At 41.2% G+C, this 576,716-nt stretch overlaps 4 protein-coding genes, 2 long non-coding RNA genes and 1 other non-coding gene across 11 annotated transcripts; 4 read left to right on the top strand and 3 right to left on the bottom strand.

The window, feature by feature from the left end:
- Positions 1 to 204: 204 nt before the first annotated feature.
- rasef2 (RAS and EF-hand domain containing 2) lies at positions 205 to 81,671 on the top strand. The gene is made up of 17 exons (XM_073033041.1): positions 205 to 853; positions 31,637 to 31,786; positions 41,127 to 41,217; positions 42,273 to 42,368; positions 45,506 to 45,583; positions 47,844 to 47,959; positions 52,205 to 52,273; positions 53,879 to 53,960; positions 55,396 to 55,460; positions 56,822 to 57,041; positions 59,428 to 59,547; positions 64,687 to 64,831; positions 65,915 to 65,996; positions 75,818 to 75,932; positions 79,944 to 80,063; positions 80,362 to 80,438; positions 81,180 to 81,671. The coding sequence occupies exons 1-17, from the start codon at positions 540 to 542 to the stop codon at positions 81,274 to 81,276; spliced, it is 2,037 nt and encodes a 678-aa protein (XP_072889142.1). The 5' UTR covers positions 205 to 539; the 3' UTR covers positions 81,277 to 81,671.
- Positions 46,241 to 46,347, top strand: LOC140718949 (U6 spliceosomal RNA). Its single transcript, XR_012096838.1, has one exon. It is a non-coding gene; the product is annotated as a U6 spliceosomal RNA (small nuclear RNA).
- A 13,232-nt stretch (positions 81,672 to 94,903) lies between the features above and the next one.
- Positions 94,904 to 109,069, bottom strand: serf2a (small EDRK-rich factor 2a). The gene is made up of 3 exons (XM_073033042.1): positions 108,923 to 109,069; positions 95,915 to 96,023; positions 94,904 to 95,361 (listed from the first exon to the last, which is right to left on the bottom strand). The coding sequence occupies exons 1-3, from the start codon at positions 108,927 to 108,929 to the stop codon at positions 95,301 to 95,303; spliced, it is 177 nt and encodes a 58-aa protein (XP_072889143.1). The 5' UTR covers positions 108,930 to 109,069; the 3' UTR covers positions 94,904 to 95,300.
- A 14,335-nt stretch (positions 109,070 to 123,404) lies between these two features.
- Positions 123,405 to 345,948, bottom strand: fkbp16 (FKBP prolyl isomerase 16). Of its 3 annotated transcripts, none has more exons than XM_073033044.1 (8): positions 345,248 to 345,948; positions 328,211 to 328,380; positions 286,787 to 286,875; positions 164,128 to 164,279; positions 155,449 to 155,621; positions 143,642 to 143,719; positions 124,618 to 124,755; positions 123,405 to 124,532 (listed from the first exon to the last, which is right to left on the bottom strand). In XM_073033044.1, exons 1-8 carry the CDS (start codon positions 345,711 to 345,713, stop codon positions 124,446 to 124,448), a joined length of 1,353 nt encoding a protein of 450 aa, XP_072889145.1. In that variant the 5' UTR covers positions 345,714 to 345,948; the 3' UTR covers positions 123,405 to 124,445. The 3 variants fall into 3 exon arrangements, with proteins under 3 accessions (XP_072889145.1, XP_072889146.1, XP_072889144.1); XM_073033045.1 differs by having other exon boundaries at positions 155,521 to 155,621; positions 164,062 to 164,279; XM_073033043.1 differs by having other exon boundaries at positions 164,062 to 164,279.
- On the top strand, positions 319,484 to 339,428 carry LOC140718838 (uncharacterized). 2 transcript variants are annotated; one of them, XR_012096806.1, is made up of 4 exons: positions 319,484 to 319,626; positions 330,281 to 330,340; positions 333,411 to 333,548; positions 339,288 to 339,428. It is a non-coding gene; the product is annotated as an uncharacterized lncRNA (long non-coding RNA). The 2 variants fall into 2 exon arrangements; XR_012096805.1 differs by lacking the exon at positions 339,288 to 339,428 and having other exon boundaries at positions 333,411 to 335,217.
- An 86,352-nt stretch (positions 345,949 to 432,300) lies between the features above and the next one.
- LOC140718881 (uncharacterized) lies at positions 432,301 to 455,784 on the bottom strand. Its single transcript, XR_012096826.1, has 4 exons — positions 455,689 to 455,784; positions 455,469 to 455,584; positions 434,503 to 434,639; positions 432,301 to 432,563 (listed from the first exon to the last, which is right to left on the bottom strand). It is a non-coding gene; the product is annotated as an uncharacterized lncRNA (long non-coding RNA).
- Positions 455,785 to 466,392: 10,608 nt separating this feature from the next.
- Positions 466,393 to 572,637, top strand: LOC140718839 (RNA polymerase II elongation factor ELL2). 2 transcript variants are annotated; one of them, XM_073033046.1, is made up of 12 exons: positions 466,393 to 466,792; positions 487,933 to 487,980; positions 517,204 to 517,334; positions 523,089 to 523,252; positions 524,310 to 524,575; positions 534,467 to 534,591; positions 544,834 to 544,948; positions 548,650 to 549,151; positions 550,965 to 551,028; positions 561,602 to 561,773; positions 564,818 to 564,862; positions 567,544 to 572,637. In XM_073033046.1, exons 1-12 carry the CDS (start codon positions 466,658 to 466,660, stop codon positions 567,652 to 567,654), a joined length of 1,878 nt encoding a protein of 625 aa, XP_072889147.1. In that variant the 5' UTR covers positions 466,393 to 466,657; the 3' UTR covers positions 567,655 to 572,637. The 2 variants fall into 2 exon arrangements, with proteins under 2 accessions (XP_072889147.1, XP_072889148.1); XM_073033047.1 differs by having other exon boundaries at positions 466,394 to 466,792; positions 517,207 to 517,334.
- Positions 572,638 to 576,716: the final 4,079 nt, after the last annotated feature.

A 576,716-nucleotide genomic window follows, 5' to 3' on the forward strand; every position in this document is an offset into this window, starting at 1 on the left:
GCTTTAACCTAATTCCCTGCCCAAACTGGATGTGAATCCTTCCGACTCACCCAAAACCAGCTGACTCAAAAGCAACTGAAATCACCTGAGCAAGGGGGATTGGCAAAGCAAATTAAACGTCGAAAGCCGCCTGCGATTTTAGGAATTGCATCAACAGGTTTCCCGCGGCGTCGCTTCGAGCGATGCAAACGATCGGAAAGACTGACCTGTGACAGGAAGCAGGAAGGATTTTGCACAAGTTTGTGACATATTAAACTGAAAAGCCCTGTGCGCTGCCTTGTGTTTACCAGGTAATTCCAATCAATGCACGGCACCCCAGCCTGAATCCTGACGATCTGGTTTCTGTGGGAAAGTACTTCTTGGAAGCTGCCTGTTGCATGACCGTATAGCTGCAGGACTCGGTGTACCAGGATCACCGATACTTTCTGGGTGACGCTAGCAGGTGGGTTGACGTCAGGAGGCCGGCTACACCCCAGCACAGAACACAGGATCCTAACTGCGGAGCGTACAGTGCACTGGGACTTCCCGAGTACATAGCCATGAGCCGGCCGGACCTCAGGAGGCTTTTCTCGGCGTGCGATCTGAACCGCTCGGGGCTGATAGAGTTGGAGGATTTCTGCGGCGTCTGCCGGGAGCTCGGCGTCTCCAGTTGGCAGGTCTCCCCCCTCTTCCACAAGCTGGACGTGGACAACGACGGCTCCATAAACTTCAATGACTTCACCTCCGGCTTCGAGGAAGTTTCCGAAGTTCTCGACCTGTCCTCCTTCGGCTCCGATGGCTCACAAGTGGCGCAGAAAATGGCCTGGGACGAGTTTGAGGAGCGATTCGGGGATGGGGTACAGTACCTGCGGAGGTAGGAGTTTCCACTGGCTCTCACCACCTCCTCGCGCCCTCACCTCACCTCCACACTTCACATCCCCTCATCTTCCTCCTCCACCTTACTTCATTTCTTGATCACCTCAACCCCTCTCCTCATCTCCCTCCTTGTCCCCACCCCTCCATATCTCCCTCACCTCCCTCTTTCACCACCCCATCTCCTTATCGCCTCACCTCCTCTCTCGCATTCACCTCACCCCCACCCACCTCTCACCGTCCTTCATCTCCCATCCCGTCCTCATTGCTCCTCTTCATTAACTCAAACCTTGCTTTCTTCCTTTCTCCTCTTCGTCCCGAACCCCCCTCCCCATATTCCTTTCTCTCTCATTTCTGTGCGCTCTGTTATATTGTAAACAGGCATTGGCATCTATTTTTGGTGTGGGGGCGGGGAGATGGGAAAGTACGTCCTGTTATATGATAATTGTTATAGATTCAATGTCTGGAACAGGGAATTGATGATCAGCGTGTACTGCCACGCTGATCTATTGACAGACAGGCAAGAACACAAACTGCCCGGTGCTGGCGTCATGCTGGAAACTATGGAGCAGAAACTTCTCTTGTTGTACTTCATTTTGCATTTGAGGTCATTCTTTTACCTTGGGTTTTCTTGTTTTGCAGTCGGGTAGAGCTGTTCATGGCAGCACAGGATTGGCTCTATCGTGTACAGATAAATTGCATTCCTATAGTGTCCTTGACAAGCTCAGAGTCCCGAATATTTAGTATTCGTTGCTGTAAAGCAAAAAAAAAGCGATTTGCATGCAGCAAGGTCCTTTAGAGGACAGTTAATTAAATGTTTTAACTGTTTTATGGGTGTCAGTGGATGGATAAGCAGCATGCAGTTTCCTTTTTTGTGATCTTTTACATCCACCTGAGGTGGTAAATGGGAATTCGGTTTGGCATCCAGTTCTTAAAAAACCTTGCATGACTCCTTCACCCGGGGAAGAAGGTAGAGCCCAAACCTCCAAATAATTTCGTATTTTTGAGATGTTGGTGGTGATCTTGAGATTGACTGAGATTCTGAACCATCAGATGTTATTCCTACTAATGTCAAAACATGGTGTTATTTCACTTTTTAAAGCATATTACACAATACGGGTCCACCCAGGTTCTGACAGGTTCTTTTCCTGAGAACTGAACAGTTCACAAATACCACTGACTGGAGAAGCATTTTAAATCTTGATTTGCCATTCTTAATATTAAAGCTGGTAGTAACAAATTTAGCTTGAGCCTGTCACAGGTATTCTTTTAAACTGTTTTAATGCAGACATGATTTTAAATCCATTTACCTATTTAGGTATTAAAATTACTAAAAAACATAAAGATTTGTTTAAAACTAATTTTTTCCCCTTAATAGACCAAATTAAGCAACTTGCTAATAGATGGTCCCCACTTTCTTTGTCTTTGGTAGGCAGAATTAATGCCATTAAGATGATGATATTACCTAAATTTCTATATTTATTTCAAGCATTACCAATTTTTATTCCTAAATCTTTTTTTGATATGGTTGACTCTAAAATATCTTCCTATTTGTGGCAGAACAAAAATCCTAGATTAGGTAAAAAATATTTACAGAAGTCAAAGAAAGAGGGCGGCTTGGCTTTACCAAACCTAAGATTTTACTACTGGGCAGTTAATATACGGTATTTGATATTTTGGACACAAGAATTGACTACAGTAGCTGGCCCACAATGGGTAAATTTGGAATGTAAATCTGTGCAAGATTTCTCATTGATCTCAATCTTAGGATCTTCACTTCCTTTTTCGTTACTCAAAATTAATAAACAGATAACTAATCCCATAGTTAAGTATACATTACGAATCTGGTTTCAATTTCGTAAATCTTTTGGCTTGAATAAGTTTATACTGTCAAGTCCTATAATATCTAATTACTTCTTTCGGCCATCATCTATAGATCAGGCTTTTTTCCTATGGAAAACAAAAGGTATAAAATGTTTTCGTGACCTGTATTTGGATGATAACATTATGTCCTTTGAACAGTTATCTAACAAATACAATTTACCTAAAACCCATTTTTTTAGATACTTACAAATTAGAAATTTTTTATATAATGAATTAAAGTCTTTTTCGAAAGAATGTCCACTGGACATTACAGAGAGAATTCTAACTCTTAATCCTTATCAAAAGGGTTTAGTAGCTATCATTTACAATATGTTATGAAGATACAGCCGGATATATCAGAAAAAATTAAGAAGGAATGGCAGGAAGAATTGCATTGCCCTATATCTACTGAGCAATGGGAAAAAATTTTATTATTGGTAAACTCATCCTCTATTTGTGCTAAACATGCTCTAATACAATTCAAGGTTGTACACAGAGCCCACATGTCTAAAAATAAACTTGCTCGATTTTATTCTTATGTTAATCCAATCTGTGATAGATGTCATTCTGATATTGCTACATTGACTCATATGTTTTGGTCTTGTCCTTGTTTACAAAGCTATTGGAAGGATATTTTTAATATCATTTCAAGAGTTTTAAATATTAATCTTCAACCACATCCTTTTACTGCAATTTTTGGTCTACCTATGATAGATAATATGTGTTTATCTGCTTCTTCTCAGCGAATGATTGCATTTGCTACACTATTGGCTAGAAGATCTATTTTATTGAACTGGAAAGAAATTAATCCTCCAACTGTATTTCAGTGGCTCTCTCAAACCATTTCCTGTTTGAGTTTAGAAAAAATTAGAAGTGTGGTCTTTAACTCCTCAGTTAAATTTGAGGAAACTTGGAGACCATTTATTCAACATTTTCATGTGAGTTAAATGGTCTGATCCTGAACCTTATTGCTACCATCCTGAATTGTATAAATGGAGGTTCGGAGTCATTGGCACTACTGTGTGTACTTAACATTATACAATTGCCCATGTTAGTTTTTTTTTATATTGTTTTTTTTTCTTCTTCTTTTTGGGGTTTTTTTTGTGCTTTTTGTCTTAAATCCTTCATATTAATAGTATAAGTTTGGGAGACTTTTTACATTGATAATATATAATTGATTATTAATGAATCTATTGTGTACTCTCAAATGTTTTTTGTACTTATATTTTACTTATGTTTTGTTCTTAAAATCAATAAAAAGATTTAAAAAGAAAGAAAGATTTTAAATCCAGTTTTGAAAAGGACATTGCTGCTATCTCAGAAAAAAAAATGTGGATAGGATTTGCTAAGTTGACATCAACGTGTTAACTGGAATGTATTCTTCTTGGTTTCGGTGTGGCAAGATTCGGGCCATGTTCTGCAACAACCAACAGATGGACTCTGAACACTTGTTGGTAGGTACAGGCTGTTCAGATGTCAGGCTTTGGTGAACTGGAGAGGGCCTGTACTTTAATATATTTTCTAGTGAACCTAGTGTGTTTAAATGTAAAGCACTCCATACACTGGTTCTGCCAGGCGTCTGGACCACAGTCTGGACCCCACCGCTGGTTACATTCTGGACACCGGCTCATGTTTCAGATTAATGAGTGAACTTGGTGCTGAACCATCTGATTTCCAAATAACTGGATACCAGATTCTCTCCACTGTCCATGACACTGCTGGTTCTATCACTGGCATTGTTCAGGGCTTCCTTCATCATGCCAGTAGCTTGGTTTTCACCACTATCAGTCATGCAGGTCCCGGGTGGAGACTCAGGAATATCGTCATGCACAGATGCAGAAGGACTCTTCACTGCTGTTTCTGTAACAGTTTTGTTTTTACCAATCAGGGTTGTTGGCCTTGAGTTGATCCCCTGAACTTGGAGGACTGGTGGACCACTCTTAATCTGACCTCTACCCTTTGATCTGTTTGGCATGGGTGACCTGTCAAAGCATAAAGCCCTAACTCCAGCCAATATCGATCTCTGGGTCAATGAGGCACACCAGCCTCCAAACTGCAACAAGGTTGTGGTCCTCTTAAAAAAAAGTCAAAGTCAAGTTTATCGTCATATGCACTTACATATATGTATGTTCAAACTGTTGGACATGACCTGAAGAGATGACCAAAGCCCACTGACATCAAAGTCAACATTTAATTGTTGTTTTTCATTGTGCAATTTAGTAAGTCTCAGTCAAACAGACGAGGAAACCAAAGCTCCATAGGCCAGTACTCATCGGAGGATCAGAGGTGGAGAGGGTCAGTCACTTTAAATTCCTGGGTGTCGTTATCTCAGAGGAGCTGTCCTGGACCCATCATATATATATAATCTAAAAGAAAGCACAACAGTGCCTCTACTTCCTCAGGAGTCTCTGGAGATTTGGCACATCATCCAAAACTTTGACAAACTTCTGTAGATGTGTAGTGGAAAGTGTATTGACTCGCTGCATGATGGCCTGGTTTGGGAACACCAATGCCTTTGAGCGGAAAATGAAACAAGTGGTAGAGGAGTCGGCCCAGGACATCATGGATAAAGCCCTCCCAACCACTGAGCACATCTACTTGGAATGTCGCCATAGAAAGGCAGCATCCATCATCAAAGATTCTCACCACCCAGGCTCTTTTCTCACTGCTCATCGGGTAGAAGGTACAAGTGGCTCCAGCCCCTTGGTATGAACATCGAATTCTCCAGCTTCCGGTAATTCCCTCCCTCTCCCTTTCCCCCATCCCACATTCACTCTGCCTCCTCTTCCAGCTGCCTATCACCTCTCTCATGATTCTGTCTTCTACTACCCATAGTGCTTTTCCCCTTACATTCCTTCTTCACCTCACCTGCCTATCCCCTCCCTGCTTCCCCTCCCCCACCCCTTGATCTTTCCTCTGATTGGTTTTTCACCAGGCACCTACCAGCCTTCTCCTTCCCACCCTCCCTCCACCTTCTTTATAGGGCCCCTGCCCCTTCCCTCTTCAGTCCTGATGAAGGGTCTTGACCCAAAACGTTGACTGCTCATTTCCACGGATGCTGTCCGACCTGCTGAGTTCCCCCAGCGTGTTTGTACGTGTTGATTAGACCACAGCATCTGCAGTGTACTTTGTGTTTACAACTGCCTCGGGACCTGCACCACCAGGTTCAAGAACAGTTACCACCTCTCAGCTATCAGGCTCTTGAGCAAAGGGAATAACTACACTCATTCAATTTCTGGTGTTCGCACAACCAAGGGTCTCACTTTAAAGGCTCTTTATCTTGTTATTTCATGTTCTTTCATTTCATGTTATTTTATGCTCATTATGTATTGCTATTTATTTATATTTGCATTTGCACAGTTTGTTGTTCATTGATCCTGTTTACAGTTACTCTCCTATAGACTTGCTAAGTAGATAGATAGATAGATAGATAGATAGATAGATAGATAGATAGATAGATACTTTATTCATCCCCATGGGGAAATTCAACTTTTTTCCAATGTCCCATACACTTGTTGTAGCAAAACTAATTACATACAATACTTAACTCAGTAAAAAATATGATATACATCTAAATCACTATCTCAAAAAGCATTAATAATAGCTTTTAAAAAGTTCTTAAGTCCTGGCGGTAGAATTGTAAAGCCTAATGGCATTGGGGAGTATTGACCTCTTCATCCTGTCTGAGGAGCATTGCATCGATAGTAACCTGTCGCTGAAACTGCTTCTCTGTCTCTGGATGGTGCTATGTAGAGGATGTTCAGAGTTATCCATAATTGACCGTAGCCTACTCATCGCCCTTCGCTCAGCTACCGATGTTAAACTCTCCAGTACTTTGCCCACGACAGAGCCCGCCTTCCTTACCAGCTTATTAAGACGTGAGGCGTCCCTCTTCTTAATGCTTCCTCCCCAACACGCCACCACAAAGAAGAGGGCGCTCTCCACAACTGACCTATAGAACATCTTCAGCATCTCACTACAGACATTGAATGATGCCAACCTTCTTAGGAAGTACAGTCGACTCTGTGCCTTGCAAGTACCCCTGCAAGAAAAAGAATCTCAGGGTTGAATGTGGTGATAATAAATTTTACTTTGAACTTTGAAAGTATTGAGTGGAGCTCAGTATTACAACAATAGACTTACCACTTCAAATGCATAATTACTAGCGATGAGTCCAATGGATATTTGACACCTTTATTGTGTGAGAAAGAGCAAAGCATCAAGGTAAGTAGAAAGATACAGCCTGGATATAAATTAATGACATTTTTAATGATAAAGACTTCCTTTTTTGTATGATGGGTTTGCAGCTTTCTGAGGAAGATAAATTTCAAAAAAATCAAGCTGTTATGTAAACTGTTCTTTTCCCATTAAATTGTGATAGACCTGCCTTCAAGATAGGGGAATGGAGGACATGATTGGTGCAGTGTGGCCAGAAGTTAATTACGTTGATTATCAATTTTGTTTTGTGGGTGAGAATACACACAATGATTAAAACATTTCACTTTTTCTCTGGCACTGTTCGAACTGTAGCTAACAATGGCGGACCCAATGCTGCCTTAAGCCAGTAATAAAATTTGATCGAAATGTGACCTTAAGTTAACTCTAATATGCAAGAAGCTTGATGTCATCCAGGGAAAGATATTCTACCTAAACCATCACCTTAAACTTTCAACCCTTCTGTCACCAGTATAGAATCGTTGCATCTCCAAACTACATAGCAGTCAATTATCTGAGCTACTTCGACAACATCTGCTAAACCTGTAGCCTCTAACACCATGGTGGGCAAAGGCTTCAGGTGAATGGAATATGACCACATACAGGTTCCTCTTGGAACTGCACACCAAGCCGTATTTGGAAGTACACTCTGTGACCAATTTATTAGATGCACCTGCTTGTTAATGCAAGTATCTAATCAGCCAATCGTGTGGCAGCAGCTCAATGCATAAAAACATGCAGACATGGTCAAGAGGTTCAATTGGTGTTTAGACCAAACAGCTGAATGGCGAAAAAATGTGATCTAAGTGACTTTGATTGGAGAATGATTGCTGGTGCCAACACAGGATGGTTGGAGTATCTCAGGGGTTGCTGATCTCTTGGAATTCTCACGCACAACAGTCGCTGGACTTTACAGAGAATGGTGTGAAAAACAAAGAAAAATCAAGTGAGAGGCAATTCTGTGGGGGGAAAAGAATGCCTCGTTAATGAGAGAGGTCAGAGCAGAATGGCCAGACTGGTTCTAGCTGATATGAGGGTGACACTAAATCAAATAATCACAGGTTACAAAAGTGGTGTACAGAAGAGCATCTCTAAATGCACAACATATCAAACCTCGAAGTGGATGGGTTTACAGCAGCAGAAGACTACAATTCATTACTATTCATTCTTCATCACAAGGTCTGAATCCTGGAGATTCTCTACTTGAATTCTGTAGGAGCATTCCACCAGAGGAACTACACCATCTCTAACTCCTGGAGCACAATTATAGATAGCAAAAAATTCTGCCCTCATCAGCAATGCCTCTATGTCAGAATGAATATAAGAATAAACGTTAATGGAGTTAATCCTGTTTCTAACAATATATTAATTTTTCTCTTGTCCCTGTTGAAGGATTATGCTCTCCATCAGTAAACTGCAAGATATACAGAAGCATTTTTCACTCCATTATTTTGGTAATTCTTCAATCTGTTCCTCTCTTGAGAAACACAATCATCCCTAATTGGCTATGTTCTCTCTTCCTAGTTTTACAGTTGTATAAAGCCCTAATTAACTGTGGTGTTCCAGAGAGTATGCATCATCACATAACACAGTATTAAAAAGGCCTTCTGATATGCTCATGCACTTGATGTCCACACTCAAAGAGGTTGTGAGCAAACCATCACAAAACTAAACAAACTGTAATTCCCTGATGGAACGATTTTTCTTCCTCCGGTCATTCCTTCATCGTGTATCGACACCACGGCAAAGGCCAGAATTTGTTCCTATCGTTCACTGCTCTTCCATTTGCAATGCCCAATGGTCAACTGTATTGGAGTGGGATTCTGGGCAAGCCTGGTGACAATACCAATGGACCAGTTGGGTTTTGCAGCTTCTCAGTTTCACGATCATTATATTGAACTAAATCTGAGTTTAATTTAAATGCTTTGGTGAGAAATAAACCGATCTCTCTGCATCATTAGTCCACGTCTCCAGATTGTTAGTCCATTAATATAACCACTGTGGTCCCATCGTAAGGCTAGTTGGTGGAGTGATGTGGGGTGAGTGCGGGTGAAATTGTTAACAATTCTTCCTTCAGCTCACGCAATCAAAAGCAGGATATGAAATCACATTGACTATACTGGTGTTAATTATTGATTTACATCTTCAGTACTATGTGATCCTTGTACCATCCAAGAACTGGTACATCTCAGTTTTAAAAGTGCAACAGGGAGTTAATGCAGCAGTGCATAAGAACCTACTGAACTGAGAAGAAGTGAGATGGAAAACAGCATATTTCTTTAACTGAGTGCTCCTTCAGCAGTGACTGAGAAAGAAGCTGTTTTTCTTTGTTTAGGAAAAATAATTCCTTAACCTCTGACCCCTGGCTATGCTTCCTTGACAAAATAAGCTTCATTCACGAGAATAGGAGTCTTGAATCTCTTGAGGCATATACTTGAAAGCTGCTTTTTATTGAACTAATTAAAATGGAGCTCTCAGTAGTTATGTAAGGACATTGCAGCGAGCAGTAATGCTTACATGGTGTATACCTAAAGGGATTTTGCTGTCAGATTTAAGAAACTGGTGATAGTGTTAACATTAATGGTTGCGACCTTTAACTTAAATGGAGGCACAGGTTAGAGAAGCAAATGCAAGCATTAGCTTTATTATTACACATGGTAGCACGTGAAACACTGGGTAGTATGTGATTTTAAATTGTGATGGATAACAACCATTTGTGGGAATGCCATTCACTGGACACAGCACTTTGTTTCCTGATTCATTTAGTCTTTGGGAAGAGTGTTTAATACGGTGTTGATTCCTGAAGGCCACTTTACTCCTGACTCCTGCTGTCTCAGCTGCTGAGTGCTTCTAACATTTTATGTATTTGTACAGCATAATCCAGTAGTTGAACACAGGATCAGCTTACTGGGGAAAGAGAATTGTGGAGGCTCGGTAGAAAGAGGGGCGGGTCAGATGATCAGCCAGATCAGACATATTTAAGGTGGAGATAGATAAATGTATAAAAGGTTTGATGAATTAAGGGACTGGCATGGAGGAGGAATTGAGACCAGCATAGATCAGCCATAATCATATTCATTGTGTGCACGACTGGAAAAGAGCTATCTATGTTCTATAGGTCAGTTGTGGAGAGCGCCCTCTTCTTTGTGGTGGCGTGTTGGGGAGGAAGCATTAAGAAGAGGGACGCCTCACGTCTTAATAAGCTGGTAAGGAAGGCGGGCTCTGTCGTGGGCAAAGTACTGGAGAGTTTAACATTGGTAGCTGAGCGAAGGGCGCTGAGTAGGCTACGGTCAATTATGGATAACTCTGAACATCCTCTACATAGCACCATCCAGAGACAGAGAAGCAGTTTCAGCGACAGGTTACTATCGATACAATGCTCCTCAGACAGGATGAAGAGGTCAATACTCCCCAATGCCATTAGGCTTTACAATTCTACCGCCAGGACTTAAGAACTTTTTAAAAGCTATTATTAATGCTTTTTGAGATAGTGATTTAGATGCATATCATATTTTTTACTGAGCTAAGTATTGTATGTAATTAGTTTTGCTACAACAAGTGTATGGGACATTGGAAAAAAAGTTGAATTTCCCCATGGGGATGAATAAAGTATCTATCTATCTATCTATCATCTATCTAATCTGAACACACCTAGCTTTTGGCTATCGTCCTGTAGTAACAGCTCTTTATACACACATCCATATGCTGTTTAAATGTGACAAGAACTTCATGCTGCTACTGATCTATCAAGTTATAAGTTCCAGACTCTCACATCCTTCTTGGTGAAATAAACCTCTTTCCCCAACACTCCCTCCCACTTTAAAACCTCTACCAAATCCTTATTATAAACCCCCACTTCTGGGCTTTTGATCGCTGTTCTGGTGTTCCTGGATTTTAACCCATAAACACTAAGCATCAATATTTCCAGATTAAGATAATGTGTGACTTGAACATACTCTTCTCGTGTGCCCTCTCCCCGTGCTTTGTTGGAGAGCCATGAAATTTTGCTAGAATTAGGTAAGAGTGAGCCGAAGACATTGTTAAGAAAATTTCTTAATGATGCCACCATCATTGTGACTGAGGACTATTCGGAGTTGGAGGAGATATTATTTGGGAGGAGGAATTTAATGGGGCTAGAAATGTAATGTAAAAACTGACTGCGGCATGCTAAACTGCTTGTTTCAAAAGTACAGAGTAGACTCCCTCAGTGAGTCAGTGAGGCTCTTCCTGTCCTTGTTCACTCTCCCATCACAACTGTTTCTGTGATCCTCTCCTCCACAATGTTCTGTTCTAATTTGGAATAATTCAAGATATGATTAGTTTGCAGGGATAGGGCCATGTCACAGCCTGTGGACTGATTGTAATTCTGTCACTGCAGATTAGCTATTAGCAATCTTGTCTCAGTGGCAGCTCCCTCTTTGAATAAGAAGCTTGTTTGCTTGAGCCCCCTGTCTAGAGAGTAAACGATCTAGACTGAAACATGATTGAGGGATTAACACTATTAGCATTAACAGAAAATATTAAATTTTAAATGACATGTACAACTGACTCTGAACTTCCTACGCCAGAGGGATGAGATAGACTCAGACAAAACCTGAGGATCCCCAACACCACCGTGAACAGCTCAGTTGTCTGTTTCTGAACACATGCATCAGCTACCTCTTGCCGAGATCACTGCTCCGATCTGTGCACCTCGTATCGTATGGTAACGTGGGGCCACTTAGAAAAAGGGGATAGGTGTGTGGACAAATTTACACGGGGTTGAGAGGGAACGAATCTTTCCCGTCCACTCTCTCTACCCGCACATTTTCTCTCCTTTCCATGGCAGCCTTTTGTATACTTGTGACTGCCCTGGAGTGGGTACTTTAGAGTACAGACAGACCTCCTCGGGCAGTGATGTGGTTGTTGTGAATCATTGGAGTTTGCTGCCTTTGGGAACTGCACAGATTGCACTTCAGCATTTCAAAATGGGAAAACACCCTGATGATTCTTAAAGGTATATTTCACTGATTTCCTTATTATTTTTTGGGGGGGGGGGGGGTGCAGATCTCATTAGGTTTTAACATTGCACACAGCAGTTATTTTGCATATCATTTGTAGATGACGCCCAATTTCTGGTCATGTATCAAAGTCACTTATTTGATCTAAAGAAATCAATGTCCAAAAATATTGCAACCCAATTTGGTTTCAGTTGGTTTAGTGTGATACTGCTGATAGATGTAACGTCTTGCCCACAAGCAACTGCTCAAGTGGGCAGTGGTGTCTTAAAACTCAATGTAATATATAAAGTTCAAAGTAAATTGTATTATCAAAGTAGATACAGTATATGTTACCATATACAACCTTGAGATTCATTTCCTTGTGGGCATTCTCAGTAAATCTATAGACCAGTAACTATAACGGGATCAATGAATGATCAACCAGAGTGCAGAAGACAAACAAACTGTGCAAATGCAAATACAAGTAAATAGCAATAAATAACAAAAACATGAGATAACAAAATAACGAGTCCTTAAAGTAAGATCATTGGTTGTGGGAACATCTCAATGGATGGGCAAAAGTGTGCAGTTAGCCCTTTTGATCTTCTGTCCTTTCACCTTAATCAATACAATCAATTAAGAGTTTTATCATAGCTTCTGAAATGTGAAAGAAAATGAGGAAGACATTCAGCACGTCAGCAGCAGCTGATGGAAGTGTAACACCTAACATGTCAGATCGAGTATCTTTCATCTGAATTGGGAAGACAGAAGACAATTTAGTTTTAGGTGGCAGAGACAGTGGAGAAATGGGTAGAATAAAGGAATCTAGTTGAAAGCATGAAACCAGTGACTTGCTGTTAAAACCAGTTAAGTTTCTTTGTCCATTTGAAGGCCCTTGGCCTGAAATGTTGACTGTGTATTCCTCTCCACAGATGCTACCTGACTTGTTGAGTTCCTCCAGCATTTTGCGTGTGTTGCTTTGGATTTCCAGTAGCTGCAGAATATCTTGTGTTTATGTTTTCTCTGGTTGTAGCATCCAATTGTACACTCAGAAAGCACAGTGCACTGTTCCAGAAATTTAGATTCATTACATTATCGCAAACCCGAGAAAACCTGCAGATGATGGAAATCCAAGCAACAAAATGCTGGAGGAACTCTGCAAGCCAGGCAGCATCTGTGAAAAAGAGTAAGCAGATGATATTTCGGGCCGATTCGTCCTGATGAAGGGTCTTGGCCTGAAATGTAGAAGGTTTACACTTATCCATAGATGCTTCCTGGCCTGCTGAATTCATCCAGCATTTTGTGTGTCATTACATTGTTGACAATTTACATTTATGTTGCACTTTTAGTATAAGAAACTACATTTTGCAGTTATTTCCTCAGAGACAGTCAAAAAGGATTGTTGAGTCAAAAGAGATGTTAGGAGGAATTAAGGCAGTAAAGTGATTCTTAAAGTAAGTTCAAGTGGTGAACGGAACTAGAAGCAACACAGTGGAAGTGGAAGCTTGGATATCTCAGTGTGTATCTTTTGATGAGGGTAGAAGCAAGGCAAAGGAAGAGATTAGAATGAGAGAGAGATTGGGGAATGTGGTCGTGGTTAAAATAAGGAGAGAAGGCCAGGCTAAATATACAGGTACAGAATTTAAAATGTCTGGAATAAGGAAACAATGAAGATGACCAAGAATAAGTAATGGCTAAAATTGAACTCAATGTAAGACAATAAAATGAATCCTAGGGATGAGCTTGTATCAACAGAGGTGGTTGAACGGAGGTCAGGAAAGTTTTAAGGTATTTTGTATTTGAGAGTGGCTACATCATACAGGAAGAATATATAAGTACATATAATTTCTGACTCCCTTTCAAATTATTATTCATTGAAACAATTTCAGCAGTCGCTGAATCTGTACTCACGTGAACAGAAATTGTAGTGAACAGTTAGCACAGTATAATCTAATATTACCTTATTTTTAATGTGGAATACTTAACTCTTTTCATTTGTCATTTATTGCCCACTTAGAAGAACATTTTGAAACATTTCCTAACACTTTATTTGCAGATCTGTTGTTTTATGTTGGTTTTAAAAGAATGAAGGTTTTAATTGATTCAGTAATCTTATTACTTTCACCTTGAAGTGGGAGAAGAGACTTTATGTTTTTAGCTTGAAGACACATATGATTAGATCCCTGGTTTGCATTATATAATTCTTAATATTTATTTTTTTTCTCTGTGCGTGTGTCTTCCTGCACCTCATGAATGAAATTATTCTTTCAGTCCATTACTCCTGAACAGACATTCCTTCTCATTGATGTTACTGGTTATCAATACCGTTTCTGGAATACATCCACTGAGTATGTGATACCTCCCTCCTCTTTCCTGATCCCTTTATCTCCATTTCTGGAGACAAATTGTCAACCAGCATCTTTTATAAACCTACCGATTCCCGCGGTTATCTTGACTATACCTCTTCCCGCACGATCACATAAAAAAATGCTATTTCAGTTTCTTCACCTCCACCACGTCTGATCCCAGGATGTGGCATTCCTTTCTGGGACATCAGAGATGTCTTCCTTCTTCAAAGAATGGGGGTTCCCCTTCCTCCACCACTGATGATGACCCTCACTGACATCTCCTCCATTTCCCAGATATTTGTGCTCACCCCATCTTCCCGCTGTCTTAACGGGGGTAGAATTCCTCTTGTCCTTATCTACCACTCAATGAGCCTCTGTATCTAATAGGTCATCCTCCACAACTGCCACAGCTCCTAAGGGATCCTACCACTAAACATATCTTTACCTCCACCCCTCATCTCTGCCTTCCGCAGAGATCATCTATTCAACGTCACCCACCCCATTAATGTCCCTCTTGGCACTTATCCCTGCAGGTGGCCTAACTGCTAAACCTGCACATTCACCTCTCCCTCACATCCAGTCAGGGCCTCAAATAGTCCTCCCAGTTGAGGCAACACTTCATTTGCGAATCCGCTGGGGTCATCTCTTGTGTCTGGTACTCCTGATACAGCCTCTTCTACAAAGGGAAGACCTGGCATAAATTGAGGAAATTGCTTCATAAAGCACCTCTGCTCCATCTGCCAAAAGCAGAACTTTCTGGTGGCCAAACATTTCAAGTCAGGTTCCCATTCACATGATCCATGGCCAAGATAAGGGAACGCTCATGGTAGAGAAGCAACACCTGATATTCCATATTGGTAGCCTCCAACCAGATGGCATTACTATATCGATTTCCCCTTCCAGTAATTTTTACCCCTTTCCCTTCCCTTCTTTTATTTCCTTCTCTGACCTTTTACCTCTCCTCACCTGCCTATCACTTATCCTGGGTCCCCTCCTCCTTTCCTTTCTCCTATGGTGCACTCTCCTCTCCTAACAAGTTTCTTCTCCTCCACCCCTTTACCTTTCCCACCCACCTGGCTTCACCTATCACCTTCTAGCTGTCCTCCTTCCCCTCCACTCCCCCACCTTTTATGTTCTGGTGCCTTCTCCCTTCCCTTCCAGTCCTGAAGAAGGCCCTCAGCCCGAAACGTCGACTGTTTATTAATTTCCATAGATGCTGCCTGAGCTCCTCCAGAATTTTGTGTGTATTACTTTGATAACAGTATGTCTCAAGATGCAGTTCATATACATATAGCAGTAGCACATGCATTAGGTTCAGTTGTGACCTCAGACGTTGTCTGCACGGATCTTGCACAGTCTCCCTTTGTCCACATGGGATTCCACCACGCGCTCTGGTTTCCTCTCCCTTATTAAAGACTTGGCTCCTGTAACTTCTACTGTAGGCAGATCAGAAGAATTAGGGTCATTTACGGAATTATGAGAAATAATTGAGGGGTTGATGTAAATGGGAATGATGGAAATGCTTTGAGGAACTCAATGGACCAAATGTCCTCTTTCCTTTGTTGTAAGAATATTTGAAAGAAAAGAAATAAATCAGCTTTGGAAATGTGATTTCAAGTATTTTATCACTGGTGTTTGAATGATAGAGGGCAGCATTGTTCCTTACAGATATCACAGTCTTCTGTGATTCCACCTGTAGATTAATAACCACAATAAAATGATAATACACCTGCGTTGCTACTAACTTTGCATTCTCTGGCGGTGACTATGACGGTTAGAAATGTCTCAATCGTATGCAAATAATATCTTCTTTATGTAACTAAACCATTCAGAAAGATCAGAAACTCAGAAACCATGACGAATCAGAGGAGGTTTAGTTTTGCATTGACTTAAAGATTTTTGATAACTTGTTATGTTTTGCTTATGCAATGGGTGTAACATTACGAAAGCCATGTGGTTTCAAATACAAATATGCACTCACTTTGTCACGGCAACTTGAGAAACTTACCAATTCCATAGTTTGTCCAATTTACTCTCAAGTCAGGACTTGTTCACCTCCACCATTGAAGTTGGTATTAATTCAAACTTAAATGACATCAGTGTCACATTTACTTGGTGGTATAATTTGTGCCTAGACATCAGGAAGCTGTAGGTTCAAGCCTCACTGCAGAAACAGGAGCACCCTCATCACTTTGAGTCAAAACTCTCAAAAAATTTAGTAAAATATGACTTGCCCCACACAAAGTCTCCCTAATTAGGTCATAGTTTTCCAAATGCTTGTAAATTCTATCCCTAAGAATTCTCTCCAGTAACCTCCCTACCGCTGATGTGAGACTCGCTGGTCCATATTTTTCAGGATTATCCCTGGTTCCTTTGCATAATGGAACAATGTTAGCTATTCGTCAGTCTTCTAGGACATCACCAGTAGCCAGAAAGGACAAAAAGATATTGGTCAAGGCCCCAGCAATTTCTTCACTTGCCTCTGTCAATAACCTGGGGTATATCCCATCATGCTGTGGGGATTTATCCACCATAATGCTCTTTAAGAGACCCAGCAGTACTCCTCCTTTACTTCAAAGTGTCCGAGAATATTAATGTTCTTGGCACTGATCTCGCTATCCTCCATGTGCTTCTTCCTGGTAAATACTGATGTAAAGTACTCATTAAGGACCTCACCCACATTCTTTGGATCCAGGCAAATGTTCCCTCCTTTATGCTTGAGTGCTTCCACTGTATCACAAGTTATCCTCTTGCTCCTGATGATCCCCTTGGGATTCTTTTTAATCCTACTTGACAAGAGCTTTTTCTGCCCACCTCCTGGCTTTCCTAATTCCCTTCTTGAGTTTTTTTCTGGATTCATTAACATCCGCAAGGGTTCTGTTTGATTTTAGCTTCCTAAGCTTTTCTTCTTGATTAAATTTATCACCTCTCTCAACATAAAAGTTTCTCTTAGCCTGCTATCTTTGTCCTTCTTTCTGACTAGAACATACCTGCCCTGTACTCTGTGCAGTTGGTCTTTAAACACCCTCCACATGTTGAATGTGGACTTTCCCAATAACAGCTGATGCCGTTAACTTACCCTAGTTTCTGTCTATTGCTCTCACAATTTGCTCTGCTCCAATTTAATTCTCTTCTGCAAGGTCCTTGCTTATCCTTATCTATAGCCATCTTAAAAGTTAAGGAGCTGTGCTCACTTTTCCCTAACTGCTCACCCACTGAAAGGTCCATCACGTGGCCAGGCTCATCACCGAATGCCAGATCCAGTACTGCCTGTCCTCTTGTTGAACTATCTAGAAACCCTCTTGGATGCACCTAACAAATTCTGCCCCATTTAAACACTTGTACTCAGAAGGTTCCAGTTTATATTAGAGAAGTGGAAGTCCCCCATAATAACAACCCTACTGTTTTTACACCTTTCCTTAATCTGCATATCTGTTCTCACTGACTTGGTGACTTGGGGGGGGGGGGGGGTTCTGTAGTATAATCCCATCAGAGTGATTACACACTTCCTATTTTTGAGTACTACCAATTTAGACTGTGGATAGACCTTCCATTATGTCCCCTCTAAGTACAACTGTAATATTGTCCCGGATTAGTAATGCAACTTCCCCCCCTTTACCTGCCTCTCTTCTAAAATATTGAAACCCTCCCATTCCTGTGCTTCTCTCAACCAAGTCTCTTTGCTGATCCATGCTCTAAATTTTTCACCTTTACCCACAATACTCATAGCATTAAAATACACACACTTCAAACTATACGTCCTATCATATCTATTACTTTTCTCTTGCCTGTTTTTGCACTGTCCCTGACATGTACATTCCTTTGCATACTTCCTATTAGTAAGGTCAACTCCTCTTAAAGTCTGTTTTTAGTCAAATATCTGGAAAACTTTCACATCAAATTGGTGACAAATCAGTGTAGACATTGAGAATAGAATATAGAGCATTTAAAGAGCAGAAACGAGTCAAAGGCAACACGAGTGAATCTGCAGATGCTGGAAATAAATAAAAAAACATGAAATGCTGGCAGAACTCAGCAGGCCAGACAGCATCTATGGGAGGAAGTAGTGATGATGTTTCGGCCCAAAATGTCGTTATTACCTCCTCCCATAGATGCTGTCTGGCCTGATGAGTTCTGCCAGCATTTCGTGTTTTTTTAGAAACGAGTCAAAGTTTGTTAACATACCTGTAGAAAAGTGGATAGAGAGGCGTTGAGTGGAGTACTTCAAGATTCAATGTTTCGATAACTAGTTAAACTAACTTGTTTTCTCACATTGCCACTTCTAGTGAATGGATTTTGACTGAGACAGTAACTTTTTTGTCTTTCCACGGATGCTGCCTGATCTGCTGTATGTTTCCAGCATTTTCTGTTTTCTTTATTTCATATTCTCAGACTCTGCAGCATGTTTTTACTTTCTACTTTAAGTATTGCTTACGGGAGATGTTCAAACATAATTTAATGTGATATTTCTTTGCTCTCTAATGTCACAAGTGTAGCAGAACTGGATTAATTTGTGGGCTTTTGACCTTTAAAATTAAATTGCTTTGATTACAAACTTATTAAATGGTATCGGGAAATGAAATTACTCCAGACTAAACTGGGAGCCAAGTCAAGGGAATGCAGGCTCAGAGTAATTGATTAATGACAAAGTGCTCTTCACACAAAGAGTGGATGTGAATCTTTGTGCAAAACGCTGGAGTTTTTCAGTAGGTAGAAATAACTCTCCGGGTTATTTAACTAAGATGAGCTTAATATACTTCCACTTCTAAATCGGCCTATGGGAGACAAGAGTCAACTCTCTTTTCTGACCCTCTCCACTTGGTTGTGACTATCTGAGAAAAACAGAGTGTAAGAAATCCAGTTATTACACACAATTCCAATTTGTTCAAAGCTTGTTTGCACACTAGCCATTTTTTATTCACACTACTGCCATCCATTCCTAATCTTCTTTTATTTCACAATAATTATTTCAGAGTTTGTAAATAAGCAGCTCAGCAGACACGATGTAACCACATCATTCTATTTGCATTACAGCAACATGACATCAGTTTTTCTACACCTATGCCTCCTCCCTCACTACCACAGGGCTCTAAACAGTCCTTCCAGGTGAGATGACACTTTGCCTGTGAACCTTTTGGGGTCATAAACTGTGTCCGGTGCTTCTGGTGTGACCTCTTGTACATCGGTGAGACCCGACGTAGATTGGGAGACTACTTCACTGAGCACCTACACTCCAAAGTGGGATCTCCCAGTGGCCACCCATTTTAATTCCATTTCCCATTCCCATTCCGATATGTCTATCCATGGCCTCCTCCAATGTCGTGATGAGGCCAGATTTAGGCTGGAAGAACAACACCTTATATTCTGTTTGAATAGCCTTCAACCTGATGGCATGAACATCGATTTCTCAAACTTCCGGTAATGCCTCCCACGCATCCCTCTCCTTCACCATTTCCCATCCTCTTTTCCCTCTCTCACCTTATCTCCTTGCTCATCCATCCATCAATTCCCTCTGGTGCTCCTTCCCCATTTTCTTTCTTCCATGGCCTTCTGTCTCTTTCACCAATTAACTTCCCAGCTCTTTTTGTCATCCCTCCTCCTTCAGGTTTCACCTATCACTTTGTGTTTCTCTGTTCCCTCCACCCACCTTTTAAATCTATTCCTCAGCATTTTTTTCCTCTAGTCCTGCCCCTGCTGAAGGATTTCGGCCCGAAATATCAACAATACACTTTTCCATAGATGCTGCCTGGCCTGCTGAGTTCCTCCAGCATTTTGCAATATGTTGCTTAAAATAGACCAGTTCCTGTGATGTAAACTTGTACATCTGGATCATTTAACCAGGGCTTAGTAATCAGGATTACTACATTGTCCAGTGACAATGTTACCATGCTACAATAAAACACAAACATTTATTTTTGATCCTCCCATTCCCATCAATTCCTCCAGTTTCCACTACCCACCTGGGAAATTTTCAACAGCCAGTTAATGTATCTGACTAATCCTTCATTCACATCCAGAAACACAAGGGCGGTATGGCAGAGACAGGATGATCTTCTTGTCAAGACTTACGTAATCAGCCATGTACGTACATCTGTGTTATGTGAGAGTAAACCAAAGTACATGGGGAAACACACCCACCCTCAAGAAGGACATGCTAACCCCAAACAGATAGCTCTGGTAGTCAGGGTTGAATCTGGGTTGCTGGAGCTGTGACATAACCACTCTACAAGCTTTGGCACCATACATTTATGTATTGTGTTTGAATGACACCAGTGCTCCCTAAATGAAAATACCGTAAATTGTAAAAATAAAAGTTAGACCTTCAGAACCTATAGCAAGGTGTATTGAGCTAATCAGAGCAATTAACTTTTGGGGACTTACTTCTTTGTTTGAATCCACAGAACGGATTCAAATGAGAAGAAATAAGATGATAGCGTAGCAGTTAGCACAATCACTTTACAGCGCCAACGATCAGCAGTCAGAGCTTGATTCCCATTGCTAGCGGTATGGATGTACAGGTATCTGTAGGGAGCTCGCATGTTCTTCCCTTGACCATGTAGATTTCCTCTGGGTGCTCTGGTTTCCTCCCACATTCCAAAGACCTACCACATTGAGTGAGTTACTGAGCTGTAGGCATGAGACATTGCTGGAAGACTGGCAACACTTGTGGGCTGCCCACGACATAATTCTCAATAATTTGATTTGACACAAAATTGTACACTTCGCTGTTGTTTCGATAGCTCAATGTACATGTGGCAAATAAATCTAATTGCTTTTTTATAAAATAAAAGAGTGAGGAGTGGTAAGTGAATGAGGTTAGACAAATTGGTTCATTTTCAGGAAGGAGAAAGCAACAGAAAGTTGTAAACTCAACCAGGTCATGAGCACTAGTCTCCCCAGCATCCAGGATACAGTCAAAAGGCAGTGACTCACAAAAGCAGTATCCATCATTAAGGACCCCCATCTCCCAGGGCATGTCCTCTTCTCATTGCTACCATCAAGGAGGTGGTACAGGAATCTGAAGATACACTCACATTTCAGGAGCAGCTTTTTCCCCTCTGCCGTCAGATTTCTGAATGGACAATGAACCCATGAACACTATCTCACCATTTTTAATTTCTATTTTTGTACTACTCAGTTAATTATATATATTTATAGTTTTTATTGTTATGTTTTGCAATGTACTGTTGCAGCAAAACAACACATTTCATGACAAATGCCAGTGATATTAAACCCTGATTCTGAAATACTGAAGCTGAATCAAGTTACAGAGTAGGCTAGTTCCTGCTACAACTAGGTCCGACTTAAGAGCCTGAAATCGGATCTGAAATGAACGAACATAATTAATGCCCAGTACAAAGTGCAGAAACAAGCACCTTATTTATTCTTATGTGGAATGCAAATGATTATGATCCAGTCATCATTGGGTAAACAAGTTTTTCTACTCTTGTTCTTGTCAAATCATTAGAGTTGTTAAATCAGTCTGCAGCTGCAATCAGCAAAGCTAACAGTGCCTGAAATTACATTGTAGGGTGTAGATCAGAAGGTATGCTCATTGTGTACAGTGCACTAGTGAACTGATATTTCTAATCATAGAAGTCATAGAACACTGCAGCACAGAAACAGGCCATTCAGCCCATTTAGCCTGTGCCAAACAATCTGCCTAATCCCATCGACCTGTGCCCGGACCATAGCCCTCCATGCCCTCCCATTCATGTATGTATCCAAATATCTTTTAAATGTTGAAATTGAACCTGAATCCAACACTTCTACTGCCAGGTCATTCCACACCTTCATCACCTTTGAGCATAGAAGTCTCCCTTTATATTCTTAACCCAGTTCCAGTTTCAGCCATGTTCAGTGGAAAAAACTTGCTTGCATTTATCCTATCTATACCCCACATAATTTTGTATTGTTCATTCATTATGTGCTGTGTCATATGATGTGGGCAATCATAGTCTTTCCATGACCATGACTGGCTTTGGCAAATTTGTCTACAGAAGTGGTTTGCCGTTGTCTTTTTCAAGACAGGTGACCCCAGCCATTTTCAATACTCTTCAGAGATTGTCTACCTAGCGTCAGTAGTCTCATAACCAGGACTTTTGATAAGCACCAGCTGCTCACAGAACCATCCACTACCTCATCCCATGGCTTCAATGTGACCCTGATTAGGGGGGCTAAGCAAGTGCTGCACCTTGCCCAAGGGTGACCTTCAGGCTCATGGTTTTTAGCAAGAGTTGAAAATATCTTGTTCAAGTTTGTGGTGAACTACATATACCTGTCTGGACTGCTCCTGTGGCTCCTCCCACAGACCCCTGTATAAAGGCGATTGAGGCCTGAGCCCGGCCCTCATTCCCCAGGATGTAGTGTTGTTCATTCTTCCAGTCAATAAAAGCCGATATCTCGCTTCTTACGTCTCAGAGTGAGTTATTGATGGTGCATCAAAGTTGTTACAGCAAAAGCCTTCATGCCCATGCGTAACTATGTGCAAGTGGCACACACAAAATGCTGGAGGAATTGATTTTAAAGTACTGCTACAGTATCCATTTTGAGAATAGCGGTGAGCACTTCTGATTTAGCAGGCATTATTAATCTCTCACCATTGTATGATTTTTCACACCTTGCTATCATTTTGGAAATGTTATAAGACGCAATGAGACCAATATCACGGACATTTTTAGCTTTTTTGGCAAATGACTCGAGTGCGCAACTCTTTTCAAATGTTTTTTTTCATCTTCAAGGACAAAAGTAATACCATAAGTAACCTTTTCAGGGTGTCTTTGACGGAAGTGTTTGCGCAATCTTGATGATTTCATGGCTTCTTTAGACAGTATAGTATTACAAATAAGACACCCGGGGCATCGCTGATCTGATTGGAACGGAATAAAACCATACGCCATGTATGTAACATTGTATTGTGGCAGATCCTGTGGTAGTTTCTTTTTTTTTAGGAGGATTAGAATTCAAGGCATCACCGCCTTCCGACTCAAAGAGATTGCGCCGTACGTATTTATCCATCATTGCCGGGGCTAAATTAAAATTAAAAATTAAAACAAACTGGGTATGCCTGTCAGACGCGGACGATGATAGCGGCACGCAAAGATGAAGGTGACCACAACAGCGAAAAGGATTCAGATTGGAATCTGAATGTAGTCGGGATTGAGTTGATGTTCCTCATGCTACCTTTATACTATTCCAGTTAGCACGACTGACAAATCATGTAAGGGCAAAGATGGTTCTTGACTGTACATACGAAGCCAGGATCGCTCAAGTGGAGTCCTCGAGGTCGGCAGGTTCACTGCTTGGCTCTTTTCACCGTTTGGTTCCAGCCAGTGTTGTTGTCCTTGCACAACCTGTTTTCTATAGATCCGTAGGGAAAGCAAGCCTGGGCAATACAATATGAGAGCAAGCTGTTGCCCATGTAGCAAGCTCCCCCTCTCCACGCATCCGGTGAACACGAAGGAACGGCTGAGACCAATAGAGTTTGGTATCAGCAGCGTCGCAGGAGTTGCCAGTCTGCATTGAACTCAATGTAGGACTCTAGCTCCGCTCTTTTTTCCCTCGGGGTTTACTCCCAAAGCCTTCTCCATGACTGGGTACAGTCGCAAGGCAGCGGGGGTTCGAGATACGAGTTTTCCTTCTACATGAACTGCCAACCACGGCTGACGAGCCCCATTTGCCCTAAGCGACTGATTTTAAGGCGCCAGTAACCCGCCTTTACCCCTTCTCCTCTCAGTAGAAACGGTTCCGCCAGGCTTAGTAGCCAAGCCACGGGTGAAGGCCAGGAGCTGGACTTGGTGGTCTGAAGCTATTTGAGGCGCAAGCAAATGGAAACATTCAATAGGTAGTGGGAGCTTGTTCCCCAGTACCACCCCGGCTATAACGGCCTTAAGAAACTTTACTTAGTTGACTTACCAACTGTTAAATTGCATGAACTCGTTCCATGCCGCGAGTCAAAGGGAACTGTTGGGCACCCTGGTTGCTAATTTGTGCATCCCCAGTAATGTCTGTTTGATTGTCAAGGTTGGGTGAAATTGCCGAGTTTCAGTCGCGTTGTGACAACGAGTGCTCACCGGCCGCAGAGCTATATTTCTTCATGTGTTCCAATGCCCCATCCTTTTTTTTTGGAAGTGCCTGCCCTATTAATGGTCCGCAAGGTCGCGTGCCTCAAGTTAGGGTGCCGCTTACTGCCCCCCCCCCCAAGAATCTTGAATGCCCTCCCCGACGACTTCTGTTCCCCTAACACCCCTTTTAGGACATTAAACACCGCCGCTGGGAATCACTGAGATTTCAGTGAGTATGCGCAACGAGAGCATTGTGCGATTGAAAATCGGTTTCATCGGGAGCAGAGCTTTTGTGAATGAATGTGTCATTTTATTTCAGCTATAAGCCTCTCCCAAAATGATCTAAACATTGATATTACATTGCAAGTTCATCTGCAGCAAGAGAATATGGTACTGGTTTCACGGGTTGGAATCTTACTTTCTCATCGACTTAACTGTGATCCATAAAGGTCCAACGTTGCTGGATGCTCCTGTGCAATAGCACACTGAAACTGACACTGCAGGTTTAGGTTTGAATTTCACTGACCATATGTTGCAAGTTCTTGTATTTTCATTATGTAACCCAGCAGATGCAATCTCTACACCCAGCTCTTAAAGGGATGTACAACAGTACAGGGGAGTGTGACTATTGAATGATGGATGAAGAGGCCGTACCTTGAGTACTGCATCCATTTATGACCTCAGAACTTGAAGAAAGATATACTGACTTTGGAGGCAATGTAGAAGAGCTTCACTGGATTAACTCCAGAAATTAAGGGGCTAAACATGAGGAGTGGTTGACGATACTAAATGGAATATAGAAGAATGAAAAGGATTTTATAGAAACAAACACAGGAGAGTCTAAAAGTGCTGGAAATGCAACAGGACACACACAAAACACTGGGGGATCTCAGCAGGCCGGGCAGCAATTGTGGAAAAGAATAAACAGGTCGCTGTTTCGGGCCGAAACCTTCCTTCAGGACCGAGAAGGAAGGGGGAAGGTGCCAGAAGTAAAAGGTGTGGGGAGGGATTGATAAGATAAAGGCAGGAAAGTTGCTTCCACTTGCAAGTGAGACTCGAACTAGGGAATATAGCCTCAAGATTTTGGGGAGTGGATTTAGGAAGGAGATGAGGAGAGAGCAGTAGTATGCTCTTTCCCAGAGAGCAGCAAGTCTGGAATTCTCTGTCCAGGCTACCTTTTTTAATATATTTATAGCTGGGTTCGATTTTTGCAGAGAAGGTGTATTAAGGATTGTAGGGAAAAGACAGATAGATGGAGCTGAATCTAGGGCCGGATCAGCCAGGACCTTACTGAATGGCAGAGCGGGCTGTATGGGCCAGGTGACCTACTTTTGCTTGTATTTCTTTTGCATGCTCCATTGATAGTTAGGAATTGGGAAAGTACCTTAAGGGGTCAAGAGGGATCTGGAGCGGCTGTTGAATGAGATGGATTATTTATGCAAGGGGGACATCTGAACCCTCCAGGAAGAGAGCCAAACACTGATCACAGGCAGTCATCAAGGAAGTCTAGGCAAGGTTATGACAGGAGTTTGTGAATGCCTGAACGTTGGTTCAGCCTGTAATGTAGTCAGCTGCCTACACCTGCTCTGTTGGACCGAAGGAGGACTGGTGTGGAGTTTTGGTGATCTCCCTATGGCAAATATGAACAGCAAAATGTGTGTTGTGCTAAAACTCAGCAGCAGCCTGGAATGGTCCCGAAGTTTGAAAGCTGAGCATGATATTGAGCTCTGTGGACAAAACGGTCAGGGACAAATGAGGTGATATTTGAGAATGAAAGCTTCACGCTGCATCTGACACCCCTTCTCAGAATATCAGTGCCCTTTAGCAGGCCAGTGTAGGGTGGAAGGTTAGATGAGCTCGCATCTGACCGCAAGCTCACCTCAGACTTCAGGGTTTGATGCTTCTTGTGTGAACGTTCGAAATGTAAAATTACAATAGTGGATAGCCTACAGTTCACTGTGGAACACAAAAATACAACTGCAGATGCTGTGGATCAAAGAATACGTACACAACGCTGGAAGAACTCAGCAGGTCAGGCAGCATCCGTGAGAAAAGTGTAGCCAACGTTTCGGGCCGAAACCCTTCATCAGGACCCTTCCTGATGAAGGGTCTCAGCCCGAAATGTTGGCTACTCTTTTCTCACAGAGTTCACTGTGGAACTGTTGGGAGGAGGTAAGCCTAATCCTGGCCATTGGTTCTTCCTGGAGGCATTCACTATTGATAAAAGAAAATGTCAGTCTATTTTCATTATGAATAGATTTGATCAGTAGGCTTGCCTTCCTTATCTCTATTGATCTTTAAAGACTGATTCTGTTTCTCATATTTATCTGAAAAGGAAGTTTTCCTCCTACCCATCACACACTGCAGATCTCAGCAGGAGTGTTTTTGTTGCTATTGCGTCTAGATTGTTTGAATCCTAATCATTTTTTTCCAATTTAAATCAGTCACAATATTAACTTAATAGTACTTACCAAAATCTGGAGGCTTGCCCTCTTAAGATTACAAAGGAATTACCATATTTTGTCAGAATGCCAGCAACACCATCAGAAATTCACATGAAACAAACTTGTTTTGTTCAGAAAATGGCCTTTAAAGGATCAAGTGGATGAGAATAGGAACGTTTTATAAAAGGTGATGTGCCTGGTTCATCTCACTGGATTTTACTTGATCAACACGAGCTCTGTTTAAAAAGTGCTAGACAGGTTTATTCAATTGTTCTGGAAAAAATTGGTAAACCATTATAAGCACCATATCTTAATTAACTAGAATACACAATCAACTAAATACCTTCCCTAATTGTTGTAGCTCAACTCCCATGAAAACCTTAATGGATGGTGTCTTGTGGAACATTTACTGCAACTTTTAGTAAACCTACTATGGCAGGGGTTTTATTTGTCAGCACTTGCCTTTCAAAAAGCCCTTACTAAGGTGTATATTTAATAGTTTCACCACTTGGGTAGTTGTGTAATGCAATGAGAATACAAGCTTGGAATATTTGCATCTAACACAAGGCTTTGTAATGGATTGGCTGTCAGCCATACCTAATATAAGAAATAATGCTTGAAATCATTTCTTGTCCATACTTGTTTGTTTTTCTTCTTTGGTCCATTCAATGCCAGGAAAACAGGGTTTGTTCAGAATAATAGCATAAAACACCTACCAGCATGTTAAGTCTATGGTTATTAGTAGGTTGTACGTTTGTACATTGAAGTAGCATTTAACATGATAGCAGAACATAAAAGCAGTTCTGAAAATGTTGTGTTGGCACATGGTCTAGTGGATAAGGCATCGGTCTAGTGATCGGAAGGTCACTGGCTTGAGCCTCAGCTGAGACAGCGTGTTTGTGTCCTTGAGCAAGGCACTTAACAACACATTGCTCTGCGACGTCACCGGTGCCAAGCTGCTTGGGTCCTATTGGACAATATCAGTGGTGTGGAGTGGGGAAGGCTTGCAGCTTGGGCAACTGCTGGTCTCCCATACAACCCTGCCCAGGTCTGCGCCCTGGAAACCTTCCAAGGCGCAAATCCATGGTCTCACAAGACTAACGGATGCCAAAAAAATTCTGAAAATGTCAAGAAGAAAATAATTGAAGCATTAAAGTTTTTCTTTATCAATCAAAACTTTGCAGATAATAATACTGTGAACAACAACTGTAAATTAATGTATTCTGGAGTACTTACTTTTATGATGAAGGATGTTCCTGTGGGTTTTATTTTAATTTTATTGAGAGATGCAGTACGGTAACAGAGCCTTCTGGACCAATGAGCCTACACAACCCAACTAAACCCATGTAACCAATTAACCTGCTAACCCACACATCTTTGGAATGTGTGAGGAAACACACACAATCCTTACAGACAGTGGTGGGAGGGCTTATGCAGGATTTGCAAAGTTTGCCAGAGGTTGGATAGGAGTCCCTTGATGGAGGTAGATGGGTTGTTTGGTAGGTTAAGAACTCCTTCTCTCACACTTCATCCTCCTATCATAGAGGCTCAATGGGCTCAGCCTTCCGAAATGCTTTTCTCCATTTTCAGCAATGATGCATCAAGGATTCCCATGAACAAGAGTGGATAACTTCACTCACCCCAACGCTGAGCAGATTCTACAACCTTTGGACTGAACTTTCAAGGATTCTACAACTCATGTTCTCATTATTTATTTATTTATTTATTTATTTATTAATTATTATTTCCCTTCTTTGTATTTGCACAATTTGTTGTCTTGTGCACATTGGTTGTTTGTCCATCTTTGTGTGAAGCTTTTCATCGCTTGTATGGAGTTCTTTGTACTTACTGAGAATGTTTGTAAGAAAATGAATCTCGGTAGTATATGCTGATGTTCCATATAATGTACATTGATATTGAATTTACTTTGAACTTGGAACTAAAGAAGATGCTTATCAATGGAGGCTCTAAGGGCATCCTTGAAGTTGACTTTGTCCTCCAGGATATCTCTTGCTGTGCCTAGTTCAGAAGTCTAATGTTAACCATGTGGACAATGTGATCCATTGTTGGTGATGTCTGAATGTATACAAAGCCTCTCATTGGCCAGAGAGACAGGACTAAAATTACCCTACTGAAGAATGTAGGAGGCTTTACAGAGACGATCCAGTGACGTGCCTGATTTAGGTTGTTTTTGTTTCCAAAGCAAAAAGGTGTGCAGGGACCACAGAGTGTGCTAAAGTTCAAACAAAAATTATATCTGATAGCTGGGCAAATCTGCCACTCCTGTATTCTCAGGAGTGAAGAATATTAAGATATTTTGATCTTGGTGTTAGGATTTTAAGAGGGCATAGAGATAGAAAGGGCAAAATATTTTCCATTGGTCAGTGATTTGAGAGATTGAGAGATTTTTGGCTTCTCAAGCTAGGGCAAGGCCAGGATCAGCCCTGATGTGGCAAACTGCAGCCCAATGGCCCACTCTGGTCTCCAGGAGTGTTCAGTAGATTGGTTTGCTACTGTTTGCCTGAGTTTTGTTAGAGTGGGACTTGGCTGCATCATTTAAGTTCCGACTAAACACATGTTTATGTTGATGGCACTGTGAGGCAGTTAGGAACTGTTAGGAACATGGGCAAGTCCATGTTCCTAACAGTCCAACTGATATGGACAGTTCTCTTCCTCCATAGATGCTGCTTGATCTGCTGAATTCAAAGTTCAAAGTAAATTTTATTATCAAATTACATATATGTCACCATGTACAACCCTGAGGTTAATTCTCCTGCGGACATACTCAGAAAATCTATAGAATAGTAACTATAACAGGATCAGTGAAAGATACAGAGTGCAGAAGACAACACCCTGTGCAAATGCAATATAAATAAATAGCAATAAAATCTGAGAATATAAGATAGCAAAATGAAGAGTCCTTAAAGTGAGATCATTGGTGTGGAAACATCTCAATGGATAGGCAACTGAGCGTGTTGTTCAAGAGCCAGATGGCTGTTGTCTAGTCAACACATACAAACAAGCTGAATGAACTCAGCAGGTCGGGCAGCATCCATTTAAAGGAGCAGTCAACGTTTCAAGCCGAGACCCTTCATCAGGACTGAAGAAGGAGGGGGCAGGGGCCCCATAAAGAAGGTGGGGGGAGGGTGGAAAACCAATCAGAGGAAAGATCAAGGGGCAGGGGAGGGGATAGGTGTAGGAGAGATGAAGAAGGAATGTAAGGGGAAAGCACTATGGGTAGTAGAAGAAGGCAGAGAAGTGATAGGCAGCGGGAGGAGGAGGCAGAGTGAAAGTGGGAAGGGAGAGGGAGGGAATTACGGGAAGTTGGAGAATTCGATGTTCATACCAAGGGGCTGGAGACTACCCAGACGGTATTTGAGGTGTTGCTCCTCCAGCTTGAGTTTGGCCTCATCATGGCAGTAGAGGAGGCCGGACATGTCCGAATGTTGTTGTCTAGTAACTGTTCTCCAACCTGCTGGTGCTAGTCCGGAGCCTCTTGTACTTTCTACCTGATGGCAGCAGCGAGAAAAGAGTATGACCTGGGTGGTGGGGATCTCCGATGATGCATGTCGATAATCTCAATGGTTGAGAGGGCTTTAGCCGTGATGTACTGGGCCAAATCCATGACCTTTTTTGTAGGATTTTCCATTCAGAGGCAGTGGTGCTCCCAAACTAGGCTGTGATGCAGCCAGTCGATATACTCTCTGTAGCGTTAATGTGACTCGGACACCGCAGTATTAAACACACACGTTTATTCACCAGACTCCCATTTTACAAAAAAAAACCCCGCATTCTGACGTCATACGCACTCTGACCTACGAATACTCACATAATACATTACACTCTCCACTACACACCTACGGAAGTTTGTCAAACTTTCAGATGTCGTGCCGAATCTCCGCAGACTCCTAAGAAATTCCTACCCGAGACTATTTTTTCCTCTTTATAACTTCTTGTTATCTGACGAAGGGTCTGGGCCCAAAATATCGACTGTTTTATCCCCCTCCGTCGATGATGCTGAAACCTCCAGCGTTTTGTGTGTTGCTCAAGATTTCCAGTATCTGCAAATTTTTTTTTTGCCATTGTTGCCAAGATAATGATCACTTCTGAGGTGTAAAATAACACTTTTTATGACACTGGGTAAACTAGAAATGCTTAGGAAAGGCACGACATTCAGGGCGTTTCGTGTATACTCGTAGAACGCATCCACCCTCCCCAGAAGGACTTGCCCATCGTCACATCTGGTACAGCGTTAAATGCATGGGGGTGGAAACTATTGCAGGTGTCGGTGGGAGCTCGGTACATTAGCTATCTGAAGAAAGAGAAATGAACATGGTCTGTCCGTTGGACACTGCAAAGGGCGTGGGTCCCGAGACTTGACAATTGCCCGCATTCGCAGAGAACGGACGCTCCAGGTTCGCTCTCAACCCCACCCGAAGCGGCATCTCGGATCATTGAAGTGGCCGTGACTGCGGGCGGAGGAGCGGAGCAGTCATCCCAAACTGGCGTGACCGCGGAGCAGTCATCCCAAACTGGCGTGACCGCGGAGCAGTCATCCCAAACTGGCGTGACCGCGGAGCTCGCAGCAGGTTCAGGCTGACTGGGAGCAGCGAGAGGTGTTCTGCGCTGTCAGCGGCGCTGGCGCTGAGCCCCCCGATCCCCGGGTACGCTGTTACTTTCTCCCGAAGACTGGGAACTTGCCAAAGTTGCTGGTCCATCAGCAGTAACCAAAGGGAGTCCGACCCCGGGTTAAGTCCACGATTAGAACAAACAAGTTTTCCAATTTTAGGTAAAAACCCTCCCGGCAGTCAGTTAAAAGGACTGCAGGCTCATTCGAATTAACTGCTCACCCCTTGCTTTCTCCCCTACAGCCGAGAGAAGCTGGCCCTTTTCCACCAGCAGATCCGCGCAGTCTCCGACCATGATCTGTGCGAGCACTATGAGGAACTGATTTACGGGTTGATTAAAGACGGTAGGATCCAAACCATGGAGACGGATAATTTGGAACTGGCACTCAAAAGGTAAGGGGCAGGGACGGGTTAACTCTACTTTTGTGAGGTTTGAACGTGAGCACTAAATAATTTTCCAAGAATATGAACAAGGTGGTTTGGTTTAACTTGAGCTGGAGTTAAAGTTGCAGTGATTACAACATGATTTAAAAATACTGCATTTATGGGTCGGACAGCATCTGTAGAGGGCAATAGCCCGCTTTTCAGGTGGAGGCTCCTGGAGTGATGAAGGGTTCTGTCCCAAAATGTCCGCTGTCCATTTGTGCCCATGGACGCTGGTCACCCCTCTAAACTCCAAAACTTTTGGTTTGGGTTCGTGCAGTAGCTTGTGTCTTTAGTCAATTCTCCCTCAGCTTGTAAACTATGTTGATGTACATTAGGTTATGTTAGTATGTGTGTGGCCCCTATGACATTGAATGTACTAAGTTACAAAGCAGATAAAGAAGCAGATACAGGGGTGGGTATCCATGTGTTCTCTTCACTCTGGCCTCCCTCAAGGTCATTGTGGTTTTTTCAGCTTCAGTGTCATTCAGGGACTCATGGAGAAAATATAATTGCTCCGGTGTGGAAACTTCACAACGTGGTGAAGGTCTCCCAGCTTCTTTGAGCTGCTCACCCCAAGTTGTTTAGGATGATGGTGAATACAGGTAGCTTGAGTTGGGGCTCCTGATGTTGTGGTGTTCACTGAGTTTGGTAATTAGCTTGTAGATGTTTCATCACCATTTGAGGTGACATCCTCAGTGCACAGTTGTTCAGTGTCATTTCCCAGCTTTAACCCCAAATTGCTAAATTTGGCAGCAACCTACTTGTATAATATTAATTGTACGACTCTAGGTAGTGTGGAGGATCAGGGAGATCTTGGGGCCTGTGTCCATAGGATACCCAAAGCTGCTGTGCAGCTTGGCAGTGTTGTTAAGAAGGCGTTTGGTGTGTTGGGCTTCATCAACCGTGGGATTGAGTTCAAGAGCTGTGAGGTAATGTTACAGCTATTAAAGACCTTAGTCAGACCCCACTCAGAGTACTGTGTTCAGTTCTGGTCACCTCACTACAGGAAGGATGTGGATAGTATGGAGAGAGTGTAGAGGAGATTTACAAGGATGTTGCCTGGATTGGCGAGCGTGACTTAAGAGAAAAGGTTGAGTGAATTTGGCCTTTTCTCCTTGGAGCGACGGAGAATGAGAGGTGATCTGATAGAAGTGTGTAAGATGATGAGAGACATTGATCATGTAGATAGCCAGAGGCATTTTCCCAGGTTTGTAATGTCTAACACGAGGGGGCATAGTTTTAAGGTGCTTGGAAATAGGTACAAGGGGGTTGTTAGAGGTAAGTTGTTCACACAAGGGTGGTGGATACTGCCAGCAACGGTGATGGAGGCGGATACGATAGGGTCTTTTAAGAGGTTCTTAGATGGGTACATGGAGCTTAGGAAAATAGAGGGCTGCACAGTTGGGAAATTCCAGGCAGTTTCTAGAGTAGGTTAATAAAAACACAAAGTGCTGGCAGAATTCAGCAGGCCAGACAGCATCTATGGGAGGAGGTAGTGACGACGTTTCGGGCCGAAACCCTTCATCAGGAGTCTGCCAGCATTTTGTGTTTTTATTTATTTCCAACACCTGCAGATTCACTCGTGCGCTTCTCAAGTAGGTTACGTGGTTGGCACAACATTGTTGGCTGAAGGGCTTGTAATATGCTGTGGATTTCTATATTCTATGTTCATGTGACACTAAACATTACGTTAGCCGGTGTCTTGTAGGACAGCTGCTCCGTCAAAGCTTGATACTTTGTTGAAGAAATGTTTACTAGCTCATTGATAAAACAAGTAACTGGACTAATGATGGGTGGCCAAGTTGGCCAAGGCATTTGGAGCAAAGTTTGGGGGGTGGGGGATGTCAGAGGCAAGTGTTTTTACATAGAGAATGGTGGGTGCATGGAATGTCCTGCCAGGGATGGTGGTAGAGGCAGATACATTAAAATAAAAACTCTGAGACGGGCGTGTGGATGGTAGAAAAATGGAAGGATATGTAGGAGGGAAGGGTTAGGTTGATCTTAGAGTAGGTTAAGAGGTTGCACAATATTGTGGGCTGAAAGGCCTGTGGTGTTATGTTCTACAGTGGAAATGTTTCAGTTTGGTTCAACAAATGAGGATAAATGTAAATTAAAAAACTGATCACTGAGTTGCTGCTTTTTCTATTCTGTTAAAACCTGATTACCTGTCGGATCCTTTGTAGAAAATCAAAGTGGTGAAGATCAGACATGCCCAGTGTAGTAGGGGATAGTAAGTTAATACCAGGGAATGGTGAATTCTTGGTTCTGTAGCACAGTGAGAGAGACAAGGTGGCTGAGCATGTCGTAGTGAGATTAAGGGGGCCCCTACAGTGTTGGTATCAGGCAGTGAAGGGTTTACTGTCCTCCACTACACCCAGTGTGTGTTCATAGGGTGTATTGCGCATCATGTGCAAAACAGAAATGATGTCATTAATTACGTGCATTTTAAACTATCACCAAGTTTCATGAGACAGTATTGGGTGAGAGAATGGTTTAAAGAACCTGTAGATATATTAACCGGACTGATTTTCTGTATAATATTTAGATATCAGTGGGCCAAATCATGCTGCCTCTGGTAGGTGATTTGAAATGGCACCATTGTTGTCCAACTTTTCTCTTGCAAGGAAGACCCAGACCCCGAGCCATAATACGAAGTGATGGATGTCAATACACCATTTATTCCACTTTGTGCAACCTCTCATTGGAGTTCCCTCTGCAGCACTAAAGCCAAATGCTAGAGATGCTCAGCATCTGGGGTGCATCTGTGGAAAAGGAAACTGAGCCAGCCCTTTAGATCTGCACCACATCCGCACTCTTTGCACAGTAGCTGCTGACCTATTGAATGCTTACACCAGCATCTGATTTAGTTCCATAACATACTAGGAAATAATAATACAGTACACTAGAAATAATCAGCAGGGCAAGCAGCTTCTTTGGAGGGAGAAACAGAATTAATGTTTTGCGTCGCAAACACGAGGAAATCTGCAGATGCTGGAAATTCAAACAACGCATACAAAATGCTGGTGGAACGCAGCAGGCCAGGCAGCATCTATAGGAAGAAGTACAGTCGACATTTCAGGCTGAGACCCATCGTCGGGTGAAAAGGGAAATGTCGACTATACTTCTTCCTATAGATGCTGCCTGGCCTGCTGCGTTCCACCAGCATTTTGTGTGTGTTGCGAATGTTTTGGGCCAATAAACTTTTCTTTTACTGAGAAAGTTCCTTTCTTTGAACCTACGCTATGCAGAATGGCGCATGCACCCATTTGTTTCAATAATCATTCTCTACCTGGAGAATATGGAAGATAAGCTTAAATGTCATTACCTTAATAATTTTATTGATTTATACATTTTAATTTTGGGTAAAAATTAATGAAAGAAATTTAAAATGGCTGTAATATTGAAAGGATTTTAAAAAGCATGGTGAGATGATGTTTGGCTGCTTTTTGCTAAGAGATTAAACTCTTTCCAGCTTGGCTTTTTGCCATGAACAGTCGGGCCAGGACTCAGTCATATGTTATCTGACTTGTTTGTGTCTTGCTGCATGCCCACCAGGTGTGAGGGAAAGTGGGGAGTCTGGGTGAGTTTTGCACCAAGAGCCTAGACCAAATAAAAGTAAATGTTTGTGGAAAGTTATCTTTTTAAAAAATATATTTGAGGTTTTCTTTCATGGTAATCTAGTGGTTAGCATAATGCTATTGGAGGGCCAGAGACCTGGCTTCAACTCTGCCGCTGTCTGTAAGGAGATTTTTACATTCTCCCCATGATTGTGTGGGATTCCCTCCGAGTGCTCTGGCTTCACCCCTCAGTCTAAAGGGGTTGATAGGTTAACTGGTTATTGTAAATTGTCCCATGATCAGGCTAAGATTAAATTGGTGGATTACTGGGTGGCGTGGCTCAAAGGGCCCACTATGTGCCGTATGTCAATAAATAATAAATAAATTCCCTTCTGATCTTCTCTCCTCTCATTCGCATCAACTCTTCCAGCTTTACCACTTGCCTTTACCTCGGCCAATTTACAGTGGTTGATTAACCAGCCAAAGTGCACATCTCAGGGTATGTGGGAGGTCACCAGACCACTGGAGGGAAACACAATGTGCAAATTCCACACCAATGGAATTGCAGGTTGCTGCCATTGTGAGAAAGCAACTCTAAAAGCTCACTTCTTTATACTAGCTATCTTCCCCTCTGCCCTTTCAGTCCAGGTGATGGGTTGCAACTTGGAATATTGGACTGTCCACTTCCCTCCACGGGTGCTGCCTGACTTGCTGAGTTCCTCTAGGAGCTCTCCTGTTGCTCTAGATTCCTGCCTCTGCAGTTGCTTGTGTCTTTTAATGTTACTAGCTGCCCAGCTGTAGTCACCCAAATAAATTAGAATAGATCTGTTCTGTAAATTGCATTGTCTGTAAGTGAGTGCTTGACGATCAGTGTGGATTTAGCGGGCTGAAGGACTTTCTTGCTCATACTGTATGATTCTATGAAGTATATCTAGTAGCTCTGACTATATTTTCTGTGATGGAGCAATTTGAAAGGTTTTACAAGGTCCTTGTGTGTAGTTTTTCATCGATTCCATTGTATTTCTTTGTTCTACTATGAATGCCTGCAAGAAAATGAATCTCAGGATTGTATATGGTGACGTATGTACTTGGATAATAAATTTTCTTTGAAATGTTAGAAATGGTATTGGCAATGTCGATTATTGAGGGGCTATTTAACTTTATTGGATAATGTAGAATTATGAATCACAAACAAATTTTAAAGAGTTGTTCAGTTAAGATTGAGGTGTATAGCATCTTTTTTCTGATGATTTTGGAACTTGGTTCCTCAAAGGGTGGTGGTAGAATTGTCTTGAAGATTAAGTCAGTGGTAAATAGACTGACAAAAACACAGGTATTTAAAAGTTCAGTGATAGGCAGAACAGTGGGTTCGAGATTACATTCAGTTCAATTCGATCAGACTGAATGGTGAATGTTCTTCTCCTAATTGGTTTATTTGATTGACTGCAAAAAATATATTAAGCTGGAAACTTTGTCTTACAGTCCTAATTTTATATAGTCTTCAATTTAAAGATCAATTGTGAAGAATGGTGATAGTTACTTTGAGAGGGACACTGCCCATCCCTATTTGTTTAGTCACTTTCCTGTGCTGGAGCAGTGTGAAAAGTTTTGCAATTTCCTTGAGGGTCGAAGTAACTTTAAATCTGGTGAAGTGGTTGACAGCTGCAAATCACCATGTCAAGGTCACCCACAATGATCTCCAGTTAGAAGAGGCATGAGGCCAAAGAACAGTCACCAACTCCAAGGGCTGCATGTGGTGACCTGTATATATCTGATAATAACTTTTACTTTAAACACTTCCAATGCCTACATGCATTGCCCACAATTTACAAAACCCAATTCTAATCATGAACATGGGAGGAAATCAGAGCACCCAGAGGAAACCCACAAAGTGCATACAAACTCCTTTTCGAACCATGGATCGAACCTCGATCAGTGATCGTTGGCACTTTCTAAATTCTAAAAAATTAAATGCTAGAGAAATTTTTGTACTTCGTTAAAGAAAGTAACATATTAAGTGATAGACCAATTTTCAAGTATAATCTTCATTCCTTTGTAGGTATCTAGGCTAGTGGATGATTAAACAATGTTAACGAACAGGATGCTAATTATCAATGACATATAATGAGTTGAATGAACTAAACTGATTACCTAAAACAGAAACAGGTGTGAAAGGAATCAAACCGGGTGAAGGACAAACAAACTAAAAGTGCGCGTGTGGCAGATGTTTAACCTTCAAATCATCAATTCCTACTCCATGACAAGAGAAGCATAGCAACAAGACACAAGGTGGTCATCCTGCATCAGTAAGGTCGCTCCCAAGCAGAACTTTTGTGGCAGACAGGAGTCTCAAGGTGTGCTGACCAAGCTCTTCTGAAGAAGCACAAAGAAACGGGCAAGGTTGAGGACCAGAAACACCCACGGAAACTGAATACAAGAGATGAGAGGTAACTCCCTTTCAAATTGGAAGTTGTCGAACACTGCTATTAGCTCTGAACTCACAGAAAATAACTGGAACCCAAATGCATTCTTCAACAGTCCGGAGAGGTCTTCATGGAAGCATTGCTGGCAAAAATGTTTCCTCCAAAGTGGAAACAGAGATTCACTTATGCACACAAACACAGGACAAGGAGCTGAACAATGGCAATAGGTGCAAGGGCTAACCAGTCAAAATTTGAAATTTATGGCTTAAGTAGGAAACGGTTTGTTCATAGAAAAGCTGAAAAATGCTACATGGGTGTGTGTCTCCAGCCAACGGTGAAGTATGGCAGACACTCCCTGCAGGTTTGGGGCTGCATTTCTGTAAATGGAGTTGGTGATCTGGTCAGAACTAATGGAATCCTCAATGCTGAGAAGTACAAGCAGATTCTCATTTTCAAGCAGATTCTCATTTTCATTTTCAATCTTTTTTATTGATTTAAAGAAAGGATAAATACAAATCAAAGGAGAAGTTATATCAAATACATATTTCAATAAAAGTACAAAGAAAGAAAGGAATGTACACTGTCAAAATCTAGTATAATATCAAGCTAATATAAAAAAGGAACCACAGCTCCTCTTAACAATTCATTAAAAAAAAGACTCGAAATTTCTATTATTGAGAAAGAAACAGAAACCCCACTAAAGTAACCTAAAACAAGAAAAAGAAGACTGGGCAGTCCATTTTGAGGATATAATTACAAAAAAAAGGGAAAAATCCTTCTGGTCAAATCTGAAACTTCTCGGAGAAGAAAAAAAAGATTACCTAAAAAAGTTTAAAAAAAAAAGAAAATTTAGATCATATGAAAATATTGAATGAAAGGTTGCCAGGTTTGCTCAAGTTTAAAAGATGTATCAAACGTCCGACTTCTAATTTTCTCCAAGCTTAAACATGACATAATGGAGGAGAGCCAATAAAAACCAGTAGGTGGATTAGGATCCTTCCAATACAACAAAATATCTCTCCTAGCCAATAAAGTTGAAAAAGTTATCATACGTTGAGCGGAAGCAGCTTCTCATCCATCACATATTACCATCAGGGAGCTGATTGGTCCCAACTTTATTCTGCAGCAGGACAATGACCCCAAGCACACAGCCGAGGTCATAAAGAACTATTTTCAGTGCAATGAAGAACAAGATAGTATGAAACAGATAGTATGCAAAAGTTAGTATGGACTCCACAGAGCCCTGATCTCAACATCATCAAGGCTGTCTGGGATTACCTAGCAAGACTCCCAAAATCTGCAGAAGAACTGTGGCAAGTTCTCGGTGATGCTTGGATCAACCTACCAGCGGACTTTCTTACAAAACTGCACAATAGTGTGCCTAAGAGAATTGACGCAGTTTTGAAGGCGAAGGGTGGTCACACCAAATATTGATTTGATTTTGGTTTTTTTAAACTGTTGACTTCTCTTTGTAGTAATTTTTTTGATATTTAGAAACTATTTGAAAGCATCTTCGGTGTACGGAATGTTTTAACATGTGACTAAAGCTTTAGCTGAGTACTGTGCTGCAGTGAAATGACCATTTTGGCCACCACATCCATACTGATAGCAATGCCTATCTAGACTAATGCCATTTGCCAGCATTAGGCCTGTATCTTTTTCTCTGCCAGCTCATTCCAGATTTAGTCATTTATCCCCTCTCATTTTAACCCTGTACCCTCTAGTTCTAGATTCAGTGTTCCTGGGAATAAGATTATTAACATTTCTAAAGTTATTCCTCAGTTCCTCCCTCCCAGTGAGAATAATCTAGCCTATCCAGTATCACTTTACAATTAAAACATTCCATTCCAGGCAAAGTCCTGCTCAAGCTCTTCCACATGCTGTCTTGCTTCCCGCAGTATGGCGGCCAGAACCGTACCCAAAACTCCAAATGTGGTCTTTCCAATGATTTGTATAGCTGATGTCCAGCTCCACAGTGCTGTGCAAAAATAGACCTTTTAGTTACTGTTCTAATAACCAGAAGCAAATTTGAGAAGGCTTCCCACATAAAGGGAGAGTAGGTGTTTTAATTAGTTGCTTTGACCATTCAGGAGACTGACTGGACACTCTGAGAGGATTAAAGGAAGCACAAACAAGATGGATAGGGGATGAATTGCTGGAGTGAACAGTTGCCCTCACCTGTTTAAGTGCACAGATTGGATTTAGCTACTATGGATCGTTCAGGGGATTTGTTGGTTTCCTCTATTATTAAGAGGACAATTAAGTCGAGGATGAAATCTACTGTAAATGATATTTCAGTCCTTTATTGATTAAAATAGCTCAGTGGTTTGATTTATTTTCACTGTGGTACTGATTGACCTGCATGAAAGACTGGGAAAGTGTGTATGAGTTTACAATATCAGGTTTGTGTAACTGAAGGCTTTGTTACAGCCTTTTGGATTAAGCTGCTACATAGCCACATTCGACTGTAAAGGTAAACTTTTAATTACGTTACCAGGGATCCACTTTCAAGTGATGTTGAAGCCATAAAGTTGTCTTGAACAAAACTGAGATTTGTAACCCGCAGTGGTGAGACTTTGCTGCTAATACCTGTACCTTTGTCACAAGAACAATGAGACTTTGTAGGGGAAGAAAACTTTTACCATGGGTTGACACACCTGTCTGTGTGGGCGTAGGCATCCTGAAAATTTTATGAATGCATTTATTCTTGAGAGTGAGCATGTTGAAGCCTTCTGAATCAGCTGTGTTTAAAGGGTGTAAGGGAGAGGTTCCTGAGCTGCTACTTAAATACCGTCAAGCCATGCAGTAATTTTCTGTTGAAGTTGGGGGGGAAATGGTCAAAGTGCATTTATTGTCAAAGTATGTATACATTATGTAACCTTGAGATTCATCTCCTTACAGGCAGCCACAAAACAAAGAAATTCCAAAAGAACCCATTTAAAAAAGACCGTCAAACACCCAATGTGTAGAGAGAGAGAGAGAAAACAAGTCGTACAAACAGTAGAAGGAAGCAAATAGCATTCAGAACGAAAGTAAGTCTACAGACACGAAACCTGGAGCAGGCTTGGCTTTGTGTCTTTGGACTCACTTTTGTCAGGTTGGTGTTACATTTCACTGCTGTGGCCATAGCTTCAATGATAATGCATTTCATGGTGGTTTGATGAGCTTTCTCACACATTAATTAAACAATTCTTTAAACATGGCCACCACTTTTATCATCCAAATAACTTTTCAAGGAAGGATAGAGCTTGCAATGCTGAAGAGTGGCACAGATGTTTGAAATTTCCTGTAAGCAATGGCAGATGCCAATCGACTATCTCATTTTAGGACGGAAGCAATGGCTGAAGTTCGTCTGTCAGAAATGGAAGAAGATCTACAACAACAGACGGCAAGGGTGGAGCAGAAAATCCGGGAGGAGGTGAGATTCATGTGCTGGGAATCGTGCATTTTGTGTTAATTTGTGACTATGCAAAGGATGAGGTAATCATTAATTACTGCCTCGCCGCCTGAAAGCGGACAAGACTGATGTTGCATAAACACTCTTGATGCTCCAATTATATTTTGTGGGAGGAGAATAGTTCCAAGGAAGAGTACGATACCTTTTTAGCCAATTCATCTTTTTCCTGTTTTTTGGCCTTGCTGACTCTTGATTGTGCTAACATCAGCTTTCTTCGGACTGTTCATAAGTAACTAAATACTCCTTTACAAACCTAACCTATTGAATTCTTAGGGGAATCAAAGATGTATCTAATGCATAATATCCATGACCTGCACTGGGACAAGATGGATGAATCATTGTAGAGGCCCTTTGTCTCATGATGTTGTGTTGAGCCAATGAATCCCAATGAATCCCTTTCCCTGAGCACTCTCCCTTCTCTGCATGTCTGGTCCTTGATATTGTGCCAACCTCTTAACCTCCTCTTGGATCAATCAAACCCTTTCCTCCCGCATAGCCCTTCATTTCGCTTCCATTCATGTGTCGTGTCTGTCAAAGACACTAATACATCCTCAATATATGTCTCTACCACCACCCCGGCAGTGCATTCCATGCACCTGCCACTCTGTGTAAAAAGACAACTACCTCTGATGTCCCCACTTAGACTGTCTTCCAAGCACTTTAAAATTATGCCACACACTTGTATTATGTTAAAACTGAACAGGCGTGAAGTAACTTTGATTTCTAGTTTCTTGTGGGGTAATTTGAAACATGAAAAAAAACCATATAAATACTTAAAAAAACACTTCCTGTGTAATTAAACAATTTGAGGTTGGAAAATAGGAGGGTGAGTCATATCGCAAGCATTTGTGAAACTTGGCCTTGCAACATGCCCATTTTGAAGTCACTCTTGTGTTGGTTCAGTCGCTTTGTAGTTTTTTTAAAATCTTAGTTTACTGGTGAAGTGTGACAAGAAAAAGCTGTTTGTGCTGTTCTTGATTGCAGAAGCTCACTGTTTGAGTCTTGTCAATTTTCAGGAGCAACAGAAACTTGAATCCAAAGCAGCAGAAATGCACAAACATCACGAGAAGGAAGTTGCGGATCTACAGGCAGTCATTGACCGGATGAAAAAGGTACTTGAATACGTTGGGCTTCTAATAATGTCATATATCAATTAGTCTCCATCTGTTCTTTACAATGCATTTTGTTTCAAAGTGTTTCAAATCATGTTGGTGCGTGGCCAAGCGGATAAGGCATCGGTCTAGTGATCTGAAGGTCACTGGTTCGAGCCTCAGCTGAGGCAGCGTGTTGTGTCCTTGAGCAAGGCACTTAACAACACATTGTTCTGCGACGACACCGGTGCCAAGCTGCTTGGGTCCTAGTGTCCTTCCCTTGGACAACATCGGTGGTGTGGAGAGGGGAAGGCTTGCAGCTTGGGCAACTGCCGGTCTCCCATACAACCCTGCCCAGGCCTGCGCCCTGGAAACCTTCCAAGGCGCAAATCCATGGTCTCATGAGACTCACGGATGATATGTTTCAAAGTTCAAACTTTAAAAAGTTTAAAGTAAATTTATTATCAATGTATATATATGCTACCATATACAACCCTGAGATACATTTTCTTGTGGGCATACTCAAATCCAGTTACCAGAACAGAATCAATGAAAGACCACGCTAACTGGGCAAGCAAAGACAATGAACAGTGCCAATACAAAAAGTAATAATAAATAAATATGTAATAAATATCGAGAACACAAGACAAAGAGACCTTGAAAGTGCGTCCATAGGTTGTGGGAACATTTCAAAGATGGGGAAAGTGAAATTGAATGAAGTTATCCCCTTTAGTTCAAGAGCCTGATGATTGAGCGGTAATAATTGTTCCTTAACCTGGTGATGTGAATCCTGAGGCTCCTGTATCATCTTCCTGACGGCAGCAGCGAGAAGAGAGTATGACCTGGGTGCTGGGGGTCTCTGATGATGGATACTGCTTTTGTGTGATAACGCTCTGTGTAGATGCCTGACAGCAGCTTGAAAGCATCATTTTCAAATTTCATTCATTTTTAAAACTGCTATTCCTAGTTTTAGTATTTGAATCTAGGAATGTGAGCTTAAGTCAAGTGGGAGCCAGCACCGCCATTCAGTGTGATCATGGCTGATCATCCACAATCAGTACCCTGTTCCTGCCTTCTCCCCATATCCCTTGACTCCGCTATCTTTAAGAGCTCTATCTAACTCTTTCTTGAAAGCATCCAGAGAACTGCCTCCACGGCCTTCTGAAGCAGAGCATTCCATAAATCCACAACTCTCTGGGTGAAAAAGTTTTTCCTCAACTCTGTTCTAAATGGTACCCCTTATTCTTAAACTGTGGCCTCTAGTTCTGGACTTCCCCCAACATCGGGAACATGTTTCCTGCCTCTAGCATGTCCAATCCATTAGTAATCTTATATGTTTCAATCAGATCCCCTCTCATCCTTCTAAATTCCAGTGTATACAAGCCCAGTGGTCCAAGATCATAATGAGGTAGATTGTAAGGTCAGGTCCATTGCTATTCTACTAGAAAACTGTTCAATAAACTTATAACAGGAGGGTATATTGAGCCTGGTGGAATGTGTAACTTCTGCCAAATTGGAGGGGAAGAAGAGGGATTGGGTGGTATCATTGATTATGCTGGCTGCTTCACTGAGGAAGTAAGTATTGACAGAGTCCATGGAGGCTGGTTTCCATGATATGCTCAGCTTTATCCACAGCTCTGCAGTTTCTTGCGGTCATGGTAGAACGGCTGTTGTACCGAACTCATATATATCCAAATAGGATACTTTCTGTAGTGCCTCAATTTTAAAATTGATGAGATTTGATGTGGACTATCCAAACTTCTTTAGCTCCCCAAGGAAGTAGAGGTGTTGGCCGTAGTGTCTATGTGGTCAGGATTTGTAGATGTGAATATATCCATCCTCCAAGTATTACTGCTGGTAAACTAATCCAGACACACTTGTATAATTGTTACATAGGTTATACTATGTATTAGATTACAAATTAATTGCACAAAGTTTTGAGTACAGGAATTGGCCACCATGCCCTGCTGCTATTTCATCATTTTAACAGCTAGCCTTGGTCAAATTAAAACACATCCTGTTTAGTTGTACAGCTGCACTTATAAATTGTATCTGTATTAACAGATTTCTGTAGAGTAACAAATATTAAATGGTTTTAGCAACAATCTAGCTTTTATAATTATAGTGGAAATCAATGATAAAAATCGAGATCTAAGTAAAGTTAAGGTTCTTTCCACTATAAGATTCTGTATTTAACCGATTTCATGATGAAACAATAGTAAATGAAAAATCTTTTCTGAAGTTTATACCTGCTGGTGTTGTTTCCTCAAGATATTGCATGTTTGGCAAGTGAATAGTTGTGACATAGATTTCCATCATTAACTCCTAACTTTGCCCTTACTCCCTGCCTCTTCACCTGATGAACTGCATATGCAACATAACATTCCAAGTCATGCCTCAACCCTGACCAGTAACATTCCATAGATTTTATTTCTGCCTATTTAAAGAGCCTCCTTTGTAAATCGCTGCTTGGGTTTTTAAGTCAGGTGTAATTCATGCCCAGTTATGGGTTTTGGACTGTTAAGGATATGGAGAGAGTGGAATGGAAATTCACTAAAAGCCAAAAGGTATAAAGCATGAAAGACTAAGGTATAAGGCATGAAAGACTAATATGTGAAGACCAAAGAAGCTGAGATTTTAGAGCAGGGATGGTAAGAGGAATCTAACAGGTGACTAAAACTCTTGAGAGTCTTTTTGATAAATTAATGGAGATTTGTTTGGGTTGATGGGAGGTTTGTTAACTATATGACGGCTTTCAGTGCCAGCAAATTTAAACCTAGTAGTAGTGATGAGAGACTTGTTTTCTAACTTTGTAGTTAATCATTTGGAAGGCCTCACCTGAAAAGTCAGTAAAATAAGATTAAGTAATAACCGTGGGTGTACACTTTAAAGGGAGGAGAAAATCTTGGGAGGGTTCGGGGAAAGAGCAATAGAGTGTGACTAATTGGATGCCTTTTGGCTGACTGACAGCTTTGTCATTCCAGGGATTTTGCCACCCCCATTGCTTCACCACTAAAAATGCATTTGATGAAAATAATTTAAACCCAACAGGGAAGCACAGAATTTAAAATGTGAAATTTTGTAGCTTGTTCAATTTAAACCTGTAAATAATTGACAGATTGTTAGACAGTAACGTTCTTTGTTACCATTTTCCTTAGCTCAATGAAGAGCTGTGGAATTCTAATGCTAAAGGGGACGTCTCTGCACTGAAAGAACAGTTGGACGAATTAACTCAGGTATGTATGTGTGTCTTGGTTTTGCAATAATTAATCTATTTACTACGTTCCATAGAATACAAACAATACTTTCTTGCAGTCTATAGTTGTTGAATCCTCACAGTTGATGAAAATTGGAAATTGTTTTGTGGTGGTTGTATTGATGCTCGGTTGTCCTGGAAACCCTGTGGTTTTCTAAAATTCCTTAATGTTAAGGAAAGACCAGTGATAGGTTTTGCAAGAAATCAGAGGTGTGCTTTGAACTGTTGCTGTTCATTGTTCCTGAGGAAGGTTGTCACCCAGGTCAAAACAAACCAATATTTGATAAGCTGTACAAATACGAATAGCTTATATTTGAGTGCAAATCAAGAAAAAAAAGTAAATCCAAAATAAACTTAGTTTCTCCTGCTTCACAGTTTGTGGTGAAGCTGAATGGACAGATTGTATCAGATTTGTGTTTGAATGAACTCAGCCTGAAGGGGTGGTGCGAGCAGATTTTAAGATCACCCTCAAGACTGAACTAGACATGTGCCTGAAAAGGCAGTGGTGGAAGATCAGTGTGTGGCTCTAATTAGAATCTTTTCAAAGGGCCAACATGAGAGAGATGGACTGAAAGTGCTTCTATTTATATGCCAACTTTGCTTACTGCTGAAGCCCATCACAGAAATTGAGTGGGTTGTGCTCGCTTCGGCAGCACATATACTAAAATTGGAACGATACAGAGAAGATTAGCATGGCCCCAGCGCAAGGATGACACGCAAATTCGTGAAGCGTTCCATATTTTTTAAAGAAAAAAAAAGAGTGGGTTGAGCAAACTGTTTATCTTGTAGACCAAGGATTCTCTACTTTTTTTTTTAAATGCCATGAACCAAAACCATTAAGCAAGGGGTCCATGTTCCCTTGGTAGGAACCCCTGTCCTATTGATATAAAGGGACAAATTGATTCTGCTCTCATCTTGTTGGAGTAAAGTCTAGGAATTTAATGGCCTCTCTTTGACATGATGAGGCTTTTGTATTTAGTATTTTGGGGTTAGCAATGAAATCAGTATTTTAGCTCGCCAACTATTATGGAAAATTGCAATCTGACCATACTTGTATTGTCTGAAATTCACGATAATGTAGTACAATTTGTGGAACAGTGTTATATTAGACCAATCTTATTGGATTCAAATTTGCTTACCAGTCCATCATTCTTTGATTAGTTATCTCCAAGTTCTATAAATCCAAGAATTCTGAGTTGCAATTAGGTTGTCTACTGTATAACCAATTGATTAATTATAATTTTGATCAAAATGCTAAATTAGCACAATCTCCTGTTGGAGCATCTTTTCAAAAAAAAAACTGAGACGGTGCTTAGATGGAATTTCACTCTCTCTCAAATGTAAATGCTTCAACTTCTACGAGAGCAATGGCCTGAATGTCCCTCAGTCCCCAATGGGCAGATTTTCAGTCTAGGAGAAGATGAGGGTATTCAAGAACAGTGAAGGTGAAGCCAAGAAATGGACTGTCATTTCTATTCAATGATAGATGAGGCTTGAAGAGACCGAGGCCTAATCTGTTTCCATTTGTCCTCTAGATGCCAAAATATTTGTATTCTAACAGATTCTGATTTATTATCATTTTTCTTTTTTTCTTTTTGAACAACATCCTTTCAACCAGGGAAGGAACATATTCATACTCTATCTGGAAGGTCCAAGTTGCCACCTGTTGGTTACCCATCTCAAGCAATCCAACCCTGTAATTTTTTGCAGACCTTCTTGTTTACTGAGTGACTTATTTGAAGTTAGTGAATCTGTTGGTTTAGGGGGAAAAAAAACTTGCTTCTTTGTAAATCCAAGAGCTAAGGAGTATCAGAATTTGTGATTTAGAGTATCAATACAAATTTAATGTGTCAAGCAGAAAGTTTAAAGTGCATACGCATACTCTAATAATCCTCGTTCTGCATTATCCGCACAAAGTCTTTCTAAAGAAAATCTCGAAATATTCTTACAAATTGGTAATAAAGAAATTGCGGGAAGCAACATTGTGCACAGCAATATAACATAGCTGGATAATCTGGAATTATGATTTTGGCCAAGGTATAATTACTAAGGAGGATGCTGACTTTTCAGATGCTATTAGAAGGGAGTCCATCCTCCTCATCTAGAAGTTGCACATTCAACAGGGCAACACTTCCTTAGAAGTGTCAGTCTGGATTTGGAGCTTGATTTCCCCTCCACATGACTTGAACTGATACTAATAGTGGAGTGTTGTTCTATAATTGAATGTTTGCTCGTTGCAGGAGAATGAGCACTTGAGAAGTTCCCTTCTGAAGAGCCAAACTGATATTTCTATTCTGGAAGCTACGTTGGACAAAGTGAAAAATGAACTTTCTGACCATCGGCAAGATCACGTTCGGTAAATAGCTGTCAAATACACACTGCAACTTCAGTGTTTGTTAAGAGTATGTTTTTCTCTAACATGTTAATTACATTTGTTGTTCAAGTTGTTATAATGGGGCAGATCAGCTACTTGGACAGGTACACGAATAGAAAAGGTTTACATAGAACAGTGCTGCATAGGAACAGGACTTTCAGCACAGAGTGTGGCGCCAAACCAATTAAATTAGTAATCAGATGGCCAACTAACCTAATCTCTTCTGCCTGCATGATGTCCATATCCTTCCACTTCCCTCACATTCATGTACCGGTCTAAACATCTCTTAAAAGTCCTTATTTATCTGCCTTCGCCACCACTCCAGGCTGCACATTCCAGGCCACCCAGCACTCTGTATAGGAAAGAAATCATGGCATTCATATCTCGTTTGAAATTGCCCCCTCTCACCTTACATGCTTGCCCTCTGGTATGAGGCATTTCAACTTTGGGGGGGATGGGGGAAGATACTGTCGCTCTACTCTATCTTTGCTTCTCATAATCTCATAAACCTCCATCAGATCTCCCCTCAGCTTACGCCAAACCAGTGGAAACAAACGTGTCCTCTAATTCAGGCAAAATCCTGGTAAACCTCTTCTGCACTCTCTCCAAAGCCTTGACATCCTTCCTATAATAGGGTGACCTGTATGCAGTATTTCAGATGTGGCCTAACTAGAATTTTATAAAGCTGCAACATAACTTCCTGACATTTGAACTAAGTGCTTTTAATAATAAAAGGCAAATATTCTATATGCCTTCTTAACCACCCTATCAACCTGTGTAGCCATTTTCAGGGATCTCTGAACATGGAACTCGAGATCCCTTTGCTCATCAACACTTAAGGGTCATGCCCGTAACAGTGTACTGCCTCTTCACATTCGACCTTTCAAGGTGCAACCTTTCATATTTGGCCAGCTTAAATGCCATCTGCCATTTCTCTGCGCATATCTGCAACTTATCCAAATCTTGATGTATTCTTTGCCGGTCTTCCACACTATCCCCAACTCCACCAATCTTTGTATCATCTGTCCATCTACGTTTTCATCCAGGTCAGATATATACATCGCGAACAACAGAGGTCCCAGTACAGATGCCCCGGAACACCACTAATCACAGACCTCCAGCTAGAATAAGTCCCTTCAATGACCATCCTCTGTCTTCTATGGGAAGCCATATCTGAATCGAAATGCCCAATTCACCATTGATTCCATTCATCTTGATCCTCTGGATGAGCCTCCCATGAGGGAACTTGTCAGATGCCTTACTAAAATCCATGTAGACAACATCCATCGCTCTACCTTCATTAAACACCCTTGTCATCTCTTCAAAAAAACTCAAGTTAGTAAGACATGGTCTGCCCCACATAAAACCATGCTGGCTGTTCCTAATTAGACCATGGTTTACCAAATGCTTATAAATGCTATCCTTAAGAATTCTCTCCAGTAATTTCCCTATCACTGATTTGAGACTCATTAGTCTATGGTTTCTGGGATTATCCCTGGTTCCCTTTTTGAACAATGGAACAACATTAGCTACTTGCTAGTCTTCTGGTACGTTGCCTGTGGTTAGAGAGGACACAAAGGTATTGATCAAGGCTCCAGCAGTCTCTTCTCTAGCCTCTCTCAATAACCTGGGGTATATCCCATCAGGTCCTGGGGACTTAGCTACCTTAATGCTCTTTGAGAGACCCAACACAACCTCCTGTCTACCTTTCTCTCCTTGGTAAATACTGATATAAAGTACTCATTAAAGACCTCATCCACATCCTCTACATCCAAGCAAATGTTCCCCCCTTTTATTCTTGAGTGGTCCTACCTACTGCCTAGTTATCCTCCCCCCCCCCCCCCCCCACACAGGCAGGATCCAAAGGGGTAGACTTGTTGCTGAGGAGCAAATGCCTTCAGGTACTGAGGGGAATGGCCACAGGGGAACACTGCACTGAGAGTTTACTCACCATACACCTTCTAGTGGTCACTATCTGAAACTTGCACTCAGTGACAGTCTCCTCTGTGAAGTTTTCAGCCTCCTGGATGGTTCTGAGTATATCCAGCTCCAGTTCCTTGATCTTGTCAGTCAGGAGCTGAAGTTGGGTGTACTTTCTGCACATGTAGTCATCAGGGAGTCTGTTAGGTATCCTGCAATCCCACATCTTATTCCATTGCCTGAACTGTCTGAATTTGCCTGCACTGAATTAAGGACTAAGGATTTACTGACAGTATAAAAAAAAGCTTACCTGTGACTTCTCTCTGAAATATTTGAGCTTCACACTCACCTAGGTCACTTACTCATCATCTTCTGCCAAGCTTGCTATACCTTTGGCTCTAACTTCTTAAGCTTATTATCCACAATTAAATAAATGATTCCAAATGACTCAGCACCCTAGCCTGCACCTGTTCACGCCGAAGTCTGTTGAACCAAAGCTTTCCACTCCTACGATGTCCACTGTGCTTACACCTCACTTATTTTTATTGCTAACCCAAGTAATCTCCCAACTCTGAAAGGCCCCGCAGTTTTGGGATATGGACTAAACACAGGTAATTGGAGCTAACTTGGATGGGGATCTTGGCCAGCATGAACCAGTTGGGGTAAAGGGCTCTTTTAACAATAACTGATGCCAGTGTTTATAATGGAAATTGTGTCGTTATCCTTATAGATAATCCATTTACAAGACTGGCCTTGAGCTAACCTGGCATTGGCATTTCTTGCCCTGTTGTTGCCAGCTGCATGTAGCTCTGGTATACTCCTTTTTGAGCCCAATTTTAATCCAGATTCACTCAGGGACATATTTCTGGACCAAGAAAGGTCCTGCTTTCTCCAGGAAACATCCAGGATCTTTCTCGTTCCAGAAAACCTGACCCTTAGCGAATCTGGATTAAAATTGAAGGAATTGTGCAACTGGCCTGTTCAGATCAATGGGAGAAGTCTGGTTCTGGGAGGAAGAAAAGTAGTTACTTATGTTAGTTTCAATGTTCTTCAAATTTAGTGCTAAGAATGTTCAGCCCTCCACTATTCAATAAGATGCATGAATGTGTCCCAAGTGTTACTGAATCTTGAACATCAAAGATATTCACAAATATCTAGTGGCCCCGATCACACTAGCCTCTTGTAATACTGGAAGAGGACCCCGGTAGCAATTAAAGTCGTTCTGTCTAGCAACTGTTGCAAGGTTCCTGCTGGGGCCATACAGAATTGGCATGTCGTACGAAAAGGTGACTGGTTATTTTGGAGTAATTGAAGATTTGTGATTCAGTTGCCTGGCGTCTTTGAGAGAATTCATAATTCTGTATGTATGTGAATCCTTCTGAAACCAGTGTCCTTAACTCTCCTTGTTCAATTTATCCTTCATACTGTATTTGGGCGTGGTTCTACTGTGTGTCCACTTTAAAGTCCCTCTGCAATTCTTCTCTGTGACCTGCTCCAACCCTCCTGTGATATTCAGCTGATTTCTGATTCTGCCCTTCTGTGCACTTTCAACTTCCTCTGTCTGCAGAACAGGGGCAGAGCTGGGGAAACTGCTGCCTCACATCTATAGCAAAACAGATTCAACTCTGTCCTCCCATGCTGTCAATGTGGAGTTTGCATGTTCTTTAATTGGGCAAATTTCCTCAGTGATGTTGGGGTTGGCAGAATAATTAGCCACTGTAAATTTTCCATTGTGTGCAGATAAGTGGTAGACTTGGGTGAGTTGATGAGAATAGAGTGGGTTTTAGTGTAATCAGTTGCTTAATGAATGTGCTTGCTTATTTGAAGGGTCTTTTCCTGTTCTATGATTGTTGGATGCAAAATCTGCTGTCACCTGAACTCTCATGTCTCACTGCTCCTTGTCAAATCTGTTTCTTGTCCCCTTGTACTTTTTTTAACAAAGCCATTCCAGATGTTGTCCTCTGTGTCTCAGTGCCAGTATTTTCTGATCGACTTGCTTGAGGCATTTTACTACATTAAGGATGATGTAAAATTGTTGTATATCGTTTCAGCTGTATTTGCCTTCCACATGTCCTTTTTGAAAAAAGGATGTGGTTTTGACGCCAAGGTAAAAGTAACGTAAACAATGCATTTTGTTTGCATAGGTGTTTAGAAAGTCACTGGCAAGATTCCTAGAAAACTCTTATTTATATAACATGAATTTAACTGATTTATCATGCAACCAAAGTTGTGACAACAGAGCAGAAGTGAATGTATTTTCAGCGTAAAGATGCACAAGCATTTAATAATTCCATGTTTTCCAACCAGGACAAAAGAAGTTATAAAGAAACTAACAGAAGAGAATGAAGTCTCCACAAATCAGATACAGATGCTTCAGTATGTTATTTTTGCTTGTCTTGAAGGATTAAACTATAATTTCATGATAGAAATGTGCACAGGGTATCAATTCAAGACTCAAGGGTAATTAGAAAAACTCCAATAATCTGTTGTCTGACAATTCGGAGATCCTGATGGTGCAGCATCTGGCTTGGTTAATATCGACTATTTTTCCATCCCACACATGGGATAACAGTTCCTGCTTCTATTCCCACATTCCCTTTAAACTTGCATGGTTCACTGGACAATTGGTTGAGATTATTTACAACATCTAAAAAATGTGAGTTAAAAGTGTGTTCGGATGCTAAGCAAAATAACATCTTGACTGACTGCCCGTTGTGCCGCTGGCAGCCCCATCTCTGTCTGTCTATACTGCTACGCACAGGTACAGAAGGATTTTTCTTTGCTGTTTCCACAACAATTTTGTTTTACCAGTCGTGGTTGTTAATGTTGAGCTGAACCACCGAACCTGGAGGACCAGTGGACCACTCTTAGTCTGGCCTCTGCCCTTTGACCTGTCAGCATTTGGGTGACCCTACCAAGCACTGAAGTGCAAGGCTGACTCCATGTTGACTCCAGCCAACATGGCTCTCTGGGCCGTTGAAGCTCGCAAGCACCTAACCCTATGACAAGGTTGAGGTCCTCTTGGAGGAAAATAACATCCAGTATTTCGGAAAATCTAGTCATTCGATATTACCAATGTCCACCATGGATAATTGTCCACCATGTCCAATTGTCCACCATGTCCACCATGGATAATTGGAGCTTTACTAAATTTAAAGTTGATGAATATTTTTAATTATATAAACAGATTTGTGATCTGTGTTTATCCAGTCCACTTCTCTCTCCCGCACATGCTGCCTGACAAAGTTTTTTTTTTCTTTTGCTCCGGATTCCATCAGTACCTGTAGGTTTCCTATGTCACAATTTTCCTGGTGCTTGCTGCCAAGTATTATTTGGTAATAAATGGATTGAAATTGCTGCATTTGGTACTGTGCAAATGTCTTTGACACATGTTTAAAAAAAAATCTGCAAACCAAAGATACTTTCAAAAATAACGAAATGGCAAGTTTCTAAATATCAAACAAGTTACTATAAAGAGCAGTAAACAGCAAAGTAAAATCAAATCAATATTTGGTGTGACTACCCTTTGCCTTTAAAACTGCAACAGTTCTCTTCGGTACACTGCTGTACTGCTTTATAAGAAAATCAGCTGGTAGGTTGTTCCAAGCATCTTGGAGAGTTTGCCACAGTTCTTCTGCAGACTTTGGCTGTCTCGCTTGCTTCTGACTCTCCAGGTAATCCCAGGTGGCCTCAGAGATGTTAAGATCAGGGCTTGAAGGAGGTCATGCTATCTGAAACCATATAAGAAATCTAAAGTGCCTAAGACTTTTGCACAGTACTGTACATGCAAAATAAAAATAGAAAACGCTATATGAACTCGGTGGGTCAGTTTGGATCTTTGGAAGGAGTTTTGAGCCAATGGTATTCAGAATTTACATAAATGTAAGTTGCAGCTATTGGCTGTTTTACAAAGGGTTTTTGTTTTGAATAAGTTAGTTTGTTTTTGATGTTCCATTACTAACCTTGCCTTATCTTCTTCAGAGAAGCTAACAAGGCCCTTTACGATAGCAATAATTCATTAAGAAGTACTTTGGAAAAGAGTCGCAGTGCAATTAAAAAGAAGGTAAGTTTTTAAAAAAAAATGTTCTAGAAAATTCCAGGTTGTGAAGATCGCAAATCACTGCAGCAAGTGACTAGTTTCCTGTTGCCTCAAAGCTTTTCCACTAAGGCGATAGTTGGGAATGTCATGACAACCAATCTATATGCCTGACAAGTGGCACTGAAGAAACTGAACATTACTAATTTTGTTTCTGTTATAATCAATATGAACTTCACTTCAGGACAGAAATATTTAGGATTCTCCAAGACAGGGAGTTAGAAACTAGAGAAACACTGACAGTATGACCTTCAATTGGAATTTCTCCATCAAATGCTGATGAAGATCCTGGAAATTAAGGCAATGGTTACCATGGGATTGAGAGCAGTCCACAAGGTCTAAAGCAGGGGTGTCAAACTCATTTTAGGTCACGGGCTGGATTGAGCAAAATGCAGCTTCATGCGGGCCGGATCAGTCGGACACGTGCGAACGCAGCTTTCGTTGCCTCCGTTTTTTCAGCCTGCTCTCATGTGTCTTAGTCTCTGCTATAACTACAAAGTGTTTCACTTTACAAATTCAGTTTCTTATGAAGAAGACTGCCGAGCAAGACTGCCGAATAAACACTAAAAACCCTGAAATCCTGGTACCTGAATAAACTCAGCATTAGCCATATCATAAGCCATAGGCGCTTCGATTAATGGGGCCAGCTTTAATAGTAATTAGATATTATCTCGCAGGCCAAAGATAATTCCACTGCGGGCCGGATTTGGCCCGCGGGCCTTGAGTTTCACATATATGGTCTAAAGCATCTGCTTTTCCCAATGGAATGAAGTCTGTAATGATGGGGTCATGTACTAGCAAATGTGTTTTGTTGCCTAAGAGGAGTTTGGTGTTTGGAGGATGTCTTCTAATGCTTGCTACAGTCAGTTACATTAAATATCTTGTAATTAAGTAGAAACTTTGGTTAAATGTACCAGAATCCGTATATAGTAGTGTTTTTAAAAAATTTTTTTTGTAATATGACCATTGCTAGCAAAGACAGCAAAGATTGGGCCTTTTTATGCCCCCCTAGCTGACCAAAACAATAGACGGCCATTGCAAAAACAAAAAAGGAATCAGTAGTTACGAAGATTCAATTCCTTGTAAATTGTTGGAAGTGATTGAAACTGAGTCAGATGATTACCAAACATTCACCTGTTTATTGGTTAGAACTATAGAGCTAAATCTGGGTAAAGATGTGCACCAGATCAGGCAGGAGTAATGCACTGATGGGAGTCTTCATTTTGGATGGTAAATTGTTCTGAACCACTGGGTTTTGCCAGATTTTGATCTATTCACTCATCTGATCCCTGATGAAAGGAGGTCTATGAAGCCTGAGATTGAAGAATAATTGTTATTGCCTATGGTTTTAGAATCCTATATTTGCAATATTTTCTTATGGACTTATTTGTTTTGTACCTAGCATTCCTTAATTGGGCCAGATGGTTCAGAGCAACGAAATAGATTGCATACCATTAACTACAACAGGTAGGCAAAATAAAACATTTTTTACAGATGTTGCACTTGCTGAATTGCAAGTGGACTGATTTATCAGTAGCTTATAAAGTTATTAATGATGAAAATAAACCCAAGCAATCAATTAAAAGCACAAAGTAATGAACCAGTAGTTTGTGAATGCAGGACTGGAAATGTTTAGTAGGTCTTTTAATCCTGAGGGTGGAATGGAGGAAGTAGAATGGGTAGACAGGAGGCTAGTTGGTCTCCTTTGATGTAGATGGCACAGTGAAAAGACTTATAAATGTAGAACTGAGGTTGATTTTTAATTTATGCTGAGCTAGAGTCACTTGTATTAGAATCATTGGTGAACCCCTTAACAGAGTTGAACTGTAAACTTCTCACATCAAAGAGCAGACTTCCTTAAGGTACCACATAAGACCATAAGACATAGGAGCAGAATTAGGCCATTTGGCCCATCATTCTGCTACACCATTCAACCATGGCTGGTCCTTTTCTCCCCTCCTCAGCCCTACTCCCCAGCCTTCTCCCCGTAACCTTTAATGCTGTGTCCAATCAAGAACCGATCAAACTTGTCTGAAATACACCCAATGACCTGGCCTCCACAGCTGCCTGTGGTAATAAGTTCCACAAATTCACCACTCTCTGGCTGAAGAAATTTCTCCACATCTCTGTTTTAAGTGGACTCCCCTCTATCCTTAGGCTGTGCCCTCTTGTCCTAGACTCCCCCACCATGGGAAATATCCTTTCCATATCTACTCTGTCTAGGCTTTCAATCCACTGTGTATCCTGCTGTGTGATTATAAGAAAACTCTAGTGTCACTTGTTACACATGGAGCGAACATTTCTGAAACTACTATAATCCTTCATTGGTTTAGGGAATAAATCAGGGAGTAATGGGGAGAGAATTGGAGCTGACCCTTCATCAACGTATTCTGCAGCAATGTTATCAACATGAAACATTAACATCTTCTTTTCCTGGAGTTTGATTTTTGGACTTTCTGCATCTGAAATTTTTGTTTGCTTTTCTGGATCGGGAGTTTGGAAGAGACAACAGGTTTCTTAAAGTGCTCCACATGGTTCTGGGCTCCATTCTACCAGAAGGCGATGAAAACCTTGGAGAGAGTGCAAAAAATAATATTCGCTGTAATGTTCTGTGAATGAGTTGAACAGGTTACATTTAAAGTGGTCCACGTGGGAAACGAAGAGACACTTCCTCAGTGGTTTGGTTGAAAACTGTATTACAACATGAAGTGCTTTTTTTAAAAAAAATTCTAGACATGAAAATATAGTGATGTAAGGAATGTAAGAACTCCAGACCAATTGAACTGAATAACCAGTTTGTGTTGTGTATTCTGTATAATCCTTTGTAGTATTTCCAATGGAGATGTTGACGCTGTGATTTTGAACAACGACGAATCCAGCCACAGAATATCTGCCGTAGCAAACTGGGCAGATCGATACTTGGACAGTGGTGTGTCCACGTCTCAGGATGTGGCAGATTATTCTTCTGATGACTATGACAGCGATCGCAGTAATGATTCCCGTGAAACAATGCACTATAGTTATTCGTACGTGGCATCAGATGCAGAGGTGAGCTAACCTGCTGGGAGGCTTTCATTTCCGGATTGGAGTTGTTTGCAGTGATTTGTGTGATAAATGCTTTTGTTTTACTGTCAGCTGTCTGTTTCCACCTCCTACTGGTATAAACCTGCTATTCCACATTCCTTTCATATAATCTATACAATAGAGATCTGACCTCAAAGCCTAGCAACTCGGACTTAAAAAGAATAGTGCAGGAACTGGAGTGTGGATTGGTTCTGCAAAGTAGTCAGCAATGCAAGGTCTAGTCACAATTAATCTTGAGTTTTGATTGCAGAATATTCCAGGAATGAGGAATATTATTTCCACATAGATTGAATAAATGGTGAGAGACAGGGAAGTAACATGAACTGTGTGTGGCATCCGTCGGTCTCGAGAGACCGTGGATCTGCGCCTGGAGAGTTTTGATTCCGCTGCTGATGGTGGTGCAGCGTCTGTTGTGGCTGTGACCGGCCCACACGGGAGTGACAGTCTCGGCTGCAGCGATTGCATTTGAAGACGCTCTCCTCCAATTTCTAAATTGGGCTCATTACTTTGAATGTAATTCTCATTGCTGCCATCAGGTGGAAGGTACAAGAGTCTCAGGATTTCCACCACCAGGTGCAAGATCAGTTACTACCCCTCAACCATCAGGCTTCTGAATAAAAGGGATAAATACACACATTTTCTCCATCATTCAGATGTTCCCACAACCAATAATCTCACTTTAAGGACTCTTTATCTCATTATCTCATATTCTCGTATTTATTGCTATTTATTTATATTTGCATTTGCACGGTTTGTTGTCTTCTGCACTTTGGTTGATCTTTCATTGATCCTATTTACTATTCTATAGATTTTCTGAGTATACCTATAAGAAAATGAATCTCAGGGTTGTATATGGTGACATATATGTACTTTGATAATAAAATTTACTTTGAACTTTGAATTAATCATGTAGGTTCTTCTTGCGGTTCTCAATTAAATCTTGAAACTATTGCTGTGTTTGGCATCTGGTAACAAACCCCATTGCCTACTCTCTGATCATTAATCTTCTTGCTGTAGTTTGGTTTAAGATGGATATTTACAACTTCATATCCCATTTGACCTCTCCTGCAGCTTTCAAACTCCTAGTCAGCTCATCAACTTTACAGTCCAGTTTGGCTTCAAAATCAGTTCTTACCCTTGCCTCAGCTGTTCTGATCTTGAAAACCTAGTCTGTGTTTGTATTACCTCCAGACTTGATTATCCAAATGTTCTCTGGGATTTCATCCTTGGTAAACTCCAGCCTATTCAAAATTTGGCTTGTGTCCCAGCTCCTAGTTTCCACCTATCCTGTTCTTCTGTCAGCTTTCCACTTGCCGATGTCCATCTTCGGCTCCCAGTTAAGCAATTTTAAGAATTACCCTTACTTTCAAATACAAGAAAATCTGCAGATGCTGGAAATCCAAGCAAAACACACAAACTGCTGGAGGAATTCAGTACATCAGGAAGCATCTGTGGAAAAGAGTAAACAGTCACGTTTCAGGCCAAGAGTCCTGATGAAGGGTCTTGGCTTGAGCATTGGCTACTCTTTTCCATAAATCTTGCCTGGCCTGCTGAGTTCCTCCAGCATTTTGTGTCCCTCCACTGCATGTCACTCCTCATTTTTGTGAAGTCCTGTAGTCCAGTTAACTCTTCTCAGGCTTCCAGCCAGGTACAGTCAGTTATAACCGACGTCTTGAATACAAACTCTGCCATCTTCTTCATTCATCCCTGAAGAAGATGGCAGAGTTTGTCAGTGAAACGTCAGTTGTAATCGATCCCTGTACCTGGAAGTCTGAGAAGAACTTATTTGTAATGTACTCTGGGAAAGCACCAGATCATTTTAATCTAGTCCTGTTATTCTTCATTGTTTCTCCACTGATTCAATTCCGGCTACAACTGGAATCAAGTTATGCCACTGTTATACCACTGGAATACCACATTATACCACTGTTGCCACCTGTGTTTTTAAGCTCTGAAACGCCCCTGCTAATTCAATTTGAGATGGAGCGACAGAGACACACTTGTTTTGATGTATTAAGATCTTGTGCCTTACACAAGACTCACTTCTACCAGCCTCAATGCTTCTTTATGCATAATGACATTTGAAAGTACTGTTTTGTGATATTTGACTTGATTAGGAATGCAACATAAGTGATCAATAAATTATGGAAGTATTTGTATTTAAATGGATAAGGAAATGATGCATTACGAAATTGGACATTAATGCAAGGCTTGTCAGAAGTGATCATTTTGAGAAATTTCATCTACTGTATTTCCTTTTATTTACAATGTGTATACAAATGCACATCGTCCACTTGCTGTGGGCTTGGCGAAGGGTGGTGAATTGATAGTTTGGCTGTGTTTCTATTAGATGCCGGAGGTGAGGACGGAGGTGGACGGAGTGGCCGGAGGCTGGAAGCCCTTGCGGTCGGTTAGTCGTTGTAGCTCCACAGCATCTTCTCGGAGACGTTTACCAGCATTTTCACCCAAGGTAACATCCAACCATCGGGAAAATGTTCTCTGGATCATCCAGGCTTTGCCTTTGACTAGGGCAATTGCTTTTAATTTTGAAGAAATTAAATATGCTGTGCTTTGATTAATATAGTTGGAAGTGCATGAAAAAAAACAATAAATAGTTTTAATGTCTAGATGACCAATTCTGATTTACTTTTTTAAATAAAATTCCTAAATGGTGTAGGTAGGGCCATTTGCTGCTAAATTGATTACAGCTAATTGTGGCTTAGCAAATTTTTTTTTGAGTAAACTAGATGTCCTCTTCCAGTAAAAAACTGGCTTAACCTTTGCTGCTTCCCCAAAGAGCGAAAACAATGAATAATCAGAATCAGATTTAATATCACTGGCATATGGCATGAGATTTGTAAATTTTCAGGTAGTGGGACAATGAAATACATGATAAATATAAAGGGAAAAAACTGAATCACAGCAAGTATATCAAATAGTTAAGTGAAAATAAGTAGTGCAAAAAAAAGTTAGGTAGTGTTCATGGGTTCAATAACCATTTCGAAATTGGATGGCCGAGGGGAAGAAGCTGTTCCTGAATCACTGAATGTGTGTCTTCATACTTCTGTATCTCCTTCCTGATGGTAAAAATGAGAAAAGGGCATGTCCTGGGTGGTGGGGATCCTTAATAATGTACATTGCCTTCCTAAGGCACCATTCCTTGAAGATGTCTTGGATTCTATGGAGGCTGGTAAATTAGAGCAAGAATCTTTGACAACATTATCTCAGCAAACTTGACCAGTTCCCTCCCTTTACCTGATAGCAAAGGTTTTGCTTTTAAAATCACACTGTTCACCTACCGTCTCCAACAGTATAACAGCACTTCAAATCTGTGAATATTTCAAATTAAAATAAAGCTACGGGAAAATATTAAGTATTTTCGTGAAAAATTGCCATGGCATTTCAGCTGTTTGGAAATGTATATGTATCAAGAGCAGACATAATAGGTTTCTGACAGCACTTCTCAGCTGGTATAGCACGATAGTAAAGGACTATGTTGTCATATATAAGATCTCCAAGCAGCTGTTAACTGGTTCGTTCTGCACTAGCTGCAGGCTTGTGTTCCAATTACTCACCTTCTGGTGATTCACATAGTGAATTGGAAAGGAAGGTATTGTTATTTAAAACATTTTCACAAAATGACAGTATTGGAACTAAAAAGGTGCAGTATAGTGGTGCAGGTAATAGAGCTTTGCAGCTCTGGCCGTCTGAGTTGAATGTGACCTCTGTCTCGTTTCCTTCCTCATCCCAAAGATATGTAGGTTGGTGGGTTAATAGCCACCATAAGTTACCCCTAGAGCAGGATAGCAGGAGAATCTCATAAACACGAGGAAGTCTGCAGATATATATATTTCTTTCTCTCTATCTCTATCTCTCAATCAATGCTGGAGGGACTCAACAGATCAAGTAGCAGCTATGGAAATTAATACACGAGGAAATCTGCAGATGCTGGAAATTCAAGCAACACACACAAAATGCTGGTGGAACACAGCAGGCCAGGCAGCATCTATAGGAAGAAGCACTGTTGACGTTTTGGGCCGCGACCCTTTGTCAGGACTAACTGAAAGAAAAGGTAGTAAGAGATTTGAAAGTGGGGGGGGGGAGAACCAAAATGATAAGAGAAGACCGGAGGGGGTGGGGTGAAGCTAGGAGCTGGAAAGGTGATTGGCAAAAGGGATACAGAGCTGGAGAAAGGAAAGGATCATGGGACGGGAGACCTAGGGAGAAAGAAAGGGGGAGGGGAGCACCAGAGGGAGATGAAGAACAGGTAAAGAGTGATGGGCAGAGAGAGGAAAAAAAGGGAGGGGGGAGGAAATAAATGAATCAGAGATGGGGTAAGAAGGGGAGGAGGGGCATTAACAGAAGTTAGAGAAATCAATGTTCATGCCATCAGGTTGGAGGCTACCCAGACGGAATATAAAGTGTTGTTCCTCCAACCTGAGTGTGGCTTCATCTTGACAGTAGAGGAGGCCATGGATGGACATATCAGAATGGGAATGGGACGTGGAACTCTGTCCGCCAGAGAAAGCAGGATCTCCTAGTTGCCACACATTTTAATTCCACGTCCCATTCCCATTCTGATACGTCTATCCATGGCCTACTCTACTGTCAAGATGAAGCCACACTCAGGTTGGAGGAACAACACCTTATATTCCGTCTGGGTAGCCTCCAACCTGATGCCATGAACATTGATTTCTCTAACTTCCGTTAATGCCCCTCCTCCCCTTCTTAACCCATCCCTGAGTTATTTATTTTCCCCCTCCCCTTTTTTTTCTCTCTCTGCCTATCACTCTTTGCTTGTTCTCCATCTCCCTCTGGTGCCCCCCTCTCCCTTTCTTTTTCCCCAGGTCTCCCATCCCAAGATGCTTTCCCTTCTCCAGCTCTGTATCCCTTTTGCCAATCACCTTTCCAGCTTTTAGCTTCACTCCACCCCCTCTGGTCTTCTCCTATCATTTTGGATTTCCCCCTCCCCCTCCTACTTTCAAATCTCTTGCTATCTTTTCATTCAGTTAGTCCTGATGAAGGGTCTCAGCCCGAAACGTCGACAGTGCTTCTCCTTATAGATGCTGCCTGGCCTGCTGTGTTCCACCAGCATTTTGTGTGTGTTGATGGAAATTAATAGATAGTTGACGTTTCGGGCTATGGCCCTCCTTCAGGACTGGATGGTTTGAGTATCTCGGAAACTGCTGATCTCCTGGAATTTTCACGCATAACAGTTTCTAGAGTTTTCAGAGAATGGTGTGTGTGTGGGGGGGTGGGGGGGAGAAATCCAGTGAGTGGCAGTTCTGTGGACGAAAACACCTTGTTAATGAGAGAGGTCAGAGGGGAATGGCTGAACGGTTTCATGCTGACAGGAAGGCAACAGCAACTCAGATATAATCACACATTACAACAGTGTGCTGAAGACAATTTCTAAATGCAAAATACATCAAACCATAAAGTGGATGAGCTACTGCAGCAGAAGACCACACTGGGCTTCATACTTGTACCTAACAAAGTGGCCCATGAGTGTGTGTGAGTTTCTTGCAGTATATACTTAAAAAGTTTTCTCATCACTTTGTTAACTGTCAAGTTATTTATTTTGTCTTTGTGTATCATGGCCCTGTGACTCCTGGAGAATTCTTTCAGTATGTTGAAACTCTACCTGGTGCTAATGCTGCTGTCTGCTTTTGAAGAGGTTACATTCCCATTCACTGCTTTATCCCAGTCTGTGGTTTTTTGCCTCAAACCCTCATTTCAGTCTTCTGAGTACAGAGCTACTCCATGCTTTGGCCAATGCACTAATGTATCTATGCTAATCACCTTCTCTTATTCTATCATATTTATAGTACCCTCAATGGGACCACATGATAAACTCTTGCAATACTGGCTGGTACCTTTAGGTATCTGCATAACAAAGCAAATTGCCCTATTCTGTGCATATGGAATGAGCTGGCAGAGGAAGTGGTTGAGGCAGGTACATTAGCAACATTGAATAGGTACTTGGACAATTGTGTGCCTAGGGAAGGAGGGATGCAGGACAAACGTGGGCAAATGGGACTAGATGGATGGTTATTTTAATCATTATGGGCCAGTTGGACCAAAAGGCCTTTTTCCATGCTATGTGACTCTGACTCTAATTGTTACACTGTGCCATCCTGCGTGGGTATTCTCAGGCGGAGTAACTCCCTCAACTTGCCTGTTGCAGACACATAGCCTGCAGCCTCCCACCTTTTCACTTGTAGTTTCCAAAAAATCCACTGGTAAAGTGTCTTGGCCAAAGAAAAGAACTCTGATATCTGTACACATATTTCCTGCCTGCCCCAAAGAATTGTACTCCTTAATGCCACATTTTTATGATGCAATGTCATACAAGATATAATTCTCTCCTTTCCTTAAAATATTAAATTCATCCTGTAAAACAGTTTTGTTTGAATTAACTTATTAATTAGCAAGCTATGAAAATTGTATTCTTTTGCCATTTGAAATTTGTAGTGAGATGTTTGTGGGGGAGAGGACCTTACTGGCTGAAGGAGTGCCAACTATAGGATTATACAAGACAGCTCTTTTGCCAGGAGAAATAATGGTCTTCTGAAAATGCCATGGTATTTTAAATGAAAAATTCTATAACTGTTCTGTCAGTCGTTCTGTTAGAGAGACACCTAGACATTGTGCCAATGCGTTCTGAACACATTACAATTTACTCTGCCTACATAGTTTCACATTTACTAACAACAAGAGATTTTGCAGATGCTGGAAATCCTGAGCAACACATGCAAAATGCTGGAGGAACCAGCATTTGTATATTGCTTCTGATTTTCTGATGTCATGTGTCCAAAGACTTCAATGCATCCTGTCATCTTGAGAATTGTATGGGTTGGAACTAATTGGCAATTGGAAAAGGATCAGAAGGGAGATGAGAAATGTGCTCAGTATGTGAGTCATTGAGAACATATCACTTGAATGGGCAGCAGAGGCTGGTTCAGTCATAACTTTAAAAACACTCTATTGGGTTACTTATTTGAAAGTAATTTAAACTGAAGGTAATAAGGGAACATTGGGGTAAATTAAAAAGCTTGTTCGAAGGTTCTGATTATGTAATTGGTCAGATAAGTTCTATACTAATTCAGTAGCCTCTAGAGTCCTTGGGTCAGACTAGAAAAGAAGCTGAGAAATAAGATTCCGTTCATTAGTAGTGGGCTCCTGAAATGCACCTTCTCAAACTTATGGATTTTGGAATAATCAGCAGTTCCAAGGCAATGAAGCACAGATTTTTATTAAGTGACAATTGTGGAGCCTTGTCTAATGAAAATTGAAGTGAGACACCAATCTGACTATGATTGGGTGACAGAAGCTCACGGGGCAGATTGCTTCAAAAGACCTATATCATGGTGTCAATGCTCTCTTTGTGGGATTGGCTAGTTTTTCATAGGGCTCACAAAGGAGTGGATTGAGACTAACCCCCAGTCATTATTAATGTCTAGACTGCAGTGCATAGCAAGGTTTATTTCTTGAGTGTCTAAGATCTTTGTACCTGTATTGAACAGAAGGCGGTACAAAAAAGGGGAGGATATGTGTTATTTTTTATAAAATGTGTACTTTCTCAGTTAGGTTTGTTTTTGATTTTCAGACAGACACCTATAAAGGGCCTGACTTCCGGGCAGATGGACCCTTGTACAGACTGGTTCTGGCAGGAGATGCAGGTTCAGGGAAATCAAGCTTTTTGCTGCGGCTGTGCATGAACGAGTTCAAAGGACACATTCCTACCACACTGGGTGAGCTGACTCCTCCGCTGCCTGGCCCTGTGCCTTTAGTGGGTGCGGTATCATGGGTGCCTTTAGTCTATTTATTTGAAAGAATTTAATATAACATCTCATGACCTGGTGCTACCCGTAAAGCATTCTTCAGTAGATGAATTGCTTTGACAGTATAGGACCAGTTTTACCCAGCAAGGTCTCAATTCTCCATGAGTGAGACTGTATATTTGTTTTGGTGAGGTTCAGTGAGAGCTAAATGGTGCAGAATAATGGAGGACTGTTCTTGGGATGCTGCATGTGATGTTGACCTAAAGGGAGAGGAGGTCACCAGTTAACATTTCATTTGAAGGATGGCATCTCCAACAGTGTGGTCTTCCCTTTGTAGAGCTCCAGCTAATTTTTTTTTTGTGTACAAGTCTCTGAGTTGTGGGAGCTGATTTCACAACCTGGCTGCAAAACTGGGTGGCACAGTAGCATAGTTGTTGGCACAACGCTTTACCGTACAGGCAGCCTGCGTTCGATTCCTGATGACGCCTGGAAATGGCACATTCTCCTCGTGACTTCCGGGTGCTCTGGTTTGCTCCCACAGTTCAAAGGTGAACCATTGGTAGGTTAATTGGTCATTGTAAATTGTTCCTTGATCAGGATAGGATTCAATTGGGGATTCCCTGGCAGCTCAGCTCCAAAGGGCCGGATGTGCCTACTCCACACTGTATCTCAATTAAAAATATTAAAAAAAGATAAGAGGTCCCATGGAGAAATGAGGTCAACCTTCTGTCACCTTGCTCTTCTCACCCTTGCCTGGCCTCCACAGTAACAAGTCTACACAACCGCAGTACGCTGTCCCAATGAGTCCGGAAACTAGCCTGGCACCCTGTAATCACCAAGGGTGCAGGAGAAACTCTTGTAATAATATTGAACAACTTTGGGACCAGTTTTGCTATTGATGAAAAAGTGTTTGGACTGTTTTGATTTCTCATTCACTGAGGGAGGTGCATTTGAATCTAACGGGCAATGTGAGAAGTTAAATTTACTTTTTAAATGGTAAAAGTTCTGATCCTAGCGAAGCGTGTGATTTCGATGTAATTTGTTTGTTTCCAGGAGTTGATTTCCAAATGAAGAAGCTGTTGGTTGATGGTGAAAGGGCCACCTTACAGATCTGGGACACAGCAGGGCAGGAGAGGTAATGGAGACTGAAACTAGGAAATATTTATTTCTCTACTGAGTTTAAGACCGTAAGACATAGGAACAGAATTAGATCATCAAGTTTGCTCCACCATTCCATCATGTCTGATTTATTATCCCTCTCAACCCAACTAATCAAGAACTTATCAACATCTGCCTTTAATATACCTGATGACTTAGACTGCACAGACATCTGTGGCAATGAATGCCATAGATTCACCACACTCTGGCTAAAGAAATGTCCTCATCTGCTCTAAATGGAATCTTTCTGTTCTGAGGTTTTGCTCTCTGGTCCTAGACTCCCCCACTATAGGAAACATCATCCCCACATCCACTCTATACAGGCTTTTCAATACGTTAGGTTTCAATGAGATCATTATTCTAAATTCCAGCGAGTATAGACGAAGAGCCACCAAATGCTCCCCATAAATTAACTCTTGCATTCCCGGGATCATTCTTGTGATCCTCCTTTGGACCCTTTCCAATACCAGCACATTCTCTTAGATAAGGGGTCCAAGTTCTCACAATACTCCAATGTTTTATAAAGTCTCAGCATTGCATCCTTGCTTTTGTATTCTAGTCCTCTGAAAGTGAATGCTAACAATGAATCTGCCTTCCTTACCACCGACTCAACCTGCAAGTTAACCCTTGGGGAATCCTGCACAAGGGCTCTCAGGGCTTTTTGCACCTCATATTTTTTCGAATTTAATTCCCATTTAGAAAATAGTCTATAGTTTTATTCCTTCTACCAACGTGCTTGATCATGCATTTCCCTACACTACATTGCATCTGCCACTTCTTTACCCATTCTCCCAATCTGTCCAAGTCCTCCTACAACCTGACCCTCCACCTAACTTCATCTGCAAACTTGCCCACCAGAGGCATCAATTTCTTCATCCAAATCAATGCCATTTAGCATGAAAAGAGCGGTCCCAACACCGACCCCTGCAGCACACCACTAGTCATTGACAGCCAATCAGAAAAGGACCCTTTTTTTTGCCTCCTGCCATTCGGCCAATTTTCTATCCATGTTAGTATCGTTCCTGTATTATCATGGACTCTTGTCTTGTTAAGCAGCCTCACGTGTGTCACCTTGTCAACGATCTTCTGAAAATCCAAGGAAACAAAATCCACTGACTCCCTGTCTATCCTGCCTGCTATGTCCTCCAGGAATTTCAACAGATTTGTCAGGCACGATTTCCCCGTAAGGAAATCATGCTGGCTTAGGCCTATATTATCGTGCGCCTCCAAGTACCCCCAAAACCTCAGCTGCTGCTTTTCCACCAGCCCAATCAAATCGGGAGGGGAGAGAGGAGGCAACTCACAGGTCCATGAGAGAGATTTTAAAAATGAGCGTTCGCAGACCTTTGGCATTTTCCAGTGGCCCCATCAAATAGCAATTCATTAGCAAAGTGATTTTTAAAAAATGGCAGGGACAAGTGGAGCAGCCATTGATGGGATGCACTTAGTGTTAGAGTAGGGAGGCTTTGGTTCATCGGGCTTGGGTGAAGCACATATCTGGTAATTACCACCACCTTCTTCATTCTTTGTTAAGTACATAGTTAGAGCATGAGGATAGCTCTAGGGTCTGTGTTGTGTTCTTTGTGTGAGATCTGGGAGAGCTCCAGCCTCCCGGATAACCACATCTGCACCGGATGCACCGAACTGCAGCTCCTCAGAGAATGTGTTAAGGAACTAAGCTGACCTTACTCATACGGGAAACTGAGGACATGAAACATAGGAACTACAGGGAGGTAGCTACCCCTAAGTTGCAGGAGACCAGCACCTGGGTGACTTTCAGAAAAGGTAAAAGAGATGGGCAGCCAGTGCAAAATACCACTGTGGCCGTTCCCCTCAATAAAAAGTATACAGTTTTGGATGCTATTGGGGGCGGGGGCAGGGGACTACCTTTTCTCTGGCACTGAGCTGGCGGTTTAGCTCAGTGGGAAGTGGGAGAAGAAGTCTGTGATAGTGATACGGGATTCCATAGTTAGATAATGTGGACATGGACGTGATTAGAGACACCCGGATGGTGTGTTGCCTCACAGGGACCAGAATCAGGGATGACTCGGATTGGGTCCGTAGATTGTAGTTAGGAACTTAACATCTAAGGATACACATTGTATCAGAAGGCTAGGCATAGGGAGTGGCGTGGCTCTGATGGCAAACAATGATATCAAATCCTTAGAAAGAGGTGCATAGATTTGGAAGATGTAGAATCTTTGTGAGTAGAGTTAAGAAACTGCAAGTGTAAAAAGACCCTGATGGGAGTTATATACATTCGTCCAAACAGAAGCCAGGATGTGGTTTACAAATTACAGCCGGAGACAGAAAATGCATGTCAAATGGGCAATATTATGACAGTCACGGGGGATTTCAATATACAGGTAGATGGAGGGAAAATCAAATTGGTGCTGATTTTGGATCCCAAGAGAGAGTGTTTGTTGAATGCCTGTGAGATAGCTTTTAGAGCACCTAGTGGTTGAGCCCACTAAGGAGTCAGCTATTCTGGATTGGGTGTTATGTAATGAGCTGGATTTGATTGGTGAGCTTAAGGTAAGAGAGAATCTAAAGTCAAATCTATGGTTATTACAGTGGAGTAAAGGGAATTACAGAAGCATGAAAAAGGAGCTGGCCAAAGTTGATTGGAAGGGAACACTCGAAGCGATGAAGCAGAGCAGCAATAGTTGGAGTTTCTGGGAGCAATTTGGAAGGTGCAGGATAGAAACATCTCAAAGAAGTATCCTAATGGCAGGATGACACAACTGTGGCTGAGTCAAAGCCAACATAAAAACAAAAGAGAAAGCATAAAACGGAACAAAAATTAGTGGGAAGGTAGAGGATTGGGAAGCTTTTAAAAATCATCAGAAGGCAACTAAAAAAGCCATGGGGGAAGGGGAAGTTAAGAGCCCAAGTTACTACAGGAACGATACTAACAATGGATAGAGCATTGGCTGATTGACAGGAGACAAAGAGTGGGCATAAATGAGCCTTTTCTGATTGGCTGACAGTGACCAGAGGTGTTCCACAGGGGTCTGTATTGGGATTATTTCTTTTTACATTGTATGTCAGTCATTTGGATGGCAGAATTGGTGGCTTTCTGGCTATGTTTGTGGATGATATGAAGATTAGTGGAGGGAAAGTAAGTGTTGAGGAGGCAGAGATGCTTCAGAAGGATTTAGGCCGATTAAGAGAATGGGCAAAGAAGTGGCAGATGGATTAGCGTGTATGGTCCTGCACTTTGGAGGAAGGAATAAAACCATAGACTATTTTCTAAATGGAGAGAAAGTTCAAGAATCCAAGGGCAAAAGTACTTGGGAGTCCTCATGCAGGATTCCCAAAGCTTAACTTGCAAGGTGAATCGGTGGTATAGAAGGCAAATGCAATGTTAGCATTCTTTTCAAGTGAACTAGAATGTAAGAGCAAGAATGTAATACTGAAGCTTTATAAGACGTTGGTCAGACTGCACCTGGAGTATTGTGAGCAGTTTTGGGCCACTTATCTAAGAAAAACATTGGAGAGGGTTCAGAGGAGGTTCACGAGAATGATTCTGGGAATGAAAGGGTTAATAGACAATAGACAATCGGTGCAGAAGTAGACCATTCGGCCCTTCGAGCCTGCACCGCCATTTTGAGATCATGGCTGATCATCTACTATCAATACCCGGTTCCTGCCTTGTCCCCATATCCCTTGATTCCCCTATCCATAAGATATCTATCTAGCTCCTTCTTGAAAGCATCCAGAGAATTGGCCTCCACTACCTTCCAAGGCAGTGCATTCCAGACCCCCACAACTCTCTGGGAGAAGAAGTTTTTCCTTAACTCTGTCCTAAATGACCTACCCCTTATTCTCAAACCATGCCCTCTGGTACTGGACATATTTCCTGCCTCTATCTTGTCCAATCCCTTAATAATCTTATATGTTTCAATCCGATCCCCTCTCAATCTCCTTAATTCCAGTGTGTACAAGCCCAGTCTCTCTAACCTCTCTGCGTAAGACAGTCCAGACCTCCCAGGAATTAACCTTGTGAATCTACGCTGCACTTCCTCTACAGCCAGGATGTCCTTCCTTAACCCTGGAGACCAAAACTGTACACAATACTCCAGATGTGGTCTCACCAGGGCTCTGTACAAATGCAAGAGGATTTCCTTGCTCTTGTACTCAATTCCCTTTGTAATAAAGGCCAACATTCCATTAGCCTTCTTCACTGCCTGTTGAACTTGCTCATTCACCTTCAGTGACTGATGAACAAGGACTCCTAGATCTCTTTGTATTTCTCCCTTACCTAACTCTACACCATTCAGATAATAATCTGCCTTCCTGTTCTTACTCCCAAAGTGGATAACCTCACACTTATTCACATTAAACGTCATCTGCCAAGTATCTGCCCACTCACCCAGCCTATCTAAGTCACCCTGAATTCTCCTAACATCCTCATCACATGTCACACTGTCACCCAGCTTAGTATCATCAGCAAATTTAATGTATTGGGAACATTTGATGGCTCTGGGCCTGTACTCGCTGGAATTTAGAAGAAGGAGGGGGATCTCATTGAAAGCTATTGAAAGGCCTGGATAGAGTGGATGGGATATTCCTATAGTGGATGAGTTTAGGACTGGGGGAGTAATTTCTAACTAGAGGGTTGTCCATTTAGAATAGAGATGAGGAGAAATTTCTTTTGGCCAAAGGTCGGTGAATCTGTGGAAAATGTTGCTACAGGTGGCTGTGGAGGCCTGGTCATTATTTACATTTAAGGGGGAAGTTAATAGATTCTTAGAAAAGTCAGGGCATGAAATATTATGGGGAGAGGGCAGAAGAATTGGGTTGAGAGGGAAATGGCGGAGCAGACTCGATAGGCCGAATGGCCTAATTCTGCTCCTATGTCTTATGACCTTAATAATACAGTACAGATCTTTCCAATCACAAGTCAAGCTAACTAGCCTATAGTTACCTTTCTCCAGCCTCCTTCCTTTCTTGAAGGGTGAAGTTTTCAGTTTTCCATTCTTCTGGAACCATTCCATAACCTACTGATTCTTGAAAGATCATTACTAATACCTGCACAATCTCTTCAGCTACCTCTTTCAGAACTCTGGGGTGTAGTCCATCTGGTCCAGGTGACTTATCTACCTTCAGTTATTTCAGCTTCCCAAGCACTTTCTCCCTAGTTATTGCAATGACATTCACTTCTGCCTCTGACACTCTCGCATGCTTGGCATTCTGCTAGTGTCATCCAAGGTGAAGAATGACGTGAAATACTTCATCTGCCATTTCGTTGTCCCCCTTTACTACCTTTCCAGCGGTCCGATATCCATTCTCGTCTCTCTTTTGTTAGCTGGCTCTCAGTTGGTCAAGGTCAACGATGAATGTTGTGTCCTGGCTATCTACGTTTTGGGTCTGGCATTGTCTGTGGCTGATGTGACCAATGTGAGCGTGGCAGCCTCTGTTGCAAAGGTTGCATCTATAAGTGGTTTCAGCTCTTCTGCAGATGCAGTGTTTCTTCTGCAGCGTTCAGGAAATCTTCCTCGCCTGACTTAAGTTGTTGTTTCAGAGTATTCTCCATTTGGTACAGTTGGCTGCAGGTTTCTCCCACAACTCAATGTTGAGTCCAGTGCTTTCATGTCCCTCTTTCAGACATCTGTGTACTGCAGTTGCAGGTGCCCAGCTATTCTCTTGCTTGAAGCCAGCTGAATATTTTGTGATACGGCCATCCTGCATGCAGCAGGTGTACCCAGCCAGTGCAGCCTACACTGTCTGAGGAGGGGGTATACGTTAGGGAGGCAGGCATGAGAAAGAACCTCAGCATTGGGTAGTCTGTCTCTTTAGGAGATGCCCAAAATGCAATGAAGGAACCTTCAGTGGAAGGCATTGAACTTTCTCTCCTGCTTTAGCATATGTTGCCCAGGTCTTGCTGCTTGTGACACAAATGTTGTGCACAGCCATCTTTGTTTTGACTGAGAGTTTGGCATTCTCTAAGACTCGTGTGGTGAGGCTTTCCCAATGCACCTGCTGTTTCCTGCATCCAAGGAGAGGTTGCCACTGATGATGGACCCCAGCTATGTTAACAACATTCAGTTGGCAGTTATCTCTGGTAATGATTGGTGGTGCCAAAACATGTGTCTTATTCAGGCTTATAGGCAGACCAAATTCCATGCAGGGCTGGGAGAAGCGGTCATCAAGCCCTGGAGGCTGTGCAAAATGTGGGAGAGACTGCTGCATCATCTGCAGACAGCAAATCTCTGATCATAGCCTTGCGCACCTTGGTTTTGGCGCTTCGGTCAACGAGCTTAAAAACCTGCTTTGTGATCTAGTGTGGAGGTAGATCCCCTTTGTTGCAGTGCCAAATGCGAGACTCGGGAGAAGGGCAAAGAAGATTCTGAAGAGTGTTGGGGTGGAAACACAACCTTGCTTAATGCTGTTGCTGTGTCAAAGCACTGCGAAGAGCTGTTGTTCTACTGCACAGTCCCCTTCATGTTGTTGTGGAAGATTTGATCATGCTCTGTAGTCACGGTGAGCAGCCATGTAGAGAGGATTTGAAAGAGCCCATCTCTGCTGACAAAGTCAAATGTCTCGGTGAGATCAATAAACACCATGTAGGGTTTTTTTGCACTTCTCCTGGAGCTGGCAGAGTGAAAAAATCATGTCCACAGTTGACCTTCCAGCACGGAAGCCACTTTGTGTTGACTCTGGGTGGGCATATTCAGCCAACATCCGTAGGTGGACCAAGAAGGCTTGGGCAAAGACTTCTCCAGCAGCATTCAGAAGGGTAATGTCCCTATAGTTTTAGTCATTTCCCTCACCTTTGCTTTGTAGAGGGTAATGATCAGTGGTACAGCACTGACAGAGGATTTCATGCAGTAGGTGGAGTAGGGTAGTCATGCATTGTTTGATGCCTGGTGCCTTCCCTGAGCTCCTCTAGGACTGGCCCTGCATCCAGTTCTTCCATTGTCGGCTGGAACTCAATGGAGTGCAGGGCTGAGATGGTGATAGTGTTCACTCTGGAGCAGAGGTCAGAGTAATGTTCTATCCTTCTCTCCATCTGGTTGCCCCTGAGTGTGATTACATCCCCATTGATGGATTTGAGGGGAGCCATCTTGCTGTAAGAGGGGCTGAGTTCTTTTTTGATGGCTGACCCTGATATTGCCTGTAATTTCTGCAGTCTGGATGTCTTCACTGAGCTGCATCTAGTACTTGTTGGCACAGAGCTCTGAAGTTCTGAAGGTCTGTAGGTTCCTCTCAGTTGGTGAATGTTTCAGAGATGGGGGGTCATCTTGTTGGATTTGTTTTTGAGGTCTTCTTTCCAAAGGTAGCTAAGGCTGTGTGTAGATGGTATTCTGCAGAAGATACTATTTCTCAGTGGCAGTGTTGTGGAGTGCTGGGTGATCAGTGCTTGAAGGACTGAACAAACTGCTCCAACAGATCGGACATCTTGCTGAGATCAGTGCCTGTTTAGCACGATGGAATTTCTTTGACTGCCATCTGATCTTGCACCAGTGGTCTGTGTCGGAGCCTGCGCTACGGTAGGAATGTGTGAAATGCACCCTGCCGAGGAAGGAGCGCCTAACCAGGATCAAGTCCAGCTGGTGCCAGTGTCTGTAGTGAGGGTGTCTCCAGGAAACCTAATGCTGAAACTTGGCCTCGAAATACGAGTTGGTGATACATAGATCAAGATGGGTGCAGAACTCCAAAAATTGCTGTCTGTTCTCGTCCATCTTGCCCATGCCAAAGTGACCTAGCCAGGAAGGCAATGAATCATGATCTGCACCCACTCTGGTATTGAATTCACCCAGGAGAACAAGATGTTCCTTGCTGGGGGCATTCCTGGCTGCAAGGTTACCTTCATATTTCCTATTTTATCTCTTTTATGGCTCTTAAGTTGCCTTCTGTTCATTTTTAGAAGCTTTCCAATCCTCTACCTTCCCACTATATTAAACACCCTCTCATTTGGTTTTATGCTGTGTTAGACTTGCCTTGCCAGCTCCAGTTGCCCCATCCTCCCTTTAGAATACTACTTTATCTTTGGGATGTAGCACTGCATCTATCTGTACTTCTTGACACTTGACAGAAAGTTCACCTTGCAAGTGGAGAGTTGTGATTTCAAGCCCCACTCTAGAGACTGAAGCGTGAAAACTTCAGCAGATGAAACTACTTTCCAGGTGCATGTTAATTATAAACAAAGGCAGATCTTCTGAAGAGAGTGGTAGGTTGGCTATAGGAGGCAACCAATGGCTGTAAAACCACTAAGCATATGTCAGGCTTGGGTGAGGTAAATTGAATACAGTGTCAGGAAGTGTATAGTCATGCACTTTGGTAGAAGAAATGAAAGTGATGGCTATTTTCTAAATGAGAGAAAATACAAAAATCTGAAGCGCAAAGGGACTTGGGAGTCATTGTACAGGATTCCCTAAAGGTTAGTTTGCAGGTTGAGTCTGTGGTGAGGAAGGCAAATGTGATGTTAGCATTCATTTCAAGAGGACCAGAATATATAAGCAAGGATGTAATGTTGAGAGATTATAAAGCCCTGGTGAGGCCTCAGTTGGAGCATTGTGAGCAATTTTGAGTCTCTTATCTTAGAAAGGATATGCTGAAACCAGAGGGGGTTCAAAGGAGGTTCACAAACATGATTCCAGGATTGAATGGCTTGTCGTATGAAGAACATTTGATGGCTTTGGGCCTTTATTCGCTGCAATTCAGAAAAATGAGGGGTGACTTCATTGCAACCTATCGAATGGTGAAAGGCCTTGATAGAGTGGATGTGGAGAGGGTGTTTCCTATTGTGGGAGAGTCTAAGACCAGAGGACACAGCTTCAGAATAGAGCGGTGTCCTTTTAGAATGAAGATGAAGAGGAATTTCTTTAGCCAGAGAGTGGCAAATCCATGGAATTCGTTGCCATGGGCAGCTGTGAAGGCCAAGTCCGTATGTATATTTAAGGCAGAGGGTGATAGATTCTTGATTGGTTAGGGCATGAAGGGATATGGGAAAAGGCAAGAGAATGGGGCTGAGAGGAAAAATGAATCAGTCATGATGAAATGATGGAGCCGACTTGATGGGCCAAATGGCCTAATTCTACTCCTATATCTTATGGTCTTACTGCCTTAAAACTATAAGTGCTAACAAATCCGTGGTGCGCTTCTAATTGCCAGCCCCAGGTTGTCCTTTATTTTTGCAAAGAAATTTGCCTTCCAATGCTCCTTGGAAATTGTACTTTGGAAATAAATAACAAACTTTTACAGGATGGAATATTTTGCCATGGATAAACGTTGAGGTCCAATTGCACATGTTTTAAGAAGCTTATTTTAAAGCCATTCTTATGAAATTATTAGTATGTCGTAGGATATAAAACGCTCTGTGAACCAGCCCAATTCAACAGCATCTTAAAGTACTTTTTTTGGAAAACCAAATTGTTTTAAGATGTGTTCCATAGCATACTTAGAGTAGCAATTTGTTGCAGTTTGAATAAGGTAGCTCATTTGCATTACTCTTGATAATTTAAAAAAATGGTTAAGGTTTCAAATGAGCTTACTAGTGTCCAGATATCTAACAATAGCCCAATTTAAATGCAGTTCATGGAAACTACATTGGTTTCTCATTTGACTTGAGGCCCCACCTGTTCTGTGATTATTTCGTTTTGCATTGCAATGTCTTTTTAAACTAATGCGAGGTCAGATCATATCAATGTAGTTATTACTTGATATTTCTCAAATCTCTCTGGTTGATCTAATCTTCCAGCACTGAGATTGAAATCCAGCACTAATTTGATAAAAGAATTCCACTACAAATGCTTGTCAGTGACGTATACTCTTCTCTCTCCCCATCCCAAGGTTTCGTAGTATTGCAAAGTCTTACTTCCGAAAAGCTCACGGCGTGTTGTTGCTATATGATGTGACCTCAGAGCTGAGTTTCCTGAATGTCCGCGAATGGATTGATGAAATTAAGGTATAATTTAAACTGCTCAGCCTTGCGCTTCATTCTCTTTCAAATGTCTTTGCATTTTCACCATGCCGCTTTTTTTTTAAAAACCCATCTATTCTCAGTGAAGATGTGTATCATGTGAAGAATACTGTAGCTTGTCCTGTCCAGCTCAGCTCTCCATTAATATCTTCCTTGGCTGTGCTGATGATCCAATGCCCCCTCTGTAGGGAGTTCAAGATTAAATGCTCATCAATGACAGAGTTTTTGTGCAACCCCCAAGGTTTTGCAGTATTGCAAACTCCTGATTCAGGATTGGCAATGTACACATCCAGGTCCAAGTTCAGGAATGTTCCCTTAATCTGGCATGCTTGGGACCTTGGTGCGACTATGGCAGTTTCCTCAACACGCTTAAAACACTGAATTCAGCTTTTTATATAAAAAAAATTACACAGCTGGATCGTAAATTTTCCAGTAAACCTGGCGAGTTTCAAGGGATCTTGGGCAATGGACTCCCACTGAGTTTCAAGGGAGCATTGTAAACAGCTAAATAACGCCAACCATTGGGATTTCTGAAGGATAGTAGATTATCAGTTTTACTCTACATAATCTTGTATTTGAATTATATTGGTGGTGATCTATCTGGGGTTGGTGACTTTATCTCTGACTCCTGCTGTTATATTAGGGAGATTTATCCTCCCTCCTATGTAATATCTTCTCTTGGCCTTTTGTCATCAGTTGCTGCTAGTAACTGTTTCACAATTTCCTTTAGCTAAAATATTTTGAGTGGATGTGCAATAAATGCTGGCCTAGTTATATAGAATATAGAATAGTACAGAACATAGGCCCTTCGGCCCACACTGTTGTGCCGACCCTCAAACCCTGCCTCACATATAAACCCCACCTTAAATTCCTCCATAAACCTGTCTAGTAGTCTCTTAAACTTCACTAGTGTATCTGCCTCCACCACAGACTCAGGCAATGCATTCCACGCACCAACCACTCTCTGAGTGAAAAACCTTCCTCTAATATCCCCCTTGAACTTCCCTCCCCTTACCTTAAAGCCATGTCCTCTTGTACTGAGCAGTGGTGCCCTGGGGAAGAGACGCTGGCTGTCCACTCTGTCTATTCCTCTTAAGTTGAAGAAACTCAGATCCCCCAAAATGAATGAATTAAAAGAATTTCTCTTGTCTTGCTTTGCTTGCATAGTTATGGCTAATGAATACATTTGAGGTTATGGAGTGGGATACCAATTAATAACTTCTTACTTTATTCCGCTTTAAGAACAAAGAAACCACGTGTAGCACTAATCAGAGTGAAAGAACTTGCAGTGTCCACGGCGTCTTTCAGAGCTTCAGAATGTCTCTAAGACATGGGAGCATAATTAGGCCATTCAACCCATTGTCTGCTCTGCTGTCTATCCTGAAGCACTGTTTTGGAACTAATTTTGAAGGAAAGTAGGTTTACATTTCCCATGCAGTCAAGTTTATGAATATTGGTCCTGAGCAATAACGAAGTAAGCAGTTTTCAGTAATCTTGATTGAGTGTCGGCGAGGCACCGAGAATGCTGCTCTACAAATGGTCTGAGGCGCTTTGCCTTCACTAATAGGCAGATGTGGTTTGGTGTCATGCTAAATCCCTGGGTGCCTCTCCTCCTTCCCTTTAGTGTTCTGGATCATGAGCAAGGAACCTCTGCAGCAGCAGATTGCATTATTTAGCATTAACCTGGTGTAGCAGACTTTTGACTCTCAGGCCTGTCACTGCTGATCCAAGGTCAATGCTAAATGAACAGATGAGTTTTATTGTTTGTGGTACCTGTCCCATGCAGATGGCTGCCAGGTTGGTCGACGTAACGAACCTACCTGGATGCAAAACGTCCTGATGATTTAAAAGGGTGCTTCATAAAATTAAAAGCAAGATGCTGGAAGTGATCAATAGGTAAGGCAGGGTAGGTAATATTCTCCCCACCCACCACCATTCTCCCAACCAACTCCACCATAGATGCTGCACCAACTGCTGAGTATTTTTAGCTTTTATTTCAGATCAGTTTTTGTACATTGACAGCAAGAGGCTCTCTGTGGAGCACTTGCCCATTATGTAGGGTCTGGCTACTTACTTGAATATGTCACCAGCACATGCCTTGTGCCAAAATGAAGAAAGGAAAACAGGAAATATTCAGCTGGTCAGGCATCAATGAGGGAGAGAACTGGTTATTCCTTATTGGAAATGATATAGCTTCTCACTTCTATAAGTACCCAAAATTTCTTTCACTTCAGCTGATATTTGATCTGCTTAGTATTTCCAGCATCTGCAGTTTTTTTGCTTCAAAATGGTTAGAAATCTGTTTTATTTATAATTGATTTAGATTTTATCAGTATGAGAGAAAATTTCCATGAGGAGTTCTGTATTGACAGTAATTTAATAATTGTTTGTAAGATGGATAAACTGATGACTCACAGAATTTAATACTGAGAAGTATACAGTCCTGCACTTTGTGAGGATTGAAACACTGAAGTCCGAGGATTGCTGAAGATGACAGCATGGGTAGCTAAAGGTGAAGGCATCATATTGGATACTTGGTTAGTCAGGGCACTGGGAGATGAAAGTGAAACAGTTGAAGCATTGGTGAGGCTGAAGCTGGAGTAGAAATCTGGTTGTCCCATCGGAGGAAGGACGTGATTGCTCTGGAGTGGGTGCAGTCCAAGATTTGCTGGAATGTCATTTGGAATGCAGTGCTGCTGATATGAAGAGAGGATAAATAGAGAGGGATTTTTGTCCTCGGAGTGGAAGAGGATGAGGGAGACGTCAGAACTGCAAAAATCATGGTGGGCATAGGCTACACAGCGGAAGAATCTAGAACAAGCTATGGTAAGGCAGCATGGTAGTGTAGTAGTTAAGGTAACACCATTAGAGCACCAGCAACCTGGGTTCAGTTCCCACCACGGTCTGTAAGGAGCTTGAACATTTTCCCCCGTGATTGTGTAGGTTTCTTCCAGGTGCTCTGGTTTCCTCCCACACACCTACATTTTTCCTATCGTATGGGTTGGTAGGTTAATTGGCCACATAGTGTAATTAAACAGCACAGACCTGATAGGCCAGAAGGAACCGTTAACATGCTGTACCCGTAAGTAAGAAGCCGTAGGTTTGAAGCAGGCAGTAAGAGATTTGAAGGGAAATGTGAAGAAGAACACTTATTTGGAGAAATTGTATTCTGGAACACTGCATGAGTGGATAGAGGAGTTGGGTACCATTCAAGTCGTAGTTAGATGAGTACAGTACTTGAATTGTAAAGGCTGTGAACCAAGTGCTGGTGTATGGGATTAGTATGGACAATATTTGATGGACAGAATGAACATAGAGACACAGTGCAGAAACAGACCCTTTAGCCCATCTAGTTTGTGTCAACCTGCTTTTCTGCCTAGTCCTGTCTACCTGCACCTGGACCATCATCTTCCAAACCTCCTCTACCCATGTGCCTGTCCACACCTCTCTCAAAATGCTGCAATTGAACCAGCATCCAACACTTTCCGCCAGCAGATTGTTCCACGCTCACACTCAGGGACACACACGCAGCCTCAGCCAGGGCTCGAACTAGCAACCTTCAGATCACTAGACGGACGCCTTAACCACTTGGCCACACGCCAACACTGGTGGGAATATTGTCCAGTTCTGACACTGATTCTATGAAATATGTAGAAGACACTTTGAAATTACAGGGTGCATTTTATGAAATTTGTTAAGTTCTAATTACTTACAGTTAGACTAGATCAGTGCAAGCCTCAATACTTTTAATGAGGCACCTTGTGGAATCAGGAGCTTGCGTGTATGCAAGTTTTCTTGTTTTGCTGTTCTACCTCTTGTAAGCTTTCTCTCGTTGATGCTGGTGAAGAACTTCTCTATTGAATTTCCAGTAAAAATACAGGCACCTGCAATGAATAGACATTTAATGCCAATCACCAACATGTTTGTAATTTGTATATCAATGTACATTAATGCTAAAACACCCTACGGTATAATAATGAGTAATATACTTTTCAGAATTCTACGGATGACCCGATACCAATCATCCTAATTGGCAATAAAATAGATCTAAGAAACGAAATGCCTCAAGCACGGTGTAACGCTGTATTGACTGCCCACGGAGAGAAGCTAGCTATGGTATGAATTTCTTTTCTACACCTCATTAATGCACTCAATTTCTCATTGTTTCCATAACTATGTAGTGTTAAATGTCACCATTTCTCATTAATACAGATTAGCAAACACTACAGATAAACACTATTCCTAAGGGAAGTTACAATCATAGAGTTGATGTATTTTAGTTTTTATGCTTCCACAATGAATGATTATTTTTGTATCAGACATTGTTTCACAATTGCTTGAGTTAATTAATTAGATATATTGATTCAGATCAGCCTTATTATAGATCATTGTAAATCATTGCTTTTCTCTGTAGACGTATGGTGCTTTGTTTTGTGAAACAAGCGCAAAGGATGGGACCAATGTGGTGGAAGCAGTTCTGCATTTGGCCAGGTAAGGTTTCTGCTAACTGTACACACATCTGCAGTGTATGAACAGCAGTACTCACTGTAACTGCTGTAAAAATGTGCACAGTGAATCACATTTCTTTCAACAACTTTGCATAGTACCCTAACAATGACACAAGAATCCCCAGAACATATTGTATACATTGTCTTTTAGAGATGGTGTCAACATTAACTGGATAACTGTGTTGTAACAATGCATAAACTGGTGAGGGATGAGAGGAATGCTGATGTGAGTATTAAGAGAGTTTATTGATCCTCAGTGCTGTAATGATCTGGGCACTGGGATCATATTGAGCTATGCATTCAGTTGCTTTCCCAGAAGTAACTGAATTAGCCCAAAAGTATTGAATCACTGGTAAAATGTTAATATAATGTGGAAGAAATTGGAGTCAGAAGTGGCTCCCAATTTGCTGAAGAAGTATTTTACACAGCGCCTGCATGTGACACAGATAGCTGTGAGGCAAGACCAGAGACTTTTACCAATAAAAGTAGTAACAGATTTATACATTCCTCAAAGTGATAGTAATTCAAATTTCAATCCAGATCTCAATGCCAAACTAAAATGGTGTGGGTGAAGTATCTGCCTCAGCCCTACCGGAATTTCTAATTGCACAGTTTTGCAAATTAAGTGCCAATCCACCTCAGCGGGCACTATCACACTGCAGTCTGATGGTCTCCATTGCTATGTCTGCACAATGTGTGACATAATTTTTTTCTCCCTCTGCAGAGAGGCCAAAAAGATTGCAAGCATCAAGAAAAATGAACCACAGATGAAACTACTGCCAGCAGATGGCAAAAAAGCGAACAATTGCTGTAAAGTTTAGAAGTACACGTAGAAGTGGATTGCAGTCTTTCACTGACCTTTCTTGGGTTACCTTTGGGATTTGTGATGAGTGTTCACAAAATATTATCACTTTTTAAAAAATCCTTTACTCTCATTTGAGAGCATCTCTATCTGCCAATATATTGGCCATAACAATGTATATTTTTGAGGGTACACAGTTATAGATATTTAAGCAAAGGCACAACTTATTTTCTATTTTGTGATGGTATTGTATCAATATAAAACTTGACACTAAACAGATGTAAAAAGTAAAATAAATGTTTTGTAAAATGAAGGTATGTTTGCAATGACAAGATCTGTTCAAAATATTGATTAGAATTGGAAATAAAACTGATTGTAATAAATCTAAATTTAATATTGAAATTGCATTGTAAACTGTTGTAATCTTCAGCTTCATTTCCAGCAGCAAGGGAATGAAATGGATTTTGGAGTCTGGTCAGTGCTGGTGCTCATGGGGCAGCACCCGGTTTGTAAACCATGATTTTAAGCGTCGCTTCCAAGAAATCAGTAACTCCCAGCAAAGTATTCCCTTTGATTGAGCTTCAATGATCTCCTGAAGTTCCAGTGCGCGGGAAAGAACCCCCCCGGTCTCTGCCTTCCATTCCTCCACTTCTGTCACCCTTTACTCCATACCCTCAACTCTGCCCATTATTTCTTTTAAATCACCAGCAATAGCATTCAACTTCTGGTTAATTTCTTCTCTGAAATCCACCAGTTCCTTCTTTATAAAACCCGAGGTATCACTCAGTTCTTTTCTCTTGTCCGAAAGAAGCGGCTGTATTTCAGCCATGATGTTCGCATGAACAGCCTCCATATCCTCCTGTTCAGCTCGGTTGCTAGTGCCGACGTCAGTGTCCTCACCGTCAGTCGGTATTTTATCACTTGTCTTCGGGTTTTGCTGCGGTTTTCCTCTTGTCTGTCTTTTGTTTCCCCCTTTCATGCTGCAAGACCCACTTTTCTATTCTTATGTAGGAGGAAATAAGACCATCTGTTGCTGGCGATATCTGTGCCGTACCGGAAGTCCCCAAAGTATTCCCTTTGAAGTGTACATTGTGCTGAACATTCAGCCCAGTTTTTACCTGTACCTGTACCCCAATGACTTTAACAGTGATGTCATTCTTTTCTGCCCCATATCTTCCAATAGGAAGTTAACGAAAGTTTGTATGCAGGATAAAGCACCTGATGCTTTTTGTTTGATCTTATTGACTACAAGTTGCTTGTATGGGTTCTCTAAGTCTCTAACCATAACGAAGCGCAAGAGCTTCTTAGCTGATCTGGCACAGAAAGTTTATTGATTGATTTTGATTGAAAAACAACGTGGAATAGGCCCTTCAAGTGGGTAATTTTACATATTTGTTATACCTCAGCAACTCATAACCAAAGCCTGCATGTAGGAAGCACAAAATATTTGAGCATAAGAGCCAGGTAATTACATACTGCTACTGTGGTAATGACAACACCCCTTATGAACTACTGAGAATCTTAGCCACCTACCCTTGATATTCAAACGTTATCTCCCCCATGAGCTCCCCCCATGAGTTAAGGCCTGGGGGTCAGTTGCAAATACCAGAGCTATATAGTCAGAGACTGGGTAACTGGCAGTGAATAACGTACTTGTCCCCCAAAGGCTACTTAGTTTTGGTGAAAGATAGGTGGACTGGGTGGCGTGTCAAAGGGCAGCAGGCATATTGGAACACCATCTTCTACACTTAGCCCTCCAAGTCGGACACCATACTGATTTGGAATTGTATTCCTATTTCTTCTTCATCTCTAGGTCTAAACACTAACACCATATCCAATAGCACTTTAGGACAGGTGGAGTTTAGGAAGGTAATTTTATTGCCACCATAAGATGATAAATGATTACTAACACCCATGTCAGGAAATATGAAGGAAAATGGGCTGATTTGGTTCCATCTACTGGCACAGAAGGGTCCCTGCAACTAGTATGTTCTGGAGCTTTACGAACAAAGCATATGGACTTAGAAATAACGAACCCAGGTGAATCTTTGATATTAGATGCAAAGGAAATGCAACCTATCGGGTGATTCACTAATAAAAGGAAACTGGATAATTATTACAAGGACTAAAGCAAATCCTCTGAATGTTGTGCATCTAAATATAGAAAATCTTTAGCTATAGTGAAAAGTTTACTTTTTTTCCAGCATTTTCTAATTTTATTCAAGTACACCAGAGATAAAGAAACAGAAGGTCACAATAATGGGCGGAGATTAACAGGCTGCAATTAAGTGGAAGGATTTGTTTCTGTATTATACATCTTGTGCGACTGTGAGGAACCATTTTGTTCAGACAAAAGAGATTAAGAAAATCAAAATAACCACAGTGTTACTTGAATAGATAAATCACCCCAAACTATTGGGCAGCATACATTTAAAGAGATGGACAGAAACTAAGTAGTAGGTTTCTGGAGAATTGATGCAGGATTTCATATGAAAATTCCTCTAACAGTTATTTTATTGAACAGGACCCAGCAGGGATTAGCTTAGTGCTAGGTAGATAGCTTAGATAATGTGAATAATAACCATTTTTGAATACGTAATATTAAGCCAATATAAGACTAATGCAAATCAAATTCAAATAATTGAGAGTCAGTATTAATAATGCCATCTTAATAGTAAGATTGAGATTTATCTATTTAAGAGTTAGGAGGATATGAAAAATGCTGATTATACATTGGGTCGGGTATATGTGATTCTTTGCAATCAGAGGGATGGGAGGAAGATGGAAGATCGAAGAGATCAGAATGAGGTTTATCACTGTCCTAAAATTTGTTGTGGCAGCAATACAGTGCAAAGACAAAATTACTATAAATTACAAAATGAGGAAATAGCGCAAGAACAAGGAATGATGAGGTAGCATTCATGGACTGTTTGGAAATCTGACTGAGGAAGAAGCTGTTTCTGAATTATGTGCAGGTCTTCGGGCTCTTACCTTCTTCACAAAGGTAGTATGAAAAGTGGGCATGTCTGTGGTGAACTACATATACCTGTCTGGACATGCCCCCCCCCCCCGCTGACTGCTCCTGTGGCTCCTCCCACAGACCCCTGTATAAAGGCGATTGGAGGCACTGCTCCTTCCTCAGTCTCCAGGATGTTGTGTGGTGGTCGCTTGCTGCTTGTGCTTTCTTCCAGCCAATAAAAGCCTACCTTAACTCACGTCTCCGAGAGTTATTGATGGTGCATCAATGTCCCAGATGAAGACGATGCTTTGCGATGGATGCCACCTTCGTGAAGCACTGCCTCCAAGATGTCCTTAATGGTGTGGTGGGAGCTTGGAGGCCCATGTATGAGCTAAGTCCACAACCATCTGCAGCCTCTTGTAATCCTGTGCAATGGAACCTCCATACCAGGTTGTGGCACAACCAATGTACATATAGAAATTTACAGGAGCCTTTGGTGACATCTCAAACGCCTCATGAAGTAGGCATTTCATGCCTCTTTCATGATTGCATCAGCATGTTGGTTGAGAGCCTTCAGTGCTGGTCCAGCCATGTTATTGCTACAACCAAGAGAGCCATTAATGCTCTGCCTTCCTCAGAAGGGTGCAGAAATTCAGCAATTCCCAATTTTTATAGATTTACTTCAAAAGCATTATATTCAGATGCTTCACAGCTTGGTATGTCAGCTGCTTTGCCCAAGATCACACAAATTCTAAAGGGATGTGAAGTAATCCAGTCCAGCATGTGGAAACTTACCTCCCTTCTGTTGATTCCATCAACACTTCCCTTTACCTAAGGAAAGTAGCCAACCTTGGATCCCTCCCATCCTGATCATTTTCTCTTCTCCCCTCTCTCACCTGGTAGAAGATCTACTATAAAAGCCCAAGACCTACCAACAGACTCAAGGACAGCTTCAATCCCACTGTTAGCAGGGTCTTGAACAGTCCTCTCTTACATTTAAAAAACAATTATGTTTTAGGTATTGCTGCTCTTGCACTTTGTCTTCAACATGTTCTGTACTTTTAAAAAATGTCCTCAGTTTAATTACACAGGGCACAATCCATCTTGATGGCTTTAAAAATCAAAAGCTTTTCACTATATAGTATCGCAGTACATGTGACAATAGTAAACCAATATATGAGAAGTGATAAAAGTTGAACTATTAAGAATTTTTTTAATGAACATAAAAGGGAATTACAGGATTCAAGTCTTTGGCATCTGAAGGCAGGTAGGTGGAACTGTAGAAGACAGGATGAGTACCCCTAGATATGCGAGTTTGCTATGGGGCCAACAGAGAACAGGAACGAACAAGACAAATTTAAAGCAAGTATGAAAACTTTTTAAATAGTCACCAAATTGTGGTCCAGTTTGGTCAGCAAGCATACGAGTACAGGTTGAATGACACTTGGGCAATGAAGCTGAATTTACAGAATGTTTACAGAGTGAACAGGAGTGAACTAGAATAACTGAATCTAGAGTCAACAAAAACGTGAAAGGATTTTATCAACAAATGAACAGAAGTTACATTACAGGAATGGACATAGATGGTCTCTGTTGCACAAATAATACCTGAAACTCAACTCACAATCAATGTGATGCCAAATCTGTGAATTGCCAAGATTAGCTTGCAGTGAGACAGATGTAAAATTTTTGAACATCCAAATTCACAGTGACAGAAAGGTACTTTAATAAAATTGCAAATATCAATAATTGATACAGGTGGTAACAGTGAGAAAAGTGCATGCCCTGGTTGCTGGAGTTCTTTAATAACGGATGCTGCCTTTTTGAGACACCGCTTCCTAAAGATGTCTTGGATACTTTGTGGGCTAGTACCCAGGATGCAGCTGACTAGATTTACAACCTTCTGCAGCTTCATTCAGTCCTGTGCAGTAGCCCCTCAGTGACAGTGATGCAGCCTGTCAGAATGCTCTCCACGGTGCAACTATAGAAGTTTTTGAGCATATTTGTTGACATGCCAAATCACTTCAAACTCCTAATAAAGTATAGCCACTGTCTTGCCTTCTTTATGACTGCATCAATATGCTGGGACCAGGTTAGACCCTCAGAGATCTTGACACCCAGGAATGTAGTGCAAAAGAACAAATTAGGAGGGCAAAAAAAGAGAACAATGGAAAATCCTTTCCAACCAAGTCTAAATATCAGGAACATTTGGTAGCCAGGGCAAGTGTAGTCCTCTTAGAAACCATTCCTAGCAATCTCAGGGACTATTTACCCTTAGGAACACACAGGCAATCTAGTGTGGAGCTCGGCAATGTTAAGTCCTAGATGAATTCTTCAATGAAATTCACCTAAATGAAAGACATGGAAAATTGTGTTCTAGGCTGGTACATAGATAATCTGGAGCTAGTTAGGATTGAGAAGAAAAAATATTTGATGTTATGGAGCAACAAAGCAGAGGAATTCAGCAGGTCAGGCAACATCTATGGAGGGAAGCTAATGGTTGACACTTTGGGCCAAGACCCTATCAGGACTGGAAAGAAAGTGGGCAGATCCTTGTACAAAACAAGGGGAGGAATAAACTAGTGGGTAACAGATAAATCCAGGTGAGGGGAGAAGGTAAGAAGGTGGGGGGGGGGGAGAATGATGTGAGAGGTAGGAGGTCATAGGTAGAAGAGGCAGAAGGCCCAAGGAAAAATCTGATAGGACAGACCTTGGAATAAAGGGAAGATGGGGAACCAATACTGTAGTGGGCAGGGCAGGGAAAGAGACAAATGAAAGGGCTAGAAGGGAATGGTTAAAAGGTGGTTAGTACAAGTTACAGAAATTGATGTTAAAGCCGTCAGGTTGGAGACCATCAAAATTGAATGAGTCATTCCTCCACCAATCCTTACCTGGCCATAGGGAGGATGGATGGATGAAAGGGAGAGAGGGAGCGAGCAAGATTTTGCCATAAACAGAATTCAACAGGGGAATGAGAAGTGGAATTAAAATGGCTGCCCATCAAGAGATCTGATGTTTTTGACCTATTGAGTTCCTCCACTTTTTTTTGTGTGTCTTGTTCCAGATTTCCAACACCTGAAGTCTCTTTGTGATAGATGTTAATAAATCCCAGAGCCAATCAAGATCTATTCCAGGTTGCTAAAGAAGCAAAGGACCCTAACAGGTTTTTTTTTTGGTAACATTATCATTAGCACAGGTGAGGTGACACAAGACTAGATAACTAATATTTCTTTTAGAGAAGCAGGGATAACACAGATAACTATAGGATGGTGAATCTTTCATCTGTTGTAGGATTTTCTCCAATAATTTACCTTAAGTACATTTGGAAATGAAGAAGCTGAACAAGGATATCAATATGCTTTTATGCAAGGGAACCCTTGCCTGATTTGTGTGTTTTCTTTTGAGGTAACTTAAGAAAATCAAGGACAGGCCAATAGACAATATATAAGGGAACTTTGTCAAGTACCTTGCCAAGGTCCTAAATGGTAGCTGATCCAAAATATTAAAGCATATGGGATCAAAGGTGAACTAATTAGATCCAACATTAGCTAGGTGATAGTAATAATACTGGAGGAAGGATGCTTCTTTTGATGATTATATTTTATCCCACCATGAGTCAAACTGGGGTCAGATATCGAGAAAGTAGTAAGGCACAAAGGAAAGTTGATGAATTAAGGGATCGTGGGATTGAAGTCTAAGCTTTTCTGAAAGTAGCAACAGGATGAGGACTACATATGGATGTTTTCTTTCATGGGTCAAGTACAGAATTAAGCTGGAATGTTGCATATTTACACAACACTGGTTGGGCTACACTTGGGAGTAGTTGCTTGTAGTTCTGGTAGTTGTGCTGGAGTGCAAAGGAGACTTAAAAAAATGTTGCCAGAATTGGAGGACTAGAATTATGGGGTAAGTGGATTAAATGGGCTTGTTTTCCCAGGAGTAAGAGCTGGCTATATGGCAACCCGAGAGGCATACACAATAATAGAAGCACAAGTAGCAAAATTTCCCTAATGGCTAGGATATCAAAACAGGAGGACATACAGTTGCAAGAAAAAGTTAATGAACCCTTTGCAATTACCTGTTTTTTTTTGCATTAATTACTCAAAGTGTGGTCTGATCTTCATCTAAGTCACAATAACAAACAATCTGCCTAAACTAATAACAATTATATTTTTCATGTCTTTATTGAATACATTAATCATTCAGTCCAGGCTGGAAAAAGTATGTGAATCCTTGTATTTAATAACCGGTAGAACTTCCTTTAGCAGCAAAAACTGCTGATCAGACTTGCACAACTGTGAGTTGTTTTAGACCATTCCTTCATACAAAAGTTTCAGTTCATCAATATTTCTGGGATATCTTGCATGAACAGCCCTCTTCAGGTCATGCCACAGCATCTCAATTGAGATAAGGTCTGGACTTTGACTTGGCCATTCCAAACCACAAATTTTCTTTTTTTTAAAAAAAAGCCCAACACATTCTGTTGTTGATTTACTCGTGTTTTGGATTATTGTCTTGTTGCATCATCCAACTTCTATTAAGCTTCAGGTGACTGACCACTACCCTGACATTCTCCTATAAAATGTCTTGATATAATTTTGAATTCATTGTTCCCTCAACATCATGGGCTGTCCAGGCTGAGGCAGCAAAGCAGCATGCTCCTTCCACCACACCTCAACAGTCGGGTTGAGGTCTTGCTGTTGGTGTGCAGTGCCCTTTCCCGTCCAAACATAGCAGTGTGCATTTTTGCCAAAAGTTCAACTTTTGTCTCATCTGTGCAAACTTGAGACTTGCAGCAATGGTTTCTTTTTGTTAACAGTGATTTCCTCTGTGGCAGGCACCCTTCCATGAACACCATTCTCATTTAGTGTTTTTCTTTAACTGGACACATGAACAGAGACTTTAGCAAGTTCTAGAGATTCCTGCATGTCTTTTGCTATTACCCTTGGATTCTTTTTCACCTTTAGCTTTGCACATTGTGCTCTTGGTGTGATTTTGCAGGATGTCTACTGCTATGGAGTACTAAATTTCCTCCATTTGTAGACAATTTCTTACTGTGAACTGATGAACACTCAGCTCTTTAGAAATGCTTTTGTAGCCTTTTCCACCTTCATGCATCTCTCCAATTTTCCTTCTAAGGTCCTCTGAAAGTTGTTTTGATTGAGGAATGGTGCACATAAACTGATCCTTCTTAAGAGCAGGCTTTGTTAGAAACCTGACTGCGTGCCTTTTGATAGGGCAGGGCACCTCTACAACCCACGTCTTCGATTTCATCCTATTGTTTGGAACACTTGACACAAAATAGCTTTTGTGGAAGGCATTACCCTAGAGGTTCACACATCTTTTCTGGACCTAGACTATTTAAATGGTGCACTCAGTACTGAGGAGAAGTGTGTCATCAGTTTAGGCAGATTGTGTTTGTCTATTATTGTGACTTAGATGAAGTTCTGACAACATTTTGTAAATAATGCAGAAAACCAGGTAATTTCAAAGGGCTCATGAACTTTTTCTTCTAACTGTATGTTTACAGGCAAGAGGATTTTTAAGATACTGTAATCACTTTATACAAGGTAATTGACATCTAGCATTTGGTGATGGTGGAATCAGATAGAACCACTCTATTTGAGACATTTAGATAGGCACTTAAATAGACGAGAATACAGCTGTAGCTCAAAGATGGTGCAAGTGGCTAAAGATCAAAATGGTCATGGACTGAAGAACACATTACACACTATCACTTGCAATCTTGTACATTTATTTCTCCTGCCTGCTCAACACTTTGCCCAGGTCTCAATTATAACAGTAGCTCAGTTTCAGTAAGCAACTATGCTCCCACAAGTCCCTTGAGAAGCTTGAGCTCCTTCCCATTAGTTAAAATGTCTGAAGCCCCTTACCTTCTCAGCTTTCCCACCATGGCTTTTCCAGATGACTACTTATTTCTTGGCCACTTTATCTTCCAAGTAATTCAGCAGCCAGTTAGAACTGCTTAAATGAAGTCTGGCATCTCGTGTATTAAAAATCTTTGGCTCCAACTAAAAGTATCCTGTGAGTGCAGAGTCCATGGAGACTTGGTGAAGACAGGGTAAAGGTGGCAGTTTAAAAAGACTAAATAAATTTTAATAAACACAGCAGGTAATGTGTCACAACTCTTAACATGTCACTTCAGCATACTCAGAATCCAGGATAGGAGCAGTGCAATGTAGTGAAGAGAAAATGTTGATATGAAAAATTATAGAAAATTATGATGCATCTTATATCAAGAAAATTGTTTTTTTTTAAAAGAAAATGTACAGCTGTGATTATTTTTGTAGGAATGGAAACAAGTCCTAGATTGAAAATCCTTTTAGTCATTTTACTCTCAACTATGAACTACAGATTGAGTCATCCATTGGTAAAATTGTATTAACTGCAAGATCAAGTGACATATCTTCCAAGCACTGAAGTGAGCACACTCATACACTAGTACCAACCTGGCCAGAACATGTATGCTATTGCAGAAGTCCAATTCTAGCACAAATTGTGTGCAAGTATGCCTCTGGTCAGAGTTTATCCTCAAAGTTTCAGTTAACATGATAATTAGAATGGATTTATTTCATTCGACTGTAGCCACGAGTTAGGATCAACATCAAGGGTGATAAGATTAATACTTTTCATATTTGATTAATGCCAATTTATTTTTACTCATGATAAAGTCTAATGATCTTTTCCTTAGTTAGCTGTAATACAAGTGGGCCCAACACCCATTTCGGATTTCAGCACTAAAATCCATGCCTTATGATCCAGTGGTATATTGATAATTTGAATAGTGGCTCTCAAATGACTTGAGACAAGCAGGTCAAAAGATATCAAAAGTTTCTACTTTAAAAAAAACCCACCAGAATGGAAAAGGTATTCTACATAAGAGAAGATGGGCAATATACTCAACTGCTTAAATCAAACTCCAATAGTAACTTGTTATTTCCAGTGTTTGTTTTTGATTTAGTACTTGCATCACATGAAATCACAGCAGTAGTGCTATTTCTAGACCAAGCTTGTTTAAAACCAAGTAGTACAAATATCCAGCAGGTCAAATAATTTGGGATGCCAGATGAACATTAAATTTCTGTTATTCAAGAACAACTTAATGGGGAGAATGAGCAAACCAAAGTTAATGCAGTAATTGAAATTTTAGGATTTACAAAACGGTAAAAGAACCTTTCTTGTTTAGCACTTTACACTGTGAAAAATATCCCATGGTGGAACGTAGAAGATGGGATGTTTTAACAATTGACAAATTAACAATTTAAAACTCAGGTTTCAACTTTAAAGTTTGTTTCAATAAAAAAAATCCTTCTAATAATTTGCAGATCAGTAGCTGCCACGTCTTGCTGTCAGAAAGCACAAACTTAGAAGGTTCAGTAAAGTGTGTTGAAAGTTCAAAGTAAATTTATTATCAAAGTACATGTGTCACCATATGGAACCCTGAGATTAGTTTTCATGCGAGCATACACAGTAAATCCAGGAAACAGAACCAATGAAAGAACACGTCCAACAGGATGGACAAACAATGTGTAGAATATCAACTGTGCAAGTACAAAAGAGAAAAAAATAACAATAATAAATAAGCAATAAATATTGAGAACGAGATGAAGAGTCCTTGAAAACGAGTCCAAAGATTGTGGGAACAGTTCAGTGATGGGGTCAGTGAGGTAGATTGAAGTTATTCCTTCTGATTCCTTGATGGCTGAGGGGTAATGTACTGTTCCTGTCCTTGGTGCTGCCACCTCTGAGGCTCCTATACCTTCTTGATGGAAGCAGAGAATATGGCCTGGGTGGCGGGGGGCCTTGACGATGCATTCCTGTGACAGCAGTCTGCATACATGTGCTCAGTGGTGGGGAGGGCTTTACCCATGATTGGCTGTGCTGTATCCATTACATTTTGTGCAATCTTCCATTCAACAGCATTGGTGTTTCCATACCAGGTCATGATGCAACCAGTCAATACCAGTTCAACACAAATTTATAGAAGTTTGTGAAAGTTTTAGATGTCATACCAAATTGTACTCTTCTGAACATCCAAGTACAAGCACCGCTGTGCTTTCTTTGTAATTGCACTCTTCTGAAATGGTGACATTGAAGAATTTAAAGTTGTTGACCCTTTCCACCTCTGATCCTCCAATGAGGACTGGTTCATGGACCTCTGGTTTCCTCCTCTTGAAATCAATAATCAGCTCCTTGGTCATGCTGCCATCAAGTAAGAGGTTGTTGTGGCACCACTCAGCCAAATTTTCAATCTTCCTCCATATACTTATTCGTCACCTCTGATTCAGCCTGCAAGAGCAATGTCATCAGCAAACTTATATATGGCATTGGAGCTGTGCTTAGTCACAAAGTCAGAAGTATAAAGCGAGTAGAGCAGGTGGCTAAGTACACAGCCTTGTGGTACACCTGTGCTGATGGAGCTTGTGGAGATATTGTTGCCGATTCAAACTGACTGGGATCTGCAAGTGAGGAAATAGAGGATCCAATTGCACAAGGTATTTTTCTTGAAGCTTATTGATAGGGGGTGGTGGTGTTAAATGCTGAGTTGTAGTTGATTAAAAAGTCTTATGTCCAGAAGTTTTGTTATCCAGATGCTCTGGGGTTGAGTGAAGAGCCAATGAAATGGCAATGGCTGTGGATCTGTTGTCCAAGTAGGCATACTTTAGCAGGTCCAAGTCACTTTTCAGGAAGGAGTTGATACGGTTTCATCACCAGCCTCTCAAAGCACTTCACAGTGGATGTCTGTGTTCTTCCAAGGTACCAATATAATTGAAAACTGTTCGAAGCAGTTGAGTACCCCAGAATGCCAAAGTGAGAGGTTAAAAATATTGGTGAACACTACAGCCAGTTGATCAGCACTGGTCTTTAGTACTCAGCCAGGTACCACAATCAGGCGTTTGGAATATTTGCCAAAACTTTTGTTATTCACTGGCAGATTAAAATAACTGGTCAGAAACAAAGTGGTAAGTAATTATCCAGCCAATTGCTTTCAGCTGTTTCTTCTTGCGTTGACACTTCACTAGAACTGACTAGAGGTTTTGCTAATAAGGATGAATGGTCTGTTTTAATCAGAGAAGATGCACCATTTGTTTTTGAGAAGCAGGATACACTTCAACTCTATCTTTAGTCAGTCAGCTAGACACGCTGCAGGAACTCTGCTTGGCACAGAACGAAAAGCTGTTCCATACCATTTTATGAGCAATGTCAAATAATCCTTCGAAGATTGTTATCCAGCAATTCATTAACAGTCACTGAACATTTGACACTCAAAAACACCCAGATTTCAAAACTGATTAGGACACTATACGGAGACAGTTTTCAAATATGTGGTGAGGCTATTTAGCCAATTCCAGCAGACTGCTGGTCTAACCTTGTAACTCTCAGTCCAAAGGGTGACAGTACCTTGAATTAAAGTCAGCAAATGCATAAAATATAGAAAAGTTTTTTTTTTAATATACACTTATAAATAAGTAGTTTGTCAGGTAACAATAAAACAGTGCAGCAAGGAAAACAAGTCAAACCCAAATGTCTCGTTCACCCTTTTCATCCTCTTCCCCTAAACCCCCTCCCCCCTTCTCAGCACCTTCAGTTTGATCAAAAGATTGATGCGTGATTGAACTGCACAACTTGCTTACTTGATGTGCTTCACATTTCAGTGCAGAGCCATTTACTCACTCTGCACTAAGAACTAAGGAGTTCAATTTTAAGTCAACAGCCACATTTAGAGGCAAAGAAAACAACAACCACAGTTTCCTGTCCCATGATGGACCCAGCTCAATTGATGTGACAATACAGAACAAAATACTGGTCATATCCAGTAGCATTCACTTTTATAATAATCTTAGCATACACAGGGCATTATCTGAGCGACTGATTTATCTCAAGGGAAAGGGGCAGAGGATTAAATTTGCAAACTCAACTGCAGCTAAATCTAAAATCAGCACAGTGCAAGAAATTTGCAAGTAAATGCCAAGCTGTTTACTGTTGCTAGAGTAGAGCAAGTGTATCACAATAGTAGGCAAAAATAAAAAAGAGAGATCAATCCCAGAACAATATTTTGTAAAATGTTTTCAATCCAAGTTCATCCATTGAGATTTTCCCCCCCCCCCACTTTGCATTAACGTTTCAGTGCAGGATCCAAACTAACTTACAAGTTATTTCTAACATATCTGACCCAACTGTAGTTTTGATCAGTGAGTTTTTATCTGAATCAATTTATCTCACCCAGCTGCTTCATTTCCAGGTTACAGGTCTTCTTTGGACTTAAATTGGAGACCATACGTAATCCCAAATAATAAATCAGTCAATCCATTCTACTGATGTAGTAAATTGTATAATGTAGCAATAGCTCACAGTAAATACCCAATGACAAAGGCAGTTCAGATGAAAAGGCAAATCTCCTATTACTAATAATTTTGCCCATCACAACCTTCACTACTCCAACCCTATTCACTAAAAACCCATCCCCCCAGCTAAAGATATGAGTTCCAAGTAAAACATTTAAAATGTTTCTATGTACCATCTAACATATGAATATCAATCATACCACATAACCTGAAACCTGAACTGCTTTCCTTTCATCTTTGGATCACTGAGGCAGAATAAAGATGCTTCAAGAATGGCAAAGCTTTAAAGGCAACTTAAAGACAAGCAGCTTAAACCCAGCTTTGTCAACTTAAATGCTGTCTTTATTAAAACAGAATTTAAAGGGTTAGCATTGATACAAAAATACAAGGCTGGTCACAAATCGAAATGCAAGCACCTTTTCTGCTTAAACTGGAAATACCCCTAGTGAATTATGCTCATGAAGAAAATGCTCCTCTACAGCATAGGGTCTAACACTGCATCAAGTAACAACTCTGTAAGCAAGACACTTTCCTTCAGCATTAAACATGGCATAACCCAATAGTAAAGATACAACAATGCAATTTTCTGAAGTACTGGAATCCAATGTTTTAACTATGTTCAATATTTGAAGACAAAGCCGCATTGCTCGTTAGATGCGCCCATCCTTGAAAGTTGGGCAGGGTATCACAGACGCAGGTTAGTTTGAAGTTCCTGCTTCAGCTCTGCCAGTTTTTTCCATCATTTCCTTTTTGCTTTTGCTGCATTATTTGAGCATCCCTGCAAGAATACAAATCATAAGAAAACAGTTACAAAATTCTTCAGATACATTGAGAATATGCTAGAATAATCTTTTACTGTGCCAGTGCAATTTTACAGATTGAGACAATGAGCTAAAAAATGGTGCCATGATGAGAAAGTCCAACACTGGTAATAGGCTCCCATTTAGACCCGTCTCTGAATGCACAAAATTTTGACTGACAGTCCAATTCAAACTCAAATTTAACTAAGCCATAACCGAGCAATTGCTGCACACATGATAAACACACCCAGACATTTTAAACGATAGATACCATTCACATGCTAGTAAGTACTTCCACTGGTTGCTTGAATTAGCCCAATATACTATCTTCCCATAAAAATCAGTATAATGTTTAATTCATATTTAAAATGTTAAACTGGCAAAAACCAGCAGACTTGCTATACATTTGCAGCAATTTTGCTCTGTTCTCCTGAACAGCCTCCACCTTATGAAAGCCAGAGAAAAAAATCCCTCTCTCGTTCAGATGTTTGACTCTTTAACATATACAAATTCAATTTATGTTTGGTTTACCTCTGCTTTCTGGCTGCAGCAGATAAACCATCATCCTTTCTTTTCCGCTTATTTTGCTCATTTGCTTTCTTTGCATTTTTCTGGCGAGCAAGTTCGCGTTGATTACCACCTAAGAAAAGAAAAAATCCTAGATGAATGCCAAAGTTTATCATCTTATGTATTTGATAAAGATATGCTTAAGGAAGTAGCCCAAGAAATAGTGGATGCATTAGTGATAATTTTTCAAAACTCCTTAGATTCTGGATTAGTTCCTGAGGATTGGAGGGTGGCTAATGTAACCCCACATTTTAAAAAAGGAGTGAGAAACCAGGGAGTTATAGACCGGTTAGTCTGACATCAGTGGTGGGGAAGATGTGATAACAGCACATTTGGAAAGAGGTGAAATCATCGGACAAAGTCAGCATGGATTTGTGAAAGGAAAATCATGTCTAACGAATCTTATAGAATTTTTTGAAGATGTAACTAGTAGAGTGGATAGGGGAGAGCCAGTGGATGTGGTATATTTAGATTTTCAAAAAGGCTTTTGACAAGGTCCCACGCAGGAGATTAGTGTGCAAACTTAAAGCACATGGTATTGGGGGTATGGTATTGATGTGGATAGAGAATTGGTTAGCAGACAGGAAGCAAAGAGTGGGAGTAAACGGGACCTTTTCAGAATGGCAGGCAGTGACTAGTGGGGGTACCGCAAGGCTCAGTGCTGGGACCCCAGTTGTTTACAATATATATTAATGATTTAGACGAGGGAATTAAATGCAGCATCTCCAAGTTTGTGGATGACACGAAGCTGGGCGGCGGGTGTTAGCTGTGAGGAGGATGCGAGGAGGATGCTAAGAGGATGCAGGGTGACTTGGATAGGTTAGGTGAGTGGGCAAATTCATGGCAGATGCAATTTAATGTGGATAAATGTGAGGTTATCCACTTGGTTGCAAGAACAGGAAAACAGATTATTATCTGAACGGTGGCCGATTAGGAAAAGGGGAGATGCAACTAGACCTGGGTGTCATTGTACACCAGTCATTGAAGGTGGGCATGCAGGTACAGCAGGCGGTGAAAAAGGCGAATGTTATGTTGGCATTCATAGCAAAAGGATTTGAGTACAGGAGCAGGGAGGTTCTACTGCAGTTGTACAAGGCCTTGGTGAGACCACACCTAGAATATTGTGTGCAGTTTTGGTCCCCTAATCTGAGGAAAGACATTCTTGCCATAGAAGGAGTACAGAAAAGGTTCACCAGATTGATTCCTGGGATGGCAGGACTTTCATATGAAGAAAGACTGGATTGACTAGGCTTATACTCACTGGAATTTAGAAGATTGAGGGGGGATCTTATTGAAACGTATAAAATTCTAAAGGGATTGGACAGGCTAGATGCAGGAAGATTGTTTCCGATGTTGGGGAAGTCCAGAACAAGGGGTCACAGTTTAAGGATAAAGGGGAAGCCTTTTAGGACCGAGATGAGGAAAAACTTCTTCACACAGAGAGTGGTGAATCTGTGGAATTCTCTGCCACAGGAAACAGTTGAGGCCGGTTCATTGGCTATATTTAAGAGGAAGTTACATATGGCCCTTGTGGCTAACGGGATCGGGGGTATGGAGAGAAACCAGGTACAGGGTTCTGAGTTGGATGATCAGCCATGATCATATTGAATGGCGGTGCAGGCTCAAAGGGCTGAATAGCCTACTCCTGCACCTATTTTCTATGTTTCTATTTTAAAAAATAGCAGTTGCACATTAAGATTTTAATTAAGATCACAAAAGCTCTGCAGAAGGATGGATAACAAATAGAAAAGTTTCTTCCCCATGCTTTCAGAGACACAATATGATGAATACATTTAGAACATTTATACACTGTGCACAGAAACCAGCACTGATATTAGTTTGAAGTATATGGATCAAAATCCCACCTTATCCTTTTCCCTCATCCATACACCAACACAAAATTAGCATTCATGTGATTCTAAACACTGCAGCAATAATTCAAATTCACATGTCAATTTTAGAAGTATTAGACTATGTATTTTTAAAGACTGCGATGTTTAGAGGGATCTTTGTGTCCTTGTATACAAGTTAACATACAAATAAAATTAGGAAGCCAAAGAAATGGAACACCCTCCTTGTGGCTATGTGGTTAGTTCCCTCCTATATCCCAGAGATATGTTGGTATTGTTACGAAGTGGAGCAACTCTGATGGGGCCCGAAGGTGCAAAGTCGCCCCCTCCTTTTTGAGAATCGCAAGATCGCTATTATTTCGGGTCTGAGATCCAGGAAATGAGAGAGGGGGGGGGGGAGAGAGGGGAGGAGGGAGGGAGAGAGGAGAGAGGAGGAGAGAGGAGAGAGGGAGAGAGGGAGAGAGGGAGAGAGGGAGAGAGAGTGAGAGAGGGAGAGGGAGGGAGGGAGGGAGGGATGGAGAGAGGGAGGGAGGGGAGGGAGGAGGGAGGGAGGGAGAGAGGGAGAGAGGGAGAGAGGGGAGAGAGGGAGAGAGGGAGAGAGGGAGAGAGGGAGAGAGGGAGAGAGGGAGAGAGGGAGAGAGGGAGAGAGGGGAGAGAGGGAAGAGAGAGAGAGAGAGAGAGAGAGAGAGAGAGAGAGAGAGAGAGAGAGAGAGAGAGAGAGAGAGAGAGAGAGAGAGAGAGAGAGAGAGAGAGAGCGAGAGAGAGAGAGAGCGCGAGAGGCGAGGAGCGAGAGCGAGAGCGAGAGAGAGAAGAGAGAGAGAGAGGAGAGAGAGAGAGAGGAGAGAGAGAGAGAGAGAGAGAGCGAGAGCGAGAGCGAGAGAGAGAGAGAGATGCAGAATACACAACCAGGTGGAATGTCTCCTGACATAAGCGGAACGGAACCACTGATTACTGCCATTGTCTCTTGAACAAGGAATTGTGTATTGGAGTACTGTACTATTCATTGAAACCCCTCAGGGATAGCCAGAGTGGTTCTGGTTGAGGGATTGCATCATCCCAACCTGATTAACATCTGAGACCCCGTGAGTGAGGATAAAAGACGGGGTCTGGGGAACACCCCTTAGACACAACCAGGAGAAACGCTAGAAATCCAGTGACAGCGTTTTATAGCGAAAGCCGGTGGGAGCTCGTGTGTGTCTTCCCTTGCCTGGGTGGCGGGCTCATCACGGAAGAACGGTTTAGCTAAAAGGACGGATACGGATCAAGACCGTACCAAGAAAGTCGGCCAAGTTATTCTTCTATTTCTCTCTCTCTCTCTCTCTCCAACAATTGCAACACAGCGACAAGCAAATGACGGCAGCCTGTGTGAACTGAAGTGAACTTTATATTTCCAACGGACAATTCATTATCCCCTAGACAACGATAGAGCTTGTTTCTTATTGATTATTATTATACCCGCACTTTTAGGTTTAGTATTGACAACGTATATATCTGTATATTTGCATTGATATTATTTTTGTGTATTTTTACTAATAAATACTGTTAAAAATAGTATCATCAGACTTCAACGGACGTCTTTATTTTTGCTGTAAGTAACCCAGTTACAGGGTTCGTAGCAACTTGGGGCCTCGTCCCGAGATTTGATACCAAATTGGAGGGCCAGTAAATCGGGCTTTTAAGTCCAAACTTGGGATCTGGTTGCACGGGTAACCAGACGGGAAACCAGCAAAGATGGACGTAGACGAATTTATAAAAAACCCGACTCCGGAGGCGCTAGAGGCTGCCACAAAGTCGGACTTGATAAATATTGCGAAAGGACTAAATCTCGCAGAGGTGAGGTTGTCAATGAAAAAGCGGGAGGTGCGAGGGCCATAACTCAGTATTATATTGTGAAGAATGTGTTTTCGGTTGAGGTATTGGAAATATCCCTGAAAAGGTACCAGCTAGTGGGACGGCTCAGTAGAGTTGGAAAAATTAAGGTTGGAACATGAAATTAGGTTTAAAACAGCTGGAAGCAGCTGAAAAGGAGAAGGATAGAGCTGAAAAGGAGAAGGAAAGAGCTGAAAAGCAGAGGGAGCATGAGCTCCAGCTAAAGGGAGTTAGAGGTGAAAAGGGAAAAGGAAAGAGCTGAAAAACAGAGGGAGCATGAAATTAAGTTAAAACAGCTGGAAGCAGCTGAAAAGGAGAAGGGAAAGAGCTGAAAAGCAGAGGGAGTATGAGGAGAAGGAGAAACAGAGGCAACATGAGCGGGACATGGTGACGTCAAAGAAAGAGCGAAGAGCTCAAGGGCCAGACCGAGAGGAGCGGTTTAATGTTAGTAGGGAGTTTAGGTTACTACCTCCGTTCGAGGAGACGGATGTTGATAGTTTATTTCTTGCATTTTGAAAAGGTGGCAGTGAGTCAGAAGTGGCCCAGAGATCAGTGGGTGGCGTTGTTACGAAGTATGTTAAAAGGGAAGGCACAACGGGCATATGCGGCGTTGTCTGTGGAGGAGGAGTATGAGAATTACGAGGAAGTAAAACAGGCCACTCTTCGGGCCTACAAATTGGTACCTGAGGCCTATAGACAAAAGTTCAGAAATTTAAAGAAAGTGTGAATCAGACGTATGCAGAGTTTGCCTATGAGAAGGGTGTGCTCTTGGATCGCTGGTGTGCAGCAGAAATGGTGGAAGAAGATTTTCGGCGTTTAAGGGAGTTAATTCTGATTGAGGAATTTAAAGGTTGTGTTTCGGATGATATCCGGATGTATTTGAACGAGAAGCCGAATAAGTCCATATCCAAATTTGCCAGGTTCGCAGATGAATATGCCCTAACCCACAAGACAAAGTTTTCCTCGAATAAGAGTTACCAGAAAGACCGTGGGAACGGTAGAGAAAGCCCGCCGGCTGAGGCAGAGATTCAGCCTGGAGCTAGTGGTAAAAATAAGGAGGAAGAAAGGCAAGACGGCAGGAGGGGTCCTGGCTTGACCTGTTTTAATTGTGGAAAGGTGGGTCATATTGCATCTAAGTGCTTTGCTCCGAGGAAGGAGACAGGAAAAGGGAAAGCAGCAGTCCCTACAGGGTGTATTGTGTTGATCAGTAAATCGACGAGAAAGCCCCAGGTAGATAGAATACGAGAGGGGCGTGAGAAATTTATTTCAGAAGGGACCGTGTCTGTGAAAGAGGGAGAAACACCAGTTCCAGTGCGGATCTGGAAAGACACTGGAGCTGAGCAGTCATTCATTCTCAGTAAGGTACTAGATTTTGGTCCTGAGACAGGAGAGGTAGCTTTGAGAGGCATAGGAAAAGGGACAGAAGCGGTGCCTTTGCATAGGATCATTATAAATTGTGAGCTGGTATCCGGACCAGTTGAAATAGGGGTGTGATCAGAATTTCTGAGAACTGACGTAGACGTCCTTCTGGGTAACGATTTAGCTGGTGGTGAAGTTTGGTCAGCCATGAAGCTGACGAGCCAGACTGTAAGTGTTGAGGACCCGCCCCTAGATTCCAATATCTATCCCGCATGCGCGATCACTCGCAGCATGTCAAGAAAGGCAGCCGAGAAAGAGACCAGTTTAATTCAGGCCAGTATCGATTTGGCTGAGACGTTTTTACCAACCGTGTACCAAGAGGGGTTAGAGGGTGGTAAAACGGAGAATAGGGAGGTGAAAGAGAGTAAGGGAGAGGAGGTAGACCTATCCTTAGCCAAGAGGAAATTTAGAGGCACGGAGTAAAAATGAGAAACAGATAAGGCTGTTAGAAGGTCCAGGGTTGGACATGGATGATCTGAGTGGCTTGACAGAACTGTTTGAAGAAGTTGAAAATTTTAAAGGTGTTCCCGATAATGAAATGAGGGCAGTCCTAGATGAAAAGGATGCCATTACCTTGAAGGAGTCTGCTGGGTTGGCAGATGAGGTTGTTTCAGCCCGCAGAGTTGAGTTTACTCCGGGAGTTGCCCAGAGAGTAACTGGATCAGTGGAACTTTGAATTTGAAAAGGGGACGGGTATTTAAAGCCTGGAAGAGGCAGATGTCCCGTCTGAGTGTGTTCAGGATGTGGATGCACGTGGTACTGAACCTAGTAATGAAACTCAGGAAAAGTCTGAGGTATTTGATTCAGTTAAAAAGGAATGCACTCCTTGTGGGTCAGATGGACTTGGTTCAGTGAAGAAAGGGTTAACCTTGGTACCAGTGGGAAGTGAGAATTCCCAGTTGTTTGTGTTTGAAGGTGTGTTAAAAGTTAGTGAGAAGATAAAAGGTGGTGATGTGGATATTACTATTGAAGGAAAAGGGAAAAGTGTAGTTCCTAAGTTGAATGAAGAAATTTAAAGTCTGGATTGGTGTCAGAAGCAGTAACCAGGCTGAAGGGATAATGGCTTGTTAACACGGTGCCTGCGAATCAATTACAGTTTGATTTGGAATGTAAAGGTGCCCCACGCGCTAATGTTATTCAAGGGTGTGCTGTGAAGAGGCAGAATTTGAAATGTTGTTTGGACAAAGAGGGATCACTTGCAAATATTAAACTGAAAACTAATAGAATGAAGGGTCCTGAAGATAAAACTAACGACTTGCTTAAAAATAAAGAATTGTGTGGATGTTCAGAAAATGGGCTACGTTTGGAAAACATTGTTGATAAAATAACTCCTATGAAAGGAGCATGCAAAAGCCTATTCCACACTGGTACGCAAGCTAACCACATGGGAGTTAACTGGAAAAGGGGCGAGGGTTGACGGGATGCCACTTTAAATAACAGGATCCGGTTTTAAGGGATTTCGACAAAGCATGTAAATAATAAAGACAACACCATGGAAGATTGACTGTTAAGTTTGAAAGTAAAATAAAGTATTTGCATGAACTTTTGTAATATACACGAAAGCTAAGATCACAACTCTTTAGTTTTGTTTTGCTGAAGGAATAAAAATAGGTGGTTATTAAATTGGAGTCTGATGCTACAAGAATTTATTAAGGTACAAGATATTAAGATATTAAAGGAAATGACAATGTAATCGCTAACTGTTTAGATGCTGAATTGAATGTATAACTGTATTACTCTGTAGTGAAAAAAAAACTTTTGTATTGTGTTAGATTCTGAAATTCTGTAAGACTCTGTATTAGTTAATTTTTACCTGTGGCAAAAATCCTTAGAAGGATGGGGGTGTTACGAATGTGGAACAACTCTGATGGGCTGAAGGGTGCAAAGTCGCCCCCCTCCTTTTTGAGAATCATAAGATCGCTATTATTTCGGGTCTGAGACCCAGGAAATGAGAGAGAGAGAGATGCAGAATACACAACCAGGTGGAATGTCTCCTGACAAAAGCGGAACGGAAACACTGATTACTGCCATTGTCTCTTGGAGAAGGAATTGTGTATTGAGTACTGTACTATTCATTGAAACCCCTCAGGGGATAGCCAGAGTGGTCTGGTTGAGGGATTGCATCATCCCAACCTGATTAACATCTGAGACCCCGTGAGTGAGGATAAAAGACGGGTCTGGGGAACACCCCTTAGACACACCAGGAGAAATGCTAGAAATCCAGTGATAGCGTTTTATAGCGAAAGCCGGTGGGAGCTCGTGTGTGTCTTCCCTTGCCTGGGTGGCGGGCTCATCACGGAAGAACGGTTTAGCTAAAGGACGGATACGGATCAAGACCGTACCAAGGAAAGTCGGCAAGTTATTCTTCTATTTCTCTCTCTCTCTCTCTCCAACAATTGCAACACAGCGACAAGCAAACTACGGCAGCCTGTGTGAACTGAAGCGAACTTTATATTTCCATCGGACAATTCATTATCCCCTAGACAACGATAGAGCTTGTTTCTTATTGATTATTATTATACCCGCACTTTTAGGTTTAGTATTGATGACGTATATTATCTGTATATTTGCATTGATATTATTTTTGTGTATTTTTACTAATAAATACTGTTAAAAATAGTATCATCAGACTTCAACGGACGCCTCTATCTTTGCTGGTAAGTAACCCAGTTACGGGGTTCGTAACAGTATGTTAATTGGCTATTGTATTTAACTGGGTGTAAAGAATCACTGAGCACATGAGAGAAGATGTGAGTATGTCACACGGGGTGGGGGTTGCTCCAAAATCTAACATCTGCTGAATCCGCTGAAGGAGTTCCTCTGCCTTATCAAGAACGGCAGGGAAATATTATTGCAAAAACGATTTGAATATAAGGGCAAGGAACCTTACTGTAATTACGTACATGGGCCTCCAAAACCACACCTGGGGTATTATGTACAGCTCTGGTATTCCTACCCAAGGGAGGGTTTATTTGCAACACAGTAAAATCAAGGTTCCCTGGATTGATCCTCAAGATAAGTGGGGGGAGGAGGGGGGGGGGGCTATAAAAATAAACTAACTGGGCCACCACCATTCAAGTCAAGAATTACTTAAGTGGGGCTGGCAACATTTCTGGAACATACAAGAATTTTATTGAGCTGAAAGGGTAAATGCAACTATGATGCTTCCTCTCTTGTGCGGAGTACCTAGATCAGAGATTTTCACCTTAGCAGAGAAAGTTTCAAAAGCTTTGCCCTGGAAGGCTGTGGACACAAATGCCAAGTATATTCAAGAAAGATTATTTTTTTAAGATAAAAAGGTACCAAAGAATTAAGATTAGTTCAAAGAAGTGGAGGCAAATTAAATGGTCAGCCCTATATTGAAAGGTAGACCAGGCACAGGGAATAAATAGCCTTCATCTGCTTGTGTTCTTATATACATAATGGATCTGTTACATTAAGCAGAGATTGACTTAGAAAACCAGAAGACAGTCACTGATTCAAAGATAGCTTCTTAAAACAGCCAAAGTAGGCCAGTAGTCTTGAGTTTTAAAGAAAAATATTTTAAAGTTTCTATCATGAAATTAACTCCAAAACCCCATTAGCAGGTTTTGTTAATTTTGGTCCCAGCTTTAGCTCAGAAGAACCCAGACAGTGCAAGCAGATCAGCACCACTCTGCCCAATTAGTGTACACTTTTACTTCATAAACTGCCCAAAGTAAAACAGCTGGTTTGACCAAGATGCCTCTCATCAGAAACAAGCAATGTTTAAATAACCAATTAAAAATTTTTGTTCCTGATTCAAAGGGTTCAATGATAAAGTACTAATACTTTTCTGGCAAAGGCAATTTCTTGTTATGAGCTTGTGCAGAAACAGATTTGTTTTTTAAAATTAATTGGAAGTATCATGCATGATTGAGGATGAACATAAGCTAACTTTGATTCTCTCAACAAGAAATTCAGTTAAGCCTTATGTAGCTTAAAAGATTTGAAAATTGGTATTAACTGAATTAAGTCCAAATCTTATCTTAGTTCCTTCTGTACTTACTGCAATCCTCTCCAACTCATCACTTTTCCATTTTTTTCTTTTCTGTCCTCCTATATCCATCCCAAAAATTACGGCTGTGAGTGGAATGAGCTGCCAGAGGAAGTGGGCAGAGATGCGTATAATAAAAGTATGATGTTTAAATGACATTTGGATGGGTACATGGATAGGAAGGGTTTAGAAATGTGGGCCAAACACAGGCAAATGTGACTGGACTAACACACTCAAAATACTGGAGGCTCAGGTCAGGCTAAGTGTATGGAAAAGATTAAAGAGTCAACATTTCAGGCCCAGGCCACTCACCAGCACTGGGAAGGAAAGGGAAGAAGCCCTCCGATTAGCTCAGATAGGCAACTTGGCAGCATGAATGAGTTGGAACGAACAGTCCATCTCTACCCTCTATAAGCCTTATACTAAAAGTAATACATCTAGAAGTGGAGCCCCAATGTTCAATACCCAAGGAAAACAGGGTATATTTTTCTATTAAATCCCATTGATTTATTCTACACCAGGAATCGTTGGAAGCCAAGAGTACATTCAAGGGGAAGATCTATGGACTACTTGGAGGCAGATACATAGGGATCTGGCAGGGAAGTAGAATAGAGGCATGCAATCAATGATTTTAGCTGAATCACCATGCATACTCAAGACCCAATGATTATGGCCCACCAATGTTGGTATATCTTATGCACAGAATTTTTGAATGTAGTTTTCAAGTTGACCATTTGTACAAAATTCCATATGTTAAGTATGCACCTCAAGCTATTGAACTTAGTAACAAGTAATGGACAGTTATCAAGAGAACTTTTCAAAAAGCACATTGAAGCCCAGAAGTAGTGGACGTAGTTTTAGAGATGAACCCATTGCAGTGATCATAATAAACATAGATTTAGCATAGGATATGGAAAAGATCAGAAAACCGAACCAAATACTCCCAGTGCAGAAATAGGATTCAGTGGAAGTGAACAAGAAAGCTTTGGAGTGTAGAAGGTTCAAGGTAAATTTAAGGCAATTAGGAACAAGTTCTCAGAATAGCGTGATTAACTCAATTTAATATTCGAAGTATGCATCATCCATTTCAATCATCCTTACATCAACTTAAACTGCTAAGTATGAGAATAGTGAATGCAAAAATCAACATCGAAACTTCTGAAACTGAAATAAAGCTTAAAACTAGAGCTTTAAATGAGTGTGACAATATTTTCATCCCAGAATTAGAATAATTTATAGTATATACACCACTTATATTTTCAAAATGCTCCAAAAAGTCAACCATTGAGTGATGAGCTTGAAGACAGTGTACATGTAATGCTTAAAGTACAGTGGCCTAGAGCTGAGCATACATTCAAGCATTTCAGCAGGCAAGGGACCCTGAAATCAACTTTCTGGCTGCATATAGACCATTCTAATTATTTCAAATTGTTAACAATTGAAAATAGAGCTCATTTATAATCAAGAACAGAATGACAAAGTTCTTTCCTTCCCCGGAAATGGATCATTCAAGTCACTTCAGAGTAAACATAGGCAAGCTTTTCTAGTAAGTGCTGGGGACCTTAGCCTTGAAATTGACAGTCCTGCTATCAAATAGCAAATAAAATAAAAAATATCATTGCACAAAACTGAATCAGATAGCAGATAAAGTGAAATTCCAACCGCAATACTGTTTTTTATTTTACATCTGGCATTATTTGAATAGGTGCAGATTCATAAACAAGTTTATTGTCATTTCGACCATAAGCTGCTGGTACGGTACACAGTAAAAATGAAACAACGTTCCTCCTGGACCCTGATGCTACATGAAACACAAAACTACACTAGTCAGCACAAGGCTACACTAGACTACATAAAACATAAAAAACTGCACTAGACTACAGCGCTGCAGAGGACTACATAAAGTGCACAAAACAGTGCAGTGCAGTACAATAATTATGTAAACAAGACAATAGGCACAGTAGAGGACAAATTACAATATAATAATAAATGATGTAGATGTCAGTCCAGACTCCGGGTATTGAGGAGTCTGATGGCTTTGGGGAAGAAACTGTTACACAGTCTGGTTGTGACAGCCCGAATGCTTCGATACCTTTTGCCAGATGGCAGGAGGGAGAAGAGTTTGTGAGAGGGGTGTGTGGGGTCCTTCACAATACTGTTTGCTTTGTGGGTGCAGTGAGTGGTGTAAATGTCTGTAATAGTGGGAAGTGAGACCCTATGATCTTCTCAGCTGACCTCACTATCCACTGCAGGTTAATCAAATAGTTTTTTCAACTGTATTCCTACACAAAGGCAGATGCTCCATTTATACTTTCACTAACATCAGTACTTCCATTGGGAATCAATGTATTCACCACTTTTAAAATAAGTTATACACAAATTCCACTGATTGCTCTGTTTAGAAAAGCACAATACAATATTTCAAGTACTTCACTATAAAACCGCTTTGCTTTAATTTTTTTTATTTTGGAGATGCAGAGCAGAGCCTTCTCACCCACTGAACTGCGCTGCCCAGCAACCCACTCATTTAACCCTATCCTAACCACCAATTTACGACCAATTAACCTACTAACCCATATGTCTTTGGAAACTGGAGCACCCACATGCTCACGGGAAACTTGTATAAACTTTCTTCGAGGTTGCCAGAATAGCATTGTGTTAAACGCGATGCTACCGTGGCTTATGTTGGAATTAAACTAAGCACTTTCCATGCTTGAAGTGATTAATTTACATTTATCTAGCATTTTTACAGAAGGACAGTATTTGGCAATTTAATTCGGCACCAGTAAATTTAACTCTATTAATATAAACACCATTAAGAATCTACAGTAAAATTTGAAATGTTTATCAATACTGGATATGCAAGATGTAAACTATAAAATGGTATCTCCAAACTGATCTGTTTACAGATTATATATTTACAACAAACCTCATGTCAATTCCAAAGTCCATGGGTTTTTAAAAAAAAGATGTGACTAATATTTTACAATGACCAATTAACCTTCTAAACAATAGGCAAAAGAAACCGCCCAAACAGAATCCAGCTTTCAAATGTAAATTGTGTTTTAAGTTTAGGAGCACAAATTATAGTTGAGAACATTTTAACAGCTGGATTTATATTCTATATTTATTTGATCGATCGATCGATTTATTTATTTATTTGATCAGTGCTTACAATAATGAGGGTTGCAACTTTGCCTCTCTGGGTCAACAACCTTAAGAGCTGGGCAACTTCAGGCGAGGGGGAATGGAAGAGGAGGAATCTACCATTCTCCCCACTCCCCCAAAAAACTGCAAGTATCAGGACAATTGTAGGTAACCCAAACCAAGACCAATAGACAATAAATAGTGATGCGACTGAGAGGATGCACTGTGCTGTAATCTGGTGCAAGCTAACTACGCCCCACACTGATGATGTGACAGCTTAACCGAGACCAGGCCCAGCCACAACTAAACAACTGGCTTTTGGAAGGACAGTGAGCTCCATCTGACCTACAACCTTCAGGCGCACAGCCCCTCTTCTTTAATTAGCCCTCACCCCTCTGCCCTCCTAATGAGCCAGTGTATGCTCTTCGGTGGGCTCGAGTTGTGTTTACGTGGCAGGGGGAGGCGCCCAAGGCCGACGTCGAAACGGCACTCAACAAGGCCTCCCCTACTCCCTCCCGCGGAAGCCCGTTAATCATCACCCCCGGTCTCGGCCCTGCAGAATGTGGCCTAATCAGCTGTTCCACCGGGGCCAACGCCTCGTAACGAGACTGAATGCCCGGGACTGCCACTGCCCGCCCCCACCCCGTCGAGAGCCTGTCTTCCGCCACTCACGGGTCATCGTTCACTTCTTCGCCCGACCGCCGGCTCGGCTCGGCTCCGCTCCGCACACGCCCTCAGCACCCCAGATCCCCGCAAGCTTCGTGAACACAAACCACCCGCCTCTTCCGCCGCATTCTAATTGGGCGCCGCTGCCACTGTCGGCCTTCTCTGTGGCCCAGTTCGACGTCAATCAAATGACGTCACGCGACACCGGCGGAGGGACGTCAGGTTTGGACGCCTGTTTCGGCCGTTCGGCCCCTTTGCGTCTGCTTATCGAGGCGTGTTCTTAATCCCTGAATATTTTAAATCAATGCATCTCTGTGTGTAATATTCTCAGCGTTTGCCAATCACTGCCCTCTGGATGAAGAGAAATGCCCTCAAATCTCTCTAAATAGCTGCTCTCTTTATTTAGAGACTGTAACTATTGGTTCTACACATACCGTCTTTGGGAAACATCCTTGCATCTATCCTGGAATAAACGGGAGAAGGAGGAGGGTAAAAAAGAAATGGAAAGAGAGGACGAATGGTAGAAGAGCAAGGGAATGGGATGAGGGAGGTTAAGAATGTTCTTGTGCTCCAGTTTTACTAAGGACAGTACAGTAACTTTACAGCTAAATTTGATTTAGTAGAATGGGAACCTAATGTTTTTAAAGTTGGGTGGAAACATTTCATGGGGACTGAAACCTCTTTGTCCACAAATTTAAAATGTGTGCAGCTGTGCTTGGATATTAATTTGTAGTAATTTGAATCTATTACTAAATGCTTTTGCATAGATTCAGGGACGATTGACTTTGAATGTCCAGATATGCTTTAAATGTGCTAGGACTATCTGACTTCAGCAACATGTTACAAAATGTGTTTGGACCATGCAGGAATTATTTTTTCTCTACTTCTCTCTAATACTTCTACCGATCAAATTAAATGTATACAGTACTTAATACCTAGAAATTATCCTCTAAGGGTAATAGGTTATCACCGATACCCTTATAGACCTTGTACAATTTTGCACAGTTACGCCTGGGTCTCCCTTGTTACAAAGACAATAATGTTGTTGAAGCATTGAAGTAAGCTAACAATTGTCTAGCAGCACTCACATCTGTGGTGATGAAGTGCTTTGAGAATCAACTTCTGTCTAAGCAAGGACCTGGATCCACTGCAATCTACCTATCGCCACCATAGGACTCTAGTACCTTCCCTCTCCTTAGTGACAGGAGAGGTATCAGAGTCCTTAATAAAAGAGAGGTACCAGAGGATTGGAGGAATGCCAATGTTGTTCCGCTGACTGAGGAAGGCTCTGATGCACCATCAATAACTCTCGGAGACGTGAGGCGAGATATAGGCTAATATTGGCTGGACGAAAGAACAAGCAGCAAATGACAACCACACTACATCCTGGAGACTGAGGCCGGGGCTGTGTCTCCAATCGCCTTTATACTGAGGTCTATGGGAGGAGCCACGGTCAGCGGGAGGAGCCACAGGATCAGTCAGCGGGGGGGGGGGGGGGGGGGGGGCGTGTCCAGACAGGTGTATGTAGTTCACCACGGGCTCTAAACATAAACCAGGAAATTATAGGCCCATGAGCCTGCCATCAGTTGTGGGAAATTTATTGAAAGGTATTCTAAGGGACCAGATATATAAGTGTACAATGTCCTGTGTATGTTACTCAAAATGGCTTCTTTGGTTTGTTACGAGTAGGAATGCTTCTTTGTCTGTTAAATGTTTCTCTCGCCGTTGTTTCGCTTTAGAATGGCTGATATGGTAATTGTATTCATTTGTTAATCAATGGGGAATGTTATTGTGTTTTGTGAGGCTGGGAACTTGGGGGAGGGGTTGCGTGGGCTTGGAGTGTGAAGAGAGTCGGGAGGAAGATGGACGAGGAAGGTGGACGTGTGCTGGACTACTCGTAAGACCACCGGGGTGGTCCCAGGTGCGACGACGTGGCTGTCGGATGATTCGTTGATTGAGCTCCTACGATGTGCACTACACTGACTGAACTTTGATAAGTTGGCGCCTTTTGTTTTTTTCTTTCCTTGTATATATATATTGTATTGCCTAATACTTTAGTTAATGTTATTAAACTGTATAAAGTGTATTTCATAATGGTATTTGGTGTGAAGTTGATACGGTGGGCGGCGCAAGGCATAAACTCGATTCTCACAGCACCTGCGTGTACGGGAGGTGGGTTGATGTGTGGCCGGATCTCCTTTTCCCCTAGACATATACCAGCCTTTTGGGTAAGTGTTACATTTGTGGGGTGCTCTTCCCGGATTGGATTGTCAGGGGGCTGTGGAATCGCACAGGCAGCAGAGCAGAGATGGACAGAGATAAGATTGTTAGCTGGTGCGAATTTGAAGGTGTACTGGTACAGTACGCATGCGGAGTGGATTTTCGAGTTTCGGGAGACGCGTTAGTGCGGGGGTTAAGTTTGGTGAACGGTATGGGGCAGGTAGAATTGGTAGCTAGACGGCGTGGTAAAGAGGTGGAGTCTAGCTGGGTGTTAGTTAGTACGAGTGCTGACGTCAGGACATTGGAACTGCCGGCGACGGTCAGCGTACCGGGGGAGGAGGGGCTGTGGGGGCTCCACCCCTTCTCCGAGGACGAGGCTGAGGAGACACCGGAGGAGAGCTAGAGCTAGAGGAAAACCCCGGAGAGGTGGCCGGCACTAGCAAAGGGAGGAGGGAGGAGGGAGTCGTGACTAGGCGCCGCCCCCCATGTAGGGGGGAAGCCTCGGAGCTGGCAGCCGCACTTAACTCCCTGGTGGGAGTGGCCGAGAGGCCACGGCTGAAGCTGGGGGTGTTCTCCGGAGCCAAGCCTACTCCGGACGGGGAGGTGGACTATGAGACCTGGATCGAGCATACGTCCTTGATGTTAGAGGAGTGGCCAGGCTCGGAGGAAGAGAAGAGGCAGCGATTGGTGGGAAGTTTGAGGGGTTTAGCAGCCAAAACAGTCTGGGAGTTGAAAGCTGAGAAGCCTGGGGCCTCAGTGGAGGAATGTATAGAAGTTTTGGAGGGAGCGTTTGGGTTGTCAGGGGAACCCTGGCTGCTTTTAGCAGAGTTCCAACACCTGGAACAATGGAGAGGGGAAAAGCTCTCCAAGTACATATTTAGGATGGAGGGGATGCTCTCGGGGCTGCGGCGCCGGGGGGTAGTGAAGGCGCCTGACGTGGCTAGCGTGAGGATGAGTCGGTTATTCAGTGGCTCTCTGGAGGAGGACAAGGTGGCGTGGACTATCCGGCAGGCTTATAGGAAAGGCCCCCCTCCATTGTTCGGGCAACTGATTAGAGAGGTGCGGGAGGAAGAGAGAGCGTTGGGGCGGAAAAGGGGCATGGGCCTACGGGCCTTCTGGCCCTTTGAGCAATGCTGCCCAGCAATCCTCTGATTTAATCCTAGCCTAATCACGGGACAATTTACAAAGGCCAATTAAATTACCAACTGGTTCATCTTTGGAGAAACCAGAGGACCTGGAGTGAACTCACGCAGTCATGAGGGAGAATGTACAAACACCTTATAGGCAGCGTCGGGAATTGAACCCAGGTCACTGGTACTGCAAAGCACTGTGCTAACCTCTACACTACCATGGCGCCCATTTTGAACTTTGAATAACTCAAATTTCGTTCTTGATACTTGCGATTATGTGGTCCTCATTAGAATCACATATAAGTGACAGTTGTTAAGATTAATCATTATCCTTGTTAGAGAGTCATTTGGTTCCACTCCACTCTCGTGAGCACTAAGTGGGTGGTGAGTCCAATGAGGGACCTACATGTCCTCCTAAAACCACAGAAGATGCTTGGCATGGTTGTGGATGGGTGGTTCTGGAGGTGGTTTATTTACACTACCATTTAAATTGGGTCTCTGTGTCCCCCCCCCCCAAAGAAAAAGAGACTTGAAGATCCTAACATCATCCTGAGTATTCGTCTCTATTTCATACCATCACGAAGCAGCTTTGAAAATATCTTGAATCTTTTCCTCTTCCCAAGACAATGTTTGGAGTAGAATGCCTGTGTTGCAATTGACATGACCTATCTATTAGAAAATATAATTCAATTAACGTTTCAGTGCTAGAGATATTGGCAGGGATGCTGATAGATAGATAGATAGATACTTTATTCATCCCCATGGGGAAATTCAACTTTTTTCCAATGTCCCATACACTTGTTGTAGCAAAACTAATTACATACAATACTTAACTCAGTAAAAAAAAATAAAAAAATATGATATGCATCTAAATCACTATCTCAAAAAGCATTAATAATAGCTTTTAAAAAGCTCTTAAGTCCTGGTGGTAGAATTGTAAAGCCTAATGGCATTGGGGAGTATTGACCTCTTCATCCTGTCTGAGGAGCATTGCATCGATAGTAACCTGTCGCTGAAACTGCTTCTCTGTCTCTGGATGGTGCTATGTAGAGGATGTTCAGAGTTATCCATAATTGACCGTAGCCTACTCAGCGCCCTTCGCTCAGCTACCGATGTTAAACTCTCCAGTACTTTGCCCACGACAGAGCCCGCCTTCCTTACCAGCTTATTAAGACGTGAGGCGTCCCTCTTCTTAATGCTTCCTCCCCAACACGCCACCACAAAGAAGAGGGCGCTCTCCACAACTGACCTATAGAACATCTTCAGCATCTCACTACAGACATTGAATGACGCCAACCTTCTTAGGAAGTACAGTCGACTCTGTGCCTTCCTGCACAAGGCATCTGTGTTGGCAGTCCAGTTTAGCTTCTCGTCTAACTGTACTCCCAGATACTTGTAGGTCTTAACCTGCTCCACACATTCTCCATTAATGATCACTGGCTCCATATGAGGCCTAGATCTCCTATTCAAAAACATGTCATTGGTGGTATCTCACCAGTGCTTTGAGGTGCCTGTTATAGGTGGTCTATATCTTTGAAATGTGCAGAAGGGCAGGGATCACCACTGCTCTGTGGACCATCAATTTTATAATGAGTTAGCACACTCTTTTTAAAATACTCTTTTCCTCAGATGTCCAACATGCTGGAACATTGATGAATTTCATCATCGATACCTGCCTTATTTGGGAGGTGACTTGACCTATGGGAAGTCCTCCACTGTATGCTTTCCTGGGTTTCTCTGTAGACATTTATCATGAGGTTGATGGTCTACTGTGGGCCAGGTTGGTGGAGGATTTTTGTTTTCAGCATATTTTGTGTAAAGCTAATCCTTTGTAAACTTTAGTGAGTGAGTCGAAGTCGAATTAGAGCTGGGTCTTCAAATGTGCAAATATGCAAGTATTTCTATATACTGAACCTTTATGTCTGGGATTGGTGTTCCGATCCCCATGCCTGTTCTGATGTGTCAGTACATGACCTCCTCTTGTACCAAGATGAGGCCACTCTCAGGGTGGAGGAGGGTCTGGGTAGCCTCCAATCTGATAGTATGAATATCAATTTTTCCTTCCGGTAAACAAACTCCCCACCCTGACCTTTTACCTCTTCTTACTTACCTATCACTTCCACCTGGGTCCCCTCCTCCTTCCCTTTCTCCTATGATGTACTATCCACTCCTTTGAGATTCCTCCTTCTCCTGCCCTTGACACCTTTTCCTCTCACCTGGCTTCACCTATCACCTTCTAGGTAGCCCCCTTTCCTCTCCCCCCACCTTTTTATTCTGGCATCTTCCCCCTTCCTTCTCAGTCATGATGAAGGGTCATGGTGTGAAGTGTCGACTGTCCATAGGTACTGCCTGACCTGCTGTGTTACCCCAGCATTTTGTGTGTTGCTTTGGTGATACCTTGGTTCAAGAGCAGGGACATCATAGAGTGAGGAATTTCTCATTTGTTCTGTTGATTAACACCACCCTGCAGGGAAACTCAGTGGAAATGAGGTGCAACACTGTGGCATTAACCATTGAGCAAAGGGTTGAGGTAATGACACCACCTAATGTGAGAGCAGCTCCCCAATCATATTAAACTAGTGTGTTAATCCAGAATGTTGATATTAAACCAGTGACAATATAAACACAGTCCAGCAAAGATTTTCACTGCAGATATTAAAACTATGGGTGACCAACTGTTATGGGCACCGGCAAGAATGAATATTGAATTGAAACAGGTTTTTTATAACAAATAGAACATTTAATTAAAAAAACCATGTCAACAACAAATGAAAAGTAAACAAATGACTAACTTAACCGGAAGTTAACTGCTCTACGGCAACTCGAACAGTTCTTAAAGCGATGAATGCGAGCACAGTTCTTAAAGCGATAATGCAAAAAGTCCCAGTGATTTATACAGTCAGTTGGGAGAGACTTTCCTTGAAGTAACGAATTCCTCTACATTACTGCTGATCCCAGATTAAATATGCCTTGCCCAAAGGATTTGCGATGAAGGAAATATAAACAGATTAAATGAACTGGCCTTTTCCTTTTGGCGAATAACTCACTGCTCCAGTCCTTTCTGCTCTTACAGCAGGGACTATCGTGGGTGCAGCTTACCACCTTCTGAATGAAGATTCCATAAGGTCGATCCTGTATTACCGCCGACGACACCAACTTTACTCGATCCTTCAGCTTCCCGAACTTCGATAATTCTTCACTCTCCGACTGGACTTTAACTGGCAGTGATCTTCAGAACTACCAGTACAACGATTCTCACAGTAGAAATTAAAACTCCACTTTAAAACGAGACTGCGTCATGAAATCAAATACACAGCATAACGGAGTCACTGACGAATCACACAATGAACTGACCTGCGTCACAGCAAGGCATTCCCCTTTTATACCTGTTGAAACAGGTCATCACATGACTTCAAACTGGCGGGAAATTACATCACTCCACCATCACAAGACCATTACGGCATGCTCACCAGATACTCAATTACATCATGGTCATAAGACAATCACAAGATACCCACAGGGTATGTATCACCAACTAATTTGGAGTGACCAAACTTGTGAAACTCAGGGACTGGAGACAACATGAATGCCAGCCAGCACAATGTACACTCAATGGCCACTTTTTTAGATACACCTGTACACCTGCTCAATAATGCAAATAATCAGCCAATCAATTGGCAGCAACTCAATGCAAAAAAGCATGCAAACATGGTTAAGAGTGTCTGTTGGTTAGTGGAGCATCAAGTGTGGAGTTGGAGAGAGGATTCCAGTCGAGGGTTATGGGGTAGTGATGTCTGGAAGTGACGAAGAAAACAGAAGTAGCGAATGGGAGATGGCATGGATGATAGGAGTTGTATGGAGGAAGGCGAATGGCAAGTTTCTGGGGAAAGGAAAAATTAGGCAAATTGAGGATTGTACTGGCTTATCGACCAGCGATGAATGCAGTAGACAGGATTTAAATAAAAGAAGGCAGGAAGAGTTTAAAGCATACTGAGTTTCGAATATGGACCTGTTTCTGATTAGATTAGATTGGGTACTTGGGAAAAAAAGTGTTAGGCGATACTGTGGGCACAAGAACTTTAAGAGATGAGGTGCTGTTGGTGTTTTGTAAAGATAATAAGCAACATGAGAAAACTTTAGGGTTAAAAGTTGTGGGAGAAAGAAAGTAACACCAAGGAAATATATTGAATGACAGTGGCTTTGGGGAGTCATTCCAGGAGTGCCTTTAGATGTATCCAAAATAATTTTGTTGAGGGATAAGTTGTTGATGCTAAACATTTAAAGGGTTTATTTTTGGTGGAATGAGAACAGATAGCATTTCAGTGTTGATTAAATTTGATGGAAAAATAGCTGCTATATAAAGTTAGTTTAGGCTATATGATTTATATGTTTCAAGTCTATGTACCACTCCCTCTGAGATGTTTTCAGTGCTAGAAGTTTGATCATGTAGCATCAGTGTGTAGGCATAAAAAGCAGTATTGTAGATGTGGTGGAGAACATGATTATGGTAACCGTAGGTCAACATTTGACAACTATGCAGGGGAACATCGTTCTGCTTATGCAGGGTGTCCTGTATATAAGAAAACTTTGGAAATTCAGTGTGTTCGACTAGAAATGGGCATATCATACACAGAGGCACTTCAGAAAATCCCGAATACAGATAGATTAAAGTCAGTGTGTGAAGGCTATGATTTTATAACAAAGGATTTGTTAATTGTTGATAAACTACCATTTGTTAGTTTCATGGCAGATGTGGTAAATAGTACAGCACAAGCTAAAAGTAGGACAGAAAAAAGATTTTTTTTCCATTTTTGCGCATTTTGGGTCACTTTAGGAAAAGTCATCAAACTTAATCTTAAAAAATGGCATTTAGGGTGTTTTTACTGCTGTCAAATGTCAATACGGGTCAAACTTGACCCGAACAGTATATAAGGGTTAAGAAAAATATTCACCAGTTCTTCTGAGCGAATTCCTTGGAAATTAGATACAGTTAAGAGTGAAAGAGCTGCCTTTTCAGAGGCTCAGAACATCCTTGTGCTTAACAGGCAATGGATTTTGTTCTTAAGTTTAGCTATTATGCCAATTTGCACACAGTAAATTTCTGAAGACAGCATGGTGACAATAACCTCACAATCTGTAGATGGTCAGACTGCAGAGTTCATATTGGCCATCATTTAATAAATATTGTGTGGTTCTGATAACTGCTAACAAGAAGGTGTGATATTTACCTACAGCTTGGTCCTGTATGCCACTATGCCTCTCTCAGCCAGACTTCCAGATATAACAGATAAGTGTTTACTCAACTCGGCTGCTCTGAAAGCACTTTCCAAGCCTGCAACGTCTAATACCAAGAAGGAAAAGTACATCAGGCACCTCAGACTGGGTATTACTCCCATGTGTACTGAGGTTCAGTAAATATAATTGTTTGCATGTTATTCAGATAGATCATAAGACCATAAGATATAGGAGCAGATGTAGGCCATTCAGCCTATTGAGTCTGCTCTGCCATTCAATCATGGGCTGATCCAATTCTTCCAGTCATCCTCACTCCCCTGCTTTCACCCCATACCCTGTAATGCCCTGGCTAATCAAGAACCTATCTCTGCCTTAAATACACCCAATGACTTTGCCTCTACAGCTGCTTCTGGCAACAAATTCCACAGATTTACCACCCTCTGACTAAAGTAATTTCTCCACATCTCAGTTCTAAAAGGATGTCCTTCAATCTTGAAGTCGTGCCCTCTTGTCCTAGAGTCCCCTACCATGGGAAATAACTTTGCCATATCTAATCTGTTCAAGTCATTTAACATTTAGAAAGTTTCTATGAGATCCCCCCTCATTTTCCTGAACTCCAGGGAATACAGCCCAAGAGCTGCCAGATGTTCCTCATACGGAAACCCTTTCATTCCTGGATTCATTCTTGTGAATCTTCTCTGAACCCTCTAAAATATGTAAATCATATATAATTACATTGAAGTAGTAAGAAGAAAATAGTATGCAGAATAAAGTGCTGTTGATACGGAGAATGTGCTGTGCAGGTAAGACCATAAGATATAGTAGCAGAAGTAGGTTATTCGGCCTATAAATAAACAAATGAAGTGTGAGAGCAATTATGAGGTTGATTGAGAGATCAAAAAACCATCGTCAGCAAATGAGCGGTCCATTCAAGAATCTGAGAACAGTGAGATAGAAGCTGTCCTTGGGTCTGGTAGTCTGTAGCCTTAAGCTTTTATATCTGTCTGGTGGGAGGGAGGATTCAGAGTCATAGTGATAGAGACCTACAGCAGAGAAACAGGCCCATCGGCCCATCTAGTCTCCTGCCTAGTCGTATCGACATACACCTGGACCATAGCCCTCCATACTTCTCTCATCAATGTAGCTATCCAAATTTCTCTTAAATATTACAGTTGAACCCACACTCTACACTTGCACTACTCTTTGAGTGAAGAAGCTCTCCCACAGGTTCATCCTAAATATTTCATCTTTCACCCTAAACTTATGAACTTTATTTAGAGGTTTACCCAACTTGAGGGGAAAAGCCTACAAGCACTTATCCTATCTATACTCCTCATTATGTTGTACACCTCTGTATGATCTCCCCTCATTTTCCTGCTCCAGTGAATAAGGTCATAACCTATTCAACCTTTCCTATAACTCAGGCCCTCAAGTCCCAGCAACATCCTTCCAAACTTTCTCTGCATTTTTTCAATCTTATTGATATCTTTCCTGTAAGTAGATGACCAGTACTTCACATAATACTCCAAATATGGCTTCATCAACGTCTTGTAAAACCTCAAAATAACATCCCAACTTGTGGACTCAATGCCCTGACTTATAAAGGCCAATATGTCAAAGGCTTTCTTTACGACTCTATCTACCTGTGGTGCCACATTCAAGGAGTTATGGTTCTATATTCTTAGGCTCCTTTGTTTGACCATTGGTGTCTTAGTGCCCTAGCATTCATTGTGCAAGTGTTACCCTGGTTTGAACTCCTAAACTGCAATACCTCACTGCAAGTATTACCCTGGTTTGAACTCCTAACCTCACACTTGACTGCATTAAATCCCAAATGCCATTTTTAGTCCATTTTCCCAGCTGGAGGAGAGTGAATAACCAGGGTGAGAGGAGTTCTTGATTGTGTTGGCTTTTCCCCTGAAGTACCATAGCTGGAAGCTGAGGGGGAGTCAATGGAGCCAAGACTTGTTTATGAAATAGACTGGGTTATGTTCATGACTCTGCAATTTTCTTTCCATCTTGAGCAGAGCTGCTGCCATATCAAGCTGTGATGCACCTGGACAGGGTGCTTTTTATGGTGCATCAGTACTCATCCAATTTCCATACCTTCTTCATCACTGGTTCCAAGTCTTGGAACTCCAACTGAACAACACTGCAGGAGTACATTCATAAGAAGGACTACTATTTTTCCTATGGCGTGGGGGGATTGAATCAGTCCATGAATCTAATATGGATTGAAGTGCATCCCCTGCTATTTTCTTCCCCCTGCACGTACTCAAAATGCTGGAGGGACTCAGCAGGTCAGGCAGGTTCCGAAGAAGGGCCTCAGCCCAAAACTTTGACTGATTGTTCATTTCCAGACCTGCCTGACCTGCTGAGTTCCTCCAGCATTTTGTGTGTGTTGTTTTGGATCTCTAGCATCTGCCGAATCTCTTGTGTTCTTTTCTTTCCCCAGCTTATTTCCCTGCACCCTAACTCCTCTCACATATGCTTCAGCTTCTCCCCCACCTAGATACATGGGGAATAATTTTACAGTATCCAATTAGCTTACCAACACGTCCGTTTTCATGGTGAAAATATGCAAACTCAATGCAGACAGCATCAGAGGTCAGAATCAATCCAGGTCTGGAGCTATGGGACAGTGGCATCATCTGTTGTGCCCGCATGCCAACGTAGGCAGTGAACCACCACCATCTCTGAGTTAAATGGGTAATTGCTGACCTTGCCAACAATGCCCACATAGAGTTATCCAACATGGAAACAGGACCTTCATCTCCTCTGGCCCATCATGGAAAATAACTCTAAAATGACCATTGAAGTCATAGAGCCAAACAGGACCCCATTCTTATTGCATCTTTTGGGAATTAGGGCATTTTGATGAAGGACTTGGTGAAATATGGTCACAAATCTACCTGTAGGTCAGAAAGGTAGCTGTGAGGTTTGAAACAACAAATTGCTATTTTGATTGAGACAAATTCCCCTTTTTAAAATTTGATGCAGTGCCTCAGAATCATTTCTGCATCTTGTGAGACCACATAGGGCCTCAGGTTTACAGCTGACGGGTAGTGGGAAGAATAATGCCCTTCCCTTGGACAACATCGGTGGCATGGAGAGGGGAGACTTGCAGCTTGGGCAACTGCCAATCTTCCATAAAAACAATCTTGTCCAGGCTTGTGCCCTGGAAACTTTCCAAGGAGCAAATCCATGGTCTATCGAGACTAACGGAGGCCTACACACACAGTGGACCGGAAATAAATGGTGCTTGTCCACCTGACTCTGCCTTCCATTTCCATCCCTCCCCCCTCCTCTACCTTGCTCGGTTTTCTAATAGTCCTTTCCCTCTCCACGTTGGTCCTCCAGTTACCGCTGGCCCCTGTCCCACTACTCCCTCACTTCTGTTTATACTGACTACATCCCCTCTCCACTCTTAGTCTTGATGCAGGGTTTCAACCTGAAATGTTGACAAGTTCTTTCCCTACAGTCGCTGCTCAACCTGCTGAGTTCCCCATCCGGTTGTTTAATAGTCTAGAAACGAATGGTTTTAAAACTGTGTGGTTGAATCTTAAACACTGAGAACTTTAATGGGAGGCTGGAAGATTAGTTTTGTTGGTTCCTTCAAGGAATCATACCACAGAGGAACAGGCACTTTTATCCACCACATTTCTGCCAACTGTTGCACCCATCTATACTAATTCCACTTACCGCATTTGGTCCATAACCTGCCACGCCCTTCATGTGTAACACCTAAAGATTTACACCAATAACAAGGTGCTCAGGCAACAAAGTTTTAGCTGAAATGTCATGACCTTACTCACCCAGAAAGGGATGCAGAATTTCTCCAGACTAGGTTAAAACAAATTTTAACCACACAGCACTGTTTTGCAATTGAGCAAAGGAATTTCTAGACATTACTTGCAATAGTAGCACTTCCTCAGAATGTTTTCTGACAGTTGCAACGATATTCAATTGCAAATAAGCCAACCTCATTCGATTTGCAGCAAGGTACAGACAACATTCAGGCAGGGGCTGATAAAAGGCAATTACCATTTGTGCCATAAAACTGCAGGGTAGGATGGGGTCATCAGAATGTGAGTGGGATGGAGAATTCAAATTTGACTGATTTTTGCTGAAAGGTAAGTACTGGCTAATACACCCAGTATAATTCACCCCATTTCTCTTCAAAAGTTTTTGTGACTCTTCCATTGAAAAAGGCAACTGGGGGTCCAGCAATACCTCCAACAATGCAGCAATCACTAGAATCTAGATTATTGTGCTTAAGTTAGAGCTACAGGGCACTTGTTGGCGCGTGGCCTAGTGGGCAAGGCATCAGACTAGTAACCTGAAGGTCACTGGTTCGAGCCTCAGCTGAGGCAGCGTGTTTGTGTCCTTGAGCAAGGCACTTAACAACACATTGCTCTGCGACGACACCGGTGCCAAGCTGCATGGGTCCTAGTGCCCTTCCCTTGGACAACATCGGTGGCGTGGAGAGGGGAAGGCCTGCAGCTTGGGCAACTACCGGTCTCCCATACAACCCTGCCCAGGCCTGCGCCCTGGAAACTCCAGGCGCAGATCCATGGTCTCTCGACACTGACGGATGCCACCACCACAGGGCACTGAATCCATGCCCAGCCATCAAGCATATTTATGCTAATCCAACATTAATCTCTCTGCAAACACATCATCTCCTCCAAGATTCCACTGCTTACTAGCGGTAACTTACAGTGTCTAATTAGCTATTGACCCACAAGTCAGAAGGACAAAACTGGAACATCAAGAAGACATTCACACAGTCACAGGAAGAACATGCAAACTCCCCACTGACAGCACCTAAAGTCAGAAATGAATCTGGACGGCAGGAGCCTGGAGGTAGGAGCTTTACCAACTGCATCACTTGAGAGTGATTAGAACCTGTAGACTTCAAGGAGGCAAGAATATCGTCATTAAAGCTGCAGCTGAAAACTTTTGGCAGGCGTGTGTTTAAATATGGAAATTATTTTAAAAATATTTACATAGATGTTTTTAATTGCAATCATTGATGTTAAAAGGATTGTTCAAACAACTGACAGAAATATAAGCTTCATGAAATTAAATCAGAAAAGGTAGAGCAGTAATGATATCAACCAAGTTTTAATGACAGCAGTTTCTCAGTTGTGTTAGAAAATTGTGAGTACAACTCTCTCTTTCCACAACTGTCTATCACTGGTGTTGCTTTCGAAAATGGGGATAGGAACTGAAATAGATCTTGTACATTGAAAATTTCCTGTTGCAACCTTGGTGTCTGTGGTGAACTACATATACTTGTCTGGACACGCCCCTCTGCTGACTGCTCCTGTGGCTCCTCCCACAGACCCCTGTATAAAGGCGATCGGAGGCACTGCTCCTCCCTCAGTCTCCAGGATGTTGTGTGATGGTCTCTTGCTGCTGACAGTGCTTTCTTCCAGCTAATAAAAGCCTATCTCGCCTCACGTCTCCGAGAGTTATTGATGGTGCATCAGTGTCTTTGCAAAATTGTTAGTAAGTACCCAAAGATTGTCTCATATGGTTGTATGATTAACATTCTAATTTTGCTTGTTAATATTAATCAAAACTCTATGGAGTCATTAAGTCATACAGAGCAGAAACAAACCTCCTGGCCCACCATGCCTTTGACTATCATCAAGCATCCATCTGTATTGATTCAGTACTTGGTCCATAGCCTTCTGTGCCTTTGTAGTCAAGTGCTTGACTAGATAATTCTTAAATATTGTGAGAGAATCCGCCTCCACAGCCCACTCACACACCTTATTTAGTCATTCTTACTTACTTAATCTCATCTAGCTGTGCATTTAATGAAAATAAACAATACATACTTACCCAAATAAAACAGGTTTCTGAAACCCTGATATTAAATGCAATTACACAAATTAGATAAAAGCTCTTTTATTTTCCACTGTTTAATGGATTCATCAATTACATGTTAAAGTGTCCAATGGAAAGAAGGTCCTCAGGGGAACTGATTACCTCCTTGTCTACCTACTCTACCACAGTTTAAAATTGCAGAGTGCCGATTATTACATTAACATTTGGCCTTCTGTACCTGAAAACATGAAATAGCTGTAGAGAACAAGCATGAGATTCATGAATAAATGGTTCTTTTACACAATTCCTCTTCCACCCCCACCAACTGCAGAATAAAATGCTACAATTGCCCAAGATTATTGGCATGTGACTCTCTTGTTTGAACAAGGATAACATTGAAAACATCTCAACAAACTGTGCTCATGGAATCTTACATTCTAAAAGAGCCTTTCTAGCTTACAGCATTAGAAAATAACTCTAAGGTTTCTTAACTGTAAGTCCTATTAAATGTAGAATGATTGGGAACTCTCAAAGCAATCACACACTGTATGCTTGAAGATTTCCAGTGGCACTAAATACCTACTTTAATAGACTGGTATCCAATGGAGGTCATTGTTAAAATGGACTCTTGGTGTTTTTTAAATATTTGTGTAATTTGACTTGTGCAATGCAGAATGCAGTAATCTAGTAAATAATTTCTGTTTAATATAATTGACATTTTTATAGATTGTACTGATTGCTGATAAGTAAACAAAATACATGAAGTAGCCTCACCATTGAAGTTAGGAGCAATTTAAAAGATTCTATACCCTAATTCAGGGGTTCCTAACCTGGGTTTCATGAACCCCTTGCTTAATGGTATTGGTCCATGGCATAAAAAAAGTTTAGGAACCCCTGCCCTAATTGATCATAATCTGTACTGAGATTTGAAAATGTAGTTTTACCATTGCTCAACCTCACCATTCCTCAACTCCATTTCTTGACATATTTTACCTCTTCCTGTCAAGAAAAATGGATACATGTTGGTATTGTCCTAGAACAAGCTCTTCAGAATTGGACACTTATAGTTCTCTGGCCATTGTGTGTCCTTGTCCATCTGCTGTAGTTCAGTTTCTTGCTGCCAACACAACCGTGGTGACCACGCATCCAACGGCCACCATCACAGATCCAAAAAGCCATTTCCATGGGACAGCCTGAAACACAAAGTGGACATTAGTACCAGAAAACAAGGATGTTATAAAAATGCTCTTCTTATTTTTACTTAGTCAGACTCCATACCGGGGAAGACTCTTGTGCAGTAAGAAGAGATGTCAAGGGTTTCGCTGCTCTTTTCTGCCAATTTCTGTCTTTTTCCTTCGGGGATTGTGGCTGGCCAGTCTGTTTCTTAACTAATTTGGAAAGTTCTGCATGAATGGCCTGGTAATGAACAGACATCTATTGTCATTGTTAGAATATCACATGGAACATGTTTTACCAATCATTTTGAACAAAAATAAACTTTCTGGAGTGATCACAGAAATAGACATTTGCACTCGTTCTCAGAGATTATTAACCATAATTGGGTATAGAGGTTTGTAATTACCAACTAAATTCTGTTCAGTTCTCAAACAGCTTCAGTTTTAGACAGAACCAGTTCTATCTCTCAGTCTTTCCCGATAGTTCTTGCGAACCTATGCTGGCAACTCTTGCTTACTGCCTGTTATGCCACTGGCATTTAGGGCAGTAATGAAGGTCTTCCATTTCTGGTGGTGTTCAGGCTTTCTTTCATCATGTCAGTAGTTTCCTCTCGGTTTTCACTACTGTCAGTCATGTAAGTCTCAGGTGGAGACTTAGAAGTACCATCGCACTCAGACGTAGAAGGGTTATTCTTTGCTGTTCCTTAACAATGTTGTTTTACCAGTCAGGGTTTGTTAGCCCTGCTGAACCCCTGAACCTGGAGGACTATTGGACCACTCTTAGTCTGTCCTCTTCTCTTTGACCTTTTTTGGCACGGGTGACCCTACTAAGAGCCAAAACATAAAGCCTGACTCCAGCCAACACAAGTCTCCTGTTCATTGAGGCACACAAGCCTCCAAGCCATGACGAGGCTGTGGTCCTCTTGGAGGAGTCCAACAACTCAATTTAACTTAAAAAAAACTTAGTCCCTTTATGACCTTGTATCTCCAGATCTTTAAACTTATTCATCCTTACAATTCCTTGAACACTTCATATTCTCATTTTATCTTTTTTTATGTCCGTGATTTCAATCAATCTGTCCTTGCTGGTTGTACATTCAGCCCTCAAATTTCAATCTCTCTATCTCTATCTGTTTTCAGTCAGTCCTTTTATTCACCTGTGGAATTACATTTTTCTTTGACCTCAGTGTTAATTATCTTGTTTAATAACAGTGCTGTTAAGCACCATGCCGTACTTCGTTAAAGGATCTATGTAAATACACACTGTTGTTGATTCCCGGACTTATTAAGGGAGAGTGGGGTTGGTTCAACCTCCTGCCAATCAGACGCATTTAAAACTTCAAATGGAAATATTCAAAAATACAAAAACGAATATCAGTAGGGTTATGTGAAGGAAGACTTTTGCAACTATATAGGGTGACTTACCCAAAATACTTGGTGCAGTTTTGGTTTCCTTACTGAAGAAAAGATGTTGTTACTATAAAGGGAGCATGGTGAACATTTGCTAGAGTTGTTCCAGTGTAAGGAAACATGGAGTAGACTACCTGTGCATTCTTTAGAGTTTAGAAAAATGAGAAGGGAGTAATAAAATCCTTAAAGGAGTAAACAGGCTGAATGCAAGCTCTCATGGTCAGGATACCAGAGGTGTAAAAATTATAATGGGTGTTGATAGTAGAAAACTTTCCCCAGGGCGGATGCATCTATAACCAGAGGACAGAAGTGTAAGGAGTAAGAGGTTTGGAGAGGATAGTAGGAAGATTTTACTTCATCCAGAGGCTTGGAATTTGGGTGGTGGAGGAATTTAAGAAACATCCAGGAGAGCATTTGAATTGCCAGGGCATACAAAGCTATAAACGAAAATCAAGACTGAAATGAGGCGAAGTCTCTGTAACCAGAGAGTAGTGAACCTTTGGGACTTTGGAAGCTGTGTTGTTCAATGAGTCAAACTAGGAAAGAAGGACTTCTGTTCTGCAGTCGTTCCATAACCGTTCGATACACGTTTGATACTTGATTGATCCTGAGGCGCCAGGCGTCTCCACCAGCGGTGTGTCGCAGGTTTTTGCCAGTCAGTTTACAATTGACACTCGTGCGCTATGGAGTTGTGCTTTGTTCGTCCTTTGTGAACATTTGCAGTTTTGTACTTTTTCGAAAATTAAGCCTTGTTTTTACATTCAGTTACCCATCACAGTGCAAAAGAAAAGCAGAAAGTGATAGTAAGCGTGAATTCAATGAACAGTGGGAAATTGAGTTCTTATTTATTGTGGGTCCGTCAGGAAAACCGTTGTGCATTGTTTGTGAAAACACTTTCTCACATAATAGAAGACATGATCTTAACAGACACTATAAAACACAACATCAGACTGAAATTGAAGGAAAACTGAAGCTAGTGCTTGGGTCAGAGTTACGGAAAGAATATGTGATTAAGAAAAAGGAAGAAATCAAAAGAAGATGAAATAAATTTGTTAAAAGTCTCATTAAGGTAAGTAATGTTTATCTTGTTTTTATGTTAAATCAATATATCATGCAAAATGCTAAATATGTCTATATTAACATATTTTTACAAGAATTGAATGGGGGTACAAGAGTTGTATGGCGCATCTGAACTCGTGTGTGAAAAAATTGACGCATGGAATGTAAATAAATTGGACTACATCCAACTCCAGCAGACTACTCGGCGGGAGTTCAGCGTCTGCTGTGCTTTCGTTTTCATGGAAACGTGGCTTAGCGACAGAGTTCCGGACGGCGCCATTCAGCTAGACGGGCTCTCCTTGTTTAGGGCCGACAGAGATGCAGCGCTGTGCGCTAAGGCTCGCAGTGGTGGCTTGTGTGTATACAGCAACACGGAATGGCGCAAGAACTCTGTGCTGGTCTCTAGTTACTGCTCATTGCTAGTGGAGTTTGTGACTGTTAGATGCAGACCATGGGAATTCACCACTGTCCTTATAGTCGGTGTGTACATTCCCCCCAGCGCTAATGCTAAGGAGGTGCTCTGTGAACTGTATGGGGCTATTAGCGAGCTGCAGAACGCACACTCTGATGGACTGTTCATTGTCGCCGGAGATTTTAATTAGGTTGCAACTGATGGTGACTCCACCAACTTAGAGGAGTACACGGCATCAGTGACCAGCCACATCAGCAAGTGCATTGATGACGTCACTGTGTCAAAGACCATCACTGCACGCTCTAACCAGAAGCCATGGATGGCCGCGGAGGTGTGTGTGCAGCTGAGGACTCGTGACTCCGCCTTCAGAGCAGGCGACAAGGCAGCCCTAACACACCGATGGCCGAACTGTCCCGGGCCATCAGAGAGGCAAAGCGTGCACATGCCCAGTGAATCCACAGCCACTTCCAGGACAGCAGAGACACGCAGTTCATGTGGAAGGGCATCCAGGAAATCACCATCTACAGGACAACATCACCTGCCTGTGCTGGTGATGCCTCCCTCCCAGATGCGTTAAATAACTTCTACGCTCGGTTTGAGGTGGAAAATGACGTGGTGGCGAGGAAGACCACTCCTCTTCCCAATGACCAGGTGCTGTGTCTTACGGAGGCCGATGTGAGGAAAGCGCTATGCAGGGTCAACCCACGGAAGGCTGCTGGACCAGACAATATTCCTGGCAGAGTGCTCGGAGGATGTGCAGACCAGCTGGCAGATGGTCTCACTGACATCTTCAACATTCCTCTGAGCAGCGCCGTCATTCCAACGTGCTTCAAGGCTGCCAGCATCGTCCGTCCCTGTGCCGAAGAAGTCTTCAGTGTCCTGCCTCAATGACTACTGTCCCATTGCACTTACATCCATCATCATGAAGTGTTTCGAGAGGCTCGTCATGAGGCACATAAAGATCCTACTGCCCCCCTCAATGGACCCACGACTGTGCAGCAACACACAGCTCGAACCACATCATCAAGTTCACCGATGACACGATGAGTCAGCATACAGAGAGGAGTTGCAGCAACTAATGGATTGGTGCAGAGCCAGCAACTTGTCTCTGAATGTGAACAAAACAAAAGAGATGGTTGTTGACTTCAGGAGAGCACGGAGCGACTACTCTCCACTGAACATTAATGGCTCCTCCGTTGAGATTGTTAAGAGCACCAAATTTCTTGGAGTTCACCTGGCAGAGAATCTCACCTGGTCCCTCAACACCAGCTCCATAGCCAAGAAAGCCCAGCAGCATTCTACTTTCCGCAAAGGCTGAGGAAAGTCCATCTCCCACCCTCCATCCTCATCACATTCTACAGCAGATGTATTGAGAGTATCCTGAGCAGCTGCATCATTGCGTTGTTCGAGAATTACACCATCTCGGATCGCAAGACACTGCAACGGATAGTGAGGTCAGCTGAGAAGATCATCGGGGTCTCTCTTCCCGCTATTACAGACATTTACACTACACGCTGCATCTGCAAAGCTAACAGTATTGTGAAGGACCCCACACACCCCTCACACAAGCTCTTCTCCCTCTTGCCATCTGGGAAAAGGTACCAAAGTACTTGGGCTTTCATGACCAGACTATGCAACAGTTTCATCCCCCAAACCATCAGACTCCTCAATACCCACAGTCTAGACTGACATCGACATCATTTATTATTATATTGAAATTTGTTCTCTACTGTGCCTATTTTCTTGTCTATTAATTAATTATTGTACTGCCCTGCACTGTTTTGTGCACTTTATGTAGTTCTGTGTTGGTCTGTAGTCTAGTGTAGTTTTTTGTGTTGTTTTACGTAGTCTAGTGTCTCACATAGTCTAGTGTAGTTTTGTGTTGTTTTATGTAGCACTATGGTCCTGGAGGGACGTTGTTTTGTTTTTACTGTGTACTGTACCAGCAGTTTATGGTCGAAATGACAATAAAAAGCGACTTGACTTGACTTGACTTGACTAAAAGGTTGGCCTCCCCGGCTTAAATAAACTATGGTCACTACATGAGCAGTGTGCAGTTTTAAAAACATCCACTAGGGGTCAGTGTCGACCAATAATTTTCAGCAGATGTCAGCCAGCGAACGATCACAAACCAAGAGATTCTGTTGATGCCGGAAATCTTGAGCAACACAAACAAAATGCTGGAGGAACTCAGCCAGTCAGGCAGCATCTATGAAGAGGAATAAACAGTTGACATTTCTGATGCTGGGTAAATGGGAAGAATATATTGTGAAACACAGTGGTGCAGCCAAAAAAACTGCTACCTCCCAGTCAGAATGATAAGGTTCAATTCTGACCTCTGGTGCTGTCTGTGTGGGGTTTTTGCATTTTCTTTATTGATTGAATGGATTGCCCTTTGATCCTGTGGTTTTTTCCCACATTCTAAAGATGTGCAGCTTGGTACGCTTATTGGGCAATGTCAATTTCCTATTATTGTATATGAATGCCAGATTCTGGGACAGAGATGATGGGAAAGTGTGAAGAAGAAAATCAAAATAGTGTGGATGGACTTTGTAACTGCAAAACAGGAAACAAATCAAATAATATGTGTATACTTCAGTTTTACTTTTAGTGAGGCTCAAGCATAATGTAATGGCATAATAATGGTGTTGATAGGATTGACAGTAGAAAACTTTCCCACTATGGGCGTGATAACGTATGCCATTCATGTACTTTTATATATAACCTGAAATTAATTATTCAAACAATGCTTAATGAAACAACACATTTACAATATTACTGAAATATTAAATACCACAACACTCTTCCCTGCTTAGCTATGTATTCCAACTCAATATAGAGTGCATCACAACTTATATACTTATATATATTTACACAGTATATTCTATAATAAATAGATATCCACAGCATAGTAAATTTTAAATTGTCAATTCAAGCCTAAAGATTTAATCACCGTGGAGGATTTCTTACTCATGTGGGATAATGTCTTCCCTGACAGGGGTGGCGTTGTCACTCTGCTTTGCAGGTGAGCCTTGAGGCTGTGAAACAATTTCGAGTTCTGGGACCTGCTCCATGGAGGTTGTAGGAGTTGACTCTGGGACTTCAGGAAGTTGGTCTGGGAGCTCTGGGCACCTTTCTTCTGCAAGATGCTCTTGGTATCTTCTGGATGTGTTGGCATCCTGAACGGTGCAGAGCAAGTTGCTTGATCCGCTGATCTATCTCAGGTCACCAGATACAGCCCAACTCAATGCTTTCATTTTGACTATGCCTAGATGACGGCATGTCGCTCCTCCAACACATTAGCTCTCAGCTTGGATGATACAACAACTGTCAATCCCCACATAAGGAAACCCCCTCCAAGGGGCTGTTAAAATGGGGGAACGGGAGCTTCTGCTGCACATTCCAGCCATTGTGGGTGGCCGTATAGACATGAGACAGTGTGGGGTCCTAACTGTTTTCCCCTTGGATCATCTCTGCTGTAATAGGGAGACGTTCAATGTGCGTTAAGGAGGATACATCCAGAGTATCTACTTCTGTAAATTTTTCAGGTATTTCCTTTTCCAAGGGTAAACAGGACGGTCCATCAACATTTCTGTGATTAGTTGCCCTCTTGAATTCAAACTAGTGATTGTGTCCTCCAAGAAACAGAGCCCATGTCTGCATTTGTGTTAGTGAAAATGGATATTAATGGTTGATGATGAGTAACCAGGGTAAACTCTCTCCCATACAGGTACTGGATGAAATCTTTTACACCCCAAACCAGACTCAAGGCCTCTCTGTCAATCTGTGCATCATTTTCCTCTGCAGCGGTAAGCGAGCATGAAGTAAAGGCGATGGGCCGTTCACTCCCGTCACTCGTGACATGTGACATGCCTGCACCTACTGCATACCTGAAGATGAGATGTCAGAGGCAAGCTTCACTGGATCTCGATGTGTGAGGACAGTGTCTGACGTCACCACTTCCTTTGCCTTTCGGAAAACCACGTCACACAGCTGTGTCCATTGACACTTCTTCCTGATCCGTAGGAATGAGTTCAAGAAGCGGGGCACAGTAACCAGATTTGGCAGGAACCTGTTAGAGTAATTGTCAACTCCTAAAAAAGACCACAACTGTGGTGCATCCTTTGGCCTTGGGACAACTACCGCTGTTTGAATTTTTTCAGGACACTTGTGTTATCCTTATGCATCAATGGTGTGACCACAATAAGTGATGTTTGGTTTAAAGAATTCACATATTTTGCATCATGCTCTGAGCCCATAATCTTCCAATATTTTAAAAAGAGATTTTGGATATGTTCCCTGTCGTCCTTGCTGGGTAGCCTTGTGACACCTGGTCCATGGCTTTCTGCTAGATTGCAGCTGCAGATGCTACTCCAAAAATAAGCCTATTATAGCGATAAAGTACTTTGTGAGTGTGTATGGTGAGAAGCGCTTCAGACTCTTCTTCCATCTCCATCTGTAGGTAGGCCTCAGCTAAGTCCACGTTGTGGAGGAGTTCACCTCTAGAAAGGTTTCCAAGGATATCCTCTATCCAGAGCAGAGGACGTTGATCTGCTTTCAGTACTGGGTTGATGGTGACCTTAAAATCACCACAGATCCCAACAGACTCATTCTTCTTGGCTACTGGGACCACTGGCATGGTCTAAGGACTCCACTCAACCTTTGAAAGAATTCTTTTAGCCTTCATGTGATAGAGCTCACTGGTTACTTTATCATGGATGATATAAGGGACTGGACAGGCTTTGTAAAACATGGGGGTGGCATTTTAATTTAACAATATTTTACCTTTGAATTTTTCTAATGTTATCCTTGAACACTGCTGTGCCATCATCCAGTACCTTTTGTAATTCACTTTCATTTAACTGTATTGCAGGGGACACAGAATACTCCTGGTGTATGGATCGTCAATCCAGTTGTAGTTATCTCAGCCCCATAATGCTGGCCCTCCTGGTTTTACCACATACTAGTCCAATGTGGCTTGTTGGTTGTTGTATTTCACTGTTACAAATGTTGTTCCTATAGGAGTGTTATAGTCCGGTCTGAAGCCCTCATTCCGGGTCTTGATCCGGTCCGCGGACTCCGGACTCCGGGTCTTGTAGCCGTCCCTCCTTTCACCCTTGAGCCCAATTAGTCACACCTGTGGATCATCGTGGCTTGTCGGAGCTCAAGGAGGTGCACCTGATGCCCATCGGATGGCGGTGTATATAGTAGAGTTGGGGGGTTGTCCTGCCTGTCCTGTTCCTCTGGTTGCCCTAACTTGGAGTTCCCCTCGTTAAAGATGAGTTCTTTGAGTAAGTCTGGCAGTCACCCTGGACCTAGTTCCCTTCCTATCCCTTGCCTCTGTCGGGCAAGCCTGGCTGGACTGCTGTTGCCTGGTGGGGTACTCTGCCCCTTTCCATCCCTTGCTGCTAATGGGTTGTGCCCTGCAACCTGACCAGGTGCCCAGTGACCTGCTCAGGCCCCTGTGTTCCTGCCTGGGAGGTCCGGGCCCTGCCCAGGAGTTATGCGGCCTGCCCAGTGAACTCCTAGACCCTGCATGAACTCCAAGATCCTGCTTTGCCTGAACTCCGGGATTCTGCCTTGCCTGAACTTTAAGACTCTCCTGGAACCCCAAAATCACCTTGAACGTCACGTTCCTCACACACACCACGGTCACCACATCTTGTCTATCGTTTAGTTGTTCCCGTCCTGCCTCTAGTACTTCAGTGCCTGCGTCCTGCACTTGGGTCCAGCCTCCTGTCCCCTTATGACAAGGAGTTATTTCTTCTCCAATTTAGTAAGTTCTTAGTTGGATATCTACAGGCTTCATTTCTGTGAAATGTCATTCAAACTCATTTTGTGGAAAACAGTCAAGCCAGTGTCCAATTTCAATTAATTTGACGTTCATTTCTGTCGTAACCCATAATATTTGTCTCTTGTTAGTTCTTACATTGTAGTTCTCAAGGTTACTCAGCCCTGCGTCACTCTCATTACTATTAGATTTTTCATCAGCAGCTTGCGGATTAGTGCTCGTTCTGAAACTGAAACATGACCCTTCAGCTTTTTTCTCTTCCCAGTGCAGTCCATTAATTTTTGTCTGCCTGACATGTCCTACTTTGTTGCATTTTCTGCAAGTTTTGCCTTTAAAGCTGCATTGATCTGGTATGTGTGATCCCCTGCTACAATGGCTTCACAATTTGTTCGGCAAGCTAGGTTTCTGTTTGGACTTTGTAATTTTGCTCACCCTCACTTTCATTCTTGATTGCAACGCAGTTGTGTCTCTTCCTGCTGTTTCCATTGATAGAGCAATTTCAACTGTTCTTTTAAATGTGAGTTGTACTTCTGTTAGCACTTGTTTTAACTGCTTTCTTGTAGGATTCCACAAACTCAGTGATCTCTCAGTGCATCATTAAGCCCAATACTGAACTGACAATGCTGAGAGAATCTCTACAATTCTGCCACGTATGCTGAAATGGACTCCCCTTATGAAATCTAAAGGCTTCCACAATCAGCAGTGGGTTTGGTTCTAAAAGTTCCTTAATTTCTTTCATGAAATCAACAAAGCTCGTTTCAGCTGGTTTGGTTGGAGCAGTCAAACTCTATGCCTTTCCATGCAAGTTGTTCATTCATTATATGCCCTGTTGCATGAGATAGGTGATCATGGTCTTTCCATGGCCATGACTGTTCTTGGTAGATTTTTCTACAGAAATGGTTTGCTGTTGCCTTCGTCTGGGCAGCATCTTTACAAGACAGGTGACCCCAGCCATTGTCAATACTCTTCAGAGATTCATTAGTCATATAACCAGGACCTATGACAGGCACCAGCATACAACCATCCACCACCTGCTCTCCTGGCTTCGTGTGATCCTGATGGGAGGCAAGCAGGTGCCACACCTTGCCCAAGGGTGACATGTAGGCGCGCAGAGGGAAGGAGTGCCTTAAACCTCCTTTGGCAGAGACGTATATAGACCCTGCGTCCCCGTTCCACCCAATGCATTAAGCAAAACTGGCACTCCCTTTTTCATTTGCTTCAAACTACAGCTCAATTCACTCTGTATACAACATCCAGTTATCTCTTGTGCAGTTGATTGTGTCTGTCTTTCCAATGTAGTCTGCAGTATCTGCTTTTTTTAACTTATGATTATTATCACCTTGTTGTCACTGTTAATAAACCTGTGAATTTCATGTGTGTTCTTCCTTCATTTTAACTCAGTTGTCTTTCTTTTCCTGAATAAAAACATAATGCTGCGTTTTTTTTTAAACTCGAACATCTCCTGCAAAGAGATGCACTTCAACAGGCAGGTAGTCGTCTTGGGTTCATTTTAAATCTTACTCATCAGCACTGTGATGTTCCATAACTCCAAAGCATAAAACTAATCGAAGGGAAAACAGGGAGCCAGGAATAACGTGGGTATTCTTCATTTTCACTTTTAGCAAGGTGTGCATATATAATATGCTGGAATAATGATGCACAATATGATGTGGTGGCATTATGATGTATGCCATTCATGTACTTCTATACATAATCTGTAATGAATTATTTAAACAACAAAGAATGCTTAATCAAACAACACATTTACAATATTACTGAAGTATTAAATACACAACTTGGTGGGTGGGCTGAATTGCCTGCTTCCCTAAGGTATAACACCGTCATTCTGTGCACATTCCTATAACTCTCTAGTCTTCCAGGTTGAACCTAAACATGGTCGGTTCAATTCCACACCCTATTCTGCACCTACTTTCCCTTTCTTTCAAGAGCTTGACTGCCATTTGCTATTAATGGTCAGTCTTGGCTCAGAGGGCAGTGAGTCCCTAGGCCATAGGTTCCATTCATTCTGCAGGATTCATTCTGAGCCTGGCTCTTCAGAACATTACTGCAGAAACCCTTCTTTTGTTAGAACTACCTTCATTCAGGCAAGCCTTTAAAAGGAGGCCTTATCTTAGTTCCCTGGTAGGCTGGGGAAAATTGGCCAATATCTTATTCCTTACCTAATATAATTCCAAGTAGAGTATTTGTTTTTTTTTGTGAGATTGTGGGTTCTTGCTTTGTGCAAATCATTTGCTGTGTTTCCAATGTTAAAATTGACCACAGTTATAATGAAATTATAATTAATTATAAAGTTCATGGAAACCATTGAAATTATTCTTTGAGCAAACACGAGGAAATCTGCAGATGCTGGAAATTCAAACAACAACACACACAAAATGCTGGTGGAACACAGCAGGCCAGGCAGCATCTATAAGGAGAAGCACTGTCGACATTTCGGGTCGAGACCCTTCATCAGGACCCGACTCGGCCCGAAACATCAATGGAAATTATTCTTTCTTTCCTTATTCCACTGTTCAATTTATGCATAGAAACACTGTCTATTCACAAACCAAACCATACATTCCACATCTTCTACCAACCCATTTTACAAATTTGTTTCATAATCTGGATGTCTTTTTGATATTAATTCTCAAAACAAAACCCTCTTTGCAAAAGCAGAATAGAGGTGTGAAGATCCATTATTTTTTTAAAATTCTGTCCTTATGCATAAAGGACTTCTCTTTAGAACAGAGATGAGGTCAGAGGGTGGTGAATATGTGGAATTAATTGCCACAGATGTCTCAAGGTCAGGTCATTGGGTATATTTAAAGTGGAGGTTGATAGGTTCATGATTAGTAAAGGTGGAATGGGAAGCAGAATTAAAATATTTGGCCACCAGGAAACCCCTCTGCTGAACACAGCCTCCTCTACATTGGCGAGGCCTGTCGTAAATTGGGGGATTGCTTCGTCGAGCACTTCCACACCTTCTGCCACAAGCAGTGGCTAAACATTTTAATTCTGATTCCTATTCCCATTCCAACATGTCAATCCATGGCCTCCTCTTGTGTCAAAGTGAGGTGACCCTCAGGGTGGAGGAGTAACACCTTATATTCCGCCTCTGTACTGTCCAACCTGATGGTGTGAATATCCATTTCTCTTTCTGGTGAACAAATTTCACTTCCCCCTTTCTCTGTTCCCTAGTCTGACCTTTTACTTCTTCTCATCTGCCTGTTACTTTCCCCTGGTCTCCTCCTCCTTCCCCCCCTCCTATTGACTACTCTCCTTTCCTATCAGATTCTTCCTTCTGCAGCTCTTGACCTTTCCCACCCACCTGTCTTCACCTATCACCTGCCAGCTAGCCTCTTTCCCCTCCCCCTCAGCTTTTAATTCAGGAATATTCACCCTTCCCTCTCAGTCCTGAAGAAGGGACTCGGCTGGAAAAAGTAGACTGCTAACTCTTTCCCATAGATGCTGCCTGACCTGCTGAGTTCCTCCAGCATTTTGTGTGTGTTACTTCAGATTTCCAGCATCTGCAGATCTCAGCACCATGAACTATACCCAGCTAAGGAATGGTGTGGGAATTATTATAAGCAGTCACAATTTTTAACCATACCTACAGAAACACTGTCTCAAAGATGTAAGCATGCATTAGTAGAAAGACTTCTGTTTACGCATTTGTAATAAATAGAAATCTTCAGGCTAATGATTATTCTTAGAATTTTGATACCTGGTACGGGTTTCCCCCACTATCCGAAGGTAGAGCGTTCCTATGAAACGGTTCATAAGCCGGAATGTCGTAAAGTGAAGAAGCAATTACCCTTTATTTATATGGAAAAAATTTATGAGCGTTCGCAGACCCAAAAAATAACCTGCCAAATCATGCCAAATAACACATAAAACCTAAAATAACAGTAACATATAGGAAAAGCAGGAATGATCTGATAAATACACAGCCTATATAAAGTAGAAATACTTCACTGCAATTATTGCAGCACTGTCCACCACAGCGAAAATCTCACACAAGCGCTCTCAACAGAAACACTCTCTCCAGTAACCTTTAAGTTATGAAGCTGCCAAATCATACCAAATAATACATAAAAATACACAGCCGATATAAAGTAGAAATAATGTATGTATTTTTTCCAATAAATTGCAGTTTCGTCACAGTTAAACACTTGCTTATATGAATAACCACCTTCTGTAATTATTTTCTTTAGTCTGCTGGGAAATTTTTGGCAGCTTCAGTATCAGCCAAAGCATTTTAAACAATCATTTTAAACCAGTAAACAATAAACTATGAAGCTGCCCTCGCCTCAGAAACCGCTCAAACCACCCATGACTGCCTTTAAATTCCACTTTCGCAACACTTTCATCACCATCGTCCAGCGCTTTCTGTTTCAGCTTATTAAAAAGACTGACTAATTTCTCCTTAAGTATAAGATAACTTAATGGAACACCACGCTTTGTACACCCATCAATCCACTCAAGCAATAGACTTTCCATTTTATCCATTATTGGATGCCGACTAAGAGAGACCACTTTGCTACGAGCAGAGCCAACAGTAACATTGGCAGCTTTCAAGATTCTTTCTCCCTGCGTATAAATAGTGTGAATGGTGGATGCAGGCAAGTTCAACGCGCTGACAATGTCCTTACTTCATTCACCACAATCGAAACGCTTTAATTATGTCTAGTTTTACGCTAAGTGTAACACACTTACGAGCTCCTTTAGGCTTTTCCAATACCTTAGAACTCATCTTGCTAACAGATACACAAAATAAATCAACATAAAGCACAGATGCTCACAGGCACGTATATAAGCAATGGTGGCTAGAATGCAGTTCCTGGGGAGGAACTTGGCTGCTCAGCGCGCGCTGCTTTTTTTTGTAACAGTGAAAACAGTTCCTGTGAGTGAAAACAGGTAAGTATTGTAGGTCTTTCGTAACAGCAAGGTGTCGTAAAGCGAACGTTCGAAAAACGGGGGCCACCTATATAGATTCAAATATGGCACCTCTGGGTAACGTGTCTATTTGGGCTGATAGAAGATAGCTGTATTTAATATTCATCAAGGATAGTGTGTTATCTGCATCCTATAACTTAAGTAGGCTGCATCCCAGTGTTTGAAATTGCAAAATCTATGTGTTTTTTAAGAAAGTTTCCTGATGAGTTTCTAGGTCTATTTTCTATTCCTGTGTTGCGAACATTCACTACTGAGTTTTAGGGACTTGTGACGTGGAAGATTGAACCGGCTTATGGTGAAAGTTGGCTTGTGGTTCCAGGAAGAACAAATGTTTCACTGCAGTGTGCCTCTCAATGTGTTCCACAGTGATATGCTGCAGTGCGGAGGTCAGGAACAGTCTGGTACGAGATGTTGATGTAAATACTTGAGACTGAGCTTCAAGGAAAAAGTTTGCACCCTCCAGAGAGAGAGAATAGGAATAGATAAAAACATCAGATTTGCTAGCAATTACCTCACACCAAAAAAGTACAAGTGTAAAAATTGCGGCTCTTGCTTGTGGAAGGAGCAGTATGGATTTTCTTCACGGTCCTTTCTTTGTGGTTCTGTGGGATCAGGACCTTCCTGCGTTCCAGGTAAAGATAAAGTTGGGATGCAACTGGCATCCTGAAGTATCACAAATCCTGGTGATGTTTTGCAGCCCTCTGGACTTGAAGGTGTGGAGAAGAGAGACTGAGGAACAAAGCTCCATAAATTCTACAGAAATGAGATGATCATGAAGCCTTATGCAGGAGAAGAATATTCTCACAATCAGTATAAAAAAATCAGTATTTTTTTATTTAATCTCTGCTTTGTGCTTCATAATGACATAGAAGGAGGCCATTCAGTCCATCAGTTTTATCCTGGTTGACAGCTGAAATTATTTTTCACAGATTGTCCCTGCAATTTGTTTTCTCTGCAGTTCCATCAACTCCCAGTGATTCCCACTACTGATCTACACGCAAGGGCATTTTACAGAGGTTAGATAACCAATCGATCTGCACATCCTTGGGACGTGGGAAGGAAATGGAGCACTGGGAGGAAACCTACATAGCGACTGGAAGACTGTGCAAACTCCACACAGAAAGCACTGACTGTCAGGAATGAGTAGCTGTGTCATTGGATAGTGTCCTACTGTCAGACCTGACATTTACTGTAGGGTGATGTCCAATGAGCCTCCCATTTTCCGCGGGTGACCAGAACATGTACTGTGACCCTGTGCAGGTATCATTCCTGAAAGCATCTCCATTTTTCAAGGTGTGGAGCTATCAGGAAAATTCTCAAAACTCTTCAGGTTTGACCCAGAGCCTCTGGTAATTTGCGAAGACCCCTGGGCTCCAACCCAAGTCAAGCCTATTATACTGAAAAGTTGTTTTGAATCCTGAGCATGTGACTATCTAGCCCGACCATCTAGCCTTCCCTGTTTTTAGATGCTTGAGGTTATGGCTGTATTTATGAGGGCTATAAATTGGGTAAATGCATGCAGGCTTTTTTTTTTCTCCTCAGGTTGGCTGAGATTAGAACTAGAGGTCATAGGTTTAGGGTGAAAGGTGAAATACCCAAGTGGAATCTGAGGGGAAAATTCTAAACTCAGAGGGTGACGCGAGTGTGGAGTGAGCTGCCAGTGGAAGAGGTAGATGCAGGTTCAACCATTACACTTAAGAGAAGTTTGGATCGGTACATTGCTGGAAAGGGTTTGGAGGGATATGGCCTGGCTGCCGGCAGATGTCATTAGGCAGAAGATCAAGTTGACATGGACCGAAGGACCTGCTTCTGTCTGTAGTGCTTTGATTCTCTGAGGGTGTTGGGTGGTTATTGGGGGATTGGTTGAAGAGGAGATTACAGCAGGAGAGGAAGGAGGAGGACTCCTCAAAATTACATACACCACATGGATGACTCCTCGGTGTTCTGTGTCCCATTGAAGCAGTATTGGAAACCACACTCCTGTATTACTTATAACTGGTATCTGATCACACTTTACTATTGTCTCTTCTTCCTAAGTGTTCACAATCCTTATTGGAAGAAATTCCTGCAATGCTTTTGGGCAAGGATCTCCAGGTCTTTTACTTAGCACTACAGAAGGAACAACAGTATGCTCGTTGGAATGGTATGAGATGGAATTCCCATGCAGTTTTATGAACCAAGATAGACTTTATTCATAACGAAAAGATGTTTACAAGAATAAAGTGCAATGCCTTTTCATTATTATTCATAGATAATCCATTAAGTAGTGTTCTATTACATTTCTTAAAACCAATAGCACTGTTGCAACCAGAAGCCCCCTGGGGTAGTACATTATCACCATAATTAAGGGGCTTCCTCATTCACATTGGACCCTACCTGACCAGTAGTAGAAGAATCCTATATTGTGGTCCTTCCCAACCGAGCCCTTGTGATGGCTGTACCAGATTGAAGTGCTTCTTTTCAGCGTGTACTCCTGCAGCCTGGAATGTGCCAGTACGCACGGACATCTGGATGTGCTGGCACACCAAAGGGCATCTATCACCAAGCCGATGATCTGCCTGTAGCTGTGTGTGTGTGTGTGTGTGTGTGTGTGTGTGTGTGTGTGTGTGTGTGTGTGTGTGTGTGTGTGTGTGTGTGTGTGTGTGTGTGTGTGTGTGTGTGTGTGTGTGTGTGTGTGTGTGTGAGAGAGAGAGTGAGTGAGTGAGTGAGAGAGAGTGAGAGTGAGAGAGAGACTGACTAGGAAGTGTGTATTCCTTTGCAGCCTCTTCCTTTACCCTACCAGTTGCCGGTGGTTGTCAGCCTGGAAGATCTGGCTCTAGAAGCCAATGACCAGTCACTGCAACATACATGAAGAATATCACACGCTGCCATGTCACCGGTTGGTGGCTGGGATCTAGGCTTGTGGGTGAAATGCAGACCAATTGATATACTTTGACCAAGGTGATGACAAATGTTCGGCCAGACAAATGGAAAGCATTCCATCACATTCCTGGGAGGGAAGTATAAATGGTGGGATTACTTGACCGATTGGGGGTAGCAAATGCAGGGAGTGTAAAACAGAGAGGCAATTTGATTTTGGACATTCCATAAGCAGTAGAAGGGTTTGAGTGCTGTTGAGTACACCCAGAGCATGTATGTGATCAGGATTGCTTATCAGTATGGTGGGCATGGGGATTGTGCAAACGGTGAGGAATGTGTAAATGGTTGAGTGTGTAGATGGTGGACAGTGTGTAAATGGTGGGGAGTGTGTAGATAGCAAGGAATGTGTAAGTAATGGGTGTGTGATCAGGACTGTGTAGTGACAGGTAGTCTGTAAATGGCAAGTACTGTGTAAGTGGGTGTGCAAGTGGCAGGTAGTGTGTAAGTAGTGGATGTGCAAGTGGCAGGTAGTGTGTAAGTAGTGGGTGTGCAAGTGACAGGTAGTGTGTAAGTGGTGGGTGTGCAAGTGGCAGGTAGTGTGTAAGTGGTGGGTGTGCAAGTGACGGGTAATATAAGTGATGGGTGTGCAAGTTTCTGGTTGTGTGTAAGTGGTGTATGTGCAAGTGGCAGGTATTGTGTAAGTGATGGGTGTGCAAGTGACAGGTAGTGTACGTGATGGGTGTGCAAGTTTCAGGTTGAGTGTAAGTGGTGAGTTTGCAAGTGATAGATAGCGTGTAAGTGGTTGGTGGGCACGTGGCAGAGAGTCTGAATGAGATCATCTGAGAAGTACAGGGAGGAATTCTTGACAAGCCAGACATCCAGAGGACATACAGCTCAACCAAACCAAAACCTGCCATCTACCTGCATTCCAGCTGCTGTTGCATTAGGAAGGGAGCAGGAATAGAGGGAGGAGATGAGAAGGAGGGCAAAAAGGTTAGAAGCAGAATGGAATGGAAGAAGAAGAGTGAAGATGGAACAGAGGGGGAGAAGAGGAAAGAACACAGGAGAGGTGAGAAGAAGAAAGGGAGGTCAAGGAGATGAGGATTAAAACATTCAATCGTTCCATATCAGATGGGACACCCAGTATTTCTATATGGAATTTTACACCCTGTACAATATCATATTGCACCCTGAGCAACATCTCTACTCAAGAACCACATTAGGTACAGAGGAGATGTCAGGGGTCAGTTTTTTACGCAGAGAGTGGTAAATGCATGGAATAGGCTGCTGGCGACGGTGATGGAGGCGGATACGATAGGGTCTTTTAAGTAACTCCTGGAGAGGCACATGGAGCTTAGAAAAATAGACGGCTATGGATAACCCTAGGTAATTTCTAAGGGAAGGACATGTTCAGCACAGCATCGTGAGCCAAAGGGCCTGTATTGTGCTGTAGGTTTTCTGTGTTTCTAAAGTTTAAGTCCTAGTCAGGTTCCATGCTGAACAATTTAGGCCAGAAAGGCTTTTGGGACTTTGAGGTCGGAAGAAAGGAGCTCGTCACTGACCTCTGAGATAAACTGAGATCTTTCTCAGCGTGACTCCCCCCGTGAGAACTTCCAGCAGCTGTGGAGGGAATCCTTTCTGTTGAAGCCAAGAAGCCCACTCCCACAATGTGCCCCTTATTTTTGAAGGCAACAGAGGGTTGGGTGTGAGGAACCAGTGGGGAGTGCATACTTTCTAACAAAATCTGATTGGGAGAAGTGAGGATAAAATAAGCAACATACTTATTTCCTGCTTCAGGCAAAAGTTTTTGGTCTGAACTCAGTGCCTGCAACAGTCTGGTAAGCACAGCAGGCTTGATGCCAGACTGTCTACACAATAAGCCTGGAGGTATTATTGCCTGAAAATGCAGGGGCTTTCATAAGCTCTGCAATGACTGATAGAAGTCTGTCTGACAATAACCACTGCACCTATTGCAACAATGCCTTCAAACTGATCCAATATGAATGTGGAATAATTGATTCATGATTCATACTCTCTTTGGTCTCTGAGGTGTATTTGTAGCAACAAGCCTCAGAGTATATTAAAGCGCTCAGTAAAATTGACGTGGATAATCTTGAATCATCTCGTAATACTCTCTATTTAAGAGTGCTGTGCGTGCATCGTAATACAGCAGTTCAGTGTATTTAGTATGTTCACAGGTCGCTTGAAGTCGAACCATTCTGTATTTGCAAATGCTGAATGGGGATACAAGGTGTCGTTTGTAAGCTGCAAAGAACATTTGACGCTCAAATGTCACAGAGATTCACAAAATGAGAAGAGGGTTACTTTTCTTACAGTAATGTAAGATTAGGTTCTTCAGATTAGGTTCTTCAGCTCCGATGGCTAAATAAGTTTTGTTCCCTACTCTGGAGAGACAAGGATTTGGGTCAGTGGATCATTACCCAGAGTAATGGGAGACTTGACGTAATTAAATCTGACTCTACTAATGTAAGGTACTTTCTCAATCACCGCTCAGGATCATGTTTGCATTAGAACTGTACCCTGAAAAAAATGCCATCTCTAATCCCCTGTGAAGGTGCACACTGATTTCTCATTCATCTGAGTAAAGGTTAAAATGAAGATTAAACATTTCTTTACCTTTGTGCCAGGTTCAAGTTTCAGCGCTTTCTTGAGTGTCTCCATTGCTCCCTCGTAGTCACCCTGTTCCGATAATAACTACAATACAAAGCAAAAAGAGCAGAAGTTCACATGAAGGAACCAAAACTAAATAGATTTGCCTTTGCTTTTATTTTGAGATTGGTAAACAAATTGTCTGTTTAAGAATCTGTGGAAATTTAACTAGAGAAGTAAGTTTTAATAGTTCCACAAGATATCCTGAAGCACAATAATGTGTAATACAACCATGATTAGGGTTAGCTAAAGGTTATCTTGAGTTATTTTCTGGTTCACTGGCTATTCAAATTATGAAGCAAATCACTGCAATCCTCTCTTTTCCTTTATGTGTGTATCATTACTTATGATTAATACAGAAACTGTTTAAAGAGCAAGTTCAGGGAAAGTGGAAAGCAACAGAAGGCAGTTCAGATTTGGGATCAGAGGTTGTCATTGATACCAGTAGCCTGCTCTGGAAAACCAGAGTGTGGACTATAGGCATGGCCCAATGGTGGGAGACTCCAGTTAAATATTGATGAATTTATTAATTACTTAAAAATAAAATCACCCGAAGCTGCCTAAGTGGATTACACTGAGGAAGAAAATGCTTCATTATCTGAATGAAGTTCTTTGAGGAGGTGGAGGAAAGTGGTGGGAGTGGTGTACGTACATTTTCAATGACCTTAACAAAATATTGAGGAGGAGACTACTGGAGAACATTAAGTGCCATGACTTTGGGCACCAATGCAAGAAGTAGGATATCATTGGCGATTCCTTCAGTGATTGGAAATGGGGAATTGTTGCTAATCACCGTGGCATCATTGACTGGAATTACAGATCTGGATGCAGAATTGAGGAGAAAGAGATGTTGCCATTTAGCAGAGAGCAACACACACACAATGTGCTGGAAGAATGCAACAGGTTAGGCAGAATTTATGGAGGGAATTGAATAGTGCTGATGAAGGGTCTTGGCCTGAAACGATGACTAATTAGGTGTCTGACCTAATAGGTGGAGGGGCAGATAATGTTGAGGAAGCAGGTGGTCTGCAGAAGGGTTTAGAACAGGGGTTTCCAATCATTTTATGCCACGGACCCCTACCATCAACTGAGTGGTCCGTGGACCCTGATGCACCATCAATAACTCACTCTGAGACGTAAAAGCGAGGTATCGGCTTTTATTGACTGGAAGAAGGAACAAGCAGTGAGTGACCACCATACTACATCCTGGAGACTGAGAGGCCGGGCTCAGGCCTCCATCACCTTTATACAGGGGTCTGTGGGAGGAGCCACAGGAGCAGTCATCAGGGGGCGTGTCCAGACAGGTAAATATGTAGTTCACCACAGACCCCCAGTTGGGAACCCCTGAATAGTCAAAGAAATGGCAGATGGCATATAGTGCAGGGAAGTGCGTGGTCATGCTCTTTGGTAGAATGAATAAAAGGAAATACTACTTTCTGAATGCGGAGCAAATTCGGAAATCAGACTTCGGAGTCCTCCTGCACAATTTCCTGAAGCTTAACTTGCAGGTTGAGCTGGTGGTTAGGAAGTCAAGTGCAGTGTTAGCATTCATTTCAAGAGGACTAGAATATAAAAGCAAGGAAGAAATGCTGAGGCTTTATAAGTCACTGATAAGGCCTCACTTGGAGTATTGTGAGCAGTTTTAGGACCCTTATCTAAGAAAGAATGTACTGGTATGGGAAAGGATCCAGAGGAAGTTCACAAGAACAATCCTGGAAATGAAAGGATTAATAGCTGAGGTGTGTTTGAATACTCTGGGCCTATACTCGCTGGAGTTTAGAAGAATGAGGGGGATCTCACTGAAATCTATCAAATATTGAATTGCCTAGATAGAGTACATATGGAGAGGATGTTTCCTATAGTTGGGGGAGTCAAGCATCACAGAGCAAAGCCTCAGAATAGAAATACACCCTTTTAGAACAGAGACGAGGAGGAATTTCTTATCAGAGGGCGGTAAAGCTGTATAATTTATTGCTGCATTTAGCTGTGGGGCAAAGTCATTTGGTCTATTAAAAGCGGAGGTTGACAGGTTCTTGATTAGTAAGATTGTCAAATGTTACAGGGAGATGGCAGGAGAATGGGGTTGAGAGAGATAATAAATCAGCCACGACAGAATGGTGAAGCAGACTCGATGGGCCGAATAGCCTAATTTTGCTCCTACTGTATGTCTTATGGTCTTGTGACCTGCTGAGATCCTTCAGCATTTTGTATGAGATTCCCAGCAACTGTAGAATTGTGTCTCTCATTTACCTGTGAAATTAAGATTAGAAGATGAATAAATAATACTGAAATTCATAGAAGGTATGAAGGGGATATTAATTAGGCGATGAATTGGAGAAAAAATTGCCCTTTTTCTTATTATTGAAGAGTTTAGTGAATGTGCAATGCTACACACTGGGTAAACTAAAATACTTCTACAATGAATGCTGTGAAGTTGAATGACAGATCAGTTTCAAAGAGATGGATAAAGCCAGGAGAAAGCTAATGGAATATATGATTTCTTGACCTGAGCATGGACCTGGATCTTGGGTGCTGCTAGAGTTTGTGTCCGAAACAACAGCTGATGCATTATGCAATATACCACCCAGCTCGTATCAGTTTCTGGGCCAATGAATCCAAAAATCAGGGGATCCAGAAAGAGGTACACACAGAGTGAAAAGGGATTTAAACAATGGACAGGAAAAATGTCTGCATGCGGTTGCATGTGATGCTTTGAAATACTCTCCCAGAGTTTGTGGTTGCCTGGCTTTTTTAAATAATGCCGTTCCTTCCTTGGGAGAGAGACCGCAATATATTAAGAAGTAGTTCATGTAACCAGCAACCAGACTTTCTCACTCGCCTCACAAACCCCCGTCGATTCACATGGTACAAAACCTCTTTTAGACCGTGAATTCAGCTCCTTCCTTCTCCATAGCACTGGTGAATTCTGGGGAAAGTTTAGGGAGAACATACCTTGACAAATCTTGTGACCAACCCAACAACTCAACTATCAGACTCCAAAACGCTGCAGAATAGTTGGGCAACTCTATGTAGTTTAAGGATTCGTCATGACCACTTGATGTAGTTGGCTCTTTAATGCTTAGCTTGGCTAACGTTGTGCTAGGTCAGTGAGTTGGGGTTGGAGGTCCATATGGGCAGAAGTCATCAGAGCCGACGACCGCAGTGTTGGAGGTTTGTGAGGGTCCAGCAATTAAAGTCTGAAGGTCAAACCCATAATCAGAGGCCCAAAGGTCAAACCTCTGATTGGCAAGTCCTGGGGTCGAGGCTTGAAGGTCAAACATGAGATCAGTGAATTCTGGGGCCCATCCCCAGAAGTCTGGAGGGCAAAGCTGTTGGTCGCGATCCAGAGTCTGGTGGTAGAAGCCCAAATGTTGAAGAACGAAACCAACAAGCCTGGAGGGCAAAGCTCTGATATCTGTGAGGCTGCAAGTCCAGGCCAGGGTCTGGAACTTGAAGGCCTGACATCTGCCAGTCCAGCACCAAGGACTGGAAGCCCGGTGGCCTGTCCTGGATTTGGAGGCTTTTCTATGTGTGTGAGTTAAGGATGAGAAAGGGGCTTGTTTTCCTGTTGTTGTTGCTGCTTGTGTTCTGCTGAACATTGTGGAAGTACTACCTTGGCACCGGAATATGTTGTGACACCTATGGTCTGCCCCGAGCACATCCTTGGGTGCATTGATTGCTAATGCAAATGACACGTTTTACTGTGTATTTTGATGTACATGCGATACATAAATCAGAATCTGAATTGAACCGCAGGACATAAATGAAACTGGACAGCATAGCATTTGTGCAAGAGGTAAGAGATTTAGAGAAAATATGAGGAAGAAATTTTCTTCAGCCAGAAGTAGTTGTATTACCTGGATGTGTGATGGAGGCAGGTACCCTCACAACATTTAACAACATTTACCAAACACTTGAATCACCAATGTGTAGAGGACCATGTCCCAAGTGCTGGTAAATGGAATTGGCAAGGATAGGTAATTTATGGTCAGCATAGTCATGGGGTTCCAAAGAAATGGCTAAGGAAAACTCACCAATGTCCCTACTTCCTCAAGGGGCAAAAAAATTGGCATGTTCCTGTCAACCCTTACAAATTGATGCAACATAGAAAGTATCCCTAATGGATGCATAACAACTTGATATGGCAACTGCTCTGCATGTGACCTCAAGAAACTGTACTTCTCACTGCCTTAGTAAAGCAGTCACCTACCTCTTCCATTGGCAAAACATACAAGAGCCTAAAAGTGCATTCCAGCGGGCTTGAGGATAGTTTTTACTCCACTGATATAAGACGATTAAATAGTTCTCCAGTTTGATGACATAGAACATAGAAGAGTACAGCACAGTACAGGTCCTTCAGCCCACAATGTTGTGCTCTCTTTTTAACCTACTCCAAGACCAATCTAATCCTTCTCTCCCACATAGTCCTGGGTGGCTGGGGGGCGAGATACATCTCTGCCAAAGGAGGTGAAAGGCACTCCTTTCTTCCACTACCCTGCAGGTCATCCTTGGGAAAAGTGTGTTACCTGCTTAGCCACACCCCCACCTGCCTCCACACTCCCATCCAATCAGGGCCATGTGAAGCCACGGGAGCAGCTGGTGCATGTCACTAGTTCTGGTTACGTGACCACTGACGTCAGGCAGATAATCTCTGTAGAGCACTGGTAATGGCCGTGGTCACTGTACCTCAGAGTTCAAAGTTCAAAGTAAATTTATTGTTGAAGTACTGGGGCTCATGTACCTTCTACCTGGTGGCAGCAGTGAGAAGAGAGCATGACCTGGGTCCCAATGATGGATGCTGCTTTCCTACAACAGTGTTTCATGTAGACGTGCTCAGTGGTTGGGAGGGCTTTACCCGTGATGAAATGGGCCGAATCCATTATTGTTTTGTAGGATTTTCCGATCAAGGGCATTGGTGTTTCCTACCAGGCTGTGACGCAGCCTGTCAATATACTCTCCACTAAACATCGATTGAAGTTTGTCAAAGTTTTAGATGTCATGCCAAATCTCCGCAATCTTCTAAGAAAGTAGAGGAGCTGCTGTGCTTTCTCCACAATTGCTCTTAAGTGCCGGGTCCAGCACAGGTGTCAGTACTAAACCAATATCCATTCTGATTCATGTTCCAAAGGGCCCGTTTCAATGACTCCAACTGAATTAGTCCATGAGTGAAGGGGTATGCAGGCTCATTTGGATAAATGTGTTGAATCATCTTCAATTATTATTATTTTGTAATCCTCTGAGTTTCTGTCCACCACACACACTGGAGATGTGAAATGGAAACTGTTGGCTTCTTACAGGACAGAAATCATTGCCCCTGGCTCAGCTCTGTTTATTTTCCATGACTGTTCATTTTGATGACATCACGTGCATTGGAGGTCATGATCTTTCTCCGTCACCTCACGGTTGACGCCATTGTGTGTGGTACTATATGCGACTTGAGCACACCTTCATAAAATTATATTGAATCTATGGTGCCATTTTGCCATCAACTAGTTGTGACTGCAAATCTGTAAATTATTAAAGAACTGTCAATGCGGTTAGATCAGCACCAGAAAGGCATCTGTTTCTGATTAACATAGAAGAAAGGTACTCATCAAAAGCAAATCAATTTGTCAGAGTGCTCACATAAGTCAGAGATAAGGAATCAAGATTGAGGGATAAGCAGTTCAATAAGCTGCAATTTGCCTCACAACCATATGTCATTTTAAGCTGATGTGCACTGGCAGAAAATCCACATGGCAACTAGCTCCAAGCAACCGAGAATTATGAATGGTTAATATGTAGGCTAATGTGCACTTTATAGAGCGTGAGCATCTGTCCTATCTAATTTAAGTTTGTACATGGGGCTTATTACCCTGACCCAGTTGTGTTGTGCAAGGATTTGAGATAAATGTTTTGGCAATATCTGTTAGAAGCTATTATTCTTTAAGGTGTGTTCACAGGATGGGGAAAGAGGGCTTTTTGTGTTTAGGATAATTGTGCTTATTGGTGCATGCCTGGTATTTGGTCACAGCGAGAGGCCAAGTTATTTATTCTGGAAACCATTGTACTGGTAATCTCATCACCCCAGGCAAACTCTTAATTAACCTTCACTATTGAACATCCCGTCCTTAAAGCTTCTCGGACTCTGTGAAATACAAGCTGTGAGGCAGGGAATGCTGAGAGAGAAATAGGTAAACTCAATGTTGGAGATTGCATACATTCTCATATCAAATAAAAAAGGTGAATGTAATAACACCTTAAGACATAAGAGCAGAACTAGGCCATTTCGCCCATTGAGTCCACTCCATCATTTCATCATGGCTGATCACAGATCCCATTCAACACCATACCACTTGCCCTCTCACCATATCCCTTCCTGATCAATCAGGAATCTTATCAACTTCTGCTTTAAATGTGCCCATGGAAATGGCCTCCACCACAGTAAGTGGCAGAGCATTCCACAGATTCACCACTCTTTAGCTGAAAAAATTCTGCCTTACTTCTGTTCTAAAAGGTTGCTCCTCACTTTTGAGGCTGTACCCTGTAGTTCTGGATACCCCAGCCAGAGGAAGCATCCTCTCCACATTCACCTTATTTAGTCCTTTTAACATTTGGTAGGTTTCAATGAGATCGCCCCGCATTCTTCTAAATTCTGGTGAGAACAGGCCTGAAGCTGCCAAATGCTCCTCACGTTAACCCCTTCATTCCCAGAATAATCCGCATGAACCTCCTCTGGACTCTCTTTAATGACAAAACATCCTTTCTGAGATAAGAGGCCCAAAATTGTTGACAATACTCCAAGTGCAGCCTGATAATGTTTTATAAAGCTTCAGCATTATCTCCTTGCTTTTATATTCTACTCCCCTTGAAATAAATGCCAACAGTGCATTTGCCTTCTTTATCACAGACTCAACCTGTGAGTTAACCTTCTGGGAGTTTTGCACGAGGACTCCCAAATCCCTTTGCACCTCTGATGTTTGAATTTTCTCCCCATTTAGATAATAGACTGTACTATTGTTCCTTTTACCAAAATGGATTATCATACATTTCCCAACACTGCATTACATTTGCCAATTTTTTTGCCCGTTCTTCCAATCTGTCAAAGTCTTGCTGCAATTGCATTGATTCCTCAGCACTACCTACCCCCCTACCAATCTTCGTATTGTCCACAAACTTTGCCACAAAGCCATCACAGATGCCTTGTGCAGGAAGGCACAGAGTCGACTGTACTTCCTAAGAAGGTTGGCGTCATTCAATGTCTGTAGTGAGATGCTGAAGATGTTCTATAGGTCAGTTGTGGAGAGCGCCCTCTTCTTTGTGGTGGCGTGTTGGGGAGGAAGCATTAAGAAGAGGGACGCCTCACGTCTTAATAAGCTGGTAAGGAAGGCGGGCTCTGTCGTGGGCAAAGTACTGGAGAGTATAACATTGGTAGCTGAGCGAAGGGCGCTGAGTAGGCTACGGTCAATTATGGATAACTCTGAACATCCTCTACATAGCACCATCCAGAGACAGAGAAGCAGTTTCAGCGACAGGTTACTATCGATGCAATGCTCCTCAGACAGGATGAAGAGGTCAATACTCCCCAATGCCATTAGGCTTTACAATTCTACCACCAGGACTTAAGAACTTTTTAAAAGCTATTATTAATGATTTTTGAGATAGTGATTTAGATGCATATCATATTTTTTACTGAGTTAAGTATTGTATGTAATTAGTTTTGCTACAACAAGTGTATGGGACATTGGAAAAAAGTTGAATTTCCCCATGGGGATGAATAAAGTATCTATCTATCTATCTATCTATCTATCTATCAATTCCATTTTCCAAATCACTGATGATCAATGTGAAAAGTAGTGGTCCCAATACTGACCCCTGAGGAATACCACTAGTCACAGGCAGCCAATCAGAAAAGGCCCCCTTTATTCCCATTCACTGCCTCCTGCCTGTCAGCCATTCCTCCATCCATGCCAATATATTTCCTGTAACACCATAGGATTTTATCTTGTTCATGTGAGGCACCATATTAAATGCCTTCTGAAAATCTAAATAAATGGCATCCACTGCCTCTCCTTTGTCCACCCTGCTTGTTACTTCCTTGAAGAACTCTAACAGATTTGTCAGGCAAGATTTCCCACTACAGAAACCATGCTGACTTTGCCATATTTTATCATTAGTCTCCAAGTACCTTGACACCTCATCCTCAATAATGGACTCCAACACTTTCCCAACCACTGAATTTAGGCTAACTAGCCTATAATTTCCTCTCTTTTGTCTTCCTCTCTTCTTAAAGAGCAGAGTGCATTTGCACTTTTCCAGTCCTCCAGGATCATGCCAGAATCAATTGATTTTTGAAAAGTCATGACCAATGCATCTGTTATCTCTTCAGCAACCTCCCTCAGGACTCTGTAATGTAGTCCATCTGGCCCAGGTGACTTATCCACCTTAAGATCTTTCAGTTTGCCTAGCACTTTTTCCTTTGTAATAGCAATGGCACTTACTCCTGCTCCATGATACTCAGGGTCCTCTGGCATACAGTGACTGTCTTTCACAGTAGAGATTGAAGCAAAGTACTTATTAGGTTCATCTGCCATTTCTTTGTCCCCCATTACTACCTCGGCAGCATCATTTTCCAGTGGTCCAATATCAACTCTCACCTTCCTTTTATTCTTTATAGAACTGAAAAAACTTGTGGCATTCTATTTTATATTATCAGCTAGTCTGCCCTCATAGTTCATCTTTTCCCTTCTTGTAGCTTTTTTTTAGTTGCCTTTTGTTGGATTTTAAAAGCTTCCCAATCATCCAACTTCCCATTGTTATGACCTGATATGCCCTTTCCTTGGCTTTTATGCAGTCCTTAATTTCCCTTGACAGCCACTGTTGCCTAGCCCTGCCAATTGAAAACTTCACCTGTAATGTGCAGATATAGAATAGAGTTGGGATATTATTCCAATTAGGAAATTAAAAAAAGTACAGGATCTGACTCCCCACTCCTGTTGCTTGGAATTCATTTTGAAATGGAGTGGAGTTTGTTATATGGGCTGAGAAGACAGCACAATAGCAAATTTCATGGAGTATTCTGATCCCATGGAGGTCAATCCAAGATTAAAATGATTTTCCATGCTAACACCCTCTTTAAGAAAAGCCTGCGCGATTTTAAAGACCTAAGAGACTGCTGATGCTAGAATCTGGAGCAAAATATATATTAGAAAAGGGAACATTGCCTGTCCATTTGCATTCACGGAAGCTGCCTGACCCCCACTAAGTTCATTTAGTAGTTTTTTAACATGTGAGACATTCATTCTGAATGCTATTGTTCTTAACATCTTGCAAAGGCATTATTCTCATATGCATAAATTTATAGTTCCTCATTGGTTACTGGCACGAGCTTTTAAACAACGAAAAGATGTTAAAGGTCAATTTTTAAGTAGACTTTGTATCATTATGACAATGCATTCAACACACGTGTAATCCAGAGATCTTGAGGATGGTATAAAATTGGGCTTTATTGTCACAACTATCTAAGGAGTCTCCGCTGTCAACTTTCTTTTTACGAAGCAATACATTCAAGATGAAGGAGATGTTGGGAGTAGGTACTTTTTGGACCAGAGAAGATATGCTTCTGAGATGGGATGTAGGGCAAGTGGATCCAAGAACAGTTAAAATGTGGTGGATGTGAATTCAATTCGTAACATTTAAGAGAAGTTTGGCTAGGCACATGGGTGTGAGAAGTATGGAACATTGTGGCCATAGTACAAGTAGGCAGAAGATCAGGTTAGAATGGACTGGATGGGCTGAAGGACCTGTGTCTGTGCTGTCCCTGACCTAATTTATAGGCTTGTATTGTTTCAGTAGTAAGGGCAGACAGTGGTAGAATTGCCATCTCACAGCTCCAGCAATCTGGGTTTAGTACTAACATCAGGTAGTGACACAAAGATGAGAAAATCTGCAGGTGCTGAAATCCAGAGCAACACACACAAAATGCTGGAAGAACTCAGCAGGCCAGGCAGCAAAAGAGTCAATGTTTGAGGCCAAGAGCCATCATCAGGACTAGAAAGAAAGAAGAGAAGTCGGAGTCAGGGGGGAGGGGAGGAAGAAGAACAAGGGAGCAGCTGATAGGTGAAACCAGGAGAGGGGGAGGTGTTGAAGTTTGGTGAAAGAGATAAAGAGCTGGAGAAGGGGGAATCTGTTAGGCGAGGATAGAATACCATGGAAGAAAGGGAAGGGGGAGGAGCACCAAATGGAGGGGATGGGCAGATAAGGTGAGAGAGGGAAACAGGAATGGGGAATAGTGAAGGGGGGGCAATTACCAGAAATTCAAGAAGTTGATGCTCATTGGAGGCTATCCAAATGGAATATAAGGTGTTGCTCCTCCAACCTGATCTCTGGAGACAGTCTATCTGCTGATATCTTTTATAAACTCACTAATTCTCACAGCTACCTGGACTATACCTCTTCCCACCCGGTCACTTGTAAAAATGCCATCACCTTCTGATGGAGACAGAGAGATCAAGCAAGGGGGAGGAAGGTGTTGGAAACGGACCAAGTACATCTGAGGGCAAGATGGAAGTTGAAGACAAAGTTAATGAAGTTGGTGAGCTCAGTGTGGGTGCAGGAAACAGCACCAATGCAGTCATTGATGTAGCGTAGGAAGAGTTGGGAAGTGATACCAGTGTAGGCTTGGAACATGGACTGCTCCACATAGCCGACAAAAAGGTAGGCATAGCTGGGACCCATGCGAGTGCCCATGGCTACACCTTTGGTTTGAAAGAAGTGGGAGGAGCTCTACCTTTTTACTTTGACTTCTCCTCGTTCTTTCCAGTCCTGATGAAAGGTCTTGCCCCGAAATGTCAACTGTTTACTCTTTTCAATAGATGTTGCCGGCTGCCTGTTCTAACATCAGGGACTGTCTGGAGTTTGCCTGTTCTTCCTTCAATTGTGTGGACTATCTCGGGGTGGTCTAACTTACTCCCACTTCAAGTTATCTCTGTGTGTGGGTAAGTGGTAGAATCAGGGAGAGATGATGGTAACATGAACAGAAAAATAGTAGAATTAGTGTAAATGGCAGCTTGACATAATGTGCAATTTTGATGGACTGAAGGGCCTGTTTCTATGCTCCTTGATTCTATGAGGATATTGCAGTATCCATTTTGTCCCAGTATAATAGTCAAAGTAGAAGCAGCTTCTTCTCTTCCACTGATAGTTTGACTGCAGTCTGATTCACAGACTGTAACTTGTTATTTGTAAACATGCTCAATAGCTTGATTTGATCTGGAGACATGATTGTTCAATCCCATCAGTCTTACCTAAACACCTGAAGTCTTCAATGTAAGTCCTGGTTTGGATCAGGAAAAGTGAGGTTTTAGAATCTTCAGGAGAAGAAATATTGACCAGTAGAATAAATCCCATTCAATTGCCCTTTTGTGATATGAAATTGGGTATAATTTTACAAGCAAAAGAAAACAATTAAACTTGAGTGAGATGTTTATCTCCGTGCGTTTGAAAATGCTTGATTGATTTTGTATCCAAACTGAAAAGAAACCTGAGAAATTACATATTTTCTCTAAACATTTCTAACCCTTGAAGCGGGAATATTTCTGGATGAATATTAGTGAGAATATTTCACATGTATTAAGTGTGATTTCCCATTCTGCAGTCCAGGAGAAATAAACCCATTTAAAATTAACGGGTTAATGTTTTCATTACATTAAGAGACAAAAAGAGCAATTCTTACAGTCATCTTTTTCTGGCACAAGCGCTGAGTTAGGGGGAATTCTGTTTATGAAATACTGAACCTTTCCTTTCCTGAACAATGCTTTCACGTTGTTGGGATCTAGGTGCAGCACAGCATTGCTGGAAGCAATCACCTCTTCATGGAGATTCAACTTAAGCTGGGCAGCTGCCAAGTTATTGAGACATTTTAGCCCATCTTCCTGGAGCTCTTCTGCTTCCTGAGCATTGGGTTTAACTGGAACATCAAACAAACACAGACATTAGAACATATTTAAAATTTAAACTTGTCCCAGCATTGAAACTTCATTTGATCTTTATCCATTTCCTGCTGAATAAGTTGCATTTCCTTGCTGTTGCCAGGTCTTTGTCGAATTTTTATGTTCACATTTCCCAGCATAAATTCCTGTTTCATATTTAAACTGAAAGCTGCCGATGTTAATGTCACACTTCCTTCTGATAGGTGTGGAGATTTGATTTATCTGTCAGTTTCTCAGTCTCAAAGACGGTGAAACCAAGTTGTTTCCTGATGTGCAGTAAGTTCTACCATTCAGGTCTAAATATTAATATTCAATTCATCCATTATGTAGAAGTATGAAGGTAATGTTAAAAGAGAAAACAGTCTATGTTATATTTGCATTTTTCCTCTGCTTCACTTAGTTTTAATTTCCATGTACAATATCACAGATCCAAAGAAGAAAAAAAATAGTCAATTAGGTACATCATACCTAAAATACTTCAAACAATATTTCTGCTAATTGTGTTCAATGCCAAGTCACTAACAGTTGGCTTTACAAATTGCGATTAGGATGAAATGGGAAGTGTCAAATAAACAAATTTCTTAAAGTCTTAAGGTTTTAGATTCATAGGGAGATTCAGCATAGGAACACACCTGTACCAAGTCCACACCAACCATCACCACACACTTGCACTAATCCTACACTAACACCAATCTCCTTACATTCTGCAAACTCTCCCAGATTCTACCATTCATCTACACACCAGCACTGATTTACAGGAATCAATTAACCTACGTCTTTGTGCTGGGGGAGGAGACCCAAGTGCTCACAGGGAGGACGTACAAACTCCACGCAGACAGTATCTGAGGTCAGGGTTAGACCGGGCGAGACTGACACTGTGAAGAAGCAGCTCTGCTAGCTGCGCCTCTGCACTGGACTTGTGAAAAAGTGTGAAGAGGGATCTCCAAAGTGCAAGGCTGTGAGATAAAGGCAGGTCAGTCAGCAGACGAGAGAGCCCTGTGGGGATGAAGCGGGGAATGTGGTAGAAATGGAGGAGGTTACAACCATGGTAGCATTGTGATCATGTGGCTCCTGAATATCCCACTCTGACCTTATCCTCTTCCTCATTCTTTGCATTGTTCTCTAGGAAATGATGTTTGCAGACAGGACGTTGCTTGACATAATGGTAGCACTCTTTCCTCAGTTGTGGGCTCTTGCCCCAATGCAGGATTTAAGTAAATACTTGCTGTCAATGTTCTGACGTGGTACCTAAAGAAGGCTGTGTTATCTAAGCTGCTAAATCTGTGTCCCTATTCGGAAAATGTTAAAAACTGCAGGCATTGTTCAAAGAGCCACAGAGTTCACAGACTGTTCTGACGAATATTTATCATTTCGTCAAGACACCAGAAATAGTCATTTGTCTCGTCATGCTTTCCTACGCAACAATTCTAATAGCACAAGATGATCTGTTCACGGAACATGAAGTGCCTTAAACTGTTGTGGGGACACAAAGGATTCTATGTGTCTTATGCCCTGAACCTGCCTACTACCAGTTCATACCCATGATGTTTTGTTCTGCAGTCCTATTTAATTGGCCACAGTTTATTTCTCCTTTCCACATATACTGTAGATACATATGAGTTGAGAAGATTCTGTTCATTCACTCATTTCAACAATTAAGATGTCAAATCCAAGGGAGTAAGGCTCTTACCTCCCACATTGCTTCCAAGATTCAAAAGCTCCACACAGACCTGGTAGATCAGAACTGGAAGCATATTCGATCTAAGCACCTTTCAGGGTGGCGAAGCGGCACATTATTATTCCTCTTTTGCACAATTTATTTATTTACACTTTCATGCATTCATAGTAATTTTTTGCAACATGTACAACAAGTATGAGGAACTCAGTGGAAACGAGCAGTCAACATCAGGACTGAGGAAGGATCTCAGCCCGAAATGTTGACTGCTCGTCTCTACGGATGCTGCCCGACCTGCTGAGTTCCTCCGGCTTGTTTGTACGTGTCTTTGACCACAGCATCTGCGTTGTACTTAGTGCATAGTAATTTTTTGTCTTGCACTGTAATGTTGCCACCAAATAATAAATTTCATGGCATATGTTAGGGAAAGTAAACCTGATACTGATAGAACCTCTGACATATAGCATTAGTGAGCAGTTTCAATCCTGACTTCAGGTGTTATTGGTGTGGAGCTGGAGTGTAAGCCCTGTGACCATGTGGACTTCTCCTGGGAGCCACAGATTGGAGGAACAACACCTTATATTCTGTCTGGTAGCCTCCAACCTGATGGCATGAACATTGATTTCTTGAACTTCTGATAATTGCCGTTTCTCCGCTCCCCCATTTCTGCTTCACTATTCACCATTCCCATTTCCCTGTCTCACCTTATCTCCTTACCTGCCTAATACCTTTCACTGATGCTCCTCCACCTCCCCTTTCTTCTGTCTTCTACCCTCTCCTATCAGATTCCCCCTTTCTCTAGTCCTCTATCTCTTTCACCAATCAACTTCCCTGCTCTTTACTTCACCCCTTCCCCCTTCCAGTTTCGCCTATCACCTTGTACTTCTTCCTCTCCTACCCCCTTCTTATTCTGACTTCTAATCTCTTTTCAGTCCAGTCCTGATGAAGGGTCTTGGCCCGAAATGTTGACTGTTTACTCCTTTCCATAGAATCTGCCTGGCCTGCTGAGTTCCTCCAGCATTTTGTGTGTATTACTTTGATTTGCAGCATCTATAGATTTTCTCTTGCTTGTGATTCTCCTGGGAGCACCAGTTACCTCTCACATTCGTAAAACACACGGATACGTGGATTAGGAGGTCAAGTGGCCATTGTAAGATGCCCCTGGTGTGCAGGTGAATGGATTAATCTGGGGAGAGGTGTGTTGGCGGAAGGGTTTGATTGGAAAATTGGGAGAATAAGATGGGTTAGGGTGGAAGAAGGTTTGCTTTACGGGCAGACTTAGTGGACAGAATGGCCTCTTACTGCGCTCAATGACACAGACAGATGAACATACATTCAGTGGTCACTTTATTAGGCACAACTGTATACCTGCTCGATTAATACAAACATATGAAGGCAGCTCAATGCATAAAAGCATGCAGGCATGATTAAGAGGCTCAGTTTTTGTTCAGGCCTAATATTAGAATGGGGAGGAATTGTGATCTGAGTGACTTTGACTGTGAAATCACGGCCCGAAACGTTGACTGCTCGTTTCCACGGATGCTGCCCGACCTGCTGAGTTCCTCCAGCGTTTTTGTACGTGTTGATTTGACCGTGAAATGTTTGTTGGTGCCAGACAGGGTGGTTTGAGTATCTCAGAAACTGCTGACCTTCTGGGATTTTCATGAGCAGGGGTTCCCAACCTGGGGTCCATGGACCTCTTACTTAGTGGTATTGGTCCATGCCATAAAAAAGGTAGGGATCCCTGCTTTGAAGGAAAATGGCATGAAAAAAAACCCATCCAGGGAGCAGCAGTCTAGAAGGTGAAAACACCTCATCAGAGGAGAATGGCCAGGCTGATTCAAGGTGACAAGAAGGTAGCTCAAATAAACACACATTACAACAGTGGTGTGCAGAATAGCATCTCTGAATGCACAACATGTTGAACACTGAAGTGGAGAGCAGCAGAAGACACTTGGGTTGATAATGGTTCCATTGGCATAAAATCTGTGCTCTGATGAACATGATGATTGTTAGTTTTACATTACTCTCTTCCAACCTCTTCCCTTTTGACTTATTTCTTATTTCTATTCAAAGATATAGGTCACAGGTAGGTAAAAGGTGGATTACCAGTAGTAGGGCTGTCCAGAGACTATGAATCATTATGTCAGGGATCATTGGTTACTCTTGCTGATTGAGTTGAGATAGGAGCTAACAGCTGCAAGTCTTCAAGTCACACACTGATAGGAAACCTGGCAGGATCTGTGGTGGTCCATATACGTGAAGCCCCAGATGGATCCTGGGTGTCTATTTTCTGATTGTAGTTGGCTGTACAAGAGCCACACAACAGCAGCCTGTCATCACCAACAGTTGACATCGGTGCAGAATGAAAGCAACTGTTCAAATCAACCTTTCCAATGTTTTAGATTTTTGTAGGCCTCAGTTTTCATTTGTTTTTATCCATTAACATTTAAACTATGGGTAATCTCCCTGTAGTAGAAGCAACACTGGTAAAGTACACAGGATAATAGATACATGGGAGCATCGGAAAATATAATTGACATTGTGAGATTAGCAGGGGGTTTAAGTAGTGAATACTGTTGAGTAGTGAATCTGTGGAATTTGTTGCTACAGGTGGCTGTGCAGGCCAAGTCATTCGGTATATTTAAGGCAGATGTTGATAGATTCTTGATTAGCCAAGGCAAGGAGGGATATGGTGAGAAGGCAGGAGATTGGGGCTGAGAGGGAAAATGGATCAGCCATGATGAAATAGCAGAGCAAACTCAATGGGCCAAATGGCCTAATTCTGCACCTATATCTTATGGTCTTATGGTCGCACACTGTTGTTTTTGAACAACAGCTTCTCAGGAATCGGAATGCAAGAAAATTGTAGATATTGGAAAGCTGTGAAACTGATGAAGGGTAATTAACTCGAAGCATCAGTTCTCCTTCTCTCTCCACAAATATTGCATGTCTTGCCGAGCATTTCCAGTATGTTCTGCTTTAAATTTGCTTCTCAAGAATAATTGCTGCAGAGATGTGCTGAGTTTGGTGAACCATGGGCAATAGTGAGGGCAAAGTAAAATGGAAGGGGAGGAGGTTCCATTTGAAGCTTTTATTGGGTATAAGATATGAATGATGACTGTCTCGGGTACATTGCAGACCTTTAAGTGTTGTGAATGTTATTTCCTCCCAGGTGACATGTCAGACGCACTGGGGAAATGGAAGAAATATCATGAGCTTCACGGAAATAAACCTAAGCTCACAATTTTCCTTTGCACATGTATTTTTTAAAAATGAAATTAAGTGGAAAAGTACACGAACTTGGAGCAATTAAATCCATTAATTTGGTTATGTGCTTTAACATTCAGATCCTTTGGATGCTAAAGAGTAAACGCATGGTATTGCTTTCATTTCCATTATCTGAATGTAGATGCCTTCCTACAATATTCAAATACCTCTGAACTCAGGAATCCAAGTGGGCTAAGGTTCTTTCTACACCTACCACACCCTTTCCAGTACAGATGAAGGTTCTCAACTCAAAAGGGTTGACTGTTTATTCCCCTCCATAGATGCTGCCTGGCCTGCTGAGTTCCTCCAGCATTTCGTGTGTGTATGTTCAAGGCATTTCTATGGTTTGCACATAATTGGGGGATTATCCTGTTCTCTTGCTGTAACTGTGCCAAGACTCCTGGCAGACAGGATAATTGAAATAGGAGACCGAGGGTTGATTTGATCAAAGGCCATAGGAAGTGCTGAAAGGCCCGGTGTAGCATAGGGAATAGAAAAAAAATATTTCTCCCAATTTCTCATTGACATCCAGAGTGCAACAAACAAGTGTAAAATCTTGTTTGTATAACACTCAGCTCCATTAGTCCTACACCTGTGGTTTTCTTGTCATAGGGAGCAAGATCTTAAAATAACAGTCAGGCGCAAAGTGAAAAATTCTTTTCCCACACAAAATACAATAACGATTTGGACTCCCTGTTGCAGAAGTCCATAGGTGATGTGGCAATTAGAACTTCCAGGGCTGATATTGTTAGATTTTGTTTCGGTTAAACTTATTAAGGGGTGGACAGGAAAAGCTGATATAGTGTTCCCCCAGGTTTAGTTCATCCACAAACTGAATAGTGGAGCAAGCTCAAGCAATTTAATAGCTTACACCCATCCTTAATATTCTTCCATTAGAGCACCCTGTTTCTCTTTGGGTTTTGGCAAAAACCATGAGATTCACCTGGAAAATGTTTTCTTTGTAACTCGGCACCCTAAGAACACAGCATTATCAGAGAAGATTGGCTAAATTTCAGTCTATTTATTTAATAACCTGCAGTCCTGCGATAACCTTATGTTTTGTTAGCAGTGAATGAGATTTGATTGCATGAATATACAATATGTGATGAACATGTTATTTATTCTGTAGCAGGTCAGAGTATGAATTATGCTTTCTAATTTTTAAGTCACTTTTACAACATGGGTGTGACTAGGAAGCCCAGTATGTATATTTACTCCCTAAATGCTGTTGAAGTTTTAAATTTCCTGACACTGTCACAAAAAATCCAGCAGTTCCAGGCAGGTATGTGTTCATGGCCTCTCCTATAAGGCTTTTTTACTGCAAAATCAAATCTTGCTATTCTTGACTTTGTTGCATAGGGTTAGAGTTTGTGCAGCTTTCGAGTGACAGTATCAATGTGTCAGGTTTGATTCTGGTCCATGTCGAAACATGCCTTGAAAGGGTTTGATTCCTTCCTGACCTCAGAAGCTAACGTAACCCTCTCAGTGGGCTCATATGCAAACTTGGCTCAATAGCTAACTCTGCTAACAGCTCTGTGCCTCAGTGGTGAGAAGGCAACTTTTATAACAATACACCTCTAGGGTCAGTATGATTTGAGTTTCAACCAAATAGGAAAGTTGGGCTGTTCCAATTAATGCCGTGTAAATACTGCCCATGCAGAATTACCGATTGCCAAGAAATGACAAATCATACACCAGCATAAATTTATAAAGAAAGTATATTGATCAAATTCAGCTTTATCTAACAGCTATTAAGAGAGAGAAAAGAAAGAAAGAAAATATAGGGGCCCATTACAGTTAGACCAGTCAAAATGTGCACATTTGATGCTGCCCGACCTGCTGAGTTCATCCAGCTTTTTTGTACGTCTTAAAATGTGCACATGACTGTTGGGGCTCATCTCTTCCAAAAGCTGGGTATAACCATTATTCTCATCACCAATCACTGGTAGAACTTCCCACTTTGGACTCCTTAATCTCATGAAGCACTCCTTGCAATAGCATCTTCCTGATCTTCTCTTCTCCATATCTCCCACCAAAAGACCACAAACCCCACCACGTCCGTGATAAATCTCTCTCCACCCAGCTCTCTCTGGAACCTTCTCCTGATCCCACCATCCTGATTGGGAGACACAACATTCCTAAGTTGAACAATATGGCTCCTTATCTTTATCCGAAACCAAAACATTCTACCAGCAAGACACACTGCTTTTATAGAAATCTACTGAAATGAAACACCTCATAGCATAGCAGTAGAAATCTTAACCAGAACATCACTTTAAATTATCTCAGGCCTGCATAATCCTGGATGGGAGCTAACCTGGAAATAACATGTAGAGTCCTTAGGCTGGCACAGTGATGTGCCCGGCAAAGTTGCTGCATCACAACTTTGGTGATCCAAGTTCAATCCTGACTTCCAGTGCTGTCGGTGTGGAGTCTTACGTTCTCCCTGTCACCACGTGGGCTCCCTTCGGTATTCTGGTTTCCTCCCACATCACAAAACAGGTTGTTAGGTTAATTGGCCTCTGTAAATTGCCACTAGTGTGTAGGCAAGTGGTGGGATTTTATTTATTTATTGCTGGGTGGTGTAGCACCTACCAATCTCCTGAATAAATCCTAGCCTAATCACGGGACAATTTACAAAGACCAATTAACCTATCAACCGAGTACATCTTTGGACTGTGGGAGGAAACCAGAGCACTTGGAGGAAATCCACGTGGTCATGGGGAAAATGTATAAACTCCTTATAGGCAGAGGTGGGGATTGAACCAGGGTCACTGGTACTGCAAAGCATTGTGCTAACTACTAGGCTACTGTGTCTATTTCTGGAGAGTTGATGGGAACATGGGGAGAATAAAGTGGGAGTGGCGTAAAAAGGTGGTTGAAGTTCAGTGTGGACTCAATGGGTTGGAGAATCTGTTTCCTTGCTGTACGACACTCTATGATTCTCAGACTTTGCATACAACTTTATCCCACAACTATCAACGTGATAATGAACTGATAACTCATTTCTTAGATGACAAGGATAAGGAACTTCTGTGCTTTTCCTTCAAATAGTGTGAAAGAACAGACAGAAAGTAGGTCAAGTAGGTATATGGTGGAATTTAAGGTGGAGCGTTATATGGGAGGCAAGGTTTAAGGGTTGGCACAACATTGTGGGCTGAAGGGCCTGTACTGTGCTGTATTGTTCTATGTTCTATGTTCTAAATCCTCTTCTGAATGAATTTACCTCCAGTCGTGTAATATAGCTTCACTACAACACCAGAGTATCAGCCTAAATCTTATCCTCAGGTTGCTACAGGGGACTTTGAACTCCTGATCTTCTGTCTCTGACTAAGAGTGCTATTGACTGAGTAACACCTGTCAGTAGAGTGGTGGGCAGAAGGCCAGCAGAGGAAGTTTAAGCAGGGGAAGGAGAATGAGCACAAAACAATACAAAATAGGGTAACCAAAGATTATTAATGCTTGTGTCTTACGTTCTGTGGAAATATTCAGCAAGTCCAGTGCAAGGTTGTATGACTTTACAGCGCTATGGTAGTCACCTCTCTGGAAGTGGTAGTTGCCACGCTCTCGTTTCTGCTTACAGATCCGTATGCAGTCTGAAGGTGACAGCTCTTTTGGGTCCGGAGCATTTCTAACATCAAGCAGCTGGATTTCATAGATCACTGTTGCGTCTGGAGGGATATCAGGAGCCCTAAAATGAAAGGGAAACAATAGTAATCGTTTTTCACCCAGTGGTCATGTGTTATACAGAAAGCTGGAACTCTGCAGTCAAGGGGCTAAGCTATGAACTCAGCAGTGGCTTCTATTTACCTGACACCTTGACCAGTATAGACCAGTATAACCATGGTGATTCCTAATAGACTCATCCACCAGAACTGGCCACTGAGACACAGAGAGCGAGTTGTGATAACATTTTAAAGGCCATAAAGAAGGAAAGAGAGGCGGAAAAACTCCAGAATCCAGAGCCCATGTAGCTGTCATTAGCTGCAGGAAGATCAGGATTCCAGGATGGAGGACAGTCACCTTTCACACACTGGTGTCTGTTCTATTTTGGACAACCCAGTCACGAAGAGAGAGTCTGCTGAGGAATGTCCCGAGTCCGGAGATAAAAAGGGCATTGACAACAGTTTCTTAGCACCTGTGCAATTGTGTAGTTTAACAGAAAGCGAAATAGAGGGTCTTAGTAACAGCAAGGTATAGAGTAAGAAGGGCATTTCAGGGTCAAGCACCAAGATTATAGTCATTTTGGCTCAGCCTTATACAAAAGCCAGGAACAGAATCAATGACTAGGGAGTGAGTTAGCGGTAGAAACTGTAGAAAAGGGCTTTGGCCTTCTGAATATTCAATTAGAAGAAATTTACGATCATCTGCTGTGGGACAATTAGAAACATTGAGCAAGAGTCAACATGAATGTGAAATGTTTGTTGATAGCATGCTGAAGGACAGAGCGTTGATATGAAATAAGATGCTTTAAGGATGGATCCTTGAGGGAAGGCCTTTTCACTACCATTTGATCAATTAGATTAGAATTGTACACGGGGTCCCATCCGGCTGTTGGATGAAGAAGGTGTAGTCTGCCATGTCAAGGCTGAAGGTAGTTCCAAAGTGATGGGAAGAGATAAACTGTCCTCTATTGATAAGATAAGATGACTTTGATAAGATCTGTTGCGTAGCATTATGGCAGGATCTGACACGAATTTTCAGACATGAATGGCGAGAGATTAAATTTGCTTAACACCTTGTTTCTGTGCGTTACAATCTCCATTTCCCATGAAATATTACAAAAATCGACAACAAATAGAATCACAGGATGTTCTGCGAAGTTAGTGACTCTCATTGCCGGATGCTCCATGTTCCTAATGCATAAACCACAAGAGGATTCTAGACCTGCACAGTCATTTCTAACAACATGCATCACACGTCTCGACACCACTTCCGGGATTGATTTGGAGTCTGCAGGCCACTCCAACAGAGAAGAAGGCTTAATTCTGCATGGTTTATGAGAAATCAGCTCTCAGTCTGCAGCTCCAAACTAGATTCAGAGGGGCAGCTATTGACATATTTCTTCACTTGTTCTTCTTCAGGTCTCTGACATAGCAACCACAACCTCTTCCCCTCCCCGCTACACCCCCATCTCCACCGTCAAACTCCCATGGTTCCAAAACGTTCAAACTCTCAAACATTCAAAATTCAGTCAACTACAGTGCTACAGCAGATCTTATTAAAGTCTATAATTACAAGGTAACTTTTTCATCCCACTGTTCATCTGAATTTCTCTCAACCGACTGATCATTTGAAACCAAACCCTATCTTTTTCCACACCCAGTTCTCTGACCATAACATTTCTTTATCCCACTATGTTCACTGGAAGGGGATCCTCACTCCAATCTTCTTTCTCAGTTCATGATCTGAAGCCCCTCACTCTCCTGGACGTTTTTCCCTCATGCCTTACCAGGCCAGCTGTAACCCCAACTGTTTAATTTAAGTTGGTGTAATGACATTGTGTGCAAATCGAGGGCCTACCATTAGTCAACAACACACACAAAATGCTGGTGGAACACAACAGGCCAGGCAGCATCTATAGGGAGAAGCGCTGTCGACGTTTCGGGCCGAGGCCCTTCGTCAGGACTTCTCCCTATAGATGCTGCCTGGCCTGCGGTGTTCCACCAGCATTTTGTGTGTGTTGTTGTTTGAATTTCCTGCATCTGCAGATTTCCTCGTGTTTGCCTACCATTAGTCAGTAGCTTCTGATTACTTGCGGCACAAGTGGCTCTATTGCTGTTAATTTTTTTTTTATTTACTTATATTTTATTTTATTGAGATACGACATAGAACAGGCCCTTCCAGCCTTTCAAGATGCTGTTGAGCGAAAAGTTATGGCATGTTGATAACAACTGCAATTCACCATGTCCTGAAATAAATCATTTTACTTAACCTCAACATAACTCAAAGAATCTGACATAGAGAACACTAACTGATCCAAACATCTTGGTTAAAGTTTCCAATATTACAGAAGCAGCCACACTTCAGGAATTCTTTCCTGGCTGACACATTCTTCAGAGTATTATGAAGTTGTAGTTTGTGAAAAAACAGCATATTTTTTGAAAGGCTAAAATCCAAATTATAACTCGGATATTCCTTCAATGCAAAATGCAGAAAGACATGAAGACATCCTGCATCACCCAATATCAGCAAGTGCTTTTGCTTATGTGCACATGCGTGTGTATGTGTGTATGTGTATATACACACACACACACACACATATATATATATATATATATATATATATATATATATATATATATATATATATAGATAGATATATAGATTGTACACGTACACACACAAACGTGTGTATCAATGACAACAATATCACAGGTCATAAAAAGTTCATTTTAAGTTAATAACAATCTGTGTCCTATTTGCTTCCACAGAATGTTAACTCCTTAGTGTTTATTTACATACTTTCCTTTGAATGAGGTGTGGGTATTTGTATAAAGTATTTATCGTCAATGTTTTTTTTGTTATGCAAGTTTCTCTAAAGTGCAGAAAATAATCCACAAGGCTGCCAAAAAGACTGGAGACACGCCAATACTATTGTTCTATTCACTGGACAAGAATAATATTCCAGTCTTTGAAGAGATGCCTTAAGCTGCCTTTTATTTCCAGTAGATCTGCGGACCTCTGATACTTTGTCAGGCTTAACCAATCTCCATACGTGAGGTGGAATGGAATGTCAACAAACTATCAAAATGGTAGATCACAGCCAAGCTCATCCATGCCCAGTGAGGAGGGGAGCAGACTTATCTGATGAATATAGATAATTAGGTAGTGACAGGGCATCTGCAAGTTATGATGTTCCCATGCAGGTCCACCTAGGTGCTGGAGGTTTAGGTAGTGTTATAAAAGTATAATTTTGAAGTCCATCATGCGGTTCCTTAATGTTGTTATAACTGGGGGTGGTAATGGGGATAAGCTCCCACTACCTATTAAATGCTCCCGATGGTGTACAGCTTCTGACAACCAAATCCAGCTCCTGGCTGGCATGTGTGGCTTAGCTATTAAGCTCAGCAGAACAGTTTCTGGCACCTTAAAACTATTCACTTCAGGCAAGTGGGAGCTCATCAGCCATGGCTGACAGCTCACCTAGGATGAGGAAAAATCTGATTTCTAACCTCTTTTGCCTTGTGGCTATACCCACTCATGGGGAAGGCTTCAGGTGTAAATCCCGAGAGAAAATTCTGGAGCCAAATTCCCTCAGACAGCCCAACATTTTCAACGCTGACTGGCAGCGCCCACAATGCGGCTGGTACCAACCTGTATCTGTCTCGGCTATTCCTTTGGGTTCATCAGATGCATGGAGAGGGGGAGCCTGTTACATGGGACAGCTTGTTCTCCATATTGTACTGCCCAGGCTTGTGTTTCTAGACAGTGAGGATGCAACATCTGACTGATGGAAGCCTCACTCACTCATGAGGATCACTCCAGAAGCATCCATGCTGTGCCAGTGGGTACTTAGTGTGATTGATGGATACCAATCAAACCCAGTGCCTTATCAATATAAGTGTTGAGCATTTTGAATGCAGCTATTATGTAATATTACAGAAACAAGGTTGTCTTGATAGAATTATACAGGACTTTGGCAGGAATACCGTGCATGGGTTTGTCTTCTTATTGAAGAAAAGGAAGTTCGCTGGACTGATTCAATGGGGCTACTGTCTGAAGAGAGATTGGATTGACAGGGCTCATGTTCACTACAATTTAGGAAAATGAGAGGAGATATTCAAATGTACACTGCTCTGACAGGATTTCACAGGATAGGTTTGGAGAGGATGGGAGTCCAGGACAAGGGATCACATTCATGGCATACAGGGAAATAACCATTTGGACTGAGATGAGGAGCAATTTCTTTACTCAGAGGGTGGTGAACCTGAGGAATTCTCCACCACGGAAACTGTAGAGGTCAAGTTGTTGAATATATTCAAAAAAAAGACAGACTGATTTGTAGTGACAAAGGCATCAAGGAATATGGGGAGAGAATGGGAATATGGTATTGAAAAAAAAGGAATGTCAGAGGAGGTTCAGAGGGAAGAACAGCCCACTCCTGCTCCTATTTTTTATCTACTCATCCTGACAATTGGAGAGGATTCCATCACAATCCCAGCTTTTGCCTTGTACAAGGCAAAAGGGTTCAAAGATATCTTAAAAATGAAGATGTGAGTCAAGTTGCAGAATTACCTGCTTGATCTTTCAACCCTACTGGGTTTGGAAATTGAATGTTTCCTGTATAAACTGATCAAAGTACCAAAAGTCAACATCAAAGTCGTTGATTGTCACATGGGCAAGTACATGTTTGCACAGGTGTAGTGAAAAACTTACTTGCTACGTGCCTGTGATGCTGCTGCAAATAAGATTTGGATTGCAACTGTGTACACATGTTTTTGTGCATATGCCAATAAACGTTGAATTTTGGTTATTGAGCAGTTACATAGGCCCACATAATCTTGTTAACAGGTCCAGCTGCTCTTCTCAAGGAAAGACATACTTGTGTTAGACAGTGTATCAGATTGACTCTTGAAATACAGATCTGTCCCTTTAAGGAAAGATGAAGTAGACTAGTCATATTCTGTACAATTTAGAATAATGAGAGTTGATTTCATTGAAAAATACAAAATACATGGTTGATAAAGGATGATAAAGACAAATGAGTTGCAGTAGATGTGGTGTACTTGATTAGACAAAGGAGATGCAGTAGATGTTGTGTACTTGGATTTTCTGAAGGCCTTTGACAAGGTGCCGCACATGAGGCTGCTTAGCAAGATAAGAGCCCATGGAATTACAGGGGAGTTACTAGCATGGGTGAAGCATTGGCTGATCAGCGGAAAACAGAGAGTGGGAATAAAGGGATCCTATTCTGGCTGGCTGCCGGTTACCAGTGGAGTTCTACAGTCGGTATTGGGACTGCTTTTTATGTTGTATGTCAATAATCTGGACTATGGGATTAATGGATTTGTGGCTAAATTTGCCAATGATAGAAAGATAAGTGGAGGAGCAGGTAGTGTTGAGGAAGAAGAGGGCCTGCAGAGAGACACAGTTTAAGGAAATGGACAAAGAAGTAGCAAATGAAATACAATGTTGGAAAGTGTATGGTCATACACTTTGGTGGAAGAAATAAACGGGCAGACTATTACGTATTTAGATGGGGAGAGAATTCAAAATGCAGAGATGCAAAGGGACTTGGGAGTCCTTGTGCAAGATACCCTAAAGGTTAACCTCCAGGTTGAGTTGATGGTGAAGAAGGCAAATGCAATGTTGGCATTCGTTAATAGGGGCATAGAATATAAGAGCAGGGATGTGATGTTTAGGCTCTATAAGGTACTTGTGAGACCACACTTGGGGTATTGTGTGCAGTTTTGGGCTCCTTATTTTAGAAAGGATATACTGAGATTGGAGAGGGTTCAGAGAAGATTCCTGAGAATGATTCCAGGAATAAAAGGGTTACTGTATGAGGAATATCTGGCAGCTCTTGGGCTGTATTCCCTCGAGTTCAGGAGAATGAGGGAGGATCTCATAGAAGCATTCCAAATGTTAAAAGGCCTGAACAGATCAGAGATGGCAAAGTTATTTCCCACGGTAGGGGAGTCTAAGACAAGAGGGCACAACTTCAGGATTGAAGGACATCCATTTAAAACAGAGATGCGGAGAAATTACTTTAGTCAGAGGGTGGTAAATCTGTGGAATTAGTTGCCATGAGCGGCCTTGGAGGCCAAGACTTTGGGTGCAATTAAGGCAGAGATAGATAGGTTCTTGATTAGCGAGGGCATCAAAGGGTACGGGGAGAAGGCAGGGGAGTGGGTATGACTGGAAGAATTGGATCAGCCCATGATTGAACGGTGGAGCAGACTCGGGCCAAATGGCCTGCTTCTGCCCCTATATCTTATAGTCTTATAAACTGACATTGTTTCCCCTGCCCAAGGTCTGCAGAAACAGGAGCAACATCAGCCATTCAGGAGATAGAAGAGAAAATAAATCATCAGTCCCATGATACCGAGTCTTTGAAATACTCTCCCCCAGCTGCTCTGGAGGCTCAGCCACTGAGTATTTTAACAAGAAACTGATATACTTTTAGGTAAAAAGAAAAGCAAGAAATATGGAGTTATTACTGGAAAGTGGCGCTAAGGTAAAAGATCAGCCTCAGTAGTAGAAATGGTGGAGGCAGGGTAAATTGGCAAATGGCCAAATTGTGCTTCTATTTCATATGTTCTTCATATGGACCAAGATCACGAGATAAAATCAGAAAATAGTGGAAACACTCTTTTGGACAAAATGCACCTGTGTGGCTTAGCTATTAAGCTCAGCACAACAGTTTCTGGCACCTTAAAACTATTCATTTTGGGCAGGTGGGGGCTCATCAGCCATTGTTGACAGCTCATCTAGGATGAGGAAAAGTCTGATTTTTTAAGCTTTTCTGCCTTGTGGCTATACCCATTCATGGGGAAGGCTTCGGGTCTAAATCCTGAGAAAAAATCCTGGAACCAAAACTAAACTTCAGGTGAGTTTCATCGCCTAGAGTAGATTTCAAGTTACTAACATCACAAGGGACCAAAACCTTGGCTGACTTTTCAGTGCACTACTGAAGATGTCACAAATAAGATGGTATCACTTCTCAAGTGAGTCACTAAACCTGTGTGGTTTCTCAGGCATGAATAAAACCAGAGTTCTCTCTGATGACCTAGCATGGTGATCTAGCCAATGGAGTAATGTTGAAGAAGGTTGACTGTGGATTAGGTCACATTGGTGTTAGATTGTGTTGAATTTGTGAAGTGTAGACCAGGAAGGCCAGTCAGAAGCCCTCTCAGCAGCTACAGTAATGACCTTCTTTCCATATTATGATCAGAAAGAGGGATGTTCACTGAAGTTTAATTCCATTTGAATCACCTTACTCAACAAAGCACTACATAGTTGCATGCAGCAGGGCTTAGACAACAGTCAAGCAAGCTATTCATTGCATCATAGAAATGCCTTCTCCAACTTGAGAGAGTCTAACTAGCTGCTCTTGAGATCCAATGGCATGACTCTTGTTGGATGCCCCACCATAATATTGTGAAAAGTTATCACAGAAACCCAACTGGACCAATCATAAAATATCATGGCTACAAGAGCAGGTCAAAGTTACCTGTGGAAGGTTACTCACTTCTTGAGATCCCAAGTCTTTCACCAGTTAAAAGGGATAAGTCAGGAGTATGATGGAACACCTTCCACTTATGTGGTTGAGAGCTGTTCCAGCCACTTTCAAGATGCTCGACACCATCCAGGCCAAAGCCACCCATTTGATTGCCAGACCATTCACCGCCCTAAATGTTCATTTTCTCCATCACCAATGGCTGCAATGTGTATCATTGGCAGAATGAACTCCATCCCAACAAAACTTCCCAAACCAGTGATCTTCACCATAAAGCACAAGGGCAGTGGATGCATGGAAACACAAGCACCTACACGATCCCCCCCCTCAAAAAGCACATCATCCCAAAATGCACTTAGTGGCCTCCTTATTAGATACACCTGTGCACCTGTTCATTTATGTAAATATCCAATCAGCCAATTATGGGCAGCAGCACATTGCATAAAAGCATGCAAACATGGTCAAGAGGTTCAGTTGTTGTTCGGGCCAAACTCCAGAAGGGAGAAGATATGTTAATTAAGTGGCTTTGACTGTGGAGTTATTGTGGGGTGCCAGATGGGGTGGTCTGAGTATCTCAGAAACTGCTGATTTCCTGGGATTTTCAAGCACAAGTCTCAAAAGCTTACAGAGAACAGTGAGAATTTTTTTTTTTAAATCTAGTGAGTGTCAGTTCTGTGGGTGAAAATGAGAGAGGTCAGAAGAGGATGGCTAGACTAGTTCATGCTGACAGGAAGGTGACAGTAACTCAGATAACCATGCGTTATAACAGCAGTGTACACAAGAACATTTCTGAATGCACAACACATCAAACCTTGAAGTGGATGGGCTACAGCAGCAGAAGACCATGAGGATATACTCAATGGCCACTTTACTAAGTACCCCCTGTATATTGTAAGGAGCCCACTGAGCTTACGTCACCAGTCCTTCACTGCTGTGGATGCAAATCCCGGAACTTCCTCTCCGATCTGTTGGAAGCTCATCCACCGGAAGGACGGCAGTGATTCAAGAAGGTATATCACCATCAATGCATTTATTTATTTTATTGATTCAGAGCTATAAAAAGGCCCTCCTGCCCAAATGAGTTCACACTGCCCAAATAAACCCATGCGGCACATTAACCTACTAACTCATATGTCTTTGGAATGTGGAAGGAAATCCACAGGGTCATAGGGAGAATGCACAAACTTCTTGCAGAAAGTGGTACTGTCTCTGATACTGTAACAGCGTTATACCGGTTGCTGTGCTACCATGCTGCCATATTCTCAAGGACATTTAAGGATTGAGCAATAAATGGTGGCCTTGCCAGTAACACATAGATCACGAAAATTAAATCAATTTATAAGTATCATGTAATACTTAAGCCAATAGAGCAGAGTTGGAATCAACTGTTCTGGATGTGTTACAAAGATAGGACTAGACAGCCTAAATTATAGCAAAGATATTGAGATTCATTAGAATGATGCCAGGGAGAAAGATGGAACTTGCGTCTGCGGAACAATTTGCTTCGCGGATGTACTTCACTGGTGGGGGTCACAGATGGCATTACAGAAATGCAAGTTCTTTCTTCTGTTGATCAGAGGCTTGATTGAAAAACATCCAGGCTTTTCTTCTCGTGGACCGGAATTGTCCAGAGCAGCTGGGAACTCGACAGGAAATCACAATATCTCACTATCTATTACTGCCTCTATTTGGAGTTTATTTTGGCATGCTTCTAGACTGTTAGCAAATGCAGGAGAACCAATTTAATTGCTGCTGGGGCAATTAATGCTGCTGGCTGTCTTCAGTCTGATAATAACTGCAATGCTTTGCCATTGTGTTTGCTATAACATGTTTGACCTTTACATCGTTGTGGGGCGAACTGATGTACTGTAAGTTGAAACAATTCATCGACCCTATATATAACTGTTCAAAAAAACTGCTGAATAATTCATCTTGGTGCCTTTAGACAAAACTGCTCATGTACAAAACAATTCCTGGTAAACCATAAAGAAAAATGGAGCAACAAACACAAAGTACTGGACGAACTCAGCAGGTCAAGCCAAGACAAGTTTATTGTGATTTAACTGCATACATGCATATAATGTATGTAATTATACAATGTATATAGAAACAAGGCAATGTTTCTCTGAACCAGGGTGTAAAGCACATTAGTGCACACAACGCGCAATAATTTATGAAGGTAAGAATAAAATCTACAGATGAATCATGCATAAATAACAAACTGAAGTGCATAAGTTAAATATTGTAAGGTACGGAACAGATTAACCAGTGAGACGTTGAATATGGTGCGGCAGGGAGTTCAGAAGCCTGACGGCCTGAGGGAAGAAATTGTTCCCCATCCTAACCATTCTTGTCTTTCTGCATCGGAGTCTCCTGCTGTTGGTAGAAAGTCAAAGAGGATGCTGGATGGATGGGTGGGATCCTTGGGAATATTAAGGGCCCTGTGTATGTGGCGCTCCTAACTCTCCCTGATGTATGGTAGGGAGACCCCTGTGATCTTATCAGCTGTTCTCACAGTCTTTTCTAGGGTCTTCAGATTTGATGCTCCCATACCAGATGGAGATGGAACATGTCAGGATGCCCTCGATGGTGCTCCTGTAAAACACAGTTCAGAGTCAAGCTGCATCTATGGGGCGGAGTCTATGGACTAGGAGGGTTGGAGCAAAGTCAAAATGGTGCTAAACAATGCTTGCACCTTTGGAAACAGCTTTATTTCTATCTTTGACATCTCTTTTTTCCTTTACAAGTTTCCTTTGAAGACCCTGACCGGGAGTTACCCTCTGACTTTGGTTCTTTGCGGAATTGGGGCTCGCTCTCTGGGCCTCACAACCGGCTGCTTTTTGATATCCTAAGGACGTGGCCTGGAAGACTAGCGTGCCTTCAGGGTGCCGGATTTTCATGGCTCTGGAGATGTGCTGATTCCAGGCCGGTGCCGCTGACTAGGGTGTTGCGGGATAACACAGAACATTGCGAGCAGTGGGTTAGCAGTCGCGGGCTGTGGGTCCAGGGACCTGAGTTAAACTTACTGGCCGCAGAGCTCAGAAAAAGTGACACAATGGACTTTTAACATCGTAAATCAGCGAGTTGTTTGTTATGTCTCCTCCCTCACTGTGAAATGGGGGACACTTCTTTTTCCCTTATTAGGGACAGAGAGAGCCTGTGGTATGTCGAATTACTGGGTGATGCAAGTCTGTGTCTTTACTGATGCTTGCTGCACGCTTGAGTGCTCGGTGGAGGGTGCCGATGCTAATTTTGCTGGTGGGGTCTGGGGGGGAGTGGGAGTTGTTACCTTGCTGCTGCTTGTGCGTGGGAGGGGCGAGCTGAGGTGGGGGGGGGCTTTGGGGTTCTAGCTTTTAACTGCCATTCATTCTTTGGGGCACTCCTCCGTTTTCGTGGATGTTTGTGAAGAAAAAGATTTTCAGGATGTATGTTGTATACATTTCTCTTACATTAAATGCACCTATTGAAACTTATTGAATAAGCAGTCCATGTTTTGGGTTAAGACCCTGTCCTGATATGGAACATGCTTGTGGTACAATGGTTAAGTTACTACCTACTAACCCAGCTCACACTATTAATTTTACCTCTCTCTGTTATTCTGTTACAGACGGCTTAGCATTTCTTTTCGCACTGCCATCTTTGCTCCATTCTCCTGGTCCATGCGCATCATTGGGTGGCCGGTAGCTGGTAGCGCAGTAGTTAACACATCACTTTACAGAGCCAGTGATCACGATCGGGATTCAATTGCCACGCTGACTGTAAGGAGTATGAATGTTCTCCCTGTGACTGTGCGACTTTCCTCTGGGTTCTCTGCTTTCTTCCCACATTCCAAAGCGGTACAGTGAGGGTTAGTGAGTTGTGGGCATTAGTTGGTGTTGGATACGTGGCAACACTTATGTGCTGTCCAATCCTCACTGATTTGATTTGATTGAAATGATGCATTTCACTGTACTTTTTGATATACATATGACAAATAAAACTAATCTTTATCTTATATTTATTGTTGTATGTCAGTTCAAGTTTAATTGGCATTCAACCAGAGATGAATTCCCATGAATACAGCCAAATGAAACAGCGTTACTCCGGGGCCAAAGAGCAAAATGTTGTACCAGCAATCACACATAGTACATATAAAATAGCAAACACTTATAAGACGGCAGTAAAATAGTCACACAAAAAATATAGTCCAATCCCTGAATATGAATGTTGTAGCAGTCTGCAGTCAAACACTAGGGGGCAGCACTGACTCTAGGAGGATTGCCACGCTACACCACGTCCAGTACATTGGTGGAGTGCCCATCTCTGATGCATTCCCCTGGGCAGCTGTAAAGAGGTGGCTCTGTGGCTTGGGGCCCAGTCCTTACTATGACTAAGACCACGCAGCTCCCCTGCCGTCCGCCCTATTCATTCACCAATAAACCAATAAATTGGACTTGCAGCATTCCACAACACCAATGCCTTGCAACAGAGAGGTGTCAGTGCTTGAAGATGTGCAGCCTAACAGCAAGCGATTAAGATGATTGCACGCTGTTAGACTGCACATCTTCCGGCACTGACACCTCTCTGTTGCAAGACAGTGTCATAGTTTGCTCCAAGTCCAGCTCCTTCAGTTTCTCCACCAAGAAGCAACTTGCTAATGGCATCGAACTACAGTACTCTAAGTTCTTAATGTCCAGCAGGATCTTGCAATTGGTAAAATACATATAAATAAGACAATTAACACCTTTGGTTGACCCCATAGAAGTTGCTGCATCAGAGTATGCTGCCATCTTACCAGATTTATTAATACCTCATAATTATCAAGATTTAAGTGCTGCTGGCAAGCCATCATTTATTGTCTATCAGTAAATGGCCTGTGAATATCTGAATCTGAGTCAAGGCTGTTTTATAATCTGGAGACCTGAGTTCAAATCCCATCATAGCAGCTGAGGAACTTAGATAGATAGATAGATAGATAGATACTTTATTCATCCCCATGGGGAAATTCAACTTTTTTCCAATGTCCCATACACTTGTTGTAGCAAATATGATATGCATCTAACTCACTATCTCAAAAAGCATTAATAATAGCTTTTAAAAAGTTCTTAAGTCCTGGCGGTAGAATTGTAAAGCCTAATGGCATTGGGGAGTATTGACCTCTTCATCCTGTCTGAGGAGCATTGCATCGATAGTAACCTGTCGCTGAAACTGCTTCTCTGTCTCTGGATGGTGCTATGTAGAGGATGTTCAGAGTTATCCATAATTGACCGTAGCCTACTCAGCGCCCTTCGCTCAGCTACCGATGTTAAACTCTCCAGTACTTTGCCCACGACAGAGCCCGCCTTCCTTACCAGCTTATTAAGGATAGTTTCTTCAAAGAGGGGAAATCGGAACGACTTTGGAATGGTGGACTGGTGTAAAAACCAATCTGACTCATCCACGTTCTTCTAGAGAGGGATTCTGCCAGTTACCAGTTTAGTCAATGAGTGACTCCAGACCTACTATGGAGTCTAAAATGTCCGAGAAGATCATTCAGTTCAAAAATAACCAGGGATGAGCAATAAATGCTTCCCTTGCTAGCAATGACAGACCCTGAATGGTAAATAAATAAAATATAAAATACAGTGCTATTAACAGGTGCATCGAGCAGGGCATACCTTCCTGTGGTTAATACCTGTGATATTACACCTGAGCTGGAAGCAATTGAACACCATAATGCAGCTCTAGTTAGACATAACACATTAAGAATATGCTTGGATTTCTAACATCTGTAGACTTTCTCTTGTTTGTGTTTAGAATAGCTTAACCATGTGGTGCAGGTGAACCAGTTCAGCAATAACTGCGTGTAATCATTTTAGTGTGGATGGCCTAAGCTCTGTTCAGTCTTTGAGATGAATAACTGCATGAGGAAATCTAATATATAAGGAACAGTGAGTAAATAGGATAGCTGTGGTCACTCATTCAACATGTACAAGCCTAGAAGGTTGTATTCATGGGGTAGAGATTGCTTTTATTGGTTGAAGATGATAACTGAATGTCAATGTGTTAATTGTTTGTTACAGGTGTACAAGAATGATTGGCATGACAACGTGGTTCGGGGATGAGTAAAGGCCGTGGAGATAGATCCTTTACTCCCACTTTCAAGGAAGGTTAGCGGGCCCCTGGCGGGCAAGGGAAATGCTGCAAAGATAATATCAAAAATATCAAGCCTGAAGAAATTCAACATTACATTGAAAATCCATGAAGACTTTACACTCAATAGATAGAACTCAAGGAAATCTGTTCAAGAGGCTGCGCTACATGAGAGTGACCTCTGCTGTGCCACAGAGAACAAGTGATAGGAGAGATGGAGGCACCAGAACACCCAGTCACTAACCACAGCCACCATGTGTTCTTGCCCACATTGTACCAGAATATGCGGATCCCAAATCGGCCTCTACAGCCCCCTGAGGACCCACCTGAGACATCATAATCAACTCGAGTGATCACACTGCTACTAACTTCACTGGAGTGGTGAGACTGACATCAAGTACAAATAGCTAGGCAGGAAATTGGAGACATCCCAGTTACCGGTGATTGATCACAATTTACCTAAAGAATTAGCTACACTTTTTGAGAAACCGAGCTTCAGACAAGTGACATCATCCACAATGCAGTGGTAAAACAGAGAATGCTGTCAAATCTGCCAAGAGGCTTGTCATATTATGAAATGAAGTCTGGTTAATTATAGCTTTTGGATCAGGTGCAACACACAAAGTAAAGGAAGGGGAATTGGACTTGAGCAGAAACTATTGGATCATAAGTGTAAGGCACCCCGTCCTACTCAAACCTCGGTATTCTGATGAGGAGGAGTCCTGTGCATCTTGGACAGGAAGCAGAATTAAGTGTATGATAACAAAAGTGCTAAACCACATCAGACTCTGTGCCTACTGATAGAGTAAGAATGATGTTCCCTGGCCAATGTAACTGGGGAGCAGGAATGTATATTAGGGGTCTGAGAAGCTATGGTGTGCAGCTGAACGGCTTTGGTGAACAACTCCAACATATCACCGATCAATTTACATTTGCTGAACTATCTGCTGAAGAACGATTGTGAACTGTACTGAAATGACAACCCCCCAGTGGCTCTATGAGCTGCCCAGAATCTCCAAAGAAATATATAATAACTATAATCATACAGCTGATTTAATGAGTCACTGATTATAGATCTAGATGACAACATTAACCACAAGTCAAATGGAAGTTCCTGGGTGCAGTCTGTAATTGTTCCCCTCCTGAATTTAATGCAGTAGGTTTACTTTTTTTTTAAAAGCTAGAGTTGAAGTCTCTTTTTAATAAATTTTGATTGCTTATTATTAGAGAGGAACTTATGTAACTTGTTCTGAAAATGTTAATGACTATATAAGAAAAAAAAACTTATATAAGTTCATGAAGAAAACTTAATTGTTGGCTTATTCTAGACCAAGTTGTAATACACATTAAGGCATTACTTTAATAAATTGTATAAAGATGCATTCAATTTCCCAGCCATTGATCAAACTGATGCCCAATTCATGAGCAGCAGGATATTCAGGAGGTCCTGCAACAGTGGCTAAAGAACATTTCTTTACACCTAATCTACACCTGGCTTTGTTTGTCTAAAAATAAAGGATGCAGCTAACCCTAGGCAGAGAGCATCTGAGGTCATGATTAAACTCGGTTCTCTGGTGCTATGAGGCACCAGCTGCACTAGCTCTGCCTCGATGCCACCCATGATGTAAACCCCATCTCTAAGCCATTCAGCTCTCGCCAGATCACGTTCCTCAGTTTCCCCTGATCACAGACCTAACTGGGTTCAGACTCTGCTTTCTGTCTCGGATCCCTCTCACTGATTGGCCTGGACTGTTCCCACTCTCCTAGTCCTAGACATTAGCTACTCTTTATCTCAGGCTCCGACCACAGCACAACCACATTGACAAGTACAAAAATGGACGAACTAAATTTGAAACAAAGAAGCCTGTAAATGGAATGAAAACAGACAGTCATTTGAATGATCCAAATAAGCTTTTCTTTAAAAAAAAACATTATTTAGTCTTACACTACAGAATTTAACAAAACACAAAATACATACAGATATCAGTGAGACTGGAATGAAAAAAATCTCCCTATAGATTGTAACAAATCTGTGCTTCCTGGTGTATGTAAAACTGACTTAATACCAATTTTGAACCGCTGTAAATGTGGAAAATTCACTTGTACTTCTAGTGCGAAAGAGTACGGGGCAAGTGTGTAGATCCGTTCCCAGATTGTGGGTAGGATCTATTGAAGGACTATGACATGGCTTCAGGTGATAATATTTCACGATTTGTCTGACCGGATGCTTCTTATTGAGGAATTCACGGACTTCACAAAATTTGTGTTGAAAGGGAATGAAGTTCTTGGACCAATGGGCACTGCTACCACAGCTCCAGCAACTGGGGTTTATCCCATCTGTTGGTGTTCTCCCTATGACTGGGTGGGATTCCCCTGGGTGCTCGGATTTCCTCCCACACCTCAAGTGTACGGTGGTCAGTATGTTAATTGGCTACTGTTAATTGCCCCTAGTGTCTAGAATTTGGGGGCAGTTGATAGGAATGGGGTGACAGTCGTTGGGTAATTGATTGTCCTGCTTAAACTTGTGAACTAGTTTACCCCCTTCTGTGTTTTTGTGAAAAATACAAATATTACATTCTTTTCCATATCTTACTCAAAGCAACCTCCCTCTAATTAGAGTCATCTGACTCTAATTTATTGACATAAAATAGTTTGTGGTATAGTCTGCCTTTAACATTATAGAATGCTGCAGTGCTGCGCAGGAGGAATTATGAAGCAAAGATTAACATGAAACCTCATAAGGAGAAAATAAGGCAGAAATGTAACCAAATAGTTAGGTTTTTAAAAAGCATTTTGAATGAAGGAAAAAGTTTGGCCCTTGTTCTAAAGCTCTTTATCAAAGGAAGTAGATTGTCTCTACCCATCTGATCAATTGTTTACAAATTGTTGCGAGCCTCAGCCAAAGCCTCACAGAACCATTTATTTTTCAGTAAATACAAGAATAGTTTATGTATTCACATAATCTAACCCTTACAGTCTTGGTAACTTCCTGTTGGAGCTGTCCTGAATTTATTTCAAGGATTTCTAAGAAGCAGTGCCCAGATTTATACACAGTGCACCAGATATGGTCGGACCAGGGAGTTGTATATCTACAACAAACCTTGTCTTATTTTATTCTAGCTGTCTACTTTAAAAATGTTATTAATTCATTATACTTCTTGATCAATTGTTTACCTCATTATTTTGTGCTGACAATCTGTACATGGGGATTTCCAAATCCCTCTTTACTTTCACTGACCACAAATTACTTTTTTCAAATATTCTCAGTTGAATCTGTTTGTGAGACATCAGCTGGAGACAAAAATAGTGATTTGCAATCCTCTTTAAGAGAGTTACATTTGAGGCAGGTCAGAGAAGGTTCACGGGATTGACTGTGGGGATGAGAGAGTGATGAGAAGACAGTCCACTCATTGGAGCGACACACAATTGGTTGGAGAACTCAGTGGGTTGAGGAGCATCAGCCAGAGGAAAGAAAGTGTCAATGTTCTGAGCTGAATGTGGAGAGGTGAGATGGCCAGCATAGAGAGGAGAAGGGAGTGACAAGCAATGACTCTGCGGTGATTGGTGGACTGAGGAGGAACATAAGATGACAGTGTTGGAAGTGAGTGGGGTAGAGTTGCAAGACTGTGCCAGGTGAATGATAAACAGAGACAAAGAGGGAGAGGAAGTAAACAAAGAAAGAGATAAACAACAGATAAAGCAAGGTGTGGGGTGAGTAGATGTGAGTGTGAAGATGGGGAGGTAGCTACTGGAGAGAGAGAAGCAGAAACCAGTGCTGGTTAGAATGGAAACTGTTAGAGGAGAAAGGAGAGGTGAAGCACAGCCACAGTCTCTTGTGCCTCCATTGGACCACTCATTGGAGTTTTGAGGAGAAGTGTTGATTTCAGTGGAACAACTAAGACTGACAAAGCATAACAAAGAAGACAATGGGAAGAGATATTTTCATTGCCTGGAACCTAGAATGAAGGTAATTGTTTCTGAATGAGGTAGTCCCATTATAAAATGGGAAAGAGAAGGAGGTCACAGATCAGTGGAATCCTCTATCCCCGAGAAAAGGCTGAGTCACTGAATATAGTCAAAGCTGACATACATTTTGGTAATATGGAAGCAAATAGAAATTGGGAATAGGGGAAAATTGGAGCTGAGAATAGGATTAGATCTGCCATAGTTTTACTGAATGGTGTAGAAGACTGAAGACATAAAACGTAAAACATATAACATACATTCAGTGGCCACTTTATTAGGTACAGTACCTAATAAAGTGGCCACTGAGTGCATGTTCATGGTCTTCTGCTGCTGTAGCCCATCCACTTCAAGGTTCAACGTGATATGCGTTCAGAGATGCTCTTCTGCACACCACTGTTGTAATGTGTGGTTATTTGAGGTAATGTGCCCTTCCGGGCAGCTTGAACCAGTCTGGCCATTCTCCTCTGACCTCTGAAATTAACAGCATTTTCACTCATAGAAATGCCAGTCACTGGATGTTCTTTCTTTTCGCACCATTCTCTGTAATCGCTAGAGTCTGTTGTGTGTGTGTGTGTGAAAATCCCAGGAGATCAGCAATTTCTGAGATACTCAAAGCACGCTTCCTGTCAACAACAATGATTCCATGGTCAAAATCACTCAGGTCACATTTCTTCCCCATTCCCCAGTCTGAACAACAATTGAACCTCTTGACCACATGCGCATGCTTTTATGCATTGAGCTGTTGCCACATGATTGACTGATTAGATATTTGCATTAATGAGCAGGAGTAACTAATGAGATCATAAGACATTGGAGCATAATTAGGCCATTCAGCCCATCAAGTTTGCTCCGCCATTCCATCATGGCTGCCTTGTTATCCCTCTGAATGCCATCCTTCTGCCTTCTCTCAGTAACCTTTGATGCCCTGACTGATGAAGAATCTATCACCCTCTACTTTAAGCATTCTCAATGACTCAGCCTCCACAGCTGTCTGTGTAATGAATTTCACGGATTCACTACCTCCGGCTAACGAAAATCCTCCTATTTATCAGTTGTACGTGGACGGCCCTCTACTTTGAGTCATTTCCCTCTGGTGTTAGACTCTCTCACTACAGGAAATGTCCTCTCCTCATCCACTCTATCTAGACCTTTCAATATTCGCAACGTTTCAATGAGAAGTTTCATTCTTCTAAGCTCCAACGAGTACAGGCCCAGAGCCATCAACCGCTCCTCATATGCCAATTCATTCATTCCTGAAATTATTTTTGTGAACCTCCTCTGGACCCTCTCCAATGTAGCACAGTTTTTCTTGGATAAAGGGCCCAAAATTGCTCAAATACTCCAAGTGCAGACTGATCAATGTCTTATAAAACCTTAGCATTACATTCTTGTTCTTATATTCTAGACCTCTCGAAATGAACACCAACATTCGATTTACCTTCCTTACCACTGACTTAACTTGCAAGCTAAACTTTAGGGAATCTTACATGATGACTCTGAATTCAGATTTTTCTCCCCATTTAAAAAATAGTTTACTCCTTTATTCCTTCTACCAAATTGTATGCCCAAACACTTCTTGACACTCTATTCCATCTGCTACTTCTTTGCCCATTCTCCCAATCAATCAAAGTTCTTTTGCTGACTCCCTGCTTCCTTAACACTGCCTGTCTCTCCACCTATCTTCCTATCATCCGCAAATATGGCCACAAAGCCATCAATTCCATTATCCAACCATGAAAAGAAGTCGTCCCAACACTGACCCCTGCAGAACACCACTAGTCTCCGGCAGCCAAGCGGAATAGGCCCCCTTTATCGCCACTCTTTGCTTCCTGCCGATCAGCTAATCTTCTATCCATTCTAGGGGAATCAAGGGATATGGGGACAAGGCAGGAACTGGGTATTGATAGTAGATAATCAGCCATGATCTCAGAATGGCGGTGCAGGCTCGAAGGGCCGAATGGTCTACTTCTGCACCTATTGTCTATCCATACTAGTATCTTTCCTGTAAAGTACCATGGGCTCTCATCTTGTTAAGCAGCCTCATATGTGGCACTTTGTCAAAGGCCTTCTGAAAGTTCACGGATACAATGTCCACTAACTCTCCTTTATCTATCCTGCCTCAAAGAATTCCAACAGATTTGCCAGGCAAGATTTCCCCTGAAGGAAACCATGCTGACTTGGCCTACTTTTACACGTGCCTCCAAGTACTCTGAAACCTCATCCTTAATAATGGACTCAGCATTTTCCCAGCCACTGATATCAGGCTAACTGGCCTATAATTTCCTTTCTTGTGTCTCCCTCACTTCTTAAAGAGTGGATTGACATTCTGTCCTCCAGAACTGTTCCAGAATCTAGTGGTTCTTGAAGGGTCATTACTAATGCCTCCAGAAACTCTTCAGCTACCTCTTTCAGAACCCTGAGGTGTCGTCCATCTGGTCCAGGTGACTTATCTATCAACAGACCATTTAGGTTCCCAGGTATTAGCAACCTCTGCCCACTGGCACTCTTGCATTTCTGGCCTTCTGCGTGTGCCATCCACTTACAAAATACCTAATAACTTTGCGCATCATTTCTTTGTCCTCCATTACTACCTCTCCTGTATCATTTTCTGCTGGTCTGATATCTGCTCCTGTCTCTCCCTTACTCTTTATATAGCTGAGAATACTTTGGTATCCTCTCTTATAAAATGGCCACTGAGCATAGATTTCTAGTACAGTCGACCTTACTTATCCGTGGGGGATTGATTTCGGGACCCCGCCACCCCCCCCCCCCCCCGCGGATACCAAAAAGCGCGGATGCTCAAGTCCCTTATTTAACCAGTCTCTGTGCGGTGGTCTTTAGGACCCAGCGGAACCCCGGACCTTATTTAACCTGTCTCAGTGCGGTGGACTTTAGGACCTGGCGCAGTTCTGAAGCTGCAAGGTTTCTGTTCATGAAAATAATCAGAATCACGATTGAAAATAAGGTGGAAGTAATAAAGCAATCAGAAAGAGGTGAAACGCCATCAGTCATTGGAAAAGTGTTAGGCTATAGTCGGTCAACGATCGGAACAATTTTAATGGAGCATGTGAAAGGCCCTGCCCTGATAAAAGCTACAATTATTACTAAGCAACGCAGTGGTTAAATTATTGAAATACGTATGTTTCTTAAGTGTTTTATATGCATAGAAAGGTAAAATATATACTATATACTAAGAAAAATGTTTTACTAACTGACGCTAAATAGTACCGGATGTTCCTGTTCCGACTTCAAATCTGACTTAAAGGTGGACTCAGGAACGGAACTCCTTCGTAACCCGGGGACCGCTTGTACTTTTAAATCATCTCTAGATTACCTATAGTACCTAATACAATGTAAATGCTATGTAAATAGTTGTTATACTGTATTGTTTTGGGAATAATGACAAGAAAAAAAATAATCTGTACATGCTCAAACAACGAGTGCTGGAGAGAGAACTTCCAGGTTTTCCCGATCCACGGTTGGTTGAATCCGCGCATGCGGCACCCATGGATAAGGAGGGCCGACTGTATCTACAGGTTTTTTTTGCAATTTTTTCTTTTTAGTTTCTAATTGCTAGTTCAACATATTTTACCTTTTACACCTTTCTTTTGTAGAAAAAAGCAAGAATTGTTTAAATGTCTAAATCAAAATGACATCATGATGGTTGTTAGCTACAAATAAACATAAAATATTACTTGAACCTCTGAACGGATCAGGTTAGAAGATACCAGTAATTGTAGAAGTTGTTAGACTTTTGAAACACAGGAACTCATTGTCTGCAAGAAGAGATCGTGAAAGCCTACATTTTGAGAACGATTATGCATATAAAGCATTGATGGATTAAAGAACTTTGTTGGCTGACTTATTACTGTTATTAATGTCAGTATATTACTCTTTAATAAGAAGAAATCAGAGGCAGGTACTGACCTTTACAGTACCATACCTAAGCAACACAAAGTGATTTATTGGAAGCCAATGTAAAGTAAGAAGGCATGGACTTTGCAATTGATTAAAAAAAATGCTCGTTTAGTAAAATGTCAAAGTAGTTAGATGTAATTGAGCAGACCTCACTGTAAAAGTATAACCGCATTGACAACATGTAAAACATCCAAGTCACTCCACAACAACCTTAGTAAAGAAAATTTGGCATGAAGTCACATAAACAGATACCAGGACTGATGATCAAATAACTTTGTCGTTTTAAGAACATTAATTGAGAGGAGAGATAGCAGAAGGCCAAAAGTAGGTTAGATTGGAAGGAAATAAATAATACACATGCTAGAGTCCATTATTAAGGATGAAATAGTGGCATATCTAGATAGCAGTGATAGGATTGGGCCAAGCCAGCATGGATTTACCAAGGGTAAATCATGCTTGACTAATCTGTTGGAGGTTTTCGAGGATGTAACCAGGAAGTTAGACGGGGGAGATCCAGTGGATGTAGTGTACCTCGATTTTCAGAAGGCATTTGATAAGGTCCCACATAGAAGTTTGGTGGGTAAAATCAAAGCTCAGGGCATCGGGGGGAAGGCATTGACATGGATAGAAAACTGGTTGGCAGATAGAAAGCAAAGGGTAGCGGTGAATGGGTGTTTCTCGGAATGGCAGGTGGTGACTAGTGGGGTGCCACAGGGCTCGGTATTGGGACCACAGCTGTTTACCATTTACGTTAACGATTTGGATGAAGGCATAGAAAATAACTTCAGCAAATTTGCTGATGATACTAAGCTGGGTGGCAGTGTGACATGTGATGAGGATGTTAGGAGAATTCAGGGTGACTTGGATAGGCTGGGTGAGTGGGCAGATACTTGGTAGATGGCGTTTAATGTGAATAAGTGTGAGGTTATCCACTTTGGGAGTAAGAACAGGAAGGCAGATTATTATCTGAACGGTATAGAGTTGGGTAAGGGAGTAATACAAAGAGCTCTCGGAGTCCTTGTTCATCAGTCACTGAAGGTGAATGAGCAACTGCAGCAGGCAGTGAAGAAGGCTAAAGGAATGTTGGCCTTTATTACAAAGGGAATTGAGTACAAGAGCAAGGAAATCCTCTTGCATTTGTACAGAGCCCTGGTGAGACCACACCTGGAGTATTGTGTACAGTTTTGGTCTCCAGGGTTAAGGAAGGACATCCTGGCTGTAGAGGAAGTGCAGCGTAGATTCACGAGGTTAATTCCTGGGATGTCTGGACTGTCTTACGCAGAGAGGTTACAGAGACTGGGCTTGTACACACTGGAATTAAGGAGATTGAGAGGGGATCTGATTGAAACATATAAGATTATTAAGGGATTGGACAAGATAGAGGCAGGAAATATGTTCCAGATGCTGGGAGAGTCCAGTACCAGATGGCATGGTTTGAGAATAAGGGGTAGGTCATTTAGGACAGAGTTAAGGAAAAACTTCTTCTCCCAGAGAGTTGTGGGGGTCTGGAATGCACTGCCTCGGAAGGTAGTGGAGGCCAATTCTCTGGATGCTTTCAAGAAGGAGCTAGATAGGTATCTTATGGATAGGGGAATCGAGGGATATGGGGACAAGGCAGGAACCGGGTATTGATAAGGAATTAGATAGATAGATAGATAGATAGATACTTTATTCATCCCCATGGGGAAATTCAACTTTTTTTCCAATGTCCCATACACTTGTTGTAGCAGAACTAATTACATACAATACTTAACTCAGTAAAAAAAATATGATATGCATCTAAATCACTATCTCAAAAAGCATTAATAATAGCTTTTAAAAGGTTCTTAGGTCCTGGCGGTTGAATTGTAAAGCCTAATGGCATTGGGGAGTATTGACCTCTTCATCCTGTCTGAGGAGCATTGCATCGATAGTAACCTGTCGCTGAAACTGCTTCTCTGTCTCTGGATGGTGCTATGTAGAGGATGTTCAGAGTTTTCCATAATTGACCGTAGCCTACTCAGCGCCCTTCGCTCAGCTACCGATGTTAAACTCTCCAGTACTTCAGCCATGATCTCAAAATGGCGGTGCAGGCTCGAAGGGCTGAATGGTCTACTTCTGCACCTATTGTCTATTGTCTATTGACCTGAACTGGGGATTCAGAAATCTTGAAGTGTTGCAAGGATAAATGAATTATAGAGTCAGGGACATTTGAGGAACTTGAATTCAAAGAAGAGAATTTTAAATGTGTAATGGAATTCAGAAGAGCCTAAGGAAAAATGGTGAGTAAATATGACTTAGTGTTCATGAAGAATTGGGCAAAAGTCTTCAAATAATTGTCCCCTTCTTTTTAAAAGTGACTTGTAAACTTTAAATGAACTTCTTGCCATTGCAATATCATCCAAACATTTTAAGATGGTATTCCTTCAAAATGGAGTTCACTTCTGTTTCCTTTCAATCCTGCATCTGAAGTTAATTATTCAATTTGTATAGGATTTTCTTAGATTGGAGTAAATTTGGCTACATTTTGTCAGCCACAGTAGGATTTTGCCCATGGGCAATGTTAAGGTTTCAAGTTGTAAGGCATGTGTTGCTACTGGTAATAAAAATATAATATAACATCACTGGTTGTTTTCTGGTTTATAACCTTTATTGTGAGATGAAAATTCAAACGAATAAGTAGATCTAGAAAGGATAAAACTGAGGTAAAGTCATTGATAGCTGTCCAAAGCCTACATTAACAGGTTTCATCAAGAGTTACATAAGCTCTAATTTTCATTTATGGTAAATTACTCTGGAATAGAAGTGATTTCATCAGAGACTCACCTTTCTTGTTACAAACCTTTTTTCAGCAATATCCCCTTAATTTCCTTTCTCAGATTGCATTTCTCTTCTTTTCAAATCAGGGGTTAATTTGAGGTGGGCTGATTGAAGGATTATTTGATAACACCCAACACCATGGAGGGGTGTTGTGGTTTGCAGTGTCCTGATTAATCTCAAACATTGCTGGTCAATTAGTTACTTAATCTGGAATCAATCAGATCCTCACATATAGAAAATTGCCTTATCCAGATCAGTTTTTTCTTTTGAGGTGAAGCATTTTGGGATGCTTTGAGATTATATAACATGCCAAAAGAGAGACGTTATGGATGGACGGGAGGTGAGGACTTCAAAACAATCATTGTCACAAAAGAGGTAGTGATAAGCAAACTAGTGGGCCTAAAAGACTGTTGTGCATTCAATATTTCTGTAATATTTGAGTAATATATTGTTTGATTAAACATAATTTGCTGTTTCCACAAATCATTGCGGTTTATATGTAAAAGTACTTGAATGGCATATGTCATCACACCACCACACCATAACTGCGTGCCTCACTGAAGTAAAGACAAAACTGGGCCGCACATCACCGAGCTGCTCTGTTTTTCTTTAAATTAATTTTATGTTTTGGAGTTACAAAACATAGCAGTGGTGATGAGGATGGGTTTGCAAAAGTCAAACATATCAACGGTAAATTAGTGTTAAAGGGAAATGCCACATCCAAGTTTTACTGATACAATCCATGATAAAGTAGCCAGTGTACTAGATTTCATGGATGCTGGAAGAATTATTTACAAGATTGAGTGGAACTCCATGGGCAACACCGGTGGTCCCAGTAGGCAGGAAGAATTGGCCTGTCAGGACCTATGGTGGTGTTAAGGTCACCATCAACCTAGCACTAAAGGTAGATCAATACTCTCTGCCCAGAATACTGGATATCTTTGAAAATCTTTCTGGAGGAAAACACTTCAGCAAAGTGGACTTAACTAAGGCCTACCTACAGATGGAGATGGAATAAGGAGATAGAGATAATCACCATAAACACTCACAAAGGGCTATATCAATATAATAAGCTTATATTTGGAGTATCATCTGCAGCTGCACTCTGGCAGAATGCTATGGACTAGGTGCTGCACTGGTGCCCAGATAGACAGTGTTAACTGGATGATATCATTGTTACCAGTAAGGATGACAAGGAATATCTCCAAAAACTCAAAGCAGCCTTAAAAAGATTTGGAGATTACGGGCTCAGAGCATGATGCAACAAATGTGAATTCTTTAAACCATGCATCACTTATTGTGGTCACACCATTGACACACAAAGACTACACAAATCTGCTGAGAAAATTCAGGTAGTGGTAGATGCCCCAGGATGAAAACATGTCACAGTTGTAGTCCTTTTTAGGATTTGTCAATTACTATAACAGGTTCCTTTCAAAACTGGCTGCAGTATTTCACCCTTTGAACTCATTGCTACAAATTGGGAAGAAATGACAATGAACAACGCAGTGTGAGGTGGCTTTCCGAAAGGTAAAGGAAATGGTGATGTTAGACACTTGTATTCACATATTCTGATCCATATCATCCAGTGAAGCTTTCCCGTGATGCCTCACTTTATGGTACATGCAGTCATGTCACGTTATGAGTGACGGAAATGAACACCCCATCACTCTCCCTTACCGCTGTAGAGAAAAATTACAAACATATTGACAGAGAAGCCTTGAGTCTTGTTTGAGGTGTAAAACATTTCAACCAGTACCTGTATGGGAGAGAATTGACTCTCATTACCGATCATCAACCACTAGTGCTCATTTTCAGTCAACAGAAGGGTGTTCCATCAACAGCAAAAGCTTAAATGCAGAGATGAGCTTTGTTTCTTCAAGGACACAGTTACAAGATCAAATTCAAGATTGACATCTAATTATGGAGAAGCTGATGGATTGTCCCATTTACCCTTTGAAAAGGAAATACCTGAAAAATTTACAATATTTTCTCAGAACCACTAGTTCCCTCATTTTTACCAGCACCGGATGAACTTGCCCTCGATGGGGGCTCATTTATGTGGGGATTGAGGGTTGTTGTACCGTCAAGCTGAGAGCTGAAGTGTTGGATGGTTTCACAGCTGCAAGTCCCAGCTACCAAGCAGAGTGACCTCCCTCCGCCAGACTTAGTCAGGAAAGGTGTTATCCCACAAGAGTAAGAAATCCTCCACAGTGATTAAATCCTTAGTCCTGGATGGGACAATTTAAAATTTACTGTGGATGTGTATAAAGAAGCTATGTTATATAGTATATTGTGTATATATAGTACTGTGCAAATACCTTTGGCAATGTAAAAATTCTGTAAAGCAACAATGCTTTCAAAAGTAATGAATTGAAAATATTCTAAATATCAAAAAGATAAGGAGCAGTAAACAATAAAAAAACTAATCAAATCAAACTTGGCATGACCACCTTTTAGCTTTAAAACTGCATCAATCTCTTGGGTACACTGCCGCGCAGTTTTATAAGAAAATCGGCAGGTAGATTGTTCCAAGCATCTTGGAGAACTTGTTACAGTTCTTCTGCAGACGTGGGCTGTCTTGCTTGTTTCTGACTCTTCAGCTAATCCCAGACAGCGTCGATGATGTTAAGATCAGGGCTCTGTGGAGGTCATGCCACCTGAAACCATACAAACAATCTAGCGTGCTTAAGGCTTTTGCACAGTACTGTGTGGGTATATATAAAGTAGATGACTAGAGAGTAAAACATGACATATTTCAATTGAGTTGGAGCTTAAGCAGGAGGAGCATTGTGCATTTAATATTTCAGTAATATCTGACTAATGTAAAATATTGTTTGAATAAACATTCTTTGTGGTTTACATAATTTGTTCTGGGTTATACGTAAGAGAACAATAATGACATTTGTCATTCCACCACCACATCATAAGTGTGTACCTCACTAAAATAAAGACGAAACTGGGACATGCATCCCTGGGTTCCCATCTTTTTCTTTCAATCAGTTCTATATTTTGGAGTTGCTAAGCATAACGTAGACAAGTTCCCTTGCCCTGGAGTTAGAGGACTGTATGTGTGTGGGTGGATTGGAGGGAGGAACGGGGTTTGTTTTGCTGTTGTTGCTTTGTCTCTTGGTATGTTCTGTTTTGTTCTACCAAGCACGGTGACGGCACGTGTGGCGATACTTGCAGGCTGCCCTCAGCACATTGTGAGGTGTGTTGGTAGGTAAAGCAATTGACACATTTTATTGTATGTTTCGATATACATGTGCACAATAAATCTAAAGTTGAATCTGAGTTAGCTTAATGTTAGTAGTCAGGAAAATGCTTGAAGCTATCATTAAGAAAGAAATAGCGAGACATCTGGATAGAATGTTTCCATCAGGATTGACCCCTCATGGTTCTGATATCCTATGAATATTTATTGTACTCCACTAATGATTATGCTCCAGCCGTCTCCTCATGAGAACAGTCTGATAACTAATTAGGCTATTCAAAACATAATACGACTTTCCACATGCTCTCCAACCATCTTGTGTGCACCATTTTAATGATGCGCTCCAAAGTATGCTGCTTTTGGTTGATTAAAAAGGCAGAAAAGTAACACACCAGCCGAGTAATTACGTGTTTTTCTTTTCATATCAAAGTGATATTTTATGGATGTGACGCAAAAGTTGCAGGTCTTGAGAACAGCAAGGATGGCGGTGAAAGCGAGCTTCCTGCTGGGCCCAACCCCGAGAATCCTTCTCAGTTGGGCCTAATTAGTTGCTCTCAGCAGGCTAAAAATTGTAGGACGGGTTTGAGTAAATGAAAAATTTTGGGATGGAATGAAAATTCTCACAGATTTAATAATTAATAGGCCAGCGCGTCATTTTAAAATGTACACCGGCTTCTTCAGGGAGCTTGCACACCTTTTATTGTCCAATGGAACTGTCATCAAGTTTACCAAGAAATCAGAACTTCTGCCGTTGCTCTAGGGCTCGGGCAATTGGACATATGGTGCCACTGAATTTTTCTCAGTGCCCTCTTCACCAATGTGTGGGAAACATAACCTTTTAACAACGTAGTAGGGGGTTGTTCATCCTGTCGGGTCTAGGGGAGAAATCTCATCAGTCCTATTCACCCTCTGCTAGCTCACCTTAGTTATTCTCTCTCACATAAGTTCTCCAAGTCCCCTTTGATTCTTCACTGCTTACAGTAATTGGCTAATTTACCAGAATGTGTTTGGAACATAAGAATGCCATGAAATAGACGGTCCTAGGAGAACAAGTATATGATTTGCTGCAAGTGGCATTACAGGTACTATAGATCGGTTGGTGAAGAAGGCACTTGACATGCTCACCTTCTGTATAGAACTTGGGACATTATCTGGCAGATATTCTAGGCACCAGTAAGACTGCGCCTGGAGTATTCAGTATTATTTTGGTCAACACGTTGTGGAAAAGACATCATTAAACTTGAATAAGTGCAGGGAAAATTGAGGAGGATGCTGTCCGGAGTCGAGGGACAGAGTTGCAGGGAGAGACTGGGCAGTCTAGGATTTTATTTCTGGGAATTTAGGAGACTGAGGGGAGTCCTTATAGAGATGCATAAAGTCAGGATAGGTATAGATAGGGTGAATTGAGTTCACATAGTCTTTCTTCCAAAGAAGGGGAACTAAAAACTAGAAGGCACAGGTTTAAGAGGTGAAAGATATATAAGGGACCTGAGGGTGGAATGAGCTGCCAGATGAAATGGCTGAGTCAGATTCAATAATAAAAGTACATGAATAGAAGGGGTTTAGAGGGATATGGGCCAAAACGCAGGCAAGTAGGTGGGCACCATGGTTGGCAAGGACGAGTTTGGCTGGATTACTTGATGACACAGTGGGTGGAAACAGCAGTGCCTGAAGGGATACCTACACAGTCACAGAAAGAATGTAGCAAATTCATCAGCGGCTGGGTTGAATCCAGATCTTTGGACTTCGGGGCAGCAGATCCATCTGCTGTGCCATGTTGCCATCCTCATTTGCATTTCCAAATGTTTTCTTTTGTTCCAGTGATTGATGGGCAGAGTATGGGCTGTGGAACATGAACAAAGCAGTTGGCATGATACATTTATTAGAAAATGGAGTATGGAGGCAACATGAATAGGATGATTAGAATAAGGCAAAGTTGAAAAAATAAAATTTGAGTTTATTGTCATGCACAAGTACATATATGCACAGATACAATGAAAAACTTACTGGCAGTAGCATCACATAGAATCAGATACATAGTGTTCACCAAAAAACACAAATTAAACACAAATTATGCAGGAAGGAACACAATTAGGACAGAATAAGACAAAGTCCATTACTATGCAATATTACCAAAGTGGCCATTGCGTTGCTTTACAGAGGTAGTGATCAAGATTGTGCAGACTGGTTTAAAAACCAAATGGTTAAAGGGAAGTTACTGTTCTTGAAAAAGGTTGTTTGGAACTTAAAGCTTCTGTTAAGTAAGAAATTAGGTAGTATCTAAAGGTAGAACTAAAGGTTCATTTCTGTGCTGAAGGTTCTAGGTAAACAATGTTTGGATCTGCTGTGGACTCAATGGTTAACATCAAAGATTGTCTGAACTCATACAACAGATATAAGTTAAGGGCACATTTCTGCAGGTAGCAAATATGATAAACATAGTCCACAGTCCTTCTCAAGTGATGGAGCTAAAGATTGTTGGTCTTCAATCTGCAGTGTCCAGCTGACAATTGCAAATGTGCACAGAGGCCAAATTCAAGTCATTGCTGACCCATTCATATGATAATAGGCCTTATTCTTAACATCCACAAAACTTAATGTACAGGCAGAGTTCACAACAAGTCAATGGAAAATGTGGATCATTTCCCATTTTACAGGAATGACCTCTGAATATCACTGTCTCATTACTGCTAAAGAAATAGAAAATCTGCAGTCTTCTCATTAGGAACACCCGTGAAACCAAAGAATAAGGCAAAAGAGATCCATCACTACCCAAACTATTCATCCAGTTAAACACCTCTGCCCTACCTATGGCATTCTGTGGGCTCCCACATTAGCCTCACCAGTCAATAAGCATCCACAGAATTAACGAGTGATCCTCAATGTGAAGATCTACTTAAGAGGTAGCAAGGTTTCTCTCAGTTGATGCCATCTCAAACAGAGAACCAGTGAATCTTTGCAAAGATAGTTTGTAAATGCCTTGATTGAAACAGGTTGGAAATGTGGCAGCAACACAGAGTGTAATGTGTGATGCCATCCCATCCATCATCACAGACCCCCACCACATCGATCATGCTCTCTTCTCACTGCTGCCATCAGGAAGAAGGTACAGAAGCATCAGGACTCAAACAACCAGGTTCAGGAACAGTTACTAATTCTCAATCATCAGCCTCTTGAACCAAAGGGGATAATATCACTGAATTTCATTTGCCCCATCACTGAAAGAGGAAATTATAAAAGAGGAAATTACGACACATTTGGATAGCAGTAGAAGGATCAGTTCAAGTCAGCATGGATTTATGAAGGGAAAATCATGCTTGACTAATCTTCTGGAGTTTTTTGAGGATGTAACTATGAAAATGGACAAGGGAGAGCCAGTGGATGTAGTGTACCTGGACATCCAGAAAGCTTTTGATAAAGTCCCACATAGGAGATTAGTGGGCAAAATTAGGGCACATGGTATTGGGGGCAGTGTACTGACATGGATTGAAAATTGGCTGGCTGACAGGAAACAAAGAGTAGCGATTAACGGGTCCCTTTTGGAATGGCAGGCTGTGACCAGTGGGGGACCGCAGCTGTTTACAATATACATTAATGATTTAGATAAAGGGATTAAAAGTAACATTAGCAAATTTGACGATGACACAAAGCTGGGTGGCAGTGTGAAATGTCAGGAGGATGTTATGAGAATGCAGGGTGACTTGGACAGGTTGGGTGAGTGGGCAAATGTATGGCAGATGCAGTTTAATGTGGATAAATGTGAGGTTATCCACTTTGGTGGCAAGAACAGGAAGGCAGATTACTATCTAAATGGAGTCAAGTTAGGAAAAGGGGAAGTACAACGAGATCTAGGTGTTCTTGTACATCAGTCAATGAAAGCAAGCATGCAGGTACAGCAGGCAGTGAAGAAAGCTAATGGCATGCTGGCCTTTATAACAAGAGGAATTGAGTATAGGAGTAAAGAGGTCCTTCCGCAGCTGTACAGGGCCCTGGTGAGACTCCACCTGGAGTATTGTGTGCAGTTTTGGTCTCCAAATTTGAGGAAGGACATTCTTGCTATTGAGGGAGTGCAGTGTAGGTTCATAAGGTTAATTCCCGGAATGGTGGGACTGTCATATGTTGAAAGATTGGAGCAATTGGGCTTGTATACACTGGAATTTAGAAGGATGAGAGGGGATCTGATTGAAACATATAAGAAGGGCCGAATGGCCTACTCCTGCACCTATTGTCTATTGTCTATTGAAATGTTCCCACAACTGATGGACTCACTTTAAAAGACTCTTCATCTCATGTTCTTGATAGTTATTTATTAATTATTGTTATTTCTTTCTTTTTATAGTTGTGCCGTTTATTGTCTTTTGCACAGTGGTTGTATGCCCAGTTGGTGTGGTCTTTCATTGATTCTGTTATGGCTATTGGAATTATTGAGTATGTCCACAAGAAAATGAAGGTACTTTGATAATAAGTTTACTTTGAACTTTGAACTTTTAATGAATGGGCAGCCAAGCAATGTCTAGACCCAATTTTTTTATGCCATGGATCCCTACCATTAACCTAGGGGTCTGTGGACTCCAGGTTAGGAACCTTTGGACTAGATAAAGGGAACAAAGCAATGTAGAACAAATATGTTATGCACATGCAGTAGATAGAGCTCATTTGGAGCAGAAGTAGAATCAATAGCCTTATGAAGGAGAAGGCCATTTCCTCCTATTGATGAGAGAATTCCATGGAGGATCTCAAAGGACAGTAGTGAGGCATTTGAATATGGCCCAAGTGCCAAGAGAGAGAGACATTGAAGTGAGTCAACAGTTCATAGATTTCAGTGCGAACTCTGCAGGATTTTAAGGGAAAGGAAAACAAACGCTAGGCTAACAGGGCTGTTGACTAAAACTCTCGAACTGAAATTTGGATGCCAATGCTGCGGCTGAACCCAATATCTAAATACTAAATGAATACTGCTTGTCTCCAGCACCAGCCAACATGATACTCCTCTTTCTCAGACAAGGGTAAAGGAAAGCAGGGAGCATAATGTTGCTGTGCTTTTCTCAAGCCTCAACAAGGCTACAACAAAAAGGAGGGAGTTAGATACCGCCATTATAAAACAGTAATTAGATGGAACATGCATATTCACAAATGCCTTTGCTGAATCTGCTGGGCAGCCCACCTACAGGTCATATAGACCTTGCAGCAGAATCTGTGGTTGTGAAAGATAGAAACGTTCTTTAGAGGTTGCTGTGCTCTCTACTCTCTCTGCATTTGGTCATTTCCAATTTTCCAAGTTTGCTCCATGAAAAATGCCTTACATGTGATCAACAAGGTGTAGACTCTGGCCAGTGCTAACACTCCACCCTCCCACATACATGGAATCGGGGAAACAGTTCAATTCTTGGAAACTGGAAGGGAATTTTTTGTGCTAACAATTTCTGAATAAACATATTCTGAAAGTTTAGGGTAAGTACAGCAACTACCATGGAGATAAGAAATAAATTATTCTTTGTAAATACCAGAAATAAGTTTGGGCTTACTTCTTTTGAATATGTTAGGTGATATTATGGAGATTAAATAAGATATTAACTTGTAAGCAGTGCTTTCAAATTACTTCACTGATATGGGAAAAATCTTTAAAAATTTGTCTGTTTTAAACTTGCAGAGTTCTGTCTCCTCTGCTAAGAATATTGAAATATTTTTCATAAGGCTGACATAGTGCTAATTCTCCACTTTAGTTGGTTTTGTGAATTGGACTCATTGTTTACTGGCCATTTTCATTGTCGCATTGTTTTGATCTAATTGGATATGCTGCTGATAATCTTGTGTGGCTCTGGAAGCTTTGGGGAGTTTGATGACACATTGTAGGTCTAAACTTGCAGTGTCTTGTTGATATTCTATAGTTGGATAAAGTTGCGTTGTTAAGCTTTGAGGAAAGCTTCAAAGTTCTTTTGTTGAACCGATCACGTTGGCATTAAGTTTTTAGACGGGTAACTTATCCATGCATAAAAAGTTTGCTTTTCTACCATAAAATCTCCTAGTAATTAAGTAAATAAGGAGAACTTCAAAGATAAAACAGGGTTATATTTCTTGGTATTCTTCAGAAACAGTTCAGCATTTTGTTAAGAGATTATCATTGTTTAACCCTTATACCTGTTTGGAGTCATTTCATTATAACGCGATAGCTGCTGCCTGATTCTGAGTTCGATCAGCATTTTGTATGTGTTGCTCTGCATTTCCAGCATTTGCAGAATCTCTTGTGCTTACAGTAAACACAGTATTCAAATATCTTTAACCAAATGTATGAATATAAGTCCCAGTGCCGATAGAATTACCTGGTCTCCCCCCATGGAAGTTTCACGATAAGTATTTTCTGCTGTACTTAGTCTACATTCACCATTCAATGAGAGAGAAAAAATTGAATTTATGGTGATCTGGGTTTGGGCAATGGCACCCAAAAGACTGAAAGAATATTCTTTCAATACTCAATTAACAGCAATCTGGAACAATTAAGTTTACACCAAGGATATGATAATCAATCATGTGTTGTCCCATCAACAGCGTTGCGTGTTCTCTAGCAGTATGCTCTAGGGACAACAGGCAAGGTGCCAACTATATTTGCTTATAATATGGCACTTGGAATTAATTCAACTTTCATGTGTTTTAATGGGCATGCAAACTCATCATTATTGCCACAATTAATCTGATGCCAGTTTTACTCTGGTTTAGAACAGAGATGCAAGGCAATGTCTGAAAGACTATGTTTGCGCAATTTCAGCATATGAATGGTTGCCTCCAGCTGGAAGGGCTTGCTTCAGAGCTCCATTGTTCAAGTCAACTTCCCTAATTTGTTCTGCCCGCACATATAGCTATCTATTATTGTAGATACAGTTGAGGGAAATTTAAATAAGGATTATTAGTTACGCTATCATTTTCCAAACCGAATAGACCCATTAACAGGGAAAAAGGTGCTTAGTTACACTTCATGCAAAGCATGGGAATGTTTCCAAGAATATGACTTTTCAGTACAGAAACATGTTCGAGCTAATCGAGTATTTTTTCACTGAGTTCTATATTTAATCATTCATATTGAGTTATTTTTTAGCAACAAGCAAAATAAGGATATTGCATGTAAAATGTTAGGCTTGAGTACTCTAACCAAAGCGTGTTTAGTAATTCAACAGGGTACTTGAAAGGGAAAAGTTTGCAACAGCTATACAGAAAGAGTTAGGGAGTAAGGCTAATTGGGTCAATCATGCAAAAAGTTAGAATAGCTTTAAAGGACTGAATAGCCTTCTTCTGTGTTGAGTACTTCAAACCTTTCAGCACTTACGTTTGAAAGTAGAATGGAGGGCTTCGTTGTTCTATCCAACATCAAACACACAGTAAAAAAAAATACCTTGCAAACTGCATGTTTTTGAACTCTAACTACTGCACAGTATAAGTCATCTAAGACTTTTTAAGTGTCATCACTGAAACAATTGGCTTTGGAATTGCTCAAATGAAGATAATGAACCAAGAGGTTCAAAACTATTGGAAAAAATTGCCCATCACCAACTCTCCAGATGAATTGCGTACATAACTATTTGCTGTCCATTGATCAAGTTAGAACAATTTGATACTCAGTCCTAGTCTATTGTGGACTAACTGCCAAGGTCCAACTGTGCCACAATGCCCAATGGATATAGGGAAGCATTTAGCCTGTAGGGCATATATGTCAAACTCAAGGCCCGCGGGCCAAATCCAGCCCGCGGTGGAATTATCTTTGGCCCGCGAGATAATATCTAATTACTATTAAAGCTGGCCCCAGTAATCGAAGCGCCTATGGCGTATGATATGGCTAATGCTGAGTTTATTCAGGTACCAGGTTTTCAGGGTTTTTAGTGTTATTCGGCAGTCTTGCTCGGCAGTCTCCTTCATAAAAAACGGAATTTGTAAAGTGAAACACTTGGTAGTTATAGCAGAGACTGAGACACATGAGAGCAGGCTGAAAAAACGGAGGCAACGAAAGCTGCGTCCGACTGATCCGGCCTGCATGAAGCTGCATTTTGCTCAATCCGGCCCGTGACCTAAAATGAGTTTGACACCCCTGGGGGTAATGTAACTGGTGGAAACATACAGAATTCACAACCACCAACATTGGGTGTGTTCACTTTAAGAGACAGGTCTGACATGATGAGGTAATTAAGTAAAGGACTTCTGCCATGCTTGGTGTTCAGTTTTTTAGAGAGTTGCTACGTTTCTTCTTAGTCATAAAATGCCTTCGCGTTTTCGCAACCAGGATGCTCCAGGATGATTTCAGAGTTATTGAACATGCCAGCCAACGCAGCCACTTTGAAACTGCCGGAGATTTGGGAGCAAAATGCCATTGCTTGCTTTGTGCAGGCCAAGGCCCAATTCGCGCTGTGAGAAATCTCAGCCAACAGCACCAAATATTTCTATGTGTCAGCGTTGCTCAGCAACTGTATGGCTGCAGGAGTGGTGAGTGTACTGGAACACCCACCTGAACAAAATAAATACCGATGGCTGAAGGCTCACCTTTTACACACTTCTGGGGTTTTGGAGTCTGAGAGTGCCAAACAGTTGCTTTCCTTGCCTGGCCTCAGAGATGCTAGGCTTTCGGAGCTTGGACCATGTGCTGTCTCTGCTGGGAAATCACCATCCTTGTTTTATTTTTAAAGAACTATTCATTCAGCAAATGCCTGATCAAGTTCGCATAGCCCTTGCTAATGCACCCATGGAGGACTATATGGAGCTTGCTAAAATAGCTAATAGTCTATAGTTAGCTAGGCAGTGGTGCATCATTCCTCCTCCTTTCTGTACCTCAATAAGCCTGATCAGAAAAGCCCTCAACAGAAGGATACTTGTGGCTGTGAAACATATGATAACAGCCCTGTGTTTTCACAACGCTCACTTTGGTTTGAACACTAGGAAGTGCCGACCGCCTTGCAGCTTTGACAGTGCCAGTGCATCAGGAAATCAGAGATCTGAGAACACCGTGGGTTCCAGCTGCCAAGATTATCTACTGTTCATTATGGAGACCCTTTCAGGACGATGCTTCCTGTGTGACACAGGTGCTGGGGTGAGTGCACTGCCAGTATCACCTTTTGATGAGAAGGCAAAGAGCGAGGAAACTTTGCTGGAGGCACCCAATGGCAGCTGGATCCAGAATTACAGGACACGATGGGTGACACTCTGCTTCAGTGGGCGATGTTACACGTGGGACTTCATCCTGGCTGAAGTGTCTAGATCTTTGCTTGGTGCAGATTTCCTAATTGTCCAAGGTCTATTAGCCGATCTTAAGAACTGCCGGCTTGTGAATGTCAAGGACTGTTACACACTCCCTCAGTAAGTTCCACCACAATGACTCTGTCAAGCACGTGCACCACCGCAGGTGAGTTTACTTGACTGCCAGGTGAATTTCCAGACCTCACCAAGGCCACATTGTCCATTACAGTCACAAAACATGGGGTCAAGCACCACACTTCCACAACTGGCCCACCTGTCCATGCCCGTGCACATAGACTGGACCCAGAAAAGCTAGTAATTGCAAAGGCTGAGTTTGTCAGCATGGAAAGACTTGGCATTGTATGCGGGTTGAATAGCCCCTGAGCTTTGCCCCTCCATATGGTTCCTAACTCCGATGGTGGTTGCTGCCCATGTGTCGATTACCAACACCTCAACAAGGCCACCACCCTCGACCGTTACCTGGTCCCAAACATCCGAGACTAATTGGCAGGTTGAGCTGGAAAATTAATTTTGCTTGCCCCGTATTGGCCTCTTTGAGTTCACGTGCATGCCATTTGGGCTGAAAAATGCAGCACATACTTCCCAATGGCTGATAGATTCTGTATTAAAAGGCTTAGATTTTCTTTCTGTTTACCCAGATGAAATACTTGTCATCAATGCATCCAAATCTGAACATGTCTCTCATCTCCCCATATTTTTTGAGTGCTTAGGCCACCATGGAGTGACTATCAACCCTGCTAAATGCTAGTTTGGGTTATCATCCGTTGACTTTCTCGGCAGCACATCTCTGCAGAAGGTGCAAAACTCCTTCCATCAAAAGTAGCTGCTTTTATGGATTCCCCACTGCCCTGCACTACTAAAAAACTACAGGAGTTTTTAGGCATGGTGAATTTCTATCACTGCTTCATTCCATGAGCTGCTGAAGTAATGTTTCCCTGTATAGTGTGCTTATAGGCAAGTGCTTGACTGGTTAGCGGACATGACTAGTGCATTTGATGATACCAAACAAACCCTTTCCATTCTGATCCAATGGCGCATCCACTCCCCAACACACCTATAGCCATTAGTACTGATGCTTCAGACTATGCTGTGGGCGCTGTGCACGAATAGTTGATCGGAGGCGTGTGGCAACTACTTGCCTTCTTTAGCCGGCAGCCCCATCCCCTGAAAGGAAATACAGCACGTTTGATCACGAGTTTCTTCATCTCTATCTAGCTGTCCAACATTTTTATTTCCTTCTAGAGGGTCGCCATTTCACAGCGTTCCTTGACCACAAGCCCCTTGTGCATGCGATGACCAAAGTATCAGACTCTTGGTCTGCACGGCAGCAACACCAAATGGCCTACATAATCTCACAGAAACTGGTTGCACAGCCTAAGGGAGGACGTGCGTGATTGGGCTGCAGTTGTGTGGAGTGCCAGAGAGCAAAAATTAACCATCATGTCCAGGTGCCATTGGCACCTTTTGAGGTCCCTGAGCGACGGTTTAACCATGTCAATGTGGACCTTGTTGGCCCTCTTCCCTCCTCCTGTAGTTTCACACACCTCCTTACCAGGTGGACAGAGGTCGAACCCCTGTCATCAAAGATGGGCGCAGAGGTGCCTCAGATATTCATCAGCACCTGGACTGCATGATTCAGAACCCCATCTGATATTTCCTCTGAGTGCAGTCCCCAATTCATATCAGACCTCTGGGGTGTGATGGCCTAGAACCTTGGCATTAGGCTACATCACACCTCGGCATTTTACCTGCAGTCCAATCGTCTATGGGAGTGGTTTAACTGCTTCTTAAAGGCTGCTCTGAAGCTTCCCTAATGGATGAGTGTTGGCATGATCATCTTCTGTAGGTCCTGCTGGGGCTCAGACAGCTCTACAAGAGAACCTGCAGTCGCTCATGTTTCAGTAGGTACACGGGCAGCCATTACGAGTGTCGGGTGATTTGATTCCAGGTGCCACGGCTGCCTGGCTGGCCTCTCAACAGCATTCCACCCTTCCCTGTAAATTCAACTCCTTTGCACTTCCTCCTACCTCACAACGTGGCATACAGAACTCTTTGGTTCCTGTTGACCTATATTTTACCTCATTTGTTTTTGTCCACCATGAAACACACCAACATCCCCTTAGGCCCCCTTAAAATGGCCTATTCTGTGTTTTGGAATGGACAGAAAAGGCTTTTATCATACGTAAGAGGGGTAAACCGGAATGTGTTTTGGTAGATTGCCTTAAACCAGCCCACCAAGACTTGGAGGATTCCACTACAATGCCCATACTGTCACGGCATGGCCATGAACGCGTCAACACACTTCTGGACAAGCCAGAGCGCCCTGTTGTTCCTCCACCCATGGAACATAGGACCTAAGCTGGACGACTAGACTGAGCTCCAGACAGGCTCACAATGCTGGTTTTAGTGAATTCTGGGGTGGGGGGCTGCGTGGGGTAATGTAATTTGTGGAAATGTTCAGAATTCACAATCACCAACATTGAGCTGGGTTTCACTTTAAGAGTCTGGTCTGACATGATGAGGTAATTATGTAAAGGACTTTTACCACGCTTGGTGTTCAGCTTTTTGGCATTCAATAAATGAGTTGCTGTGTTTTTCCTTAAACATAAAACGCCTCCGCTGTTTTATTTGTGAAAACCTACAAGCTTACCCACATTCCTGCACTTTTAGCAAGCTTCCAAATTTTGCAGATGAACTAGATATCATTGATCCCAGCTGATTTTCATTTCCATCGAAATGAAGCAAGAAATAAATATTAATTTGTATTTAGGTAGGGTCATAAAGGGTGGGAGTGTTCTCCTGGGCCCCTCCCGGAACTGTTTTATTTGAATACCTGTGCGATCAATATCCAGAATTACATTTCTAATCCTTCCCCATCCAAAATCAATGTTTCTTGGCAGTCTTACACTGGGCTCTGTTGCTGTAAGTTCAAGGCTGGCTCTGTGTAGAAGACTGACAGTGCCCTGCCTTTTCCTAAGTGGGAGTTGCCCTGGTCCACTAGTCTTGCACAAAAATATTGGTGGGTAGATAACCTCTTAACTTCAAAATGGCTTGGGCTGGAATGTACCCCAAAATGTTGTTCTATCTACTGTTGAACCCTGAAGTGTCAGAAAGCAACATGTGCTTTATGCTAATGATTATGATTCCCACAACCACAGAAACACTAAAACTATGACCACTGGCACGCTTCCTTATCTGAAGCACAATTACTTCAATGTGTCAGTCGAACAATTAAAATATTTATTTTTGAGTACTAAGGCCCATTGGCAGTAGAGAGGCTTTGGTTTACATGTTCAAGATCCTTGAAGGCAGCACCACAAGTAGATAAAGTGGTGAAGGCACATTGGAAACTTGCTTTCATTAACCAAGACTTAGAAGAGTTAGAGAAGTTCCTAAAGGTTTTTATAGCTGGGTAAGGAAGTGAAGATAAGCTATCTACCAAACATTCCCAATGGTTTTTGCCTCAAATAGACTCTGACAACCAAGTTCAACTCCTAGCCTTCACATGTGGCTTAGCTACTAAGCTTGATAGAACCATAACTACTGACAGGAGAAGGGGCAAAGGTGGGTTACTGGCACCTTAAAACCAATGACTTCAGGCAGATGGGACTCATCAGCCATGGTTGGCAGCTCATCCAGGAGAAGGAAAATTTTGATCTAAAGCCTCCGCTGCCTTGCAGCTATACCCGCTCATGGGGAAGGTTTCGGGAGTAAACCCCGAGGAGAAATCTGAAGCTGGAATCTTGAGTTCAATACTCATTGGCAACTCCTTCAACACTGCTGGTGCCAAACTGTATCAGTGTCTGCCATTCCCTTGGGTTCCTCAGTTGCGTGGAGATTGGGAGCCTGCTGCATGAGCAACAGCTTGCTCTCCATATGGTACTGCCCTGGCTTGTGTACTGGCTTGCATGCCACCTAGACAGCTGGCACGTAATAACTTTTGATTAATAATGCAGCTTAATATTTTCAGAACAGCATTGTTATGTGTTGTTTAAAATGTTTATGATTAACTGATTTCAATTTTATACTGCACAGTTTAAAAGGTGGAGTAAGACGTGAAAAGTAATTGTAAAATCTTTGTACTGAAAATAGCATCCTACGTGATTCATCAAATAAAACAATGTTTTTGAAAACCTGAAGTCATGATTAATTGATGATACACTGAAAACATTTAGGTAATAAAAGAGTCATTACTGTTCAGCAATACTTATATCTTTCCTAAGTGGATCTGTGCACTAAAGTGTAGGGGAGAGAGTGACAGAGAGAGGGAGAGCAAGAGAAAAAGAGAGAGAGAGAGAGAGAGAGAGAGAGAGAGAGAGAGAGAGAGTGAGAGAGAGAGAGAGAGAGAGAGAGAGAGAGAGAGAGAGAGAGAGAGAGAGAGAGAGAGAGAGAGAGAGAGATAATATTTTTAATTTTAGTGGAATTAGTTTCCATGCAATGGTGGTGATTAGAATTGTAAATTGCCAATATTGACCTCTGGGTTTGAATATTCAAAATCACCCAAACATTGCACTCTATTTGTCAATGTCAATATTTGCTCAAATTTGCAATTGTTGGAATATACCCAAAATTAAAATGGGTATAAATTAGCTTGAAGAATTGAGAAAAAGGGGGTTGGGGCAAGTTTGAAACAGGGTTAGGGTAGTTCACATCTAGAATGAAGCACTGAAACTTGAATTGTGCAATAAAACTTGCAGTTCCCTGTGGTGGTGGTGGTGGCATCCGTCGGTCTCGAGAGACCGGTTACTACCGTAGATGTCGGATTATAAGCCGCTACTTTTTTCCCACATTTTGAACAGCTTTGAATACTGCGGCCTTTACTACGGTGTGGCTAATACATGATTTTTTTCATGCTGCCAAAAACATTTTGCCTCATAACAGTAGACCAATAAAATTGATGAGTAGTTCACAGAGGTCCAATGAAATTGTACGATAAATCAAGCGCACTTTCACAATTAGATTATTGTAAATCAGTCATTTGTACTCACCCTCATCAACATGGAAAACACTCGAAGAAAAGCATTGTGCTGCCTTTATGGCAGTTATTTAGTTTATAATATTTTCGCTTAGTAATTCATTTGTTAGTTAAAGTTAGAAGAGTTTTAACTATATTTGTTTTCTGTACTACATCGCGGGATGCTATGACGTCACACCCGGTTTCGCCGCGTCTTGTGGGAAAAATGCCGGTTTGCGATAAACGGGAAGGAGGGGGCAAGCGCATTACGCGAGCGGCATTAGATCTGAGCGAACGCTGCTTTTAAGTTAAAGGCGATCAATAACTTTTCCTGGTAGGCTGCAGTATATATATTTTTTACCAGTCGTTAGGAGATATTGGAATGTTGTTCAGTAAAAAAGTATACGCAACGTATATTTAAAAGTAGCCGCGTTACAGGCACGGTTCGAAAAAAAGCATTTGCAATATGTATTTGTTTATGTTACCATATGGATTTAATTAAAAGTTAAAAAATCCTCACGTGTAATATCTTTCTGTGTAAATATCTCATATTACAACGTGGGACACCTGCGGCCTAAAATCCGGTGCGGCCTGTACAAGTACAAAATTGATTTTCTTTCTAAAATTAGAGCCAGCGGCTTTTAATCAGGTGCACTCTGTAGTCCGGAATCTACGGTAGTCTGATGCCTTGCCCACTAGGCCTCGTGCTGTGGTGCTGTGACAAATCAAGCAAGAGCACCAGCCCTGGAACGGACTCTCCTCATTGCATCCTGATGTCAGTACCAAATATGACAGCTGCCAAGGAGGAGAAAGAACCTGCAGGAATGCTGGACAGACTCTTAGATTTAGACGAAAGACATAAAATTCTTATAACTGAGATGTATGTCAGGAAGGAGGTCTTATATACCATTGAGTCCGTGGTCACCAAATGAAGAGTTAGGCAGGAGGTGGGTTGAATGGTCTCCCATAGGAATGAGAATCCCTGCACAATGAAGCAATGCTGTAACTAATTCATCCCATGAAAAATGTCAAAATAATATTTCTCTCTTCCTTATATACTCATCTTCACACACACACACACACTCATATGTGCATATATGCACAGACACGTTTATTCCATTCGCACTTAACACACCCCACTTTCTCCTACATCACATTCCAGTTCACTCCCCCACCCATATAAGTCATGCCTACAAATGTATAATTTATGCAATGTATTTAATCTTCTCCGTTTAGAATAAAAATGCAAGGAGGTAGGTCACCTGCATGTCAGAGATGAAGGGAATGCTGTCTTTGAAGTTGGTTCCTCACTAATTGGAGAAGATGAACCTTCTCCTCTTGCACTAAGACTTCAACCACCTCATAGCCAAATTAGATTTTCCAGGTACGCTCAGTATCAAGTTTTCATCATGACTGCAACATCTTTTAGTTGATCCAGAGTAGACAACTTCATTACTCCAGATGTTACTGCATTTTTGTACAGATTTTCAGGGTGAGTTTTGTGTGCAACTATCTTCTGCTTTGTCATTGCAGGGTGTGAGAAGAAGTTCCCTTATTGCCTCACCTAAATCCAGAAGGAGAAGGAGGGAAGAATGGAGGGAGGGAGGGAGAGGTGGAAGGCAGATGTATACAGGGAAGGTGAGCATGTTGTTCGCCCTGCCTGGCCAAATAAAGGAGACGACAAAGAGTGTGCAGCCAAGAGACCATGTCCTTCCCCTGCGCTACAATACTGTTATCTGGAAATAAAGGTCCATGAGCCATACTTCGGGAACCACCTCTCAGTGAAGGCAGATACTGATGATGAGATTTACTAAAGCTTCAGTTCTCCAGCACAGCCTGCAGCTGTTGAAAAACAGAATGTTTGAAGACCAAAATCTCCAACCTGGGACAAAATAGATAGTTACCAGCCAGCAGTGAATCCTACCTTCCTGTATGCTTCTAACACCTGGGCCACTCACAGCAGTCACCAGAAACCATAGGAAGGGTATTGCTTGTGTTGTTTCCATGTAAACTCCAAATCCATTGGTAGGCTAAGTGAATCAATACCAGAGACCACTCTAGACTAAAGTCTGCACCATTGAGGCCCTAAATGCACTTAGTTGACTGCAATGGGAGGCCATTTTGTTTGTCCGCTTGACATGTGATTCACTATATAGACACCTTGTTCTGAACTCTGTCATGGGAAAAGATTTCCAGACAATAAGATTCAAAATCTTCTTAAAGTTCCACAAATAGGGGAAATATTCAACTTCAAAAAATGAGAGGACATGATTTGAGAGTTAGGGGGCAAAAGTTTAAGGGAAACATGAGGGGGTATTTCTTCACTCAGAGAGTGATAGCTGTGTGGAATGAGCTTCCTGTAGAAGTAGTAGAGGCCAGTTCAGTTGTGTCATTTAAGGTAAAATTGGATAGGTATATAGACAGGAAAGGAGTGGAGGGTTATGGGCTGAGTGCGGGTAGGTGGGACTAGGTGAGATTAAGAGTTCGGCACAGACTAGGAGGGCTGGAATGGCCTGTTTCCGTGCTGTGATTGTTATATATGGTTATATGGTTAAAAAAGACTACCATTGAGGGAGTGCAAATCCTTTCAGTTGATCTAAAGTCTTGACAGTTAATGGAATTGCATATTTTTGATCATTGCTGCTTGCATTGGACAATGTAATCCGAGTGATTTTTCCTACTTGGGAATTGATATATGTCTATTATTATTGAGAAAATCTGCAGATGCTGGAGATCCAAGCAACACACGCAAAATGCTGGAGGAACTCAGCAGTCCAGTGGACATCTATGAAAAAGAGTACAGACGGTGTTTTGGGCTGAGATCCTTCAGCAGTCAACTGTACTCTTTTCTGTAGATGCTGCCTAGCCTGCTGAGTTCCTCCTAGGTTTATTATTGACACAGTGTCTAAGATATGGTTTTGTGTGCCTCCAGACAGATCATACTGTGCATAATTAAAATAAAGTGGTTAAAAAAAACAGAAAGCCGAATGTATACTCAGTGGCCACTTTATTAGGTACCCCTTGCTGTGTAGACTATCCACTTCAAGGTGTGGCATGTTGTGTGTTCAGAGATTCTCGTCTGCATGCCACTGTTGTAATGCATAGTTATTTGAGTTACTGTCACCTTCTCGTAGGCTTGAAGCAGTTTGACCATTCTCCTCTGACTTCTCGAGGCGTTTTCGCCCACACAGCTGCTTCTCACTGGATTTTCTTTTTATTTTTGCATCATTCTCTTTAAAATCTAGAGGTTGTGGTGCATGAAAATCCCAGGAGATCAGCAATTTCTGAGACACTCATACCACCCCGTCTGGCACCAATAATCATTCCACGGTCAAAGTTACTTCAATAGCATTCAATAAAGTCACTTAAATGACATTTCTTCTCCTTTCTAATGTTTGCTCTGAACAACAACTGAACCTCTTGACCATGTCTGCATGCTTTTATGCATTGAGTTGCTGCCACAAGTTTGGCTGATTAGATATCTGCATTAACAAGCAGGTGTATCTGTGGTGAACTACATATACCTGTCTGGACTGCTCCTGTGGCTCCTCCCACAGACCCCTGCTGACTGCTCCTGTGGCTTCTCCCACAGACCCCTGTATAAAGGCAACTGTGGCCTGTTGCCCTGCCTCATTCCCCAGGATGTAGTGTTGTTCATTCTTCCAGTCAATAAAAGCTGATACCTCGCTTCCTATGTCTCAGCGTGAGTTATTGATGGTGCATCAGTATCTAAGTGGGCACTGAGTGTAATATTGTAATTTCAATGAAGGTGTGTAGTGCAGCTAGACAAGTAACATGCAAGGGCCATGATGAAATAGATTAAGAGATCAAGAGTACAGGAATTCATCTTTAGCTCTGGAGTCTAATAATAGTGAGATAGAAGCTGTCCTTGAGTGGAGAGTCTGGATGACCTCTGTGATACAGCAGTGTGTTCAAAATTGAGAGAAATGGAATAGATCTGTTTCTGATGACTGGATGATCCAAGGGCCAGGGAACTGAGAGTCAGCGTCAGCTTGTCGTCATGGAGACAGCCGTTCATTTGTGGCTGATGGCTGTCCTTTCAGGATGTTAGATATCTCTGTGACAGCAGCCTTTGAAAACAAAGCTAGTGAATATATTTTTGCTAAGTTAGATCTGGGTGGGATGTGGCATCTTTGGATTGTGTGTTTAGGCTGTTCACAAGACGACATGTCTTCAGCTTCCTAAGCAAAGGTCCCAGATCCTGTGAGTGATCTGCCAAGCCCATTCTGAAGCCTCCACTAATGGGGTGCTGTCACACTGAGACTCCCATTGAGTGGGGATCTCAACATCTAAATGCTGTTAGTTATAGCATTAAAACTATAGACTTTGTGTGGTGTTTGAGAAGCTTGTGATCGCTTCTGAAGCTGTCCTCACGTGTCAGGAGATCAGCAGCAGGGTCTCTTTAACTAGCAGGGAAAGCAAGGACGTAGCTCGACGAGCTCTTACTTCTACAGAGACTGTTCCATGAGATTTGCGTGAAGCTCTGAATTCCAATTTATGTTTATATATGCGGATTCATGTGGTGCATGACCTTGATGAGAGAGGGATTGTTTTGTCTAAATTTGCAATTGATGTGAATTCACTTGAAATTATTGTCAATTCAATTTACTTTAGATAAAATGACTTTGCCATGTGGTCCAGCTTTCTAGCTTCATAAATTTTATAGAAGAAAAATGATATCTTTATTTCATGTATTTTTTTAAGACATAGCAGGCTGTTCATTATGGAATCTATGCTGGCTTTGAGAACAATTCATCCTGTCACCTCGTTATTTCCCTGTAATTTATCCCCCCCCATACACCTCCAGTCCCCCCCATCCCGATTTCCTGCTACCTGCCTACACCAGGGTCAATTTACAGAATAATCAACTGTTGGGCCTTTGAAATGTGGAGGAAACCATAGCACCGATAGAAACCTACACGACCTGATAGAGAACATTCAAACGCTACACAGGTACCACTGAAATCGGACCAAACTTACACCACTGGGGCTGAGCGGGAGTGGTTTTATCCACCAGTGGGCCAACCCATTCATCTCCCATCTCCGCAAAGGAAAGGCACAAGATGTTTACAAGCCTGCAAGTGAGTTTTTCAATTTTAAATTTCATTTAGTTATGCTATTATCATCCATTTGAGGAAATCAAAAATGTCATTGAAGATAAATCATTCTGAAAACCAACAAATCATGTTGGTGAAACATTATTGCCTGGAAGTGGAATATGAAGTGTTATTCATTTGCGCATTACGTGATTCAATTTCTATGAAAATTAGACATTAGCAATAATAATGTACATTGATTGTATTAAAGTTGGCAATTGTTCTGGGGTCCTTGATACATCCAACTGACAAAGGATCTTGGATACATACTTGGTTCAATGTTTTAGCAACACACACAAAATGCTGGTGGAACGTAGCAGGCCAGGCAGCATCTATAGGGAGAAGCACTGTCGACTGTGTTTCTTCGTATAGATGCCGCCTGGCCTGCTGCGTTCTGCCAGCATTTTGTGCGTGTTGCTTGAATTTCCAGCATCTGCAGATTTCCTCGTGTTTGGTTCAATGTTTTGCTGGTTTCTGTGTCTGAGATTTGCTCAGAGCATTCTTGTGGAATATCTCCATGCACAACATAAGGAGGACCTTCCTGGGTAAGTCCTAGTCCAATACTCAGAGGTTCAAAAGGTTCAAAGGTTCATTTATTATCAAAGTATACAATTCTGAAATAATGCATCTCTTGGTAGCCATGATGGCAAGAAAGAATAACAGCAAACTCATCAAACCCCAAAATCCCCCCTCCCTGCACAAAAATGAACAAAACTGGAACAGGCACATCTATCCCACCTCAATTCCTCCTTCTGTGCAAAAAAACCCAAAATAGAGCAAAAGCCCCACCCCCCCCCCCAATTCCTCCTCCTTCACAAAATAAACAAATAAAATGAAACAGGCATATTTACCCCCAAACCCCTCTCCTGAACAAAAAAAATGAATAAAATGGAACAGGCACATCAACCACCAAATCCCCCTCCTTGCTCAAAATAAAACCTTGAAAGATCAGGCAAAAAACACAGAATATAAAAGCTATAAACTGAAAAAAAAATCTACAGTCCAAGTCCACATCCAAAATACAGAAAAGCTGGTCCCAGTGGCAGACCTTTGCCCTCAATTACCCACTCACCAAATCATGACCTAATCAGCACACCCTAACTTCTCCACTCATTGGCCTGATTCAAGACCCTCTCTTTTCTACTCTCAATGACTCTCCATGAGGACCACATGAACATGACCTCAGTTTGGCCTTGGACTCTATAATTTCCATGGTTTATGTTCACTGTTAAATTTCCTGTGGACATTAGTCATTGGCCTGCAGTGCTGCGGTACAGCGATACCTTCTGCAGGAACAGACCTCCTTCTAAGCATGCAGGAATAACTTGTGTCGAAAGCTCTGGCTCTATTCTGAGGAGATGCTTCAAGCAACTGCAAGTGCAGGTAATGTGAACTTTGATTCTGTATCTGGAAGGGGATGTTGAGCTAATATCACCTTTAGGCAACAAAATGAAGCTGGGCAGAAGTGCATTCATATGGGGCATGGTACTTGTGTGTGAACCCTGCTTTAACTCCAGATCTCCAGGATCTTTAAGGATATGGATTTGATGCAAGCACAGATTGGGCCTCAAACAAAATTGACGGTGGATTCGGGGCTGTGTACTCCATCACAAAATAGTCTATGCCAGATTCCTGTATCTTAAGTGTTGGATTAGCATCTAAATTTTCATTTTTCTTGTAGTTTAATAACCTGTTTGTCTGCAAATGTTCTGTGGGTTTTCAGTAACTTATAACTGGTTCTATATTTTTAGTAGTTCCTTTGTAAGCCTGCATCGTGCCAGCATAGCTCAAACTGTCTCCTAAGCTGTTCTTATCAAAAGGATTTTCTTATCTGTCAGCTAGTTTTCTGTATAAAGATGACTACGAGGCAAGGCTCTTTGTTTCCTCTTTGTTCTTTCTTTGCTCCTTTCTTACAGGTGCCTGAGTAGGTTACTGGCATTTCTTAGTTATGAACCTCTAATAAAATGTCTGTATCCACAGAATTTATGTTTCATTCTTGACTTCAGAAGAACTTTCTACATGATATAATCTCCAGATCCAACGCCAGCTAACCCAGATATTATAACTCCCTGCATCTCTGTCCGGATAAGGCTTTGTTGCTGGGCTTTCTTTCAACTGTCAACCTCACGGTCTGTCTTGCAGTCTTCACCTCCCAGCACTAGCGCTCTCTCAAAGTGTGAAGTCAGACTTAACAACTGTCAGTGGCTTTTCTGGAGCAGATTGGAACACAGTGACTATGAATCTGCTGCTGAAACAAAATAGCTTCAGTGGAAAAGAGTTTCAGATTCCTATTCTGCAGACTCAAAAAGAAGCCCCAGCATTCCTTCTGCTTAAACATCTGCATCTATCTCTTTTGGGTGGTGACAGAACCCAGATCCATTCTCCACTTTTGAATGGCACTCTCTGACAAAGCTCAAATGTGAATCACGAGCAGTTGGCCAAGACACGTTTTACTGTTTCTCAGCCTGAGTAAATGCCTTCAGGAGAGTGAAGATATAAAAAGATAGAAAAGCATTCAACTGAAACAAAACAAAATGAAAAAACAGCTGAATTGTAATGGTCTTTGGAAAGAATGCTGAAGAGGGATCATATGAATATTATGCTTTCGAAAGGGTTCCAGAAACAGAGAAAATTGGCAGTTTTCACGTAGAAATCTTTGACGGCAGTAAAACACTTTGATAACACTGCTAAAGTAATGAATGAGATTCTTAGTTTTATTAAAAAGAAGCATAAAAGCAACAAAGTTATGCTTGCCATATACTGATTAATTCACTAATTAAAACCTCATCTATAGCTTTATGTTATGGCCTTGGAGAAAGTACACGGGCAGCAGAATAAAACCAAGCATGAATGATTTCAATTTTGTGGAGAGACTAGCAGAGCTGTGATTGATAACAGGGCAGAGAAGATCATGAGGTGATTTTACAGAGTTCAATATGCCAAAAGATTTTGAAAGAGAGAAACTGTTCCTATTAGCAGGAGCCCATAGATTCACCAAACACAAGTAAGTGTCTTCAGCAGAAAGGCGAAGGAATGAGTGGGAGGGATGCCCTTGGCATAAAGGTTGCTTTCTAAGATTATTGCTACATAAAGCCCTCAAGGAAAGCAAAGGCAATAACATAACTTCTGGGGCTCTCCTATCACCAGATTTGTGTGTAGCCAACCCATGATCAGCACTCCAATCAGGTCCTAATGATGTCAAAGTACTGATTTGCATATTTAAACAAGAACCTTCAAAGAGAAGGTTGGCATTATAAGCCAGAGGAGGGCAACAGTAGGAGGTGTAAGAGGATATGACTATTTTAACTGCCAATTTTTAATCAGTGAGTTGGGTTAAATTCGGCCATATTATACCCCACTAATCCTGTCATTGCCCAGATGTTAAAAATACAGATATCTGTGGAACTGTAGAACAGAAGCCTAAAGCTCATTTCATTGCTTTTGTTCTTCACCTGGATGTGATTCATAGCTAATGTGTGCCAAACCCTCCATGATAACTGATGGTTATTTATTTTGGCTTCACATCAGAGTAAAAACATCCACACACCTAGTCCTAGTACAGATTCGGGCAATGCAGAAGTAGATTTGCATTGGACTGGCAGAAATGGTTCCAACTGGTGTTATTCCATGGAAGAGCCTGTCAAATTGTGGAAGATGTAATTTATATCTATCCTAGACCAGATATAAACTAAATGTTTAGCTCTTAATCATTATAATTAAGATTTGTTTTGGGCTCCTGCCCTCTCACTTGATGCAAACAAGTCTTTTTTTTAAATGAAGGCACTTATTCTTAAGCTATGTAAAATTCCCTTCTGGTTTTGTTGGCTGCCCAGACACAACTCTGCTCTCCACAGTCATTTTTCTGCATCATACATTCCATCTCCACCACACACTCATTCCAAACACGATAAATCCAGAACAACACTCACTAAATGCTGGAAGAGCTCAGCAAGTCAGGTAGCATCTACAGAAATGAATAAACAGTTGATGATTTGTGCTACGACCCTTCATCAGGACTGGTAAAGAAGGGAGAAGAAGCATTCCAACATTAGTTCGAAATCTTCCATTTTAGCAAAATGAGCCCAAGTACTCTTGCAATTAAATTGTAAAAAAAAATTGCCCCTTCATCTTTTCATTTACCTTAATTATCTTATTCCCTACAAGATTGCCCTTGAATCATCTTAATCATCTCAGAAATGGGAGTGTTTGTGTCTAGTTAGGTGTAAAGATTTAAATAGTACTCAACCCATGCCCAATCTAACTTAAATCTGCATATTTCCACATTTTGCGGACACTGAACGGTAGGTTATTGGATATTACGTTCTCTGAGTTGCTCATTTAAACATTTGAGGCTCTCTAAACCTTTGATTTAATCCCTTTTCCACCATTGGCTGGTTGAATGTCCCAGTCTCGAAGATCCCAGCAGCTAAGTGGGCTTGAGGACAGCAATATGGAAGAGGTATTGATCTTCTTGTGGTCAGGAGAAGATGAGTGTCTCCCCAGATCCACAAATACTCCGAACACTCACTCCGTAAAGTGTAAGGGCCCTCTTTGTAATCTCTCCATACACTTCCTGTGACTCAGATTTCTAACTTGAGTGATCTGTTCTTGTCTTCACCCATTCATCTCAGCAGAATTCCAGAGGTGGGAGTGACTGCCCAGAGCATAAGACAATATGTGACCAAATGTGACTCTCTAAAACTATTCCATCACAAGCAAAGGTGGTGGGGGGGGGGGGGGGGATTTTCCACTGAATGTCATCATTCACAGCACCAAGTAAAGTGGCCGATAAAAAAATTAAGTGGCATGTAAAAACCCTGAAGGGACTCAACGGGCCAGGAAATGGACGGTCAATGCTTCCAGTTGAGATCCTTTAGGTGATTCCAAGTGGAGACATTCACATGCATTCAAACTCTGATAATTTTGATAGCCTGGGGATGTGTCTTTGCTAACTGTCCGATCTTCTGGAGCTTTGGACTGCCAGGTACAGCTCCACAAGGCAGTGCTGCATAGAAGTCCTTTGGGTATCTCCAACAACATCAGTTTCAGAGGGACCCAACATGTCTGGCAGCATCTGAAGTGATCGAGATACTGTGTGTTAACCTTTTTTGTCCAATACCATTTAATTAGAACCAGATTGGTGCTGGCTTCATTCAGGATTTTGCACCAGAAGATCCTCCACTGCAAACCTAGTGTGGATGGCAATGGCAAATATGTGGGGGTGGCCTGCTACCGACTGGGAATTCCAAACTACTGTCTTCTAACATTGTGGACAAATTCTTATCATTCAACTGAGACCAAAGCATGGGGACTATAGATGAGGTGTCTCAAGCTTACATTGACTGTTCCATTAGCACAATATGCTGAACAAGTCCAAAATCTCTGAAATACTTAATATTACTTTTCTCGCTCTCTAACTGCTCCCCTCTAACAGATCCTGATCATTTTCTTTCTCCCTTTCTCTCTCACTCTCTCTAAAGTTGCCCATTAAACCTTCGACCAAATATTCTTCACCTGCTGAGAGTTTCCAGAACTTTCTGCTCTACTTCAGGCTTCAAGAATCTCCATTTCTAAAAATTTTCATTTATACTTGCTGTTCCAGATTTTAAAAGGCATACCAGTTGTGAACGTGCAGACTTGCACAGAACTAGAGGTAATTATCTCAGATAAAGGTCCCCCTCCATGATAGCTCTAAGGCCTGAGTCTTTTATCTGTAATTATTGGGTGGAGCCTCTGCACCATGAGGTGATTTCTATGTTCAGTTCCAACTTGTGGCTGGGATCCAGGTGCTGAATGTAAAACCAGTTCAAATGAACACAGTTTATGACAAGGAGACTGAGCTGAGGATGAAAGAAATAGTTTTACTGACTTTATAATTGCTTCAGAGACACCATATAGTAAACTGGATGTTGGCCAGATATTTTAGATCCAACAACCACACCCAGAGACAGTATAGTTGTTTAATGAAAGCCCAGGGCTAATGTAGTACAAGTTACAATGTTTCTGTCTTATTACATTTTCTACCATATAAGGCACAACATTTCATATTTTATATAAAAAACAGTCTGCTTTTATCACAGTATATTCTTCTTTGCTCAGAAGACTTAACTAAAGTTCAATACCCTCTCACAGCAGGCAATACTACCACTTGAGTCATTTAGTCACTCTTGATCTCTACCCTATCACAGACATTTGCTTTTCTCCAGTTCCTGCCCATCTTTGCAACTTAAAATATATTGGATTTCTAACTTTTTGCAACTCTGGTACATGGTCATCAACTTGAAATATTTGCTTTTTTTTCCCTGTCTGAACAGATGCTATCTGACCGTTTGTGTATTCCCAGCATTTTCTGTGTTTATTTCAGGTTTATGACATGTACAGATTTTTCTCCAGTGGACCATGAAAAGTGACAGTGATGCTGCCAGAGAATCAACAGATGTGCTCAGTTGATTCCTTTATGCCCTAAAAAGAGATGAACTTGCTAATCTTGCCAGGGCTGATTTGAGTATGCCTCTAGACTGACAGCAAATTACATTCACATGTAAATCTTACTCAGAACTAGAACCACAAGAGATAAGTAATAATGGCGGCTTTGCATATGTTACCCAAATCTAGTAGCAAGCTTTATAAACGGTACCACATAACTTATTTATGATAATTTCAATACAGCACTAAATTTAGATTACATTCCAAGTCTCCTGAGTGAACCTGCAATCTTTTAAGTTGTAACTGCAGGCTAACTTTTGAATAATGAAGAAGAGGCCTTAAAGACAGCTTGTGTACTCAATCACGTCAAACATTGTAATTGCTGAGTTGGATAAAGGGATCCATTTCTCCAAGTTTATAGTGAAAGACTTTGATAGGAGCTTTTTGATACTTTGATGGGGTGGAAATCTTATTGGTGAGATTAACAAGCATGTGCCCGAATGAAGACCCACTGTAATTATGTACAGTCAATACTCCAGTTAAATAGGGCAATTCTTATAAAACCTTATGCAAAGAACACTGATTGAAAACTGATATATAAAACTGAAAATTTAAATTGAAAGTATTTGTATACATCAAATTATTGGCTCCAACCACCATTTTGTGTTGTAGAAGAGAATTTATTCTTTCATGCAAATGAAGACATAATTCTTCCAAAAGGTCATAAAAAGCATGTTAGTAAAACATGCAGGGTAGTGAGCTTCATGGTTGGTGTGATTAGGATTTACTTGATTCGCAGAGGCGGTAATGACAAGCTGAGCCCATTGACCTTGCGAGGGAGAACAATTCAGACTGACGCAGGTTTTTATCTTGTGACATTTGCAGTCAGTCCTGTTGCAATGTTCTACCTGGCAACACCATAAATCAGGTCAAAAAAGCGGAGATTCAATTACTGCTGACTCTTGAGCTCTCCCACACAGCACCTGCTGTCTGCTTCTGATTAGTTGACAAGCGGAACAAATGGCAATTTCAGAGTGAGTGTCTTATGCAATATGACATCACAGAAACCCATTGGAAAGTGTACCGGGGACATGCACATTTCTGACTAATGCACAACCCCACTGACGTCTGTATTTCAGGTTCTTGCAACCAAGCATGTATACATCAATGAAAACCGATTCGGCAGTGACAGACACATACCTTTTAAAGTTCATTTACCCAACACTACAAGTTTCAATGCTTTTGAGGATTTATGGAACCGGTTCTCATACCATTTATCTATTCATCTTTGAAACAGATGCAAAATATTTTAGCATCAGGTATTCAAATACAAGGACCTGAAGTCAAATTAAGGGCATCAGTAGAGATACTTTTAAGTCGGCTGTGCACCAAGGGTCATCATTCCTTTAGCAAGAGGCTCAAATTATGTAATGTGAACAGAACTTTAAGTTACTGAGATTGCATCTTTAACCTTACCGATAAAAAGTCATCAAATTGAAATGCAAACACCGCTTCTCTCTTCACAATGTTATCTCACCTGCTGAGCACGTACGAACACAAGCAAATAGGAGCAGGAAGAGTCAGATGGCTCCGTGAGCCTGCCCTGTCATTCAATATAATCATGTCTGATCAGACTTGGGCTTCAATTCCTCCTTTTCTGATGTTTCAAAAATGATTACTGTATCTACTTCCACGTTAAATAATTCTAATGATCTAGCGTTTACCAGGAGGGAATTTGAAGAACGTTACGTAAGAAGGAATTCCTATGCACCTCAGTTTTAGATGTAAGACCATAAGACATAGGAACAGAATTAAAACATTTGACCCATTGAGTCTGCTCTACCCTAGAATCATGTCGGATTTATTTTCCCTCTCATCCCCATCTTCCTACTTTCTCCCTGTAACCTTTGACATTCCTACTATCAATAACCTGTCAACCTTTGCTTTAAATGTACATCTATCTACCTTGGCTTCCACAGCCATATGTGGTGATGAAATACACATATTCACCACCCTCTGGCCAATGAAATTCCTCCTCATCTCTTTTCTAAAAGGATATCCTACTATTCTGAGTCTGTACCCTTTGGTCCTAGACTCTCCCATTATTGGAAATATCCTCTCAATGCCCATTCTATTTAGGCCTTTCAATTTTTGGTAAGGTTCAATGAGCACTCCCCTCATTCTTCTAAACTCCAGGCCGAAAGCCATCAAACACAGCTGACACATTAACCCCTTCATTCCCGGAACGTTCTTGTAAACCTCCCAGACCTTCCTTTGTCGAACTTGCCTGTTATTTCTTCACTAATATCCAACAAGTATGACAGGAAAGATGTCTCTTTAAGAAAACCATCCTGACTTTGGCCTATTTTATTGTGTGCCTCCAAGTAACCCTAAACCACATCCAGTTTTAAATGACTACTCCCTTGACTGGTAACTATATCCTTATGTTCGAGGCTCTCCTACTAATAAAAGCATCGCAGTATCTACACTTTCATGCCTCCTTGTGGTCTTATATGCTTACCTAAAGATTACTTGCCAGCTATCACCTATCAGTCTTCTAAATTTTAAAGAAAACTGACTACTGACCCAATCTGTCTAACCTCTCTTGATAGGACAATTCTCTCATTCCAGGAATTAACCTGTTGAATCTCTACTGATGTGCTTGTTGAGCAAGGGGATCAGTACTGTGCACACTCCTCCTGTAGAGCATTTCCAGTATATTCTGGTTTTATTCCAGAGTTAAAAGTTTAGCATACACAACTCAGGACTGAAGATAATGACTGCCCAAAGCATGATAATACTAAGGACTCTGGTTAAGAAGAGAAAAATCCTCTTAAAACCTGGTGGTATGGTTTATATTCATATGCACATTTTTTATGAGGTTAGACATAAAGTCAATAGATTTCATTTCTGTGACTTTAGGAAGCATGAAATAAGCTGATTTCTGACTGAGATCACATACAAGTATATACATATTTGGGGAGTCATAGACAATTGGGGAGTTGACAGACTGATCAGGGAATTAAATGCTAAATTAGTTTATAATAGTCATATTAGAATCAGATTCATTATAACTGACTTATGATGTGAAATGTGTTACTTTGTGCACAGAAGTACAGTGATTACTATAAATTATAAAAATAAATGACTAAATTGTGAAATTAAAAATAAAGGACAACAGGGTAGTGTCCATGGGTTCATGGAATGTACAGAAATTTAGGGGTAGTATTAAGATAAATGGAGACGTGTAGGGATCAGTGTATGAAGCAATTGGAGAACATGGATGTGAGGTGGGTAGGGTGAAGGGGATAGGTACCATTATATACGTTTTTTAAAAATTTATTGAGATACAGCACGGAATAGGCCCTTCAGGCAGTGCCACCTAGCAACCCCTGACTTAACCCTAGCCGAATCGTGGGACAATTTACAATGACCAATTAACCTACCAAATGGTAGATCTTTGGACTATGAGAGGGAACAGGAGCACTCATAGGAAGCCCACGCTGTCACGGGGAGAACATACAAACTCCTTGCCGGCGGTGGAGGGAATTGAACCCGGGTCGCCTATACTTGTAGGGCTTCGTGCTAATCACTGTGCTACCGTGCCGCCAATGTAGTGAAAGGAGAAAAATTATTAAATTACCTCAGTGCATGTCTGGCTTCTGTTGTGCAATTGCCCAATGATGTATGCACTGCAGATCATTTCCTAATACCCACAGTAATGCTCTGAATGAGAAAGTTAAGAGTCTACACCTGTTTGACACAGAAAATGCATCATCCCTGCAAGAGTATTTTGCGACTGAAGGTGCTCTTATCAATCCCTGGAATAGTGAGATTGGACTTGAATGTAATTGCATTGCAGTCCAGTCTAGAAATGGGAAATTTTAAGAGCAGAAAGCTGAACTGTGCTCCAGGGTCTTTAGCTCATGTGTCTTAGTTTTCTGACAACACTCTGGTAGCGCAGCAGTTAGCAGAATGCTCTATAACAGTGCCAGAGTCCCCGGTTCAATTCCACGGTTGTCTATAAGGAGTTTGTACACCCTCCCCATGACTGTGTGTATTTCTTCACGGTGCTCTGACCAATAACTATTAAATCAGTAATTTTTAATGGCTATCTCATGACTAGGAGAGTTAGAGCTTGAAATGTAGAAATCACTACAAGATAGTTTATAGATATATTAAAAAATTAAAGGGATTAAAGTTTTGACAAAGACTATACATTGTACAGTCACATCAAAGCCCAAAGGCAAAACTAACTCACTTTTTTATTTCCACTCCTCTTATAATAAAAGCCTCATGAGGAGTGACTGTCCTCATTCTACCTGCATGCTAACCTCCTGTGTTTTTGTACAAGGACATCAGACTTTCTATAAACACCATAATTCAATATTTTAGGCTATTTAAATGCTATTATCTTTATTCCTCCTAGCAAGGTAGACAAAACAGTTAATCACATTTTACTCCATCTGCTATAATTTTGCCTGCTTAGTTAACCTGTCTATGTTCCTTTGTAGACCATATGTGTCCTTGCAACTTTCCCACCTATCAGTGAGTCATCGGAAAGTTTTAATATTTTTTCATCTAAAATATAATATTAGATTGTAAAATGTTGAGGCCCTGAAATGACCTGTGATGACAGTTCACAGGTTTAGTTTTGCCAAGCTTAAATTTACCTCTTAATTCATAATCTCTGCTTTCTATCATGTTAATATAAGAGGTTCAATAATATGTGCCCCTGTGTAACGGTGATCTATGTGATACCTTATTAAATAGATTCTGGAAATTTAAGTCCACTATATCTACTGGCTCTCCATTATTGATAATGTACATCCAGTTACATATTCAATAAACTCAACTGAGTGTATGCTAAATTCAATTTTGCTTTCAAAAGGCCATATCGAGTTCACCTGACTCCTATTGACTGTTTTTTTAATTATGGATTCCAACATCAACCTCATGGTGGGTGTTAGGAAACCTCACCTATAGTTCCCTGTTTCCTCTTGGAAAATCAAATAGTAATATTAATTAAGCACTGTTTTTTTTAGAATTTTTTTTACAGGAAATGGGTAGTGCTGGCAAGACTAGCATTTATCGCTCATCTCTATTTGCTCTCAAGCGTCTGGCGATGAGTTGTCTTGAACTGTTGAATCAATAGGCAGCTAAAGTATTAATTTTTTGATCACCAACTTTCACCTGGTACTTTGCCAATGGGCCAAGGTAATGTTTGTCACTGCCGTTGTTAAAGTAGGTGAATCAATGTGCAGGATTTATTTTGGTCCTGCTACAAATAGTCTCTGGCAGAACGAGCCTTCTTGACTATTGATCCAAGTGTAATGATGTTTTACTTGGCTCTGTAGTTCAGTGTAGATGCTGGAACCACAGGCCCTATTGAAAATAGATTGGTCACAGCTGTAGCAGGCTGTGATTTAAGCTCATAACTTGAACACAGGCACATGATATCAGGCTTGATGAACCCGTGAATCAGTTCAGTGGGAATCACTGTAGAATTTGATGGAATTAACTTTTAAATATGCGTTAGAATATTTATCTTCTTGCTACGTTTAAAACATTTCTTTCCATTTCTAATAATCGCCCATTGAGACAACTAACTGCAGTGGAATTACCCTAACAAATGTCATTGGGAAGATATTGGAATCTGTCACTGAAGATGAGATTATGAATGAGAAATTGAACTGACAAATTAATTTGAGAATGTTACTACAATTGTGAACCATAGGAACCAGCTGATGCAATATCTTTGAATTCCAAGTATTTTTATAGCCATAAATAATTACTGCACTTGATCTTAGGCGAAAGACCGAGAAGCTGGTGGTGTAGTGGCATCAGCACCAAACTTCGAGGTGAGTTGTCACGGGTTCAAATCTGGCCGGCTCCTTGCACACTTTCCATCCGTGCTGGGTTGAGTGTCAAGCTAGCAACTCAGCCTTGTGAAAAAACAGACAAATTGCAAAGAAAAGGCAAGGTTGCCACCTGATGCGCCACAAGGCATGGAAAGGAACTAGAAATAAATAAACAGAACCTAGAAACAATAGTATATTCAACCCTTGATGATTATTTGCATTCAATGGCCTATCCCAGCATTCTCCCTCAATCCTTTGATCCCGCTCATCCTTAAAAAAATCCTTAACTCCTTCCTGACCATACTTAATGATTTGCTTCAATTATTTTCCGTGGTAGAGAACTCCACAGCTTCACCACTTTCTGGGGAAGAAGTTTCTCCTCAGTCTTAGGCCACTTAGCCCATATCCTTCGATGTTAACCCTTACCTGGACTTTGCACCATCAGGAACATTCTTCCTACATTTTGATTAGCCTGTTCATATTAGAACTTTGTCGGTTTCTTTGAGATCCCCTTTAGTTCTAGTTAACGATTGAACACAAGCTTAAATGAACCAATTTCTTTTCATATGTCGATCCCGCCATCCCTGGAATCAGTCTGGGAAACCTTTGCTGCATTCTCAATAATGAGAACATTATTCATCAGATAAGGCGAGTAAAACTCTCCATGATACTCACAGTGTGGTCTCACTAAAGCCCTTTATAAGTGCACCAAGACACCATTCAAACCTTCTTGCTATGAAGGCCAAAGTACAATTTGCCATTTTAGTTGCCCGCTATACGTACTCACCTCCAGCAACTAGTAGATGAAAACTCCCAGGTCTCATTACACTCCCCCTCTTTCAAACTGTTACCATTCAATTGATAATCTTCCTTCCTGCCATTACCATCAAAATGAAATACCCCACATTTACCCACATCATACTACAGATGTTGTGTAACTAACCACACCCTCAACCTTTGTCCTAATTTACTCTTTCTCCTCAAACTCACTATGCTGCCCTGTTCTATGTCATTTACAAAACTGGATACGTTCCACTTGACTCCACTTGTCAAGTCATTAATATATTCTTTATCATGAATAGTTAGGGTTCTATATCTGTTGTACCCCACTAGTCACTGCTAGTTCCTATTCCTATTGACCAACCAAGTTTCTGTCCATGTCAGCACCTTGTTGCCAGACTCCTACACTTTAATTTTACATGCTAAACTCCAATGTACTTGCTGCAATTAGCTAATAACTGAGAGAGGAAGAGATAGAAGTATGCATAGGCAGTGGTAGGTGGACAATCATGTGAGGAGGCATAGGATGAGAATAGACACTGCTGTAGAACAATTGACCAGTTGTCTCTTTCTGTACTGCAAGATTCCCAGCAATTCCATCCACCTTGACTGAAAGACATCCAGTACATATCAAAATCATTGGTCACAACAGTGGACTTTCATCTTATGGGTCAATAAATATTGCAATCAAATAACAATACATACTTCACAAAAACAAGTAATATTGTGCATGTAAGGTTCACTTATTCAAATGCTTCCAAGGTACATGGCTTGTTAATTGTAGGAAAAAAATGTTAATTTTACTTTCTGCAAGAATTTGTTAGTTTCAATGTTATTTCATCAAATGAATTCAAATGGTTTCATTTTAATATCAGGGAATGTATACAGTATACAACCAGAAATGTTTACTTTTTGCAGACATCCATGAAAGCAGAAGAAATTCCTAAAGAATGAACCACAGAAAAATATTGGAACTCCAAAGCCCCCTCTCCACCCCCCCCCCCCACACAAGCAACTGCATTACATCAACCTCCTCCTCTCCCTCTTACCAATTACAGCAGAAAACATCAGAGCCCACTGCCCACCAAGCAACAGCAAAGCCCCCAAAGACAGACCATGATCTGCAGTCAACAAAAACTATTGTTTACTTGACTGTTCGACATGCCACAGGCCCTCTCCCTCACTAGCAAGTGACAGGGAGGTGTCATCCATTTCACAGCGAAAGGGAAGACTAACAAATAGCCGCTGTTATGATGTTACATTTTAATCTGCCACAACGCTTTTTATTCCGAGATTCTCCAACTCAAGAATCAGTAGCAAACTCTCCCCACCATCAAGAGAAAGACCACTCTCTGGTCTTATCCGTTCATTTGAAGAAAATTTGTTGAATAAGAATAGTAAAACCTCCAAAGACTGCACACAAGCAAATTTTAGCCAGTGCCATAACGAAAATGCAGCCACATCAAACTCCAGTGAGATGCCCATGTGAAATTAATATTGCTTGAATGCTTGACCACAAAACTCTCAGTCTGTACCAGTGTAGGAGGAGCTCATGAGCATAACTTGAAAAGTAAGTCATATTTACAATTGGTTACCACAAAAAGGTTATTCATTGAGGTTTTGGAAATCATACATATGTGTATATTAATAACCAGAATAATTAAGGCACTGAAACTTTGTTTTTTTTTGTTCTGGTATTGATTTCACACAGCCCTATTTTTCTAATGTTTTGCTTACTCATAAGGGATTAACAGCCATGGTTTAAGCCCACGGCTAAATCAGTTTTCTAGTTTCAATAGATTTCGATTTAGATTTCCCCCCAGTATAGAGACCATAAGCATAAGATCATCACTAATAAATCTGGAAAGGAATTCAGTAGATTTGGAATTCACCACCACATGAAGTAATTTAAACACATGTTGGCTCCATTAAAAAAATAAAGGGAATGTGAAGAAGGGAGAACGGAATGAAGGGTATATTGATACTGTTGGATTAAAAAACAGAATGGACAAAGACTCATGTGAAGCTTAAACGCAAGTTGGTGTGAACTGGAATTAGAATTGGGTTATTATTGTCACATGTACCAAAATACAGTGTAAAGCTTGTCTTGCATACTGCTCATACACATCAGGTTGCATTAAGGTAGATCATAACAATGCAGAATAAAGTGTAAACTTTCAGAAGAGGAAGTGCAGTGCACTGTCAGATCATAACGAGGTAGACTGTAAAGTCAAAGTCCAGTTGTGACCTGTTCAGAGATTAGCTTTATCTTTGAATAGAATGCGAAAGCAACAGAGAAAGTTCCAGATCATAATGAGGTAGATTGCGAGGTCAAGAAAACATTTTATCATACTAGGGAACCATTTAATAGTCTTTTAACAGTCCTTCAGCCTGGTGATACGTGCTTTCAGGTATTTGTTTCTTCTGCTCAACAGAAGAGGGGAGAAGAGAGAATGTCCGGATGGGAGGGGTCTTCGATTATGCTGGCTGCTGTACAGCGGCAGTGGAAAGTACTTCCAGAGTCCATGGGTGAGAGGCTGGTTTCCGTGATGCTGAGCTGGGTCCACAACTCTCTGCAATTTCTTGCGATTATTGACAGCAATATAAAATCTATGGCCTACAAAAGCTCTCTTGTGCCACATTTTTTGGTGAATTTTATCTGAAACACCAAGCCTCCTAGCAATAGGATTAGACACCTACTGACAGTGGACAGTCCACCCATAATGGCCAGCAGTACCCACTAGACAGAACCCTTGCGAAATTCTCCATTCTACTCTAATTGCGCTCATTGCCATTTATTTTTGTGTACAAATTCCACATAAATACTATTTAGATTGTAACCCAACTTGCAGACGAATCCATGTTACATCTGTGTACGTTTCATGTTAGTACTAACATTTTCCTGGAATCCTTCATAAACCAATGACATTGAAGGTTGCACGTGACATGATTCCACCTTGCCATTATAAAGTGGGACTTTTGATTGTAATTTGTTGCTTTGTTAAAACACTCACTGTGTGACTCGTGCTTTCTTTTAATGGTGTCAATGAAAGCAATGCTCAGATTCAGATTTGCTTATCATGTGCATCAAAACATTCAGTGATATGCATCATTTGTATTAACAAGCAGCACAATCTAGGGATATGCTGGGGGCATCCCGCAAGTGTAGCCACACAATTTGGCGCCAGTATTGTATGCCAAAAATACTTGGTAGAACAAGGCATGACACAACAAAAAAAACACAAGCAGCAACAAAACAACAACAGCAAAATAAGACCCTGTCCTCCCTCCCATCCACCTACACGCACAGACAGTCCGTCTCCAGGAAAAGCCTCCAGCCATTGAGTAACCACATCCAGACTTCCAATCAACTTTCGGGATCTGATCTTCAGTACCGACTCCTGGACTAGCCAATGATGGGATCCTGAAATCCAGGCTCAAACTTCGGACACACCAACTGACTGCCCCTTGTGCCTCCTCAAGCCTGACCTCTAATTCCTCCATATCCCTGTCCCTATACTTTAATCTGACCTCCAACATCCCCAATTCCGCTGTCTCTGAACTCCAACCTGACTGCCAACTCCCCTCTCCGGCCCCACAATCAACTAAGTCTGAGCCACAGTCTCGATGGAGACTGCAGCTTGGCATCATCTTGAAATTATTGGGAAATCTGACAGGTCACACAATGCTCAATCATCTTTCAGATTTTACAGAGTGTGCTGGAAATGACGGCGAATGCTTTCTTCTGCATTGAGTCGCAATACCCATTCCATAGAAGTCACAGTTGTGATACCACTGGCAGCCCTCCCTCAGCATCGTGTGCAGTCAAGGCAGGTGAGAGATGCATTCGCTTGTGCCGTTCCTCTCTTTCTGTAGGACTGTGTTCCGCTTACAAGTGGCCATCACTCTGCTTGCGCAAGGCAACACCTTCCTCATGAATTCCTTTGCTTCTGTGGAACCACAAGCTGCCCAGTGGAAACAATCCTTTGCACATTGAGGGCACCATCTGCTTGCTGGTGACACATTGCTTCTGAGCTTCAAGCTCTGTGGTAGAGGGCAGACTTCTACCTGGTTGCTTCTGTCAGGAGAGACTGCATAAAAGCAGCAAGATCATATGACTTCCTGGGTCTCATTAGATCCTGGAAGAGCTTGGAAATGGATTCCCTCACGAGCCCGTGGCATGTCGTATTATCAGGTGAATGAGTAGTTTTTGGGGTACTGCAAGTTTGTGTCTTTATTGATGCTTTGCTGCACGTTTGAGTGCTCGGTGGAGGGTGCCGATGCTTTTTTGCTGGTGGGGGTGAGTAGGGTGGTCGTTGCCCTGCTGCTGTTTGTGTGTGGGAGGGGGAGTTGGGGGAGTGCTTTGGGGTTCCAGCGTTTTAACTGTCATTCATTCTTTGGGGCACTCCTTTGTTTTCGTGGATGGTTGTGAAGAAAAAGAATTTCAGGATGTGCATTGTATACATTTCTCAGACACTAAATGCCCCTATTGAAACCTATTGGATCTCCTGCATCATATTCCCCAATACTGAAGTTGTATCTCCTTGTGAAATTTATCTCACTAACTTTATCTGCCCATCCCTTACAGTTCCATTTCCTGAGGAGGTTCTCTGGACTATCAGATGTAATGTGCACTGTGAACATTGTCAACATCCCTTTCACCACACTCCTGTTCTCTTTCCTATTCCATCTTCTCTTCTGGGAAGGGCTAATCCCAACACAGTGTAAAGACAAAACAGAAAATAATTTTACCTTTAAGCTGTATCTGAAACCCTCCTAGGTTTTAAGATAGTCAAAGCAGATATGATCACAATGCTCAGAAGCTTTTTGTCCTCAATGCAGAGGTAGTTAGGACTTAATAGTCCTTCTACTCATAAGATGCAGGGCAATCTCCTGCAGAGGTAGGGGCATTACATGTGCAGGGTGACCTCTCTCCTACCACTTGCTGTTAAACTCCAAGTGGATGCATTGAGGGACATTGAGTATTTTTTTTCAATATCCTATCTTAGGATACTTCAGGTTTACCAAGGAATGAATGTCAAATGTGAGGTAGTGTATAAAGTTCCAGTATGAACCATTAGTGTCAGAATGATAGTGCATTATTTCCATTGATAATAAGCTCGCCTTGATATATCCTGAGAGATCATAAAATTTCCTCTGGGTCTGCTGCATTACTGGGAGGATTCACGCCCATGTAGACTCCTTGTGTCATCTCTGGCCATGCTTTTTTCATTGGTGGCCTCTCTTGGATCCCATTGCAATCAGAGCCTCTTTAGGTTTGGTTACTTATTGTCTCAGTTACCGAGACTTCGATGTCCCTCTGAGTTAAACATGGAGGCCTCTCTCTCTCTCTCTCTCTCTCCCCTGGAGCCTTTCCCTCCTCCACAAGTATTCCACTGTGAGCATACACCTTAAGGAGATGACAACCACCTTTGATTGCTGCACCAGTAAAAGCTTCCAGCCACACTACTTGAGCTGCAGAAATTTGCAAGTTCCTTTATAGCATATGGTTCTGGCTCTGAACCATCACAGCATATTTTCTGAAGTATTTTAGTCCAAGTTTCATAATTATTTGCAGGGCATTCATTTAGGCATATGTGCAGTAGAAAGAAGTGCAGAGTCAAGCAATGAAAATTTTTGCAGCTCTGGGTTCTAAATTCCTGGTTTCCTCAGATTAATTGCAATATTATTGTGAGTGTTCAGTTTCAGGTTTAATATATTGATTGTACTATTTCAGCTTTTGGTCAGGATGAAAAATACACCAATTACATTTGACGTGCTAATGATATGCTGTAGCAAGGATGTAAAACAATATGGAAGCTGTTAAAGAAGAATCTTTGGTTAAACTGATGCAGCATGGATCTGGATCGCCTCACACAGACAACTTCACTGAGTTTCTTTTCATTACAGAGGCCCCACTTCTCTGAAGGATGGTTCTGCATGACTTAAGGAGGTTTTCCTAAAATGCTTAAGCCAGTGACAAATTGGTCCGTTTGATTGCCTACCATCCCTGCCTGCATTCCACTGCATGTACCTCCTGGCAACAGATCACGTGTCTTGAAGAAGGTATATGAAAAGGTCCATGTAAAATGCTAATGCAAGAAAATTTGCAGATGCTAGAAATCCAAGGTAAAATACAAAATGCTGAAGGAACTCAGCAGGTCAGGTAGCATCTATGGAAAAGAGTAAACAGTTGACATTTCCGGCTGAGACCTCTCAGGCAGTCCTGATGAAGGGTTTTGACCTGAAACATCGACTGTTTACTTTTTTCCATAGATGCTGCCTGGCCTGCTGAGTTCTTCCAGCATTTTGTGTGTTTTGCCCAGGTAAAATGCTGGTCAAAAATTGTTGACACAAAAGAGAAATATGGTCATCACTGGAGGCCAATATTTCTAATTCTGAGCCATCACTGCAGGAGATCATCAGGACAATATCCACCTTCACTATGTTTTCCCTTTCCTCATGTCACAAAGCCAGAAATTACTTTGTCAAATCCAATGTGAATTACATCTCCGAAGTAAAGCCAAGAAGTGATTGCAGCACTCAGCAGGTCAGGGAGTGGAGATATAAAACAGTTCACGTTCAGGTCAAAGAGGTTCTTTATAATGCAGTTTTCAACCTGAAACATTTATGCTGTTTCTCTTTCCACAGATACTGCCCACTCTGCTGAGTGTTTCGAGCATTTCCTGGTTTCATTTCAGATTTTCTGCATCTGCAGTGCATTTGATCTCCTTTCACAAATTGACTGGAATTGAAGCCAACCATGTCAATCTGTAACACAGCTGGATGACAAGATCTTATGTAATCAGCTTATTCATTAAGAGGTCTTAAGAGACTGCAGATGCGGGAATCTAGAGCAATAAACAATCTGCTGGAGGAACTCATCATGTTGAACAACATCTGCGGGAAGAAAAGAATTAATCACGTTTTCAGGTTGTTTCAGAAGATTGGGAAAACTTTAAAAAGCAACAAAGAACCACCAAGCAACCAATAAAGAAAGGGAAGCTAAATTATGAAAATAAACTAGCACAAAATATAAAAACGGATAGTAGGAGTTTTTAATATTTATATAAAGTGGAAACGGGTGGCTAAAGTGAATGTAGGTCCCTTAGAGGATGAGAAAGGAGAAATTGATACTGGGTAATGAGGAAATGGCAGAAGCTTTGAATGACTATTTTGTGTCAGTCATGGTGGAGGACACGTCTAACATGCCAAAGAGAGATGTAATGGATACGAAGGGAGGTGAGGACCTCAATACAATAGCTATCAATAAAGAGGTAGTGCTGAGCAAACTTGTGGGCCTGAAGATAGACAAGTCCCCTGGTCCTGATGGAATGAATCTCAGGGTACTGAAAGAAATAGCAGAAGTTATAGTAGAGGCTTTGGTGATAATTTACCAAAATTCTCTGGGCTCTGGGCAGGTCCCAGCGGATTGGAAGATGGAGAATGTCATGCCCCTGTTCAAAAAAGGATGTAGGCAAAAGGCAGGTAACTATAGGCCAGTTAGTTTAATATTTGTAGTTTGGAAAATGCTTGAAGTTATCATTAAAGAAGAAATAGCAAAGTATCTGGAAAGAAATGGATCCATCAGGCAGATGCAGCATGGATTCAGCAAAGACAGGTCCTGTTTAACAAACACTGGAGGTCTTTGAGGATATAATGAGCTCAGTAGATAGAGGGGAACAGGTGGACATTATTTACTTGGATTTCCAGAAGGTGTTCGATAAGGTGCCGCATAAAAGAATTATCCAGAAGATGAGGATGCTTAGAGTTGGGGGTGATGAATTAGCATGGATAAAGGATTGGTTAACTAATCGAAAGCAGAGAGCTGGGATACATGGGTTTTACTCTGGTTGGCAATCAAAGGTGAGCGGTGTGCCACAGGGGTTGGTGCTGGGCCTGCAACTGTTCACAAAATAAATTAATGATCTAGAAGAGGGGACTGTTGTGCATCTAAGTTTGCTGATGATACTAAATTGAGTGGAAAAGCAAATTGTGAAGAAGATGTGGAGAGACTGCAGAGAGATATAGATAGGTTAAGTGAGTGGGCAAGGGTCTGGCAGATGGAGTACAATGTTGGTAAATGCAAGGTCATAAATTGGAAGAGCAGATTATTATTTAAATGGTAAAAATATTGCAGCATACTGTTGTGCAGAGGGGCTTGGGAGTGCTTGTGCATGAATCACAAAAGGTTGGTTTGCAGGTTCAGCAGGGTATTAAAAAGCAAATAGGATATTTGACCATTGCTAGAGGGATTGAATTTAAAACCAGGGAGGTTTTACTGCAACTGTACAGGGTACTGGTGAGGCTGCACCTGGAGTACTGTGTGCAGATCTGGTCTCCTTACTTGAGGAAGGATATACTGGCTTTGGAGATGATGCCGAGGAAGTTCACCAGGTTGATTCCAGAGATGAGGGGATTAGATTATGAGGAGTGATTGAGTCACCTGGGGCTGTACTCACTGGAATTCAGAAGAATGAGAGGAAATCTTATAGAAGCATATAAAATTATGAAAGAGGTAGATAAGACAGAAGCAGGAAAGTTGTTTCCACTGGTAGGTGAGACCAGAACTAGGGGACAGAGCGTCAAGATTCAAGGGAGTAGATTTAACATGGAGATGAGGTGGAACTGCTTTTCCCAGAGGGTGGTGAATCTGTAGAATTCTCTGCCCAATGATGCAGTGGAGGCTACCTCAATAAATATATTTAAGACAAGGTTAGATAGGTTTTAGCATAGCAGGAGAATTAAGGGTTATGGGGAAAAGGCAGATAGGTGGAGATGAGTCCATGGCCAGATCAGCCATGATCTTATTGAATGGTGGAGCGGGCTCTACGGGCCAGATGGACTCCTCCTGCTCCTATTTCTTATGAACTCCTGCAGCAGAGTTGAGAGTGGCACAGAGAAAAGGACAGTATAAAGAAGAAAATGGAAGTGGTGAGAAAGTTCATACATTGTCCTTCATATGATGGACTTCCACGTGCATTGCAGGATCAAAGCTGTGATTGACTCTTAACCCATCCATCATGTTTGAAGATCCTTGTTTGATGCAAATCTCACCCTTTGCATGGATGTAGCTGTGAGAATACTGGGGTTTCACAATGCATTCAGTTCAGAGAAACCAGCCAGGATTCATTATCTACAAGATTTCACAGAGTCACCCAGCATAGCAACAGGCCCTCCTGTTCAACAAGCCCATTCCAAGTCATCGGTTTTCTTTCATTCTTTTTCAATCTTTTTATTAATATCAAAATAATGGATATACATAGTATTGTTCCACAATTGTTGGGATTACATTGTTAATGCCTTTAGCCTATTTCTCTGGGTTCATGTTCAATCTGTTACATTTAAGGTTCATCTACCAAACTAAGCCTTCAATCTTGTCGCTGCCTGTAAGGAGTTCGTACGTTCCCCCGTGACTGTGTGGGTTTCCACCCACAGTCCAAAGATGCAGCAGCTGGTAGGTTAATTGGTCATTGGAAATTGATCCGTGATTAGGCTAGGATTAAAATTAGGGAATCGCTGGGCAGCGCGCCTTGAGGGGCCTATTCCGCACTGTATTTCAATAAATAAATAAATTTAACTGAATGAACATGATCAATTATTTACGTGACACTAATTCCTTTCTATATTCACCACATTCCTCCCAGATCTGCCCCTCGTCTATACACCAGAGGCAATCTACAGCAGCCAACTAACCCACAAAACTACATGCTTTTGGGATGTTGGCAGTCCCACCTGGCACCAGAACTCATAAATGCAATTAAAATTAGTACAGATGGGTATAAAGGTCTGCATGAACATGATAAACTGTTTCTGTGCTGTACAACTCCATGAAACCAGAGTATTTGGGGGAAAGACACGCGTTCTCAGGGGAAACTCCGTGCATGGACATTTCTCAAAAATTGAGATGAGAATTTGGAGTGCTAGGCAGTTTAGCTGACAGTTGCTAACATGTGACAGCAGCTCAATAGGAATTATTCAAGAGCACTTTCCACCATCAGGAAAGGTGAAAGCCGCACTGTTATCAGGGCAACACCACCTCCAAGTTGCTGACTGAGATGTGGAGATATATCGTGCGCCCCTCAGTGTTTCTGTCCCAATAATTCAGAACTGCAGTCCTAATAAGACAGCAGAAGCAATTACATTGTATTCATATTCTACCATCTTTTTCTCAAGGCTGCTATCCAGGGATCATTAGTGTTTCAAAGGCAAAATCAAAATCTGGTTTATTGTCATATGCACAAATATATTTATGCAAAGGTGACATTTAAAACTTCTTGCAGCAGTATCACAGACGCACAGCATCGAAGCACAAACAAGATCTGCAGATGCTGGAAATCCAAGCATTCAGGCATGTGTGTTACAAAGCATCAAAGGTTCAGTTTTATTGTCAAAGTATGCATGTACAAAGAACATAGAATAGTACAGCACAGTACAGACCCTTCGGCCCACAATGTTGTGCTGACCCTTAAACCCTGCCTCTGCTATATCCCCCCCACCTTAAATTCCTCCATATACCTGTCTAATAGTCTCTTAAATTTCACTAGTGTACCTGCCTTCACCACTGACTCTGAGTAAAAAACCTTCCTCTAATATCCCCCTTGAACTTCCCACCCCTTACCTTAAAGCCATGTCCTCTTGTATTGAGCAGTGGTACCCTGGGGAAGAGGTGCTGGCTGTCCACTCCATCTATTCCTTTTAACATTTTGTATACCTAACTTTTCCCAATTAATAAAGAAGCACAAGAACTAATATTTCGTGATCACCCTTTTAAAGTAGTCCATAATCAATTTACTTATCTTGGAATTACAGTCACAAGGAAGTTTAAAGATCTCTTTTGTGAAAACTTTGTCAATCTTTCATATGCTACAAAACAGAATCTGGTACAATGGTCACCTCTATCTATGTCCTTGGTAGGTCGTATCAATGTTGTCAAAATGTATGTTCTCCCCAAATTTTTATACTTATTTCAATCTATCCCAATTTTTATTCCTAAATCCTTTTTTGATTCCTTAGACTCTATTATTTTGTCATATCTGTGGCAGAATAAGCGCTCTAGAATTAATAAAATCCACCTCCAAAAATCGAAAAAAGAGGGTGGCATGGCTTTACCTAACTTTCGCTTATATTACTGGGCAGCTAATATACGTTGTGCTGCCTTCTGGTCTTTCTTCCACGGTCAACCTGAGTGCCCTAACTGGGTGGCAATGGAGTTGAGCTCCACTAAAGAATTATCTATATCTGCACTTCTTGGCTCTGCACTCCCTAGCAGTCTGCCCAGATCAATAGCTAATCCTCTGGTTAGACACACTTTGCGTATATGGGCTCAGTTCAGGAAATGCTATGGTTTCCAAGGGTTTTCCATTTCTAGCCCTGTCGCACACAATCACCTTTTTTTACCTACCACGTTCGATTCAGCATTCCATGTTTGGTACAGGAAGGGCATTAGACATTTTGAAGATCTCTTCATTGATAACCGCTTCGCTTCTTTTCAACAGCTCTCTGTTAAGTTCAACCTGCCTAACGCTCACTTTTTCAGATATCTCCAAATCCGACACTTTACTGCTCCTTTAATTCCTAACTTTCCTGAAATGCCTGCCAAAAATGCTATGGACCTATTTCTCTCCATTAATCCACTAGGTAAAGGTTTAATTCCAATTATCCAAGATAAACTAGCAGCCTTACGACGGGCCCCTGTGGATAAAATTAAAATGGCCTGGGAGCAGGATTTAAATATCTCCTTATCCGAGGGGAGCTGGGACTCAGTTCTCAAATCGGTTAACTCAACCTCTCTTTGTGCTCGCCATTGTCTCTTACAGTTTAAGATTGTTCATAGAGCCCATATGTCTAAATCTAAACTATCTCGATTCTACCCTGGCATTAGTCCGCTCTGTGATAAATGCAACAGGGGCGTGGCCTCTCTCATCCATATGTACTGGTTCTGTCCTAGCTTGGAGAAATTCTGGAAAGATGTCTTCACTACACTATCGGGTATTCTGAATCAGCACCTAGAACCTAACCCCTTAATTGCTCTGTTCGGTTTTTGGGGCGAGACAGATTTATGTCTGGGTCCGACCAAATGCCGAATACTATCCTTTGCCTCTCTCCTGGCGAGACGCTTGATCCTCCTTAGATGGAGAGATGTTGCCCCACCCACTCATGCGCAATGGCTTAACGACATTATGGCCTGCTTGGACCTCGAAAAAATTCATTATTCAGTTCTCAATTCAGATTTAAAGTTCCATAAGGTCTGGGGGCCTTTTATCGAGTACTTTCATAACCTGCCTCTTGACTAGGGTTTTTTTTTCTTTTCGGTCCCTTGCTTTCAGCTCCCTTTTTTTTTCTGGTAGTAGGCATTACTATCCTCTGTTGCTAAGTGTATTCACAGTCTGGGAGATTGACTGTCCGGACTTATACTCTCTATATTGTGTGGTGGTTGGTCTGGAATTGTTGTTTTTTTTCTTGTGTTGTGGGGTTTGGGGAGGACACTAAGCTCACTTGTCTTTAATTTAGGTGCTTTTTTGTTAAATTCTCTTCCTTTGTAGCATATTGTTATTGTATGCTTAACCTTGCTCTGTATTAATGCTCCTCACTGGGATTTGGGGTTTTTAACTTTGTAAAATGTTTTGAAAAACTAATTAAAAAATTTAAAAAAAAAACAAAACATTTTGTATACCTCTATCATGTCTCCTCTCATCCTCCTTCTCTCCAAAGAGTAAAGCCCTAGCTCCCTTAATCTCTGATCATAATGCATACTCTCTAAACTAGACAGCATCCTGGTAAATCTCCTCTGTACCCTTTCCAATGCTTCCATATCCTTCCTATACTGAGGCAACCAGAACTGGACACAGTACTCCAAGTGTAGCCTAACCAGAGTTTTATAGAGCTGCATCATTACCTCGTGACTCTTAAACTCTATCCCATGATTTATGAAAGCTAACACCCATAAGCTTTCTTAACTACTCTATCTACCTGTGAGGTAACTTTCAGGGATTTGTGGACATGTACCCCCAGATCCCTCTGCTCCTCCACACTACCAAATATGCTGTCATTTACTTGTACTCTCCCTTGGAGTTTGTCCTTTCAAAGTGTACCACCTCACATTTCTCCGGGTTGAACTCCATCTGCCAATTCTCAGCCCACTTCTGCATCCTATCAATGTCTCTCTGCAATTTTTGACAATCCTCTACACTATCAACAACACCACCAACCTTTGTGTCGTCTGAAAACTTGCCAACCCACTCTACTACCCCCACATCCAGGACGTTAATAAAAATCACAAAAAGTACAGGTCCCAGAACCAATCCTTGTGGGACACCACTAGTCACAAACCTCCAATCCAAATGTACTCCCTCCACAATGACCCTCTGCTTTCTGCAGGCAAGCCAATTCTGAATCCACCTGGCCAAACTTCCCTGGATCCCATGCCTTCTGACTTTCTGAATAAGCCTACAGTGTGGAACCTTGTCAAATGCCTTACTAAAATCCATGTAGATCACATCCACTGCACTACCCTCATCTATATGCCTGGTCACCTCCTCAAATAACTCTATCAGTCTTGTTAGACACAATCTGCCCTTCACAAAGCCATGCTGACTGTCCCTGATCAGACCATGATTCTCTAAATGCCCATAGATCCTATCTCTAAGAATCTTTTCCAACAGCTTTCCCACCACAGATGTAAGGCTCACTGGTCTATAATTACCCAGACTATCCCTACTACCTTTTTTGAACAAGGGGACAACATTCGCCTACCTCCAATCCTCCGGTACCATTCCCATGGACAATGAGGACATAAAGATTCTAGCCAGAGGCTCAGAAATCTCTTCCCTTGCCTCATGGAGCAGCCTGGGGAATATTCCGTCAAGCCCCGGGGACTTAGCCGTCCTAATGTATTTTAACAACTCCAACACCTCCTCTCCCTTAATATCAACATGCTCCAGAACATCAACCTCACTCATATTGTCCTCACTGTCATCAAGTTCCCTCTCATTGGTGAATAACAAAGAGAAGTATTCATTGAGGACCTCGCTCCCTTCCACAGCCTCCAGGCACATCTTCCCACCTTTATCTCTAAATGGTTCTACCTTCACTCCTGTCATCCTTTTGTTCTTCACATAATTGAAGAATGTCTTGGGGTTTTCCTTTACCCTACTCGCCAAGGCCTTCTCATGCCCCCTTCTTGCTCTCCTCAGCTCCTTCTTAAGCTCCTTTCTTGCTACCCTATATTCCTCAATAGACCCATCTGATCCTTGCTTCCTAAACCTCATGTATGCTGCCTTCTTCCACCTGACTAGATTTTCCACTTCACTTGTCACCTGGTTCTTTCACCCTACCATTCTTTATCTTCCTCACCGAGACAAATTTATCCCTGCAAGAGATCCTTAAACATCGACCACATGTCCGTAGTACATTTCGCTGCAAAAACATCATCCCAATTCACACCCACAAGTTCTAGCCTCATAATTTGCCCTTCCCCAATTAAAAAAAATGTCCTGTCCTCTCTGATTCTATCCTTTTCCATGATAATGCTAAAGGCCAGGGAGCGGTGATCACTGTCCCCCAGATGCTCACCCACTGACAGATCTGTGACCTGATCTGGTCCGTACCTAATACTAGAACTAGTATGGCATTCCCCCAGTTGGCCTGTCAACATACTGTGACAGGAATCCGTCCTGGACACACTTAACAAACTCTGCCCGTCTAAACTAATCAGGTGCCAATCAATATTAGGGAAGTTAAAGTCACCCATGATAACAACCCTGTTATTTTTGCACCTTTCCAAAATCTGCCTCCCAATCTGCTCATCAGATTATCTGCTGCTACCAGTGAGCTTATAGAATACTCCCAATAGAGTAACTGCTCCCTTCCTATTCCTGACCTACCCACACTGACAAAAGAGGATCCTGCTACATTACCCACCCTTTTGTAGCTGTAATAGTATCCCTGACCAGTAATGCCACCCCTCCTCCCCTCCCTCCCCATCGCTTTTAAAGCACTGAAATCCAGGAATATTGAGAATCCATTCCTGCCCTGGTGCCAGCCAAGTCTCTGTAATGGCCACTACATCATAATTCCATGCTCTCAGTTCATCACATTTGTTCCTGATGCTTCTTGCATTGAAGTACACACACTTTAGCCTTTCTACCTTACTACCTTTACACCCTTTATTCTGATTCTCTTTCCTCAAAGCCTCTCTATATGTTAGATCTGGCTTTACTCCATGCATTTCTTCACTGCTCTATCACTCCAGGTCCCATTCCCCTTGCAAATTAGTTTAAACCCTCCCGAACCATGCTAGCAAACCTACCTGCAAGGATATTGCTCCCCCTCGAGTTCAGGTACAACCCATCCAATCTGTACAGGTCCCACCTTCCCCAGAAGAGATCCCAATGATTGAAAAATCTAAAACCCTGCCCCCTGCACCAACTCCTCAGACACTCATTCAACTGCCACCTCCTCCAATTCTTACCATCACTATCATGTAGCACTGACAGCAATCCTGAGAATGCCACCCTTGAGGTCCTGTTCTTCAGCCTTCTGCCTAGTTCCTGAAACTCACACTTCAGGACCTCACCCCTCTTCCTGCCTATGTCGTTGGTACCAACATATATCACGACTTCTGGTTGCTTTCCCTCTCGTAGCAAGATGTTGTGTACCGGGTCAGAGACATCCTGGACGCTGGCACTTCGGAGGGATCAAACCATGCAGGTGTCCTTCTCATGTCCACGAAATCTCCTGTCTGCTCCCCTGACTATATAGAGTCTCCAGTGACGACAGCTCTCCTCTTCTCCGTCCCATCCTTCTGCACTACAGGGTCAGACTCAGTGCCAGAGGCCCTGCCACCGTGGCTCACCCTGACTGATGGGACTGAAGGCTGATAAATCCCTAGGGTCTGATGGTCTGCATACCAGGGTATTTAAGGAGGTGGCTCTAGAAATCGTGGATGCATTGGTAATCATTTTCCAATGTTCTATAGATTTAGCAACACACACAAAATGCTGGTGGAATGCAGCAGGCCAGGCAGCATCTATAGGGAGAAGCGCTGTCGACGTTTCGGGATCAGTTCCTGAGGATTGGAGGGTAGCTAATGTTATCCCACTTTTTAAGAAAGGAGGGAGAGAGAAAACAGAGAATTATAGACCAGTTAGCCTGACATCAGTGGTGGGGAAGATGTTGGAGTCAATTATAAAAGATGAAAAAGCGGCACATTTGGATAGCAGTAACAGGATCGGTCCGAGTCAGCATGGATTTACGAAGGGGAAATCATGCTTGACTAATCTTCTGGAATTTTTTGAGGATGTAACTATAAAAATGGACAAGGGAGAGCCAATGGATATAGTGTACCTGGACTTTCAGAAAGCCTTTGATAAGGTCCCACATAGGAGATTAGTGGGCAAAATTAGAGCTCATGGTATTGGGGGTAGGGTACTAACATGGATAGAAAATTGGTTGGCAGACAAGAAACAAAGAGTAGGGATTAACGGGTCCCTTTCAGAATGGCAGGCAGTGACTATTGGGGTACCGCAAGGCTCGGTGCTGGGACTGCAGCTATTTACAATATACATTAATGATTTAGATGAAGGGATTAAAAGTAACATGAGCAAATTTGCAGATGACATAAAGCTGGCTGGCAGTGTGAAATATGAAGAGGATGTTATGAGAATGCAGGGTGACTTGGACAGGTTGAGTGAATGGGCAGATGCATGGCAGATACAGTTTAATGTAAGTAAATGTGAGGTTATCCACTTTGATGGCACGAACAGGAGGGCAGATTACTACCTGAATGGTGTCAAGTTAGGAAAAGGAGAAGTACAATGAGATCTAGGTGTCCTTGTTCATCAGTCACTGAAATTAAGCTTGCAGGTACAGCAGGCAGTGAAGAAAGCTAATGGCATGTTGGCCTTCATAACAAGGGGAGTTGAGTATAGGAGCAAAGAGGTCCTTCTGCAGTTGTACAGGGCCCTGGTGAGACCCCACCTGGGGTGTTGTGTTCAGTTTTGGTCTCCAAATTTGAGGAAGGACATTCTTGCTATTGAGAGAGTGCAGCATAGGTTCACGAGGTTAATTCCTGGGATGGCAGGACTGTCATATGTTGCAAGATTGGAGCAACTGGTCTTGTATACACCAGAATTTAGAAGGATGAGAGGGGATGTGATTGAAACATATAAGATTATTAAGGGATTGGACATGCTAGAGGAAGGAAACATATTCCCGATGTTGGGGGAGTCCAGAACCAGAGGCCGTAATTTAAGAATAAGGGGTAGGCCATTTAGAACGGAGTTGAGGAAAATCTTTTTCACCCAGAAAGTTGTGGATTTATGGAACGCTCTGCTTCAGAAGACAGTGGAGGCCAGTTCTCTGGATGCTTTCGAGAAAGATTTAGACAGATCTCTTAAAGATAGCGGAGTCAAGGGATATGGGGAGAAGGCAGGAATGGGGTACTGATTGTGGATGATTAGCCATGATCACATTGAATGGTGGTGCTGGCTCAAAGGGCCGAATGGCCTACTCCTGCACCTATTATTTATGGTCTATTACTGTTTATTACCCCTGGTCAGTCCAGGACAGTAAACTTATTATTCAGGGGAATAGCTACAGGGGTGCTCTGCACTACCTGTCTACTCACATTCGCTTTCCCCACTCTGACTGTCACCCAACTTTACTTTACTTTATTGTCACCAAAAAATTGATACTAGATACAATCATTTCAGTGATATTTGATTCTGCACTTTGCGCTCCCTGAAGTACAAATCAAAATAAATATAATAAAAATTTAAATTATAGATCATAATTAGAAAATAGAAAAGGGAAAGTAATGTAGTGCAAGTCAAGTCTGGATATTTGGAAGGTACGGCCCAGATCCGGGTCAGGATCCGTTCAGCAGTCTTATCACAGTTGGAAAGAAGCTGTTCCCAAATCTGGCCGTACAAATCTTCAAGCTCCTGAACCTTCTTCCGGAGGACAAAAAGTGTTTTGGCTGGGTGGGTCTGGATTTGGTCTGGATTCAGCCTAGGTGTAACTACGTTCCTGTAGCTCATTTCCACTTGGCATTATTTACGTATTAATATTTAATTATTTATGGTTTTATATTGCTATATTTCTACACTATTCTTGGTTTGTGCGACTGTAACAAAACAGAATTTCCCTCAGGATCAATAAAGTATGTCTGTCTGTCTATGACTATCTCATTCTCCTTATGAGTCAAAGGTCATCCAGCTGCTGCTCCAGATTCCTTATACAGTCTTCCATATTGCCCAGCCACATGCACTTCTGGCAGATGTGACTCTGCAGGAAAGGGGAGATCCCCCAAGCCTGTCACATCTCACATGAGAAGCACATCACCATCTCAGGAGTAAAGCCTAACTGGGAGCAAGCTCATCCTCTGCCTCTTCTTATCAAAGCTCCACTCACTCACTGGCCACTCTGTTTGAGCTACCGCTATATTTATTTGTTTGAGCTTTTCAAACTGCTTGGTCACCTGACCTCAATTGCCCAATAAGCTGCTTTCTGCTGGGTCTGAGCTATTCAAATCTTGATTGTCTATTCAACTGCTTTCTGCTCAGCTATTCAGATCTTAATAGACTTGATTGCACAGTCCAACTGCCAAAACTGCCAGAATCTCTCAAGTCAAAGCCTCAAAGCTCTACTCCTTCACTGGCCGCTTTCCACGCTCATACATATACATATGCATCATATCAGCAGCATTCATTAATTAAGCAGAAATTATAAACAAATTTTACAATAAAGAACACCATTAAATCAAAAAAAATAAGTCCACTGTAAAGCAAGGTGATTAAAGTGGTTATAGTGATAAGGTTACTTCAAGAACCGAATGGTTGAAGGGAAATAGCTGTTCTCAAATCTGGGACCTCAGGTTTCTGTACCCCCTGGCTGATGCTAGCTGTGAGAAGGTGGCATGGCCCAGATGGTGGGGATATTTGATGATGGAAGCATCAGTGATAAACAATAGAAATAAAGAATCAGAAATGCGTTTGGTGTGTTCCGCAAATTCTCTCTGTTAGCACAGCATGTCTGAGAAAAGTGGCTTTGTTCTCTTTTCTTCACTCCAATGCGACGAGATCAGGTTTTCAGGCAATAATCTACTTGCCTTTTGCAAATCACTAAGCTTTTGTTTAGATGATGGAGGCTCTGTGATTCATAGAAAATCTCAGGGTTATGGTGTTTTTCAAATAAAACTATAATTTTTCAATTAAATGTATTTAAAATACTTAATATAACCCAGCTGTAATCAGTAGAGGTCACACAAGTTTGGAATCAAGGCATTCTCAGTCAATAAACAGAGTGATGTTTACACAACAGAACTTCAGATGAATTTCAATCCTTTCAGCATGTTTTGTGCTTATATTATTATAAAATGGAGCAAACTCAGATACCCTCTCCAATTATTTTCTTTGAGGGGTTGATATGTGACCCTGAGCAGAGTGCTGAGATAATAATTTGAAACAAGGTAGGATTTTTGTGGTGTAGTTTCTCACTTGATACCTTGCCCTCAATACCATTCTAAGCCTTTTGAAAAGTAACTCAACTATTCGATACCGATTAAAGCAACAGAGCTGGGTCTTGGTCAAGGGCGGGTCTTGGTTTCACAGTTCATATAATAGATGGACTGTGTGGTAGTTTCACACGTCAAGTCACTTTAATTTGTTCCACAGTGGGTGAATGCTGACGTTCGTAAGGAACAGACAATTATTTAAGCTTGCGATGCTGATATATTTGCTTTGGTTAATGACCCCAATAGAAATACTAAAGGGAGAGGAATGTTAGAGTTGGGCACTTGTTTCTCGTTTACCACATGATACCATCAAGTCCACCTAAATTACATTGGAGAAGTCTTTGGCAATTTGTGCAAACTCTTGTCAACCAATTAAATGGCTCAAAATGTCATCAGCAATTTACCAAAGCTTGGAACTTTATGTTTTAACTCTGCTATGGACAGGGCAATAGTGCAGTAGGTAGAGCTGCAGTCTCACAACATCAGTATCCCAGGTTGGTTCCTAACCTTCAGTGCTGTTCTGTGAGGTGTTTCCATATTGTGTGTGTGTGTTTCGCCACTGTTCTCCAGTTACCCTCCCACATACCAAAGACTTTTACGATAGCAGGTTAAATGGTTACTATATATTACCCCTGGTGTAGATGGGTAATAGAAAGTTAGGGGCAACACGCACAACACGCTGGAGGAACTCAGCAGGTCGGGCAGCATCCATCGGAAATGAACAGTCAGCACTTTGGGCCGAGACCCTTCGTCAGCAAAGTTAGGGACACTTAATGAGCATGTGAGAGAGAATACTTATAGAGAAATAAGCTGTGGAATGGGACTGATGGGTTTCTTTGGGAGCAGGCATGTTGGTATTAGTCATTGGTTTATTATTATTTAATAAACTGGGGCGACACAGCAGCATAAACGAGAGAAAATCTGCAGACGCTGAAAATCCGAGCAACACACACAAAATGCTGGAGGAGCTCAGCGGGCCAGGCAGCATCTATGGAAAAAAGTATAGTCGATGTTTTGGCCTGACAAAATGGTACCGCAGCATAAAAGCCAGGACCAACAGGCTCCAGGACAACTTCTTCCACCAGGCCGTCAGACTGATTAACACACTGATTTGAGTGTATTTCTATGTTACATTGACTGTTCTATTTATTATATTTTATTATAAATTACTATGATTGCATGTTGCACATTTAGACGGAGACATGAAGATTTTTACTCCTCATACATGTGAAGGATACAAGAAATAAAGTCATTTCAATTCAGTACCTGCGACCTGGGTTCAATTCTTGCCACTGCCTGTAAGAAGTTTGCACGTTCTCCCTTTGACCACACGGTTTCCTCTAGGTGCTCTAGTTTCTTCCCACAGTCCAAAGACGTACCAGTTGGTAGGTTAATTGGTCAGTGTAAATTGTCCGGTGATTAGGCTAGGGTTAAATTGGGGGATTGCTGAGCAGTGCAACTCGAAGGACTGGAAGGCCCTGTGTCTCAATAAATCAGCAAATGATTGTCACATGTACTGAGATACAGTGAAAAGTTGTTGCTTGCATGCCATCCAGACAGATCATGTCGTACATATAGTGATTACAACAAGGTAGTAAAAAGAAAACAAATGCAAAATATAGTGTTGTCGTTGCAGAGAAAGTACAGTGCAGGTAGAGAAAAAATAAAATGTAAGGGGCACAGCGTGACTGGAAGATCAAGAGTTTAAAGTTTCATCCTTTGCTGTATGAGATTCCTTTCCACAATTTGAATCTTCAGGATAGATGCTGTCCTTGAGTCTGTGTTTGTGTTTTCAGGCTTTTGTACCTTCTACTCGATGGGAGAGAGGAGAGGGAATTACTTGGATGTGAGGGCTCCTTTATTATGTTGGCTTCTTTCCCGAAGCAGCAGGAAATACAGACAGAATCCGTGGAGGGGAGGCTGGTTTGCATTATGTGCTGGATTGCGTTCACAACTTTTAAATTTCTTGCAGTCAAGGGCAGAGCAGTTGCCTTAGCAAGCTGTGATGCATCCAGATAGGATGCTTTCTACAGTGCATTCGAATAAATCGGTGAGGGACATCAGGGGAAGTGTATGCACCAAAACTAACAGTGCCCTCAGTGCACTGAAATCAAACTTGACTACATCATTGCTTGAGAACAACAGTAGGATCTACCCAACAATATGGAAATTAAATGTGTGGCAAAGTGCTGTAGTGAAACTGAGAGGAGTGAAGTCAGGAGGAAAACATTCAAATGGCTGGATCACAGCTCAGTATATCCAACCTCTGCTCCGTGAGGTCTCCCTTCATGTGTTCTACCAGTCTGTTGTCACCAGCACATTCTTCTATGCGGTGGTGTGCTGGGGCAATGGCATCAACACGGGTGATGCCAACAGGCTCAATAAACTGATTAGAAAGGCTGGCTCCATTGCAGGAATCACACTGGACACACTAGAGGTTGTGGAGGACCCTACAGAAAATCCTGGCAATTCTGGACAATGTTTCTCACCCTCTGCATGCCAATGAGGTCATTCTTACCCTTGGCCATTAAGGCTCTGTAATGAGTCAACCTATAGCTGGGGAAGTGATGACACCCCCTCCTCTACTATTAGACTGTTATAAGCCTCTGTTTACCACATGTCAGTGATACATGTAGCACAGAGTTACTAGGCAATGGCCATCTCTAAGGAGAGAGAATCTAGCAACCTGCCCTTTATGTTCAACTGCATTACCATCAATGGGTTTCCCACAGTAAGGATCCTGGGGCGTTCATTGATCTGTAGCTGCTAAGTGTTTCTGGCATTATCTGCTTTTTTACAGACTTCCAGTATCAGCAGGTATTTGCTTTAAGTACAGGGACTGAGAGAAGTTTTCCGTGAAGGTGACTCACCTCCTTAGAACTCTAGGAACAAGTCAGGAGTTTGAAGAAATTTCCTCCACTTGCCTGATGAATGCACTCGTGTACTTCAGCGCCATCAAGGACAAAGCAATCCGTTTGACTAGTGCTTCATCCGTCACCCTAACCATCTCCCCACATATTGTCTGTACAATTAACTTTTATACTTGCATACTCCAGAATTAAAATCAGCTTTATTGTCATCGACGTTAGTCATTAAATTTTTCCCCTTCCCCTTCCCCTTCTCTCTTTCTGCATTCCCCATTCTGGCTCTTCTTTTACCCTTCCTCATGCCCTTCCTCCTCCTCTTTCTCCCATGATCCACTGCCCTCTCCTACCAGATTCTTCTCTTGTCAGCCCTTTACCCCTTCCACCTCTCACATCCCAGCTTCTAATTTCATCTCACCTCCCTCAACCTACCCGCCTGCTAGTACTCCTTCCCCTCCCCCCACATTCTGGCCTCTTCCCCCTTCCTTTCCAGTCCTGATGAAATGTCCTCCTCCCTAGATGCTGCCTGGCTTGCTGAGCTCTTCCAGTATTCTGTGTGTGTTACTCTGGATTTCCAGCATCTGCAGAATTTTTTGTTTTTATGTAGTCATTTGTTGTTTTGGGGTGGCAGTACAGAGCAGGCATAACAAATTAATATAAATTACATTAAAATAATAAATAAAAAGTGTCACTGTGGGACAGCAAGGTAGTGTTCATGGCTTTCTACAAACCACTAAGAAGGTCAAGAGCTTTATGCATCTGACACCATCATCTGCAGGTTCCCTTACAAGTCCCACCCTATCCGGAGTTTGAAATATGTCACCATTGCCTCATCGTGTCTGAATCTAAATCTTGGATCTTTGTGCACAGCACAATGTGGGAGCACCTTTATCTGAAAGCTTTGAGAAGGTGCCTCATCACCACCATCTCAAAGGCAATTAAGAATGAACAGTAAATGCTGGAGATGCCCAAAAGCTGATAAATGAACAAACTAAATACTGATCAGTGGGTAAAGCCATGGCTCCTTCAATCGGTGCTCAAGAACCGTGTCATCTGCATCTGAGTCACCACCGGAAGTCAAAGTCTTCTGGCAAACGTGTCTATCTCCTGATTGCTGAATGCATAACCCACATACATCACAGCAACTGCATAGAATGAATGCAATGGTGGCAGATGAAGTGTGGAGGGCCCAAACACACAATATATTATTATTTATTGATGAACTACGCCCTAACATCTCAGTTCTCCACCCAGCTCCCATTCTGACCTCTCTGTCCTGTTTCTGTGCTCTGTCCTTCAGTGATTCCATGAATCCAACTGGGAAGGCTACCTAATTCTGGACTCATGGACCTCTTCCTTGATGGTAGATTCAGAGTTTCATTCTTCTACTAATCACAGGCAATCATTCATTTCACCCTATTTACATCTCCTCCAGCCATTTCTATTTTCTGCACTTTTGTCTTATCATTCTTTTACCCTGCAGTTCACCTTTAAGTTAATTCCCCTCTTATTCCCTCCATGCTATTTATGACTTTTCTATAAAGTCCTTTTCCATTTTTCTTCCATCTTAAAATTTACTGATATTTGAGGCAAGTTTTCCCAGTACTAATTAAAAGTCATCATTGACTTTTGAAAAGCCACTTGTTTAAAAATCTAGGGTGTCAAGTCTTCTTTTCCTCCACAGTTGTTGCTTGACCTGGTGGGTACATCCTGCACGTTCTGCAGCAGTCGTCAGAGTGGGTATTCTGCTATATCCTCTACAGCCTGCTGTCAGGAGTTGCCTCATGTGGACAAGAAGTAAAGAACATGAAAACTGGAGAGGCAAGCATTCTGCACCTCGCCTGTTTGTGAACAACTCACCCACTATTTTTCCAGTAAATGGAGCGCCAGTTCCCCTTTCACTCACATATCCAGAGGTTAACCTCTCACCACTGACTATCACAGCCTCCACAACCACAAAGCAAAGCTAAAAGCCATAATAAAATAAACATATTTCAAGCAAACACAGAGAAGCGAAATATGCCAAATCGCACTAAAGTGTCAACAGTAGACTCTGCCTTCTACCTCTTGACGCCATCTGCAAAGATCTGGTCTGTCTGGCTGAGAGTTAGCAGCAGAGGCATTGGTAATTTAAATGAGTGAGACTGCATTTTCTGTCAGTGTTTGAAATTACAGCAGAACCATGGAGCTACTGTCTCGCAGACAGGCCATGTGCAATTCAGAATATTGAATGTGATGATATTGGATTATTATTGTCACGTGTACCAGCAAAACAGCTTGTCTTGCATACTAGTTATATACACTCAGTGGCCACTTTATTAGGTACACCTGTACATCTGCTCGTTAATGCAAATATCTAATCAACCAATCATGTCGCAGCAACTCAATGCATAAAAACATGCAGACATGGTCAAGAGGTTCAGTTGTTGTTCAGACCAAACATAAGAATGGCAAAGAAATGTGATCTAAGTGATTTTAACTGTGGAAAGACTTATACAGTTTAAAACACTACATAGACTCCATTATTCCATAGAGAAGTTGCACAGCATCTACCCTGATGTTTCACCAGTTTGTAATAGATGTAAATCTGAGAACAGCAACTTGTCACATTCATTCTGGTCATGTTGTAAGCTTTATGCATACTGGAAAAGTACTTTTCACTGTTTCTCTGAGGCCTATGGGAAGTGGTGGGAACCAGACCCGCACATAGCCATCCTTGGACCAACAAGCTCCCTATCTTCAGCCAATAAATATGAAAAAATGGCTGTATTGTTTGGAATGGTGATTGCTAAGAAGTTAATCCTGCAAATGTGGAAAATGGACTCTATGCCTACGTACCATCCGTGGCTGAGAGAACTGGCAAATACTTTACATTTGAAGAGACTGGGACTATGTAAAGAGGACAGAGGGGAGATCTTTGAAAGGATATGGGGCCCTGTATTGGACTTCCTTGTGGGGTGAGGACTGAGGCTTTTTTGGTGTGGTGCACCTCTGCTGTGTATGTTTACTTTTGCCTTTATATTATTCTCCCTTTTGCTGCTAAATATTTAATTTGATTTTGTTAAGGTCGTGGTTTTTGTGGATGTGCTGTTTATTTTCTGTAGAAAAAAAAGAACGAAAAATATTTAAAGAAAGATTGCATCTGCCAGTCAGCGGGGTAGTTTGAGTATCTCAGAAACTGCTGATCTGGTATTTTCATGCACAACAGAATCTAGAGTTTACAAAGAATGGTGGAAAAACAAAACAAAGCATCTAGTGAGTGGTCGTTCTGTGTGCAAAAACTGCCCTTTTGAATGAGAGAGGTCGGAGGAAAATGGTTCAGGCTGACAGGAAGGTGACAGTAAATCAGATAATTATTTACTGTTGTAACACAACAGTAGCGTGCAGAAGAGCATCCCTGAACGTACAACACGCCAAACCTCGAAGTGGATGATCTACAGCAGCAGAAGACCACAAACATTCTGTACCTAATAAAGTGGCCACTGAGTGCAGCTCAAATCAACAATGTGCATTGAGCTAGAACAAGAATAAAGTGTAAAAGTTACAGAGAAAGTGATGTGCAGATAAACAATACACTGCAAGATCGTATCGAGGTAAACTGGGAGGATAGAAGTCCATTTTATCACATTAAGAGGTTCGTTAAGAGCATGGTAACAGCGGGTTAGAAGTTGTCCTTGAGCCTGGTGCTGTGTGCTTTCAGGTTTTTGTATCTTCTGCCTGCTGTGAGAGGGGAGAAGAGGGAATATCTGGGTGGCTGGGGTCTTTGATTGTGCTGGCTGCCTTAATGAGGCAGGGAGATGTAAAGACAGAGTCCATAGAGCGGAATCTGTTGTTCAACTGCTTCTGTAGACACAGCTATGTAATCTTTCTGAGCTTGCCTTTAGCACCCAGATGTTGGGAAGTTCCTGCTCATGCTGCAATGGAAACTCAGATATCAGCCATTTGACACATCTTTATTGTTGATTCCATGCGTGTTAGCAGAGTTGTCAATCAATCATGAGTTGGAAGCAATGTCTTCAAAGTTTCAGCTAAAGCCTGGAGCAAGATTGGTGCTGGTCTCCTACATGCTCTTTGACATTATACCTTTCCATTGTACCAAGGAGCCTTTCCAATTCACTGTGCACCCCTACCTCCCTTTCTACTAACGATATCGTCCTCTGCAGAAGAACATGGGTTAGATCTTGCTCTCCAGGGAGTGTACACGTCCACTCTCCCTTTCCACAAGCTCAGATCACATTCCAAAGTGACCCCTAATTATTTTGGCTGTCTGCATCTGTTCAGCTGTGTTAAGAAGAATGATTCTTTGTGTCCTTCTTCCTGGCTAGATTGTAATCCCTAGCTCTCTGAAAGGGTTGGATTGTGGTAATGCAGAGATGGTGAGGGAACCGAGGCGTCTGCAAAAGATATGTACTCACACAGCTTGCTGCTTGTGAGCTGGAAGGAAATATTAGAGTAGGACGGAGTGGAACATGTGGGAAGGAATCAGTTTGAGGAGACTATAATTCTTTAACTACCATTGGCCACAGTCCCAGTAATTTCTCACTCCACTATGCTGATCATAGGCTCTGTAGGGTATGATAATGAAGCCATTTTGTACTGTGTGGGAAAGCTGTCTATATACTGTATAAACATTGTAAACATCATTTACTTCTGGCGGTTCAACACCAGCAATGGTTCAAGCTGTGCTCAGTGAATCTGAGGCTTACAGAAATATAAAGTGAAGATGCAGTGGTGCGTGTGAAGGTTAAGCACAAGTCCTGATTTATGGAGGTTGTTTGGAGACCTTTGCTGAAGAAACTGCTGAAAAACCAGTGTTGTGGTTGGATGGACATGGCTTTGAGAGATCCATTCACTCTTGGCAATGGTCTGAGGTCAATGAATATTGCAGCTCTAAATCCAGGAGCTTGGAGCTTGACTGTTGAAAGAGACTACTGTTTATGCCTGGCACCCACTGTTTTTCTTAAGCAATGATCCCAGACATTTCTCATGTAGTGCATCACATCAACTGAGGTTTCCAATGCAGTGCCCATAAACCATGAGGCCCACCGCCTGTCATGTTTGTGTTACACTTGAGAATATCCCAACGTAGCTTCTGCTTGAGCTATAGTGTACCTTTCCCTTTAAGACCTGCAGAGTACCTTTAAATGCTGTTAGCCACTCTTAATATTATGCTCTCTGCTAAAACACGACTTGATGCACTTATCAATCATGCTGAGTCAGCAGTAGAAACTGATCAAACTCTCTGTACTGCTATTGACAGGTGTGAGGGAACAGTACATTGGCGTTTCAAATCCCATTTTAGAGGTTAAGACATAGAAGCATAGATCCCTCAAGGTTAACTTGCAGGTTGAGTTGGTGGTAAGGAAGGCAAATACAATGTTGGCGTTCATTTCAAGAGTTCTAGAATATAAAAACAAGGGTATAATGCTGAGGCCTTATAAGGCATTGGTCAGTTTGCACTTGGAGTATTGTGAGCAGTTTTGAACCCCTTAGCTAAGAAAGAATGAGCTGGCATTGGAGAGGGTCCGGAGGAGATTCACTAAAATGTATCCGGAAATGAAAGGGTTAATGCATGAGGACTATTTGATGGCTCTGAGACTGTACTCACTGGCGTTTAGGAAGATGAGGGGGGGATCTCATTGAATCCTATAGAATATTGAAAGGCTTAGATAGAGTGGATGTGGAGAGAGTGTTTCATATAGTGGGGGAGTCCAGGACCAGAAGCCAACTATCAGAACAGAAATACGTCCCTTCAGAACAGAGAGGATGAGGAATTTCTCTAACCAGAGGGTGGTGAATCTGTAGAATTCATTGCCATACAGCGGTAGGGCCAAGTCATTGGCATATTTAAAGCAGAGGTGGATAGGGTCTTGATTAGTTAGAGTGTCAAATGTTACGGGGAAAAGGCAGGAGAATGAGAATGAGAGGGATAATAAATCAGCCATGATGGAATGGCAGTGCAGACATGATGGGCTGAATAGCCTAATTCTGGTCCTAGTCTAATGGTCTTATAGTCTTATATCTCATTCAGGCTCACAGAAAGTTCTAAGCTATTGTACTTACAAAAGCAAAGTATTTTGTACCAAAGAAAACTTGTCTATTCCATTTATCAATGACATTTTGGGGAGAATAGCAGGAATCCAACCCCTTTCTGTGCTTTTATCAGCGGAGTACTCCTTGATAATTGATGGCCAAATCCTAATGTTATATCATTTATAAACTGTACACAATCTATGCAGTTCTCACCTTATCCTTCAGATGATTACTATGAAGTAGAATGACAAAATTGATCTTCAGCTGCCTGTTCTAGAAACCAGCCTGCTTTTTATTTCCATTCTATGGAATATTAATATGTTTAATCACTTCTGATACTAAAAAGCACACAATCTTCATGGTCACTAGGCAAGAGCTCTGCGATGTCTACCCGGCTCTGCGCTGACCTGAAGCTGAGGCTGTGGCCTGCTCCATCTGTGGGGGCTCCATGTCTGAGGGCTCTGCGATGTCTACCCGGCTCTGCGCTGACCTGAAGCTGAGGCTGTGGCCTGCTCTGGCGACTCCCGGCTTTGTATCTATGGACTCACTTTCGTTCTGAATGCTGTTCGCTTATTTGTATCGTTTGCAGGGATTTGTTCTTTTCTCTCTCTGCACATTGGGTGTCTGATGATCTTTATTTCATGGATTATTTTGGGTTTCTTTGTTTTGTGGCTGCCTGTGCAGAGATAAATTTTAAGGTTGTATAATGTATACATAATTTGATAAGAAATGTACTTTGAACTCTAATACAACTATACTTCCAGTGAGCAAATAATGCTGAGTCCAACAGCACAGTTCATATCCTAGACCAACCTTCAAGGTTTATGTTATACAACTATGAGCAAAACTAATTGATAAAGGAAAGAAGTTTAATTATCATGGGTCTTTTGTGACATCAGGAACTTTCAGAGTGCTTCAGGTACTATTTAATGCTTTTCAAACGTCGCACCCCTTGTAACCTTCAAAACACTGAAAACATTTTGCAAGGTGTCACAAGAAGATAATGACCAGATCAACTGTTTTCAGTTCAGTTAGTTAATGGTCATGTTTTTATTTCAAAGGGGCCTAGAAAGCAAACATATAGTGTCTTAAATGAACAGACCGAATTGAAGTTGCAGTAAGATTTGTTATTTCCTTGAGATGAGTGAAGAGAAACAATTCCTCTGAGATCAAAGGAACGTGTTATTATTTGGAATTTAATCAGTACAAATTGTGATTATGAACAGAATAAGGCATATCGAGAAGGATTCCCATAAGGTATTTATCGCATGCCGGCATACCATTGATTACTCATGACTGATCTAGTAGCCTTTCAGTAACTCATGCCTTACTGCATTTGTATTACCAATGAAGTAAAACTCTGATAATTCAGCATCTGATAGTTTGGAAATCCTGATGATTCAGCATTGGATTCATTTGGTAGTTTGGTGTGTGAACTGCAGTTCCGGAGGGCTGTCAGGGTCTGGAGAGTGGCTGGGGATGGGGGCTAGTTGTGCTGCTAGAACCACACTTGGAGATCTGGAAAAGCAGGAATATATGCAAGTCTTTGAGCAGAGCTGAGATGTAAAATGTAAAATAAAACCTGAAATAAAAATGTGTTTAGGTGTCAATATGAGTAATGTTTAATAGTCCTGGAAACATGCACTACTAAAGCCCCAAAGGTGCCAGATTTTTAGAGTTTTACTGCATTCAAAGAATTGAGGTCTGAAAAAAGAATAGTTGGAACAAACTGGTATCCATCTCTGCTTTGCATCAGTCAAACTTAGAAATTCTGACAGTAATTCACAATATGCAGAGACCTGAACATTAAAATCAATGTCTAGCTGCTAATGAATAGGTCTATGACTGTTCCAGGACAAGTGAATTTATGTGAGAGAAATTTATGTTATTTTCATCTTGATTGTATTCAGTGTAGACTGGAAACACATCATTAGCTCAGTTCGGGTAAAATAATCAAAGTAATAGATCACAGATTCAACAAATAGCCAACATTCAAACAACCATGACATAAAACCTTCAAGAACTGGATATACATCAAAGTATTCAAATGACCACCGGACAACATTTCGACACTGGTGAGACACTTGTTTGGCGGTGGTTATCGTAATTTTTTTTTTGATGGAGAAACTGCCACTTCTACATTTCAAAAACTATTATACCAAAACTTGATAATGTCATTGTGCTCTTTGATGTGTACATACAGTGAGGATGGTTGACAGATTGCCGAATGAACCATTCCAAAGTGATGTTTTTATAGAAGCATAACATCATCACATCAAAAAACCACACCCCTCTGGTCACAAACAAACATAAAAAGGAACTCTCAATATTAAAGGAAGTATCTGCACTTCTTGTGGAAGGAAGAACTCCCCTGCTTTATATGATGCTACAGATTAACCTCATATTCAAAAGCAGGAATGTTGCTGGATATACTCATTCTTGGATTACTAATACGTGCATATCTTCCAGAACTTCTCTGCAATATAGATGATCTACGTTTACGTAAGCGTGATGAAAGCCAAGAAAATTCAGCACGTAAGCCAAGAGACACACATGAAATTCAGATCAACGCCACATCGACCATGGGATACCAAACCTTGCACAATACAGCATCCACTTAGGCAGATAAGCAGTTCAATATGTAAAGTGACCATCTTGAGTAGATCCATGATCAAAGTATTGCGCAGTTTACAAAACATGAAATACAATGTGTAATTCACTCAAGCATTCAGAACGCTGTTCATTGTCAATAGACTCAAGATGGATAAAGTCACGATCACTGATGAAACTGAGCAATCCCAGATGATACAGCATTCGGAAGTCACTAGGCATAAAAGAAACCTCACTCATTCTTAAAAGCTTTGTAACTGAAGGAGTTAAAAACTCAAAAAAAAAGCATAAGGAGGAATGTATTTATTATTGTTATGCTATGCTATCCTTTATACTTTTTATAAGAATAACGTACGGTTCTGACCATGCACACTCTCTCAGGAATGCAAATAAAAATCGTGGCTGTTGAACTAATTCTGGATATTAGGGTTTAACAGTCACTACTGGAAGCCAACCTCGTACAAAGTAAGTTTGGAATTTTCCTTGAGATTCCAAACTGCAGAGGCTGCAAGCTGGAACCCGGAGCAGCACACAAAGTGCTGGAGGAACTCAGACCCACTTCCTATGGAAGGAAATAGAGAGCAGGCATTTCCGATTGAAGTCTTCCAAGCATGATTTTTTAAGGAACTGGTGAACCATGGGCAGGGAAAGGAGGAGTCCCGTGTCAGTCTATTGCCTGAGTATAGTCAGGTAACTTCAGAAACTCCTTCCAAACCAGTATTAACAAGGGTGAGGGCAACTAGTGCACAGGAACACATCACTCCAGGTTCCTCTCCAAATCACCATCAGGGCACATTTACCTGGTCATCTGTTGTTTCCTGTTAACATCCTGGAATCAGCACCTAAAGCCAGTGTACACAATAGGCTGGAACGCCTTCGGGAGAAGTTGCTCACCTACATGCCAAGTTGGACAGCACGTACCAACTTTGCATTTGGTGTACAGATCCCAGGAAGAGAGAAGTAAATCGACTTCTGCAAATAGCAGTTGCCGTCCCTCCTCATTGGTACAAATAACTCCAACATAGACAACTATTTACCTTTTTTAATTTGGGCTTTACAATTCCTTCAGTGTAGATTGAGGTTTTTTTTTAGTAGTAAGAAGAAAAGGCTGCCTATCTCCTTGAGTGCATTACAAACCAGTCCCGTAGTAACTTGCTTTGAGTAATTTTGCAGGCTAGATTGGATAGTGAATACAGCTTTCCTTCCCTGCAGCAAGCAAATCATTTGGGATCTTAAACAGCTTCTATGTTATTTATAGTGTGATTGTTCAGACTTATTTAATATGACTGCAAAACAGACTGCAGATGAATATTGGACATATAATAATTGCCCTGTCATTACAATGACTTGCATTTATATGCTCTCGAACTACATTTCCAAACATCCCAAAGCATTTCATACAAAATTAATTATATTTTCATTGAATTATTGCCATCACCATTAGGAGTACAGCAGCTAATTAAAATCATTAAAGCTTAAAAATAATTAGCATGATTTCATTTAAGTTTAAAAACAGACTGGGGAACAATTCTCCTGTTGTGTGACAGTGTGTTCATTGTTCTATCCCACTGGAATGGATATTTTCATAGTGACAGAAATTAATCGGTAAAATTCGGTCCAGTCAGGTATGATTTCACTGAATATCCTTCTTATTGCACAAAAAATACTTAGAAAATACAGATGCAGGTTAAGTCATGGTCATTAAAAGGAGACTTTGTTCCTAAATGGGACAAAGGTAGTCTCTGTAATCATGTTCTTCATCTTGTTCAATGACCATGCTTTGGTGGAATGGACTGTTTGTGAATTTGCCTATTAAGAGAGAGATGTGTGGACTGAGTTCCCCTGTAAGCAGTCTGGAGTCTGATATGGTATAACAGTTGGCACATCATGATACATATACTAATACACACTGGATAGGCCTGACTAGGTCAGGTGAGAAATCCTGTAACTCCGTCAACATTTCTGGCTTCTGCATGAATGGTTAGCAAATTTACACCTTCGAAAGCAGGGTCATCATTGTGTGTCCCTGGAACTAAACATGAACCTGGTTCTGAACATGGATCCAGATCGAGTTCTGGTTCTGAACCTTTGCTTGGACTTGATCTGACTTTAGACCTGGAAAGTCAGCTTTAGCTCCAAAAGGAAAAGAGGCCTGCCGTTACTGCTGTGCCATGTTCATTTTCTGGCCTGTACTGTTCCAGCTAGGGAGGCAAATAGAAATAAGCCCCAGATCATTTGCTCAAATCACACTGGGTAATGAATGCTAATCCCTGATATCAGTACAATGCACTTATTAAAGGAAGAGTATGAAATGCTTGTAGGGGCAGAAAGAGTTAATAGTAGAGGGGTGGTGTTACTTTTGACACTGGTAATACAATGCTCAAGTTACCATCTTAGTGAGGGCCACATTAAACTCATTAACTTGACTACTTCCTCACTACTACAAATTTGAACAAAAAAATCTGGAAAAGTCATTGCCTACTCTGCTGACAGATTAATTTAGTAAAATGCCAACTCAAAAAGGATGGGTTGATGAAGAGCAATAATCATTTCCACACTCGGGGACAGGTGATTATGTCTCTTCAGGTGTAATAGAAGTTTCTACCTGGTCAAAAGCTCAGGGCAGCACAAGGTTGCTCCAAGAACAATACAAAACTCACTCCATGGACTTCAGTAAAATTCTCATTTCTCATCTCCTCTGATGGAAAACTCAATGAGGAATCTGAAGGTTATCGATCGGTTATTAGTTTACATATCTTTGACAGCAAGCACTACTGGTCTAATGTAGAACCATCTAAGCCTTCAATAGCTACAGAGTCTATTGATCCTATAACTGGTGTAGTGAAAGAACTATTCAAAGGACTCAAATACCTCAGCATTGTTGTGACTGTGATCAACGTCACCAGAGAGAAACACTGAAGCTGGTGATATAGAAATCTTTATTTGTAACAACAAGCAGGCATTCTCATGGAGACACTTTGGGTAGAGGCTCACCATCCCAAAACAACATCACATTGTTATACTATTAAGTTCACAGGTAACAGCAGGTGATTCAGAATTATCTCCGTATTTCTGATGACATTGTTTACTTCGATATTTTAGGTTGATAATGCTTTCTCTGAATCACGTATTTACAGTGGGAGACACCTCTGAATGTTTAAGCACCCCTGTTGACAAAGATATTCTAAAAACTTCTGAAGGCAGTGAGCCAGATGCCAGAGTGAACAATAGATCAGCGGTTGTCTGCAAAAGTACTTGTGATTGTATCTGATATGCTAAGTGGTACACCTGCTTGAAATCAGTCACAATAGTGCAAATAACCATATTGCCTGGTTTGGTGCAAGCCAATTGACATAACCCCATTGTCATAATGTTTGGCTGATACATATGTGATCTTCTTAATCTGTGGGCTAGTTTAACTTCAGTTTCCTGCTTCCAATTTACAATAAGAATTTAAGGCTAATTGCAAGCTTCCTGAACTTATTTACACTTACAGTAAGAACAGTAGATTGTTCCTGCTTGAATTAATACCTGCTATATTCACATCTCTCCAGGATAAACAATAACTATAATGACCCCCAAACCAGGGAACACTAAAGGCACCTCAGCCTCTCCTCCACTAAAATTGTAGGTACCCACTCCAATTTGCACACTTTCCATTCAGCACAGTCTAATTCCACTAGAACTTCAGGTTCTTGTATAAGTCACCGTTAATATATAAACAGAGCTTGAATGCATTTTTTTCCTGTAAACTTCTTATTAAATATTTAACTTACTTATTTTTTGCTGAACCAATGTGAAATATCATCTTAATGAATGTCCTGTCTGATAGTTGGTGCAGGAACTGATGGAGGCAGGAAACAGATGTCTCCATTATTCTAAGTCATAGCCCTGTTATGAATTAAGTTTGTGCAAAATTTCTATTTGCGCATCCACTGTGCTTTAGAAAAAAGGAACCACAGAACCCTTTTGGAGTGTCTATTATAGATGAGAAAAAGTGATTAAACTCTCATTTGAGCATCTGCTGTTCATCCAAAGTTATGTTATTTTTGGCACTGGTCAAAACGTGCTGTTCAGAGGAGGCTAGTAGTTCACTGAGAGAGTTGTAACTAGCTCATTAATTTTTCTGTTTAACTTTTGTTTCTTCACTACCAATATAACAAAAAGTAGCCTAGAAATTTTATTTTGTTTTTTCTGTTAACAGATTCTGATTCCCTTTTACCAACCTTTATTTAAAATTCCTTGCATATTTATTCTATTTCTTTCTAATAGTTAGCCATTTTGTACTTGACATAGAACAGAGTATGTTTTATCAATAGACCTTTAACATTGTCTGCCTTCTGTAAATGTTTTCAATTGTTCAACTGTCGAATGCTCTTGAAAGTGAAGTATCAAATCAAGTCAAGTTTAACTATATATGTGTATATAATGTACATAGAAACAAGACGTTTCTACAAAGCAGACTGAGAAAAAGTAGTACACATAACACACGATAACTTATGAGGGTAAGGATAAAATCTACAGATGAATCACACATAAATAACAAACTAAAGTGCGTTAATATTAAATATTGTACTGGAACAGATTAACCAGTGACTCTTTGAATAGCAGGGAGTTCAGAAGCCTGATGGCCTCGGGGTAGAAACTGTTTCTCATCCTGACCATTCTTGTTTTTATTCATGGTAGTCTCCTGCCTGATGGTAGAAAGTCAAAAAGGATGCTGGATGGATGGGTGGGATCCTTAATAACACTAAGTGCCTTGCATATGGCGTGCTCCTGATAAATGTTCCCGATTGATGGATATTTAATGGTTCATAGGCAAGTAGTTTAAAGTAGATATCAGTAAATTAACACAAGTATCAAACTGCCCTCCTTTTCACAATTCAAGCCAATGGCTCCCAATTTGCCTACCAACCTTGGTAACATTACATTGTAAATGTGTGCTGAACTGACTCAGAAGAAAGAAAACACAATTTAGATCATTCCAAATTTAACTTTCCTCAATGTAAGGTAGTCTTCCAGTTATGATGTGAAAAATCAAAGAGTGTTTTGATGTTCTTCTTTAGGCATAATCTGTACACTGGGTATAAGATTAAACTCAAAATTATGCTGGAACTAATTTAAATGTAATTTTATCTAATTCATCTTTCTATACAAATGAAAAATTTGTTTTGAACCAATGCAATTAGGTTTAGGCCTCAGGTACTTTCAAATGTAACTTGCACAAGAAGAGTTTTTAGTGTATTTTCTGAAGTGATTACTTGCTGAATTTTGATGAACGTGGCTGAGAATGAGTTGAGTTAATCAATACTTTGTGGAGCAAATGGCAGAGTAAGTTACCAAGACCTCTAGTGCTGTCTGTGCAGAATTTCAACATTCTCTCTATAAGGCTTGCTCCCACGTCCCAAAATCTTGGGCTGGATTTTACTGAAGATCAACCTAATTGGCTTCTCTTGACTGAGAACATTAAAGTTTAGTTGAAATTTAAAGGTGAAGATATGATGCTAATTTTTGACACAACACCAGACTTCTAGAACTGTGACAAGTTCTGCATAAGCTTTCTCACTGGCAACACCTCTCAAAAAGACACCAATCAACTACAAACTGACCAATTGCAGATATTCCACTACCAGTGCTCCTACCAATTACCTACTCATAGAGCAATTTACATTAGCCAGTTCATCTACCTGCCAGCACGTTTGAGGTGAGGGTGAGAACTGGAGCACCCAGTTTGAACCCATACCTTCTCAGGAAGAACCTGCAAACTCCACGTGGACAGCTCCCAAATTCAGACGAACCTGTGTTACTGGAGGTATGTGGCAACAGGATGAACTGCTTTGCCACCTTGCCACCTGTTATGGAAACAGCCATGTCCTTGCTGCAGAAATAACTTTGGTAGGCCCTTTCACCCTTGAATAAAGGCTAATCTGGTTCAGGTGATTAAATGGGTAGGAAAAATACAGAGAATCGTCCTTAGAAATTCATTCCTTATCAAATCATGCAAAGTAGCAAAAGGCTTTGTATTTTGCCTCTGTAATAGTCAAATTGAAGTCAATGGGACAGAGTTCAGAGCATAACAAAATGTAGCGTCATTACCATTGACCAGGGAGGAATTTCAAGGCAATCATGTCTTCTAATGGTGAAAAATGAAATCAAGGGGAAAAGTCTTAAAAGCAGAGCCATACCATTCAGGAGTGAGCGGAACTTGACTGCACAGGTACGTACATCGGCCTGCTGCCGATACCTTTTATAGATAGTGATGGTCACAGAGTTTGGAGGATATGCTGAAGAAGCATGGTGAATTACTGCAGTGTATTCTGAAAGTACTACACATTACAGCCGTGGCAATAGAATATATGGGTAATTTACGATTAATACCAATAGAACAATGTACAAATAATGACCCAATGTGGTTGATTTTATGCTTGGTATATGGGTCAGTTTTCCTGTTCTGAATCATTTAGCCAGTTTAGAAACCCTTCAAATTTCATTTCAATCAGTTCCTTGAAATCATATTTCAATGGGTCAATGGTTCACTTTAATATGAGAGAATGTATACAGTATACAACCTGAAATTCTTGTAGACATCTACGACACAGAAAATCCCAAAGAATGAATGAAAGAAAATGTTAGAGCCCCAAAGCCCCTCCTCCCCCTCCCGCCACTTGCTCCAGCAAAAGCATTGACTCCCCCACCCCACCACTCCAACATACATGCAATAGCAAAGCCCCCAAAGAGTCCTCGATCTAGCTCATCAAAAAACTACAGTCCATTCCAACATTTCAACATCTCAGACAGGGTCTCAATCACTAGGGAAGGAGAGGAGATATCGCTCCTGAAACAAACGAGCTTGCTGTTTCGATGTCATAATCCACAGCGTCACTTCTCTGAGCCCCTGACCTGAGGATCGATAGGTTCTCACCCGCTGCCAAAGAGGGCGAGAGGGGGATTATTCGAGTGCGAGGGCATTCTTTCAACAGCAGTGCACACTGCCTTCTGTCTCGGTTTCTTTCAGTCTCCCACAATGCTTCAGTCGACGACAGCAATAAGAAGCCAGGTCATGCATGGGGCTGCACCCTGAAGGCACACAATGCTTAGGCCACACTAGAGGACATCAAAACGTCAGGCCACACGGTGAGATTGTGCAGTTTATGTACATAGATTCAGCTCCAACACTTATTTTGCCCTAGAACAGCTAGTTCAAAATACTCTCTAACCTGAACAGGGCATTAGGGAGGACGAGGTTCCAAGTGGTAGAATTGGTAGAAAGGGAGCAGAAAGAATGACACAGCTTGGAATTATGCTGAAGAACGAAATCTGTGATCTGCGTCTAATACCCGATTCATACTTAGAGTCAATTTATCACTGTTTAATCTTGTGGTTTTGCAGAATCCCATTGTCTGGCCAACAGTCATTAATTCTTGATGTATTTGGATTGAGAACAAATTCTGCATTAGAAAGAGTCAACAGAAAAATATTTGTCTGAAAATGGACAAAAGAAATTAATCTGTTCGACTGATATTTCACCTTAAATAGTCTGTCATCAAAATTCTCAGAACCATACCCTACCCATGGTAATAAACACTATGTGATTGACTGAAGTTTGCACAACTTATTGTGCAATTTTAAGTAACAGCTCAGCAGGCCAGGTAGCATCCATGAAGGGAAATGAACAATCGAGATTTTAGTCCAAGATCCTTCATGGGGGCTCATTGACATTTACTGGATGTAATTGCATAAGCATCAATTACATCCAGTGAGAATTGAGTCTCAGTAAACTTGTGGATAATTTTTAAGAAAGCATTTGTTGGAGGACAGCTGCAACCTGCCACGGTGATTCACCAATTAAATTAATTAATGCAGTCATATCGTGCTAAATGCTTTCATTTGTCAGTCACCAAACAAAGGATTCTTAACATGTTTCTAAAGGTAAAAGTACCAATAATCTTCGTTCAGTAATTTTCAGCCATGAAACGTTATAGTGCTGCTACTAAGATACTACAGTTTTTGATCTAGCACAAATTTTAATGCAATGTACCCATGAACACATACCCATTCGCATCAGTGGAGCTGCTGTGGAGATAGTTAACAACTTCTTGGCATCCCCCATATCATCAACAACCTCTCCTGGTTGTTCTATTCTGCTGTGATGATTAAGACACAGCATCAATGTATTTAATTTCTGAGGCATCTCAAAAAAAAATTAGGGATGCTCATGAGAACTCTTTTGAACTTCTACAGATTTGCTATAGAAAGCATTCAGACTGGTTGTACCTCAGTCTGGTATGACTACTGCCCTGCTCTTGTCCGTCTGAAATGGCAGAGAGTGACAAGCACAGCCTGCCCATCACAGGTTCATCTCTCCCTACCATCCATCTTCATGGCATGTTGCCTCATGAAGCCTAATGTTACAGTCAAGCATGCTAACCATTGTGGCCACTCCCTATTTCTTCCTGCTGTCTTCCAGGAGAAGATGTAGGAGCTTCAAAGCCCAGATGTCTAGACATAAGATCAGTTTATTCCTCAGACTCTGAGACGATCATCTCTTTCACACATGTGTGCTTGTACTCTTTACCTCTCAGCTATTCTACTATTGTCATTTCAGATTTGTTCATTGTGGCACTAATTCAGATTGCAGTGCAATGTTTACACCATTCTACTGTTTTTTGTACTCAATTCTGTAGTTACTATTACCATGCACACTCTTTTCTCGGTGAGATTCGTAGAATATAGAATATAAAGCATTACAGCAGAGGAACAGGTCTTCTGCCCACACTGTTGTGTTGAACCAATTAAATGAGTAATCAAATGGCCAAGTAAACTAATTCCTTCTGTTACACAATGTCTCCGTCCCTGTCTAAATATCTCTTAAAAGTCCCTAATCTATCTGTCTCTACAACCATCCCAGGCAGTGCATTCCAGACATCAACCACGGTCTGTGTAAAAAACTTGCCTCTCACATCTCCTTTGAAATTACCCCCTCTCAGCTTAAATGAATGTCTCTGGTGTTAGATCTTTCAACCCTAGGAAAAAGATATTGTCTGTCTACTCTGTCTCTGCTGCTCATAATCTTATGATCCTCTATCAGATCTCCCCTCAGCCTCTGTCACTCCAGAGGAAACAACACAAGTGAATCCAGCCTCTTATTACAGCACATGCCCTCTAATCCAAGCAACATCCAGGTTAGCCTCTTCTGCACTCTCTCCAAAGCCTCAGCATCCTTCCTATAATAAGGCAAGCAGAACTGTATGCCATATCCTGATATGGCCTAATTAGAGTTTTATAAAGCTGCAGTGTAACTTCTTGACTTCTGGCCTAATTTTAAATGTCTTACAGAAATCCATATGTACAACATCCACAGTTCCATTTAACCAATCATCCTCACGACCTTGTCAGAAAGCTCAATCAACTTAATAAGACATGACTTGCCCCACACAATGTTATACCGTCTCTTCCAAGTTGGGCAATGGTTTTCCAAATGTACATAAATCCTATCACTAAGAATTCTCTCCAGTAACTTCCTGCCACTGACTCAAGACTTGCCAGTCTATAGTTTCCAGGATTATCCCTAGTTCCCTTCTTGAGCAAGAATTTTCATTACACCCTATGTACGAACAAAAATTAATCTTAAGTGGGGTCTGCATTTCTTGAGGATTTCAAACTGGCTGTCACAGGGAAAGGAGTGAAAAACATCACTTTGACGCACCAGAGCTGTTCTCATCTGTCACAGTGCTGACATCAATTGATGACCCAACTCTGTTTGGACCCCAGTCTGGACCTCAGTTATTGGTAATGGAGTCAAACCACGTACTTGCCACCCTTTGAAAACCCTGTGTTCAACAACAGGAATCCACCACCACATAGTGATTTTTGTCACAGGTCAGAAATAAGCAGTAAGACAATTCAGAGCTGTTTTGCTCACTGCGTTTCCAAGCATTCAGGCTTGGAGATGCCAGAAACGGCCAGGAATGAAAATGAAACAATTTCACAATTTCATCATGTTAGAGACTATGAAGAATTTGAAGGTGTCTGCAATCATCTTGAATATTGCAATGAAATTGAAGATTTGGAGATGCAATCGTTGACAGCATTGCTTGAAGGCCGTTCATTATCTGCACTGTGTTTGTGCTGGTTTTGTTCATTTACAGTCAAAAGAATGTAATTTGGATGAATTCCTCCATGAATAAGTGATAGGAACTAATGCGCAGTTTTATAGTACTGCCACCATATTGGTAGTGTTCTAATTTGCTCTGCATTTCATTGAGTTCCAGTTCCAAATTCCGGTTCAAGGTGACGTTACCTAATGAATTCAGCAGCTCACTGGTAGTTCAAAATACAAAAAATTCAACTAAAAACATTATGAATAACCTCTTTTCTGAAGTAAATTGTAGTAAATTATCACTGCAAACAATGAAGAGGCAAGCGAATTTGAGGACTGAACCGTGCTGGTATGTTGCAGAATTGACACCGTTGGAGTGAGCAATTTGGAGAGTAGAAGTCGAGGCAGAGGCAGAGGAGTTCCGATGCCCATTCAACTGGCCCGGGTATGAGGTTAGATTGCTCTGGGCACTGAATCGATTTGGAGAATTCAAGAGTGGCTTCGGACTGGACTGGGCCTGGAGAGAGTCGCCGGGTGGCGTGGTCTAAGCTGGGAGCCTTTTGCTGCAGTGGTGCCCAGGTCCTAGTATGAGGTGTGATATGTTGTTTGGACGATTTAAACGATAAACTGGAAGGACAGGGTGTTGGGATTGGAGACGAGCTGATTTCTCTCATTCTCCCGCTAAGTTCACACCTCTCTCCATGGCTATGAAGACTGGCCACAGCTGCTGTGCTCCATGCTAGCTAATATAATGGACTGATGCCAAGGGCTGGGCTTGCTCTGGGCTGCTCCGGGGTATGGATCTAAGGACTTATTTTGATTTGGAATGTTGTTGCTCGCTTATGTTTGCATAATTTGTGTAGTTTTTCTCTTTCTCTGCACATCAGATGTTGGACTTTTTTTTAAATTGGGTTCTTTTGGGTTTCTTGCTTTGTGGCTACCTGTAAGCAACCATATAACAATTACAGCACGGAAACAGGCCATCTCGGCCCTTCTAGTTCATGCCGAACGCTTACTCTCACCTAATCTCACTGACCCGCACTCAGCCCATAACCCTCCATTCCTTTCCTGTCCATATACCTATCCAATTTTGCTTTAAATGACGATACCGAACCTGCCTCTACCACTTCTACTGGAAGCTCGTTCCACACAGCTACCACTCTCTGAGTAAAGAATTCCCCCCTCACGTTACCCTTAAACTTTTGCCCCCTGTCTCAACTCATGTCCTCTTGTTTGAATCTCCCCTACTCTCAATGGAAAAAGCCTATCCACGTCAACTCTATCTATCCCCCTCATAATTTTAAATACCTCTATCAAGTCTCCCCTCAACCTTCTACGCTCCAAAGAATAAACACCTAACTTGTTCAACCTTTCCCTGTAACTTAGGTGCTGAAACCCAGGTAACATTCTAGTAAATCTTCTCTGTACTCTCTCTATTTTGTTGACATCTTTCCTATAATTTCGTGACCAGAACTGTACACAATACACCAAATTTGGCCTCACCAATGCCTTGTACAATTTTAACATTACATCCCAACTCCTATACTCAGTGCTCTGATTTATAAAGGCCAGCATACCAAAAGCTTTCTTCACCTTCATCATCATAATGTATCATTGAAGTCCTCCTTATTGTTTAATGAATCATTTCAGGCACTTTTGTTCGAGTGTCTATTTTCTGTGCTAAATGAGTGTAAAATTGTGCCAAATAGCAGTCAAATCCCCTTTGTGTAAGCATTTTAAGATTTAATATTTAGGAAACATTGACTGTCCATTTCTCTCCACAGATGCTCTCACCTGCCGAGTTCCTCCGGCACTTAGTTTTAGCTCCAGATTCCAGCATTTGCATTTTCTTGTGTCTCAGTTTGAAAATTATCTTTGAGATTTCTCTTTATGTAAATAAAATACCTCTTTCAGTGTGTTATCTGTTTTTAACGTTTTCTTTGTCATGCAGTGTAATTTTAAAAGGCATTTTTGTAACCTTTAATTACTGCCAAGCTTTCAAGGAAAGGCTGCCAAAAGTAGAATAAAGATTCCCGGACAACACTCCCATGAGCTCACTGGCTGTCCGATCTGCAAGCCTTCCCCTCTCCACACCACCGATGTTGTCCAAGGGAAGGGCACTAGGACCCAAGCAGCTTGGCACCGGTGTCGTCGCAGAGCAATGTGTTGTTAAGTGCCTTGCTCAAGGGCACAAACACGCTACCTCAGCTGAGGCTCAAACCAGTGACCTTCAGATCACTAGACCGATGCCTTATCCACTAGGCCACGTGTCAACTAGAGTCATTAACATGAAGAGAATTTCAACATCATTGGTTAAAATTGGAATTTGGAATAGAGCTGAGTTTTCCACAGCAATGCAGGTTTCCTGTTATTGATTGTCTCTCTGCATTGTCACCCTCATCAGCCATACACTGCCATTATCCTTTTGAGCACTAGAGCAACAAGAAGGAGCTGAATCCTTCCCCCCCCCCTCCACCACTTATAACGTTCTTCTCACAATTAATCACTCTTTGCCAATGATGTTAGCCAATTGAGGATAGACAGCGCAAGCCAAAAAGCATTGAATTAAGAGTTTTACTGGAAGTAGTCAAATGAGACAATTATTGTTTGCTTCTTTTCAGTTGTCTGCCTGTTCTGTAGAAAGACTCATTTCTTTGTTCTTTAATGTTGGCCTTGCTTCAAGTCTAACACATTTACCAGTACAAAGTTTACTTTTAGCTTTGAAGGAATGTTTTTGGGTCAGCGGTAATCGACTATATGTTTTCCTCTGAAATGCCACCTTCAACATTTATTTAAAAACTGTTTAAAATTTCATTAAATGAAATAGATTTAACTGAGAGCATTAACAAAATGGTATAATGATCATTGATCAGCTAACCAGCACCTGGAAATCATATACAGGTCTGAAAGATTCCAAAGGGTCACAGTCACCCAGCAAGAATGTTAACCCCATCATGGCAGAATCTCACTTACAAATCTGAACAAAATGCAATAAATTTAAATCAAGATCCTTCACAAGGTGCTGGCAGTGTTGCTAAGATCAATATTTTTCCACATCCACTGAGAAATAGATGAACCACTACTCTCTTGAGCCACTACATGCCATCTGGTGAAGGTGCTCCTGTGCAGAGTAGGACCCAAGCTCCAGGTATTTATCTCAGCTGCATATTGGGGATTTTCAGGAGAGTTTGCAGAAGATGTTCCTCTCATTTGCTTGCTCCTCTTATTATTGTTCGTGGTCAAGATGGAGAGTTTGGGAGGTGTTGCTAAAATAACCCTAGGTGAGCTGTGACACATCTTGTAGATAGTACAAGCTGAAGCTGCGTCATCCAAGCATCAAAGAAGGAGTCATAGAGAGGTATGGTTACAGGCCCTTCAACCCATCAAGTTCATGCTGGCCATCAGTTCCCCATTTGCACTAATCCTGCATTCATCACATTTCTTATTCTCCCACATTCTCGTCAACCCCATCCAGGTCCTACCAAGCACAGGCACGTTGGAACCAAGTTACCGTGACTCATTAACCTACAATGTGGGAGGAAACCAGGGGACCCAGAGGAAGCCCACAAGATCTTGGAGAAAATGTGTAAACTCCCCACAGACAACTCCCAAAGGAAAGAATGGGTGCCAATGAAATATGTTGCTTTTCTGTATGCCTTGCTGTTCTGGTGGACTTTGTGGAGTCAGGAGGTGAGTCACTGGCCACAGAATAACCAGCCTTGACTTACCCATGTAGCAAAAGTATTTATCCATAAATATAAGTTTCCATTCAGTGATGACCCATTCCTTAACCCTTTCTACTCCCCACAATGCTGATGATGGGAAATCAGAAGAAGATAATGTCATTGAATGTTAATGTTAGATGATTAGACTTTCCCTTGTTGAACATTGTCAATGATGATCAGTTTTTGGCTGACTGATATCCTGGTCTTGTGACATGGGCGGCTTCATTATTTATTGAGTTGCAAATAGAACCGAACACTGAACATCAGAAAACATTCCTGGTTCTGTCTTTATGATAGTAGGAGGGGTCATTGATGATATAGCCAGAAGTGTTTGAGCAAGGGATTAAATTCTTTAGAAAGAGTTGGTCAAAGGAATGATTATAAGTGAATGCAAATATGGGGATCTAGTATGTAGCATCACTCCTTGAACTTGTCCAAAAGGTGTGAGGTCATGCAGCCTGTTGGGTGAGAGCAAAAACTGCTGACTAGATGGGCAAATTCACTGCAGCATCAGGTACAGGTTTAAGCCTGGGAAGTGAATAGGGAACAAAACAGTTAAGAGGATAGATACATCCATGAGTTTAGCCTATCTGGTGTCAGAGTTAAAGACATCTCTTTGGGAAGGAAGAGATCCAACTGTTTTGGTCCACGTGGAAACCAAAGATATAATGGGGACAAAGATAGAAGCCTCGCTGAAGGAGTTTGAGAACCAAGGGTCCAAATTAATCATTGTATTACTACCTGACCCAAGTTCAAATTAGCATATGGTCATCAAGGCAGCAAAACAACAATGCAGGGACAAGATTCAGACACAACTTTCCACCAACAACACACGCAGCTTATGGCAAGGTCTGCACACCATCACCGGCTTCAAAGCTAAACGCAATGGAGTTTCCAACATCGATGCCTCTCTCCCAGACGAGCTAAATCTTTTTTTATGCTCGATCTGATGTCGCCAATACTGAGCCCCTGAGGAGACTTGTAGATGATGCGACTGGCAACTTGGTCATCTCTGAGGCTGAAGTGTGCAGGCGTTTCCAATGAGTGGACAGTCGCAAGGCTGCGGGACCGGACGGCATCCCAGGGTGAGTACTCAGGATGTGCACGGCACAACTGGCAGGTGTGTTTACAGAAATTTTTAATCATTCCCTCTCCCAGTGTAGAGTACCCTCCTGCTTCAGAATATCCACCATTGTTCTGGTACCTAAAAAGACCAAGGTAACATGTCTGAATGACTGGCGTCCTGTTGCACGCATCTCAAAAATAAGCAAATACTTCGAGAGGTTGGTCAAGAACTGCACCTGCAGCTTGCTGCCCTCCACATTGGACCCCCCTACAGTTCGCCTACTGACACAACCAACTGACAGATGATGCATTAGCCACAGCTCTACACACCATCCTTACACATCTGGAGAAGGAGGATGCTTATGTGAGAATGCTGTTCTTGGACTACAGTTCAGCATTCAACACCATAATTCCCTCCAGGCTCGACAAGAAGCTCAGAGACCTCGGCCTTCACCGTGCCTTGTGTAGCTGGATCCTGGACTTTCTGTCAGATCGCTTGCAGGTGGTAAGAGTGGGCTCTCTCACGTCTGCCCCTCTGACCCTCATCACAGGTGCCCCTTAGAGCTGTGTCCTAAGCCCCCTCTTTTACTCTCTGCATACCCGTGACTGTGTCGCCACTCACAGCTCCAATTTGCTAATTAAATTTGTTGATGATGCTACACTGATCGGTGTAATCGCAAATAAAAATGAGGCAGCCTACAGTGAAGACATCACCCTGACACAGTGGCATCAAGAAAACAACCTCTCCCCCAATGTCGCAGAAACAAAGGAGCTGGTTGTGGACTATGGGAGGAGTGGAGACAGTCTAACTGTGGTGAACTAGATATACCTGTCTGACTGCTCCTGTGGCTCCTCCCAAGACCCTGCTGACTGCCCCTGTGGCTCCTCCCACAGACCCCTGTATAAAGGCGACTGTGGCCTGCTGCTCTCCCTCATTTTCCCCAGGATGTAGTGTTGTTCTTCAGTCAATAAAAGCCGATATCTCACTTCCTAAGTCTCGGCGTGAGTTATTGATGGTGCATCAATTTTATTGACTGAAAGTTACAACATGGAAACCGCTTTACGCCCAGAACGCCTAGACTTGGACCCCCGAGACCCTGGAGCAGCTCTTGCCTTTTTACACTGGCTGGTGTGCTTCCAATCGTACTTAGAGGAGGTTCGTGCCACCGACTCGGCTGTTCGGCACAAACTTCTCTTCTCGAGGGTCGCCCCAAAAGTTTATTCGTTCATCAGGGACATATCCACCTACGAGGAGGCGCTTGCCGCCCTCCAAAGACAGTACCTGCGGCCAGTAAATCCAGTTTATGCACGGCACCGCTTGGCAACACGAAAACAGCGGCCTACGGAGTCGACTGCTGAATTTCTCCGCGAACTACAGACCCTCGCGCGGGCCTGTGACTGCCAAGCGCTCACAGCGGAACAGCATAAGGAACTCTTGGTCCGAGACGCTTTTGTGACTGGGGTTCGGTCAGTGTGAATCCGCCAGCGGCTGCTGGAAAAAGCTGATCTTACCTTACGCTCCGCGATAGAGACGGCCGATTCGATAGAGGCTGCGCAGTTGTACGCCGAAGAAGTCCAGCCGAGCCATTCCCCGGTTCCGAGTGAATTCGCCAACGCCGCTGCCAGTCGCGGTATCTCAAACCCCACGAATTCGCCAGGTATGAAACTCTGTTACTTTTGTGGGCTTCTGAAACATGCCAGGAACAACTGTCCGGCTCGCGATGCGACTTGTTCCAGCTGTGGGAAGAAGGGCCATTTCGCCAAGGTCTGTAAATCTAAACCGCGCCCGGGGTCGAGCAGCGCTGCGTCTGAGACCTGGGGGCCGCCATTTTGCATGACCGGATGTGGACAACCATCTTTGCCGGCGTCACCAGGCCCCGCCCCCGCCTCGCCATCTTGCATGCCCGGATGTGAGCGGCCAACTTTGCCGGCGTCACCAGGCCCCGCCCCCGACACGCCCCGTTCTACGCTGGCTTCCGTGACCCTCGATCAAAGCGCTCCGCACCAGCTCGCAAGGTCGATGATGGACATCCTGGTGGAGGGGCACAGGACTAGCTGCCTGTTTGACACGGGCAGCACTGAGAGTTTTATTGACCCGGCCACAGTGAAACGCTGCGGACTCGTGACACGGCCGGTCCGTCAGAAGATCACCTTGGCTTCAGGGTCGCATTCCACAGACATCCGGGTGGGTTGTGTAGCGACATTGGTGGTGCAGGGCACAGAATATCGGAACTTTGCGTTCTTGGTCATGCCTCGGCTGTGTGCACCTGTGCTATTGGGGCTGGACTTCCAGAGCCATCTCGAAAGTGTGACTATGGCATATGACGGGCCCCACCCACCACTCACTGTCAGGAATCCTCAGTTTGGTGGGACTTCGCCATATACTCCGTTACCACACGCACATAACATCACCATCTGTGGTCGCGACTGGTCGGACCATGACGCCAACCTCCAACGTTTTTTCCAGGTGGCCAATGCTTTGAACCTCACTTATAACAAGGACAAGTGTGTGTTCAGAACCACACGACTCGCTATCCTTGGGTATGTCGTGGAGAACGGGGTCATTGGCCCTGACCCCGACCGTATGCGCCCCCTGTTAGAACTCCCTCTTCCCACTACTCTCAAGGCCCTCCGGCGGTGCCTGGGTTTTTTTTCCTATTACGCCCAATGGGTTCCCCATTACGCAGACAAGGCCCGCCCCCTGGTCAAGTCTACCACCTTTCCCCTCTCTGCCGAGGCCCGCGCGGCCTTCAGCTGCATTAAAGGGGACATTGCCAAAGCAACGATGCATGCGGTAGACGAGACCATTCCCTTCCAAGTAGAGAGTGACGCCTCTGACGTCGCGCTGGCTGCTACCCTCAATCAGGAAGGCAGGCCAGTGGCGTTTTTTTCTCGTACCCTTCAAGGCTCTGAACTTCGGCACTCCACGGTGGAGAAAGAAGCCCAAGCCATAGTGGAAGCTATTCGGCACTGGAGGCACTATCTCGCCGGCAGAAGGTTCACCTTGCTGACCGACCAGCGCTCGGTTGCGTTCATGTTCAGCAGCCAACAGCGGGGCAAAATCAAAAATGATAAAATTTTGCGATGGAGAATAGAACTCTCCACCTATACTTACGATATCCTGTACCGGCCTGGCAGGCTCAATGAACCGTCTGATGCCCTATCCCGGGGACCGTGTGCTAGTGCCCAGCTCGACCAGCTGTATGCCCTTCATGCCCAACTTTGCCACCCGGGGGTCACCCGGTTTTATCACTTCATTAAAGCCCGGAACCTGCCGTACTCCCTGGAGGACATCAGGACGATGACCAGGGACTGCCAGATCTGCGCTGAGTGCAAACCGCACTTCTACCGTCCTGACACTGCGCAGCTTGTCAAGGCCACCCGCCCTTTTGAGCGACTGAGTATTGACTTTAAGGGCCCCCTTCCCTCCACCGACCGCAATGTCTACTTTCTCAGTATTATTGACGAGTACTCGCGATTCCCCTTTGCCGTTCCCTGCCCCGACACTACTACCACGTCGGTCATAAAAGTCCTGCGCCAGCTCTTCACACTGTTCGGATATCCCTGCTATGTCCACAGTGATAGAGGGTCCTCCTTTATGAGTGACGAGTTGCGCCGGTTCCTGGTTGCTAGGGGCATAGCTACTAGTCGCACCACGAGTTATAATCCCCGGGGGAATGGCCAGGTGGAGAGGGAGAATGCCACAGTGTGGAAGGCCATACTTTTAGCCCTTAAGTCACAAGGGTTGCCGGTCTCCCGATGGCAGGAGGTCCTCCCTGAGGCACTCCACTCTATCCGCTCCCTGTTGTGTACGTCCACTAATGCCACCCCTCACGAACGCTTATTCTCTTTTCCCAGGAAGTCTGTCACTGGGACCACCCTGCCAGTTTGGCTGACGTCCCCGGGGCCAGTGCTGCTGCGTAAACATGCGAGGAGTAATAAGTACTCACCACTGGTCGAGAAGGTTCACCTCCTGCATGCTAATCCCCAGTATGCCTACGTGGTCTTGCCTGATGGGCGGGAGGACACAGTCTCTGTCCGCGACCTGGCGCCCGCCGGAGCAGCAGACCACTACCCCGAGCACTCCACGGTAACTATGCACCCTGTACCCGAGGTGACTCCGCGCGCACCGTGCCCCACACAGACTCCGTATGCGTCTGTTCCAGGGCCCTCGCTCACACGCGAGGGATCCCTGACACCTCCTGTTGGGACAGAATTAACCCACTCTCCGCCTTCGGAGCACACACCACCTCCGGCACCTGTGCCGTCATCACCTCCGGCTCTTGTGCAATTGCAGCCGGAGCTACGTAGATCGCAGCGAACGATTCGACCACCTGATCGACTTAACCTGTAAATATGCTTGGGAATTTTTTTTAAACAAAGGGGGGGTGAATGTGGTGAACTAGATATACCTGTCTGACTGCTCCTGTGGCTCCTCCCAAGACCCTGCTGACTGCCCCTGTGGCTCCTCCCACAGACCCCTGTATAAAGGCGACTGTGGCCTGCTGCTCTCCCTCATTTTCCCCAGGATGTAGTGTTGTTCTTCAGTCAATAAAAGCCGATATCTCACTTCCTAAGTCTCGGCGTGAGTTATTGATGGTGCATCACTAACCCCTATTGACATCAATGGATCTGGGGTTGGGAGGGTGAACAGCTTTAAGTTCCTCGTCATAAACATCACCAAGGATCTCACGTGGTCTATACATACCAGCTGTGTGGTGAAAAATGCACAACAGCACCTCTTTCACCTCAGACAGTTGAAGAAGTTGGGTGTGATCCTAAGAACTTTCTTTAGGGGCACAATTACGAACATCCTGACTGGCTGCATCACTGCCTGGTATGGAACTGTACTTCCCTCAATCGTAAGACTCTGCAGAAAGTGGTGCGGACAGCCCAGCGCATCTGTAGATATGAACTTCTCACTATTAGGGATATTTACAAAGACAAGGTGTGTAAAAAGAGCCTGAAGGATCATTGAAGACCCAAGTCACCCCAACCACAAACTGTATTCATCCAGAAAACAGTACTGCAGCATAAAAGCCAGAACCAACAGTCTCCGGGACAGCTTCTTCCACCAGGCCATCAGACTACTTAAGTCATGCTGACTCAACTATGTTTCTGTGTTATATTGACTATCCTGTTGTACCTATTATTTATTATAAAGTACTATAATTTGCACATTGCACATTTAGACGGAGATGTTGCGTAAGGATTTTTACTCATGTATATGAAGGATGTAAGTAATAAAGTCAATTCAATTTAATTAAATAAGATTTGACAGTTAAATATGTGGCTCAAAGATTTGTGGAGTGGGGTTTATTTAAGTGGCACTGGCACCAGTACTAGGGAAAGAGGAAGTTGTTCTTTTGGAAGGGACCTCTCTGAATTGGGCTTGGATCTGTGACCTAATGAATTGAATAATTTGGACTATATGTTATGGTTTAAATTAAACAGTGAAGAGACGTGGAGTTGAAATTGGATTCTAGTTGAGGGAAATTTAGCAAATTAAAGAGAAATGACATATTTCATTCAGTGAAAAGTATAATGATAACAGTGTATGACACTCAAGGGATAGTGCTTACAAATAAGAATATGCCTCCACTTAGATTCAGAGCAGAGATCGTGGTATGAGCTAACCCAAAAACACTTTCTCTAGGTGTGCATAGCATTTATGTCTGGTAAATGTAACAAAGGCAGACATAGAACAAATGGATGCCAGCTATTGCAGAGGCATGGTAGGAAAGGTGACAATAGTGAGAAATAAACTAGTCTGAATAATTATGGGAGAGATAGGAAAGAGGTGGGCAAAAACTTGATATTAAAGAGTAGGATAAAGGAAGTGGAAAGGGCCTCAGCTATGAAAATCAAACAGCAGATTCAATTTGAAAGCTCCCCAAGGAATAACGATGATTTAGGGCATGGTACTGTGGTGGCATTGTGGTTAACACGATGCTACTACAGCTCAACGTGGTCCGGAGTTTGGAGTTTAATTCTGGTGCAATTCTGTAAAGAGCCTCTGTACGCCCTCCTTGTGGACTGCTTGGGTTTTTCCCAGGTCATCCAGTTTCTTCTCGCAATCCAAAGACGTAGCGGGTAGGTTTGTAAATCGGTCATTGTAAATTGTCCTATGGTTAGGTTAGAGTTAATCAGGTTTGTCAGGGCTTACTGGGGCAGCGTAGCTCGAAGGGCAGGAAGGGCCAGCTCCGCGATGTATCGCTAAATAAATAAAGATTCAGAAATTGGAGGAGCATGGTGACATGGTACAGTCTTGAAAGGGTTATGTATCTGTGGTGAACTACATATACCTGTCTGGACTGCTCCTGTGGCTGCTCCCACAGACCCCTGTATAAAGGCGATTGAGGCCTGAGCCCGGCCTCATTCTCCAGGATGTCGTGTTGTTCATTCTTCCAGTCAATAAAAGCCGATATCTCGCTTCTTACATCTCAGAGTGAGTTATTGATGGTGCATCAGTATCCAAAGTTGCACAAAAATCCAGCCTCAAAGAGTGCTGCTGAAAGATCTGCATGGGCTCTGAGAAAGCTTTAAACCAACTGGTTTACCAAGGTTGGTGAAGCCTAAGCATAAATTATCATTTAGATCATTTTCTATTCTAGAATTCACTGTGCACAAACTTGGGCTTCGGAGCTGCTTATGTGCTACAGACTTCAAAATTTCCCAGGTTTGCCACAGCACAAGAGGAGAGAGTGGAGGGCAGCAGGTGAAGCAAAAGCAAGATCATTATTTGTATCCCTTAGGACTCATTAGGAAGAAGAGAAGAGAAGCAGGTTAAGCAACAGAGAAAAATGGGAGTAGTGAGACCGATGAACAGAAGTGAGATGGTGGTGACGCTCGTAAGCCTGCAGTACAAAATGACACCTGGCTCATGCAGTGCAGAAGGCTCAAGTGTCTGAGAAAAGCAATTAATAGACAGAATCTGTAATTGCTTTGTAGCTGTGACACACTCTGTCAAAGAGGAAAGCAGTATGACAAATCTTGATGTGAAGTTGTAAATAAATCACTTGTGCTTGTGAGGTAATGACATATTGGTTAACACATATTTCAAAGCTGATTTTGTCCTTGGAGAATTTAAACGCAATACTCATTTGCTCTGTGATAGTGACTCACAGATCATCTCCAATACAATGTAATGATCTTATTTCATGGTGACATCAGAGACCCGAGATTAGAGATTGTAATGAAATACAATTCTGCAACTGCTGCTGCCTCACAGTGCCTCGTCAAGAGTCCTGATGAAGGGTCTCGGCCCGAAACGTCGACAGTGCTTCTCCTTGTAGATGCTGCCTGGCCTGCTGTGTTCCACCAGCATTTTGTGTGTTCCTCGTCAAAAGACAGTTTGGAGTTACTGGATTGGATCGGAAACAATCCTACTTAACTCAGTAGAAAACAAAGTATGTCAGTGCAAAGATGGAATTTTGGATTTGTATGTTGGTCGCTCTATTCAGTGCTACCGAGCAGGAACAAGTCTGTGGTATGCTGATCGGTGATGTCCGACCAGCCTGTTATTCTTCCCTGGTGGTGATTTTCTTTCACCAACCCCCAACAACCAGCTATAACATCATAATATATTGGGGCAGAATTAGGCCATTTGGCCAATTGAATGTGCACCTACAGTCTATCATGGCTGATTTATTATCCCTCTCAAATCTATTCTCCTGCCTCCTCCCCACAACATAGAACAACATAAGACATAGAACAGTACAGCAGAGGAACCGATTAAATTGTGCTGAACCAACTAATTTAGTATTCAACTGACTAACTAAACTATTCCTTTCTGCCTATACAATGTCCACATCCTTCCATTGTCTTCACATTCATGTGCCTATCTAAAAGTCTCTTAAAATAATCTGATGTTTCTGCCTCTAGCATCACCCCACACAGTGCATTCCCTATGTAAGAAACTTGCCCCTCACATCTCCTTTGAAATTACCCCTTGCACCTTAAATACGTGCACTCTTGTATTAGACATTTCAACCCGGGGAAAAAATACTGTCAATCTACGCTATGCCTTGCATAATCTTCTAAGCCTCTATCAGATTTCCTGTCGGCCTCCAACACTCCACAGAAAACATCCTACATTTATCTAACCTCTTGTTATAGCACACACCCTCTAATCCAGGCCTCATCCTGGTAAACTTCTTCTACGCCCTCTCCAAAACCTCAACATCTTTCCCATAATGAGGTGACCAGAACTGTATGCAATATTCCAGATGCAGCTTAACTAGAGTTTAAAAAGATGCAACAGAACTTCCTGACTTTTGAACCCAATGCCTTGAATCACAAAACCAAGCATGTCATATGCCTTCTTAACCACCCTATTGACCTGTGTAGCCACTTTCAGAGAGCTATGAACTTGGACCCCAGGATCTCTCTGCTCATCAGTACTGTTAAGGATCTTATACTTAACAGTGTACTGGCTCTTTGCATTTGAATTACCAAGGTAAAACACTTCACATTTGGCCGGATTAAGCTCCACCTATCATTTCTCTACCCTTGTCTGCAACTGATCTATAATCCTGTTGTATTCCTTGCCAGGCTTCTATGCTATCCACAACACCACCAATCTTGATATCATCTGCAAAGTTACTAATACACCATTTTAGACCACAAAACTAAAAGACATGGAAGCAGAATTAGGCCTTTTGGACCATTGAGTCTGCTCCGTAATTTCAACATGGCTGACCTATTTCCCTCTCAACCCCATTCTTCTTCTTTCTCTCCATGACCTTTCACACCCTGACTAATCAAGAACCTGATAACCTCTGCCTTAAGTTCCCCCAGTGAGCTGGCTTCCATAGACTCCTGCAGCAATGAATTCCTCTGGCTAAAGCAATTCCTCCTTATCTCTGTTCTAAATGGGCGTCCCTCCATTTTGAGGCTGTGCCCTTTGGATTTAAACTCCCTCACCACAAGAAGCTTCCTGTTCACATTTTCATCCGGGTCATTTATATACGTACATCGCAAACAGCATGGGTCCCAGTACAGAACTCTATGGAACATTAATAATCACAGACGGACCTCTATCTAGGATAGGTCCCATCAACCACCACCCTCTGCCTTCTATGGGCAAGCCAATTCTGAATCCAAATGGCCTATTCACCATGAACCCCATGCATCTTAATCTTCTGCATGAGCTTCCCATAGGGACCTTATCAAACGCCTTACTAAAGTCCATGTGGACAATATCCATTGCTGTACCTTCATCAATCACGCTTGTCATGTCATCAAAAAGCTTGATCAAGTTAGTAAAACACGACTTGCCCTGCACAAAGCCATGCTGGCTCTCCCTAATATGGTTTTCCAGACTCTCATGAATCCTATCTCTATGAATTCTTTCCTGTAACATCCCTACCAATGGCATGAGACTCACCAGTCTATAGTTTCCAGGATTATCCCTGATTCTCTTCTTAAATAATGGAACAACATTAACCACTCACCAGTCCTCTGGGACTTCACCTGTAGCTAGAGAGGACACAAAGCTATTGATCAAGGCCCCAGCAATCACTTCTCTTGCCTCTCTCGATAACCCGGGGTAAATCCCATCAGGTCCTGGGGACTTATCCACTCCAATGCTCTTTAAGAGACCCAACAGTACCTTCTCTGTTACCACAAAATGTCCAAGCGTATTGATACCGTCTGCACTGATCTCTCTATTCTTCACATGCTTCTCCTTGGTAAATAGTGATCTAAAGTATTGTACTCATTAAGGACCTCACCCACATCCTCCACCTCCAAGCAAATGTTCCCTCTTTATCCTTGAGTGGTTGCCCCCCCCCCCCCCCGTTTTCCTCCAGCTAACGATTTATGCATAAGACACATTGGGATTTTCTTTAGTCCTACTTGCCAAGGACTTCTCATGGCCCCTCCTGGCTTTCCCAATTTCCTGCTTGAGTTCTTTTTTGGCCTCATTGTAAGTCCTCAAGGGCTCTGTTTGAGTCTAGCTTCTAAGCTTTACATACTTTTCCCTTTTTCTTCTAGACTAAATTCATCACCTCTGTCAACATTCAAGGTACTCTCACCATTGACAGACATACTATTCAAGAACCTATCAACCTCCGCATTAAATACTTTCAATGACTTGGCGTCCACAGCCATCTGTAGCAATGAATTCCACAGGTTCACCACCCTCTGGCTAAAGAAATTCCTCCTCATCCTTGGCTAACTTGGCGCTCCGGAATGGGACATGAGGGGACATGTGAGTTCTATTTTACCCACATTTGAGCTGCTACTGTGCGACTTTAGTGATTCTGGAGCCAATGATGTTGCCCTCGGATCCACGCCATCCCACCAGTATATGAACTCTCTGTTCTGCTGGTGAGATTGAACCTGCCCATGAATGATAATGGCCAAGTCTGGGATGCTGGCTTGGAGATTTGACACTGTGAGTATGACAAACAACATTGCCAACCAACCTGTGGGACAGTTCTCACAATTTAAACACAAGTTGAGCAATCGAGGTCAGGTGACCAAGCAGTTTGAAAAGCTCAAACAAATAAATAGAGGGTTACTTCAAGCGGAGCGGCCAGTGAGTGCGTGGGCCAGTGAAGGAGTGGAGATTTGAGGCTTTGACTCGAGAGATTCTGGCAGTTTTGGCGGTTGGACTGCGCAATCAAGTCAATCAAGATTTGAATAGCTCAGCAGAAAGCCATTGATTAGACAATGAAGATTTGAATAGCTCAGACTCAGCAGAAAGCAACTAATTGGGCAATCAAGGTCAGGTCACCAAGCAGTTTGAAAAACTCAAACAAATTAATAGAGGGGTAGCTCAAGTGGAGCAGCCTGTGGAAAGTGACCAGTGAGTTGGTGGGCCAGTGAAGGAGTGGAGACTTGAGGCTTTGACTCGAGAGGCTTTGACGAGAAGAGGCTGAGGACGAGTTTCACTCCAAGTGAGGAAAGGCCGGGTAAGCTCCTTTCAAAGGAGAAAGTTTCAAAAATTGAGGCAAGTATTGGGTAGGTCATGACAGCTGAGATCGGCCCCGTGGTTTGTTCATCCTGCAGCATGTGGGAAATCAGGGATACTTCTAGTGTCCCTGACGACTATGTGTGCAGGAAGTGTGTCCAGCTGCAGCTTCTGGCAGACCGCATTGAGCGTCTGGAGCTGCGATTGGATTCATACTGGAGCATCCGCGATGCTGAGAAAGTCGTGAATAGCACGTTCAGTGAGTTGGCCACACTGCAGGTAAAGGCTACACAGGCAGAAAGGGAAGGGGTGGCCACTAGACTGTGTAGCAGTAGGCAGGTAGTGCAGGAGTCCCCTGGGGTCATCTCCCTCCTAAACAGATATACTGTTTTGGATACTGTTGGGGGAGATGTCTCATCAGGGGAAGGCAGCAGCAGGCGAGTTCATTGCACCATGGGTGGCTCTGCAGCACAGGAGGAAAGGAAAAGGAGTGGGAGAGCTATAGTGATAGGGGATTCGATTGTAAGGGGAATAGATAGGTGTTTCTGCAGCCGCAAACGAGACTCCAGGATGGTATGTTGCCTCCCTGGTGCAAGGGTCAAGGATGTCTCTGAGTGGCTGCAGGACATTCTGGAATGGGAGAGTGAACAGCCAGTGGTCGTGGTGCACATAGGTACCAACGATATAGGTAAAAAACGGGATAAGGTCCTACAAGGTGAATTTAGGGAGTTAGGAGATAAACTAAAAAGTAGGACCACAAAGGTAATAATCTCTGGATTACTACCAGTGCCACGTGCTAGTCAGAGTAGAAATAGGAGGATATTTCAGATGAATACGTGGCTTGAAAAATGGTGCAAGGGAGAGGGATTCAAATTTCTGGGGCATTGGAACCAGTTCTGGGGGAGGTCTGCACCTGGGCTGGACTGGAACCAATGTCCTAGGGGGAGCGTTTGCTACTGCTGTTCAGGAGGCTTTAAACTAATGTGGCAGGAGGATGGGAACAAGTGCAGAGAGACAGAGGGGTGTAAAATGAGGGTAGAAGCAAAAAGTAGTAAGGTGAAAAGTAAAAGTGACAGGCAGGCAAATCCAGGGCAAAAAGCAAAAAGAGCCACTTTTCAACATAATTGTATAAGGGCTAAGAGTGTTGTAAAAACAAGCCTGAAGGCTTTGTGTGTCAATGCGTGGAGCATTCATAACAAGGTGGATGAATTGAATGTGCAGATGATTATTAATGAATATGATGTAGTTGGGATCACAGAGACATGGCTCCAGGGTGACCAAGAATGAGAGCTCAACATCCAGGGATATCCAATATTCAGGAAGGATAGACAGGAAAGAAAAGGAGGTAGGGTAGCATTGCTGGTTAGAGAGGAGATTAACGCAAGAGAAAGGAAGGACACTAGCCTGGAGGATGTGGAATTGATATGGGTAGAGCTGCATAACACTAAGGGGCAGAAAACGCTGGTGGGAGTAGTGTACAGGCCACCTAACAGTAGTAGTGAGGTTGGGGATGGCATTAAACAGGAAATTAGAAATGCGTGCAATAAAGGAACAGTAGTTATAATGGGTGACTTCAATCTACATATCGATTGGGTGAACCAAATTGGTAAGGGTGCTGAGGAAATGGATTTCTTGGAATGTATGCGGGATGGTTTTCTGAACCAACATGTCGAGGAACCAACTAGAGAGCAGGCCATTCTAGATTGGGTATTGAGCAATGAGGAAGGGTTAGTTAGCAATCTAGTTGTGCGAGGCCCCTTGGGTAAGAGTGACCATAATATGGTGGAATTCTTCATTAAGATGGAGAGTGACATAGTTAATTCAGAAACAAAGGTTCTGAACTTAAAGAAGGGTAACTTTGAAGGTATGAGACATGAATTAGCTAAGATAGACTGGCAAATGATACTTAAAGGGTTGACGGTGGATATGCAATGGCAAGCATTTAAAGATTGCATGGATGAACTACAACAATTGTTCATCCCAGTTTGGCAAAAGAATAAACCAGGGAAGGTAGTGCACCTGTGGCTGACAAGGGAAATTAGGGATAGTATCAAGTCCAAAGAAGAAACACATAAATTAGCAAAAAAGAGTGGCACACCTGAGGACTGGGAGAAATTCAGAGACCAACAGAGGAGGACAAAGGGCTTAATTAGGAAAGGGAAAAAAGATTATGAGAGAAAGCTGGCAGGGAACATAAAAACTGACTGTAAAAGCTTTTATAGATACGTGAAAAGAAAAAGATTGGTCAAGACAAATGTAGGTCCTTTACAGTCAGAAACAGGTGAATTGATCATAGGGAACAAAGACATGGCAGACCAATTGAATAACTACTTTGGTTCTGTCTTCACTAAGGAGGACATAAATAATCTTCCGGAAATAGTAAGGGACCAAGGATCTAGTGAGATAGAGGAATTGAGGGAAATACATGTTAGTAGGGAAGTGGTGTTAGGTAAATTGAAGGGATTAAAGGCAGATAAATCCCCAGGGCCAGATGGTCTGCATCCCAGAGTGCTTAAGGAAGTAGCTCAAGAAATAGTGGATGCATTAGTGATAATTTTTCAAAACTCCTTAGATTCTGGATTAGTTCCTGAGGATTGGAGGGTGGCTAATGTAACCCCACTTTTTAAAAGAGGAGGGAGAGAGAAACCGGGGAATTAGAGACCGGTTAGTCTGACATCGGTGGTGGGGAAAATGCTAGAGTCGGTTATCAAAGATGTGATAACAGCACATTTGGAAAGAGGTGAAATCATCGGACAAAGTCAGCATGGATTTGTGAAAGGAAAATCATGTCTGATGAATCTTATAGAATTTTTTGAAGATGTAACTAGTAGAGTGGACAGAGGAGAGCCAGTGGATGTGGTATATTTAGATTTTCAAAAGGCTTTTGACAAGGTCCCACACAGGAGATTAGTGTGCAAACTTAAAGCACACGGTATTGGGGGTATGGTATTGATGTGGATAGAGAATTGGTTGGCAGACAGGAAGCAAAGAGTGGGAGTAAATGGGACCTTTTCAGAATGGCAGGCAGTGACTAGTGGGGTACCGCAAGGCTCAGTGCTGGGACCCGAGTTGTTTACAATATATATGAATGATTTAGATGAGGGAATTAAATGCAGCATCTCCAAGTTTGCGGATGACACGAAGCTGGGCGGCAGTATTAGCTGTGAGGAGGATGCTAAGAGGATGCAGGGTGACTTGGACAGGTTAGGTGAGTGGGCAAATTCATGGTAAATGCAATTTAATGTGGATAAGTGTGCGGTTATCCACTTTGGTTGCAAGAACAGGAAAACAGATTATTATCTGAACGGTGGTCGATTAGGAAAAGGGGAGATGCAACGAGACCTGGGTGTCATTGTACACCAGTCATTGAAGGTGGGCATGCAGGTACAGCAGGCGGTGAAAAAGGCAAATGGTATGTTGGCATTCATAGCAAAAGGATTTGAGTACAGGAGCAGGGAGGTTCTACTGCAGTTGTACAAGGCCTTGGTGAGACCGCACCTAGAATATTGTGTGCAGTTTTGGTCACCTAATCTGAGGAAAGACATTCTTGCCATAGAGGGAGTACAGAGAAGGTTCACCAGATTGATTCCTGGGATGGCAGGACTTTCATATGAAGAAAGACTGGATCGACTAGGCTTCTACTCACTGGAATTTAGAAGATTGAGGGGGGATCTTATTGAAACGTATAAAATTCTAAAGGGATTTTACAGGCTAGATGCAGGAAGACTGTTTCCGATGTTGGGGAAGTCCAGAACGAGGGGTCACAGTTTAAGGATAAAGGGGAAGCCTTTTAGGACTGAGATGAGGAAAAACTTCTTCACACAGAGAGTGGTGAATCTGTGGAATTCTCTGCCACAGGAAACAGTTGAGGCCGGTTCATTGGCTATATTTAAGAGGAAGGTAGATATGGCCCTTGTGGCTAAAGGGATCGGGGGTATGGAGAGAAAACAGGTACAGGGTTCTGAGTTGGATGATCAGCCATGATCATACTGAATGGCGGTGCAGGCTCGAAGGGCCGAATGGCCTACTCCTGCACCTATTTTCTATGTTTCTAAGTCCTAAAATATTAGTGTTGAGAGTTTTTCTGAGTTGTGTACACCTTTGCCATGATTGAGCTTGATGGCTATGTTCATATCTGCAATGATGGCAGTTATATTTTTCTGTGTATTGTCTTGCTGGCTATTTCAAAAGTCAACCAGGAGACTACTGCATTGCTCTATTACACCATTAAACAGATCAGAGTTCGATCAATGGTTGTAACAACAACTAAATTTTATGGAGCACACTATTTCACAAACCTTCTCAGGAGTGTAATTAAACAGAACTTAACTCAGAGCTAGAAAAGCAGGTATTAGGACAAATGTTTTTGGAACCTCCTTAAGAAGTGGGAAATCAAGAGTTAACTTCCTGGGTTTAGTGCACAGTTGACTAAATTTATTACTTGGTTGATTGGTTTACTGTGGAGGTCATTGGTTTCATGTCTGGATAACTGGCTTGGTGTTCAGGTTGCTAGCTTAGCATCTAAGTGGCTGATTCCGTGCCCAGGTTGCTGGTTTAGCGTCTGGGTAGATGCTTTGTTACCTGGGTAGTCGAAGGCACTGTAATGTCTGGTCGAGTTCTGGAAATCAGAGATGTACATGAAGGATAGAATCGGAAGTTCACAAAAGATCTTGGTGGAACAGGCAGAGGCACTTAGAGACATAGAAATAGAGAACACGAGATGAGGAACAGGCCATTTCGCACATCCAGTCTTTTCAATGCAATGATTAACCTCAATATCATGTTCACACTCTCTTTCCATATCTTGTGATGTCTGTTGTATCCAGAAATACATCCTTTTGCTTTCTTAAATATATTCAGGGATTAGACCTTTACACCTTCTATGCAGAGATTATCCCCTATTCATCATATACCGAGCGCAGTAATTTCCCATTATCTCCGTCTGAAGCCTCTTGCATTGTAATCTGAGAATGTGTCTTCTCATTCTAGACACACAGCCTGGGGGGAGCACCTTCCCCACACCCAGTCTCTCTTGCACTGTCAGAATTTTTGTTTTAACATGATCTCCTCTCATTTTTGTAAACTGCAGCAAATAATGATTTGGCTGATCCAACCTTCCCTCATACAACAATCAATCTGGTAAGCTTTCAGGCAAAGGCTTTGAAGGGATGAAAGCAAAATTGGAAGCCCTTAATGGGCAGCAAGCACAGGGGTACAAATAAACTGACAGAAAAGTCACAAATGCAAACACATACTGCACGTAATCAGTTATGAACAGTCTTTATGTATAAGATTAGCTCCGAACCACAAACTTAATCTATTTCCACATTACGCATGCATTGCAAAAGATTCCCTTGTAGTTTATGTAAAATATCTCATCTGATAGAACCAGGAATGCTGATCAACTGGAAGATACATCTGTAGCTTCCTGTTGGTGGATGACTATTGAACATTAATAAATGAAGTATTTCTAAACTGCATTAACCGACGTTTTAGAAATAGCAGCATTTTATTGCATTTGTCAATGAACAGCTACTTGCTCAGTAAACGGTCAATTTAATTAAATAATAAGCTACCTCTGTTATCTATATAAGCAATTTACCTGCTCCCTTTTTTCTCAAAGCTTTAAGACAATAAAACACATGTTGCAAGAAAGGTTCCCTCCTATATCTGAAGCATATTACTTTCAACTGCAGATGAGCAATTTAATCTTAGTTCACAATTTCTTCTCGATAACTTTTACTTTTCCAGATATCCAGTTCCCTTTTGCTCTGAGCTCAGATCTAAGTATGAAACTTAATCTTACCTCCCAATGTGACCATAGGTGTACATTCCATCAGAAATCACCAGAGCAACTTCATCCAATTGCATTGAAAATGCACAGTATTCAAGTGCCTGCAGATAATGTGAAAATATAGATGTGTTATTTGATTGAACAAGCTACAATCAATTCCAAGTTGTCAAAGTGTTATAATATTGATTCTTGGACAACATATTAATTGGCTTTTGAATGTCAAAATATTCTTTAAATAGTGAGTATGAACTTGGTGTAAATTACAAAAGGAATTTGCCCTATTATCTTTGACATGACTGCCCTCAGTTCTTGCTCATTGTCAAGCAAAGAATCATTAAGTGTGTTTTCCAAATTGACTGAATCAGTCTTGCTCAACCGTTTCACATGCCACACAATGATCTCCAAAGAACCTGAACCATAGCAACTCATTTCATTTACATTTATGATTGCTCATTCGGGCTGGGTTTAACAATCCTTAACTTCAGTATTTGTTTTAACACTCAAGCGTTCATCCTATCCATTTCCACCCTTTCTACTTTTGAAATATATCCTGGTTCCCTAAGTTCATGGCACTGTCATTCAGCACTCATCGCTGTCTTTGCTATTGCCAGATCTGATCTTACCAATAATCAGCTTCCTAAATGCCACCGTGCATAAATCCAAATTTGCCCATCTTTGCTATCAATGTACTTTTGGTCTGGTACTGCTACTGTACGTATCAATCTGCCATTTCTCAGCACACTCTCACAATCAAATGCTTCTCCTGTAATAATGCCTTCTGCCTCCCATGCTTGGCAATCTTACACAAGTATGTGCCTCCATCTTACCACTCTGACCTTCTTCAATGTGCGATGCTGGTGTCTCATCCCCACAGTCTTGGACTGTCCACCAGAATCAGGCTTATTATCACTGGCAAACAGTACGTCATGAAATTTATTTTTTTGTGGCAGCAGAACAGTGCAAGACGTAAGTAGCACTCTAAGTTACAATAAGAAATAAAACAAATAAATAGCGCAGAAGGTGAATAATGAGATAGTATTCACGGGTTTGTGGACCATTCAGAAAGCTGATGGCGGAGTGGAAGATGGTGCTTCTTCAGGTTCCTGTACCTCGACCCTGATGGTAGTAATGAGAAAAGGGCATGTCCCAGATATTGCTGATCCTTAATGATGGATCTTGAGGCAACACATCTTGAAGCATGTTTTCAGTGGTGTGAGACGTGCCCCTGTGATGGAGTTGGCTGAGTCTAGAAACTTCTGTAGTCAGTTTCGATCCTGCGTAGTGGAGCCTCCATTCCAGGTGGTGATGCAACCAGTTAGAATGCTCTCCATGGTGCATGTGTGGAAATTTGCTAGGGTCTTTGCTGCTGTACTAAATCTCCTTAAAACCATGATGAAGCATAGCCGCAGGTGCCTGTGCCTTCTTTAGGGCTGCAATATGAAGATATTGGTCCTCAGGAGCATGAAGCTGCTCACCCTTTCCACAGCTGACCCCCTCGATGTGTTGTCTCCTGATTTCCCCTTCCTGAAGTCCGCAATCAATTCCTTGGTTTCCGCACCGACGTTGAGTGCAAGGTTGTTGCTGTGACATGACTCAACCAGCTGATCTATAAACTTTATGGCTTCCTATTCCAGACCTTCCAGTGACTTCTCAAAATGTCTGCTCGACATATTTTTACCCCTGAATTGGGGACCAGGAATGTTTTGTTACAAAAACAGAGGAAAGTGTCACTGTAGACAGGTTCAAAAACAAGGATAACCCTTTTAAACTTATTGCTTAACTCATAGTGCAGGCAGAAAGGGCAGGAGAGAAGGGTGCTTTATAAATGCAAACCTGCGAACAACGTATTGGGCCAGAATTTGTTGGGAAATGTGAGCAGTCCCCACATGAGTCGGAAATCCCTGCTGGCCATGGCTAGCAATTTTCCAGTAGTGCTTTGACGTTGCACTTCTTACTGAACTGAATAATGTAGTGTTGTGGCGACCCACTTCCTAGCGCACTCGAACCAGCTCACAAATAGCCAGCGCGCCGGCATAAAGGCCAGTCCCAAAAGGGCGCCAGGTCTACTTCACCAACAAAGGGAAAAGCTCGCGCGGGACTGTGAGTACGTGCCCCCTACAGCATCCGCGCGCGGGACAGGACTGTGAGTACGTGCCTCCTACAGCATCTGCGCCCGGGGAGGGCGGGATCAGGGAGGCTTTAAAGCGAAGCTGCGAAGTTCGAATAAAATCTTCTTTAACTGCAGTTTACCGACTCCGTGTCGTTATTTCAGCGCTGCGTGTAGCACACCGCTACAGTGTGACCTTGCTATGGTTCATCAGCAGATATGCAAGAACATTCGCCTGCTCCCTTTTGCTGGCTCAGAATGCAGTGTGAGGAAGCAAGGCAAATGGAAAGTTAATTTATGTTTTGCAATTAATTAATATTGCATAAATGCTTTTAAATGTCTAAAAGTGGTTTTTAATGCTTAATGTTGTAAAGGTTTTTAATACATTTTAAATTCCTTTAAGGTTTTAATGATTTTAATTGCTTTTGACAGGAACATTCAGAAGCATAAATAGCTCTTAACAGGCTTAACAATTGGCAAAGCCCATGGGACATGATTTTGCCAGCTGTCAAAGTTTTCTTCTTTTTTGTGCTGGCCCACCCACCCACATTAATGTTCAAAACTTCCAGAGATCTCAAAGTTTGGATTAAAACTGCTTTGGGCAACACCGACAGCTCCATGTTTGCCTCACAGGACAGTGAGTTGGTGACTCCAAACTACCTAGCCCAATGAGTTTAACAAAGGTACTCTCTCACATTACTCATGGTCAACATGATACATACTGACGCTGAGATCCAATAACGGTGTGTATCATGGAGAAAATTTAATGGAGTAAAATATTACTAGCACAAATATTCCACTTTGAATCAACGGCTGCATCAGAAGTGGTGAAAATCTGAATGGAGGTACCAGCAAGCACAAGGACAGCTTTGATCCTACAGTTATAAGACTAATGACTGGACCACTTGTACAATTAGATGGACTCTTAACCTCACAATCTACCTCGTCATGGCCTTGCACGTTATTGTCTGTAAATGTAACACTAAACTGAATTCCGATTAATTGGGATACGTCGGGCCAGTACATTTTGACCCAATTAAGTAACTGCTACAATTATCCAAAGTTTAATGGAAGTAGTTAAAAAGGTATACAAAAGACAAACTATTGTTTAACTGAATAACAAATTATGTACTTAAATGAAATACAGAACTAATTAGAATACTACTAATATAATGCAGTACGACAAAACTGTGTACTAGTTTGTAATGTGGAGTTCATCGAGTGCATGCTGGCATACATTTGATTGGTAAGCTATTCATTCATTAACACATTCCACAATAAATAACAATTTCTTTTTATCAGTCCCAACACAGTTATGCGACCTATTGCTTTCTTTGAACTTGATAGTCTTGTATGTTTGTAGCAAAGGGAATTGTCCAGCATGGCAGGACAAAAAAGGTCCATTTTGTCAGCATTGTAGATATCATCTGCACAGCAGTTTTGAAGCAAGTCAAGGAGTTTTGTAGATTTCCATGTTTCTGCACTTACAGCTTCAGCACTACCTTTCTTGCCGTGAGCTTTCTTGAATTTAATATGGTGCCTCTATTTCCATTAAGACAACCAACCATCTGTTGTTTTAACATCTTTGTACCCAACTTCTTAGCTAGCTCCTCTGAATTGCTTTTTAACTTTGGTCCACAGACACACACACACGCCTCAACCATTGACTGAGGGCAACTTCAACATCTGGATTCTTACCTTCGTGCTTTTGTTTTTGGGACGTTCCCTGTCGTCCCTCGTGTAATGCCCATTCTTCTCGCCGTTTATCTTGCAGATGTGTCAAGTATGCAAGTGCAGATTTTGGCTTTCCAGTTATCTCTGCCATCTGACAGTGGTGTTAGGTGGATGGCTTTTAACTTGGGCCAATAGAGTAATTTTTTGAGCTAGTGTCAAATCTTCTTGTGGCAAGGGTTTCAAAAACATTTTTAAAGTCAAAGTTAAAAAAAGCCAAATTATCAAAAATGACTGCTTTTTGAATCGGCACCCATTAGCCTAAACTGATAACATAACACAAGCACAATGAACTGTTCACCCTAAGCCTGGTGAGGTGTCTATTAACCACACAAGTGCACGTGATTGACCACCTTCTATACCAACAAAGTGGCATAGTGTCCCAAATAAACAAAGGGAATCCTGGCTGTCTTGTTGATTTGATCTTGTACTTTAAGACTTGTCCAAAATAAGCAGTTTCCCCGATTAGCCGGTGGCCCATTGTATTCTGCATTCTGTAATTGCTAATTTTTTTGTATTACCTCAGCGTGCTGATGTAATGAAGTGAACATCATGGATAGACAGCAAAACAAAAGCTTTTCACTGTACCTCAAGTACATAAGACAATAATAAACTAATCCCCAATTGCCATGTTTTATTTACTATTTTACAGAACATTACTGGCGAGGTCAGCATTTATTCTCCATCCATAGATATGCTTGAACTGAATGGCATATTTGACCATTTCATGGGATTATTAAGCATCAAGGAAATGGGAGTTTGATGGCCAGTGTGGACATGGGGGGTATTGGACTGAAGGCCCTGGTTCCGTATCCCTCTATGATGCTGTCTGTCTGCAATCAAATGCATCGCTGTGGATCTGAGTATACAGTTAATCATCCAAACAGATGAAAACCAAACATTTCTTTCCCAAAGTTAAACAGATGAGTTTGTCTGATAGTGAAGCAGTCTCAACGTCAACAGAGACCTTAAGGTAATAGAACCCTTAGAGACAAGTGATCATACTATTATCAAATTCACCCAGAAATTTGATAAGGGGAAAGGTAATGCTGGATGTATCTGTATTGCAGTGGAGTAAGGGGATTTATAGAGGCCTGAGAGGAAAGTTGGCCAGAATTAATCAGAAAAGAACACTGGCAGGGATGATGGCAGGACAGCAGTGGCTGAAATTTCTGAAAGCAATTTGGAAGGAAAGGATATATACATCACAAAAAGGAAGAAGTATTGTAAAGGCAAGATGACACAACTGTGTTGACAAGAGAAGTCAAAGCCAACATAAAAGCCAAAGAGAGGGCATGTAATAGACCAAAAATAAGTGGAAGTTAGAGGATTGGGAAGCTTTTGAAAACCACTAAAAAAAGTCAGTAAGAAGGAAAAGATAGAATATGAAAGTAAACTAGCCAGTTTTATTAAAGAGGATCCCTAAAGTTTCTTCAGATTCATAAAATATAAAAGAGAGGCAAGAATGCATATCAGACTGCTGGAAAATGATGCTGGAGAAGTAGTAATGAGGGACAAGGAAATGGCCAATGAACTGAATAAGTATTTTGCATCAGTCTTCACTGTAGAAAACACTAGAAGTATGGTGGAAGTTTCAGATGTCAGGGGTCATGAAGTGTGTGAAGTTACCATTACTAGAGAGAAAGTTCTCGGGAAACTGAAAGGTCTGAAGGTAAATAAGTCACCTGGACCAGATGGTGTACACCAAGGGCTCTGAAAGAGATCGTGGAGGCATTAGTAATGATCTTTCAAGAATTACTAGATTCTGGAATAGATCCTGAAGAGTGGAAAATTGCAAATGTCACTCCACTCTTCAAGAAGGGAGAGAGGCAGAAGAAAGGAAACTATAGGCCAGTTAGTCCGACCTCAGTGATTGGGAAGACATTGGCGATGCAGTCTCAGGGTACTTGGAGGCACATGATAAAATAGGCCATAGTAAGCATAGTTTCTCAAAAGAAAACCTTGCCTGATAAATTTGTTGGTGTTCTTTGAAGAAATAACAAGCAGGACAGACAAAGGAGGATCGGTTGATATTGTGTACTTGGATTTTCAGAAGGCCTTTGACAAAGTGTCACATATGAGGCTGCTTAACATCTACAAGCCCATGGTATTACAGGAAAGAGACTAGCATGGATAAAGCTGTGGCTGATTGGAAGGAAGCAAAGAACGGGAATAAAGAGTACCTTTTCTAGTTGGCTTCCAGTGACTAGTGGTGCTCCACATGGGTCTGTGTTGGGACCAGTTCTTTTTATGTTATATAATCAGTGATTTAGATGGTGGAATTGATGGCTTTGTTGCAAAGGTTGCAGACAATATGAAGATAAGTGGAGGGGGAGGTAGTTTTGAGTCAGTAGAGTGGCTACAGAAGGACTTAAACAGATTAAGAGAATGGGCAGATGGAATATAGTGTCGGGAAGTGTATGGTCATGCACTTTGGTAGAAGTAATGAAAGAGCTGACTATTCTCTAAATGGAGAGAAAATTTTTTTAAAAAAGAGGTGCAAAGAGACTTGGGAGTCCTTGTGCAGAATTCCTTAATGGTTAATTTTCAGGTTGGGTCTGTGGTGAGGAAGGCAAATGCGATGTTAGCATTCATTTCAAGAGGACTAGAATATAAAAGCAAGGTTGTATTGTTGAGACTTTATAAAGCACTGGTGTGGTCTCATTTGGAGTATTGTGAGCAGCTTTGCACCCCTCATCTTAAAAAGGATGTGCTGAAACTCAAGAGGGTTCAAAGGAGGTTCAGGAAAATGATTCCAGGATTGAATGGCTTGTCATATAAAGAACATTCGGTGGCTCTGGGCCTGCATTCACCTGAATTTAGTAGAATAAAGGATGACCTCATTGAGTCCTATTGAATGATGAAAGGCCTAGACAGAGTGGACATGGAGAGCATGTTTTCTATGATGGAACAGTCTAAAACCAGAGGACACAGGCTCAGAATAGAGGGGTGTCCTTTTTCAAAGGAGGTGAAGAGGAATTTCTTATGACAGAGTGATGAATCTGTGGAATTGTTTGGCACAGGCAGTTGTGGCAGGCAGGTCTTCATGTATATTTAAGGCAGAGGTTGACAGATTCTTGATTGGTCAGGGCATGAAGGTATATGGGGAAAAGGCAGGAGATGGGAACTGAGAGGAATATTGGATTAGCCATGATGAAATGGCGGAGCAGACCTTGTGGGCCAATGGCCTAATTCTGCTCCTATATCTTATAGTTTTATGTCTTATTACTGATATTAGGCTTTTAGTTCCAGTTGTATTCAATGAATAGGGTTCAATACCTCCAGCTTTATTAGTGGCTTCTGAGCCACAAGGTTTGCTCTCTAGAATACCAGTCCAATATTTGTCAGATGATTATTTTATCATGTATTTCTGTGATACAGAGAAAAGTAGTTGCAGAGCAAAGAAAACTCTGACCTACACCAAATAACTGCTGATTACTATTGGAGAGAGATTTGACTTTCAGTAGTCTATCTTATTACCCTGATATGGAAATGTAGAAAAATAGTTGATGATTACTAAACCATGAATAAACCATTGACTATGGGTTATCTAGTAATGCAAAGTGATTGGCACAGCACAAGATATTTTGTGTAAAATCTTCCAACAACCTGAAGACTCATACTGTCCTAGACTTGATTTTAAAACATTAAAATTGCGTACAATTATGGAATGGATGTGTAAATATAGAGAAGATGAGAATATACAATATAATTCATTTCATAATGCCAATAAAGTTGTTGTTAAAACCATTTCTATAGATGCCATACATTGTTGGCACAGCCAACATCCATTATCCATCACTAGTTGCTCTTGAGTAGTGGGTGATCCTTGACCCATTGCATCTCACATAATGAAGGAACTTCCATAGTGCACCTTAGTAGGAATGGATGAATTGGACTCAATGGCCCGTTTCCACACTGTATAATCTATTAGTCCATGAGTGTTGTTATGTGGAAAGACCACAGACTCTGAGGAAGAAACAATGGTGATATGCATTCAAGATGAGGATGGTGTTGTTGGAAGGGAAATTGATGGTGTTCCCACATACATGCTACTTCAGTCTTTCGAGGCTGTAAGGATCTTCAGTTTCGGAACTGCATCCTATAGGAGATAAGTACTGCAGCCAAAGTAGACTAACAAAGGATGGCATGAATGTAGGTAGGCTGTTGACCAAGGAACCTGCTTCATCCCAGTTACCAGTCAAACAGCTCCATCCATTGAGGCAAATAGAGAAAATTCACCAGTTTTCTGACTTGTTCCTTACAGATGGTGAGGAGGATTCCTGTGGTGAGCTACTCACAACTTAACATCAAGCTTACAATTTGACTAGCACACAACATGTATATATGGCTGGCACAGTTGATGAAGGTTGACCTTTGCTGAAGCCTCAAACTTTGAGATGTGCGATCACAGCTCAGAGTTATTTGGTGTACTGTGTATATTTGGATGTCAGGAAATGGGAGCAATGTATTGTTAAATCAATACAATGGTGGCAGAAAACTTCTGGTATCTGCTATTCAACTTAGCAGACACAAACCCACATTCATCAGTCATCCAAAGGTCGGCTAATAACCCTTTCAGGGAAAAGGTAAGCAGGCATTACCATAGCCAACAGAACTCCAACTTTAACAGGATAGTGGGCTAGATCAGAAGTCAGCACACCTCATCTGCACATAGTGTTTCCCCTCATCTCCAGCGCTAAATGCACCTTCTCTGATTACAAAAAAATTCCAAGAGCAACAGTTTAGTAACTGACAAATTTGTTTGAACAAAAGCATCCTTCACACAGGTTTGCAATATGGGAATAAAGCTGGTCATAGAATCTCACAGGGTCTTTGCATATGTTGGATTTGTTTCAGCAGAGAGGAACTTATCCATTTCTTTTTGCATTAGCATGAAATCTTTAACACTTCATTTGTTCCAAATAAATGTTTTAGCAGAGGAAATGTGGAATTCAATTTCACTTCTTTGTCCTACATCAATAGTGTTTTGGAAACTTATGTTATTTTTGGAACAGTTTCAAATGCACTGAACTTCTTCAGTATTGTTTTAGTCTGAGAAGGAGCTATAATTTTATTCATCATCATGGGCATGGAGTTATCCAAAATTGGACAAAAATATTCCATGACACAATTTGAGGAAAAGAGGGAGAGTTCTTCCTGTGCCCTTGGCAACAATTTTACCTTGAACGACATCTAGGAAAAGAGCATCTTATCACCATTTGTTGGTGTAATCTTGTGCCCAAACTGGCTGCCATACTTTCTGCGTTAACGACATCAAAAGTATTTGATTCATAGTAAAGCTCTTTGGGATGTCCTTCAGTTGTAAGAGATAACAAAAAGAGCAAGTTTATCAACCTTGGGCCTAATTTCCTTTGTTATCTGCAAAGTAAGATTGGTAAACCTTTGTAGCATTGCCAGCAAATAAGTTTGGTCTTCCATATGAGGCTGTCAAATGGTGGAGAACTTAAATTGTTGGAACACATATATCAATTAGTTATAAAATTACTGAAAACGGGAGAAAATGGTTGTCTTCTTTTTCTGATTGGGTAATGAAGTCTCTACTTTGCAAGCAATTTCAGAATTTCAGGCGCAGAAGTGACTAATGCCATGAATGCTGCTGTTTGCTTCTGTGCCTGGTGGTGCATCAGGCAGCAGCCTTGCTGTTACTGTTAAGTGTTTTTGTCTGCTTTCTACAAGCCCGAGTTACTAGGTCAACACTCAACCCAGCACAGAACGGAAACTTGGAAGGAGCCGGCAGAATTTAAACCCAGGACTACTCACCTTGAAGTCCAGCGTGGATGCCACTGTACCACCAGCCGACTCAATGCGGTGACTGAGTGATTGTAAAAGAGGCTGGAGACAGCTGCCATGAAACTTTGATCAAGTAGTGCTCTTTGACCTTGAAAACTGTTCCCAAGGCATGCACATCAATTTGTAAAGCAAATCCCACTGAATGCTGGGTTAGTGAAAATGATGCTTGCACCAAGTCTTGTTTGAAGTATCAAAATAGGACACAATGTGGCCTCAAGCTAAAAATGCGCATCTAGATGAACTCAACGTGTCAGGCCCCATCCATGGAAGGAAATGCCAGTCGATGTTGTGGGTCAAGACCCTGCATCTTGAGTCTAGTCCTAGGTGTCAAGCTGAAAGTTCCCTGTTCATTTCTCTCCACAGAATCAGCCTGACCCACTGTGATAGTTGAAGTGGTCAGGAAGTACAAGTTGATAACTAGTCCTTGCATTCTATTTGACAAGCTGACTAAACACTCTCCTCAAGATCTGTGTCTGTTTTTGGGATATCTACATTAATTCCAAGAAGTTTAGATCCTGACACCTTCAGCGTCTTGTGCAGTCAGAGTGATAGCCTCCTTCAGATGTAGTTTTATCCCAGTGGAATTTTTTGGCCCTTGAGGACACCTTAATAGAGCCTTACCTTGCAGTTCATTTTACTCACTTCCAGCTTTCTCAGTATTTCTTTTTACATAACTTACATTACAAAGTACAGCATTTTATTTTGTATGATGCTATGAAAAGTACGGAGAAATAAATCGGGGACAAAGTAACTGTAGTCTATAGAGTTAAACCCAGCCAGCCGGTCTGTCATTATGCTGCATTCAGGTATTCAACAAAATGGGCAAAAGGTAGACCAGAATTTAGATGTGACCCAAAGACCAGGCAGGGCTGCTAATTTTCAGGCCGCCTTAAGAGGTCTGGAGTCACCACTACTTACCATCTGGAGTGGGAAATGATGGAGTAGTTCCGCACTGGGAACACACAGTGTCTATCATTCAATATCCTGAGATAAAAGCCACCATGAGCACTTCTCAAAGAGCTGAGTGTTCCCTATAAAAAGGATGCCAGACAGGACTGGTTTGTTTTCACTGGACCGGAGCAGGCTGCAGGGAAACATGAATGATGTATGCATAATTATGAGGGACATGGGCAGAGTAGATAGTGCAAAATGATTCCTCTTTGCAGATGTGCCTATAACCAGAGGAAACAGGTTGATGATTAGGGTAGGAGATTTAGAGAGAATTTGAGGAAGGTGATTGAAACCTGAAATGCGCTATGTGGCGATTGGTGGAAGTAGGTAGTCTCTCATAATTTAAGAAGTATTTGGATGAGTGCTTTCAATTTCTTGAGACAAAAGACTGAGCAACATAAATTAGGTTAGTATAGATGGATGCTTGGTGGGTGGCACAGAGGGGTTCTTTTTCTCAGACTGAATTAGGGCATGGCAAGCTGAGAAATGTATCCTCGTATCAGTAGCATTAAAGTCGCCATGGATCTGATTTTCAACCTGACTTCAGGAATATAAAGCTGAATAAAATTGTCCTTGGAACAGTAAAATCAAACACACAATACGCTAGAGGAGCAGCAGATCAGGCAGTATCAACGGAAAAAATAAACAGTCGACGTTTTGAGCTGAGACCCTTCATCAGGACGAAGTTCCTCCAGCATCTTGTGCGTGCCAGTCTATATTTCCAAGACCTACAGAATGTTTATCAGTAACATTAAAGTTCTGTTAAAATTAAATAAAAATGTATTTGGGAAGTGGAGCAGGTTGTGCAGATTTTGCTCTGTTGCTTATTTAGTAGCACTGAGCTGAAGTCATTCTTTCCCCTATCTTTGCCGCATTATTCCATACCTGAATTCCCAACATCTGTTTTATTTGCATCAAGCTCTATGCAAAGAACTTTTTGAGTTGGGTTTTATAACGTTAGATCATGATGCAGTATTATTCCTTGCCAAGAGCTCAGATGAGCAACAACCCCTTGGATTTATCAAGGGCCTCTAGAGAAATTATATAGACCAAGAGCAAAAGCTTTTCAAGTCACAGAATGACTCATCAGGACAGATGAGCAGAGATTTTGTCATGAGATAGATTTTAGGAAAGAAATTCAAGAGAAAGAGGTTAAGATGTGAGCATGCTATAGGGAAATTCCAAAGCCTACAGCCAAGACAGCTGAATACACAACCAGAGTAACTAAATTCAAGAGTGAGAAAAACGTTTTGGAATGCGAAGAGTTCAGAGATTCAGAGATGGAAGTGGCCGCAGAGATTGTTGGAGATGACGGGGTGGAGTGTAGTGATCTGAATTGGGGAAATCGAGGTGATAACTTGAAAAATTAAGGAGTTATCAGGACAGGGTACAATGTGGTTATTGTGTATGGTTTAATTCAGAAAGGGAAGTCGACTTGGATGGGTGTGTTTTTGCAGGGGACAGGATGGGAAGCTGACCAATAAGATATTGTAATAGTCCAATCTGGAAAGGACTGGTGGAAAGTTCCAGTAGCAGATGAGCTGAGGCAGGGGTAAAGATCTGGGAATAATAAAGATGGAAATGAGCATTCATGGTGTTGGAATAAGAATCTGGATGAAAACTCAGCTGTGTCAACAAAGTGCAAAGATGGCAGAAGAACTGGCTTGGCTCTAGTGCAGATATTTCCTTGGAATATTGCCAGGGAGCTGGGTTTGTGGGAAGACCAAAGACATTAGCTTCATTGTTCCACATACACAGTTGTAGAAAATGGCTGGCTATCTAGTATTGAATGGGAGCTGCAACAATTGGAGACGCTAGGCAAGTGTCAGAAACATTAAGCTGAATGACATCACCATTAACTTCGAAGTTGAAAAAAATAAACCAGCTTACCAGCTAATTGTTATTTTGTCTTCAAATGCCACATTCATGGAACAGTCGGCACATGAAGTAGCAGGCACACAAAGTCAGCTCTGGAAGACTGGGTAGATGAGGCCCACAGCCAGGAAGACCAGAAGGCGGTTCTGCAACGCTCCGTGGAGAGCAAAGGGCATGACAAGGCACAGAAGACGTCATGGTCATCCACTGCAGCCAAGGAAGATCCCAGTTTGTGACGCTCGTTCGTACCACTGGACCTGGACTTCTGAGGTGAAGAGAATGAAACTGCCCCAGTGCAGTGGCTTTTCACTTTTAAAACTCCTACACAGGTCTCCAATCATCATCGGACACAATGGACAACCGCCGCCACCAGGCACACGGGACACAGAAGTGAGTTGAGGACAGATTTCGAGTGGAGCCCCGATGTGAGAGTGGGAAGAAAACCACTAGAAGTAATGGATGGGCTATGACCACAAATGTAAACGGAAGGAAAAACCAGTTAGTCAGCCAACTCAGAACAGCTGTCAGAGGAAGATGGGGTGGCCAGCTCCACTATCAAATGAAGAGAAATAGTTTTCTACAGAAAATATTGTTTGAAACTTAGATTATATCTGTTTCAAAAGGGCTCAAAATCTGATTCAAGGGATACAAACGTAAAGGAAGAAGACATGGGGCACAGATTTGGGAGGTAATATATTCAAGGGCTTTGGATAGGATAACAGAGTGAACGATGAAACAGTAGTTTGGGGTTGGAAAAGTTTGAAGTGAAGCATGGAAGATTTAAAAACTGAAAAAAAAATGGATGATGAACAATTTTGTTGCAGTAGGAAAAAGCAAGGATATCCTACATAGGATGAATTAGGAGAAATCAGGACAGGGGTTAGAATGGAACCAAAAGAAGCCAGGTTCTCATGTTGAGGCCCAGAAAGATCATAGCTGCTGCGACATATATATTTATCAAGGACTTGAATTCAGGGTTTGATGTCAGAAACAATCACTGCTTGACCAATGATGGAATAAAAATGACAATTTGGGCAGTATTTCTGGTACTCAGATAAATACTGATCTTTCTTGATCATAATAAATGTTTATTAAGTTGAACTGTCTGGATCTCTCCTATCTCACCTATCCAACGTATTGGGAAAGCTGTTCAGACAATTGAATGGTATCATTTTTATGCCTATACTGTGGTAATATACTGTACTGCTAGTAGAAAATATTTACAGACTGTTGATAATTCTGCAACAGTTAAAGTTGAAGCCAGGTGGGATTTTTTTAAGGCTGAATTCAAAGTCTAAATAATTTTGCCTGTTTAGTTCTGCATTGTTTGGATTTGGCAGCTTTATAAAGGCTTGGATCACTGTTGTACAGTAAGCTGATATGGATGTCATACTGCTGCCACTGGGTCAAAATGTTGACATTTTCTAACAAAAGTGTAGGGAGTTAGTTTGTCAGAAAGATGGCAATGTGTCAAGTGAAAGGTTGACTCCTTGTTCTCATGGCAACCAGGGTTGTCATGATTACCCACAGCTGCAGAATAAATAATCTATAAAATTGTCATTACCCAGGTTAAACAATTTCTCATCTATAACATTCCAGAATCTGGTCTTACTTAGAAGAACACCATAACAACCGTTTCCTTACGAAATTTCACTATTACGAGTTATGCTCTGGTTTATTAAGAACATTCAAGCTTTGTTGAAGTGATCATTCATGTGGCTAAACGATGAAAATGAAAACTTGTGCATGAATTATCAACATATTTGGCAGCTCCTTGTAGATTTTGTCTTCAGCACAAAATGCTCAATGACTCTAGGAGTCAAAGAAAGTCAAAGCAAAATTGTTTCCAGTTCAATAAAATACATCCAGACTGCCTTCAATGGATTCAGTCCAAGAGGTTGGAACCCCTGACCTGGACCCAACATATTGATGTAGCTACTAAGAAAACACGACAGCGGCTATTTCATTAGGAGTTTGAGGAGATTTAGTATGTCACCAAAAACACCTGAAATTTTTTACAGATGAACTGTGGAGAACATTCTAACTGGCTACTTCACCATCTGGTACGTGGGGAGAGGCCACTGCACAGGATCTAAATAAGCAGCAGACTGTTGCAAACTCAGTCAGCTCCATCATGGGGCACTAACCTCCATAGTATCCAAGACATCTTCGAGGAGTGATGCCTCAAAAAAAGCCCTTCATTAACAACACCCATCTCCCATGTCATTCCTTGTTCTCATTGCTACCATCAGAAAGGAGTGCAGGAGCCTGAAGGCCCACACTCAATGATTCAGGAACAGCTTCTTCCCCTCAAGAATCTGATTTCTGAATGGACAATGAACCCATGAACACTACCTCACTACATTTTACTTCTATTTTGCACTACTTATTTAATTTAACTATTATATAGTTCCCTTATTAGTATGAATTGCATTGTACTGCTGCTGCAAAGACAACAAATTTCACGTCATATGCTGGTGATATCAAACGCCATTCTGATTCCCTTGCACGTCCAGTGAACAACACACCTATTTTGACTGGTAGCAATTTTTTGAGCTATGTTCAGCTGTAACTACTGAATTTGTTTTGTACGAAGTTCTTTAAGATCACATGGAGAATGTATGAGGCAATATGGTAATGTACTAGTTAGCACAATGCATTACAATACAGGCAGCTGGGTTCAATTCATGCTGCAGCCTCTAATGAGTTTGTATATTCTCCCTGTGAGTGCGTCAGTTTCCTCCCCCAGTCCAAAGACCTACCAGTGGTAGGTTAATTGGTCATTGTAAATTGTCCTTTGTTTAGGCTGGGATTAGCTATGCTGGATGGCATGTGTTGAAGGGCCGAAAGAGCCTATTCTGTACTGTATCTCATTAAATAATAAATAAATGGCTCCAAAGTCACAGCAGAGTTAATTTAGAAATGACTAGCTTCATTTTTGGCTTCAGTTGTTCAAAGAGAGAACTTTGTCAAGGCTGTTCATCACATGGAGTTTACATTATCACTCCAAATGATGAACAGTCTTGACAAATGTGAACACTAGACATCTTGAGGAATTCAAAGCCAAAGTTATGTTGTTGAAAGATTTGCGAATGATTGATGATCATTCACAAGTATGAAATATTAGTCAGCACAGGTATGTCTGTCATTGACACTTTTATCCCTCATGGATCAGCCAACCAACTCATTCTGGACCTTAGCCAATCCTTTACACTTATCTCTACTCAAAATAAGCTCTCCATTAGGACTACTCTGAATGCAATAAATGCCTCTATTTTGAGACAGAAGAGCACAATTTCAATTTCTAAGGATATTATAAATGTGTAAGTGACTTATTGAGGACTTAACAAAAGTTTGGGAGGGACACTTACACTAAGTGACAAGGAACAAAACAACAGGAGAGAACCATGAGCTATTCTGCCCTTCAGTCAGATTATCGCAGGTTGCCATCTTATCTACATTAAAACATTTTCTTTTAAGGCCTTTAATAATAACAAAAACAAAACACTTACCATGTCAGTGTTTAAAGTTTTTCTAGCCTGTTTTTTAGGAGCAGGCTCCACAATTTCATTATGCTGTTTGTGAAGCCTTCAATGCTAAAACGTGTCAAAGTCAGGACATCACACTAGCTTGGGCTAATAATTATCAAGTACAAGCCTCAAGCGTTGACTGTCTCCAATAAGGAAGAGTATAATCAAATCCCTGTGAGTGTCATGACATTGCCGTCAATGAATACTACACAAGGGGTATAGTATTTTTCAGAAGCGTCATCATCAGTCATGAAAATACTGCAATTGCAAGAGTACATTGGAGTCTGGATATCATGTATTGAGTAGCTCTTCTGATCTGTCAAAGACTTTCCCCACCAGCAATGCACATGTCAGAAGTGTCTTCCATTTGCCTGATTAAGTTTATCTCTGATACTGCTCAGAGTTCTCATCATTCTCATCTGTTGTGCTCATCCTGTGGTCTTTACATTAATGCAGAAACATCTCTTTTTCCACACAGCTGAGGCCAAAGATGAAGTTAGTCACAGAATGTCTTTCATTTCCAGATTAGCCTTGTCATCATTCTTGAATCAGTTACCTTCACCACGCGGTCAATGGTTGCATAGTATTTGACGTGGCTGCTTCCCAAGTGACTCATGCTCTCAGTGCATGTCCTCCTTGTAACTGGGTTCACACTGATAACCTAGTTTATTCTCACATCCCAAAGGCATGCTGGTATGTTAACCACCTATTGTAAATTATCTCTGGTGTACCTGTAGATGAGTGATGGGAAAATCGAAGAGGGTTGATGATTATGTGAGATAGATGGTTTTCCAGGAATGCTCTGGAGAAAGACAGAGTTAATGCTGAGAGGATGTTTTTTTTCCATGTTGGAGTTGAGAAGCAAAGAGCATTATCTTAGGATAACATGTCATCATTGACGGGCAATTATTTTTTCTCAGATGGTTTTGCCTTTGAAACCTCTTTGCCATTGAGAGCTGTGGGTGCAGAGTTTTGGGCATACTTAAGGCTGATCTAAATAAAATTGCATTTGTTATAGAAATCAGGGGATATAGAGAAAGAGGACTTACAAAATGTCAAAACATCCATGATCTCATTGAATGGAGGAACTGTTTCAAGAGGCCGGATGGCTTATTATTGTTCCTACTTCTTATGATCTGACAGTCATCTTAATTGCCCTTGAGGAGATGGTGGTGAATACTCTTCTTAAATTGCCACAATCCTTGAGGTAAAGACTATCCCACAGATTTTTGAGGATGAGAGTCTGGGATTTTGACCCAATGATGGTGATGAAACGGCAATATTTTTTGCTGGAAACGAATGGATTATCAAATTTAATGATCTGGCAGGATTCTTCAGAAAAATGCCCCTCGAGCCCCTCACAGAGCTTGCTAACACTATTTCCTTCCTCTGCTCAGTGGGGGAGATGAGGCTGCGAAAACTGATATCTTCCCCTCACTCCATTTCCCCTTGCTGCTGTTATGTTACTTCTTTTTAAACATACCATGGGTTAACAATTGAGAATCATTTTCTGGAAGAATTAGAGAACTTTTATTTGCAGTAATAAACAAACGTGTCTTAACGCCCCCCGCCATATGCTGACACATTCTGGCAAACGCCACGCATGCTCAGTGCTCTCCAGTCAGGTCCTGGCACATCATTGCACGTGATATCACCACAGCTGCTACTGGTCTTCAGGCTCTGTCTCAGCACCCATAGGCTCCAGCACCCATATGCTGCAGGTGGGTGTTTTAGGTTAGTTCGTTGGTGCCTTGTGAAACCTGTGCTGAAGAAGTCTCTGTGCTTGCAGGGTCTGTACTGCAGGGTAAGTTGGGAATGGTGCAGGCACAAAAAGCTCAGCCTCAAGGCACCGAAGTCCAGTTAACTATTGCCCATTCTCTTTAAATGGAGCTCCATAAGTTTGTTTGTTTGTTATGTATCATGTTGTGTGACATGGGTGACCATGGTCTTTCCTTGACCATGATTGTTCTGGCAAACATTTCTCCAGAAGTGGTTTGCCGTTCCCTTCTCCTGAGCAGTGATTTTTCAAGACAGCTGACCCCAGCCATTATCAATACTCTTCAGAGATTGTTCGCCTGGCATAAGTGGTCGCATAACCACGAAACCAGGACGTGTGATACAGTATACACCAGCTGCTCATACGACCATCTACCACCTGCTCTCATGACTTCACGGAGGGCTAAGCAGGTACTACACCTTGCCCAAGGGCGACCTGCAGGCTAGCAGAGGGAAAGAGCACCTTATACATCCTTTGATAGAGACGTATCCCCACCCCATCATCCCAGCTCCATAAGACCCACCGTAAATGAAGTTAAAGTATGCAGTTTCCAGAAATCTGAAATAACAAGAGAAAATGTTGGTAATTCACAGTACGTCATGAAGACTTCAGACTATGCTGGACAACCTTTCAAACATGAGACAGCAGCCTGTGCAGGGGTTGAGCGGCAAGAAGAGGACCAGTAGTGGAGGATCATAAGGCAGGTTCTGAAAAGCTTCAGCAACTAGAGGAAGGATACCAGTGATGTCTAAAGCCATTAAAAGGACATCAGAAACGCTCACAGCTCTTATTCCATCTGCACTTATCTTCTCTGTTTGGTGTGAGCAGCCAAGAAAACAATGGTAAAGGAATTCAGCACATTAGACAGTATCTGTAGAGGAAAATAGCTGATGATTTGAGACACTTCATCTGGACTTAGTTTCCTCAACAGGTGCTGCTTGACCCATTGAGTTCCTCCAGCAGATTGTTTATTGCCCTGGATTTCAGCATCTGCAATCTCTTGTGTCTCTAAGTATAAAGTAGCCTTTGTTCCCAGGATATTGATGTCTGCCAAATATTGGTGCTGGAAGTCCAGTTGTCATGTGCATTTCCTTGAGACAAGGCATGCATGTGGAGGAGATAACCCTCTCACAGCCCACAACAAGGTTTGTGTTGAGACAGTGAAACCTCTTGAATTGATGAAGAGGGGCAGATTTATCACGAGTACCATAGACAGTATCTGGCTGCATTCTGTGAAGCCAGCAATGCTGACAACCCCAAGCCCTACCAAAACCAGTGTAACTTATTTGTGAATCTCGACATGAGATCAGGAATATGCTACAGTTATTTGGAATCATCTCAGAGTGACCATGGTGTTGAATTCCATGAAGAGAAAGATTCAGGCATGAGACAATGGCCAAATGTCTTTCTGTAAAATGCCATGCACCTCAGTGATGATACCTTGGAAAACTATTAGAGGTCTAGGTAGGATGTGGTGACTCTGAAGATTCTCTGGGTGTGCACACTTCGCTGGTGGGTGTACCTCCACCTCCGGCTCTGGAGGGCCTTCTGGAATCTACCAGCCACGGTGATAGCCAAGGCTCCAGTAATGGAGTGGAGATTTGGTCTCACTGCTAAAGAACCCTTGAGCAAAATATCTCAGTAGATGAAAATTAGGAAAGCAGACTCTGTGAATATTGGGACAGATTTGAACCTTCTGCAATTGATACTGAACGTGACTAGTCAGTATCCTAATGTCAATACAAAGTTCCTATAAATTGCAAGAAATGGAACAAGCTAGGCCATTGTGCATTGTTCATTGATAGTCATTGTAAGGAGCCATCAGCTCCTGGATGTAAATGCGTTCCACGCAAATAGTGACATTATTAAGTGCAGGGAGAGGACACCTGGAAATGATTGGCAACAAGCTCTGCACCAGGTAAAGGAAAATCAGGAGTAATTAGTGTCTAAAAAATACAGTAGACCTACCTAATCCAATTTCTAGGCGATTATCATGACACCAGACCAGTCTTTAATCATTATGTTTAGGTGCATATCTGGACAATTTAGCCACATTGTTATTAATCTCAAGTATCTCTGTGGCTTTTTAGTAGAATTAGATGAGATTGATTAAATTCTTTTTTAAATGCTGTACATCCATTGGACATCCTTTGTTAACCCATCCTGTCAGCTTTCCAAAGAGGGCTTGTGAGCCTGACATATTGCCTCTCCAACCATCTTCTTGGCTTTGTGGTCTTCAGATGACAGCACTTAGCAGAGGGTTGTCCGTGCTTTTCCAGTTAATGTTAATCTAACTTCAATATTTCTCTGAATATTTCTATGTGGATATAAACTTCCACGTTTTTATAAGATGAGTGAGGAACTTTATGTACAGGTGGCCACTGCATTACAGTTGTTCAGGTGACAGAAATTCACCCTGACAGAATTTAACAACACAAATTATAGAGATATGGAGTAATTGGAAATTATGTGAAAAACACAGACTTCTTTTTCATATTTCTTGTCACATGCAGTTGATGCGGCCTCGGATTGTGGAGAATTTTGTTGTGGTTCCTTTTCTAGGAATGCAAGCCTTGCCGTTTTGCAAAAGAATCAGAATTTGAAGAATCATAATCGGGTTTATATTTGCTGACATATGGCGTGAAATGGGTTACTTTCTGGCAACAGTACAGTGCAAGACTTAAATATTGATATAAGTTACAATGAATAATGAAACACTGCAAAAGTGGAATAGTAAGGTAGTGTTCATGTTTTCATGGACCAGTTAAGAATTTGATGGCGGAAGGGAAGAAGCTGTTCCTAAAATGTGAGTGTGCAGCTTTAGGCTCCTGTACCTCCTCCAATAAGATTTTTACTTCACTGAGGTTTGTAATGCCTGTAGGATGTTCAGTATTGCTGATTATTAAGACACTAACAAGGCAGCACTTCTTTCAGTATGTTGCAAAGAACTGTTATTCCTTTAGCTGTCCAGTCCTTAAATCTAGCATCCAGTTTATTCAATGTAAAATCCGAGTCATATGCACACCATTTAAGAATTGCAATATCTCCCTCTAGATTATATTCTTTTATAGTAGTTTTCCATAATTTAAGAGTCAATTTCACCCATGGGTTATCAATAGTATTTATGTACCTTTGCAGGTTGTTATCAGCCAAAATTGCCTGTATGGGGATGGGAAGTATCCGCTCCTCAATGTTTTTCCATTGAGTGTCATATGATGGGTAGCACCAACATATCACCACTCTCAACTGTGCTGCAAAATAATAATCTTTAAGAGAAGGTAGGCCCCATCCCCCCTTTTCCTTTGCTAATTGCAAAGTTTTGAGATGAACTCTAGGCCTTTTACCTTGCCAAATATACCTTGATAACATCTTGTTCCATTCATTGAATTGATTTTGATTAATCTCTATTGGTAAGGTCTGAAAGAGATATAATAGTCTGGGCAGCATATTCATTTTAATAGACTCAATCCTTGAACTGAGACTGAAAAAAGGAATCAGGTTCCATCTTGCCACATCGTCCTTAATTTTTTTTATATGAAGGCTGATAATTACGTTCTGATATGTTTGTTTGATGATGAACTTCAATAAAGAAATAAATTACAAAAAAAAAGCAAGGCAGCACTGTGGAGCAGCTAGTAGACTGGGCTCAATCCCGGTCTCCAGTGCTGCTGGTATGGAGCCTGCACATTCTCATTGTTACTACGTGAGTTTCCACTGGATTCTTCAGTTTGCTTCCACATTACAAAGCCATGCAGATTTGTAGTTTAATTGACCATTGTAAATAACCCCTTTTGTGTGAGTGGGTCATGTTTAGGGGCAGTTGATGTGCATATAGTGAAATAAAAATGGCTAACGTGGGATTAATGTGAATGGATACCTTATGGTTGACATGGACTAGTGGGCTGAAGGGCTTGTCTCTGTGCTGTAATAGAGGCAATGCACCATCACAGTTTTCTTTATTAAAGGCAGAAAACTCTCAAGAAACACCAGCGGCTGCTACAACAGTGTATTGGAAGTCACATCACATGGTAGATTAAATTCTTATACCATACTCACACTTGTACACCAAGTTAGGCTAACAGCCACTAGCATTTTAAAATAAAAATCCACCTACATTCTGAATGCTTCCAAAAGCATTTATATATTGATAGCAATTTCGGGTTTGTATCTAAGGAAGGATGTGCTGGCTCTGGAGAGAGTCCAGAGGAGTTATCCTAGGAATGAAAGACTTAGCATATGAGGAATGCTAATGTCTCTAGGCTTATAATTAATGGAGTTCAGAAAGATTAGGGAGTCGGGGTGATGTCATTGAATCTGCTGGATACTGACAGACCTGGATAGAGTGGAAATAGAGATGATGCTTCCATTCACAAACAAGAGAAAAACTGCAGCTGCTGGAAATCCAAGCAATACACACACAATGCTGGAGGAACTCAGCAGACCAGGCAGCATCTATGGAAAAGAGTACCATTGATATTTCAGGCCGACAGCCTTCGTTCTGCTGAAGGATCTCAGCCTGAAATGTCAACTGTACTCCTTTCCATAGATGCTGTCTGGCCTGCTGAGTTCCTCAAGCATTTTGTAAGGATGATTCTATTGTAGGAGAGTCCAAGATCTGTGGACACAGTCTCAGAATAAAGGAATGTCCCTTTAAGGCTGAGATGAGGAGGAATTTCTTCAACTACAGGGTGCTAAATCTGTGGAAATTGTTGCCACAGAGGGCTGTCACTGGGTGTATTTAAGGCAGAGATTGATAAGTTATTGATTGATAAAGGGGTTACGATTTTTAGGGAGAAGACCAGAAAACAGGGTTGATAAAAACAGCCATGATTGAATGGTGGAGTAGATTTGATAGGCTGAATATATTGATGCACCTATATCATAAGGCCTTAAGGTATCTGTTTCTAAGTATTTGGTGATGTTGGGTCATTTAACCTTTTCAGAAATGAGGTTATAGATTTTTTTTTTCATTATGTTCCAAACTAGGGGGTGGTGGAGTTGTCATGATCTAAAAGCATGGTGGCTGAAAGGGAACATAGAAGATTGGCATGCAGGAACAGACCAGCTAATTCATTAAACCTGCCCAACACACCATGAGGGTTGGAGCATAATAAATTATAGAACTTAAAATCAAAGAGATCAATGGTACCAAATGACCATCCACATCTTCATCCCAACCAGGAATCAAAACATCAGATCAAATGTCTTTGATCAGAAACATCAGCAGCTTCTCTTTCCAAAGATGCTGACTGATTTGATGAGTATTTCCAGCATTTCCAAAATCTACAGTTTCTTTTTTCTTTTTGGTAATATAAGTTGTTTCTGCTCTAGCCCCTTCCCTCTCAAGCCATGTAATTTTCCAAGAGAAAAGGAAAGAGATCCAAGGAGAACATGTGATGAGATAAACTGGAAACATGTATCGTGATCTGAAGCTTGGACATCACAAAGGTACAGGGCATCAAGCACAAAGTCCACCTCACCAAAGCCCACCTCAATATGTATTAATTAGCGATAGATGCTCTCTTGATAAGACAGTTCCGTGTGCAGTAAATAGTGCTGGATGGCTTTCAACTTTTGGAGCTGGAGTTCACTCCTGGAACTGAAGCAGTGTATCGGAGAACCAACAAAACTGAGCCAACTAACTTGGATTTTTCGTTATAATTTGTATTAAACCCAACGTATTTTATATTCTCCCCATTCAAATACAGGATTGTTGACAAACTATGAAGCGTGCATGAGATGAATTGCATGAAGAAATTTACTCTTTGAAAAGATGTTTAGCACATATTTCTCTTTCATTACTTTCAGCGTGTTTGGCCAGCTGCCATTACTGCCATTGCTCTTGGCTTTTTGTTTCATGGACTGTGAATGACTTACCACTGTATAAAAAGCAAGAGAACAAAGGCGTAGTGCTAAGAGCTAGCTGATATAAAAAATCAAAGAGCTTTTTAAACGAAGCCTTGGCAAAGCAAGATGAAAGAGCCAACTTGGCAATGAGAATGGGTTCGGTGCTCACATCATGCTCAACTTTGCACCAGATGTATTGACGCTGTGCCTAATGAATTGACTGTATCACAGCAGTGAGGCCGTAATGGCAGCCCTTGATCTGATGGGTCAGGGAGGCCAGGTTGTTTGATGGTTTCCTGTGAGCGTGACAAAATAACTTTGATGTATTATCACTTCCCACAATGCAACTGTGTGTTTCATTCTTGTTACTCAATCGCTGGAAGACAGAGTGCATTTAGCCAAATACTTGCTACGTCAACGTCATGGTGGGTTGCACTTATCAGGACCTGGGACGTCCCGTCTTGAGCTGCATGTGGAGCAACACTAATTGCTGGGAAGTTTGTGAGATCCTAAAGATGCTTCCTTTGATAGCCACAGGACTGTTGCAGAGAAACTGCCACAGAATTGGGGAAATACACTGGGGTTGTGGTAAGTGGCAGTGCTCTGGGTGATTAGGTCCCTTCCCCCCAAACCTGGTGGTCTGATACAATGGAATCTCAAGGCTAAGGGGCCCTACCTGTTGAGGCACAGGCTGATCAAGGGGACAGTGGGGCAGCTCAGATCTGATTCCTTTCAAAATCAAATGAACTGCTTACCTCAGGGGCCAAGTGACGAAGTTTCAGCTATCCTGAGCACTGAAAGCCAAGACAGGCAAATGTTGTGCGCAAGACATTGATGTTCCAGTACAATCAGTTTTATTCACATCTCACTGGCAATCCCAATGCTATTTGCTTCTGATTTTCTTCATTACTTTTTAGTGAAGATTATGGGTTAGACACAAGGCCTGCACCCTATGCTACTTATTGCAGTGAAGGAAGTGAGTACTACACAAGGTCATAGTGCGTGGTGGACACCAGGAAAACATTAAATGTAAAAATTTGAGCAGGAATAGGCCACTCAACCTCAGTTTCCATATGCCATTCAAAAACATCATGGCTGCCTCAGTTCTATACTACAAAGCAAGAAATGACCTGTAAACTCATTAACAAATGGAAAGGTCAGGTACAAGCCGAATCAAGGTGGGGGGGGTCCAGGCCTCAGAGCGTATTGAAGCATCTGAAGCCAGTGTTTGGACAACAATGATTTCAGTGCCTTGCTGATTCAGAAAGGTTGGGCATAGGCCAAATCGAGGCATGTTGAAGTGGTGCAATCCAATGTTTGGACAATGATTTAGGTGCTGGGCCAGATTCAAAAGATCAGGTGTCGGGGCCCGAGGCGAGGGATGGACTAGTTTGGCTTGATGTTCTGCCCTGTGTTGAAATAAGAGGCTGAGGACAGATGATTTGTGGACTTCAGTTCAGAACTATATTTGCTTGCTTTTATTGTTTGCATGATTTGATCTTTTTCTCTGTACATTGGGTATTTGATGGTCTTTTTTTTCATGAGTTCTTCAGCGTTTCTTTCCTTCATGGCTGCCTGTAAGGAGATGAATCTCAAGGTTGTATAATGTATACATACTTGGATAATAAATGTACTTTGAACAATACCTCATTAATTTGTATCCTTTGCACTATTTATTTATTTGTAATTTTATGTCTTTTTGCTGTACTGTTCTACAAAAACAGCAATTTCACTTCTTATAAGACAGTAATAATAAATCTAATTCTGATTTTGAAGTTCAGTTTCAAGTTAATTGTCATAGGCATAAATACCCAGGATATAAATACCACGAAAATTAGCTTTTTATAGCAGCGCACAATTCCTTACACACATGACAACCATAAATAACTCTTAAATGAACCTAAATTATACAAAACCTACATAACAAAATAAACAAAAATGAACATTTTAGAAAGGTTAGGAAAATAAAGTTGAAAGAAAAATTAGGGTATATTCTGGTTGGTTTAGGAACCTGTTAGAAGTGAGGAATGATTGCAGTCTATCCACAGTATTCTTCCACTTCATTGCTTAGTGAGAAACTGTCTTCAGTGCTATAAAAATATTCAAAGATCCTTCTTCCACCAGCTCTAGAGGAAAGGAATTCCAAAAATTCTTGATACTCTGAGATTTAAAAAAATTAAATTCTTCAATTCTGCTTCAAATCAATGATTTCTCTTTTTTTGAACAGTGACCCATTAGTTCTAGATTTTTCCATGAGCAGAAGCATCCTTTCTATATTCATCTTGTTAAGACCTGCCATTCCTAATCAAATCTCCTGTTACTCTTCTAATCCCAGCCTGCCCAACCTTTCCTCATAAGACAATCTGCTCAACTTATGAATTTGGCTGACAAACCTCCACAGAACTGCTTCTAATGTGTTAACATAGTTTTTGAACTAAGGAGGTCAATATGAAACAATAATCCATATACGGTTTCACAGAATATCCTGCAGAAATTAAACAGAACCTTATTTTTGTAATTTCCTCTCATGATAAACAATAATACTCATGTAGTTCTCCCTACTTATTCTTTGTAGCTATATATTAGTCTCTTGCAACTCATGCACCAGAACCAAGTGCCCATTACATTTTGGAACTCTGTAATCTCTCGTCATTCAGATAATATTCATCAATTCTTTTTGAATTGCCATAAACTATAATTTTATGTATTCCCAGTCTTCTCGAGCTTCCAGCAGGGTACAGGTAACCAATTTTTGATTATAACCAACTTTTCGATGACAAACTCTGCCATCTTCATCAGGGATCAGGGATGAAGATAGCTGAGTTTTGTCACTCGAAACGCCAGTTATAATCAAGACCTGTACCCAGCTGGAAGCCCGAGAACAATTTATTCATCATAAACACCAGGAAAGCACTAGATCCCTTTTTATTCCCACTTAGTTTGCCAGATCTGTTAGCCCAATTAGTTTGCCAGATCTGTTAGCCCAATCACTTATCCTATCTATATCCTTTTTACTTGTGATTATGTTCTCTTTAAGATTCTTTTTCCTACTTATCATCCATTATATGCAAATCTAGCAACTGTATTTTTGCAGCCACCATCCATCTCATTGATATAAATTGTAAAACATTGAGTATGCAGAACTAATCCCTGTGGTGTATTTTGCATATTGTCAGCCAGTCTTTAATGGTTGCCAGTACATTGCCTCTGTCATCATGGGAATAAGCTTCCACGATAAATTTTTATGAGGCAACATATTAAAAGCATTCGAGAAATATAACTGCAACATATCTACTAATCCAGCTTCAGTTGCACTATGGTGAACCATGCTTGGAGATGTTGTGGGCAACTATTAATGCTCGCAAGTTCACCCCTATGATCCAGACCAGGAAAATCCAGTTTAATGCAGGTGCTGCTCATATAAAGCTTGTTTAATAGCGTCCAATTACAACACTAATAACTCAGAGTGTCAAAGGAATATAGTTTGGATACTCAACAAAAGATACATCATCTAAAATCTAGTTCCCACTTTATGCCAATATTTGCATACAAACATCTGGTTAAAATTTTGTAGCAAAAGATCTGAAGATCTGTTCCACAAAGTTTCACAAAGAAGATTGTATAAATAGGAGAAAATTATCTCAATAATTTGAAAATTTTCATCATGCTTTTGAACAATATATCAGTTTAGAAATTTGATTGTTAAAAGCAATTTATTCTTGCGTGTATATAGAAGGAATAAAGGTATAGACTATTTTCAAAATGGGGAGAAAATTCAAAAATCAGAGGTGCAAAGAGACTTGGGAGTTCTCATGCAAGGTTTCCTAAAGGTTAACTTGCCTATTTAGTCAATAGTAAGGAGGGAAAGTGCAATGTCAGCATTCATTTCAAGAGGACTAGAATGTAAAAGACCATAATAAGAAAAGATGTGCTAGCATTGGAGAGCGTCCATAGGAGGGTCACGAAAATGTTTCCGGGAATGAAAGGGTTAACATATGAGGAGCATTTGATGCCTCTGGGCCTGAACTCATCGGAGTAAAGAAGAATGAGAAGGGATTGTATTGAGACCTATTAAATATTGAAAGGCCTAGATAGAGTAGATGTGGAGATGATGTTTCCTATAATCGAAGAACTAGGACCGGAGGGCACAGCCTCAGAATAGAGGGACATCCATTTAGAACAGAGTTGAGGAGAAATTCCTTTAGCCAGAGGGTACTGAATCTATGGAATTCATTACCACAAGTAGCTGTAGAGGCTAAGTCATTGGGTGTATTTAAAGTGGAGGTCTTATGTTAAATCTTGTGCTATGCACTTTCAAAAATGCAAACATGAGGAAATCTGCAGATGCTGGAAATTCAAGCAACACATACAAAACGCTGGTGGAACGCAGCAGGCCAGGCAGCATCTACAGGAAGAAGTACAGTCGATGTTTCGGGCCGAGACCCTTCATCCTGCTGAAGGGTCTCAGCCTGAAATGTCGACTGTACTCTTTTCCATAGATGCTGCCTGGCCTGCTGAGTTCCACCAGCATTTTGTCTGTGTTGCCATGCACTTTTAATATTTTGTGGCACTGATTGAAGAAGCTGGACTAGAATTCCATAAGACTGTAACTAATAGGAGCAGAATTAGACCATTCGACCCATCGAGTCTGCACCGCTATTCCATCATGGCTGATTTATTATCCTCCTCAACCCAATTCTCCTGCCGTCTCCCTGTTTCCTTTGATACCCTTATTGATCAAGAACCTATCAACCTCTGCTTTAAAGATATTCAATGTCGGCTTCCACAGCAGTCTATGACAATGAATTCCACAGTTTCACTGCCCTCTGGCTAAAGAAATTCCTCCTCATCTTTGTTCTGAAGGGATGTTCTTGGTTTCTGAGGATGTGACCTCTAGTCCTGGACTCCCCCACCATAGGAAACAACCTCTCTATGTCCATTCTATCTAGGCCTTTCATTATCCATTAGGTTTCAATGAGATGCCCCCCACCATTCTTCTAAACTTCAGTGAGTACAGGCTCAAAGCCATCAAACATTTTTCATATGTTAATTTTTTCTTTCCCATGATAGGGGATATAATAGAGTATTTTAAGAGACTCTTGGATAGGCACATGGAGCTTAGAAAAATAGAGGCTATGTGGTAGGGAAATTCTAGGCAATTTCTAGAGTAGGTTACATGGTCAGTACAACATTGTGGGCCAATGGGCCTATAATGTGCTGTAGATTTCTATGTTTCTATGATTATTCACCTGATTTGATCTTGAATGTTTGAACAGTTTGTAAAGACTTGCATCCCTGTAAATTAATGAAACCTTTGGAATTAATCTTGGAACACTTTTCTACAATTCTGAAAGTAAAACTTATCCCTTTAGCAGAATGTGTCTATCTGCTGATCATCACATCTGTTGGTACTTGGTCTCCCAGCACTCAAAGTGAGCCTATGATTTGCTGCAGCTCCTGGTGAAAAATACCATCATAAATATTCCCAACATGGTTGGAGACTGCGCTTTTATACATGTGTTTCTTGTATGCCTTTCACTGTGGCATCACACAAAACGAATACGCGACCCATTACAGCACCATCCGAGTGCGAGTCCTCAAGGTCATCAGGACAAAATCAGAATCAGGTTTATTATATATCGTGAGATTTGTTGTTTTGCTGCAGCAGTACAGTACAAGGTTGATGGCGTTGATGGGATCCCAGCGGAAGTGTACAAAAAGGGTGGAGATATCCTCCTCAGCAAACTCACAAACCCGTTCACACCGTGTCCTCCGAAATTCCTCACCATCCTGCAACAGCCCCATGAAGGCCAAAGAGGTCAGGTTAAACACAACGGTGACAGGTCTGACCCATTCCCTATCAGTACAGATGTGAAACAAGGCTATGTTTTGCCATCAACGCTCTTTGCCATTGTTTTCAGTATGATGCTACGGGAAGTGAAAGAGCATCTACATTTGGTTCTGCACCGATGGAAATATCTTCAACTTCCGCCGCCTTCTTGCCCAAACAAAAATCGTGCAAGAGCCTATTCTTGAGCTATGAAATGCTGATCTTCCCACACACACACAGGACAGGCTAGAGGCTGCAGTCACTCAGTTTACCAAGGCTACAAGGGCTTTCGGGTTAATGGTCAGTCTAAAGAAAACAGTGATCCTCCATTAGAAGCCCCCTCGTGGTGTTTACAACCCACCTCAGATCACCAGTGATGTCCCACCCTCTCATCATCGTTGAGCAGTTTACCTATGTGGGCAGTGTCATCTCCAACAACACTACTTTAGTAAGGGACGTTGACAATCGACTCGTCAGAGCCAGCAGTGCCTTCGGGTGAATCCAGAAACAAGTTTGGAAGAATCACCAGCTTCATCTGTCCGCAAAAAGTCCAGGTGTACAGGGCTGCCATCGTCACAACACAGCTATATGGCTCTAAAGCCTGGGTCTTGTACCGCAAGCAAATCCAGTTGCTTCAGTGCTTCCATCAGCGCTACCTCCACTCCATCATGGGTATCGGCTGGCAGGATCGTGTCTCCAATAACGAGGTCCTGGAGAAGGCTCAACTTCTAAACATTGAAGCCCCTTTGCTGGTCAGGCCATGTGCCTCAGCTGGACAGCTCTGGGTTACCAAGAGCAGTACTCAACGGAGAACTCTCACAGGGCAGGAGAGATTGTGGTGCCATGCACAAGAGGTACAAAGACCAACTTAAGCAGCAGTTCTCTCAGTCAAATATTGAGGTCAATGAGTGGCAGAAGCTGGCTTGTACAGAGACCGCTGGAGATCGCTGACCCACAGAGCAGCCAAGAATTTTGAGGAATCCAGAAGAGCGACTGCTGAAGAGAAGAGGAGATGCAGGAAGGATCCAATTTTCCAAGCATCTGCATCCCAGCTGTTCCCGTGTTCCTGCTGCTCCAGATCCAGAATTGGCCTCTACCATCACCAACGATCGTGCCGTCGCTCCTGAGGACTGTTCTTCCCTCCTGATCTTCGCAAGCGAAGAACCGGCCATCATCCTCACAGTAGAAGACCTACAAATTATCATAAGTTTAAAAAAAATTCCAAAAATGTAGTGTTTAAGGATTCATGGAGCATTCAGAAATCTGATGGTGGACAGGAAGAAGCTGGTTCTAAAACATTGAGTGTGGCTCTTTAGGCTTCTGTACCTCCCTTCCAATGGTAGTAATGAAAAGAGGGCACATCCTGGATGCTTAGGGTCCTTTGTGATGGATTTCACCTTCTTGGGGTACCATCTTTTGAAGGTATCTTCAGTGGTGGGGAGGGTTGTGCCTGTGATGGAACTGGCTAAGTCTACAACCTTGTGCAATGTCTTACAATCCTGTGCATTGGAGTCTTCATACCGGCTACGATGCAGCCAGTCAGAATGCTCAGTACATTCCTAGAAATTTGCAAGAGCCTTTGGTGACATACTAAATCTACTCAAACATCTTAATAGCACCTACTGGCATGCCTTCTTCATGATTGCATCAATGTGTTGGGCCCAGGATAGATCCTCTGAGATGTTGATGCCCAGGAACTTGAAGCTGCTCACCCTTTTCACCACAGATGCCTCAGTGAGGGCTTCCCGTTCCTGAACTCTGCGATCAGCTCCTTGGCCGTACTGACATTGAGTGCACACAACCAGCTGATCCAGCTCACTTCTTAATATGTCATCATCGCCATCTGAGATTCTGCCAACAGTGGTGCCATTGGCAAATTTATAGACGCTGTTTGAGGTGTGCCTAATCACACAGTCATGGGCGTAGAAAGAAAAGAGAGTAAAGAGTAGATCAGCTGTATTTACAAAAGATACAAATTCTGTTCTCTTTCCTTTCCTTAAAGCCTTTCCAAGTTTAGTCTCTGGGTACCATTGAAAGAATGGGCACAAATCCATGTATTTCCCAATGTCTCTGTGTATGGTCACGGAGCTACAGATTACTGAGTGGTATTCCAATGTGAAATCACTGCCAAATATCCTTTTCTCTTCTGGCCAGTCCCCCTGTCTCTACTTGACAGATGCCTGATGGCTCTGAAAGGAAACTGGCATGTCACTCTCGAAAGAAGTCTGATATTAAATCTTCCCTCACCATGTGATATGTTGCTTCAAACACATTGAACTTTATTTCAGTGCAGCACCAACTTTATTATCTCATATCCATCACAGTCATAACAGCATCAGAACTTCAGGCAAAGAATCACCCAACTTATGATACTTGCAAATAAAGCTTGAGAATTCTAAAAGATTATTTAAGTGCAACAATCACAAAATGCTGAAGAAACTCAGCAGATCCAGCAGCAACTATGGAGAGGAATAAACAGTCAAATTTTTGAGCCAAGCCCTTCATCAGGAAGAGGCCTGAAATGTCAACTGTTTATTCCTCTCCATAGATCTACCTGGCCTGCTGAGTTCCTCCAGCATTTTTTCTATGTTGTTCTGGGTGTCCAGCATCTACAGAATTTCTTGTGTTCAGTATTTATGTGCACCTGTAACTGGACCTACTGTATAAAAAAGTAGTCACGAGAATACTAGACTTCATTCCTATGTCTGCAAACCTACCAAACTTCAGATCCTGAATACTAATCGACATTTTGCATTGGCATTACTATCTTCTCTCAGGTTGACACCGCTTCAAATGATAATGCAAAGCACGCGCTGAAAGAAAGGAGAATGTTTCCTTTGCAGCATTAAAGATGCTGGGATGAGCTGTGAATGTTTTGCTGTGAGCTTCAATGGTTCCTCTGTGGCCAACCCCTAACTAACATTGGCACCAGCCTTTCTTATGCCTCTAAAGCCGGCTCAGGCATTCAAAACCCTTACAGATTATTCAGTGCATCAAATGTTGCAGCAACAGTGCAGTGCCAATATGCCACAGGCCATACACTTATTATAGTGATAGCTCCTAAGGTCAAAGTCCAAGTGGCTTAAATCCAACTGCACAACTTTATGTGATTTTGATTGGCATCTCAATGCAGTATTAAAAAATCTGAGGAATGTGGAAATGCTATTTTTGGGATAAAGTATTTAACAGGCTTCACCTGCCTTTTCAACTGAATGTAAAATATTCTACAGCATAAGGCATTCACAGAGTGTCCTACATTCTGTGTCTCTTCAGACTTGAAACAAACATACCCTCTGGAAATACAAGATATTAAGAGGAATAGATAGAGTGGACAGCCAGCGCCTCTTCCCCAGGGCACCACTGCTCAATACAAGAGGACATGGCTTTAAGGTAAGGCGAGTGAAGTTCAAGGGGGATATTAGAGGAAGGTTTTTCACTCAGAGTGGTTGGTGCGTGGAATGCACTGCCTGAGTCAGTGGTGGAGGCAGATACACTAGTCAAATTTAAGAGACTGCTAGACAGGTATATGGAGGAATTTAAGGTGGAAGGTTATATGGGAGGCAGGTTTGAAGGGTCAGCACAACATTGTGGGCCAAATGGCCTGTACTGTGCTGTATTGTTCAATGTTCTATTGTTCTAAGTTCTATATTTACATCACTGCATTTTGTGGGATACTACTCGTGAAAATTAGCTTGTATTGAACTATGGAATTACCCTTCAAGAGGAATTCTGAACAAAGGAAAAAAATTTCAAAGAAAATATTACATGTTGAAGATAACATCCATATGCTAATGTATTCACTAAAGCACACCATACAATCTAAGGAATGATGTAAAATGCTGTAAGGTGAGTCAAGGATTTATTAAGGTAGTTGGAGTAACACATTTTTTCAGGATGAGACACAGATAGTATCAGAAACAAGGGATTGTAACCTTTAAATGAAGGGCAGGACATGAGAAATGCTGTCAAGAAGCACAGTTACTCACAAAAAGTAGGAGAAATCTGCAATTCACCCCCTCAAAAGCTAGAAAAAAGCCGACCTATAGAGATGTCACAGTCAAGAAAGGTCGTCAACGTCTCTACTTCCTCACGATGCTAGAGAAGTTTGGAAACAAGAGAAAATCTGCAGATGCTGGAAATCCGAGCAGCACACACAAAATGCTGAAGGAACCCAGCAGGCCAGGCAGCATCCATGGAAAAGAGAACACAGTCAATGTTTCGGGCCGAGACCCTTCATCCTGTGTTCATCATGTGGCTGAAGGGTCTCGGCCCGAAACGTTGACTGTTTACTTACTTCCCAGATGCTGCCTGGCCTGCTGGGCTCCTCCAGCATTCTGTGTGTGTTGCTAAATAAATTCAGCACTTTTTATCAGTGCACCTTAGAAAGCATCCTATCTTGATGCCACACAGCTTGGTGTGGTAACTGCTCTGCCTGTGACTGCCAAGAAACTGCAGAGAGTCGCGGACATGACTTAGCACACCAGGGAAACCAACTTCCTTTCCGTGGATTCTGTCTGTTTTCCTGACTGCTTCAATAAAGCAGTCAACATAACCAAAGACCCACCCACCCAGACATTCCCTCTTCTCCCTCCTCCCACTGGGCAGAAGATACAAAAGCCTGAAAGCATACACCACCAGGCTCAAGGCCATCTTCAAGGTCAGGTGGATTTTTGGCCTCACAAACTACCTTGTTATGATCCTGTACTTTATTATTTACCTGCTCAGCTCCTTTTCTGTATCTGCTACACTTTTCTGTATCCTGTCATTGTTTTACAGTACCTTGTTCTTCCTCAATGTACTGCTTAATGACTCCATGTGTACGAATAGCATGTAAGAGAAGTTTTTTATGTATCTCGGTACGTGTGACAATAATAAACCAATTTCAATTCCAGTACCAATAAAACCTCACAACAGATTGAGACAGAGCTTTGTCAAATACCAGTTAAGCGTAGGAATCAACGTGATAGGCAAATGTAATTAGTGTTAGATCAGCCACAAGGAATTGAGTACACCCATCACTGCATTTCAGTCTTCTTCAGCATTAAAAGCTGGTTTGAGAACTTGAAAATCATGAAGGGGTTTAATATGGCAAGTCCAAAATAAAGAACTAAAGATCGGATTAATCGATACTGAAATCAAGTGAAACTTCTTTACTGTGGTAAGAATGTGGAAGTGGCTACTATATAGAGTGCAACATGGACACCAGAGAAGGGGAATCTAGGCACACAAGGGAATCACAGAGTCACAGAGCAGAACAGCATGGATACAGACCCCTCTGCCCATCAAGTTCATGCTGGCCATGATGCCAATCCAGCTGGTCCCAATTTCCTCTAGGTCCCACTCCTGCATGTACCCATCTAAGTACTTCTTATGTGATACTATTTTCCCTGCATCAACCACATCTGTAGACAGCTCCTTCAGAATATTCACTGCCCTCTGCATGAAAATGTCACTCCTCAGGTCCCTTTCAAATATTTCCCCTCACACTCTAAACCTATCCCTTCTAGTTTTGGACTCCCCTACCTGGGGGCGGTGGGGAGACAGTTACCACCCACCTTATCTCTGCCTCTCATAATTCGAAACATTTCTATAAGGTTGTCCCTCATTCTCCTACTTTCAAAGAATAAAGACCAAGCCTGACCAACTCCCCCTACAACTCAAGTCTTCTAGTCCTGGTAATACCCTTGCTAATCTTTTTTGCACTCTTTCCTTTCCACTTTATCCTCATCTTTCCAATAACAGAGTGACCAAAATTGAATTCTGCACTCCCAGTGCGGCCTCACCATTGACTTATACATACAAATGTGACATAATAACCCAATTCCTATCCGCAATACCCTGATTGATGAAGTCCAGTATGTTCAATGCCTTTTTCACCACCTTATCCACCTGTGATGCTGCTTGTAGCAAACTATGAACTTGTTCGTCTAGATCCCTTTGTTCCATTACACTCTCTAATGTTTTATCATAAATCCTACACTGGTTTGACTTTCCAAATTGCATCACCTCACACTTGACTGCATTGACATCCATTTCCTATTTCTTGGCTAGTCCCTAACCGATCAAGATCCCCTTGTAATCTACAAAAACCTTCTTCACTGTCAACAGCATCTCCTAATTTTGTATCATCCACAAACCTACTGATTAATCCTTATGCATTGACATCCAAATCATTCATATGAATGATGAATAACAAGGGTCCAAATACCAATTCTTGTGGCACTTTGGATGGGAACTAACCATCTAGACCAGCCTACTGTGTGGGACCTTGTCAAAGGCCTGGTTAAAGTTCAAGTAGACAATATCCACTGCCCTACACTGATCTTTCTTTTTGGTTACCTCTTCAAAAAACTCCAGAAGGTTTGTCAGGCATAACGTCCCACACACAAAGCAATGCTGACTCCTCTTAATCATGATTGGTAGATCATGTCATTCAGAATTTCCTCCAGTAACTTCACCATGACTGATGATAGGCCAGTTGGTTTGTAGCTCACTACCCTTCTTAAAGAATTGAACAACATTAGCCACCTTCCAGTCTTTGGAAATTTCACCAATGACTAAGGATAAAGCAAATACCTCCACAAGAGCCTCTGCAGTTTCTTCTTTAGCCTCCCATTATATTAGAAGATGCACTTGGTCAGGCTCTGGTGATTTATCCACTTTAATTTGCTGTAAGACTGCAAATTCCTCCTCCCTGGTTATACAAACATACTCCAATACATCACCACTTGTTTCCTTTATCTCTTGATCATCAGCAAGAAGAAATATTTATTAAAAATCCCACCCATTTCTTGCAGTTCAAGATGCAGGTAGATCTGATGGTCGCTACCTACTCTCTTCCCAGCCACCATTTTACTCTTAATATAATTATACAACCTTTTGGATTTTTCTTACCCTTACCTGCCAGATCCTTGTTATACTCTTTGCCCTCCGAACTTCCCTCTTAAGAGTGTTCATAATCTTTTTTATAGTCAGAGTTAAAAGAACATTTATTATTAAACCATATACAACCTTGAGATTCATCTTCTTTCAGGCAGCCACAACACAAAGGAACATAATAGAATCCACAAAGAAAAACCCACACAGCAACGAGCATCAAACATCCAATGTGAAAAAAGAGCAAATTGTGCAAACAGTAAAAAAAAGTAAACAAATAATATATAGAACATGAACTGCAGAGTCCTCAGAAGTGAGTGTTATCAAGCGATTCATCAGCCCCAACACCTAACCAATATAGTAGTTAGCACGATGCTATTGTAGTTCAGGGCATTGGAATTTGGAGTTCAATTCCAGCATCCTCTTCAGAAAGTTTGTACTTTCTTTCCATGTGTGTGTGGGTTTCCTGCAGGTGCTCCCATTTCTTCTACCATTCCACACATGCACGGGTTGGCAGGGTAATTGGTCATTGTAAGTGGTCCTGTGATTAGGCTAGGGTCGAGTATGTGGGTTACTGGGTGGCATAGCTCAATGGGCCTTAAAGGGCCTGTTCCGCACTGTCTCTCTTAAATATATAAAAATAAATGTTTCTCTTGATTCTCTTGAACAGAACTTCAAGATCACTCATCAGTTGAGGTTCCTTAAACTTCCCAGATTCACCCTTCAGCCTAGCAGAAGAAAGCTGCACCTGGACTGTTGATAGCATACTCTTAAAAGCCTTCCACTTGCTATCCATTCCTTTCGTCCACAGTTGACCTCTGCTAGATCCTGCCTAATTCCCCTAAAATTAGCCCTATTCCAGTTTAGGACCCTAACCTGTGAAGGCGTATAATATTATATGTAAAGTGAGGGCATATACTGCAATAAATCAAGAATTAGTGGGAAGTTAGAAAATTGGGAAGCTTTTAAAAAGCAACAGAAGGAAACTAAAAAACCATGAAGAGCGAAATGATGAAATATGAATGTAAGCTAGCCAATAATATTTTTAAAAACAGTACCAGAATCTTCTTCAGATGTATGAAGAGTAAAAGAGAGGTGAAAGTGGAAATTGGACCACTGAAAAATGATACTGGAGAGGTAGTAATGGGGAACAATAGAATTGCAGACCAACTTAATAAGTATTTTGCGTTAGTCTTTACTGTGGAAATCTCTAGCAGTATGCCAGAAATTCTTAAGTCTCAAGTGGCAAAAGTGAATGTAGTTCCTATTCCTCGGGAGAAGGTGCTTGGGAAGCTGAAAGGTCTGAAGTTTGATAAATCACCTAGACCAGGTGGACTAAACACCAAGTTACTGAAAGAAGTAGCTGAAGAGATTACGGTAAGATCATTAGTAATGACCTTTCAAGACCACTAGATTCTGGAATGGTTCTGGGGGACTGGAGGACTCCACTCTTTAAGAAGGGAGGAACACAGAAGAAAGTAAATTATAGGCCAGTTAGCCTGACTTCAGTGATTGGGAAGTTGTTGGAGTCCATTATTGGGGTGATTTTTCGGGGTAGTTGGAGCTACATGATAAAGTAGGCCAAAGTCAACATGCTTTCCTAAAGGGAAATCTTGCCTGACAAATCTGTTGAAATTTGAAGAAATAACAGGCAAGATAGTTAAAGGAGAGTCAGTGGATGTTCGGCAGGGGCCAGTTTTGGGACTGCTTCTTTTCACATTATACATCAACGATTTAGTTGACAGAATCGATGGCTTTGTGGCCTAGTTTTGCAAATGCAACAAAGACAGGTAGAGAGGCAGGTAGTATTGATGATGCAGGAAGTTGCCAGAAGACTTGGACAAGTTTGGAGAATGGACAAAGAAATAGCAGATGGAATATAGTGTAAGGAAGTGTGTGATAATGCACTTTGATAGACCATAAGAACATAAGACATAGGAGCAGAATTAGACCATCTGGCCCAACTAGTCTGCTCCATCATTCAATAATGGCTGATCCTTTTTTTTCTCCTCCTCAACCCCAGTTCTGGGCCTTCTCCCCATAACCTTTGATGCCATGTCCAATCTAGAACCTATCGATCTCTATCTTAAATACACCCAACGACCTTGCCTCCACAGCCGCACATGGTAACAAATTCCACAAATTCACCACCCTCTGGCAAAAGAAATTTCTCCACATCTCTGTTTTGAAAGGATGCCCCTCTATGCTGAGGCTGTGCCCTCTTGTCCTAGACTCTCCCACCATGGGAAACATCCTTTCCATGTCTTCTCTGTCTAGGCCTTTCAACATTCGAAAGGTTTCAATGAGATCACCCTTATCCTTCTGAATTCCAATGAGTACAGATCCAGAGCCATCCTGGATCCCTTTCATTCCTGGAATCATTCTTGTGAACCTCCTCTGGACCTTCTCCAATGCCAGCACATTTTTTTCTAAGATAAGGGGCCCAAAATTGTTCACAATGTTCAAGGTGAGGCCTCACCAGCGCCTTATAAAGCCTCAGCATCACACTCTCGCTCTTGAATTCTAGACTTCTTGAAAAGAATGCTAACATGGCATTTGCCTTCCTCACCACCGACTCAACCAGTAAGTTAACCTTTAGGGTGTTCTGCACAAGAACTCCCAAGTCCCTTTGTGTCCCAGAGTTTTGAATTTTCTCCCTGTTTAGAAAATAGTCCACACATTTATTTCCACTACCGAAGTGCATGACCATACATTTTCCAACATTGTATTTCATTTGCAACTCTCTTGCCCATTCTCCTAATCTGTCTAAGTCCTTCTGCATCCTACCTGTTTCTTCAATTCTACCTGCCCCTCCACCAATCTTTGTATCATTTGCAAACTTGGCAGAAAAGCCATCTATTCCATCATCTAAATCATTGATATACAGCATAAAAAGAAGTGGTCCCAACACCGACCCATGTAGAACACCACGAGCCACTGGCAGCCAATAAAGGTGTAGATTATTTTCTAGTGAGGCAAAATTTCAAATATTGGAGGTGCAAAGGGGCTTGGGAGTCTTTGTGCAGGATTCCCTTAAGTTTAACTTGCAGTTGGAATCGTTGGTAGGGAAGGCAAACACAATGCTAGCATTCACTTCGAGATGGCCAGAATGTAAGAGCAAGGATGTAATGCTGAAGTTTCATAAGACATTAGTTAGACTACACTTGATGTCTTGTAAGCAGTTTTGGGCCCCTTATCTAAAAAAAAGATGCGTTGGCATAGAGGAGGATCTAGAGGAGTTTCACGAGAATGATTCCGGGAATGAAAGGTTTAACATATGAGGAGTATTTGATGGCACTGGGCCTGTCCTCGCTGGTCTTCTGAAGAATGAGATGGGATCTCATTGAAACCTATCGAATATTGAAAGGCCTAGATAGAGTAGGTGTGGAGAGGATGCTCATAATTGTGGGTGAGTCTAGGACCAGATGGCTGAGCCTCAGAAAAGGGGGATATCTAAGTTGAATCTGTGGAATTCATAGCCACAAAAGGAGGTGCAGGCCAAGTCATTGGGTATATTTAAAGTGGAAGTTGATAGGTTCTTACTTATTCAGTGCATCAAAAGTTACAGGGAGAAGGCAGGAGAATGAGGATGAGAGGGACAGTACGTCAGCCAAGAAAGAATGGTGGAGCAGACTTGATAGGCCAAAAGACCTAATTCTGCTCCTATGTCTTATGGCTGTATGGCCTTATGTCTGCAGATCTGTCATATCCTTTTCTATCACTATCTTAAAACTAATAGAAATATGGTTACTAGAGCCAATGTGCTCCTGACAATTCGTTCATTACCTACCCTACCTCATACCCTCATAGAAGGTCCAGTATTGCACCTTCTGAGTAGGACCTTCAATTTATTAACTCGGGAAATATTTGTGATATATGTTATACAAAATCCACCCTGACCAAATTCTTAACATTATGGATAGTCCAGTCAAATTTCTCCTAACCAAACACTATTATTCTTACAATTACTTTTTCATTTCTTCTTCACACATGCTTCTCAAGTTCCCACTAGCTATTGGGGGTCTATAACATAACCCCTTTAAAGTGAGCCTTCCCTTTTTAGTTCAAGGTTCTAAGGCCTCAGTGGACAATTCCATTGAGACCTTAGAACCTTGAAATAAAAATTTCTAAGGCCTCTTGAATCAAAATGACAGTAATCAACCCCCTCGCTTACCATTATCTCTGTCACATCTGTAGATATGTATCCTGGAATATTGAGCTGCCAGTTCTGCCCTTTTCTCAGCCATGTTTCAGATTAGGCTATAACATCCCAGTTCTCAGAGCCAATCCACACTCCGAGTTTGTCCTCCTTACCTGTTAAACCCTGTGTATTGAAGTGGGCACTCCTCAGAGAAAGGAATTGTAGATCATATCGAGCTGAAGTAGGCCAGATAAGTTAATATGGAAAATTCACTCTTGCTGCACACAATGACCAGTTTCAATCTTGTAAAAAGCTATGTTATCACATGAAACTGGTAGGCTAGAAAATAGTTTGGCTGTCCTGAGAACATGAATAGTGTAATGCCTTTGTCAATTCTTTGGTCAGATTTGATTTTTCACAGCTTCAATTCTAAATCTTTCTCATCTAATCGTATTTAGTAATATTTTGTTCAAACATAGAAACCACCCACAAGGAAGCCTTCAGTTCCATGTTCTGACTGTTCTGTAATTCTAAATGAAGAATGTGTGATAAATGAAGTCAACATTTGAAAGATAAACCAAAGACATTACTAATATAGTTCTATGCATTAATTACCACTTCTATGAAGAAGTAAATTTTATAATTGAATAAAACCAGTCAATCGCATTAGTAGGAAAAATTGCCAGAAACCAACCAAGTTAATCTGGGATCTTGCAACAAAAACCTTCGAAAAATGTTAATCCCCTATTCCTTTTCAGAGTTCATGGACTTTCTTTAAGTATGTACCGGTTTCAGGGTTTATTTTCGCTATCCCTCATTTTCCATGCCTATTTTCATTTCCTTAATCAGTTGTAACAAGGCTGCAATCTAATGGATGCAACAATATGTGGCAATAGTAAGTAACACAATAAAGACAACATTTTTACAGTGATGTAAATAAATAGAAATAAGACTGACCTGAATAACATCACCATCACCAAGGAGAAAAGTAAGCTTTGGGTCGCGGTCTATAATTGTACCATCTTCCAGCGCTCCCAGCAGCTTTATGGTGACCTCTTGACCAACGTCAGGTCTGGTAGCTTTGCCTTGTCCTTCTTTCAGAATTTGTTTCTGAATTAGCCAATCATCTGAAAATTCAATACGATCGAACCATTATATTGGTGCCCACCCCAGACAAAGAAAAGCTGGACTAGAGGTAATCAGGATTGCAAGGCTCCACAGACCCACCCAACTTATACCGCTGACTGCAAATTGCCCTGACAACAGCCGCAGAAGAGCCAATGCAACCGTGAAGGCCAACTTTTCACCATACTGGAGGCTGCGTTCTCTTAACTTCGAAAAAAAAAATTATTAATATGCTGATAAAATCTCTAAGAAATTAGCTGCAAACCTGTAATACAACAGTTACATAAAACGGATTATCCACATTTTGCTGCATTTACTGATTACAGGAGCTGTCTGTGTGCTGACTGTATGTTGCATTTCTGTAAATAAAAGCACCAGCTACATTTTAAAGTACTTAATTAGCCAAAAGATCTATGCAGGGTTCTGAGGTCATCACAAGTGCTCATTTCCAGTCTTTCTCCCTCCTCCTGTCTCTACCTCTCCCTCACTTCCTTTCTCCTGTTCTATCTCCCTTTCTCTCTTCCTTCCTCCCTCCATCCAGCCATTCTTTTTCTTTACAAACAACACACACAAAATACTGGTGGAACACAGCAGGCCAGGTAGCATCAATAGGGAGAAGCACTGTCGACGTCTCGGCCCGAAACGTCGACAGTGCTTCTCCCTATAGATGCTGCCTGGCCTGCTGTGTTCCACCAGCATTTTGTTTGTGTGTTGCTTGAATTTCCAGCATCTGCAGATTTCCTCGTGTTTATTCTTTTTCTTCATGTTCTTCTTTCTTTAAGCAATTTAGGATGATGCAGTACAGGCAGATCCTCAAAATTATCCATGCAGTGACAGTAAGAAGTTGTAAGCTAATTACAATCCTGAACTTTATTGAAAAGGGATTAATTATAAAAATATTTCTTAAAAGCATGATCCTTAATTAGCAAACACATGCAATACAGTGTTACATGGTTGGTTCCCATATCTAGAAGGGATATGTTTCATTAAAAGCAGTACTGACAGGTTCACAAGATTAATTGCTGGGATGAAGTGCTTGGCTTCTGAAGAGCCTGGTCCTGAATTATCAGAATTTAGAAAAATGAGAAAGGACTTTATTAAAACATGTAGAATTATAAGAGGTTCTGACAGGGTGGTTGCTGAGAAGTTGCCCAGCATATAGGATTCCAGATCTGGGGGGTATGCTCTCAGAATAAAGAGATGCCCATGAGGAAATGAGGAGGAGATCCCTCTCTGAGAGTTTCCTGGATCTTCGGAATTCTATACCTCAGACAGGAATGTAGGCAGAGTCATTCAATAAATTTAAGGTGAAGACATGGAGGTTTTGGACTTTGGTGGTTAAAGGATTCAGGCAGTAGAGTGAAGCTATGGCCAAGATCAGCCTTTGATGAGAATATGGGTGACGGTTTCAGCGCCAGATGAACTGAGTCTGATTGGAAACAAGCACAGAGAAGAAAGATGCTGTGTCAGTGATTGAGCAGATAAGAGAGCCAATCTTATCTGAAGGTCATGCAAAGCAATGACGACTGACAGGTTTAGTTTAACCTCAAGGCAGGGTGGCCATGTTATAGCTTACAGAGTGGGCTGCAGATAATGACTTTAGTTTCAAACATTTAATTGTAGGATGACTTTTCTCAGGGAGATTTGCTTGGCTCGGAGCTGAAATATTTTGCAAGAGCCATTGTGAGGAAATCCAGTAGAACTTAGCTCTTTCATTGTCGTAGGTAAGTATGAGTACTAACTCATCCCTTAGTAATGAGTTGGGTATATTTCATACGTCTGTAAAATAAAAGCGTAGAGGAAAACTACTGCAGCAAATTGTACACCATTCACATACTTGGCGCTGGCTAAAGGCAATGCAAAGCTTTCAACGTGCTGTCTTTTCCATGTTACTGTGCCTAGGACCAGTGGACTAAATGTGCCTAAGATGACAAGACCTGAAGATACCAGTTGATGCCACAGGTAATTTCTCCTTGTTCTTGTTCATGTTTCTCTGCCTGTGATTTGTTAATTCCATCGTGACCCCAATCAAGACGATGATTTTATTTCAATTCTGCTGTACATGGCTTAAAGATAAACAAGCTGCCTGATATGTAAGTTCTACTGGAGGACTTGCAATGCCTCCCCACATGAGGCAGGTTAGCTTTACCAATTGCGAGCTCAGAGATCATGGAGCATGTCTTTGGCTTGTAAACCTCCACCCAGCCACAATTTCAGAACATGGAATAAACAGATGGAAAAAAGAGGTGATGTCAGCTTTGCCTCAATGAAAGCACCCCGGGTCAGATCAGTTGTTCATGCCATACATCAGGAGCATGAGTAAATTATAATTGAGGCTGATATTGCAGAAGGAATCGTGTTCGTGAAAGTGATATTACACAGACTCTATAGCTTAAATTGAATGTGAATAATCTGAAAAAGCATGGGGAATTTCCTTGGGCCCTAACCATTATCTGTCACCCAGCAGCAGATTATCAGGTCTTTTATCTCATTGGTGTTTAATACGCTCTTCCTATAAATGCACTTGTGGTTTCTTTTGCCAACATTAAAACAGGGATTGTATTTTAAATTTCCTTCCTGGCTTGGAAGATGCTTTCAGATGTTCAGCAGATATGAATTTCTGCTTTTCTGATCTTGGCCCAAATTGAACTCATTGTCTGAAGTGAAGCCTTAGTTCAACTTTCACTTATATTCGAGTAACCACAAATATAAAATATCTTTTGTATCAGTGGAATTGAGTGGCACCTTAGAACATTCTTTTTGCTACTTGCATTAAATAAAATACTTGTTCAGTTAAGTCTGAAAAAGTATTTGGATTTTGTGAATACAAGAAATTTCAAAAGAAGTGTGCGGGGACAGTCAAGACATGCTGTGCATCGCACCTCACTAGGAGGCAGAGTACACACAACTAGGCACTTGATGAGGTCCAATAACAAGAAGTTAGGTTTAAACAGAGTGGCCATTGTGTGAGTGGGTCAGTTTTAGAGTGATGAATTCAGGTTTTGGCTCATTGATGCCTTGGCGAGGAGAGGTGGAGGTTTTGGGTAGATTTTTTTTTGTTTTCTCTCTTTCTTTCTTATTGCACTGTTAGAGCAGAGGGGATGCCAGGCAGGGTAATGGAATACTCCTCTTGCAGGATGTGGAAAGGCATGGGGACATCCAGTGTTCCTGATATCTACACCTGCAAGAAGTGCATCCAGCTGTTCAGGAATTGGAGCTGGAGCTAGATGAACTCTGGGCCATTCAAGAGGCTGAGGGATTGATTGACTGGACATATGGGGAAGTAGTTACCCCCAAGGTGCAGGACACAGATAATTTGGGTAATTGTCAGGAGGGGGGAAAGGGAGCCAGTGAAGAGTACCCCTGTGGGTATTCTCTTCAATAATAGCTATACCACTTTGGATATTGTTGAGGGGATGACCTAGCAAAATAAAAACACACAGAGTGGTCAGGTCTCTGTTACTGAGTCTGGCTCTGTGGCTCAGAAAGGAAGGGGGAGAAGCAATTAGTTGTTATATTAGGGTACTCAGTGGTTAGAGGAACAGACAGGAGGTTCTGTGGACAAGAACGTGATTCCTCGAGGGTATGATGCCTCCTAGATGCTAAGGTCAGGGACATCTACAACTGAGTCCACAGCATTATTAAGTGGGAGGGTGAGCAGCCAGAGATTGTGCTGCACGTTGGTACTAATGTCATGGATAGGAAGGGAGTTCAGGGAGTTAGGTGTTAAGTTAAAGGACAGGACTGCTATGTTTTGTAACTTTAATTAAAACTAATTCAAAGAAGTACACAAAATTCCAAGAATGTGGGTCTGGCTTGTCTTTACTTTTAGTGAGGCGCTTACATATCATGTTGTAGTGTGATGATGTATCCATTTAATGTATTTTTACTTATAACCCATGATGCATTATTTACATAAACAGGAAAGCTTAATCAACCAATATGTATTCAAGATTACTCAAAAATTATTGAAATATTAAATACTCAACACTCCTCCCTGCTTAGCCATAAACTCAATACAATGTAGAATACATTTCAACTGTATACACAGTATATTCTATAATACAACTACTATTTACAGATGCCCACTAATAGACAATTTTTAAAAAATTGGCCCATTCAGGCTTAAAGATTTAATCACTGTGGAGGATTTCTTATTCTTGTGGGATAAAACCTTTCCTGACAAGGGGGATCACTCAGCTTGGCAGGTGAGACATGCAGCTGTGAAACCAATCTCAGGTTCTGGGGTGTTCTCCATGGTGGCTGTAGGAGTTGACTCTGAGATGGCAGGAAGTGGTTTTGACAGCTCTGGATACCTTTATTCTCTTTTTCTCTCTCTCTCTGTACCCACTTTGTTCTCTTTCATTTTCTTTCTCATGCTCCTTCTCTCTTTCACACCTTTCTCTTTCTCATTTGCATTCTTCATCTCCATCTCTTCCCTCCTTTTTTCTTCTTTTAGTTTGTGCGTCTTGATCTCAGGAAAGTGGATTTAGTTCACTGGAGTATTCTCTTATTAATCCTTCTTATTTTTCCCTTCACAATCTGATCTCTCCTCTTGGTTTCCTCATCTACAATACCAAGTGACAAATTCTCAGTTTTTGTATCTCCATTGACTCTTTTTTTTTGGCCTTCCATTCATCCAGCTGGGCTTTGGTCTTTGATCCACTTTACAGGCAGCATTTTGTCTACCACTTGCAGTTCATGCAATGACCTTAATGCATGCTTGTAATCACAAAAGCGGAATGCTTGAAACTTTCCTGAAGCTCCTTAACTCTCTTCCAGCTTGACACCAAGCCACATTTTACAATTAACGGCCTGATTAACATATCAGAAGCTCTGTCAAATATATTGGCTACAAAAAAACTGTTTTAATTGGACCTCTGCTTTTGACACTTTCACAATTCCTCTGAGCAGCATAGTCCTTCATCGGTCCAATATGCTCTCCAACCAAATACACAGAGGTTGGCACCTGTTTGTCCTGTGGCATCATCTAGTATCTTTCTTAATTCTCTTTCATATGGCTTCGTTGCAGGGGATGCAGCATGAAAATGATGGATGGATCTCCAATCAAGTTGTAGTTGTTTCAGGCAATCACAGCCCCACAATGCTGATCCTTCTGTCTTCACCACACACAAGTTCAATGTGGCCTGTTGGCTATTGTATTTCATAGGTACGAATATCATTCCCACAGGAGTTAACTTTTCTCCACTATAGGTTCTTAGTTGAATATCTGCAGGCTTCAGTTTGGTATCTTTGAAAAGTCATTCAAACTCATTTTGTGGAATGACTGAAATAGCCAAACCCATGTCTAATTCCATTTTAATTAATTTGCCATTCACTTCTGGTGTAAGTCATATGGCTTGTCTATTATTAATTTTCACATTGTAAGTTTCAAAGCTGCACAGTCCTGTGTCACTCTCATCATTATCAGATATTTCCTCAAAAGCATGCAGATTGGTGCTCTCTTTGAAAATGCAAATTGCAGTCCATTTATTTTTGCCTGCCTGAAGTGCTCTTTGCTTGTGTCCTACTTTGTTGCATTTTCTGCAAGTTTTGTTTTTAAATCTGCACTTGTTTGGTGTTTGTGAGCCCCTACTATAATAGTTAATACCATTTGTTTGGCCAGGCCAGTTTCTGTTAAGACATTGCAATTTTGTTCACGCTCACTTTCATTCCTGACTGCAACTCGGTTGTGTCTGTGTCTGCGATTTCCAGTGAATCAGCAATTTCTACTACTCTTTTGAATATAAGTTGTGCTTTAGTTAGGAGCCATTTTCAATGCATTCTTTTAAGATTCCACAAACTAAACAATCTCTTAGTGCATCATTAAGCCGATTACCGAACTGACAATGCTCAGACAATCTCTTCAATTCAGCCATGCACACTGAAATGGATTCCACTCCCTTTTGCTTCTGCTTATGAAAGTGTTCAGCAATCAACAATGGATTTGGATCTAAGTGTTCCTGCATCACTCTGACAATTTCAGAAAATCTCATTTCTGATGGTTTGGTTGGAGCAGTCAAACTTCGAAGCAAACTGTATGCCTTTAAATCCAATGCGCTTAGCAAAATTGGTACTCACTTCTCATTGGCTATTTCATTTACTTCATAGTACTGTTGCAGTAGTTCAGCTTACATGAGCTAATTACCCATTACATAATCAAACTCGTCAATTTTTACGATGTAGCCCACCATTTCTGTTGCTTTTAATGATTAGTATCACCCAATACTCACTCTTTATGAACCCCCAAATCCTAAGAACTTTCTACAGGGGCATAATTGAGAGCATCCTGACTGGCTGGTATGGGAACTGTACTTCACTCAATCGCAGGATTCTGCAAAGAGTGGAGCGGACGGCCCAACACATCTGTAGTTATGAACTTCCCATGAATCAGGACATTTACAAAGGCAGGTGTAAAAAAATGGCCCCAAGGATCTTTGGGGACCCGAGTCACCCAATCACAATCTATTCCAGCTGCTACCATCCAGTAAATGGTACCACAGCATAAAAGTCAGGACCAACAGGCTCCGAGACAGCGTCTTCCACCAGGCCATCAGACTGATTAACTCATGTTGATTTGAATGTACTTCTACGCTACATTGACTGTTCTATTTATTATAAATTACTATGATTGCACATTGCACATTTAGATGGAGACATAACGTGAAGAGTTTTACACCTCACGTATGTGAAGAATGTAAGAAATAAAGTCAATTCAGTTCAGAAACACTGAATTCTTCCGTTTATGGCTTAAAAAAAAATTGATCATGTCTTCCCTTCCAAAGAATACGTGCTGCTCTGTTTCAATGTTGGTCTCACTGTGTTTCCTTTTATTTCGAAAGTCTCATTGCAACAGGTTGATAGCCATGTCACGTTTGTTTTATAAATATCGCATTGGCAATGCTAGGTTCTGTAACCTCAACTAATTCAAAGAAATATACAAGAGTCAGAAAATGTGGGTCTGGTTTACCTTTATTTTTAGTGAGGCACGATAAATGTATTTTAAAATATAAATCCATAATTAATTATTTAAACAAACTGGAAAGCTTAAACCATCAATATATATATATATATATGTAAAACAGAAAGCTTAAGTATTATATACAACAAGGACCTCCAGGGTTGTGATCTCAGGATTGTTTCCTGTGCAACGTGCACAGGAACATGCAATGTGCCTCACTTATTACAGTGAGGCCTGGAATAGGAAGATAATGGAAGATAGTACATTTTAACATGTGGTTAAAGAGATGATTATTGGGGCTCTCTTCCAGGGAAGGTGGGACCTGTATAGTTGGGACAGTTTGCACCTGAACTGGAGGGGGCTAATAACCTTGGAGGTAGGTTTGTTAGTGCTACAAGGGTGAGGGGGGTGGGGTGTGATTTAAACTAAAGTTGCAGGGGATGGGAACCAGAGCACCAGAGCAGATAGTGGAGTGGTTGTGAGGAAAGGTGTTGTTAAGCCTACATACAGAGCCAGGATTTCAAAGTTTGAGCATGGTGGGACTGGTGGTCTGAGTCGTGTATATTTCAATGCAAGGAGTATTGTAGGAAAGGAAGATGAGCTTAGGGCATGGACTGGTATGTGGAATTATGACATAGTAGTCATATGAGACTTGCTTGCAGGAGGGATAGGATTGGCTGTTCAGTTTTTAAATTTATTTTTCACAGGCCTTTTGAGCCCTTTGAGCTGCACTGCCCAGTAACCCTGACAACCCCCGATTTAACCCTAATGTAATCACAGGACAATTCATAATGACCAACTAACCTACTAACCTGGTCCTCTTTGGACAGTGGTGGAGACCAGAGCACCCAGAGAAAATCCATGCATTCCACGGAGTTGGTGGGATAACATACAAACTCCCTACAAAGGACGCTAGAATTGAACTCTGGACTCTGATGTCTGGAGCTGTAATAGCGTCATGCTAACCGCCATTTGCGGGGATCTGTTGTTTTAGACATGACAGAACGGAAAGGAATAAAAGGGGAGGGGTGGCTTTACTAGCCAGGAAAACATCACAGAAGTACTCAGACAGAACGGACAAGAGGGCTCACCTACTGAGGCTATATGGGTGGAACTAAGGAACAAGGAAGGGATGACTATGTTAATGGTTATATTATAGATCACCCAATTATCAATGGGATTTAGATGAGAAAATTCATAGAGAAGTTGCAGACTGTTGCAAAAGACTATCGTACTGTAAAATGTATCGGATGGGATAGAGTTTGTCAAGTGTGTCAGGGAAGTTTTCTTAATTAATACAGAGAAATTCCAACAAGAGGGAGTGCAGTAGGGAATGAGACAGGGCAGATGACAGAAGTCCGTGTAGTGGAACACTACATCAAGAGGTCATAATGCCATTTGTTTCAAGGTAATTATAGAGGAGGATAGTTCTGGTCTTCAGGTTGAAATTCTAAGTTGGAGAAAGGCTCATTTTAATGGTATCAGAAAGAATCTGGCAAATGTGATTGGGACAGGCTATTTTCAGGCAAAAGTGCGCTTGCTAACTGGGATGGCTTCAAAAGTGAAATCTGAAAGTACATGGTTTTTATGTGTTTCTGTCAGAATAAATGACAAAGATAACTGGTGTAGGGAACCTTCGTTTTTGAGTGATATTGAGCCCCTGGTTAAGAAGAGAAGGAGGTACATAGCAGAAAGGAAAAAATGAGATACTTGAGGAGTATAAGAAATGCAAGAAAACACTTCAAAAGGAAATCGTGAGGGCTAAAAGAAGGCAGGAGGTTGCTGTAGCAGACAAGGTGAAGGAAAACCCTGAAGGTTTCTACAGATATTCTAAGAGTAAAAGGATAGCAAGGAATAAAATTGGTCCTGTGGAAGATAAGAGTGGTAATTTATTCATAGAGCTGAAAGAGGTGGGGGAGATCTTAAATGGAATCTTCTTATTTATCTTATTTATTTAGGAGACATGCATAGTGTCTGTACAAGTGAGGCAGTACAGCAGTGAGATCATGGACTACATACAGATTACAGGAGGGGAGATGTTTGCTGTCTTGAGGCAAATTATGGTGGATAAATCCCCAGGGCTTGACAAAGTGTTACCTCAGACCCTGTGGGAGGCTGGTGTAGAAGTTGCAAGAGCCCTAGCAGGGATATTTAAAACATCCTTAGCCACAAGTGAAGTGCCGGAGGATTAGAGGATAGCTAATGTTGTTCCATTGTTAAAGAAAGGCTTTAAAAATAAGCCAGAAAATTATAGGCCAGTAAGCCTGACATGAGTAGTGGATAAGTTATTGAAAGTTATTCTACTAAGTACTGGACATATAAGTACTTGGATAGACTTGGACTGATTTAGGGATAGTCAATCTAGCTTTGTGCATGATAGGTCGTGTTTAACCAATTTAATAGCTTTTCAAGGAACTTACCAGTAAAGTTGATAAAGGCAAGGCAATGTATGTTGTCTGCATGGACTTTAGTAAGGCCTTTGATAAGGTCCTGAATGGGAGGTTGGTTAAGAAGGATCTGATACTTGGCACTCAGAAGAGGTAGTAAATTGGGGTAGACATTGGCTTTGTGAGAGATGCCGGGCAGTGTTAATAGATGGTTCCCTCTGACTGGAGACTTATGACAAGTGTGTGCTGCAGGCATTGGTGCTGGCTCGTTGTTGTTTATCACCTATATTAATGATCTGGACATTAATGCATGAAACTGGATCAGAAAATTTGCAGATAACACCAAGATTGAGCGCATAGTAGACAGCGAGGAAGGCTAATGACACCTTGCAGTGGGATCTAGACCGGCTGGAAAAATAGGCTGAAGAATGGCAGATGGAATTTAATGTAGACAAGTGTGAGGTTTGAAATATTATGGAATATTGATAGCTCAGGTTGGCTATTTGGAGGTTTGGTTGATAGTTACATTAAAAATAGTAGTGCAAAATAGAAATAGTTTTTTTAAAAAGTGAGGTAGTGTTCATGGGTTCAATGTCCATTTAGGAATCAGATGACAGAAGGGAAGAAGCTGTTACCGAATTATTGAGTGTGTGCCTTTAGGCTTTTGTACCTGAATGGTAGCACTGAGAAGAGGGCATGTCCTGGGCGATGGGTGTCCATAATAATGGATGCTGTCTTTCTGAGGCACCGCTTCTTGAAGATGTCTTGGAAGCTAGTACCCATGATGGACCTGACTAATTTTACAACTTTCTGTAGCTTCTTTCAATCCTGTGCAGTTGCCTCCCCGCCCCCCCCCCCCCCACATACCAGACGATGATGCAATCTCTGAGAATGCTCTCCTCAAACTCCGAATGAAATATAGATGCTCTCTTGACTTTTTTATAGCTGCATTGATATGTTGGGACCCGGGTAGATCCTCAGAGGTATTAACACCCAGAAACTTGAAAACACTCACTCTCTCCACTTCTGATCCCTCTATGAGGATTAGTTCGTGTTCCCTTGTCTTACTCTTTCTGAAGTCTGCAATCAGCTTTTTGGTCTCTCAGCTGGTGAGTGCAAGGTTGTTCCTACAGCACCACTCAACTAGTTAATATAACTATTGTAACCATTGTAACCCAATTTTAAAATAGTTTTAAAAAGTTATATACTTCTTCGGCTGTCCATCAATTTTGATGTTGACTGTGCTGAGAGTTTAGTCTCTGCAGGCATGTTTATGGGCCACAAGACCAGCATTGGATCAGCACTATCTCCCACATTGGCTGCATTTGTGATTTGACTGGTCTAGCACCGAATGTCTGCGTTCATGACCTGCTTCCTATTTCTTCTGCCTTTTCTCCTCGATAGCTGGGATTGACTTCGAGACAATGCAGCGCCAACATCTTCTGTCCAAAGCATCTTTCTCCCAGGTGTTGACATTCATGTCAGTGTTCTTCACATGGTGCTTAAGCACATCTTCGTAGCGCAGCTTCTGACCACCATGCTTCCTCTTTCCTTCATGTAGCTCGCCATAGAAAACAGCTTTGGGTAAACGATTATCGCTCATTCTTGTGACATGACCAGTCCAACGCAGCTGAGAAGCTGTGATGAGTGATTCTGCGCTGACTGTCCCAGCACGTTTGAGCACCTCCACATCTGGTACCCTCTCTTGCCACTTGATGTGTAATACAAGTTTTTACTATAGTTATTGAATTACAATCTCTTTAACAAAATAGACTTTATTCTAATAATAAAACAATTACAAAATTAAACCATTCAATGCCTTTTCATTCTTTACATTCATAGTCAAAGCTTTGCATACTGTTTAATTATATTCACACACAGCAATAGCACTCCTGCCGCTCATGTGGCACACCACTACAGTAACTGAGAGGCTTCCTTGCTCAACCGGCCCCTACCTCTCCAGTAGGAGAAGAACACTACACTGTGGTCCTTCCCCACTGAGCCCTCGTGGTGGCAACTCCGAGCTTCAGTGCATTCCTCAGTGTGTACTCCTGCAGTCTGGAATGTGCTGTTTTCCTCCACGGACATCCTGATGTGCTGGCAGGCGAACAAGTCTCAGGCAGACCAAAAAGCATCTTTCACCCTGTTGGAGATCTGCCAGCAGGTGGGGGGGGGGGGGGGGAGTGTGTGTGTGTGTGTGTGTGTGTGTGTGTGTGTGTGTGTGTGTGTGTGTGTGTGTGTGTGTGTGTGTGTGTGTGTGTGTGTGTGTGTGTGTGTGTGTGTGTGTGTGTGTGTGTGTGTGTGTGTGTGTCCCTCAGAACAGCCAACAGCTCTGTCACACAGCTGCTCGGGATGGATTGCAACACAGGCCCCAGGCCCCTGCATCTTTCTCCACACCCTCTTCACGAACCCACAGTCCACAAAGATGTGAGCTTCCACCTCTTCCCCATGACAGTCATCCCGCTGGCAGGCCACGGTGGGAGTGATGCTCCAGGCATGCAGGAAGAATCTGACTGGGAAGGCCGCTCTCACTGCCAGTCAAGCAAGGATTACAGTCAATTTATTAACAAAACAAATGGACTGGAATTTCCTCAGAATTACAAATGGCCTAAGCTCACCACACCTGCCCTCACTAAATATACATTTAGCTTGAGGGGATCACCTCCACCAACAACTTCCTGAGTGAAGTCCATTCTAACTCAGTTGGCGAGGCTCTGCGCAGTGAAAGGCTTCTGATCAAAAGATTCCACCTAAGTGCATTGGCAGTCAGGTAAGTCATGCCCATAGGCTGAATTGGCTGTCAAAACCGTCCAAAAGAACTAAAATGCAAAAAATTTAAATGCAAGAACCATTAAACATATTGACTACATTCAAATTGACTGAAATGGAAGGGGGCTGAAACTTGCCTTTCTCCCTCCAAGCTATTCTTCCCCGTTGAAATGGAAGTTGCCTTACAAACACCAAGTCTAACCTGGCAGAAGTTCATGGGTCAGATCTCTTGCTGTAACAGCCAAGAAGCCATATAAAGTTAGCTCCCATCCCTACATTTCAGTCAGAATGACAAAGATGATAGCTGTCAGGAAGTTTCAGACTTCTGCATTTGGTTTCTGCGGTTTCCCCCGAACTTCCTGAAAATTACAAAGGAAATGCAAGCAGTTACATGTCTAACTGTCAGCAATTCTCAGGAGAATTTGAGCTTTAGTATTTTAAAACTAAGTCATTCTACCTAAAATGCCATTCTGCTTGAATAAATTCTGCTTGAAAACCTTCTTCAAGTTTCCAAAGAAATATAACTAATTGAATCATTGTATGCGCTTTATTCAAAGTGGGACCCTGTTGGATATCCATGGGGAAACCTCCTTGTTGGAAGACGAGTTAAATCTTTTACTGGATGTATATCAATACTCCCCAAACTGCAAGACCACAAAAATAAAAAGCAGAAAATGCTGGATATGCTCAGAATGGAAGGCAGTTTCTGCGGAAACAGAGCTAACATTTTAGGACCACGATCTTTTGTCTGAATTAAAAAGCATTATCCAAGATTAATATATTGAAGACATGGGTAGATTTTTGCAGAGTATTAAGAGTTAAGGGGAAAAGGCAGGTATGTGGAACTGAATCCATGCCCAGATCAGCCATGATTTTATTGAAAGGCAGAGCCAGTGTAACTGGCCAAGGGCCGAGTCCTGCTCTGATTTCTTATTGTTCTTATTTTAGTCACAGATGCAACATAATAAGAGCCAATATTACAGCTTCCAGCCATTGCACATTGTTGATATCGCAGTAAAAGAGGCAAAATTTCCTACTTATTGGTAGCACCTCTGGTGAAGGTTTGTTGTGTCCACTCTGGGGCAGCTGATTCATCTTTGCTCCCCACCGGGCACTCAGCTCACACTTGTGGCTCCAAGTGGCTGTTTGTGTGAGCCAGTTGCCGCATCCTGATACATCGCTTCGATAGGTGGACTAAACCAGGTGAGGAATTGCCAGCGGCCTCATATTCCAGTGAGATAGGGACATGTCTGCGCTAGCATATGAGGTTATCTCTGGCGGACTGGGCTGATGGGATCTACAGTGAGTTCCAACAGCCAAGAAGGCAGAACTGCAGCGCTCTGTGGTGAGCAAGGGGCATGACACAGCACAGAAGACGTCATGGTTGTCCACTGTAACCAAGGAAGACCCAAGTTTTGATGCTTGTTTGTACCTGGACTTCTGAGGTCAATGGAGTGGAACTGCCCCAGTGCAGTGGCTTTTCCACTTTAACAACTCTTCCGCACAGGTTTCCTGTCAGTGTCAGACACTATGGACAACCTGCTTACTTTCTGTGAATGAGGAGTAGGTCTGTCACAGACTGAATGAAATGCAACCTATTTTAACAAAAAAACCTACAGCCATTCAGATGTTTGACATAACCCACTAATGACTGATCCAAATTCCAACCTTGAACACTTCCAACCAGGACATTATTATTTAGATAGCATCTACAGCTAGTCCCAAGAAGCTCACTTTGAGAATATTTTCTGTTGGGAGTAGAGGTGGAGTAATTTCCTTATTCTGGAGCTGGGAAGAACAGGATATCAAAGGCCCAGTCAGAACACTCATGGGAGGGGAGGGGAGCAGGATGTTAACAAAAACGCTGGCCATTATCCATCTAGACAAGGAAATTAGAGGCAAGTCACCAATCTGCAGATGTAAAAAATGAGTTAAATTCAAAAATGGTCCTAAGCATGCTCTGCTGGATGTAAAGGTGTTGAACAGAAATGAATGCTTCTGTTCTGTAGGTTACTGGGAACAAGAGGAAACAGCCTTCAGTCTAATGTGTGAGATCAGATCCTTAGGACTTGATCAGATATCTTTTCTCAATAAGATGAAAATCTTTGGATCTTTGTGGATCTCACTGGGCTGCTCTAAATTCATCAGCATTTTATCTGTTTTACACCTGATGCACCATCAATAACTCTCGGAGACGTGAGGCGAGATAGGGTTTTATTAGCTGGAAGAAAGCACTGTCAGCAGCAAGAGACCATCACACAACATCCTGGAGACTGAGGGAGGAGCAGTGCCTCCGATCGCCTTTATACAGGGGTCTGTGGGAGGAGCCACAGGAGCAGTCAGCAGAGGGGCGTGTCCAGACAGGTATATGTAGTTCACCACAACACCGTTACTCTTTGGCTGCAGTTCAATGGGTTAAGCTATAAAATAGGACATCTTTTTAAAATTGTAAGTTCAAGAAACTTGGGGGCAACTTCAATCCAAGCTACTTGACAGGAAATGAGTTTTATAATCTGACTAATTTTGCATTCAATTCATGTCAATGAAAACAGGTACCCTGACTGCTGTTAATAAACTTCTACCTCCTGAGGATAAAATTGCCCCATAGACTCATTTCTCTCACCTAAATGAACAGTTAATCACAATTCTGTCAGAATGATCATTAATGGAGTCCGGGGGAACCCTATCTTTCTTGCAGTGTGGTCCAGGGTAGATTTTAGAGTAACAGGAAGACCCTATTATGAGGAAGGCCATAGCCAGGGTCAACTCATGTAAAGTTGTGAGCCTGATAACATACCCGGTTGGGTGCTGATAGACTGTGCTTCAGAGAGGTTCTAACAGACATCTTCAACATTTGTCTGGAATGGTCTACTGTTCCTAGAGGCTTCAAGGCAGCCACCAACATCCTGGTGTTCAAGAGAGTGACAAGCTGCATCACCATCTGGTACAAGGCGACTGACTGCAGATCCCTACAAAGGATTGTGAGCATTGTCGTCAAAGCCTCTCTTCCACCCATCAAAAAGTGTTTTCAAGACTGCTGTGTATACAAGACTGCTAGGATGGAAAAAAGCTGCTTCCCCTAGGATGCGAGACAACTGAACTCCCTACAAACACCCTGGTCTCATCACGTATGAAGTGCCAGTAGTATTATACTGCTTACTTTTTAACTTGTGGTTGCAAATGCACCTTATTATTTGTTTATATTACTTTATGTGTCGTGTGTGAATTACATGCACAGTGCTGTGCACCTTGGTCTCAGGAACATTGTTTTGATTAGCAGTATAAATGTACTGTATATGGTTGAATGACAAGAAACTTGAACTATAGTCTGCAAAATACGTTTTTATTACTTAATTGAAGCAACTAAGCACATTGCCAAGTTTGCTCCACTAGACTCCAAAGTGACTGAGGCAAACATTGTAGGGGTGATGTGGGGAAGGAGATTTTACTAACTTAATCTTCCTGGTGCAGTAAATGTATAAAAAAAACCCCAGAAAACGCAAGATCACGGGCACAATCTTCTGCACCATTGAGGACGTCTTAGAAGGTGATGCCTCAAGAACATGGCATCTATTGTTAAGGACCCTCATCAACTGGCACATACCCTCGTTTCATTACTACCATCAAGGAGGAGGTACAGGAGCCTGAAGACCCACACTGACTGTTTTAGGAACAGTTTCTTCCCTCTACCGCCATCAGATTTCTGAATAGTCCATGAACTCATGAACATTACCTCAGTATTCCTCTTTTGTATGACTTCCTTATTTATTTGCTTGCTTGTTTGTTAGTTAATTAATTAATGTATTGTAACTTATGGTAATTCTTCTATGCCTTGCACCGTACTGCAGCCGCAAAACAGCACATCTCACGACAAAAGTTGGTGATAATAAATCTGATTCTGAGAATTGTCACTTTAGTGAAACGTCAACTGTTGGAGGAACTCAGCAGGTTGAGCAGCTTCTGTGGGGGAAGGAATTGGTAATATTTTGTGCCAAGACCTTGCATCAGCCCTTTGGTCTGTGGCTGTCCTGAGGTAGTTCTTCTCCATCATCAAGCCCCAAGAGCCAGAAAGGTCTACTGGCCATTGTGCTGGTAGTTGGTGCCATGTGTGCAACTGTACATCTGGCCAAAGGTACAATAATTTAATTTTAATCCCCAAGTTATCAGGCTTAAGGTAATGTGCTACTTTTACAACAATCACAGCTATTTGGAAACAGTACATTATGAAACGTTTAGTGGTAGAATTGTTAATAATACACTGTTTCAAATACTCACCTAAAATCATTTAACCAGCTTCCAGTGAAGTATAAAGTTATACAAACCCAAGTGTTTTGTAATTAAATAAAATGTGTGATCCAAAATCAGTATTAAAAAATGAAATATTTATGTTTAGACACTTGTTCTACGTTTGAAGAGCCTCAGTTTTTTTGTTGGTAATTAAAATAATTGAATTCATATCTATTTGCGTAGGTCCGGAAAAGCTAAGTATTCATTTGCAAAATAAAGAATTTTTAAAACAATTATAATGATGGTAAGAGAACATCTTTTTTCACTTATGCATTCATGTATTGGGATTTAGTTCTCTAAATATATTTTTTAACAATTAAAGCAAAAAGATAATTTACTACATGCATTTGGATCAGATGTTTATACACATAAGTTCTGCTTATTGCTGATGGAATGACTATTTTTAACATCTAACATAGATTAAAGCCAAGTTAGTCTCTCAATAGGTCAGGGGTCAGTACTTGCCTGTGATGCCAATCCAATTCTCAGAGTGACAAGTAGTCATAAAAGTGCTGAGGTAACATTCTCCAAGGCCATCAATCTCAAAAAACGGGGCCTGTGAATCATCAGCTTCAGAAGCTCTTATTGTCCTGGGAGGCAGCTGGAACCTAACTGCTTTAATAAAGCTTGGAACCTTGTCCACTTTTGTTTGTTCTGCCTCTTCAAGTTCCTCAGATCCCATATCGGACTCTTCAATGGTTTTCAAAGCTGCATCGTCGATAGCTTCTCGTCCTTCCAGCCTTTCTGCTGTAAGCATTAAGTGCTGTTTATCCATTTCAACAACCATAGCCTTGCCATCTGGACAGACCTTTGGTTGTGTACAATACTGAGCCTCTTCCACATCTACCCAATTATCTGACAGCTTTTTATCCTCTTCTACCAAGGCCTCACCATCTGTACAGGCTGATGGATGCACACAGTGCAAGAACATTTCATCCAATTAACCTATTTCTTCCCAGTTTCGGTAAACTCTTCCTGATTTGTTGAGATTTGGAAGATAATGTTCAGTTGGAGAGTCTCTCGGAGGACATCAATCAATCAGTCTTCTGCTTATAAGCTTAAACCATAAAATGTAATACAGGGGTGAGCTAGTTTAACGGACAGTCCAGCACTTCTGCAGCAAAGCAATCATACATGGGGATATACTGTGAAGAGATGAAATGGTGTTACAAGTCCACGAAACAATGTCAGTAAGGCATCTGCGGAGATAATCTCTGCGGATTAGAATGGGAAAATCCTATCCAGAAAGTGTCAGTCAAAACTAATTATGTCAGGCTTCCCATGATTCCTTTCAATTTTAAAAGAACAATTTTCACTAAAAATAAATGCAAAATCTCTGTAACTGACAAGGACTTGGAGATTGAGCCCAGTTGTTTCTTTGATAATTCCCATTTTATTCCACACTTCTAATGCTCTGAAATGAACGTTGCTTTCCTGTCGTTCTTATTCCTGAAGGCTATTCTGTAAATACAGCTGCCCCATTACTAATGTTAGTTGACTGTTTTTCAGGTTCTTTTTCTCTGTATGAGAATACAGGAGCAATAGGAAGGTCTATAAATTTATAGCTCTTTACGCAGTTCTAAATAAGCAAGCAAACATATAGTTAGGAGCATGAGGAAGGCACTTAGTATTGCAAGCTTATGTCTCTTTTTAACAAGATCTTAACTGATCTGATTGGAGCTGCAACCTTATATCCCGTCTACCTCAGGTCACCTTCCACCCCTTGCATATCAAATAGCTATTTCCCTCACCTTAAAAATATTCAAAGACTCTGTTTTCACTTCTCTTTGAGGAAAAAAAACAATGATACTGTGAGAGGAAAAATGTTCTCCTTATCAATGTCTTACGTGGATGAGACTTTATTTTTAAGCAGTGACCTTTTACATCACTGTCTTATTTCTATGGCATGACCTGGTTCCCAAGCAGGAGTCTTTCAGCGGGCTGAAGTTAGTCATGTTTTGGCATTGGTCGTGCTGGTATTGACTTCGAAAGTGAATCGCTGGTCCTCATAGAGCAAGCCCCAACCCATTAATCAAAAAACATATTTTTAAAGAGGTACCTATTTCCCTATGATACCTACAACTGTCCTCCCCATGTCTCCTTGCACAATCCACTGACTAAAGCAAAGTGCCTAATAATGCCTGTTTTAGACCAGCACTTGAGTTACCTATTAAACCATATCCATCCAATATAGTGAAGGCTCCTATGCCCTCATAGGACATTCCTGTTCCTCGATTGGTTAATGTTGCGTTTGTTCCTTGGCCAAATAATAACTGTAACACCAGTTTCTAAAGAGTGTATCCTTTGAAATGTTGTTTCTCCCAGGTATTTGTCCTGGATATTGAATGCTTGAGACTAAGTTCAAAGTTCACAATTCAAATGAAGATTATTATCAAAGTACATACTGTATATGTCACTATATACAACCCAGAGATTCATTTACTTGCAGCCATTCACAGAAAAATACAAGAAACACAATAGAATCAGTGAAAGATGGCACCCAGCAGGATAGACAAACAACCAATGTGCAAAAGACAACAAACTATGGAAATACAAAAATATAATAATAAATCATAAATATCCCAATAATGGAATTATTAATAGAAGATTTTAAAAGATAATAAATAGACCTTTTTGATGACAAGTATAATTGTTTGCAACTATATAGCATCTTTAAAGCATCCCATGAGTCAAAGAAGAGACATTAAGGGTTGTCAAAAGACACTAGGAGACGAAGAAGTGGTTGCGGTGGTGGAGGAGTACAAATACTTGGGTGTTCACCTCAACAACAGACTCGACTGGAAAACCACCACCAAGGCTGTTTACAAGAAGGGGACGAGCAGACTCTATTTTCTAAGGAAGCAGAGATCCTTCAATGTGTGCAGCAGGATGTTGGAGATCTTTTACCAGTCTGTTGTAGTGAGTGCAGTCTTCTCCGCGGCTTTACCTTGGTGAAGCAGCATCGGAGATAGTGATGCAAAAAGACTAAATAAACTCATCAAAAAGGCTGGATCCATTCCTGGTTACAATCTGGACTCTTTTGAGTTAGTGGTGGAGAGGAGGTCGCTAAACAAACTCAAATGGAGACGAGAGGGCATCTACAAAGTACCCAGGACATCTTCAGGGAGCGGTGTCTCAGAAAGGCAGCGTCCATTATTAAGGAGCTCCAGTACCCAGGGCATGCCCTTTTCTCACTGTTACCAACAGGTACAGAAGCCTGAAGGCACACACTCAGTGATTCAGGAATAGCTTCTTCACCTCTGTCACCCAATTCCTAAATGGACATTGAACCCGTGAACACTACCTCACTGTTTTAATATGTATTATTTCTGCTTTTTGCACAATTTTTAATCTATTCAATATACATAGACAGTAATTTATTATTTATTTGTTTGTTTTTCTTCTTCTCCTATGTTATGTATTGCATTGAACTGCTGCTACTAAGTTAACAAATTTCACGACACATGCCGGTGTTACGAATGCAGCAGCAATGAATATGAAACTAAGACAGGGTTTAAAACAAATCCCAAGATTTATTAACCTCTGCTCAAAACTTAGAAAAGTAAACAAATGACTAACTTAACTGGAAGTTAACAGTGAGGCGGCAATATCTAACAAACAGTCAAACTTAGAAACTCAAAGTACACTGCAGATACTGTGGTCAAATCAAGACGTACAAAAAAGCTGGATGAACTCAGCAGGTCGGGCAGCATCCGTTGACTGCTTCTTTCAACGGATGCTGCCCGACCTGCTGAGTTCATCCAGCTTTTTTGTACAAACTTAGAAACTGTTCTTAACGAGTTCTCATCCAAGCACAGACTTAAACTGATAAATTCAAAAGTCCATGTGATTTATACAGTCCTTAAGGAGAGACTTCCCCAAAACAACGATTCCTTCGAAGTAATGACGAATCTTCTGATCCCACAGCCGAGAGATGCCTTGTTCAAAGAAATCACGAGGAAATAAAAGGAACTGGCCTTTTGACTGGAGGGTGCTCACTGCACAAACCTTCCTGACTTGCAGGGGTTTAACTCAAAAGTGCATGCCGCAATTCCTGACCGAAGTCTATCATTCCCTAAAACGCTGAACGACATTAACTTTATCCAATCCTTTAAACTGAGATAACTCCCGTAATGCCTTCAATCTCTGATATTGGACTGTAAGGGAAAAATAAACATGCAACAAACAAAACCGGTGGAGCCTCCACACCTCCGACCAGCAACAACAACGTTGCGCAAAAATAAAAAGAACTGCGTCATGGACCGCAGGCTTTGGTTTAAATACAGTTTGGAACATGCCATCACGTGACATAACATCACCCCACGATCATGAGACGACTACATCATCCCACTCACAAGACTATTACATCATCCCGCTGTCCCATGTTCAAAGTGTGAGCATGTGACAACGTTGATAATAAACCTGATTATGATTCTGTTGTTCATTATAAACAATCTGGCACATCCACCCCATGACCAATGAATATGCGATGGAGCATCCCTTTCCAACAGTTTCAGTTAGCTCCACTGTCAAGGATCGTTAAGAAAATCTTTCACCAAATTTTCCTTTAGCGTGTCGCACCAGACAGTCAGCCATTCTTGTCTGGCGCGTGGTGTCAGGATTGGTCTCCTTTCGGATTAACCGGGTCACAATATGAACGTTCCTGACTCGACCCTTGTCTTTTTTTTAACGCTCAACCCAGCACGGATGGAAAGCGTGCTCGGGGGTGGCCCGACTTGGATTCGAACTTGGGAGCCTTCACTCCAGAGTCCGGCGCTGATGCCATTGCGCCACCAGCCAGCCTATGCAATAAGCATATACAACAGTTCATCTCTGTTCAGCTAGAGAAGATACATCATAGTACAGTAGTCTCTGCTTTATTATTTTGTACATTATTATTGCACATTGGTACATTATTATCAGGTATATTATTATTCTGTACATTATTATTAGTTAAGTCTGAACACTGCTAAGTGTGTTTTTAGATGTTACTGCTGTAACAAAAGAATTTTCCACTTGGGATCAATTAAGTACTTATTTTTGTTAAGAAGGCAATCGAAGACTTGCTTCTCAGCAGTATGTTAGAGGAGATCAGAGAGGTTGGATAGGAAGCATCTTAAGAATCACAAGAAAACAAAATTAGGAGAGGACAGCGTGTTGTTAGAACTGTGGTGTGGGATGAGGGAATGGATGAAATTAAACACAAAGATCAGAACTTTGAAACCAATGCATGGCTGGTTTGTCTATGGTATAGAGGATGCAACATAAAAAGTTGATGTTCCAAGCAACTAATCTTTAAAATATAAAAGATTACCTTATGAATTAATCTCAGTATCAGAGGGAATCATGAATCATCACTAATAAGTAATAAGCGCTGGGAGGTCTACATGAAGCCATCAGTGAGCTACTGACTACACATCCTGACAGCTTTGTGGTGATTGCTGGGGACTTTAACCACACCAGCTTAAAGACTGTGTTCCTCAAATTCCTGCAATATGTGGATTTCAAAACCAGGGGAGACAACACACTGGACTTGGTTTATACAAACACACCACAGGCATACAAAGTAGCCCCCCCGCCCCCATCTTGGCCACTCTGACCATATATCTTTCATGTTAACACCAGCATATAAACCACTGCTTAAACATGTGAGAGCAAAGACAGATAAGGGTCTAGTCAAAAGGAGCAGCCTCAGCACTACAAGACTATTTTTTCAACACAGACTGGGACATATTCAAAACAGCAGCCTCCTATGATGACCATACAGACATTGAGGAGTATGCGGAGGCAGTAATCAGCTACATAGCCAAATGCACGGAGGATGTCGCTGTGATGAAAACCTTCACCGCACCTGGTTATAAAAAGCCATGGATGACAACAGAGGTGCGTTCACTACTGAAGGCCCATTACACAGCCTACAGATCGGGGGACAGGAGTGCGCTTCGCTCAGCCAGGACCGCGCTTTCACTAGGGATCAGGAAAGTGAAAAGGGCCTACACGGGCAAAATACATGGACACTTCTGTGACACAGGTGACACCAGACGGATGTGGCAGGGAATTAAAGCTCTGACAGACTACAAGATCAGGCAGAAAACTGATGACAGCAATGCCTCTCTTCCAAACAGGCTTAACAAATTCTTTGTACGCTTCAAAGCATCAAACACTACAGCAAGAGAGAGAGCCAGTCCCTTCTTACCATCTGACCAGCCGGCTCCAATCATTGATTCAGAGCAAACACGGACGTACCTTGCCAGGGTTAACCCACGAAAAGCAGGAGGTCCCGACAACATCCCTGGACGTGTGCTCAAGGAATGTGCTGATTTATTAGTAGGTGTCCTGACAGACATTTACAACATCTCCCTTAGTCAAGCCATTGTCCCCAGATGCTTCAAAACTTCCACAATCATCCCTGTAGCAAAGAAATCAGTTGTAGCCTGTCTGAATGATTACCGTCCCGTTGCCCTGACCCCCATAGTGATGAAATGTTTCGAACGGCTTGTCAAGCCTCATATCACAGCCAGCCTCCCCTCATCGCTGGATCCTCTACAGTTTGTTTATCATCCAAATCGCTCTACGGAGGACACAATATCCACCACACTGCACACAGTTCTCTCTCTCACTTGGACAACAAAGATACTTATGCCAGAATCCTGTACATTGATTTCAGTTCAGTGTTCAATACCATCATTCCGCAGAGACTAGTGGAGAAACTGTCGCTGCTTGGCCTTAACACTGTCATGTGTCGCTGGATTCTGGATTTCTTGACAGAGAGACCAGTTAGTCCGTGTTGGCAGGAACATCTCTGACTCCATCACACTGAGCACTGGATCCCCACAAGGCTGTGTGCCTAGCCCATTGCTGTTTACACTGCTAACACATTACTGTGCAGCCAGATTCAAGGAGAACCTGATCATTAAATTTGCTGATGATACCACAGTGGTGGGGCTCATCAGCAAAAATGATAAAACAATGTACAGGGAGGAGGTCAAACACCTAGAGAGCTGGTGCAGTGACAACAACTTGATGCTTAATGTCACCAAAGCCAAGGAGATGATTGTCGATTTCAGACGGTCTCAGCCTGAGCACACACCCCTCAGCATCAGCGGCTCCACAGTGGAGAGAGTGGAAAACATCAAGTTCCTTGGGGTGCAGATCTCGGACAATCTCACCTGGTCCAGGAACACCACTGGGATTGTGAAACAGGCCCAGCAGAGATTGCACTTTCTGAGGAAACTTAAACAAGCATCACTCCCCACTAACATCTTAACTACATTCTACAGAGGTGTGGTTGAGAGTGTGCTGACCTTTTGCATCACAACCTGGTACTCCAGCTGCAGTGCTGCCAACAAAAAAGCCTTGCAGAGGGTGGTTAGGGGAGCAGAGAAGGTTATTGGGGTCTCCCTACCTTCTGTCTAAGACCTCTTTCAGAGTCGATGCCTCCAGAAGACACGGTACATCATTAAAGACCCCTCACACTCTCTCCATAAACTGTTTGTTCTTCTGCCATCAGGTAAATGTTACAGGAGCATCAAAACTAAAACCACAAGGCTACTAAACGTCTTAATAAGCTGGTAAGGAAGGCGGGCTCTGTCGTGGGCAAAATACTGGAGAGTTTAACATCGGTAGCTGAGCGAAGGGCGCTGAGTAGGCTACGGTCAATTATGGAAAACTCTGAACATCCTCTACATAGCACCATCCAGAGACAGAGAAGCAGTTTCAGCGACAGGTTACTATCGATGCAATGCTCCTCAGACAGGATGAAGAGGTCAATACTCCCCAATGCCATTAGGCTTTACAATTCAACCGCCAGGACTTAAGAACTTTTTAAAAGCTATTATTAATGCTTTTTGAGATAGTGATTTAGATGCATATCATATTTTTTACTGAGTTAAGTATTGTATGTTATTAGTTTTGCTACAACAAGGGTATGGGACATTGGAAAAAAAGTTGAATTTCCCCATGGGGATGAATAAAGTATCTATCTATCTATCTATCTATCTATCTAAACAGCTTCCTCCCACAGGCTGTCAGACTGCTAAATAGCTGCTCTACCTGACTCTGCATTTGGACACTTTTAACTTGTACTGGACGCTCATAACTTGTTTTTATAACTGACATGTGGCTGTTGTGTTTTACTATTTATTGTTATGTTTATTATTTAGTGTTGCGTTTGTTATGTTATGATTGCACTGCTCCTGTCTCATTCTGCCCTGCAGAGCTGATGTACGGTTAGAATGACAATAAAGTTTTTGATTCTTGAATCTTGAATCATCCTCCTCCATTTACCAGTCATGACTTTTCAAGAATTCTTAAGGTGGGGATGGACAAGAGAGAGAGGGGAGATTTAATCTATGTTTTGGATTCATAGAACATAGAACAGTACAGCAAAGGAACAAGCCCTTCTACCCACAATGTCTATGCCAATCCCGATTCCAGTCCAAACTAACCCCATCTGTCTGTACATTGTCTACATCCCTCCAGTACTTGCCTGACTGTTCATGTGTCTGTCCAAATGGCTCTTAAACAGTGCTCTTGTACCTGCCTCCATCACATGTTCTAGACACCTACCACACACCGTACAAAAAAAACTTGCCTCATATTTCTCCTTCAAACATTCCCCCTCCCAAGCTTGACACTTCTACCTCAGGAGAAAAGGATCTGACAACCTGTACGATCTATGCCTCTCGTTTTATATACTGTTCTTCCATGAGGTCATCCCTCAGCTTCTGATGCTCCAGTGCAAACAATCCAAGTTTCTTCATCCTCTCCATATAACAAATACTCTACCCATGTGACATCCTGGTTAACCACTCCAGGGCCTTCACATCTTTCCAGTAATATGGTGACCAGAACTGCACAAAGTACTTCAAATGTAGTGAATCCAAAGTATTTTACGACTGCATCGTGACTTTTTGACCTTTACACTCAACCTGGCAAATGAAGGCATGCATGTCATAAGCCTCTTTACCACCTTATTCACTTGTGTTGCTACTTCCATGGAACTATGGATTTACACCCCAAGATCCCTCTGTGCATCAATGCGTTTAAGGGTCTTGCCATTCCTCTAGCATTTGACCTCCCAAAGTACCACACCTCATACTTGCCCAGGTTAAATTCCATCTGCCATTTCTCTTCCTCCTCTTCCAACTGGTCTAGCCTCTGCTGATAAAATATTTGATAACCTTCTGTACCGGCTACAATTCCACCCATTTTTGTGTCATCTGCAAACTTACTGATAATCAAATTGACACTTTCATGCAGATACCAATAAATATTAAAAAAAAAGTACCAATACTGGTTTTCGTAGAGTCACCAGACAGAATGACACCCCTGCACACTACCCTCTGTCTTCTATGGCCAAGTGAAATTTGAATCTAGGTCTCTTTGGATCCCACATGCCTTAATCTTCTGGATCAGCCTACTATAAGGAATCTTGTTAAAAGCTTTACTGAAGTCTATGTATACAACATCCACTGTCCTCCCCCATTAATCAGCTTCGTGACCTCCTCAAAAAAACTCAACTGAGATCGAGCTCATGACCTCCCCTGCCCAAATCTGTGTACATTATCCATAATAAATCCATACTTTTACAGATGTGAGTGGATCCTATCCCTAAGGATCTTCTCTAATAATTTCCGTACTATTTAAGTAAGTTTCATCAGCCTGTAGTATTTGGTTCACCTCTATTGCCCTTCTTAAAGGGTAACTGGGTATTCTTCAGTCCACTGAGGCTTGGCTCTAACTAAATAGGATACAGAGATCTCAGTGAAGGGTCCAGCAATCTCCTTCCTTGGCTCTATCAATAACCTGAAATAGATCTTGTGAAGCCCTGGGGACTTATCCACTTTAATGTTCCACAAGAACTTTCTTCTTGATATCAACGTGCCCTAGAATACCAGTAAGATCATCCCTGATGTTGCCATCCTCCATGTTCTTCATGGTGAATTCCCTGTATATACATTTGTATATATATATATATATATATATATATATATAGTTTATATTTATACTTTTTGCTTTTATATTTATATTCATTGTGCTCTTTTTTGTATTTTATTATATTATTTATGCTTCTTGTGTTTTTTTTAAATGCTGCATCACATCCGGAGTAACAATCATTACATTCTCCTTTACATTCATGTACTGAAGAATGATAATAAACAATTTTGAATATTGAATCTTGAATCTTATTAAGTACCTTGCCCTCTTCCACTGGCTCCAGGTCTAAATGGCTTCCTTTTTCCTCAAGTGGTCCTACCCTCTTCTGATTTATCCTCTTGTTTTTAATGCATGTATATACTGCCTTGGAATTCTCTTTAATCCTTCTTGCCAAAGATATTTCATGATACTTTTAAGCCCCATGGTTTCCCATTTAAATTTTCTTTTCCTGTTTCCTTAATATTCCTCAAAGATTCTGTCTGATTTCAAATTCATCAAAGGCCCTGACTGATTTTAAATCCCACAAAGGTCTTACCCAATTTAAATTCTGGTATGAATTTTTGTGTGAATTTGAGTCACCATGTAAGTGGACAGGAATAAAATACGTGTATCAGTAATTGCTGATAGAAAAAAAAAATATCTATCAGCTTTTTCTCTAATCCATGCTATTTGACAGGGCAAGAGTCTTCCTCCATTAGTCCCAAGGAAGAGATAATCCAGATGAAGGGTCTGAACCCGAAATGTCACCTGTCCATTTCTGTCCACAGATGCTGTCAGAGCTGTTGAGTTCCCCCAACACTTTGTGCGCCACTCCAGATTCCAGCATCTGCAGTGTCTTGTGTCACTTAGATTTAGAGTCTTTAGGTGCTGAAAGGACTTCCTAAACTTTTAGCGAAAAAGATTTTTCACCCTCAGAGATAAGATCAAGCATTCATATACAGGTTACTGGAAATTTATAATATAGAATTTGAACCAAATCCAATTAACAGGGTTTTTAGACCGGGGAAGTGCTCTGTTCCTGTGGGATCTTTTCCCCATATCCCTGAAGAACACCAAGTGTCTCTGCTCCAGGTTTCTCATCTGTATCTCCCCCTCTGCCATTACTCTTAAGACTAAACCTAGGTCCATCATCTTTTCTCTTGAGATCCCATTGTTGACTTGTATTTAGCTTAAATCCTAAATCCTGTTTTACTTAGCCATTCCTACAACCCACTATGTCACAGGAGATTGCACTGTTCTTGTTTTCCGAATTACTTAAACGCTGTACATCTCCAATTTAGTTTGACAAAATGCTACCAACCTGACACATTCACTCGCTCTCTCTTGCTACATTTGCTATGTAACCCGCTGAATATTAGCAGAAGCTTCCTGATTTTATTTCATCACTTATTTGACTGTGGTCAAGCATGACTTACCTTAATCACAAATAAACATTAAAAAATCCTGTATTAGTTACTGCTTTATGAATAGCCAAACATTTTATCGCCGGAAAGAAGATCAAATTAACCATAAGCTCTGGTGAATAAAAATTGCTACCTAGTTTTAGGAGACTGACCTAGAAATTGTACAAGACTATTTCTTGCAATGTGACAAGCCACTGATTGTTATTTGAGATAGTTGCATCAAGGGTGTGATCTTAATTAAGATGTTCGCAGAGCAGCGCTGTTGTGCTTGCCTGCTGAACACAACGGTGGAACCAATGTTAGCTTCAGTGCAACATAACTTGTTGACATGTTTCATATTCTCACTGTTGGCAACACTTAGCCCAGTTGCTGTTATCTTTGAGGGGCAGGCTCACAACACAAACTTTCTGAATATAAGTGGGTGGTGCTGCTAACTTTTGATTATATATGTCTCAGGACCTGGGCATTTTTGGCAAGGGTTCTGCATTCTGGGAAGTCAGGGTAGGACTTTCACAGTGAATGGCAGGGCCCGGAGAAGTGTTGCATTGCAGCAACATTTAAGAGTACAAGAACACAGCTTCCATGAAACTTGCATCACGGGTAGATAGCATGATGAAGAAGACTTATGCACGCTGACCTTCATCAGTCAGAAGTGTGGGATGTTATGTTACACGTTGTACAAGACATTATTGAGGCTACGTTTGGAATATTGTGTTCAGTTTTGGACACCATGCTGTAAGAAGTATGCAAATAAGCCGGAAATAGTGCAGAAAAGAATATACGGATGCTGCTAGGAGACAGAGGACTGAATTATAGAGAGATGGAGCAGATCAGGTCTTTATTCATTAGAGGATAGGAGAATACGGAGTGATCTTATTGAGATGTATAAAATCATAAGGGTATAGATATGGTGAATACACACGTGTTTCCCCCCCCCACCCCCCGGGGGTGGTCTGTGTATGGAATGAGCAGCCAGAGGAAGCACTTGAGCCGGGTGCATTAAATAACGTGTAAAAGGCACTTGCTCAAGTGCATGGATAGGAAAGGTTTAGATAAATATGGGCCAAATGGGTCTAGCTTTTCGGATTGAATGGTCTGTCTCTGTGCTGCATGATCCCATGACACCACCCCTGGATGCTCTTGAAATGATGTTGGAAGATCACCTACTTGACTGCTACAGTCTTTCACAGTGCTGTTGTACTCAAAATCCCAGGATTCGGTCCCAACCAAGCTGAAAGAATGGTGATGCATTTCGAAATCTAGATGGCAGTGTCACTTGGGTGTGGGTGCTGCGTGAGGCCTTCCAGGAGTCAGGAAAATTTAGACAGCTTGATGACAAACAGGACTCATTAGAGGCACATTCTTTATATAAGGGAACCATGGAAACCATCTGGTGTTACAAGCAGGTATGTTTGGCAAGAGATTGTCAGGGCGCCTCAGTGAATGCATGAATACTGTTTCCGCATGCTTGGCTTTGGAGGAATCTGCAGAGTAGGCAGTTCTCTGAGCCTGCTCTGCCGGCTCCTATAGGCTAGAGGAAAAGTAGATAACTTCTCCTCTCCTAGAATGTGGAGCTTGTGTGACCTCCCAAGTGCAGCAACAGGCAGCAAACTCTGAGGTGTGGCAGAGATCGGAAACAGCAACATGGAGTGAAGCACCTCGGAGTAAACTAGACCCTGACCTGATTCACAAAAGTAGTCATGGTATTGGTGGTCATATGAATTCACAAATTTTAGAGAGCCCCAAGAGTGCAATTTGGCCATTGCTTTTAACATGCATGGTTTCAGGGAAAATGAGGTTGCTTCTCTGAGCAAGTAACATGTTTTTCACAAAATCTTATTGGAGAGAAATTTAAAATGTTAATCAAGAATCAGTATCATTTGGCAGGGGTAGAAAGGCGAGAGTCAGCTAAAATCCTGTCTAACAATGAGGGACATATTTCACAACAAGGGCAGCCGGAAATGTTCAACCCAGAAATAGGCTGCTTTGCAACAGCCCATTTTTTATAGTGTTGAGTGAATTTCCATCACAGAATAATAGAGTCGCTGAACACTACAGAACAGAAACAGGCCCTTCAGCCCATCTAATCTGTGCCGAACTCTTAACCTGCCTTTCTCCCTTCATACCACTCCCATCTACCTATCCAAATTCCTCTTACATTTGAAATTTACCTCACATCTACCACTTGTGCTGGCAGCTCCTTCGACTCTCACCACGCTCTGGGTGCCGAAGTTTCTCCGTAAGTTCCCCTTAAACATTTCAATTTTCATCCTTAACCAAAGATCTATTGTTGCAGTCTCACCCAAACTCAGTAGAAAAGGCCTCCTTGCGTTTATCGCTAACTATACCCTTTTGTTTACCTTTAACAAATTTCCCTTCAATCTTCTACTTTATAGTGTCATAGTGCAGAACAGAAACAGGCCCTTCAGCCCATGTAGTCCTTGGCGAACCATTTAAACACCCTACTCCCATTGACCTGCATCCAGACCATAACCTTCCCTACTCCTGCCATCAATGTACCCATCTAAACTTCTCTTGAACATAGAAGTCAATCTTGCATGTACCACTTGCACTGGCAGCTTGTTCCACACGCTCATGACCTCCTTAGTGAAGAAGTTTCCCCTCATGTTCCTCTTAATCTTTTCACCTTTCACCCTAAACCCATCACCTCTAGTTCTAGGCTCAACTAGCCTCAGTGGAAAAAGCCTGCTTGCATTTACCTTCATCATTTTGTATACCTCTATCAAATCTCCCTTTAATCTTCTATGTTCTAAGGAATAAAGTCCTAACCTATCCAACCTTCTCCTATAACTCAGGTCCACAGGTCCCAGCAACATCCTTATAAATTTTCTCTGTACTCTTCCAACATTATTTACATCATTCCTCCAGGCTGTTGTTTTGTATGGCATTCATTCTTCTGATTGAAGTGTGGCCGGGGAGGGGCAGACATGACTCTGTCCACTCAGGAGCCGAGGTTGGACTGATCTTCATCTGGCATCTTGTCCACAGCCATTCCAACGTGGGTAGCACTGAGCTGGTCCAGGTGATGGACTATTCCTGTAAGTAGGTGACTGAAACTGCAAACAATACTCCATCACGGTCTGGAATGGGGGATGGAGGGGGAGAGAGGGGAGGCTACTGCACAAGATTGAAAAAAGTTGCAGTAACTTGTAAAATTAGTCATCTCTATCATGAGGATCAACCTCCACAGTATCCAAGACATCTTCAAGGAGCGGTGCCTTAGGAAGGCGGCGTCCATCATTAAGGACCCCGCCACCCAGAACATGGCCTCTCACACTGTTACCATAGGAAAAGAGATACAGAGAATCAACGATTCAGGAACAGCTTCTTCATCTCTGCCATCTGATTCCTAAATGGACATTGAACCCATGAACACTCCCTCATTCCTTTTTTATTTCTGTTGTTTTGCACTACTTATTTTAATGTTAAGTATTTAATATACTCACATATATATATATGTATTAAATGTAACTCAGCTTTTATTTCTCTCTATATTTACTTATGATGTTTTTCATTATATTGTGTGCAGTTTTGGTCCCCTAATCTGAGGAGACGTTCTTGCCGTAGAGGGAGTACAGAGAAGGTTCACCAGATTGATTCCTGGGATGGCAAGACTTTCATATGAAGAAAGATTGGATCGACTAGGCTTATACTCACTGGAATTTAGAAGATTGAGGGGGGATCTTATTGAAACGTATAAAATTCTAAAGGGATTGGACAGGCTAGATGCAGGAAGATTGTTTCCGATGTTGGAGAAGTCCAGAATGAGGGGTCACAGTTTAAGGATAAAGGGGAAGCCTTTTAGGACCGAGATGAGGAAAAACTTCTTCACACAGAGAGTGGTGAATCTGTGGAATTCTCTGCCTCAGGAAACAGTTGAGGCCGGTTCATTGGCTATATTTAAGTGGAAGTTAGATATGGCCCTTGTGGCTAATGGGATCGGGGGTATGGAGAGAAACCAGGTACAGGGTTCTGAGTTGGATAATCAGCCATAATCACACTGAATGGTGGTGTAGGCTCGAAGGGCAGAATGGCCTACTCCTGAACCTATTTTCTATGTTTCTATGTTTCTTTGTACTGCTGCCATAAAGTTAACAACTTTCACAGCATATGCCGGTGATATTAAATCTGATTCTGATTCTGAACATTAAGCCTCTCTGACGTTTTATACAACTGCAACATAACAGCTGATCTCCTGTTTTCAATACTTTCATTTATGAAGGCCTATGTGCCAAAAGCTTTCCTTATCACCACTTTCAATGAATTATGGACCTGTATTCCCATATCCCTTTTTTCTATGACAATCCTCAAGGCCCTACCACTCACCGTGTAAAACCTACCCTGGTTGATTCTCCCAAAGTGTAACACTAACATTTGTCTACATTAAATTCCATCTGCCATTTTTCAGTCCATTTTTTCCAGCTGGTCCAAACCCACTACAGACTTCGATAGTCTTCCTCCCTGTCCAATACACCACCAATCTTGGTGTCATCCATAACTTTCCTGATCCAGTTAACTACATTAACATGCAGATCATTGTTATAGATGACAAACAACAATGGACCAAGCACCGATACCCACGGCGCACCAGTAGTCACAGGCCTCCAGTCAGATAGGCAAACATCTTCAACCACTCTTTGGTTTCTTCCATGATGCCAAAGGCTGATCCAATTTTCTACCTTCCAGCCAAGCAACTGAACCTGCTTGACCAACCTCCCATGCGAGATCTTGTCAAATGCCTTGCTAAAGCCCATGTAGGCAACATATCCACTACCTTGCCTTCATCAACTTTGCTGGTAACTTCCTCAAAAAACTCTATAAGATTGGTTAGACATGAACTACCATGCACAAAGCCTTGTTGACAATTCCTAATCAGCCCCCCGTCTATCCAAATACTTATATATCCCGTCCCCTAGAATGCCTTCCAATAACTTGCTCACTGCTGATGTCTGGCTCACCAACCTATTCTCAGAGCCTTACTTAAACAACAGAGCAACATTAACTGACACCTTACCCATTGCTAAGGACACTTTAAATACCCCTGCTTGGGCCCCTGCAATTTCTGCATTAGCCTCTCTCATGGTCTGAGGGAACACATTGTCAGGCTGGGGGGATTTATCCAGCCTAATTTAGCTCAAGGCTGTAAATACCTTCTCCTCTGTAATCTGTATAGGGTCCAGGACCTCCCTGCTATATTGCCTCACATCTGTAGATTCTGTGTCCATCTCCCAAGTAAATACAGATGCAAAATACCCATTTAAGATCTCCCCCCATCTGTTTCTGCTCCATGCATAGATTACCACTCTGATCTTCCATTGGACCAATTTTGTCCTTTGCTATCCTTTTGCTCTTAATGTATCTGTAGAAACCCCTAGGATTCTCCTTCTCCTTGTCTACTGGAACAACTTCATGTCTTCTTTTAGCCTTCCTAATTTTCTTAAGTGTTCTCTTGTACTTCTTATACTCAAGTATCTCACTTGTTCCTGCCTGCCTACACCTGCTATGCTCCTCTCTCTTTTTCTTAACCAAAGCTTCACTATTTCTTGAAAACTAAGGTTCCTAAGCCTGTTATCCTTGCCTTTTATTCTGACAAGAACGTAGAAACTCTGTACTCTCAAGATTTCACTTTTGAAGGCCTCCCACTTAACAAGTACACCTTTGGCAGAGAACAACCTGTCCCAATCCACACTTGCCAGATTCTCTCTGATACCTTCAAAATTGGCCCTTCTCCAATTTAGAATCTCAACCCAAGGACCAGACATATCTTTTTCCATAGTTAACTTGAAAAAAATGGCATTGTTTTCACTAGGTGTAAAGATGACAAACCTCTGACATCTGCCCTGTCTCATTCCCAAACAGGAGATTCCGCATTGCACTCCCTCTAGTTGGGAGTTCTATGGATTGATTAAGGAAACCTTCCTGAATACATTTGACAAACTTTTTCCCATCCAGCACCTTTACAGTATGGGAGTCCTAGTCAATATGTGGAAAGATAAAATCACCTCCTATCACAGTCTTATGTTCCTTGCTACAGTCTGCGATCTCTCAACAAATTTGCTCCTCGAAATCCTGCAGACTGTTGGATGGTCTATAATATAATCCCATTAATGTGGTCATACATTTCTTATTCCTCAGTTCTACTCATAAAGGCTCACTAAATGAATTCTCCAGTCTGTCCCGGCTGAGCACTGCTGCGACATTTTTCCTAATTAGTAATGCCACCCCTACCCCTTCAATCTCTCCTGTTCTATCATGTCATAAACAACGGAACCCCAGAACACTGAGCTGCTAGTCCTGCCCTTCCTACAACTGAGTCTCACTAATGGCTACATGTCACTATTCCACATGCTGATCCACGCCCTAAGTTCATCTGCCTTTCCTACAATACTCTTTGCATTGAAATATACACAGCTCAAAACATTGGTCCCACCATGCTAGACCTTTTGATTCTTGATTTTGTACGTAAGCTTAACAACATCTTTCTCTACAACTACTCCACTATCTGTTCTGAAGCTCTGGTTCCCATCCCCCTGCGACTGTAACTTACCGTCCCCACCCTCCCTCCCCATGAGGAACTAGCAAACCTTCCTGCTAGGATATTAGTCCCCCTCCAGTTCAGGTGCAAACCATCATTGCAGTACAGTTCTGAAATTGGGAAGAGAGCCCAATGGTCCAAAAATCAGAAGCCCTCTCTCCTGCCCCAATTCTTTAGCCACATGTAAAACTAGATGATTTTCCTATTTCTGGTCACACTAGCACATGGCATGGGTAGCAATCCTGAGAACAAATCCCTGGAGGCTCTGTCCTTTCATTTAGCACCTGACTCCCTGAACTCACTTTGCAGGACCTCACCACCTATGCCCTTTTCCCTGTAACAGAGGTGTTTTAAAAATGCAGGAATGCACAGTTTATTTGAATTGGTGCCAAATGGTCATTTATATCTGTTATGCCGTTGGCCCCCTCCTTTGTGAAAATCGCAAGAACTCTAGTTAAGGGGGGTCAACTGACCCAAGAGAGAGAGACATGCGGAAGACCACGTTCTCCCAAGAAGCAGAATAACGGTGACTTTGACTATTGTCTCATGGAGACCACGTGAAAAGCCCTCGGGCAAAGTGGGCTGGTTGAGAGAAAGATCGCATTACCTGCAACTTGATTGATACCTGCGATCCCGTGAAGAAGTATATAGGCGGGTCTGAGGGGAGGACCCTCAGATGCACCCAGGAGACACGAGATCGATTCCCGTGGGAGCGGGACGCCATTTTGAAGGAAGCCACGTACACTAGATTCCGACTTTGAATCTGTGGCTAAAACCAACGAAAGACTGCTTTTAAAAATAACAACGGGGAAGTCTGCTCCCCTGATTCCAAGGATTTGCTCTGCCAAGACGACGGGCAAGTGTGCATCTTTTCTAAATTATAAAGGAAAAAGCCTGCAAACTTCTGAGTGACTCTTAAGACTTCCGTTGGACTCAGTATTACCCCCTAGACAACTGTAGAGCTTATTTCTGATTGATTATGGTTACACCGGTGTTTTAGATTGAGTTTTGACGATCTGAATGTTTTGTATTAACCATACGTTTGTGCCCTTGTTGAATAAAAAGTTTGAAAATAGTAGCATCTGACTCAGCTGATCCATCTATTTTTGCTGGTAAGTTACCTGGTTACGGGGTTTTCGTAACAAGTATCCAACTGAGCAGACAAACTGGGCCTTGGTTAAACAGCTCAACCACAAACCAGTACAAAGCAACACTCCCTCAGTGAATGTGTGCTCTCCTCAGTCAGGCTGGAACCAGTAAAATTCTAGCTCAGAGGTCAAATGCTAACAACCTAATTAATCTACAAAATTTGTATCTTTTGTATAAATCTCTATCCATTGAAAGACAAGTACAATTTACTTCTAAGATAGAAATAAAATGACCATTTATATTTTCATGCACAACCTCTCATTCACAATATTAATTTTAAGGTATCACATACATACAGTGAATCAAACCACAATCTGCAAAGGTAATTTAAGGTAAATCGAGAGCTGTACCACTTCAAAATTCAGCTTTCTGCCAAAGTACAATATTTTTGGCACAAAGTTCACTTCTCTCTACTACCATCTTGAAGAATAAATTCTATTTAGCTTTTTTTTCATTTTATCACATTCATGCTTCACAATAAGTTCCTTTTCCCGTTCACATCCTATGAATAACAATTCATAGGTCAAAATGTCCACTCTGCAGTTGGGTCTCATAGTTTTCTGCTGCTAGCTTGCTGTAGACCTTACTAAGGGCTTGATATCTGACCTCTTTTGTCCTTCCTGGTCTTCTCCTTCACTTTTCAAGACCTTCACAAAACTCCTCATTTGGACCAGCTTACAACCTCAGGAATATGAGCAGCATCCTGGTTCTTTTCAGCTTTTAATATTTCTATGTACATCTGCCCTGGGCCCAAAACATTGCTTTCATCATGAAGAAGGCATGCCAGTGGTTCAGAAGATTTGTTTCGTCACCACCAAGGTGCTTTTGAATTTCCATAGATATAGTGGTGAGCATCCTGACTATTTGCATCACAGCCTGGTATAGGGGCTCCAATGCATAGGATAGCAAGAGGCTCTAGAGGGTCATAGACCCAGACAGCTCCATCATAGGCACTAGCCTCTTTACCGTGGATGACATCTTCAAGAGGCAGTCTCTCAAGGAAGTAGCATTTATCATTACGGACCCTCGTCATCTGGGATATATGCTTTTCTCATTACTACTAACAGGAATCAGAAGACCTGCATTCAGTGATTCAGAAACAGCTCCTTCCCCTCTGCCGTCAGATTTCTGAATGGTCTATGAACTCACGAGCATCACCCAGTTATTTTTTTAATGTATTGTAATTTTATGTCTTTGCATTGTACTGTTGCCACTAAAGAACAACAAATATCACATTATCTAAGTCATTGATAATAGATCTGATTCTGATACTGATTCTAATTCTGATCAATTGCCAAAAGGTCATTATTCCATTTAATATATTTTGCAACTAAACTTTAGTTGTACTTTACTATTGCAGTTTGATTTCTACTTGCTAGCAAGCTGCTAAAATTAAAAAAAGACGCAGCCCTTTTCAAAGTTCCAAGCAAAAAAAAATTGTGCCATCCTGTTTAAAATAATGTTAAATCTGGTTTAGCACAAAACTGAGATCCTAACTAACACTAGAAAATCTTTTCTTCAGAGGAAACTTCACCAAATGACATTAACGGACATGTAATGACCAAATGTTGTCTATGTATTATTTTTAACTTCTTATTTCAGATACCAAAAACTGCAAATGCTCGAAATTTGAACTAAAAATGGCAAATGCTGGGGATACTCAGCAGATCAGGCAGCATGTGCAAAGAAGTAGTTCCAATTCATGATGACAGATTATTGATCTAAATTGTTAAATATAGTTTTATCTAAAGCTTTATTCACCCATAGAGCAAATAATATTTGCTTCACACCTGAAACTGTGCCCTTTATCAAAGCAATTTCTTCAGTTTCACAGAAATACGTGACTTCCTATTCTTCAAGTACAAATTCACATCTCTTGCTTGACTACTTTCCTCATTAAGGTCAGGGTCACGGTCACTGTCATTCGTGGCTTCCTGGCCTCAGGATCCAGGCTTTTGATGCTGATCTCTGCCAGGTGTCACAGTTTGTGCTCACTCCTGTATTCGGGGAGCCATTAAGTTCTATGCTCAGATTTCACCTACCTTTCCTTCAGCACACAGGAGCAGGCAGTGTGGGCCCTGAGCATTTGCCTCTATGTGGCCAAGATGAGGCCACCCTCAGGGTGGAGGAGCAACACTTTGTATTCCATCTGGGTACCCTCCAACCTGATGGCACAATTTCTCCTTTCCGTGAAGAAATTTCCTCACACCCTTCCTCTATCTTTGACCTTCCACTTCCTCTCGCCTGCCTATTACTTCTTGGATCACCTCCTTTCCGTTTTGCTATTGTCCACTCTCCTCTCCTGTCAGATTTTAGTTCTCCAGCCCTTGACCTTTCTGACCCACCTGGCTTTACCCTTCACCTTCTGGTTGGCCTCTTTCCCCTCCCCACCCCCACCTTTTGATTCTGGCACCTTCCTCCTTCCTTCTCAGTCCTGAAGAAGGGCCTCGGCCCGAATCGTAGAGTCTTTACCCTTTTCCATAGGTTGCCTGGCTGCTGAGTTCCTCCAACATTTTGTGTGTGTTGATTCTCTGTTGTAAGTTTCCCTAATGTGCAGCCATTTATTGTATAACTTTAATCCTTAAAATACCTTCCAAGGGTACCTCATAATAGGAATGCCAATGTGTCTTTTTTTAGGCATCCGTTAGTCTCATGAGACCAAGGTTTCCAGGGCACAGGCCTGGGCAGGGTTGTGTGGGAGACCGGCAGTTGCCCAAGCTGCAAGCCTTCCCCTCTCCACGCCACCGATGTTGTCCAAGGGAAGGGCACTAGGACCCAAGCAGCTTGGCACCGGTGACGTCGCCGAGCAATGTGTTGTTAAGTGCCTTGCTCAAGGACACAACGCGCTGCCTCAGCTGAGGCTCGAACCAGTGACTTTCAGATCACTAGACCTGATGCTTTATCCACTAGGCCATGTGCCAACACTGCCAATATGTGATCCTGGAGTATCCCTTGCATAAGGAACCTACTTCCAGGAGCTCTGTAACTCAAAAATATATCCAGAGAACTTTGATACCCTGGAATATATTCATGCCATATACCAGTGATAATAGACCTGATTCTCATTCTGAGTTAATTTTCACACACCCCTGTTGTCTCAACCCCACCACCACCAAACCTGATTTCCCATTATTGCCATCTGCATTTGCCCCTGCTGTGGCTGGAAGTGATGCCTCCCGAGGTCACAGCTGCCAGGCTAAATACTGGCAACTGTGAGAAGTTAAGATAGACCAACAGTAGCACCCAATGTAATGAAGTGCGGCATTATAGAAAGAGCCCCATCAAAGCCATTCTGAGCACCATGTAGCAGAACATTGCATTGATTCTGATGTTTTTTATAAACAATATTAGGATGACTTACAATGCTGCTTTATTAGCTTCAGCCCTTAAATTGGGTGCAAGAATTTGTCCTACCACCAACTGAGATAATCTAATGGTCTCCCTTTTATTAATTGAGTGCTGGCAAGGAAGTTTGCCTGCAAGCAACATATTAGTTCTCTCTATGCGATTTAAAAAGAAAACAACCAATTGGGGCTTTCATGAGAATTGTCGAATTTTTCTTGCCACAACTACAGTAAGTTATTTATAGAACAAAACTGAAGGCCAAAGTATACAAAGCAAGAATACATTAGCACTCTTACCTCCACCTTCTGCTGTGTTAGGCCAGCCAACTTCTTATATTCTTCTGCATAAAGTAAGTGTCAGTTCCATGAATTTCTCCATTAGTGAAAAGAACCCATGATATGAACTGCAATGAATATATACTGGCACAGGCGCTTTTTTCAACAGATATTCAAAATGATGGTGATCGACTTAGAGTCAAAGGAATTAAACTTAAGTACAAGGACCAAAATGGCATTTTAAAATCTTTTCTGAATTGTCAGGTTTTGATACTGAGTGCTGCCTGAGGTCTCTATACCTTAAACATATCTACACCCCAAGAATTTAGTAAGAGACAACTCAGCCTGTCTGTATTCTGTACTGAGTTTTTATTTTCGACACAGGAATGAACAAAAGCAGGATTATTTTCCACATTCATGCACTGTATGTCGGTATTATCACTTTATTGTAATGCACAGGTGCTTTTGGTAAAAGAGACACAGGGCTTAGGACAAGCAAAAGTAAACCGGTTCAAATTGAGATCAATAAAAATCTTGTTTATTTGCATAGCTGCTCAAATGTCTGTTTGTACAAAAGACCAATGGGTACAACTAGATTTCATTGAAAACTGTCGTGGACACAATGTTGTAACCATTCTTTGACAATTTTCCTTACTCTGGGCTCAGACTTCCATTTGAAAGCAAAAAAAAAACAATATTTTAGAATGGTTTTGACAAAGTGTTTAGTGTTATCAAGGTTGATGTGGTTAAGGTGGAGGTGTGTCAATTGTCCAAAGACCAAGGAACTGAGGGCTAAGGGGATCAGCCACTGAAGTGGGGCTGAGGTTTGGGGTGCAACAGTTGGGGCAGGCTTGAGGGGAACATTAGCCAGCTCCTGTTTTTATTCTCATATCTTCTCCTATTCTTGTGACTGTATGCTATTAAAGGGGCAGTGCCAGTGTGCTGTTCGGAGACTGAAACAGTTGCTAGCATACAGTACAAGACAGATATGCTCTAAAAATCAATAGAAGGCCATTGATCGTTTTGAGACATGTATTGTTATGGACTGAGAATAGAAGACAGAGAGGAGGAGCAAAACATGAGCTGTAAGAGGAACTCAGTCGGTTAGCCAGTAGCTGTGGAGGGAAGAGAGAGTCAACTTTTCTTGAGACTCAAGTCTCTACTTGAGACCCTTCAGCTGAACTGAAAACTGATTAAGGAATTTTATCAGTGATTTGATGGGATGGAGCCAAAAAGCTTACAGCCTAGCAAATTGCCAGAATCAGCACCATCATGTTAAACAATTGAAGTGAGGTGGGCCCACATACTGTACCAGTATAGAACACAGAAAAGAAGTCAAAATTCAAAGATTCAAAGAACGTTTGTTATCAAGGTATGTTTGCAGTATACAACCCTGAGATTCAGCTACCTCACAGACAGCCATGAAACAAACAAAAACTATGGACCATTTAAAGAGAAACATCAACCCCCCCCACACGGAAAAAAACTGTCATAAATGGCGACAAAAAGATCGAGCGATAAACAGATAAGATAAAACACAAAATCAACAGAGTCCAGTGTATTCAGATCAGCTCGGCATTTATAATATGCAGGCAGCCCCAATTCAAAATCACTCAAAATAAAAAAGAGTAACTGTAAAGACATTATATCTTCTCCTTTCGACCCTAGGTCAGATCTCTTACATGCAGAAGGCAAAAATTCCAGAGGGAGGGAAGAAAGTTGGGATGACTATCGACTGCTCTGGTGGTTGGTGGCCTAAGAGAAAGCTAGAGAGTCAGTATTTTAAAAACAGCCTTTCTGATTCTGAATTCCAGCACGTATCTGTGACATGCATAGACATGTCAAAGTCACAATGCAGTAAGCTATAAATCTGAGTTGGAGGTTTGCTACTGCGCGAGTGCTGTGCAAACAGCCGCTACCAAAGTGGTGCCTGGAGAGGCATTGCACATTGTTGGTGGTCGTAGGGTATATTAATATCCTCTGTGTTATGGAGATGCATAGCAGAACCTTGAACAAAACTCCCAGAATACGCAGTCTCTGATTTTCACTTGTGATGCATTGTTCACAGAAAATGGATCACATTACTGAGTTATTAGGCATCAGTCAATCTAACATCTGGAAGTATTTCTTTTGACGACCTAAATCAAGACCTAAATACAGAATCCAGAAATTAGACCCGTTTTGGAGAAACTCGGGAAAGATTTTTCTATTCAAAAAAATGATAGAAATCTAGAACTATTTCCTCCAAGGTATTGTGGATATTGGATCAAGACCAATGTCCATAGGTATTTGTCAGGCATGATATCGAAGTCCTTAGAGTTAAGTCCGGTAACTTGACACTGTAGAGCTAAAGTAACCATGCAACTTCACACTTTGTCAAGTGGATATTTGTGAGAACTGAGGCTGGTTTTGGAAAACGAATCTTCACCATAACAGCTAAGCTATTGTCAGGGTTGATAAGTTTTGGCCTTTTGCCTACTCATCCATTCCTCTATATAACCTGAGATGAGCAGGATGTGCTAAATACTGTCCTGTTTCGCAGAGTGCTTTTAGATTGTGCTTCGCTCCAGCACCGTTCGGGTGGAACCTCCTCCTCCCCCTCCCCCCAATTATTCTTCATTTACCCAACAACCATTAAATCTAAAACTGGCCTCCTCTTGCCATGGTGTTTTTGAGATGGCCTTCTGTAAGAACAAGTGCACCCAAGAAGTGACATTTGAGAACATAATTTCCAGTATAGGCAATCCCTCCCAAATAACACTGTTTAACTCTGTATGGGAGATTCACTTAACCCAAGAGTGAATCTTCTGCAGACCCTTAATTTATTAAGGGTTTGATTTATTTTTATAGATTTGTATCCTAATAGACTCTTACAAACTTAGGGCGTCATGGTAGCATAGTGGTTAACACAACGCTTTACAGCGACCCGGGTTCAATTCCTGCCGCTGCCTGTAAGGAGTTTGTATGTTCGCCTGTGACTGCGTGGGTTTCCTTCAGGCACTCTGGTTTCCTCCCAGAGTCCAAAGATGTAGAGGTTGGTAGGTAAATTGTCTTGTGATTAAAAATAGGGGGGTTGCTGGCAGCACAGCCTGTTGGGCTAGATGAGCCTATTCTGCGCTGTATCTCAATAAAATAAAATAAAAAATACATAGAGAACATACAAACGTATGCCCACCCATGTGCATACTTGCATACATACGTGCACACAAGCTTAGAGTTTCTAGAGGTATACAAAATTATGAGTGGTATAGAAAGGGTGAGTGTATGTAGACTTTTTGCCCTCAGGTTAATTGAGACGAGATGATGCAAGCATAGAACAAACTGTCACTGGAAGATAGATGTGGGTTCAATTGTAACCTTTTAGATAGGTACATGGATGAGAGGGATATGATGGTAGATGGGACTAGGTAGAAAATCAGGCTCGCACAGTCTAGATGAGTTGAAGGGGATGTTTCTATGCTGTAGTTTTCTATGAAGCACTATAAGCTTAAGTACATATATCCATGAATATGCAAACCTTTGAACACACATTAATATAAGCTACAAAGGAGCAGAAGACCACAGGCTGCTCCACCATTTATTAAATCTTGATTATCCTGATTCGCTGTCACTAGGCAGCACTTGTCATGCTGATTCCCAAAAGCTCTTGTATACGTACAACTACCCCAGTAGTACTAATGTCATAATACTGTTGTACTGAATAATTCTGAACTGTAATACTTAAGTCACCAACTACTTGTCAGATTCTCTGAACTGAAACTCAGAGAACTAGAGCTGTACTAAAATCTATGTACTGTACTTTTTTACAAAGTAGGGATGTAAGTTGGAAGTAGGTGTCTTAGCTTCTTGAGCCTGCCTTGCTACCCTGCAGTAACATTACACGACTCTAAACCTAGCTACCTCTGCCTTAGAAACATTCAAAGGCCCCATTTCCATTGCTCTTGAAGGAAGACAATTCCAAAAGCTCAACTCCGAGAGCAAGTAATTTCACTTGACTGTGAATGGGCAAGTGCTGATTTTTAAGTAGTGACCATGATGCACCATCCATAACTCTAGGAGACTGGAAGTGAACGATAGGCTTTTATTAACAGCGAAAAACAACCATTTCGAGACTGAAGGAGGAGCAGTGCCCCCAATCGCCTTTATACAGGGGTCTGTGGGAGCAGCCACAGTAGCAGTCAGCAGAGGGGCGTGTCCAGACAGGTATACATAGTTTACCACAGACCATGAGTCCAATACTTTTCAACAATATTCAGCCTGCTAAAAGATTCAAAAGTAAATGAGAGTGGAGAAGCAATGGTCTGGCACAGGCTAATGATGCAAAGTGAAAAGTTACATCCCTAGTGCCCGAGTTGCATTGCAGAATCTGTATCAGGTTTATTATCATTGATTTATGTTGGGAAATTTGTTGATTTGTGGCAGCAGTATGGTGCATTGCATAAAAGTAACTGTAAGATACAATAAGAAATAAAGTAAATAATTGGTGCAAAAGAAGAAAAGTGAGGTAGTGTTCATAGGTTCTTGCACTGTTACAAAATTAGATAGGAGAGGGAGAAGAAGCTGTACCTAAAACATTGAGTGTGCATCTTCAGGCTCCTGTTCCTCCTCCGCTGATGGTAGTAATGAAACACCGCATTAATGAAACGCAAAGGAAACAGCATTATGAAGGACCCCACGCACCCCTCATACAATCTCTTCTCCCTCCTGCCGTCTGGGAAAAGGCTCCAAAGCATTCGAGCTCTCACGACCAGACTATGTAACAGTTTCTTCCCCCAAGCTATCAGACTCCTCAATACCCGAAGCCTGGACTGACACCTTACCCTACTGTCCTGTTTATTATTTATTGTATGCCTGCTCTGTTTTTGTGCACTTTATGCAGTCCTGTGTAGGTCTGTAGTCTAGTGTAGCTTTCTCTGTGTTGTTTTTTTAAGTAGTTCAGTCTAGTTTTTTGTATTGTGTCACATAACACCATGGTCCTGCAAAACGTTGTCTCATTTTTACTATGTACTGTACCAACAGCTATGGTCGAAATGACAATAAAAGTGACTTGACTTTACTTGAAAGGAGGGCATGTCCCAGATGGCAATTGATGCAGCCTTCTCAGGGCACTGCCTTTTCAAGAGTCTTTAATGGTGTAATGTAGCGTCGATCAAATCTGCATTCTGGTGCCAGTCATGCCTGCTGAACAACAAACACTGAATCTGCAACCCTTTCTGGCACCTGTTGGTTGGACATTTAATTATTGCAACAGTTTCCTCTGGGCCCTGATCATTTGAGATAGAGACAGCAAAAGGCCTCAGCTGCTGCTCATGTTTTCTTTGCTGAACCTGGTGACGTGCGACAGTGCAGGTGTTTTATGTGCTCTTCACCCTTGGGCTATGGAGGGGGAAATCAATAGGGATTACTGATTTTGCTTGCTTTTCTTGGCTTTCATGGGAAATCATATGCATGTATGTGAGCGCTGGTTCCACCTAGTATCAGACCCAGTCGTGCAGCTGCATGACCATTCAAGCAAATGGTCACGGTAGGTCGCGGTGCATCTTAATCTCAAATGAACAAAGTATTTCCATAAATAACATATTTTGGCATAGACACCTAGGATTTCTTTCACACAACACCAGTTGGAAAACGACTCAGCTTGAAGTTGAATAGCACTGTGCACACCTTCAGGTGTCATTGTACCCGGTGGGAAACTCGGCTCAATTTGCAACAGGATTTTAACTTCAACCAGCACGTTCTGTCCAGTGTAACACTGATGCACCATCAATAACTCTCGGAGACGGGAGGCGAACGAAAGGCTTTTATTAGCTGCAAGAGACCATGATTAGCAGCAAGAGACCACCACACAACATCCTGGAGACTGAGGGGGGAGCAGTGCCTCCAATCGCCTTTATACAGGGGTCTGTGGGAGGAGCCACAGGAGCAGTCAGCAGAGGGGCGTGTCCAGACAGGTATATGTAGTTCACCACAAACACCTCCTAAAAGAATCAGTCCGAAGGCAGCATGTAAAATTCATCTCCGTTCATCTCCTGTCTAGTTTGAAAGACCAGTTTTTGTGGGAGTACACAGAACCCTGAAGACACGCAGCATACAGGGACAACATTCAATCTGCATTCTTTGTCCTCACTGAGAGCTGTCACCTCCTGCTATCTCAGCCTCCACCCTGCCTACGTGTACCCTGAACGATTTGCCAATGAAGGTCAAGGGTATGCCTCTTGCTTCTGGACCTTACAGGGTGACTGTGCTGATCTCTGCCACACCTCACTGCTTTCTCCATGTTGCTGTGTTAAGGAGGTCACCTGAACTCCACTCACAGGGTGGGAAGACCTTAGTTGCTTTTCTGTGAGCCCACAGGAGCGGGCATGATCATTGTGGGATAACTGCCGCCGAGTCTGAACGCTCTCGCAGAAAGAGAATGGCGATCACACGCGTGAGAATGCAAACATCCCACTCTTCTTTTTGGTTCAGTCTTGTCAAGTCTTGATTGAAGCACAGTGATGATATCACTTCCTGCTTACCTTTGTCCACATTCTGGAAAAAGAGATTAGTGATTTCGATAGACACTGTTAAAGGAGAAGTATTAATTTAGTTCTACGTTACTGCTTTCGAGCTGCAATGATGACATCGGTTAGTTTGAGAGCTTTTAGTCAGCGACCCTGTTGGCCAAGCACTTATTATTTTCCTTAGTTCAGTACAGTTCTTATTAAAGCCCAGTGACTGTTCATTCCATGTCTGTGTCTCTCCCTCAGCACTTGGGCCACCACTGAACTCCTGTCAGAAAGACTTCACCATCAAAATGGACCCAGTGGAGAGATTTTGCTTGTCAGGTGGGCTGGTTTGGCTCCTGCGGTGTTACTCTCAGAGCGTCAAACCCAGTCCAAGCTGGAAGAACAAGCAGTAGCACTTGCAAAGACTGTTCAGCAGCTCACAAGGTACAGCCGGAACCAGGTGGCAGCCATTACTGCGCTCCCTGCTGCTATTCAGTAGCTCTCTGCCGAGACAGCCCCACTTCCAGTTATGGCACCTCCTCCATCTCCCTCTAATGAGTCTCATCAGCCTCAGCATCAGCTAATGCCCCGGTTCCCTTGGATGCTTCCAGACCTGAACTGAGCACTCCTCCACAATGCTGATACACTGGTTGATGCACCATCAATAACTCTCTGAGATGTGAGGTGAGATATTGGCTTTTATTGACTGGAAGAAAGAACAAGCAGCAATTGACCACCATGCTACATCCTGGAGACTGAGGGCAGGGCTCAGGCCTCAATCGCCTCTATACCGGTGTCAGTGGGAGGAGCCACAGGAGCAGTCAGCGGGGAGAGGGGGGGGGCGTGTCCAGACAGGTATATGTAGTTCACCACACTGGTGACCCCGGTGGTTGTAGAAACTTTATTACCCAGAGTGAGCAAACTTTCTAAGCACAGCCAGTTGGTTCAATGATGATGCTCATAGTGAATCTCTCAGATGGACCCCCGTTCAGCCTGTTCAATGCCCATTGTGAACGAGGTTCCCCTGCAACCCAGTTTTTCCAGCAATTTTTAGTTGAGTTTAAGAGAGTGATTGACCTTCCAATACAGGGGTCAGGAGGTTGCCCACTGACTCCTAGACATCTGCCAAGGGAGTGGGTCAGTGTCAGACGACTCAGTAAAGTTCTGCACACTTTGCGGCTGAGACAGGGTGAAATGAGAGATCGTCGTCACTACTTTCCAGAGTGGGCAGAGCACAGAAGTCTGCCATGAGATTACAGGCGGTGATGACCAGGACGGTTTGGATGGCCTGATAAATCCGGCCATTTGCATAGAAAACTGGGCAACCAGGAGGCACAGAGGAAGGCATTGAGCCTTCCACTCATCAGCCTTTAGGAATCTTTCCATAATCGAATAATTCTCTTAGCTTCCCTGTCGTGAGCTTCTGGCACTTATTGACTCTGGGGCAACTGGGAACCTCATGGATATCTCTGAGGCTCAAAGATAGGGAGTTTCCACTCTACAATTGAGAGAGAATATTAATGTCAAGGCTCTGAGTGGTTGGTCTCTGGGCACTGGCAAGATCCACTTTTCCAAAGTACCAATCCAAATTGTGCTAAAGGGCAAACATAGGGAACAGCTCTCCTTCTAGCTTGTTGATTCAACCGCTGGTGCTTGGTCTTTCCTGGCTCTCTTGACAAAACGCACAGATCGATAGGTCCCTGAAAGCACCCCCCAGGAGTGGGGACCGGCATGCCTGTCTGCCTATCTGGGTCCAGCTCTAGGCCCTGTCAGTGTACTTTCTGCTGAGCTAACTTCTCGTGTGGGGTTGTCTGGTGTTTCAGCTGAATATGCTGACCTTCTTGAGGGCTTCACTAGGAAGAGAACCACCACTTCCATTGAGAGTAGAGAACCACAAGCTTGCCCCATTCTACATGGGACAATTTGTAGTGGAGAAGGCTGCCAACAGAACCTACCATCAACCATGAAGATTCACCCAGTGTTCCATGTTTCCCAGCTCAATCAGGTGACTTCCTTCCCCCTTTCTTCAGTCAACCCCCACCCCCTCTCCTCCCCACTTGGCGGATGGGTGCAGTATAGTGCATCCTGGCATCTCACCGGGTGCAGAGTAGCATCCAGTACCTCGTTGATTGGGAGGAGCGTGGCCCAGAGGAACATTCTTGGGTTCCAGCTCGAAACATACTGGTCGAGCCTCTCATCCACAACTTCCAGCGGGCCCAGGCCTCAGGCACCTTGGGAGCTGCACCTCGAGAGGGGAGCCCTATCTCAAACGCATACACTGCTACGGATGCTGCACACTGATCCTACAAGTATCTGGGAGTACAGTTGGACGAGAAGCTAGACTGGACTGCCAACACAGATGCCTTGTGCAGGAAGGCACAGAGTCGACTGTACTTCCTTAGAAGGTTGGCGTCATGTCTGCAGTGAGATGCTGAAGATGTTCTATAGGTCAGTTGTTGAGAGCGCCCTCTTCTTTGTGGTGGCGTGTTGGGGAGGAAGCATTAAGAAGAAGGACGCCTCACGTCTTAATAAGCTGATAAGGAAGGCGGGCTCTGTCGTGGGCAAAGTACTGGAGAGTTTAACATCGGTAGCTGAGCGAAGGGCGCTGAGTAGGCTACGGTCAATTATGGAAAACCCTGAACATCCTCTACATAGCACCATCCAGAGACAGAGAAGCAGTTTCAGCGACAGGTTACTGTCGATGCAATGCTCCTCAGACAGGATGAAGAGGTCAATACTCCCCAATGCCATTAGGCTTTACAATTCAACTGCCAGGACTTAAGAACTTTTTTTAAAGCTATTATTAATGCTTTTTGAGTTAGTGATTTAGATGCATATCATATTATTACTGAGTTAAGTATTGTATGTAATGAGTTTTTGCTACAACAAGTGTATGGGACATTGGAAAAAATGTTGAATTTCCCCATGGGGATGAATAAAGTATCTATCTATCTATCTATCTATCTATCTATCACTCTCGCAGGTGGCCAGCTAAAAGAAAATGCCTTTCGCACAAATAAGATTGTACACATTCCAGCCAATTAGGGCTTCCTTGTCATTGGATTTGACTCTCTACCTTTTGGGTTCAGTCTTGTCAAATCTTAATTGAAGCGCAGCGATGACAACGCTCCTTACTTCCCTCAATCCACGTTTCTGGAAAGGAGATGAGTGATTTAGATAGACGCTGTTAAAGAAGAGGTATCAATTTAGGTCTACGTTACTGTCTTTGAGCCGCAGTGACAGCATAGTTTTTTGTTACCTTGAGAGTTTTTAATTAGCGGCGTTGTTGGTCTGCCATTTATTATTTTCCTCAGTTCAGCACAGTTCTTATTAAAGCCCTGTGAACTGTTTATTGCCTGTCCGTGTCTCTCCCTCAGCACCTGGGCCCTCACTGAACTCTTGTCACATTCAATTGCATTTCAAGCTTCAGCGGAGTGCAGGCATTCATACCGTATCTTCCTTGGTAACCTCTAGCCTATGGTTAGCATGGTATTGTGGCCTATTGTGTTACTGCCTCACCGCTCCATCAAACCTGGCTCATTTATCATCTCCAGTGACCTCTGGAATAGCTTGCATGTTCTCCATCTTACTATGTGGTTCTTCCTCCACATGATCCAGTTCCCTCACGGATCCCACATGGTGGGTCAGTTAAATAACTACCGCAAGTGACCCACAGTGGGAGTGGGTGGCAGAAAATGGGCAAAGTTGATGGAAGTGAGAGAGATAACATGGCAGTTCGTGTAATGCCCTTACCTCACCAGTGACTGTGGTTCAATTCCCGCCGATGTCTGTAAAGAGTGCATACATTCTGTCCGTGACCATGTGGGTTTCCTCCCAGATTCCTATGATGTACAGATTAGTAATTGATTGGTCACACGGGTGCAATGGGTTCATTGGTCTAGAAGGGCCTGGTGCTGTACCGTATCTCCAAAATTTAAAATAAAATGAGGATTGCTTTGAGAGTGAGCATTGAACTGATAGCACAAAAAGCCTCCCATATTATAAGTAATAATTTGAAGAACAGCCGGTTGTAGCAGAGAATGATATCTGTGCCCCCCAACATCTCTTACTCCCTGCCCCCTCAAATCCACATAAAGATCATGGCTTGTCCAGGCTCTGCTCATCAGTAGCCTGACCAAATCACTCTGACCTCAGAATCTCTCTCCTAGCTCCAAGCATAGTCAATTCATTCAATAGCAGTCCTTCTAGTTAACTAAAAAGGGAGTTGCTGATACTGTAGCATGTCCCTTTAAGAGCTGGTTACAAATCTCACACCTATAGGACTAACTACTGGAATTGTGAGCTTGCGGTAGATCAGTAGAGTCCATCATGCTGAAACTGACAATGTCAGGGAAAGCTAACGGCACTGCTCTGTGAACCTCACAACTCAAGAAATTGATTTTTACATGACTTTCACACAAATAGAGCCAGGCTGACCCACATTGTTTCAAATCACTTCTTCACTGAGAGGGTGTTGTAAGTGTGGAACGAGTTGGGATGTGTGGGTTCAATTGTAACGCTGAGAAGAAGTTTGGATAGGTACATGGATGAGAGAGGTATGAAGCACTATGGTCTGGGTGCATGCACTTGGGACTAGGCAGAAGAGCGGTTTAGCACAGACTAGATGAGCCAAAGGATTTCTTTTTGTGTTATAGTGCTGTATGATAATTACTCCATGTGGTAGCAAGCGTAATTCTACCCATATTTTCTTACAGAAACTAAATAAGATAGCATTTGCTTCTTGCCCTTTGAGAGTCCACATGAAATCACAAGAGTGAGTTTCTCAGTTGTCTGGAAGTTCAATGGAGCTAGAAACCAAGGCTAATTCCAAAATGTTTTGGTTTTATACATAAGCTTGTCTGACAGCACTTTGCCCCTTAACACAAGAGATTCTGCAGAAGGTGGAAATCCAGAGTAACACATACAAAATGGTAGAGGAACTCAACAGGTCGGGAAGCATCTATGCAGGGAAAATGAACAGTCAGCGTTTCGGGCAACTCCCGTCATCAGGTCATGATCTGCTGAGCTCCCAGTTCTGATTATCTAGAATTGAAGGGCTCAGTTTCTGATAAGTGTTCACCCATTTAAAATAGAAATGAGGAGGGGGTTTGGTTGTTGGGGGTGGCTTGATAAATATGACCATTGGAATTCTCTACCATGGGCTACCATTGAGGTTTAATCAGTGTATATTTTCAAAGCGGACGTTTGAATTGGAACTTTGAGAGGTACAGAAAGAGAGCAGAAAACAGGGCTAACCTGCAGTAGGTTTAAATAGGATTCATTGTGTTACCTCACTGTTACAATAGACAGGCTTCAATGGACAGGTAGGGAGGGGATCTAGATGGAGATAAATGTCATTCAGTGCTACAGCCTGGTGTCTTCAAATAATTTTGTGTTACTTAAACAAGAACTTCCAACCTTTTTTTTGATGCCATTGACTAATACTATTAAGTAAAGGTCCGTGGACTCCAGCTTGAGAACTCCTAACAGAGGGAAGATATTTGGGCTCTCAAAACAATACTGAATCTCAAAGCAATTCCATCAGTCCTATTTCCTATATAGTCCTTATCATGTCCATTAACCTCCTCCACTTGCTGCCACCAACCTACACCATTTAACCAATTAGCCAGTGATTTAGCCTCCTGAACACAACTCACTGTTTATGGGTGAAAAGCATTTTAGACTCTCAGAGTCACCGGATGTATATTTAAGGTACAGATTGATAGGTTCTTGACTGGACATGGCATCAAAGGTTACGGGGAGAAGGCCCGGAACTGGGATTGAGGAGGAGGAATAAAAAGGATCAGCCATGATTGAATGGCACAGCTGACTCGATGGGCCAGGTGGCCTAATTCTGCTCCTATGTCTTATGGACATGAAAAATACATCAATTTACACTGACCATACACTACTTCCAGTTTACTCTCTCATATTCACAATTTCCCTCAGATTCTACCATTCACCCTCATACAAGGAGCAACTTAGAGCAGCAAATTAACCTATCAACCCTCATTTCTTCATGATGTGGAATGAAACCAGAGCACCCGGACGAAGAAAATGCAAATTCCATCCAGAAAGCATCTGATAAAGACCATTGACTTGATAACTTATTAAAGGCAGGCAGATAAGAGCTAATCCACAATGGAGATATGGGGTGAAGGGAGTAATTTTAAACCTGAACAGCTTTCATCATAAAATAAATGACAGGTTTGACAGACCAGTTTAAACAGGATCATATTTCGCTTCTGGTTAACTTCAGTGCACAGTAAAATCAAGAAGGGTGTTAATTGGGTTCATTTGTTAAATGGGTGGGTACACATACCAACAAGTTGCATTGCAGAGGATGCAAATCAGCAGGAATTGAAACAGATAGAAAATAGACTTGGGCGAAGTGTTGAGTAAGCAGAATGTTACCTGGCAGGTGCAGCATACGGCGGATAAATATTATTCAGGCTGGTAGGATTACAATCCTAGAAAGACACAGTATCACTTAAATGGTAGCAAAGTTGGAAATGTTCACCTTTAATTAGATCTGGGTGTCCTTGTACTCTAGTCTCTGTAAGCAAACAATTACTGGTGCAGCAGGTAGTTAAGAAGACAAACAGTATACTGGCCATTATTGTAAAGGACCAAGGATGTCTAGCTGCAACTGTGTGAGGTCTTGGTGGTACCACACATAGAGTATTGTGTGCAGTTTGGTCTCCTAATCTAAGACAGGATATACGTGCCATAGAAGGAGTGTAGCAAAAGAACAGCAAATTGATTCCTAGGATAGTTGGACTGTCACATGAGGAGAGATTTTGGTCAATTGGGCCTATATTCACCAGAGAGTTGAAATGCAAGGGGATCTCTGAAATCTATTAAATTTTGATAGAGTTTGACAGACTGGAAGCAGGGGACATCTTCCCCTAGCTGTCGTGTTAGGGTTAGCATAACAACAGAGTGAATGGTCAGATACATGGCAATTGCAGCATAATGTGGAAAAATGTTATTCAGGTTGGTGAGGGAATATTACCTTGCAGGAATTTTTAAACCTGTAGTGTTTCTAGTTGTAGAGAACTACATTGCTAAATATAGGTAAGAAGATGGGTAGATTTCTAGACACAAAGAACATCAAGGGCTTTTGTGATTGCAAATATTCTTCCTTTGATATGTTATTGTCGTACTGCAGAGGCATTCCAACTATGCAGGGTGGAACTGTTCATATTGGCTCATCTGAACCTCCTTGACCCAACTAGGAACGGAACAGTAAATGCCGGTTGAACGAGCATTGAGAAAAAAGCACAGAGATGGGTAAAGATTTCCAGGACATGCTGACATTCATCAAGGAGAGAATGGTACTGAGATTGAAAATCGGCCTTGAGTATATTGGAGAGTGAAGCAGACTCGAAGGGCTGATTGGTGTCTTGCTGCACCTATTTTTCTGTTTCTATGAGCAGAGAAAGAACAGTGGCATATTCATTGAGAGTAAAATCAAGAAGAATGTTAATCAGGTGAAATATGAATAGGGATGAGTGTTCATAGGGCAGCAGTTAAACTGGGTGACTTGTAAATCACTGTGTGTAAGCTAGGTGGAATGTAGCTTGGCTGTATGTAAATCAGCAACATGGCAACAGCTCAAAGCAGCAGCTCACCACATGTTTCCTGACAGCAATTAGTAGAATTAGCAAGACCCAAATTTGTGACTCCTCAAGAGGTTTGGAGGCTTGCCTACCTCAATGATCTGGAGAGCTATGCTGGCTGAAGCCAAGGCTTTATGCTTTGGCTCTTGGTAGGGTCAACCATGCTCAACAGGTCAAAGGGTAGAGGTCAGACTAAAACTACTCTATTGATCCTCCAAGTTTGGAGGCTTAGCTCAGGACTAACAACCCTGACTGGTCAAACAAATCTGCTAGGGAAACGGCAATGAAGAATCCTTCTGTATCTGTGTTCCCGAGTCTCCACCCGGGACTTGCATATCTGCCTGTCAGCCATGAGAAGAAGCTTCTGGCACAACGAAGGAAGCCCTGAACACCGCTAAGATGGCCAAGGAAAGTCAGAGATGGAGGACCTCCATTGCTGCCTTAAATACCAGCAGGTGTAACAGGCAATTAAAAAAAAATGTTGACTGAATCGAAAGACGCTGCTATGCAGGTAATGCTCACAAAATGCTGGAGGAACTCAGCAGGCCAGGCAGCATCTCTGTAAAAGAGTACAGTGCTGAAGGGTCTCGGCCCAAAATGTCAACTGTACTCCTTTGCATAGATGCTGCCTGGCCTGCAAAGTTCCTCCAGCATTTTGTGTGTGTTGCTTGGATTTCCAGCATCTGTAGATTTTCTCTTGTTTATACAGGTAATGCTTTTCATTTTAATATAATACACTTAGTTTTTCCTCTTTCCTAGACCATTTTGTGATTGCAAATATTTTTCCTTTGATACGTTATTGTCGTTCTGCAGAGGCATTCCACCTATGCAGGGTGGAACTGTTCATATTGGCTCATCTGAACCTCCTTGACCCAACTAGGAACGGAACAGTAAATGCCGGTTGAATGAGCATTGAGAAAAAAGCACAGAGATGGGTAAAGATTTCCAGGACATGCTGACATTCATCTCAAGCAGCTGTGTAGCAGAGGACTCTGTGTTCTATGGGTTTTGCCAGGGATGTAAAACTGGACAAACATCAGCTGCTGCTGGAAGATCATCAGCCTGGCAGAAGATGCCCTTTGTTCTACCAGAAACTTGCTGGTTTTCCAGTGAAGTAGATGTCTGCATGCCAATGGTGCCAGCAGTCATTTTCCGGGGTGTAGGAGAATAAGCTGAGGGCCACACTGAATCTTAATACAGCTACTACAAAAGTTCAGTATGGAAGGGTCAGGCTCTAGTGAACAACCTCACTGGACATTGCGGGACTGGGTCTTGTCTAAAGGTCTCTCAGGCGCTTCATGGATGTGTTGTTTAAGAGAGAAACAAAAGCATTTTTGACATATTGTTAGAGAATGTAATGATTTGTTAGACAATGAATGTAGAGAAAGATGTGTACCAATTGCACTTCCTATATGTATTTATGAAAAAAGTATATTTAAAATTTTAAATCAAGATACTCTGTCACTGGGTCCAGGCGGGGTGACAAGCAACTCGGAGTATGTGCTGGCAGCAGCAGAGGGAAGTGTATACATAAATTCGACACATCCTTGAGGCTAGCAGAGGATGTAGCAATGCTGATGTAGCAACTGGTGACGGGGCTGAGGTGAAAGGTGGAATTGTCCAGAGGATGAGTCACTGCGGCAGATCTACCAAGATAGACCTGCTGATTTTGCAATGTTCTGACAAGATAGCTACCGTAGATACAGAGGTAAATTGGTTGTATTATGTTACTGCTTGAAACTTTGATTGTACGTGACAGACACTGAACTCTTCTGTGGAGGCCATGCAATTTTTATAAACTATGGATAAGAGTGTGCTAGGACCTCAGCAGGATTGATACCACCCTCCCATCCATGTACATTCATAGTCCTCTACCCCCAGGATAGGTCTTCAACCTCCAGTCAACTTGGGCTCGCAGACACTGGGCTTGAACGTGCTCAGCTGTCTCGCAGAGATTCACAGACACTGGTTCCCCCAATTGGGCTTCGACTTCGGGATTTCTGATTTGGGAATTCCAATTTGGATACCGGTTAACAGCAATTGCTGCAAGGCAGACAAGCTTGAAGAGCAAATCTCCTTTGTGAGGTTAACTATGCTCTGCATTCATCCTGAAATGTCTGAACGTTACTTCACAGGAACAGGCCCTTCAGCCCATAATATCTGTGTTGACTGACCATGATGCCAAATAAAACTATCCCATTTGCCCGAATGTGATCCATATCTCTCCATTCCCTTCATATCCACGTGACTGTCTATGTACTTCTTATACACCTCTTTCATATCTACTTCTGCCACTATCTGTGTTTAAAAGAAAGTTTGCTGGAATCTCCCTTCAGTTTCCTCTCTCTCACCTTAAAGCTACGCTCTCCAGAATTTGGCATTACTATCCTGGGAAAGAGTCTCTGATTGTCTGTGTCTCTCCTAATTTTACAAACTTCTATCAGATCTTCCCTCTAGAGAAAGCAATCCGAATTGTCTATGTTCTCCTTATCTACTCCACCAGCCAGCAGACCCCCCTCCATCTCCCAGCAAACCTGTGGAGTGAAGAGGGTATAAACCACTCCATGGAAATGCCAACCTTTATCCCAATCATTGAGGTGTGAAGGAAGGGTATCAGAGAACAGTAGGGCTGAATCTCTCAGCAACCTGCCTGTGCAAACCTGGATGTTTTTCTTCAATAAAACATAAATAACTAACTATAAAATCTGAGCCATTAATTTTTAAATTAATGGGGTTTCAAAAAAATCCTAAACAAAGCTCAACAGCTTACAAGCACCTGCCTAAGTTCTGTGACTATGATAGAATAACTTTAATTCACTGAGTGCTTTCCAATATTATTTATAGTGCATTTAATTTTGTTAGCTGTGTGTGTTTTTTTTCCATTGCCATGATATTTTCAAGCCCAGTGCCGGCACTGATGCGTATGATAAACAAACGGCAGGATTATCAACTCCATCAGGTTATTTTCAGCCGTGAGCTCATCTGTAAGTCATTGTCCTGTATATATTGTGATTAATTTGGAGGGAGCGAGGTAATTGCTGCATACAGTTTATACTGCAGGTAGTTAATGGGACCGGATAACACAGAACATAGACTTAAATATAGTAGCTTCGTCTCAGCCCTGGGAATACGCAAACACACCCAACGTAAATGAGGTAAACAAGTTATAACTGTACTCTGGAGAACATGCCTTTCGGGGACTATCACAGTTCACGAACAGGACTGCAGAGAATACCACCAAGGATATTTAATGCCAGACAGGGATTAAATGGCAAAACTTTTCTGAGTCTGAAAATGTTTGAAGAGAGGTAAAATGGAGGACAAACTTTCAAGAGCTACTTTCCTTCAGCTCTTCAGTCTCTGAACTAATCTGGGCAACCCGAATCAGCACCCTAGCAACACTCTGACCACTCTACACTACAATGAACCCTTTTTGCTTGTTCGAGTTATATTCAAAAGATAGATAAAAGATCTTGCTTGTATAATTTTGTGCAATTTATGTTTAATTTGTTTTCTTTGTGAATGTTGAGCCTCTGATGCTGCAGGCTGCTGCATGTAGGAGGTGCATACACGCACTTGTGCTACGACAATAAGCTAGACTTGGTCTTTGATTTGAAAAGTATCTTACTAATATTAATGTTGGAGCCTATAATGAAACAAGTTTGTCTAAGTTTAGCTTTAATTCTGTACAGAATAAGAATGAACTGTAACCTAGCTGTATTTGCCTGCATCATACTCTGAGAAGCTCTCTACAGTTACCTGATGAGGTAAACGTAGCCTTTGGCCAGGAGCAGATGTTGTCAGGTGGTGCCCAACCTTCAAAGAGTGTTTCAACCCTTAACCACTACGCTCTGCAGTTGCTGGGTCAGCAGTGGTGGCCAAGGCACTGCCCATCTGCTCCTGACTTCCATCTCAACTCCTCTCACCTACTTCATACCCAGCAAGAAGCTCTTTCTGCGTCCTCACCCACTCTGTGAACTGCTTGGTTCTTGCTCTTTTCACCGAAGCCTAGTGCAGACAGCAACCTCCATGCCGACCTTGCTGGGAACCCTCTACAGCCCATCTCCATGGGGAATAGCCACCTCTGCCATCCTTTGTCCCTGCACTCTTGGCTAAGGACTGGTACTTCAGGGCTGAGAAATCAAGCTCCATTAAAGTCCCTAATAGCTGGCCAGTGGTGTAGTGGCATGAGAGCTGGTCTTCAAAGTGAGTGGTCTGGGGTTCGAATCCAGCCACTCCTTGCACGCTTTCCATCTGTGCTAGGTTTGAGCAGTGAGCTAGCAACTCGGCCTCGTAAAAAACAGACAGAATGCTAAACAAATGGCAAGGCTGCTGCCCGTTGAGCCACAAGGCATGGAGAGGAATAACAACAAAGCTCCTAGTTAGGAGTAAATTCCGAAAATAGCTTTGCAAGGTAAGTTCTTGGGCCCTACATCATCAGGCACCACTGTTTGAGTTCTATTCCCTGCATCACCAGGGTTAAACATAGAAATGTAAATGCATCAAAACTGCAACTTATAAAAACAAGCTAGGAATAAACAGGGAATCTACCAGTAGATGACTACCATCTATAATTGTGTATGAAAACACCCTGCAATTTACCTTCGGTGACTGTCTACAGCAATTAAACTCACTGGTCTTAAAGGGTCAGGTTAGATGTACTGTAGTGCCAGAATACATTGTTATCTAAGAAATTATGAGCAGGAGTAGGCCATTGGTCTGTGAAATCTGTTCCAACTTTCTATATTTGTTTTGACTGATCTGACCAGGTGCCAGTTCCTCATAGCCCTCAATACCCTGATTTTTCAATGATGACTCTACTTCATTGTAAACTCCCCCCGTGACATAGCCTTCACAATGTTGCATTGAGTTTAGATGCACCTTGAAAACAGAAAAATAAAGGAGAGGCCATTCAGCCCATCAGAGTATGACTGATCTTCGAAAGAGCTTTCAAATTAGACACTAGCCAGTTCTTTCCCCTGTCACTTCACCCGCGAGTCTGTTGGGGGTCATTGACTGCATCCAGTGCTCCCAGTGGGGCCTCCTGTATATTGGTGAGATCCGAAGTAGGCTGGAAGACCGCCTCGCTAACCACATATGCTCCGTCTGCTAGTGGCCACTCACTGTAATTCCACTTCCCAGTCCCATTCCGACAAGTCATTCCATGGTCGTCTGCTGTAATGATGAGGGCACACTCAGGCTGGAGGAGCAACACCTTGTATTCCGTTTAGATAGCCTCCAACCTGATGGGATGAGCTTCGATTTCTTGAACTTCAGGTAGTGCCTCCCCTTTCACCTTTCCCCATTCCCATTTCCCTCTGTTCTTCTTTACCGCCTTACCTGCCCATCCCTCTAGTGCTCCTCTCTCTACCCTTTCTAACATGACCTTCTGTCCTCTCCAATCAGATGCACCCTTCTCCAGTCCTTTATCTCTTTCACCAATCGACTTCCCAGTTCTTTACTTCACCCCTCCCCCTCTCCTGGTTTCACCAATCATCTACTACCTTGCATTTCTTTCTCCCTTCCCCCGCCTTCTTACGTTGACTTTGCATCTTTTTTCTCCAGTCCTGATGAAGGGTCTCAGCCCAAAACATCAACTGTTTACTCTTCTCCATTGATGCTGCCTGGCCTGCTGAGTTCCTGCGGGGGGGGGGGGGGGGGGGGAGGGGTGTGTGTGTGTGTGTGTGTGTGTGTGTATTGCTTGGATTTCCAGCATCTGCCAATTTTCTCTTGTTTGAGTTTTCAGGAGCAGCACTTGTTGGTGACATGCTGCTGTTCTTGCAGATCATTGGGCACAGTACTTGAGGATTTCACAGGTCCTTTATGCACCAGTTGATCGCCAATCTGAAGTCTAGACTGTGTAGGCTTTCCTGCTTTGTATATGCTGAGAAATAGAAGTTAAGATGCTGACTGAAGATGTAATACCTGCTTTCAAATACAAAACAGAATTGCAGAAGATACAGCATTGATACAGACCTTTAAGCCCACTGACCACGAAACATGCATTTACCTGACGAAGGGTCTTGGCCCAAAATGTCAACAGTGCTTCTCCCTATAGATGCTGCCTGGCCTGCTGCATTTCACCAGCATTTTGCGTGTGTTGCTTTACACTAATCCTACTTTCATCCCAGTTTTAATTCTGCCTTCATTCTCATTAATCGCCTTTAGATTCTACCACACCCCTGCACTACAGTGGTCAATTAACCTACAAACTGGCATATCATTGGGATGTGGGCAGGAATCAGAGCACCTGGAGGAAAGCACCCAAGTTCAGGTTTGCACCCATATTACGTAAGAGGAATAATGATTCATTGGCATGCACGAGGAAATCGGTGATATTACCATTAACAAATGGTGATGGTTTTCAGTCACCTGGGCAGAGATTAACTTATAGTTCACAAATTAATACCATAAAATATGAACAAAAATCCTCACCCACTGCACTGCCAGTGGTGTTGAAAAGTAAGGATTCGAATAGGCCATTCTATTGCTGAAGCTGCTGCTCTATCCAATTAGAGTATTGCAAATCTGCAACCACACTCTATTAACCATCCTAGCTTCAAAATGCTTCATAGTTTTAGTTGACATTAAAGCTATTTTGTCCTTAACCTCTCTGATTGGCCTTGTACTCTGTTTTTTTTAAAAGGAGAGAGTGCTTCAGATTTCTTACAGTGTGACAATATGCTTCCTGACTTCAGATCTGAACCTACCAGTTCAAATGTCCCCATTAGCTTCCCACCAAGGGAATTGCTTTCTCTTTGTTGACCCTTTTAACACATTAAATAGTTCATCCATATCATCCCTCCATTATCTATATCCTGGAAATGCATCAAGTTTATGTAACCAGTTTATAGAAAGTAACCCTCCTGGTTCTGGTGTCATCTTCATAAATGTTTGATATTGGCATTGTGTAATTTTCCAGACAGTAAGTATGCAGTATAATGCAGTTGCTATGTAATGGGAAGACTTAGATCATTCAGGAATGCCACTGTTGGCAAGGAGCTATTTTATTCCTAACTAAATCATTTCACTCTGTTTATTATTCTGCCGTTTCATGAGTGTTTATGCTTCTTGCTTGTGGAGTTGCCATTGGTGAATGTCCTGGATTGGAAAACCAGCCATCACCATCACCTCACTGTAATTTCCTCAACACTTCTTCAGCAGGAAGTTCATCGACCCAGTGCAAGCAGGAGTGTGGGAGTCACAGGTAGACAAGCATGCTTTGAAAGCCATGATCTTTGATCGCCATGTATTCTTTTCCTCAACCCGTGCTAGTGCGAAGAAAGATTTTGTTGAGAGGTGGCTCCCAAGAAATAGGAGATGGTCCGTGTTTTTCAAGGACTGATTGTGAACCATTATTGCAAAAGAGTGGTGTTGTACAGTGGAAGCATTTTGGCAGAGGACCTTCATTATACAGACTATAAAGTCTACTTATGCTTCATCTATTTAGGAGTCGTGTTGGCGCGTGGCCTAGAGGATAAAGCATCGGTCTAGTGATCTGAAGGTCACTGGTTCGAGCCTCAGCTGAGGCAGCATGTTTGTGTCCTTGAGCAAGGCACTTAACAACACATTGCTCTGCGATGACACCGATGCCAAGCTGCCCTTGGACAACATTGGACAACGTGGAGAGGGGAAGGCTTGCAGCTTGGGCAACTGCCGGTCTCCCATACAACCCTGTGCCCTGGAAACCTTCCAAGGCGCAAATCCATGGTCTCATGAGACTAACAGATGCAGAGTAGCTGGTAAAAGGTAGAATTAAAAATCTGAGGGCAGTCACAGGAAGATTCTCCAAACTGACTGATTAACAGGCTCAAAGGCTTTTTGTCTTTAATAAAATAATGCCCCATGTCTCTCATTGAATGTTATGTCCATTGTTCCTCCAGGTGGATAAAATCCACACTGGGAGGAGGGCTCCACCAATGACTTACTTCATTGCAGACAGCAGGGAGATTCCTCTGTGGTCATCACAGCTGGATTTGTTTCCTTTCCCAAAGATGGCCCTGAAAGCCATGCCTCTGACGTCCCCTAGCATGTCCTTCTCTACCTAAACATGGGCAGTGAGATTGTGGTTTGTGACAGGGGTTTTCTCCTGCCAAGTTATGGAGCCAACTCCTGTCACAAACCACAATCTCACATTCCGGCCAGAGACATTCCAAAGACTGCTGACTGCCTCTGTTCTTGATGTTCACAGCCATTCTTGGCTCTCCGCAGGGTGGATTCTTGTGGGCCTGGCCATGAAGAATAGTTATCAGCAGGTTACTGGACTTTCTGTACCCTCTCCGTCCACCACTTGCTCCTTAGGTCATGTGTTTTCTATCGGACACCACAGTACAGCAGCAAGATGATCACTTTGCAACAAAATTGACTATTTTTGTCATTGTTTTTTTTCTTGTATAATTTGTGTTTAATTTTGGATCTTCTTGTGAAAGCTGCTGATACGATATGATATGACTTTGATGCTGTTGCAAGTAAGTTTTTCATTGCACTTGTGCATGCATCTATATAGAACAATACAACACAGTACACAGCGTTCGGCCTACAATGTTGTGCCAGCTCCTTAACCTAATCCAAGATCAATCTAATCATTCCCTCCCACATAGCCCTCCATTTTTTTCATGTACTTGTGCATACGACAGTAAACTTGCCTCTGACTTTGACTTCGGTTTTCAGCTGCCTGTAGATCTGCTTATTTCTTCTGGCGTGTTGGAATTCATCCTTCTGAGAACACCTCACATTTGCAGTATCTCGTGATCATTCTCATCCAACCATTCCTGATGTTGGCTGATAGAGAAGCCGACAGTCTCTTTACTAGTGCTGCATAATACCGCTGCGTATCCAGGCAGTCAGAAGTCATGGGCATTCTGTTGGTCTTGGTGATTGATAGACATCAAGCTGTTTGAGATGCTTTTTTTCCCAAATGAGCTTTCACTGTGGAGTCCTTGAGAACCCCAACGTCGATTTACCTGTGGTAATGTTTCTGGAGCTGCTGTTGTTTTGTGTCCTGTCTGATGGAGTGACATGGTTGTCAGTTCAAAGGACCTGTGGAAGGAGCCCAGTGCGCCAGTCAGCGTCTGTCTGAGGAAAGGAATCGTCAGTTGAGACCCTGCATCAGAACTGAAACGGCTCAAAGCTGAACGTTAACAGTTCCTTTCTTCCCCCAAAGCGCTGCTCGAACTGCGCAGTTCCCCCTGCAGATTACTGTTGATGACAGATGCTGTATGCCAAACACTTTGATGTCAAAACTGTTGCCTCACTGCCAATCTATGCTCTTGTGGATTTGCTGTGACTGTTCAGCAAAGTCTGAGGGTTACACCTAAAGAGTTCAATTTATGTTGGCAATGGAGAAATTATACACTGTGCGACCTGTGGTGTCATTGGGTGCCTGAGTAATCCTAGGAAACCCTCAGACATACTGAGGTGAGTTGGACATGGATCTATTCTAATCGACACCGTTTCACCCAAAAATGATCACCGGCATAATCAAACCACTTTTACGGGAAAAAGGTACTAATGAAAGCATCTAATTTCTGGACATCAAAATACATCAGAGCATTTTATTTTCCATGACTCAGGCTCATAGATTTATAGAGGTTTCCATCATGAAAGAAAGGCATTCAGGCCCTGTCACCTACAGCATATTGGCTCTCTAAATGAGCTACATACTTAGTCAAGTGCCTGTATAGAATTCTGCAGCAGAGAACGAATCCATTATCCCCACTTTATGTTTTGCGCGCTCAGCTTTATTTTTTTCATTGCCATGATTTATTGGTTAGCCTGTAATTACTTAAATATTGCTCGCTGCAAGTTTTAGTTCTGTTTTTCCTAGAATGCATTTAGGCTTCGCTGAAAGCTGCTTATGGCTCAGCAGAATTTACACTCCTTGCTGCTCTGCACATGTTTACCCACTTACAGTGGTGGCATTTATTTCAGGATGGCAGTATCTCCTATTTCACAGCTTAATCATAAAGTGAATGGATCATATTTCACATAAGGAGGCTATTCATCCTATTCTGTTTACGTTGGCTCTTTGAAAAAGTTATCAATTATGTAAAGTATCTGCCATCTTCAATGGAATCATAACCACTAAAGGCAACCTTTCCTCCCTCCACTTTGCTGCTTACAGCAGGAATTGTGCTCTCCTGTCCATGCATCCCTCCCCACTGTCATTTATCTCTGCAAGCGGGACAAGTGTTACACCTGTGCCTTTACCTCCTCCACCATTCCAGCCCCCAAGTAGTCTTGCCAGGTGAGACAACGCTTCACCTGCAAATCCATCGGGGTCATTCACTGTGTTCAATGCTCCTGGTGCAGCCTCCTTTACAGTACATTTGTGAGATCTGACGTAGATTGGGGGACCGCTTTGTCAGTCCGCCGTGACAGGGAGAATTTCCCACTGGCCACCCATTTTAATTCTACTTCCCATTCCCATTCTGATATGTTGATCAATGGCCTCCTCCACTACCACAATGGGGCCACGCTCAGGCTGGAGGAGCAACATCTGATATTGCATCTGGGTAGCCCCCAACCTGATGGCCTGAACATTGATTTCACTAGCTTCTGGTAATTTCTCCCCCGCCCCCTTCTCTCTTTTTCCAATTCCCCATTCTGGCTCCACTCTTACCCATTCTCTTCTCCTCACTTGCCCATCACCTCACTCTGGTGCCCCTCCTCCTTCAATTTCTCCAATGCTCCACTCTTCTCTCCTATCAGATTCCTTCTTCTTCAACCCTTTACCTTTTCCTCCTATCAACGTCCAGCTTCTCATTACATCCCCCACTCCCCTTCACCTGGCTTCACCTACCATCTGCCAGCTTGTACTTCTGCCCCCAAACCCCCACCTCTTATTCTGGCATTTTCTCCCTCCCTTTCCAGTCCTGATGAAGGGTCTCTGCATAAAACATTGACTGGTCATTTCCCTCCATTGATGTTGCCTGACTTGCTGAGTTCCTCCAGCATTATGTGTGTTGCTATCAATAAAGTCTCGTTTCCCTGCCCTTACTCCACACTCCTGCAATGGTTCCCCTCTTCATACATAAATAAATTCCCCTTTGAACAATACAAGGGAATCATCTTCCATTGCCACTTCAGACAGTGGAACCTAGATCAAAGCAACTTGTTGCAGCGAAGTATTTTCCTTTTTGTTTGCCCATTATATAAAACTCCTGCCCTTTTGTCACTGACCTTTCTGTCAGTGCTTTGCTTCATCTATTCCAACAAAATTCCTCACAACTTTAAAAGGAGAATGTAATAAGAGAGAACAAGCATCAGTTTCCGAGTTAGAACTAAAAGAAGTTGCTTTGATAATGCCAAAAGATTTCAGTAGCTGACAACAATACATTGACATTCAATAATCACAACCAGCAGTTTGTAGCAGTCTGGATTAAAGTCTGCAATTCCTTCATAGTCAGTCATATTTAATGTAGCCTTTTCTAATTGATTCACTAATTAATGCAGTTATTTCTAGAACAAACACACATCATCTGCTGTGAAATTTATTTATTTCTAAGATTATTAAATTTTGAAATCTAACCTTATTTCCTAGATCTTGGGTAACTGAGATCAAGTTTGAAACATTGGCTCAGTGTTAGATTCTCACCTCTGAGGCAAAAGATCAGAGATATGAATTCCACATTGGAGCTTTGAGAGTATTCGGGTTGGTAAAGTACCGAGCATAGTGTTGTACTGTCAGAGTGCACTTCATGTAGATGAGATACTAAAGCAAGACCTGACCTAAGTTTTCAGGGCATAACAAATCCTATGGCATTACTTCAAAGCTCTGTGTGCACCGTCTTTTATTTATCAGACCTTTACAGAAGCAAGTGCTATTGTCTGAGACATGCTGTCTGAACTTGTGGCAGAAGACGATTCAACCATTATCAAAGAGATTATTTGAACAGCGTCATATGGTTGCACTGGGAACTTGCTGTGCACTGGTGTTATTGCCTTCATAACACAAATGAAATACTGCAAACCTGCTCAGTTGACTTGGATGGTGAAATGTGTGCTTTATTGATTTTATGGCATGATGCACCATCAATAACTCACTCTGAGACGTAAGAAACGAGGTATCGGCTTTTATTGACTGGAAGAATGAACAACACTACATCCTGGGGAATGAGGCTGGGCAACAGGCCTCAGTCGCCTTTATACAGGGGTCTGTGGGAGGAGCCACAGGAGCAGTCCAGACAGGTATATGTAGTTCACCACATGGCACTTATTGTACTCCAAATACTGGAAGACAAATTATAACAACACTTGGATCTAGACTTCTATGCAATTGAACATACCGAAGTGATATTTCAAAGAAGACAATCAACCATTTTGGAGCAAGGTGTGGTGAAGTCAAGATGGTCTTACTATCTCTTCTTTCAGTTAGTCTTGACGAAGGGTCTCGGCCCAAAATGTTGACTGTGTTTCTTCCTAAAGATGCTGCCTGGCCTGCTGCATTCCACTAGCATTTTGTGTGTGTTGCTTGAATCAACCAGGTTGTATTTGATCCACCCTCATGCCCACGTTTGCTCAACAACGCTACATGCATTTGCTTGGGCTGCACTAACTCCTTGTGGCCCCATGAGTCCAATCTCCTCGAGACCTGGCTGCTGCAACCAAATGTCTGGCAGAGGAATCCATCCATACCAATTAGGCCTCAGCTGATAGGCCGAGAGGCTCTACACCAGACCACGCTGCAAATGTATCGTCAACTCATTTCTGTTTAAACTTCTGATGATAAAAAGTTGCTCAAAGATATTAAAATTTTAAAATGAGATTCAATCTAAACCAATCTTAAGTATCAGAAATATTTTAATTTAAAAAAGATTAAGTAAATAAAACTTACCTGTGTACTTTTTATCTTTACAATATATTTCAATTAATTAGTTATTTATTATTTGCATTATCAAGGATGCATCTCACCCTAACCATGGACTTTTTACTCTCCTCCCATCCAGTAGGTGCTACAGGAGCCTCTGCTGCCACACCAGCAGGCACAGGAAGAGCTTCTTCCCTGAGGCTGTGACCCTGCTGAACCTCACGTCACAGCGCTAAGTATTGCGCCCATATTGGACTGTCTCAGTACTTTTATATTTGTATGCTGTAGCACTTACCTTTTATTTGCAGTTATTTTGTAAATAATACTATTCTTTTGCATTTCTGGTTAGATGCTAATTGCATTTCATTGGCTTTTCCCCACAGATCTCCCACCTGGTGTGACACAGACGTGGCAGGCAAACGAACTCAAGTGCAGGACTCCGACACAGAGGCAGGATCAGGAGGCAGAATCTCCATAGTGAGTGTAGAATTGGGACCAGGCTGAGTCAGGACCTGGGAGACTTGGTACAGTACATTACAGGCCCTTCGGCCCACAATGTTGTGCCGACCTTCAAACACTGCCTCCCATATAACCCCCCACCTTAAATTCCTCCATATACCTGTCTAGTAGTCTCTTAAACTTCACTAGTGTATCTGCCTCCACCACTGACTCAGGCAGTGCATTCCACGCACCAACCACTCTCAGAGTGAAAAACCTTCCTCTAATATCCCCCTTGAACTTCCCTCTCCTTACCTTAAAGCCATGACCTCTTGTACTGAGCAGTGGTGCCCTGGGGAAGAGGCACTGGCTGTCCACTCTGTCTATTCCTCTTAATATTCTTCTTCTAGCTGCCTATCACCTCTCTCATGATTCTGCCTTCTTCTGCTACCCATAGTGCTTTCCCCTTACATTCCTTCTTCACCTCTCCTGCCTATCCCCTCCCTGCTTCCCCTCTCCCACCCCCTGATCTTTCTTCTAATTGGTTTTTCACCTGGCACATCCCACCCTCCCCCCACCTTCTTTATAGGGCCCCTGCCCCCTCCTTCTTTAGTCCTGATGAAGGATCTCGGCCCGAAACGTTGACTGCTCCATTCAACAAATGCTGCCCAACCTGCTGAGTTCATCCAGCTTGTTTGTACATGTTGATTTGACCACAGCATCTGCAGTGAACTTTGTGAAGAAAGCTCCTCTCTGTCCACCCTTTTTAATAAAAGATGCTTTCATATTGCCTTTCCAAGTTCCAGAGAATACAAACCTAATTTATGCACTATCCCCTTATAATCTAGTTCTTTGTGATAATGTAATATTATTATGTTGAATCAAGGCCACACTCTGACTAGAAAAGTTACTTTCTCTGAAGTGTTGTGCAAGAATACGTTCAATTCTCCATATGTAATCTAAACTGTAGTTGTAGTTCTTGACCTATAAAGACAAGCACTCTATCAGCCATCTTGAGTTGTCATTGGATTGGTATACATCTCACTCTATACTGCAATGATCTGTATAAATGACTTCTGAATCTCTTGATTTTTTACCAGTTAAATAGCATTCAGATCCATCATATTTTGATCTATTTTGCTGCACTGTTATCTGCCAAAGTTGTATCCACTCACTTAAAGTAATGCCTTTTTGTTACCTTATGCTCCAATCTACATCTGTTAAATTGTTAAAAGTCTCTTTATCATTGCCAAACTTGCATATACTGCTCACTTCTCTTTTCCATCATCTAAACCAATAACGCATAATGAAGCTCCAGCACAGTTAGCATGGTCACATTCTTTCAATTTCAGTATCTACCAAATATCTCTGACTTTTTCCTTCTACTGTCTCATACAGATTAATAATTTTCCGCTAGTTCCATCAATTTCCAATTTTAGTGGCATTTTTTACATGGAAAATTATTGAATGCTTTCCAATGTCCACATTCTATACATTCCAATTTTAAACTTTACTCTATCCATTACTTTCGTTACCGGCTCAAGAAAATTCAACCAGGCATATAAAAATCACCTTTCCTTCATAAATCAACTCAAATTCCTCTGAGCACTCAAGAAATCTGTCGGTAATTGTACATTTCATTGGCTTTCCTACAACAGATGCTAGATTAATGAGCCCATAATTTCTCAGTTTCTTTCCCTTAAGTTTTCCAATCTAAAGGGACAAATCCAAATTTGGAGCACATTAAAAAGTAATGACTTAAATATTTGCAATTTCCTCAGTGCTATCTTGAGGCCAAAAGATCCGGAAGATATATCAGACCTTGTTACCTTTAATTTTTTAATGCTGTTTTGTTCACCTTATAATAATGAATTTTAGCTCTTGATTCTTCACTAATTTCTTATGAAGTTGAGATTTTATCATGTTTTACTATAAAGATAGAAAACAGTAATAACTCATTAAGACGGTATTTTCTCTTAATATTGCCCTCAATTGTTAGTTTTTAATGAGGTTCAAAATATCTATGGCTACCCTTTCCTTCCAATGTAAAAAGTTATTTTTGTTACTCTTGTTATCCTTGTTTCTTTTCATGTTCTCTTCTTGTACTTATCTTTCTTTACTATTTTTTATTTCCTTTGATACTCCTTACATCCTTATTCTTTATATCCTTCCATTCACTCCCCCATTACTGTTTTTTTTATGTTGTTTCCTTTTGTCTTATTTCCTTTCTTACCTTGTTTGTCATTAGTGTTTTATTATATGCTAAGTTTAGGTTCTTCCCACTTCAGGATATGAATCAGCCTTGGGTTAAGACAGATTTTTCTTAGAACCCTTCTCCTGTCACCTATAGTTATAACCAATAATATTTTGACTAGTTTACTTATATTATTCTATGCTTTATCCCATTAAATTTTATCACATAATCGATTAATTTTATTAACATTCTTAATTTCAAAACCAAACATTGAACTTTATCATGGTATGATAATTCTGAAGTAACTGTTACCCTAATCCCTTTGTTGCAATACTGGTAGAATAGAAATCTGGGGAAACTTTGCTACAGCTGAATAAGCCTTTAAAGAGATCATACCTGGATTGCCAAATACATTTTTATTCTCCGTATTTAATGAAAGTTTTATATGCACTATAGGCAGTCTAGGGAAGTTTTATGCAATAGATTCCTGGAGTGAAAAGATTACTTTAAGAGGAAAAACTGAGTAGATTGGGATTACATTCTTGGAATTGAGAAGAATGAGAGGAAATCATGTAGGTAATTGGGGACTTGCGAGATAAACTCATACTAGACAGTACTGACTCAGTACTCAGTAGTCAGTAGTCTGTTTATAAGGAGCTGAGGAAGAATTTCTTTAGTCAGAAGGTTATGAATCTTTCTAATTATCCTACAGAGCTGTGGTTGATGAATCATTAAGTATATTGAAGACTGATCTAAATATGATCTTTATATACAAATCACTTCATTCCTCTGCACCTCTTTAACATCCAGCCCCACAACCCTCTGAGAAGCTTACTTTGTCAGAGACCTAGATTTGGAATTGTGAAGTTCCTTCCTTTAACCTTTATACTTTTCCATCTCTTTCTACCTTTAGGATATCATCAAAATCCTACCTCATTTGATCACTTCATCTCCCTTTCATTTATTTATTTTATGCATGCTTTGGAATGTTTTATTAAATTTAAACTGCTATCGAAACGTAACTTGATGCTCAGAAAACTAGGTCATGTTTCCAACAATGCATTGGTGAATTTTAATTTTTTGTTCCCATGTTTTTTAGAAATCTATCCTATATTATCCCAATTAAAATTATAGGGCTATGGAATTGATAGTGTTGTCAAGATCAATGTGCACATTTCAAACATCTTAGAGAACATATGAAAACAGAAACTATGCCATAATTCTGTTATACAAAAGCGGTTAGAAATTAACTCCAACATACAACCAGTTATTAATTTTATCAAGATTTACTGGCAACTCGACACATAAAACACTGCAGGTTGGGCAGGAACTGTTGTTAATCATGGTTTTTCTCATAAATGCTGTATGAGCTGCTCTCACGAAAAATACTGGGAAAAAAAGGGCCATTTACCTACCAGAGAAAGTGGCCAAGAAAAACATGCAACACAAAACTGCTGACAAACTTACTTGCACACGATTACTGACTGGCAGCCAGACGTATGTGCTTGGAAAACACATTGATTAGCATCTGGCTGCCTTAAAGCAATCACTTTTCTGAGGATACAATTGCAAGAAAGGGTTGGGAATGCTTGAATAGAAACGGGTTTACCTAGTTCTGCAAGACCATGAAACAGAGAGAGAGAGAAAATAAGACTTAAGGTTCACTTTAGTCTCTACCCACAGCCTGTAGACATATGAAAGGACATATTGTGCATTTATGAAAACACGACTTTCCCAGGTGCAACTGTGCATCGGTTTTTTGAGTGAACATTCTGATTAAATGTATAAAGTTACAATGAAATTAAAATATTTAGAATGCTTCTAATCATGCTTAGATGTGTGTAAACATATATTGAACAAAAGGTGTGTGGCGCAGTCTTCGTTTCACACCCTCTAGAATTTTCAGAATCTCCCAGAATTATAATTACTTGTAAACTGTTTTGAGCACATCAGGTGAAGATTTCATTTCAGTATTTTCATTTGCTTTGAACACCCTTGTTGGTTAATTATATACAATACAGTGATATGTGCAAAGAATCTTTAGCAAATGGTCAATAAACATTTAAGTGGGCAATGAATGTATTTCTAGTTAGTCTAGTTTGTTATACATGGAAGTGTCAGATGATCAGTGATGAGATTGTGGTGTACCAATGATGTGAGGCAGGAAATTATTTGATGAATCCTCAAGGGGTATGTCCAGCCAATGGTGGCAATGATGTCTCAACAAGGGGCAGTTTGCTGCAGTTGTCACAGTCTGCTCTATGTCTGCTGTTGCATCTAGTTTGACCCTTCAGCCAGCTAACAATGCACCTGAGTTAATAGGAAAAACCCTCCATCTTTCCTATATTATGTGCGACTCCACGAGGTGCAGACCATGCCCCTACATTGTCAGGTGGTGCCAACTATTAAAAAAGGAGATACAAGAGATGCAGATGCTGGAATTTGGAGCAAAAGAAAACCCAAGCTGCTGAGAAAAAAAAATCAGCAGGTCAGGCAGCATCTATGGGGCAAGTTAGAGAGTTGACACTTCAGGTCAGGAGACTTCTGGCTATTAAAACTTAATGTCAGATAAAAAAGAAAATCAAATAAAATTAACTATCAAATAAAACAGAAAATGCTGAAAGCACTCAGTATGTCAGACAGCATTTATATAAAGAGAATTAGAGTAACTTTTTTACAGTAGAGACCTCTCGTCAGAACTCAGTTTGAAACACTCTACACCAGCTCAAAAGCAGAACTACTCATGAGGTGTAAGTAATTGATTTGATGAGACAGTTTTAAGAGGAGGTCAATGTCATTTCTGAACTAAGTGGAGAGTTGTAACAACTCATTCTTTATTTCTGTATGAATTTTCAAAGAATCTTCCTTTGGCAGAAGGACTTACCAACAGATCATAAAGAACATCCCAGTACCGTCAGTTTAACACTACTTCTCCAAAGTTGTTGTTTTTTACAGAACATACAAATATCTCTCAGCAAACAGGTGAAGCAGTGCTTAACTATCTCAGAGCCAAGAACATACTCTCTGTGGCCATGAACAATTTCCCTCAAGAAAGCCTATCTTTCTACTACTGCAGTAATTGACAAGACATCTATAGAGTTATTGTCGATATGCTTGTCAGCATTACACTTCCCTAGTTGGTTGTTTGACACCCTGAAGGCAAAGGTCAATGAAATCAGACAGCAACTGATTGCAAATGCAGAAGCTCTGGCTATTTAATGGTGGATTATCACTGGCGAAGTGTGAATTACATTTGTGTCAGTGATGTGCATCTAACACAATGAATTGCCTGACATCATATTCATGACTATATCTTTGGTGGATAATTAGTGACTTGTGCTTTGACATTGGAGTTGAGAGGACAATAGTGAGATTTTTTAAAAATTTCTGATTTTCAATAATGACAGATACAATCAATCACTCTCATGAATAAATTGTATTAGCTGAAGGAAGCTCCTTCAAAACTTAAAGTATCCTGCATTCTGTAGCAACCCGAGCTGTCAGGATTACATACACATACAGAAGAACAGAGGTAGTGAATCATCATAGTGAGTTTGGTCATTTTTGGGAAGTTGCACGTTCAACATCCTGTCAGCAGGAAACCATAGAAGAATCAACAACAGTTTGATTTCCACTCAACTTCAGGCATCAAACTCCTGGTTCATTCAAGAGGAGAAAACAAAGCCTCAGTTCCTATTTAAAGGTCAAGTAAACCAATGGCTGAGATGAAAAATTCAGAAGACTTGAATTTTTTTATGGCTGAAGCAGTGATGAAATTCTTTGAACCTGTGGCATTGTAACCAAGACTATATCAAGTGTGTTCTTTCCCTGAATAAAGCCTTGACCCATTTCTTTGAAATTTCATTCAACGGGGATTAATAAATAGGTGAACTTTAGAGGCAAAATTGTTAAGTGAAAGGTGCTCCTATGATAAGAGGCCAAAAGCATTAGATCTACATTCAGTGGCCACTTTATTAGGTACAGGACTGCGCGAAAGTCTTACGCACATTAGATTGTTTCTATGGTTTTAGATGGTATGGCCTCCACAAAGCCCTGCTCTCAACATCATTAAGGCTTTCTGGGATTACCTGAAGAGACAGAAGCAAGTGAGATAGCCAACGTCTGTAGAAGAATTGTGGTTATTTCTCCGAGATCTTGAAACAACCTACCAGCTGATTTTCTTATAAAGTTTTCTTATAAAATTTTCTTATAACCTAATTAAACTGAAGCAGTTTTAAAGACAGAGGGTGGTCACACCAAATATTAATTTGATTTAGTCTTTTTACTGTTTACTACTCTTTATAGTAATTTTTGATATTTAGAAACTTTTAATTTCATTATTTTTGAAAGCAAATTCACTTTACAGAGTTTACATGTGCCTAAGACTTTTGTACAGTACTGTGCAACTATACAGCTTCTTAGTAATGCAAGCATCTAATTAACCAATCATGTGACAGCAACTCAATGCATAAAAGCATGCAGATATGGTCAAGAGATTCAGGTGTTGTTCAGCAACATCAGAATGGGGAGGAAAAGCAATCTAAGTGACTTTAACCATTGAATGATTGTTGGTGCCTGATGAGGTCATTTGAGTATCTCAGAAATGTTGATCTCCTGGGATTTTCATGCACAAGTCTCTAGAGTTTATAAAGAATGATGCGAAAAACAAAAAAAAATCAAGTGAGCGGCAATTCTGTGGGCAAAAACGTGAGAGAAGTCAGAGGAAAATGGCCAGGCAGGTTCAGGCTGACAAGAAGGCACAGTAACTTAAATAACCACGCTTTACAACAGCAGAAGAGCATCTCTGAACACACAATGTGTTGAACCTTGAAGTGGATGGGCTACAGCAACAGAAGACCACAAACATATACTCTGTAGCCACTTTATTAGACACAGGAAGTACCTGTGGTACCAAATGGTTACTAAGTGTACATTCTTTGGAGTTAGAAGAAAAGAGGTGAATTTATCAAAAAGGTATAAAACCCTTAAGTGGACATGAGAAAGTAGCTGGGAAAATCTTAAATGAAGAAAAAGAGTCGCAAGATTAGGGGCCGTCATTCAAAGCTGTTGGAACTTCTCACAGAGGGCAGCAAATCTCTGGAATTCTCTTCCTCAAAGGTTGTAGAGGCTGGATCGTTAAGGGTATTTGAAGAGGAGGTCAAGATATTGAAAGATCAGGGAATTGAAGTTTGGGGGGAGCTAGTGTTGGAACAGGTTATCCATTATCATATTGAATGGCAGGTCAGACGTGAGGAGCTGAATGGCCTTCTCCTGTTCCTATTTTCTTATGATTTTATGAGGGCTGAATCTTTGTGCTTTAAGCTCTATAATTTCAAACACTAGAGATTTAAACACACAGACTGGGCTAATGTCTCAATGCATTGTTCAGTGAATACTGTAGTAATTAACATGTCATCGCTTGGATAAGAGGATAAGCCGCGTTCACATCCAAGCCCTCTCATGTGAGTGTTAAATAATCCCATGTTACCACTTGTGGAAGGGGATTCTCCTGTGACCTGACCAATATTTATCCTTCCCCTATTTTTACTGAGCATGGGTTATTTATTTGTTGTCATTACTGGACACCAGCATATCAAGTTCAAGTTACAAATCAGGTCAGCAAATCTGCATCAAGTTCATGTTTGTTGTTGCTACAGACATTCATACAGAGGGCATGAATGCCATGAAAGTTAGCTATTTTCAGCAACAGCACAGTACATTACAAGAAGAGGACAAATATAAGTTAACTTCACAGATTCTTGGTAAATGGGTAGGAAAAATTTAGAAGGCTATGAACCAAAAGAGGGCAATGGAGGTAGCTTCGATATGAATCTTGGTTGTTATGGGGCGATTAGGCTGTAGAGCCCATTTCTGTCTTGTATGTCTCTTTGATTCTGAAAAGTCAAAATTAATATAAATTGTACACAACTGACATGCAAAGTAAGCAAAAAAAACCAAACATGACAAGTTGAGAGAGAGGAAAAATAGATAATCCAAGATAGTGTTAAGTTTTTTCAGGTTTATTCAAAAATCTGGGTGACAGTGGGGAAGATGCTGTTGATAAACTTTGAAGTGTGGGTTCCTGTAGGCCTGTGGGCCATCAGACAGGATCGAATGCTATCAATGTTAAAGTTAAAAAATAACTCATAGATTGTAATGAGCTTTGTTAGGGTGTATATACTTGAATATAGCAATTATTAATTTCAACAGCAACCAGTCTTCAGATCTAAATGCGGACTGTAGATTGAATTTTAAATGTAGCTCAGAACAATGGTCTTTCTGGAGCTGCAGACTGGGATCGATTGCAAACCAGGAAACACCCCATTGGTCTGAGATGTCTGCATAAATGCAATAAACATCCCATTCACCTAAGATGTCTGCATATGCATGAATGCAGCTCAGAGACAGCAGTGATTAGCACTCATTTTGGGTGTGCTGGTGTGAATATCTAGGTGCTTGAAAATTATATGTTACTCAAAGGAAGCATTATAACTATAGAAAGTGTCCTGCAATCTTTAGCATATAAAAGTGTGATGTAACGTTGGGCAAGGGAGCCTCCCTCCAGAATGATTCCAAATACTGTCAGCTTGTGTGTACTGAATAAAGAGTTTTATACTGCCAGCAGTGTGCCTCTCCAGTGGCTTTCGTTGACAGTCACTGGCTGTTGGCAGCCTGTTGGCTTCTCTTTCACAGCATCCTACTCAGCAGGAAAAGGCACAACATAGATGCAAGTTCAGTTTTATTTTCCCTCTTAAGACTGCCAGAGCTTAATCTGTATGTGTGAAATTCCTTTCCTCGCTGTTTTAGGATAAGCATTAGCACTGAAAATCTCTGACCTCCTACGCAGCATCAGGTGCGCATGTAGGAAATGTGGACATTCTTTGTTGCTGTCGCACTTTATTCTGCATTTTGTTACTGCTTTACCTTGTACTACCTTAATAAACTATGTAATGGTTTTATATGCATGAACAGTACACAAGTCAAGCTTTTCACTGTACTAGCAGTGCATGTGACAATAATAAACTAATTCCAACTCCAATTCCAAATAATTCCTGGTCTCCTACATTATTTCAATGGTCCAATCAGAGGCAGGAGCAGGCCACATCAACAAGGTTCCTGGCAGGTCGATGACGCTTGTTTAAAAGCATGGAAGGGACCAGCAGGGCGGCCATCATTGGGGTGGCCATTGTTGGGAGTAGGCCAACGGTGAGAGTAAGAGTGTCAGGTTTTGGCTTAAAGGAGGTTTTGACTTGAAAGAGGCATTGCCTATGGGTAAGCTTCTCTTACGATTCCTTTATTTATCTAACTGTAGCTAGTGTAGTTAATAGCTTTGTGTGTTCTTCATGCTGGATGTTGGAATCATGGGAGGCCCAGAGTCTCCCAGGAAACTGCATCTGTGTGAAGTGCATCCGGCTGCAGCTCCTTGAAGACTGTGTTAGGCAGTGATCACAATATGATTAGGTTCAACTTGAAATTTGATAGAGAGAAAGTGAAGTCTGACATAATAGTATTTCAGTGGAGTAAAGGAAATTACAGTGGTATGAGAGAGGAGTTGGCCAAGGTAAATTGGAAAGACATGCTGGCAGGGATGACAGCAGAGCAATAAAGGCACAAGTTTCTGGGAAAATGAGGAAGGTGCAGGATAGATGTATTCCAAAAACAAAGAAATACTCAAATGACAAAATAGTACAACTGTGGCTGACAAGGGAAGTCAAAGCAAAAGAGAAGGCGTACAGCAAAGCCAAAATTAGTGGGAAGCCAGAGGTCTGGAAAGCTTTTAAAACCATACAGACAGCAATTAAAAGGAGGAAAAAGATGAAATATGAAAGCAAGCTAGCAAACAATATCAAAGTGGATAGTAAAAGCTTCTTCAAGTATATAAAAAATAAAAATATAAGTATGTAAAAATGTGAGTGGATATAGGACCACTAGAAAATAAGACTGGAGAAATAATAACGGGGGCCAAGGAAGTGGCAGATGAAGTAAGTGAGTATTTCGTATCAGTCTTCACTGTGGAAGACACTAGCAGTGTGCCAGATGTTGAAGGATGTGAGGGAAGAGAAGTGAGTCCAATTTACTATTACAGGGGAGAAGCTGCTCAAAAAGCTGGAAGACCTAAAGGTACATAAGTCACCTGGGCCAGATGAACTGCACCAGAGGGATCTGAAAGAGGTAGCAATAGAGATTGTGGAGGCATTAGTAATGATCTTTCAAAAATCATTGACCTCTGGCATGGTGCCGGAGGACTGGAAAATTGCAAATGGCACTTCACTCTTTAAAAAAGGAGAAAGGCAGCAGAAAGGAAATTATAGACCAGTTAGCCTGACCTCAGTGGCTGGGAAGATGTTGGAGTCCAATTGTTAAGGACAAGGTTATGAGAACTTGGTGACACAGGATAAGATAGGGCAAAGTCAGCATTGTTTGCTTAAGGGAAAATCTTGCCTGACGAACATGTTGGAATTCTTTGAGGAGATTACAAGTTGGGTAGATAAAGGGGATGCAATGGATGTTGTACATTTGTTCTTCTAGAAGGCTTTAGACACGGTGCCACATATGAGGCTGCTTAAGAGCCCATGGTATTACAGGAAAATTACTGGCATACTTAGAACATTAGCGGATTGGTTGGAGGCAGTGAATGGGAATAAAGAGATCATTCTGGTTGGCTGCCAGTGACTAGTGGTATTCTGCAGGGGTCAGTGTTGGGATCACTTTTTTTTATGCTGTATATCAATGATTTAGATGATGGAATAGATGGCTTTGTTGCCAAGTTTGCAGATGATATGAAGATTGGTGGAGGGGCGGTAAAATACAACGTTGCATGGTCATTAACTTTGGTAGAAAAAATAAATGTGTAGACTATTTTCTAAACATGGAGAAGATCCAAAAATCTCAGATGCAAAAGGATGTTGGAGTACCTGTGCAGAACACCCGAAAGGTTAACATGCAGATACAGTCGGTGGTGAGGAAGGCAAATGCAATGTTACCATTAATTTCAAGAGGTCTAGAATACAAGAGCAGGGATGTGATGCCGAGGCTATATAAGGCACTGGAAAGGCCTCACCTTGAGTATTGTGAATGGTTTTGGGCTCCTTATCTAAGAAAAGATGTGTTGGCTTTGGAAAGGGTTCAGAGGAGGTTCACAAATATGATTCTGGGAATGGAAGTGCCATCATACCAGAAAAGTTTAATGGCTTTGGGTCTGTACTTGTTGGAATTTGGAAGAATGAGGGGGGGTCTCATTGAAACCTTTCAAATGTTGAAAGGCCTAGACAGAGTAGATGTGGAAAGGATGTTTCCCATGGTGGGGGAGTCTCGGACAAGAGGGCACAGCCTCAGGATAGAGAGGCGTCCATTTAAAACAAAGTTGTGATTTTTGTAGCCAGAGGGTGGTGAATTTGTGGAATTTATTATCACAGGCAGTTGTGGAGGCCGGGTTGTTGGGTGCATATAAGGCAGAGCTTGATTGGTTCTTGTTTGGACATGACATCAAATGTTACAGGGAGAAGGCTGGGGAGTGAGACTGAGGAGGGAAAAAAGGATCAGCCATGATTGAATGGTAGAGTAGACTCAAAGGGGCAAATGGACTAATTCTTCTCCTATGTCTTATGGTTTTATTTACTATGGGACCTTCATTTGTAACCTGCTCACTAAACTGCAGTAAACTATTTACTATTTGCCTGTTAATACCAAGGAATGTACAATAAAGTTAGCTTACCTATCTGTGATTCCCCAGTGCAAGGTTGGCATTTTGTATTACAAGGCATGCTTGTCAAAGGTCATTGCAGATTAGGTGGGGTGGAATGGGAAGGAAGAGGAATGACAGAACTCCTGTTGATATCAGAAGTACATACCAGCATGGATAGGATTAGCCAAAATGTTGCAGTTACAGTACTCTCTAACTGAGTGCTGCTGGAGCCCAGCTGATAACCTTCTGTTCCTGGTTTTGATTTTATTCTCCCTAAAAATGAAAACATAGTATGACTTTATCAACTTCCACTCAAAGAATTATTATATCCCTTGTGCACTTATGAATTGTAATCATTCTTGTAAAGTGGCAATGTCTCCATACACAGCAATGTCCACAAACTACATCGGTCTTTGACTACACTTCTGCATGTTCACCTTTCTCCCACATATTGGATTCAGGTAAGATGGTGTTACTCTATCTGAACTCCAACACTTGCCAAAAGATCTGAGTGGTAATGCCTACTTGTTCTTGCTTAAATTCTGGAACAGATTTCAGCAGTCTATCTACGTTCTAAGCTGGAAGCAGAGCCAGTTACATTGGATTCAATTTTAATTGACTGACTGATTTCAGTGGCTCTGTAACCACTGGAGAACACAAATGGGTTGAACGATTTAAACTAAATCGCTGCTTAGGGGATTATCAAAATTATTGCCAAACCTTTCTGTAAAGGGATGAAAGCCAAGTCACATAAGTGGAAAATGTTAAGGTACAAATTCCAAGTTATAGCAGTCTCAAATATAACCTTAATTCAGGTTAGTTGTATCCTCCTTATTATGTTTTGCTATTTTTTTGAAAAAACTGTTTGCATTTTCAATATCTCTTAATTTGTTTTACCATTATCCAGTGTTGTACTAAAAAACTTGGTTTCTACCTGCCATGCCACCATATCCTATTCATGAGAGATGTCTTCATAACTCACTTATGACTTTGCAATCATGTTTCTTTTACATTCTTCGAGCAGCTTACAAGCACTTAACCGATAAAATTGCCTAAACGTTGCCGGATTTAGAATGCACTAATATCGACAATGCTTCCCGAAGTACATAAAGATCAATCCATTTTCCCCGACTGGGACAAGAAGTTTCTGGTGACTGACATCAAGGAGAAGTGGTCTGACTGCCATGCTGAGCAGCTTGGCAATCCACTTCCATGTTTTGGAGACAATGTAGAAAAGAATATGTGACTTCATCAACTCCATGAGGAATTAGAAAGAAATTCAGAAGTTCGCTGGTTGGACATTCAGGATGTGCAGTCTCTGCACTCACGACTGCAGTCTGAAGACTTCAAATAAACCTGACGTGCTGTGATCTCTGCACCTTACTCCACTATAACTCAGAAGAAGGTAAGTATAAATATATGGGATTCATATATATTGAGTGGGTGCCCCTTTAAGAATTGTACTGCATGACCAACTGTTTCTAGGTTCCTATTATTATATTAGATTCATAAGGTCAAAGAGAAATACAGTATGGACAAGAGCTATTTGTTACACCTACTCCATACCAACCATCAACCAGTGATTACCCACTACATTAATTCCACATTCTCATCAAATCCTCTCAGATTCTACCAGTCATCTGAATACTAAGGACAATTTACCATGAGCTAATGCTGCAGCCCTGTGAGAATCAGGTTAGACCATACCTGAAGTATTATATTCTATTCTGGTTATCTCATTACAGGATGAATGTGGAAGCTTTAAAATGGATGCAGAGGAGATTGGCTAGGATGCTGCCTGGATTAGAGAACATATTTTATGAAGAAAGGTTGAGTGAGCCAGGGCTTTTCTCTTTAGAATAAAGGAGGATGAGCAGTGACTTGATGAAGGCATACTAGATTACAACAGGCAAAGCCAGTACATTTTCTCCCGGAGTGGCAATGGCTAAGACCAGAGAACATCCTTTTAAGGTGATTGGAAGAAAGTTAGGGAACACTTCAGAGAGTAAGTTTTTTTTATATAGTGGTAGAAATGCACAGCCTCGGTTGGTGGTAGAACCTGATACGTCAGGGACATTTAAGTGCTGTGTAGAAGGGAGGGGTTAGATATATCTTTGTGTAGGCTCAAAGATCAGCACTAACATTGTGGTCCAGAGGGTCCATAGGTGCTTATCGGTTCTATGATCTATGTTGTAATCTACAACAGCCAAATAACCTGCCAACCTGCATGTCTTTGGGATATACAGGCAAACTAACAGCGGAAGCAGTCTTGATAATGCTGTTTAAGAGGCATTCGGGTAGGCACATGAACATCATGGACTGGAGGCGTACGGGATTAGTTTGATTTGGCTTGATGGTCAGCACAGACATGATGAACTGAAGGACATGTTCCTGTCCGATGCTGTTCTCTGTTCTGTGTTCATCGGAGGAAACTCATTCAGTCACAGGGAGAGTGTGCAGACTCCACAAAGGTAACATCCAAGGTCAGGCTTGAACCTGAATCTCTGGCATGCTGGTCATCGGTGGATCGGATGTATTTGCTGGAGCACTGCACCACCCCTATTGTTGGTGTTGATTAAGAAAGCCCCAATAGGCTTCTCTGGGTATTGGTTTGGTCCTTACTATGGCATTTTGCTACCATGTAATCATATAACAATTTCAGCATGGAAACAGGCCATCTTGACCCTTCTAGACCCTGCCGAACGTTTACTCTCACCTAGTCCCACCGACCTGTGCTCAGCCCATAACCTCCATTCCTTTCCTGTCCATATACCGATCCAATTTTTTTTAAAATGACAATATCAAACCTGCCTCTACCACTAGTCTGATAGTGGTTTGTTAGTCTGATTTGCTTTAGTATCTTAGAAAGTGATAATGCTACATGCTAGTTGATAATACTATGAAATGTTGACACCATGCCTGAATCCAAATTCTAAGCACTGGGTGGAATCCCTCCCATTAAGAAAACATGTGCGTGTTTCAAGTGAGATACCACGTCACAAAGCATACTGATATGCTTGATCTGTTGAACCTACAGGCAAGTAGTACCCTGCCAAAAGAACAGAGGTGACAGAGAAAAATCATTGCACTGTTGCACAACACGGTAGTGTAGTGGTTAGCACTATGTTATTGCAGCTCAGGTTGTCAGAGTTCATTTCTGTCAAAAAAGAGAGCCTTTTCCCTGCTGTATCTCTAAATAATAAATGTTGAGCTGGTCATGCAGATAAAAGATACAAATAGAGGGGCAGAGAACTGTATCATAATATAACAGCCTCATATCAAACCTTGGAGAATACATTAGATGCAATGCCAACACACAGAAGTCAGTTTAGATATAAAATTGTTGACTGTTGCCAGTTCATTACTTGTAATCATGGGTAGGGAGAATTATTTGACAACTTCTTAGAGGAACTAAAGTTGCTGAGGTATTTGCAGTTTTGCAAATTTGGAAATATCTCCCATTGGAAGTGTGCTTCTGGTTCATGCAAAGCTGTGGACCTGTCTAAAGCCACTGGAAATACCAGAAGGCCATCAGCAGAAAATACAGGTGGTGAAGTGTCACACGAATGACAAAGAAGGGAAAGGTACCTTAGACAGCAAGATGAGCCACTCTGAAAAACATGACTTGTTTGTGGGGGAGAAAGTGTGCACTATCTCTACAAATACAGCACAATGAAGAGGGCATTGAGAACTCTTGGAGTGGATTAGGTGAGCTCAGAAGAGCCAATGGCAGGGTCAGAGTGCCAGTTGACATAATATATTGGTGACAAAAGACGTCGGTTCTGTGAAATGCACATCTGCTAGATGCATTAATGCCAAGATGTTCTTGCAAGGGCAACCAGTTCAATTCCATTTGAGAGCTTCCTGCTGAAGGAAGCCATCAATCTTGAGGCATATACTCATATACTCTCAATGCACAACAGGAATAAACGAAAGCAAGTTTGGAGTTGCTCTTTGAAGATGGTGACTCAAAAGAACCGAGGGAAGTGGAATTCATCCCAGTAATCCCAGAAGATCAGAATGACATCACAGCTACATTTGTAGCTAGCACAGTTCTGCAAGTGCTTTTGCTAAATGGCCAGCAGGCCAGGATTCCAGACACAACCATAACACCTCTGCTGAAGCTCCTGTCCACAATGTGGCGTCCCCATCTGTGCAACACTCCCTCATTACTACATGATACTGTCAGCCTGGATTCTGATAATTACTGATCAGTCATCACAACTTGTTCACCGACCTTTATTACCAGCAATGCCTGCTCTGTGGTAAATTGCAAGCTGCTTTTAAATTATATTCAACTTTCAAGTTTACGGCAAGGTAATCCATTAACCCACTATTGCCGGTTGCTGCCTATATCTTTCGGCAGTCCAGCAATTTCATTTATAGTTCAGAGATTGATCTGCCCAAGTCTGTTTAGTCTGCTGTCAATGATCTATCTGCCAAGACTACTATGTTTATGTTTTTAATTTAGTGGCACAAATAACCAACAGTTTCACTGACACGGTTTGTGGATTGGACTCTGTACTTCACGTTATGATGTGTTTCTAATTTCTGGTCACTCCTTTTTTGTTGCTAACTTGTGCAATCTTGATCGGGACAGACTGGCTCTGTGGCCTGAATTTAATGAACGATGCAGAGCTAGATTGAGCTGAACTGAATATGCCTGGACTGGTTCAATTATTTGTGGTTTGGCGTTTTGTATTCTGTGTTTCTCACTCGTTTTTTTCTTTGTTTTGTGGTTGTGAAGATGAATCTCAGGGTTGTACACTGTATACATACTTTGATGATAAATGTCCTTTGGATCTTGAATTTTTGAAAACCTGATCCAGGTTTTGCCTCCTCACATTTCTGCCTTCACCTGCATGAATGCTGTAAATCTGAACCATTTGAAGAGTTCAACTGACATTTGAAGTCAAGTAGGTTTAAACAATTCCATTTGGGAAAGTTATTTCAGTGTAACCATTGGCTTGTATAATGTCACATAACACCCACACATACCTTGATTTTATGACAACGAAAATAAATGTAGTCACTTTAGACACGGTGATATTTCAGTGAAACAAAAATACCTACCTTAGATTTATTTGAGTGAGATCAAAAGAGTCAAGCGAATCCGAATGAGGTTTAATATCAATGACATAAATTCTTGCATAATAATAAAAAATAAATTCCAATAAGAAAGATTTTTTTAATTAATTAAATAAGTGGTGCAAAAAGAGCAAAAAAATATATTGAGCTCATTGTCCATTCAGCAATTTGATGGCAGAGGGGAAGCAGCTGTTCCTAAAGCCCTGAGTGTGTGTCTTCAGGCTCCTGTACCTCCTCCTTGGTGGTAGCAATGAGAAGAGGGCATGTCTTGGGTGATGGTGGTCCTTAATGACTGATGCCACCTTTTTGAGGCATGGCATTTTGAAAATGTCCTCGATGCTGGGGAAGCTATTGATCATGAAAGAGCTGGCTGAGTTTGCAACTTTTTACAGCTTTTTCTGATCCTGTGCAGATACCCCCCACACCAGCCACACCAGACGGTGGTGCAATCAGTTAGATCGTTTTTACTTATAAGGGAGAATGGAGATTTAATCAACAGAGTACAAAAGGCCAGAAAGAAAGGCTCAGATTGAACCAACTTTTGGGCAATGGAAAGCTGTTTACACACTGAAGTCATTTAACTTAACCCGGTAAGTTGGGGCAGCATGGCAGCACATGCTTTACAGCATCAGTGACCCAGGTTCATTTCCCGCTGTAAGGTCCGTGTGCATTTTCCCCTTGACTATGTCGATTTCCTCTGGGGCTTCAGTTTCCTCCCACAGTCCGAAGACATACCAGTTGGTAGGTTAATTAGTCATCGTAAATTGTTCCATGATTAGTCCAGAATTAAAATGGGGGATTACAGGGTGGACACGAGGAAATCTGCAGATACTGGAAATTCAAACAACAACACACACAAAATGCTGGTGGAACACAGCAGGCCAGGCAGCATCAGGACGAAGGGTCTCGGCCCGAAACGTCGACGGCACTTCTCCTCATAGATGCTGCCTGGCCTGCTGTGTTCCACCAGCATTTTGTGTGTGTTGTTGATTACAGGATGGTGTGGCTCAAAGTGTTATCTCTGCACCATATCTCAATAAATACAGAAATAGATAGACTGAATTATGCAGCAACAGGGAACATTTTTACAAAGAGGCTGCAAACTAACTTGAGTTAAATAGGTTTGAATTTGGAGTAGAGTGATTTTAAATAAGAGGCAGGTTTAGGGTCAACTTAGGCAAAGGAAAATTTAAGGAGAAATTAGATAAGAAGGAAATTTAAGGAGAACAGATAAGCGGGACATTTAGAGTGAGTTTGGGTGAGAGGGAGATATAGAAGGAACTCAGGTAAGAGGAAGGGTGAACTTTTATACTCAAGAAGGGGATATAGGAATAAGTAAAATAAAAGGGACATTTTGAGGGAACTCAGGTAAGAGGGAGATTTGGACTGAACTTAGGTAAGGAGGAGACTTGTGTACAAGGACACATGTAGAGAAAGTGATGCATTTAAAATTATGTGGACCCAAATGGTTTTAAGGAATGATTAAGCTACCTGAAACCACAAGGGATTACCAGTTCCTTGATAATTGATCCCTAGAGGTAATTAGCATTCCACTGAATTCTCAAGAGAAGAAAAATTATTACCTGATGACATACAACTACAATCTTCTGTATAGATAGTGTCTGAAACCAGGTAAGATGTTTACGAAAGTAACGTACAAAAAATGCTGGAGGAACACAGCAGGTCAGGAGCATCTGTGGAGAGAAATAAATATTCGACATTTTGGGACAAGAACCTTCGTCAGGAAGGTCTGAGTATCCTGATGAACAGTCTCGGCCCAAAATGTCGAGTGTTTATTCCTCTCCATAGATGCTGCCTGACCTGCTGAGTTCCTCCAGCACTTTTATGAATCACTCTGGTTTTCCAGGATTTGCAGAATTTCTCGTGTTTATGAGTTTCTCGTGTTTACTAAATTGGCTATGCAGTCACTTTGTTAATTACCAATTGCTTCAATTTCCAACACAAATATTTCACGAAATAAAAATATTTGCAATATTGCTGCTTCAAATTGTGAACTTGTTCAATGGTTATGCTAATGTTGGGAATTAGATTATGTGGGGCTGATTAATCCAAAAATCCATTTTCCCTTGAGTGGATTGTATTACCGATCATTTAAAAATGATTTTGTTGTTGAAATTGTGAATTTGGACTGGACGTTACCACATGTGATCTGCGCTACTGTTTCTGACCTTTTTCCAGTGTCAGTCTTGCACCCGTGACTCCACTGGCCACGCAAACCATGTTGCTGCACATACGGCATAAATTAAAACTGCACATAACAGTCAGAAGACAGATGACTTCCCAAACATCACTCCACCATTGATGTAGGAGAGTAGTGAGCCACTCATGGACTGCATCCCTGAGTCGTTGAGAGTGGCATCTCACTGTTCTATATGTGCAATGATCTGCTGAAGAGTGGCTTCTCTCTGCTCAGTGGCATCTGCTCTTTCCTGATCATTTATTTATTTATTTATTTATTTATTTGTTTATTTATTGAGATATAGCACAGAATAGGCCCTTCCAACCCTTTGAGCCACATTGCCCAGTCGACTGTGCCAGATTGCCTAACTGCGATCCTATATGCTATGGTCTTAGAACATACAGCACAGTACAGGCCCTTTGGCCCACAATGTATGCCGACCCTTAAACCCCGCCTCCCATATATCCCCCCACCTTAAATTCCTCCATATACCTGTCTAGTAGTCTCTTAAATTTCACTAGTGTATCTGCCTCCACCACTGACTCAGGCAATGCATTCCACGCACCAACCACTCTCTGATTAAAAAACCTTCCTCTAATATCCCCCTTGAACTTCCCACCCCTTACCTTAAAGCCATGTCCTCTTGTACTGAGCAGTGGTGCCCTGGGGAAGAGGCGCTGACTGTCCACTCTATCTATTCCTCTTAATATCTTGTATACCTCTATCATGTCTCCTCGCATCCTCCTTCTCTCCAAAGAGTAAAGCCCTAGCTCCCTTAATCTCTGATCATAATGCATACTCTCTAAACCAGGCAGCATCCTGGAAAATCTCTTCTGTACCCTTTCCAGTGCTTCCGCATCCTTCCTATAGTGAGGCGACCAGAACTGGACACAGTACTCCAAGTATGGCCTAACCAGAGTTTTATAGAGCTGCATCATTACCTCGTGACTCTTAAACTCTATCCCTTGACATATGAAAGTTAACATCCCATAAGCTTTCTTAACCACCCTATCTACCTGTGAGGTAACTTTCAGGCATCTGTGGACATGTACCCCCAGATCCCTCTGCTCCTCCATACTACCAAGTATCCTGCCATTTACTTTGTACCCTGCCTTAGAGTTTGTCCTTCCAAAGTGTACCACCTCACACTTCTCCGGGTTGAACTTCATCTGCACATTTTCAGCCCACTCCTGTATCCTATTAATGTCTCTCTGCAATCTTTGACAATCCTTCACACTATCCACAACACCACCAACCTTTGTGTTGTCTGCAAACTTGCCAACCCACCCTTCTACCCCCTTATCCAGGTCGTTACTAAAAATCAGGAAAAGTAGGGGTCCCAGAACCAATCCTTGTGGGACACCACTAGTCACATGCTTCCAATCCGAATGTACTTCCTCCACCACAACCCTCTGCTTTCTGCAGGCAAGCCAATTCTGAATCCACTTGGCCAAACTTCCCTGGATCCCATGCCTTCTGACTTTCTGAATAAGCCTACCTTGTGAAACCTTATCAAATGCCTTACTAAAATCCATGTAGATCACATCCACTGCACTACTCTCATCTATATGCCTGGTCACCTCCTCAGAGAACTCTATCAGGCTTGTTAGACACGATCTGCCCTTCACAAAGCCATGCTGACTGTCCCTGATCAGACCATGATTCTCTAAATGCTCATAGATCCTATCTCTAAGAACCTTTTCCAAACAGCTTTCCCACCACAGACGTAAGGCTCACTGGTCTATAATTACCCGGACTATCCCTACTACCATTTTTGAACAAGGGGACAACATTCGCCTCCCTCCAATCCACCGGTACCATTCCATGGACAACGCGAACATAAAGATCCTAGCCAGAGGCTCAGCAATCTTATCCCTCGCCTCGTGGAGCAGCCTGGGGAATATTCCGTCAGGCCCCAGGGACTTATCCGTCCTAATGTATTTTAACAACTCCAGCACCTCCTCTCCTTTAACATCAACATGCTCCAGGACTTCAACCTCACTGATATTGTCCTCACCATCATCAAGTTCCCTCTCATTGGTGAATAGCGAAGAGAAGTATTCATTGAGGACCTCGCTCACTTCCACAGCCTCCAGGCACATATTCCTCCCTTTATCTCTAATCGATCATAATCCTCATCTAATCACGGGACCATTTACAATGACCAATTAACCTACAACCCAGTATGGCTTTGCACTGAGGAGAAAGCAGAGCACCTGGTAGACACCCACGTGAGCAGGGGAAGAATGTACAAACTCCTTACAGCGGTGGAAGTTGAACCTGGGTCACTGATACTGTGAAGCGTTGTGTTAATCACTATGCCACTGTAACACCACTGGTGGGGAGCTTCAAGCTGCTTCTGTGTGGCAGAGACTAGCCCCCTGGCTGGGTTAAGATGAGGCTTCATGGAAGCATAAAGACATTGTTCACCCCTCATCCCTTCTGCACGACCTCCTGCAATCACTTGGTGAGGGACCCCTCCAGGGGGTATAGCTAGATGGACACTCTTACCCGCTCTGCTGGTGAACTTCTTCACTGCAAATCTCCATGATCCATCCCATACTACAGCCTGCCAGTGCACGGTGTATCTCCCCAAGGTATTTACCAGGCTAATTACTGTATAAACACAATCTCCAATCCCATCAATCACCACTCCTCCAGCAGTAGCAGTTCCAACCTCTGCACTTGTGCTGTGGATGTTCGACACCATGATTTACTTTCTTAATTATCAATGTCCTCATTCCTCCTCTCCCTCCAGCCTTCCTCATGTGCCCCACAATCTATCCATATGCCTCTCCTGTCTTCAGCTTTTCCTGCATAATGGTGGTGTTCTAGTCAGGGGGAAAGAGGTTCCTTCACTTCATACCATGGAAAAACACTTCAGAAGATTTAAAAGCTGCCCCCAATTCACCTTAAAGGTGATGCAACAATACATACAGTATTAGTGATGTTCACATTAGAAATGTAGTGGGGTCAATAATATAGTGCAAATGAGTATTCCAGCCATTTCTTGCATTGCCTCTTCTTGTGAAGTGGGTGTTTGCCTCTGTTTCCTTATAACAGTGGCAGGACACTGAAGTTAATGGTGCTTTCCTCCTATGCTGTTGGCTTCCCTCCTACAGTCTTAGCCTAAGCAGAGGGAATAAAATACACTGAATGACCTCTTCATTACAGTGCTTTGGATGGCTGACCTGATATGGGAAGTGGAGAGAGGAGAATAAGGAAAAGGCATGTGAGGATATGGATGGAGTAAGAGTGTGCGTGTGTGTGCGTGCGCGTATGCGTGTGTGCGCGCACGAGATGCAGAAACTGTATTGGTACGCACCTCAGTTTGACAATCCTTGTCAGATAAATGGTTTTACTTCATTCTTGGACCATCATCAAGGATTCTTGTTCTTCTTGGAGACCATTCAAACTCACGTGGCCCCAGTAGAGAAGTTCCCTCCTGGTATATATCACAATACTGAGCATGCTACATGCTGGGTTTTGAGCACAGGACAATCAGAGTTTGTGGGAGAATTCTAATGTAAGTCACAAAGAGCTGGTATACACTGGGGTGATGCTGGTCCAGAAGAGTTATGCTTGAAGTTTTAGAACAATTGGATTTTGAGCTCCTCTTCAATCAGTCTTTGAGTTGCTAAGTAGCTCGTTTGTGAAGAGAGAAGCCAAGTACAGGCAACTACAACTCTCCTGTGAGTCACAGAGAGAGCCGTGGAGCACATACGTCGCAGATACAGGCCCAACTATTCTACACCAACCACTTTGCCCACACAAGCAGTCCCAATTTCATGTGTTCACCCCATATTCTCAGTGTGGATTAATTGAGCCGATAGCTGTGGGCACTGGATTTCATTGAAGATGATGGAGAGGAGGGAACAAGATAGGAAGAGGAAGGGAGGGAGGTGAAGGGCAGAGCTTTAGATGGTGACTGGAGATGAGGTAATCTATGCTTCTGGCATCATTAAAAGCACTAGTGAAAAAATACATAATGAAATCCTGTTATTTTCCACTGTTTTTCTGATGCTGAGATACTCTCCTGAGATTGTTGCGATGAAAAGGAAAGGAACAAACAGGTACTGGGTCTAGTGAAGCCTCCTGCAACAGCAATGGATCTTTAATGAGCCTCAGAAAAAGTAGAGCTGTGTAAACAACAGGAAGGCATAAGACACATCAGCTCCTAATTTTTATGTTAGTGTCCGCTATCTTGCTATTTCCCTGCAACACACACAAAATGCTGGAGGAATGCAGCAGTTCAGGCTGCATCCTTGGAGGGGAACAAATGGTCAATTTTACTGGCCAAGGCAGTTGTTTATTTAACATTTCAATAATATTTGAGTAATCTTGTATATATATTTATCGGTTGATTAAGCATTCTTACTTGCTTAAATAATTAATTATGGGTTATATGTATAAATACATGAACTGCATACGTCATCATGCTACCATGTGATACATGCGTGCCTCGCTTAAAGTAAACTCAAAGTTAGCTCTGCGTTTTAAAATCTGTCAAAAAAGTTGTAAAATTAGTCGGCTCCATCTTGGGTACTAACCTCTGTAGTATCCAAGGCATCTTAAGGGAGCAGTGCCTCAGAAAGGCAGTATCCATTATTAAGTACCCCCATCACCCAGGACATGCTCTATTCTCATTGTTGCCATCAGGAAAGAGGTACAGAAGCCTGAAGGCACACACTCAGTGATTCAAAAAAAGCTTCTCCCACCCACCGTCCAACCCTAAAAAAACATTCTTCTTCTTCGGTTGTCCATCAAAATCCGATGACGACGTCCACTCCTTTAATGGTGAGATCTTTGATGACTTTACAGTCCTATCCTGGACCCACAAGCTCTATTGCAGGTGGGACATGTATATGTGGTAGTGGTGGCAACCATGGCTGCATTTCTCCTGTCTCTCTTCTGCTGTCTTCTGGTTGTTCTTTACATCTCCAGAATATGAACCCCATCCCTACACAGCTGTCACCAAGTGTAACGGTCAGCAGCAACATCCTCCAGGTCCTCAGGTCTGATCTTGCACTTCCTTAAAGCATTCTTCATCTGATCCTTATAGCGCTTCTTCGGCACTCCAGCTGAGCGTCAACCATGATGTGGCTGGCCGTATAACACTCAGTGGGGTAGCCGACATGGGGGCATCCTTATCACGTGCCCCAGCCACTGCAGCTGATACTGGGTGATCATGGCCTCAATACTTCTGCAGTTTGTCTTTACAGGTATTTCAATGTGAGGCACCCGCTTACGCCAGGTAATTCCCTGGATGCGCTGGAGGCAGCTTATGTGGAAGCGCTCCAAGGACTTGATGTGACGGCTGCAGGTTACCCAAGCTTCACAGCTATAAAGGAGGGTGGTGACACAGACCGCTTGGTATATGGTGACCTTTGTGGAGGGATGAAGGCTCCTGTTCTGAAAGACTCTAAAAAGCAGCTGATGCCTGTTTAATGGGACTCTGGATGTCATTGTCAATGCCACTATCCTCAGAGAGAATGATCCCCAGGTATTTGAAAGATGGCACTGCTGACAGCTTTTCAACACCAACAGTGAAGGCAGGTAGAGTGGCTGGGACACTGGTACTCCATTGGCAAACCACTTTGTCTTGGTGGTATTGACAGTCAGCCCCATCCTGCTGTACGCTCTCACCGCCACAGCAAGGACAGTCTGAAGATCCTCCGGATTATGGGCCACAAGAGCACAGTCATCTGCATACTGCAGCTCCAGGACCTGTTCTCTATGGAGTTTGGTGGTTGCGTGGAGCCTCCTGATGTCAAAGAAGTTGCCATCTAATCTGACGTCCACTGCCACACCGTTGCTGTCTTCAATCTCGTTGTGGAGAAGCTTGGTAACACACAAGAGGAAGATGTTAAAGAGCACTGGCACTAGCACACACCCCTGCCTCACCACTGTGCGTACGAGGAAGGGCTCGGACTCTTGTCCTCCTATGGTCACCCGAGCAGTCATCTCATCGTAGAATTAGCGGAGGATGTCAATGAATTTATTGGGACAGCCAAACCTGAGGAGGACATCCCATAAGAGCTCTCTTTGCACGGTGTCGAATGCTTTGGAGAGGTTGACAAAGGCCAAAAACAGGTCCTCATGTTGCTCCAGGCACTTTTCCTGAAGCTGCTGGACTGTGAAGATCATGTCGATCGTTCTCCTGTTCATCCTAAATCCACACTGCGATTCAGGCAGCATTGACTTGGTGATGTTGCTGATGAGCCTCTGAAGCTTCACCTTAGCCAGGACCTTTCCAGCAACAGAAAGGAGTGATATGCCCCTACTATTGTTGCAGATGGCCTTGTCACCCTTGTTCTTATAAATGACAATGATGTTTGCATTTCTCCATTGCTGTGGGATGTTCTCGTCAGTCGAGGCCTTGGTGATGTACTGGCAGAAAAAGGACATTAAACCCATGAACAGTACCTCACTTTTTTTAATTATTTCTGATTTTGCACTATTTTTAATTTAGCTATTTAATATACATATATATATATATTTACTGTAATAGATTTACTTATTTATTCTGTATTATCATGTATTGCATTGTACTACTGCTGCTAAGTTATCAAATTTCATGTCAAGTGCCAGGATATTAAACCTGATGCTGGTTTTCAGACTCCTGTATCGTCCTTTGCATTAGTTTAATGTTTTGAAGTTACAGAACAGAGACCCTTCATCAGAATCTCTTGTGTTTACTTTTTGCTATTCAACTTCTGCACTATTTATTTATTCACTGTAACTTTTAGTATCTTTTTATGTCTTGCTCTGTTCTTCTGCCACCAAAACAACAAACGTCACGACATGATGGTGATAATAAACTTGATTCTGATTCTTTTGTGCGCTCCAAACATGGCTTCAGCTGAGGTTTGCAAATCTGTTACAATCACACTTGAAGCTCAGTGTATTATGTTATATTCAGATGCACGACAGCTGTTACAATGTAGTAAATGGATAAATTCATTCACGTGTACCGAGATACAGCTCATTTTACTGCAAAAATGCATTGAGGTAGTACATGGGAAAATAATTGCTAAATACAAAATAATATGATAGAGCTATAGCAAAAGTGCAGTGGAGTCTGGCAGTAAGTTGTAAGGCCATTACAAGGCTGATTGTGAGGTTAAAAGTCCATTTTATTGTATTAGGGGACTGTTAAGTCGTCTTATAACAGTGAGAGTGAAGTTGCCCTGAAGCCTGGTGATATGTGCTTTCAAGCTTTTATTTTCTCCCCAAAGGAAGAGGGAGAATAGAGAATTTTCAGAGTGGGTGGATGGATCCTTGATTATGCTGGCTACTTCACTGAGGCAGCAAGAAGTAAAATCAGAGGGAAGGCTGGTTTCCATGATGTGACCACAACTCTGCACTGTCCTGCAATCTCGGGCAGAGCAGTTGCTGTACCAAACTGCAGTGTACCTAGATAGGATGTTTTCTCTGGCATCAATAAAATATCAGTGAGGATCAAAGGGAACATGTCAATTTTATTTAATCTCCTGAGGAGCTGGTGACCTTACTCGGCCAAGGCATCAACATTGTTGGACCAAGACATTATTGGTCATGTTCATGTAAGGCTTGAATGCTCTTGACCACAGCACCATTGATGTAAACAGAAGCATGTGCACCATTCCCCCTTCCCCTTTTGTTCTGCTGACATAGAGAGAAAGGCTGTTGCCACGTCACCATGTTACAAAGCTCTATCTCATTCCTGTACTCTGACTCATTTTAATTTGAGATTCGGCCCACTGTCGCTATGTCATCTACAAACTTGTAGGTGGCTTTTGAGCAGAAACTGGCCATGCAGTCATATGTAGAGTAGGGGGCTGAGGATGCAACCTCGTAGGGCACCAGCTTCAAGGATAATCATGGCCTATCCTTACTGATTGCAGTCTGTTGGCCAGGAAGTCAAGGAATCCATTTGGAAAGGGAAGTGTTGAGACTCAGGTCTAGGGCTTTTGAGATGTATTTGCTTAGAATTATAGTTTTAAAGGAAGAGATGTAGTCAATAAACAATAGTCTAACACGCGTGCCCTGACTGTCCAGATGCTGCAGAGTGTAGAGTCAGAAGATGGTGTCAAATGTGAACCTTTCAATCGCAGTGGATCAAGGTTCTCTGGGTGGCTGGAGTTGATGTATGCCTTGACCAACCTCTTAATAGTGGATGTCAGCACCACCAGGCTGTAGTCATTAAGGTATGTTACCTTAGTTTTCTTGGGTACCAGGATAATGGCATTTTTGTCATCTCAAATCCATTATCATTAAGATGTGAATTGAATTGATTATTGGTAAATTTTCCTTCCATATTATAGAGATATGTTGTAGGAAAGCAATAGATATCGTTGAGAGGTCAGTAAAATGTATGAAAGGGGAAATAGGAAGTGGGACAGAGCTGGGGAAGCCGACTGTGCTAGTGAACATTGGGAGAGACGATGGGAGGTATGTAAATCACAGTTATTGGGGAAAGTGTTCGGGTTGAGAAAGCAAAGCTAAATGTGAAGAAAACTGGTAGCTGGTTGGGGTTACGATGGGAACAGCGATAAGATGGTGGAGAACCCTCTGTTGAGTAAAAATGGTAAGCTTCTGCTTGTTCATTCTCTGTCTGTTGGCACAGAGTTAGAGCTTGAGGATGGCTCCAGGGTCTGCATTGTGTATGTGAGATGTGGGAAGTCTGGGAGACCACCAGCACCACATCTGCACCAGGTGCACCGAGCTACAGCTCCTCAGAGAATGTGTCGAGGAACTGGAGCTGCAGCTCAATGATCTTTGGATCATATGGGAATCGGAGTACATACAACATAAAGCAGGCTCTTTGGCCCACAATGTTGTGCTGACCGTGCAAGCTACTCCAGAAAATGCCTAGAATTCCCCTAGTGCCTAGCCTTCTATTTTTCTCAGCTCTATGTACCTATCTAAGAAGCTCTTAAAACACCCTATTGTACCTGCACCACCATCACTGCCAGCAGAGAAGGTGATAGGTAGGAGCTACAGGGAGTGTCACGAGTCCTGTGGGCCTTTGCAATGTGCTGTAGACCGTTGGCGTCAAGGTTTCTCGGGCACCTGTATTTACTATAACGAGAGTCGTTAAGCCCTTGTGCTTTCTGATTAATCTTGTCACGTTGATTGTGACTGGCACAGGGTTTCTGCTTTCTATGATTGTTTAATGTGGACTCCTGTTTAGGGCTCACCGCAGAGTCCCTGTGTTGAGAATGAGTTGTCTTGCAGTGTCGCTCAATTGTGTCCCCAGTGAGCTGTTGGTATTCCTATGTACAACCCTCTTGTTTCATTCTCTACATGGGAGTCTGCCGTTCCTCTGCACCTGGGATCAGTCATTGCCAGGGATCTCTGTTACAGGCATGTAATCACCCCTAAGTTGCAGGAGGCAAGTACCTGGGTGACTGTCAGGAGAGCAAAGGGAAACTGGCAGGTGGTGTAGATACCCCTGTGGCTGTTCCCCCTCAATAATAACTATACCACTTTGGATATACCGTTCTGTGTCCAGCACATAATTCTCCAAAACTTCTACCATTTCCAACAGGATCCCATCACCAAACGCATCTTTCCACCACCCTCCCCCCATGTTCTACTTTCTGCAGTGATGGCGCCCTATGCAACTCCCTTGTCCATTCGTCCCTCCACACTGATCTCCCTCCTGGCACTTATCCTTGCAAGTGGAACAAGTGCTCCACCTGCCCCTATATCTCCTCCCTCACTACCATTCAGGGCCCTAAACAGTCCTTCCAGGTGAGGTGACACCTTCCAGGTGAAGAGACCTGTGGTCTCTTCATCTGCTCCCAGTGTGGTCGCTTGTATATCGGTGAGACCCAACGTAGATTGGGAGACCACTTTGCCAAGTACGTAGGTTTTGTCCACCAGAAGAAGCGGGATGTCCCAGTGGCCACCCATTTTAATTCCACTTCCCATTCCAATATGTCTATCCATGGTCTCCTCCACCGTTGTGATGAGGCCACTCTTAGGTTGTATTCCATCTGGGTAGCATCCAACCAGATGACATGAACATTGATTTCTCGAACTTCCTGTAATGCTCCCCACCCCCTTCACCATTTCCCATCCCCTTTTCCTTCTCTCCCCTTGCCTCTTTGCCCACCCATCACCTCCCTCTGGTGCTCCTCCCTCCTTTTATCTCTTCCATGGCCTTCTGTCTCTTTCACCAATCAACTTCCCAGCTCTATACTTCATCCCTCCCCCTTCAGGTTTCCCCTATCACCTTGTGTTTCTCTCTCTCCTCCCCCCACCTTTTACATCTACTCCTCAGCCTTTTCTTCCTCCAGTTCTGCCAAAGGGTCTTGGACTGAAACGTTGACTGTACTCTTTTCCATAGATGCTGCCTGGGCTGTTGAGTTCCCCCAGCGTTTTGTGTGTTTTGCTTACACCACTTTGGATACCATTGGGGAGGATGACCTACCACAGCAACTGGGTCTCTGGCAGTGAATCTGACGCTGTGGCTCAGAAGAAAGCGGGGAGGACTGCAGTAGTGATAGGGGACTCCTTATTTAGAGGAGTAGATGTGATAGAAGCACCAGAATGGTATATTGCCTCCCAAGTGCGAGAGTTAGGGGTATCTTGGATCGTGTCCACGGCATTTTAAAGGGATAGCTTGAACAGCCAGAAGTCTTGGTACATAATGGCAGCAATGAAATAGGTAGAAAAAGGAAGGAGGTCCTGAAGAGAGAATTTAGGGAGCAAGGTAGATAGCTGAAAAGCAGATCCTGCACTGTAGCAACCTTTGCATTGCTCCCTGTGCCAAATGCCAGCGAGGGTAAGAATAGGATGATTTGGCACATGAACACGTGGCAGAGGAACTGGTGCAGGTGGTAAGGGTTTCAGGTTTCTGGATCATTGGGATCTCTTCTGGAGAAGGTATGCCCTGTACAAAAGTGACAGGGTACACTTGAACCTGAGGGGGACCAACATCCTGGCGGACAGGTTTGCTATAACTGTTGAGGAGGGTTTAAATTAATTTGGCAGGGGGACGGGAAACTGAGTGATAGGGCTGGGCATGGGGCAGTTGGTATATAAACCGAGGCAGTATGTAGTGAGACTGTCAGGAATGACAGGCAGACAATAGGGCAAAATTGCAGTCAGTCAGATGAGTTGCAGTGTAACAATGGGACAAAATCGAAAAGGGTAATAAATACAGACGTAAGGTGTTATATTTGATTGCAGTATACGGAATAAGGTATTTGATCTTGCAGCGCAGTTAGAAATTGGCAGGTATGACATTGTGAGCATCACTGAGTTGTGGCTGAAAGAAGATTACGTTTGGGAGCCTAAAATCTAGGAATACACATTTTATCAAAAGGACAGGCAAGTAGGCAGAGGGCGTGGCTCTGTTGGTAAAAAAATAAAATTAGATCCTTAGAAAGAGGTGACATAGGACTGAAAGATATAGAATCCTTGTGGGTAGAGTTAGGACACTGCAAGGGTAAAATGACCCTGGTGGGAGTTATATACAGACCTCCAAACAGTAGCCAGGATGTGAGCTACAAATTGCAACAGGAGTTCGAAAAACCATATCAAAAGGGGAATGTTACAATAGTCATGGGGGATTTCAATATTCAGGCAAATAGGGGAAATTAGGTTTGTGCTGGATCTCCAGAGAGAGAATTTGTAGAAATCCAACTAGATGGCTTTTTAGAGCAGCTTGTGGTTGAGCCCACTAGGGGATCAGCTATTCTGGGTAGGGTGTTGTGTAATGAACTGGATTTGATTAGGGAGCTTAAGGTAAAGGAATCCTTAGGAGAGAGTGATCGCAATACGATAGAATTCACCCTGCATTTTGAGAGAGAGAAGCTAAAGTCAAATGCATCAGTATTACAATGGAGTAAAAGGAATTATAGAGGCTTGAGAGGGGAGCTGGTCCAAGTTGATTGGAAGGGGACACTAACATGGATGATGGCAGAGCAGCAATTGCTGGAGTTTCTGGGAGCAACAATACAGAAGTAAGGGAACAAGCTTGCATGAAGACAACTGGAAACATAGTTAAAGAGATTGAAGATGATCAAACCACAGATGCTGAAAATCTGAAACATGAGCAGGAAAACCTGTAAACACTCAAGTTAATTAACTTCTACACCTTTCATATCAGTCTTTGTTGGGCAGAATTCAAACAGATAGTAAATATGACTTGCATTTAGTAACAATGTAATAATATGACATGCATTTAGGGAGTAGAGATAGGGTTAACCTTTCAGGTCAAAGACCCTTCTTTAGAATTCAGAAGCAAGAAAACGAGAAGACAGAAGTGCTCCAAGTTACAATAATAGTGCAGGAAGGATATATAGATGGTGGTAATGTCCCTGATGTGACAAGACCAGAGTTGATATACTATTTATGAAGCTTCTGATTGACAGATTAATGAATTGCTGCAAATAAATTAAACCAACAGAATAATGGAAGAGCTAGCACATCAGCCACTGTCCATCAGTGAGAAAAACTGAGTTAATACTACAGATGGGGAATTACTTCTGATACAAACATTGAAAGCGGGTCTTCATTATTGATTTGTGACTCCTTGGTCCACTCCTCCCTACACTTTCCAAACTCCAACTCTTTTGACCTGCTGCTACCATATTCAGGGTCCCAATAATCCTCTCAGCTGCAGTAGTGATTCACCTGCACCTCCTCCGGTCTAGTGAACTGCAATACATTTGGTGATCGCAATGTGAACTCAACATTACAGATTCAATGACTAGTTAGTAGAAAGCACTTACTCAGTCTGCAAGTGTGACCTTGTTGCCTGCCATTTTAAATCTCCAGCCCGTTTGTTCTCTGACCTCTCTGTGTCCTTCTGCCTTTGTTTCAATAAGGCCAAAATTTTGAGAAACAGCACCTTATCCTTCATCTGGGCAAATTGTACCCTTCAAAACACTACACTAAATTCAACAGTTGCAGGTAACTCAGTGTTACGATTTGTAACTGTTCTGTGGAAAGGTTATTCATCTCTGACATGAGTTCCATTTTTCTGTCTCCACAGACAATGTCTGATATGCTGATCACTTCTGAAATTCACCTTTTAGTTTCACCTCTCTGCAACAGCTCTAACCTTTATTTCACAGCTTTAAAATGTCACACTGTAGCGATGTGCTACACACAGCGCTGAAATAACGACACGCAGTTGGTAAGTTGTTTCGAGACTAGTTTATTCAAACTTCACGGCGCTGGCATTTAATCCCTAGCGCCCGCCCTCTCCGGGCGGAAATGACATCAGAGGTGCATTACCAAAGTCTCTCCCCGCGCTCTGGCTATTTGTGAGCCGGTTCACCTGCGCAGAAAGTGGGTTGCCACAACATTATTAATTTTCACAGCCTCATTCATTTATTAGGGTTTTTGACTTGGATCATTAATCCTATTTATCTTACCATACAGCTGATGTGTTCCTTAGTGTATCTGGAGGCAAGTGAGTGGACTTTGAACCTCAGAAGGCTTTAAATTCAATGTAGGTTCAGCATGGATTTTCCAGATTGATTAAAAGTGATTTTCATTTCTATTCTAGTTTATGGTTTTCTTCTCTGATTATAACCTCCTGAGCTCCCCCTCACTTATCGATATCCCAGTTCATTCCCCACCACCAACTCCAGATCCTTGTTTCTAAATGCATGTCATGTTTACTATCTGTTTGAATTATACTCAACAAAGACTGATATGAAAGGTATAGAAGTCAAGAGTTCAAAGTAAATGTTGTCTTCAAAGTGCATATATGTCACCACATACAACCATGACATTACCTTTCCTGCGGGCATTCTCAGCCAATCTATAACAAAATCAATGGAAGATCAAGTAGAGCATAGAAGACAACAAAGTGTGCAAATGCAATTATAAATAAATAGTATTAAATAACAAGAGCATGAAATAACAACATAAAAGTGCTTAACATGAGATCATTGGTTGTGGGATCATCTCAGTAGAGGGATGTAGTTATCCTTTTTTTTTTCAAAAGCCTGATGGTTGAGGGGTTCTTGGACCTGGCGGTGTGAGTCCTAAGGCTCTTGTACCTAATTTATCGCAGCAGTGAGAAAAGAGCATCACTTGGGTGGTGAGAATCTTTGATGATGGATGCTGCATTCCCATGACAGCATTTCATGTAGATGCTCTTAATAGAATGAAAGTGTATATGTTAAGACATAAAACAATACTGAAAAATTGCCTTTAGGGTTGTCAGTGTTAACAGATGCACAAGTATCAACTACTGGATGTGCAAAACTCTGAATATTCAGCATTTGTGACAATACTTAGTTGGAATTTGACACCTAATCTATCTTAACCAAATAATTCACAACTTCAAAATTAATATAGTTTAGTTTTAACTAAAAGTTCCTCTTAGACAAACTAGATCTAACTGGTCACAAATTGCAAACCAACTTCATGTCTTGGAAAAGGACAGTTTATGTGTTGATGCCAAATGATCATCAGGGCTGCACTGTGACATTGCCTCACTATGCCAGAGATCCAGGTTCAATCCTGATCTCCAGAGGTCTCCGTGTGTAGTTTGCACATGTCCCTGCGACTGTATGGGTTTAATGTGGCTGCTCCAGTTTCCTCCATCACCCCAAGGTGATACAGAATGGCAGATTAATTGGCCATGGTAAATTACCATTAGTGTGCATGTGAGCAGCCAAATCTGTAGGGATTTCATAGGAATATGGGGGAGATAACTAATGGGATTTGTGTAGGTTCACTGTAAATGCATGGTTGATGGATGATGTGGACTGTGTGAACTGAGGGGTTCTGTGCCTAATGCCTCTTTGTCTCTGGAGGGCCCAATGAGCATAATCTACTCCCAGTCCTTAAGCGTCCAAGCTCATCAGTAGAGAATAACTATGGTCATGAGATCCTGGAGAGCGGTAGAAATATGTCCAGGAACAGAGCATTTCTGGAAGGGAGGAAACTGGGTCTGGCTCTTAAGCATATTTGATTTCAAGACCCCCAGAATTTCAATTTCTGCTCGATGAGTTAGTGAAACTGACGAGAGGTTTTTTTTACCTTGTGTCCTTCCATTTCATTTCACTGAAACCTACAGTGGGAGGGGGCATAGGGAAGATAGGAAGTTAGGCAGCTAGCCTACAGATATACTGCTGAAAGTTTCCTAACTGGTTGCTTCATAGTCTGTAGTGGCAATTCAAATGCTCAGGAAAATATGAAACTGCAGAGTTTGGTAGATTCAGTCCAATACATGACAGGCATATCTCTGCCCACCATCTGCACTATCTACTGCCTGAAGAAGACAACATCCATCATCAAAAAATCTCCACCATCTGAGCCATGTCATTCTATCCCAGCTACCACTGGGCAGCAGGAGATATAGAAATTTGAATTCCCACACCAGCAAGTTCAAGAACCGTTGCTTCCTTTCAAGCATTCAGTTCTTGAATCACTCAGCATACTCCTGATCATGATAACACTATTTTTAGGCATCCTTTAGTCTCGTGAGACCATGGATTTGCACCTTGGAAGGTTTCCAGGGCGCAGGCCTGGGCAGGGTTGTATGGGAGACCGGCAGTTGCCCAAGCTGCAAGCCTTACCGTCTCCACGCCACCGATGTTGTCCAAGGGAAGGGCACTAGGACCCAAGCAGCTTGGCACCGGTGTCATCACAGAGCAATGTGTTGTTAAGTGCCTTGCTCAAGGACACAACACACTGCCTCAGTGACCTTCAGATCACTAGACCGATGCCTTATCCACTAGGCCACGCTCCAACACTATGATCAGTTTGCAATAAAATGGACTATGTGTTCTTTGCTCTAATTGCGTTCTTACAAAAAATGAGTATAATTTTTGTTTAATTTGATTTTCTTGTGAATTCTGCTTATCTGATTCTCTGTGTTTGAGTTGCTGGAGCAAGTAAGAGCTCCATTGCTCCTCTGCATACATATACTTGTGCATATTACAATAACCTTGAACTTTGACTTTGAAAGATTGCTACAACTAATTGCATTGCTTTAAGATAATCCAAAATTGATATTAAATCAAAGTGGGCATTAACTTCAGAATTAATTTCACAAACATTTTGCTGTTAATCATGAAGAAAGAAGTTACAATTATCACTGCTTCTTTTGTTATCCTGGGACATCTCCTATAACCCAAAAAAGTACTTTGAATGTATAATGAACGTTATGGCAAAAACTGCTGCAGATTTGTAAGAAGAAACTCTACAATCAGCAGTGATAACAACTAAATAATTTCTTTTTGGTTGATGGCGAGAACAACAAAGAGCACCCACAAGAATGTTTAAAAAGACCTTGTAGATATTTAGCAGGTCAGGAAGTATCTCTGGAGAGAAATAGAATGAACAATCAATTAACAGCCATTCACTAGTTAGTCGGAGATGAACAAGTTTTGATGTGGAGCGAAAAGAGGGCAGCAAAGTAGAAAATAAGGGAAAACTCTATATGCAGCTAGAAGAGAGAATAGGTTAAAGTCAAAGTCAAAGCAAAAGTGTGTATATGTCACCATTTACTAACATGAGATTCAGTTTTTGCAGGTGTTTACAGGAAACTAAATACAATAGAATTGATGACAAACCACCCATAAACAAAGACTGATGCCATTCAATGTGCACAAGATCATTTTGGTGTTTCTGCACTCTGCAGTCTCTGAGGGGATTCCGGGAGTCAGAGGCAGCATCCGGGAACCTCGGGGCAAGAAGGCTACGAGCTGATGTTTGACTCCATTTTGCTGATTAAAGCTTCCATTATTTGACGACTATAGCAATGAAGGAGATTGAATTGCTGCCTGCCTGCCTGCCTTTTTATCACTGGGGGTTCACTCTGCGACGGAAAGGGGAGACTGTTTTTTCACCACCAGTGCGATTGCTCTGCTACAGTGAGGGGAGACTGCTTTTTTATCACTGAGGAGATCAATCTGCTACGGAGAGGGAGAATGTTGCCCAGGTTTTCTGCGTTTTGGATGTGGACTTGGGAATTCTGGACTTTTTCAGTCTTTTCAGTATTCTGTGTTTTTTGCCTGATCTTTTTTGGTTTTTTTTGTGTGCAGGAAGGGTGATTTGGGGGTAGATGTTCATGCTGCCGTTCTTTTCTTTCTTGGTTTCGTGGCTATCTGGAGAAGAAGAATTTCAAAGCTGTACACTTTGATAATAAATGAACCTTAGACCTTTGAAATAAGTAAATAATACTGAGAACATGAGGTGTAGAGTCTTTGAAAGTGAAGGCAAAGGTTGTAGAATCAGTTCAGCGTTGAGGTGAGTGAAATAATCCACACTGATTCGGGAGACTAATGGTTGACTGATCATAACTGTTCCTGAACCTGGTGGTGGGACCCTAGGCTCTTGTACATCCTGCCTGATGGCAGTAGCAAAAAGAGAGCATGGTCTGGATGGTGGGGGCCCTTGATGCTGAATGTTATTTTCTTGTGGCAGTGCTCCTTGTAAATGTAGTCAGTGGTAGGGAGGCTTTTGCCTGTGATGGACTGGCTTGTAGCCAGCACATCTTGTAGACTTTTCCATTCCAGAATTGGTGTCTCCATACCAGACCATGATGTATCTCAGCATTGTAAAATTTGTCTATCTCTAAACATCTCCATTTCTAAAGAAAGAGAACAGACCTGAATCAATACATCTCGATGCATCCTGCCTGACCTGCTGAAATTTCAATTTACTTTTCAGATTTTCATCATCTGCAGTGTTTTGCTTTTGTAGCAGAGCAAACTTCTCTGATGAATCCAGAATATATGAGTTGTACTGAAACCATCATCCTACACAAAGCCCAGCTTACATCCTGTGTCTGAGACTTAAACCCACAATCTCCTGACGTACAGGCATCTACATTATTCATTGAGTCACCACAGGTACATTCAGCAATATCTTATGACTCACCTTTCCACAGTTATCTGTAGAGCCAAGAGGTTGGATGCTACCTACTCACTTCAGAGCTTGCTATTTTCATGAATGCTTTTTCTCATTCATGTGAAAGACAAGGACTTTGGAAATAAAATGAAAAGGAAGTTACACAAAGCTAGATTTTTTTGTGGTTTAAACCAATTAAGTGATCTAGCCTGCAGTGATGGCAATACATCTGTAAAATAATCAATGCTTGATGTTCCATTCCTCAGCCAAAGAAAGCAACTTTAACAACAAGAGCTTTATCAGTCCCTTATTGCAGAGCACAGAAATACCTACTTTTACCTAATATGTTTGTGACCAAATTTGCGTTCACATTATCAACGTTCTTGAATTAACAATATTTATTTCTTTTCATATACTATTTAATTATTATGACGGAGCTAGCTTTATGTATAATTATTGCTGAAATTCTAATCCATTTTTATAAATGGATTTATATATTTAAAATTCACTGAAAAGATCTCCCATTACATGTTTGTGTACTTGATTGAGATGCATGAATGAACGATCCAATTTTGCTTCTTCCTGTTGTCTCCAACATCACAGTAATTCGGCAATGTGATTCACTTCCTGCAATGATCAAGAAATTGGTGAGAGTAATGAACATTGCAAAGATTCAGTGTCTATACGAATTGGCTGTGGTCCAGGAGAATTAAGTCATCGGTTCCTCCTGATGATGTGGAAGATTGCTCAGGTATGCCCTGTTTACAACAGCATGACCTGAAAATCAAAAAAAAGGAGTTACTAATCAGCTATTACCACAGAAATTGTTGGAAATATTATCCTCTAAACTATTTTACATCATCTGTACTAATTTGATAAACTGACTTGGGTTTTTCTTCTACATACAGAGTGTGAATAACTCTACTCCCAGCCTCGATTTTCTTGTATTTATAATTGGAATTTGTTAGCAAACTGACCATATACAGCGCCCTGCAAAAGTATTCAGCCCCCAGCCCTTGGTTCACATAAATGAGTACTGCAACCAGGGAATTTGATCAACTGAGAATTTTCGCATGTGAATCACCTGCTCCTTTTTTCCACATTTGAGCCAAAAGAGCAGAGAAAATTGTAAAGCATGAGAAACTAAAAATTCAGAAACTGTAATGTTAGCAGTTCAAAAGTACTCATCCCCCCTTTGCTTTGAATGTAGTTGAACCATCTCTCACAACTATTTCAGCTAGTAGTCTTTTTGGATAAATCTCTATTAGCTTTGCAAGATGAGATTTGCCCATTCCTCCTTGCAAAGTTGCACCAGCTGTGCCAGCTTAGTTGGGGATTGGCAATGAATGGCAAACTTCAGGTCTTGCCAGAGATGTTCAATTCTGCTAAGGTCAGGACTTTGACTGGGCCACTCAAGGACTTTAATTTTCCTTATTTGAAGACACTCCATGATTGCTCTGGCAGTGATCATTATCCTTCTGAAAGACAAACTTCCTCCCTGGTTTAAGCCTTTTGGCAGAAACTAGCAGGTTTTTACCTGGGAACTCTTTGCAAAGTGTCACTTAGAAGATACTGTAAAGATGTGGAAGAAGATCTTGTGGTCGGATGAGACTAAAGTGGAACTTTTTGGCCTCAACACTAAGTGGTAGTGTTGAAGCCAAAAAGATGAATGCTGCTAAATACAGAGAGATCCTGGATAAAAACCTGCTAACCTCTGCCAGAAAGCTTAAACTGGGAGGAAGTTCATCTTTCAGCACACCAAAAGCACACTGCCAAAGCAACCATGAGTGCCTTCAAATGAAGAAAATTGATGTCCTGAGTGGCCAATTCAGAATCCTGACCCTGACCTGTTAGAACATCTCTGGCAAGGCCTCTAGATTGCTGTCTGCTGCCATTCCCCAACTATCCTGACACAGCTTGAGCAATTTTGCAAGGAGGAATGGACAAATCTTGCTCCATCACTTTGTGCAAAGCTAATAGAGACTTATCCATAAAGATGACTGGCTGTTATAGCTGCGAGAAGTGGTCCAACTAAGTACTGAGCAAAGGGAAATGAATACTTTGGAACTGCTGACATTCCAGTTTTTGAATTTTTGCTTTACAGTTTTCCCTGTTTTTTAGGCTTTACTGCAGAAAAAAAAGGAGATTGTGATCGACAAATAAATATTTTCAGTTGAATTAATCAAACTCCATGGCTGAAATACTTATTTATGTTAACAATCGGTTGGGGGCTGAATACTTGTTTATGGCACTGTAAGTAGCTTTTGATGAAAATGAAGGTTTGTGGTGTCAAAATGAAAGTTCATTTCAAGTCAGTGTATGAACATAATAAAAATATAAATAAGCAGAATATGCCATGTAGTCTGGTGCACCATTCAGTAAGACTATGACTACTCTGATTTTGACATCTACTCCATAATACCTGTAACCCTTGATTCATCAGAAATCTATTTCGAGCTTGAATACCCATTATGATTTAGAATCCAAAGCTCTTTGAGGTAGATAATATATGACATAAGAACTTTCCATTCAGCCCAACCAACCCATACTGGCCAAAATGCAGGTGTAATTTTGTCTTTATTTTAAGTGAGACAAGTCTTTATCACTTGGTAGCATGATGACGTATGCAATTAACATATTTTACATATAAGCTATAATTAATTATTGAAACAAACAAGAATGCTTAATCAAACAATATATATACACGATTACTCACATACTGTTGAAATAATAAACACACAACACTCCTCCTTGCTTAGCTGTAAACTCCAGCTCAAAAGAGGATGCATCTCATCGATGGTTGGCATCTGTCTGTCTTGAAGGACAATGGGAGCGATGATCATCATCACAAGCCTGGGTAGAAGATTTAGAGATCCTGAGATGCCCAGTCATTAAGATCCCCCCTCTCAGCCTCACCACTCTAAGTCCAAAGGAAAGCTAATGAAGCAATACATTTGGCACCAGCTTGGCTGCAGTGACACCCAGCTGCCTTCGGGGGCTCCACTCTGGATTTGCTGTCTGGGTTTACTCTCCTTACCTTCATCTCCCCTGAGGCTGCCCACAAAGCAATGGGGCAATTTACCCATGGCTGGGATCTGGTTCATGAGCCCCAGGGCGTGTACACACACCGGTGGTCCTGTGTGCTACGTGGGGTATAGGGGCCAGACCTCCTCCCTGTCCTCTGTAGTTCAGCATGAATCCGAAAGAAGTTTAGATTCCGTGTGTTGCCAACGAGGAGGCACTACATGAGGCTTGCTGCTGGAGAGGCCGTGTACCAGCAGGGAAAGATTTAGGCAGTGCTGGAAGCTAAAAGTGAGAGTGACAAGCAGTACCCACTATTCTAGCACACTAGATGCATCACACAGTATACTAAATAACACAATTACAATATACAAACATCCACAGTATGACCATACACTTCCAGACACTATACTCCATTTGTCATTTCTTTGCGAAATCTCCTAATCTAAGGCCTTCGGCAGTCTCTCTGCTTCCTCATCACTACCTGCCCCTCCACCTATCTTCATATTGTCCACAAACTTGGCCACAGAGCTATCAATTCCATTATCCAAATCATTGATGTACAATGTAAAAAGAAGCGGTCACAACCCTGTGGAACACTACTAGCCACCAACAGCCAATCAGAAAAGGCTCCCTTTATTCCCACTCTTTGCCCCCTGCCAATCAGCAATGCACTATCCATGCTAGCATCTTTCCTGTAATACCATGGGCTCTTAACTTGTTAAACAGCTTCTTATAAGGCACCTTGTCAAATGCCTTCTGAAACTCCAAGTACACAACATCCACCAATTCTCCTTTGACCATCCTGCTTGTTATCTCCTCAGAGAATTCCAACAGATTTGTCAAGTAAGGTTTTCTCTTAAGGAAAGCATGCTGACTTTGGCCTGTTTTATCATGTGCCTCCAAGTACCCCCAAAGAACATCCTTAACCATTGACTCCAACATCTTCCCAACCACTGAGGTCAAGCTAACTAGTCTATAGTTTCTTTTCTTCAGCCTCCCTCCCTTCTTTAAGAGTGGAGTGACATTTGGAATTTTTCAGTCCTCCGAAACCATGTCGGAATCTATTGTTTCTTGTAAGATCATTACTAATGCCTCTATAATCTCTTCAGCTATATTTTTCAGAACCATGGTGTGTAGTCCATTTGGTCTAGGTGACTTATCTACATTCAGGGCTTTCTGTTTCCAAGCACATTCTCTCTAGTAATAGCAACTGTACTCACTTCTGCCCTCTGGACATTCTTGAACTTCTGGCATACTACTAGTGTCTTCTACAGTGAAGACTGATGGAAAATACTTACTCAGTTCAACCACCATTTCCTTGTCCCTCATTACTATCTCTGCAGCGTCATATTCTAATGGTCTAATACCTACTCTCACATCATTTTAACTCTATATATCTGAAAAAAAACTTCTGGTATCTTGTTTGGTATTATTGGCTATCTTACCTTCCTATTTCACCCTTTTCCTTTATGGCTTTTTTTCATTGCCTTCTGTTGCTTTTTAAAATTTTGCTATCCTCTGACTTCCCACTAATTTTTGTTCTATTATGTGCCCTCTTGTTTGCTTTTATGTGGGTTTTGACTTCTATTGTCAGCCATGGGTGCACCATCCTGCCTTTAGAGTACTTCTTGTTCTTCAGGATGTATCTATCCCACATCTTCCATATTGCTCCCAGAAACACAAGCCAATGCTGCTCTGCTGTCATCTTTGCTAGTGTTCCCTTTCAATCAACTTTGGCCAACTCCTCTCTCATGCCTCTGTTATTCTTTTTTCTCAATTATAATACTGATACATTTGACTTTAGCTTATCCCTCTCAAATTGTAAGGTGAATTGAATGATATTATGATCACTCTGTCCTAAAGGTTCCTTTATCTTAAGCTTCCTAATCAAATCCAGTTCTTTACACAACAGTGAATCCAGAATAGCTGATCCCCTGGTGGGCTCAACCACATCCTGCTCTAAAAAGCCATCTAGTAGACATTCTACAGATTCTCTCTCTATGGATCCAGCACCAAGCTGATTTTCCCAATCTACCTGCATATAGAAATATCCAATGAGTATTGTAATGACTTTTGACTATTGATATGACTTTTCTATCTTCTATTGGAATTTGTAGCCCACAACCTGGCTACTGTTTGGAGTACTGCATATAACTTCCATCAGGGTCTTTTTACTCTTGCAGTTTCTTAAATCTACCCACAAGTATTCTCCATCTTCCAGCCCTAACTCAACTCTTTCTATGGATTTGATTTCATTTTTTACCAATATAGCCACAACAACCCGTCTGCCACTTGCCTGTCCTTTTGATACAATGTGTATCCTTGCATGCTAAGCTCCCAAATATAATCTCCTTTCAGCCATGATTCAGTGATACACATAATATCATACCTGCCAATCTCTAGCTGCACTACAAGATCATTTCCTTATTCCGTATACTGCGTGCATTCAAATATAATACCTTCAGTCCTCTATCTGTCACCCTTTTCAGTTTTGTCCTCCTTTTACACTGCTCTTCATCCCAGTGACTGCAATTTTGCCCTATCGTCTGCCTGTCCTTCCTGACAAAACCTGCTTGCAAGGATATTTGGCTCCTTTGGGTACAGGTGTAACCCATCGCTTTTGTACGGGTCATACCTTCCCTAGAAGAGACCCCAATGATCCAGACATCTGAAATCCTGCCCTCTGCACCAGTTTCTTAGCCATTCATCTGACAAACCATCCTATTCTTGCCCTGAATTGTTCCTTTGTGAGCATTTGCAGTTTTGTACCTTTTTGAAAATTAAGCCTTGTTTTTACATTCTGTTACCCATCACAGTGCAAAAGAAAATGAGCAGAAGAAACACAGAAAGTGATAGTAAGCATGAATTCAATGAACGGTGGGAAATTGAGTTCTTATTTATTGCGGGTCCGTCAGGAAAACCGTTGTGCATTGTTTGTGAAAACACTTTCTCACATAATAGAAGACATGATCTTAATAGACACTATAAAACACAACATCAGACTGAAATAGAAGGAAAACTAAAGCTAGTGCTTGGGTCTGAGTTACAGAAAGAATATGTGATTAAGAAAAAGGAAGAAATCAAAAAGAAACATAGAAACATAGAAAATTGGTGCAGGAGTAGACCATTCGGCCCTTCAAGCCTGCACCGCCATTCAGTATGATCATGGCTGATCATCCAACTCAGAACCCTGTACCTGCTTTCTCTCCATACCCACTGATCCCTTTAGCCACAAGGGCCATATCTAACTTCCTCTTAAATATAGCCAATGAACCAGCCTCAACTGTTTCCTGTGGCAGAGAATTCCACAGATAACAAAATATATATAATATATATATATATAAAAAATATAATATATGTAAAATAAAGACAAAATATATTTGTTAAAAGTCTAATTAAGGTAAATAATGTTTATCTTATTCTTACATTAAATCAATATATCATGTAAAATGCTATATATGTCTATATTAACATATTTTTACAAGAATTGAATGGGGGTACAAGAGTTGTATGGCACACCTGAACTCTTGTGTGAAAAAATTGACGCATGGAATGTAAAAGGTTGGCCACCCCTGATGTAGGGAAAAATAGGTTACTGGACAATAAGTGGGGGTGAAGGGAATGCTTTGAGATCCAATATAGACTTCATGTAGCCCGTCTATAGCAAAGGGAAGTACAGGAGGTAGAGCAAACATGGCTGAGGACCCTGTCAGCAATTCCAGAGGGAAAGGAAAACAGTGGCTCTTGTGTGGAAAGTCATGTCAGCAGAAGATGTGATAATTGTGGAGAAATTGGGAGAATGGAGACCAGCAGAAAAACGTGGTTCTTTTGTCACTTTGAAATATTGGTCTAATCCCATTGGGGCTATTGTGGTGAAAGATTGAAAACAATACCTAGGTGGATGATGAACTATTTAAACTTGCCTATTTGTTAATCTGGTTTTGAGCCAATAGGTTGGGGGCTATTTAAAGCTTCCTATGGATTAAATTTACCCGGAGGTATCAAATTGAACAGCTACATACTTAGCACAAAAGTGCTGTTGAAAACTAACTTTTCCGAGGTAGTGTTTACTGTTTCCACCCACCCACTTCTATTGAAGAGTTTTGCTTATTAACAGAAGACTTTAAAAGGGCTCAGAATTCAAGAGAGAGAGTTACTCAGGAGTGGGCATGAAGCTTGGGTGTGGCATTGCTAATCCTACTGAATTGTCCAGGAGTTTCACAGAGTTAAAAGAAAATACCCTGGAGAAACTGAAATAAATCTGTTAGTGTGTCGGAAATGACATACATCCAGGTCACAAACTGAGCAATTTGTCAACTACTAATTACAATCTACTGTATACTGAACAATTATTCTGCTACAGGGAGGTGTCTCCCAGTGGAGGTTGGTTGTAGGGGATTCACAGTCTTAGCCGGAGCCTACAGCAATTTGAGCATCGAGGGAGGGAGGAAGAGGAGAGCCATCCGCAGTACCACCGATGCGGCAGAGAGGGCCTCAAGATGGCTGTGGCTCAAGAGAGGGGAGCCATGGAGTCATGTGTAGCTAGCCATCTGGACACAAGCTGGGGTCTGATCAGCCCCAGCTGGGTCACCTGGAGGAGAGTGTATGATGTTGAAAGACCTGAAACACCCGATGATTCCAGGAACATCACTAAAGATGTGTCCAGAGGCATCAGTAGATGTAAGTACACAGCAGAACTATGTTAATGATTGAATAAAGGAACAAAGTACTCTGCAGCCAAGTTTACTGATGTTACAAAGATTGGTGGTTTCTGAGAAGGGCCAAATGGAGATACTTAAGATAAGCAAATGGATATGAAGTTGAGACATGGGGTATCATGCAAGGAAATGTGAGGTTAAACACTTTGGAAGAAAAAGCAAGTTTATATGGAGTGAGACTAAAATATTTTGCCCCAAAAAGGTATCTAACTCTATGTTCATATAATACTAAAGGTTATAGACTTCAGGATATGCATAAACATCAGGAGAAGGGCTACTTCTCCTGAGGTAGTCTCTACTCCTGAAGAACCTATACTTCCTTAGGAGTCTCTGGAGATTCAGCATGACATCTAAAACTTTGACAAACTTTTATAGATGTGTACTGGAGAATATACAGACTGGCTGCATCACGGCTTGGTAAGGAAGCACCAATGCCTTTGAATGGAAAACCCTACAAAAGGTAGTGGCCTCAGCCTGGTATGTCACAGGTAAAGCCCTCCCAACCACTGAGCACAAATACATGAAACACTGTCGTAGGAAAGCAGCATCCATCATCAGAGGTCCCCACCAACCAAGTCATGGTGTTTTCTCGCTAATGCCATCAGGTAGAAGGTATAACAGCCTCAGGAGGACTAGCACCACTAGATTCAAGAACAGTTACTACCCCTCAGCCATCAGTCTCTTGAATAAAAGGGGATAACTACACTCGCTTGCCTCATGATAGAAATGTTTCTACATCCATTGATCTCACTTTAAGGATTCTATCTCATTATCTCAAGCTCTCATTATTTATTGCTATTTATTTATATTTGCATTTACACAGCCTGTTGCTTTCTGCACAATGATCTTTCATGGACCCTTTTATAGTTACTAACCTATACATTTGCTGAGTATGCCCACAGGAAAATGGATCACAGTGTTGCATATGGTGACAAATATGTACTTTAGTAACAAGATTTTCTTTGAACTTTGGATAGATACAGGTACAGCAAATATTTGGAAAGAGTAATGGTGTGTTAGTATTTATTGAAAAGGGCATAGAGTACAAAAATGTGGAAGCAACTTTACAGGATTCATTGAGATGAAATTTGAAGTTCTGTGTATAGCCATGGTTTTTATATTTAAGAGCAATTCATATATTGGAGGCAGTGAAAAGAAAGTTCATTAGGTTGAATTCTAGGATAAAAGGGTTGAAGTATGCAGCGAGCTTGAGCTGGTTGGGCTTCTCCTTACTGATTAGATGAACACAAGGTGATCTTATTGAAATTTATAAAGACCAGGGTAGGACTTATACTGGTGTAAGTGTGGAGCAGACTGCTAGATGAAGTCACAGATATGGATTCAATTGTAACACTTAAGAGAGATTTGGATAGGTACATGGTTGGGAAGTGTTTGGAAGGATATGGTCCATTTCAAAGTAGATAGGGCTAGGTAGAAGTTCAGGTGCATGGACTAAATGGGCCCATTTCTGTATTGTCATACTTGAAGACACTATGACTAAGAGGATTAACAATCCAGATACTCAAAGGCTATCCAGAACCCAGGGGCACATTTTCTGAATAAGTGGGTTATCCATTCAAGACAGAGATGAGGTGGAATTTCTTCTCTGTGTTTGTCATAACCCTAGAATTCTGTACTCAAGAGTGCTGTGGAAACAAAGATATTGAATATATTAAAAGTAGAGACTGACGGATATTTATACTACAAAGGAGTTGAGGAACATAGGAAAGGAATGAGAAAGTAGAGTTGAAGCTAAGACCGGATCGGCTGTGATCTTTCTGAATGGTGTGACAGATTTGAAGGGCTGATTGGCTTACACCTGCTCCTGTTTCCTAATAAGCCAAGGTGAACAGTGTGCACGGAGGAAAGGACAACAGGCAGGCCCCATACTGTTGCTCATGTTCTTTGGTGAACAAGAATGCTTAACTCAAACTGAAGACTGGTTGGAAAACTCCTACTGGATCAGCTGGTGCTGCCTGGCAAGTTGGTCAGTTTTATCAAGTGATGTATTTGATAATGTCATGTGATGAAAGGCCTCAAGGTAGATACAACAGTCTTGGTGGATGAGATTCAGAAATAAAGTGATTTAGATACCATGTACTTAAATAGATGAGGGAGGTCACAAAGGAAAATAATGTGTGAGAAGATTGGCTATGAAGTAGCAACCTGTAGTACGGCCCCTTTGACATTTCTCCAGAACTGAAAGAATTTAATAGATTCACACAAACCGCCTCAACATGTTACACCTACCATTAACCACAGGCATTTGAAACACCCACGGTGGTATCATTCATGACCACTTCAATCCAATGCTTCAGAACTGTCTATCATATTAAGTTTTAGAAGTGCCAGACACACTTGCCAAAACTAATTTTACATTCAACAGAAGGCTGAAGATAACAGGTAATGGCAGGGCCCGATCTGGAAGCTGAAGCATGCCTTCTCAATATCATATCTCCTTGGGCAATTTATAAACAAAAGCTGCTTCATCACTAAAAAGAGAAACCTCGGGTAGGTCCTCAAGTTTTATCTAAGTATTCCACAAGCAGCTCACCGAGGAAAAGAGCAAATATCAGATTGGTTGCTTCATAAGCAGAAACCTTAGATTGGTCACTCCTGGGGCAGGAGAGGAAAAAAAACAATAGCAGAGGAGCTGATCAATTCCACAAAAAAATTATCAAAATGTGATAGAGAAAAAATAATTATTCTCTCATGCTTTGGTTGGTGATCTCTAGTGGCCAACATCAGCTGCTCTAAAAGCCACAGTGAAGTAGGTCTGAGGCTGTGCTAGATTTGACTCAGTTATATTCTGTAGCATAGAGAATTGCTTCCTAAAATCTTGAACCTCACCGGTTAGTTCCCTACATACTCAATGACATTATTTCTTAGTCTTCCTCCCTCTAGACTCCAATTTCAGCTAACCTCCCATCAACTTTAGAAATCTTCATATTGGCAATACCTGCCACACTCATGTAGTCTTTCTAAAGGATAATGAATGTAAGATCCTTCTCCTCCAAATTAATTCATTTTATCTCTCTTCACACATGCTTTCTATTAAATAGTTTATATTCATTTCTAATTCAGATTTCAAATTAGTGCTATGTTCTGCTACTCAGTTCCAATATGTTGCCGTTTTTCTCTCTTTCTGTAATTGCACTTATTCATCTACTAGCACTTTAACACAAAAAAGCAATTCTGTGCCCTAAGTATCCTTAGATTGCACTCTATCACAGACATTCCCTCTATTCTCTCCACCACTCCTCAACTTTACAACTTAAAGTACATCTATTTTCCATTTTCCAGCTTTGATGAAGAGAAATTCAACTGAAATATTGACTGTGTATTTTTCTCCTCATATATTCAACCTCACCTGAATATCTCGAGCATCTTCTATTTTATCATATCAATCCTCATTCCAGTGTTCACATTTTGTAAGCAAGATTATTATCAATCTGGTCTAACACGGTTACACCTTCATTAGAGTATTTTTAATCAGTAGATTCTTTCAGTAACTACGACTTAATTAGTTGACAACTATTCAGGAGGAATTATTGTGCTATGACACATTTCAAGTATGGCTGCTATCTAGGCCTTTAAATTCTATAATCCTACACATTATCTTTCTGCACTAAGCAATATATCTTCAATGCAGATTGATTGTTAACGAAAACGATGAAGTCACTGTGAGATCCATAAGTCATCCATCTTTTCTCTACATCCTCCGTGTATAATGGTTAGGTAGCATGTAGTATTTGAAATGCCAAGACCTGAAAGGCAAGACAGCAATGCTTAGTATAGATAGTTACTTTGGGTTGGCATTTAGTTGGCCAAAGAGCTTGTTTCTGTGCAGTATGACTAAACTCTGTAACCCAACTTTGATACTAATCATAGGTGCTGCCTATGTGGAATCTTTATTTTCTGGCTATGACCAAGTGGGTTTTCCCCAGGTACTTCAGGTTGGTAGGTTAACTGAGTGCTGCAAATTGTCCCAAGTGCTAATGGGTGACAAAGGTACGGCTGGGGTGGAGTTGATGGAGATGGAGGAGAAGGCATGAGATAGTGCAGAATGAGCACTCTGCTTTAAATTCTATTTCTAACAAAGATATTCAATGTAATATCCACTGCCATTTCTTTCCTTTCCTGTCTTCCATTTGTTTCAATTGTGTGATTGATGCACCATCAATAACTCTTGGAGACGGGAGGTGAACGATAGGCTTTTATTAGCAGCAAAAGGGAGCACGGCTTCTCGGAGACTGAGGGAGGAGCAGTGCTTCCAATTGCCTTTATACAGGGGTCTGTAGGAGGAGCCACAGGAGCAGTCAGCAGAGGGGCGTGTCCAGACAGGTATACATAGTTTACCACAGTGATCCAATGAACAATTTTGGGTAGGCAGAGGGCTTGTTGTGAGGACCCTATCTAACCACTTTGCTAGTAAAGGAGGTTGGCTCTTTATTACCTTCTCAGGGATGGCCATGGATGGACAATCCTTCCAAGCAATTCCCACATCCGAGGAATCAATGTTTAAAAAGCAAATGAGCTTTGTATTGAGTATGTTCCAGCAATTAGTTTATATTCAGAACATCATTCTAATGATGCAGCTAGGTTACTTGGTTGTAAATTTTCACCATTTTAGTTTGAGGTACCAGATGTACATGGCTGCTCTATGTCCATTTCTTGTGGATGAAAAAATTGATTCTGACAATAACGGCCCAAGTGAAGAATGTTCATTCACTGAATACTGCAATAGTCAGATCACTTCTGAAAATTTTACAATTTTAATTGAATCATAATGCAGTCCAGTATAAAAAGACTCTTCAGTTAAATACATAAAACCCTGATATTCAATGATGTTATCATCCAATTCGCTTAAAATAATGAAACAGCAACAGAAAACAACTGAAGAGCTCAGTTGGTCAGGCAATGTCTGTGGACTATGGAACAGCAATATCTTTTCTGTTTTGTCAAAACACTGGTCTTTGGAAATAGAAACATAGAAAATAGGTGCAGGAGTAGGCCATTTGGCCTTTTGAGCCTGCACCGCCATTCAGTATGATCATGGTTGATCATCCAACTCAGAACCCTGTACCTGCTTTCTCTCCATAACCCACGATCCCTTTAGTCACAAGGGCCATATCTAACTTCCTCTTAAATATAGCCAATGAACCGGCCTCAACTGTTTCCTGTGGCAGAGAATTCCACAGATTCACCACTCTCTGCGTGAAGAAGTTTTTTCTCATCTCGGTCCTAAAAGGCTTCCCCTTTATCCTTAAACTGTGACCCCTCCTTCTGGACTTCCCCAACATCGGAAACAATCTTCCTGCAGCTAGCCTGTCTAATCTCTTTAGAATTTTATACATTTCAATAAGATCCCCCCTCAATCTTCTAAATTCCAGTGAGTAGAAGCCTAGTCGATCCAGTCTTTCTTCATATGAAAGTCCTGCCATCCCAGGAATCAATCTGGTGAACCTTCTCTGTACTCCCTCTATGGCAAGAATGTCTTTCCTCAGATTAGGGGACCAAAACTGCACACAATATTCTAGGTGCGGTCTCACCAAGGCCTTGTACAACTGCAGTAGAACCTCCCTGCTCCTGTACTCAAATCCTTTTGCTATGAATGCCAACATACCATTTGCCTTTTTCACCACCTGCTGTACCTGCATGCCCACCTTCAATGACTGGTGTACAATGACACCTAGGTCTCGTTGCATCTCCCCTTGTCCTAATCAGCCACCGTTCAGATAATAATCTGTTTTCCTGTTCTTGCAACCAAAGTGGATAACCTCACATTTATCCACATTAACTTGCATCTGCCATGAATTTGCCCACTCACCTAACCTATCCAAGTCACCCTGCATCCTCTTAGCATCCTCCTCACAGCTAACACCGCCGTCCAGCTTCGTGTCACCCGCAAACTTGGAGATGCTGCATTTAATTCCCTCATCTAAATCATTAATATATATTGTAAACAACTGGGGTCCCAGCACTGAGCCTTGCGGTACCCCACTAGTCACTGCCTGCCACTCTGAAAAGGTCCCGTTTACTCCCACTCTGCTTCCTGACTGCCAACCAATACTCTATCCACATCAATACCATACCCCCAATACCGTGTGCTTTAAGTTTGCACACTAATCTCCTGTGTGCGACCTTGTCAAAAGCCTTTTGAAAATCTAAATATACCACATCCACTGGCTCTCCCCTATCCACTCTACTAGTTACATCTTCAAAAAATTCTATAAGATTCGTCAGACATGATTTTCCTTTCACAAATCCATGCTGACTTTGTCCGATGATTTCACCTCTTTCCAAATGTGCTGTTATCACATCTTTGATAACCGACTCTAGCATTTTCCCCACCACCGATGTCAGACTAACCGGTCTCTAATTCCCCGGTTTCTCTCTCCCTCCTCTTTTAAAAAGTGGGGTTACATTAGCCACCCTCCAATCCTCAGGAACTAATCCAGAATCTAAGGAGTTTTGAAAAATTATCACTAATGCATCCACTATTTCTTGGGCTACTTCCTTAAGCACTCTGGGATGCAGACCATCCGGCCCTGGGGATTTATCTGCCTTTAATCCCTTCAATTTACCTAACACCACTTCCCTACTAATATGTATTTCCCTCAGTTCCTCCATCTCACTAGACCATTGGTCCCTTACTATTTCCGGAAGATTATTTATGTCCTCCTTAGTGAAGACAGAACCAAAGTAGTTATTCAATTGGTCTGCCATGTCTTTGTTCCCTATGATCAATTCACCTGTTTCTGACTGTAAAGGACCTACATTTGTCTTGACCAATTTTTTTCTTTTCACGTATCTATAAAAGCTTTTACAGTCAGTTTTTATGTTCCCTGCCAGCTTTCTCTCATAATCTTTTTTCCCTTTCCTAATTAAGCCCTTTGTCCTCCTCTGTTGGTCTCTGAATTTCTCCCAGTCCTCAGGTGTGCCACTTTTTTTTTGCTAATTTATATGTTTCTTCTTTGGACTTGATACTATCCCTAATTTCCCTTGTCAGCCACGGGTGCACTACCTTCCCTGGTTTATTCTTTTGATGATATTAATATTAATTCTCTTGATGAAAGAGATGATAGGGCAGGGCAGCGTACTGGTTTACAGTACCAGTAACCTGGGTTCAATTCCTGCCACTGCCTACAAGGAACCTGTACGTTCTCCTGGGGATTGCGTGTGTTTCCTCCAGGTGCTCTGGTTTCCTCCCACAGTATAAACATGGTCCAGTTGATAGGTTAATTGGTCATTGGACATTGTCCTGTGATTAGGCTAGGATTAACATGGGAGACTGCTGGATAGTGCTGCTTGAAGGTCCGGAAGAGTCTACTCTGCACTGTATGTCATAAATAGATAAACAAACAAACAAACGAACTATCACTGGAAGATGGTTTCATGATGTTCACCTGTCCTGTTGTCTATTTGCAGTATTCTCTATTTTCACTTGAGCTATCTGCCATTGGTAGTATTTTGCTTCAGTATCACTGAAAATACATGTTTGCCAAAGAATAATTGCCCTACTGATTGGACAACTGTGATACTAAAGGCAAACAGCTCAGCAAGAGCTAACTGAGTCAGTGTTACTGAGGGAAGTAGCAAGTAAACAAATCTGCTCACTGCAGAACTGTTGCCATCTTCAAGCTCACTTCATTGCTTCCTACGAAAATACTTGTACTTCTGCATCTTCTACAGTATTTGTGTAGTTTGTGTTACTACCAACTGCAAACTGCTCAAAACTGTGATGTTGAAATTACATTGAAAGCTTAAATATGAATTGCATATTTGCATAGTTCCTGTAATGGGGAACATCAACAGAGATTAGAACAAAATGTACACAAGCCAAAGATCAGGATATAAAAACAAGGGTCACAGATGTACTGTCTGTTTAATGAGGCACTTAAGCAGGACAGAGGAGCCTCTGAAAAGGATGTCTTAGCTCCCCAAAGTCTTTTGAATTAACACCATGTCAGCTGCTAAAAAAACCAATATGTACAGTTTTACAATCCTATTAACATAATTTAACAGGTAATGAAAAACAATCTCCTGATTTGATCAATACTATCAAACCTGATAAATAACATATGGTTGGATATGGTGTTCGGCAGATCAACAAACATCACATCACTGAATATTTGTGAGGTGTGTCTGACTTTATGCCAACAACTTGTATGAATTTCCATTAATAAAGCTTAGATTTCAATCCAGTTACTTACTGTATATATGAAGTCAAATCTACTCCATAAATATCCTGCTGTAAGGTATTGCTGATTTGATGATTACATTGTTTGTGGCTTGATGTGATCTTTTGCAGCAGAGTTGAAATCTGGTAATACTAATTAGAATATTTACTTGACAGTATTTAATACTAATATTTGTCATCAAGTTTTATCAATGTTGCAGAGTAACTGATAAGATATGGATTATTTGCTTGAAATTTGGAAATATATTAAAGGAAATTAGAATCTGATCTGGTGAAAGGATTCTGAAAATATATCAACATCTTCACAGTTTAAAGAGTTCTTTTCAATAGCATTTACAAAATGACACTGCCCATGCCAGGTTTACTTGTAACTCCTATCCTTGGCTCCACTGAGAAAGAGCTGATGGACCTTCCTTTTCCTAAACCCCTGTTGCAGACAGTTTGGACATTGTATAACCTTTTTTTAATCATTCATTTTCAAGATCTGGGCACCATTGGTATAGCCAACTTTCCCAACTGCCCTTGAAAAGGCGGCATTCTTGAAATGCTGCACTCCTTCAGCCAAAGGAACTGTCATAGTGCTGCCCAATTTTATTCTTTTCCTATTAGAATACAGTGGGAACTTCTTAAAAGATGTAAATATAAACTTTAATTCATTATAAATATATATACAGAAAGTTGCCAAAACATTCATTTGGTCAATAGTGTTAACTTTTTTTTTTAACCCTCCCTAGAAAACACCAAATTATTAAACCAAATTTGAATGCACAGCTGCCATGGTGAGATTTGAACAGGTCTCTGAGGTTATTGGTCTGGGTCTCTAGGTTCAAGTTTCACTTCTCAGAAAACAACATACCTTACTGCAGAGGTGGTGAAGAGTCACCTCTTGGGACTGGAACCACATATGGGCCAAACTACTTTACAGTAATGAACCATGAAATTTATCAGAAATTGAAGTGCTAACCTAATCAGCACAATTTCCCAAATGGCAGAACTCTTACCTGTGATCTTGACACGTCCATGACCTTATACTGTAATTTGATTGGAACTTTGTAACACTGAGATATTGGATGGACAGTGTGAATTGCTTGATTATAATATACAATATGTCTAGCACCTGTTTTTGGTTTATATATGACTGTTGCTCTTTGTACATTATTTTCAACATAGCTGCAGCAACTACCAATTACCGTAATAACTATGGTACTAGTCTGATAGTTGATACCAAACAATATCCATTTTATAGACAGTCAGGAGAATAGAATGCACACAAAATCGTGGAGGTGTTATGATAAATGACATGGAGAGGCTGTAAATGAGGAACATGATACTGGAGTATTTCCTGAGATGAGTAGGTTGTGCTATCATGAGCAGCTAAGGAAATTAGATCCACATTCTTTGGAGTTTAGAAGAACGAGGGCTGATTACATTGAAACATACAAGATCCTGCAGAGTAGATGTCAAGATACTACTACTACTGGTGGGAGAATTTTGAACTAGGGTACATGGTTATGAGGTTGGAAGTAGTCATTTAACACTGATCTGTGTAGGAACTTCTTCTCACAGAGGTTTTTGAATTCTCTGCTCCAGGGAAATGAGGAGGCTCGATAAATGGGGGTATTTAATAATGCGGCAGATATTCTTTTGATAGATTGGGAAATTGAGAGCTATGGGGAACAGGCACAAAGGAGGGAAAGCCAGGAGCAGATCAGACATGATTATATTGAAAGGCAGGCAGGCTTGAGCGGCTGAGAGGCCTATTTCTGCTGCAATTTATTTAAGTTCTTTTGATAAGGATCTCAACGGTTTGAACAACTAGGAAGTTGATGCACAAAGGTTATCCATATTGAATAATAGCCTGGCTGTGATAAGTGAAATCAGGCAAGATGGAACTTATACATGGCACTATGATAGAAATTGCTGATGTGATCCTTCAACTGATCCTGTGATTATGGATTGAAGTATTGTTATTATACTGCAGGGACACCATTAGCTGATGATAAAGGATATCCAAGTTACCTTGGTATTACATACACACTGTAGAAGTCCTTCTTCGTTCAGCTTGAATGAGCAGTTGGAGAAGATTTGGATCTGGGGTTCAAATGTAGAGGTTAAGGCTCGTCTTGATGAAAGGTCATTGAGCTGAAACATAACACTACCTCTCTCTCTCTGTGAAAGCTGCCTGATCTACTAAATATTGGCAATATTTTCTGTTTCTATTCCTGGCATTAAGCAGTTGCACTCCCTTTTTAAAGTTTGCAAACAAGTATCACCAGATGATTTATTTATTTTACTTTTGGACATGTTCCCATGCTTCACTGTTTTTGTACCTTTCATGTTTGAGTTATGTAACATATCACATGCTTTGTGGATTGTTTCTTCTATTTAGAATGTGTTTGCTGCTGCCAGAATCCCGTATTTCTTTAATGCTGTGGATACAGGATAATGCAGAGTATTAGCTGAAATAATGTTCAATATCTTTTTCTGCATGAAATCACAGGAGGGTGTGTTGGCTTGGGAGTCTTCTTGAAGATCCACAATTAACTTCAATGAAAATACCAAGGAAACCACAAAAAATAACTTTCTGCAGGCTATAATTTTGTATTGCAAGACATATTGGAGTGCAAGTATACTTTTTGCACTTATTGTACTAAATTATTTTATGAGTGCACCAAATGATATGTAGATACTCAGGTTTATCTTTCTGCAGTACAGGACTTGTAATCAGAAAATAAACCCAATATAAGCCACAGCTTTGAATCTTACCATGTAATTAGGCAACAGTGCTCCAGAAAAAACAAGATATAAGGTGATGGCAATGGTCCAGTGAGTAAAATTTCAAACCACATGAACAATGTTAATGCTGAGCTTGACTTAAAAAAAAGCACAGACCTTTGGCCTTGGCAAATAGCCAGTGTGTGAAAGATGGCTGCTTTCTCTACGCAGTTCCAGCCTATGACAAACTTGGATGCGGATGAAAAGAATGGCTTTTGGAAAATTTAAGCAAAAATACAAACAGAAATTTAAAGGCACAATTGATGAAGGGAATATCAGCTTTATCCTTTTTGTGGATGAGGCAGAAAGAACAGGATCATTTCAATAACTGAGAGATAAATGAAAGAGAGGATAAGAACCCTGACAAATTTAGCATGCACCTTGAGCTGAAAGCAAATTATTAGACATATAGATAATGAGTTCCAAAGATTGAGGCAGGAACCAGGTCAGCCTATTCATGACATCCTTTGAGAAAAAAACTATGGAAACAACAGAAAAATAACTTTCACGAGGAAATCTGCAGATGCTGGAAATTCAAGCAACACACACAAAATGCTGGTGGAACACAGCAGGCCAGGCAGCATCTATAAGGAGAAGCACTGTCGACGTTTCAGGCCGTGACCCTTCGTCAGGACTCAGAAATAACCTTCTGCAGGATACAATTTTGAATTTTATGAATATATAAGGGTGACAGTGTACTTTCTGTATTTATTCTACTGTGTCATAAACTAGTGCCCCAGATGATATGTAGATATACACACAGGTTGTATGTTTCAGGCAGTAAGTGTAACATCATTAAAATAGGCAAAAGGTTATTAGACTAATTCATTTAGAGCTTAGTATACCCAGATGAGCATACGATTTGGCTTGGGAAGCAGATTACCGATGCCATAGATAAAGAGCACAGGAAGCCACAAATAGATTGACGAAGATGGTGGTCAGGTCTATGTTGGGAAGGGAAGCAGCATTAATACATTTAGACATCATTAGCAAAACACATGAAAACCAGACTGAAAGAAGACTCCGCAGGAATAATGGAAAGTTATACAAGTTAGAGGGCTGCAGCATACTGATCAAAAGACAAACCTTGAGAGAAGTGTAAATTGAAAGTGAAAAATAGACAAGAAATGCCAAAGATCAAAAGGAAAGGAAATAAATTCTTAACTATAAGGTGACAGGGAGTTTGAAGACTCACTGAAAAAACATTTGCATGGAGTTTGGGACTGTGGCAATGCCTGGAGAAATCAGATTTCCATCCAATGCAGAAAAGAGTGAGAAGCAAAACAGGCAACTATCAATCTCAGGTAAGCCAGCATAAAGATGGCCACAGTAACATCATGCCATTCAAACTATACCAAAGGAACCTCCAAAGAAAACTAAATGAAGATGGATAAATGAAGGAAAAAGTTTTAAAACAAAGAAATGTTATATTGACAAATTTGGAGAAACCTAACACAACGAAATATACAAAGGGAAAGAAGTTAATGGCTTGTTCTTTGTGAGAGTAACAGGAGAACATAGCATTCTGAGTCTGAGAAGTTGCGAGTAACTTGATTCGATCTCTGTGAGGCACAAGATGGAAGTGACACCACTGGGACTTGACAGTAGATAGATAGATAGATAGATAGATAGATACTTTATTCATCCCCATGGGGAAATTCAACATTTTTTCCAATGTCCCATACACTTGTTGTAGCAAAAACTCATTACATACAATACTTAACTCAGTAATAATATGATATGCATCTAAATCACTAACTCAAAAAGCATTAATAATAGCTTTAAAAAAGTTCTTAAGTCCTGGCAGTTGAATTGTAAAGCCTAATGGCATTGGGGAGTATTGACCTCTTCATCCTGTCTGAGGAGCATTGCATCGACAGTAACCTGTCGCTGAAACTGCTTCTCTGTCTCTGGATGGTGCTATGTAGAGGATGTTCAGGGTTTTCCATAATTGACCGTAGCCTACTCAGCGCCCTTCGCTCAGCTACCGATGATAAACTCTCCAGTACTTTGCCCACGACAGAGCCCGCCTTCCTTATCAGCTTATTAAGACGTGAGGCGTCCTTCTTCTTAATGCTTCCTCCCCAACACGCCACCACAAAGAAGAGGGCGCTCTCAACAACTGACCTATAGAACATCATCAGCATCTCACTGCAGACATTGAATGACGCCAACCTTCTTAGGAAGTACAGTCGACTCTGTGCCTTCCTGCACAAGGCATCTGTGTTGGCAGTCCAGTCTAGCTTCTCGTCCAACTGTACTCCCAGATACTTGTAGGTCTTAACCTGCTCCACACATTCTCCATTAATGATCACTGGCTCCATATGAGGCCTAGATCTCCTAAAGTCCACCACCATCTCCTTGGTCTTGGTGACATTGAGACGCAGGTAGTTTGAGTTGCACCATATCACAAAGTCCTGTATCAGTTTCCTATACTCCTCCTCCTGTCCATTCCTGACACACCCCACTATGGCCGTGTCATCAGCGAACTTCTGCACATGGCAGGACTCCGAGTTATATTGGAAGTCAGATGTGTACAGGGTGAACAGGACCGGAGAGAGTACGGTTCCCTGTGGCGCTCCTGTGCTGCTGACCACTGTGTCAGACCTACAGTCTCCCAACCGCACATACTGAGGTCTATCTGTCAAGTAGTCCACTATCCAATCCACCATGTGAGAGTCTACTCCCATCTCCGTTAGTTTGTGCTTTAAGATCTTGGGCTGGATGGTGTTAAAGGCACTAGAGAAGTCAAGGAATGTAATCCTCACAGCACAACTGACCCCATCTAGGTGAGAGAGTGATTTGTGCAGCAAATACGTGATAGCATCCTCCACTCCCACCTTCTCCTTATACGCAAACTGAAGCGGATCCCGGGCGTGCCTGGTTTGTGGCCTCAGATTCTGTATTATCAGCCGCTCCATGGTCTTCATCACGTGCGACGTCAAGGCAACAGGTCTGAAGTCATTCAACTCCTTTGGTTGTGGTTTCTTTGGTACCGGGACAATACAAGATGTTTTTCACTGTCTGGGTACTCTTCTCTGATCTAGACTCATGTTGAAGATGCGCTGTAGTGGTTCTCCCAGTTCAGTTGCACAGGCCCTCAGTAATCGTGGGGAAACTCCATCCGGTCCAGCCGCCTTGCTGGTACAGATCTTCCTCAGTTGACCTTCCACCTGTGCAGCCGTAAACCTGGGCGTGGGCCAGGTCTCCTGTGAGTGGATATTTTCCTGTGAGGGAAGTAAGCCTGGTGTGGAGTTCTGCAGTGAGGGTGAGATTGTGCTGTCGAACCTATTGAAGAAGTTGTTCAGCTGGTTCGCTTTCTCCACATCTCCACTTATGTTTGCCCCCCGCTTTGCACCACATCCGGTGATGAAACATACTGAATGAAAAGTTTTAATGAAATAGTTGGGTATTTTTTGGATTTCGGATGTCACTTCACCATTGATTCCCCCCCCCCCCCCCCCAACCCTCAGTATCTGCTGGGATTTAGAGGAAGTTTGAAAGGAAACTCATAAAAATGGAGCAGAAGTGGTTTATAGGCAAAGTCAGCAAATCTACCAATGAAAGTAAATGAAATCTCAAGGTGACATATGGTGATATATTTGTACTTTGACAATAAATTAACTTTGAATTTTGAATGGATAAACTCCATTGTGGTGTGAGAGGATCACTACCCAGTTCCAGTTTTGGAAGTATTATGTCAGAGTTGCCAGGATCAGATACTGGAATGTGAATCTTGATGGGTAATCCTTACTGTCAGCGATATTTTGCACATAATTCGCATGATGCAAGTTTCCATGTCACTTTTTGGCCTCGGAGGTGTGTTTAAGTGGAGAATTGATGAGACTTACAGAGGATGTGAGGGGATATTTGGCAGAGTGGATTGTATCCACATCTATGGAGTGAATGATAAAGCCTCTGATTATTATCCCTATAAAGCAACAGGCAAATCTAGTAAAGCTGGGTTCTGCTAAGTGCTAACAAAGGCTCAAAAATATGAAAAAATAGCAGCTTTTTAGCCTGGATGGAGTGAAGCCAAGTATGAAAAAGTTACCACTGAGACTAAGGCATCAAAGGGAAAGAGAAGCTGAATATGATTTCTTGGGGTAATCCAATACCTGAACTCCTACATTCTTCACATGTTAAAGCATATGGCAAACTCAAAAGCACTAAAGGAAGAAGATGCTGATCACCATTAAATGCATTTTAACAAAAATGTGGGAAGTGATGAGTACCAAGAAGCCGCCGTATTATAACATTCAGAAACCGGATGGTTTGGGACTGGACATCAACCCAATAACATTTGTCAGTAGCAACAAGATATGTCAAGGTGGAGAGTTATCAGCACTTCTACATGGACAGAAGAAGGTTTGTGCTGAGCTCCAAAAAGGACATTTGCAGTGTAAAGTGACCTTGAACTCCTGGAGCAATCCTAAGTGAAAAATTTCTGTACAGTTCCGGGAAGATTATTACGATTCTTCTTGTTGCTTCACATTTATAATTTCATGCCGAAATACAAGCAACAAAAAGAAGTGAGACAGAAATACTGAGAAGGTCAGGCAGCATGGGAGGGAAGAGAAACTCGAATCTTTCAAAGCAATAACCCTTCCGCAAATCGAGAGAACAAGTTGATTTTTAGTTGCAGAGAAGCTGGAGTAGGATGGAGAGTTCAAAGAAAACTGAGGAAATCTGATTGTGTGAGGTCTGATTCATCGCACGCAAATCCGTTCATTGAAATAGTTTAAAGAATGAGAGAGAAAACAAACAAATGGACTGGTAAAAGATGGAAAATGTAAACTGAAAGCAAACATTGGAACAAGCAAAGAACTGAAACCAAAATTAAATGCAGGGAACGCCCAGAAGATCAGGTAAGCCCAAAGTAAATAGAACAAATTAATAATACAGATGGATTACTTTACAGCATGAAGTACTCTGCTAATACAAACAGAGAAAATGTCTTACCTGAAATTGTTTTATTTGATATTGAGTCCTGAAGGCTGCATCATGTTCGTAAAGAAGGTGAAGTACTTCTCTTTAAGCTTATATTGGGTCTGATTGGAACAGTACGCAAAGCTATGCTGAAATACATGAGAGTGGGAGAGGGATGGAGAATTAAAACTGTGGACAACTGGGATCAGGTTCACTCTATGGACTGAGCAAAGGTGCCCTGCCAAACACTCACCCAGTCGTTCAAAGAAATGGCACCGACATGTGCCATCTTATTAGCAACCACAAGAGAAACATAAGATGAAAGATCTGGATGTGTTGCTATCTTATAAACGTGACAGCAGCAAATGAGAGGATGATCAAGGCACTGGCAGCTAAAAAAAAATCAATCAATCATTGGTTAATCAGGGATAATACAACAAGATGCAGAAGTATCATTCCAAACAGTTGAAAAATCATTACTTTGGTAGATCAATGAAGACCACGCGGATGTTGAGAAAAGTAGATAGAAAAATGAGTCAGTTATATACATATAGAAAGATATAGAGAGAAACTTGTTAACATGCTGCGTATATCAGATGTATGGAAAAAAGGAGGCAATAATAACCACTGAAATACTACCTGAGTCATGACATACAACCAAAGTTCAATAATTCCATTTAATATCAGAGAATGTGTACAATATACAACATGAAATTCTTGTTCTTCACTGACATCCATGAAAACAGAAGAGTGCCCCAAAGAATGAATGACAGTAAAATTGTTCGAATCCCAGCCCCCCCACAACCTCCTCCCACGCACCAGCAGCAGCAAAGCATCAACCCTCCCCCGTCCCCACTTACTTCAGCAAAAAAGCATTCCCCCCCTCCACCCAAGAAAGACCATGATCTGCAGTGCAACAGAAACTAATTGTTCAGCTGACAACTTGACATACCACAGGCTCTCTCTTTCTCCTTAATAAAGGGACAGGAAGGTGTTACAAAGTGAGAGGAGAGACTAACAAGGCAAAAATAAACACTGGCTGATTTACGGTGTTAAGGTCTGCCATGTCAGTTTTTCTTTCGCAGTCCTCCAACCTGAGAATTGGTAACAAACTCTCCCCCACCAACGAGAGAAAGAGAGAGCAAGCCGAGTACAGAGCCCTCTGACAGCTGATCTGCTCTTCCCGAAATTCAATTTTCTCCCATGACACTTCAGTCAGCAGCACTGGTATTGAATTGCTTGGTCCCCAGGGCAGCAAAGCCTCAGAGACCCGAAGGCACGCTTGGCTTCTAGGCCGTGTCCTTGGGATATTGAAAAATGGCCAATCAGTGAGCCCCAACAGCAGGAACCAACATCATAAAGTTTGAAGTTTAAGTGCAGCTATAGGTTGACTTGTTCTCATATAATCTAAATATCAAAGGTTTCTGCTGCAAATCCTTTCCATCATAAACAATTACCATGTCAGGTTGAATCCTTAGAAATCAGTGTAACAATGGAAACAAGACCATAAGATATCGGAGCAGAATTAGGCCATTTGGCCCATCGTGTATGCTCCATCATTTCATCATAGCTGATACAATTTTCCTCTCAATCTCATTCTCCCCATAACCCTTCATACTCTGAGCAATCAAGAATCCATCAACCTCTGCCTTAAACATACATAAATACAGACTGTAGAAAAGAATTCTACAGATTCACCACTCTCTGGTTAAAGAAATTCTCCTCATCTCCATTCTAAAAAGATGCCCATCTATTCTGAGGCTGTCTTCTCTGCTCTTAGACTTTCCCACAATAGGAAACATCCTCTCCACATCCACTCTATCATGACCTTTCACCATTTGATAGGTTTCAATGAGGTCACCCCTCATTCTTCTGAATTCTAGTGAATACAGGCCCAGAGCCATCAAACGTTCTTCATATGACAAGCCATTCAATCCTGGAATTATTTTCATGAACTTCCTTTGAACCCTCTTGAGTTTCAGCACATCCTTTCTAAGGGGCCCAAACCTGCCTCAATACTCCAAGTGAGGCCCCTCCAGTGCTTTATAAAGTCTCAACATTACATCCTTGCTTATATTCTAGTCCCCTTGAAATGAATGCTAAAATCACATTTGCTTTCCTCGCCACAGGCTCAAGCTGCAAATTAACCTTTAGGATATTCTGCACAAGGACTCCCAAGTCCCTTTGCACCTCAGGTTTTTGTATTTTCTATCCATTTAGAAAATAATCAACCCTTTCATTTCTTCTACTGAAGTGCATGATGTTACTCTTCCCAACACTGTATTCCATATGCCATTTTCTTGCCCATTCCCCTAATCTGCCTAAGTCCTTCTGTAGCCTCTCTACTTCCTCAAAACTACCTGCACTCCACCTATTTTCATATCATCTGCAAACTTTGCAACAAAGCCATCAATTCCATCATCCAATCACTGACATATAAGAATCAGTCCCAACACAGATCCCTGTGAAACACCACTAGTTACCAGCAGCCAGACAGAAAAGGCTCCCTTTATTCTAACTCTACCTCCTGCTAATCAGCCATAGCTTTATCCATGCTGGGATGTTTCCAGTAATACCATAGGCTTGTAGCTTGTTAAGCAGCCTCATGTGTGTCACCTTGTCAAAGGCCTTCTGAAAATTACACAACATCAACAGATTTTCCTTTGTCTATCCTGCTTATTATTTATTCAAAAAATTCCAACAGATTTGTCAGGCAAGATTTTTCCTTGAGGAAACCATGTTGACTACGGTCTAGTTTATCATGTGCCTCCAAATACCCTGAGATCTCATCCTTAACGACTCCAACATCTTCCCAACCACTGAGGTCAGACTAACTGGACAATAGCTTCCTTTCTTTTGCCTCTCTCACTTAATGAAGACTGACATTTACAATTTTCCATTGTTCCAGAACCATGCCAGAATCAGGTGATTCTAAGATAATTAGTAATGCCTCCACTGTCTCTTCAACCACCACTTTCAGAACTCTGGGTGCATACCATCTGGTCCAGGTGACTTATCTACCTTCAGAGCTTTCAGTTTCCAAAGAACCTTCTCTTTAGTTATGGTAATTTTACACACTTCATGCCCCTTGACACCTGGAACTTTCATCATTCTGCTAGTGTCTTCCACAGTGAAGACTGATGCAAAATATTTATTCAGTTTGTCCACCATTTAATTGACCCCATTACTACCTCTTGTCCTCATGAAACAAAGTCAAGTCAAGGTGTTAGTAGGCTTGAAGTGTTTTATGGGTTTACCACTGTCATCCCCACACAATATCCAAGAATGTGCTTTATTATAGAGAGATACATCCAAACAGCTGAGAGAATTTTATTAAACAGAGACAGACAAAAGACGACGCAGAAGTTGCCTTATTGTTATTCTGACAACAATTCTTGAGACTGATATCAAATTAGCTGCTGAATAGCAGGAAACACAATACAAGTTTTGCTAAGTAAATTGTATTCTCCACTAAATAACGATGTAAGATAACAGGCAAATGATGTACAAGCAAAGGGAAGTCCACACTACACTGGCCATGCAAAATCATGACTTTAGTTTATTTGAGGATAGGCAGTGTAAATACAAGATCCAATTATGGCAACCAATGATGCAGTTAAAATTAAAATAATAAAAAACTGCAGATGCTAGAAGTCTGAAATAAAAATGGAAAACGCTGGCCCGGTGGTTGCTGTAGAATGAGAAAGGCAGAGATCATTTCAGGTCTGAGATACAGCAAAATTTATACAACTACATAAAGTTTATATAACCTGGTATTATAAATTGAAACTGATATGGAAGAGAAAATAAGTTGTTAAATCTATCTAGTTTCTATCAGATCTGGTAAAAATCAAGTATCAGAAGCAATATCAGCAACTTTTACTATAATATGAGTAACTGGTATCATATCATCAACACACAAACTCATACCAAAGAGGAAAGATTATATTCAGCTCCATAAAAGTGCATTATTTTACCACCTAAACAATGTTATAAATTATATTCTATGAATTATTCTAAGTAATAATAGAGCTTAGGATGTTTTAAAATAAATCATTCAAGTTAAAAGCTTTAAGAAAACTTACAAAATGTTTTTTTAAGATAAAGAGATGTAATGTTATTGCAAGGAAGGACATCTGCTTAAATATATATTTGTGAATATTTTACCACATCACTCATTAGTGCGCTTGGAAGTACAATGAACTATAAATGGGATGGTAAATACATTTCAGGCTATACAGCCAGCATTGTTGGATGGTAAATGAGCAACTAATAAAGTTTAATGCTGAAAATTGGGAAGAGTTATGTAATCGGAGGAGGAGGGATAGTTTTACAAAAGTATAAAAACAGATTGTTGGGCAGGTTGAGAAAGTGATTGAAAAACTATATAGGATCTTGAGCTATATCACAAGCAAGGAAAGTATGATTAACTTTACAAAACAATGCAAAAGAAAAGTTGCTGGAGGAACTCAGAAGGACAAGCAGCAGCTGTGGAGGACAATGGACACTCAACATTCTGGATCAAGACCTTTTATCCAGACACAACAAAGCCTCAGCCATTGGAATGCTGTATCCTTGGATGTGGCACCTTGGAAAAGATTTGAACTCTTTGGAAACCATTTGATTCCAGGAATGCGGATCTTTAACTACACAGGTAGACTGATGAATTTAAGATTGCTCTCTTTAGAATACAGGAGGTTGTGTGAATTATTTTAAATGATCAAGGCTATAATCTGAGTAGACAGAGAGAAATTTTTCATATTGGTGGTGGGTTCAGGAACCAGGGAGTAAAATCCATAGGCAATCAGTGAATATGAAATGGGAGTTTTTATGCATGAAGTGACTAAGATCTGGAGCGCATTGTCAGAGACAGTAATAGAGGCAGATTCAGCTGTAATTTTTAAATGAAGATCAACTTAATTCACCATATACATTTATACAATTAGGAACTTGCTCTAGGTGTATTGGTGCTACATAAAAGGCAAAAACAACAGCATTCAATTATTATACAGAATAAAGAATTACATAAAAATGTTAGGAGTACAGATAAGGAATAAAATATGCATAAATACATAAATATCAAATTGTATATACAACGTAATCAGCATTATAAAGATGAGAGCTGAATAATTATTTGGAAAGAAGGAATTTGAAGAGCCATGGAGAGAGGACACAGGAGTGGGTCTACCTGAATGACTCTTACACTGAGCAACAAGCAATACACTGAAGGAACTTAGCAAATCAGGCAACCTCAGGAAGGAAATAGACAGTTGACTTCTCAGGTTGCAATCCTTCATTTGGAGTCCATATGAAGGGCCTTGATCCAAAATGTCATCTGCCAATTTCCGCCATAGATGTTGACTGACCTTGAGTTTCTCCAACGCATTGTGTGTTGCTCTAGATTCCCGCATCTGGAGATTGCAGCATAGAAGCGAGTGCAGAGGGTGAGCGCCAGCTGCTTGCCTTTTGATTGGTTGATTTGTTCTGGACAGGGGACGAGGCCCTGCCATTACATCCGAGTGTTGCCCAGTTTCTTTCTGGTTTTGGATGTGGACTTGGTCTATAGACTTCAGTCTTATAGTTTTTATATTCTGTGTTTTCTTGCCCAATCCTCTCAGTTTTTATTTGTAGGAATGAGGATTTGGGGGATGACATGCCTGATCCGTTTTGTTTGCTTTTTTGTGTGGAAGGAAGGATTTGGGGGTCAATGTGCATGTTCTGTTTTGCTCATTTTTTGTGCAGGAGGAGGGATCTGGAGGTTGATGTGCCTGTCCTGTTTGTATTCGTTTTTTTGCAGGGAGGAGGGATTTGGGGGTTAATGATTGTGCCACCTTTCTTTTCATTCTTACTTTCATGGTTACCAGAATTGAAGAATTTCAGAGTTCTATACTTTGATAATAAATGAACCTTTGATCTTGTGTCTCTGATCTTATATAGAAACACAGAAAACATTCAGCACAATACAGGCCCTTCAGTTCACGATGCTGTGCCAAACATGTACTTATTTTAGAAATTACCTAGGGTTACCCATAGCCCTCTATATTTTTAAGCTCCATGTACCTATCCAGAAATCTCTTAAAAGACCCTATTGTATCCGCCTCCACCATTGCCAGCAGCCCATTCCACTCACTCACTACCTTCTGCGTAAAAAACTGACCCCTGACAGCTCCTCTGCACCTACATCCAAGCGCCTTAAAACTGTGCCCTCTCATGTTAACCATGTTAGTTGATATGGATTTGACAAGCAGCAGGTGCAAACATTCGGTGATTCTATGATACTTTCAGTAGAAAACATACAATGTATCTCCCCACAACTAATGACCCGTAGTTGAAAATAAACACAGTAAACAGATTTGACTCTTGAAGTGTAATTAAGTAGCAGGGTTTTGGGAACAAAAAGACGTGTCTGTTTTGTAGGCTCTTCGGACTGATGTTATAGCAGACAAGCAGGAAAACATGAAGGAAGCTCATCGCCATGAATTGCTGTGGTTTGGCCTTGCATGCCCTTTCTAATATAGTGACTGCAGCACTGTTTGTCCTCCCTCTTTATGATTGGCTTTGCACAGTCCCCCTTTCAAGATTCAAGGTGGAATGGGAGTTAGTCCACCGTGGCTCTTCCTCCATTTTGTCACTGCATGGAGTGCGTTTTCTCTGCATCTTTACTCATGCATTGGGAGATAATATTGCCTGTTTCCCTTTGTATACGTTACCCACTATATCCTGAGTGTGGATTACCTAAGTCCTCTTTTGAGTGTACTGCAAAGAATAACTGGACACTGCACATATACAGTGCATTGGTGAACATTGTCCCTGGATCATTGATTAATAGAACACTGTCCATTCACCTTTTAGATGCACTAAACACTGAATATCACCTTCTTCTGTGGTGCATTTAAAGACCTGTTAACAGATGTATAACGTTTCACCATATGCACATTGTTGCAGGTGTGCTGGTGACAGAGACATTCTGTCCTCCCTCCTCATTTATGTGCGCATAATCCACAGGATACCCTTATTTTATATATACATCGTCCCCCTTGCATCAGAAATATGGCACTGCGCATCCTTGCTTTTTGCACAATTTCTTTCCGCTACACGCATCCCTGAACGCAATGGCTCCAGCACACCAAGTGAATGTGCTGCACACCTTTACATATAGCAACGCCTTAGCATTTATTCTTCACACGATGTGTGTCTCCTACACTGATTGAGACATTTTCCCATTTCCATATTAATCTGATGCCCTGAAAATATTCTGTCCCAAGTCCCGGATCACATACTATCTCTAACACAATGAATGAAGTGACACATTTGAAGAGTCACTTGATAATTTGTACTGTACCATACAATAATTATTTTACACACTTTATCTAAGCATAATTAATTTGTAGATTTAATTCTTACTTTCTTAAGTTATTGTGTCTTCTGTGTACTATTGTGCTTTACACCCTGGTCTGGAGAAGCGTCTCATTTGGTGGTATACGTGTATATAGTTAAATGACAATAAATTTGACTTGACTTGAAATGTCACTGTGTACTCCATGCCCCACATTGTCCCTGATACACTGAATGGCATGTAGCAATGAATTCCTCGTTCTAGGTGCCTTGAAGGATAAAGAGTGCAGGGGCCTCTGCTTGGATATGCACATCGACCCCAGTCGGTCAAGTGTCGGTGCATTTCTGCTCCCTGTCCTTTTCCAAGCAATAACTTGGAAACACTGGTGCCCAGTCCATCCTCCATGTAGCCAAAGTATATTCATGTAGTTAGCAGCAAACTGAGTGACAGGAAACTGCATACTGGTTCTCTGTTCCTGATGCATGGGTTACAATGTGATGCTTGTCCCAAACCTGGGCATGCTTTTCCAGGTCCACATAGTGACATCTATCATTTTAGGTATGTGATACAGAATATGGTGTGCTCTCTATGTTTGAGTAGACAATTCATTGTGTTTGGAATGGCAGGTTGCCTGCGTGCATATGCTCACAGAACACAGAGTGAAGGATATTACATTTCTCAATGTTTGGTGAGAGAATGCTGTATGGATGCTGCCCCTCTATATATTGTACCTCATGCATGTTCAGTAATAGGGTCCAATATGCATGTGGGGTTGCCATGTGCCAGGCCATGCATGGTCCAAATGATCAGGGTGCCTTCATTAATGGAGTACAGTATATGCTTTGCTCTGATCTAAAGGCCGATAGGGAATCTGTACTAGAATGCTCCCTGTACCAGATAACTTAGTGTTCTTTTACTCCTGGTTCTATACACAGCGCAATGGATTATGAGTCATGATATTGACTCAGTTAATTACTTGATTCATGACATAATTGGAATGAACATCACCAATAGCTTGTGCTGGTCCAACCACATCAGAAACCATGGCCAAGAAAGCTCACCATCACCTCTACTTCATGCTCCCATTATTGATGCACCCTTGGAAAGTATACTATCTGGATACATAATGTCTTGGGATGGTAACTGCTTTGCAGGTGACTGCAAGGAACTGCAGTGTTGTGGGGACAGCTCAGCACATCGCGGAAACCAGCCTCCCTTCCATGGAACTTCTCCCTCTCTCAGTAAAGCAGCTAGCATAAACAAAAACCCCACCCACTACCAACCTTCTCTCCTTTCCCCCTCCAATGCTCTGAAAATTTAAAAGCCTGAAATCGCACACTATCAGGTTTAAGGATAGATTCTACCCTATTAAATCAGAGTTCAAAGTACACTTATTATCAAAGCATATATACATTATACAACCTCGATATTTGTCTTAGTCAGCCACAAAACAAAGAAACCTCAAAAGAACACATTTTTAAAAAAGACCGTCAAACACAATGAACAGAGAGAGAGAAATGAAAAAAAATTGTGCAAACAGGAAATTAAGCAAATAGCTTCATAACTGAAGTTCTGCGAAAGACACAAAGCCAGACATCACTGCAGCTGGAGCAGGCCACAGCCTCAGTTCATCACAAAACCAAGTAAGCATCATAGCGCAGCGAGCAAAACTGGGCAGAACGGGCCCTCGTCTCGCCTCCGGTCCCGACTTCAATGTGGCCCGGCACCTAATTAGCCCAAACATCGGGTCATTGACCGCTCTGGAGTCTGAATTCCGCCACCACGATTCGGCCCATATCCGATCTGGCACTTAAATCGATTAGACACCGGGACTTTCCTCGCTCTCAGGAAAGCCACGCTCTGCCTTGGCTCCGCTTCCACCTCGCCCCCGCCTTTGATTGCTGCGACCATTTCTCGCCATTGTTAGTGTGATCATTATTAATAAAGTATTCGGTGGTTTTTGTTGCTTTGTTTTTTCTTTGCCTCCGATAAGCAGTCACTGACCATCACAACGGCATCTTAAACCGGATGCCTAGTGCAATAAGATGGACTCGTGACCTCACAATCTATCTCGTTATGATCTTGCACTGTTGTACAACTGCACAACATTTTCCTAGTAGCCGTTACTGTTCATGCTGAATTGTTATTGTTTTACCTTGTTCTACCTGAATGCAGTGTAATGACTTATTTGCATTAGCAGAACGTAAGGCAAGCTTTATATCGTATCTCGCTACTTATTACAACAAAACAATGGCAATTCCAGACTGCAAGATCATTTTTCACTGTTGACGGTACATGAGAGAAAAATAAAGTAATTCCGTTGATATTGTCTGAAACGCAATGTAACGTGTCGGATTGTGTCGTGTGGGCTTCATCCCTCTGTCCCAAGAACCACCGTCTTTTCCTGTGTCCATACACATCAGCATGCCGTACCCACACCCCTACCCCTGCAGACAACACTGATCTTTGCACTTCGATTGAGTGGTTGCACTATTTCTCCAGTACTCGAGGTCCTTCCTATATTGATTGACAGATGGTCATATCAGGCCATAGCGTGGTGCATGTGCTTTCAGATAGCGCGGAATTCTTCTCCCGACCTAGCTGTGGCAGCGACGAGCGCAGTGCTCCGGATAGCAGCGACGGGCTGCGCTTTCCTCCCTCTCGTCACGTCTGCGTCCCTCAGCCAGCCCGAGGTGTCCTGGCTTCCACCCCCTTGCCAGCTGCTGGCAAACTGGGGGGGGGGGGGGAGTTTTACAACGGAAGGTTTGGTGTAAGGTTACATTGCTGTCAATGAACTTTAGGTCAGACTGGAAGAGTTCGTTTCATAGTCTCCGTTCACTGAGTGACAATTTCCCGTTTCAAGTCCCTGTGTACACCGAGTTGTTCGTTTCTGCAGCCAATCCCATTCATTTAGGGACTGCCGCCTTTAGGTACCATACCTCAGATTGCTAACCTGGCCCCCACCATTCGGCAGTTGATAGAACAGCCCTCCCCAGTCTCGGTACGTTGGAGTACTCTGCCTCCCCTCCTTTCGTGGAACGCACTAAGCGCATTGCCCCGCAACTCCGCGTTCATTGGAGTGCTGCACGAATTCTCCGTGTGCGGTGTGGCAAGTTGCGTTGCCCTCCCCGGTATGCCCTGTGTGAGTTTTGAGATTGCACTGCCCTCATCGGAGTCCTAATATTGATTGAAACGTTGCCCTACATTCCCGGTGCCGTGGATTGAATGACAGATTGCATTGTCCTCCGGAGTATCTGTGCATTGAGTGATAAATTGCAGTACTTTCAGTGAATAACAAATTGTACTGCCTTCAGGTGCCTGTGTATTGGCCTATTACACTGCGTTCCCAGTACTTGGGCACAGGGCGAGACGTCGCTTTGCCTTCCCCTGTGCCGGTGTGTTGGTTCCTGTGTATTGAATAAGAGATTGTGTACTGCCTTCCTAGACGAGCCCGCTCTGAGCGGCAAAGCCGGTCCCATGCAGTGAATAAGGCAGCACTGCCTCGCCAGGCTCGATGCATTAATTAACAATTTGCACTGTCCTTCCTGGTGCTTGTAGATTACTAAGTGACAGGTCGCACTGCCCACTCCGGTGCATGTGCATCGAGTAGCAGCAGGTAGCTCTGTGCCCGCGCATTAAGTGTCAAGTTGCATTCCCAAGTTGCCCGTGCCTTCCCCGGTGCCTATGCGCTGACTGACACAATTGCACTACCCTCCCTCCCTCCCCCCCCCCGAGCATGTGCACAGAGTGACAGGTTGCACTGCCCACCCCGGTGCCTGTGCTGTCCCGTCCCGCTGCTGCCTGCGGTTGACGCACGAGCTGGCAGCGGCGGCGGCGGCGGCGGGGCTCGAGCGGGCGGCGCTGCTCGCGCTCCGCTCACTGTAAGATGGCGGCGCTGGGCGAGGAGCGGCGCTTCGGGCTGTCGTGCGGGAGGCTCAGCAAGGGGCAGCGGCTGTCGCTTTACCACGTCAAGCTGACCGACACGGCGCTGCGGGCGCTCGAGGCTTACGAGCGGCTGGCGGTGAGTAGCCGACGGCCGGAGCGGCGCCGGGCTTCGAGGGACCTGTTGCCGAGCCCGGTGCTGCCAGTCCTCGGTACCGGGACCGACGCGACCCCGAACCCTTTCTCCCCGTGCGGGGCTCCGGCCCGACTTCTCGATGTCTCGGCTCGGAGCGCTCTTATCCCGCCAGCGACGCTGCTCGTTGACCGGACAGCCCGCCGCCGGAGGCTGCCCACTGCTCGGGATCTGCCCTCCTCTTACCAGGGCTCAGGGTTTTCCAGCGGTTCCGGATGCTCCACCGATACCCCTAGTGATCCCGGGACATTACTCCCCCCCCCCCCCCACCCTGGCTCCTGTATCGCTGGGGTCCTCGGGCTGCGTTGACCCTCTTGTGTGCTGAAGCATCTCCCCGCCCGCATCCCCTCACTTCTCTACCACTGACCTCCACATCATCTCTGCCCACGTTCTTCTTCCTTCCCTCCACTTTTCCCCATTTACCCCCAAGTCCATCAACCCTTCGACTTTTCTCTCCACTTGCCCCAAAGCTACCGATCCCTCTCCCTCCAGCCACAGCCCACTTCAAACCCTTCTCCACCTACCCCTCGCCACACGTTTCCCCTTTTCTGCACATCTCTCTCCCGCCCTCTCCTAGTCAGCCCCTCGCTCTTCTATTCTCACTCCTTAATTGAATAGCCCTCTTCGCCGGGCGCACACTCCGGTGCCCCTCTGCTTGCTCTGCTCCAAATCTCCCTTCCCATCGCTATCCAAAGCCGCCTTCCTCCTCCTTTCATATCCTCTTCCAGACATTCTTTGCTCAATTCCTCTTCATGTCCCGACCATCGCCCCATTCAAATCAGGGGAGTAGGGGGTGCTGTGTAAGGGGGTTTGTTTTATTCTCTGAGGTGGTATATATTTTACCCCCTTCATTTAGGGATGAGGGTCAGTCTGCCTCGATATTCCTGGAAACGGTGAACGGCTGTTGATTCTTCGCCCCTTACTCTGTGGTTTGTGCCAGATGTGTACAGTGTAAATTCCCTTTCACTGTTCAGCACTGTTATTACTGGAGTTTTGACATCGCTGTGGTCACTCCCTTCTTTTCACCTATTGGTCAATTTGAGTCAGCGACTCCCTCCCGTTTCGTCTAGCTGATTAACCATTGGTCAATTAAATCCTAGTTTCCAATTTACTCCTTCCGCTATTGGTTAGTTTGCGCATGTTCTCAATTGGCTACATTTCTCACAGGTTCATTAAAGCCGAGTTTCCAATGGACGCTGTTTTTAATTGGTAGTTTTGTTGCTGTATGCCTCTTCAGACCCAGTCCAGCAAAAAATACCATTGGAATCAGAAATTTGCAGGTTGTCAGTCATTAACTGCCACAAGTTGATTTTTTTATTTGTCTTTTTGAAACGAACATGTTTTTAGTCAAGGAAAACAATTAAGCATAAAAGCTTTGAAGTAAGTTAAAATAGACCACCGTCAAAATGTTCATTTTCAAACATGTTTACCTGAATATTGAGGTGAACTAAGAAGGTTGAATGAGTTTTTGGAATTCAGATCTGCTGACCCCCACTGCTATAATTATTGAAGGTACTTGTATGTCAAGAGTTATTGTGGAGTTGGGTGAAGAAAATGTACTTATTAACAGGTTTAGAGAATTTTAAAAAATGAGAGGTCTTATAGGAATGTAAAACATATAATAGAGGGAAGCATGAACAATTAAATTAATGAATCTAACATTGGTGGGCAAGATTACGGAAATATCATTGGCTTGAAGAATCGTGGCATATGGAATTTGAAATTGGTTTAGTGGTCAGAAGGCAGAGCGTGATTCTGGTGGTAGGGTGGGTGTAGTTTGCTCATGGAAGCTTGTAACCAGTGATTGGTTGATTGGTGTTGGAGCCCTTTGTTTGTTATCTGGATGTGATTACAGACGGTACGATCAGTAGGTTTGCAGCTGATGCCAAAATTGTTGATGTTTTTGAAAGTGAAGAGTTTTTAATTACAGAACGGTGTTCCTAAGTTAGTAAGATAACAGAAATTGCAAAAGAAAAACAAGGTAATACATTTTAAAAAGTCTTAACATGGCTGGGATATACACAATGAATGGCGGAATTCTTATGTTCTTGGATGATATAAGATGAGCACTTGTAGCCTTCTGTTCTATGATGTTTCATGCACTGTGCTGAAAATGGGATCAGTATAGATCAGTGGTTTCCAAACTTTTTGGGTTACTGCTCCCTTGACTTCCAGACCACATTCCCAGTGCCCCTTTTCACTTTTCACCATTACATAATAACTATAAAGAATTTTGATTTAGGGTGCTCAGTGAAAGAAACTAGGAACTGCAAATTCAAAGTAATGACAAATAATTGCAAAAAAAATTCAAATCTACGTAAAGCTACAAATGTATTTTTGATTACAGTAAAAATAATTCCGTCAACAGTTTTAGAGCATATATAAGCAATCCAATTATTTCATCACCTTTTTACTTTTCAGTTTGATGGATGGGTTTAGTGCAGAGATATCAGCTTTTCAACATCAGGCTGAACACCACTCGGAAGGTGTATCAGATCTCCATGTTTAGTAATTTGGAGTCTGTTTCTTTGTTCTGAAAGAAGTTGGGTCGCTACACTAAAACAATGCTCCACTAACTGTGATGTTGGAAAGTTGATAAAGAACATCTTGACTCTTTTCCAGAGTGCAGTATAGCATTTAGAGGTTTCTTTCTGCAACCAAAATTCTTGATATGGTTATTTGAACCTCAGCTACAGCTCCAATTTTGTAACATCATCAGTTCTTCCTCCATCCTTCCTGTTAATTCCTCATTACAAGTGCTCAAGAATGGAATTAAGTAAAGATCCTGAAATGTCTCTGTTGTATCTATGCAGCTCATCCAGGTGGGCACAGTATACCTTGAAGATCATCATCTGGTATTCTTTCTTTCTCTTCCAACTCAGACTGTTACGTACCTTGTAACTGGGTCACTTACCAGCAAAGATAGAGAGGTCCGTTGAAGTCTGATGGTACTATTTTTAACAGTATTTATTGATTAAAAAAAAATACACAAAATAATGTCAATGCAAACATGCAGATAATATACGTCGTCAATACTAAATCTAAAAGCGCGGGTATAATAATAATCAATAAGAAATAGCTCTATCGTTGTCTAGGGGATAATGTATTGTCCGATGGAAATATAAAAGTCACTCAGTTCATTCAAGCTGCAGCTTTTGGGTTGGAGAGAAAGATGGGTTTAAAACTTGCCCATTCCTTTTATGATGTCAATCCTTCGAGAGTCGTTGGGAGTTGGTTTCCCCGTTGTTAGCTAAAAACCTTTCGGCCGTGGAAAAGGGCCCACCGATTCCAGGGCAAATGGAACTGGACGCACGTGGCCTTTCCCCTGGTTTCTTGCTATTACGGGATCGCTGGCGTTTCTTCTGGTGCGTCTGAGGGGCTGTTCCCACAGACCCTCTTTTTATCCTGACTCACAGGGTCTCAGATGTCAATCAGGTTGGGATGAGGCAATCCCTCCACCAACCTCCCCCTCGTTTCATTGCCTGGGGCGTCGATGCATCGTACAGGATGCAATACACAAGTCCGTCTCCAAGAGACAATATCCGGCATCAATGGGTCCGCCTCTCGGAGGCCAAGACACATTCCAACGACTTGTGGATTCTGCATGTCTTTCTCTCATTCCCCGGGTCTCCTGAATGGACTCAATAGTGATCTTGCGATTCTCACAAAGGAGGGGGCTACCCCGCACCCTTCGGCCCCGCAGAGCTGTGGTACATTCATAAAAAGACAGGCTCTGGAAAAGTTTGCGACAGCGAGTGTTGTACTTAAATAGGGTTAACTTGGACAGAAATATGGAGACAACAGATTTATCTTAGACTAAGATTCACATCATTTCCTTGAATTGAAGATTGATTTCAATAAACTTTGCAAATAATTCTGACAACTAAGCCATGTAATACTTAATGTTCTTGAGTTGATTACTGAATGAAGAATTTCATCACAGTTTCAAGTACATCTCAGGCAGTTTCCTTTTGAGAACCATCTGACTTATGTGTAAACAAACAATCAGATTTCTGTCATTCTTAGTAAAAAGCTCTTGAAGTTGTGGTGAGTTTAAAGCATGGGACTTGATTTTATTTACCACTGATAACAATATTTAATGATTTGTGCAGCTGATTACTTGAGGTTTTTTGTGACAAGATGTCTATGAAGTACACAGTGAAAGGTAAATATGTTAAGAACAGCTTTTACAAGAAAGTAGTAACCCACAATTAAGTCTGTTCATTGATCATGCCCCATCTGTTGCAAAAGCAAGAATGTTAGAACCATAGAGCATTACAGCACGGAAAAAGGCCTTTTGGCCCTTCTTGGCTGTGCTGAACCATTTTTCTGCCTAGTCCCACTGACCTGCACCTGGATCATATCCTTCCATACACCTCTCATCCATGTACCTGTCCAAATTTTTCTTAAATGTTATAAGTGAGCCTGCATTTACCACTTCATCTGGCAGCTCATTCCACATTCCCACCATTCTCTGTGTGAAGAAGCCCCCCCCCAATGTTCTCTTTAAACTTTTTCCCCTTCACCCTTAACCCATGTCCTCTGTTTTTTTTTCTCCCCTAGCCTCAGCGGAAAGCCTGCTTGCATTCACTCTATCTATACCCATCATAATTTTATATACCTCTATCAAGTCTCCCCTCATTCTTCTACGCTCCAGGGAATAAAGTCCTAACCTATTCAACCTTTCTCTGTAACTCAGTTTCTCAAGTCCCGGCAACATCCTTGTAAGCCTTCTCTGCACTCTTTCAATCTTATTAATATCCTTCCTGTAATTCAGTGACCAAAACTGCACACAGTACTCCAAATTTGGCCTCACCAGTGCCTTATACAACCTAACCATAACAATCCAACTCTTATACTCAATACTTTGATTGAGAAAGGCCAATGTACCAAAAGCTCTCTTTACTACCCTATCTACCTGTGACGCCACTTTTAGGGAATTTTGTATCTGTATTCCCAGATCCCTCTGTTCTACTGCACTCCTCAGTGCCCTACCATTTACCTTGTATATTCTACCTTGGTTTTTCCTTCCAAAGTGAAATACCTCACACTTGTCTGTATTAAACTCCATCTGCCATTTTTTTAGCCCATTTTTCCAGCTGGTCCAGATCCCTCTGCAAGCTTTGAAAACCTTCCTCATTGTCCACTACACTTCCAATCTTTGTAACATTAGCAAATTTGCTGATCTAATTTACCACATTATCATCCAGCTCATTGATATAGATGACAAATAACAGTGGACCCAGCACTGATCCCTGTGGCACACCACCAGTCACAGGCCTCTACTCAGAGAAGCAATCCTCTACTACTACTCTTTGACTTCTCCCATTGGGCCAATGTCTAATCCAGTTTTCTACCTCACCATGTATACCTAGCGACTGAATCTTCCTAACTAACCTCCCATGCAGGACCTTGTCAAAGGCCTTACTGAAGTCCATGTAGACAACATCTACTGCCTTCCCTTCATCCACTTTCCTTGTAACCTCCTCGAAAAACTCTAATAAATTTGTTAAACATGACCTACCATGCACAAAGCCGTATTGACTCTCCCTAATAAGTCCCTGTCTATCCAAATAATTGTAGATCCTATCTCTTAGTACTCCTTCCAATAATTTACCTACTACTGACGTCAAATTTACTGGCCTATAATTTCCAGGATTACTTCCAGAGCCTTTTTTAAACAACAGAACAACATGAGCTATCCTCCAATCCTCCGGCACCTCACCCATAGATACTGACATTTTAAATATATCTGCCAGGGCCCCTGCAATTTCAACACTAGTCTCCTTCAAGGTCCGAGGGAATACCCTGTCAGGTCCTGGGGATTTATCTACTCTGATTTGCCTCAAGATAGCAAGCACCTCCTCCTCTTCAATCTGTATAGGTTCCATGACCTCATTACTTGTTTGCCTTTTTTCCCTTGACTCCATGCCAGTTTTCTTAGTAAATACAAATGCAGAAAAACTCATTTAAGATCTCCCCCATTTCTTTTGGTTCCATGCATAGCCCACTAGTCTGATCTTAAAGAGGACCAATTTTATCCCTTACTATCCTTTTGCTATTTATATACCTGTAGAAGCTCTTTGGATTATCCTTCAGCTTGACTGCCAAAACTACCTCATGTCTTCTTTTAGCCTTCCTGATTTCTTTCTTAAGTATTTTTTTTTGCACTTTTTATACTCCTCAAGTACCTTATTTGCTTCCTGTTTCCTATACATGTCATACATCTCGCTCTTCTTCTTTATCAGAGTTCCAATATCCCTGGAGAACCAAGGTTCCTTATTCTTATTCACTTTGCCTTAAATCTGACAGGAATATATAAACCCTGCACTCTCAAAATTTCTCCTTTGAAGGCCTCCCTTTTACCAACGAAATCCTTGCCAGAGAACAACCTGTCCAATCCATGCTTTTTAGATCCTTTCTCATTTCTTCAAATTTGGCCTTTTTCCAGTTTAGAACATCAACCCGACGACCAGATCTATCTTTATCCGTGATCAAGTTGAAACTAATGGTGTTATGATCACTGGAACCAAAGTGTTCCCCTACACACACTTCCGTCACCTGTCCTAATTTGTTTCCTAATAGGAGATCTAATATTGCGTCCTCTCTAGTCGGTACCTCTATATATTGATTTAGAAAACTTTCCTGAACACCTTTTACATACACTAACCCGTCTAGACCTTTAACAGTATGGGAGTCCCAATCAATATGTGGAAAATTAAAATCCCCTACTATCACAACTTTATGTTTCCTGCAGTTGTCTGCTATCTCTCTGCAGATTTGCTCCTCCAATTCTCGCTGACTATTGGGTGGTCTATAATACAACCCCATTAATGTGGTCATACCTTTCCTGTTTCTCAGCTCCACCCATATGGCCTCGGTAGACAAACCCTCTAATCTGTCCTTCCTGAGCACTGCTGTAACATTTTCCCTGACTAGCAATGCCATTCCCCCCCACCCTTCATCCCTCTGCCTCCATCACGTCTGAAACATTGGAATCCTGGAACATTAAGCTGCCAATCCTGCCCCTCCTGTAGCCAAGTTTCACTACTGGCTACAATGTTATAATTCCACATGTCAATCTACGCCCTAAGCTTGTCAGCCTTCCCCACAATACTCCTCGCATTGAAATAGACACACCTCAGAAGATTATTACCACCACACACAACCCTTCTATTTGTGACTTTGCATGAACCTTTAACATCATTTATTTTCACCCCTGCTTCACCATCTACTCTGGCACTCTGGTTCCCATCCCCCTGTAAATCTAGTTTAAACCCCCTCCCCAATAGCATTAACAAACCTTCCTGCAAGGATATTGGTCCCCCTGTAGTTCAGGTGTAGCCTGTCCCTCTTGTACAGGTCTTACATGCCCCAGAAGAGGTCCCAATGATCCTGAAATCTGAAACCCTGCTCCCTACACCAGCTCCTCAGTCATGTGTTCATCCTCCTGAGCATCCTATTCTTACCCTCACTGGCACGTGGCTCAGGTAGCAATCCTGAGATTACCACCCTCGAGGTCCTGCTTTTTAACTGTCTACCCAGCTCTCTATACTCACTCTTCAGGACCTCCTCACTTTTTCTTCCTATGTCATTGGTACCGATGTGTACTATGACATCTGGCTGCTCACCCTCCCATTTCAGAATGCTGTGCACACGATCAGAGACATCCCTGACCCTGGCACCCGGGAGGCAACAAACCATCTGGGAGTCTCTGCCACGACCTCAGAATCTCCTGTCTGTACCTGTAACTATTGAGTCCCCTATCACTACCGCTCTCCTCTTCTTCCTCCCTCCCTTCTGCAGTGCAGAACCAGACTCAGTGCCAGAGATCCAGCTGCCGTAGCTTGTCCCGGGTAAGCTTGTCCCAGGCTTGTTTCCCCCCCCCCCCCCCCCCCCCAAACAGTATCCACATCGGTATACTTGTTGAGGGAAATGGCCACAGGGGAGCCCTGCTCTGCCTGCCCTTTCCCCTTCCCTCGCCTGATGGTAACCCAATTACCTGTGTGCTGCTCCTTTGGCGTAACGACCTCCCTGAAACTTCTCTGTAAACTTCTCATTCCCCTGAATGATCTGGAGGTTATCCAGCTCCTGCTCCAGTTCCCTAACACGGTTTGTTAGGAGCTGCAGCTGGATGCACTTCTTGCAGGTGTTGCTGTCAGGGACACCGGACGTCTCCCTGACTTCCCACATCCTGCAAGAGGAGCATTCCGACATCCTGCCTGGGATTCTTTCTACTCTAAATGAACAAAACAAAACTTACAGGAACCTACCCTCGCCTCTGCCTGTTTACGCCGAAGCCTGTTGAGTCAAAGCTGTCCCACTCTGACTCAGTCCACTCCAACGATGGCCACTGCATATGGCGGTCTTTTTTAAAACCTTTGGCACGCTAGGTCACGCACCTGCGCAGTCTAGCCTCTTTTCCCCGATCAGTAAAAAAAAAGGCTTCTTTCCGAGATGTCTTTAGTCCTTCAGTCTCAGCCTCTTGCTTTGATTTAAAAAGCAGTATGTCCTTTTCTTTGAAAATTGCTCAACACCCCAAAATAGTCTCCTACTTGTATCTCTTTCTAGTCCCATTGCAGATATTAACTCTTGAACTGTGCTTTCATCAGCTATGAAGTGACAATAGCCAAGAAGCAAAGATTTGTTGCCTGGCAAAGTTGACTCGTCCAACTGCAGGGCAAATTCAGTTGTCCTAACTATGTTGCACTATGTGTCTTCCACAATCTGATATTTCATCTATTTGTCTTTGAACAGAGATGTTGCTGAGTGGAATCACTTTAATTATTTTGTCTGGTGATCTGGTGACTATAGAAAACCATACTCAGAGCCTCCCTTACTGCTGGCTGAATCAGTTCTTCTTCAATTGTATGGAGCTTTCCAGTTTTAGCAATGAGCAATGAAATATTGTATGAAGCACACAAAGAAACACTGCTGAGAAGTGCTTGTGAACATGTTTTGAAGTGTTTATGTTTCTGAAAGTTTTCACTAGGTGACTGAAAATAAACCAAGTTCTTGTTTGCTTTATCAGAGTGTGCAGTTGGCCCTCCTTATCCATGAATTCCGCATGCGCGAATTCAACCAACCGTGAATCGCGAAGACCCGGAAGTGCTCTTCCAGCACTTATTGTTCGAGCATGTACAGACTTTTTTCTTGTCATTATTCCCTAAACAATGCAGTATCACAACTATTTTACATAACATTTGCATTGTATTAGGTATTATAAGTAATCTAGAGATGATTTAAAGTATATGGGAGGATGTGCGTAGGTTACTGTGGATTGGGATTGAAAAAAATCGGAAGTTCTTTTCTCAGTAAGTCGGAATAGGTACATCCAGTATTATATAGCATCAGTTAGTCACTTACGAACTGAGGAAGGAGAACGCTGTCTGCCATTTTAAGTCAGATTGTGATGCCGTCGGCTATTTTAAGTCAGAATGCGACGCTGTCTGCCATTTTAAGTCAGATTGTGATGCCGTCCGCTATTTTAAGTCGGAACGCGACGCTGTCTGCCATTTTAAGTCAGATTGTGATGCCGTCTGCTATTTTAAGTCAGAATGCGACGCTGTCTGCCATTTTAAGTCGTTGCTGTTGACACTGTTGAGTGTTTAACTTTGTATTTGGCTTAAAATTTTCTTAGTAAGATACACTCTGACCCAATCCCCTCCCCGTTCCGGTCAGCTGGTGGCGCAGTGAGATCAGCACCGGGGTTCCCGAGTTCGATCCAGTGACAGACCGCTCCCGTGCTGGGTTGATGTCGATCAGGTGACTCCCGTACCATCCGTACAAACAAGCTGGATGAACTGCTGACAAAGGGTCTCGGCCCGAAACGTTGACTGCTCATTTCAATGGATGCTGTCCGACCTGCTGAGTTCATCGAGCTTGTTTGTACGTGTTGATTTGACCACAGCATCTGCAATGTACTTTGTGTTTACTATCCTGTACCATCCATGCCAGGTTGATGTCGAGCTCGCAACTTGACCTTATATTAGAAAAAAACACTGCCACCTCCGGTTTAAATTCCCACGTGGAATATTGTGGAGGATCAAATACCCAAACCCAGCACAGCCCCCCACTTGTCCCATTTAGCCTGACTCAGTGCGGTGGAGTTTAGGACGCGGGGAAATCAGTGTGATGGTCCTTAGGACCCAGTGGACCTCGGGAGCCAGCACAGCTCGGGACCCGCCGCCTGCAGTGTTTCTGTTCCATTGACGGGAAGTGATCACGATTGAAAATAAAGCAGAAATAATAAAGCATTTGGAAAGAGGTGAAATGCCATCGGTCATTGGAAAAGCGTTAGGCTACAGTCGGTCAACGATCGGAACAATTTTAAAGGATAACAGATAAAGTGAGAATAATGGAGCATGTGAAACGCCCTGCCCCAATGAAAGCTATAATTATTACTAAGCAACACAGTGGTTTAATTATTGGAATACATACGTTTCTTAAGTGTTTTATATGCATAGAAAGGTAAAATATATACTATATAGTATGACAAACATTTGACTAACTGGTGCTAAATAATACTGGATGTACTTGTTCCGACTTGCATACAAATCTGACTTAAATACGGGCTCAGGAACAGAACTCGTACGTAACCCGGGAACTGCCTGTATATATGTTACCTTTCTATGCATATAAAACACTTAAGAACGTATGTTTCAGCACCAGGCTCGGGAACTTCTTCCCAAGTTCGATCCAGTGACAGACCGCTATCGAGTGCACTCTCCACCGTGCCAGGTTGATGTGAGGATCCAAAACCCAAAACCCCAAAACCCAATAATTAAACCACTGTGTTGCTTAATAATAATTGTAGCTTTCATTGGGGTACAGCTTTTCTCACTTTATCCATTAAAATTGTTCCGATTGTTGACCGACTGTAGCCAAACGTTTTTCCAATGACCGATGGCGTTTCATCTCTTTCCGATCACTTTATTATTTCCACTTTATTTTCAATTGTGATTATTTTTGTGAACAGAAACACTGCGGATTCAGATCTCTGCCGCTGGGTCCTAATGTCCACTGCATTGAGACAGGTTAAATAAGGTCTGGGGTTCCTCTGGGTCCTAAGATCCACTGCAGTGAGACAGGTTGAATAAGGGACTTGAGCATCTGCAAATTTTGGTATCCGCGAGGGGTTCCGGAACCAATCCCTCGCGGATAAGGAGGGCCAACTGTATTCTCTTCAAATGTTCAAGGAGCCTGGATAGTTTCATTGCCTCATTTTAATAAAGAAACACATTGGCTGCTGTTGGTTGCTTGCTGCTGACATAAATTCATCAGATACTCAGCAATATAATGTCTACATTTTTTTCTGTTTGGTCTGCATCTGCCATTTTTGTTACTGATTAACGGCCATGGTCAATGGCCTATTGTTTAAGTCCAACTTCAAGTGGTGTGATCAATAAAGGGGAAAGTTATGATAGCGTCATAGCTTAGGCAAAACTTTACTCTCTGCTTGAAGGTACATAAAGGGGAGCAGCAATATCTCAGTTGGGCCACGGGCTAGAGAATTGTGATAAAGGTCATTCGAAAGGGCAGATTCTGAACTTTACCCAATTGAACGCCATACCCTAATTCACAGGAATTGCATCTCCGCTTATTTAGAGTATGGGAGTGGTACTAGCTAACATGGTACTACAGTAGTGAGCAGCAATAACATGTGGGAAGGGCCCAGAAATAACACAATTTCTTCAGTCCAAGTTTCTCATGATATGCCATATACGGAAGTGTCACATTGCTTTTAGCAATTATAATGCGCTTTGAGGAAAGTCTTAAGGGAATGTCGAGGCGGAATAATTATATGATCATTGTAATCATGAGACAGAGGATCAAATACTTATTATACAGTATTCATTTCTTATATTAAGCCTCAACTGCACCCTGTTGCTACTGAGTGCCCTCCTTCCCCCTCCACTATCTCTCTTATTTTTATAATCTCCTTAGAAACTACCACTGCTCTGAGGGGGCAGTGATATTGCCCACGTTGGGAACCACTGGTATAGATGATTGGGATGTTCATGGTGGGCTGAAGGGCCTGTTACTGCATATCTTCATTACTATCTTTCATAATGTCATAATGTTCCATCTGAGCGATATGAAACATATAACTCTGCCAACATAGTATGCATCAAAAGAATAAACAATGAATGCTGGATTTATTAACAAAAATTTATTATCAGAGTACATACATGTTACCACATACAACCCTGAGATTCTTTTTCTGCAGGCATACTTAGCAAATCTATAGTAATTGTAAACAGATTCTGTAAATTGTAAACATATGGTGCAAGTGCAGATAGTAAATAAATAGTAATAAATAATGAGCATGAAATAACACGATGAAAGAGTCCTTAAATGAGTGTAGTTATCCCCTTTTGTTCAAAAGCTTGATGGTTCAGGGCTAGTAACTGTTCTTGAACCTGGTAGTGCAAGTCCAGAGGAATTGTACCTTCTGCCTGATGACAGCAGTGAGGAAAGAGCATGGCCTGGGCGGTGAGGATCTTTGATGATGGATGCCGCTTTTCTGAGGCAATGTTTCATTTAGATGTGCTGAATTGTTGGGAGGCTTTTACCCATGATGTACTAGGCTGAATCCACTACTTTTTGTAGGATTTTCCACTCATAGGGATTGGTGTTCCCATACCAGGCCATAATGCAGCCAGTCAGCACACTTTCCACCACTTATCTATAGAAGTTTGTCAAGGTTTTTGATGACATGCAGAATCTCTGCATACTCCTGAGGAAGTAGAGGTTCTGTTGTACTTCCTTTGCAATTATATTTGTATGATGGTTTCAGGACCGGTTCTCTTGAGATATTGACACCCAGGAATTTAAAGTAAGTGACCCTCTCCACCTTTGTTTCTCTAATTACTGGCTCATGGGCCTCTGGTTTCCTTCTGAAGTCTACTATCAGTTCCTTGGTTTTATTGACATTGAGTGAGAGGTGGTTGTGTTATTACAGAACTCAGCTAAATTTTCAATTTCTCTCTTGTATGCTGATTCATCAACATCTTTGGTATAGCCCACAACAATGGTGTCATCAGCATATGGTGTTGGAGATGTACTTAGTCATAGATATAAAGTGAGTAGAGTAGGGATGAAGTACACATCCCTACAGTGCTCCTGTGCTAATGGAGGTTGTGAAGGAGATGCTTTTGCCGATCCAGACTGACTGGGGTCTACAATCCAGTTGGATAAGGGGGTATTGAGACCCAGGTACTTGGAGTTTATTGATTAGTTTTGAGGGGATGATTATGTTAAATGCTGAGCTGCAATCGATAAAGAGCATTCTGATGTATGCATCTTTGCTATCCAGATGTTCCAGGGTTGTGTGAAGAGCCTATGAGGTAGCATCTAGTGTAGAGCTGTTGTTTCAGTAGGCAAATTGGAGTGGATTCAAGTTGCTACTCAGACAGAAACTGATGTGCTTCAATGTCAGCCTTTCAGAATATTTCATCATTGTGAATGTAAGTGCCACTGGGTGATAGTCATTTATACAGGGGTACAATGGAACACTGCTTGAAGCAGGTAGGTACCACACACTGCCAGAGCAAGAAGTTGAAGATATCCATGAATACACCAGCAAGTTGTTTGGCACAGATCTTCAGTATTAGGGCAGGTACTCTGTTCAAACCGGATGCTTTCCTTGGGTTCATTCTCTATAAGGCAGATCGGATGAAGACGTCATCTTCAGATGCTGAGACCAACGGGTCATTGGGAGACATGGGGGTATGCGATGGTCCCTTCCTGTTCTGGTGATCAAAGCAAATATAGAAGGTATTGAGCTCATCTGGAAGGGAAGCTCTGATGTCCCCTGTATCACAGGGTTTAACTCTGTAAGAGGCTATGGCATTCAAACCCTACCACAGCTATCCCTTGTTGATTCCAGTCTAGTCCAGAATTTCCACTTCAACCGAGAGGTGGCTTTCCGGAGATCTTATCTGCATTTCTTATAGCATTCTGGATCTCCAAACTTGGATGCCTCCGATCTGGCTCTCTGGATTTCATTGCTCATCCAGGGTCTCTTATTGGGGAAAACACTAAATGATTTCGTTGGGACACATTCATCCACAGCTGTTCAAATAAAGTCTGTAATGACGCTTGTGTAGTCATTCAGGTCCTCAGGTGAGTTCTTGAACATGGCCCAGTCTACTGACTCCAGGCAATCCTGTAACCATTCTTCTGCCTCCCTCTGCCACCTCTTTATTGTCTTGATCTCTGGAGCCTTATTCTTTAGGTTCTGTCTGTATGCAGGTAGTAGGAATACAGCCAAAAGAATACACTATCTCAATTTTTTTTAATATACAATATTTCTGTTTTTGCAATTGATTTACTTGTTTATTTATTATTGTTGTTTTATTTATTATTATTCTTTCCTCTCTGTTATATTATGTATTGCATTGAACTGCTGCTGCTAAGTTGACAATTTTCACGTCACCTGCCGGTGATAATAAACCTGTTTCTGATTCTGAGATCCAACTTGCCAAAATGTGGTCTCTGGAAGGAATGATGGGCTCTCTACACTTATCATGGTGTAGCAGTGGTCTAGTGTTGGGACCTCTGGTGCAACAGGTTACATGCTTGTGATAATTGTTCAGCCTTTTCTTCAAACAGGCCTGGTTAAAGTCACCAACTATAATTTGAATTGTGTCGAGATGAGCTGTTTCTTCCTTACAGATAATGATGTACAGTTTCACGAGTGCTTGTTTGTAATTGGCCGCTGGTGGTATGTAAAATGTGGTCAGGGTCATGGATGAGAACTCCCGTGGCAAACAGAACGATCTACGTTTAATTGTTAATTGTTCTAAGTCAGAACAAGAAGTTGACATAACCCCAATGTTCATGCACCAACAAGAATTGACTAAAAACATATTTTTTGCTTGCCATATTTTCTTTCCAGAGTTCACGGTTCGATCATTTCTGAAAATTGTGAAAACTTCCAGTCGGATAGCTACGTCTGGTGTATCTGCATTTAACCAAGTTTTCAGTTGAGATCTGCCTCGTCTGACTCTGATAGAGCAACCTTGCCCTGGATTGTCAGTCGTACTTCCTAGTGACTGTACATTCGCCAACAAGATATTAGGCAGAGGAGGCTTCATCCCTTTGTGCTTCAGCCTGATTTGAATACCACCTCTCTTCCCGCGTTTTTGGCCATACATTGACCCTTAAAGGCGCCGCGCTTAATGGCTCTGCATTTAACCATGGAACGTGAGATCTGAAGATTATTGATATAATTTTGTAGTCCATTGTTAAAAGGAAATTTACATGCAGATTGCAGCAATAGTAGTTCAAAAGTACATTTAAGAGAAAACTGGTACAATTTCCTTCTGCTTGCAGAGCCACCGATGTACGTCGCTGCCATCTTATTTGACATCATTTTTATTTATCTACATGCACACCTTAATTTTCAGCAGAAGTGACATGAATTGGGCTAAAGCAACCTTCAGTATAGTAAGAATGCTTGATTCCACCATGTTTGAAAATGTTGAAGTCAATAATGTTGTTGACACTATTGACTGTCGATAGCTTCTCCAACCATAAATTGGCTTATTTTGAACTAAAGGACCACTGTTTCTAATAGATCAATCTAAATTAAAAGAAAGACTTAGGATTTCTACTTTCAGTAAAATTATTAATTTAGCTGTATGAGCTTCTCAAATTTCTGTGCATTTTTCAGTTACCTCCCATTTTAACTCCAGGTACTTAAATATTTTACATACAGGTGTTTCCCCCCCCCCCCCCACCCTTTACAAAGGCAGAGTGTTCCAATGAAACCTTTCTTGAGCTGAAATGGTGTAAAGCGAAGAACCATTAATTTATATGGGAAGAATTTTTGTAAAAGCGAAAATCATCTGTAATGCGAAAACAGGTTACTAATGTAGGTCTTTTGTAAAAGCAAAGTGGCATAAAGTGAACATTTGTAAAGCGGGGGACACCTGTACTCAGTTTCTCTTATTTTTATGTAATTCTTTTGCAATTACATTGTTACCTGAAAACAATTTCCTTTTTCCTTTGCAGCCTTAATTTCATAACTTATTTACTGTGCCTTATAAAAGTATTCTGCCCCGAACCCTTTGTTCATATAAATGAGTATTACAACCAGGGATTTTGATCAATTGAACTGAGAATTTTTATTTGTCAATCACATGGTTTTTTTTAAAGTGTGAAAAACTAAAAATTCAGAAGCTGAAATATTAGTAGATCAAAAGTATGCATCTCTCTTTGCTCAATACTTAGTATCGACTGTCTGGGCTGCAGAAATTTGTTGCTCTCATTATTTATTGCTATTTATTTATATTTGCATTTTCAAAGTTTGTTGTCTTCTATGCTCTTGCTCTTTCATTAATCCTGCTTACAGTCTTTGTTCTAAAGATTTGCTGAGTATGCCCACAGGAAAAAGAATCTTAGAGTTGTACAGTATGTGGTGACGTATGTACTCTGAAAGTAAATTTTACATTGAAGTTTGAACTTTAGTTGAACCATCCCTTACAGCTATTACAGCCAGTAGTCTTCTTGGATAAGTCTCTGTTAGCTTTGTATTGCATGATGGAGAAAGATATGCCTATTTCTCCTTGCAAAATTGCTCAGACTGCCAGGTTAGTTGGGGAGCAGCAGTGGACAGTAATCTTGAGGTCTTGCCCAAGATGTTTGATTGGGTTAAGGTCACAAATCTGACTGGACTGCTCAAGGACAACAATTTTCGCCATTTGAAGCCAGTCCATTGTTGCTCTGGTAGTGTGCTTTGTGCTGTTGTCCTGTTAGAAGACCAAACTTACTGCCAGTTTAAGTTTTCTGGCAGAGGTTAGCAGGTTTTTATCCAGGATCTCTCGGTATTTAGCAGCATTCAACTTCCCATCAATCCTGACCAGATTACCAGTCTCTGCTACTGAAGAGCATCCCCATAGCATGCTGTTACCTCCACCATGCTTTAGTGTTACTGGACTGATGCAGGATATTACATTTAGGCACACATACTGCTAAAAAGAAAGCATATCCTTACCGTAAAGACTTTATAATGTGTCACTTCAAAGATGCTGTAAAGATGTGGAAGAAGGTCTTGTGGTCAGGTAAAAGGAAAGTGGAACTTTTTGGCCTCAACATTAAGTAGTATGTGTGATGTATATCTAATTCTGCACATCAGCCAGGTAACACCATCCCTACTTGTAAAATATAGTGCAGGGTAAAAGTTTTTCGGGCTGTACTGTGGAAAAATAAAAAAGTATGTTATTCACAAATACAAACTCTCAGTGAAGTTGATCAAAATCCCTAGCAGTAATACTTATTTATGTGAAGAAAGGCTTGGGGGCTGAATACTTTTACAAGACACTGTAAATACAGACTGATTATTAACTAATAAGCTGATTATTTGACCTGAATAAATCACAGCCAAATGGATTCTTCCATTGCTTTTAATGTTCTATTTTACAAGATAAATCTATTATTAGTAATCAAGAGATCAAAAGGCAGAAATTCTAGCTTTTATTTTTCACTTCCTACCACACAAATTCTGAAGTGAATTTTAACTGTTGCTGTATAAGCTGTAACATGCATAGAGTACTGGAGGAACTCAGCAGATCAGGAGGCATCTATAGAGAAATACAAAGAGTCATTGTTTTGGGCTGAGATCCTTCATCAGAACTAGAAAGTAAGGGGGAAAATCAAGAATAAGTAGCTTCTGGGAAGTGGAGGGAGTACACGCTGGAAGATGATAGATGAAGCCAGGTGAGGGGTTAGGTAGCTGGGTGGAGGAAGGGAGGATAAAATGAGAAGCATGAAGGTGATAGGTGGAAAAGGTAAAGGGCTAAAGAAGAAGGAATCTGATAGGAAAGGAGGATGGAGCATGGGAGAAAGGTAAGGAGGACAGGCAACAGAAGAGATTGATAGGCAGGTGAGGAGGAGATAGGGTAAGAAGAGAGCCAGAATGGGGAACTAGGGGAGAAAGTACCAGAAGTTGGAGAAATTTATGTTCATGCCATCAGGTTGTAGTATACCAAAATGGAATATGAAGTGTTATTCCTTCAACCTGAGAGTGGCCTCATCGTGGCAGTTGAGGACACCATGGACTGACGTGCTAGAATGGGAATGGGGAGTGGAATTAAAATAGTTGATACTGGGTAATTCTACCTTTTATACACGGAGTGAAGGTGCATGACAAAGTGGTCCACCAATCTATGTTGGGACACACCAATGTAGGAGAAGCCTCACCGGGAATACCGGATACAGTAGATGACCCTGACAGATTTGTCGTTGAAGTGTTGCTCACCTAGAAAAACTTATTGGTGCCCTGAATGTTAGTGAGGAAGGAGGTGAATAGGCAGATGTAACACTTGTTCCATTTGCAGGGATAAGTACCAGACGGGAGATCAGTGGGAGGGACAAATGGACAAAGGAATCACAGAGAAAGTGTTCCCTGTGGAAAGTGGTGTGTTTGGTGGTGGAATCCCATTGAAGATAGTGGAAGTTGCAGAGAATGATATCCTGGTTGCAGAGGCTCATGGGGTTATGGTTAATAAGAGAAACCCCACCTTTAAGGTGGTGGAATATTATGGTGAGGAAGGATGACTGGGAAATGGAGGAGATACAGGTGAGGCCAGCATTGATGGTAGAGGAAGGGAAACTCTGTTCTTTGAAGATGTTCTAGAAAGGAAAGCCACTTCCTGTGAACAGATGTGGTGGAGACTGATAACAAGGAAGAGGGGATGGACTTTATTTACAAGTGACAGGGTTGGAAGAGGTACAATCAAGACAGCTTAGCTGTAGCTAAACTAGACCACCATTCAGGGCCCCAAACAGGCCATCCAGCCACCTTCTGTCCCCTCACCTGGCTTTACCTATCACTTTCAAGCTTGTACCCCTTCCTCTTCCACCAGTTTCTTATTTTGGCATCTTTCTCTTTCATTTTCCAATCTTGATGAAAAGTCCTGGCATGAGAAACTGACGGTTAATTCCTGTCCTAGATGCTGTCTGACTTGCTGAGTCCTCCTGCATTTTGTGTGTATTACTCTGGATTTCCAGAATCTGCAGAATGTCTTCTGTTTCTGTATAAACTGCAACTTCTTTCCTGGGTCAATGTTGTGTAAAATAAAACTACTTTTTGAGCTTCTGTAAAGACATATATCATTTGCAGATGGTTGGCCAGGACTGTACTTTAGAGAGAAATATTTTAGAATCTAAGCTTTTTCTTCATAGCTGACATTTGCATATTTGATCTATGATTTGAAATGGATCTAAGAGTTGTACATTTTGCAGGATTTTACTTAGAGATGCTTGTAGACAGTACTCTGATCTTATACCGAAGAAGATTTACTTGATGGTAGCTTACAAATTTTGCCTGAGTAAAATGGAAACAGTTATTTAGATTAGCTTACACTATAATCAGTCATAGCTGTATTCACGAGAAGTTCAGAATATTGAGCGTTCATACTGAATGGCATGTACAAAGATCTAAGAGAGCTGGTATTGAAATATATAGTTTAGATGTATTTTCCAGCTTAAGACCAAATTTGTTTTTTAAGGTTTTTAATCATGGAAACCTTTATATACAGGAGAATACAATTAAATCTACATTTTGTGGTGCTGAAGTTGTTCAGTGGATGTCAATGAACTAAAAACATTTTTTGTCTGAATTTTAATGCATTTTGGTATTCATTGCACTGGCCTGTGAGAGACCCATACCAGTCAACGAATAAATAATCTGTTCTGCACATTAAGGATGGAATTTCGAATAGGAATTCAATATTTTTCCAGCAAAATATCTCAAGCATTTCACAGAATTAAGCATTTGTTTTGGAGGCAGTAAGAAGTAGGGCATACAGATTGTTTTGAGACGATTTAGAGTTTATTCTTTTAATTATGTGAATGGAGTTAGAAATGTTGGGCAAGAATTTAATAAGCAGGCTTATTGATTTAATAATTCCTTAAAACACAGAACAACTGGTTTATTTTCTTCCTGATATGAAAACATTTAACAGAAATGCCACTTTGACCCATGTGTATCTATGACTATGGAATAGATAATTTATACACATAGATATGCATGATTTTGAAGATGATTTATTAAATAGTAACTCTCATTTCCTCCTTTAATAAAAAGAAAATATTTCTATATTTTGAACAATATTCATGTGACCAGGTTCTGAGTATTATTCATGCTTGGGTCATTCATATTGTTTAAAGTGATTATAAAGTGAAACATTAATATTTTTGCTGCTTGCTATATACCGTTTGTATTTCAGCTTTATACAGCTTGTTGAATTATTTTTAATCTAATGTACAGTACATTGGATGTATTTTATTTGACTGATTGTTCCCATTTTGTCTTGGATGGATGTATGATTATGATGATTTATGTAGCTGTATAGTAAATGTGTGTGAACCATAATTTTATATAAGGTTCAACCCATCTTTGTACTTTCCACAATAAATAGTGAAAAATAGTTCTGTCACTTCTAATTCTTGAAGTGTATTTGAAAATGTAAATGGGTAGTTAATTTTGCAAAATATTTTAAGTATCAATAGCATAATTAGTTTAATAATATCAAAACTAATGTCATTTGAAAGTGATTTTTCCAATTGAACTTGTTCACTAAACATTATATGCATTTGAAAATTTTCAGTGATTTTGTGCAACCAGTGGAATATAATTAGAATTCAGATAAGTAATTTACTTAGCATCAATCACCAAGTCAGAAAGTGTGATACAAAACCACCACCTTTGTGTGTATTATGATGCATTAAAAGTGAAAAGAATGTTGTGAGTTTTCTTAATAGAAGGCATTTTCTGTTGAATGGTTTGAAATATTTATACAACAAAGGTACTCATTTCTAAGAATAGTATGTGTCATTTTGCTAATATGAGTAATTTTAGAATATGGAGTACATTCAACGTTTTACTCACAGAATTTTCAAAACGACTTGCTTGGAGACTTCATGGAAGGGATCTACATCAGAGAATGAACTTAAAGTAAAATATCAGTCTACAGTGATAATTTTACCCTGTCATTTAGGCTGTAGTGTTGTATAATTCTATCAAATTATATTCAAAAACTGGATTCTTTAACACTAACAGTTATTTTCTTTCCTAGGCTTCCTTACCAAATCAACCTGTAATCTGCTTTCAAGGAAATCAGGGAGTAAGTACCAATCTCTGTTATCTTCATTTCACACTTAAGCTTTTTAAACGTGCTAATTTTGAAGAATTTTGCTGATGGAAAGGCTGTATGTTAAATTCAGGTTACATCTAGTACATAATATTTGTATGTTATAATAAAAGCAGTCACAAATCTAGGATCCTCCAAAAAACACCAGCATGGAATTAATTACTTTCAATTGTATGTTTTTTTTACATAGGAAAATTCAGCTGCTGATTTGCACAGGAAGATTTCACAAACATAAACTGGGTAACCAGTTAACTTTACTGGGACTGAAGGGCTTGAATTATAGCAAGAGGATCTGTAGGTTGGAAATTTCTCCCCTGGAACATAGGCTAACCTTATCGAGGTATATAAAATAATGAAGGCATAGTGTTTAGCCACAGTATTTTTCCAAGGGTAGGGGAGTCTGAAACTAGAGTTTAGATTTAAAGTGAAAGGGGAAGGATTTAAAGGGGACCTGAAAAGACACTTTTTCACATGTGGTGGACATGTGGAACAAGCTGCCAGAGGAAGCTGTAGGGGCAGGTACAATTACAGTGGATAAAAGACATTTAGACAAGTACATAGATAGAAAAGGTTCAAAGAGACATGGCCCAAACATAAAAAATAGAACGAGCTTGAATAGATATATTTGCTTTTATTAATAAGTTAGGCTGAAGGGCTTATTTCCATGCTGAATAACTCAATTCCTCTGTGACTCTATTGTTATTCTGAATTACAGAAACAAATAAAATTTAACTTAGTTAATTTTGATGCTTAGGGGATTCTTTTAGTTAATGCTGTATTGGTGACAAATTGGATAATTAGAAATTGTAATGGTTCTTGGATGAGGTAAACCTTCAGAAATCAGGAGAGGTTGTGCATTGGAAATTATGGAGAGATGTTAGCATAAGACATAGGAGCAGAAATAGGCTATTATGGCCCATCAAGTCTGCTCCGCCATTCATTGATGACTGATCATTTTCCCCCTCCTCAAACCCACTCTCCAGCCTTCTCCCTGTAACCTTTGATGCTGTGACCAGTCAAGAGTCTATCAATCTCTGCCAGAAATACACCCAACATCCTGTAGTAACAAATTCCACAAATTCACCACCTTCTGGCTAAAGAAATTTTTCCACATCGCATTTTTAAATGGATGCCCCTCTATCCTGAGGCTGTTCCATCTTGTTCTAGACTTCCCCACCATGAGAATCATCTTTTCCACATCTACTCTGTCTAACCCTTTCAACGTTCAAAATGCTTCAATGAGATCCCCCTCATACTTCTAAATTCCAACGAGTGCAGACCCAGAGCCATCAAACATTCCTCGTATGATGACCCATTCATTCCCGGAATCATCCTTGTGAACCTCCTCTGAACCCTCTCCAATTCCAGCACATTTTCTTAGATGGGGAGCCAAAGCCGTTCACAATACTCAAGGTGGGGCCTCACCAGTGCCTTGTAAAGCCCCAGCATCATACCCCTGCTCTTGTATTTTAGACCTCAAAATGAATGCTAACATTGCAATTGCCTTCCTCACCACTGACTCAACCTGCAAGTTAACCTTTAGGGTGTCCCGTGTCCCTTTGCATCTCAGATTTTTGGATTTTCTCCCTGTTTAGAAAATAGTCTGCTCCTTTATTTTTACCACCAAAGTGCATGACCATGCGTTTTCCAACATTGTATTTCATTTGCCACTTTCTTGCCTATTCTTTTAATCTGTCTAAGTTCTTTTGCAGCCTACCTGCTTCCTCAACACTACCTGTTCTTCCACCAATCTTTGTGTTATCTGCAAACTTAGCAATAAAGCCATCTATTCAATCATCTGAATCATTGATATACAGCTTAAAAAGAACAGGTCCCAACACCGATCCTTGCGGAACGTCGCTAGTCACTGGCAGCCAACCAGAAAAGGATACTTTTATACCCACTCACTGCCACCTATCAATCAGCCAATGCTCTAATCATGCCAGTAACTTTCCTGTAATACCATGGGCTAGCATTGGCAACAAAATTCGTTCAGAGAGGCACATTAAAATTCTTGCCTATTGATGAAATTCAGTCTGAATCTGTGGGTGTTAAACACTTAATTTTTTTGCCTCACCACTGTCAGATGAGAACTGCTATTGCAGACTTGTACAGGAATGGTCCTTCTCCCATTCTTTGAACCATAGGATAGTGAAATCTGTGTATAAATATATTTGATAAGTTACTCTTAGTGGGAAAGTAAATCATTTATTGTAACAGCTAGCACTTGTCAGTTCACCAAGTTAGGTATCAACATTGTTATTTAAATTATGACATAGTAAAAGATTATAGAAGATGGAAACTGTCAAACTAACCAGTCCTTTTATTTAATTAGTTTACAGATAACTTGTACGTGAATTCCCATTTATCTTTCTTTAAAAAAAAACCTGAATTGCGAAATTTTAAACTTGTTAAGCTTCAGGTGTTTTTGTTTAATTGTGGGTATCAGCTGAGTGCAAAATTTTTCAAATTTCTGCTTGCCTTTTATCTCCTAAATAAATTAGCTCTAATTTTAGGCAGTGCGCCTTGGTCTAGAATCTCCCACCAGAAGAAGCAGTCATAAAGTAATGAAAAATTAGAACTCTAGAGCAAATTATTAGAATATATTATTTCAATTGAAATGCATATTCTTAATATCTACACTGTATCTTGTACCTTCTTATCAGTGTTTTACATGTGTCACTAGGTTGTGCCTCATTTCCCATTAGTCATTATTCCTGTTATTAGTTTCTTGTATGCAATTTTACTGAATTTCTCTGAACACTTCCAAGCATGATTCACTCTTTATGTTTAGCTTTCATGTCAGTTACTCATCGGGTGTTGTCATGACCAAAACAAACACTAATTTGAAACATTATGGAGGAAATTAGATGAAATTCCCCTGGGAGTGTTCATCATTAATACTCTTGGGGCAAGTAAGCCTTCACAATGTCATGATGGATCAGGACCTGCCCTAGATAAGCTCATTACTTCTGATAAAAGTCATTGACTTGAAATGTTAGTGCTGTTTCTCTTCTCACTGATGCTGTCTGATTTGCTTGATAGCAGGTAGTCTCGCTCCAGTGATATATTGGGCAGTTTTGACTACCCATTATAGAGCCTTTCTGTCTGCCGCAGTGCAGTTCCTGCACCATGGAGTGATACAGCTTATTAGGATTCTCTTTACTGTGCAGCTGTAGAATGACGTGATTATAGATGTGCAAAGTCTAGCTCTCTTCAGCCTCCTTAAAGAGTAGAGGCATTGGCTAGCTTTGCTGTTGATGTAAAGTGGGGTGTGAGCGGTGCATGTTCTCTGGAAGTTGATAACCATCTCTTTTGTCTTGTTGACATTGAGGAAGATATTTGCATGCCCAGGCCTTGAGTTCTTCAAGCACTGTTGCGAACAGTGAACATCAGCGAACTTGATGATGTGATTGCTTGGGTGTTTGGCTATGAAGTTATGTGTGAGCAGGTTCTACAACAATAGGCTCAGCACACAGTCCTGGGAGACACCTGTGTTGAGGATGTTGGGGAGGGAGGAGCAATTGCACAGTGATACATTTACATAGACGAGTAAGGAATTTGTTCACCAAAGTCTGTGGGACAATAGTGTTGAATGTCAAACTGAAATCTAGAAACAGCATTCTGACATATTTTCTAGGTGTGTCATGGCCAGGTGCATGACAGATGCTATGGCATCTGTTGCAGAGCAGTTCTATTATTAAGCATACTGGTGAGTGTCCAATGTGACAGGAATGGAATTTTGATATGTTCCATTATCAGCTATTCAAAACACTTCATGATGATTGGCGTCAGTGCCACTGGGTGGTCAGTCATTTAGTTGTGAAGGTATAGAGTTTTTTGATGCAGGGATCATGATGGTTGATTTGATGCATGTGGGGACAGCAGCCTGGATGAACAAAGTGCTGAAGATGGGCATGAAGACATCAGTGAGCTGGTGTGCATACACCCTGAGTATTCGGCCTGTGATGTTAACCGGTCTTAGCTGTCTTTGTTCTCTTAAAGCCTAAGATGAGGTTTCTCTTGGCTGCTCTGAGGGCTGTCTTGTCACCAGACTTAAAGGCAGCACCTGGACTTTTAGTAGGGAGTGCATCTTTCCTTTCAGCCTGGGCTTCTGGTTGGATCGTGAGATGACCATTCTTGAAGTACCTATGTTTACACACTTACTGATGTAGCCATTGACAAATGAAGCATATTCCTTGAAGTCTGTGTCTACTCTGTGGTGGCCTCCTTGTAGATCTATGAGTTGGTCCGTTCAAAACAATTTTGAAGAATAAAGCTTACCTCACTGATGGTCCTCTTGACTGGTTTCTCCATTTTCAGCAGCTGTTGGTATACTGGAATTAACATAATGGAGATGTGGTTATAGAGGACAAGGTGAGAGTGTGGAATAACTTTGTAATTACTGTGTCTGTTTGTATAAACATGGTCCAGTCTGTTTGTTCTCCTAGTGACCATGATGACGTGTTGGTGGAATTTGGGTAAAATGTCCTTCAGCTCAACATGATTGAAGTCTCCTTTAATTATGAAACCACCATCTGGATACTTGTGACAACGGTGATTAACCGGATGTAATGAAACAAGTACCACAGTTGATTCTTTTCCATCTTTATTAGTAGCAGGCTACGAGAGAGAACCCTCCTTCTGCACTCTCAGAGTCAACCACGAAGGTCTCTCTGCCGAAGCACAAAGATAGAGGTTTTTATATCATCTTTGTCATGTGTGCAGAAAACAATTTTTTGCTAACCCCCACAGTCACATGCCCAGCAACAGTGATAGTCCAAGACAAAGACCACTTGATCACCTCAAACAGAAGTTCAGACACCCAGAACAATGTGCGCGATTAGATAATTGACAGCAAAGTATAATTAGATTACCACCTCCTGCAAGTGAGACAGGGAAACTAGCGACATAGCTTAACAGCTAATTTCTTACATGTCAGCAGGACAAAATTAACTCTTTACCATCTCACTTGTTTCGTAGAGAGCTGATGATACTGTAAAGCTCTCCTAGTGTGTCCTTGGTGTTCGTTCTCGGTGGAATGTAGACAGCAGTGATACACACAGCAATAAAGTCTCTGAGCAGGTAATATAGCTGGCATTTACCATATATTCCGGAGTATAAGCCAACCTGGAGTATAAGACAACCTCCCATTTTCAAGGTTAAAAAAGTGCCTTTTTCATGTTACCTTTGTATAAGCCGATTCCTTTTGTAGAGATTTTTGATTTAACCAGAAAAGATCACAAGATCTCACATGCCGGTACTCAGCTTTGCCGGATCCGGAACCGGGAAATTTTGTAAACCAGTACTTGCTAAGAAAGCAGGCCTACACATTGTAGAGCATTATAAGTGAATTCTTAATAAATAAATCAGGGAGGGAAATTTTGGATTAGGTCTCCAATGTTAAAGAATCATCTGAAATGTAACCCCTGTGACACCACTTAGCACCTGTTGTAATCTCGTTAAAACATAACATGGGGTGGCGGGATCAGTACGTCTACTCAGTATTGAGTTTGTGACCACCATGTACAAAAGATTAAAATGAATGTGGTATGATGCTGGCTTCAAGTTGAAGATTGTTGATTTTGCTAAAGGAACAAATAATTCTGTAGCTGCTAAGAAGTTTAGTGAAAATGAGAAACAAGTGAGAGTGTGGAGAAAGGCAGAGGACACGCTGAGGGAAATGCCATAGATGAAATGTACAAACCGCGGGAAAACATGCCTGTGGCCAGACCTGGAAGAAAAAGTTTTAGAGTGGGCGAATCATCAGCGATTGTCCGGATACATTGTTACCAGTGAAATGATTCGATTTCAAGTGTTGAAATGGGCCAAGAAGCACCGTGGGGTCAGTGAAAATTTCAAATCTACGCGAAGTTGTTGCACCTGATTTATGAATAGACGTGATCTTGTGTTGAGACAAAAAACAAAGATTACTCAGAAAATTCCCGCGGGGTGTTGTTTACGTTCAAGAACGCTGTTGGATGGACGTAGCCGGTTGCTTGAAGTGGGTTAAAGAGGTGTGGTGTCGACATCCCGAAGGTTTCGGGAAGGAAAAGTTGTTACTTGTCTGGGACATGTTCAAAGCGCTCTTGTCAGGTGAGACAAAAGCAGCATTGAAAGCTGAAAATACGGACATTGCAGTCATCCCTGGTGGTTTGATGTCCGTGCTTCAGCCACTAGATGTGAGTTTAAACAAATTATTCAAAGAATTTATGCGTCGACAGTGGAACAAATTTGACTCAAAAACAGCCAATAAATATGACCTGTCTCCCATGTATTTGTTTTTCCAAAGTTGGCACCCTCTGTATAAGTCGACCCCCTAATTTTAGGGCCAAATTCTCGGCTTATACACTGGAATTTATGGTAATTGTGAGCTGCTCAATTTCTTCAGAATAGTGACCGCAAACTACAGGTAAGGTTGTACACCAACCTTTATTAATGTTCACACAGACTCCACCGCCTTTGGTTTTCCCAAAATCCAAAGGGTGTGGAATGTGTGTACATTGCAGAAAGGGATTTCCTATTTGCTTCAAACAGAGTCATCCCAGTCGAGCTGAAAGTTCAAATTGGGCATGTTTCAGTGAAAACTGGAATGTAGCAGTTTCTCATCTTTCTGTGTGTCATTCTCAGTTTGAGCAAGTCCATTTTATTATCTAGTGCGTGGATGTTGGCCAGGAATAGTGATGATACCATTGGTCTGGTCAGCTTAGCTCTCAGCTTCGCTAGCGCCCCCAGCTCTCTTGCTGCATTGAAATTAAATAAAGAACTTCCATTTTAGTGATAAAAATCAGAAAGCCAAAGACAAAGACAAGAAGGGTTGACAAGGATAAGCAGTCAGAAGTTTGGTCAGAGATAGGTTTATAATAAAGTGGATTTTAAAGGAGTGTGAAATGGGCAGGAGAGCAAACTTCCGGTGAAAATGGTAGTAATGGAACGACGATACCTCGGGCGACATCTCTAGATAGCAAATCTCTCCAATTATTTCAATTTTTCTATGCCTTCTGCTTGTTATTTTTGTCTTGTTTATTTTACGGAAACATTTGGAGCCTGTGATGTACTGTTTGGAACTCAATCGAAGAGGGATATAGCATCGTGCTCTGGTTGGAGAGGAGGTGCCTTGTGGAGGTTAGAGATGGAGGGGGGTGCGCAGCTAAGAAGGACCACATAATCTGACTCGTGGAGGGTGATCAGCAATGGCTCCAAACAGAGACGGTCAGCAGCTGGATTGGCATGTTTGGCCCCAGATCATTAGTATTCAGACCCTAATCAGTGGTCACTCTTTATGGAAGGACTGAGTTCATGCGGCTACTCTCCTCGTATGCAGACAAAATAATGTTTCCAATATTCTGATATTTATGTGATTATTGGACTGTACTTTATATTGGTTTCCTTTGTTTTTTTCAGTGTTTTCTTTCTTGTGGACAATTGGCGGGTGGGTGATCTGTTTTTTTTTGTGTGTTAGAGAGGGTTGTTGGGGTTTTGGTGCAACTGTCACTGTTCTGTATGAGTGAGGGGGGTCAGGGAATGTTATTGCCCCTGTCCTTTTCTGTGGGTGAGGGAGTCAGGGACTTTTATTGTTGCAGTTTCTTCTCTGTGATTAAGGGGGTTGGGGACTGTTATTGTCAGTGTTTTTGCTATGGGGGAGGGTGTCTGAGTTTTTCTTTTCTTTCTCGTGCTGGGGTGGGAGGAATTGATGTCTTTTCGTTCAACACTCGTGGTTTTTCTGTATTTAATTGCTATCTTGAGTAGACGATTATCAGAGTTGTACATGTATACTTTGACAATAAAATGAACCTTAAAGACAGAAATGCTGAAAACTCTGAGCAGGTCAGACTGTACTTGTGGAAAGCAAAACAGCTGACATTCGGGTCAAAAACCCTTTGTTTTTGACCAGAAAAGGCTGGATCGGCTGCAAGGGGAATGGGTGAGGGTATAATCTCTGATCAGATAAAATCAGGATGACCATAAAAGTAAGATGCAAACAATGTTATCTGGTCAATGAAAGAATGAGAATGTAGATGAAAGAATGTAGTTGTAAATTGCAGAGTGGAAGATGTGCTCAGCAGGTCAGGATGGGTATGATTCCACTTCCAGAGGAAAACAAAAGACAAAAAGGGGATACCTTTATAGATAGTTATCCAAAAACACCGAACCTTAGTATGGATGATAGTGGTGGGATAAAGGGAGAGAGACAAAAAGATGAACAAAATTTTGGTTGTAAGGCTGTAAGAAGTTACAGATTTAAGAAAAGATGTGGCTTTGGTGGTAGAGAATTGCAAGGCTGCATTGACTCGTGCACCATAACTGCTTTAATGCTAGTCTATTGATTTGGTTGTACTTTGAATTAATGTTTTATATTTTCAGATTATGGAGAAGAAATACCAGTTTATTCATGCTGTAGAGAATTTACCAGAGCCACAATGTTAACAGTTACTTGTTGATATTTTAACAATTAAGGCCAGGATTCTGACAACTTACCTGAGAAGCAGTTATCTCAAACTCAGTTGTATAGTTACAGAAGAGTATGATTATTCTTTACTTGTATCATTTAGACCATATAAAGGAAGCACTTCCATTGATATAAGGTTTTGCTGCATTCTTCAAAGCACATATCACTGCTAGTTAAATTTTATTGAGATGTATTTGCTTTTTTGTGTATATGTGGTAGGGAACTTCAACACTATGTGCACTGATCAGTTTAATGAATCAGTGAACATATAATTTTTGGGGGGGTAATGTTTCTGGGAAAATGTTGAAAGCATGAAATATTCTGCTCTTCTCCAGCTATTGTTTATGGAATCTTGTGTGTTCATCTTGGCTCTTCAGTTTAAAGGACAGTTCGAGCAGGACCCTGGAAATCTTACAGAACAGGAATTCAAGAGGAACTAGGTTCCCCTAGGTGCCCTACCTCACACCATATTTATTCTACAAGCATGGCCTGTACCCATTGACAAAGTCTTGGAAACTAATTACAGTGTAAAGGTAGAGAATTGCAAATGGGTCTCTGTTCTCTCTGCATACATTTATTTTCATATTTTCTTACTACGTAGAACAAGCCTATCTTGAAAACTGACACAAAGAGATTTTGCAGTTGCTGGAAATCTCGAGAATCACACACAAAATGCTGGAGGAACATATCAGGTCAGGCAACGTTTATGGACGGAAATGAACAGTCAATATTTTGGGCTGAGACCCTCCATCAGGACTGGAAGGGAAAAGGATAGAAGCCAGAATAAAAAAGTTAGGGGGAAGAGAATAAGCATAAAGCTGGCAGGGAATAGATGAGTTCAGGTAAGAGGGGGATGGTAGGTGGGTGGGTTGACTGTTCATTTCCCTCCATAGATGTTGCCTGACCTGCTGAGTTTCTCCAGCATTTTGTATATGTTGCTGTTTTGAAAGCTGCCTTTCATAGTTTTAATAGTTATGGCAAAAATGAAGCAGCAGAGTAGGAGTTGGATTTTTTTCTGATCATTATGCCAATAGTATGCACTAAAGAATGAAGTAGATCTAATTTGGACAAAGATGTCCAAATTTTTGAAGTTTTCACACTTCAGTGCACATTTGCTAGAACGCATGATATTGCTCATTTGTCTTTGGAAATTAGTTATATGTGATATGCTGAAAGGGTATGCATTGAAAAAAGTTGTTAGAAGTATGAAAGTAGCTATATTTTCTTCCACAGACCAGCTTGGATGTTTATTGAAATTCACGATACTGAGATCAGGAAAACATGACTTCGAGTCATTCCTTGTGTTTGACTCACCAGCTATCAGCACTGTCATTAACTAATATTCAATTCATTATTCAATTATACTGCTTCTTTAACATGCATTGTAATTTTAAGAGTTCTCTGAATTGAGATTTTCTTCTCCTTCTAGAAAGAAACTCTCCCATAAATTGATAATTCTTTAATTTGTGCATAATATATATAAAATTAATCACCTTGATGTAATGTTTTTGAGAATTTTCAAAAAAGCAGGAACAATACATTTGAAAGAAAGGGAGACAAAATAACTAACAGCTGTAACTGGTATAGCTAATACAGTCGGCCCTCCTTATCAGCGGATTCCGCATGCGCAGATTCAACCAACTGCGGATCGGGAAAACCTGGAAGTTCTCTCTCCAGCACTTGTTGTTTGAGCATGTACAAACTACTTTTTCTTGTCATTATTCCCTAAACAACTTCCGGGAACCAATCCACCACGGATAAGGAGGGCCGACTGTACTAATTTTGCTCTTAAAAGCAGCATAATAATGTAAAATGTAAATAATGCATTGAAAATATATTGATTAAATATGTTCACCAGATTTCTGTTTTAATCTAATGGAAGTGCATAATTTTTACTGTAATATGATTAGGTACAATTTTACTACAATAGGGTATCACAAGCCCATGAAACTACTGATTTTTAACTTGTCCCATTATGAGAAAGAGATGGGGGCTGTCAGAAGTTCACACTGGACAAGAATTAAGTATAGAGCTTATTCTTGTAGATAGTTTTTTTGTAAGCTTTGGCTTTTTTTCACTATTTTCACTGTTTTTGGCTAACTCTTGTCACTTTGATTTTGACACACCTAATAAATACCTTTGCACTAAAGTGCTAAGTGACACCAGCAATTTTTTCTTTGGTAAAATTAAAGGTCATATCCCATATTTTTAACAGTGAATCCATAGGTTGTGGAATTGGTTCAATGTTGGGGTATGGGGTGAGTGAAATTATCTTCTGGTTCAGGAGCCTGATGGTTGAGGGGTAATAACTGTTCCTTACCCTGGTGGCATAAGACCAAAGGCTCCTATACCTCTTTCCTGATGACAGCAGTGAGAAGAGAGTATGGCCTGGATTGTGGGGGTCCCTGATGTGACAGCACTCTTTGTAAATGTGCTCAATGGTGGGAAGGGCTTTACCTGTGATGGACTGTGCTCTATCCAATACATTTTATAGGCTTTTCTGTTCGAGGCCATTGGTGTTTCCACAACAGGCAGTGATATAGCCAGTCAGTATACTCTCCACTGTGCATCATTAAAATTTTGTCTAAGTTCCAGATGACATGCTAAATCTTCGCAAACGTATACGTAGAGGCGCTGTCGTGTCTTCTTTGATACGGCACTTATATACTAGACCCAAAACAGATCCTCTGAAATTATAACATCAAGGAATTTAAAGTTACTAACCCTCTCCACCTCTGATCCCCTGATGAGGACCAGCTCATTGACCTCCAGTTTCCTCTCCTGTGGTCAATAATCAGCTCTTTTGGTTTTGCTGACAATTGAGTGAGAGGTGGTTGTTGTGGCAACATTCAGCCAGATGTGTACACTAACCTTGGCCAAATGTTACAGAAAATGCCATGTTCTCTGTTAAAGTCAGTGAAGAACTAATTCACAAAATTTAGCAGTGTGCAAAATTGTTCATGTCAGCTGAAAGATTTTAGAAAATCATTGCCTTCTACCTGGAATGAATTTAATTGCATTAGAACTTTTGATATCATTCTGAACATGGTTCTTTAAAAGTACTTTTGACCATTAAGTCAGTGCATAAAGCATTGAACATTTTGGATATTAACTTGTTTGATGTAATGCATATACTTTGTGTATGTTTGTCAACCTTTGTACTTGTTATGTAATTTGAGTTACTTTTCACCCTGCATGCAAGGTATGTTTGCATTTTGAACAGTTAACTTTAAATCTGAAATCATGAGCACATCATAATTTCAATTTTCAACTTTGAGTGGGAATATTTTGTTCTGTTCCTTCATTTAAAACTTAAGGTATCTTCAAATGTGTAAGAAGACAAATATATCTGCCCCTGTTGGATATAAAACCATGATAATGGCGTTTTTAACTGTAACATTTCATGATCTCATTAATTTGTGATAGGAGCAGTTAATCTGGTTTTAATACTGTTTTCTTGAGGTGCGGTTAGCCAAAGCAAGGCATTCATTGTGTGACCAATGCTGTTTTCCTGCACAGTTTTTGCTTAACCAGTTGAAAATTCAGGTTGATAACTATGTGTAGATGGTGGGATGCATGTGCTGACTAGTAAAATTTCAGGATTTAGAAGGGTACAAGAGCATGACGAAAGAAAACGGTATGATTCAGTAAATCAAGTGTATGGAATATGAAGCAAAAGTTAGAATGAAAGGAGGGAAAAGGCATTAAAGTCAAGTCAAGTCACTTTTTATTTTCAATTCGACCATAACTGCTGGTACAGTGCACAGTAAAAATGAGACATCGTTTATCAGGACTATGGTGCTTCATGAAACAGTACAAAAACTACGCTAAACGATGTAAAAACAACACAGAAAAAAACTACACTAGACTACAGACCTACCCAGGACTGCATAAAGTGCACAGAACAGTGCAGGCATTACAATAAATAATAAACAAGACAATAGGCACAGTGGAGGGCAGTAAGTTGGTGTCAGTCCAGACTCTGGGTATTGAGGACTCTGATGGCTTGGGGGAAGAAACTGTTATATAGTCTGGTCATGAGAGCCCGAATGCTTCGGTGCCTTTTCCCAGATGGCAGGAGGGAGAAGAGTTTGTATGAGGGGGCAGGAGGGAGAAGAGTTTGTATGAGGGGTGCATGGGGTCCTTCATAATGCTATTTGCTTTGTGGATGCAGCATGTAGTGTAAATGTCTGTAATGGCGGGAAGAAAGACCCCGATGATCTTCTCAGCTGATCATCTGCTGCAGGGTCTTGTGATCCGAAATGGTGCAATTTCCGAACCAGGCAGTGATGCAATTGCTCAGGATGCTCTCAATACAACCCCTGTAGAATGTGATGAGGGTGGGGGGTGGGAGATGGACTTTCCTCAGCCTTCGCAGAAAGCAGAGACACTGCTGGTCTTTCTTTGCTATGGAGCTGGTGTTGAGGGACCAGGTGAACACCAAGAAATTTGGTGCTCTTAAAGATCTCTACCGAGGAGCCGTTGATGTTCAGCGGGGTGTGAAATGAAAAGCATTGTCACCTTTGATGAGTCACATGGAGATTGAAGCTGTAGATATATAATGGCTTTATTTAATATCTGCAGGATATGCAAGAAAACTCTAATGGGGAAATCTGATCAAGGAATTTCTTTTAAATCAAAGCATTCAGCTTCTTTCCAGACAACAGACCTAATCAGTTCCCTTCCACCACCACCAGCTCCATCTGGCAGAACAGGTTGTCACCCTCACTCTCAACAGTTTCTCTTTCAACTCTTTCCACTTTTTCCAAACCCCAGTTGTAGCCAACTATGCCTGGCTTTTTGTCAGCTATGTGGAACAGTCCATGTTTCAAGCCAATACTGGTAACATCCCCAACTCTTTTTACGCTAAATTGATGACTGCATTGGTGCTGCTTCCTGCACCATGCTGAACTTGCCAATTTCATCTGCTTTGTTTCTCGCTTGCACCCTGCCCTTAAATTGACTTTGTCCTCTCTCTCCTTTCTCGATCTCTAGATCTAGTTAGACTGCTTATTAATATATTTTATAAACCTACTGATGCTCACAGCTATCTTGGTTGTACCTCTTCCCACCCTATCACTTGTGAAAATGCAATCCTCTTCTCAGTTCCTCTGTCTTTGTCACATCTATTCTCAGGATGACACTTTCCATTCCAGAACATCTGAGATATCCTACTTTAAAGAACGGTGTTTCCCTTCCTCTATCGCTGATGCAGCCCTCACCCACATGTCACTCATTTACTGACAATCTGCCCTTAGCCCATCTTCACACTGCCGTAACACGGATAGAGTTCTTGTCCTTACCTACTACACATGAGCCTCCACATCCAGCACATCATCCTTTGCAACTTCCCCTACATTCAGTGGGATCCCACCACTAAACACATCTTCTGCATCCCTCTATCCCTTTCACCCTGCCCTCCATTCTCTGCCTTCCACAGGGATTGCTTTCTGTATGAGTCCCTTGTCCACTCATCCCTCCCCAATGATCTCCCTGCTGCATTCCTGCAACTTAACCCTGCAAGTGGGATAAGTGTTAGACTTGCCCCTACACCATCTCCCACACCACCACTCAGAACTTCCAGTGGTCATTCTAGAGGGGAGGCGACACTTCATCTCTGAGTGTGTTGGGGGTCATCTACAGTCTCCAATGCACCTAGTATGGGATCCTCTACATCAGGGAGACTCCCAAGTAAATGAGGGGATAGCTTTGTCAAGCACCTTCACTCCATCCACCACAAAAAGTGGGGTTTCCCAGTTTCCAACCAATTTAATTCTACTTCCCATGCTTATTCTGACATGTTGATACGTGGCCTCTTCTATAGTCATGATGAGACCACTTCAGGTTGCAGGAGTAACACCTCATATTTCATCTGGGTAGCATCCAATCTGATGACGTGAGTATGAATTTCTTTAACTTCTGGTAATTGCTCCCCTTCCCCCTTCTCTCTTTTTACATTCCCCATTCTGTCTCCCCTCTTACCCCCCTCTCCTCCTCACCTTCTCCTCGTTCTCTTTTTTGCATGGTTCACTCCTATCAGATTCCTTCTTCAGCTCTTTACCTCTTCCACCTTTCACATCCCATCTTTTCACTTCATCCCTACCCCCATCCACCCACTTTCCCCCCTCACCTGGCTTCATCTATCACCTGGTAGATCTCCTTCCTCACCCCCACCACCTTATTCTGGTTTCTTTCACCTTCTGTTCCAGTCCTAATGAAGCAACTTGCCTCAAAATATCAGAGGTTTTTTCACTTCTGTAGATGCTGCCTTACCTGCTAAGTTCCACCATCAAAGCACATAAAGTCTTTATATTTGCTAACAGCTTAGTTTCATTTCTTATCATTGTTTAATTTACTTACATATTTCAGGCATAGAGGAATGATTTATGAAATACAATATTTAGTGAGACCACAAGCCAAAGCCCAAATATTCAAATACTTTTGTTGGGTCATTGTAATTCACATCAATATTCTAAAAGATTCTGAGGCTTTTGTTTACAGAATTGTGAGAATTGATTCTCTGGGTACACAAACATTCCAATTAATGATTGACAGAAGAAATATGTCTGTGATAATGATTGATATGCTAAGTGGTAAAATAGTCTGGAATCCTCCTTGATTTCTGTAATATTGCATAATAAGAATGTCTGATGTGTGTATATGCATACCAGTTAACATTGCCTATATATTGCTTAATACACCTTCGGTTAATGCCCATGAGAATGCCTTGCCTTCATGTTAGTTTCCAACAATATCTGCTAAGTCGCCTACCACTGTCAGCCAGAAGCCTGCTTCTGTTTACACAGCTGTATTTGTAATTTCAAAATTGATAACTGGGTAGGTCACATCTGAAACAGTTTGAATGTTGTTTCTCATTTGTGTTAATGGCTACTACCCTTCATCGCCTGATTACAGCTGCATTTCCCTAACAGTAAGAATACAAATTAAAAATCACCATTTTAGGACTCTCCAGCTATAACTTTCTTATTGGAAGAAATGGAACTCTGAATTAGAGTCTTGTTAGCCTATTAGTTGGGTAGGCAGATAGGCTGCAGGTGGGGTGGGGGTTTGCATCATATCAGTTTATTGTGCATGAAACAGTTTACTCAGAAGACTAAATCTGTTCAAGGAGAAAAGTTACAGAAACTTCTTCCAGCTTCCACTGGGTCTTTTCCTCTACCATGTTCAGGACCTAATGCCGAGGTACCCTTGGGTCATGCAGGTTTGTCCCATACAGAATGTAGCTCCCTTCATGAGCAGAATTTGACATAAACTCCAAATAGTGTCCCTTCAAACACAACTAGGACAGCTAGATTCCAACCAGGTCACCTAGGATGCAGTTCAGAAGTAATATTAATCTCCATCTTCATTGTTCAATGAAAATCTCTCCACATTTAAAAAATAAACTTAATGTCATATTAGAAGTCACATTATAGTCACTCTCTATCATCAAGGACGCCTACCATCCAGGCCATGTTCTCTTCTCAATCACTGTTGCTATCGGGAAGGAGGAACAGGAGCCTTAGGTCCTGCACCCCATATTCAGGAACAGTTATTACCCTTCAGGCATCAGGCTCCTGAAATAGCATGGATAACTTCTCTCACCTCAACACCAAACCTATTCCACAAACTACAGACGCACTTTCAAGGACACTACAACTCATGTTCTCAGCATTATTATTTATTTATTTTGTATTTGCATAGTTTATCTTTTGCACAATGATTGTCAGTCTTTCCTGTAGTTTTCCATTGATTTTGTATTTCTTTGTTCTATTGTGAATGTCTGCAAGAAAATGAATCTCAGCATAGTACTATATATGATGACATGTATGTACTCTGATAATAAACTTTGAAATTTGAACTCTCTCCATCTCTCAGTATCTCTCTCAAATTTTTTTGATACATCTCTCTGTAATCCTTCCTCATGAAAGAGTAGGTCATGGGCATTTTTCTAACAAGCCGACATAGACTGAATTGACCAAATAGGTGCTGCCTTTGCTTTTGTAAGTTTTCCCTTCTAATCTTTCTGGGGATAGAGATCAGTTGACAACAAGTAACAATTATACATTGTCATGAGGGTATCTCATTGCTATTAGTTAACAGACATGACTTTTCTCTGACGTGTTATGTACAAATCAAGCAACTTTTTAAAAAGTAACAGGTAAACTATGGATCAAATGCCAATTCTGTGATGTAAACAGGCTGGTACCAACAACTTACTCAGCTAACAAATTCTATACAACTTACCTCTAATTTCATAACATTCATAAATCTTAACATTGCATACTGGGATGAAAAGGCAGAATTTTTATTAAATTTATATTATTCATAAAACTGGATTTGGAGTAACATGCATACATGAAGTTAGTTTTATCTGACCTACTTTTTCACTTAAAATGCCAGGGTTGTATTTTTAAGCATTATGCTTACTATATTTGTCTTACTTAGGCCTTGCCTATCAAATGATTTTTCAGGATATTTACAGAAATGCTAGTTTGCAAATAGCTTAAACTTGCAGCAGTTTGAGTGACTACTCTTGACTTTTGTTTGTTCAAATTCTGATTTAATTATTAAATATGAAATAACATTATGCCCGCCCATTTAAAAAGAGCTATAAACAACTGTTCGCAGAGGCATTCAGTAATAAGTAAGAAGCTGCAAAACATCTTGTGCCCCCTAGCTTAGCTCCATAGTTAAATAAATCTTCTTCCACATAAATCAAAGGATCAGAAACACTTTATACATTATTATTACTTGTACAATTAAAGAATACATTTGCAATAAATAATTAAAGTTGATTTCATGAAAGATTTCTGCAAATAATGTAACCAGTGGAGACACACTGAGCCACTGACTCAGCTTAAGGATTTTCATAGTAAGCTCAGCATTAAGGGAAATCCTGAAGTTTCTATTAATTTCTTAATGTAATGACGATGGATGTGGTAGGTTTGATGTTAATACAATCACAATTTGTGGAATTATCTTCTGATATAAAATTAACCCATCAGTCTTCTATTCATTAATTTTTCATTTAGGTTTAAAAGGGAAATTTATACTTGGTTCTGATACAGAAGATAAAATTCAACCACAGTTACTGCTGTATTCCTTTTTCTGAGGTTACCATTATTTATTAAGCCTGGAGTATCAGTGCAAATTCATGCTTGGCTTGAAGAATCATATAAAGCACACTGTAGCAATACACCAGTTATTTTTGACAGTCAACATCTACCAAGCTACCTTTTCTTCATACAGACAAGGATAAGCAGAGGCTTGAGGACGACAGCACCGTCAAACTCCCTTCTAAATCATGTAACATCCTGAATTGAATATATGTTGTGGTTTTAACAGACTTGGGTCAGTAACCTGTTGTACCTCACTTGTCAGCAGTGTAGGAATAACTTCACAGCAAGGATTGCAGTGGTTTAAGGTGGCACCTCACCACCATCCACTCAAGGACAAGGAGAAATCAGAACTAAATGATGTGCTTGGCAGCAATGCCCTCATTCTCTGAGTGAATTTTTAAAAAATCAATGATCCTGTTTTCACCTGGTACCTGTACAAACTCAGGTTGTTGATGAGTGCTCAGTTGAGAGAACCATGCTGTTGTGTATTTAATATTTCAGTAATATTGTAAATATATAGTTTGATTAAGCAATCTTTGTTGTTACTTCATTATGGGTTATATGTAAAAATATGTGAATGGCATATGTCACTACATCACCACATCATAAGCATGCAACTCACTTGAGTAAAGAATGAAGTAGACACGTTTTTCCCAGCCTTGCTTATTATTTCAATTAGTTTTATGTTTTGGAGTTACAAAACATAACACATGCATCAATTTAGGAAATGTACGCTTACACCTTTTTTTCTATTCAGGACCCTGAAGAAAATAATAGGGCCTCTGCTGCCACTCAAACTGAGATCAAGCTTGGTACAGGTTAGAAACCTGGGACTTGGTTGATTCAGGTTGGCCTTTTTCAGAAAAACTTAATTTTAATGAAGGGAACAGTACACTTTACAGAACTTCAAATTATCTCCTTAATTGTTGTCATCTGATTTCTGGCATAGCATGTGCATTTTTATTTGAGTAAGTTTAAAAGCCTCTTTGATGGAATGATGTTTTGTTTAATCTGTTTAACCAAAAAAGCCCATGGGTGTGCTTTCAGTTGTTATTTAAAGAAGAGATCTGACTTGGGAATTGTGCTGATAACAAAAACTATTCATGCAAGCCAGTTGCCCAAGGTGTGGCACTATACCTGACATGCAGAAACAGAATAGAGCATGAGCCTGTACCAACAAGAATGAGCCTACTCAAGCATTTTGTTTTAGGAAAATAAACAACTGCAGTTTCTCACAGCAGTGCTGCATAAAATTTCCATCTAGATTGGAAAAAGCTCTCACTTGTTTTTACATTTTTGATCATCCTTTCACTACTTAAAATATTCTATGAATTATAATGTAATGCTTTGTAGTTTTGTAGATCCTAATTTTAAAATGGTGTGGAACAGATATGGTTACAAAAGGACAGTGGGATGGAACTTTTTAGTTATAAGGAGAGAATAGATCAGCTGGATGTATTTTCTTCAGGCTAGAGAAGGCTGAGGGAACACCTGAAACAGATTACCAAATCTTGAGAAGTCAGATATTGAGGAACATTTTCCTATAGCAGAGGTGTCTAAAGCCAGAGGGTTTAGGTTTTAAAGTGAGGAGTAAGATTTTACAGGGAATCTGAGGAAGATTTTTTTCCAACCCAAAAGGTGATTAAAATGTGAAATACACTGCCTGAAAAAGTGGTGGAGGCAGGTATTCCCACAGCTTTTTAGAAGCATCTAGATGAGTACTTAAATTGTCGAGATATGAAAGGCTACAGATCAAGTGCTAGTAAATAGGATTACTATTGTTAAGACTTTATGGACTAAGTGGGCTGAGGGCTTGTTTCTGTGCTTCGTATCCTATGAATTACTGTAATATAATTCTATAGGTGTTTGTAGCTAAGAGTTAATTTAAGGGGGATAAATATTGGGCTGAAAATCATGATGTACAATTCACCTGACACATTAGCATTTGTGTGATATAGTTTGCAATCATCCTTCAGAATTTGAGGTAGCGAAATGAAGAGACAGTTGAAATCTTGTCATCAGTATCGGAATTCATTTGTTTTTGCTTTGCAGATGTTCCTTTGTATGGGAACGTAAGAAATCTACCTTTTGAGAATTTGTGTTTAAGTAGAATTTCTGATACAGGGAAACTCTCTAGAATATATTCATTGTGTGTGGAGCTAAACACTTTTGATAAACTTTGAATGTGATGGGTTGTCATATCTGACTGTGAGCCTGAACACTGCTGGGATCTGTATATTTTGTTTTAAATTGGAATTATTACATTGTAGTTGAGAGTAAGAGAATGTGCATGTTTCTCTTCTCTGCCTTCCTACCTTCCATTCCTTTGCACTAGAGCAGGCATGGGCAAACTACGGCCCGTTAAGCTTTTTAATCCGGCCCGCAGAACTTGATGAAATTATATTAATAAACCTTGTTAACGTTTTTCCCTGCAATTCTGGCGTTTTCCCAATAGATGATGCACTCTATATACATTGACCTTTGTTGAGGTGCAGCGTATTATTCCACATTTCGCTTTACTCTTTGACCTCTCACCCCTTCTGTAAAGATGTAAAAAATGCATTTGAAAATATTTTTTTCAATAAGCCTTACATGTTACATGTCATTTCTGTTAAGTGATGGACATGAGTAGTGCGCAGGTGCACGTACGTTCTCAAAATAAAAAATGCGCTCCAGATCAAATAACGCGCTCCGCATACTGGCGCGCTGTCACTGTTCTGTCCTTGTGCTGGTCGTTGTTGAGTTTTGGCACAGGGGACGATTGAATAAGAAGGAGCAGGACAAGTAGACCTGCATCTCCTACTGTTTTTGAAATTAAGACAGTCAGGAGGAGAGTGATGATGATAATATCTTGAAGGATAACAGAATTTTCAGTGCTTTAAAGTAATAACTGTTACTATTGAAAAAAGCTGTATTTTATTCATTTAATTTTCAGTGTTTTAAAAGTCATTTCAATAAATAGCTAAATACCATGGGACTTCAAAGACAGATATTTTGTTGTAATGCATTTGTTCATTTTCAATTGAAATTAAAGCACATGTTTTCTACATATCCCATGATATTTTATTTTCTCTTATGAGGTGTATTACCAAAACACTCCGTCCATCTGCTCCTGGTCTGGCCCCCCTGTCAAATTTTAGAACCCTTTGTGGCCCACAAGTCAAAAAGTTTGCCCACCCCTGCACTAGAGACATTCTAAACTCCCATTTATTGCTTTATTTGATACAGGCAAATGTAGAATAGAATTGCGGCATCTATATTAACTTCAGTCAGGATTAGAGAAATATAAGTTTGCTTTGGTAAAGCAGATTGTTAACTTAAAATATACTGAGTTGGTGGACTGATTAAACATTCTTAATGAATATTTTTTCTCACTTTATATTGTTAAAAATGTCTTGCTGGGTGGAAATTAAGTTATGTCTTGTAACAAACATGTTAGGTCTTGCATGTTTTATGTGTTCTTTAGGGATTTTGAGATTTTGTTTAATTCATTTTGGAAGTTTCTGAATGTTGAGAACATCAGTGTCCTTGATGGGTTTGACCTGGGAAAATCTGGGTGAGTGGTGTATTTTTTTTTGTTTCCCTTAGCATGGTTATGGGTAAAGGATTAGATTTAATATTTGTAGGTTGCTGATGAATTACTGTATAACTAACTGTGAAAGTGAGTATGATAAAAATGCAAAGGGCCTTAAGAGGATATAAATGAGCTGTGTGAGTAGCTTGGCAGATGGACTATAATGTGGGGGGAGAAAAAGTTAATTTACTTAAGTAGGAAAAACAGAAATACTGAATATTTTTTAAATAGTGAAGTTGGGAAATGTTGATATTCAAGGTGACCTGTGTGTCCTACAAATCACTGAAAAGTAACATGTAGCTGCAGCAGGTATTTGCAAAGGCAGATAACATGTTGGAATAGATTGCAAATATATTTGAATACAAAAGTAAAGTTAGGGTCTTGTGGGTCTTGCTGGTCTTGTTACTGAAGGAAAGATACGCTTGCTATAAATTCACTGGACTGGTATGGTAAATATTTCATATGAGAAGAAATTTGTGTAGGAGGATCTCAAAGAATGGCAAATGATATCATTGAAACATACAAAGATCTCAGAGGGCTTGACAGCATGGATGCATAGAAGATGCTTCCTGTGCCTAAGAACTAATGATCACATTCTAAAAATAAGGCTTTGGGAATTGTTACTGAAATGAGCGGAAAACTTAATCAAAAAGTAGGGAATGTTTGGAATTTTCTTCCCTGGAAAGCTATGGAGGCTCTATCAACAACTATCTAGAGACACAGATTTCTGGATATTAAAGGAGTCAAGGGAAATGGGGGTCAGGCCCAATGTTCCCTTTAATGACAAGTGGGTGCAAAAATCTTGTCCTTTTTGCCCAGTGACAATAATATGTGCGCACTGAATTTTATATATAGAGGTATTCATTTTAACAGCTCACAAAACACTGTCAAGAAGTACTTTGATCTCCTCTGGGTTTGATTGTTTTCGCTCTTGTTCATTTGCACTCTCACAAAACATATGTAGCAGGCCTATAGTGGGTAATGAAGGATTTTCTCACTGGAGCATTTGTACACTGTCCAAATGTGATTTGCTTGCTAAATGACACTTTAAAAAGTTAAGTTTCCAAATATCACTCCACTTCCTCCCACTTGCAAATTCTCTAGCAACTTTTGCATTGTGACAGTGCAAGCAGATAACACCAAGTTTTTGTTTCACACAGCTGCACGTTGCTAACCTCATGAGCTTTCGGTGTAGCAGTTTCTACTGTTTCATTATGCCATTCTGCTTTAAATGAACTAGCAGTTCTTTTGCACTTCACGCCCTTTGCTTCTTTGGAATTCGACATAGTGAATCAATAATTTCTTCAATAAAAACAGTATAAATAAGCCAGTTCTAAAATCTGCAGACAAATCATAGCAAACTCCTCATTGTCAACACTGTCCGCATCAGAAAAGTAACTGTAATTGTGTACGATCATGAAATATACTTAACGTGTTAATGAGGTAGAGAGTGACAACCTTTTGTTCGCAGTTTAAATTCCTTTGTGCGCTAGTAGCAAAAGATGTATGCACACGTGTATTAGAGGGAACATTGGTGAGCCAAAAAAATGTTTTTTGAAATAACACATAGGTCAAGAAAGGATCTACTGCTTTCCTGATATATATGATGAATAAACCATTTTGGGCTTCCAGCCCGTTACAAGTATCGATTATAACTGACATTTCGATGACAAATTATGCCATCTTCTTCAGGGATGATACCTGGGCATGTCTAGTCTGGCAAGAGAAGCCATTAAAATAAAACTAGAAGAAAAGAATTTTAACAAAGCCAAAGTCTCGCTGAAAGGAAGACCTGGAATTTGATAGTAAAAAGAGGGAGAGCGAAAACCTGATTGAATGAGGACTAACCAATCAGGAGGGATGGACTACAGGGATATAAATACCATTGGACGAGACGAACCCAGGCATCGTCCCTGAAGATGGCAGAGTTTGTCATCAAAACATCGGTTATAATTGTTACCCATCACCAGCTGGAAGCCCAAGAAGATTTAATTCATAGGTACATTTAATGTCAGAGTGCCCCAAAGAATGAATGACAGTTAAATGTTAGAACCCCAAAGCCCCCCCCCTTGGTTCCCACCTCCCACGCATAAGCAGCGACGACCCCCCCTTCCCCCAGCAGCAACAAACATCAGCAACACCCCCTCTCACCAAGCACTCAAGTGTGTAGCAAAACATCAGTAAAGACACAGACTTGCAGTACCCCAAAGACTACTTGTTCACTCGATATTAGACATACCACAGTCTCTCTCTCTCTCCCTAATAAAGGAAAAAGAGGTATCCCTTTTTCACAGTGAGAGGGGAGACATAACAAAGCAACTCGCTGATTTATGGTGTTTAAAAATCTGTTGCCTCGCGTCTTCCAAGTTCTGTGCCCAAAGAACTCGGGTGTCTATGCACACAGACAGCAGCCAGCTCGCTGCTTTTAATCTTCCATCTCCCACAACGCATCAGGTGATGGCGGCACCGGCCTTGAATCTGCCCACCTCCAGAGCCATGAAAATCCAACACCCTGAAGGCATGCTAGTCTTCGAGGCTGCGTTCTTGGCATATCGAACAGCAGCCGGTCAAGAAAGGGTCCCATTTCCACAAGGAACCGAAGTCAGCGTGTAATTCTGGGTCAGGGTCTTCAAAAGGACCTTGAAAAGGGAAAAAAGAGATATCAATGATAGAAATAGCTGTATCCAAAGATGCAGACAAAGGAGTCACAGGTGCTATCATCCTCCTAAGCTTCGCTGATCATTATGGGTTCTGAATTTACCTGACGCTCTTCTATGCTTTGTACCTTGCCATTTTTAATTCACAAATTGTGGTTGCTTTATTGGCCAAAATCCCTAAATCATGCCATCTTTTGTGTTTGGCTCCAGCCCTCAGAGTTTATTTCCTTATCTCTTGAATATGTTCTGATTTAAGTCCCGCTGTACAGTTTAAGAAGTTGTGGTTCAACATATCAGATCTTAATTCCAAAAGCAAAAATATGAGTTAGGTAGAAAATATGAATAGTGCAATATATGGTGCCCATAAAAAGTATTCCCCCTACCTTTGGAAGTTTACATGTTTAATTGTTTTACAAGATTGAATCACAGTGTATTTAATTTGGGTTTTTTTACACTGATCAACAGAAAAAGACTCTTTTGTGTCAAAGTTAAAATAGACCTCTACAAAGTGATCTAAATTAATTACAAATATAAAACAAAATAATTGATTGCATAAGTATTCACCCCCTTCAAGTCAGTATTGATAGCATTTACAGTCTTGAGTCTGTCTGGATAGGTCTGTATCAGCTTTGCACCTCTGGACACTGCAAGTTTTCCCTGCTCTTCTTTACAAAACTGCTCAAGTTTTGTCAGGTTGCATGGGGATTGTGAGTGAACAGCCCTTTTCAAGTCTAGCCACAAATTCTCAATTGGATTGAGGTCTGGACTCTGCTTTGACCATTCCAAGACATTAACATTGTTGTTTTTCAGCCATTACTGTGTAGCTTTGGCATTATGCTTAGAGTCATTGTTTTGCTGGAAAACAAATTTCCCAAGTCGCAGTTCTCTTGCAGACTGCATCAAGTTTTCCTCCAGGATTTCCCTGTATTTTTCTGCATTTATTTTACCCTATACGTTCACAAGCTTTCCAGGGCCTGCTGCAGTGACACATCCCCACAGCATGATGCAGCCATCACTATGCTCATGGTAGGGATGGTGTGTTTTCGATGATGTGCCTTCCTTCATTGTGTATTGTTATACACCTGCTGAGCATGGAGTATAGGCTCTAGGCAAAGCAAAACGATTCTGTTTTAAATACATAGTAAATATTAAACATAGAAGATAACTATGGTAACTGAACAGGTTAGAACATTATATTTAAAGCTGTATTTTATTTGCAATTATTATTTATGGATTAATTCTTATGGAATATATTTTACCATCCAAGTATTATTTGGTCATCAATGTGTATGAGTCTTCCAAGAACATGACAAACAGAAAGGTTTTCTTTCATTAGCAGCAGTTCGCCAACATTTTAAATCTGAAAGATTTTGGCATATTATTTTTAATGCATAGCTTAGACTTCTTGCAACCTGGACGGGAGCGAAATCTTCCTAGTGGGTTTAGTATTTTGGACATTTGTTACATGTAATATATTTATTATTGTGAAAAAACATTCAGCCTTAGTGCATTGTGAAAATTGGCATAATTTTAATTGTTTACAGATAGGTACATCCTTTAAAAATATAGAAATGAATCAGATTCAGATTTATTGTCTCTGTCCTATATAATGTAAAATTCTATTTTGTAGTAGCAGTAAAGTGCAAAGAAGTAAAATTACTATATATTACAAAATAAATAATGCAATAAAGAATAATGAGGTTTTATCAGAAATCTACCGGTAATAACACAGAAGTTATTCCTGAGTCATTGAATATAGTTCTTCAGGCTCTTTCAGCTCCTCTCTGATGGTAGTATCGAGAAGAGGACATGTCCTGGATAGTTAGGGTTTTAATGATGGCTGCTGCTGCCTTGAGATATCACTTCTTGAAGAGGGTTGTGCACATCATGGAGCTGGCTGAGACTGTAATCCTCTAATCTCTTGTAATGCAACCAGTTGGATTGCTCTTCACCATATATTTATAGAAATTTGCAGGAGCCATTAGTGGCATACCTAATCTCCCCAAACTTATAATGAAGCTTTCTTTCTGATTGTATCAAAAGTGTTGGCCTAGGACAGATCCTGTGATATGTTGATATCCAGGAACATAAAGCTGCTCACCACTTCCACAGCGACTCCTCAATGAGGACTCGTGCATGTTCACCTGATTTTCCTGAAGTCCACAATAAATTCCTTGGTCTTGTAGACATTGAGTGCAAGCATGCTGTCGCCACACCACTCAACTAGCCAATTTGGCTCAATCATAAACGTTTCCTTGTTGCCATCTCAGATTTTACCAGCAAGAGTGATGTCATCTGCTAATTTATAAATGGCATTCAAACTGTGGTTAGCCACAGAGTTGTGAATGTAGAGAGAGTGGATCAGTGGGTTACGTGCACGGCCTTGAGGTGCTTGTGTTGATTGTCACCAAGGAGGAGATATTATCACTGATCCATACTGACTGTGGTTTCCCAATGAGGAAATTGAAAATTCAGTCATAGAGGGAGGTTTGGAAGGCTTGGTTTAAAAGCTTAGTGATTAATACTGAAGGGATGATGGTATTGCTGAGCTGTAATTGATAAACAGCAGACTGACATGTGTCACAAACAAAAGAAAATCTGCAGGTGTTGGAAATCAGTGAAACACACAAAAAGCTGGAGGAACTGAGCAGGCCAAGTAACATCTACGGAAAATAGTAAACAGTGGACGTTTTGGGCTGAAACCTTTCATCAGGGCTGTTTACTCTTTTCTATAATTGTCTGGTCTGCTGAGTTTCTCCAGCATTTTGTGTGTTTTAGCCTGACATGTATAGAAACATAGAAAACCTACAGCACAATACAGGCCCTACGGCCCACAAAGTTGTGCCGAACATGTCCCTACCTTAGAAATTACTAGGCTTGCCTATAGCCCTCTACTTTACTGAGCTCCATATACCTATCCAAAAGCCTCTTAAAAGACCCTATCATATCCGCCTCCATCACTGTTGCTGGCAGCCCATTCCACGCACTCACCACTCTCTGAGTAAAAAAACTTACCCCTGACATCTCCTCTGTACCTACTCCCCAGCACCTTAAACCTGTGTCCTCTTGTGACAACCATTTCAGCCCTGGGAAAAAGCCTCTGACTAGCCACACGATCAATGCCTCTCATCATCTTGTACACCTCTATCAGGTCACCTCTCATTCTCCTTCGCTCCAAGGAGAAAAGGCTGAGTTCACTCAACCTATTCTCATAAAGCATGCTCCCCAATCCAGGCAACATCCTTGCAAATCTCCTCTGTGTTTTGCTTTTGCCTAGTACTCCAAAACAAAATGGAGAGCCAGTGAGCTGTAGACCTGTTGAGGCAGTAATCTGCAAATACTCATTTGGTCTTGTAGAATTTAAAGAGTAAATGGTTATCTGAGTACATAAGCATGCACTAGTAATTTTCTAAGATAATTAAAATGTAGTGTCATGGCAGATTTACTAATACCTATTTATAGCCAGTGGTATGTTCCAAGAGAAATATAAGTCAATGGCTTTCTATTGAAAATAATCATTCATTCAAATGATTTCAATTATTGTAGTATATAGTTGCAAAACACAAGATTAGACACATTGTTCAACAAAAGAAGCATAAAAGCTGTTAGAGCTGGGTACTGCAGCCATAACCTATGACAACTTGGCATAGGGATATTTTTGCAAGTGGCTGCTTATCCATTGGAGATAAATAGGTCATACAGACCTCCCTAACACTGAATTACTTAGTGCTCTAATTACACTGGACAACAAAGATTTTGCTTCCTGAATAGCTTTAAGTGTATCTTATGAATTTTGGGCTACTGATCATGAAAGTCACCATGAAATTTCCCTATCACACACTTTTTTAATAAACTTATGTTTATTATTTCAATTCATAATTCAAGTCAATTAAAATGTTGCCGACAATGTAAGCTGGAAAGTTTCCTATCTTGTCCGGGAATGCTTAGGCGGTGTGGCTGCTGCATATCAGGACAGGTTTTAGTAATAATTATTGGGTTCAGGACTGTAAGGATGGAATTTGCTATCACTAGGCACAAAAATTTCTATGAAGGATTTTGACATTTGAAACAGATGCTTCCGAGAATAACTGATGCCAAGATTAAGGAAATAATTTTTGTTGGTCCACAAATCAAACAGGTCATCAATGATAGGCAATTTGAAGAATTTCTAAGGGGACCAGAGAAAATCACTTGGAAGGTATTCAAGGAAGTTGTTGAAATTTATCTTAGCATCTACAGAGCACCAAACTACACATGCAGCTGGTTGAAAGCATGCTTCAAGCATATAAAACCATGAAATGCAACATGTCACTAAAGATTCATTTTCTGCATTCCCGTTTAGACTTCCCTGCAAATCTTGGTGCTGTTAGTGACAAGCATGGTGAGAGATTTCACCAGGACATTGCGGTCATGGAGAAAAGATACCAGGGCAACTGCAGTCCATCAATGCTGGCAGATTATTGTTTGACACTTAAGTGAGAAGTCTCAGACATTGAGTACAAATGAAAATCATTAACACAATATTTTTAACTTGGTTGAACTATTGCAACGCATCAGCACCATTATGCAGTTAAGCTCATTATATTCAAAAAAGTTAATTCATTGTTTCTCCAAATTCCTACATGATACAAGTAGTCTGAAATTATATTTGTGTTCATGTTCATCTTTTGTTTATCATAAACAAAAAAAATTCTGAGGAAGCAACACTTTTGAAAAAATTTGTTGTCCAGACATACATAGTTGAATATGATGTCTGTTTCTGGAGGCTTAAACTTTTTTAACTAAATTTTCTGATCCTGGTTAACCATTTTTGCCATTATTATCTTGGTATACACACAAGAAAACAAATTGTAGTCTTTAATATACATTCTGATTCTCACAGAACAATTGATTTCCTTGTACTGATTCATGATATCAAATAAGTTGCACTCTAAGTAAATTTTCAGTTTATAATTTAAAAATGTTCTCAAAGTTGAGTTAAGGGAAGTTTTGTTAGATATTTCAGTTTTCATTCTGCAAGTTCTTATGCATCTATATACAAAATTTCATGGTTTAGGTTACTGTACTGAATGTTTAGATCTCTGTGCCCTCTGAATTCAGTATTTTTTTCACTATAATAATACCTGGAAAATTACTTCCCCTGATATCTAAGATTTTGCTTGGTGATGCCAGTCTCCTCAGTATTGTCAATTTTTATTATTATTATTCTGTGTTATGTAATTATACTCACATAAAACCATTTCTTAGGTGAGAATGTGGCACATATAATGTTTTAAATGCAAAAGCAAAAATGTGCTGTGATTTTTCGTGTTATTACAATAATCATTTTAACAAAACTTTTGCTTTATTGTGTATTATGGAAAAAAAATGAAGCACGGTTATCTTTTTCCCTAGCAGTACATCAAAATACCCGTTCCTAAATCAGACTGCCATGATGGTGTGCGGTGTTTTTCATTCTATCTGTCAACTGACAGCAAAGACAAGCCTCAAGGAAGCTTTGACTGCATCCACCAGTATGTTTCCAGGTAAAATAAAATAAATAAAGTGTATAGTAATTAAGAGAAATTCTTGTGTCCTTGTATGCCACGGTTATTTCATGTCAAGTACAGGCAATCCCAGGTTATCTCAGTTCGTAACATGAATTGTTTTCAAGTAGAAAATGAACAAAAATGGTGTTCTGTGAATGGGAGATGTGGAAAAACCAGCTACTAGCCTGCACCGCTGACTCAGCGAGTCTATGAGTAAGTCTGCAAGGCCCACATTGCTTTCTCAGCTCAACCCAGTCTCTGTTTATTGTGGCTTATAGGTGGGTGGGTAGAGAAGAAATGGGGAAATGCCATGTTCCCACTTGGCTGAAGATGCCTATAGTCCCGCAACAGCTGGGCAGATCCATACCAATCTATCTTGCCAGTCTCCAGTTCGTATACCTCGTTTATTCATAAGTTGGCACATCTGACCTAGGGAGGATCTGTATCTCCTTTAAGAAGCGTAAATATATATCACTCATATTTGTTTTTACTCTTTACTATTCACTCTTTTGCAATCTTGTTGCCTCATAGTGAAATTTTTGCTGTTGTGTGGATTTGCTGCTTATTTTATATTTCTCCTGCTTACTTGTAAACATAAACCTCTGTTAATTGAATGTAGAGATTAGAAATCTATTCTTTTGTGTTTTTAAAATTTTTTATTTGTGTTTATATATTTAAACTTCATTTAATGTTGGGTGGTTAGATAGAAGGATTATTTATCAAGTGCTACAATTAAATATTGAAAGTGTCATTGGTAGATTAATAATTATTAGAAGCACATCTTTAGTAATATATTAATGAAATGCACACTGGGTAGTTTCTACTAAGGGCTTTTCTTTAAAATAGGAAATTATTTAAATTATATATCTGAAACATTTGTAAATATTATCCTGTTTACATATTTTACATTAATGTCTCATAAAGAGTTGAATTTGTTTTCCCTTTAATATGTGCCTGCTCAACAAATATAAATGACTTTTTAACATTTAGCATTTGTAACTTTTGTATTGTTCACATCCTTGCATTGCTCACAGCTAATAAGTTTCTTCCTCTCCTGTGTATATAATGTTTTACCTAATTGGTGAAGCAGATAGGCGAATGTCCTACCTGAAATGTGATAGTCTCCAGATTCATTGGTATCAAAAGATCACCATTAGTCCATTATTTGTCTATTGTATTTTAAAAATTCAGTAGTGTCTGAAATTCTAAGTGTCAAGTGTTCCTATTCAGTTCTTATTTAGGTTCTGTCAGCACAACTGTGAGAGAGGAAATTAGATCAGGCCTGATTCAGGTTGGATATAGGAAATTCTTGGGGAAAGAGCATTCCAGAGGTCAGGTTGTTGGTTTCGAGATGGGATGTGGAGGGCGAGGAGGTGAGTGGGTGTCTACCAATCAGAGGTTGGTAGATGTTATTAGGTGGGGGTGGATAGTACTGAGAAACCAAAAGAATGCAGGTGAATAATTAAAGTGAACCAATAGAATGAGGTGCCCAGTACCAAGTGGGGAACTGCTCAGGAAAGTGACCTTTAAGTCACTCTGCTGCTGTGAAAGCTGCACTGTTAAAAACTGGTTTCTCTGAGAGTGCTCCTTGACAGCTGTATCTCACAACCAAGTATACAAATTTCCTGTCAGTGGTCTTTTGCATCTTGGTCAACATGTTACTAGACATATGTCTCTGATTCAGGACCAGTTTGATTCATTACAACTATCTGAGGTAGTATGCTATGATTTGACCTACAAATGTCAAACTACAGCAGGAGAAAAAAAAGAAATCTTCTTTCATTCACGTGCACTAAGAAAATAACATTCCTCATCGAAATTGCTAGACCGACACTGCTAATAATGCACCACTCTCCATGCTCAAGTCCTGGCAAGAAGCTAGAAATTTATGATCTTTTAACTGATTGAATTCACTGCTACTGTTTTTTGTAACTTAAGCACTGTAAAAAAGTATCTTTAAATTTGCAACCAGATCTGCTGCTTTTGTGTTATTGCTACACTAAATTCAGTTCAACATAAAAGGTATCTTGTGAAAGTATACAATCTTGATCATTCATTGCAAGTTGCACCAGGTCTGAAAAATATTGAGGGAAATTCAAACAGCAGTAACGTATTATTTCCCAGCCAAGGATAACATTCTGGTCTCTGAGCAATTGCCTTTATTGCAGCACTGTTTCTTTTAAATATACCTAATGTTTGAAATTAAATTTGAAAAAGACGTGCTTGAACATTTAACAGCTTTGTATTATTAATAAGTGGACACAACTTATATTTGTGGTGTAATATTCCTCGGTATGATGATTTTGCAGTCAGTAAAAAAACCTGACAAGTAGTCCAGTGTCCTGGATTAACATTTCAGAAACCTGAGATCAAATTTCATTATGGTACTTATGGAATTTAAGTTCACTTGATTGCTTAGAACAAAAAACAAATCATTTAGTGATGATGTAAATTTGTCATAAAAATCTATTTGGTTTACCAATATCCTTCAGCAAGGGAAATCTGCTTTCCTTATCCAATTTAGTCTCTATGGGACACCAATGTAGTACTCTTAAACACTCTCTTTGAGGATTTAGCAAACAACAAAATGCAAGGGGTATTATGGTGGCTTTGCTTGTGATGCTTTGATCTTGAAAAATAATAAATAGGAATAAATACTATAGGCCTTTGAATTTATGGTTGTTTTATATTTTATATTTTGCTTCTTCTAAATAATCAACTTCTGTGTTATTTTGGTTTGACAATTAAAACAAATATTTTTGTTAGTGTCTTAATATTTAATTTGCTTATCAAAATGCCAAATTAACCTCTTGGGTAAAAAAAATGTTTTTTTAAAAAAAATTAAGCTCCTGTGACTGTTCATTTGCTTTAAGCCTGTTTTCTAATTCTCTGTTTTTCACACAACAATTTGTTCGTGTGTATGTCTCTGTACTCAGACCTCATTTTTTTCATTTTGTCTTTGTATCAAATTATTTTCTGTGCCATTAACTGTCACGCCATGTCATGTTGAGTTCTCTTTTAGTTGCCTGGTTAACTTTATGTGTGACCGTTTGACTGATACTCGAGGCTGTTGCCTAATTTTTTTACCAGACCCTTTTTTTTGTTGATAGTATTTGACAGTTTTAACAAAATAATAATGTTTTTCTGTCCTGTCATGAAATTTTGTGGTTTTTTTCACCTTCTCTGCCCTTTAAATTACAACATGTTTTGGAAGTAGCAATGATGTGTAAAGGAAGTTTGCGGTACATCTTCAGTGGAGATTTGCAGGGGAACATAATAGTATTGTTGAACTGATTTAGGCCAGCTCTTCTTCTTATAACATCATATTCTGGAGACACAAAGGCCAACTCCTATTATGAAGATAATGCCTTTCCTTCCAAAACTTCGCTTATAGACCTCGGAGCAAGCAGCCTTTGACGTGATAAAAGAGCTCCCATTGACTATGTGTTGATAATGCTGATAATGGCATTTCTGAAAATAGTAAAGCTTTTTGAAATAAACTAGGGAGCTCCAATTTGTCTCATTAAAACAAAGTAGATTCAGCTGTGTCCTGACTTTAATTTTGAAACATTTTTGAAAAGTTTTCACAATATACGATGTATTTGGTTATAATCAAATGTGAACAGAAACAAGGCTGAAGTAGAATATGGGTAATTAAGAAACTAAAATCAAGATATTTGCTGGAGTTACTACAAATTATCGAAATTGTGTTACATATATCTCTTTTAAAGTCTAATATTATGGTTTTGAACGTTCTGCCTATGGTTCTTAAAATTCGAAGTTATTTTTACAAACTTCTTCAGAGGATCAATCCTGGTTGATTTACAATATATTTGACATTTCAGAGAAATTATATGGTGATCAACAGCATGCCAATGATTTGAATAATATATGTAGATAACTTCCAAGCAGGGAGGTTTATTCATTTTACCTGACATAACACCCAGAATTTTCACTCTTCATAAGATCGCTACATGATCTGCCCACTCAACTTACTGAAGTGTCCACCTTCAGAATTTTGTCCTAACATAGCTTTTGTTGCCCCCTTTTGGATCTCCTGACATGTGCAACCTTAGATTTTGTTTTTGCAAACTTCTATACTTAATGGCATTGGTTTCAGTTCAGCTCATATTGATTTGCCTCGTATAGTTTAACATTTCAGTTTTTTTTTGGACACACTGGTCCTTGTATCTGTTTAGATCAATAAATTCATTCATCTATTTCCTAACTTTCATGATATAGAGCATCCTAAGTCATTTTGTCTCAGGATAACAACCCAGTTTGGGAGCAAAGTTTTAAAATGGACAACAACCTGCCATCAGCTGTCACTAGACCATGTTTCTCTAGGTTTGCCACTAAGGCACTAGATTATATCACTCAGAAGATGGGGAAAAATATTTAAACCTATTTACCCATATTCTCTGTCTACTTGGGACACTAAATTTATTGGAAAAACAAATGGTGGAGAAGATAACAAGAGTCTGCAGAGAGCTATAGATAGGTTAAGTTAGTGGTCAAGGGTCTGGCAGAGGGAGTACAACACTGATAAATGCAAGGTCATCCACTTTGTAAGGAAAAATAGTAGATCAGATTATTATTTAAATCGTGAAAGATTGCAGTATGCTGTTATGCAGAGGGACTTGAGAGGGCTTGTATATGAATTGCAAAAGGCTGGTTTGCAGCTGCAACAGATTATCAAGAAGGCAAATGGAATGTTGGCATTCATTACTAGAGGTATTAAATTTACCTGCAGAGAAGTTGTGCTACAATAGAACAGGTTACTAATGAGTCTGCACCTGGAGTACTGCATGCAGTTCTGCTCTCCTAACCTGAGGAAAGATGTATTGCCTTTGAAGGTGGTGCAGAGGTGGTTAATTCTGGCGATGAGACATCCGGCTTAAAGGAAAAATTGAGTCATCTGCGACCAGGTGGGATACAGAAGAATGAAAGGGGAACTTCTGGAAATATACAATTATGAAAGGGATAGATCAGATAGAGAAAAGAACTTTGTTTCCACTAGTAAGTAGGACTAGAATTAGGAGGGAATTTGAGGGAATAGATTTAGGATGGGGATGTGGAAAAACTGCTTTTTTTCAGAGAATAATGAGTCTGTGGGAGTCTCTGCCCAGGGAAGCAGTAGGGGCTACCATATTAAATATAGATTTTTGCATAACAGGGGAATTAAGGGTTGTGGGGAAAAAGGCAGGTAGTGGTACTGAGTCCACAACCAGGTCAGCCAGGATCTTATTGAATGGCAAAGCAGATTTGATGGGCCAAATGGCCTCTTCCTGCTCTTATTTCTCATGTTCTTATGTACACCATTGAATATGATACCATTATTGACATGTTCTTCTGCTTTTTTCTGTTGATATTTGTTATTTGTGGTGAGCAAGGATGTGATGTCCATTGGGCAGTAAAGTGTTTAATTGACAATATCATTTAACATTGAACATATTCACTCTATTATTTAATCATGGACATTACAAAGTGACTTTGGAAATGAGTAAAATCGTACCAGAATATAGGAAACTGAAAATTAGCTTTGTCTAAAGTATAACTATCTGGCTTCTAAAACTTTATTTAATCTGGTAGCCTGATTTTCTTTGTGATACCTAGCTTATTATTTTAAACATGTAAAAATATATGTAGACTTTTTCTATTAAAAGATTAATTGAATAAGATAATTTAAAAGGATTAAAACTTTTAGTTGAAATTTGTGTTGTTGAGCATTGCTTTTGTTGTTTAAACCAGTTTTGAAAGAAACCAACTTGAGTGCCTGGGAAGCATTCAAGATAAAATTACAGTTTGTGCCACTGATGACTCCTATCAGATGACTCGGGACCGTATGTCGCAAGTAGAGAAGGAATCTTGGAGTCGAGCAACAATAGAAATTAAACCAGGGTCATCACATCAAGGTAAAAACACCTTAAAACTAAGTAATAGTCTCTTTATATATTCAATTATAGACTGAACAGAATGTATCTGTTTTAACCAAACTTTATTAGGCAACAAACTTAAGAATTAGTTTTTTGTTGGAATGCAGTTTTCTTACATGTCAAATTGGTTGAAAGATTGTGTATTTTGACAAGACTCCAGCTACAATACATCAATCCTAAAATTTTGTTGTGTGTATGGGTAAGAGGCCTTTGCAACCCCAGTGTCATGGATATAGGGTTGGCAACATTGCCCATACAACACAGCTTTTGGAGAATTTTGGGAAAATTTGTATCCCATTGTCCTTGGGCACCTATTGCTGAGCATCTGCAGCAGATTTTAGTTTTAATCCCTTAGGACCAACTAGGGATATACATATAGTGTTAAGCATTGACTAAATCTTTTGAGTTTCTCCACTTCCACAATAGACCAATTGCCTGATCCTCTCCCTCCCCTGAATATGCAGTTAATCCCCCTAAGCCCACCCCTATCTTCACCATACAGCCAGTCCTATTCCACACATGCTTCACAAATATCATTGGTTGCACTCCAATTTTCTACTCCCCACATGAGGTGTTGCTCTAACTTGCAACCTTCTTCAATCACATGCTGACCTGTTCTTTGCTCTTCTCCTTCCTAATTATGTTGTCCAGTTCCCCAATCCCATTCCTCAAGATATATTTGAGCAATCATAAGAACTTATAGCTCAAGAAACTTGCAGTATTGTTACAATTTAAAATGTTGAAGCATGTACAAGGAGTATGTACCTTAATGTTTCAAAATATTGAAAAATTTATAATGTATGAACAGTTGTAGATTTATGCACTGCATTTGAAAGCATTATTTTGATATTATCAAATGTTTGTTTTAACTAATTTCTAAAATAAACCACACACTAGCGCTTTTGAGTTATAATTTTTATTGAATTGTTTTGTAACATATTTCCACTTAATACTCTAATAGCACATGAAAGTCCATTATTGGTTTCTTTTCATGTTACATGTTTATCACCACTTAAAATCCAATTTTGTTTCCTAGGTACACGCAAACCAATCAGTGTTCGAAAGCAACCAACGAGCCAAGCTACTGATGTCATTCCACTCAGGAAACATTCCCCCACTATGATGCCATGCCTTGCCGCAAAGAAAAATCATGTCAGTTCAATTACCTATAAGCCTCTGAGAGATCGTATCACCCATCTTTTGGCTTTGAAACCATATAAAAAGCCTGAGCTTATTGTATGGTTGGAGAGAGAGAAAGCTAATCCAAAGGACAAGGCTGAGCTTTCATATGTATTGGACCAGGTGAGAAAGAATAAATAGCTTATCCAACCTAAGATTGATACCAGTGCATTACAATCAATGAAATGTATTTGAAATGTAATTGCCATTTAATGCTAGGTTAAAAGACTAAAGGATATTACAGAGATATGAAGGAAGATGCCATGGAAGTAGTTGAATGTAACATTATTTAATCAGAACCCTGTTTAGGTCTCCAAGCACAGGAGGAATGGTTGAGTGGGGCTTGATACAAATTAAGACTATGTGAAGCAGAATTTTGGATGATATAGGTTGAATGAATAACCATCCAAGTGTAGTCAAGTCTTCTGCTGTTCTTAATGCTGTGTCATGAAATTTAACAATATAGAAAAATTAGAATGGGTAAGAGCATGGTGTTGAGTTGTAGATTGATGGTGCAGCAGTTTGCAAGGACAAAGGAATCAATAGTGGGTTTCTTGTGCTCGGAAATGAGTTGAAATTTTAAAAATCAGAGCCACACTGGATTTGGATTGAGGAGTTGGCAGCCAGGGTAAGAGTGAGTAATATTTTAATAGTGAATTTTGCATCAAAAGTGGACAAAACTGTGCTTATAGTTTGGCAGCTATAGACATATATACAGTATAATGGTGAATGGGTTAATTTGCAGGATAGCATTTCACTCCCCATGGAGAGCTGATTTTCTGTATCTTGGCATATAATTTCAAGCAGAGGAATGTGTGTGGTATGAACACATTGCACAACTTTGTGTAATATACGTTGGTGTTTTTAGCGGAATTAATTAGTTGAACACAATATTTTGTTTGTCACTGTGTAGTATACTATTATCAAATGATTTTGATAAGATCGTTACAAAATTAACTGTTCCCTCAATTTCCTGATGCATTCCAGTTAACCCATACTACAGTGTAAAATTGCTTGCTCTGTCGGTTCTACTCTAGTTTGTTTCAATTATTAATTTGTTTAAGTTATTAAACCATGAATTTTAATTACCAAGTTTCCAATGTATTTGCTTTGGAAACAGATTTGTTAACCTATTGTTGCTAATGATATACAAGTAGAAATCTTAGCTGCTGGGACAATTTATCTATCATTCACATTGAGCTCTTCTAGATAGGTAGTATCACCAAAATAACTTCAATATTTTGAAATTTTACAGGTGTGCCTGTTAGATTTAGCAAACCATTTGGTGAAAATCTATTTTCAGTAGATACAAATGTGGAGATGGGTTATTAAAAAAAACTTCATAGAGAAAAAATGCCAATTGGTAGATTGCATAATTAACACAAATTAATTTCAAAGGGAATATAATATGGAGGAAGAAAACTCCTTGCCAATAGGAACATTCAATAATTAAATTCAAATGTATTTGTATGTTGAAAGCAACCACCACTATAGATACAACATTTGGCTGACAACTTTTTAATCGAGAAGAGTTTATTTTAAAATAATTGACAATCCATCGTTTCTAATTTGATTCAGAATTACTTCAACTGATATCTTCAGGATAATCAATTTTACAGATATAAACAGCTTTGGGTTCCTCCATTAGTGTCTGTTTAGATAATTGCTTCTCTTCTTGATTCATCTGAGTTAAAAACATCACTGCATTTATTCAGCTTGGCAAAGGCAGGCAGAGAGTTAAATTATTACATTTCTTTTTAGTCTGGTTATGCTGATAGTTCATTACTAAAATTCAAAGTAAATTTAATATCAATGTTTGTATATATTACTATACACTACCTTGAGATTTATTTTCTTGCAGGCATTTGCAAGAGAAAATAGAAATACAGTGGCTTTTTATAAAACACTAAACATAAACAGATAAAGATTAACATCTGTGTGCAATTAAAAATAATAAGAAGAACATGTGTTGCAAAGAGTGCTTGAAAGTGAGTCTGTAGGTCATGCAATTAGTTCAGAGTAGTGCTGAGTGAAGTTATTGACACTGGTTCAGGAGCCTGATGATTGTGGGGTAATAACTGTTCATGAACTCCTCAGGCAGGATGAAGAGGTCAATACTCCCCAATGCCATTAGGCTTTACAATTCAATCGCCAGGAGTAAGATATGTTAAAGTGCCGGGGTTGATTGTATTTAATGTATTTAAGTAAACTACTTAAGAACTTTTTAAAAGCTATTATTAATGCTTTTTGAGAGAGTGATTTAGATGCATATCATATTTTACTGAGTTAAGTATTGTATGTAATTAGTTTTGCTACAACAAGTGTATGGGACATTGGAAAAAATGTTGAATTTCCCCATGGGGATGAATAAAGTATCTATCTATCTATCTATCGAATCTGGTTGTGTGGGACTTAAGGTTTCTGTACCTCCTACCTGATTGTAGTAGCAAGAAGAGGGCATTGCCTGGGTGGTGGTGTTCTTTGATGATGGGCACTGCTTTCTTGTGACAGCGCTCCATGTAAATATAATCAGTGGTGGGGAGAGCATTGCCTGTGATAGACTGTGCTGTATCCACCACTTCCTGATGAAGGGTCTCTGCCTGAAACAGCAACTATTTACTCTTTTCCATAGATGCTGCCCCCCCTACTGAGTTCCTCCTGCATTTTGTGTGTTTTTGCTTGGATTTCCAGCATCTGCAGATTTTCTCATGAATGTGATTCCCCCACTTTCTGTAGCTTTTTCCAGTTGCTAGGCATTGGTGTTTTGTCAGGCTTTAATGCAACCAGTTAGGATTGCTTCCCGTGTGCATCTATAGAAGTTTGTCAGAGTTTTTTGATGACATACAGAATATACATAAAATTATATGAAAATAGAGACACTGTTGTGCCTTTTTTGTGATAACACTTATGTACTGGACCCAGGCCAGATCTCCTGATATGTTGATATCAAGGAATTTAGAGCTTTTGACCCTCTTTATCTCTGATAGGCTCAGAAACCTCTGGCTTCTCGTGTAGTTGATAATCAGCTCTTTGGTTTTGCTGATATTGAATTAAAGGTTGTTGATGTGGCACCATTCAATCAGATTTTCAGGCTTTCCTATATGCAGATTTGTCACCACCTTTGATTCGGCTGACAACAATGGTATCAGCAAACTTAAATATTATACTGGGGTTGTATTTAGCCACACAATCATAAATATAAAATGAGTAGAGTGGTGCACCTGTACCGCTGGACTGTGTGGAGGAGATGTTGTTGCCAGTCTCTCCTAACTGGGGTCTACCACTGAGGAAATTGAGGATCCAGTTGCATAGAGGTACTGAGGCCCTGTTCTTGGAGCCTAGTGATGAGTTTCAATGGGCTGATAGTGTTGATTGCTGAGCTGTAATGAACGAAGAGCATCCTGATATATGCACCTTCATTGTTAAGGTGTTCCAGAGCAAAGTGAAGAGGAAATGAAATGGCATCTGCTATTGACCAGTTGGCCAATAAGCAAATTGGAGAAAATCCAAGTCACTGTTTAGGCAGGAGTTAATGGGCTTCATGACCGCCTCTCAAGGCATTTCAACACAATGGATGTCAGTGCTTCTGGACAATAGTCATCGAGGCAGGTTACCGTATTCTTTTTGGGCACCAGTATGATGATGTCTGCTTGAAGCAGGTGGGTACTTCAAACTGCCAAAGCGAGAGGTTGAAGATGTCCATAAATACTCCAGCCAGTTGATGAGCTCAGTTCCAGATGATTACCAGTATGTTCCCACTGTTCCACCTTTTTCATTATATTGACCTAAGCAAAATCCTTCCTGTATAAGGGTTCTATCCACTATTATGGCCAAGATTTCAGCCACCTTTTCTCTTCTATATTAAGTTCATATCTCAATACTTTCAACTTTCCTATTACACTTGATAATTATACTTTCCTATTACACTTGATAACTTGCATCAATTTGGTTTTTCAATGTAGATGTTTAAATAGACAAGTTAAATTTAATATTATTTTTCTGTGAAAACCTTTCATCCATCATAAACTTGATGTAAATATATTCACAGAGCATCAAAACATAAGGAAGAGTACAACCAGAAACTTTTCTAAAAAGTGGGGTGAAAGAGGTGGGGTAATTTTGTCTCCATTTAATTCCTGGTTGTGTTGAACCACAAATTAAACTTTGTGCTCATAAAGGAGCAACAGGATTTAGCACAACTCCACCATAAAAGCAAAGTAACACAATCACAGTTGCATGGCATTAGCCCTCGCGTAAAATAGTATATTCCCTGAGGAGCTAGGAAGATAGTCTAGTGTTTTAATATGTTTTTGCATAATATGGTACAGTTAATACATTTATGTTTGCATAGGAGGGGTAAGCAAAATAATTTGCAAACCACTAAAGTATTGAAGTGAACTAAAATTTTCCTTTAACAATTTTATGATCAGAATGTCCTTAAGAGCTTGGATACTAAATTTGTGTTTACTGTCATTCTGTTCTGTTGAACCTCAGTTCATTGCAGCTTTAGCAAAATGAGGAATGAACAGTACCTGCAAAGTATAAACAGAGCATTTTATGCTCTGTAGAACAGCTGACTTCAAATATTTATTAGTTTAAGCAAGACACATTCTCTACTGTCAACAAATCTTTCTGTGTTTGGTGTTTTATGACAATATCCAATATGCACAATTTAGAAGTGTTTCTCTATTTTCCTATATCTGGAATCCTAAATTTGAAGCATTTTTCTGATTCATGATGTGTTAACTAATTAAATCACTCAGACTATCTTCTGAAAAAGGCTATTGAAATATCTGAAGTAAAAATAAAATGTTAAAACTTCAGTAATAAACATGGCAGCTGAAAGCAGTATTAATAGTCTCTTAAATACTGATTATAAAATGTTCTAGCTAAAAGTACAAAATTTATCAGTGCCAGTTCCATGACAATACTAGCAAGCTCTGTCACATAATGCTACTCTGATCCAGAAACGTCAACTTTTAGGGATTGAATTAATAGCACCTCTCCTTACAGCTCTGGACCAGGAGGCAGTACATAAAAGGTTCACCACACTATAACCAGCAGTCATTCAGCTACTGTGGAGTCTTGCATTGTGACTCTTGGGGGAGAGATGAAGCAAGGAATCTGGACACGCTTCTCAAGAACAGTGCACGGGAAGATTGTGCAAAGGGCAGGTGGTAGTCTGGAAGATGTCTCTAACACTTGCACTTTGGGACACTGCAGTGCAGCAAGTTGCTTCTTCCAGGTGTGAATGTAACAGTTACAATGAAGATTACATGCTATTCTGATAGGCATTTGCGTGATTCCTGCAAAGCAACAGCCATAGTAAAATATCATATTTGAATTATATGATACCTGATGGATGTAACCTGAAAGGAGCCTGAAATGAGGTTTCTGAGTGAGGGTGATCCTGATTTTTAAAACAATGTAGCTTCTTGTATGAGTTTGTACTTGATGTTTTGCAGAGTTCACGGATGTGAATATGGTCTAACTTGTGGGGGTGAAGGCTGTAAAAATGTTACTCTGTAATGAAATATTGGTGGGAGGAAGCTCCTTATGAAATAGAAGATTTTTTTGCTGCCATCCCTAATGTATTTTTCCCTTTTAAACTAATTCTTCATTTAATAAATATGGAATGAACCTTTAATTGTTGGGTTTCTTCCAGCACTTCTGATCTCTTAGTGTTGATGGAAAGCCTGCTAAAAGCATGTGGGAGTACATGATGAAGATCATAGTTCCAGTTGCCTATTTGAAGTTTGCTTTGCAATGAATTGCCCAGTACTCTGCTAATTACTGACCCTAAGAGAGAATGGTCAATTTTAGCCTTCAGCATTTTTAAAGTCTGGTTCTTCTGAGAGAGAATAATGACAATTACTAGCCTGACCAATTTTCTACTAGAAATTAATTTTGGCTGCCAGTTTGTCACACACATTTTAACTATTTGAGCAAGCTGACTGATAAGAAACCTTGTACCAAAAATTCTGTGCCCAGATAATGACTGGCATTAATTCTAAGCACAATGGTTTAATACATATTGGCCTGATTTTCAACAGTGCATTGCATTCTTGGTGTCATTGTGCAGACATATTTCAAAAACAAAGCCTTAGGATACCCAAGTACTTTTTATAAATAACTTTTAAATATAGGCCTAGTTATGTAGGCAAAACTGGCACAAGATTTGTGCAATGCAAAGTACTACCATCAATCAGGAAATTAAGTAATCACTTAATGGTCGTGTTGAGTGAGTGTGTGTGTGTGTGAGAGAGAGAGAGAGACAGACAGACAGACAGACAGACCAGAGAGCTGCGATGCTTCCTGGCACCTGTTTCACACATTTAGCTGAATTAGGCATAGTTGAAGTGGCTTATATCAATGGATGTTCTCTTGACTTTCTTTTATTTGTTGTTATCACTTGCTTAGCAGGTGTTACCTGCCAGTTTTCACATCAAGCCTCAGTGATATATCCTTGTCTGCGTCAATGCTGGGGGCAAATTTATAATTATTAACGTTAAATGGAGGTGAGGTAATTCTATTCCTGATGTAATGATGGAGATTAAATTTATCCTGTTTTTGTGGATAATATGCATCAGGGCAATTATCATGTTGTGTTGAAGGCTAATGCTATTAACTGTGCTGGAACAACCAGGCTGGGGAATTGGCTAATTCCAGTGCATAATCTAATTCAACTGGATGTTAAACTCAATGAAGATGAATCTTTAGGAGAGAAGTGAAATAAAATTAGTAATATTTTTGGCTGAGATGCACAATAATTTGTCTATTACATTCATGGTTTTGCATTCAACACGATAGAGTATTCATGAAGCTTTTTCTAGTTGTATTCGTCAAGTCGGATGTTATTGTCCACATCAAGAGATGGCAAAGCTGTAGATCTTCATTCTGACATATTGTGTTTAATGTTCATCTAGCTCTTAAGTTTTTACTCTATTTGAAGATATACTTGTTTCACTCCTCATTCAGATAGGTTTGCTTTCATGGTATGAAGGTGATCATGAAATGAACAGCAAGTTATTTTATGTGGAGTCATTTCAATTTAAACTTGAAAACCATTTAAGATTATTTAAGTTTGCCACCAAAGGTAAATTATTAATTGAACCTTTTTTTAAACAAACAGTTGTGGGCTGTAAATGCGTCAGATAAATACATAATGACTTAATAATTCCGTCGATAAAAGATCTCACTATTTAAATGTGTAACATTTGGAGTCTGATTCCAGTACTTTATATTACAACATTCATTATAAAGTTCAAAGTAAACTTTATTATCAGAGTGCATACATGTCACCACATACAATCCTGAGATTTTTTTAATATGCTATTAATGATCAGGATTGTAGAATGAGGCCTCCACTGCTATAAAATTAAAATCAGGGATTCTTTCTTTTCCCGTATCCATTTAGATTCCCATTTGTATATAAAATCATCTGGTATATTTTCTCCTATCTTATCTAACTCTATTCTAATCCATGCCGGTTATCTTCATCAAAAAAAGATGCAATAAATCTAAGTTGATTTGCTTTATAATAATTCTTAAAGTTTGGGAGTTGTAACCCTCCTAGGTCAAATTTACATGTCAATTTTTCCAACGATATTCTTGACATCTTACACATACTTCCTCACACATTTACTCAACTCTTGAAAAAACTTCTGCGGCAGTTGTATTGGTAGTGTTTAGAATAAATAATGTAATCTAGGAAATATATTCATTTTTACTGCATTGACTCTACCTACTAATGTTTTTGGTAACATCATCCATTTATCAAGATCTTCTTGAATTATTTTCAATAATGGCAAATACAAACCCCATTTTCAGAAAAGTTGGGATATTTTCCAAAATGCAATAAAAACAAAAATCTGTGATATGTTAGTTAACGTGAACCTTTATTTAACTGACAAAAGTACAAAGAAAAGATTTTCAGTAGTTTTACTGACCAACTTAATTGTATTTTGTAAATATACACAAATTTAGAATTTGATGGCTGCAACACACTCAACAAAAGTTGGGACAGAGGCATGTTTACCATTGTGTTACATCACCTTTCCTTTTAATAACACTTTTTAATTGTTTTGGAACTGAGGATACTAATTGTAGTAGATTTGCAATTGGAAATTTTGTCTATTCTTGCTTAATATAAGACTTCAGCTGCTCGACAGTCCATGGTCTCCCTTGTCTGATTCTCCTCTTCATGATGTGCCATACATTTTCAATAGGAGATAGATCTGGACTGGCAGCAGGCCAGTCAAGCACACGCACTCTGTGTCTACAAAGCCACGCTGCTGTAGCCCGTGCAGAATGTGGTCTGGCATTGTCCTGCTGAAATAAGCATGGACGTCCCGGAAGAGACGTCGCCTTGATGGCAACATATGTCTCTCTAAAATCCTAATATACGCCTCAGAGTCAATGGTACCTTCACATACATGCAACTCACCCATGCCGTGGGCACTGATGCACCCCCATACCATCACAGATGCTGGCTTTTGCACCTTTCGCTGATAACAATCAGGATGGTCATTTTCATCTTTGGCACGGAGAACTTGATGCCCGTTTTTTCCGAAAACTAGCTGAAATGTGGACTCATCTGACCACAGCACACAGTTCCACAGTCTTTCGGTCCATCTGAGATGAGCTCGGGCCCAGAGAACTCACCTGCGTTTCTGCATAGAGTTGATGTATGGCTTCCTCCTTGCATAATACATTCAAGTTGCATTTCTGGATGCAGCGACGGACTGTGTTAAGTGACAATGGTTTTCCGAAGTACTCCCGAGCCCAGGTGGCTATAATTGTCACAGTAGCATGATGGTTTCTTAGGCAGTGCTGCCTGAGGGCTCGAAGATCACGCATATTCAACAGTGGTTTCCGACCTTGCCCTTTACGCACTGAGATGTCTCTGAATTCTCTGAATCTTTTCACAATATTATGTACTGTAGATGTTGAAAGACCTAAATTCTCTGCAATCTTGCATTGGGAAATGTTCCTTTTGAACTGACTAACAATTCTCTCATGAATTTTGGCACCAAGGGGTGAGCCACGACCCATCCTTGCTTGCAAAGACTGAGCCTTTGATGAACGCTACTTTTATACCTAGTCACAATACCTCACCTACTACCAATTAGCCTGCTTAATGTGGAGTCTTCCAAACCAGTGTTACTTGAATATTCTGTGCACTTTTCAATCTTATTTTAACTCTGTCCCAACTTTTGTTGAGTGTGTTGCAGCCATCAAATTCTAAATTTGTGTATATTTACAAAATACAATCAAGTTTGTCAGTAAAACTATTGAAAATCTTTTCTTTGTACTTTTGTCAGTTAAATAAAAGTTCACGTGAATTAACATATCACAGATTTTTGTTTTTATTGCATTTTGGAAAATATCCCAACTTTTCTGGAAATGGGATTTGCAATTTAATTTATATAAATTCTTTATATTTTGAATTCCATGGAGCATGTGGGGATCTTCCAATATCCAGGCAGTCTTTCTTCTTTCTTTCTTTTTTTCTCTTTTTTTTTAAGATAGGGATGTTAAGGGGGGGAAGGGTTAAGGGGAGGGGGGAGGGCTGATATTATATCATATTATTCTATTCATTCTATGTAATTATCTTAAACATCGAATGAAAAATATAAAAAAAATTAAAATCAGAAAAAAATATCTCTGTAGATTGAGTCCAGCAGTGAAGTTACTTGCATGACTTGAGTTTTGTTTTCTGTATTTGTATAATTAAATTTGTATTCAATGATTTCATTTTATTGGTATCAAACTTAAATGGCTTTATTGTAATATTGTTTATTCTTTTAAAGCTTGCAAGAACATACTTCATGATGAAGCAGGGAAAAGGGTCTTATTAACAAAAAAATTTAATTGCCTCCACAAACCAAAAATTGACTGTGAATAAGTACCTCTACTTCATATAAAAATTGCATTCTGATTTCTAACTATATGTCTTAATACAAATTGATTAAAATTGCTTTTCTCTGAGCATCTGTTTTGCTGTCTCCATAGGTGGCAAAGTTAAATGTAAAGGACAACAGTTACACACTAAAGGATGAGCTCTACAAGGAAATTCAACAGGATTGGCCTGGATACAGTGATGAAGAAAAACAATTGATACGTAGACTCCTAATAAGGTAGATTTCTGTAAATCTACAATGGTTTATAGAATTTGCTTTGAATACATTTATACCATCATGCACTTCAGATTATTAGAAGTGATTTTTTAAAAAATAATAAGGCAACCCATCCTTACATGAAACAAAGCCTGGCTATAGATGTAGGCATGGATTATAAAGTGATAAGTTACATGTGCAATTCCAGTAAACTCTTATTAACATTCATTGACATTATCATCACTGAGCCACTAGCCATCTAAGTGCTGAACATCCTCATTGACTAGAAATTTTAGCCACATAAATAAAAGCAAGTCAGAGGCTGAATATCATGCTGAGAGTCACTTGTTTCCTTATCCCCCAAAACCTTCAAAATATGTCAGGATTTTTACGCGTATAATCCACTTGCCTAGATGTGCATATTTTAACAATACTTAACCTCAACACAAAGCAACTCTCTTGATTGATACTGCTTTCATCAGCCTAAATATCTGTGTGGTTTATTGTGTTGGCAATGTATTAAATTTAAAAAAACACTGCAGGAACAAAACAAATCTTCTCTAACAAACCCTCCCAAAGCATGTCGGACAAAGCCAGATACATGGGCAAACTATCACCTGCACATTCTCTTTCAAATCATTCACTTTTCTGAGTAGGAAATACGTTGCCATTTCTTCCCAGGTCTAAACCCCGAAATTCCCTACTTAAAATAATTGTGGGAATGCAGAAGAATTGAACCACTTTATGGTAGCAATTCACAACTACCTTAAAAACATTGAGCCTGTACTTACTGGAGTTTAGAAGAATGAGGGGGTGGGAATTCTCATTGAAACCTACTGAATATTGAAAGGCAATATAGCGTGGATGTTCAGAGGATGTTTTCCAATAGTGGGAGAAATCTATGACCAGAAGGCACGAATATCAGAAAACAAGGGGCAGCAGGCTGAGGGTAGCAGACACCAACAGAATCAACAAACTCATTCATAAGGCCAGTGATGTTGCGGGGGTGGAACTAGACTCTCTGATAGTGGTGTCTGAAAAAAGGATGCTGTCCAAGTTGCATGCCATCTTGGACAACGACTCCCATCCACTCCCATAATGTACTGGTTAGGCACAGGAGTACATTCAGCCAGAGACTCATTCCACCGAGATGTAACACTGAGCATCATAGGAAGTCATTCCTACCTGTGGCCATCAAACTTTACAACTCCTCCCTCGGAGTGTCAGACACCCTGAGCCAATAGGCTGGTCCTGGACTTATTTTTCCACTTGGCATGATTAACTTATTATTATTTAATTATTTATGGTTTTTATATTGCTATATTTCTTCACTATTCTTGGTGGTGCGGCTGTAACGAAACCTAAATTCCCTCAGGATCAATAAAGTATGTCTGTCTGTCTTTAGAACAGAGGTGAGGAGGGATTTCTTCAGCCAGTGGGTGGTGAATCTGTGGAATTCATTGCCACAGGTAACAGTGGAGGACAAGTCTTTGGGTGTGTTTAAAGCAGACAGTGATAGGTTCTTCGTTAGTAAGCACGTAAAAAGCTTATGGGAAGAAGGCAGGAGAATAGGGTTGAGAGGGATAAGTCAGCTGTGATTGAATGGCAGAGAAGACTCGATGGGCCAAATCACCTATTTCTGCTCCTGTCTTATGGTCTTACATTTGGGAATGTAAATTAATGTGAGTACCACCCACATCTCAAAAATGAACATACAAAGAAAGAACTGTCAGTCAGTACTAAGTTTCCGTTGTGTGCATTAGCTTTGTAATAAAGATAATATCCTGTGATTTATGTGAAGCTACCAGGTGGGAAAGCAGTTTGTGAGAGAGATTCTGGTTGCACAAATAGACAGATTAATAGATTAACTAGTTAAGAATGCAGCAGATTGAAGATAATGTAAAAATATGTACCGGTATATGTTTTCTAGATATTGTTCTTATATTTTTTGTAACATTGGTGTTGAGATGATCTGGGTTTTCTTGAGTGTGAAATGCCAAAAATTAACACACTGGTTTTGTCATATGTTGAGGGATGCAAATCTTATGTTGACCTTTATTACAAAAGGATAAGAAGGTAAGAGAGCAGATGTCTTTTCAAAGTTATCCATGTTATTTTGACCATATCAAAACTATTGTGTATAGTTCTGCTCTATTTATGATGGATATGTCTGCAAGTGTATGATGAATTTGCACTAAACACCTTTCTAGCATGAGAGAAAACTGAATAGACCATGAATGAGGGAAAACTGAATATGGGAAGATGGAGGTTGAAAAATTATGGCATTGAAAGGCAAAGCAGGCTCAAAAAAACCAGATCACTAATGGGCAGGTGACAAAGCCTGGTCAATGGTAAAAGAAACTAGCGAAGTTAATAATTATTTTTTAAAATAGTGTTTTAAGCTGTGCTCTTAGATTACTACAGTGGATAGATTTTACAAATATTTTGAAATTTTTACGCTTAATATTATAGTAGTATTTTATTTGAAATTAATGCAGAATTCAGGTAGAGTGCTACTAAAAATGATGTGCCTCATTATAGTTTCAAATATACTGTAGGTAGTTTCATGTCCTCTTAGATTATATGGATATTTATTCCAGGGAGACAGGTCGTTCTGACAACTTTTGTACCATAGAAAGAGCAATAGATTCTGGAATGCAGTACTAAGAATCTGATCTACTTATTTTATCTGGAATACAGCTGTGGAGATAAAATAGAGAGATACATATAGTTTCACTTAGTGTAGTAGGTTTATAACACCATACTATACCAGGTTAAATTGTATACTTATTAAAGGAGATTCTTTTTCTAGCTATACTACATATTGCTGCTATGATATTTGATAAAAAAGAAAGATGGAAACTTGTTTTACATTTCCATTATGAAATTGACACCCAAAATAATTAATCTTTCCACCTATTTGATATTTTTGTTTCACCTTCGATGGTGTATGAAAAACAGTACATTAATGCATATATTTTAACAAGTAAATACCACATATCATTTAATTTTGGTCATATTTTGCAGTGTTTGCACATGTTTCCTGCTGAAATTCTGCACAATAAGAAATTGTATCAAGCACTTTGTACATGATTCACTCTGGCACTGATAGCATGTCCTTATTGTGTTGTGCATTTGTGACAATGTCATTACTATACCCAGCTCTTACCATTTACTTCACAATAGAAATTCAGTTAGATTTATGACCTGCACACAATTCAAAAAGGATTGCAAAGTTGTGTCAAAAGTTGTGAACAAGTGATTTATGGAGTCCTCCTGGGATATCACTTTTATATGTTGAAAGTCAACACTTCTAATTTTTATTTCTGTTATTGGCATCAAACACTGGTGCAAAATTAAAGCTTCTGAAAATTGATAAGTATGATTCACAAATCTATTGTCCTGTTGCTACCACTAATCAGGATTGTCCTTGGGACCACTGGCTATGAGGCACCTTTGGGCTGCTCCCTGTTCAGGAGGGAGTCTTCTTGGGATACTTATGTGACATCACCTCATCCAACTCTATATTCTTCCTCCCACACCTATGCTCATGATGACTTGAGGCGGCCATGTAGAAATTTCTCATGAGTACACAGAATAATACTGTTTCAACCAGTCTAGTAAGCACATGTTAGCTTTTAATATGCATCACAATAATATTTCCTTAAGAAAGAATGTCCCAATTATTTTAGTGACTGTATTGGCTGTTACTGATATCTTGCGAACACATACTATACTGAAAATTATTACAATCTATTTTCTCCCCCTGGAACTATTTATCATCTGAGCACATTACCAAAAATGCTTTTCAGATCATTGAGAATTTGCATGTTTTCTCCTTAAAATTCACCAGGGACAATTCTATGCTAAATCTGCTGGAGTATTACAATAATACAGCATGGATGCAGCCTTTCACACAAGAAAAAATACATCTGGAAAAGTGACTTTAGGTATCTTTTCTGGAAATTCATAGAAAACTTACTGATGATTGTGCTGTAAATACCAAGCTAAGAACTGGAATAGATTATTATTTAATAATAAAATAACTTATAACCAAAACAGATTAATACATGTCAACCAGAATTTAACATTAGCAGCACACAAAATGCTGGAGGAACTCAGGGAGTCAAGCAGCATCAGTGGAGAATAAATAGTTGATGTTTTGGGCCAATACCCTTGATCAGGGTTATGTGTGTGTTTAAAGATTTGGAACATATGTTTCCTTTCTACCCATTGGCTAAAGAAATCCCTCCTCATTTCTGTTCTATAGAGATGTCCTTGTATTCTGAGGCTATGCCCTCTGGTTCTGGACACTTCCTCTATTGCAAACAACTTCTCCACATCCACTCCATCTAGGGCTTTCAATATTCTATAGGTTTCAGTGAGGTCCCCCTAATCTTCTAAACTGTAACAAATACAAGCCCAGAGCCATTAAATACTCTTCTTACATTAACCTTTTTGTCCCCAGAATAATTCTCATAAACCTCCTCCGATGCCAGAACATCATTGTTTAGATCTGTGGCCCTAAACTGCTCACAATACTCCAAAATATGATTTGACCAATCAAAAACAAGAGAATATCTACAGATCAACACACACAAAATGCTAGAAGAATACAGCAGACTGGGCAGCATCTATGGAAAAGAGTTTAGTCAATGTTTCAGGCCAAGATCAGCAAGACTGAAGAAAAAAAAAAGATCTTCCAAGCAGCACACACAAAATGCTGGAGGAACCGGAGCAGGACCCTCCAGTCCTTCTGAAGGGTCTCAGTCCAAAAGATTGACTATACAGTACATTTTTCCATAGATGTTGCCTGGCCTGCTGAGTTCCTCCAGCATTTTGTGTGTGTTGCATGGTCTGACCAATGCCTCATAAAGCCTTAGCGATGCTACATTGTATTTTAGTCTTCTCAAAATGAATGCTAACATTGCATTTGCCTTCCTTATTACTACCTTAACCTGCAAGTTAACCTTTACAGAATCCTGCACTAGGACTCCCAAGTCCCTTTTCACCTCTGATTTCTGAATTTGCTCCCCCATTTAGAAAATAGTCCATGCCTTTATTCCTTCTACCAAAGTGTCCATACATTTCCCTGCACTATATTCTATCTGCCATTTTACTAATCTCTTCTTTCTCCATTCTCCTAATCTATGTCCTTCTGCAGATAACCCACTTCCTTAATACTACAGGTCCCTCCATCTATCTTTGTATCATCCACAAAATTAGTCACTAAAACATCAATTCAACAAGAATCTGATTCAGTAAGTTGCTGGCTGGTCTGGCTGTGGACTCAGCTTCACCTACTAACCTACCTACTTATTCCAAAGGCAGGTAGGTGAAGCTGAACCTGTGGCCAGATTACCCATGATCTAATTCAAGGTCAGTGGGCCTGATGGCCTCCTCCTGCTCCTATTTCTTTTGTTAGTGTGTTCTTAAATGTATGTAAATACTGTATGTGACTTTGGCTTATTCTTCAGTTGTCTCAATTTTTTGTCAAGTTGACCACCTACAAGTTATAAAAGATGTAAAATTGTCTGGATTACAATCAATGGTGAAGTAATATTGCTGAAGTACAATGAAGATACTTTTTAAAAATTCTGCATTGAAATGCCATTGCTTTTGCTTTTCCAGCCATTTCGTGTATTGGACTCTTGAGCTTGAAAGACTGTTATGAAATACTTAAATATTTTTGGCATCAGCTGTATAATTTTTGAGTTTCCTGTGCACCCTGTGTTTAAAGTACAGATATAGGAAAATCGGGAACAATGCCAAAACATCTGAGTCATTGAGGATGTGAAGTTATAGTGCACATGTTTTGTCTGCATCATGTTTTTGTAGATGAAAGGATTTTATATCTATCATTGACTCTGTGGTTGAATTGCAGTTTATAAATTTCAAGCCTGGGACTTTCCAGTAACTGGTTAGAAGACTGCTCTGTTTACTGTAAAAATACACTTTACCAGTAAACCTACAAAGATTTATACCAGTAACACATTGCCACAATATTTTGTTTTTTTTGTCTGGATTTGCTGAGAATACTTTCAGGCAGTCTGCCTCTTTATACTTAAAGGCCTGTCAATGGAATAGCGCAGTTAATGTTCAAAACTACCATGTGTGTAATAGGAGTGCTAGTTGATTTGGTCTGCTACACTCAAAGTGTACTTTCCCAAATCCAATGTATAGTGAATTCCAGTTAATTAGACCATTGGTTAATCAGGACAGCCACTTATTTATTTATTTGGGATAGAATGCCACTTAATTGGGACAGGAAACTGTTACTGAACAGTTTCTAACTAATATCAGTTATGTGCACTTGTGTGGCTGTTAGACACTACACCATGCTTAGAGCGAATAGTTTTTAAATAGCGTCAGTTGCATATTTTTTTTCAAAAAGCAGTGACTTCTGTCACTGATAGTTGGTGAGAAATCAGCAGTAAGACTGTTACGAACCGTTTTGCTCACTACAGTTTCAAGCATTCAGACTTAGACATGTCTGAAATGGCCAGAAGTGAAAATGAAATGATTTCATCATTTCAGCAAGTTAGGAAATAGAAAGAATTTGGAAGTATCAATAGTCATCTTGAAGGTTATGAAGAAAATGAAGATTTGAAGGATTTAAAATAATAAACATTACATGAAGGTAGTCCATTACCTGCACTAGGTAGCAGTGCTGATTTTGCTTGCTTACAGTCAATCAAAAGAACCTGGCAGCATACATTGGCTGAATTCCTCCATTGATAATGATTAGGAACTAATACAGTTTTATAGTGTTGTACTAGTATTGATACTGTTCTAATTGGTACTGTACTTCGTTTAAATACATAATTTATTACACAGTTAAACAATAGTTTGTCTTTTTATACCTTTTTAACTATTTCCATGAAACTACGCCTCACCTAAAATTTTTAGTGAAGTTAATTTTGTCTAGACCAGTGAAATATTTCTTAATTAATCCAAATGCATCTGTTGTCCTTTAATACTGAGATAAGGCTGTCAGTACATGTTCAAGGGTAAACTTATTATCAAAGTACATATATGTAACTAAATGTGTGTGTGTGTGTGTGTGTGTGTGTGTGTGTGTGTGTGCGTGTGTGTGCACGCCCTTAACTCCTGGTGGAGTTGTCAGGGTGCTGTCAGAACAAGCTTTTTTTTATGCTCACCGTATGACGTGTCTTGGGCCTCTAAAACCTGGCGTAGCCTATCCCTCTCTGGGTTTTTCTTTTACGAGGTCGAGTTGTTAGCTCCACACCAACCCAGGCACAGATGGAGAGTGTGCAAGGGAGCCAGCTGGATTCGAACTTGGGACCTCTCGCCCCGAAGTCTAGCACTGATGCCATTAAGCCACCAGCTGGCTATGTAACTAAATACTACCTTGATATTCATTTTCTTGCAGGCATTTACAATAGGACAAAGAAATGCAAGAGAACTACACACAAAGAAACAACCACTGTACAAGACAACCTATGCAAACACAAAAAAATTACACTAAAAATAAATAAAGTAATACTGAGAACCTGAGTTGTAGAGTTCTTGAGAGTTAGTCCATTGGTTGTGGAATCAGTTAAGAGTTGAGGTTATCCATATTGGTTCAGGAGCCTGATGGTTGAAGGGTAATAACTGTACCTGAATATGGTGGCGTGGGACCTAGGGCTCTTTTCCAGATGGTAGCAGCGAGAAGAAAGAATGGCTTGTATGGTGGGATTTCTTGGTGATGGAAGCTATTTTCTTCTGACAATGCACCTTGTAGATATGGTCAATAGTGGGGAGGGCTTTGCCTGTGATGAACTGGGCTGTATTCACCACTTTTTGTAGGCTTTTCTGTAGGCATTGCTGTTTCCATAATAGGACGTGATGCATTCAGTCATGTTGTTGTTCCATAATAATTCATTTATTTTAAGTGTACATATTAAAATATACTTACTTTTCACTAGTGGTTCAGAAGATAACCATCAGTGAGGTCCTCTTTGTGTGTCAGCACTTCCCTGACTTCTGATAGAAGTTGTCAGATGTCCAAGGATACAGCATAATTTAATCTTTATTAAATCTTTTCAATTGTCTGATTATCAGAGATGCTTATAAAAAATTGTCAAAATATTTGACTGCTCAGATTATCAAAACACTATCAATGTAGTATTAGGCACAGCTTCAGGATCTCTTCCACGGTTGTGTTACAGTTCTATATATGGGAATATCACAACAGCAAGGCCTGGGACTTGGTTACTAATATGGATCTCCAAAAAATTAGTGTGGTTGTGGGAATGCACAGCAGGTGAACACAATATGCCTACTGGACTAGATCAAGCACAATTTGGCCCAAGGGTTTCTAAATGAATTCAATACGCTGTTTTTCACAAGTGACCTAATATCCTTCTCTGCATTTTGCTGCTGTTTCTAATTAATGCTATTTTAAGTAATTTTCAACACTACACCTAACCAAACAGCTGATTGTTCTTTAAGTTTTACCCTTATTTACAAATCTCATTCAATAAACTTTATTAACTGCTTTGCAAGGTCCAAATAAACTGTATTAACAAGATTATTTTTCCAAGGTTCATTTGCAAACTCCTGTGCAAATCCTTCTGTGCTTGCCCCTATAGTTAACATACTCCAAATGGTTTGTAGTTAACAGACCATAAGACATAAGAGCAGGAGCCCTTTGACCCATCAAGCCTGCTCCACGATTCTATCATGGCTGATTTATTATTCCTCTCAACCCCATTCTGTAAGATAGTGCTGTTAAAGCTGATCTTCCATTCCAGCTTTTATGACATGCTAAGATTATCTAGCAAAGCAGCATTAAGTTTCTCGCCTTATCTGTAATGATATTTGCCAGTTATTTTAAATGGATCTTTTAGCATGGGTTTTAAGTATCAGCTTTGTTATGGAAAGTTGTGGTAAGCAATGAGAGATACAGGAATAGGTAGCAAAAAGACATATATTGTCAGAATGAGCAGATAAATGGCAGTGAAATGTAAAGCATAAAAAATGCGAAGTGATATTTTGGCAGAAACACATAGGCTTAGTGACATTGTGAAATGGGATTTCTGTATTGAGAATCAATAAGATTAAATGGGCCAAATGGTTGCCTCCTGTACAATAGTAGTTCTGTGTATAAAGAACCTATTTAACTATATTTATTTGTGAAACTTAGTGTGATATACCTATTTGTCTTTGAGCAACGATTATTTTCTGGGAATTGTGAATGTAGTACTTACACAAGAAAATTGGCTCAGTGTATTGGTAAAGAAAGGATTAAACTTGGTAATTAAATCATACAGTGCGAAATAGGGAAGTGCCAAACATGAAGCAAAGTAAAGCAGAGAGCCATCGGCTTTAAAAAAGCAATATAGCAAAATATGAACTTGAAGTATTCAGTTGATTTCCAAGTATGTGCAGAGCCCACTTTTGCATTGCACCTGCCACACTTCAAGAGGATGTACTCCTTTGTTGCCTAATGTCAACTCAGCAGTATATCAACTATAGGTTATACTCATCTGCAAATTTAGACTATTGATATCAGGAGGTAACTACAACTAATAATGATGGATTTATCGCTAGTGACCAAAGGTACATTTCTCCCTTTAGATTTAAGAATTCCTAATTCAGCAAGCTTTGAAAGGTCATTCTCAGTTCTTGACAAGTTCTGAACCTTTCAGCCACAATCTTGAATGCCTACATAATTGTCTTTTGATGATGATCAACATCTTTAACTTTTCCTGCTATGCTGTTTTCTTCACTTTTTTTTTGAAGATGGTAATGTATATTGAAATATATGAAGGTATAGTTGCCTACATCACAACAGAATCTGATCCTGTCTTGATCTAAATTAAACATGTAAACTTTCAACAGGGATTCATGCTAATGACTTCCTACCTGACTTGGAGATATTAAAACCTGTTATACTGCAATCGACTTGAGCAGTTGATATGATTTCAGAAATGTATTTTCTGATCAAAATCACTTGGTTTTTAAAAATATTATGTCTATCTTAAAGAAATGTGAATTATACATTCATATTAAAAGCATTCTGTTACTGCAAGAATCTCTAAATTTCTTTGCTGCTACATTGTAATGGAAAGGCTTATTCAGCATAATCTGTATTATTGGAATTGGCCAACAAAGCTGTGAGAAGAATATTGAGATTTTGCTTATGATTATGTTTTGTTATATGCTGTGCAATGTTTTGGTATGATTCTGAACAAGGAAGCATATTCTTATAGGACATTAGAATTTGGTCCATCTGTAACTAATATCTCCTTATAGGAAACTTCAGCCGCCAATTTCTTGTCAACCCAAGACTTTTCAACTCAGTTCTTCATTCCAGAAGCCCTCAGGGGAAAACTCACCACAGTCAAGCCCTGTCAAGACTTCTTTGTTGGTAACAATGATTGTTTTTATGTTATTTCTATGATTTCTTGCAGTAACACGTCTGTTGCATATAAAATACATGTCCTACGTATTAGAAGAGCTTTGATGGTGTTTTCCTTGTTCATTTTCGTAGAATTAATATGTGAACTTATGATGAAAACTGGAATGCCTTTGAAAATCCCAAAATGAACATATGTGGATTTTTATCCATTTTCAAAGAGTGAATGGAAATGGAGCATGATACGTGTGTATGCATTCAAAATGGCATTATAAAATAGAGGAATTGGAATATGCAGGAAGAAACACTGATTGAAACAAGTACTTTGAATACCTAATAGAACTTGAAAGGTTTTAATTTAAACAACTTAAGATATTTTTTGTTGGTCGTGATGTTATTTTCTATTTTGGCCTTTCTTTTCTAGCTCCTGCAATTTTTAATGTCTGGAGTTTAAAAATTGCTGCATATAAATATATTTATTTGATTATAGTCAGATTTCAAAATATGATATTTGATAAAGAAGTTTGAAGGTTTGTTGTAAACATGACCTATACTTTGAAACTATTCCTGTTATTTGACTTTGTTTTTTACAGTAAGGAACTGTAATTTATATTACTTTTGTGATGGGTGTAGTAGTACTTCGGCTAAACAAAACATTAATTTGGCATTAAATCATGAGGACTACATGAATCATCAGATAGCTCAAAGGTTAAAATTTAAAGTTTGATTGTTAACTTTAAATTTAATGTGCCATTTACTCTGTTTAGTGAGTATGAAATCAGGTTAATAAAACTCAGTGCACAGTACATTTTTCATTCTTCTGTCCTTCTTTCACCTTTATTCTACTGTCATTTCAACAACTTCTTCCTTCCATCTATCATCTTCATCTTTCTTTTTACAATCCAAGTCCTTTTCGTTCCTATCCAGCCTCTTGCCCTTTTTTCATTTGTATTCCTCCATTCCCTCCTTACTGCCATCCCACTCTCCTATAATGATGTCCTTTACCTTGCCCTGCCACTTTCCCTATTTCATAGAATTGTGCCACTTACCCCATTTCATAGAAGATGGACTTCATCCTAGGAAAGCATCGAGGGGTACCAGTTTAATTCAGCCTAACTGCATTGCTTTCCTATCTAAGTATCTGTCCAAATGCCTTTTAAACTTTGTAATTGTATTGGCTTCTACCATCTCCTCTGGCGGCTTGTTCCAGATAACTGTCACCCTTACCTTAGTTATAGAGTTACAGGACACCACAGGACTGAAACAGGCCCTTTGGCCCATCAAGTCAATGCTGAACTATTATTCTGCCTTGTCCCATTAACCTGCACCTAGGCCTTAGCCCTCCATATCCCTCCCAATTATGTAATTATCCAAATTTTTCTTAAAAGTTGATATCATACCTACATTCACTACTTTTACCAGCAGCTTGTTCCAAACTCTTCCTTAAGTTAGATTTCTCTTAAACTTTTCTAGTGTCACATTGAACCTAAATCCTCTAGTTTTAAATTCTGGATACCAATCCTATCTTTGCCCCTCTATAAGGTCATAGTCAAAGGGAGATATAGCATGGAGATAGGCTCCATAACATCACTTCTGATTTTTCTGCACTTTAGGGGAAAAAAGCTTAGCTTATTCAGTCTGTCCTTATAATTTAATCCCTCCAGTCCTGGTATTATTGTTGAGAATCTTTTCTGCACTTTTCTTCTAAATTATATACTTCCTGTAGCTATGTGACTAGAATTGTGCACACAACTCAGAGTATGATCCCACCAAAGTCTTGTACAGCTGTAACATGTTGTCCCAATTCTTGTAGTCAGTACCCTGACCAATGAAGGCAAGTATGTCAAATGCATTCTTCACTACCAAGTCTACTTGTGTTACTACTTTCAGGGAACTATGCGCTTGTACCCCTGGATCTCTGTTCTGCAATATGCTCCAGGGTCCCACCATTTACTGTGTAATTCCTGCTCTGCTTTAATTTGCCAAATACACAATACTTCACACTTGTCAGAGTTAAACTCCATCTGCCAATCCTTGGCCCACTTTGCCAGTTGATTTAGATCCAATTGTCATATTAGTAAATTTCTTCACTCTCCAGTGTACCAACAATTTTTGTATCATTTGCAAACCTTCCTATTCCCTACTACGTCTTCACTGACTCAGTCTTTGCCCTTTACCTCTTTCATCTAACCCTCACTTTTCCTCCAACCCTTAACCTTCAGCTTTTTCCATTGACCTTTACCCTTACCCTCTTCACTCTATCCCATTAATTCCTGTCATCTTGATATCAACCTCTTTCTGTCAGATTAACTTCCAGAATTTCAGCACAGTAGCATAGTGATTAGCACAATGCTCTACAGTACCAGTGATCAAGGTACAATTCCTGCCTCTGTCTCAAAGGAGTTTGTGTGTTCTCCCTGTGACTGAGTGGATTTCCTACAGATGCCCCTGTTTCCTCAACTAGTCCAAGGACATACCGGTTGGTAGGCTAATTGGTCATTGTAAATTGTTCCGTGATTAGGCTAGGGTTGCAGGGCAGCGCAGCTCCAAGGATCAGAAGGCCCTTTTGCGCACTGTGTCTCAATAAATAAAATATAATTATTAACATTTCTTTATTCAACCTATTATTTGTATTTAGATCCAATCCAAATTCAGTTCAGTGAATTATACTCAGCCCTCTTGTACTGAAAGTTTTTAACCTGTCATCTGATTCCCTGAATTATTCTCAAAGTTTTAGTTAGCTTCAAGGTTAAAATAGGAAGGATTTAATGGTAGAACATTGCTTATCTGCTTATTTATGTATGTAGTGTCTGTGCCCCCAATTTACTCCCGTTCACCTAGGGTGAACCGCCATCACCCCGCCAACAGTGCAATACTTCAGTGCAAATGTGGTGTAATCCCCCCCCCCCCCCCCGTACACGCTCGCAACACAAATATCAAAAGGTACACCAAAGACAGGTAAATAATTACAGCTTCTTAGTGCTGGGTTAATAGAAACAGATAACCTAAAGGCACTAAATCAGTTAGCTTATCAGTTTGTGCACATAATATTTTTCTACATTGGAGCTCACACCTCCAGTTCCATCCACAACAACCCTCCGAGCCTTCGGCCACCATCCAAACTGCCGACTTCCAGTATCCGCTGCCCTGGAACCGCTGTCTACTCCCCATGCATCCGTCCTCCTCGCTCGCCTCCTGAAAGACCATGAACTTCAGCTCACATGTACAAGATAGCATAACAATTCTCTATTCGTTAGTTCCCCCCTTATCTGCAGTTATAATCCAAACATTCCAGCTACAGAAACCCATTACAGTATTAAATAACATTACAGAGAAGCCATTTCATTATAACAATCCAGAGAAACCATTTTGTTAGCCTTAACAGTTAACACCACAGTTAATGGTACTGGGAGTCCTACATGTATAACAATACGGAGGAAAAAAATCGGTACCTGCTAGCACCATTACTGTTTGGGGGTTTCTACAGATTAAATTTAGAATTTAAAAAATGATCATTATGCTTCATTTTCATCCCTTCCGTTATTGGTCACATAACTTACAAAGTAAGACTATTACAGGCAGTTTTGAAATTGGTCCAAGAAGCCCCATGTATTTAAATTGTGATCATTATATATGGCATCTGGGAAAATATATATAGCTCCTAGTATTGGCTGTTTTAAAAAGCTTTCTTTTTAAATGTGCCTTAATTTCAGAAACGATCAGTGCCTTCAGAACGAACAGATTCACACAAAAACAAGAGAAGTAAAGTATTGCATTCCAGGGGTAATCAGCAGCTTATTTTGAATGGTCATCGTTCTCATTCAACATGCCCTATTACCACATCGAATTCCTGTTTTCCTACTAAAACAGAGTTCCAGAAAACAAATTCTTCACTGCCTGAGAGTCAGAATGAAGTTACAGAGCCATTTAGAAACTGCAATGACTCTACACGGACTCACATAAACAAAAATGATAAAGAATTCACAGGTAATTGTGATATTTCTGGGAATTCTCATAACCAAGTTGCACAAGTAAGTTTGGAACAGACATCCTACCATCTTCCAGAGGATATGGAACTTTGTGCTGGTCATAATAAAAAAAAGTACAAAAAACATAAAGAGAAGGAGCGAGAGCACATGAAACCAGAAGCAAGAAAGTGGCTGAAAGAGAGTCCATCGCAGAGGTTTGAAAAATCACATGAAGAAAATCATAAAGGTAATGATGTCTTGCAATTAATTTTCCTTTAAATATTGATTTTGTAAAGTTTTCCCATGGAAGTAAGACCTCAAATTATGTCACTATTACTAATAATCAATTATTATTCTAATGTAGTAGTATTTTGGGGGTTATCTTAAAAATTCACATTTCAACTTTAAATTTACAGTTTAAAGTCTTGATGTGCATTTACCTGTTTTCAGGTGATTATTCATGTTTCTTGTCATTGGACATACTGCTTCATGGTGCTGGTCAAACTGTTCTGAAACATAGACTTTGTTTTAAAATTGGGGACAGTTTTATGAATCATAGGCAGACAAGTGAAGTTGAGATGCAAATCATCATTGATCTGATTGACTGACAGGAAATATTTGAGGGGCTGCATGACCACCTTCTCTTCCAGAGCTCTCACAGCCGTGGAGTCCCACAACCATATAACTGAGAATACAGATACATAATTCCCTAAAAGTGGCGTCACAGGTAGATAGGGTCATAAAGAGAGCTTTTGGTATATTGGCCTTTCTCAATCAAAGTATTGAGTATAAGAGTTGGATTGTTATGGTGAGGTTGTATAAGACATTGGTGAGGCCGAATATGGAGTATTGTGAGCAGTTTTGGTCACCTAATTACAGAAAGGATATTAATCAGGTTGAAAGAGTGCAGAGAAGGTGTACGAGGATGTTGCCGGGACTTGAGAAACTGAGTTACAGAGAAAGGTTGAATAGGTTAGGACTTTATTCCCTGGGGCATAGAAGAATGAGGGGAGATTTGATAGAGGTATATAAAATTATGATGGGTATAGATAGAGTGAATGCAAGCAGGCTTTTTCCACTGAGGCTAGGGGAGAAAAAAACCAGAGGACATGGGTTAAGGGTGAAGGGGGAAAAGTTTAAAGGGAATATTAGGGGGCGGGTTTCTTCACACACAGAGTGGTGGGAGTGTAGAATGAGCTGCCAGATGAAGTGGTAAATGAGGGCTCACTTTTAACATTTAAGAAACACCTTGGACAGGTACATGGATGAGAGGGGTATGGAAGGATATGGTCCAGGTGCAGGTCAGTGGGACTACGCAGAAAAATAGTTCGGCACAGCCAAGAAGGGCCAAAGGGTCTGTTTTCTGTGCTGTAATGTTCTATGGTTCTAACCCGTGATGAGGAACGTAACAAATTGCTGTTTTGTAATGGTAGTAATTTGAATATAGTTTCTTTTCAAATCTATAAAACAACAATCTGCATGTTGTCTACCCTGCAGATTTCAGGCTGCTATGGGTAGTTATACATTTGATCATTATTAGCATATAACTGTAAAATATATCCACTTCTTCTGAAATGTTAATTCATGAAATGCTACTAAACATGATCCGTCAATTTCTCAGTACATTTTATAAAAATGTACTATTTGATTAATTTCAGAAGCAAATTGTTCAAGAGCCATAGCAACTAATATAGATGTTCTTGTGTAGGTTGTCAATGGAAATGATTAATGATCCTTTTTTATTTCCAATTATTGTGGCTGTTCAGATATTCAATCTGAGGTTCTGTGAAATGTGGTAGGTGCATGTTAGTACATCGGCTTTTATCTTTGTTTACAATGTATAAAAGTTTTTCATTTTGCTGATTACTGACTAAGAATTGATGTGAAGATCTTAATATCCAAGTAACTGTTGCTGTTGAAGTCATTAAAAAAAATTGAAGAAATGCTGCTACTAATGCCTGTTACCATAAATAACCATATAACTACCACTGGCATTTAGTAATTTCCATTGACATTTAGTATTTTAGATAGTCAAATAACCTGTATGATCTTATCTACAGAGCATGAGACCACAAATACATCTGCAACCGCTAATTCAACAGTGGAAATGCCAGACTATTTATTGTGAGTAGTCTTAATTTGGTTAAAAAAAATTGCATAGGATATCGGTATTTAATGATGGCAATAATGCCTTGTATATAGCTCTGTAGTAGTTGGCAGCTGAGATTCTACTGTTTCCTAAAGAGTTAAAAAGATCCTCTGCAAAATTGGTAAAAGTTGTATTTTCAAAGGTTCAAAGGTCAAATTTAATGTCAGAGAAATGTATACAATATACATCCTGAAATGCTTTTTCTTTGCAAACATCCATGAAAACAGAGAAGTGCCCCAAAGAATAAACGACAGTTAAACGTGAAAACCCCAAAGCCCCCACCCCTGAGTTCCCCCCTCCCGCACGTAAGTGGCAGCAAGCAACGATCCCCCCCCCTCCCCCACCAGCAAAAAATGTGCGTCGGTACTGTCACTGAGCCCAAGCATGTGCTAAGCAATAGCAAAGACATAGACCAAAGTTACCCCAAAGTCTTCGCGTTTCATCAGATATTTGACAAACTGCAGGTTCTCACTCTCTCTCTCCCTGGCAAAGGAGAGGGAGGTGTCCCCTATTTTCATAGCGAGCTGGAAACATAACAACAACCCGCTGGTTTACGATGTTAAAAGTCCGTTTTGTCACTTTTATCTTGAAGCAATAAGACCTAAATCCTTGTATTAAATTAAACCATTTGAACTGATAATGGTCTCTTCAAACACGGGTTAAAATTTAATCCATTTAATCTATGCTGATCTTTGCTAGTGCACTCCAATTATTATTACAATAAACGTTTCTTACAATATCAGAAGTTTGAGCATACAGCAATTTCTTCACCTATAATAAAAGAATATAATGTATCTAAACATTGTGGTTTACATCATTATATTTTGAAAACAATTAATAAAACATTTTCCTGACTGAATGAGGCAGAGATGGAAAGGGGGAGGAATTTCTGGATTTTTAAAAACAATATTGTGGTCTATTATGCCCATTTGTATGTCTAACCTATTTAGGAAGACATTTAATATTTATTTTTAGCTTAATAATTATTATTCGATAGAAACATTCCTAGTTGTGACATTTTTTGCTTCTTTCCCTTCATAGAAATTAATTGCATAGAAGGTATTAAATTTTTCTTGTTTAATTTTTGAAGTCTTGTGCTGCCTCTCTTCAGCTAATATGTTTGTCTTGATTTAACGCTTGTTGACTTTTTATTAAATCTAATAGTTTGTGCCTGTGGTAAGTTTGAAGATACAAGTGAATTTGAATTCACTTCTCTTTTAACCACAGGCTGGGATCACATTGTTATCTATTGCTGTTCTTTTCATGAATGTCTTCCCTGACGGAAGGCTATTATTTTAGGAATGATGTCCAACAGTGATTATAAGTTGGCTTTGAGCTCAGAATATTTTAGTTGCCACTCTTCTACTTCTAGATTGGCATGATCAGACCAAAACAGGATTTTAGTTTGGGTTGACCAGTGAGAGAGACACCAGCAGGATCAGGTATGTTACGTAGGAGTAGATGTTAATATTCCTTATTTGCACTCCTGAGACCTGCTGCCTAGACTCTGTGGAGTAGCCAAGTGAGTGGTGGCATCTTGTGGGTTATCAAGTGGCCACCTTCTTTCTTCAGTGTTTCACTGATAGGCCCACAACACCTCCAGAGGGTTCAGCAGTGAATCCCAGAGTCCTGGGCTCACCCCCTAGATGCCATTCACTCACTTGGGGCCCAAATGGAATCCTTTCTCTTCATCCAGAGCCACTGACTACCCTTTTCAGCAGCTCTGAAGAGGTCTTTGACTGCTTGTCGGTGTGTCTTCCCTTGCACTCCCAACTCCCAGAGTAACCTTGATGTTGATGTGGCTACAAATCCTCTGCAGCCTACTTCGACCAATCACACCCTTGCTTTCCAGCCACATTGCTGCACATCGGCTGCAAGCTCAGCGTACCTCAGCGTCTTGCGCTCGTAGGCCTCCTCCGCTGTATTCTCCCAGGGCACTGTAAGCTCGACGGTGTAAATGAGATGGAGTAAGGCCGACCATAGCACAAGGTCTGGTCTGAGGTTGGTTTCCGTGATTTCAGTTGGGAAGCAGAGCCTCTGGCCTAAGTCTGCCACCATCTTCCAATCAAGTGCCCCGCCTAGCCACCCGGTGTCTGGTCTTGATGTGGTATAGCCGCCCAGTATCTGGTCTTGATGTGGCGAGTCTGGCTTTACCTTCACCTTCCTGGACAAATGCTGTTAACGGCCAGTGGGATGAAGGGGGAGAGAGAGTGTTGACGCTCGTCTGCCGACTTTCCAGCACCGCTGCAAGACACCGTAGCACCTGGTTGTGCCGCCAGGCGTATCAGCCTTGAGTGAGGCTGGTCTTGCAGCCCACCAGAATGTGCTTTAGTGTTGCTGAAGTCGGGCAGAGGGAGCACATGGGGTCCTCTCCATACCACTGGCTGAGATTCATGGGAGACGGCAAAACATCATAGGTAGCCCTTATGGTGAAGCTTGCTCTGAATGTCTCCATCTCCCACAGCTCTCTCCAGGAGATCTTTCTTTTCTCCGCTCCCTCCCATCTCATCCATTGCCCTTGCCTTGCCAGAGAACTGCCTTTGTGCACCTTGCCACCTCCTCCTGCCGACGTATCTTCTGCATCATGAGCCTGCATCCCTGAGATGGAGCAGCCTTGTTCCAGGCTGGTGTACTGTCCCCAAGGCCAAGACTGCTCCTCCCTTGCTGCACTCGGCCCACGATGTCCCTGTGCTTGATTGCTGCCTTTGCTTGCTCGGTTGCTTCTGATGGAGTCCATTTCCTCCCAGTATCCAGGATGAGGGTAGCTTGTGCTACAAAGAGATCACTCTCCTGTTAACATCATCTCCAGTCTTACTTTGGCACACTTGTACTCCTCTGAAAGACTAGAAATGGGTAGCTCTAGGATTCCTTTGCTGTAGAACCCTATGCTGCTGAACCACCTGGGAAGAGCAAGCCACTTCCTTACGTATGAGCTGATCAGTCTCTCCAGCTTTTCCACCTGCAAGACTGGAATTTCATACAGGGTTAGTAGTCACATGAGGTGTGGAAGGAGCCCAAATTGCATACACCAGATCTTAAACTTGCCAGGGAGTAGTTCTGTCGATGCTCTCGAGGCCACTGACGGCATCCTTCCTGAGCTGACGTACCTGCTCTGTGTCTTTGAGGGATACGTTATACCACCAACCTAGGCTCTTCACAGGCTTCTCAAAGACTGTTGGGATCGTCTCATCACCCATTTAGAAGCGTTGGTCTACCAGCTTCCCCTTGACAATGGAGATGCTTTTGGACTTGCTCGGCTTGATCTTCAGCCAAACCTGCTCGATATTCTCTTGAGGCTTTCTCAACAGGTGTACAGTACAAGCCTTGCTTGTGGTGAGTGCTGCGAGATCGTCCATTTATGCTCTGATAGGCGGCAGCTTCAGACCAGATCTTATACGCTGTCCTCCAACCACCCATCGAGATGCTCTAATGATCACCTCCATGGCCACGATGAAGGCTAGCGAGGAGATGGTACAAACAACCTTGATTCCCATTTCCAGATGTTGACATGCAGTGGTGTAGTCTGCTGTTGTCAAACATAACTGCACATCCTGGAAGTAGGCCTTAACGAGGCTTGTGAGAGCCACTGGGACCCTGAAGAAGTCAAAAGCAGTCCAGTTGAGGTTATGAGGGACGGAGCTGAAGGTGTTGGCGAGGTCCAGGAACACCACATGAAGATCTGTTCCCTACTTGGCGACCTGGATGTGATGCCAGATGGTGCAAGCATGTTCCAGACAGCCAGCGAAGCCCGAGATCCCTGCTTTCTGAATTGATGTATCAATCAGATGGTCTCTTTGCAGATATCTTGACAGCCTATGAGCAGCCACACTAAAGAAGATTTTGCAGTCGATGTTTAGGAGACTGATCTGGTGGAATTGGCCGATTTCTGATGAACCCTTTTCCTTTAGGATCAGGGTTCCTCCGGCTCTCTGCCAGGATGTTGGTATCTCCTGCTTACGCCATACCACCGTCACGAACCTCCAGAGGAACTGCAGGACACCTGGTGCATTTTGGTAGAGTCTGTGGTTTTGTAGAACCTGGGGCTGATGCGGCCCTTACTCTATGCACAATTTTCTCCACCTCACTCCGTCTAGGTGGGCTGATATCTAGTTGGTGTTCTGGTGGATGAATTGTGGCATGTCAGGTGGGAGGGTGATCTCTTCGTGGCATCGGTTGTCTGTGTAGAACTTTTCCAGGTGTTTCTCCAGTTCTGCCTTTGACACTGAGAGACTTCCACTCTTCTCCCCGTGAAGGGACCCTTCACAAACTTGAAGGGATCTTTTTAGAAGCTTGTTCTTGTCCCCTCCTTCTTCCTGTGATCCTTACCAGGTTCTCAGCTCTCCTCAGTGTCGCAAGCCTGCTCCAGATGTCTGCTTGCAACAGGTTTATGCTTTCTTTATCCTCTTCTGTGGCCTTCCTCCATTGTTTCTTCAGCTGCCTCCTCTCTCTAACTAGACGGTCTATTTCCTTCTGCCTTCTGGACTTAGTGGAGATCGTCGGTATAGTTTTCTTCCTCTCTAGCACTCCAAAATATTCTGCTCCATAGCTATAGATCAATTCCCCCATTGTTTCTAACTTCTTCATAGTGATACCTCTGAGCATCTCTAAGATGTTGCAAAGGTCAGCATTGACCTCCTCCCACATTGCCTTCTCGCAAGATTTTGGCCACTTGATCAACAACTTTAGCCCTTGGATCTTCTTTTCCGTTGCAGGTCGTAATGGGCTGGGCTCTGGTTGCTCTCCTGTGCCTTGCTCTTCCTCCACTGGGACAGGGGTATTGATGTCATGCAGACTTTGGGTTTTGTCCTGCTGCTGAACTTCAGTCGACTGACTTGACCTGCTTCTCAAAAAGTAGCTGTCGATGCGGGGTCCCTGTTGCCTCTTCTTCAGGCATCCTTTCCTGCCCTGATGTATTTTCAGGCCTGTAATGGAAGTAACCTTTGCCCAGCCACATATGCAACTCTGGAGCTTGTGTCCTGCTGCAGCTGCTGTAGCCTCAGGTATGCTGATCATCCAACTCATTGGCTATTCCGTTCCTGTGTCGGTTGCTAGTTGTCTGCCAATGAGTCATCTTCTGCCGCTCTTGCTGACTCAAGGGGTATCTTCTTACAGGTTTTCTTAGCCAAGGGTGGGTGGGACCCTGGGACCCATGCACCGTTGCGTGCTGGATCCCGCTGCCGCAGGTAGCTAGCCCGTGGAAGCCGCAGTGGGGTCTGTTCCCTCCTGCCAGCTGTCTTTCCATGCTGTCACAATGTCTTTCCCTAGTTGTCAGCTGCTCTTTCACAGCAGTCTCTGGTTCACCAGATGATCAGGTATAATACAGTGTTGATGCATTAAGCCCTACAGGGGGAGAATGTTGGAGGTTGGATTATTGTAATTTTTCCTTGGTAATGATCAGAATCCTGTTATATCTAAGCTTTTTGAGTAAGTACTGTATCAGAAAAACTCCACTAACTCTGAGATAAACCATGTAGAAGCAGCTGGTTTTCTTTATCCCCATAAAATTATTCGGGATATGTCACAGATATTTCAAAGAAATTTGACTTTACTGATTTATTACTGTTACCAATTACTCCTCTGCAAACTTAGCACTAGGTTATCCTGTCAAGGTGTGTTAAACTGCTGGATGACAGTCACCAACTTTCTAACAAAGAACAGGGGATAAGTAAAAATATCTCCATTTAAGTATCTGTATCTTGGGGCAATGACTGAGACCAGTTGAATTTCTGCCCATCAGTAGATATGGAAAAACAGTTATTAAATATTTGGTGCTAAACAACCTTAATGTAACTGCTTGCCATAAAGGCATGAAGGGAATGCTGTTTTTGTATACAGCCAAATGAGTGAATAAGTACAAAATTACTCCAAGGATAGCCTAATATGAATGTTTCTAATAGTACTTGCTTAATTCTTTGAATTGGGTATTGTATCATCTGTATACTTCTTAAATCTAAAGGGATTGTCAACTTGTATCCTATCTTTGCAGATTCAGCTGCAAAAATAGATTATAATCTGAACAAAAGGCAAGCAGTTGAAGTGTTCACTGTTCACAGATACTCCATAAATTTTGAGATTTTCACTTTTTCCAGTCTGTTCTGGGCATAATTGCTTGGTTTTGTCAATCAGACAGCCTACTTGTCAAGATTTTGCTCAAAGGCAATTTGAAGGAATTAACCTGAGGCAGCCCCACTAATCTGAGCTGTTGCTGCTAACTTGTCTGGTGGAGAACCCCAAGAAATAATTGAGGAGCAGTGGGGGCTTATAATGTCGCAGTTGGTGAACTGCTGTGTCACAATTCTAGTGATTCAGGCCGAACCTCTGGTTCTGTATATGTGTATGTTTCTCCACAATTCTTTGATTTCCTCACACATCAACCCTCAAGTCTTGAGTAGGTTAATTGGCCTCTGTAAATAGCCCTAATTACATTGGTGAGTGGTAAAATAAGGGGAGATTTGCTGGGAAAGTGGGGAAAATATTTTTGCCCTGTAACAGCAAATCATGTGAAAGTCATGAAAAGGGTGCAGAGGTGGTTAATCAGGATGCTGCCTGAATTAGAGCGTATGAGCTGTAAGGAGAGGTTGGACAAACGCTAGAAAGTACGCAGATGCTGGAAATTCAAGCAATGCATACAAAATGCTGGTGGAATGCAGCAGGCCAGGCAGCATTTTGTGTGTTGCTTGGATAAACTCTGTTTTTTCTGAAACTTTGTAGGCTGAGGGGAGACATGTTAGAGGTTTATAAAATTATGGGAGGCGTAGTTCATATGGACAGTCAGAATCCTTTTCTCGTGGCATGAGGTGAGAGGGAAAATGTTGAAAAAAGATGTGTGGCAAGTGATTTTTTACAGAAGAGTTATAGAAGCCTAGAACGGGCTACCAGGAGTATTGGTGGAAGTAGATGTGATAGTAGCATTTAAAAGACTGTTAGAAAATGGAGGGATATGGATCATGCATAGCCAGAAGAAACTTACAGTAGCTTAATTTGGTATCATGCTCAGTGTAAACACTGTGAGCTGTACTGTATTATGTTCTAATAAAGTTGAATTCATGTAAATGGATGCTTGATGTCTGTATCACTCAGATACAGCATTATAGCAAACTCTTATTTTGAAGTTATTCGTCTACTTAGACCTGAACTTGCAGACAGATGAATAATACGAGGGGTAATTGATATGTTCGTGGCCTAAGGTAGAAGGAGTCAATTTTAGAAAACCTAGCACATTTATTTTTCAACCTAGTCCCTTCCTACATTTACACACTTAGTCCAGCGGTTGTGGAGCACACGGATCTTGAACCTCCCAGAAAGTGTCCACAGATGGGTGATTGATAAGTTCGTGGCCTAAGGTAGAGGGAGATGAGTTATACAGCTCTCGTTACATGTACATGCAGGTCAATTCTTTGATTATGCAGAAAGTTTGAAGTTAATAACTCATCTCCTTCTACCTCAGGCCACAAACTTATCAGTCACCCCGATGAGTTATTAACTGATGAGTTATTGATACTGAATGCCATATTTTTCTAATAAAGGCTGCACTGCATTCAATATAAAAGGCACTGTCCTGCTTTAGTATTTCCACTTTCATTTGTTGCAATTAAATGGCCAGGATTAAAAGCCAAATGCTCAGCAGTTGTGGTAAATGCTTGAATGTTGTCACTGGTTCTGGAAGTGTGTTGAGGGTATGTTCACAATAAGGCTAATGAATCTTGGAGAAAGGTTAACGGGGGTGTGAAGAGTTAAGAACAGTCTAGTTGTGCAGTTAGATGAAAGCTTTTGTTACTTTGGTTCTGTTCATGTAGCTGAACATTATTACATTATTTGTATGCTGTTAATTTGAAAAATAAAGCACATCCCCAGTGTGTAACCAGAAATTCTCCCACAGCCTAGAGATACTTCGTTATTCAGTTGCATCAAGGCTTCAGAATATTCTGCATATTATTTCTATTTTATAATGTTTAAAGGTGATTAGAAAATTATAACTTCATAATTGTGTCTCAAGAAAGTGCAACTACTTAAGCGACTTTAGAAAGTGTTCAGAAAGTACTGTGCATTCCAAACTCTTGACCTCTAAAACATAGAGGAAATAACCAGATGGGAAGCCTTCATACCTCCCCATTCCCAAGCAAGCTCCCTTATACATCACTTACTGTATTAACAAATAGATGCTGCATTCCTTCATCTGTGGGTTAAGTACTGGAATTCTCCACCTTACAATGCTTTGGATGTATCTTAACTACACAGATTGTGATGGTAAAGATGCAGCACACCATTGTGTTCCAAAATTAGAGATTGGTAGTAAATCTTTATCTTTTCAGTGTCACCCACATCCCATAAGTTAAGAGAGGCCTTATTTTAAACTCTGTATTTTTGAACTCTTTGTCAGATATTACAGATTAGATAATTACTGTACATGTGTTTTAACATCTTTATTTGTAGTTAAGTTTTCAGAAACACAACTGCCTAGAAGGTGAATAACACTGTAATGGTATACTAAAGGGGGCCAGTACATGGTAATAAGATGAATTATTAAGAGTCTGGTGCTGCAGAATCTGGTAGCAGCAGAGCATTATTACTACAATACAGACCTTAAAAGTACTTTCTTTCACTCTCAGCACAGTTCAAGGATGAATGTAGATTATTTTGTAATCTTTAACTCTGGACTGACTAAGTAGGGAAGGTGGGGGGAGGGTGCCTGGATAACATTTGGGCAGTAGTTTTGGGAGATTCATGACACCAGTCAGAGTAATTGAGCATCAGTTAGGTTCTTCAGGTTAAAAGGAAGGACATTGTTGCCCACGGTTGCCAGGGATAATTTTTGGGTCATGTGTACTAATCAAAATCATGGAAGTGTTATGTAGGCTTGCATTGAATGTCATGGAATGGTGTTCCTTCATGCATTAGAGGATTGAGAAAAAAAATGGCAGATTTTGTGGAACTTGCAGTGATCCACTATTACCCTTTGTAATTGATTTTATTTCAAACAAAATTGAATAGAAATTGCCAATTGTTAGATTATCCTGGCTGAACTGAGAAAAGTTGTTGGTTTACTTGTTACCAGTGTTTCAACATAGTTGTATATGTTGGTCTATTGTTGCAGAAACTTAAAGAGTGATCATTTTAGGCATGCCTTGACTGGTGAATTGTAGGGCTTGAGTCTCCGTAGCTAGAAAAAAAACAGATGAATAAATGATTCCCAGTGTGTTTTAGGATAGGTCAAATTTTCACAAGATTTTTTAACCTGATCACTGGATTCATAGGCAACTTATAATTGGAAATTAACCTTCTGATTTTTTAAAAATTAGTGACATTTTCTGGTGTTAATCCATACACTGCATTTCTCTTCATATTAATGTTAATCAGTCATGCTGAAAGATGAATGGCAACAGGTTGTTATTACAGTCCTATAGTTGATGATAATAACTAGTGGGAAATCACATCTATTTTAAAGTGTTTTAATATCCTAAAATGAGGAAATTTAACAAAGTATCCAGTTGTAGATTTTCAGAATTTCAACTTAGTTTGTAATTAATAAACAAGTATGCTCAAGCAGGTAGATATTTTAGCCAAACAGTTTGTATTTTACTTGATTGAATATTAAATGCTAACTGGTAAAGCTAAATGTGATATCCAAGCAGGAAAAAACAGAGAGAATTAGTTTTACCACTACAAGTGTTTATTTTATTTTATTGGATAAATAGTTAGTCAAGTAGTGCCTAGGTAGTGCCTTTTTATAAAAAGATGAACAGTCTTCACATTTTATATTTAATTGAAAGACATGTAATACTGTGCCAAAATAAAATAGTCACCAGTGTATTTGCATTGAAGCATCCGAAGGTTTCAAGTTTTTAAACAATATACTAAAATGTAGTAGTAGTCAGTTAAATTATTTAATATTTAAACTACTAATCATTCTGCAATATTTTGATCAATATGTTGTAGCATAATTTTTTGTGAAGTTTCAGTATAGTTGTTATCCATTATGTTCAGCATAATATTTTATACGAAAAAATGTTAATTATTTATCTGAGAAGTGGATAGCTGAAGTCCATCAGATTCTTAACTTGCAGTTTTTTTTTACTATTTTTTGGGGTATTTTATAATTTTTTATGAATACACAATTAAAGTTGGAACAAGATCTAATTTTACATTGCAAAAGAGCTCATTTAATTTTCTTCGAGATATTTAATAATTAAATTTGGGTTGTTAAGTATTCTTGTGCCTTTGAAGGCAAGAGAAAATGTTGTCCACATTCCAAAACTAAGTCTGCAGCCACATGTCCAGTTTGAATTTTGTTTATCATGTGGGGTACAATCTAGAGTAAGAAGTTCAAGCATTCAATTAAAAGTAATAGAAAAAGAAAAAACAAGTATCTTGTATGCGTATAAAGAGTGGGTGTGCCATTTCTCTTTCCCATCTGCCATTTAATTTTTGTACATATTGCTGAGGTTCAATGAAGTTAGTAATTAACTTGCAGTATTATCTTGTAACATTATTGATTTCTTTACAAAAACTGTTTTTGAAAACAGTTACATGGTCAATTCATTTTTGCAGGAAGTACACTGCCATTACATCTTTAGAGCTGTGTCAAAACTATCGGAATGATTTCAATGCAGAGTATAATGAATATCGGGATCTTCACACGAGAATTGGAAATATAACACAACAGTTCATGCAGTTGGGTTCAAAGATCAAAACACTTAGCCCTGGGACGGAGGAATACAAGGTAAAAGATTGCATGTTAGATCAGCAAAGGATGCTGCTTTTTTGTTCTTTCTCCTCTGCATTTCTTCGTCCTTTGACCTTCAGCCAATTTTGAATGATTATGTAATAAAATCACTGGTAGCATTGAGAAACTGAAATGTTAGGGGTAGAAAATGAGGTATACTTAGTTCTGACATGTATCTTGTGTCTTATTTATATCTACTTGTAATTGACAGGGCCTTGGGAAGACCTGATTGAAGAGCTGTTTGAGTGTAAGAAAGCTAAATACCAGGAGCTGGCTGTGCAGTGCCAGCGACAGGGGTGGAGGGCACAATGTGAGCCTATAGAGGTGGGGTGTAAAGGGTTTGCTGGCTGCTCGCTATGCAGATCCTACACTCTCCTTGGGAATATGGAGCTACAAAGAAAAGAGCCATCAGGGCCATCACAGAGGCCTTTCGATGGTTATGGATCAAGAGGTATGACCTGTGTACCAGTGCTACTGGAACACAAGCCAGGGCTGATTAATCCCGGCTGAGTCACCTGAACGAGGGTGTTCGATGTTGAAAGACCCGCAACACCCGATGACCCCAGGTTACATCACTGATGATGCATCCCAGCACATCCTAGGATGTATCTCAGCATTGTAACTTTAACCTTCTACACACATGGAAACATGATAAATTAGTAGATTGCTGTGTTTAGATCATTCAAGTGAGGAGTACAATAATTAAAGGACTACAGTATATTCAGCTACTATTACAACTAACTTGCACCAAAGCAAGACAAGCATGATAAAGAACAGCATAATTAAATATTTATTGTACAGCTTGTGAAATGTAGTACCGTAATTAAAAATGGAAGCTGACCAGTAAATGCAGAATCAGTTTGACTGTACTGTAATATTATAATGCTGTGATGATATCACATTTGTCTGAAATAATTTATAATGACAAAGTTGTCTGATGACTCCAATCTAACTTATAGCCATTATGAATGTTTTTATTTAGACAATATTTGGATAATATTTCTTTACTTGGATAATATTTGGTTCAATAGAGCAGATAGTAGAACACTTTAACAGTACTTTAACAGTCTTTTCTAGGAAAAGATGAAATTTTGAGAAATGGGAGCCCTTGGCAAGTGTCATCATTTAGCTGTACAATATGGGAAAGCCAAAGATAAAATAAAGGAAGCAATGCAGCTTCCATGGGCTGAGATCAGTTGATACGATGTGGTATATGGGCTTACGTGGAAGTTACTCAACATGAGCAGTGATGTTGGCATTATTTCCCTTGCTCTTGATTTGAATCATATGTTGCTTCAAAGAGTAATAGCAGTACATCTGAAAAATGTAGATTTTTAGCATAACAAAATGCCTCCTGCATTTATCAAAAGGGGAAAAATATATAAGTCAGGTGAAGAATTTAGAACAAGTGAATGAAAGTGATGATTAGAGAAAGTGAGAAAGGTGGAGAGGTTTTGGAGGGAATTATGGTGATTAAGCAACTGCAGCTACACTCACCATCTCTGGAAGGATTAAGAGTAACAGTTGTTTATGTATAGAAACTGATGCACCATCAATAACTCACGCCGAGACTTAGGAAGTGAGATATGAAGAACAACACTACATCCTGGGGAAAATGAGGGAGAGCAGCAGGCCACAGTCGCCTTTATACAGGGGTCTGTGGGAGGAGCCACAGGGGCAGTCAGCAGGGTCTTGGGAGGAGCCACAGGAGCAGTCAGACAGGTATATCTAGTTCACCACATTCACCCCCCCTTTGTTTAAAAAAAAATTCCCAAGCATATTTACAGGTTTCCATGTTGTAACTTTCAGTCAATAAAATTGATGCACCATCAATAACTCACGCCGAGACTTAGGAAGTGAGATATCGGCTTTTATTGACTGAAGAACAACACTACATCCTGGGGAAAATGAGGGAGAGCAGCAGGCCACAGTCGCCTTTATACAGGGGTCTGTGGGAGGAGCCACAGGGGCAGTCAGCAGGGTCTTGGGAGGAGCCACAGGAGCAGTCAGACAGGTATATCTAGTTCACCACAGAAACCTTAGTGCATTTTATGGTGTGAGGATGTTATAGATCTGAGGAGCTGTGAGGCCATGGAGAAATTTGAAAATATGGGTGAGATTTTTGGAATTGAGGCACTGCTTAACTGGGAACCAAAAAGAGTTAAATGCAGTTTAAGACCCAGGTTGCAGATCTTTGGATGACAGGGGTACTTTGGAAAGAGCAAACAGAAACGTGGGCATAAACTGGTGGGGATAGTGATCAATAAAGTTATTAAGATAGAAGTATACAGTCTTATTGATGACCAGGAAACAAGTTCCAAGTTTATTGTCATTCATATGTGATGTCAAGATCACAAACAAATTGCTTTTGTTCCAGGCAGTTAACAAAGAAAACGGTGAAGTTGGCAATTAGAGAATGAAGTTTGTTAAGAGGACTGAAGCAACTAACTTGATTTCCCCAAAGGAAATTTCTCTTCATCCAATATTAGATTCAAGCGAGAATGTCTCATAATTTAGTGGCAATAAAAGGGTCAAGAAAAGTTACGGTAAGGGTAGAGATGGCTGGCATTGCACGTGACAACTGATTAGTTAGTTTTCAGGTAATGTCACCAAGAAATGCCATGTAAATAATAACAGTTGTGAACTACTGTAGATCCTGAGGCAATAGCTGGGATTGAAAGAGAAACCATTGCAGTGGATGCTTATACTTAATTTTTTGTGCACAAGAGAATTTCTGTCCTCCCATATTTTAGATAGATTTAGAAAAACACAAATTGAGATTTTTATTCAAGTTAATATAGTAAGAAAAACTATTCCATTTTTATTGTAATCTGTGCTTAAATGTATTTTCATGTATGCTCTGTGAACTGTCTGCAAAATCATTTTAACATCTCGTTTAAGCCAATCTTAGCCTTGTGAATTCATAATGCAAAATGGTAAAGGATTGTTTCATACTTCATCAGTCTTAAGAGTTCCAATGATCAATTAATGGTTAAATAAAATTAACTTCAAGTTGTTAAATTTATAATATTGCATTTCAGATGGCAGAGGATCAAATATTTGAAGAATATAGGAAATTTAAAAAGGTAGGTTATTTTTCAGAATTGAAGAAGTTTAATGTTTGACAGATTTTAGTAGTTTAGACATGTTTTGTATCATCAGTCATCATTACAAGCATATGGTTACCATATTATTTTGTTGCTGATTTCTTAAGTTTTCAACTAGAAGATACCTATTAACTCCTTAAGAGAACCACATAACAATGACACTAGTATTTTCCTGGCAGTGTTGTGATATGGTTATTTTGTAAGTTATTGTTTTTATTGTTAAATAAAAACAAAAATGCAGGCAAAACTTAGCTGGCCAGGCAGAATTTGTGAAGGAAGATGTAGAATTAATGTTTGAGGTTAACAATCATTGGTTGGAACTGGAAAAGAGGGGGGAGGGGAGACAACAAATGTGTTTAAAGCAACAGAGAGCTGAAGAGAGTTGTAGGATGGAGACCATGGTTATTTAGTTTATACAATTGCTTTCCATATCATCCAACAGAGGGAAAAGAATACTAGTTAATTAATCCTACTCCACCTATAGAGTGTAAACAGGAAGAATAAGAGCAGTTTGAGAATAGTCCTAGATTGTAGTTTGGTCTGGAAGGTTAGGATCCTGGTTCTCTGTGCGAAAATGCCTTGTTACTTAGAGAGGTCAGAGGAGAATGGCCAGATTGTTTCAAACTAACAGGAAGGTGACAGTATCTCAAATAACCACTTGTTACAATAGTGGTGTGCAGAAGAGCATTTCTGAATGCACATCAGATCTTGAATTGGATGGGCTACAGCAGCAGGAGACCTCAAACATACACTCAATGGCCACTTTGTTATTCATTATTAGGTACGGGAGGTAATCCTCAAAATCGATCTGGTACAGTTTAAAATGTTGTCTTCTTTCTCTAAACTCCAGAGAGTACAGACATAGAGTAAGCCATCTTTTCTCATATGATACACCTGCCATTCCAGGAATTAATTTGAAGAACCTTTGCTAATCATTTTATCACAAATACATCCTTCTCCAGGTAGGGAGAATAGACAGTGTCTCAGATGTACTCTCACCAGGACTATATATAAATGGAACAAAATGTCTCAATTCCTATATTTGAATTCTCTTGTCATAAAGACCAACACTAGTTTCCTTCCTAGTCGGCTTGCTGAATCTGTATGGTCGCTCTCAGTAATGTATGTACAAGGTCACACAGGTCTCTCTTGAGTACCAACACCTTTTAACTTATCACCATTTAAAACATACTGCACCTTTCTATCTTTTCCAAAAGATGTGCATTACCTTACACTTTGCCACATTATGTTCCCTTTGCCATGTTATAGCAAATAATTTAATCTGTATATTTTCCCCTAAAGCTTCTCTATATCCTCTTCATATGGTCAACTAGGTCTATACCATCAGTAAACCTGGATATATTATATTTGAATTCCTAATCTGAACCTCTAATTTTGCTTAATTATTTCTTAATGACTTTCTGAAAATCCACATACATACATTGCCTTTTTCTATTCTGCTAGTTACAAACAGATCTGCTCAATCATGATTTCCTCAGTGGTGTACAGAAGAGTGATTCTGAATGCACATCTCAAACCTTGAATTGGATGAGCTACAGCAGCAGAAAGTCATGAATGTACACACAGTGGCCACTTTATTAGATACAGAGGTACCTAATAAAGTGGTCATTAAGTGTAGATTTAGGGTGAGAGGGCAAAGATTAGAAGGGACCTGAGGGACAACTTTTTCATGCAGAGGGTGGTGAGGAAATTTAATGATCTGCCAGAAGAACTGATTGAGGCAGGTACAGTAGTATCATTTAAGATTGGTACATCAAGGGGCGGGGCTTGAAGGGATATATGTCAAAAGTAGGAAATTGGGATAGCTGGGTGGGCACTACGTTCAGCATGTACTCATGGGTCCTGGGCCTATATCTGTTCTATATTACTCTATAAGAAAGAGGGGGATAAATGGAACTGAGAGGTGCAGAGCAGTTGCTGGAAATCTGAAATTAGAAAAAATGGCATGCTAGAAATGCTCAAAAGATAAGATAGCATCTGTGGAAAGAGAAAATCTGAGTTAACGTTAAAGGTGAATGACCTGTAACAATACTGATATTAATACTTGTAATGTTACAAGCATTGCAATGATGTGATTTTACATAGATCTGTTAACACTCTTTTCTTTATAATGTACTTGCTTTACTGTTCTCAATTTTGGGTAGATTTGGTGCAATGGTCCACAACATACATTTCTCCTGATTTATTCAATATCTTAGAAACATAGAGCATAGAAAATCTACAGCATGTTACAGGCCCTTTGGCCCACAATGTTGTGCCTACCATGTAACTTACTCTAGAAGCTGCTTAGTATTTCCCTACCGCATAGCCCTCTATTTTTTCTAAACTCCATGTACCTATCTAAGAGTCTCTAATCTTGTTTATACATTTCCTTCATCCTCATTTTTATATCACTGTGATTATCAATATTCTTGTCAAACGAGCTGGTTCAAGAAGCTTTCTGAATTAAATACGAGAATAACAGCAAATACCTTCAAAGCAGCTTTGGATTTCCTGTGCTTTTCTGAATCACTTTTCATTTCAAAATTAGTATGGATTCTAAGTACTGTTTCAAACAAGCTATTATTCATAATTTGGGTAATTAAAAATGCAGTTGACAGTTTTATAAAATAGATGTTATTTTTCCCTGTTTGAAATAGGCTCATCCTAGTTATCAGGAAGAGAAGGATCGTTGTGAGTATCTGCACCGAAAGCTGTCTCACATCAAGCAGTTGATTTTAGAATATGATCAGAGCAACATACCATCATGATTTACAATAACAAGAGCTTCTTGTTTGGAATTTTAAGACCATTTAGTTACTTCTGGACACAAATGAAAACTTAAGGTTCTAGAAACTAACTTTAAGGAGATTTTTTTTCTGTTAAAAGAAATCTTCTGTCCATTGCGGGTTTGCCATTCCTGGAGTAAAATCTGTCAATGAAGGACTGAGTTGTATCAGTGCTAGCAACAAATTTTGACTACCTGTGACCTATAGCAGTTTGAACTGAGCCATAAACTGCAATCTTTTATATATATATTTTTTGCAATGTATATATGTATTACATAAAACAAAAAACATTAATGTCATATCATGGAAAATATTTATCTTCTCTTTGAAGATGCCTTAAAATAAGTTTTAAACAAGAAAACTTAAGTCTGTAATGCATTTCTGCGGGGCCAATATTTAGAATACAGTTTATGTTCATGCATTCATTGTTTTTGATTAACATTTCTTATATTAATTCCTTTAGGCAACACTGTTGTGATATTTAACACAAGGCTACCAATTTAACAATAATATTGCCTTAACTTGTTTTTGTTTCTTCCTTGAGATTAACACTAGTGTAAATTATCTGCAAAATTTTGCTTTTATCTTAGTTTGCTGATAAACTAGCCAGAAAGAAAGGATTTATTTGATCCAACACTTTACAAGTATGTGAAGTAAGGTATTTTAAAATATGTTCAAAATTTCTTACAAATTTACACACAAATAAAAAAACAAATTAGTGAATGTATTCAAGATGCACCATATTCACACTTTTCCCAATATAGAGTTTTTTCCCCTAGAGATATATTTTTCAACAATCTCAGAACAATGTGAGGATTATAATGATATATAACTGATTTGTGGAACAAAATTAAAGCCAGATTTTATATAAGTTTATTGCAGAAGTTACTGTGTACTCTGAGATTGTGTGGCTAGTGCACAAAGTGTATGATGTAGAATTTTTTGTTTGTCCTTACTATTTGGAAACACATTTGGATATTAAGTGTACTGATTTAATGCATCAGTCCACCAACTAAATCTGTGTACAAAATAATTTCTTGCTCAATTATTTTGCTTTTTTGCACAATTAAAACAGGGTGGTTTTTAAATTGTTAGGTGACTGAGCTAAGTATAGTATATATGAAATAAGTAACAATGGTGTCTGTATTTGACAGGTGTGCACTGTTTATAGGGAAATATGTACTATCTGTATAATTCTAAAACACTGGTGAAATTCTGGCTCCCCTCCATTAGCACAGCCTTTTTTTTTGGTCGAATCCACTTCAGGGTTGGTATACTGCATATAGTGTACACTCACAGTATAAAATACTTTAAACTATTCATTAGTTTGTATGGTGATGTGACCGTACAGCACCCTTACTTGTACTGTATGTGTATGGATATCACTGAAACCTTACATTTACACCAGATATTCAGAGCCATTCTGATGCTATTTTATAAATTGCATATTGACATTACTGTCCATCTAAAAACAAAGCATCTTTGGAATTTTGTTTATCTACACAACTATGATTATTGAAGATCTTGGAATTTCTGGCAAAGACACAGAATAAATAAATCAAGTACAAATATTTGCTTGTTGTGATGGAGCAGGATTCCATGCTGTGGTTACATGATATTTTAGCTCCTGCTTTTTCCATTTTTCCACTGACTAGGTATACAAATTTGCAATTTTTTATTGTTTCTTTGATAAAATTATTATTGCTGTTCTGTATTCTCAGAATATTACAAGTTGCTATCTGTGAAGATTTGAGTTAACCAATTTGGCTTTCACTATAGTTTAGTTTTTCTTTTGTAAACAATGTTTTGCAGTAGGAAGTTGAAATAGACTTAAGTGGCATATAAGTTTATAAAAGGCTGAATAAATGTTGCTTGGATATGTGATCCAGTTACATTCATGCAACAAACCCCCATGTGTGTATGCCACTCACTTTTTTACTGATGATAATATTAATTTTCAGTTATTTGCAGCTCTGCAATTGTCAACACAGCATCAGTTAGCTACCATCTTTCATCTATTATTAGCCTCATTATTTGTTTTTCCTTTGCTCTCCATTTGTACCATATTTGCACCTAATATTAAATACCCTAACATATACAGTACCTTAAAAGATGTTTCACCTGCACAGAACACATTGGAAACAATCAGCTTCTGCCTAAGATTATATGGAATTAAGGGATGTGGTCTCAGCTGATGTGCCTAACCTGCCAAGTTTTGGCAGCATCAGCATTATATGTTTAATTGTTTATAAACATTTTTTTTGTTTATTTAAATATTGTACGGAAACAGATTTAACTCAAGAAAAAGTTTAAAAACTGCCTTCTTAGAATTTGATTTTCATTTTTATCCAGAGATTTTTTTGCTAGTTTGAGTGTAATATTTAAAAATATACTGTATTTAAAGATCCAGAATTTCATATCATACCAAAGGCTCTGTTTAAGTAATTTGCAACAAAAAGCCATAGTCAAAGTCTACTTCCAGAACTTCCTTAGGTGAAGAAATCTGTATCACATTACTTACAACCTTTGTTCATTTATTTTCTTAAGTTCCAGCTTTAAATATTTAATAGTGAAAACTGATATTTCCATATAAATTTGTAGTACATGTGAAAAATAATCTTGTGTTTCCAGCAGCATTATAGCTGTAACTTGCCATTCCTCACAGTGAGGAACTAGCTCCATGGATTATATTTACTTGTCCTTGTAAATGTCATTATGGCTTGTTGAAAGACTCTTTCTCTTTACTGGCATTAAATAAAGTAACCTATGCTGAGCAAGAATGTCGCACCTGACATTCTGCAGCTAAAATCTAATTTACTCCTTTATATAGCAGTTACCATTTTTGATTAAATTTCTTTTAATGCTGTCTCATCTTACGTTTCTTATACTGTGCAATTTGTTCTTAAGCCTTCTACTGGAAAACATAAATACAAGATAAATTCAGAGTGCAGTTGTGAGTTATTGAAGTCCAGCTATGTAAAATTATTTGATAAAATTCCAAATTTTAATACTGGTGCCTGTTGTTTTCCCAACATTTCAGTTCAGTATCAGTTTTTTCCAGTGGAGAGTTGATCTGGTATTGCTTATATTTATCTCATAACATCATCTCAAGTTCTGCCCTTTTTTTTAAACAAGGATCATATATGTATTATGTTTGAAATGTAACAGACTGGCTGAAAATCTGAGTGATCCATTACAGCCTGATATACTGTTGACAGAAACTATAATAAGAGATACAGGGCACCAAAATGTAGTTCAGAGTTTTAGTGGTTGCACTCAACACAGGACCAAAGACAAGTTTTGCATCATTGATTGCTTGGGACAGCACAGTGCTTTGGAACGCTGCATAACAGAAACTTTTGGCAATTACATTGAATTGTTTCCTATGCAGCATATCTTTCCTAATTTTAATATTTCTGTCTCATTTTGAAATGAACTGTGTAGAGTGTGCAGGCTGCATTTTAATTCCACTTAGACTTGAGTTCTTCAAATTCTTTAATTTATGCAGTCATATAAATGTCCATCCAGCTCTCTCCTTCCTTAAAAACACCAGTAATATTTTATCCACTATGTACATTCAGTTCTTAAATCATCCTCAGCTACAACTAATCTTTTAACATTGATCCAGGTTGAATTCAATCCAGGAAGTGAATTGCATGCACATGTATCTGCAATATAACAGGCCAAAGGTTTGTTGCACTGCTTAATTACTTTTAAAGTATATCTATTGTTCAATGTAAGAAACATCACTACCACTTTGGGCATAGCAAGCCTCAGATGGCCATGTGGTGATGGCCCAGTATTTTATTTATAATGAATTCATTTGGGGTTTTTGTCCTTCTCTGAGATCTTCCACAGCCATATGATTTAGCAGTATAGATCCTGGATTAGTATCTCACTTTGAAAATTGCATTTCTAAATGTAGGATAGCATATCTGCACTGGAATATCTACTTAAATTTTATCTGTGATCCTTGAACCCATAATTTCACTCAGCAACTTTAAGAGCCAAAATATTAAACATTGTTCATTTAGATTAATACCAAATTAACTACATCTGCAGATTTTCTCCTGATTATCCCTTACCTTTGTAGGCTATGGATTTAACCATCTTTATCAAGCTAGTGAGCTAATAATCATTATGTTGGATTCAGAGTTGAAAATTTGTGCTGTTAGATGGAAGGAACTGTATAACTAGAGAAACAAGTAAACCACAAATCAATCATTTAGACAAATGCCATCAATGAATAGAAATGTACCTGTCAAGCCTCTTGGCTGTTTCTCATGAAATTATTCAGCACTGATACTTTAAAGAGAATGCAAAAAGAACATGTACATTTACAATGATTTACTAACTTACATACGTATAAATTTGCCATTTTCTACTAGCTGTTTTGGTCCTTCTCATTAAAATATGCATACTCCACTGAATGGACTGTGAACCTAACTTATATTTACAAGCGAAGTGTGTGGCTGACTGCATGTTAACACAGGCTTCCAGTCCAACAGCTTATTTTATATTGCTGCTCAGTTTTCGTTCATGTCATTTTGAGCCTTCTCATGGAAAAGGTGGTGTATTGCCAAATTTTCTTGGTTTCTGCCATCCCTTTTTATTTAAAAACAACCAAGCTTTCCATTTTTTTCGCTGGGCCACTATGTCCTAAGTAAAGCAATTTACTGTTTTTCTTTCCCCAAGTGCAAACTGCTGTCACATTCCTTTCACATCTCTACCAAATCTTTGCACCTTCCACTGACGAATATTTAATTAATTGTTCTATGAGAAACTAGGAGAAAGACTGCAAATTACATGTTTAAAATGGTTTCAAGGTCAATTTGTGTTTCAGCATTCACATATAATGTGTGCTTACATGTAATATATGTTGATTTTGGATTCATTTCAGTGCACAACTAGTGTCTGTTGTACGTGGAAAAATTACAGGATTCTGAAATAAAGTGGTAACAGCTATCCAGTGTTTCTTAATTTTAACACCACACACTGTTTCTTTGTTCAGAATCATTTCACTTAGGTTGAGTCTCTCAATTCAGTGGAAGAATGTTTAGTTTGCATCCACCTTTGTATTTACTTATGAATCCCTTAAGGATATCCAGAAAAGCTTGAAAAAACAAAAAGTTGGTCTTTTCCAGATTTTGAACATACCCGTTTAATAGCTTTCCATGTAGCTATCATTAGATAGAAAGGTGCACTACTGCCTATTTTTATCCCTTCGCTTCCATTCATGACAGAATGAGTATTTCCATAATCAATCAAATTTGGGCATTGAATGCAGTTTTGCAAAATTTGTGCCTGTTAATATGCAAGTTAATGTTGCTTGGTAGCATTCAGTCATCTTAACTAGGCAATCCCTGGGAATCTTGCACCTAAGCATGTAATTTGAATCAAGTTTAAAAAGAAATCGGATTGGGAATCTAATGTTCAAAAATTCAAAAATCAGCTCATCTTAACTATGTAACTAATTTTAAAAGTATATTATTTAGTACTATTATACTATACAACATTCTGGAAGAAAAATTACACCATCGGAGCCTTTCAGAAAATATTGCAAATGTTATGGATAACTTTCATTCTACTGGCATCCTGGATTCTATTCGTTAACATACCTTGAAGACAATTAATCACCTATGCTTTTTTGTGTTATAACACAGCTTTAATAGTTTCATCTGCCATCAATATTGTTTGGAATTTGGCATTTGGGATATAATTACGTTTGATGTTTGTCAAGTTCAAACATTTTTCAGAGTATTATTCAAAGTTTATTTATTTATGATGAAAGTGATTTAGTAACATTTTTATTGAATACACAAGACTGTATTACTAATCAGGATTGGAATGCCACAATTGGACACAAACACTAGCATTGCGAGCATAAAAAGATTTCCTGTGTTTAATGTGAACTGTTCTCAAAGCTTGTCCTCTCCAAATATTCAAATCTAATTATTTCATATAAATATGGCGAATTGGGAATAATTCTGTTTTGCATTTGTTTGCCACATATATTTTGATAGAAACTAGCTAGATTTAACCACTGGTTTAATGACAGAAAATTTGAAATTATGTTACAGAAAAATGTTCTATATTTTAAAACGCATTCAAATTTTAAATGTATTATTCTTGGCTAAGTTCTATTATGTCTTAATAAAGCATTCTTGATTTTTAAATTTGCAGCTGCAAATTATATGATCAAACCTGTGAACAAGTGACCTGACAACTCATTAAAGAGAAAGGCGATGGATTGTTTACTTGCAGTAGACGATTTCTCCTTGAATTTGCCTGTTCCTTATCACAAATATTTATAATGGTTCTATTTAATATCAGAATGTATACAATATAGCATCTGAAATTCTTGCTTTTCAAAGACATCCTTGAAAAAAAATGAATGACGGAAAAAAACGTAAGATCGTCAAAACCCCTGCCCCCTCCCAAGCACAAGCAGCAACAGAAAGCATCAAATCCACCCATTTAGGCTAGCAGAAAGCATAAGTATTCCCACCACCCAGCATGCAAGCAACAGCAAAGCCCCCAGAGAGAGACTATGCTCTATAGTACATCAAAACCTAACTCCATTCCAGCAATTTGACCTCCCTCGGGCGCTCTCACTAACAAGGGAGACCGCTCCTTCCACAGCGAGAGCGGAGACAAACCGTCGCTTTTTATTTCGACTTCCCTGACTCGAGAATCGGCAGCAAACTCACCACCGAGAGAGAGAGAGAGCGATCACCTGAGTGCAGAGGTCGACGACAGCCACTCTCATCGCGATGTTCTGGTTCCCCGTGATAATTTTAGGCATTTCCAATTTATCAGATTGGGGAGAGGTGATAATGGCCAACATTGTAAGTTTCCAGTCTCGAAGTAAAAACTGCACAGGATCAGATTCAGACCAGTAAATTGACAAATATTAGTTTCCCTAATTTTGGGTGTTTCATCTTCAGAGTGCAGTTCATTGCTGCATTTTGTGACAACTCTTGTTTGTGCATATTTATACTTTGTGTGTGTGTGTGTGTTTGTTCATTGTGACTTAAATACTGTGGACCCCCCTCACAATTTTAGGAATATTACAAGATCAGTGAAACTCGTTAAAATTTGGTGTTGGATAATAATCCATACTCAGTGTAAAAAAAAGATTGAATTTCAATAGAAAGGTCAGAATTAGCAACATGATCTTTCTCCAGACATGATGATTTGTGTATAATTTTGAGGAATGCATGATGCAACACTTTCTTTTGACTGGTTCCTTACATCACTGACTTCTGACTTTAGTAACACAGGAAGCATGTAACGTAAGAGCAGTTTCACTCCATATAATACCCGTGCCCTACTATAGACAAATAAGGAAATTGCATTTTTGTTTATCAGTTCATGAGATGTGTGTGCTTCTAGCACTTATTGTCCATCTCTATATATATTTTGAAAGGTGAAGGCAAGTTGCTTTCTTGGGCAGATGCAGTCCATGTGGAGACTGTATTCCCACAGTGCTGTTAGGTAGGGAGCAGTAGTGGAGTCAATGACATCTACCTTGCAGGTGGTTATGTTCCTATTCACCTGTTTTTGTCCTAATTACTAAATGCCACAGGTTTGGAAGGTGCCATTTAAGAACTTTGTCTTGTTGCTTCATTTAAATTTTTGATGATACGCACTTCAGCCAGGTTGTGCTATATTGAGGAGACTCAATGTTTAAGGAAATGCACGTGGCAATGAAGTGCCCGATCGTCCCCAAGGAGATTCTGTGCTGCTTCAGTACTGCTGGAGCTGCAGTAATTCAGGCAAATGACAGTACTCAGTCACATTTCTGATGTGTGTTTTATAGAAGGTAGAAAGTTTGTGAGAGGTGATTCACCTGTCGCAGGGCCTGACATATTTCTCCTCTTCAAATATTGTTTAAGTGGCTGCTCCTGTTAATTTTCTGGTCATCGTTGACTATCAGTGTTTCTGATAGAGTTTCAGAAATGGTAATGCTGAATGTCAAGATTGAGAGCTTAATGCTAGATACTCTTGCTGGAGATGATCATTGTTTGGTAATTGTGTATGTTATGTCACTGACAAACTCATTCCTGTGTGTTTGCCTGGTACCCTCTGCATGCAAGTATGTACTGTTCTATTTTCTGAGGAGATGTAAATGGAATTGTGTAATCACCATCAATAAATCCCCCCCAGTTCTTCTGATGGAGGGAAGGCTATTGATAAAACATTTGAAGATGGGAGGGTTAAGCCACTGCTACAATACGGATGTCCAGTGATAATTGGGTTGAAATGATTGAAGTCTTACAACTTGCACACTTTCCTTTGTGTAATGTTTGACTATTTGCTGGGCATTGGTCAGCAGATTACCAGTGAGTAAATGCTATCTGATGGCATTGTTGATAATATCTTTTATCACTCTAATGATTGAAAATTGACAGTTGGATTACATTTATCCCTCTTTTAGAAAAGAAATACCTGGACAACTTTTCATATTCCTCGATGTGTCCTAGCTAGCCTGGAACAGAGAACTTAGGCATTTCAGTTAGGATATTCCCTGGTTCCATAACACTTGCTGCTTATTGCTCTCTTATCTAGTTCTTAACATTTTGTCCAATGAATTTGCAGGAGTTTGTGATATTAGGGAGTTAATGGAATCATCAGTGCAATACTACCAGCTGAGCCTTTGGTCTTGTCTTTGGTAGTGTGCAATGCTCAATAATTTTAGAAGATAGGGATATTCAAGGAACATCCTCCTTGTTAGTGTTTCAATTGCACGTTTATGGCTGGATGTGTGTGCTGTGAACCACTAGTTGTAGATCATTTAACTCAGTGGTTCCCAACCTTTTTTTGGCCATGCCCCACCTAATCACCTCTAAAATCCTGATGCCCCCTGTGGTGATATATAATTCTTATTATTCAAAAAGTGAACTCCTATTCACCTGGAGGAAGCCTAAAAGACCATTAACTTGGTTTAAACAAGCTTCCAAAGAACATGGCATTCATGAAAGAGAAAAATAAAAGAACCAAAGGACTGTTAAAGTTCTGAGGAAGAAATTACTAAGAAATTG

Source organism: Hemitrygon akajei, chromosome 30, assembly GCF_048418815.1.
Source record: "Hemitrygon akajei chromosome 30, sHemAka1.3, whole genome shotgun sequence".
NCBI lineage: Eukaryota > Metazoa > Chordata > Chondrichthyes > Myliobatiformes > Dasyatidae > Hemitrygon > Hemitrygon akajei.

Bases quoted from the DNA above. Each gene is read 5' to 3' on its own strand.
- rasef2 (XM_073033041.1), top strand. From the start codon at position 540: ATGAGCCGGCCGGACCTCAGGAGGCTTTTCTCGGCGTGCGATCTGAAC. The intron at 57,042-59,427 runs GTGAGCTAACCT...TGTTTCTATTAG, and splicing joins ACGTGGCATCAGATGCAGAG to ATGCCGGAGGTGAGGACGGA. The intron at 75,933-79,943 runs GTATAATTTAAA...TATACTTTTCAG, and splicing joins AATGGATTGATGAAATTAAG to AATTCTACGGATGACCCGAT.
- serf2a (XM_073033042.1), bottom strand. The intron at 95,362-95,914 runs GTAAACCAAACA...GTATTCTTGCAG, and splicing joins GCTGCAGCCAGAAAGCAGAG to GGATGCTCAAATAATGCAGC.
- fkbp16 (XM_073033043.1), bottom strand. From the start codon at position 345,713: ATGTTCTTGCACTGTGTGCATCCATCAGCCTGTACAGATGGTGAGGCC. The intron at 328,381-345,247 runs GCAAGTACTGAC...TTGAATTTTCAG, and splicing joins GAATTGGATTGGCATCACAG to ATGATTGGCTAATTCAGAAA. The intron at 164,280-286,786 runs GTAAGATTAAGT...CTTTCATTTTAG, and splicing joins ACCTATGGTCACATTGGGAG to GGCTCCTGATATCCCTCCAG.
- LOC140718839 (XM_073033046.1), top strand. From the start codon at position 466,658: ATGGCGGCGCTGGGCGAGGAGCGGCGCTTCGGGCTGTCGTGCGGGAGG. The intron at 551,029-561,601 runs GTGAGTAGTCTT...TCATTTTTGCAG, and splicing joins GAAATGCCAGACTATTTATT to GAAGTACACTGCCATTACAT. The intron at 564,863-567,543 runs GTAGGTTATTTT...TGTTTGAAATAG, and splicing joins AATATAGGAAATTTAAAAAG to GCTCATCCTAGTTATCAGGA.